Raw genomic sequence first — 569,519 nt, forward strand, 5'->3', positions numbered from 1 at the left:
CTCTGCTCGGCCACCTCATCCCTGGCCGTACTCCTGCCCCTTGCGGGCCCCTGGTGCTTTCGCCTGCACCGAGGGTGATGTCCCTTCAGCAAAGGCTCTTGAAGGACCTAGTGAAGCTCTTCTGGGCTGACAGACACACCCACTATGCCCCCAAATCGGCACAGGCATGGTGCATCCACCGAGCAGGTTTTCTCCCTTAACTCAGATTCCACTCTTAGGAAGCTTTTGCCCCCAGCCCCATTACATGGGCCTAATTAACATCATAAGCAATTAACATCACCTGTGGCCAAAAACCATCACATCCTTTCTCACTAGGTGGCTGCTGCCCACACCCCAGCTCCCACCTTCACTGATTTGGGTCAGAAAAGCAGTTGCCAGGTCACACCGTCACATGAACGAGTGGTTGAAGTCTTTGTCTCTGCTCCCAGCTTGTTAGGGTGTGGAGGATCTGAGGCTGAGATGAGGAAACAGGCCCTCCAGTGCACCAGCCTGGCGGCTGGGACCTCCCTGACAGAGCACCTCAGGGTGGGTGCCGGCTTGAAGGAGCTGCAAGGGAGCCGGAGACCTGCGGCTGCACCCACAGCAGACTGGCCCCGGGGGCCCAGGCCATACGGGCAGGGCTGGGCCAGGCCTCCATGATGAAGTCAGACCCTCTCGGTTCTCTCTGTCTTCTCTCCATGTGGGTCTTCAGTCCCTCTCTGTCCCTGTTCTGAGACTCCAGCTTTCTGGAGCACCGCTCACCTGTTCCCGTCTCTTTCTCTTGCTTCTCTGCTTACAGTCATCTTTCCTTCTGTAGACAGCTGCCTCCATGCCACAAGGGCCTCCAGCATGGAGAACTGTCGCCACAGGTCCCTGTCCCAGATGACTGAAGTCTGTCCTTCACAGCAGCTGGGGCAGTGGAGCCCAGGGGACCCCACGGGCACCCTGGATCACACACAGCCTAGGGACCAGTGCAGCCCCAGAGGAGCCAGCAAAGGTGGGGACAAGGTGCCGAGGAGAGGGATCCAGCAGACAGGCTGATTCTGGCTGGGCTTGAGGGGAAGCCAAGGGAAGAGGGGAGCCTGGTGTGCCTGGCATGAAGCTGAGCTGCCCGCTTCTGCGGGCAGCCCCTCCAGAAGGCAGTGGAAGGGGTGCTGTTCAGGACAGCAGCCCGTACAAAGCTGGGGGCATCACAAACACTGCTGGGCACTCACGGCCGAGACTGTGGGAGGCACCCGGTGGACTCCTGGAATGGAGGACAGAAGAGATGAGGGCTGGGTCTGGTCTCTCCCCAGGGCCAGCGGGAGGACTGAGCCCTTGTCTGCACCGAGGAATCACCTTCTCTCCTCTGGCCCAGGAGGACAGAGGCTCAGAAGCTTCCCTGGAGACCGTGCTCTGTGGGCGAGATGAGGAAACATGTCCCAGCAGTCCAGCTGAGGAAACACTGAGGGTCGGCTGAGACCAGGACCTTCGACTTTGTCTACACTGGAGGTGCGTGTTTAGAAGTGGAGCAAACGGTATATTCCTACAAGTTTAGACTCTGAGCTCCAGGAAGACCACAGTCTACCCAAAGCCACCCCTGCTATTTGTTCCCCAAATCTGCCCAGGCCGAGATCGGAGCCTGCCTGGAGCTCTCTGGATGTGTCCCTCCCTTGCCCTTCTCAAGGTGCTGCTGGCCTTGGGTGTTCAGTGGAGAAAGGACACTGGAAGCCCCAGAGTCACCTGCAGACCAAGGCTGGGAACAAGCTGGAAGAGGAATGCCTTCCTGGGGCGGGCAAGAACCTCAGAGCCTGGAGGGGCCACAGACAGAGAAGTTCACCCAAAGCGAGCTGGGCAGGTGCCCAGCAATGGGGTCAGAAGGCCGGTTCTTCATTTTCCCTGAAATACCAAGGAGTCATTCCCGGTTTGTTTCTCGGGCTTTGGCTGGAAAAGGCAGAATCTGCAGCTTCTAAGCAGGCTTTGAGTTCTGAATGAATCTTTTAATGAACACAACTGTTCTACTGATTGATCCTAGACTCATTTTAAAGTTGAAAGGTGGGGATACCAGCTGCTGAGTGGGTAATTGTACCATCTGCAACTCTGCTGTTAAATTTTGGGCAGATTAATCCTGCCAGCCCAAGTTAGCGCTGCCAGAAGGAAACTGGATGAGTGAGGCAAAGCAAAAAGCAAAAGCAGCCGTGCGGGGAGGTGCTGAGAGGGGAGGGCTGAGCCTTACGGAGTAAGGTGGGCTTTTCATTTTTAAAGAATTGCTCGAAATCTCTTATCCTCAAGTTACATCATTATCACGTACATGATGATAGTCCCCATTGCAAAGCAAACACTGTGATGGATTCACGCTTCAAAAAATAAAACAGTTTAACTAAATGTACTTGTGGTTTGAAAAAAAAGTCACCATGTCTTTTTCATTCTTGGGCATACCTTGATTTATCTTTAAATAGCGTGGAAACCTTCATTTCAAACGTGTTAATGTGATTGCCCGCCTGAAAACTGTAAGAGAATGTCTATAAATCATGAAAGAGGGAAAACCGGAAGTGATAGTTTTCAAATATTAAATATATGTTTAGATTAGTAGCATTTCTATTTATAAACTTCAACCAGTTTGAATACATGGCAGACAACAATCCCATTCCCAATGAAACACAAAAGGATAACATACCCAGAAATAAATTTAAGCAGTGTAGATGACTTATTTAAAAAAATAAAATAAGGCTGGGCGCAGTGGCTCACGCCTGTAATCCCAGCACTTTGGGAGGCCGAGGCAGGCCGATCACGAGGTCAGGAGATCTAGACCATCGTGGCTAACATGGTGAAACCCCGTCTCTACTAAAAAATACAAAAAATTAGTTGGGCGTGGTGGCATGCGCCTCTAATCCCAGCTACTCGGGAGGCTAAGGCAGGAGAATCGCTTGAACCCAGGAGGTGGAGGTTGCAGTGAGCCGAGATCGCATCACTATACTCCAGCCTGGGTGACAGAGTGAGACTCCGTCTCAAAAAAAAAAAAAAAAAAAAAAAAAGGTAAAGGAAATAACATGGCTGATGGTGAGTTATTTACCCACATCCACCAAAGCAAAAATGTAGCTGGTTGACAAAATCAAGTCATTGAGAAATAAACTTTAATAGACAAAAATATGTGGTATATATACAGTGAGATTCACTTGATTTTTTTTCTTTTTGAGATTGATTCTTGCTTTGTCACCCAAGCTGTAGTGCAGTGGTACCTCCCGAGTAGCTGGGATTACAGGCATGCACCACCATGCCTAACTAATTTTTGTATTTTTAGTAGAGACAGAGTTTCACCATGTTGGCCAGGCTGGTCTCAAACTCCTGACCTCAGGTGATCCACCTGCCTCAGCCTCCCAAAGTGCTGGGATTACAGGTGTGAGCCACAGCGCCTGGCCGACATTCACTTTTGAGCAGACCACTCACTATTCAAAATAATATAAACGTGTACTAGAGTAGTATCTTCTCATGAAAACATTTCCGTGGAGTGGAGTCATTTATTCATGTTTGCTTGCTGACTCATCTTCCCTCCGCTGCCAGTTAGGACTGCAGCCTTCATGAGTCCCAGAGCCCAGAGGAAAGGAGGCGAAGCTCCCGAAGTCACTGGTGAAAGGCTGACATTCCTGTGGGTGTCTTCCTTTTAAAACAATGTAAGGATGCTTTCAAAGTCTTCTGAAGATTTGAGCAATGGACAACAGAGATGAATCTTTATGAAGCTTAATTATTAAATACAGAGTTGCAAAATAGAAGTGACTGCTGAGTAGAGAATCTCTGAAAAGTGATCCCCTGCACTAGCAATGTTGATCATGGGAGCTGGATGGCCTTCCCTTAAAACTTTGTGTTTGTTTGTTTGTTTGAGACGGAGTCTCGCTCTGTTGCCCAGGCTGGAGTGCACAGGCATGATATCGGCTCACTGCAAGCTCCGCCTCCTGGGTTGAAGTGATTCTCCTGCCTCAGCCTCCCGAGTAGCTGGGATCACAGACGTGTGTCACCATGCCTGGCTAATTTTTGTAGTTTTAGTAGAGACAGGGTTTCTCCATGTTGGTCAGGCTGGTCTTGAACTCCTGACCTCAGGTGATCCACTGCCTCAGTCTCCCAAAGTGCTGGGATTACAGGCTTGAGCCCCTGCGCCTCGCCCTTTCCTAAGACTTGGTCATCAGAAGAAAATCTTGCCTGACCCTTGAAACAGGCTGAAAGAACGCCAGAAGCTCTGACAACTTCAAAGAGCATTGCCAAGACAGACACAGATTTTCCTTGTCTATTTTTGCTGATGTTTTGCTCATGGTTTGGGCTATTTGTCCTTTTGGCCACAAGGTTTAGCCCCTCACTGTGTCCTGGCAGGGGCTGCATTGCCCGAGTGGGGAGTCTACCACAGAAAGCGCACAGGCGTCCCTCTGGCTTACCCTCCTGACTCACGGTACACACGTACATTTCGTGTCAATAATCTGGTGCTGTCAACCACCTGTCCCAGCCAAAAGAGAGGGACTCACTGCTTTACCGACCGTAAAGAACAGGCGTCCTGTTCCCTCACCCGTATCTGACTGGAGATGCAAACCTATGGCTTTTGCCATGAGGAATCCGAAGTCACAATTTATTTTCCTTCAAAGTCAGGTGGAATGACAACAGTGACCCCCCGCCCCCCGGGGCCATGGGAAGTGTCAGGGTCACATGGGTTGAGTGTGTCTGGCTGGGGACACCCAGGTTCAAAGCAGGGCTGGGCAGGGTTGACCTCAAACCTGTCGGGGGCAAAGATGGCCATTGATTTTATGGTGCTGATCAAGAACCAAGCAAAAGGAAGAGCTGTGGGTGTCCTATGAGGGCAGAGGGGGAACCCTGCAGAAACCGAGGGTCCAGCTGCTGCTGGTGCTTCCCAGGGGCTTCCCTTTCTCACTGTCGGGACTTTTGAAACGTGCATAGATGTGTACAGAGCCTCTGACTAGTGATTTGCTTCCAGGGAAGATCATATTTCATTTGGCGGAGCAGGGAGGCAGGTCGCGAGCTGCCTTTGCTCTTGCCCTGTGTGCAGGGCTGCTCCTCAGCTGGGAACCTGGGGGTCCCTCCGTCCACATGGGAGGCTGCTGTGTGCCAGGTCCTGCTCCAGGCTCCTCCCCCAAGATGCTCCGTTTCTGCAGGTTCTAGGATGACGATGAAACAAAGTGTCCAATCTGCACAGGAACCAGAGAAGCAGCTGCAGACCTTGCTATTGTGTTTCCAGATGTTTGACCCTTGAAGTGATTTCTCTAAAGAATGAGCTGTGCGGGTCTGAATGCAGCTGTTTTCTGAGATGTTGCTCAACAATTCCTTATGCGAAATCTTGGAGCCAGATGTAATTCAGAATTCAGTTTTTCTTCCCTTCGGATTTTAGAAAGAGGGTAGCTTGCATATCCCACCTGTTACGCAGCCTCAGCAGCACATATGTCCGCACGTTTCGATGTTTCCAAAGCATCACACGTGGACAACCACACTCAGTGCAGGCGCAAAGACACAATTTTTCCTTACTTCAGGTTATGTCAACAAATAAAACAATTTTTGTGTTTAGAGGATTTTGATTTACATTATTATATGTAAGAATTGTAGATGTAATCATTTCTTTTTTCAAGTTTATTTTATTTTTGAGACAGAGTCTTGCTCTGTCGCCCAGGCTGGAGTGCAATGGTGCCATCTTGGCTCACTGCAACCTCCGCGCCACCCCGCCCACCCCTCGCCCCGGGTTCAAGCAATTCTCCTGCCTCAGCCTCCCAAGTAGCTGGGATTACAGGAACGCACCACCACGCCCAGCTAATTTTGTATTTTTAGTAGAGATGGGGTTTCTCCATGTTGGTCAGGCTGGTCTCAAACTCCCAACTTCAGGTGATCCACCTGCCTCGGCCTCCCAAAGTGCTGGGATTACAGGCGTGAGCCACCATGCCCAGCCCTCAGATGTTTAAGATAAACTTTTCAGAGGTATGGTTTTCATATGATCAAATGCACCTGTGTTAAGTGGACATTCCATGAATTCTGACAAATGTATACAACCATGTCTCAGGCAGTGCAATCAAAAAACAGGATATTTTCTTCCCTCATGGTCTTTGCTCCTTCCCTGACCCGGCCCGCCAATGACTGATCCACCTTGTGTCTCTAGAGCAGCCAGCCTGTTTGGCAGCAGGGACTGGTTTTGTTCGAAACAATTTCTCCCCAGGGGAAAGTGGGGTTGGTTGCAGGATGACCTAAGTGTATTACATTTATTATACCCTTTATTTCCATTATTATTGCATTGTAATATATAATGAAATAATTCTACAACTCATCATCATGTAGAATCAGTTGGAGCCCTGAGCTTGTTTTCCTGCAATGAGACCATCTCATCTGGGGTGATGGGAGACAGTGACAGATCATCAGGCCTTAGATTCTCATAAGGAGCACGCAGCCTAGATCCCTCACAAGCGCAGTTCACAATAGTCTTCGAACTCCTATGAGAATCTAATGCTGCTGCTGATAGGACAAGAGGAGGAGCCCTTGTTCACTTGTTGAGTGGTTGTCTCTGTCAACCACAATTCTTTTCTTCTCTCCATTCTTTTGATGAACATTGGAGAAAAAAATGTAGCTCTTGGTGTACCTTTTTATTTTATTAATGGTGTTTATCTTTTTTTTGAGATGGAGTCTTGCTCTTGTCACCCAGGCTGGAGTGCAATGGCGCAATCTTGGCTCACTGCAACCTCTGCCTCACGGGTTCAAGAGATTCTCCTGCCTCAGCCTCCCAAGTAGCTGGGATTACAGGCATCTGCCACCACGCCCAGCTAATTTTGTGTTTTTAGTAGGGACGAGGTTTCTCCATGTTGGCCAGGCTGGTTTCAAACTCCTGACCTCAGGTGATCCACCTGCCTCGGCCTCCCAAAGTGCTGGGATTACAGGCGTGAGCCACCATGCCTGGCCTATTCATGGTGTTTTTCAAAGAGTATAGTTTTAAAATTTTGATGAAGTGCACTTTATTCATTTTTTTCTTTTATGTTAGTGTTTTCTGATGTCTTTTCTAACAAATCTTTGCCTGCCCAAAAGTCTCAAAAATATTCTCACGTTTCTAGATTTTTAGCTTTAGCTTTTGTATTTGGGACTCTGATCCATATTTAGTGAATTTTATTTTTGGGGGGGCAAAGTCCATGTTGCCCAAACTGGTCTGGAACCACCACACCCAGCTAATTTTTGTGAATTGCGGGTACATCAAGGTTCACTTTGTTCCACATGGATTTACAGTGACCCCAGCACCGTTTGTTAAGACTGCTCTTTTCCCACTGAATTGAAACCTTTGTTGAAATCAGTTTGGTCTGCTTTTGGCTTCTCTATTCTGTTCCATTGATCTGCGTGTGTGCCTACCATTATGCCAGCACAAACCATCTCAACTGCAGCTGTGTAAGTCCTGAAATCAGGTAGTTTATCTCATCTTTGTTCTTTTTTAAAACTTTTTTAGCTATTCTAGGACTTTTCCATTTCCATCTACATTTTAGAATTAACCTGTCATTTCTAAAGAAAAAGAAGGAGGAGGAGGAGGAAGCTGAGATTATGTTAAACCTATAGATCAATTGAGGAAAACTGACATCTTAACATCACTGAGTCTTCCAATCTGTGAACATGGTTTATCTCCATTTACTTAGATACTTAAGTTTTAACCTGCCATGTTCTGTAGATTTTGTAAAAGTCTCGTATATCTTATATTACACTTATTCCTATTTTAAATTTTATGCTATTATAAATGAAAATTATTTAAAACTTTATTTTCCAATGTTGATTTCTAATATACAACAATACATTTTTTAAAATATTGATTTGTACTCCATGACCTTGTTAAATTCACTTATCCAGTAGTATGTATGTTTTGCAGGTCTCTTAGGATAGTCTATGCATATCATCCTGTTGCTGAAAACAAAGGCAGTTTTATTTTTTTCCTTTCCAATCTGTACGACTTTTATTTCTTTCTCTCATTTTATTGTACAGACTGGGACCTTAGTACAATGTCAAGTAGAATACAAGGGGTGACAGCAGACATCCTTGCCTTGTTCGTAACCTTGGGGGCAAGTGTTCAATCTTTCAGCACTAACCGTGTTATCTGCAATTTTTCAATAGATGCATTCCGTCAGATTTAAGAAGTCCCCCTTATTTTTAGTTCATGAAGAGTGGTTATCGTAAGAGGATATGGAATTTTGTCAAGTGCCCTTCTATCTCTATTGACCTGATCATATTTTTTCTTAATCTATTAATACGATGTATTAAATTGATTTTCGGATCTCAATCCAATCTTATCTTCCTTGGATAACCTATTTGGGCATGAGGTATTATTCTTTTTGCATATTGACAAGATTTACCAATATTTTCCTGAGGATTTTGGTGATAGTGTTCATCAGGAATATTGATGTTTACATTTCTTGTATTGTCTTTGTCTAATTTTGGGATTAGAGAAATCTAACTTCACTGACTGAATGGGAAATAGTCCACCCCTCCCTCAAATCTCTGGAAGGGTTTGTCTAGAACTGTTACTATTTATTCCTCAAATGTTTGACAGAATTCACCAGTGGAGCCATCTGGGCCTAAAATTTTCCCTGTGAGAAGATTTTAAATCATAGATTCAAAATTTTTAATAGATAGAGTGCTATTCAGAGCAGCTATTTCTTCTTGAATGAGTTTCTGTAGTTTGTGTCTTTCAGGAAATTGGTTCATCTAATCTGAATTGTTGGTATGTCAACACAAAGTTGTTTATTCTCTTACTACCTTTTAAAGTGTGTAGGGTCTGTAGTAATGTCTCCTTTCTCATTCCTTACACATATTAGTAACTTATGTCTCTGTTTTGGCCTTTCTGCATCACCCTCATCATTCTAGATATTGGTTTCATTCAATTAAATTTTTTTTTTTTTTTTTGGAGACAGGGTCTCACTTTGCAGCCCAGGCTGGAGTGCAGTGGCACAATCATGGCTCACTGCAGCCTCTACCTCCCAGACTCAGGTGATCCTCCCACCTCAGCCTCCTGAGTAGCTGGGTTTAGAAGTGCATGCTACCATGCCTAATTTTTGTATTTTTTGTAGAGACAGAGTTTCGTCATGTTGCTCAGGCTAGTCTCAAACTCCTGGGCTTAAGTGATCTGCCTGCCTGACCTCCCAAAGTGCTAGGATTCCAGGCTTAAGCCACTGCACCTGGCCTGGTTTTTAAATTTTATTGATTATTTTAAATAACCAGCTTTTAGGTTTTATTTATTTCCTGTCTTGTTTGCTTCCCACTTCATTGATTACACTCTTGACTTTATTATTTCCTCTTTTGTACTGAGTTTGGGTTTAATTTGCTTTATTTTTATAGCTTATTAATTTGGAACTGTAGGACATTTATTTTACACTTTTTCTTCTTCTCTAAATAAGCCTTTAAAGCTATATATCTTCCTCTAAGCACTGCTTTACCTGCATCTTATACATTTTGTGTTTTCATGCTCTTTATTTGTACCCTTTAAAACATTTTAATTCTTGGAAACTATACTGAGAAAAGAATCCTAAGAACTAAAAATGCTTAAGTACAAAGATGTTCATCCTGCCATTTTTCTAATCATGCAGCATTGAAAACAACCTTAACTTACAACAATACGGTGTTATCAGTTAGGTAAACCACCATGTCTATCAGCTGACTGCTACATAGGCATTAAAAACATTTAGAGTTCTCAGTTGAATGAGAAAGGATGTATGTTCTAATGTTGGCTTTTTAAAAAAGGCATCACAGTTGTGTATACGGAATGATCCGAGTGCTCACTACAGAGCTAAGCATAAATGAAACTCGACAGAAATATTATCAAAATAGTGACAGTGCTTGGTATATTTGGAGTGAAGTTGTAAGTGAACATTCTTCCCTGAATACCTTGTACCCTGCTCTGTAGTTGTAAAATGTTGAGCAGATGACTTCTACACAGAAAAGTTTAAAGGCTCATCATGCTACGATGAGCATGTGACTTTTACAAGGAAACATGCAGGAGACTGGCATGATGTCATGTGATCTGAATGACCCTGCCCCTGCTTCGAGCCTGCTCCTGCTGCTGGAATGCCAGCTTCTTGAGGACAATGTCTTTTTCTGTTTTGTTTTTCACCGTCTCATCCCTGGCGTCTAGAATAGTGCATAGCACAGAGAATGCATTAAATAAATTAAATGCATGCGTGCATGGAGGTTAAGCCGCACAGCGCTGCCTGGGCCAGCTGGCTTGGGGTCCTGATTGGGCTCTGTTCTTGGCTAGGTATCCTAGAGGCTGTGTGAGGTTGGTAAACTTCTTAATTCTACAGCCTTGGTTTCCTTATATGTAAAACAGACATACATACCTTATAAGACCTTTGTGAGGATTAGAAATAGGAAATGTAAACCCCTCACACACAATTGGTTCCTGAAAAATGATAACTGTTACTAAGCTGATTAATGAGGAAAGTATCCCCATAATTCAACAGCTCCCTTTCTAGATGAATTCTGGGTGACGTCAGAGCTTACTAATGGCAAAATACCTCTGCCTAAAGTGACCAGGTCTAGCCACTCCCAAAGAGGACAGGGCCCTGGATTCCTTTCACTGTGCACCTAGCCAGGCTCTGTCTGCAGACAATTATCTTGAGTGAGTCACTTAACCTCAGTGTTTTTATATGCAATGGATAAGTTTGACCCACCCGGCAAGAGTACTGAAGAGCGATGATTATTAGACGCTAGAAATGCACTTTACGGCTGCGCAGTGCTAGACGCAGACATGCCGCAGGGCACCTTCTGAATCTGCTGTGGACATGCATGAGGGATGCTGGCTGGAAGCCTCTGATAACTATGAATCCATAAGCAAATTAGTTACTGTCTTAAACGAAGTAACAATGTGATATTTAGTGCTGTCCTTTTTAAAAAGCTCGCAATATATTGTTGTCTAATAAAAGTCTTGGGCCGAATTTCCCTCCTGGGAGAACAAGAGCATTGGGCCAAGTGGCTGACCAGGTTGAAGAGGGTTGGCAGCTGCTGAGGAATTCATCCATGATAGGAGGAGGAAAATCGGGCAGGCTCTGCTCCCCACCTCCCTCTCTGCTCCTTGCAGACTAGGTGGGCCCAGGATCTCCTTAAGCCAGGTAAGTAGGTCTTTAGGAAACTCGTTATTATTATTATTTTGGCAAAGGAGCAAATACACGGGGCAATATTTCAAGGGTGAAGAAGGGCACACAAGGGAGAGGCATCCTCCCTCTCACCTGGTTTCATGAGTGTGGCTTTTAACACAGGTGACACAAGTGGCCAATGTCTTTCTGAACATAGGAGAGCCAGGCCCCGGGCACAGTGATAGGTTTGCCATGCCCATGCAGCGGTCGGCATGCTGATATGATCTAAGGTGAGGGCCCAGCCAGGTCAGCCGGGAGAAAGTGAACACAGGAAGGGCACACCCAGGACCCCAGGGCCCCAGAACTCAGGTGAGCATGAAGGGAGCCAGCAGAGGAGACTGGGGGTGGTCAGCGCAGTTGGGAGGGAAGAGCAGGAATGCCACAGATGCCAGGGCCAGGCTCACTTCCAAGAGGCAGCCAGTGGTCAACCGTATTGGAAGGTCAGCTGCAATCAGGCCTGGGGGGCTGGCCCTTGAATTAGGATGCCCCATGGGGTGTGGGCATGAGAAGCACAATTCGAGGGCCTGGACAAGAGTGGTCCATTGGCATGCGGGGCAGAGATGGGCAGACTTTTAGGACAAGGTTTGCAGCAAGGAGAGCAGAGAGGGGGGAGGAAAATGGAGGGGCATAGGCTGGAGGCTTCCAGAGATCTGAGAGACCGCAGCATGCTTGTGAACTGCCGACGTGACCCAGGAGGGGGTGGCCTTGGGCGGGGACAGGCACCTCATTCCATGTAGCAGCATGGAGGATGTGCAGGACAGACACCAGATGCTGGACGTGTTGACTTAGTGGCGTGATCACAGTCAGAATCCAAATGGAGTCACTGGTATTAAAAACCCTGACATATAGACTGTGGAAGGGCATGAAGGGAGGGTTCTTATCCAGACATGCTTGATAGCAAGAACAATCACAAAAGACTGCCAAAATCACAGCCGTGCACAAAGACCATCACAACTTACACACACAAACACTTCTGGGAAGACATCTGCCCAGTAGCTGCCTGTCCAGCCTCAGACTGGCACCATCCTTCCTGGCGATCCTTGTAGCCAAGGATCATTGATTCAAAACAATGATGTAATCCTCCTGTTTCCTTTGAAAATCTTTGTCTTCCTTTACCTTCCTTGACCCACACCCAATTTACGATGGCACACATATTCTATTGCAATGAATGTTCCCGAGTAAATCTCATTTTCTTTTAGAGAGCCTCTCTCTGTTATTTAGGGTGACAGTGGGAAAATCCCAGACTGCAAATCCTTCCTCAACAAAGGGCAAACGTTTCCTCCAGGGAGCGTAGTTGGTGGTTAGAGAAGGGGAAGGCTGCAGTGGCCTCTTGGAGTGGTGGAGTGCACATGCGCAGAGCCAGGAGGCCTAGTGCTCAGCGTGGGTGTGCCTGAGACCTGGGAGATGCCAGGGGCATGGGAATAAGGTGTTGTCTAGTTTTTCCCCCAATTTAGTTTTCTCTAATTTAGGCGCAGGTTCACTGTAAGCAAGTAAATCAGTCCTGGGGGCCAGCTGGGTGAGTGCTGGGGGGCAGGGAGAGGGGAGGGAGTGGGTGCACAAAGTGATTCTACCCTCAGAGAGAAGCAGAGTAAGGCAGGAAGAAGAGGTGTGCACATGCGTGGTCATGTGTGCACGTGTGCATGTTCGTGCATGCGCATGTGCAGATGTGTGTGCGTGCAAGTGCATGCGTGTGCATGTGTTTCTGTGTGGGTGTGCACGTGTGGCGGTGGCTAACGAAGGCATGGGAGCAGCATGGGCTGTAGGTTTCCATGAGGTCCCACGGAAGTGAAACCGAAGGAGAGGAGGTGGTGGGGAGGGCAAGGTGCCTGGATTCGGGCTTGGTGTGGTCATTGGTGATGAGAACATCCAGGCTATGCCCAGGGCCGTGGATGCAGAAGTGGGAGGTCCAGGCCGCACCCCCTTGGGTTCTGGAGGTTCTGGTAATGAGCACGGAATATAGGAGGTAGGAGAACTGTGAGGGGCTGAACCTGTGGTGGGTGAGGGGTGCATGGGAAAGAGGAGGTGGCTGCCTGGAGGAAGGGCAGAGGCCAACGTCCAGGCATGGCAGGAGCTGGCTGGCGAGGAGAGGAGGAGGGGGGAGCAGGGAGGGCACAAGGGGTGGGGGATGCTGCCTCAGCCGGGTGTGAGGGCACAGCCTGCGGGGAGAAGTGAGGAGGCAATGTCCCTTCTCAGAAAGCACGTTCCAGGGATCAGTGACACCCCCACATTTGGTTTCTACTAAGGGTACCCTTGGCATGTGCTGATTTTGTTAAAAAGAAAAATAAGAGACTACATCAGTCAGCTTCGGCTGCTGTAGCGAAATATCACAGGCTGGGAGGCTGAAACAAGACTTTTACTTCTCACAGTTCTGGGGGCTGGAAATCCAAGATCAAGTTCCAGCAGCGTTGGATGTCTGGTGCAGGGTTTGTGGCTGGCTGGGGTGAAGCTTCCCACTGTGCACTCACACTGCCACTTCTTTTGCACATGTAAGGGTGGGGACAGCACTGAGCCCTTTCTATTAAACACTAGCCCTATTGCACGACTTAACATTAAACACCAGCCCTACTGCACGACTTAACATTAATTACCCCCGCTAGCCCACCTCCGAATACAGTCACATTGGAGGTTAGGGCTTCAACCCATGAATTTGCGGGGTGGGTGGGGTGGGGCGGGCGGAATTCAGTCTGTAGCAGGCACCTACTGACTAAAGTAGACATTGGTTTATACATCAAATGGATTTTGCTGGAGTCCTGCTCAGCGGTGGCCGTAAGGAGGAACCCTGGGGGTGTCAACATAAGCCAGTGATGCAGCCTCAGCACAGGCCTGGGGCCCGAGCCTGCAGCACCATTCCTGCCACCCCGCCCTGGCAGCAGGTGTCTTCCTAGAACAGAACAAGCCCCTTTTGATGTCATTGGGCATTGCCTTGGCGGTTTACTCAGAAGCTGGAGGCTAGCCTCGCTAGAGCCCATTGCCAGGCCCTGGCCGCCCCTAAATCTGTGTCCACAAAATCCTCCGGAGTGCCTGCTCCGCATGGTGGCCACTGGCCACACAGGGCTGCTGAGCACTGGAAGCGGCCTTGTGAGCTGCTGCCAAGAGGCAGGTGCCCGTGCAAAGCCTTCCTGTGAAGGAATCTCACTGAGGTTGTTAAATACTGGTTACATGTTGAATGATGTATCTATCTATTGGGTTAAGTAAAACGTATTGTTAACTTTGGCTATTACTTGTTACCTTTAAAAAATGTAGCTACTAGAAGCTTTAAGATGACAAATGTGGTTCTCCTCCTCCATCTACAGGCATGTCCCGTTCACGGCGGCTGTGTCCCCGCGGCCTCAGACCCAGGGTCCAGCCCATGCTCTGGCCCCTCCGGCGGCCAGGATCAGCATCGCTGCCCCGGGGCCCGCGCCGAGCCGGCTGCTCCTCCGTGCTCTGCGCTCCTGGGCCCGCACCAGCCCCCTCCCCTGGAGCCCCCTTCCTCCCTGCGAGGGTTCCCTGCACGCCCCGCGCTGAGACCCAGCCTGGCCCGGGCCGGAGCCCTCCGTGACGTCAGGATGCGCCTGGCCTGACGCCGCCTCCCCTCCGACTTCTCTGGGCCGCAGCCGCTCCTCGTGAGTGAGGTCGCGGCCAGGGAGCCGGGTGGACGCGCCGGGAAGCTGCACAATCCACGCTCCGTCTGCGCGGAGAGCCGGGCGCGCGTGGCCCGGCCCCTGCAGGCGCGACTGCCGCCGCCCCGGTGGGCTCCCCTCCCCGGCACGCCCGGCACACCCGGCACACCCGGCACGCGGCTGGACGACTGCGGCCGCGCGGGGGCTGGAGCGTCCCCTCAGAGCCGCAAAAGAGCGCACCCGCCGCCGGCGCCCGGAACACAGGGCCCCTTTAAGAGGTGCCGCCGGAGCAGGGCCGTGACGTCATAGAAGTGCGAAGGGCGGAGTCTGTGCGCAGCCGCGGCGCGGGGGGCGGGGCGGGGGCGCGGCGTTCTTGCGGGCCTGACTGACAGGAGCGCCCTCCGGGAGCGGCCAGTACTAGGCCGCCGGTCGCAAGAGCGTCCCGCGTAGGCCCCGCCCCGAAAGGAGGCCCCGCCCCGGGGCAGGCCCCGCCTCCACGAGGACACCAAGTCCCGCACAGGCCACGCCCCCCGCAGGCCCCGCCCCACTCTGTTCAGATCTAGGCCCAACTCAGGCTCCGCACCTCAAGGCTCCGCCCCCAGCACGGCTCCGCCCCAGGCCCGGCTCCACCCCGCACAGGCCCCACCCCGAGTCAGGCTCCGCCCCGCCCAGGCCCCGCCCCGGGCTCGGCTCCGCGGGGCGGGACTTGCCCTCAGCCTGAGTCGGCGGCGGCTGCGGGAACTTTCCCAGCGGATCTAATGGCTGCGCGCGGGCCGCTGTGAGGCGCGGCGGCGAGCGACGGGCGCGGGGCCGCGGAGCAGCGAGCGAGCGAGCGAGCGCGAGGCCGGAGCCCCGGCCAGGCCCGGCCGACCCGCCGAGCCCGCGATGCGCCCCGGGGCCGCCCCCCGGCGCAGCTGACGCCCCGCGGCCCCGCGAAGACCCCGGCCGGCCGGTCCCGGAGGAAGCGGCCGCCGCCGCCGCCGCCCAGCCCAGCGCCCGCGCCGCCCGGGCACCATGGCGGGGAAGGCGGCCGCCCCGGGCACCGCGGTGCTGCTGGTCACGGCCAACGTGGGCTCGCTCTTCGACGACGTAAGTCCCCCGTGCCGGCGGCAGGCCCCACGCCCGGAACCCCCGACCCTGACCCCGGGGTCCCGAACTGCAAGCCCTGGACCCTGGACCTTGAACCTCCAGACCCAGAGGCCCCAGACTCTGATCCCTGTACCTGGGACCCCAGACTCCTGTCCTGATTCCCAAGTCTGGGAGCCCAGACCCCTGTCTTGATCCCCAAGCCCGAGACCTGAAGACCTGGGCCCTGAATCCCCGAACCCCATCCTCCAGACTCCAGCAGCTGACCGTTGACCCTGGGACCCTGCCTCTGAACTCCTGTCTGCAAATCCTGACCTCGAAACTCCAATATTAAAACCCTGTCAGAACCCCTGTTAACAGTCCCTGGAACCCAAACCCCAGAAACCGGGTCTGTGCGCACCAAACCCAGCCCCAGCCCTGATTTCCGAATCCTCAGAACCCTGGCCCTGGAATGCCCATCCCCAGCCCTGGCCCTGAACCCCAGATCCCTGGTCACTGGAACCTCAAATCCTGACTGCAGAACCCTGGTCACAGAACCTGCTCTCAGACGTCTGTCTCTGGTCCCACTGCAGAACCCTGGTTACAGAACCTGCTCTCAGACGTCTGTCTCTGGTCCCTGAGCCCTGGACCTCAAACCCTGAAACATAACCACAAACCCTAACCCAGGAACTTCTGACACAGGGCTGTGGCCCCAACCTCCTGTCCCTGTTCCCCAATCACTGAATTCTAGCCCTAGAATCCCAGCCTTCATACTGTGGTCCTTTGCCTCTAAAGCCAATCTAGCCTGACTCTGAACCCTGAATTTCAACCTCAGGCCCCAGCTTATGGCCCTGAACCCCTGTCCTTGACCCCTGAACCTGGAACCCTGGTTCCAGAATCAGGCCCCAAACCCGATTCTGGACCCTGCCCCTAACTCTGGTTCCTAGATCCCATCCTTGGCCCCTTCCTCCAACAAGCTCCTGCCCCTGAATCCTGAATCCTGAATCCTGGTCTTAAAGCCTGGGCCTTGAGCCTGCAGAATTCCCAAACCCTAACCCTTGACTCCCACCCCTGGCCCCTGTCCTCTGAGCCTAGGCCCTCCACTCTGGCTGTCAGCCCCAGCTCCTGGATGCCTGGGTGCCGGCCTCACTGTCTGTCTGTCCCTGCAGGGCCAGAGGGTAGGGTGCCCCCATTTAACCCTGCCACTTAGTATCTCTTTAGTTCTTAAATAAGGGAAGTCTGTTGAAAGCACTGTAGGACTTTACATTTCTTGTTTATTGAAGAAAAAGATGCTGAGAAGCTCTTCAGGGCCAGAAAGGGGATGCTGACTGCCTATGGCCTTTACCTTCTAGGGCCCCTCCCACCCAAGCCTCATTCCCACCCAGGATCCCAGGGTGCCCCCATCTCTGGAGAGACCAGGGAGCTGAGGCCCAGGGCGCACTGGGAGCTCCCCAGAGGCAGGCCGGTCTGACCTAGTTTGGCGTTTCAGCCACGGTGCCACCCTGCTGTTGGTACTCGTGCTGCCAACCCAAATAAAGCAGAGTGAGGCTCCAAGTGGCCCAGATGGAGGCCGTGGAGCCACGGACGCTCCCTCCCTCCCTCCCTCCCTCCCTAGGTGAACAGTGGGGCGCCGCACCAGCTTTATGACGGATGTGTGCCACTGATGCACGCGTGGTTTCCATTTCAGGAGGAGGTCTTGTGTCTTTGCTGGCAGCAAGCATGGGTGAAGTGTTTGATGAAGCTCAGTTCATGCACAGGCTAGGTTTGGTTTTTATTAACAAAAGGCGCTGTTTTTCTGTTTTTCTTATTTTAACTTCCAGGTGCCCATGTATTATACTGACCTGCTGGGGAGGAACTGCTTTTCCTCACACTTTATTATTAACAACTTCATCTAGGTTTATGTTTGATCATTTTCTACAAAAGTGCCTGGCATGGGTGTGTGTCTGTATATTTGGCGTTCTATTCTAGGCTTTCCAGTAACATGTCACTATAGCATGGTTTTGTTCAGATGATTCAGATCCGTTAGCTGCGGCTTCAAAGCCTCAGAAATGTCAGGAGCATTAAGCTTGCTGGGGCATTTTAGTCTCAAAGGGAAACGAGTTTTACTGTGCAGACATTCTTTCCAGTAATCTTTGATTCTGAGTTCTAGCATTTTTGTTGTGTTTCAATTGTATACACGTATTTATCTCTGTTGATATTAAATTGGGTAACTTAATTCACTTTTGTTTAGCAACCTATTCTCTCTGAATTTTCACTTTTCTTAAAGGCTAGGTGGAATTTTGCATTATGTTTATGTTTAGAAGGAACATTTGTTTAGGTCAACAGTACATAGGTTAATTCTGAAAGGTGCATTGTGATTTCAGGGCTGAGTGGAAACTTCTCTGTCCGTGTCTGAAGATTTCTTAATGTGTGCAGCTCAGTCCCCGGGGGCCAGACCCAGCCTCCTTCAGTGGAAACCAGCCAGGCACTCACATTCCCAGGCCCCCTTCCTTGGTTGAGGTTTGGGGTGTGGTACTTGTGGGCCAGAAGCCTGGCCGGTGGAAGGAAATTCATGAGTGAAGGAAGTTTTGGTTTCTTGGTTTGTCCTGGATTTCAGGGGACCTGCTTTGAGATTCTGTTTGCCTTTGTGCAGCCCATCCCGTGCTGACGAACGCACCCTGCAGGCAGTGCTCAGGCTGTGAAGGAATCTTTCTCGCCCAGTCTCATCGTGTTGGAAGCCAAGCTCGTCTGTGACCAGTGCTGGAGCCGGTCACAGTTCCGAGGAGGAAGGTGTTTGAATCTGAAGCAGATATCCCGGACTGTGGCGGATTCTGTTTTCCTTTTGTGCACAAGTGATAGGTGGTTTGCTTTTGCTTTTGCAGTTTTGAAAGTCTCCCCTCTTAAGGCCCCTCCTCCTCCCCGTCTTGTTTTTGTTTTAGACAGGGTCTCATTCTGTCGCCCAGGCTAGAGTGCTGTAGTGGTGCAGTCGCAACTCACTGCAGCCTCGACCGCCCTGACTCAGGTGAACCTCAGCATCCTAAGTAGCTGGGACCACAGGCACACGCCACCATGCCTAGCTAATTTTTGTAGAGACCAGGTTTCGCCGTGTTGTCCAGGCTGGTCTGGAACTCCTGGGCCCAAGCAATCCACCTGCCTCGGCTTCCCAAAGTGCTGGGATTACAGGTGTGAGCCACTGTCCCTGGTCCAGAGGTCACCCCTCTCAAAACGCTGCGTGCGTCAACTTTAGCTGTGGTTTGTAGCGTCCTGGGATCCACACGGAATCTCACTCTGTTTGCTCATCACTACTCCATCTTTGTGACCCCAGATTGGCTGTGCTGCGGGCTGCGGGGCTGTCCCCACTGGGGTTGTGTCTGACCCTGTGCAGACAGTGTTGCGGTAAATGCCTTACAGTGTACCGGTCCCCAAGCCCTTATCCCTCACTTTCCTAGAAATTATGGAGGACCCGAAAGAGTTCTTGTTTATGTTGGTTATAACTACCAATATTTCTCATATTGGGAGCTGAGACTGCATGAGAATACATAGCTCAATGCACTAGCTGGCAGAGCGATTACATCATCCCACATCACAGGCACCCCCTCAGGTGTTGGCCGTTCTTCCCTAGGAGACAATGAGAATGGAAAGAGGAGTCATTTTGTAGTATTATAGAAATAGTTTTGACCTAGTCAACCTGTGAATAGGCCTCCTCAGCCCAGTCCTCCCTCCCCAAACTGTCATGGGCACCCCTGTCTCTGGCCAGGTGGCTGGGGTGCCTGGGACTTTCCCAGGCTTATGCAGACTGCCAGACCACCCTCGGTGAGCCCTGCAGCTGGTCTTTAATTCCTGGATTGGACTCCTGCTGTCACTACTGGTTTGCTTGGAAAGAGGTGACCAGGGGTCCATATTTAATCGTTTTGCTTTGATGTGGCTGGTTTTTTGACAAGTGAGGTTTCTGGCTTTTGGTTCCTTCCATTTTTATGAGAAGGGAATTGAGGAGGTGAATTCTTGCCAGCTGTGGCGTCATAACTGCGTCCCACCCTTGCATGGTCAGGCTGCTGTTTGGTCCTGAGAACACAGCCCGCTGGCGGGTATCTGCCTGGCGGCCCTTCCTGCTGCTTGTTCGCAGCTAAGTCAGTTCTGAGCCAGTTTGCCTTTTTGCTTAGTCAGCTCCCGGGCAGCCCTGTCCCTCTGCCCAGACCCAGGGTTGCAGAACGGCTGTGAGAGTGGGCTCGGCAAGTGCTCGCTGGCAGGGACCTGAGCACCTTGCAGTCAGCAGGTGTTGAAGAGCCCTGGAAGAGCATGGAGGTGGCAGAGCTGCTGTGGGTATGGAGTCGGTGATGGTCAGTGGTGCAGGCTGGCGTCTCTGGTAGCATCAGCATTGCCTTCTTTGCCATGTGGTTCCTGGCAACACCAAAGGTACTGCCCTCTCTCCCACCTTGAAAACTCTGAACTCCATGTTTCCTCCAGCCACTGCGGGGCATCCTGACTCTCTACCGTGGCAGCCCTCGAGTGGGGTGGGGGGGTCTCCCCTCCATGTCCTTCTCCAGGCCTCTGCCCCAGCACTCCTGCACAGCAGGGCCCAGGGCTGGGTGCGGGTTGTACCCAGCTGGCAGTGACTAGCCAGAACTTTTGCTCCCTCTGTGGATCCTCCTTCTTCTTCAGGGACGTTTCACTTGGTAATGGCTGTGCTGGGACAGAATTCACACACCATGCCCCTCACCCATTTCTTTTTCCTTTTCTTTTTTGTTTTCAGACAGGGTCTCATTCTGTCGCCCAGGCTGGAGTGCGGTGGCTCACTGTAGCCTTGAACTCCTGGGCTGAAGTGAGCTGCAGCCATCCTCCCGCCTCAGCCTTCTAAGTAGCTGGGACCACAGGTGCACGCTACCACACCCAGCTGATTTTTTTATTTTTATTTTTTGTAGAGATGGGGTCTTGCTGTGTTGCCCAGACTGGGCTCAAACTCCTGGGCTCAAGCAGTGCTCTCATCTCTGTCTCCCGGAGTGTTGGAATCACAGGTGTGGGCCCTCACACCCAGCCCTTTCTCCCATATGAGGTGTACAATTCACTGGTTTTCAGTATATTCACAGGGTGTGCAGCTGTCACCACAGGCAATTGTAGAACATTTTTATCACCTCAAAAAGAAGCTGCATTAGCACCCAAGCCCCACGTCCCCCAGCCTCCCCACCCCCTGCAGTCAGTTTTCCTCTCTGTGGATTTGCCTGTCCCGGGCGTTTCACATACATGGGATCAGACGGTCTGCCCTTTGACCTGACTGCTTTCACTGAGCGTATGTAAAAGTGTCCATGTTGCAGCGTGCATCAGTCCTGCATTTCTTCCTTTCTTTCTTTTTTCTTTTAAATTATAGAGACAGTGTCTTGCTGTTCACCCAGACTGGAATGCAGTGGTGTGATCGCAGCTCACTGTGGCCTTGAGCTCCTGGCTTCAAGTGATCCTCCTGCCTCAGCCTCCTGAATAACAGGGACTACAGGCATGCACCACTATGCCCAGCTAATTCTTTTTACTTTTTGAGAAGGTGAGGTCTCACTATGCTGCCTAGGCTAGTCTCAAAGTCCTGGCCTCAAGTGATCCCCTGGCCTTGGCCTCCCAAAGTGCTGGGCTTACAGGCATGAGCCACAGTGCCAAGTCTCTTTATTCCTGTTTATGGCTGAATAATATTCCATTGTGTGGATACACCAAGTTTTGTTTCTGTGTTCATCAGCTGGTGGATGTTTGGCCTGTTCCCTCCTTCCGGTTCTGGTGAACAGTGGATGTTTGGCCTATTCCCACCTTTAAGTTCGGGTGAACAGTGGATGTTTGGGCTGTTCCCGCCTTCCGGTCCTGGTGAACAGTGGATGTTTGGGCTGTTCCCTCCTTCCGGTTCTGGTGAACAGTGCTGCTGTGTGCATCTTTGCAGGCGTCCCTAGGCGGACATGCGTTCTCAGTGCTGTTGGGTGTGCATAGTCTTGGCATTGCTGGGTGACGTGGTGAGTTCGTATTTAACCCTCGAGGGCCTGTCAGGCAGTCCATGGTGGCTGCCCCATGCCACATCCCTACCAGTGGGGTCCCAGGGTTCTGGTTTCTGCACCTCTCAGTGTTGGCGCCCCTGGGCTCAGGCTGGCCACCCTTCTCCCTTCCTGGGACCTCATCTAGACACACAGCCGTAAGTGCCATCTCTGTGTGGGTGCCCACTCCCAGGGAGAAGCGCACAACCAGGATGCTAGCCTGCAGTAGGTGGGGCCCTGCTCTGCCGCTCCGGCCAGAGCAGAGTGCCACCTCTCAAGGAGGTTGGGGCGTCCTCATTTCGGAGGCAGCTGTCTTCCTCCCTGTGTGCCGGGCACAGAGGATGGGGGCGGCCTGTGGTCTGCAGGTGCCCTCCCTGCCCCTGTGTGGCAATGGGCGTGGCTGGAGGTGTCTCAGCAGTCTCTTTTTTTGCGTTGCTGTCTCTGACCCAAGATCTCGGTGCACTTTCCCTGGGAGAATTATGACCTGTTTGCCAGGGCTCATAAGCGGCAGGATCGTCTGTCTGCCGGGCAGGGAGGGTTAAATATGACTGTGGTCCCGGCCCTGGCTGCAGGGTACGGGAGCTGCTTCTGCCACCTCAGGAAACCACGTCTAAATCTTGAACACCTCCTTACCTTAGACACCATCATTTCGGGTCTGTCCTTGATTTTTAGACTTTTGGAATAAGCCTGGCAGTTCTCCGTTTGCCAGCTCTGCATGCCCCTCTCCCTCCGGCCCTGGCATTTGGGACGCAGCAGGCTGTGCTCTTTGGATTGTTACTGATTCAGCCTTTGAGAACGGCCGGCGGTGTTCTCTCTGCTCACAAACTTTCATCGCCCGGTTGCTTCCTGTTTTTTTTATCAGTCTCTAGAGTTGCTGAGGAGAGAGTTTAGATCACCCGGGTTAGGGGTGGGGGTGGTGGGACTTCTTTGGTTTGAAATATTAACGATTCCTCATGTTTTGAAGTAAGCACCCAGATCGACCTGTCGGGCAGTGTTGGGAGAATGTCTGCACGTAGGCGTGGTCACGTCCGTCCCTGTCGCCTGCGCTGCTCCGAGAAGCCCCACTCTGACCAGCACCACTGAGGAGTGTCTGTCCGTGTGGAGTTGTGGGGCAGGTGGAGCAGGGCAGAGGGCCCCGCACGGCTCTGGGATGGCTGTGCTCGGTGGGGGTCTGATTTTGGGGGAAGAGGCTGGTACTGGGGTGTTTCCGTGGACTTGTTGGGTCTGATTCAGAAGTTACAGAAATCCAGACCCAGGCCTGCCCCACCGTGAAGCATCAAATTTAGAGCCCCTCTGTGCAGGGGCTGGAGGGGCATTCGGAAGACTTTGACCAGATCGGGGCGGCTGAGGGGGCTGCCTACGGCAGGAGACGGCAGGTCTCTCTGAGCTGTGGGGCTCATGGAGGGACAGCCTCCAGGAAGGTGGCCTCCATCCGGGAATGGGGTCCAGGCGGAGGAGGGTGGGCATCTCTCCACATGCCACTCTGTGCCCCACTGCCCCTGCCGGGGTGTTCCCGCTGTTTCTTGGGCGGTCCTTCCGATGTGAGTGCACTCCAGTGAAATACCTGTGGGGGCCCTAGGGGAAGAGGGTGCGGAACAGGCAGGCTGTTCCCATGCGGACCTGAAAGTCCTGTCAAGTTTCCCCTTCCTTTGCTCGGTTTCATTAATTGGGATACTTGGGAATCTCAGAGCCTGGTGGGAACCAGGAACTGGGCTCAGAGGCTCTGGAGCCCCAAGTCCCACCCCACCAGGTCTGGTTGGTGCTGCCATGGGCTCAGATCTGGCGTTTTCCAAGCTCCCCCTGCTTTGTGGAGCTCTGAGCGCTGGCTCCAGGCCGGCTTTCAGGAAGGCCGACTGCCTCAATCGTGGTTGCTGCCTCCGCTCGGCCTGAGGTGATGAGAGTGTGGATGGCACCTGCACTGTGTCCACTCTTTAGGCTCTAATGTTCAAGGTGTGTTTGGAGACGTGGAAATGGCTCTGGAGGAGCGTCCACCAGGTCCTGCTTGTGTACGGGGGCCGGCAGCACCGTTGTGTTGGGATGAATGGCCGAGGTGTCTGGGGACGTCCTGGAGCCTGCAGCCCTTGGCCGTGTGACGCCATGTGCTCATGTGACCGAGGACGCTTCCGAGGATGTGGAAGCCACCAGTCGTCCTGGGTGGGTTGGGGCTGGACATCACTTCTGGGGCAGGTCTAGGGTGATGGCGCTCCCAGCCTGCGGGGGTCTTGGCGTTGGCGCAGAAGTGGTTTCCCAGCAGCGTGCCCTGAGTGTTGGGAAAAGGCCCTCTGCTGCCACTCCAGGTTCAGAAGATGCCGCTTCTGGTTTTTCCCCGTTGTGAGTGAGAACAGCCCCACCTCCAGGAGCATGGCCTCCGGATCAGCCTGTTACTTGAACCCTGAGCCCCTGGTGGGTCTCGGTGACCGTGAGCCGGTTGTCTTCTTGATCCTTCTCTCCGACAGGAGTGTGAGACTCCTCTTTAGGGGTTGCTGGGGACCAGCTGGTTGCTGTGTCGGGGGGCCGTGCTCCCCCTTCTCTGTCTTGGAAGGTGGGTAAGGGCTTAGTAGGGCTGCCTCGGCTGCTGGGGCAGCTTTCCCGGCCCCTTCCCCGCCTCCTTCCCACTCTGAATTGTCCTGGGTGTCTCTGCGTGGGGTCTCCTGGCTCCTGCAGATCTGTGTAGCCTGCACTGAACTGCCCCTCTTCCTGGGTGCACTGCATACCCCGGGCCCCCTGGGCTCTGGCCTGTCCCCTTGTCCCCACGTGACCGCCCAGCCACTGTTCTCCCTGGCCCTTCCCTCTCGTTTCTGCCTGGGCCTGCCTGGCTGGTCTTGCCTGGCCCTGCCTTTGGTCCTGTAGGCACCAGGACTGCACTCTGGCAGGGGCAGACTCTGTTTCCTGCTCAGCAGAGCCCAGGCCTGGCCCTGGTTAGCAGGCTGTGTCGTCTGCTGTGTCATCTGCCTCAGGCAGCCTTCCTTTCTGCATCCTCCTCTCTCGGGGTCCCGCATGACTGGTCCTCATTCCAGGAACCAGAGGAGACTGAAGAACCCGAGACTTGGCTTTGGCCCAAGTCCCCGTGGAGAGGAAATCCCGCCTTCAGTGCCAGGTGCCAGGCCACAGTCCAGGTTCACGTGGATGCGGGGCGGGCCCCATCTCTCCTCGCACGTGCGGCCTTGGGCTGTGTTTCACCTGTCAGCCTGTCTGTGCCCAGGGAGTGGGAATCCCACCTTGCATGGTGGCTCAGGGTGGTCAGGGAGGGCGTGGCTGTCACATGGTTTCTGGACTGTCAGCCTTTGGGCTGAGTGAGGCGTTACTGCCATCAGGGGTCCCTGGAGGGGCTCTCTCCATCCTCTTCCTGGCGTCAGGTGTTCTCGGCGGCCTCTCGGTAACAGCCTGGCCTTTGCTTCTGTCCGGGGCGCGTGGCCCAGGCTGAGCAGTGCACTCGGCTGCCTGGGTGGTGTGAGGTTCTGTGAGCCCGGGCCCAGCTGCCTGTGGTGAATATAACCGGGAGGGAGTGCCCGCCTCTGCCCACCTGCCTGGCATCTGGGGTTCCCGGGAGGCCGGGCACCTGCACCCTCGCCGTCGCCCTGGGCTGACCTCCCATCTCCTCCTTCTCTACCCCAGCGCCTGTGGCCTGAACAGGACTTGGTTTTTCAGGCCTTCATGCCTCAGCTTGAGGGGCTCTTTTTTCAAAGGGTTCCTCCGGGATGCCTCGCCTAGGCAAGCAGGGTTTTCCTCCTTCACGGGACAGCCCGCGTGCCCCCAGCCCTGTGACGCGCTCTTGGTGACTCACCAAGTGAGTCCCAAGCTCCCTTCCTGTCATACTCTGCTTTACCGTGACTGTGGCGTCACACTCAGGTGTGCTGGCCTTTGGCAGCAGCGTCTGGGGTGGGGACCATGGTGTCTTTTTTAATGTTTTTTTTTTTAAGACGGACACTCCATCACCCAGGCTGGAGTACAATGGTGTGATCTCACCTCACTGCGACCTCCGCCTCCCAGGTTCAAGCAGTTCTCCTGCCTCAGCCCCCTTAGTAGCTGGGATTACAGGCGTGCACCACCACACCTGGCTAATTTTTTTTTGTATTTTTAGTAGAGACAGGGTTTCACCGTATTGGCCAGGCTGGTCTCGAACTCCTGACCTTGTGATCTGCCCGCATTACAGGTGTGAGCCATCGTGCCCGGCCATGGTGTCTTTATTCGGGTTCTGCTCAAATGGGTGGAGGGGTGGGGTAGGGCCAATGCAGCTGGAAGGGAGTTGGAGGAGCTGTGGATCCGGTAGTCCCTGGACCGTGGTGGTGTTTGCGGCCACATATGCCATGCTCAGGAGGTCAGCGGGGCCAGGGGAAGGGGTGTTGAAGTCACCAAAGGCCAGGCCAGGCCTCTGCTGCCCGTTGCCGGTGGCCCTGGAGTCGGCTCTGCTTCTGCCTCGCACCCGGCCTGGGGGTGAGGGAGAGGCCTGGGGGTGTTCCGAGATCTGGTTGGCTTTTGTGTTTGCGCATTTAACAGTGTTATTTACCCGGGATTTGAATAGCATGCAGTTCACCCAATGTGAGTGTATGGTTCACTGACTTTGAGAAAATATTTATGGTGTGTAACCATCACCGCACCTCAGTTTTGAGACACTTCCCTCCTCAGTCCCTGCTCCCGGCCCTGGGCCACAACTGCTTTCTGTCCCGCCAGTTTCGCCTGCGCCGAGGGTACTGTATCGTGAACCACAGGCTGTGTTGTTTTCATGCGTCTGGTTTCTTTGACTTAGCATAACGCAGCGTTTCAAGGTTTGTATTGATATGCTTTGCATATCAGCAGTTTATCTGGCTTTTTTTTTTTTTTTTTTTGAGATAGGGTCTCACTTCCACCTAGGCTGGAGTGCAGTGGCACAGTCACCACTCACTGAAGCCTCAAACTCCTGGACTCAAGCATTCTTCCTGCTTCAGCCTCCTGAGTAGCTGGGGCCACAGGCGCGGCCACCACACCAGGCTTTTACAATTTTTTGTAGGTATGGGGTCTCGCTATGTTGCCCAGGCTGGTCTCGAATTCCTGGCCTCAAGTGATCCTCCCACCTTGGCCTCCCAAAGTGCTGGGATGACAGGTGTGAGCCACTGCGCCTGGGCTTGTCTGCCCTGTTTCATGGCTGAGCAGTGTCCCCTGAGTGGAGGCACACCTCGTTTCTCCAGTCGCCCACAGATGGACGTTGGGGCTATCGTGGCTAGTGCACTGTTTGTGGATATGCACGTGCCTGTGTGGACGAGGGTGTCACTGCTCTAGGGCTGGCCGAGTGGTCACTCTGTGGCTGTCTTTCCGGGAGCTGCTGAATTCTTCCCATAGTTGCTGCCCCATTCGTGCCCCGTCGAGTGGTGTGGAAGGACTCTAGCTCTTCTGCATCATGCCAGCACTTGGTGGCATTTGTCTTTTTAATTATGGCTGTGTGGTGGCATCTTGCGGTTTAACTTGCATTTCTGGTCCTACTTCCAAATAATAATTCCCCACAAGGATGGTTATCTTGCCGTGTTGGTAATGGCTTTGACAGCTGGATGACGGACGGTGTTGGCGGGCTGCCCTCTGCCCACCCCTCCAAGAGGGCCTGTGGGATGCGAGGCCTCTGCTAAGAGGCTCCCGTTTGCCTGGCAGGTGGCAGGTGTGATGAGCGTGGTGAGTGCAGGTGAAGCAGGAGCAGACAGGTGCGTGTCCTGGAGCTCTGCAGCTGCAGGGCGGGAGCCGGGGCTTCCGTGAGGCTCTGTGACACAGGTCGGGGCCACCCAGCCCAGCCTGGGTTCCTGCAGCCCCACTCTCTGCCCCTGGTCTGAATGGTGGGGTTGGTGTGTCTCTGTTACAGGATTGGTGTGACGACTGAGTCACTGTGCCTTAGAGTACGGAGTCAGCCTCAAATTATTAACCAGGCATTAGGGGATGGGGTCAGCCTCGAGTTACTAACCGGGCATCAGGGGATGGGGTCAGCCTCGAGTTACTAACCGGGCATCAGGGGATGGGGTCAGCCTCGAGTTACTAACCGGGCATCAGGGGATGGGGTCAGCCTCGAGTTACTAACCAGGCAGTAGAAGATGGGGTCAGTCTTGAGTTATTAGTATTTATCGGGGAGAGCAGAGAGAGCTTAGGAGACCACATTGCCACTGTTTAGGGTCAGAGTGGTCCCGCAGGTTAATTCACTTCACCCAGCCTCTCAGGGATGTAGTGAGGCTGCTCGGGGGGCTGTCTCAGGCCTCTGGCCAGTAGTCCCTGTCCTCTCCAGCGACCACTCTCTCCTGGGTGTCAGTGGTTTTTGGGAGTCCAGGTGCAGGTCTCAGCAGCAACTCTGAGGTTCTGCATAGCTAGTGCCACCTGTGACACTGCTGTCACTCCAAGGTGCACCTCACCACACCTGGAGCAGCGCCCGTGAGAGGAGGGAAGCGACACCCTTGGGCTGAGCTTTTCCGTGAACCGGCCGCTGTGTCCCTTGACGTGCTGAGAGGGCCTGGCTGTGAGCCGCATGGTACGAACCTTCTGAATGCAAGTGGCCAAGCCGGCATTCTGGCTGGGCTCGCTGGCCACAGGACGTCCATTGTAGGACAGCTGGGAGTGGGGGTGTCTGGCTATTTCACTATTAAAACAAGTGGAAACACTAATTTGGTCCCACCTGACCTCATGGAAGACGGTGGAGGTGGCAGCCGCCAGAGTGTGAGGGGCCATGGTTGCTGACCTCGCCTCCTGTTGTCTTAGATCCTTGGCACTGCAGGGGCGGTTCTGCCAGACGTAGCTGTTGTCTCTTTGGCCACCAACTGGCCCCTATGGCGTTTGGCCTTCAGGGTGGTCATTGGGTGCGTGGCTCTCTAGGGTGGACCTGGCCATCCTTGGGTGACAGTGGGCCATGTGGTGGGGACTCTGCAGGCCACCTGGAAAGGGGTCCACCTGAAAGGGGCTGCACTGTGGTCCACTTGGGCCAGTGGCTTCAGTAGCCACACGCTGCTTGGTCCAGGTTCCTGCCTGAGCCCACTGAGCAGATGAGGGGGATGCGGCCCAGAGTGCGAGCCTGGTGGGCAGCTGTGGAGCCTTAGCCCTGAGCACCCTCCCTTGCCTACCTTTCAGGCTTCTGAGCGGCTGTCAGTTGCCACCTGCTGGCACTGTGAATGTTAGACTGCAGAGCTGAGTGGGGAGCCCCTTCCTGTGGTCCCTGGCACTCTGACCACATGGATGAGCCTGCGAGTGTGAAGCTGAGAACTGGGTTGACTGCCTGCTGCTTTGTTTCTTGCAAAGAGTGCCTTAGTTAGGGGACAGGCCAGCCCACCGTCATCTGCCTGCAGCGTCCATCCAGGTGGTCGGGGGACACCGGGCTTCTGGGTCAGCAAGTGTTTGCCATACGCCTGGGTGCAAAGTGGACCAGCCACCGTGGGTCATGTGGGGGGATTTGGGTGGGACTCTCAGAGGAGCTGGTTCTCTGGAGAAAGACATCTGTCCAAGTAGCACACAGACTTGTGGGGACATATGACTTGCTTTAATTTTCTCCATCACCGTTACGGTTTTTCAGAGCTGTTGCAACTTCCTGTTTGCTGTAACGGCTGTGCCTCCCTCGCTGCTGCAGTGGGCAGTGTGTGCGTCGTACACAGGTGGAAGGTGGAGGCCTGGGACCAGGCTGGAGGGACGTGGGGCGGGAATGGGCCTGACCAGCTAGGGAACAGAGGCAGGACCCAGGGGGACAGAGGCAGGACTGACCAAGACTGTCAGAAGAGCCAGCCGGGGTCTTCTCTGAATAGTCGGCTGCACGATTAAACTGGGTTCTGCTCGGGGAGTCCCTGGGGTTCGGAGCTGTGCCGCCTTGCGGCCCAACCTGGCAGTACCCCCCACACAGGGGTCCAGGTGTCCTCTGATTCTGCTGTGCTGAGTCTGTCGGTGGAGCAGGAGGCCCAAGGACCAGGAGAGCTTCTGTGTGAGGCTGTGTCCTCCTGCATCCTTGTCTCCCATTCACTCGGGAGCATTTATGGGTGCCTTCTCAGAGCCTTGGTGAAGTTGGAGTGGGATAGGGAGGGAGGATTGGTGGCGCCTTCTCAGAGCCTTGGTGGCATATTGAGTGGGATAGGGAGGGAGGATTGGTGAACACCTTCTCAGAGCCTTGGTGGAATATTGAGTGGGATAGGGAGGGAGGATTGGTGAATGCCTTCTCAGAGCCTTGGTGGCATATTGAGTGGGATAGGGAGGGAGGACTGGTGAACACCTCCTCAGAGCCTTGGTGGCATATTGGGTGGGATAGGGAGGGAGGATTGGTGAACGCCTTCTCAGAGCCTTGGTGGAATATTGAGTGGGATAGGGAGGGAGGATTGGTGAACACCTTCTCAGAGCCTTGGTGGAATATGGGTAGGATAGGGAGGGAGGATTGGTGAACACCTTCTCAGAGCCTTGGTGGAATATGGGTAGGATAGGGAGGGAGGATTGGTGAACGCCTTCTCAGAGCCTTGGTGGAATATTGAGTAGGATAGGGAGGGAGGATTGGTGAACACCTTCTCAGAGCCTTGGTGTGGAATATTGAGTAGGATAGGGAGGGAGGACTGGTGAATGCCTTCTCAGAGCCTTGGTGGAATATTGAGTAGGACAGGGAGGGAGGACTGGTGAACACCTTCTCAGAGCCTTGGTGGAATATTGAGTAGGATAGGGAGGGAGGATTGGTGAACACCTTCTCAGAGCCTTGGTGGAATATTGAGTGGGATAGGGAGGGAGGATTGGTGAACGCCTTCTCAGAGCCTTGGTGGAATATTGAGTGGGACAGGGAGGGAGGACTGGTGAACACCTTCTCAGAGCCTTGGTGGAATATTGAGTGGGATAGGGAGGGAGGATTGGTGAACACCTCCTCAGAGCCTTGGTGGCATATTGGGTGGGATAGGGAGGGAGGATTGGTGAACGCCTTCTCAGAGCCTTGGTGGAATATTGAGTGGGATAGGGAGGGAGGATTGGTGAACACCTTCTCAGAGCCTTGGTGGCATATTGAGTGGGATAGGGAGGGAGGATTGGTGAACACCTCCTCAGAGCCTTGGTGGCATATTGGGTGGGATAGGGAGGGAGGATTGGTGAATGCCTTCTCAGAGCCTTGGTGGAATATTGAGTGGGATAGGGAGGGAGGATTGGTGAACGCCTTCTCAGAGCCTTGGTGGAATATTGAGTGGGATAGGGAGGGAGGACTGGTGAACACCTTCTCAGAGCCTTGGTGGAATATTGAGTAGGACAGGGAGGGAGGACTGGTGAACACCTTCTCAGAGCCTTGGTGGAATATTGGGTAGGATAGGGAGGGAGGATTGGTGAACACCTTCTCAGAGCCTTGGTGGAATATTGGGTGGGATAGGGAGGGAGGATTGGTGAACGCCTTCTCAGAGCCTTGGTGGAATATTGGGTGGGATAGGGAGGGAGGATTGGTGAACGCCTTCTCAGAGCCTTGGTGGAATATTGGGTGGGATAGGGAGGGAGGATTGGTGAACGCCTTCTCAGAGCCTTGGTGGAATATTGGGTGGGATAGGGAGGGAGGATTGGTGAACGCCTTCTCAGAGCCTTGGTGGAATATTGGGTGGGATAGGGAGGGAGGATTGGTGAACGCCTTCTCAGAGCCTTGGTGGAATATTGGGTGGGATAGGGAGGGAGGATTGGTGAACGCCTTCTCAGAGCCTTGGTGGAATATTGGGTGGGATAGGGAGGGAGGATTGGTGAACGCCTTCTCAGAGCCTTGGTGGCATATTGGGTGGGATAGGGAGGGAGGATTGGTGAACGCCTCCTCAGAGCCTTGGTGGAATATTGGGTGGGATAGGGAGGGAGGATTGGTGAACGCCTTCTCAGAGCCTTGGTGGCATATTGAGTGGGATAGGGAGGGAGGATTGGTGAACACCTCCTCAGAGCCTTGGTGGCATATTGGGTGGGATAGGGAGGGAGGATTGGTGAACGCCTTCTCAGAGCCTTGGTGGAATATTGAGTGGGATAGGGAGGGAGGATTGGTGAACGCCTTCTCAGAGCCTTGGTGGAATATTGAGTGGGATAGGGAGGGAGGACTGGTGAACGCCTTCTCAGAGCCTTGGTGGAATATTGAGTAGGACAGGGAGGGAGGACTGGTGAACACCTTCTCAGAGCCTTGGTGGAATATTGGGTAGGATAGGGAGGGAGGATTGGTGAACACCTTCTCAGAGCCTTGGTGGAATATTGGGTGGGATAGGGAGGGAGGATTGGTGAACACCTTCTCAGAGCCTTGGTGGAATATTGGGTGGGATAGGGAGGGAGGATTGGTGGCGCCTTCTCAGAGCCTTGGTGTGGAATATTGAGTAGGATAGGGAGGGAGGATTGGTGAACGCCTTCTCAGAGCCTTGGTGGAATATTGGGTGGGATAGGGAGGGAGGACTGGTGAACACCTTCTCAGAGCCTTGGTGGAATATTGAGTAGGACAGGGAGGGAGGACTGGTGAACACCTTCTCAGAGCCTTGGTGTGGAATATTGAGTGGGATAGGGAGGGAGGATTCGAGGGCGCCTCCTCAGAGCCTTGGTTAAATATTTATTCAGATAGGAAGTATTTGGAATATCTGTTGTCACTTTCAGGGCCTCACTAGCCTGTTGTGCTCACAGGGCAAAGGGGTAGTGTACTGTGCTGCCTGGCTCCACGGCTGTGGTCACCGGCTTCCCTGGCCTCTGAGCTCCAGTAGGAGATGAGGGATTTGTCCAGTGGCTGGAGGGTGGCTTAGGGCACGCAGAGTCCACAGCGCAGGTGGACACCCCAGAGGGGCTCCTGGGCAAGTGGCGGGGCTGGGTTCTGAGGGCTTCAGAGGATCAGAGCCAACTGGAAAATAAGGAAGGGGCAGCTGTTCAGGCTACTGAGAGGCGGGAAATGGGTGCTGAGCCTGCCTGGGAAGCTGCGTGGTTGGTGCAGTTGATGTGGGTGGCATGGGTGTTGTGGGTTGTGGTTGGCATGGTTGGTGTGGGTGGCATGGGTAGCATGGTCCATGTGGGTGGCATGATTGGCACTGATGTGGGTAGCGTGGTTGGTCCACGTGGGTAGTATGGGTGGCATGGTATTGTGTGTGGCATGATTGGTGTGGGTGGCGTTGGCACTGATGTGGGTAGCGTGGTTGGTCCCTGTGGGTAGTATGGGTGGCATGGTATTGTGTGTGGCATGATTGGTATGGGTGGCATGGTTGGCATTGATGTGGGTAGCATGGGCAGTGTGGGTGGCATGGCTGCTGTGGGTGACATAGGTGGTGTGGCTGGCGTGGTTAGTGGGTGGCATAGATGGCATGGTGGGGTGGGGGGTGTGGATGGCAAGCGGCAGGACCAGGTGCTGCAGGCTGGGTGGTGATATGTGATGGTGCTCAGGCCCCTGTTCCTTCACCGTGCTGGGGAAGGGCGCTCCTGATCCCTCTGTGAGACCAGTGAGAAGATGTCGTAGGAGAGGCTGTTGTCCCCTGGGTACGTTCACCCCATTTTACAGGCGCTGGCCCAGTGGAGCTGCTGGGGCCTATCTGTTTTTTTGAACTTCTGATAAGTTGCCTGGCCGGAAGGGGAAGAAGGGGGGCTTGGGCTGGGGCATGGCCACGCTGGGAGGATGAGGAGCTTGAAGTGACTCAGGGGACCTGGCGCCGTTGGTGTGTGCTCACAAAGTGCACGGGGTGACCAGGAGCCTCTGGACAGTGGGGCCGTCCTGACTCGCCTCCTGAGAGCCGTGGGTTACAAACTCAAATGCACACACTTGGGGCTTCTATCCTGTCAGGGAGAGAGTTCAAGTGTATCCTAGCGTCTTGGAGAAAATTGGTCTATGAACTTTGATAACCTTGACAATTTTAGTTTAGTTTTCGTGCAGAGTGACCTAGACAGGCACAACACTGACACACCTTGTCACACTCTGCAGGGTGTTTTGTTGCCCTCAGCACGTGTGGTCTGCACAGACAGACCAGGGCGTGACTTCAGCGTTTTATGGCAGCTGCTGCATTAGGAATCTGCGTCACAGATGAAAAACACGCGTTTCCCCTTTTTGTAAGAGGATGAACAGCCTCTCACCTGCTGGAATTCACCTTGGCTCAGCGCTTGGTGCTTTTGATGGAGAAAATTCAGTTCCAGACTTGGGTGGAACCTGAGTTGGGGTCTGCCGTGCCCTGGTGTCTCGGGGGGCTGCCCGGCCCCTGAAGTGGAGGAGCTGCCTTCACCCAGGCATCTGTCCCAGCCTGCGGGCTCCCTTCCTTGTGCAGATGCCTGGCCCGGCCCCCGTGCTGAAGTTGCCAGATGTATAGGTCCTCCTTGATGGCACGCTCCGGGGGCTGTCACTGTGCCACCTGTGTCCTCCTGTGGCTTTGTCCTGCAGGCATTGTGAGGTCATGCAGCATTTTAACTGCTGTGAAATTTGCTCCACTGAGTGAACACACCAGAATGCATCCACAGACCCACAGTGGACACTGAGGCTGTTTCCTGTTCGGCTGTCACATGGGCTGATGCGGCGAGCCCTCTCCGTGCACCTCCATGGGGACCAGGGCCAGAATATCTGGGCACCTGTTGGGGCTGGTGGAAGCTGCTCTCCAGTGTGCCAAGTTTCTGTACACACATGCACATCACACACTTGCACACCACAGGCACACACATGCATGTACAAGCATGCACTACACAGGTGCATATGTACACACCATACACACGCACAACATACATATACATACATGCATACCACATAGGCACACACATGTGCATCACACACATGCTCATCACACACTCCCACCAGGCCGTCGGAGAGTCCCTGATATTCCACATCCTTGACAACTTTTGTTGTGGTCAGGCTTTAAAATGTGACCTATTAGATGTGTAAAATGGCATCTGTTATAATTTAATTTGCATGGCCTTGGTTACTTGTATTATCATTTTGGGGATTTTTTTTTTTTGGTTTTCTATGATTTTGATTTTAGAACTTTGGAGCCCTTGCAGATCTTGTATTTAGGTTGCTGATAAGTTATTTGATGAGGTAGTGACTGTAGGGTTTGTGGAATGGACACTTCTGTCATTGTGCTTCCTGATGCTGAGTGACTTAGGCTTGTGACTTCTCAGGACGGTGTTTACTGATGGGTGTAGAGAGGTCACTTTCTGTGGCACTCTTGGCTGAAAGTTTTCTTCCTGAGTCTCATTGTACGCACATGTTGTGGCCTTTGTGTGTGTGTTTCTTTTGTATGCTGTGACACCGGTTTGGTAGGTCTGAGTGGAGATTTGGTCAGTTCCGCCTAAAGGCCGACGGGCCCGGCTTTCTGGGGAGAAGGTTTTCCCTTGGAGAGGGGTATCCTTTGGTGTCTGTTGCCGATGTGACCGACTGTCTCACATGAGGGATGGAGTCCAGGCTGGGGCAGCCTCGCCCGGAGCCACTGTGACTCCCGTGGAGCCTGGGATTTGTTCCGGTTAGGTCACGGGTCACAGTGCTCAGTGCCGGGCAGATGTGGGCTCCTGCAGCAGTGCCCTCCTGCAGCACGCGGGCACCTGGCCTGTGCCACACCTGCGCAGTGTCCCCGTGCTGCAGAGGAGCCCCCATGCAGAGTCACGAGGGGGGTTTCCCCAACTGCTTAATGCCAACAAGAGACCTGCGCAGAAATCAGAAGAAAATGGCCGCTCTCAGCTGCTGGTTCAGCTGCTCATTTTTGTGTAGGGCCGAGTCAATTTTTTCTTCTTGCCTCTTTTCTGAGTTGATGTTGATGCCGGCAAGTGCAGAGGGTCATTGAGTGCTGGTTTGAACCTGGTGCCTATGGAATTGATGTCTGTCAGACTTAGGGTGTAACCACAGGTTGTGAGATCATTTTGAGGGGTCAGACCATATTTGGGTTAAAAGGGGCCCGAGTGTCTCGGGCTGCAGGGAGGTGAGGCCTGGAGGTACTTACCTTAGTTTTCTGTTGAATGCCCCTGGGCCTGGGCGGGGAGGGCCATAGCCTAAAGTGTGCATCTTACCCTGGGTCTCTGTTCAGAGTGTGGCAGCCATGGCTTATGGCGGGAGTGACGCCAGGCTGGACAGAGCCAGGTGAGGCCCTGTGCTCCCTCAGTCCGTCCCGCGTGCCCGCCTCCTGCTGCAAGAATTCTAGTCCCTGTCTTCCCAGTGGACCTGGGGGCTGGACTGTGGTCATTTTCACTGTTGAAAGTGAGAAGATTCTCACCCATGAAAAATTAAATTGCTGTAGAACCTAAACATGGCCACCGTGTCTTCTTAACTGGTAGTAAAAGCCACCTGGCTGTCCAGGTGGAGGCTCCGCAGGGCAGGCCAGAGTACCTGGAGGTGTCAGCAGGGAAGGGGCGCTCTGTGTCCTGATAGCCTTCCCGCCAGCTGCGCATGTGATAGGGTGTGCCAAGGGCCACGCAGAGCCGCGACTTCCCCAAGCCGCTCCGGGTGTCCCCGGCCCACGCGCTGAGCACGCGTGCACATGCTCGCTGGCGCCCGTGGCTCTCCTGAGAGGCCACTCGCTCCGGGGCTAATCATGGTTAATCCCACATGATCCTCGCCTGACATCCAGTCCCCCTCCTCAGGCCCTGACAGCTGCATGGTGTGTTGGTATTTCTGCCTCCTGAAGCCACGTCCACGTCGGCTCCTGTGCAGTAGAGACCGGAGTCTCCATCAGGCTCCCTCTGGGGGCGGGTGGTGCATATGCATGGGGTCCACTTGTCCCTCACGTCCAGTCTCCTGTGGCTGGAAGAGCTCCAGGTGTGGAGAGAGGCCAGCTGCAGCTGCCGATGAGGAGCGCTGTGGGAGGAGCCCTTTCTCCTTCTCCCTGGAGCTGGGGGACGCTCCAGGTAGGGAGGCGGTGGCCTTGGCAGCATTGGGCTCAGTGCTAGCCTAGCCTCGCTGCCATCGCATGCAGTTGACCAGCTTCTTGACATCCTTTGCCTAAACTCCTCAGGGTCAGCGTGGGACCAGGATATTCCATGTGGCTTTTGGAGCCGGCAGTCGCCTTGCAGTGGTGATTCCCAGGTGGAACCCTCAGGCAGCTGTGCGCTGCAGCCTCCGGGGCCATGGGTGTGTGGCTCTGGGAGCTGCCGTTCCCTCCACACCCCTTAGGGAAGTCCTCTGCTCACGGTGCCCACCCTGGCCAAGCCCAGCCAGCTGGAGCCTTCCTCCCAGACCCATCGGCCTCCTCGGGACAGTCCAGCCCCGTCCTCTGGCCCACGCCCTCTCTGTCCCCGCCTCCTGCCCAGCCAGCTTCCTGAGGGCCCCTGAGCTTGCCCGGCTGGCCACTCACTGCCTCATGGTCCTTGATCACACGCAGACGTGGTGGCGTGCTCGCCTCTGGAGGAAGGCTGCCCGCCGCTCGGGGCCGTCGGTGGCTTCGGAGCTGTGGCAGCTCTCTTAGGGCCAGCTCCATCGCCCCTCCCCGGCCCTGCTGAGTGAAGCGCACACGTGGTAAAGCTGCCCCATCAGTGGGGGGTTAGTCCTGTCATTTGGGGAAGCCTGTGTTGGCTGCATTTATTGTTGTCGATATTACTTTTAATTAGGACAAAATTCAGGCACCATAAAACCTACAGTTCAGTGTTTTAGCGTGTTCACAAGGTCGTGTGACCTTCGTCCCTGATTTCAGAATGTTTTTATCACCTCTGAAAGAAACCCAGTACCCATTTGATGACACCCTCCTTTCCCCCCTTCCGCCAACCACGAAGCCACTTCTGTCTCTGTGGATTGACCTGGATGTTTCATGCAAATGGAATCAAACAGCGTGTGGCCTTCGCATCGTACTTCACGTACTCAGCACGTGTGTTCCAGGGACCTCACTTACTCAGCACGTGTGTTCCGGGGACCCCAGTTACTCAGCACGTGTGTTCCGGGGACCCCAGTTACTCAGCACGTGTGTTCCGGGGACCCCAGTTACTCAGCACGTGTGTTCCGGGGACCCCAGTTACTCAGCACGTGTGTTCCGGGGACCCCAGTTACTCAGCACGTGTGTTCCGGGGACCCCAGTTACTCAGCACGTGTGTTCCGGGGACCCCAGTTACTCAGCACGTGTGTTCCGGGGACCCCAGTTACTCAGCACGTGTGTTCCGGGGACCCCAGTTACTCAGCACGTGTGTTCCGGGGACCCCAGTTACTCAGCACGTGTGTTCCGGGGACCCCAGTTACTCAGCACGTGTGTTCCGGGGACCGCATTTACTCAGCACGTGTGTTCCGGGGACCTCAGTTACTTAGCACGTGTGTTCCGGGGACTCCACTTACTCAGCACGTGTGTTCTGGGCTCACCTGTGCTTCTTCCTCATGACTGAATGCTGTTTATTGTGTGGAGATCACATTTCATGTATCTGTTCATCAGTTGATGGACATGAGTGTCCATGTGCAAGTTGCTGTGTGAACATGTGTCTCCAGCTCTCTTGGGTGTAGACCTGCTTGTGGAGTTGCTGTGTGAACGTGTGTCTCCAGCTCTCTTGGGTGTAGACCTGCTTGTGGAGTTGCTGTGTGAACCTGTGTCTCCAGCTCTCTTGGGTGTAGACCTGCTTGTGGGGTTGCTGTGTGAACGTGTCTTCAGCTGTCTCGGGTGTAGACCTGCTTGTGGAGTTGCTGTGTGAACCTGTGTCTCCAGCTCTCTCGGGTGTAGACCTGCTTGTGGGGTTGCTGTGTGAACATGTGTCTCCAGCTCTCTCGGGTGTAGACCTGCTTGTGGAGTTGCTGGGTCACGATGTGTCTCCAGCTCTCTTGGGTGTAGACCTGCTTGTGGAGTTGCTGTGTGAACCTGTGTCTCCAGCTCTCTCGAGTGTAGACCTGCTTGTGGAGTTGCTGTGTGAACCTGTGTCTCCAGCTCTCTTGGGTGTAGACCTGCTTGTGGAGTTGCTGTGTGAACATGTGTCTCCAGCTCTCTTGGGTGTAGACCTGCTTGTGGAGTTGCTGTGTGAACCTGTGTCTCCAGCTCTTTCGGGTGTAGACCTGCTTGTGGAGTTGCTGTGTGAACCTGTGTCTTCAGCTCTCTTGGGTGTAGACCTGCTTGTGGAGTTGCTGTGTGAACATGTGTCTCCAGCTCTCTTGGGTGTAGACCTGCTTGTGGAGTTGCTGTGTGAACCTGTGTCTGCAGCTGTCTCGGGTGTAGACCTGCTTGTGGAATTGCTGGGTCACGATGTGTCTTCAGCTCTCTTGGGTGTAGACCTGCTTGTGGAGTTGCTGGGTCACGTGATAATTCTGACTTTTTAAGGAACTGCCAGACTCTTTCCACAGCAGCTGCAGCATTTTTCGTTCTTGTGAGCAGTGTCTGAGGGCTGCAGACTTCCAACATCACAGAACAGTACTCGTGATTGTCCATCTTTTTTACTGTAACCGTCCTGGTGGGTGTGCAGTGGTATCTCCTGGTGGCTTTGAATTGCATTTCCCTGATGAGTAATCATGTTGAGTGTCTTTCGTGTGCTTACTGGGTATTTGTAGATCTGCTTTGAAGCAACGCTTATTCAAATCCATGGCACATTTTAATTTTTTTTTTTTAAGAGACAGATTCTCGCTCTGTTGCCCAGGCCGGAGGGCAGTGGTGCGATGATAGCTCACTGCAGCCTCCTCTTGGGCTCACGGTATCCTCCCACCTCCCAAGCAGCAGTGTCTCACGTAGCTGGGACTACAGGTGTGTGTCAGCATGCTTGGCTAATTTTAAAAAGTTTTAGTTTGTAAAGACAGGGTCTTGCTATGCTGTAGTCTGGTATCAAACTGTAGGCCTCAAGCAGTCCTCCTGCCTTGGCCTCCCAAAATGCTGGGATTATAGGTGTGAACCACCATGCCCAGGCTTTTTTTTTTTTTTTTTTAATTGTTGAGTTTTAAGAGATCTTTACATATTCTGGATGCTAGACCCTTATTAGATAGATACGTAATTTACAAATGTTTTCTCTTGTTCTGTGTGTTGTCTTCACTTTTTTGTTAGTGTCGTTTGAAGCACTTTTTTTTTTTTTTTTTTTTGAGACAGGGTCTTCCCCTGTTGCCCAGGCTGGAGTTCATGGAGTTCAGTGGTGTGATCGTGGTTCATTGCAACCTCGACCTCCTGGGCTCCAGTGATCCTCCCACCCCAGCCTCTGGAATAGCAGGGACTACAGACTTGTATCACCACACCTGGCTAGTTTTTTTAAGTTTTGTGCTTCAGCTATCATAACCAGAAGCCATTTCCTAATCAAGGTCACAAAAATTTACCCTTATTTTTTCTTTTTTAGATTTTTATAGTTTTAGCTCTTACATGTAGGTCTTTGAAATATTTTGAGTTAATTTTTGTATCTGGTGTGAGGTAGGGGTCTTCATTCTTTTGCATATCCATATCTGGTTGTCTCGGTACCATTTTTGAAAAGACTATTCTTCCTCCTTGAATTGTCTTGGCATCCTTGTTGGAAGTTAATTGACCATGAATATATAGATTTATTTTTGGACTCTTGATTCTGTTTCATTATCTATGTGTCTGTCCTTATGCCAGTACCACAGACCTGATCATTGTAGCATTGAGGTAGGTTTTGAAATCAGAAAATGAGAGTTCCAACTTTGTTGTCTTTTATTCAAGATTGTTTTGACTATTCTGGTTTCCTTCCATTTCTGTTTTGATTTTAGGATTAGTTTGTCAATTTCCACACACACACACACACACACACAACCCTGCTGGAATTTACACACACACAACCCTGGTGGAATTTTAGGGGTTGCGTTGGATCTGTAGATGCAGTTCTTACTTAATAGGGGTCGGTCCTGGGGAGGGGAGCAGATGGCTTGGCCCTGTCCTCAGGGGCATGTGATGTGGCTGGGAGATCCCGGCAAGTGATTTTAAAGCTTCCCTTGCGGGTTTGTCAGCTTCAGGGTTCTAGTTATGATGGGCAAACTCATGTCTGCAGTTTAAGTAGGAAAGGAAGTTTAAAAACACAAAACATCAGGTGGTGCCCAGGAAGGGCCGAAGAGCCAGGCTTGGCGGCCTCCTGTGAAGAGGGGTGCATTCACCTGCACTGTGCACCGTGAGGCTCACCTGCGGCTTCTGGGGCCTGGCGTCCTCCTCCTGCTGCACCGCCCTCACCCAGTTGGTGCCAGGCATGACCTCTGCACATCACAGGTGTCCAGGGCTTGATACGGCTGGGCCAGGCCTGGCACCCAGGGAACCTGGGAGGCACCTTCTGCGTGGCCCGCTCGCCACCTCTGGCCTGTCTGCGGCCCTTCTGGAAGTGGGCACAGACCTGGCAGTGTTGTCAGGAGGTGGGAGGACACGCAGGTGAACCTGGGCCTGGGGGTGGCTCCCCCCATGAGGTGCGCAGAGTTCCTGTGAGGAGTGTGCACCTAGCAGCTCGCCGGGTCGCAGCGAGGCGCAGCCTCGGCTCCCTGCACACCCGTCACACCTCTGCATGACAGGCAGAGACTGCGTTCTGGATGTGGCTGCCGCCTGCGGCTCCCAGCACGTGAAACATGGTGCGTGTTGCACACACGGCACGAGTGTGGCCGGAATGAACTGGAGCTGGTTTTCTTGAGGTGGAGAAAGCCCTGCTGGCTTCTCTTTCCCTCAGAGCCCACGGCACTGTGAGGAGCGGCATGCTTCCACGGCTCATCTCGAGGGTGAATTAAAGTCACCCCACGCCCAGGACCAGACCTTGGCTCTGCAGGCCTGTGGGGATGGATGGCAGCTGCAGAGGCCCCTCGAGAGGGACAGAGCCTTGAGCTTGGAGCTCTGTGAAGTCGCAGGCTCGGGGCGGTGGTGCCCTCCTTCCCCTGCTCTGGTGTCTTAGGTCCTGTCTGCTCCCTGGTGCCCCCTTCCCTGTATGCTCTTTCTTCCCTGGCCATGCCGGCTGTTCTGCAGAGGGCTTCAGGGAGGGTTGTGGGGAGGGCGCGGGGAGGAGGTGCCCTCATGGGCCAGAACTGGCAGGAGGTGAGGAGGTGCCATGCCCCCGCCCAGGCAGAGGGACTGCGAGGTGCTGGAGGAGACCAGATGGGGAGGGGCTGGGAGAGACTGACATTCTGTTCAGATTCCAGGCTGTGGAGCTGGGCCCTGGAGCAGCCACACTTGGCGGCTGTGAGTTGGCCTCAGGGTCCTGCTGAGTGCCAGGTCCCTGCACACCCTCACAGTCCCTGGGGGCTGGCTGTGGCATTGGCATTGCTGAGGGTCTTGGCCAATCTGTTAGGGAAGTGGGGTCTCCGGGGCCGAGCTCTGCTCTGGGGTGTGGATAGCGCAGCGTCTGCCGGGTGCTGCGGGAGCCTTTTCTGTGGGGATGTGGGTCCTGCAAATGTGAGCACCAGCTGTGATTAAATCAAGGACAGTGAACAGCAGCGCCGTCATCTTCATGAGTTCACAAAAACCTATTGCTTTATGTCTTATTAGGTGAACGTAGAATGTATGCAGGGTAGGAAAAGCAGCAGAAAATAGCAGGTGTGTTTGGGAAGATCATCATTACTGCCTGTTACACTGAATAACTTCAAAATCAAAAGGGTTCCTCTCTCAGGACTGCTGTTGAAAAACGAAGTGCGAGTGGGTGTCCTACAGAAAAATTAAAGGAAAGAGAGAAAGGAAAGGAAAGGAGAGAAAGGAAAGGAAAGGAAAGAAAGGAAAGCACACCATAAGTTCACCCCGACAAGCAGATTGGTTGTTGGTTTTCCTTGCGCTTGCTGGTGAGACAGCCCCGGGGGATTTGTAACTCGCCTTCTCACTGCTTTGGTGGTTTGCCGCCTGTAGCCAGGGAGGCGTATTCACTTCCATGGTGGCTCATGTCCACTCTACTCTGAGCCCCGAGCCCTGGCGGCTGAGTCAGGGCAGAGCGGGAGCAAAGTCGTCCTGGTTCATACCTGAACCGAGAGGCCCGGCCGCGGCTGTGGTCTGCAAACTCACCAAGCCATTTCGGCATCTTTTAACCACAAAGGATAGGTGTGAGGATGCGTTCTCAGTTAGGACAGTTTCAGCAGCTGGTTCAGGAGCCTGCTGCTGCTCCCCTGGGCTTCTCACCTCACGACTTTTTGTCCTGCTCATTGCTGCCGTTGTCTCGGCTTGTTTGGGGAAATGTGGCATGCGCGTTGTGGGTGTGGCCACCGCCATCAGTGGGGAGACCATGATTGGTCCCTGGGGTGACACATGATCCCGGGGAGGGAAGGCGAGGGTCCCAGGGGACCTCTTACAGATCTTATGGAGGAGTTGGACTTTTCCCTCCACCCCGATTCAGGGACTGCGCTTCTTGAAGAGGGTTGTGAGCACGTCTCTGGTGGGCTTGGAGGCCCTGACCTGCTCAATGGGTGAGTGACAAATGGTTTTTCATGGTAGCCAGGGTCTCCCAGAGCCCCTGGCTGCCTCCCTGGGCTGTGCGGCCCCTCCTCCTCCTCAGAGTCACCGGCCCAGGGCTCAGCTCACTGTGAGTCGGTGGCCGTGAAAATAGCACTGGCAATGGAGGGTCGTTTCCAACAGTTCAGTGTTATTGGAGTAGAAGTTTATATAACAAGAGTGTATTTTAACTGGATGAAAATTTACTATTAAAAATAAACAGACCTTGCCAAATGGCAGTGAGTGCAGGGCAGACGGGAGTGTGCAGTGTGACTTTTGGGTGCCCAGGCCCTGCCAGAGGCCGCTGGTCCCAGCTCTTGTTTGGAGCTCCTGGTGGCAGATGGGCTCTTCTATGAGGTCTGGGAGTTCTGGTCAGTGGGATGGCGTCACCTGGGGCTCCTTATTCATGCAGCACGTGTCTGTTGCATGCCCCCGTATGCCTGGGCCTGTGCTGGCCGTGAGAATTCCACCCATGGGCTCTGGGCTGTGCTTGGGTCACCTGGTATGAGCCTCTGCCACCCCGCTCCCCACAGCAGCAGTACCAACACCAGCAAGCCATTCACAGCGCTGCTTTACGACGTTTGTGCTGAATAGAGAGTTTGGAATGTCCCTGCGTATTTTATAGAGTGAGATGGTACATATCTAAAGATTTATTTTAATTCTTAAAAAAATTTTGTTTTGTTTTGTTTTCGAGTCAAGGTCTCAGCTCTGTTGTCCAGGCTGGTGTGCATGGCATGGTCACGGCTTACTGCAGCCTTGACCTTCTGGGCACAAGGGATCCTCCTGCCTCAGTCTCCCTGAGTGCTGGGATTACAGGCATGCACCACCACACCTGGCCAGTTTTAGGTCTGACCCTAAACAACTCAAGGAATAAGCCAAAGGCTTCTCTGAAGCACTTTCATCCAGTCACTTTTAACCCCATAGTTTGTGGCAACACACTCCCTGATGTGCACGGTTTGTAAGGTATTTGGAGTTTATGGGCCCACCTCAACACAACCTTCCCAGATAGCTTTGGATTTGTGTGTTTAGACAGTGGAACAGATCAGGCTGAGGCATTACCTTTTGGCCCAGATGTCTAAAACAGGCAAGACAAAAGCCTTCCTGTGTGTGTGTATATATGTATGTGTGCGTATGTCTGTATGCATGTGCATTTGTGCATGTATGTCACTGTGTGTGCTTGTGTGTATGTGTGTGTATGTATGTATATGTGTATGTGTGCATGTGTATGTGGGTCTATGTGTGGGTGTGTTTGTGTGAGTGCATGTGTATGTGAATGTGTGCCTGAGTTTGTGTGTGTGTGTGTGTGTGCGCGCCATTGTGTGTGGGTCTCCGTGCATGTGTGTATGTGAATGTGTGTGAGTATGTGTGTGTGGGTCTCTGTGTGTGCATGTATGTGTGCATGTGTGTATGTGAATGTGTGTGTGTGTTTGTGTGTGCCATTTCCTCCTAGTTTTGAGTCTCTTTGAATTGGAGGCTTGTGTGTGGAGGTACCTTCAGTGGAGTCTTGCAGGAGTGAAGACCACTTTGCTCAATTTCGTAGCCTGGAGCAGTCGTAGACAAGAGAGCCCTGTGGTCGGTCTCGGGGAGGCGTTGTGGCCTCAGGAGTGTTCTCTGGGTGTGACTCACACCTGGCCACATGTGTGGTTGGTTGTCCTTGGTTCTCCAAGGAAACCTGTCAAACTTAAAACAGTTTTAAGACATTAATTTGCTCAACGATGTTCAAATACTTTTGAAAAAATTGGTATGTATGCAAGGTGGTATGCATGATGAAACTGACTCCAGAAGAGAGGGAGACACTAAACTGACCAGTTATTAGGAAAAAAATTAAAAAGATTGATCGACTTGTCAAAGTTGCTGTCCCAAAAAAGCTCCAGATGTAGGTATTTCCAGAGTGGATTCTACCAAACTGTTGAGGAACATCCGGCCCCAGTTCCCTTTCAACCAGCCAGCTTATCAGACAGAAGGAAAATGCAGGGATATGGAGGCCCGACAGAAGGTGGCACCGTGAAAACAGCTGTGCAGTTGTCTTGCTGTTGCTTGTGAGTGAAACCATCTCGGCTTAGGACCCAATAGCAAATAAACTCGATCCAATGTGTTCATACTAGAAACGTAAGGATAAGTTCATGTTCCAAAAGGTTGAGGGATGTAATTCCCTGTTTTCATAAGTTAATAGTTCATCAATAGAAGAAACCTTGTTAGGTTATCTCGATAGATGCTGAAAATGTATTTGTTAATATTAAATGCCTACTTTTGATTGAAAAATGATTCTTAATAAAATTAAAACATGTATTTCCATAATATAATTTTAAAACACAGAATCAGGCATTTCCACTAGTGTCAGGGACAAGACACCCCATGTAACCACAGTTGTGTAATATAGTTTCAGAAGCTCTAGCTAGTGAAATTAACAATTTAACAAGAGAAAGAATAATGTAAATATTGAATACTAGAATGGAGAGACGTTACTTGCAAATATGATTGTGCATCTGGAAAACACGAGAATCTATTGAAAACCTGTAATAGTGGTTTATGGAGAAATAGTAACTGTTGCTAATCTTGAGCTCTGATCTCTCAGGAGGCACAGGGTATTAGTCCGGCTCCTGTTGGCTGCAGTAACAGAACCCCTCATGGACGGTGGTGTCATTTGCCCTGGAATGTCTGGAGGAGGGAGGCTCCCGGGTGGGCAAGCGCTCAGTGATGTCACCAGGAACCAGTTCTTCCCCTGTCTCCATCCGGCCACCCTCCTGTGCAGGTGACACAGTCCTTCTCAGATGCCACTGTCAGATTCTCATCCCACATTCTGCAGAAGCAGGAAGGAAGCACGCAAAAATACCCAAACAACCAAAACAAAATAACTCTCTTTTACTTGGGCAACTTTTATTTCATTTATTAATTTTTTGAGATGGGGGCTCACTATGTTCCCCAAGATGGTCTTGAACTCCTAGGCTCAAGCACTTCTCCCTTCTCGGCCTCCCAGAATGCTGGGATTACAGGTGTGAGCTGCTGGGCGCAGCCCCTTGGGCAACTTTTAAAAACCTTTGTATGGTGAATAATTTTAGGTTTGGTTCCTGTGTTTCCCCTGATAGGAACATCGTAAATAACCATGCTTCGTTTGTCAGAGCCAGGATGGTAACACGGGACACTACTGTTGACCAAACTACAGGCTTTATTTGGGTTTTACCAGTTTTTCCACCCACCTCCCTTTTCCGCTCCATGTAAACGTGTCTGTGGTGAAGATGCGGGGCTCGGTGTGATTTCCAAAGCTGCTTTTGCCCCTGTGGCCTGAAGTCCAGCTGATTCCAGCTTTTTATTCCAATATCTGGTTATTTAAAACATATTTAATGTTCTCTACATATAAAGCTTATTCAGAAAAGATTTAATGTGAATTATACTGAATTTTATGCTCTCCTTTTTGAATGATCATATAACTTAGTGCTTAATTACCACATCTGGCAAAAAATTAAAAAAAAATATTGGCTGAGGCCGGGCGCGGTGGCTCACGCCTGTAACCCCAGCACTTTAGGAGGCCGAGGCGGGCGGATCATGAGGTCAAGAGATCAAGACCATCCTGGCCAACATAGTGAAACCCCGTCTCTACTGAAAATACAAAAATTAGCTGGGCGTGGTGGTGCGCGCCTGTAGTCCCAGCTACTCAGGAGGCTGAGGCAGGAGAATTGCTTGAACCTAGGAGGTGGAGGTTACGGTGAGCTGAGATTGCGCCACTGCTCTCCAGCCTGGTGACAGAGCAAGACTCCGTCTCAAAAAAAAAAAAAAAAAAAAAAATTGGCTGAAACACCAGACATTTTTCCTGGTGTTCACCTGGTACCACCTGTGGAGGACCCGGCTAAGGGTTCCTATGTGTTTCTCTGGAAGCCATTTCCATGTGTATCGATAGCAAAGTTTGTTTTAATATTTCAAAAGTTGCCCTTAATGGCTCCATGAGATAACAGAATTATTAAGCTGCCTTCAATTAAAGCCTCAAGTTTTCCATTTGTAAATTAAGAATGTTTGTGGCCTGGGCACAGTGGCTCATGCCTGTAATCCCAGCTACTGGGATTACTGGGAGGCTGGTAATTGGGAGGCCGAGGTGGGTGGATCACCTGAGGTCAGGAGCTTGAGACCAGCCTGGCCAATGTGGTAAAACCCCATCTCTACTAAAAATACAAAAAAAAAAAAAAAATTAGCCATCCGTGGTGTTGGGCACCCATAATATCAGCCACTCGGGAGACTGAGGAAGGAGAATGGCTTGAACCCAGGAGGTGGAGGTTCCAGTGAGCCGAGATTGCACTATTGCATTCCAGCCTGGGCGACAAGAGTGAAACTCTGTCTCAAACAAAACAAAACAAAACAAAACACAAAAAAGAATTTTTTTGAGACAATTGAAGCTTAGTGAATAAGTACAGAAATTGTATTGTCAAAACTATGTAAGTTTACTACATATATTTGCAAAGAGCAAGGCAACGTAGATCACAATATGTTCTTACTGTCATTTTTTTTTTTTTTTTTTTTTTTTTTGAGACGGAGTCTCGCTCGGTCACCCAGGCTGGAGTGCGATGGCACGATCTCGGCTCACCACAACCTCCACCTCTTGGATTCGAGCGATTCTCCTGCCTCAGCCTCTCGAGTAGCTGGGATTACAGGCATGTTCCACCATGCCTGGCTAATTTTTGTATTTTTAGTAGAGACAGGGTTTCTCCATGTTGGTCTTACTGGTATTCTTTTTTTGAAATTATTTTAAACATTGAGCATCTGATTAATTCTCACCATATAGCAGAGAGTGTTAAATTCTTATACTTTCTACATGTTTTTCTTTTGGATTGTCAATTCTTTTTGGTTAAAAATAATAAAAATTTTATCTCACATGGTTTCTTCTGTTAATATGAAGCTGACATGGTCTTGTAAATGTTTCTGCATTTTGCTTGTTTTTTTGTTAGTTTGTTTTTGGTTTCTTTGAGACAGGGTCTTGCCCTGTTGCATAGGCTGGAGTGCAGTGGTGCGATCAATGCTCACTGCAGCCTCCGCCTCCCTCCCAGGCTCAAGGGATCCTCCCAACTCAGCCCCCTGAGTAGCTGGGTTTACAGGAATGTGCCACCATGACCGCCTAATTTTGTTTATTTTTTGTAGAGACGGGGTCTCAGTATGTTGCCCAGGCTGGTCTCGAACTCCTGAGTGCAAGCGATTCTCTGCCTCAGCCTCCCAAAGTGCTGGGATTACAGGCGTGAGCCACCTCGCTGGGTCCCCACTGTTTTTTTTAATTAAATTTTTAGTAGAGATGGGGTTTCGCCATATTGGCCAGGCTGGTCTCGAACTCCTGACCTCAGGCGATCCACTCGCCTCAGCCTCCCAAAGTGCTGGGATTACAGGTGTGAGCCACCGCACTGGGCCCCCACTGTTTTTTTTTAATTGAATTTTTAGTAGAGATGGGGTTTCACCATATTGGCCAGGCTGGTCTCGAACTCCTGACCTCAGGTGATCCACTCACCTTGGCCTCCCAAAGTGCTGGGATTACAGGTGTGAGCCACCGCACTGGGCCCCCACTGTTTTTTTTAAATTGAATTTTTAGTAGAGAAGGGGTTTCACCATATTGGCCAGGCTGGTCTCGAACTCCTGACCTCAGGTGATCCACTCACCTCAGTCTCCCAAAGTGCTGAGATTACAGGTGTGAGCCACCACGCTGGGCCCCCACTGTTTTTTTTAATTGAATTTTTAGTAGAGACGGGGTTTTGCCTTATCGGCCAGGCTGGTCTCAAACTCCTGACCTCAGGTGATCCACTCGCCTCAGCCTCCCAAAGTGCTGGGATTACAGGTGTGAGCCTGCGCTCTGCTGATATTTTCTTGTTGGTGACTGCACGTTTGCCTTGAGCTGTGAGCTCTCATAGAACCAGATGACCATTTGGGCTCACTGTTAACTGTAGCCCTTCTGTGGATGCCCCGTGGGCACCTTCGTATCCATCAGTTTCATCTCTGGCCCTGGGAAGCGGGAGGAGTTCGGGTGGAGCTGGAGGGTTTTCCTTCCGACGAGGTATGTGGAGTCCCTCTGCGATCCTGTCTGGGGAGGGGAGAAAGGGGTGGCAAGGCTTCTCTAGCTGTCACTGGGTCCTCGAACCCCTGCTGGCCTGGTGCTGCTGCTGGTGCTGACCACACACAGACTCATGGGAGAACTGGGCAACTTGGCCACTGAATCTTCACTGTGGGTGTTTGCTTTGAATATTTCGTTTCCAACTCTTGTGTTTCTAAGTACCAAAACACTTTTTTTTTTTGTAAGAATTCCAGTGCACCAATAATAAAACCAAGGGACCAACTGAGCCATTTGGAAGTGGTGACTGGGGACACCCATACGGTGGTGACACTTCTGGGTGACTGGCTGGTGCTGGGTGTTTCTGGGCTGCCGGGACAGCAGGAGGTGGGGGTGTTCTGTGCCAGTGAGCTTCGTGCTGCGATGTGGATAGAGGGCCGTCCTTCCGGCCGCTGCTGCTCTCAGGTCGCCTCTCATCGGCACAGCGGCGCATCACACGGCAGCAGCCTGCCTGGCTCTCCTGGTGGGTGGGGGCTGAGGGATGAAAACGAGGCACTCCCTCCCCACCACAGCCTACTCCCGTGGGTTCGGGGGCGTTGGAACATTCTCCAAACCCCTCCTGCTGCCTGGCCAGGTCCAGCTGGGCACAGTGCACGCCCACCTGCTGGGCCCTCCTCACCGTGGGCTCCGCCCTGGGCCCTTTGGACACCTTCCCTGGCCCTGAAAGCAGCTACCTGGGAATGCAGCATGAGGCAGGTGCCTTTTGCTGAATGAGGTGAACGGCAAGAGGGAGAAAAGGAGAGATCGCCTAGCAAAGCAGCGAGGCCAGAGGCTCCTGCTGAGCAGAGGAGGAGGGCCATTGGCGCGAGGACACGCCCATCCCTCATCACACCGCTGGGACCTGCCTACCCTCTGCTGGCACGCCGGGCTCTGCCACGTGGGCCTGTCTGGGCCTTGTCCCTGCGGGGAAGGGCTTCTTTCAGTTCCCTTTGGGTGAACACAGAGGCCCAGCTCCTGCCGCCCACCTGGCCCTGCTGCTGTGTGTGGTTCTGGGTCACTCAGGACCACTGATAATCAAAACCACCAACTTTGGACTACACAGAGCTATTAAGGAGCTAAGCTAAATTAAAAAAAAAGTGCAGCTGATATTTATGTCCTTTATGTGCCAGATAGTGCTGTAAGGACCCGGAGTGTCTGCAGGCAGACCTGTCATCCCCGCAGCCCTGACGTTTGTGCCGTAAGGACCCGGAGTGTCTGCAGGCAGACCTGTCATCCCCACAGCCCTGACGTTTGTGCCGTAAGGACCCGGAGTGTCTGCAGGCAGACCTGTCATCCCCGCAGCCCTGACGTTTGTGCCGTAAGGACCCGGAGTGTCTGCAGGCAGACCTGTCATCCCCGCAGCCCTGACGTTTGTGCCGTAAGGACCCGGAGTGTCTGCAGGCAGACCTGTCATCCCCGCAGCCCTGACGTTTGTGCCGTAAGGACCCGGAGTGTCTGCAGGCAGACCTGTCATCCCCGCAGCCCTGACGTTTGTGCCGTAAGGACCCGGAGTGTCTGCAGGCAGACCTGTCATCCCCGCAGCCCTGACGTTTGTGCCGTAAGGACCCGGAGTGTCTGCAGGCAGACCTGTCATCCCCGCAGCCCTGACGTTTGTGCCGTAAGGACCCGGAGTGTCTGCAGGCAGACCTGTCATCCCCGCAGCCCTGACGTTTGTGCCGTAAGGACCCGGAGTGTCTGCAGGCAGACCTGTCATCCCCGCAGCCCTGACGTGCGTGCTGTAAGGACCTCGAGTGTCTGCAGGGAGACCTATCATCTCCACAGCCCTGATGCCTGTGCTGTGTTGCTCCATTGCACAGATGGAAAGACAGGGGCTAGCGAGTGAGCAGCCAGTGTGAGGCCCTGAGGTAGCAGGTGGAGGGGGCAGGGTGTGAACTGAGCTGGGGCTGGCTCTGGCATCTGAGCTTGTTAACGACCGACTGGGCTAGAGGCAGAGTGGGCCGCACCCTGACCACCACCTCTGTCCCCCACTGCTGTGCCCCTCTGTCTCACTGTTTCCTGTGGTCCCTCCTGACTAGAAGAGACTCAGGCCTGCTGAGTAGCATGCAGCACAGGACGAGCCTGCAGAGCCCTCTTGGGACTTACACACTGGGGATTTGACAGCTCATGTCTGGCACCACAGATAGTCTAGGAAAAGGTGACTCATTCAAGAGCCTGGCCGGAAACCCACAGGGTATTGGCCCAGGTGTGCCGAGAGGCTGGCCGGAGGGACCATTGTGATACTCAGAGGAAAACGCCTGTGGCCCATGGGGGGGCCTTCAGAAGAATGTCGGAGTTTCTCAGCTGGCAAGATGCCCCTGGTGGCAAGACGCCCCTGGTGGCGAGATGCCCCTGGTGTGGGGCCCCTCACCTGGACCAGAGGCCTTCCCTGAGCTTCTGTTTTGCAGGGAGGTGCCTGAGCTGCACAGCTTGCCTGGGAGGAGTCGTGGTTTCTGGGGGTGGGGCCTTTCGTAGGGCTGTGCTGGTGCTGTCCTGGGGGAGGGGGATGCTGAGCACGCCCGCCCGGGGCTGCTTTCCCTGTAAGGGATGCTGAGGCTGCCTGGGGCTGCTTTCCCTGTAAGGGATGCTGAGGCTGCCTGGGGCTGCTTTCCCTGTAAGGGATGCTGAGGCTGCCCGGGGCTGCTTTCCCTGTGAAGCAGCGTGACCCAGGGCTCTTGGTGGGGCTGTGCCGTTTGCTCTTTTTCATGTGTCTAGCCCTTGGGAAGTGTTTTTGGTACTGCTGGTTCTCATGCTCTAGTCCTGGTAATGGGCTAGTGTGCTCGTTCTGGCTTTACTCGGTAGCGTTTATAACAGGACAGGATTCAGAGGACACTGTTGCTGAGGGAAAGTTTGTGCCACTTAACCTGGTGTTGCTTCTGGCCCTGCCTCTGCTGGGCGTCTGTCTGCAGTGTGCCTTGGAGTGTTTCCCTTGCTCTGCTGATTGCTGAAATGCAAGACCTGGGCCTCCGGAATCCCAGTGAAAGAACTTGTTTAAAGAAACATCAGCTCGGTTTATTTCATACACAGCTACTTTTTGTAGATACTGAGGTTTTGTTGAGATGTTGGGGTGTACGTGCTGTGTGAGGTTTTGTTGCGATGTTGGGGTGTGCGTGCCGTGTGAGGTTTTGTTGAGATGTTGGGGTGTACGTGCTGTGTGAGGTTTTGTTGCGATGTTGGGGTGTGTGTGCTGTGTGAGGTTTGGTTGCGATGTTGGGGTGTATGTGCCGTGTGAGGTTTTGTTGAGATGTTGGGGTGTATGTGCTGTGTGAGGTTTTGTTGATGTTGGGGTGTATGTGCCGTGGGAGGTTTTGTTGAGATGTTGGGGTATGTGTGCTGTGTGAGGTTTTGTTGAGATGTTGGGGTGTGTGTGCTGTGGGAGGTTTTGTTGAGATGTTGGGGTGTACGTGCCGTGTGAGGTTTTGTTGAGATGTTGGGGTGTACGTGCTGTGGGAGGTTTTGTTGAGATGTTGGGGTGTGTGTGCCGTGGGAGATTTTGTTGAGATGTTGGGGTGTGCGTGCCATGTGAGATTTTGTTGAGATGTTGGGGTGTGCGTCCTGTGTGAGGTTTTGTTGAGATGTTGGGGTGTGTGTGCTGTGAGGTTTTGTTGAGATGTTGGGGTGTACGTGCCGTGGGAGGTTTTGTTGAGATGTTGGGGTGTGTGTGCTGTGTGAGGTTTTGTTGAGATGTTGGGGTGTACGTGCTGTGTGAGGGCCGGCCTTGTTTCTGTTTACTGATGCCTCCTGGGCCTCACACAGGGAGGGGTGAACAGAGGTCTTAGGGAGAGTGTTTTTCTCTTTTTTTTCTTTTTTTTAAAATTTTGTATTTTATTTTATTTTATTTTATTTTTTGTAGAGATGGGGTCTCAGTATTTTTTTTTTTTTTTGAGACAGAGTCTCGCTCTGTTGCCCAGGCTGGAGTGCAGTCGTGGGATCTTGGCTCACTGCAACCTCTGCCTCCTGGGTTCAAGCCATTTTCCTGCCTCAGCCTCTGGAGTAGCTGGGGGGTGTTTTTCGTTTTAAAAGGCCTGGAATGTGGTTTCTGTGAGAGCCTTCCGGAAGCTCTGGGGAGGGGCTTGTCCTTGTTGCTGGGCCTTGGGGCGTGAGGCAGCTGGTAGGCACGGACTTCTGGTGGTAAGGAGCTGTCTAGCCTGGAAGCCTGCAGCCCACCTGACGATAGAAACGCAAAGCACACCTCAGCATATGGTCTGCGGAGTCCTCCCGGGGGCTCCGGATTCGGGGTGTCCGTGGAAAACACATGATGCCAGGTCCACAGGGTGACAGGTGACAGGTGACCCAGCCTTCAGGCTCCCTGTCCAGCCGCTGGGACTCTGTGTTGAATGCTGCATTCTTCCTCCGCAGGCCGGCGTTTGCACCGGCCTGGACACATCGCAACGCTGACCTGTGTGCTGAAGGGCGGCCGCCTGATGCCTGCCTGCTTTTGGCATTTGGACGACACCTGGTTTCTGCCTGAGGGAGGGATTGGTCCTCTTACCTGATGTGTAGCCCCCAGAAAGGCTTGTGCAGAACTGACATGTGGCTAGCCTGCTCCCAGCCCCCCGCAGCTCACAGGGTCAGGATGGGAGGGGAGTATAGGCTGAGGCACCAGGCACCACCGGGGCCTGCACGTCACTGTCAGTCTGGTTAAACATCATAAAATTAGTAACCAAACCGATCTAACCACATTCACAATCATTTGGAAACTGGTGAAAAGGGGAAAGCAATGAGCACTATCCTACTTCCCTAACCCAACCACAAGCAGCGGAGCCAGTTATTTCTCGGCTTCTCTGTGGAAGTGCGTTTATTTGAAATCCGTAAACAGTGTTTATCTTGGCGAGGAGGAATCCTGCACCAGCTTAGACAAGGAACTCCTGACGCCTCAGCGCCTGGCCCTCAGGACAGCCTTTCCCTGGTTCCCTGTGTCCCTCTGGCCGTGGGCTCCCGCGTGGTGTGTGCGGCCCAGGGCCCTGGCAGTGGGGAGTGTGTGGTCCCCTAGTGACACCGCCTGCTCTGTGGCTGTTTTCTTTCTTTATGATTGTTTGCTTCTCACACTCCCTGCCGAAGGACCTGCTTGATGCCGCTGACATCGCGGCTCTTGTGGACTGTGGAGCTGGTGGCTCCCCTCTCCTCCTGAACCACGAGTACTTTCTGGGGAAATGATTTCACCCACTGCCCCCTGCCCACATCCCTCCACCACAGATGCCACCTGACCTGCAGCTACCCACTGGGCTGCTGTGACTCCTTGGTGACCAGACTCTGCCCTTCCCTGCCAGTGTGTGTGCTGAGCCTCTGAGATCACGGCCCAGCCCTGGGCCCTCCCTGTGCAGGTCAGGCTCCAGGTTGAGGCCAGGTGAGGGAGCCGTGGTCCGGGGCTGTGGCTCTGCTCCTCTCCAGCCCTCTTGCCAGAGGTGGGAGGTGCTGGTGTGCCCCTCCTGCCCCCAGGACAGCACTTCTCTGTCTGCTTCCTGAGGCTCACAGCACAGCTCCTGTCTGCAGGGAGAGGAGAGTATGGAGAGGTTCAGAATGCGGCCTTGGACAGGTGCTGGGCGGCACCCCTGAGTGGGTTTTCCTTTCAGGTGTGGGGCTGCAGGTTCTAGTGGGTTCTCGACACAGTCCTGGCCCTGGATGGAAAGAGGGAGAGAATCTAGCCTTGGGCTCTGGGCTGTGGTGGCTCCCTGAGGCCTTGCAGCTGGGAGGGGTCCTCTGCTCCTGTCCCCAGTGTGCGTCCCCCACTGCATCCACCCTCTCTGGGGCCTAAACTGCACATGATATCATTCATTACCTTTTTTCCCAACCAGCTAACAGGATGCAAACGAGAGTGTTCTAAATGATCTTGGAATACAAACTTGCATATGTTACTTTCAAGCATTAAATGTTTACCTTCTTAAATAAATGGTTGTCACCTCATTTTACCTTCTGAATTAAGCAGATCTCTGATGCACCCAGCGTCTTGCCTGTGCTGACCGGCCACAGACCCTGGGAGAGTCCCCAGCTGGGATGGGGAGCCGAGGGTCGCACCCAGACTCACACCCCAGAACCTGGGTTTTAGAGTGAGACTGACGAGGGCCACCAGGATGTGCTCTGCCGGTGTCTGCCCTGTTCCCAGAATGCTGGTCACACCCGCTGAATTGCTGTAAGCCCAGTGGTGGGCTGAGTGCCACGGTTTGAACGCACCTGTGGTGCCTCTGACCCATGGGGAGAGGGCTTGTGCTGGGCTCCAGAAAACTCTGAGGGACCTCTGAAAGGTGGCAGGACTGTGGGGAAGGGGTTTTGGCTGAGGCTCAGCAGAATGAAGGGGCCAGGAGTGGAGGGGGCAGAGGGACCCCCAGGCAGGGCCGCTGCACCTGGAGAGAAGCTGGAAGGCAAAGACTGGGTCGTGGTGCCCTGAGTGCAGGTGGGTTGCTCCCCCCCGCCACCGCCCGTGGTGCATCACGTTCTGTTGCAGTGTCTGCTCCTGAGCATTTCAGGACGGGACTCTGATCATCCTCCAAGCCGGCCTGCATATCCTAGTTGGTATCTGAGTTAAGTTTACACAGGAGATATGGGGTCAAAAGGTGGTGGGGTACCTGGCATCCTACAGGTGGCATTCCTGTATCTGTGATTTTTGTTCACACGTTTATCTCGGGCTGTGCATGCCCGGCCCCGGGCCAGGGAACGGGACATGGCCATGAAAACAGTGGGCCCCTGCTGTCTTGAGGCCCATCTTTTGGTGGCCCCTGTTTTGGTGGCCATCAGGGAGGGGCCTGAGCCCCCCATGGGGTCAGATGGAAAGTGGCAGCTCTTAGAGGTGACATAGAGACCCTTGGAGGTGACATTGAGACCCTTGGAGGTGACACTGAGACCCAAAGGAAGGACAGGAGGGCCCCTGAGGAGATGGATGAGGTGGAAAAGTGCAGCCAGCATGCCTGTCTCAGGGAGGCATTGGGTGTTGTGGGCAGCGGTGGTTCGTGGCCTCCTAGTGACCTCTCCTGGTCACTGGACAGCAGCCTCTCTCGCCCATGGGCCTGCTCTCGGTTCCAGCCTCGTTGGTTACTCGGCAGCCGTCAGACTCCTGGTTTGAGAAGGGAGTGTGGGCTCCCTGTCCTCGAGGGGTTCAGCTGTGCCATTTGGGGGTGCTCCATGAAGCTGGCAGCTGGACAGCCGTGACACTGGTATTTCTTGGGTTATTTTAGTTGTAGGCGTGTTTGCTAAATGTCAGCAATTTGGCCTCACTCAAAATTTGTTTTGAGATTAGGCTCAATATTGAACTGCATTGAATGAAGTAAACCAGGATTCTAAAATTAACATGTGAGGGGAAGTTATTTCACCATTGGGAGATTATTATGCTCTCTACAGAAAGTGTTGCAGAACTTTGATTTGACAGCAATAAAAATGAACCCTCTCCTTTTTTGTGTCTGGTTTTAGTTCAGTGCTGTATAAATCTGGGCATTGAAGGTTCAAGGGTCCAGGCGCTCCACCTCTGCCCCTGTGGCTGTGTGGTGCTCTGTCTATGGTGATCTTTGTAGCACAAGCCCGAGCCTTATGAAAGACCGCCCCCGTGCCAGTCCCCGGCAGGTGAAGGTGAGCAAGACCTTGCACTGGAGCAACTCTGTCAGGAGAGTGTGCGGGGGCTGGAGGGGCTCTGTCAGGAGAGTGTGCGGGGGCTGGAGGGGCTCTGTCAGGAGAGTGTGCGGGGAGTCTCACCCAGGGGAGTGTGCGGGGGCTGGAGGGGCTCTGTCAGGAGAGTGTGCGGGGGCTGGAGGGGCTCTGTCAGGAGAGTGTGCGGGGCGTCTCACCCAGGAGAGTGTGTGGGGGCTGGAGTGGCTCTGTCAGGAGAGTGTGCGGGGAGTCTCACCCAGGAGAGTGTGCGGGGGCAGGAGGGGCTCTGTCAGGAGAGTGTGCGGGGCGTCTCACCCAGGAGAGTGTGTGGGGGCTGGAGTGGCTCTGTCAGGAGAGTGTGCGGGGAGTCTCACCCAGGGGAGTGTGCGGGGGCTGGAGGGGCTCTGTCAGGAGAGTGTGCAGGGAGTCTCACCCAGGAGAGTGTGCGGGGGCTGGAGGGGCTCTGTCAGGAGAGTGTGTGGGGCGTCTCATCCAGGGTAGTGTGCGGGGGCTGGGTCTGAGCTCCAGGACACCCAGAAGAGTATGTGGGGGCTGGGTCCAGGCTCCAGGACACCAGGAGAGTGTGCAGGGGCTGGGTCTGGGCTCCAGGAGAGGAGAGGAGACTCTTGACGGTGGGCAGCCCCAGGGAATGGCATGGTGGCTGGAGGGGGTGCCAGCAGAGGGGCTGCGGCCGTAGTCTTAGGGAGGGTGGCAGGCACTGCAGAGGTGCTCAGTCCGCCTGCCTTCTGTGGTGCAGGGTAGAGGTCGGGCCTCACAGGCTCTGGGTTTAAGTGCTGGAGCTGCCTCTCATTGGCCCTAGGGAAGCTGCTCGTCCTCTTGTGCCTCGGTTTCCACACCTGTATGGTTGAACTTGTTGCGGTGATGTAGGAAGGGGCCTGATGCCCGTTTGTGTGGCTCAAGGCTGGTGCGTGCCGGGCAGCTGTGAAACGAGCTGGGCTTCTGAGTGGTAGGGAGGCAGAGCCGCGCCGGTTGCGGGCTCCAAGCTGGCTAGCTGGAGGCGGGGGAAGGAGAGTGTGGGGGGAGGTGGAGCCTGTGGGCCGGTGACGGAGGGGACCGCGGGGCGGGGTGGCGAGTGGGGCTCCTGGTGTCTGGGGCTGCAGCTGTGGGTGGCTGTCGTGCCCCTGAGTGAGGCGTACCTGTTGGGAAGTGAGGGCATGAACTCCGTTTTCCTCCTTTTGAGTCCTCCCGCCCCAGTACTGTGGTGAAAGCAGCTGCACCGGTGGCTCTGGTGGGAGCAGTAGGGGTGTGGGATTGTGCAGGGCAGGGAAGGGGCGGAGAGGGGGCCGGAGCCAAGGAGTGGACTCTGGGCATCCCAATGGTCTGTGTGAGGATGAACTGGGCTGATGCTTGCTGTGGGCCAGGGACACTAGAAGGGTGAGCTCCATTCTCCAGAAGCTCTGTGCTTCTGCGGCTGGCTCCAGCCTTGCCCTGCAGTGGTGGGGCCCGCTTCCCCGGCCATCCTGCCCTGTCCCTTTGCTGTAGGTGGGGCCTCAGTGAGGCTGGGAGATGATACTGTGGTGCTGCCCAGGGTTGGCCTCCCATAGCGATTGATGGGGTGAAGGAGAGGAGAAGCCCGGAAGATTGAGCAGGTTTTTAATTCACAGGGCCCTATTTTCGTCTGACCCCTGCTTCGTCATCCACCTGCCTCTCCGTGGCGCCTGGTTCTTGGTGCTCCCCTTTTGCAAACCTGAAGCTCAGCCACCATGCCTTGCCTGTTTAAAAGTTTTTTTTTTTTGTAGAGATGGAGTCTTGCTATCTTGCCCAGGCTGGTCCACTCCCGATACTGGAGTGGAGTCTGCCCCCGGGTTGTGGCCCACCTTCCTCCCACTGCTGGCAGGGGCTTTGCTGGCAGCTCCCAGGGCTGAGTTTTCATTGAATAATCTGCCCAGAAGGTTCCAGGGGCTGCATCTGGGTGGCTTGAGAGTAGAATTATTTGGCAACTTGCAGTGGGTTCTGTTTAAGAAGGAAAAGAAAGCCTGCTGGGTCCCTGATATGGTTTGGCTCTGTGTCCCCACCCAAATCTCATGTCAAATTGTAACCCCAGTGTTGGGGGAGGGACCTGGTGGGAGGTGATTGGATCCTGGGGGCCGATTTCTTGTGATAGTGAGTGAGTTCTTGTGAGATCTGGTTGTTTAAAAGTGTGTGGCACTTCCCCTTTCACACTCTATCTCCTGCTCCACCATGGTAAGGCGTGCTTGCTTCCTCTTCGCCTTCCGCCATGATTGTAAGTTTTCTGAGGCCTCCCAGCCATGTTTCCTGTACAGACTGTGGAACTGTGAGTCAGTGCAACCTCTATTCTCCATGAATTACCAGTCTCAGGTAAGTCTTCATGGCAGTGTGAGAACGGACTAATACTGTCCTGGAATTGGCCATGCTTAGGGGAAAAAGTCACAGGAAGGGCCCTAGAGATCATCAACTTCAGCCCTTTTATTTTTGATTCTTAAAGACACGTGAGATTGTTTTATAAAAATTTTGACTTACAAGGCTGAAAGAATTTTATAGCTAACACTTGTTTATCTGCCACTTAGATTCTATCATTAATGTTTTACTCTACTTGTTTTAGCACATTTTCCTCTGTCCATCAGTCATTGTTGATTTTGATGCATTTCCAGGTAAATTGCTGACATCAGCATACTTCCCCCAAATGCTTCTGTGTGAATATCACTAGCTAGAGCTCAGTATTTAATGTTTTTCTTTTGACATAAACATTATACACAGCAAAATATACAGATCCTAAGTACACATTTGCTGAGTTTTGACGTGTCTGTTTAACCAAAATTGTTATCAAAACAAACACAAAGCTTGACCATCACCCAAGACCCCTCCCCCATACCTTTCCCTGGCCCTCCCAGGGAGGTGGCTCTTGTGGGTTTTCCCTCACGTAGCTTCGCCTGTCGGAGGACACCACATTCACAGATGCCCTCTCTCCATATGGCTTCAGTCTCTTGCCAGACATTTTTGAGATGGGTCCATATTCTTCTCCGAACCAGAGGTTTGTTCCTTTTCGTGGCTGAATAGTAGTCCTTTGTGGGAGTGTGTGACTATGCCATAGCACATTTAGCTGTTCTCCTGTCGACAGGAGTTTCCTGTCCGGCCTCAGGAAACTTACAATGAAAGCATGTTTTAATTATGATGAGCAAAGACTCTATGAACATTCTTGTACACATTTTTTGTGAACATCTATTTTTATTTTCTTAGGCAATTCTACCTAGGAGTGAAGTGGCAATGTCCTGGAGTAGATGTGCATTTAGTTTTATCAGAGGCTCTGGAACTTTTCCAGGCCAATTCTGCTGGTCTCTTCCTCTGACAGTGCGTGGAGGCCTTGACTGCTCCTCACCCTTCCCCCATTTGGTGTTCTTGTTTTTTCAGTTTTAGCTCTTCTGGCGGGTGTGCAGTGGGACCTCACTGTAGGTTTTATTGGCATCTCTTTGAGGATTAAGGAGGTGAGCATCTTTTCAGCTGCTTATTGACCATTCATGTATTTCTTTTGCAAAGTGTCTGTTCATATCTTTTGCCCATTTTTTTTGAGTTGTTTGTTTTCGTTAGGGAGTTGCAGGGGGCCTTTATGTACTCTGGATACCAGTCCTTTGTCAGATGTATATTTTGTGATACTTTCCCCCAGTCTGTGGCTAGCCTGTTCATTTTCTTTTTTTTTTTTTTTTTTTTTTTGAGACAGAGTCTTGCTCAGTTGCCCAGGCTGGAGTGCAGTGGCGCGATCTTGGCTCACTGCAAGCTCTGCCTCCTGGGTTCAGGCCATTCTCCTGCCTCAGCTTCCTGAGTAGCTGGGACTACAGGTGCCTGTCACCATGCCCGGCTAATTTTTTTGTATTTTTAGTAGAGACGGGGGTTTCACCATGTTGGCCAGGATGGTTTCGATCTCCTGACCTCATGATCTGCCCATCTCGGCCTCCCAGAGTGATGGGATTACAGGTATGAGCCACTGCGCCCGGCCTCATTTTCTTAATGGCAGTTTCCATGAGCAGCAGTTTTTAGTTATGATTCTTCTATGATTCTCGCTTTCTGAGGCAGAATATATCTGTGTTCACTGCCAGGCCATGAAGACCTTCTTCCTTTTTGCCTTCTTTAGAAGCTATATGCTTTTACTGTCTACATTTGGGTTTTTGACTTATCACAAGTTAATTTTTGTGTATGATGTGAGATAGTGGTTGAAGTTTATTACTATTTTTTCCATATGGAATTCAGCTGTTCCACCACTGTTTGTTGATAACTTTTTTTTTTTTTTTTTTTAAAGAGACAGGGTCTTGCTCTGTCACCCAGGCTGAAGTACAGTGGCAACACGGCTCACTGCACCCTTGACCTCCCGGGCTCAAGTGATCCTCCCACCTTAGGCTCCTGAGTAGCTGGGACTAAAGGCATGCGCCACCATGCCCAGCTACTTTTAAAAATAATTTTTGTAGAGATGGGGTCTCACTATCTTGCCCAGGCTGGTCTCAAACTCTTGGGCTCAAGCAGCCCTCCTGCATCGAACTCCCAAAGTGCTGGGTTTACAGGCACGATAATTTGTTTTTCTCCATTGGATTGCTTTGGTATTTTTGTTGAAAATCAAAGTATAAGTGTGCTTTATTTCTGGATTCGCTATTCTGCTCCATCAGTCCATTGAATTTTATTCCAGGGCCACCTGCCTCAGTTGTGTTGGCATTAGAGTAAGTCTTACAGTCAGTGTACATCCCTAACTTGATTCTTGTAGAGGCTGCTTTGGATATTCCAGGCCTGTTGCATTCCGACATAGATGTTAGAGCATCTTGTCAATTTCTGCAGAGCGCCTGCTGAGCTTCTGGCTGGTATTGCTTGGAATCGTAGATCAGTGTGCGGGGGAGTGATGTCTTCACAATGCTGAGTCTTCTGATTATGAAGATGGTTGTCACCTCATTTACTGAGGGTGTCTTTAATTTCTCTCAGCAGCATTTTGTGATTTTCAGTGTAGTGGTTTTGTGTCTTTTGTAAATGAATTGTTACGTAGTTTGTGTTTTTTATGTCATTATAAATGGTATTTTTAAACATGTAATTTTCCAGTTGTTTACTATTAGTGAATGGAGATGCAGATGCATGGTTGTGTACTAATCTCGTGTCCTATGGCCCCTCTGAACCGTAGCTTCTGTGGAGCCGTGGGTGACAGTTGTAAACAGTTTGGCATTTGCAGATAGAGCCATGTGAGCACCTTTTTCTCCAGGCTTGAGGCCGTTCCTTTCTTTTCCTGCCTCGTTGGGCTGGTCAGGACCTTTGGCATCGGGTGAGTCGGCGTGGGGAGCTGGGCCTTTCTGCCATGCTCTTCCTTTCGGGGAAAGTATTGAGTGGTTCACCAGTAAGGATGTGAGTATCTGGAGTGTTTTTGTCATTGTTCCTTTAAAAAAAAAATGTCCTTTATCAAAGGGAGGAGGTTTCCTTGTATTTCATACTCTGCTGAGCGTTTTCGCCATCGAGGAATGTCGAATGTGCTCAGATGGTTTTTCTGTATGTGCTAACGTGACCCCACACTTTCTCCTTTATTTGGCTAACTTGGTAAATTACATCGATGTTTAGTTAAACGAAACTAGCGTTTCTGGGCTAACCCCTACTTGGTCACATTATATTCCTTTAAAAAATGTATTTTGGGCCAGGCACAGTGGTTTATTGCTGTAATCCCAGCACTTTTGGAGGCCAAGGGGGGCGGATAGCTTGAGCCCAGGAGTTCAAGACTAGCCTGGGCAATGTGGTAAAACCCCATTTCTACAAAAAATTAAAAAAATTAGCCAGTTGCAGTGGTGTGTGCTTGTAGTCTCAGCTACTCCGGAGGCTGAGGTAGGAGGATTGCTTGGGCACAGGAGGTAGAGGCTGCAGTGAACTGTGACTGCGCCACGACACTCCAGCCTGGGCTATAGAGCAAGACTGCGTCTCCACAACAAACAAACAAACAAACAAGCAAACATTTCTGCCCTTGCTTTGTGTACACATCAGTGAGAGCTGTTGACCTGTAATGTTGTTTCTTTGCCTTGCCTCTGTGATGTCTTTGCCGGTTTTGGTGTTGGGGTTATGCTGGCTTCAGAGATTAACCACCAACCATTTGGAAAACACTAACCATTTGGAAAGTGTCATCCCTCCTCTGTGTTTGAAAAGAGCCATCTGTGATTGATGCTGTTTCTTCTTTAGGTGTTTAATGGAATTTACCAGTGAAACCATCTGTGCCTTTTTTTGTGGGAAGGTTTTTGATATGAATCAAATTTCTTTAATAGATAAAAGTTTTCTATTCATTATGTGCCAAGTTTTGTTTTTTAAGGAATAAATATATTTTAAATTTATTTTCTGAGGAAAACATAAACTTAAAAATTATTTAAATGATCAGTCTACTTCATGTAAATTATCAATTTGTTGATACAATGTTCACATATTCTCATATTATTCTTTTAATGTCTATAGTGATAACCCCTCTTTGATTCCTGATAGTGGTAATTTGTGTCTTTTATTCTTGATCATTCTACCTACTGGCTTATTAGTTTTGCTAATCTATTTAAGAACTAAAAAAAATTGTTAATTTTTAAAATTGTCTGTTTTTGTGTTAATTTACTTATTTTTGAGACAAGGTCTCCCTCTGTCACCCAGGCTAGAGTGCAGTGGCCCACTCACAGTTCCCTGCCTCAACCTCCTAGGCTCAAGCAGTCATCCTGCCTCAGCCTCCCAAGTAGATGGGACTATAGGCACAAGCCTGGTTAAGCTTTTAATTTTTTTGTAGAGATGGGGGTTTCACTGTGTTGTCTAGACTGGTCTTTCCTGGCCTCAGGCCTCCCAAAGTGCTGGGATTTTTCTGTTTTCTGTTTTCTTGGTGACATGGAACAGTTATTTCCAAGGAACTTGTTTAATCAGACCTTCAGGGGCTTCTAGAAGGTCGCAGTTTTAATAGGACTGCAGTTGATTCCAGGTTTTGATTAAAAGTGTGCTTTGGGGAAGCAATTTTAAAATTCATTGACTACATATACAATAAAATGAAATTAGAAGTCATGTAACTGAGCCAAAAGTTTTTTTATACAAAGTTATTAACAGGTACCTAAATAAAATATGTTCTTAAAAATGAAATAAAATGAAATCATTTGTATACAAGTACAGTAGTCCTCCCTCATCCATGGTTTCAGGTACCTTATGTCATTGCGGTCAGAAACTAGGTGAGATATTTTGAGAGAGCGAGAGAAAGCGCGAGTGCGAGCACATTCATGTAACTTCTTTTGCCGTATATTGTCCTAATTGTTCTATTTTATTATCAGTTATTATTTATCTCTTACTGTACCTAATGTTAAACTTTATCATGGATATGTATGTATGCATAGGAAAAACCATGGTGTTTATAGGGTTTGGTACTAGCTGCCGTTACAGGCGTCCACTGGGGGGTCCTGGAATGTGTCCCCTCAGCTACGGGGGATGCCTGTGTGCTGGACTGGAAGCTCCACAATGGTGACAAGCATTACCAGGGCAAAGCCAGGAGCAATGATGACAACCCTGGATTCCCAGGTCTCACGGAGCCTCAGATACCACCATCTCTTTCTTCATCCTTTTCTTGCACTTCATTCTTTTTCCACATCCTCTGCTTCTGGGGTGGCCCCTGTCTTATTTCATTTTCTGTGTGACGCTCCCCACAGATGTGTGTCGTCAGCGGATGCCCTGCAGGTGGAGTGTCCTTTCGGGTGTCCACTGCTGGTTCCTGCTAGCAGGAGCAGATGACACTGCAGCCTCTGTCCAAGCGTGAATCCCACCCTGAGGGTGCTGTGTGTGTCTGGGCTTCCCTCCGGGTCATTGTGAAGCAGCCTCACCTCCTTGGAACTGGAGGCCTCCCTGGACCTCGCCGCTTGTCGCTGAGACCCGGCCGGCGCTTCTGTCCGGGGGCCAGTGGTCGGGTGATCTTAGGGACACGTCTGCCCTTTGGGAAATGGGTGTGCCTCTGGAGACCCGGGCAGAGACTGGCCTCGTGCAGCTGGGGCTGGACGCGCCCTGTGCTTCTGGGGTGCTGACCCTCCTGGGCCATCAGAGGTGGCTCTCTGTCAGGAGAAGCAGACTTCGGGCCTTCTCCACGTCTCCCCCACCTCCGACTCTGTTACCGCAGCTGGGTTTTGTCAGCAGCAGAACAGAAGCCAGCACCCTCCAGGACGGGGACTTGGCACACGTTTGGTTTTTTGTGAGGAGAGCAGGGGGCTCTCTGGACCATGGGCGGGGCTGCCTCCCTAGGGGCTCACAGCTCCGTGGCGACCTCATCACCCTTCCCCACAGAGTGCCGCATGGCTGGCAGGGTGGGCACGACACGCCGTTCCCCAGAAACCCAGTTGACTTCCTCTGTGGAAAGTGGTCAGCCGAGTGTCTGGTGCTGCGGAACATCTGGAGGCGTCACTTGGCATGGGGGACTGGAGGTCACCATGGGTGGCCTGGAAGGGTGGCCGGTGACGACGGGCTCCTGTGAAGTCACTGGAATCTGGAGTGAAATGGCTGGTTACGGATACGTGCGCCAGAGCCTCGTGGTGATGGCGCTGCTGGTGATTTTAACTCTTCTGTGCTTCCCTCCCGCTGAATTTCCCCAAATTTCTGAAACAAGTATGATTGACTTTTGAAAAGCAATTTCCATTTAAGTTGAACAGAGAAAGAAACATGCATGCATGTCAGGAGGCGGCGCAGCGCGGCGAGGCCACGGTTCTCTCCTGCGCATCAGAAGGCGGCGCAGCGCGGCGAGGCTGTGGTTCTCTGCTTGTGCCCACTTTGTGTTTGTAAATAGCGAGTCGGAGTTGGAGCCGGAGCTAGTTTTTCATCATCTGTCAGCTTCTGCAGACCAATGTCATCATTCCCCGTCCCCTGGGTGGCCCCTCCTCCGCCATCGTTACGCTGTCATCACCAAGATCATTGTCACTAGGACTGCGTGTATTCCAGTCACAGCTGAGCCATGTAGTGTGCTATGACTTGATTTTTTCAGTTTTAAAAAATAATACAAACACATTTAAAAAACAAGAGAGCCAGTGTGAAAACAGTAGGCAATGAACAGTGTCCACAGAACTCAGAGGGCGGACAGGAGATGGACCCAGGGCAGCTTGGGCCCGTTCCTCACCTGTTACCTGCTGGCAAGCAGGAGTGAGGGCCGTGTCTGGGCAGGAGGGGCTGGCACATCCTCACAGGGGTGGCAGGGGGTCCGATTGAGGAGCAGTTGGGTGGCCCAGCCTGCTTCTGCTGCTGCCAGCACAGCCCATGGTGTGCTCTGTGGGGCTGGCAGGGATCCTGGCATGGCCTGTGTGATTCGAGGTCAGAAATCATGACGGGGAAAGGATGCGGCCATACCAGACGGAACCTTTGTCCACAGGGTCCCTGTAACCAGAGCTGTCGCGACGCGGGGAGCAGGCGAAATTTCTGGGCCAATGTTTAAACCTGCCTGAACTCCAGCCTCTTCCTCTGTGTTGTTTGTATGCTGTGCTCAGAAGCTAGCCAGAGGATTCCGTTCAGAAACGGGGCCTGTAGATAATTGCGTTTTGTGTATGCCATGATTTCAAAGTTATACTTGTGTTGTTTCTTAGAATTTGGCCGGGCATGGTGGCTCATGCCTGTAATCCCCCAGCACTTTGGGAGGCTGAGGCGAGGCGGGCAGATTATCTGAGGCCAGGAATTCGTGACTAGCCTGACCAACATGGTGAAATCCCGTCTCTACTAAAAAGACAAAAAATTAGCCGGGCATGGTGGTACACGCCTGTAATCCCAGCTACTTAGGAGGCTGACACAGGAGAATCGCTTGAATCCGGGAGGTGGAGGTTGCAGTGAGCCAAGATGGCGCCATTGCCCTCCAGCCTGGGCAACAAGAGTAAAACTCCATCTCAAAAAAAAAAAAGAATTTGATTCTCTCTAATGATAAGTTGTCATTTTAAATAGATTCTAGGGTATGCAGCCCTTTTCCCAGTGGATTCAGTTTGCTAGCAGACATCTTTTGGAGAAATTTGCCATCATGTGTAGACTTAAGCTGATTTTGTCTCTGTATTTGATGAAAGAGGAGGATATTTCTGAATTATCTCTCATCGGAAGGTATCTGTTCCTCTGTGTCCCCGTTTTCTTTTTTAGTTCTCTTGCTCTGTGAGGTTCAGCTAACAGGAATAATATTCTGAGAGAAAACTGAATTTCGAGACAGCTCTCTGTCCTACTCGGGAGACGCAGCTTGCAGACTGGGTCCTTTCTCACGGGCCTTCCTCCCGCACCGCCTGGACATAGTTTGTGCTTCTCATTTGGTGGAAGGCCCAGTCGTTACTTCCTTTTACAAAACTATTTTTAGCTGCAATGTATTTATGGCTGCACAGACAAGAGGACTTTTCTCATGAAAGGAAATGCTTTTCCACAGGGATAAGCGAGTCGTGCGGGGCAGGATTTCCTGAGGAATCAGCAGCACGGCCCTGGGTTCCCGCCCCCCAGCACGGCGCCCACCCTGTGTCCCCAGGAGGCCTTAGCCTGTGCTGCGTCTACAGGGTTAAGGCACCCACAGTGCTTTTTTTTTAAATGACTTGTATTTGAAAGTTTTAAGGAAGTCTTTGGAAGGAAATGAGTTGACGTTCTGGTGTGTGTCACCATCGGTGGTTGCCGTTTCTTGGAGTGTGGGTTGTGGTCCCGCTTTCTGGTGTATGTCGCCATCAGTGGTCACTGTTTCTTGGAGTGTAGGGTGTGGTCCCGCGTTCTGTGTGTGTTGTCATGGTGGTCACTGTTTCTTGGAGTGTAGGTTGTGGTCCCACGTTCTGGTGTGTGTCGCCATCGGTGGTCACTGTTTCTTGGAGTGTGGTGTGTGGTCCCACGTTCTGGTGTGTGTCACCATCAGTGGTCACTGTTTCTTGGAGTGTAGGGTGTGGTCCCACGTTCTGTGTGTGTTGTCATGGTGGTCACTGTTTCTTGGAGTGTAGGGTGTGGTCCCGTGTTCTGTGTATGTTGTCATGGTGGTCACTGTTTCTTGGAGTGTGAGATGTGGTCCCACGTCCTGGTGTGTGTCGCCATCGGTGGTCACTGTTTCTTGGAGTGTGGTGTGTGGTCCCACGTTCTGGTGTGTGTCGCCATCAGTGGTCACTGTTTCTTGGAGTGTGGGGTGTGGTCCAGGGTGTGGGGGCTGCTGCCCAGGCCTCCCGGCTTTTGTGGATTGGAATCCACATCTGCGCCACGTGCAGGGTTCCTGCCCAGTCTATGAAGCCCACTAGTCCTTCTGACCAGGCGTTCACTGTGCCTGCCTGCTGAGGGAGCGCTGGGGTCGTTTGATAGGCGGCATCCACACCCTGCAGGGCCACGTGCGCACACGGGCTCGAGGAAGCTGTGGGAGTGCCTTCCCACTAGGCTTGCTGTGCGGGTTCTTGAGGCAAAGGGAAGGTGGAGTTTGCAGAAGGTCCTGGATGGTGGGTCAGAATGTGGGCACCTGGTTCCAAACACTGAGGGTCCCTTTGCCAGGGCCTCCGGTAGGGGCCGCGGTCCAAGCCGAGGCACTCGCCCCTCCTGTCCTTCCTCAGGCCCCACTGGCCACAGCCTCCACTGCTTCCAGCATTTTCTTCCTGTTGGGACGGAGTCCTGCCTTGGGAAGCCTTCTGCCTGTAGAGGTTTCTTGCCGGTGTGCACTGCACAGCTTGTGGGTCTTGTGTGTCCCAGAACCCCGAGTGCTCCCTGCCAGCCAGGGCCCAGGCAGTGCTTGGTGAGTGGGAGAGGGATAGCCCTGCTGCCCTGTCCTCCCAAACGGTGTTGTCTCATGGCCTTCAGAGAGCAGACAGACCAGAGGTGGCCTCGGACTCCAAGAGACGCTCCTGGCTTTCCACTCTCGCCCTGTGCAGACCAGCAGTGCGAGGGGTGTTGTGGGGTTAGGGGGTGATGCAGGTTATCCCATGCCAGGGAGCCCACAGCCTCCACCCAGGGCCACGCCTGGCGCCAGCACAGGGAGGTCACAGAGGAGGCTGGAACAGGGCGTGGTGGGAGGGCGCCGATGTGCAATGCCATGCCAGGCCTCGGGGAGCCCCTCGACGAGACCCATGGCTCCTGCACGGATGGTTTCACATTGTCAACACGGCTGGAAAAGGATACGGTCTACAAGTGGAGGCTCGAAGGTGGCTGAGAGTTATGGCACCGGGGCTTTCCAGAAGTTGGCTTGAAATAATTGGTCAAGGTATGTGGCTGGCGAGGGACGCCAGGGATGGGGCCTCCTGCAGTGGTCAGATGCCGTCCTGTGGGGAGGGACAGTGTGGCCTTCATCCGTGGTGACGCCGTCCTGTGTGGGGAGTGACAGTATCGTCTCCATCTGTGATGATGCCGTTCTGTGTGGGGAGGGACAGTGCGGCCTCCATGATGTCCCCCACACTGTCCGCGCTGGGAGTGCAGGTGGTTTCCAGCAGCTGTCTGCCGGCAGGGAGGCTGGGAAGTCAGGCTGGCTGTGTCCAACACCTCCTGGGGCACAGAGGAGTGTGGGGGAGACACTGTTGGAACACAGGTGTGGACATTGCGACACGTGTAAAGATGTCAGTGGGGCCTGCGTTTGAGGATGTTCCGACCACCATGCCGGTCGCACCCTCCAGCGATGGGTCCTCGGTGCAGTGATCTCAAGCGTCGCATCTAGAATCACCGCACCCCGTTGCTTCCAGACAGCCTCGGTAGCGTTGAGTCCCCTCTTCCTCTTCCTGGATGTACGCGGGGGCCACGTGCCGTCTTTGGAGGTCGTGAGTGTTTGAGTCTTTTCATCTCGGCCCCCTGCTTTGCTCTTTCTGGCATTGCCATCTGAAAGAGTCTAGCCCACTTGTCTTTAGGGCAGCCTGCCGTGTGGGTCACTGTGGTCATTGCTCGCTCCGTGGTCAGCTGTGTCCTGTCCGTGGTTAGTTAGGTAGTTGGTTGCTCCATGGTTTTCACTTAGAGATTTTGGGCAGGAACATTACCAAGGTGAGCTTGGGCGCTTCTTGTGCCATCAGCTCTGGGGGCCCAGGCTGCTGTCACAGGGAAGGTGGCATTGCCCCACTCCCAGTTTGGCGGGAGGAGGCTCCTCATGTATGATGCCATTTGGGGATCTTCTGTGACTCCTCTATGGGTCCTTTGCCCGTTTTTCCATCAGTTTTGTTTTGTTTTGTATTTTCCCTTGACTTTTAAGAGTTCTTTCAGTTGCAAGAAGATTAATTATCTGTGATATATATTGCAAATATTTTCAACCAGTTTGACATTTGTCTTTTGATTTTGCCATGCCAAAGTTTAAAAAAAGTTAGAGTTGACTTACTCTTTTTAAAGATTGTGTTTGGATTTTGAGTCATAGTTTATTTTTCCATATGAACTTTAGAATCACCTTGTCTCGTTTGGGCTGGGCGGGGGCGGGCCGCTGGCAGGCTGTGGGACGGGGCCAGGGCTATTTCTGCGCTCGCTTGGAGAGGACTGACAGCTTTATGGCGCTGAGTCACGGTCCCTGGAAACAAGAGGGGTCTTTTCATGGACTCAAAGCTTTTGTTCGTTTCCTTCAGGAATGTCTTAAAGTTTTTCTCTTACACAATGTCACATATGCAAAAGGTCGTTTGTGAGGTTACCTTTTTCCTTGTTGCATTGGAAGCGGGCCTTCTCTTCCAGCAGGCCTTCCGCCTGGTTGTTGTTGGTGTCTGTGATGGCTGTTGTTTTGTCTGTTAATTTTGGGACCTCCTGCTTTCCTGGATTCTCCTGTTGTCTGTCCTTTTTCTCCCTGCTTCTCTGCTCCTCCAGGTGTGCTGTGACGCCATCTGCAGGTGCAGGGAGCTCAGATCTCCTTTCCCGGAGCTGCGCCTCTGCATGTGTTCCCTTTCGGGTCTCATTCCCTCCCCCGATATGTCAGGTGAAATGGCGCTGGGCGTAATGGGCACCCTTGCTGTGTTTCCGTGTCCGAGGGAGTGACTGGGTTTGCCCAGGAGGAAGGAGCCGGCTCTGGGATGAGGCGTCAGTGTGTGTGGGGTGGGAAGTTTCGAATCCACGTCTCATGTGGTATTCAGCGTTGTTGCTATTAAACAAGAAATAATAACAGTGAACAGACAAAGCGTTTCACTCATAAGGCTAGAGTATAGAACTGTGCCATAAATGAGGGAATTACGGAAGGATAAATCCAAAAATTATTGAATAAAATACAGAAAAAACCCCAGAAAGACAGTAAATTAAGGAAATGGCAACAGTTTGAAAACATAAATGAAGCACACATTTGGTAAAGCTACCTGAGAGAGGGAGGGGCAGGTTGACTGCATAGTAGTGTGAGGAACAGGAGGATTCATACAGTTTAACAATCCATTGTAAGATAGTTTGTTAACTATTCGGGGAAAGGTTTAAATTGGGGTCTTACTATAGACATTATACCAAAACAAAATCTAAGTGGGGCAAAAATGTTTGTTTGTTTGTTTGAAATGGAGTCTTGCTCTGTGGCCCAGGCTGGAGTGCAGTGGCACGACCTCAGCTCACTGCAGCCTCTGCCTCCCGGGTTCAAGTGATTCTCCTGCCTCAGCCTCCCAAGTAGCTGGGACTACAGGCAGGCGCCACCACACCCAGCTATTTTTAGTAGAGATGGGGTTTCATGATGTTGGCCAGGCTGGTCACAAACTCCTGATCTCAGGTGATCCGCCCGCCTTGGCTTCCCAAAGTGCTCGGATCACAGGCGTGAGCCACCGTGTCCGGCCAAAAATGTTTAAAATAATATTAATTTTATTTTCTGATACAGACATGTATAGTCCTAATTTGAGGCACACGCAGGACTTTCTGTGCTGTGTAACAGGTGGCCGCAGATGTCGTGGCTTAAAATAACAGCAGTTTGTTGTTTCATGCTTCTGTAGGGTGGAGTCAGGGCTCAGCCTGCTGGGTCCTTTGCTCAGGTCTCACGCGGCTGCAGTCAGGTTGCCTGTTCTCAGTGGGCGGTGTTCTCATCTGGAGGCCCAACTAGGCAGGGCCTGCTCTCAGACTGCCTCAGGTGCTTGGCAGATATCATTTCCCTGTGGTTGTAGGACTCACAGCTTCTTGTGCCAGAGCCTATGGGGGAGAGACTGCCCTCTGCTTACAGCCTCAGACCTTTAGACTCACTCTGAAGTGGCTCTTCGATAAGATGAGACCCACCCAGGATTATCTCCCTTTTGATTAACCTAAGATCAGCTGGAGATGGAGCTTCTTTATGTCTGCCTGATCCTTTCACCTTTGCCTCAGCCTATGCATGGGCGCGCCGTCTTCCCCGGTTCATAGGTCCCACCTGCACTGAGGACGGGGATTACACTGGATGTGAATGCCGGGGCGTGGGGAGCCCTGCGGGCCTGCTGGAATCCTGCGTTACAATTTTATGACAAATGGTTGTTGACTTTAATTGAAGAACTTTTCAGTAAACTTAAAAAAAATTAACCTTCATTTATTACTTCTCCATCATTCTTCCTTTCCTATGTACATCCGGAATTTTGACTTGTGTCATATTCTCCTCCCTGAAGAACTTTTTCAACATGACTTACAGGGCATGTCTACTTTTTTGTGTGAGAAAGTTTATTTTTCTTTCACTTTCGAAGGATGATTTTGCTGTACACATGACTGGGGTCGGGGGGTAGTCCCTCCAGTCTCTTCTTGCTGGTGTGGTTTCTGTTGACAAGTTCACTCTTAATTCTTGTCCTTGTTCCTCTATAGCTAAGATGTATTTTTTTCTTGCTTCTTTCAAGATTTTCTTTGTTTGTGATTTTCTACAATTGGGATATGATCTGCCTAGGTATAGATTTTTTGGTATTTATTCTGCTTGATGTTCTCTGGGCTTCGTGGATCTGTGGTTTGGTGTCTGGCACTAATTTTGGAAATTTTCAAAGCTCTTATATGTTGCAACTGTGACTGGAATTCTTTAAGTTTGCCAGGAACTATAAAGATAATCATTAGACTTTTTTAGATCTGTTGGTGTGATCAGTTGTATTAGCAGTTTTCCTAACAGTGAATCATCCATGTCTGTATGTATAGAACAGTCACTCGCTTGCTTACTATGTGTGAAGTTTTTAACGTGCTGCTGGATCTTTGGGGTGTGTGTGTCGTGGCACACACATGAGTGCACACATGAGGCTGGTTTGAAGGTTTCCCTTTTGCACATACGCTGTCTTCATCCTGTTTATATGCCAATGTTATGTTTGTCTCATAATAGGAACTTAGAACTTTCCTTCTTGTGCTGTGATCTAGAGCTGTGCTGTGTAGTAATGTAGCCTCTAACCACGTGTGATTATTAAAATTTAAGTGAACTAAAATTACATGCAATAAAAAAACTGTTCAGTCACCAGTAGCCTCATTTAAAGGACAGACGTGGCTAGTGCAGGTCTAGAACGTGTCCATCACTGCGGAATGTACTGAGACTTCCTGCGTCGGTGGAAACATTCCGTCATCTACACCGGCCAGTCCTGTAGCAACGGCCTAGGTGGTTTTTGAACGTCTGTGTGTAGGTGTGCCCACACGCATAGGCGTGTGGTGTGTGGGGTGCGTTTGTGTGCCTGTGCACGGGTGGTGTGTGGTGCATGCGTGTGTGTGTGTAGGTGTGCCCGCACGCATAAGCGTGTGGTATGTGAGTGTGTGGGGTGCGTTTGCATGCCTGTGCACGGGTGGTGTGTGGTGCATGCGTGTGTAGATGTGCCCACATGCACACGCATAGGTGTGTGGTATGTGAGTGTGTGGGGTGCGTTTGTGTGCCTGTGCATGGGTGGTGTGTGGTGCATGCGTGTGTGTGGGGTGCGTATGTGTGGCGTGGTGGGTGTGTGTGTGCCTGCACGTGTGTGGCATGTGTGTTTGGGTGGTTGTCTTTGCTGGCCCAGTTGTAGCAGCTCTTCCTGAGGTGGGGACCTCTGCCCCATAGCTGCCTGCCTGGAGCTCTCTGGTAGCTGGTCCCCCTGCCAGCCCTGCAGGCTGTATGAGGTTCTCCATGGTTCTCCCCGTCTGCCATTTGCCCTTTGTTATTGCTCTTAGTGACAGGCAGTTATTTAAGATTCTGGCCAAAGTGGCTTTCGTTGTTTTCTTCTTCCTAAAGCCTTTAAAATTAAGAGTTAAAAAATAGGAAAGTAATGCGTGATGATTATAGGCATGTTAAAAATAAAGAAGAGAAAAAGAAATACCTCTGCCTCAAATACCCACTCCAACCTTTGGGCGTTTTTTTCTGTCTTTTTCCCTTTTCCTATTGAGAATACCGTTGGGAGTGCTGACAGCGCTCGGCATGAGGGGCTCCTGTGACGTGCTGGCACCCTTTCTGGAGTCCCCGCGGACCCTCAGGGGCCAGCTGTGCCTTTGCATTGGCCACAGCGAGGAAGGGGGCCAGGGCATGCAGTTTCTGCAGGGCCACGTCTGCAGGTGGCCATGTGGGCTGCTCGCTGCCGGTGGGGGCTTGTGTGAGGTGTGATTTATTTTGTGTTCAATCCATTTTTTTAGGGTATAAGTGTCTTCCATGTCTATGTGCTCATTGTAAATCTTTACTTTGATAACATATACCTAATACTTGTTATTTTAACCACTGGTAACTGTGTAGTTCACTGCCGTCCTCACCTACATTGTGGTGTTTGTTGGTGAGTGTGTAGCTCACTGCCTTTCTTACCCACATTGCGGTGTTTGTTGGTGAATGTGTAGCTCACTGCCTTTCTTACCCACATTGCGGTGTTTGTTGGTGAGTGTGTAGCTCACTGCCTTCCTTACCTACATTCCAGTGTTTGTTGGTGAGTGTGTAGTTCAGTGCCTTCCTTACCTACATTGGGGTGTTTGTCACTGGCACCCTGTCTATCTCCACGTCATGTTTTATCCAATAAATTTGTTTTTGATTCCTCCCTCTTCTTTCCTTCCTTGGACGCCCTGTGTAACTTTCTTTATTGAGGTGCCTTCTGTAATATTTTTCTGCAGTATTCTAATTGTAATTCTCTTATAAATGATGCTATTATGAACTTCTTTGTTGACAGAGCACTTTTGCTCTTTAGAATTACTTTTTTAAGGACTGACTCCCAGAAATAGAGTTCCACATTTGAAAGTAATGAGTTTTTTTTTTTTTAACATTTCCCATATTTTCATAGTTTTTGTATTGTTCTTTGAGACCAAGAGAAGAATTTTTGGGTGTTTAAGAGAAAAAGAAGGCATGTGCTTTCTTTCGTATGGTGGCTGAACACACGCAGAGCTGCTTGGCCTGTGGGCTGAAATTTGAGCATTTCTTTAAGACCTAGTTTGTTTATTTTTTACTCTCACTTCAGTGGTTTTAAAAATAACTACATTAACCAAACATGGCTGTACCTCCGAGGACTTCTTGCCAGAGCTGCTCCTGGGAAAGGGTTCAGTCTCTCTAGTTTGTGCCCATCACCCAGTGGGACAGCTACATGGACGTGGCGTGGCGGCGTGGCGGCATGGCCCAGTAAAGACCAGTTTGGGCAGGATGAGTGGCCCTCAATTAAAGGGTGTCGTGGTAGGCAGGGTCTAATTTTATAAAAGCTTCTGGCACATGTACATTCAAAATTTCTTTTTTGTCTTTGATCTTGGCAGAAGAGGACGCCCAAGTGTGTGTGCGTGTGTGTGCATGTTTTGTTTTGTTTTTTTTTTTGAGATGGAGTCTCGCACTGTCACCCAGCTGGAGTGCAGTGGCACCATCTCAGCTCACTGCAACCTCCACCTCCCAGGTTCAAGCGATTCTCCTGCCTCAGCCTCCCGAGTAGCTGGGATTACAGGCACCCACCACCATGCCCGGCTAATTTTTTTGTATTTTTAGTAGAGACAGGGTTTCACTATGGTGGCCAGGCTGTTCTTGAGAACTCCTGACCTCGTGATCCACCCTCCTCGGCCTCCCAAAGTGCTGGGATTACAGGCGTGAGCCACCACGCCCGGCCCCTGTGTGTGTGCATGTTTGTGTATGTGTGTATGCATGCACGTGTGTTTGTGTGCAGGCTCCTGTACATGTGTGCGTTTGTGTGTGTCCATGTGTTTGCTTGTGTGCGTGTGTGCATGCGTGTGAGTGTGTGCATGTGTGTGCATGCACGTGTGTTTGCAGGCTCCTGTGCATGTGTGTGCATGTGTGCACACATGTGTGCGTGTGTGCATGCGTGTGTGTGCATGCACGTGTGTTTGTGTGCACGCTCCTGTACGTGTGTGCATGTGTGCATGTGTGTGCATGCATGTGTGTGTGCAGGCTCCTGTACGTGTGTGCGTGTGTGTATGTGTGCATGTGTTTGCATGTGTGTGCATGGGTGTGTGCACGTGTGCATGTGTGCATGCATGTGTGTGTGTGTGCCTGTGTGCGTATGCACATGCACTTGTGTTTTCATGGCCGAGGGTTTATTTTCTAGTAATTTGAAGCCCTAAGTGACAGAACCTTTTCTGTTCTTCTCAGTGTTTGTGCTACTGTCCTCTCCCTCTTCTCTCAGTCTCAGAAGATGTGTCAGGGTGTCTGGATGTGGTCTGTCAGCTCATCCACAAGGACTCAGGCCATCTCCCCTGTTCCTGCAGGTGGTGGGAAGTTTCTATATCCAGATTTTCTTCATTGAGGATATTGTGGTTTGTTGTGAAAGTGCTTACATTCAGTGGGATAAAATTTGAGTCACATATTAGGATATTATATTGTTATTTCAGTTGTGAATTTTAAGAAATTATATAATTTCTTACACATCTTCAGGAATGCATTAGGCAAGTTAAACAATAGTGTTACATGTTGGGGATATGTTTATATGCAGAGCGTTTGTAAAAACTGTATTAACGTCTGTGTGCATTGCGCGTGTCTGCTTGTTCCTCTGTTTCCAGTGTTTTGTCCTTTAGTGTGTGCTGCAGCGCCGTGCTACGTGTAGTGACCCTGGGCCTGTGGTGCGTCCTGCGGGGCTGTGCTACGTGTAGTGACCCTGAGCCTGTGGTGCGTGTTCCCGGGGCTGTGCTACGCGTAGTGACTCTGGGCCTGTGGTGCGTGTTCCCGGGCTGTGCTACGCGTAGTGACCCTGGGCCTGTGGTGCGTGTTCCCGGGCTGTGCTACACGTAGTGACCCTGGGCCTGGGGTGCGTGTTCCGGGCTGTGCTACGCGTAGTGACTCTGGGCCTGTGGTGCGTCCTGTGGGGCTGTGCTACGCGTAGTGACCCTGGGCCTGGGGTGCGTCCTGCGGGGCTGTGCTACGCGTAGTGACCCTGGGCCTGTGGTGCCTGTTCCGGGGCTGTGCTACGCGTAGTGACTCTGGGCCTGTGGTGCGTCCTGCGGGGCTGTGCTATGCGTAGTGACCCTGGGCCTGTGGTGCGTGTTCTGGGGCTGTGCTACGCGTAGTGACCCTGGGCCTGTGGTGCGTCCTACGGGGCCGTGCTACGTGTAGTGACTCTGGGCCTGTGGTGCGTGTTCCGGGGCTGTGCTACGCGTAGTGACTCTGGGCCTGTGGTGCGTCCTGTGGGGCTGTGCTACGCGTAGTGACCCTGGGCCTGTGGTGCGTGTTCCCGGGCTGTGCTACGCGTAGTGACCCTGGGCCTGTGGTGCGTCCTGCGGGGCTGTGCTACGTGTGGTGACTCTGGGCCTGTGGTGCGTCCTGTGGGGCTGTGCTACGCGTAGTGACCCTGGGCCTGGGGTGCGTCCTGCGGGGCTGTGCTACACATAGTGACCCTGGGCCTGTGGTGCGTCCTGCGGGGCTGTGCTACGTGTGGTGACCCTGGGCCTGTGGTGCGTGTTCCCGGGCTGTGCTATGCGTAGTGACCCTGGGCCTGTGGTGCATGTTCCCGGGGCTGTGCTACGCGTAGTGACCCTGAGCCTGTGGTGCGTCCTGCGGGGCTGTGCTACACGTAGTGACCCTGGGCCTGTGGTGCGTCCTGCGGGGCTGTGCTACGCGTAGTGACCCTGGGCCTGTGGTGCATGTTCCGGGGCTGTGCTACGCGTAGTGACTCTGGGCCTTTTGGGCAGGTCTCAGATTTACTGTCTGTTTTAATTTCAATTGCAGTTTTTGTTTGATTTTGCTTGGGCGTCTGGGACCTACCCTTCCTACTGCTAGGGTCAGAACTTTCTCTTTTTTTCATTTTATATGAGGTGAGTAAAGTGCAGCTCTCAGACGTGTGGAGACTCAGTGTGTGGCTCGGCTGCTTGAGTGGCGCTGTGGCGATGGAGATTACCTCCACCTTTTTAATGCGGTAAAATGGGTATAAAATTTTCCATCTTAACCATGTTTAAGGGTGCAATTCAGTGGCATGAAATGCATTCATAATGTTGTGTAACCATCACTGCCATCCATCTCCAGATCTCTTTTAATCTTGTAAAACTGCAGCTCTGTCCTCGTTAAACACTGAGTCCCTGTCTGCCCCCAGTTCCTTTGTCACCAACATTTTACTTTCTGTCTTCATGAATCTGATGACTCCAGATATCTCACATGAGTGTGATCACACATTCTTTGTCTTTTTGTGCTTGGCTTATTTTCCTTAGCATAATGTTCTCAAGGTTGTTGCATAGTCAGAATACCCTTCCTTTTTAAGGCTGAGTTACGTGGATAGACCACATTGTATCCATTTGTCCGTGGATGGACACTTGGTTTCTTCTAGCTTTTGGCTGATTGTGGGTGTACCGATATCTGTTTAAGTTCCTGCTTTCAGGTCTTTTGGGAATTGTATTAGTTCATTTTCATGCTGCTGATAAAGACATACCTGAGACTGGGAAGAAAAACAGGCTTAATTGGACTTATAGTTCTGCATGGCTGGAGAGGCCTCAGAATCATGGCAGGAGGTGAAAGACACTTCTTAAATGGCCACAGCAAGAGAAAATGAGAGAGAAGCAAAAGCGGAAACCTCTGATAAGCCCATCAGATCTCTTGAGACTTATTCAGTATCATGGGAATAGCACAGCAAAGACCAGCCCCCATGATTCAATTACCTCCCCCTGGGTTCTTCCCATAACAGGTGGGAATTCTGGGAGATACAATTCAAGTGAGATTTGGGTGGGGACACAGCCAAACCGTATCATTCCACCCCTGGCCCCTCCAAACCTCATGTCCTCACATTTCAAAACCAGTTATGCCTTCCCAACAGTCTCCCAAAGTCTTAACTCATTGCAGCATTAACCCAAAAGTCCACAGTCCAGTCTTATCTGAGACAAGGCAAGTCCCTTTCATGTATGAGCCTGTAAAATCAAAAGCAAGCTAGTTACTTCCTGGATACAATGGAGGTACAGGTATTGGGTAAATACAGCCGTTCCAAATGGGAGAAATTGGCCAAAACAAAGGGGTTACAGGGCCCATGCAAGTCCCTAATCCAGCGGGGCAGTCAAATTTTAAAGCTCCAAAATGATCTCCTTTGACTCCCGGTCTCACATCTAGGTCACACTGTTGCAAGAGGTGTGCTCCCATGATCTTGGGCAGCTCCGCCCCTGCGGTTCTTCATGGTACAGCCTCCCTCTCGGCTGCTTTCATGGGCTGGCATTGAGTGTCTGTGGCTTTTCCAGGCACACAGTGCAAGCTGTTGGTGAATCTGCCATTCTGAGGTCTGGAGGATGGTGGCCCTCTTCTCACAGCTACACTAGGCATTGCCCCAATAGAGACTCTGTATGGGGACTCTGACCCCACGTTACCCTTCTGCACTGCCCTAGCAGAGATTCTCCATGAGGGCCCCACCCCTGCAGCAAACTTTTGCCTGGACATCGAGGCATTTTCATACATCTTCTGAAATTTGGGTGGAGGTTCCCAAACCTCAGTTCTTGTCTTCTGTGCACCTGAAGGCTCAACACCACTGGCAGCTGCCAAGGCTTGGGGCTTCCACCCTCTGAAGCCACAGCCCGAGCTGTATGTTGGCCCCTTTTAGCCACGGCTGGAGTGGCTGGGATGCAGGTCACCAAGACCCTAGGCTGCACGCATCATGGGGACCCTGGGCCTGGCCCATGAAACCAGTTTTTCTTCCTGGGCCTCTGGGCCTGTGATGGGAGGTGTTGCCATGAAGGTCTCTGACGTGGCCTGGAGACATTTTCCACATGGTCTTGGGGATTAACAACAGGCTCCTTGCTACTTACCCAGATTTCTGCAGCTGACTTGAGTTTCTCCCCAGAAAATAGGTTTTGCTTTTCTATCACATATTCAAGCTTCAAATTTTCCAAGCTTTTATGCTCTGCTTCCCTTAGAAAACTGAATGCCTTTAACAGTACTGAAGTCACTTCTTGAATGTTTTACTGTTTAGAAATTCCTTCCACCAGATACCCTAAATCATCTCTCAGGTTCAAAGTTCCACACATCTCTAGGGCACGGGCAAAATGCTGCCAGTCTCTTTGCTAAAACATAACAAGGATCACCTTCGCTCCAGTTCCCAACAAGTTCCTCATCTCTATCTGAGGCCACTTCAGCCTGGATTTTACTGTGTGTATTGCTGTCGGCATTTTGGGCAAAGCCATTCAGCAAGTCTCCAGGAAGTTCCAAACTTTCCCACATTTTCCTGTCTTCTTCTCATCCCTTCAAACTGCTCCAACCTCTGCCTGTTATGCAGTTCCAAAGTCTCTTCCACATATTTGGGTATCTTTTCAGCAGTACCCCACTCCTGGTACCAGTTTACCGTATTAGTTCGTTTTCACACTGCCAGTAAAGACATACCTGAGACTGGGAAGAAAAAGAGGTTTAATTGGACTTACAGTTCCACATCGCTGGGGAGGCCCCAGAATCATGACAGGAGACAAAAGGCACTTCTTACATGGCAGTGGCAAGAGAAAATGAGAAGGAAGCAAAAGCAGAAACCCCTGATAAACCCATCAGATCTCATGAGACTTATTCACTATCACGAGAATAGCATGGGAAAGACTGGCCCCCATAATTCAATTACCTCCCCCTGGGTCCCTCCCACAACACATGGGAATTCTGGGAGATACAATTCAAGTTGAGATTTGGGTGGGGACACAGCCAAACCACATCAGGAATATAGCCAGCAGTGGAATTGCTTCACTGTATAGTAATTCTGTTTAATTTTTGGAGGAGCTGCCATTTTTCTTCATAGCGATGGCACCATGTTACATTCCTACCAGCAGTGCACAAGGGTCCCATTTCTCCATCTCATCCCAACACTTATTATTTTCTCTTTTCAATTTTAATGTTTTGTATAATATCCATCCTATCCATCCTAATGGGTGTGAAATGGCATTTCATTATGGTTTTCATTTGCATTTCCTTAATGATTAGTGATAATGAACATCCTTTCATGTGCACGTTGACCATTTCATATGTCTTCTTTAGAAAACTGTTTAAGTCCTCTTCCCGTTTTTAATGGGGTTGTATGTCCTTTTGTTGTTGAGTTGTAGAAGGTTAAAAATATATTCTGAATATTAACCTGTTAGCAGACACATGACTTGCAGATGTTCTCTTCCATCCTGTGGCTTGTCTTTCATCCTATTGATAGTGGCTTTTGATGCACAAAAGTTGTTAAGTTTGATGTCCTGCTTGTCTGTTTTTCCTTTTGTTGCCTGTGCTTTGGATATTGCATTTAAGAAGTCATTGTCAAATCCAGTGTCACAAAGTTTCTCCCCTATGTTTTCTTCTAAGAATTTTATAGTTTTATATTTTTGATCCATTTTGAGTTAATTTTTGTCTGTGGTGTAAGGTAAGAAACCAGCTTTATTCTTTTGCATGCGGTTATCCAGTTTTCCCAGCCTCATTTGTTGAAAGGACTGTTCTTTTCCCCAGTTAATGGTCTTGGCACCACTGTCAAAAATCATTTGACCATATTACAAGGCTCTTTATTCCATTCCATTGGTCCACATGTCTGTCTTGTGCCAGGACCACACTGTTTTGACTGCTTACTGTAGGTTGTAGTAAGTTCCACATAAGGAAGTGTGAGGTTTCCAATTTGTTCTTCTTTTTTAAGGCTATTTTTGGCTATTCAGGGTCCCTTGAGATTCCATATGAATTTTAGCATGGACTTTTCTGTTTCTGCAAAAGAAAGTCATTGGGATTTTGATATAAATGGAATTGAATCTGCAGGTTTCTTTGGGTAGCATCAGCATCTTAATAACGTTAACTCCAGTTTGTGAACATGGAATGGATATCTGAATTTCTTTCAGCAACATTATGTAGCTTTCAGTGTTCAAGTCTTGCCTCCTTGGTTAAGTTTATTTCTAAGTTTTTTATTCTTTTCGATGCTGTTATAAATGGGATTTTAAAACATTTTCTTTTCACATTGTTCATTGTTAGTGTTGTTTGTGTGTTGATCTTATATCCTGCCACGTTGCTGAATTGCTGAATTTTTGTGACGGAGTCTGGTTCTGTCACCTAGGCTGGAGTGCAGTGACATAGTCTCGGCTCACTGCAACCTCTGCCTCCGGATTCGGGTGATTCTCCTGCCTCAGCTCCCGAGTAGCTGGGACCACAGGCACGCACCACCATGCCTGGCTAATTTTTTGTATTTTTAGTAGAGACGGGGTTTTGTCATGTTGGCCAGGCTGGTCTTGAACTCCTAACCTCAGGTGATCCACCTGCCTCTGCCTCCCAAAGTGCTGGGATTGCAGGTATGAGCCACTGCACCCGGCCTTATTTCTATCAATTTTTTGGTGGAATTTCTAGGGTTTTGTATACATAAGAGCATATAGTCTGTGAATAGAGATAATTTTACTTCTTCCGTTCCCATTCGGGTACCTTTTCTTTCATTTTCTTGCCTAATTGCCCAGGCTGGGCCTACCAGTGCAGTGTTGAATGGTAGTGATGAGCGCGGGCATCCTGGTGTTCCTGCTCTTAGAGGGAAAGCTTTCTGTCATCCACTACTGAGTGCGTTCACCGTGGGTGGTAATCTACAGGCACGTTCTCTCTCAGAGGTCCTTTCTTTCCTTTTGTGTCTAGAAAGGCTGTTTTTCTACCACGACGACAGCAATTTGCTTATTTTCTCTCCTGATTCCTTTGTGGTTTCAAGTCTTATGTTCATATCTTCTGAATCCATCTGGAGTTTAATTTCTTTGTGGAATAAAGAAAGGATCTAATATAGCATTTTAAAAGTAAATATTTAACTAGTCCTAGTATTGCTTGTCAATTAATGCCTCTTCCCTCAGCAGTGTGAAATGCCTCAATCTCTCCTGCTGACGTCTCTGCCTTCCGAAGCTACAAAGGGGAAGAGTTGGGCCTTCTGGGCGGCTGTGGGCCAGGCTGCCTCTGGCATCTTGGTCTCTCGTGCGGGTATTCTCTATTAGGGGCTGTATAGCAAACACGCTAAAGATCATCTCAGTTTTTTAGTACTTCTCACTAAAATGGAATCATTTTATAAGGTCTATTTCCCCCTTCCCTTCAGAATATGCACTATAGAAAATTACAGATCACTCCAGCTCCCACTACCCAGAAAGAACGCTTGTCCACGTGGAATAAACGTCATCCCAGTCTGCAGAGCTCCAGCAAGGAGGACAGGCTGTGCTTCACCAGTTAAATTTAATCCTGCTCAAATTGTCAGGAGAAACAGACACTGAAGTGAAACTCAAGGAACTTCTGAATTTGAGATAAATATTTATTGGTGCAAGAGATAAAGCTCTACAATTCCTCTAAGGATAAGAAAACTTTTCTAAACTTGAAGAATGTAGCGTTTAAGAATACATTTTAATTTTAGAGCACGTTTATGAATGCTCTGGTTTGGAAGGTATCATGATTCTTAGGCAGCCTCTCAGCTCCTGGGCCCCACTTGCTGATTTAATAGATTCTATTACTTGTGTTTTGTTAGTTTGTAACAGAGACACTCTGTTCCACCTTTCCCTGCCTCCGTTTTCAGCCCTTGGTTCTGTACTGTGTGAACATGGTGTGGGTCACTGTGGTCTTTCCTTTCTGACTTCTGGGCTCTGCTGCGTCACCTGAGTTCTGCCCTGCGCCGTCAGGGTCCCCTCTCCGTCCCGCCCTGCGCCATCAGGGTCCCCTCTCCGTCCCGCCCTGTGCCGTCAGGGTCCCCTCTCCATCCCGCCCTGTGCCGTCAGGGTCCCCTCTCCGTCCCGCCCTGTGCCGTCAGGGTCCCCTCTCCGTCCCGCCCTGTGCCGTCAGGGTCCCCTCTCCGTCCCGCCCTGTGCCGTCAGGGTCCCCTCTCCGTCCCGCCCTGTGCCGTCAGGGTCCCCTCTCCAGCGCACGCTGTGCTCCTGTGCTGTCAGGGTCCCCTCTCCGTCCTGCCCTGCACCGTCAGGGTCCCCTCTCCAGCGTACCCTGTGCTGTCAGGGTCCCCTCTCCATCCTGCCCTATGCTGTCAGGGTCCCCTCTCCATCCTGCCCTGTGCCGTCAGGGTCCCCTCTCCATCCTGCCCTGTGCTGTCAGGGTCCCCTCTCTGGTGCACCCTGTGCCATCAGGGTCCCCTCTCCATCCTGCCCTGTGCTGTCAGGGTCCCCTCTCTGACACTTGCCCTGCAAACATCCTCCTTTCCTGTGACTGCTACGCTCAGGAGCGAGGATGCAGTCAGACCCTGTTTTGTTGCCTCTGGAGCATCCTTCTCTTCCTCTTCCCCGTTTGTTATTTGGTGAGGTTTGGGGGGAAGGGGGTGTCTTAATCTTCCTTATGGTGTGTTTGCCCAGAGCTCAATAGTAGTTGAAAAGGTTTTCTTGTCATATCAACTCCTCAAGCTATGCTACTTGCACACTGTGGTCTGTGGGGCTGCAGAGTGAAATGTCCTTTTCCTGGATGGAGGGAAGACAGAGAAGGAACATGATGCAGCCTCACTGCTCAGGATGGAAAAACGCTGGGATTAGGGGTCACCTATTGGTCTGGGGAAGCTCAGTGACCCAGGGAATATTGAACTGATGGAGAAGACGGTATTTGACCAGACCTGTGAGCATTGAAGGCATGGGGGCTGTTGCCAGTCTGCAAAGAGAGAGTGCAAAGGCCCTGGGGCCAGAGGACCAAATGTCTGAGACTCAGAGCAAAGCAGGTGGAGGGGAGGGCAGGGAGGCCACGGGCTCAGGGCCTGGTGGCTGTGCAGACCTGGAAGGCCTTTGCTGTTTATCCTGAGAGAGCAGGAGGGCCCTGGAGGGTGGATCCACTTGTGTTTTCTGAGAATCACCCTGGCTGCCTGTGGAGTGTAGACTGGAAGCAGGTAAGGACAGAGCAGGGAGATCCCTGAGGAGGGAGTGGGAAGGGACTGGGGATGGGGAAGAAGTGGATCCACCAGGAGGGAGTGGGGGAGGGGCTGGGGATGGGGAAGAAGTGGATCCACCAGGAGGGAGTGGGGAAGGGGCTGGGGACCGGGAGTGGGTGGATCTGCTAAGAGGGGGCGGGGAAGGGGATGGGGAGGGTGTGGATCCCCCAGGAGGGAGTGGGGGAGGGGCTGGGGATGGGGAAGAAGTGGATCCCCCAGGAGGGAGTGGGGGAGGGGCTGGGGATGGGGAGTGGGTGGATCCCCCAGGAGTGAGAGGGAAGCAGCTGGGGATGGGGAGGGGATGGGGAGGGCATTGATCTCCCAGGAGTGAGGGGGAAGCGGCTGGGGGATGGGGAAGGGACAGAGAGGGAGTGGATCCCCAGGAGGGATGGGAAAGGGGCTGGGGATGGGGAGGGGACGGGGAGGGTGTGGATCCCCTGGAGGGATGGGGAAGGGGCTGGGGATGGGGAGGGGACAGGGAGGGCGTGGATCCCCTGGGGGATGTCCTGGAAGTGACACAGTGGCACTGAGGCCAAGGGAGGCTGGTGGGATGGTGGGATGGTGGGATGGGGCCCAGGAGGCCCTGGGAGCTTCCAAGCTGGGGTCAGCCAGGCAGACGCAGCAGCGCCATGCGGGCCAGAAAGTGGCCCCTGGGCAGGGCCCCATGGTCACAGCGGCCGTCACAGTGGCCCTGACTAGTGTTGGGGTGTGTGCCAAAGGCAAGAACTGAAGGCCTTGAGGGCCTTGTTTTTTTTTCCCGTTTCTTCTCTTCCTTCTTTGGAGTGTTTTTTGCTCTCATCTTTCATTTAGACTTTTGGTCTAATTATTTCACAGCCTTTGAGTGCCTCCTCATAAACAGTCAGCAAACACGGATGTCTTTGTTTAGAGCGCTGTGTTAGGACTGTCTGGGCTTATTAACCTTAGTGGATCCACAGTCAATGTTGGGGGAAGTCATATCCACGATTTAAATGAGGTCATGACCCATGAATTGGGCTGGAGCGTGTGTTACTGGGGCGAGGTGCACACAGTGAATGGTGTGTCCGGGTGTCCGCTGTCACATTTGTGCGTTTGGTGTTTAGGGTGGCTCCTGGGCAGGGCTGCTGGGCACGCAGCTGCAGCTGGATGTGGGGCTGGGACCCTAGATGGGGACTTGCTGGTAGGAGCTGGGGCCAAGGGAGGCTGTCCACGTGGGCTGAGGGTCCTCAGTGGCGGGACAGCGGTGTGGGCTGATGGCCTCCCCTCCTGCTGGGGCGGTTGCGTGCGTCCCACGAGGAGGTCCCTGGACCCAGAGGGCAGGGCATGGGGGCTCTCAGAGCCACAGTGGGTGATTCTCTCCCTTTGCGTGTGCGTGTGCCGGGGTTGTGTGTCCTTGAAGCCTGGAGCCAGGGTGTTCTCGGCTCGGTCCTGTGATCTGTGAGGCTCTCGTTTCTTGTCAGGTTTTTTATTTTTCATTAATTTATCTAAACTTCAGTCTTCCCGCTTTTTAGGGTTCTTAGACCCGTCAGCAAGTGAACGGAGGAGCGCGCCTGGCGCGTGGCCAGCCTTGCGATGCTGTTGTGTTTGCGTGGGCGCAGAGTCTGGGCCCAGCTGCACTGGCGGCCTGCACGCCTTGGCCCCGTGCCCACGGCCACGGAGGCTGAGACCAGGGCAGGGGCTTTAGTCCCGATGGGAGCGGGGGCGGGGCCTTGTTTATTGTTTTTAATCGCGGCAAAAACCCACAACATTAAATTTACCACCTTAACCGTTTCCGAGTGTGCGGTTCCTTAGTGCTAAGTACATTCACGTTGTTGCACGGATCTCTAGAACTTGTTCTCTCGCAAAATGGAAACTCTGCCCTTTTAGATGCTGACTCTGTCCCCTCACGGTGGGCGATGTTGGAGCTGGGGTGCTTCCTGAGCGTGGGCGGCTTGCGCTGAGTGCTCGCGCTCAGCCTCGTCCGCGGTGACCTCCCTCCTCTTGGCTTTGAATGGCTGTGCTGCCCTCGGCCGGAGCTGGCACAGAGCCCAGGAGCAGCCAGGTGGCCTGGGGCTCAGCGGAGCGGTCGGGGTGGAGAGCGACTGGGCCGTCCCTTCTCCTGAAGCAGTGGCATTTTCAGGCTTGCGCTTAGCTCCTCCGATTCTGTCCAGGAGCTTCCTGGGGCCTGGGTCTCTGGCGGGGCTGGAGTTTCCTTGCGTGTGTGCACGTGTGTGCACGCCTGTGGCATGTGGTAGATTTTCTGTTGATGGCTCTAGCAAGTGCTTTCTGAAGATTCTGACAGTTGTGATGGACTCTATAAAAGCCCCTTGCTCTTCACCCCAAACACACAGAAATGCCATGTGCGACCATGGTGTTTTGTATTCCACAAAGCTCAGCTTTGTCTAGTGCCCGTGAAGGGGCTTTGGCTCAGGCAGGGGCAGGTGTGGAAAGGTGCCACCGTCTTGCTTGTTGGAGCTGGGTTACTGGCTGAGCCGTCTCTTCCCTGGGAGGCTGGAGGCTGGAGCAACACAGAGCCTTCCCCTCCTCGCCACCCGTGTGGGGGCCGCGCGACGCTGCCCGAGCTTTCCTGAGACAGAGTGCATCGTGCACCATGTCCCTGGGACAGCACAGAGCGGAGCCTCCACACAGAGCGGGGTCCCCGCGTGGGCCTGGGGTTTCACAGTGGAGCCCCCACACAGAGTGGGGTCCCCGCGTGGGCCTGGGGTTTCAGAGTGGAGCCCCCACACAGAGCGGGGTCCCCGCGTGGGCCTGGGGTTTCCCCGTGCGGGTGGAGCTCCTCCATGCGGGGTGGGCCCGGGCTGCGCCTCCGCTCCTGCCCCACGTTGTCTTCACAGGAGCTTGTCCTGGCTCTGTTTAGGGCTGTGCCATTGGTCTGACTGGCTTTTCTTTTTCTTCTTAATTTACAGCCAGAAAACCTGCAGAAGAACTGGCTTCGGGAATTTTACCAGGTAAGAACCACTGAAACGTGTTCTTTTGGATTCATTACTTAGCCAATAAGGTGGCTTTTTGCTTTGGCATTCCTCCATGGAGTCTGGTGTGTCTATGGGGAGCGCAGGCCTGGGCTGTGGCTGGGTCTCTTGGCTCCGCTGCCTGTGCTGGGCAACATGTTTCTGTGTCACAGTCGGTCCACTGCCCGCCTGCCGGTGAGCCTGGCCAGATCCTCCTCGGGCTCACTGTTCACATTCTGGCTCCCTCCCTGCTCCCCGCGGGGTTCAGAGAACCTGGAGGCTCCCTCCAGGGCCGAGTGAGCATCCCCAGTGGGGCCATGGAGAGCTGGCAGCGAGGCTGGGTGTGTTTCTCAGCAGGTCCGGTCCGTGCAGCGCACTCTGTGCAGAGAGTGGGCGCTGGGCTGGGGGAGGTGACCGGTTGGAGGGTTTCGGGCTGGCACTGCCAGGCCGAGGCACGGACCCCCCTGTCTAATATGGGGCCGGTGTTTATGGAGCCCGGTACTGTGCTGTGCTCTGGTGTGGACGCTGCAGATGCCACTATGAAGAGACAGGCTGGTGCCCTTGCAGGTCTTCATGGAAGGAGCCACCTGGGGCCTGTGGCCGAGCATGTGTGCCTGTGGGGTGGCGCCAGAGGCCTCTCTGAGGACTGGGTGCATGGGGGAGGCCAGGCAGGCGAGGAGGGCAACGTGGCCATGGGCATGACGGTGGCCAGGCTCGGCTCCAGGGGCTGGTGGTGAGGTCAGCTTCAGGATGGGGTGGCCTGGACGGTGGAGCTGCTCACATGCTCAGACCCACGCAAGGGCTGAGCCCGGGACTGAAATCCTGTTTCAGGTGTGTTTGGCTGCTGATTGGAGATGGGCTGGGGAAGCCAGAGTGGAGGCCCAGGGGCCCTCTGTGAGGGCATGGGGGTGTGGGACCTGGGGGGTGGCCCGACCTGGGCCTGAGGTGCTGGGCCAGAGGTGGAGCTGGGACAGCCAGGAGGGCTGGGGACCTCTGTGCCCTCGGGCCTGTGTCCTGCCTGCCAGTGCTCCCATGTGGTGAGGCTCCCAGCATGCAATGGTGCTCTGTAGCCGGCATCCAAGTCCCCCCATAGGGACAACGGCGTGTGTGTGCACGTGTGTGCGCATGTGTGTGCTTAGCACCTATGTGGTGAGGAAGCCATTGTTCTACAGGGACCTGATAAATCTCTCTCTGTAGAGTCTTTGGTCAGATGTGCAAATGAGAGACATTTTTCCCCTTTGAAAACATATATTTACAAATCGAAATAATAGATATGATGAACTTAGCTGTAATGTGTGACATCATCTGCTCAGCGCTCACTTGGAGAAAGAGGACACTCCAGGAGTTGAAGCTGCCGTGCCACCCCCATCCACGGTGCTCTCATCATCTCTGTCCTTTATGTCAACCGCACGTGGGGGGCCAGTGGCGGGGGCGGGTTTGCCTTGTGAGGTGGGGTCTTGCTGCGTGTGCCTGTCGGGGAGACCCACATCCTTGCAGAACCTTCGTCCTCTCCTGGCGTGTCTCCCCTCCGGGGATCCACAGGTTTTCCCTCACTGAATGTCTAGGTGTATGTGACCGGCAAGGAGCAGAACCTGCCGCCTACACAGCTGAAATCAGAATCTGCCCTTGTGTTTTGGTGTTTTTCCTTTTTGAAAACTGTCTGCTGCTTTTGTTGTTGTTGTTGTTTTTGTTTTTGAGACGGAGTCTCACTCTGTCACCCAGACTGGAGTGCAGTGTTGCGATCTCGGCTCACTGCAAGCTCCACCTCCCGGGTTCACGCCATTCTCCTGCCTCAGCCTCCCAAATAGCTGGGATTACAGGCACCCGCCACCATTCCCGGCTAATTTTTGTATTTTTAGTAGAGACGGGGTTTCACCACGTTGACCAGGCTGGTCTTGAACTGACCTCAGCTGATCTGCCTGCCTTGGCCTCCCAAAGTGCTGGGATTATAGGCATGAGCCACCGCACCTGGCCTGTCTGCCGCTTTTTTCTTGGTTTATTTTATTTTAATTATATTTAAATTTTGTCCCAATCAAGCCAGCGGCAGCCCCGCAGGAGCAGAGTTTTAGGAGACATTTACAGTGGCTGGGCCTGACCCGCAGTTCCTGATGGTACAGTGCAGCCATGGCGGACACCGAGGTCCCGGCAACAGCTCCCAACAAACCCTGGGCTTCCTCACGCCAGGCAGTGGCCAGGCTCTACCTGGGGCTCCAAAGGCCTCTTCTGCCTCATGGAGGGGCACGTGAGCCCCACCTGTGAGGGACTGGAAAGGTCGATGTGGAGGAAGCCCCTGTCCCCACGCTCCAGCCCCCAGCAATTGTTTCCCTGTGTGCGTGGCCCCCCGAATCCTGGGTCCCCTCTGCTCCTGCAGCTCTGTGGAGCCCAGTGGTGGGGGTGGGGGGTGGGGGGTGGTTCATGAACAGGAAGTAGGGGTTGCCCCGGGCCTAGCTCCGGGCCTGCACACCTGGTGGGCTCTCTTCAGGCTGGACCATGTGCTGGACTTCCCAAGCGAGGTGCTGGCCCTGGGACATGTGAACTGAGCACAGAGAGCTGCAAAAAACCCAGAGGACCTGCCAGTGGACGTTGGCTTGTGGCCCCAGCCAGCTCGCTGCCGGGCGCAGGTGTGGTGGGGAGACCTGGGGCTGCTCCGGGGTCTGCAGCCTATGCTGGCCAGCGTGGGGACCACCCAGTGCTGGGTCGGCTGGGCCCAGCCATCCACATCCCACTGATGCTCAGGCACCCACAGGCTGGGCCGTGGCGGCTTCTCTGCTCTGCTCCTCACCATCCAGACAGCTGCATCTGCCGCAGGGTTTGGAGCTGGTGTCTTTGCTCACTAACTGAAGAAGCTCTTGTTCCCCGGGGTTTATGGTTGGGTTTGGGATGAGGATGTAGGCAGATCCCTTGGAGAACAGCTGAGGCCTGAACAGGAAAAAACATCTGGAAAGGGGTCTTTTGAGATTGGGACAAGGAGAGGTCAGCATCAGGAGGATCTCAGGAGATGAGGAGTGCAGGGGAGAGAGGCCCTGTCAGAGGAGGGGAGGGAGGTGAGGTGGGCAGAGGAGAGGCCCTGTCAGACGAGGATGAGGGAGGTGAGGTGGGCAGGGCAGAGGCCCTGTCAGACGAGGGTGAGGGAGGTGAGGTAGGCAGGGGAGAGGCCCTGTCGGAGGAGGGTGAGGGAGGTGAGGTGGGCAGGGGAGAGGCCTGTCAGAGGAGGGTGTGGGAAGTGAGGAGTTCATGGGAGAGGCCCTGTCTGAGGAGGGTGGAGGAAGTGAGGTGGGCATGGGAGAGGCCCTGTCAGGGGAGGGGGAGGGAGGTGAGGTGGGAAGGGGCGAGGCCCTGTCAGGGGAGGGTGAGGGAGGTGAGGTGGGAAGGGGCCAGGCCCTGTCAGGGGAGGGTGAGGGAGGTGAGGAGTTCATGGGAGAGGCCCTGTCAGAGGAGGGTGAGGGAGGTCAGGTGGGCAGGGGAAAGGCTCCATCAGAGGAGGGTGTGGGAGGTGAGGAGGGCAGGGGAGAGGCCCCGTCAGAGGAGGGTGTGGGAGGTGAAGTGGGCAGGGGAGAGGCCCCATCAGAGGAGGGTGTGGGAGGTGAGGGGGGCAGGGGAGAGGCCCTGTCAGAGGAGGGTGTGGGAGGTGAGGAGGGCAGGGGAGAGGCCCTGTCAGAAGGTGTGGGAGGTGAGGAGGGTAGGGGAGAGGCCCTGTCAAGAGGAGGGTGTGGGAGGTGAGGTGGGCAGGGGAGAGGCCCTGTCAGAAGGTGTGGGAGGTGAGGAGGGTAGGGGAGAGGCCCTGTCAAGAGGAGGGTGTGGGAGGTGAGGTGGGCAGGGGAGAGGCCCTGTCAGAGGAGGGTGTAGGAGGTGGGGAGTTCATGGGAGAGGCCCTGTTAGAGAGGGGAGAGGGAAGTGAGGTGGGCAGGGGAGAGGCCCCATCAGAGGAGGGTGAGGGAGGTTATGAGTTCGTGGGAGAGGCCCTGTCAGAGAGGGGAGAGGCGCTGTCTGAAGAGGGTGGAGGAAGTGAGGTGGGCAGGGGAGAGGCCCTGTCGGGAGGGTGTGGGAGGTGAGGTGGGCAGGGGAGAGGCCTTGTCAGAGGAGTTCATAGGACAACTCCTGTCAGACAAGACCTGTGGTAGAGAAATGGTGTCTTATCACATGGTGAGCCTCTCTTTCCCATTTTCTGTCCTGTTGAGTTAGAATTGTGATGTTGTGTTTTGTGGGGTTTGGGGAGGCTGTGCAGGTGCCCTGTTTTGGGGGTTCAGGGAGGCTGTGCAGGTGCCCTGTTTTGGGGGTTCGGGGAGGCTGTGCAGGTGCCCTGTTTTGGGGGTTCGGGGAGGCTGTGCAGGTGCCCTGTTTCGGGGGTTCGGGGAGGCTGTGCAGGGGGCCTGGCACTCCTAGGGCTGCTCCAAGCTGGCTGATGGTGGTTTGGGCCGAGGCCCGGTTCCCCTGCTGGTTTTGCTGATCTGGGACAGTGGCGCTGGCTGGAGGGGCCCTTGCACCTTGCCTGGCCATGTGCGTGGCCCTCGGCTGTGAGGGGCTGGGCTGTGGCTGGAGCCCATGTCCGCTCTCTAGGCTTCCTGGTTTGTGTTACATTTTGGCAGGAACAGCTGTGTGTTAAGCTCAAGCTTTTGTTTGTTTTCTTTTAAGATGGAGGCCTTGGGGCAGTGCGGGGGGGTTGGAATTCTTTTTGGGTGCATCCAGGAGGGGCCGGCAGTGGGGATGGGTCCTGGCTGCTCTGTCCCATGGAGCAGGGACAGTTCCCGCGCATTCGGGTCTCTGCAGCCTGTTCAGTGTGGGACCGTCTGCACCAGAGGCCATGGGGGAGGGCAGTCTTGGGGAGCGGGCGGCAAGACCCCAACTTGACAGACCTCGGATCCAAGGCTCAGGCCGCCCAGAATCCCCACGTACATGTCCCATTTCTTTCATTTCTTTCCCTTTTACCTTTTTTTCTTTTACTTATGGCTTAAACAGTTACTGTGAGCGTTGATAGTAGAGTTCGCCAGTGATGCTGGAAGTGAGTTCTGAGCGAGGTGGTTCCTCCTGTGACCTGCAGCCCCTGGAACGCCACGGCCCACAGGGCCCCCTCCTTCCCAAGTCCCCCCGCAGGGCCCCCTCCTTCCCGAGTCCCCCCGCAGGGCCCCCTCCTTCCCGAGTCCCCCCGCAGGGCCCCCTCCTTCCCGAGTCCCCCCGCAGGGCCCCCTCCTTCCCGAGTCCCCCCTCAGGGCCCCCTCCTTCCCGAGTCCCCCACTGAACAGAGGCCCTGCTGGGCGGTTTGTGGGACCTGACAGAAAGGTGGGCAGGGCTCTTGGAGGTGGACAGCAGCACCCGGCGTCCTTTCTGGAGACTCAGCCTTTATGAAAGACAGTAGAGTCATTTGTAAAGAAAAATAATGAATGATGGTTTGCTCTGTGCAGTGTGTCATTTTTCCTGGTTGCAAAACCAAATTTTCTTGGTTTTCTTGGAAAAACCTCTTCAGAAGGAAGAAATTTCAGTGACACTTAGAAAAGACAATTCTCAAAAGTGAGATTTCAGCGCCAATCCCCACTCTCGATTTCAACGTCAATCCCCACTCTCATGCTTGTTTTAGCCTGAGTTGGTTTCTTAGGCTGTCAGCCAGTTCAGCGGCTGCACTGAGGGGCCTCGGGCTGGTGGGTTTCCGGCAGTGAGTGGGCCTTGCCAGGGCTGGATCAGACACCTGGTGGTCTCCATGACCAGAGCCCACTGTGCCAGCAGCTCAAGGGCAAGGGGTGGATGAGATGCCTGGACACTGGGCCTCTGACTGTTTCGGGTGTTTTTAAATCCTAGAGTTTCCATTATACAATTATTTTTCAAAATAGCCTTGAACAAGTGGCTTTTATATAGGGAAGAACTAAATATGATCTTCATGGTCTTTTAGAAACCTTTTCTGTAAAACTTGATCCCTGTAGAGAGTGCAGGAGACAGTGCAGAAAAGCCTGTGTGTGCCTCCATCGCCAGTCGTGAGCACCCTCGACGCCTTTGGGACCCACGGCTTTCGAAGATTAGGTCCAGAACTCAGCCTGGCACTGGAGAACTTGGCACGCCTTCCCAAGTCTTGAGTCCCCAGGCAGAGCCTGGACGGCACGATGGCTCACGCCTGCAATCCCAGCACTTTGGGAGGCCGAAGCGGGCGGATCACTTGAGCTCAGGAGTTCGAGACCAGCCTGGCCAACATGATGAAACCCCGTCTTTACTACAAATACAAAAAATTAGCCAGGCATGGTGGTGGGCGCCTGTAATCTCAGCTACTTGGGAGGCTGAGGCAGGAGAATCGCTTGAACCCAGGGGGCAGAGGTTGCAGTGAGCCGAGATCGCACCACTGTACTCCAGCCTGGGTGATGGAGTGAGACCCTGTCTCAAAAAAATAAATAGATAAACAAAGCTGCAGAGCCTGGGCTCACCCTGTGCTGGCCTCCTCAGCTGTCCTGTCTACCCGTCCAGGTTCCGTCCTCTCTCCTGAGAATCAGACTCACAGACTCATCACCAGGAGTTCCAGAATCTTCTCCATGTCAGGAGGGGCTCAGGCCCCAAACGCAGGAGCCAGCCCCCGCTGCTGTCTTCAGAATGCTTATGGCCCCTCCCACATTCCTGTGTTAACATCCTGCCCCCAAGGTGGTGGCCTCAGGAGGCCTGGCTCTGGGGGCCAATGAGATCGCAAGGAGAGGACTCCATCCCCATGAATGCAATCAGTGCCCTGAAAGAAGAGGCCTGAGCGCTGCCTCACCCCTTCTATCCTACAAGGACACGGCAAGAAGGTGCCGTCTGTGAAGAGTGGACCCTCCTCGTGGAATGGGCTGGCCTCGCTCTTACCCTCCCAGCTTCACGTGCCCTGCGGAGCACACGTCTGTGGCGTAGGCCCCGCAGGCTGCGGTGTTTTGTTGCCGCAGCCTGAGTGAAGAGAACGCCTTCCCGTGACGCGTCCAGCGTTGGGTCAGTGTGGAGGACCCGATAAGAACGCCTGCTGGGGGATGCCAGGCTGCACTCAGATGGAGGGATGGTGCGTGGGGCAAGAGGGAGCCCCGAGTCTGGGCCTGGAGCTGCTGCCCTCTGTCCCCACAGTGGCCCGATCCACGTCTCGAGTTGCTCTGAATTCCCGGCACTGTCTCGCGGCGGCCCGCAGCCCGTGGGCCACAATGGAGGGCTTCATCTCAGAAGCTTCCCATACTCCTCCTTGCCTGTCTTCCAAGTGTGGCGTCTGGAACCAGCTCAGGATGCAACTGCTGGTTTTAGCCTTTAAAAAATGTGCACCCTGGAAGCACACGGGATGCTGTGTGAGGAAGACTTCTGTGTGGCTTTCACACGTGACTTTTCTGGCCCACCGAGTTTCCTTCTAAACCCCCAGGCATCTGGGGTGAAGGCCCGTGGCCGCTGCTCAGTGGAGTTGGAGGAAGTGGCTGCTGGGTGCGGGGAGGCTCCTGAACTCTCGGAACCTGGAAGTTCACTGCGCTGGTTTGACCGAAGGGGTGGGACCCAGCCTGCATTTGACGCACAGCTTTGCGGCTGCATTTCTGCCCCTGGTGAAGCAGCTGGGCAGGCCCCTTTGCTCGAGGGCCCCGTCTTTGGGGTAGGAACCAGCCCTGCTGGAGTGGGCAGCTGGGACTGAGGTGGGCACCCTTGCTTGAAGCTAAGAAGACCCAGGAGAAGGGGCGGGCTTTGAGGACAGAGTGGGCACTGGGTCAGTGGAGTAGGCACTGGGTTGGTGGAGGAGCTGGTTGGAGACTGAGGGGCTGGGAGGCCCCAGGCTGGGGCAAGGGGGTGTCTGCCCCTCTGGGCGGCTGGGATAAACAAAGCTGTGCAGCTGAGCCTCTCAGCTGAGAGGCTGCGACCTTCACGGCCTGGTGGGTCTGGCACCTGAGGCCCTGGGCCTGGGGAACAGGGGCCTCCCCTCTTAGTGGTGATGGGCTCCACCCTCTGTAGCTGCCTGTTCCGGGTCCTGTGGGGAGTGGTGAGGGATGGTCGTGTGCGTCGTTTTAGGAGCATGTGTGTGAGCGTGAGGATGCCCGTGGCCGGTGGACATGCCTTCCTCCTGTCCTTGCAGCCACTGGAGGGGAAGCTTCTTGTCCTTAAGTCAGACCGGGAGGCAGACGGGCCCTGAAAGAACCACAGGGTGGCGTGGGAGGCAGCTGCAGTGGGAGGTGCCTGTGCTTTGTTGGTTGTGAACCAGCATCCAAGGGAGGACCACAGTGGCAGATGTGCAGTGTGGGGCATGTGGCGTGCAGGGACGCCGTGGGCGTGGTGTGAGGTATGTGGCGTGCAGGGACGCCGTGGGTTTGGTGTGAGATATGTGGCGTGCGGGGATGCCGTGGGTTTGATGTGAGATATGTGGCGTGCGGGGATGCCGTGGGTGTGGTGTGAGATATGTGGCGTGCAGGGATGCCGTGGGTGTGGTGTGAGATATGTGGCGTGCGGGGACGCCGTGGGCGTGGTGTGAGGTATGTGGCGTGCGGGGATGCTGTGGGTTTGGTGTGAGGTATGTGGCGTGCGGGGACGCCGTGGGTGTGGTGTGGGATATGTGGTATGGGGAACATGGTGGTGACGCAGGATGTGGTGGTGGTGTAGAATGTGGTGCTGATAGATGTGGTGTGTGTGGGATGCTGTGGTCACATGGGACATGGTGTATGGGACGTGGTGGTGACATAGTGTGTGTTGGTGATAGGGGATGGGGTGGTGACATGGGATGTGGTTTTGGGGTTGCAGTGGTGACATGGGACATGGTGACATGGGACATGGTAGTGACATGGGACATGGTGACGGGGTAGGGTGTGGTGGTGATGGAGGTGGTGTGGTAATATGGCGTGGAGGATGCAGTGTGGGGGACATGGTGACATGGCAATGTGTCATGTGGTGATGGGGGACGTGGCGTGGGGGATATGGGGTCCTGGATCTCCTGTAGCTCTGGCCGGTGGCGAGTGGCACCCGTGCAGCAGGGAGGAAGGCCAGCTTCACGCTGCAGGAGCTCCTGGGTAGTCTGTTCTGGGAGTGAGGATGTTTGGGGGTTGTGGAGCCATCGTGCTGGCCAGTTGCTTTGCTGCGCTGGTGGGGAGAGGCCGCCTGAGGTCCTTCGAAGCAGCCTGGGTCTGTCTGCTCCCCGGGGTCAGATGCAGGCCGCTTCTGCAGCTTCGGCATCATGTCCCAGCCCAGCCCCGCAGCCTTCACCTGTAGGAAGATTCTGCAGGCTCTCTCTCCCTCCATCATCGGGTGACTCCTCAAACACCGCGCCCTGGTTGGTGGCTTTGTTGATTCTTGGTCTCCCAGTGATGAGCTGAGGTGGGGAGCCACGAAGCCACAGGCTGAGGCGGAGCCAGGACAGACCCTGCTTGGCTCTGGGCTCTGGCTCTTTGCAGGCAGCTCAGCAGACAGTCCCCGCCCTCCAGAGCTCCTGTGCAGTGTGGCTTGGGGCAAAGCCACCCTGTGGCTCTCTCAGGGCCCTTCTGCCTCCTGGTCTGATCTAAGGACAAGAAGCTTTCCCTCCGGTGACTGCAGGGACGAGAGGAAGGGATGTCCACCGGCCATGGGCATGCTCACACTCACACATGCTCACTGCCTGGGTGAGAGGCGGTGGAGGACCCCTTTCCCAGAGGGAAGGTCTCCTGTGAGCCACACCTGAAGGGTGTGGAGGAGTGGCTGTTACCTGCTCGTGTGGCCAGTGCAGATCTTGAATCCTCAGACTGCAGGTGAGGTAGCCAGGACATCCATTGTGACCTTCTTCCTGTTGACAAAGACAGTACATGGAGTGGAAGCTTCTGGCTATCTGTGCATTGCTGCACCGAGCACCTGACTGCGTCTGGCATGTGGCGTGTGTGGCGCAACTGCCTGCCACACAGCTGTCTGAGGATACTGATCAAAGCAGAAAAGGATAAACATTCTTTCCTTCCCCAGTTTTGCCTCCAGCATGATGCACACCCCATCATATGTGTTTGCCTGCGTGGCTGTGGGCAGGTGTGCAGTCCACAAGTGGGTCATCTACAAGTGGGCAGCAGACACATGTGCATACAGCTTACTCTCTCTGCCTTTTTTGTAAGCTGGGAAATCTTTCTATGTGAATTAATATATGCTGTCTATCTTAATAGCTTCAGAATATTTTATGATATAGTTAGGCCTTAATTTTTTAAAGTTGTTTTTCTGTTGGACTTTGAGGTAGTTTAAAGTTTGCTTATGGGAATGAGGATAAATTTTAAAACAGGATATAATGTTGGCTGTCATGCAAATATAAAATGAATAGGTACTTATTCACTTTAAATACCTATTTTAAAAATAGAGTTTTAAATTGAGATAATAAATGTTGTTTATTTATCAGGGAGAGACCCAGTAAGATGTAGAACTGGTTCAGGGAAGAATCCAGAATGTAGACAAATAGCTTCTCCCATCAGCAGTACTGACATGAGTGTGCTTCATGGATGCAAGGCTGGCACTGTCCACAGGGTCATGATCCATCACATCTGCTGGACATGGTGCATTTCTGTGGTCAAGAATCATTTCCATCATGATCAGCTTTTAAACTCACAGAGTTGCAACATAGCTCAGAGACAACTAAAGGTAGAGATAACCCAAATAGGTGAGCTAAATGGAGGCACTCTCATTTTTGCTCATTTTAAAGTCTTTCACAGTTTTTCCTGATGGTAATTTTAAGAATAATGTGATAGGCAGTGTCTGTTTCCAGCTAACATGGAAGAAGAGTGTATTAGGCCATTCTTGCTTTGCTGTAAAGAAATACCCGAGACTGGGTAATTTATGAGGGAAAGAGGTTTAATTGGCTCACGGTTCGCAGGACGTGCAGGAAGCTTAGTGCTGGCACCTCCTCAGCCCTTGGAGGCCTCATGGAATTTTCAGTCAGGCAGAAGGCAAAGGGGGAGTAGCCATGCCACACAGTGAAAGCCAGAGCAAGAGAGAGCGAGTGGGGATGAAGTGCACACACCTTCAAATGACCAGACCTCATGTGAACTCAAGAGTAAGAACTCACTTATCACCAAGGGGATGGCCCAGTCCATTCAGGAGGCATCTGCCCCCATGATCCAAACACCTCCCACCAGGTTCCTCCTCTAACACTGGGGACACATTTCAACATGAGATTTGGCCGGGGACAAATATACAAACTGTATCATTCTGCCCCAGCCCCTCCCAGATCTCATGTTCTTCTCACATTTCAAAATACAATCATCCCTTCTCAATAGTCCCCCCAAAGTCTTGACTCACCTCAGAAGTCCCATGTCTGATGACTTCTCTGAGACAAGGCATGTCCTTTCCACCTATGAACCTGCAAAATCAAAAACAAGTTATTTTCTCCCAAGATACAATGGGGATATAGGTATTGGGTAAACATTCCTGCTTCAAAAGGGAGAAATAAGCCAAAAGAAATGGGCTATAGCCCCCAGGCAAGTTTGAAACCCAGTAGGGCGGCTATTAAATCTTAAAGCTCCAAAATCATCTCCTCGGATTCTATGTCCCACACTCAGGGCAGACAGGCTCAAGGGGTGGGCTTCTATGGCCTTGACCAGCTCTGCCCCTGTGGCTTTGCAGGGTTCAGCCCCCAGGACTGCTGTCATGGGTTGGAGTTGAATGCCTGTGGCTTTTCCAGGCACAGGGTACAAGCTGCCAGTGGATATACCATTTTGGGATCTGGAGGATGGTGGCCTCCTGCTCACAGATCCACTATGCAGTGCACTGCTGGGGACTCTCTGTGGGAGCTTTAACCCCACATTTTCCCTTGACACTGCCCCTATAGAGGTTCTGTGAGGGCTCCACCCCTGCAGCAGGCTTTTGCCTGGGCACCTGGGTTTTCTTATACATCCTGTTACCCAGGCTGGAGTGCAATGGCATGATCTCGGCTCACTGCAACTTCAGTCTCCCAGGTTCAAATGATTCTCCTGCCTCAGCCTCCTGAGTAGCTGGGATTACAGTCATGTACCACCACACCTGGCTAATTTTTGTATTTTTAGTAGAGACAGGGTTTCACCATATTGGCCAGGCTTGTCTTGAACTCCTGACCTCAAGTGATTCACCCACCTCAGGTGCTGGGATTACAGGTGTGAGCCACTGCACCTTGCCAGCATTCTTCACTCTTGCATTCTGTGCACCTACAGGCTTAACACCTGCATTTTTCAAAATGGCAGCCTGGGCTGTGTCTGGGGCCCTTTGAGCTGAGGCTGGAGCTGGAACAACCTAGATGTGGGGAGCACTGACCTGAAGCTGCATAGGACAGCAGGGTCCTGGGCCTGACCCATGAAACCATTCTTTCCTCCTAGGCTTCAGGACCTGTGACAGGAGGAGCTGCCGCAAAGGTCTCTGAAATGCCTTCAAGGCCTTTTTGTCATTGTCTCATCTGTTGGCACTCAACTCCTTTTTAGTTATGCAAATATCTCTAGCAAGTGGTTGCTTTACAGCCTTTTTGATTTTCTTTCTTTGCTACGTGGCCAGGCTGCAAAGTTTTCAAACTTTTGTGCTCTGCTTCCCTTTTAAATGTAAGTTCCAACTGTAAGTCATTTCTTTGCTCCCACATCTGAGTGTAGGCTGTTAGAAGCAGCCAGGCCACATCTTTCTTGAGCACTTTTCTGCTTAGAAATTTCTTCCATCAGATACCCTAAATCATCACTCTTTGCTTCAAATTTCCATTGATCCCTAGAGCATAAACAGAATGCAGCCAAGTTCTTTGCTAAAGCATAACATGGGTTATGGGAATATTAATATAATTTATGCCAATAAACTTGAAATTTTATATGAAAGAAACTTTTTTTTTGAAAAACAAAAGTATCAAGAAGAAATAATGAACTCAATAGTCCTATATCTATTCAATTAAAAATTTGCCCATTACCTTTCCACAAAAACCCTCCCAGCCCAGATGGCTTCCCTGGTGAATTCTATATTTAAACAAGAAACAACAGAAATTCTACAGAGCCTTTAGAAGAAGATTGAGTCACAGATGATACTATTTGAATTATTCTTTGATATGAACATTAGAAAAATTCAAACCAACATTCCCCATGAAAATAAAGGCAAAAATTATTTTCAATGTTATAAATCAAGGGATGCAAGCCTGGTTTAACATTCAAGAATCAATCAACAGAATTTACCATGTCAACTGATTGAGGAAGAAAAGCCATATGATCATCTCAGTAGATACAGAAAACGCATTTGACACAATTCTGTAACCATTTCTGATAAAAACTCTTAGCAAACTAGGAATAGAAAAGAGCATTCTCAGCCTGTAAAGGGCATCTATCTACAGAGCCCCACAGCTCATGCCACACTTAAACTGTGATAGAGGAAGTGCTTATTTACCTGAAGACTGGGAACAGGGCAAGGCTGCCTGATCTTACTTCTCCCATGCAGTATGGTACTAAAAGACTTAGCCAGCACAATAGGGCAAGAAAGTGTGAACACACCATATTGGAGACAGGTCTCAACCAATTTAGAAATTTTATTTTGCCAAGGTTAACAATACTCCTGTGGCACAGCCTCAGGAGGTTCTGATGATGTTGCCTAAGGCGATTGGGGCACAGCTTGATTTTATCTATTTTAGGGAGACATGAGGCATCAGTGTGTGTTCGTGTACATTGGTTTGTTCTGGAAAGGTGGTACCGCTTGAAGCAGGGGAGGGGGCTTTCAGGTCACAGGTAGATAAGAGACAAAGGGTCATATTCTTTTGAGTCTCTGATTAGCCTTTTACTGAATGCACAGTTTACATGTGAGGGGGTAGAGGAATAATCACTTATGCCTTAGTCTGGCTCAGTGAAGCGGTAGGACAGAGGAAGCCATCAGTCATGTGTTTGTCCCAGGGGAGCCTCAGAGGGATGACTTTGAGTTCTGTCTGTCCTTTGTCCATAAGGAATTACCTTGTGGGAAAATCGTGAGGGGGGTATGTCTTTTTTTTTTTTTTTTTTTAAATCTGTGTAGCTGTCTTATTTAGGAATAAAATAGGAGGCAGGTTTGCCTCACGCAATTCCTAGCTTAACTTTTCCCACTGGCTTAGTGATTCTGTGTTCCCAAGGTTTATTTTCCTTTCACAAAAGGAAACAAAAGTCATACAGATTTGAAAGGAAGAAATAGAACTTTATTGGTAGAAGACATGGTGGACTATTTAGAAAAACTGAAGGAATCCATAAAACTTTACTATTACTATTAAGTGGATTTATTTAGTTTTCAACATACAAGGTCAGTATGAAAACATCTTATTTACATTAGCTATCAATAATTGGAGACTTAAAAAATATTTACAATAGCAGTAAAATGAAATAGTTGGGTATAAATTGGTAAAATATGTCAATATCTGTGTACTGAAAAGTTTGAAACACTGATGAAAGAATCAGAGAAGATATAAAGAACTTGAGAAATATACCATGTTCATGGATTGGAAGACTCAGTTACACTGACATGTTAGAACTTGAGAAATATACCATGTTCGTGGATTGGAAGACTCAGTTACACTGACGTGTTAGAACTTGAGAAATATACCATGTTCGTGGATTGGAAGACTCAGTTACACTGACGTGTTAGAACTTGAGAAATATACCGTGTTCGTGGATTGGAAGACTCAGTTACACTGACGTGTTAGAACTTGAGAAATATACCGTGTTCGTGGATTGGAAGACTCAGTTACACTGACGTGTTAGAACTTGAGAAATATACCGTGTTCGTGGATTGGAAGACTCAGTTACACTGACGTGTTAGAACTTGAGAAATATACCGTGTTCGTGGATTGGAAGACTCAGTTACACTGACGTGTTAGAACTTGAGAAATATACCGTGTTCGTGGATTGGAAGACTCAGTTACACTGACGTGTTAGAACTTGAGAAATATACCGTGTTCGTGGATTGGAAGACTCAGTTACGCTGACATGTTAATTCTCCACTAACCAATCTACTGAGTTAGTGCAGTTGCAACCAAAATCTCAGCAGGATTTTTTTTTTTTGTAGAACTCTATAAGATTATTCTAAAATATACACAGGAAAGCAAAAGAACTAGAATAGCCAGAACAGTTAAAAAGTAAAAACATACTAATGTTTGGGGGCTTATATTCAGATTTCAAGACATACCATAAAGCGGAAGCAATCACAACAGTGTGCTCTTTGTAAAAGCACAGAAATACAGATCAGTGGAACAGAAAAGAGATTAATAACTAGACTCACACATACAGTTAGGATTGACCAGGGGGTAAAGGCAATTTGTTAAAGAAAAGAACAGTTTTTTTTTTTCAACAAATTGTGCAGGAACAATAGGACATCCATATGCAAAAAGTTGAGAATTTTAATACTTTATACCATACACAAAAATTAACTCAAAATGGATCTTAGAGCTAAATATAAATCTTAAAAAGTACAAAAGTTCTAGAAGGAAACTTAAGAGAAAATCTTTTTGACCTTGGATTAGGCAAAGATTTCTTAGATGCAACAGCAAAAGCACAATTAATAAAAGAAAAGAATTGGCAAATTCGAATATATCATAATTAGGAACTTCTGCTCTTTGTTAAGACACTGTGAAAAGAATGAAAAGACATATCACAGATTGGAGGAAAATATTTGCAAATTACATATTTGATGAAGGACTTGTATCTAGAATATACAAAGAACTCTGAAAAGCCAATAATAAGAAAGCAAAGAACCCAATTTTAAAATAACTGAAAAATTTTACTAGATACTTCACTGAAGAAGAGAATACAAATGGCAAGTAAGTGCCTGAGATGGTGCTCAGCTTCAGTAGTCTTTCGGGAAATGCAGATTACAGCAACATAATCAGTACGTGCCTATTAGACTGGTTAAAATTCAATTGGCTGTAAAAACAGAGTACAGAAACCCTGACAATACTCAGTGTTGATGAAGACGCAGGGCCACCGGAAGTCCTATGCCTGCTGCTGGCCCTGCAGATCCCTATGGCCATCGGGGAATCTGTCATTTCTTATAAAGTTGGACGTGTGGCCACCCCCTGACCCACGCATGTTGCTCCCACCTGACCCACGCACGTTGCTCCTGCTCACCGGCTGACATGATGGCGCCTGTTTGCACAGAAGCCTGAAGCAAATGTTCACAGCTGCTTCACCTGTGATCCCCGCCTCCGCTGCGTGGTTCCATTTCTGGGTCACATGGAAGTGGGGGAGCTGTGGGCACAGAGATGAGCGGTTCTTACAGAGGCCTGGGGTCTTTGAAGGAGTTTGAAGTGTGAGCTCGCTGTTTTGGCTGTGGTGCCACTTGCACACCGGCATGCCCGTGCTTCACACCAGCGCGCCCTCACCAGCACACCCGCACCTCACACCAGCGCGTGCACTTCCCACCGGCGTGTCTGCACTTCCCACCGGCGTGTCTGCACTTCCCACTGGCGTGTCTGCACTTCCCACTGGCGTGTCTGCACTTGGGGAATGTGCATTTCCCTTTGGCAGCTCCTGTCTTCTGTGCGGTTCCTCCCATTCCCACCTGTTTGGTGCCTGGCATGTAGGCCGTGGTCTCTGCCCGTTCAGCACCTCCATACATGCTCAGGACTCCCCACCTCTCTGTTCAAGCCCAAACCCCTCCTTTCCTTCCAGACTCTTGGTTCCAGCTGCCTGGATGCCCTGTGGCCTGCCGGACTTAGAATGTCCAGAGGGGCTTCTCCGTCCTCTGCTCCACACCCCACCCCTGCCCTGGCCTGCCCCACAGTGTCACCCTCCTGGCTGACACAGCTCCATGCCGCTGGTGCCAGGGCCCACACCGTGGCATCTGCCTCTTCTCCCATGTGGCATTGCACCTGTCAGCAGGTGCTGCCCCGCCACCCTCAGAGGCTCCCTGGCATCTGGCATTGGTCACTGTCCCTGCTGCCACCCTGCCCACGCCACAGTCCACTCTCCTTGGTTGGTTGCAGGGCCTCCTGCTCCTGCCTCAGTTTTCTCACAGGCTGAGCCTTGGAGGCCCCGCCCCTTCCCTCTCTCCCTCCCTCCCCCCTCCCCCTCCCTCCTTCCTTCCTTCCCTCCCTCCAGCTGGCCTTGCTCTGCCATCTCAGGACCTCGCACAGGCCACCGCTCCCTCTGATGGCACCTCTGCTCCCTGCCTGTCCCTGTCCTTCCCCCTCACGTGGCTCAACCCAAGGCTTTCCCTACTCCGCTCCTGTCATCCCACCCCACACCCCCTTCTCAGCAGGATCTTTTTCTGTGGCCCTGTGTCTTTCTGAATTACTGTATGATTTCCCAGCTTCTGAGTCAATGCCTGGGCTAGGGAGGGAGGCAGTCAATAAATATTCATGTCTTGGTTTGAGGTCTCCCAAAACACACCCCAGGCAGGATTCCAGTGAAAGCAGTTGAGCTGGGAGGTGCAGGAAAAACCAGCTGGGGAGTGGGTAGATGAGACTAGGAGGGGAGGCTTTGGGAGCCCCTTGAGGCACAGGGGTCTCAGACTGGCCGGCAGCTGGCTGAGGGGCACTGAAGGGCAGGCCGGGGACATGGGAGCCTCTGCTGCAGGGGCAAGGGGTGACCCCTGGCCAGTCCTGAGGCTTCTTGACCAAGGTCAGGCCCTGTGACTCTCAGTTCCTTTCTTTGGCTGAGGTCAGGGGCGTGCCTTGGCCCTGGGCATTGCACGGAGCAGGGGGTTCTGGAGGGGGAGGTGCCATCCTGCCTGGCCCAACTTCCCACTCACCTGAGGCTGCTTCTCTGCAAGGGCTGGCAGGACTTCTGTGTGTGTGTGTGTGTGTGTGTGTGTGTGTGTGTGTGTACAGTGTTTGTAAACTTGAGGTAGTTTATACACAGTAAAATATATTGATCTTTGGTGCATGTTTCTTCGATTTTGACAAATGTGCACACCTGTATGGTGCCCGCCCCGACATAATGGGGAGTTTCCATCTTCCTCTTCCCTGCTGCCCCGCCCCTCGGGTACCACAGATCCGTTTTTCCCATTCCGGAACGTCACACGCTGAGACCCAGGGAACGTGGCGGCACCCGCCTGCTTTCCCTGTGCGAGTGTGTTGAGCCAGTTCCGTGTTGTCACACACCGTGGCTCAGTGCTGTCATCACGAGCACTGGTCCTGGATCCTGCTGTGTGGGGCCCACTGTGCGCTCCCCACTCTCCCCTTGGTGACACCTGGGCTATATCCAGGTTCGCCTGGTTAAACAAAGCTGCCGTGCATGTGGACACGCAGGCTTCCCGGGACACACGCCTTCATTCTGCCTGGGTCCATTCCTCAGGGAGACTGTTGGCCGTAGGGTGGGTGTGTGTTGAAGGCTTCAAGGAGCTGCCCAGGTGAGGTGCCTGGTCACGCCTGCAGCCAGTAGGTGGGAGTCCTGGTCACTCTGTGTGTCTCTCACAGTTGGTGCTGTCCTTTGCCTTTCGGCTCCCTGACACCGCTAAGTGCCTCGTAGCAATATACAGTTGTGGGAGCTGGCGTGTTCAAGATCGCAGACTGTGCAATTCTTTCTCTCTGTTCTGAAGTGAGATTTTGTGGGTGTGCACAAGAGCCCTCTGTCAGTATCCACAAGGTGGATTCTGGTGTTGGTTTTAGCCAGCACTTAGATTCTTTACGGACAGATTGTCAAGGCTTGCTGTGGAATGCACACGTTAGCAGTCTGCTGTGCCCTGTGGACAGCCCGAGCTCACAGCAGTGCAGGGGGTCCTGTGGTGACTGTGGGAGGCCCCTTGTTGGCTCCGTGTGAGGCCCTCCCAGCTCATGCCCCACTGCCCTCGAAGGGTCGTGTGTTCTGCTAGAGTCTGTGTGGCTGTAGTTTGGTCCTGTGCTTGGCACTGGGGCGGGGTGGGTGTCATAGACCAAATTGTGTCCCTCCAAGTTCATAGCTTGTGCTCTGACCCCAGTGTAATGGTATTGAGGGGGGTGGGCCCTTTGGGAGGTGATGGGGTGAGATGAGGTTATGGGGTGGGCCCCCGGGATGGGATGGGTGCCCTTACAAGAAGGGACACAGGATCAGGCTCTCTCTACAGGGCGCAGAGGCAGCTCTGTGAGCCAGGAAGGACCCTCACCAGGAACCAAACTGGCCGGCTTCTTGGTCTCAGACTGACAGCTCCAGAACTGGGAGAAATACATGTCTCGTTTAGGCTCTCTGGTCTGTGGCATTTTGTGATGGAGCCTCTGCCGACCGAGGCAGGGGCTGAGGGTGGACAGGCTGGGAATACCTCACCTTGGGTGCTCCCAGGAGGCTTCACGGGGAGACCGGGGCCGGGAGCTGCTGCTGGCTCCACACCTGTCCTGAGAGGGTCTGTCCTGGCCGCTGAGCAGGTGGGTCTGGAGGGCGGTGGGGCTGGCGGTGCTGGGCGCGGCTCCCAAGATGCGTGCAGCTGTCCGCGGTGGCTGCCTCGCCCAGCAGCGTCCCTGCCAGAAGTGGGTGCTTTGAGGGCCAGTGCCTGGTCTGTCCCGACTCCCTCTGTGTCCCCAGCTGCCAGCAACGTGCAGCGGATGACAGTGAAATGAACGAGGGAGTAAGAGCCGAAAAAGACACCTTCCAGGAATCGTGGTGAAAGCAGCCAGCACAGTGTGGTCCGGGGCTGGGGGTGTGAGATGGCTGGGATTATAGTGAGAGGCGAGACAGGGGATGCAGACGGGTAGACGCCACAGGGCCTCCTCTTCCCCGTGAAAAGCTTCAGACTTTCTTCATCCTCAGGGTAACGGCAGCCACGGACAGTCAGATTTGTGAGGACCCTTGGTTGGAGTATTGGAAACCGGGAGGGGTGAGGCCGTGGAGAGAGCCGTGTGGGGGAGGTGCCCAGGCTGGAGTGGCGGCGTCGGGTGTGGAGAGAAACTGGAGATAAGGGACGCGAATCTGACTCGGTGACTTTGTTGTTGATGTTGATGTCTTCACTGGTTGCCGTTGCCCAGGAGGGTGTTTACAGCACAGCGCTCTGATCAGCAGCTGCGGATCTGCTCTTGGTGAAGAGCAACCATTAGATTAGGCTCAAGTGTGGAAATTAACCGCAAACCAGATTCTAAAAGCAGACCTCCTGCCAGTGGTCTGGTCTCCTGTGGAAGACAGTGTGATCCTTGTCTGCCTGACGCAGCTCAGGCCCATTCCTACCAGCTCAGTAAGGGCCGGCATGGCTGAGAGCCCATCGTGGACCCTGGGAGGAGACTGATGGGAGGCTCCCCTTTCTGGGCTGTGTAACCTCACCGTGCCCCGCTTCCTTGTGAGCATGCACCCATGGCTGGCAATGACTGTGAGGAGTGACGGAGTGAATTCCACCGGGCCGGCGGCACCATTCAGGAAGCACTAACTGCTGTGAGGGCCTGGAGCCCTGTGCCCTATGGTGGCCGCCCCCTCTCCCTCCAGATGTGCTCTGGCGGTGGGGGGGTGGTGGCGTGGGGGACACGTAGAAGGAAACGTGGCTGTTTATTTCCTTTCCGGATGGGGAAGGCTTTTCTAAACTCCACATAGTTGAAGGAATTTGTAGAGGCAAAGACTGATGGATTTGAGTAAATAAAACTGGCAGGACTTTTCTTAGGCTCTTAGAGTTTAAATGTGATTAAAAGGCAGACTGGGAATATTTTTAAAAACAACAATAGGCTGGTTTAACAATTTTTATAAAGAGCTCTTATAAATGAAAGAGAACATGTAAAATTCCAATAGAAAGATGGTCAAAAGCTTCTCTTAGAATCTAGCCCAGCCCCATCCAATAGAAATGGCATGTAAAGTGCATATGTCATTTCAAAGTTTGAAGAGTCACATTTTAAAAAGCAAAAAGAAATAGGTGAAATTATTTTAATAATATATTTTATTTCACCCAGTGTATCTAGAATGTTATCATTTCAACATGTAATCAGTATACAGTTATTAATGAGACATGTTATCTGTTTTTGTGTGGCCTTCAGAACCGGGTGTGTTTGACCCTGAGCCGTGGCCGCACAGATGGCAGGAGCGAGGGGAGGTGGCTGCCAGGTAGTGCCCCTTCCTTGCTTACAGCTGAAGCAGCACCTGGCATTCCCATTCTTGGCCTCTGGGTGCCGAGGGTGGGTCCATTTGGCTGCCTGACGTGTGTCCCCAGCACTGCAGATGGGTGGTTCCTCTTTAAGCTACCTGGTGGTATACAGCAGTGGCCTCAAACTTGCTCTTGCCCTCTGACCCCAGCCCTCCCCTCCTAAGAGCTCCAGAAACACAGACTCCGCGTGAGGGAACCCCAGCTCTGTTGTAGGGCAGTGCGCTGCCCGCCTGCTCAACTTCAGGTGACGAAGGGCCCCATCCTCTCGAGCCAGGGCCCTGCAGCTGTTCAGCGTCTTCATGAACTTTCAGTGACTCAGGAAAGTGGCTGAAGATAAAAATCTCCTCGTACATCTTTGAAGGGAGTTGTGTTACATTTGCATGCATAGCGGAAGATTGGCTGTGGGGCGACGGGAGACCTGAACAGAAGGTTCTTCTGTGTCCCCTCTTTTTCTGGAAGTCTCCAGTGTGGCTCCAGGGTTGGTGCTAGTGGCTGTGGAATGAGTGTTCACTGGCTGCTGCGTGGTTTGGCCCTTCCCTCTGCATTGTGCGGACAGCCCTGTGCTGCGGCAGTTCTCCACATGCATTCCACACGTGAGCATCCATGAGGGGTGGGTATGCACAAGGGAATGGCATCCACGACGGCCAGGTGGCCTCCGGGGAAGCTGTCCTCCAGGGAAGGCATCCATGAGGGAGGGTCCGTGAGTGGAGGGTGTCCATGAGGGAGGGGTGTCCACAAGGGCAGGGTGTCCTCCAGGGAAAGACAATCATAAGGGGAAAGTGTCCATAAGGGGAAGGCATCCAAGAAGGGAGGGCAGCCTTGAGGGGAGAGTGTTCTTGAGGGAACGTCATCCTCGAGGGAAAAGCATCCTCCAGGGGAAGGTGGCGTCCATGAGGGGAAGGCGTCCATGAGGGAAAGGCGTCCATGAGGGGAAGGCGTCCATGAGGGAAAGGCGTCCGTGAGGGGAAGGCGTCCGTGAGGGGAAGGCGTCCGTGAGGGGAAGGCGTCCGTGAGGGAAAGGTATGAGGCAAAGATGTCCATGAGGGAAAGATGTCCATGAAGAAAAGGTGTCCATGAGGGAAAGGCATCCATGAGGGGAGGGCGTCCATGAGCGGAGGGCATCTTTGATGGAGAGGTGTCTGCAAGGGGAAGGCGTCTAGGGGTCTTTGGCAGCACAGCTGAGCAGAGCACGCAGTGCGAACTCTTGGGATCCTGTGAAGCCCAGGAAGGGAGGGGGAGACAGAGGTGTTTGAGGAGCCTGTGGAGCCAAGGGGCAAGCTTTAGGGGGTGGGGGCCTTGTGGAAAGGGGGAACTGGGAAGGTTGGAGGGGAGAGAGGATCATCAGGGCGCTGAGACGGGGAGCCAGGAGCTGAGTTGGTGGCTTTATGGGGCTCTTCATACTTTAGATCCCATTGCCCTGCTCCAGGTGGGCTGAAGGGTCAGGGCTCCCTTCAGTCCCTGCGTCATCCCCTGGGAGCTTGCCATGGCCAGAGTGAGAAAGGGCTGTCGTGAAAATCTGCATGGCGGCTGGCCTTTCGAAAGAGGCTTCCAGAAGGTGTTCTTTTATGTGATGGCTGTGAGGCCGCAGTTGCTATTGTCGTCATGGAAGCCAGGCCAGGGTGGGGGAGCGGGTGGGGCCTTGGTCGCACCTGCCATGACCCTGGACTTAACCTTGCCCTGCCTTGTGCGGTGGTGGGGGCCGGGAGGCAGTGGGGGCGGCGGCGGGGGGGACGTGCTTCTTAAACTAGAGCTGATTTGTGGGAGCTTCGATGGCCCAAGCCCGGACTTTGTTCGGGTTAGAGCCCTGCGTTTCCACCTCTGCCCGTGGCATCTCCAGCAGCAGCTTCTGGCTGCATCTGCAGATTTGCTTAAGTCACTTGCCCTATCTCTGGGGGGAAGGCTGCTGCGTGTGGTCAGTGTGGTAGAACCCACGGTCTCCCCCAAAAACCTCTAGGCTGTGCTTGGGTGGGGCCTGCTGGGTCCCACACCCCTCCCCATGGTGGCCCAGCCCCACGCAGGGCCAAGGAAAGGCAGCTCCAGATCACACAGGCTGGCCAGGCTGCCTGCGGTGAGGTCATGGAAACTCATGGTGTCCTGTGTGCAGGGCGGAGAGAAGAACAGGCCCCTGCCCACACAGCTGCTCCGTGTGCCCTGGCCGGTCCCATCGGCTGCGCCTTGAGGAGGCTGTCTGACCAGGGGCCTGTGGGAACCTGGGTCTGGTTGGTCACAAACAGGCCTCTTTCTGGGGTCCCAGCACCCGTTGCAGCCCAGCCCAGCCCCGAAGGGACCTGGAGAGGAGAGCCCCCACCCAGGGCAAGGGTGGGCAGCGGGGATTTTAAACAGGGTGTTTTCCAGGCGTCGTTGGCAAGTAACTGTGGCCTTTTTCTATCAAGAAATTCCCGTGTCCCTCTGCGCGCCTTATCTTGGCATGGGGCTTCCACTGGGGTGCTGTGCAGGATGTAATTCCTTTTTAGGTCACTCCGATACTCCTCTTTGGAGAACGCCTGACAGGGCCTGGCTGTTGCTATTTTTAACACCGAGTCTTGGCCGTGCCGATGGACGTGGCCTGGGCAGGCCTGTGCTGCCTGTTTCCTGGGAACCAGGGGCCCTTCGTGCTGGGCCCCACTCCGCGGCAGAAGCAGGGTGCTGCTTGTTTGGCTGGTGAACGTGCTTTTTCTTGCCATGCCTTTCCAAGATATTTTTCCTGGGCCTTCCTATGAAGCATCCAGTTCAAGGACACTATAATAAAACAACCCATGTGGTTTTATTGACTGCCCTTTTTTCCTTTAAGGTAGGAGCACCTGCTTTTTCACTGTAGAATTTTGGTGAAGAAAATGCACAGCTTTGGGCCGTGACTTCCCCGATAGTTCCAAGGTCATGCATGCCAGTGTCATTGGCACTCAGGGCGTGAAGTGCTGAGCAGAAGCTCAGACTCATGGGTGGAGATGTGCACCCCCATGGGGGTTGTGTCTCTTCACAGCCCTGCCTGGAACCTGGGGACACTCTGTCACATCTGTGCTTTGCAGCAGTGTGTTTCCAGCCAGGCCTGACCCAAGCGTGCTGTCTGACACTGTGGCGTGGCCTTTCCTGTCCATCCTCTGCGGTCCAGCAATATGTTTTGTTGAAGGGATCTTTGTCCAGGATCGTGCAGGCTGCAGAGGCTCCCAGGCCAGCCCTGGGGAGCTGCTTGGCTTTCTGCAGCTGCCTAGAGCTCTGTGTGTGTCCCTGTCCTCCCGGATGCCGGGGCGCCTGTGTCCCCTGTGGCTGTATCTCTCTGGCACAGGCCAACGCCTGTGGTGTGAGTAGCTGTGTCTGGCTGGTGTCACCTCACTCTGTCCAGCCTGTGCTGAGCCTGGATGCCAGCATTGTCGACACCTCACAGCGACCGTCTCAGGAAGGCATGTGCCGAAGTGGATCCTCCAAGAGGCAGGAACCAGGCCCCAGAATTCCCGCCAGGAAGGGGTCCAGCAGGAGCCTGTGCCCGGTGTGCTTCCTGGAAAGCCCACACTTCCACCCACCACCACTGCACCCCGCCCAGATTGTCATGGGCACTGACTGAATTGATCAGGAACTTGGGAGCCAGGTGTGAAATGCAGCCATTATTAAAAATCAAATTATATAAACCTATAATAAAGTAAATATATTAAAACCAAAGGCAATAAATGCCCCACACTCATCCCTTCCTAATTATTGTACTGTTACGTATGATCTTGACTATTTAGCTCTGTGTCTGGGTGAGGGAAATACTCACACAGTATTTGATGTGTGAATGATGGTGCCTTGCCGAGCACCTCTCCTGCCCCAGGTTCAGTGATGCCACATCGGTGGCTTAGCGTTGGCCATGGCGGGGCATTCACACCTCGGAAGGGCAGTCCCAGGGCCTCGCCTGGAGAGCTAGTATTGAGAGCTTTCGAGCACACCACTGCCTGGGGAGTTGGGGGGCTGGTTCTGTCTCCCTTCCCCATGGAGGAGGCCTCTGTCCCCGGGGCAGGGGCTCCTGGGTGCTGGCTTACTTGGTCAGGTAAAGACATTGCAACAAAGGTGCCCTGTCCCTGGCTGCCTTTTGTGGTGGTGCTAGCCACCCATCAGCTTCAGTAGTGAGCTCCCGGACCTCAGCCCCTGCCTGGCTCCCCTCAGTGGGCGAGGTGCTTGAATCCTGGCTGTTGGGAGTCATTGCTCATCAGTGAAGCATTTACATTTACCCGGTACATTCTGCAGCTTCACTCACTTGCAGAGGAAATATTTTTTTTTCTGTTAGCCAAAAATGTCCAATAGTAGGCCACGAAAACCCATCCTCTTCAAATGAGCTATTTTGAGTTTCTCGCCTTGTGCAGTGACTAAATCTGTTTTAAAACGAAGTCTCTGATGTGCGTGTCTGTCGGCTCTGGTGAAGCCACTGCAGGTGCCCAAGCGTGGAGTGGGTTCGTACTGTCTGAGCCTGGGCACCGCACCTCCTCCAGAGCTGGCAAACAGAAGTGTTTTCAAGCTGAATCCCCAAGCAGGACGTTGGTAAGAAACAGAGATTCCCTCTTTTCTCCCTGGCCTTGCCATTATGAGACCAGGAAAGATCACAGACCTCAGAGAAGGTCATGATTTTTCCATTGTTCAGAGGCACTCACTCGAAGGCCCTGGGGGTGGCTTTGCGCAGCTCCAGGGCTCCTGCCTTGGGTGTTGCTGGCTGGAGGGAATGTGTTTTTTGGGTTTCTGGTTTTGTTCCTACTGAGTTAGTTAAACAATGAGCACGTTCAGCAAACTTATTGTGACGATTTCAAGCCCATATAAACGTGGAGAGAATCCTTTCCGTGCCCAGCACCCACGCTCAGCTGTGAAGCTTGTGGCCAGTTCTGCCTCAGACCCCTCCACCTGCTCTTCCCACCCCTGAGCATTTGAAGCAAAAACCAGACAGTGCATCACTTCATTCATGACTATTTCAGTAGGTATTTCAAAGAATACAGACCCTACACAGTAGCTTTATATCTAAAAAGATGATCAGTAATTCCAACCTATTCAATATCCAGTTAGGATTTAGATGTTCTCAGTTGTCTCATAATTGTTTTTTACAGTTCATGTGTTACAATTAATCGATGTTTTGATGGAAATTGTTTTGTAGCTTTCGTGAAGTTAGGAGTGCCATCTCCCTTGGCGGGTGTGCCCCGGAGAGGTGTGTCATCTCCCTTGGCGGGTGTGCCCTGGAGAGGCGTATCATCTCCCTTGGTGGGTGTGCCCCGGAGAGGCGTGTCATCTCCCTTGGTGGGTGTGCCCCGGAGAGGTGTGTCATCTCCCTTGGCGGGTGTGCCCCGGAGAGGCGTATCATCTCCCTTGGTGGGTGTGCCCCGGAGAGGCGTGTCATCTCCCTTGGTGGGTGTGCCCCAGAGAGGCGTGTCATCTCCCTTGGGTGTGCCCCGGAGAGGCGTGTCATCTCCCTTGGGTGTGCCCCGGAGAGGCGTGTCATCTCCCTTGGTGAGTGTGCCACAGAGAGGAGTATGCATTCTGTGTTCTGCAGGTGTCAGATGTGGTTTTCTATCGTGCCAAGTGGACCACAGAGCTTGACTGTGTCCTGCATCTTGACTGCTTGTGTGTGTTGGTCTAGATCCATTGAGTGCCAAGGGAGGGCGCTAAAGTCTCCTACAGTGGTTGTGGGATTGTCTGTTTCTCCTCTGTTCTGTCAACCTCTGCCCAGTGTGTTTTTTGTTATTAGCCATATACACATTTGTGGTTGTGCTGTCTTCCTGAGAGTTGTCTCGGTCATCACGAATGTTCTTCTTCGTCTCCTGGAGCCTTGGTCCAATGAATGTTGCCGCCACTGCGGCTCACGGTGGCCCTCCCAGGCTCTCGGCCGGCAGCCCTGCCTGGCTCACCGCGGCCCTCCCAGGCTCATGGCTGGTGTGGTGTGTGCTTTCCTGTTTGCTCTCTGTCTGTTTGTGTCTTTATCCTGAAAGTGTGTCTCTTACAGGCAGTGTGTCCTTCAGTCTTGTTTTTTATCCACCCTGTAGCTCCCAGCCTTGCAACTGGAAAGTCCAGAACAGCCTCAGCTGACGGAACTTCCTGATGAGAGTTCCAGTCTGCGGCATTCACAATGGCAGCCGCTGGCCACCTGTGGCTTTTGATGGAGCATATTTGAAATGTGATTCGTGCTGTCAAAGAACTCAGTTTTTAAACATTTATTTCGTTTTCTTTTAAATAGCCACATTTGACTTGTGACAGCTAGATAACACAGTGCCAGTCTAGACCACTAACCCTGTTATAACTGTTGATGTGGTTGAATTGGGGTCTGCCATTTTTTATTTTTCTGTTTGTACACTGGTTTTTGTACCCTTTTCCCCCCATTCCTGCTGTCTTTTGAATTATTTAATTTTTTTGGCATTCCATTTTTATTTCTTTATTGGCTGTTTGCCTTTTTAAAGTTTTTTTTTTTTTTTTGAGACGGAGTCTCGCTCTGTCGCCCAGGCTGGAGTGCAGTGGCGCGATCTTGGCTCACTGCAAATTCCGCCTCCTGGGTTCACGCCATTCTCCTGCCTCAGCCTCCTGAGTAGCTGGGACTACAGGTGCCCGCCACCACGCCCGGCTAATTTTTTGTATTTTTAGTAGAGATGGGGTTTCACTGTGTTAGCCAGGATGGTCTCGATCTCCTGACCTCGTGACCCACCCTCCTCAGCCTCCCAAAGTGCTGGGATTACAGGCATGAGCCATTGCGCCCGGCCCTTTTTAAAGATATTTTTAAAGCTACTTGGGAGGGTGAGGTGGGAGGGTTGCTTGAGGCCAGGAGTTTGAGACCAGCCTGAGCAACATAGCAAGATCCCTGTCTCTCGAAGATTTAAAAAAAAAAAAAATTAGCTGGGTTTGGTGGTGCACACCTGTTGTCCCAGCATCAGGAGGCTGGAGGCTAAGCCAGAAGGATAACTGAAGCCTGGGAGGTGGAGACTGCAGTGAGCTGTGATCACACCACAGCACTTCAGCCTGGGTGACAGAGCGAAATCCTATCTCAAAGACAAAAAAAAAAAAAAAAAAAAAAAAAAAGGCATATTCAAGTGGTTGCTAGTTAATATTGTACTACTTCATGTGCAATGTTGAAATCTTGAAATCACATAGGTTTCTATATGGCATGTATTCCATCTGTATACATTGAAAATCCCAGTTGGAAATATTATTTCAAAAAAATGCTTTATTGGATAAACAAAATGTGTGTGTGTGTGTATTTTCTATACCACACACATATATGCAATGTAATATTCGGCCATAAAAAGAATGAAATCGTCTTTTGCAGCAACGTGGATAGAACTTGCTTTACTTCTTCCGTGAAACAGCTCAGAAAATCAGTCCACATGTTCTCCCTTCTAAATGGGAGTGAGGGATGAGAGTCACCTAAGGGTACAGTGTGCACACGATTCGAGTGGTGGTTACACTGAAAGCCCTGGCTTTAGCCCTGTGCAAAACAGCCACGTCACAAAACTGCACTGTACCCCTTACATGTATACAAATTTAAAAAATGAACTCAGCGTCAGCAAACTGCGCTCCCTCCACCCTGGTTTGCAGCCCAAGCCAGCCCGCTGCACGCCTTTGGAAATCGAGGTTGTGGACGCACAGCCACCCCCAGTCGCTCCTGTGCCTTGGGGCTGCCCTTGCGCTGCTGAGCAGGGACCACAGAGCTCCCGTGTCCGTCTGGTTATTTATGGAAAAGAACCAGCCCTGCCTTCCTGGATTCCTCAGAAAGGGCTGATGGGGGCAAAATTTCCCAAATTTTTGTACGTTGAAAACTGTTTTGTATAGTTTTGGAATTTGAAGGATGCTTTGCTGGATAAATCGCCCTTGGTTCAGGCCTCATTTCACTGAGATGTTTAGGGAAGGTCATTCTGTTGTCGTCTTAGTGCGTATGTTGGGTTTGAAGAGACTGGTGCTGGTCCGATTCTTTACATTTTATTTTTATTTATATTTTTTTCTCTTTGAGATGGAGCCTCGCTCTGTCGCCAGGCTGGAGTGCAGTGGCACGATCTCAGCTCACTGTAACTTCCGCCTCCCGGGTTCAAGCGATTCTCCTGCCTCAGCCTCCCAAGTAGGTAGGACTACAAGCGTGCGCCACCAGGCCCAGCTAATTTTTGCATTTTTAGTAGAGACGGGGTTTGACCATGTTGGCCAGGATGGTCTTGATCTCCTGACCTTGTGGTTGATCCGCCCGCTGCCTCGGCCTCCCAAAGTGGTGGGATTACAGGCGTGAGCCACCTGTTGTTTAATTGATCTTTTTTACCTGGAGGCCATGAGGATCTTATCTTTATCTTTGAAATCTTGGAGTTGATTGCTTTGGGTTAATTTTCTGAAGTATTCAGTGAGCCTTTCAGTGTGTAAGTGCGGGTCTTTTTCTGTTTTGAAGTTTTCCTGGGTTATAGTTTTAAATGTTAGGTGTTTCGGGTGTCCTTTGGGTCCCTGATCCTCCAAATGTTCCTCCTTCTCTGCCTGTCTCCCACGGTCACTTCTTTCTCTCACGCTGTTTTCTCTGTGCGATTTTGCTTTCTCAGTGGATTTTTCTGGTTTTGATGCCCATGTTGGGGTTTCCTTCCAGTGACTCTCCTGGCGCCTGCTGTGGCTGTCCTCCTCTGTCATGACTGTTCTGTGCTTTGCCTCTGCCGCCCCCGAGGTTGATGGGCGCTCTCCGTCTCTTTCTCCCTGTGGTCCATTCTGTGTTTTAGTTTCGCATCTCTGATGTGAGGTGGTTTTTCATATTCTCGACTGCTTGAGTAGATTTGATTTTATCTGCGATGTGGGCTCCCGTCCTGTTCTGCCTCACGGTCGTTTTCCTCGGGTCAGGCACGTTTTCCTGTTTGTGTGTGTACAATTTTTTGTCTTTTTTTTACAGCCGTTTTGTAGGGACTTCCTTTTGCTCATCTTTAGTGGGAGTAGGGGGTTTGCAAGATTCCTAATTTAATAGCACCCTCTTGTGTTGGTATTGCAAAGTCCAAGTGCATTCGCTGGCTTTGGAAGTTGGGCAGTGATTGGGGTCTGGGAGTTGTTCGTTCTCTGATTTGCTGGTGCTCTTTCTCTTTCAAGTCCCTCTTTTCCTGCCTTTTCTTCCTTTCTCCTTTGCCACCTGGTGACTCAGGGCTGCTACTTCTCTCTCTTTTTAGAAATATTTTTCTCTTCTTCGTTGGTAGTGTCTCAGTAGTGCCCTTGAAGCATGGCTGTCCTGCTAGGCTGGGCCTCCCACTTTCCATCACAGCGGCATCCAAGTCTCGCCTTGTGTTCCAACCCACGCTCGGATGTGCTGGGATGCTCTTCCAGAATCTTCAGCCTCCAGACTTGCTGGCTGTGTGTTTGACTCTCTGTGTGTCTCTTCCCTGGCGTCTCCCTTCCCTCTCTTGTGGTGTTTCTTGCTGTACCTTTGTGCTTCACAGAGCCTCACACCCCAGCGGGGGCAGTCCCGGAGCCCGAGAGATCACCTTCTGGAGTCTGGATTTTTCCTCATTTTATTCACTGCTATTTGTAGCTCCCAATTTTATTTTATTTATTTATTTGTTTATTTTTTGAGACAGAATGTCGCTCTGTCACCCAGGCTGGAGTGCAGTGGCACAATCTCGGAGCACTGCAGCCTCCGCCTCTTGGGCTTATGTGATTCTCCTGCCTTAGCCTCCCAAGTAGCTGGGATCACAGATGTATGCAACCACGCCTGGCTAATTTTTGTATTTTTAGTAGAGACGGGGTTTCACCATGTTGGCCAGGCTGGTCTCGAACTTCTGACCTCAAGTGATCCACCCGCCTCGGCCTCCCAAAGTGCTGGGATTAGAGGTGTGAGCCATTGAGCCTGGCAGCTTCCACTTTTTCTTCAAGCCACGCTGAGGCTGCAATTGGGTTTTTCTCTATATATAAGTTACATATATATATGACATAGTTTATATATTACATTCATTATATATCACATCCCCTGCCTACATAGAAAATTGGGGAGCAAATTTTTGGGACTAGGCTGTCTTCAGCTACCCTGGAGGCTCATTCTATGTATTTTAAAGAACCCAAGAAGAAAAAATATAATCTTTTATATTTACCCAGATGCTTCCCATTTTTCCTGCCTTTCCTTGTTCTTGGAGATCCAAGCTGCCCCCGGATCATTCCCCTCCAGCCCTGCCCAGCCATCAGTTTCCAGCAGACCTGCTGGTGGAACATTTGCTTAGTTTTCTTTTGTGTGAAAATGTTTCCCTTTGCCTTCATTCCTGAGGGATATTTTCAATAGATACTGACTTCTGGGTTGACTTTTTTTTTTTTTTTTTTCCTTAAGCACTTTAAAGGCCTTGTTCCACTGTCTTTTGGCCTCCAGGTTTCCTGATAAGAAATCCATGGTAATTTGAATTGTTGACTCCTTCCTGTATGTGTGTTCTGTTACTTCTGTCCAGTTGGTTTCAGAAGTTTTTTCTATTAATACATCTTTGTTTTTCCTCAATTTGATTATGATAAAATGTGGCACAGATGTGCCTAGATAGGAATTTCTTTGAATTTATCTTGTTATTTGTTTGAATTTATCTTGTTAGGCACTCACTGAGGTTCTAGAATCTGTAAATGTATGTCTTTCACTAAATTTGGGGACATTTTGGCCGTTGTTTTTTCCAAGTGTTTTTCTCATGCACCATCTGTTTCTCCTCTCCTTCTGTCGCTCCGACTACGCGTAGAGTAGACGTGATGCCATTTTCTGGAGGCTCTGCTGGCTTTTGCTGAACCTTTGTGCTTTCTGTTCTTTGATTTCAGTAATTTCTATTGACTTATTTTCAGATTTGCCAGCTGTTCTCTGTCATCTTCATTTTACCATTGAGTTCTTCTGGTCATTTATTTTAGATATTGTATAAATGTTTTTAGTTTTTGAAATTTCCATTTGTTTCTCCTTTATAGTTTCTGTTGAAATTTTCTGTCTTTTCATTTATTTCAAGAGTATTTACTTTGACCTCATGGAGCATGTTGTAGTTGTTGCTTGAAAACCTTCTTCTGCTGTGTCCAGCATTGGTGTTGTCTTAGTGGTGGCATCTGTCTGTCATTCTTTCTATTAAATGCGGGCCATGTTTTCAGATTCCGATAACTCAGGGTTGTGTCCTGGTCATTGTGGATGCTGCGTTGTGTAGACACTGGCTTTTCTTACGGTTCTCAGCATGCACGCATTCACCCTGATGAGGTACAGACCATAAGCTCAGTCTCATGCTGGGTGCTGGTCAGAGCCCACCTCACCGCTCAGAGCCTCTGCTCGCCCACGTGGGTTGTCACATGTGTGTGTTTGGGGTTATTGGAGACTCAAGCAGCTTCATACACAGACTTAGGGTTCCCTCTTCCTAGCTCTTCCCTCCAGGGTTGCCTCACACCGTCCGGCTAGCCTGGGCTTCTTTCTGTTGCTCTTCTGGCCAGAGAGAGGGTGGGGTTTCCTCTGGATTTGTAGGGTCCACATTCTGCTGCTCCCGTAAGTGTGGCCCAGGCTTGGGCAAAGCCCGAAGAGGGAAAGAATAAGAGGCTTGCCCTGTGTATCACTTCTCCAGGCTCTGACTCCCGGCGCTGCCTGTCTGCCTCTCTTTACCTCTCAGCCTCCTCGGGCGCATGTTTTGTTTGTAGTGTGTGGTTGTCCTCAGCGGGAACGGTGGCCTCCGAGGGCCACATGCTCCCATGGCAAAACCGGAGCCCCTGCTGATATGCCCTTGCAGTGCCTTTTAGTTGATGCGTGTCTCTGTACACCTTCTTTTCTCTCGGCCGTTTCCTGTTCTTCTTTGCCCCTCTTTGCCAGCGCTTATCTGTGGAAGGCATCCAGTGTCCCCCACGCAGTGTCCATGGTCCTGTGGCTGGGGGTGTCCTGTGGCCGTGCTCAGCGTGCTGTCTCCCGTTTCCTGGAATCGGCTTCCGTCTAGATCCGACGTGGGTTCAGTTTTTCCGCTGGGATGCTCTGCCATGGCGTTACAGCTTTCATCGGGAGGCATGTACTGTGCTCACCCCTCTGTCTGTGTCTCTTTGTGGTATTAGCAGCTGCTGGTGTTCACTGCCTCGATTCACTGCGTCATTAAGAATTGTAAAATGGCTGTATTCTAATTCTACCATTTCTTTTTCACTTTTTGGTAGGAGTGTTTCTGTAAAGAGGGACTGTGTCCCTTGTGCTTTTCCAGAGACACCGTTTGTCCAAGAAAGGCAGGATAACACGTTGCTCCATTCCCCTTATTTGCCAGTTTTCCAAACAATGTCGGGATTTAAAATAACACCCTTATTTCAAGATGACCAATGCCTGGAGACTCTCAGGCTCATTATGTACTCATGGATATAAACTTTCTTGTTGTGCCGATCCATTCTAGACCATAATTCTGTCTCCTAGATGGAGTTTATAATATGTGAAGTTACATTTCTCCATACAGCTAACTAGTCCAGCTATCCGGATAGATCTAACCAGGGTGTCTTCCTTCTCCTTCATGAATTCCTCAGACAGTTTGCCTGTGCCTTTGTGGAGTGAGACGACCCCGTGCCAGAGGGCGATTTTCTGAGCCCAGTCTTTCAGCAGAAGCTCCAGGGACTGGGTGTTAACTCACCTGCAGTCTGTTCCAGCACAGCTTCGCAAGGGCCCCGTGTTGTAAACTGTGCGTGGAGGTGGTTTGATTTGTGGGTGTGGAGGAACAATAGCATCAGCTGCTGCCATTCAGTGCCCTGCTCTTTTCTATAGTCGTTCATTGCTTTCTTCTGAAACTTCTCATGGTAAAGATCTTATCATTTTGATAACTTGGTTTTCAAAGGAAGTGTGGTCTTTCGTCTGTTTGGGGTACCCATCTCCATAACCTGTTGCAGATGTGTGGGAACCCTGGGCTTCTCCTGATGCAACATTTTGTGTTTCTGAAGCGTCCTCTCACTTCAGCTTTGAGGGCGTCATCACCCCTGTGCGTGGTCAGGGTGTGGGGCACACCAGCAGGGCTCCCCAGTGTGGACCAGCGCTGGCGCGTCAGGGTTCAGGGCTCATGGTCCAGTGGGAGGGGATGTGGAGAGCAGCCTGTGACCGCAGAAGAAAAGGAGGTTCACAAAGCCATCTGGGAGTCCAGCGGGAAGGGGCGGCCTTCTGGGAACAGCCTGGAGCTCGTCTGCAGTCTGGGGACAGCCTGGAGCCCGTCTGCGGTCTGGGGACAGCCTGGAGCTCGTCTGCGGTCTGGGGACAGCCTGGAGCCCGTCTGCAGAGGAGGCCTGGGGCGTGGGAGTGGGTGGAGGCGTTTCCAGCAGAGGGGCAGCAGCAGAGCCCCAGCGTGCAGCACTTGCTCTGTGCAGTGTCCGGCGGGCTGGGGACGACATCTGAGAAGCCCTGGTGTCCTCGGTTCTTCTCCACGTGGTTTGCCGGCCATCCTCTCGCATCAGGGCTGTGTCTCACTGTGCGTCTGGCGTTCCGGGGCCCCTGATGTGGTGGCTATGCCAGCATAGCTGCAGTTTCTCCACCGCCTCACTCCTGCCGTGACAGCCCAGGAAATGCTGTAAAATCTAGTTATCCGTGAGGTCGTTGGAATCTGAGGACACATCTTTTCTTGTGATGGCGTTTGCCTACAGAGCTGTGTGCGTCGCAGCCCCCTCTCCTCCCCTGTCACTCCGGGAGCAGGGGTCCCCTCTGTTTGAGCAGGCCTGGCCTTTGTTGGGCTTTGCTGAGGAGCTCATCCATGTCACGTACACTTGCTGTTGAGAGAAACCAAGCTGTTCCGCTTTAAATTAGTGGGACCGTTTGTCAATAACTGCATGAAAATATATACGTAAGACTTCTGACCCAACTGTCCATGTGGAGGGGCGGCCGCACGTGGGGATAAAGACCTGCCGATGAAGCGCAGTGGTAATTTTACATGTCATAACTCTTCATCATCCTGCTTTTCTGTCACGTGCTTGAAATCTTGCCAGCTTGGGGAAACTGAGAGTATGTGCTGTTGACGTAGCTGAGCTCACGTTCTGTCCAGTACAAAGCAGGTGTTGCCAGGTCGCTCTGTGGGAGATGTTGACTTTAAATGAATGTCACAGAGAGAGGAGTCATTTTCCTCAGTTGTTTATTTAAACTTAGTGATTTGTTAAAATTTAGTTTCAAATACTATTAATTAGCAAGGTCATTGGGTTTACCAATTAAGATATATTGAATATAGGGGTTTTTTTTTCTCCCATAGAGGTATGGTTTAATCAGTTAGCTTTGCTAGTACATAGAAGGAATTCAACCATTAAAGACTAAGAAAGGCACAAAATAAACCTAAACACATCCAAGTTATCACTGAATATTGTACTACTGCCACTGTCTTTCTCTGGGTGGTATAGGAGTTGAGGCAGTCTAGTGAGAAAAGTCACGGGCCTGAAGGATTTTGAGGCCAGATGTGGGGACTCACACCTGTAGTCCCAGCACTTTGGGAGGCTGAGGTGGGAGATCACTCGAGCCCAGGAGTTGGAGGCTGCTGTGAGCTATGATCACACTACTGTACTCCAGCCTGGGCAACAGAGTGAGACCCTGTCTCAAATGAAATTAAATGAAATAAAATTAAATTACACTTAAACCTATAAGTGTAATAAATATGTTGTCTTAGGACGGGCAGCTTAGTGTTTGGATTCTGAGACCTAGCAGGAATGGTGAAGGGATGGGGCATGAGAGGAAGTCAAAGGGCATAAAAGCATCAGCCTGGCCCAGGTCTGAGGATGCTGTGAGTTACTAATTCTGCTGGTGCATTCGAGGTGCTGTGACCAAGGCCAGGAGCTCTGGCATAGAAGCAAAAGCCAGCGTCGGTTCCTGTGCCCAGCCCTGTGCCACTATGCCCACAGCATCCGTCACCTTGGGTCCTGGCGCCCTGTGAGTGAGGAGAGTGCTGATGTCGCCTACCACTCACAGGGGGTCGTGGAGGCTCCGGAGCTTGGTGACCCCGCAGCCGATCGCCCCATGGTGTCCCAGGGCGTGTGGACACAGGCCTCTTCCATGCCAGGGAGGCGTGGCAGATCTCAAGCCCACCCACTCTTCCCCCACCCTCGGACACCACAACAAAACCAGAGTTGTGCATCAAGACAGCTGGAACCAGACCACCGGAAACACTCAGACCACCGGAAGCACTCAGACCACTGGCACCAAGGGTTGTCTGTTTTCAGAACTTCTGTTGTTTTGAGCACAGCCCAAAGGGACAGCTGGCCCTTGGGAACCATGTTGGGCCGTTTGTTAGGGAGAAGTGCACCGCCTGGGCCTGAAGGCAGTGGGCTGTCTGGCCTCCTGAGTGCCCGGGGAGCCCATGCCCACGCCCAGGAGGGAGGGGCCCACTCGGTGCATCCACGCAGAGGCGGCTGTGAACTCAGGCACGGCCGCCCTTGTCTCCTGCTGCCGCTGCCACCTGCAGCACAGACGGAGCCTGTGCACGGGGCCTGGTCAGAGCTGTTTCTGTCTCCCCAGCCTGAGCTCCGTCTTCACCTGCAGCACAGACAGGGCCTGTCCGCCGGACTTGGTTGGAACCATTTCTGTCTCCCCAGCCTGAGCCCGTCGTCCCTTGCTGGCTGCCCACTTGCTCAGCTGCGCCCTGGACCGTGGCCGCTGGGCTCCTGGGAGGTGGGCCATGCCCACAGCTCCACCTGGCTCACAGTGAGTGCCGTGTCGTCGTGAGCACCTCCAGGCTCCCAAGCCCAGCACAGACAGCACCGGCCCCTTCTCTCCCCGCCTTTCCGCTCCTCCAAGGAAGCTCATCCTTTTGGGCCCTCAGTGGCTGTTGGAGCACCACCACCCCGGCACCAGACAGAGAGCCCTGTCGGGGGCTTGCTCCTTGGAAGCGCTGCGCATCCTGTGTTCCAGGGGAGCAGGGTCAATCAGTGCCTCACCCCTCATCCTGCTCAAGTGAAATGGGGCTCCCCGACTGCCTCGCATGTGTCCCACCCAGGGTTTCCTGCCAGGTGAGATGGTTCATGTCCTGGCCTGTCAGGACTCCCATGAGTGGCGAGGTGTGCGGTGTGGGGCAGTGGCTGGACTGACAGTGGGAGATAGACGGGGACCTGGAAGGAGGGCAGGCCATGTCGATACTGCGTCCGCTCTCTGAATTCTCTGCCCGCGCGTCCTCTCAGAGCCTCATGGTGGAAGCCGCCAGGTCACACAGGAAGCCGCACTGACAAGGATATTTGTTGCACTGCTTGCTCTTTAGCTGTAAAAGTTTGGGACAGATTGAGCACGCTGCAGCGGTGATTGCTTGAGTCAGAATCCTTGCTGGGGACCTCAGAGCCATGTCGGGGGCCTGGGAGCCTTGATGGGGCGGGCGGGGCAGGGGCACCAGTGGCCGTGATGCCAGGCTCAGGTTCCCGGCTCTGCCACTTAGTGGAATTGGCCTTGCGTGAGTTGCTGCTGTGTGTCGGCGTCCTCCCAGGCTGTGAGCAGGCGGCGGAGTGCCTGGCTCCTACACACGTGAACACACATGCATACACAGGCACATGTGTATGCACACATGCTCCGGCACACGCGTGCTGGTACGTGCTCCCGCACACGTATGCACACGTGTGCACCCTTGCTGGGGTTGTGCCTGGGTGTTGCTAATGGCTGCCTTCCTGGTGAGATTGTGACCAGTTGATCTTGAGGCTCCGAGAGGCTCTGCAGTAAACACACGTAACTTTTTTTTAACTAGAAATAAGGCCTCTAGATGATTGAAGAGGCTTCTGAGAAATCTGGACTCTTTTCTGTGGAATTTACAGTAACGGGAAAATGAAAAGCACTGGAAATATAAATAACTGGAAGCACAAAGGCGAGGTGACTCCTAGAATCTGTCCAGAACCCATGGTCGCAGACATGGGGCCCCGTCTCTGCCAGACCCTGGTGGCTCCCAGGCCGTGGGGGCGGTGGAGGGGGTGGTGCCATGTGTGGCTCTGTGGACGGCTCCGACGACCCTGACAGTGTGCTTCTCTCTCTCCAGGTCGTGCACACACACAAGCCGCACTTCATGGCCTTGCACTGTCAGGAGTTTGGAGGGAAGAACTACGAGGCCTCCATGTCCCACGTGGACAAGTTCGTCAAGTAAGTCTAGGGGCAGCTGCTGGTGCATGTCCACTTCCCAGGGGTGTGGGGTGCCGGCGGGGGTCTATTCATGGTACTATGATCACCAGCCTCACCATTCGGGACTCACCTGGGGGTCATCTTGGCTGAGTCTCAGTTTTCCAAAGAGAGGAGTGGCCCAGACGTGTGGCCACGAGCCTCCTTGGGGCGGCGACAGAAGGCCACGGAGTGACAGCCTGCTACCTCCACACGGCGAAGGTCTGTGCTCTCAGGCCAGGGGACGTGAGCCCCAGATACCAGTGGAGCTGTCTCCGTGTGTGTGTGTCTGAGGCCTGGGCCTGTGGTGGCCGGGGTTCACATCCCACTGCGCAGTCTGTCTCAGGGAGGTTGGCTGGGAGCGTCCATCCTCCTTGGGGGCGAAATCTCCATCGTTTAGGAGGAAGGTGCCCCACGTGTAGTCCCAATGTACACGCCCTGAGGCTTCTGACAGGGCCGGCCCAACTGGGTCCTGCCTGGGAAGAGGGGACGCCCAGACCTGGGGCATCCAGGAGTGGACAGGAGCAGGCAGGGGCAGGCAGGCTTGTGTTCAGACATGGGGCCTCCTATAGGCTGTTGCTAATAGTGGCTGCTGTATTTTCCCGAGGCCGCAGCCGTGAAGCCCGCCCTCTGTGTCCCCTACAGTGTGGCCTTGGCACATTCCCATGTTGGGGGCTTGTCTCCACCTCCAGACCCTGGGCAAGCCCTGGCTTCTTCACAGCATGAGGGCTTCTGGGACCAGCCCCCAACATCGCAGAGCTTCACAAAGCTGCCACACTCTGTGGGCCGACGCCGCTGCCACACTCTGTGGGCCGACGCCGCTGCAACGCTCTGTGGGCCGACGCCCCTGCCACACACTGTGGGCCGACGCCGCTGCCACGCTCTGTGGGTTGACGCCGCTGCCACGCTCTGTGGGTTGACGCCGCTGCCACGCTCTGTGGGTTGACGCCGCTGCCACGCTCTGTGGGTTGACGCCGCTGCCACGCTCTGTGGGCCGACGCCGCTGCCACGCTCTGTGGGTTGACGCCGCTGCCACGCTCTGTGGGTTGACGCCGCTGCCACGCTCTGTGGGTTGACGCCGCTGCCACGCTCTGTGGGTTGACGCTGCTGCCACGCTCTGTGGGTTGACGCTGCTGCCATGCTCTGTGGGTCGATGCAGCCACCCGGAGTCGGGACCTGTGGGCAGAGCCGTCGAGTCCTCCCGGCCTGGTGCCAGTGTGAGTGTGAGCGAGGCTTCAGGCGATCCCAGCCGCTGCATCCTTGCTGTGACATAAGCCCTCCGTGTTGAACTCCCAGTGCAGGGTCCTCGAGCAGAGCAAAGTGGTTTCAGCTGCTAAAAAAACCTGCCACAACTTCCCAAAATAATCTGTAATTTAAGGCATTTTTTTTCTTTCTTTTTTTTTTTTTGTTTTGAGACGGAGTCTCGCTCTGTTGCCCAGGCTGGAGTGCAGTGGCGTGATCTGAGCTCACTGTAAGCGCCGCCTCCTGGATTCACGCCATTCTCCTGCCTCAGCCTCCCGAGTAGCTGGGACTACAGGTGCCCACCACCACACCCAGCTAATTTTTTTGTGTTTTTTTAGTAGAGATGGGGTGTCACCATGTTAGCCAGGATGGCCTCCATCTCCTGACCTTGTGATCTGCCTGCCTTGGCTTCCCAAAGTGCTGGGATTACAGGCATGAACCACCATGCCTGGCCAGTTTAAGGCAGTTTTAATCAAAATCTTAGCGGCATTTTTCCTAACACTCAACAGACTAATACTAAAATTGCCATATGAGAGCAAAGGGTCAAGAATAGTTAAAAGAATCCTGAAGGAAAACAAAGTGGGTTCTCACCCAGCTCGACCCCAAGGCTCATTCCGAAGAAGCAGTGGGGCAGGTGGCATGACGCAGGCCCAGAGAGGAGAGCGGATCGAGGCAGGTGCGCAGCCCAGAGAGTGGAGAGCGGAGTCGAGGCCCCGCCCAGACCCTCGCGGCTGCCTTGGAGGAGGGTGGGTGGGGACATGGGCTGGGGCACGGCATCATTGGTGTCCTGTTAGGAAAAATGAAATTGGATCCCTGCTTTGTGTCATAAGCAGCCACTTCTCACTCACCCTACATAAGACGAATTTCAGTTGTATTAATTATATAAATGTAAAAGGCAACATTAAAAATTTCAGTCTAAAATATAGGAGAAAATGTAGTTTTGGGATGAGAGATTTCTTTTAAAATGTGCAGGAAGTGCAGCCTACAGAATGGAAGGCTGAAAAATGTGGCCATGTTTGAACTAAGCATTTGCTTATGAAAAGGCACTCGAAATGAAGTCACTCAAAATGAAGTCACTCAAAACGAAATCAAAATTCAGCCGCTTCGGGAAAAGATATCTGCAGCACACCTTACTGACAAAAACGAGTGTTTAAATATATGAAGAACTCAGTAAGTCGGTAAGAGAAGGAAAGCAGCCCCTGTTGGGAAGCACCTTCCAGAGGAGAGAAAGTGGGGATGCACCCTGAGCACGGAGGACGCCGCCCTCACAGCAGGCGGGGACACCGCAGGCCGGACGGGAACGATGCCGCCGTGTTTGGTGTGAGAGCTTCACAGTGGAGTGTGGCCCCCACGGCCTTGTGCCCCCGCGATGCCGTGTGTGTTTCCTTCCTCCGCGCTTTATGCCTAATGTACAGCGTTATGATTTTTGCTTTAAACAATTTTCTTTTTAAAAGATTAAGACGTGAGAGAAACGCCCTTGGTGTGGACCAGTTCACTGGCTTTCAGTGCCCTCCGCCCTTTTGTGTGGATTCTGCTTTTTATCTGGCACCCTTCTCTCTCTGCCTGAAGAACGTTCTTTAACATTTATTTTAGCACAAGTCAGCTGCTCATGAATTTTCTCAGCTTTTGTTTATCTGAAAAAGGTCTTTGTCCTCATTTTTGAAAGCTGTTTTTGTTGTAAATAGAATTCTAGCTTGTCAATTTTTTTTCCTCTCACTACTTTAATGATATCGCCCCATTGTCTTCTGTATTGCATTGTTGCTGGCGAGAATCTCACCATTGTTCTCTCTTAATTTTCTTGTATATAATGTGCCCTTTCCTCCACTGCTAGGTTTTGTCTTTATAGCTGGTTTGCAGCAACCTGATTATGTTGTACTTTGCTTTGATGTTCTTTATGTTTATCTTGCTTGGGGCCGTTTGAGCATTTGCAGTCTGTGGGTTTATCGTTTTAATCAAATTTGGGGAAAGTTTGTCCTTGTCCATTATTTCTTTAAATACTATTTTTCTTTTCCTTCCCTTCTCTTTTGTTCTTAGGCTCCAGTTACCTGATGTTAGATTGCCTGGTTCTGCCCCACAGGGCCCTAAAGCTCTTCTGATTGTTTTCAGCTCATTTTCCCTGTGTTTCGGTTTGGATCGCCTCTGTTGCTGTATTTTTAAGTGGCTGGGCTCTTTTCTGTTGCAGATTTTGATCTTCTCTTAGGTCCAGGCAGTCAGTTCGTTTTATTTCTGACATTGTGTTTGTCCACTCCTTCCAGAAGCCTCACGTGTGCTTTCCCTGTCCTCGCTTTTCCTTCCATCTGTGCTTTCCTTTCGCTGTCTGGTCACAGTTGCAATGACTGTTCCCAGTTGCTTTCAGCTCACTCCGTCATTTTTGCCTCTTCCGGGTCTGTTTCTGTTGACGGCTTCTTCGTAGGATGACGGGACACATTCACGTGGTGTTGCTGCTTCTCATATCAAGTTATTTTCCGTAGGATGGCAGACATTGCGAATGTTACGTTGTTTAGTGTTTGAGCCCTGTTTTCTTCCTTTAAAGCGTGTTGAAGGTTGTGTTTACCAACAGTTAAGCCACATGGGGATCAGTGTGGGTCTGTCAAGGCATTCTTTGCCTTGCCCTTCTCTACTGGTGCAGTTTTATTTTCTTCAATGTGGACCCCCCTTCTTCCTGACACATGGACTGGCTGGATCACAGGGTGCTGGTCTCCTCTCTCCCCACTGGCTTGAATAAGCATGCGTGGGTAGGGGGATGATGGACTGTCTCCGTGGAGGGGCCAGGCAGATGGGGCCTCGTCCTCTGGTCATGGGCTCCAGGGGTGTACGGTGGCCTCCTGTGCAGCCATGCTTTGCGGAGATGGTGGCGAGCTTGTCTCCTTAAGGCCTTCCTGATGATAAAATGTGACCAGTAGGATGAACGGTCGGGGACAATGGCGTGTCCAGAGGTCCTTTCCCTCCTGTGTGGTTGCAAGGCCGTGGCAACTCAACCACCATTCTCGCTGCCACTTCTGGGAGGAGCAGATGGGGACAGAACTACCTGGGCCCTGGGGTGCATGTGCCCCAACCTGTGTGTGCTGGTGGCTACTGGGGGTCCAATTTCTCTCTTAAGACCAAGCGTGAGCTATCAGGAGAGCCCCCAGAGCTTGGAGTTGCGCTTCCCTGGCATGAGACCTTGGGTGAGTTCTCAATGTCTCCATCCCTGGGATGCCTCAGACCCCGGCATCTCACGGGCTGCGTGGAGACCAGAGCCTGCGGGAGCTTGAGCTCTGCACATGCTGAGAGCTGAACGTGAGGCCAGCTCCTGCGGTGGCTGCCGCCATTCCCTGCCCTCTGCCTGTCACGGGTGGATGGTCTCACGGTGATGTACCTATGTGCTGGGGCCCCTCTTATACCTTGTGGTCATCTCATGAGGTGCAAGGCGTCTGTGTGGCTTTTCCTCAGGAACCTACTTTCTTCCTTCCAGAGAACTATTGTCGAGTGATGCGATGAAAGAATATAACAGGGCTCGAGTCTACCTGGACGAAAACTACAAATCCCAGGAGCACTTCACGGTGAGTCCCTCCCGCTGCCTGGTGCAGGGGTCAGACAGGCTGGCCTTGGCAGAAGCCAGCCCTTCTCCTGTGTAAATGGAGAGAGGTCGGGGTGCTCCCCGCCTGAAGCCTCACTCACGCTGCCCTGCCTGGCACTCCCGCAGCCTGCTTGGTGGTCTGCTCGTGGTCTGAGCCCGTGGCTGGCCTGGCAGGGAAGGTGGCCCAGCACGCACAGGGTCTTGGGGCTCCAGACCAAGCCCAAGAGGGAGTTGGGGAGTGACAGGTGGGGAGAGGCCCAGGGCCTCAGCGTGCATGAAAATAAGAGGGAGTCCGGGGCTCCAGGCGTGTAGATGAGAGGTTGGACAGCAGCCGGTATTGCTTCAAGAGCCACCGTCGCCAGCCCTGCTCCCATGCTGGGTCCGTCCCTTCCTGATCCCTGAGTGTGCAGGGCTGGGGCGGTGTCCTGCCTCGGAGAGAGGCTGTTCCTCAGGGTGAGCACAGGGGGAGTGGAACAGAGCCTTCCACAGGGCTGGGAAAGACCTGTCCCTCCTCTGCGGTCCTCTGTCAGGTGGACACATGAGAGGGTGGCCCCGGTGGACGTGGCAGCCACAGAGATACAGGCACCAGGTGTCTGGGAAGGGGCAGGAAGCTCCTCAGAGGAGGGGACACTCTGCAGGTCGTGAATAACTTGCTGTTGGTTCAGAGACCCATGTCTTAAATCCCGTCTTTATGCCCTGGGTCCCCCGGCCTGGATCCATCTCCCCCGTCTCTGGGGAGGCCCTGGGTCCCCCGGCCTGGGTCCATCTCCCCCGTCTCTGGGGAGGCCCTGGGTCCCCCGGCCTGGGTCCATCTCCCCCGTCTCTGGGGAGGCCCTGGGTCCCCCGGCCTGGGTCCATCTCCCCCGTCTCTGGGGAGGCCCTGGGTCCCCCGGCCTGCGTCCATCTCCCCCGTCTCTGGGGAGGCCCTGGGTCCCCTGGCCTGGGTCCATCTCCCCCGTCTCTGGGGAGGCCCTGGGTCCCCCGGCCTGGGTCCATCTCCCCCGTCTCTGGGGAGGCCCTGGGTCCCCCAGCCTGGGTCCATCTCCCCCGTCTCTGGAGAGGCCCTGCATCCTTCTCCCCCATCTCTGGCCTTCTGTCCCCAGCATCAGCGCCCACTAGCCGTCATTGCGCCGTCACGTGACAGGCCCTTGTTAATCTGCCCTCTCCCAGGTGGGCCCCCGTAGGCTGCAGTGCTGAGGGTCTCGCTCTCCAGTGCCCCCCTGCCCTGCAGGTGGGACTCTCATTGCTGTTTGGGTTCAAGGGCCATCTCACTTGTTTGGGCATCCAGTGCCAGTTGATCAATGTCCTTGTCCCTGAGATGGTCACACAGCTGTCATGCGTGGTCCCCACCAGTAGTGGAGTCTGTACAATCCCGGGAATCCCCCGTTCGGTCTCTGACCCTCGCCCTGTCAAGCAGCTGCCCACACACAAGCAGCCTCTCCTCACGCTCTATGGGGCACACGGGGACCACGGGGCCCCCACTCACACCAGAGCCAAGGCCCTCACCCCTGTGCTCAGGATGTAGCTCCTCCTGTCAGCCTTCCTCCCTCTCCCCCTTGGTCCCTCCTCCCTACCGGCTTCTTTCTCTCAGCTCTGCCATCCTTTCCATAAAACGGCAGCTTCCTTGACCCTCTCACTCTCCTCTGCCATGACCCAACGTCCTGTGTTTCCCAAGTAGGGGCTTATTCAGATGAAACAGAAAAACACCACTGGGTGAGCAGCAAATTAGACATTGCAGAAGAAAAGAGAAGGTGACTGAACTTGAAGACAGCCACAAAATTAAAGTGAAACAGAGAGAAGGACTGAAAAGTGGATAGAAATCACTGTGAAATACCAAGTGTCCTAACACGTGTGGCTGCAGCCCCAGGAGGAGCGGGGAAAGGAGGCAGACAGGGTGATGCTTACAGATGTCATGGCTCAGATTTCTTCATCAGTCCATGAAACTTACAAAAAGATCCAAATACTGCAACAAGCTTAAGCCGAATAAACATACCAACGCAGGCCAAGGTCTGATTGCTGAAAGCAAGTTACATGAAGGCCCTTCCTTGCCACCCATCATTCTCGGAAGAGTGGGGCTCTGCTCCCCATCTCCGCGTGCTGCCCTGCCATGGGAGCCTCATCTGTGCCAGTCGCCAGCTACCTCTTCCTCATGGGGACCGTCGCTCAGCTCTTCCCAGCTTCCTTTAGATATAAAGACACAGGTATTTTAAAAGTGAAGGGACGGAGGAGGATGTGCCTTGTAAAACAGTCGTTAGAAGAAAGTGGGAGTGGCTGTCTGCATGTCAGGGCGCCCTCAGAACGAGCGTGTGGTCGGGGCTGAGAGCGGTCATTTCACGATGATAAGGGGTCAGCTTTTTGGGAGGACATAGCAGTCGTGAACGGGCGCCCCTAATATCAGAGCTCACTTAGACGCAAAACCGACAGGGCTGGGTAGAGACGGGAGGCTCTGCACCGCACCCCACAGTCCCCTCCTGCTGGCCGATGTGCAGGTGGGCGGAGGGGCAGTGCCCGCCACCCGCACCCTTGGCATCTGAGGCTCTCCAGCCAGAGCAGTGGTGGACGCAGCCACCGACAGAAGGCACCCGCGTGCTGGGCCCTGGCCAGAGCAGGCCTCTCCGTCTGTCCGAGCCTGGCTGGGATACCTGAGAGCGAGGCACACGTGGGCTGGCCGAGGGGCAGCCGTCATGCTGTAGTTCTGTTTCCACCAAAACGTTTTTCCACATGAGGGCGAAAGCCTCAGCAAAACCTCCTTCAGGCTCCCGAGGGCCGCGGCTACCTCCACACCTGGCTTTCAGGGTTTTCCAGGTGGTTCCGGAGCGGCCTGTGCTTAAGGGCTCAGGTCCACCCGAGACTCTGCCTGGCGTGCGTATCTGGGCATCTGCACCTGGCTGCCGGGCACAGGCCGTGCCAGCCCTGTACGAGCTCTGGGGTTGTTCTCCCTTCTTTCCAGGGGTCCTCCCTGGCCCTGGGTGGTTCCAGCAAAACAGTCGCCAGGGCACATGAGTCTAGTTCCAGAAAGACCTTGCCCCTGCCTCTGAGAGATGGAAAGGATACAAACGCATTCTCTTACCAAAAAGAATTAAATTAGAAGTAAATAAAAAAGATATATGGAAAAGTCTCAAATATTTGGAAATTAACTTGTTTGTTAATAATCCCAAGTCAAAGAGAATTACAAGGTATTTTAAATTATGTGAAAAGCTAGAACCTTCAAAATCTGTGAGATGCCAAAATAGTCTGCACCCGCTGCAGATCCTATGGCAGCCTTCAGCGCGGGGAGCACGGCGCCCCCCGTCAAAGGAAAGGTGCCTCTCAGGGGAGGAAGCGCAGGGGCTGGGCCGGGCCCCTTCCCTCAAGAAGCCGCTGTGTACTTGGTGCCTCAAAGTGCCCGACAGTGACGTGGGCCCGGCAGCCCATTCTTCAGCACACACGCTTCCCAATTACGTCTCTGAGATGTCTGAAACCAGGGTGCGGGGCACCAGGGCGGCTGAACAGGCCACCCAGAGGCAGCCGTGCTGGGTCTGAGGCCCCGAGGCTGTTCCTCCAGTCACCCTCACGACGAGGGTTTCCGGAAAATGGGACAGGATAAGGCTTGGGAGTGAGAATGGGTCTCAGGCCTGCTCTCTGGGAACTGTGGCCTGGCGGGAGCTCCCGTGCCTCTGCTGCCGCCCTTCAGCTCAGTGGGCTCCAGCCCCGGCTTCCCTGCCTGGGCACGGACCTGATCTCTCCCACAGCCACGGCCCTGAGTGAGGCTTTAGGCCAGGTGGATGGTGGAGGGCAGCCTTGCCTGGCAGGTAGGAGGGTCCGGGATGCCCCAGATGCCCAGTTAGCTCATGCCAAGCTGGCGCCAGGCGGGCCTGTCCTCCCTGTCTTGTCACTGAGACTGGGCTGGCGGACCTCGGAACGCTGCCCCCTGGGCCACCACTGGCTGCCTCAGTGGCCTGGTCTTTGCTGGGGGCCCTCGGGGTGTCTGTGTGGCGGGGCCCGACTTCCCCGGGGTCCTGGGCAGAGCTGGGCAGCAGCGGCCAGCCAGACAATCACCCTCCTGCCCCAGCCAGGTGCCCTCTGGCTGTCAGAGGGAGGAAAATTTAATTTTTACAAGATTGATGGTATTGGAGCAATATTTTTAGCTGAGTCTGGTTCAAATAATAGGCCATTAATTGAAAAAGGAAATTGAAATGAATTTATCTTGTACATAAATGCTGTCACGGGTATTAATAGGGATCAGAAAATAGTGGCCTGTTCCCAGAAGGCGATTGAACCTGAAGCTGCGCCTGGCGCGTGAGCCTGTGGGGGGGACGCGGCTGAGGGGCTTTGAGCGACCTGCAGGTGCCCATTGCCACCAGGAGATGGCGCCCACGCAGCGCCTGAGAGTTTCCTACCGGAGATGATCAGAAGGCAACTTTTAATGCTTAAAAAATGAGGATATTAGGCTGGGCGTGGTGACTCACACCGGTAATCCCAGCACTTTGGGAGGCTGAGTCTGGGATGGACATGCACCGACTCCGCCAGGCGAGGTGGGCCTGGCTCAGGGCAGAAGGCCCCAGGAGGTGCCCAGGCTGAGCCCCGAGCTCTGTGCCCGCATGGAAAATGGAAAAGTGGCGAGAGCCAGGCTGGAAGACACCTGAGTGCCAGGCGGTCTGTGTGCCTCATCTCTGAAGCGCCTTTGTCAGAGCCCTTGCTCCTGGGTTCAGCCTGGTGTCCCTACCCCTGGGAACACATGTCCACCCACAGCACTGGAGACAGGGCTCAGAGCAAGCCCCGCCGTGGAGGTCTCGGTACCACGTTGGTACCCAGAGAAATTTTTTAGCCACCGCGGTGCATCCTCCCACACAGGCCTCGACACTGAAGAAGTGCCTGGGCGAGGCTTTCCCGGGCTGCCAGGTGCCTATTGATCCACAGCTCCAACAGCACAGAAATCCCGTGTCTTGTCTGCCGGGCATGCAGGGAGCTCCGAGAACACATCAGTCAGCGCCCAGAGAGCCGACGTCGGCCAGAGGACGCAGGGTAATGGCTTTCCTGAACTCCGCTTCCAAGAGGGTTCTGTGAGGAAGAGGTTGCAAATTCATTTTCGTTTAACCTCACCCACGTCTGGTTTCACCACAGAAGTGGAGCCCTGCGGTGGGAGGGGTGGGGGGCCTGTCACTGGGCTTTGCTGCTGATTTGGCCTACCTGGGAAGCCCAGAGGATGTATTTACTGTAGTGACTTGAGGCTTGCTTGGGGCCTGGTAGGAGCCAAGGCCACCCCATCCTCCCAGCTCAGCTTGGTGACTTACCATCCATGGCTCTGGTTCGCTTGTCACCCGCCCCTCCCAGAGAGGCTGCGTGGGGCTGCAGGCGCCTGAGTGTAGGTCCCAGCCTGTGTCCTGGGCTCTAGTCCCATTGAAGCCTTGTGGCTGGCTGGGCATGGGTCGCATGCAGACTGGTGGGGCCGGGAGGGCCTGGCGTGGGCACCTGCAGCAGCTTCTTCAAGGCCTCCCAGCACTGACTGTGGCCTCTCAAAGCCTCGGCTGCTTCAGCAGCTTTCCTGCTGGGAGCTGTGAGCACTGCTGGGGCTCATGCCATGAGCACTGCTGGGGTCCATGCCCAGGACTGTCCTGACCGGACTGAAAGCCCTAGAGGGAAGCTGGCAGTGGGGACAGGGTGCAAGAGGAAAGACCCTCTCTCCATGCGGCTCCTTCATCCACCCACCTGGAGGAACTCCTAGAGGGAAGGTGGCAGTGGGGTCAGGGTGTGAGAAGGAAAGCCCTACTCTCCTCTTCATCCACCCACTCAGAAGAAGTTTGAAGAAACCATGCCTTTAAATGGCTTAAAGTTGGAGCAGAAGGGTTTATCTGCTGATACAATTAAGATAGCTTCAGGAGAGGGCTGAGAAGGTGTGGCCTGGCGGACACACTGCCTCCAGGGACACCCCTGCCCCCGCCAGCTGTGCCTGCTCAGAGAGTGCCTGCTCCTCGGAGGGTCCTCCCTGCTTGGGAAGGTACCTGCTGCACAGGACCCCAGCTGGAGTCAAGGAGTCAGCAGAAGAGGGGGTTGGAGGAGCGGCTGGGGACAGGAGGTGGCTGTGCGGGCCGCCCCACCTCGCCTCTTGCCTGAGCCCCTCTGTGGCCACATAGACAGAAGGAGGGGTTGGAGGTGCAGCCAGCCAGCTGGGCCAGGTGAGCCGGTCCTGAAGGGCACCAAGCAGGGTTGCCCCGGGCTCCTGAGAGGATTTTTCACATGCAGCAGCTGGAGACAGTTTGGAGGGGCCCAGGGCGGTGCAGACCCTTCCACAGCTGCTCAGGTGGCCCGGAGCCGTGTGCACCCTTCCCTATGCAGCAGGGCTCCACAGGCCTGGGCACTCAGCCCAGATGGTGCATGTGGGGAACCATGGGACCCCATGTGCCAGGAGTCTCTGGGCAGACAGCAGCGACAGGGCTGTGTGGGGACTTGGGCAGGCCTGAGCCTGGGGTCCGATGACCTAGTTGGGTCTGGGGCAGCCACAAGCCGAGGCGTTGAGGAAGAGAGAGTGAAGTCTGAGCTCCTTGTGTAGGAGACCTCCGTGTGGAGTAGCCCCAGAGGCAGGAGGCTGCCTCAGCCAGGATGGCCCCATGCACTTGCTAAGCTGCGCCGCCTGCTCACTCAAGGCTCTTGGGCTCGGAGCAGAACTATGAGCCTGCAAGGCCTGCTGGGCAGGGTGGCCACAGCACGTGGCCGCTGGTCACCAACCAGGGGCTTACCCCTCTCCCACCCCCTAGCGCTGCCTTTGCACCTCGGAGGGCAGGTCTCTGCTGGCACCGTGAGTGACCTGCAAGCACTGCCATGGTGGACTCTGCTCGCGCCTTGGTGGCTTCTAGGCTTTTCCAGGGGCTCTGGCCTCCTGCAGAGCAGGGTCTGCCTCCCCCGCGGCTGGGTCTGTGGAGAGTGAAGTGGGGCACAGATGCCCTTTGCAAGTGCTGTGCACGGCAGCTCACAGCCCCCACCCCCAGCTCTGTAGTCTGTAAGAGGCAGGCTCTCGGCATGGCCCCCAGGCAGTGGCCCTGGTGCTCTTGGGGTGGGGGGGCCCCAGTACCCAGCGGTGGCCCAGGAATGGGAGGCCCCGGTACCCAGCGGTGGCCCAGGAATGGGAGGCCCCAGTACCCAGCGGTGGCCCAGGAATGGGAGGCCCCAGTACCCAGCGGTGGCCCAGGAATGGGAGGCCCCAGTACCCAGCGGTGGCCCAGGAATGGGAGGCCCCAGTACCCAGCGGTGGCCCAGGAATGGGAGGCCCCAGTACCCAGCGGTGGCCCAGGAATGGGAGGCCCCAGTACCCAGCGGTGGCCCAGGAATGGGAGGCCCCAGTACCCAGCGGTGGCCCAGGAATGGGAGGCCCCAGTACCCAGCGGTGGCCCAGGAATGGGAGGCCCCAGTACCCAGCGGTGGCCCAGGAATGGGAGGCCCGCTGCTTCCTGGGAGAGGCCCTTCTGCTTTCCCTCCTCCTCCTCTGTGAGCTCCCCCTTCCACTCTCGTTCTCCTAAATAAGACTTTAGGGGGAATTTATGGAAAATTGATGGAGTTTACGGATGTTCTTTGATCCAGAGAAGGGGAAGGAAAGGCAAACGCGTTTATGATGAGGAAGCTCATCTGCCTTAGGGCTCCAGCCCTGCCCTGGGGCTCGCTGCCTCCTCACCTGCCTGGGGGCAAGACAGTCCTGATGAAGTGAGAGGGGGCGAGATTGGTTTTCTGAGGGCACCGGGCCCTTCATGCTCCCCTAAATCACGGGCTGTCTGCTCAGCGGGCAGGTAATGACCTGCTCCCGGCCCCAGCACCTGCAGCCCCGCGGGACGCGATGATGTGCGGCTGGGGCTGCAGTGAAGGTGAAACTGTCGTATCGATCTTTTTAGCACTAAAATATGAGCCACTTTACTCCGCTCCCCGCTGCTGTGATGTGAAAAATAATAACTTGGATCCAAATTAAAAATATTGATCTCTGGAAGGTGTTGAAAGTAAATAAACACCTTCCGAAGTTTTCGGGTCAGCCGAGAAATGGTATTCAGCAATAAATGTGTCAGAGTCCAGGGTTCTTGATCTGTTTTTTCTTTGAATTGATTTTTCATTATTTACTTCCTAAAAGTGTTGGAATTTGGTCCTCCACTGTGAAATCCCAGTGTTTGGGCACATTATTTCTTTGGGGCTTATGAGGTGCTCCCTTATTGATGGATTGATGTTTGACTCCATAAGCCTGCTTTATTTAGGACCTTCCGTCATAATTTTTTGTACATTTAGGCTTGACTTTTTTATTTCCTTCTAACAGATGAGCTGACATTGGGCTATCAAACGGGTGGGAAAACAATTGCCACGAGGTTAATTTCATGGCCGGCTCCGTGCGTTCTGAGCAGACAGGGGTGTTTCCTGGCTGCAGGCCGGGCCTTGGATGCAGCCTTGACGCGTGTCGATCTGTTTACACACAGGGCTGAGTCCGCCGGCCCCCCGGGGGTGCTTATGGGTGCCCGGGTGTCTGCAAGCTGCCCGCAGCTGGGTGGTCTCTGGGCACGGATGCTCTAGGCCCTCTGGGCTCCAGGGAGGCTGGGTTGTATGTCTCTTGAGAAGCTTTCCTTTCGGAAGGCCACCAAGACCACCGAGACTGCTGAGACCGCCAAAGCCACCAAGACCGCCGAGACTGCCAAGACCACCAAGGCCGCCGGCTGCTCCCGGTGGCTCCATGCACCCGGCAGGATAGTGGAAGGCGTCGGGCCTGGGGCAGTTTGAAAAGATAGGTGCCGCCAGCATCTGCGCTTCCTCGTGGGTGCTCAACAGGCTGCCTGGGAAGCTCCTTCTGCCATCACCTGGAGTCAGCTGCCATCCACAGTGGAAGCTGCCAGCCACCAAGGCTACCGACCTGGGCCCTGGGGATGAGCAGCCCAGGAGACAAAGATGCCTAGGTGGGTCCCCAGCTCTGCAGTTGCCACTCCCCACGCCAGTGTTCTCCAAACTTCCGGGGAGACCTGGCTGTGCTCCTGTAGGTGTCAGGCAGACTCAGAGGCACAGGGGTTCAGATTGAGGCCTGGGGCTGAGGAAGCAGGAAGTCCCATCAGGAGCTGGAGCACTGAGAAAGGCACCTTGCCGAGAGCAGCCTTGGAAGGGTCCAGAACTGGAAAGATGGAGAGCTGCCATTGGCCCGTAGCTCTGGGGCTGGTCCTGGCCATCTAGCCATGGGACCATGGGCAGAGGGTTCCCTAGCTCTGGGTGAGGCGGGAGTGGTGGGCAGTGCTGGCCATGAGGTCCCTGTGGGGTGCATCCACAGACGCGGGTCTGGAGGTGCTGCTGTCTAAGCTGAGGCTTTTGAAGGATGACCGTGCCCAGGTTATCCAGTGTTCCTTCTCAGCAAGCAGCTCCCATGGCAGTCCATTCATTCAACATGCCCTGGTCCAGCTGCTGCATAGCCATGGGTATTCTGTGCTGAGCGCCGTGGCTGATGCACACCCACCGTCCCCTGCAGAGGAGACCTCTGCACGCAGGCCCACAGTGAGGGCTGGATCAGGAGAACAACCCACTTGGCAGGCGGCAACCTTGCCTGGCACTCACCAGGGCCTCCTCCCCAGCACTGTCCCGAGTCAGGTCCGCACGGCTTCATGGCTGCCTGCCCTGGGAGGTGGAGCATGGAGAAGGCCAGTGCCTCATCACAGAGCCAGATGCCCACAACAGGATCCAGTGCTGTCAGCTGGGCTCCAGAAACCTGAGGACATGCAGCCTGCAGCTCCTGACACATGACATGTGACATACAACACATGACACGCGGCATACTCCCTGTGACATGGCACATGACACGTGACACAACACATTCTCATGCTCCGCCGACGCGTGACCCACGGCACGTTCCCGCGCTCCGCCAACGCGTGGCCCACAGCACGTTCCCGCACTCTTCCGATGCATGACCCACTGCACGTTCCCGTGCTCCGCCGACACGTGACACACGGCACGTTCCGACATCTGCCAATGCGTGACACACGGCACATTATAATGATGTAAATACTGATTATTGATTTAAGTGAAAATATTGAGAGGGTGGGGGTGAGAGATGGAGTGTGCGTGTGATATTGAGTGAAGGGGAAAGATAGTAGAAAGTAGTTAAATCCTCTTCTTCCAGCATGGAAAAATTGAAAAATCAATGTTGAAAACTGGAAAATCAAGAAGTGGCAATATAAGCTTTAGAGGCATGGAGATAAATACCAAAAGAAAACAATCAAAAGAAAATAATTGCCTCTGGGAACTAGAAGACTGAAGTGGACAGGAGCTACTGTTTTCATAGTGTGCCTTGCAGAACTCGTGTGTGTGTGTGCGTTACTAGCTTTTAAAAAACAAAATTCCAGGAAACTTCTTAGGAAGAGACTCCTTCTGTTGATGGTGACATCACACAAGACCTGCAGGAGGAGGTAGCACTGACAAGAAGGTGGTGTGTCAGTTTGTGATCTGGTGCAGTGAGGCACCTGTGTCAGCAACAGGTGGGAGTGGCTCTGGTGTCTGAGCAGAGGCTGTCTGGATGCCATTCACGGTGAGAGAAGAGCCTAGAATCTTGACTGTCCTTTGAGTATCAGGTAAAGAAATTTGAATGTGATTAGGTAGTCAGTGGGGACCATTACAGAGTTCAGGGAGAGAGGTGAGGCAGTCAGAACTGGGGGAAGATGGAGAAGGGACAAGTGTGTTGTTTCAAATGTAGAGTCCTCTGATATCTACCTTTTAAATTCTTATTGAAGTAAATGCACAGAGAGGACCAGAAGTGGTGATCCATATTGGTGCACATTTATTTTTTTGACTCTGATTCCTTCTCTTTAAGCCTAAAACTAGGGCAGTGTCCCATACTGAGCACTAAAGAGAAGTAGGGTCAAACCCAGGAGGGAGGAAACCCAGATCCCTGCACCTTGGCCAAGATGAGGATGCCGGATGGAGCATAGCCAGTCCTGGAATGAAGCCTGCATCTCTCCCTTGCACAGTGCCCCCACCCACAATCCAGCCAGGTCTCTCTGTGTCCCCAGCTGCATGCTCCCACCTCTTCGTGATATGGTTTCGAAAACACAATCCAGCACCATGTGTAAATTGTTTGATGCTTGAGATCAACTTTACTGAATTGCCTGCATTGAAAGTGATGAGGACAATACCTCCTTCAGGAAGAAAAAGGCAAAATGAAGTGCTTTCATGAATAGTCAGAAGGGTCTTACTAACATAAAAATATTTTGCTTATGTCTTCAGAATCTCTTTATGTAGTTAGTGGCTTGTAAGCTGTCAACTTGTAAATGATGCCATTGGAAATTGAAATGTAAATAACATTACCATTTATAATAGCATCAAAAATATGAAATATTTAGGAATAAATTAGGTCAAGATGTGTAAGACCTGTATACTGAGAACTATGATATATTGCTCAGAGAAATTAAATAAGATCTAAATAAATGGAGAGATATACTATGTTCATGGATCAGAAGACTCAATCTTGTTAAGATGTCATTTCTCCCCAAATTGATGTAAAGATTCAGTGCATTACTAATCAAAATCTGAGCAGACTTTTTTTTTGGTAGAAATTAAGCTGGTTCTAAAATGTATATGTAAATGTAAAGGAATTAGAATGGGCCAAAATAACTTTGAACATGAATAAAGATGGAGTCCTTATACTACCTGATTAAGACTTCTTATAAATCTCAATAATTAAATCAGTATAGTATTGGCATAAAACCAGATAAACAGATCACAGAACATTATGGAGAGTCTAGACAGTGGCCCGCTATTGATCTTTGTCAGAGGTATCAGTGGACTTCAGCAGTGAGTGAATGATCTTTTCCACAAAGGGTGCTGTAGCAATTAGAGGGCCATTTGCAAAAAACTCACTTCAATTGTTACTTGAAACCACATGAAAATTTAGCTTGAACTGGATCATAGACCTAGCGTAAGAGCTAGAACCATGCAGCTTCCACAAGATCACACAGGACTTCTTTCTTTAAATATGACACCAAAAGCAGAAACCACTATAAGAGGAAACCAGTCAGTTGGACCTATGAAGATGACCGTGGCAAGCGCTGGGGAGGCGGTGGCAGCACTGCAGCCGTCGTGTTAGTGCTGGAAATGTAAAACATGCGAAAACATGGAGGTCTTAAAAAAAACGTTGAAAATACACACACCATATCACCCAGCCGTTTCCCTCCTCAGTATTTACTTAAGAGAAATGAAAGCACATTCCACACTAAGACTGAATGTTCATAGCAGCTTTATTCAGAATAGCCAAAACCTGTCAACAGCCCAGATAGCCACAGCAGGTGAGTGGGAACAGGAGGGGACAGTCTGTGTACACCGTGGTGTGTCAGCTGTCGCAGTAATTATGGTGGGCAAAAGAATCCAGACCAAACCAAAAATGCATTCTGTATGATTTCATGTATATCATATTCTTAAAAATGCAAACAAGTCTGTAATGACAGAACACAGATAGTGGTTTCCCGGGGAAGGGGTTGTGGTGGGGGCTGGAGGGATTCCAGTGAGCACTAAGGAGAAGCCAGGTCAAGCCCGGGAGGGGAGCACGGTAGATCCCTGCACCTTGGCCGAGGTGAGGATGCTGGACGGAAGGCAGCTGTCCCTTCCACACTGCCCACCGCACCCGCGCTCCAGCCTGGCCGCTCTCTGCTCCCACCCCTTCAGGCTGCAGTTTAGCAAACACAATCCAGAGCCAAGTGTAAATTGTGTCAAGGGGCGAAGGGACTCAGGGAACCTTCTGGAGCGACAGGCATGTTAGTCTCCTAATTGTGGTGATGGTTTCACGTGTGGATGTGTCAGGACTCATCCAGTTACACGTCACATGGGTGCGATTCTGTCAGTGTTACTTACACGTACCTTAGCACTCTAGAAGGAGAATCTAGTCTTGTGGTGGATGGCTTGTGAGGGGTCAAACTGCAGATGATTTAATGGAGAAGGAAAGTGCTTCCGTCAGCAGCTGGCCCCTCGAACGGACTGTGCACACCACTGTGTGTCTCACAACTCAGGCAACTCGGCACGCCGCAGGACATAACGGCAGTGTGAGTAATTTTCCATTTTATATACACATATGTGTATGTAATATAAAATTGAAAAGACTTTCTTCTCGCTAAATCTTATTTTATTTTGACACAGGATGTCACTCTGTTGCCCAGGCTGGAGTGCAGTAGTGCAATCGTGGCTTACTGCAGCCTTGAACTCCTGAGTTCAAGTGATCCTGTGGCCTCAGCCTCCCAAGTAGCTGAGGATACAGGTGTGCATCACCACGCCTGGCTAAAAAAAAAACTGTTTATAGAGACTGGGTGTCACCGTGTTGCCCAGCCAGGTCTCCAACTCCTGGCCTCAAGTGATCCTCCTGCCTCGGCCTCTCAAAGTGCTGGGATTACAGGTGCGAACCACTATGCCCTGCCAAAAAGACATTTTTAAGGTTAAGTAAGGCTTTGTTGATTTTGAATGTAACATTATTCCCACTCAATGAGTGATTTTGGTCGACGTTCACCTGTACTTTCTCTGCACTCTGAGCCAGCAGGTGCCACTTCTAGCTTCTGGCTGGGGTTGGTTTGCAGTGGAGTCTGTGCCTGTGGCAGCCGTCTGCATGACTTTGGGTCATGACGCTTTCCTTGCCTTTTGGGGAGGATCCCTGGTGCTCTGTGAGCAGATTCGCCCCCTAGGGGTGAAGTCATCTTGCTCCTCTTCTGAGCCGTGAGCTTACATCATTCCTCTCCCCCTCTCCCCGGGTGGGAAATCCGTAACAGGCTCTTTGGCAAAGGCTGGGCCAAGGTGCCTCGTGGGCAGCCGATCCATCAGGCGGCCGACAGGCGTGATCGAGTGCCGTGTCACACGCAGCCCAGGAAACAAACACGCCGCACGAAAGGTATTGGCGAACGAACTGAAAAATTGTAAAGCTCTTAAGGACTTTCATGCTTGTTAGCATTTTTTGACAGAAAATCACTGAAGCAGTGAACATAAAGAAATAGCCATGGTTGATTCACAGTTTAGCTTGTTGTTCTGTTCGTTTGGCCTCAGGTGATGTTTCACTTCCGGAGCCCCGTGAGCTGCTCCTTGCTCTGCCTGGCTTTCTTTCCTGTGCAAATTCTTGCGGGTCCCTCGGCTGTGCTCACCCAACCACGGCCTCTCTGGAGATGGGTTTTTATGATTTTGAAGGAGACCGAAGGAAACTGAACGAACAAATATTTTCTCCAAAGCCCGTCCAGGTTTGGCTTCAGATGCTGTGAGCCGTGTGGACATTTCTAGGCTTAATCCACAGAATGAATGTGAGCTTTTATGTCACAGCCTGCCCAGGACCCTGCTGTGTGCCTGGAGGGCACCTGACCTGCTCTTGAGGCTTCACTACCTGATGTCCCAAAGGGAACATCGTGTTTTTCAGTGTGTTCCTGAGCAGATGGGTGTCTACACAGACCTCGCCTGTTGCCCTGTGCATTTGTGTGATGAGTTGGGGTGTGGCACACCGCTGTGTGGGGGTGGCTGGGCCTCTGAGTGCGCTCTCTCACAGCCACGTCTGCTGGGGCCCACAGCTCCCCATCAGCAGCAGCCCAGGGCTGAGCACAGAAGTGTGGGTGATTTTCACGAGTGCACCTTGCCATTTGGCTTGGCACCTGTTAGAACTGCTGTGTGCTCTTTGAAAACCACCCATCCTTCTGTCCCAAGGAAGGTGACAAGCACGATGTTTCCCTGGGAGAAAGTGGCTCCCATCCTGGCCACACATCCCTGTCAGGGCAGTGTTTAGTGCATCCCACCTGTGCACGTAGAGATGCATCCTGCTGTCTTAAGTATCGGAGTCCCCGATGCAGGCTTGTTGGGGTGGCTCAGGTTTTCCCGTTGCAACTGAGGCGTTGAGCAGTCAGGGGCTGCCCCTGCCTGCCCAGAACTTTCCTGAAGTCGTGGCCCGGCAGCGCCCCGCCTGTGCAGGGCAGGTCCCTCAAGGCCAAGCCCTGTTGTGTATGAGGGCACCCCCAGACTGAAGGAAACGAAGCTGGAGCTTCAGAGATCACGCCCACCTGAGGCCTTCCCTCGCCTTCGCAGACACGCCTGTGTTTCCAAAGAAGGGGGACAGACAGAGCACTTCACTTCCATCCCGAGAGTGTCTCCCAGACAGCGCACCCCGCAGCGGCCACTGGCTGACCCGTGGCCTTGAGAACACAGGAAAGCCCCCTCTTAGATTCACAGAAACGCCCTTCCTAGGAGTAAACGGATTCCGTGTTTTTTGCCTCGATTCTGTGTCGCTAATTGTTAATTATGACAAAGGAAAAGTGATATTAAGATTCGGGGTATTTGTTTCATTGTGTAATTTCTTCCTTGGTTAAAAGGGAAGAATGGGCCGGGTGTGGTGCTTCACACCTATAATCCCAGCACTTTGGGAGGCTGAGGCAGGTGAATCGCTTGAGCTCAGGAGTTCAAGACCAGCCTGGCCAACATGGGGAAACACCATCTCTACTGAAAATACAAAAATTAGCCAGGTGCAATGGCGTGCACCTGTAGTCGCAGCTACTTGGGAGGCTGAGGCTGGAGGATCGTGTGAGCCTGGGAGGTGGAGGTAGCAGTGAGCCAAGATCACACCACTGCACTGCAGCCTGGGCAACAGAGAAAGATCCTGTCTCAAAAAAAAAAAAAAAAAAAAAAAGAGAAGAATGATATAACCACATTAGTCCTTTACCAGGTTTGCCTTAAAACTGAGTCACTGTGTGCCTGGCCTTTACTCAGCGCTTCCTCCCATGTCGTGACTGTTATAATGCATGATTACTTCCTCACTATGATTCATCTGGGAACTTGGGGGAGTAATTCATAGTCAGGGATATTTATGTTTAAACCGACAGAAAGGGAGAGCCATTTGAACACATTATTCCATGTTTTCACTGGTTTTAAATCTGATTTCTGCTGGCTGGGGGAAACTTGAGGAACTGTGAAGTCATCGTAGGCAGTAGGGAGGTAACGGATAAGGGCCTTTCAAGCATGCAGTGAAGAGACACCAGCTGTACAGCTCCCTCCTGTATGGAAAAGGTGGAATTTAGACAGTTAAAGTATTAAAGTATACATCACTGGGTTTGAAAACAGCCACAAAAAAACCCCTGTCGGATCACCCAAAACCGCTGGCCCCGTGGCGCACCATCCCGAGGCTGCCAACTTTGCAGTGGGGCTCTCTTTCCTTCTGGAGTGCAGCAGCATCTGGAATTGTCTGGGAAGACCCTGAAGGATGGCCCACACCGAGCCGAAACATCTTTCAAACGGAAATTGTTACACTGTGCTCTTCATCTTGAAATTAATGTTTGGTTGTCAATTTTTATTGCTGACCTAATGGATGAAGTCCAGCAATTGCAGCTGTCCCCTTAAAGCGGCCCCCAGCGTGTGCTGTGCAGACCTTCTCGGCAGGCTACCCACCCCCCTCGTCCGTAAGTGGACTCGGGTAGAGAAAGATATCTGTGCATTGAGAGCTCGTTGCAGATAACTTGAGTCATAATGTGTACTGAGTGTGCTGGGAATCATAGGAGGGTAAAGGTGGTTTTAAAAAAGTTATTTTCATTAATTCCTCTCACCCCCAACCCCCTCCGCCACCTGGGACAAAAAAATGGCAGGGTCCTGCTGGATGCCACTTTCCAAGCTGGGGCAGACCCGCCAGTGTTGAGCAAGAGGGAGGTTTCATCTGAGGCTGGCTGAGTTTTATATATCTATTTATGAGATCCAATAATGTAATGATGTGCTTGTCTAATAAATGCTGCTGTACAAGCTCAGGACAGCAGACGTTTCCAGTATGACCCGGATTGTCTAAGCCGCAGCCCCTTTTGGTTGGAGCTCGGCTGTTTAATAAATGTCGGCTGTTCTTCCAACCATCATAATTATTTAAAGGGGCTTCAAAAGAGAGAGAACAAATCAAATCAAGCCATTACTGTTGAAGCTCGTTCTGGAGTTAAGTGTGTTTTTAAAACTGTGGGCCTTGTGCAGAGGCTCCTCCCAGTTTTCATCTATTATCACAATAATTGAGTTTGTAGCTGGAATTAAATTTATCAAATTGCGTTATCCTCTTTAGAAATTGGATAGGCATGCTGGCAGGGCGAGGCAGAAGTTAATCCGCTTTGCTGAAGCCTCCAGTGGCCCTGCACAGCGGGGCTGAAGAGGCCCAGACAGCTTCCTGTCACCCCAGACACGATGTAATTTCTCCTCAATCCCTTGTGCAAATAACGACATTTGAATCGAGCATTAACAGGCTTAATTACTTTAAAATTGTCATTTTAATTTACACTGATATAGTATTGATCATACAAGCAGAGATTAAGCTGTTCAGTGGAGCAGATGATGGGGAATTAAACATTAAAGGGTCCTCAGGGGGCCGCGTGCGCTGCCCGGCGCGAGCCGGAAGAGGGATGATATTTCTCGGTAATGAACTGGCGGCATGCGGGGACATGAATCTTGGGCTCTTGGAAAAGGGGAAATAATGGGGTTTGGGAGGCATTTGCAGGTTATTCATTCGCCGCCATGCACCAATTCTCCAGTGATTCATCCGCCTCACCAACATTTATTTATCCAGCAAATTCCGGAGCTTTGACCTTTTTGCTAAGTACATTGAACATAAGTTGGAGTGGAGATCTTTCAGGTGTAACTTTTACAAGTATTTGTTATTTTTCCTTATTTCTAGGCAACATCAAAGAAAGTTACTCAGTTTTTTGAGTGTACTGGAGTCTGCCGGCCTTGCAGGGTTGGTGTGGTGATGAGGGACTAATGGGCTCCTGCAGCCCAGCCCCACACTTGACTTTTGAAAATTCCAGTGGCAGATCCCAGGCTCAGATGTCACTGATCCTTTCTTAGGTGAAATGACACGAGAGCCTCACGTTCCTGCCATGGGCTGATGGCCTCGGCCTCCTTTCAGTTGAGGCTTTCTGTTGGTGGTTAGGGGGCAAAGTGACGCCCTGTAACTTATCGATGCTGCCATGGAAAAAATATGGAAATGAAGCAGAACGTGAGTTTCTCAGAAGCACATTTGACGGACTTCTTTTGGCGAAAATCAGAGCACTTCAAATCCTGTAACCTCAAACTGTTTCACTTTTCAGAGGTTATATAATAAAAAGTTAAGTGATTGATTTTATAGTTCAGTAGGGAGTGATGAAATTCTTGATCACTATCCATAATGGCTTTATTTTAAACAGTGGGCTAGAGATTTAATTAAAGCATGATCAGGGAAATGAAAAAATGTTGATATTTCTCCTCAAATTAAACATGAATTTGCACAGGGAGCATTAGAAGGGCTTATCATTCCTCCTGATGTTTTTATTCTCTTCCGTAGGATTTAAAAGCTTGCGGCCCACTTCACCCCTCTCTGAATAGCTCAGGGGGCTTCAGCCCCTGTTGACCGTGCTCTGGGTTTGGTCCATTTCTGTAGCTTTCTTTAAAAACTGCCGAGCTCCGTCGCACGACCACCACTGCTGGCGTTTATTGAGCGTGTACTGCTTGTGAGGCTTTGTTCTGGGGGATCATTTCCCCACTTTATCTTTGGGGTGCCGGAGACAGGAAGGTTAAGAAACAGCCGGTGAGGCCGGGCATGGTGGCTTACGCCTGTAATCCCAGCATTTTGGGAGGCCGAGGCGGGTGGATCACGAGGTCAGGAGATGGAGACCATTCTGCCAACATGGTGAAACCCCGTCTCTACTAAAAATACAAAAAATTAGCCAGGCATGGTGGTGGGCGCCTTGTAGTCCCAGCTACTCGGGAGCCTGAGGCAGGAGAATGGCGTGAACCCAGGAGGCGGAGCTTGCAGTGAGCAGACATCGTGCCACCGCACTCCAGCCTTGGAGACAGAGTGAGACTCCATCTCAAAATAAATAAACAAACAAACAGCCGGTGAGTAGCACCAGCTGGTGTGAAGCTGGGAAGTAGCCCCGTGAGCGCCAGGTGCCGCCGGGCCGGGCCTTCCCTGTGAGGCGGGTTCCCTGGTGCCCACTGTGGCCTACGCTGAGGGGCACAGTGCAGGCTCCCATTCTTAACCTCGAGGCTTTCTATGTAGCACGTCCTCACGGGACCACGGAAGGAGAGGGAGCTGGGGGTGTGGTGGAGGAGTGAAGTGACAGGGCAGAAACAGCTGCTCGGGGAGGCCCCGTGTTCTCCTGGGGGACCGTCGGTGACATTTCAGCCTGGCTTAGCTGCGTCCTTGAAAGTGGTTCTGCTTCTCTTACGTGCTTGCAGACACCATTCATGTGTCCTTAGTCTGACAGTGACTTGGTCAAGCTTGGAGGATGTGGGGCCTGCCTGTGCGTGCCCTGTGGGCAGAGAGGGCAGGCGCGGTTCGTGCTGGACTCTGGATGTGCGGCTCCAAGTGAGATGTGGGTAGATGCCATTGGGATTTCGGCGTGAGCGTGGACCTGGGTTTCTGGGAGGGCATTGTTCCCGTGTCCCTGTCCCCACTGTGGCCTTGCTGAGCCCCCAGGGAGCCAGAACCTGCTGGTGACTGCTCCCTCTCTGTCCTCAGGGTGCAGCCCTGCACAGCCCTTCTAGCCCTCTCAGGTCTTTCTTTTGTCCAAACTCTTATCTTCTCTTGGGTCCCCAGGGTCACCAACCTCTTTGCAGAAAATCCCTCTGCAGCCACTGACCCCACACCCCCAGCCCCAGTGCCCTCACTGCACACGTTCTCAGCCCCCATGTCCTCAGCTTCTAATCCCTAAACCGCATGTCCTGAAACCCACACCCTCAGCCTCCACCCCCAAGACCCTACACCCTCTGACTGCGCACTCCCAGAACCTGCACCTGACCCCACACCCCCTGACCCCACACCCCCTGACCCCACCCCCCCGACCCCACACCGCCTGACCCTACACCCCCTGACCCCACACCCCCTGACCCCACACCCCTGACCCCACATCCTCTGCATACTCCCAGAACCCACACCTGACCCCACACCCCAGACCCTACATCCTCTGTGCACTCCCAGAACCCGCACCTGACCCCACCCCCCCGACCTCACACCCCCTGACCCTACATCCTCTGAGTGCGCACTCCCAGAACCCGCACCTGACCCCCACACCCCCTGACACCACCCCACAGCCCCCATCTTCAGCCTCTCCTCTGCTGTAGTCCCCAGCCCCTGGCTGGCTTGCTTCTCAGCACAGCCCTGGCCCAGAAGCAGGAGGACACTGTCAGCCCCTCCTTGCTGGGGGGAGAGTGGTTGGGGCACACCTGTCCCCTGCCCCTCTGCTGCCCACAGCACAGCTAAGTCTTCACCCTGCCTGCGCGCATCCCTGTGGCCTTCTGGGAGGTCCCAATGGGGAGCCTGTCTTCTCCCCAGAACACCCAGTCTCCCTTTGTGCCGGGTCACCCCTGTGAGCAAACAGGCAGGCATTTCCCTCTTAGGGAAGGAGCCTCCCTTGACCCCGTATCTCCCCAGCTCCTTGTCCTATAGAAACTGATTTCTTGGCAGTGTCTTTCTTTCTTTCTTTCTTTCTTTTTTTTTTTTAAGGAAAATGATGGATATTCATGTGGTCAGGACAGCGGTGCCAAAGTGGAGAAAGTGCAAACGGCGGTGACGGCTTGACGGGCGTCACTTTTCCTTGGTCTTTGTCAGTCAGGTCTAATTTATAACAGGACCATTAGTGGGAGATAGCTTTCTTTGGATGTCTTTTCCCGTAAGGGTTGCTCATGGTTTGGCCTCAGTAAAGAAAAGAGAAGGTCTCTCTTTCATATTGTTGGAAGCAGCAGGTGGCCCACTCCTTCTGGAGTGAGGCATGGGCATGTGGGCACGCCTCCATCTGTCAGGAGTGTCCCTGTCTCTCCCTTCTGATTGGGACAGTGGGTCACACTGGTGGCCAGTGGGCAACTGGGGCCCCTGGAGCTGTGGCCTCCCCTGGGCCCAAGGGAGGCGCAGATGACTTAGGAGTGGAGAGTTCAAACGTGGGCTGCGGCGAGGCTTGTGCCCTCCCTGCTTCGGACTCCGCCCTCCCTGCTCTGGACTCCGCCCTCCCTGCTTCGGACTCCGCCCTCCCTGCTCTGGACTCCGCCCTCCCTGCTTCGGACTCCGCCCTCCCTGCTTCGGACTCCGCCCTCCCTGCTTCGGACTCGGCCCTCCCTGCTCTGGACTCCGCCCTCCCTGCTTTGGACTCCGCCCTCCCTGCTTCTGACTCCACCCTTTCTGCTTCGGTATCTACCTCCTTGCTTTGGAAGGACACAACCTTCTTGGCTGGCACAGCCCTTCCTACCATGCCTGTTGATCCCATCATCAGCCAAGGACGTGTTGGGGCCGTATTCTGCGGCTCCTCCGGCATGGGAAGGTGCTGACAGGAAGCAGCACCAACACCTCCTGGAATAGCCGTTGGCACATGAGCTTCCTGATACTGTTTCATGTGCCTTACATGTGCCACCCATGCAGGGATCAGAACAGCCCTATGAAGTGGGTACTGTTATTTGTCTTCCGCGTGTCACAGATAGAGATGTTGAGGAACAGAGAGGTTCAGGGACCAACCAGAAGAGGCCAATGTGGGATTTGAACTTGGTTCTGGCCTCAGAGCCTGTACTCTCAACCAGCCTGCTCTGCTCTCAGAAGGGGACAGCGCAGGAAAGGCCAGCTTCAGCCAGGGTGACGGTGGGGGTGATGCTCAGGGTGGACAGCATTGATTAGAGGTGACTGTTGTCCAATATTCAGCTAAACTGTAGGTTTTAAAGCTTGAGGACAGGTTTCGTTAGAGGTCAAAATTCAGTAGTTCCTTTCCCAAGGATGTAGGGAGAGAACTACGTTTTGTTAAGTGGCTCTTATTGAGCATTGTGACATTCTTTTGCTAAAAACATGTTTGTGCATGTATACACTTGTACTAAGAAAATATCTTCATTTTATTTCCTTTTCCTTTATCATGTGACATAAGATTTATTCACTTCATATCAGCATTTAAGTATTGTTAACTTTATGAAATAATATTTGGGTTGGCGATTGGTTTTGAAATGTGAGGACAGGAGATCTGGGAGGGGTCGGGATGGAATAATATGGTTTGGCTGCGTCCCCACCCAAATCTCATCTTGAATTCCCACATGTTATGGGAGGGACCCTGCGGGAGGCAAGGGGATCATGGGGGCAGGTCTTTCCCCTGGTGTTCTCATGGTGGTGGGTGGGTCTCATGAGATCTGATGGTTTTACAAAGAGGAGTTTCCCTGCACAAGCTCTTTCTTTGCCTGCCTCCATCCATATAAGATCTGACTTGCTCCTCCTTGCCTTCTGCCATGATTGTGAGGCCTCACCAGCCATGTGGAACTGTAAGTCCATATTAAACCTCTTTCTTTTGTAAATTCCTCAGTCTCGGGTATGTCTTTATCAGCAGTGTGAAAACAGACTAATACAAGGTCTTTCCTAAGTTTGGAAAAACGTGATTTCTCCTCTCTTCAAAAACGACTTCCACTCCCCCTCTGCATTCCCTCTAGGTTCCAGTTACATGTGCGTTGGACCCCACGCCTTCCACGCCCCACCCCACTCCCCTGGTATTGATGACTGCCTTCTTCTACTGTCCATTCTGTATTCCCTTTGCCTTCAGCATCACCTCAGCGGGTCGTGGTTTTTTTCCTGGTGGAATGTCCCAAACCTTCATTCCTGAGGGGTCTGGGTCACTTGTAGTCTTGCCTGGATTGGGCTGTTGTAGTTTCCCGTTGACCTTAATCACAGGGCATGGTAATACTATGGGGCGCCCTAATGGATCTCCTGTATTCCGTGTATACTCTTCCTTAGCTTCGTTGTAGAGTAGTAGACTGATTTCACCTTGATAGACCAGATAAATCACCCCAACAGTGTAACTCCTTTCTTAGCCTGTTGACATAAAGGTAGGAGGAGCCCAGAGTATCCAGGTGACAATCTTAACTTCCAGTTCAATGGGATTGCTGTTTTGTCTCGCGGTGGCAGCGTTCCTCCCTCTGGAACTAATAACGCTAGGCCAGCAGAACATAATGTTGCAGGAACAGGAAGCAAAACTTTTGCTAGTGGATCATTAGGGGTGATGGTGAGTGGCGCCACTTCCACTTCCACCCTTGATTCCTGGACCCGTGAATCCTGGCTATGGGAGAAACAGTATCATATATTGGACGCTGATTCAGAGCATCCACGGCCCTCTGGAGAACTTTGCCCCAGCCCTGCAAAGTATTGCCACCTAGTTGGTGTTCTAATTGTGACTTCAAAAGGCCATTCCACCATTCTGTCAACCCAGCTGCTTCAGGATGATGGGGAACATGGTAAGAGCAGTGAATTCCATGAGCATGAGCCCCCTGCCACACTTCTTTAGCCATAAAGTGAGTGCCTTGGTCAGAGGCAATGCTGTGTGGAACACCATGATGGTGGACAAGGCATTCTGTGAGTCCATGGATGGTAGTCTTCACAGAAGCATTGCATGCAGGATAGGCAAACCCATATCTAAAGTAAGTGTCTATTCCAGTGAGGACAAACCTCTGCCCTTCCCATGATGGAAGAGGTCCAATATAATCAACCTGCCACCAGGTAGCTGGCTGACCACTCCAAGGAATGGTGCCATATCAAGGACTCAGTGTTGGTCTCTGCTGCTGGCAGATTGGGCACTCAGCAGTGGCCGTAGCCAGATCAGCCTTGGTGAGCGGAAGCTCATGTTGCCGAGCCCATGGGTACCCTCCATCCCTGCCATCATGGCCACTTTGTTCCTGGGCCTATTGGACAATGACAGGGGTGGCTTGGGAAAGAGGCTGAATGGTATCCACAGAAGGGGTCATCCTGTCCACTTGATTATTTAAATGCTCCTCTGCTGAGGTCACCCATTGGTGAGCACTCACATGGGATACAAATATCTTCACAAATTTTGACCACTCAGAGAGGTCTGTCCACATACCTCTTCCCCAGATTTCTTTGTCACCAATTTTCCAATCATGCTTCTTCCAAGTCCCTGACCATCCAGCCAAACCATTGGCTACGGCCCATGAATCAGTATATAATCACACATCTGGCCATTTCTCCTTCCAAGCAGAGTGCACAACCAGATGCACTGCTTGAAGTTCTGCCCACTGGGAAGATTTCCCTTCACCGCTGTCCTTCAGGAATGTCCTAGAAAGGGGCTGTCGTGCTACAGCTGTCCACTTTCAGGTGGTGCGTGCATATCGTGCAGAACCATCTGTGAACCAGGCGCTGGTCTTCTCTTCCTCTGTCAGCTGATCATAGGGAACTTCCCATGAGGCCATCGGTGCAGGCTGGGGGAGAGAAGGGAGGGTGGCGGGAGTGGAGACCATGGGCATTTGAGCCACGTCGTCATGTAACTTACTTGTGCCTTCAGGACTTAATCAAGCCCAATCACATACATGCCACTTCCATTTGATGATGGAATGCTGCTGTGCATGACCCACTTCATGGCTAGATGGGTCAGAAAGCACCCAGTTCATGACACGCAGTTCAGGTCACACGGTGACTTGATGACCCATAGACAAACGTTCAGTTTCCACCAAAGCCCAGTAACAGGCCAAGAGCTGTCTCTCAAAAGGAGAGTAGTTACCTGCAGAAGATGGCAGGGCCTCGCTCCAAAATCCTAGAGGCCTCCGCTGTGATTCACCTATGGGGACCTGCCAAAGGCTCCAAACAGCATCTTTATCTGCCACTGACACCTCAAGCACCATTGGATCTGCTGGGTCATATGGCCCAAGTGTCAGAGCAGCTGGCACAGCAGCCTGGACCTGTTGCAGAGCCTACTCCTCTTCTGGACCCCCTCAGTCCTCCATACCCAAAGTCCAGAAAGTTGGGAATCCCAGTGAATCCCCAGCAGCATCAAAAAAATAAAAACTCATACCCAGTCAGATTATAACAAATCAAGAAAACCATAGAGAGCATAGGGGTGTGCCGCAGTCACACTGACAGGCCACCTTCCTGTTCCTGCAGAAACGGTAACCGCAGGGGACGGTGCAGCCGCATCTTCCGTGTCCTTGGAGGAAATGTCAGCATAGGGTCTTACCCGGCAAAACATCTCCTAAGATTGAAGGTGAAATAGATATTTTAACTCAAATGAAAAACAGTAAGTACTAACGGATGTTCTTCAAGCGGAGAGAAAATGATCTCAGATGAAGTCAGAGATGAGAAAGGAATGAGACTCAAGGCAGTTGGGGGAAGCGGGCAAATGGCCGTGGGCATTGGTTGTGTAAACCGAGGCACCTCCTGCAGTGTAAAACATGGAGAGAAGTGCAGTTGAGCATGGGGGTGGGTGCGTGTGGAGTGAGCGTTCCAGGGGCCTTGCCGTGCCCAGGAGAGTGAGGGTAACAGGGACATTCCCACGGGGATATTCCCACGCGGAGAACTGGGACCCCGATCAGGGTCTGGAGGGAGCGTGTGCCCTTGGAATACTGCTGTTTTAGCATTTCTGGGGACTGGGAACTAAGGTAAATTATTTGAAACAGAAGTAGATGGCAATTTCCTAATATAATGGACATTTAAAACTCAATTAAGGCTTTTGAGTAGCGTTTTATATGCCCTGAGCTTTTGTACTGGCAGAAGGTATTTTGTAAACAGCTTGTGTTCGGTGTTGGCCATCTCTTAAAGTGCATTTTACTTTAATTATTCTATATCCGTAATGCACATAACCAGTTTCTCCAGAACATGTATACATGAAATGTAATTGAAAAGCTAATGATTTTTAGAAGACAAAAGATAAGAGTCAGAACCATTTTAATTAGGATGCAAACTCCTTACATAATTTAATTGGCATAAAAGTTTATTGATTTACTTTTATAATCATTTATACATAGAAAAATATAACAAATTTCATAATTAAAACTAGTTATTTTAAGACTGATATTTGTCTTTGTTCATTATTGAAATTTTCAATTTGTGAAATATTTATTATTCAAAAAATAGCATCTGTGTTGCAAATGAATCTCACTTTGAGAGGAAGAGCTCTAGGTGATACAGGTTTAAAATGACTGGTGGGCGCCCACAGGGAAACTAGGTTCCTCTCACAGCCTCGTTCTTCATGAGACCTGCGGAAAGGCTCTGGGGCGTCACATCTCCCTGTGGCCGAGGCTGCTGTTGTCTGGCACACTGTGAGTTCTGGGCCAGGACCTTTCCACCTGTCTCCCTCCACTCCGGGTGAAAGAGGCATGGGGAATTTACTTGCTTTTCCTTTTTGTCTGGCATCAGCTCGTGAAATATATTACATCAGACAAAAGTCAATAGAGATTTCCCTTTTGAAAAGCAAGGTCCAGGATAATGGGCTGAACACAAGCAGGTGACTGTGTGGGACAGGGCTGCTCAAACCGCCGCTGGCCTACAGACTGCTGTCCCGGCCAGTGCTCAGCTCCCTGCGCCCCTGATGAGATGGCAGCCCTGGGCACCTGTGGCTGCTCCCTCCTCCTGACTCTGCTCCAAGGTGCCACCTGCCCAAGGTTCCGTCCTAGTCCCTGACCGGCCCCTCCTGTTTCCCCCGTGGCTCCTTGCCCCACTGACTGCTGGCTCTCACCTGCTCCTGTCTCTCCCCAGTAGTAGCCTCAGTCCAGTGCTTGACCCTGCCCTTTTCTCTGGCTCCAGCTCCTCCTTGGCAAGCTGAGTCTTCCCCAGCTTTGAGGCCCATCCACATCGTGACCCCCACCGTCACCCAGGCACCTGTCCTGACCTGCAGACCCACAGGTATTCACGTGGTGACCCCCACCGTCACCCAGGCACCTGTCCTGACCTGCAGACCCACAGGTATTCACATGGTGACCCCCACCGTCACCCAGGCACCTGTCCTGACCTGCAGACCCACAGGTATTCACATGGTGACCCCCACCGTCACCCAGGCACCTGTCCTCAACTGCTGACCCACAGGTATTCACATGGTGACCCCCACCGTCACCCAGGCACCTGTCCTCAACTGCAGACCCACAGGTATTCACATGGTGACCCCCACCGTCACCCAGGCACCTGTCCTGAACTGTAGACCTAGGTTCAGTCACCTTTGATGCCTCCCTGAGGTGTCTGAAGCTGTTTCAGCCTCTGCAGGTCCATGGCTGGACGCTGTCTCTCCAGAGCCCATACCAGCTCACATTGGTCTTGGAGGTCCTGTGGATGCTGCCTGGGTGCAGAGCTGAACCTGCCCATTGGGGCTCCTCTGTCATGGCCCCCCTCGCCACGCTGCCGTCTTGGCCTCTGGCCATCTGGTCACTCATGTATCTCACATGTCTGAGAACATACGTGGCACAGAGGAAGGAGAAAGTGCCGGGTGCATATTTGTGGAATGTGAGTGGTGACTGAATTCTCTCAGAAAGGGTGGGTGTCCTTAGACCAGCCAATGACTTTGCCCCCCAAGTGTGACAGAGAGCCCAGTGCCGGTAGCAGGCGAGAAGCCAGGACTGCTGGTCACCTCGCCGCCCTCAGATGTACCCCCTTTGGAGAAGCCTGCCGCAGGCTGTTTTACGGACCATCTCATTCCATTTCAGTTGCTCCTCACCGTGGTAATCGGAAATGTTAACGGGCGCACTCGTCTGGTGGAATTTATCGTGGCCAGCGAGGGCGATTAAGCGGCTGGTATGTGGCGTGTTTACCCTCGTGTCAGCATGACTGGTGTTCCACCCTGGCAGATGAAGGCCCAGTCCTTCCTGGGCTCCTAATTGGGGACACTACATCCAAGAGCCGTGACAGGGTTCAGCACCCCGTGTGCAGAATGCCGGCTTCCACAGGGCACGCTTTATAAAATGCTCTTTAATTCAGGAACAGAATATCATTAGCTTTGTAAAGTGGATGAATACAATGGACAACCAATTTAATTAACCTCTAGCGTCAGCTGTCGAACAGGAGGCAGAATGAGATTACGTGTGCATCTCTCCCGCCAGCAGCCAGCCGGGAGAGGGGCTCGGCAGGAGGCCAGACAGGGGGACACCTTGGTGCCGTCATCCCGTTTGGCCCCAGGAGCTGAAATTGGAAAGTCAGTGCTTTGTAAATAAGTCAGCTGTCATTTTGAGGTGGTCACGGAGCTCCTCTGAGAGCGGAGGGTCACAGCCCCCCGTGTGCTGCCTGGGGGTGGCACTGGGGGAAGTGGGCAGTAGTGAGTGAGGACGCCGCCTTGTCCAGTTGGGTCAGCCGCCCATGAGTTCATTATACAGGAAAAGATCAATGAAGCGCTACATTGATTTAAACAAAAGCTTTGTTTCATTTATGATTGTTTATAATCTAATGACTTATTATAACTTTGCTTTGATTTATTACTCAATCTGTTAAATTGTTTCAAAACCTGGTGTCTTGGGACTTGCCTTTGTGATAGGGTTAAATGTGTGACTTTTGCAAGCGTGTTCAGCTTCTCGGGAGCACCGTGAGCCTGTGCCTTGGGTTGTGCTTTGAGACCTGAGCTGAGGGTTCTGTCCAGCGGTCCTGAGCTGCTGCTGCTCAGCCGGGCACCCAGAGGGTGTGGTGCCTCTCTCATTGCCCAGGAGCCGTGGAATTCCTGCCTGCCGTGACCTGGGCATTGTGGTGGAGGACTCAGAGGTGCCCAGGCCACATGCCTGCCCTCAGGGGGCTTCCCTTCCCTGAAAGAATTTAGATGAGGAAACCAGTGAGTGCTGGAATATGCAGCACCTTGAAGGAAAGGCTGGGGACTGGGGCTGCCAAGCCTCTGCCCAGAGTAGCCAATCAAGAGGGCTGCTTGGAGGAGGATGCATTTCCACAGAGACCTGAAGCAGCAAGGGGGTCCATGTGAGAAGCTGGAAAAGGGGAGGCAGCAGAGGTACCCTCCTGACAGAAGGGCGCAGCCTCCTCAGGCCCAGATGGCCAATGGGGCTGGAGCTCTGTCAGCTGGGCGTGTGAGGGCCAGAGGACAGCTGGGGTGGCCACTGTGCAGGACGTGGCTGGGAGGAAGTGCAGTGGCAGGCCCAGAGGTGCATGTGGAAAAGGCCACCTTGGTGCCCGGCGGAGAAGAGACCAAGGGGGCCACAGCTGTGGAGGAGGCGGGGGCCCCACAGGGAGATGAGGGAGGTGGGTGTGCGGCAGTGCAGAGACGTGGAAGGCTAGAGATGGACAGGGTTCTGTAATCCGTAGAACCTGTGGAAGGAAGGGATGTTTGGGTGAGGCATATGGACAAGATGCTGGAGGAATCTGGAGAGATCCGTGGTTTCCAGCGGGAGCTGGAGGAGGGTGAGGGTGGAGTAGGTCCCGAGTCCTGAAAGATCGGACTTGTCACGGGAGACCCAAGTGGAGACTGTGCAGCCGCCGGGCCAGGAGGCTGGCCTTTAGGAGGCTCCATGCTGTACACACAAGAGCTGCCCGCTGGAAGATGGGACAGACGGGCCACCCCAGTGGGAGGAGGTGGTGGAGGAGAAGGGCTCGTAGGGTACCCTGAGCAGATCCAGAGTGCTGTTATTCCCAAGTAGGAGGAGGAGATCCAGGGAAGGAGAATGTGGAGTCCCGTAGCCTAGAAGTAACAGAGTTTGGAGGAGGGTGGAGGGCGTGAGAAGGTGATGAGACAAATAAATAATTCTGGATTATATTTAAAAATTAAAAATCTACAAAATGAGACAGGAAAATGGGTAAAGGATACAAAGAGTTCACAGAAGAAACTTAAATTGCCAATAATCTTAAAAAGAGATGCACCAGACACACAGACCATAGAGCAGAGGAGACAGCCAGGAGGCACCCTGCCTGGGCAGCCAGGTGGTCTCTGACAAGGGTGCAAGAGCATTCCATGGGAGAGGACAGCCTCCAGCCAGTGGTGCTGGGACGCTGATACCCACACGCAGAAGAATGAAGTTGGCCCCTCACATTACATCGTGTACAAAGTTAACCCAAAATGAGTCAAAGACCTAAAACTATAAAACTTTTAGAAGAAAACATGGGCCAGAACCTTCACAACATTGGATTTGGCGATGATTTCTCAGATGCAGCACCAAAGGCACAGGCAGCAAAAGAAAAAAGAGACAAATTGGACTGCATTAAAACACAACCACTTTGTACAGCCAAAGACAACATCAACAGAGTAAAAAGGCAACCGTGGAATGGGAGAAAATATTTGCAAATCAAAAATCTGATAAGGAATTACTATCCAGAATATATAGAGAACTCCTAAAACTCAACAACAGCAACAACAAAAACCAACCTGAGTCAGAAAGGGGTTTGAACAGGCGTCTTCCCTCCAAGGACGGCGTGGAGACGGCCGACAAGCACACGAAAAAGCGCCCAGCTCCACGAACCTTTAGGGAGTTGCAGATCCAAACTGCCATTTTAATTTGTCAGTTTAAAAGGACTTGCAAAATACCTTATACCCATTAGGATGGCTGTTGTCAAAAAGCGCAGAAAATAGTGAGAGGTGACAGCGTGCTGGCAGTCCTCACAGCCCTCGCTCGCTCTCGGCGCCTCCTCTGCCTGGGCTCCCACTTTGGCGGCACTGGAGGAGCCCTTCCCCCCAGCGCTGCACTGTGGGAGCCCCTTTCTGGGCTGGCCAAGGCCAGAGCCGACTCCCTCAGCTTGTAGGGAGGTGTGGAGGGAGAGGCGCCAGCGGGAACCGGGGCTGCGCGTGGCGCTTGCGGGCCAGCTGGATGTCCGGGTGGGCGTGGGCTTGGCGGGCCCCGCACTCCGAGCAGCCGGCCGGCCCTGTGCAATAAGGGGCTTAGCACCCGGGCCAGCAGCTGCGGAGGGTGTACTGGGTCCCCCAGCAGTGCCCACCCACTGGCGCCGCACTCGATTTCTCGCCGGGCCTTAGCTGCCTTCCTGAGGGGCAGGGCTTGGGACCTGCAGCCCGCCATGCCTGAGCCTCCCTCCCGCTCCGTGGGCTTCCGTGCGGCCCGAGCCTCCCCGACGAGCGCCGCCCCCTGCTCCAGGGCGCCCAGTCCCATCGACCACCCAAGGGCTGAGGAATGCGGGCGCACAGCGCAGGACTGGCAGGCAGCTCCACCTGCAGCCCCAGTGCGGGATCCACTGGGTGAAGCCAGCTGGGCTCCTGAGTCTGGTGGGGACGGGGAGAACCTTTATGTCTAGCTCAGGGATTGTAAATACACCAATTGGCACTCTGTATCTAGCTAGGTTTATAAACACACCAATCAACACCCTGTGTCTAGCTCAGGGTTGTGAGCGCACCAATGGACACTCTGTATCTAGCTACTCTGGTGGGGCCTTGGAGAACCTTTGTGTCCACACTCTGTATCTAGCTAATCCGGTGGGGACGTGCAGAACCTTTGTGTCTAGCTCAGGGATTGTAAACGCACCAATCAGTGCCCTGTCAAAACAGACCACTGGGCTCTACCAATAAGCAGGACGTGGGTGGGGCCAGATAAGAGAATAAAAGCAGGCTGCCTGAGCCCGCAGTGGCAACCCACTCGGGTCCCCTTCCACACTGTGGAAGCTTTGTTCTTTTGCTCTTTGCAATAAATCTTGCTGCTGCTCACTCTTTGGGTCCACACTGCCTTTATGACCTGTAACACTCACCGCGAAGGTTTGCAGGTTCACTTTTGAAGCCAGCGAGACCACGAGCCCACCGGAAGGAAGAAACTCCGAACACATCTGAACATCAGAAGGAACAAACCCCGGATACACCGCCTTTAAGAACTGTAACACTCACCGCGAGGGTCCGCGGCTTCATTCTTGAAGTCAGTGAGACCAAGAACCCACCAATTCCGGACACAATAGCAGGTGCTGATAAGGATGGGAGGGAGTTGGAACCTTTGTGCACGTGGGTAGAAATATAACAGGGGGCAGCCACTGTGAACATTGAGGTGACTATTCAAAAAGTTAAAAATAGAATTCCCGTCTGATTCAGCAGTCCCACTTCTGGATACAGACCCCAAAGAATTGAGAGCAGTCTCCAGCAGATATTTGCACACCTATAATCAAAGCGGTATTATTCACAACTGCAAAATGCGGAAGCAGTACCATGGAATATGACCCAACTGTAAAAAGGAAGGAAATTCTGGCAACCACTGCAACATGGTGGAGGAACTTGGAGGACATTATGCCAAATCAAGCCTGTCACAGAAACACGAACATGGTATGATTCCACTTACATGAGGTACTCGGATTAGTCAAAGTCACGGAGACAGAAAGTACAATGCCTGGTTGCCAGGGGCTGGGGAGAGCGGGAAGGGGAGAGCGGGAAGGGAGCTGCTGCTGGACAGGAACAGTTTCAGCTGGGAAGGTGGACAGCGTCCTGGAGATGGGAAGGTGGACAGCGTCCTGGAGATGGATGGTGTGACGGGTGCAGACGTTCATTAGGCGCGGACTGCGTGCCACTGACCTGCTCACCTGAAGGTGGGTACGATGGTCAAGTTTATGCTGTGTGCATTTTACCACAGCCACACAGTTCGATGAAGAGGTGCCCAACTATGCTAGTATAATGAAGATGCAAATTAAAACAATAAGGTCTAATTTCACACCTATCCAGTTGGCAAAAACTAGAGGCTGGCACTGGGCCATGGCAAGGATGTAGAACATGGGCACTGACCTGATGAGACCACTGGGGGATCGTCATGGCAACAGGAGGGGCAACGTGGTGGTGCCTGGGAGGGCATGTGTCTGTGGTGACCCAGCAAGGCCATCTGTGTATTATATACATATGCACGCACGTTTAATCCACGTGTACACATGTGTGTTATCCTATGTGGAGGGCACGTGTCTGCCGTGACCCAGCAAGGCCATCTGTGTATTATATACATATGCACGCACGTTTAATCTGCGTGTACACATGTGTATTATCCTATGTGGAGGGCACGTGTCTGCGGTGACACAGCAAGGCTGTTATATACATACGCACGCATGTTTAATTCACGTGTACATGTGTGTATTACCCTATGTGGAGGGTGCGTGTCTGCAGTGACCCAGCAAATCCTCCTGCATAGTATGTCCGTGTGAACACTCAGTACCCGTGTACCTGGATGCTTGTTATCTCTGACACACTTGCTCAGTAACACCATGCAGGGAAGATTATTATAGCATCAATTACAATACTCAAATAATTGGAAGTAGTCTTTATGTGCAACAGAGAAATGGATAAATTACAGGGTTTTTTGTTTGTTTGTTTGAGACAAAGTCTCACTTGCTCTGTCGCCCAGGCTGGAGTGCAATGGCGCGATCTTGGCTCACTGCAACCTCTGCCTCCCAGGTTCAAGTGATTCTCCTGCCTCAGCCTCCCAAGTAGCTGGGATTACAAGCATGGGCCACCATACCTGGCTAATTGTTGTATTTTTAGTAGAGATGGGGTTTCGCCATGTTGGCCAGGCTGGTCTCGATCTCCTGACCTCAAGTGATCGACCCACCTTGGCCTCCCAAAGTGTTAAGATTATAGGTGTGAGCCACTGCGCCTGGCCAAATTACAGTATTTTTATATGGTGAATTATTATGTAGCATTCAAAATAAGCTAAAATATGTCTTTATCTTGGTATCACGCCATAGGACATTTGAGAAACTGTCCTCTTTCTTGGCGTCCTTTGTGAAATCCACCTGTGTTTCTGGATGTAACTCTGATCTGTGTATTTTCCTTGCTATATCTGGTTCTATCATAGGAGTATTTCAAATTTGATTTACCCATTTGCACGTTAAGCATTTGGGTCATTTTCAGTTGGTGTTTTCAGAGGTCATATGCCATTGTATTCTCATGCCTGTCTCCTGAGAGCTCCAGCGTCTCTGAGAGAGGTCTGTGTGTGCATTCCACGTGTGTATACGGACATATGTATGTCTGCAGGTGTATGCATGTATGTGTGTGTATTACATATGTATGTTTGTCTATAGTATATATGGATGTGGGTTATGTACATGTGTGTGCATGGATGTGTACCTAGGTGTGTGTGTGCAGGAGTTTCTCTTGGGTGAGAAGCAGCCGTGAGGGTGTAGGGTTGTAAGTTCACAGGACATGGTGTGTCGCTATGGCTCATGTATGGATGTGGGTATGTACATCTGTGTGCATGGGTATGTGGACATATGTGTGTGTGTGCAGGAGTTTCTCTTGGGTGCAAAGCAGCCGTGAGGGTGTGGGGTTGTAAGTTCACAGGATGTGGTGTGTCCCTGTGGCTCATGTCTTCAGCAGTCACTCATTAGTCACTGTGAGCCTGAGTGTCTTCTCATTTCTCCTGTATTACAAGGGCAGAGGAAATGTCTGAAAGATCAGGCTCAGAACCACATGCCTGCCTCAGCTCGGGCAGGTGCTTTCACCCTAATGAGGCCTGAACGTCAGGCTTGGCCTCTCCGTGATGTCCTTAGCTTTGTTCTCAGAGAGCACAGATGTTTGCCGCTGGCCCTCACAGGGTGTGTCAGAGCCCAGGTGAGCATGGTTGCGTGCCCCTGGGCTCCTGCGCAAGGCCGTGTCCTTCATTTGGGGGTCCTGTGTCCTCACAGCATGCAGCTGGGGAAGGAGTGGGCTGCGTATGAGGGGAGTCATGTTTAGTAATCTCTGGACTCTCATTTAAAACAAATGAAGTTCTCTATTTTGTTGCAGACTTGAAGATTAGTTACCAACAATATCTTATGAAGTTTTTCTTTCTGCTCCTAGATTTATTTTATTAAAAAAAAAACTGGAGGTGAAAACGCTTTATCTGTAGAAATAACAAAATGTCATGCTGTCTCAGAGTGAGATGGGAGTCACCAAATGCTGCCACTCTTTTTTCTGAGTCACTGTTGATAAGCACGGTCGGCCTTAGTCAGGGCTCCCCTGGGCCGTGGGCCGTGGCCTCCTCCCTCAACACTTTTTCCCTTCCCAGTGGCAGAATGCAGCGGCAGGCTCCACAGAGATCCCGCTGGGGCGCACTGGGAGCTGGCACCTGTGGTCACGCCCACGACGCGGTTGGAACCAGCACAGGGGAAGGGCCCTGTTGCCACCTGGGGCCTCACATGGGCACTGCTTGTGCGTTTCCCCTTTCTGTCTGGAGCAGAGTGTGTGCTCATGTGCGTCCCTTAGCGCGGGGTCTGTGTGACTGAAGTTTTAGGAATGTGTTCTGTTTTGTGCACGAGGGAGCTGGGTGCAGAAGACCAGGTTAATGATGTGTGCTTTGGTCGTTCACCTGATTGCGGAAATGATAAATTACCGGCCATCTGACTTGTTTGCAAATAAAAAGTGATGGAGGCATTTCCAATGGCAGCTTTGTGTTCCTGGCTTGTCAGCCTCTGCCCCGGCCTGAGTCATCCCGAGCCTTCCAGCCGGTGGCTCCGTCCGGGAGGTGGGACCCTGCTCAACAAACACGGGCTTTGTGATTGCACAGTGCCTGCCGGGACGCGTTGTTCTTTCCGAATGTGTGAGAAGTGGTCTGCTCCCGCCCTGAGTTGGCTGTGTTTGCAAAGTGGGCCCGCTATCAGAATTCAGCTCCCGAAATCAAGCTAAGTGACATGGTGTGGCCATTTATCACATTACCGGACTCCAATTGAAGTTGAGAGGTTGTTTTCATAGCATTTGTAAATACTCCATCTTCACTAGCCGCCCCTGTGAGAGGCACTGAGCCCCCATGGTACGCAGGGTTCGTTGCGCCCTGGTCGCCAGTTGGTGTGGAAGCCTGATGGTGGTGACTGGGAGCTTCAGTTGCCCATTAGCTCCCAGGCTGCCATCAGAGACTAGGGTCCCACCAGTGCAGCCCCAGCCAGGGCCCAGGTTACCCGGGGTCTGGATCTCCTGTGTGGCCCGCACCGGATCAACTTTTCGGTGCCCCAGGGGCTTGGCTTTGTCCAGTGGAGGCCGCTTCCCGGCTGTGCCGTGGCCTCTGGGGGCTGGAGGACTCCTGCCCGTGTCTGCAGTCCTAGCAGAGCATCACAGCCAACGGCTGCATTTCACTAATGCAGAATTAATGAGCACTCTTGACAGTCTTGTTTATAAATACGTAAAAAGTATTTTGTTTTTAGCAAGAGGCGAGGAGTCATTATTCTCAGATGTGACAGACATACTCTTGACAAGTACTGTGGTCAGAGACCTGGGCGAGCTGGGGACTTCCTGTCGGCAGGCCCCGGACATGCTCCTGGCCCAATGTCCTGGTGTCTGTGATAAATGGGTGCCCTGAACCGTATTGATGGGACAGGGTAAACACCGAAAAAGTTGGGTCGAACTTTTACTTTAAATGTTCATTAGAGCTAATTATGGATTTTCTGACTATGAATTGCAGTTTCTATCCCTGCATTGGCAATTTATTTTTCACTTATTTGTTGCAAACTTTATAATATTCTGTTAGCTTTAACATTCAATGAGGTAATGGTTTAAATGTTTGCAGCGACATTGATTATGTTTTTTCAGAGTGCTTTTCTTTATCTGAAACAAATGAAGGGCTATCTTCTATAAAGAAGGGCTAACGTTGGCGGAGGAGACATTAAGTCTCATCCATGGGGCATAGGCCTGCAGTTTTCTCTCTTAACTCTGTGCTGAAACTCTATTTTGCCAAAGACAAGGATGAACACTGGCTTTTTAATTTTAATTTTCTATTTTTTTGAGACGGAGTCTCGCCCTGTCACCTAGGCTGGAGTGCAGTGGCATGATCTCAGCTCACTGCACCCTCTGCCTCCCAGGTTCAAGTGATTCTCCTGCCTCAGCCTCCCAAGTAGCTGGGATTACAGGCGCATGCCACCACGCCTGGCTGATTTTTGTACTTTTAGTAAAGACGGGGTTTCACCATGTTGGCCAGGCCGGTCTTGAACTCCTGACCTCGAGTGATCCGCTGCCTCGCCCCCACAAAGTGCTGGTATTACAGGCGTGAGCCACCAAGCCTGGCCAACACTGGGTGTTTTTAAGACCTGCTGTAAAGGTGGCTCAGTTCCCCGGGTTCTGAGCAGGTTCACAGCAGATGCCTAGTGAGACAGCGGGTCAGTCGAGCAGTGTCCATGTCACAGCCGAGTGCATCATGGCCACACGCAGCCTTCTGGACCCAGCAGCAGCTCACCAGGGCATGTGGCCTGGGGCCAGGGACCACAGAGGGCCCGAGGACACAGCCCCATGTCAGGCACACAGGTTCTCCCACCTTCTGGCTTTCCCGTGGAGGCAGAGACGCTGCCTGCTGCACCCTAGACCCACCTGCGAGAGAAGAGGAAGTGCACTGCGTCCCCCTCGGGTATCCTTCATCTCCGTCCCCCAGACAGAAGGTCCCTGTCATCTAGCCTGGGGGCTCCCATCTGGGTGGTGGCCAGGATGCAGGGCTGGGAGGCCCATGGCTTACCCTGCAGCTTTGGGTTCTCCCACCGAGGTCTGGCACTCATGAGTGTGCACATGTGTGTGTGCACATGCAAGCGAGCACTCGCACCTGCCACCTGTGCTGGGTGGAGGCGGCACGTGTCCCTGCTCCTGCCTGTGGGTGTGTTCCCTTCCCCACCAGACGCAGCAGAGACAGGAGGCAGAGGCCACCATGGCGTCGGTGCACAGGACTCAGGCTTGCCAGCCGGCCTCTCTTTTTAGGAGTTTAAATGCACTCCTTGAAGTGTGTTCTGTCAGAGGGCAGCTGTGTCATCCCCAAGGTGAAACACTGTTTTCTGGTGAGGTGTCCATGTGGCCAGCGTCCCCGGGAGCAGGACCGTCACCCCAGCCCACCATGCACTGCACACGCCCTAGGAGCAGGAGCTGCACGGCCTCCAGGGAGCTTCCCATGTTGTGGAGTCAGCATCAAACCAGAGACGGCCTAACAGGCCCCAGAGAGCTGACCCAGGGGCCCAGGGGGCTGCAGACAGGGACCAGGCCAGACTTACTGGCACGATTGGCCCTCAGCAGGCCCAGAACATAAGTCCCCTCACCATGCACTGTGCCCGCCGCCCTGCGCCTCTGAGGGAGCAGCAGCCTCTTGACGCCCCAGTGTGGTGCACCTTCTTGCAGCCCTACCCCCAGGACAGCCACCCCAGTGACCAGTCGTCAGGGAGGGAGCAGCAGTTCCCGGGGAACTGCAGAGCCTGAAGTGTGTGGGACGTTTAGCTTGGGCCATGGAATTAGGTGATTCTCAGGCATTGCCTTTGTCTTAGAGAGACAATAGCTCTGCAGCCCCGTAGGACAGCATCTCAGCAGGAGCTCCACACTGGGGCACTCAGAACTGCAGGGTTGTGGGGTCATGGTTCTGCCCAAAACAAAGCAAGAGTGCATGAGTGCGTGTGTGTGCAAGTGTGTGAGTGTGACCAAGTGCGTGTGAGTGCATGAGTGTGTGCAAGTGTGTGAACAAGTGTGTGCGTGTGCATGAGTGCGTGTGTGCAAGTGTGTGAACAAGTGCATGTGTGCATGAGTGTGCAAGTGTGTGAGCAAGTGCATGTGGGTGTGCACAAATGTGTTCGTGTGTGTGAGCAAGTGCGTGTGTGCACAAGTGCGTGTGTGTACCAGTGTGAGTGCATGACAGTGCAAGTGTAAGTGCGCATGAGTGCGTGTGTACATGAGAGTGCATGAGTGTATGAGTGTGCAAGTGTGAGCAAGCACATGTGAGTGTGCATGAGTGCATGTGTGCATGTTAGTGCCTGTGAGCAAATGTATGTTGTGTGTGCATGAGTGTACGTGTGCAAGTGTGTGTGAGTGCCTGTGTGTGCGTGTGTGAGCAAGTGCCTGTGAATGTGTGTGCGCAAGTGTGCACAAGCATGTGCGTGAGTGCATATGTGTGTTAATGTGTGTGCAAGCGTGTGGTGTGCGTGTGTGTACATGAATGTGCAAGAGTGTACAAGTGAAGCCTTGGAATGAGGTGATGCTCAGGCGTTGCCCTTGTGTTGCCCACAGGCTCACACAGACACAGTGAGGGAAGCACGGCGCCCTGTGCTTTCAGTTGAGGACAGGCCCTGTTCAGAATGCAGAGTTGGGGTTAGAGCCCCCATTGGCTCAGAGTCTCTTCCCTGTGGAAGGCCCTGTGTGACCTGGTAACAGTTGGGCTCCCTGCAGGCAGCCCCTGCCCTCCGTCTGCAGCTGCGCCCGTGTGCCCTCCTCTCTGGCCCACCTGGCACCGCCGCTTCAAACTCTCCCCTGCTTTATCCCAGGACCTGCTACCCCCACAGGGCACACAGCTATCTCCTATGAGATAGGTTTGTTTGTTAAGTCAGGTTTATAACGATTAATGTATAGATGGTGAGATTCGCCCTATTTGGGGTATAATTTAGTGAGTTTTGACAAAGGCAACCACTGCAAACCAGTGTAGAATATTCTGATCACCCCAGAGTTGCACCAGGCCCCGTGTTGGGGTTGCCAGATTTAGCAAAAGAAAAAAATACACAGAAATAATACACATGTCAGTACGAACACAGTGCTGCACGTAGACACAGGTTCATCTGTAGAAAATACCACGTGAAACTTGCAGTTCAGATCAACAAGTAACTGTCTGTGTGGTATCCGTCGACCCAGCCCTGCGGCGTCCAGCCGCGTACTTTTGCCTTCTCTGGTGTGAAGAGCAGGGATCCCTGTGCTCTGCAACCGTCCGGCTAATTTGTAAGTGGGAGATGCTGGCAGCTCCTGGGGCGATGGGGCAGGGTGGGGCCGGGCGCAGTGGAGCTGATGGTTGGAGGCCCCAGGACGAAGCCGAGCATCAGTGCTGGGAAGGGTCTGGTCCACTCAATGCCCGGCCTGCGGGACCTGCGCCCCTGCTGGAGCCAGCACCGGCTGCACGGCTCACCTGGGAAGGGTCTGGTCCACTCAATGCCCGGCCCGCGGGACCTGTGCCCCTGCTGGAGCCAGCACCGGCTGCACGGCTCACCGCATGCCTGGAGCTTGGTGGAGTTTGGGTGTTCGCAGGTTACCTCTGCCTGACATCCTGTGCCTCAGTAACTGTGATTAAATTATAACTGGTGAAACTCTTGCTCTAGCTAGTTTAAAAGAGCTTCTTTTATTTATTGTTAAAAACGATCTTTAGAAATATTCCCAGCACCAGTCTCTCATTTGATTTCTCTTTTTGCTCTACAGGCACTAGGAAGCTTTTATTTTCTTCATGAGTCCTTAAAAAACATCTACCAGTTTGACTTTAAAGGTAAGACTGCATGCCGTCTTCCGGGATTTTGTCTCGGCACTCACCCCTCCTGGTGTCTGGCTTCTCCAGACCCCTCCTGCCCTGTCTCTGTGAGCGGCCACTGTGGGCTGGGTGTCTTGAGCCACTGGCCAGAGGTCACTCCAGGGGCCTCCTGGACCTGGACTCGAGGCCCCTTGGCTGTCCCACACTGGCTCCCTTGCAAGGCTCTGGTGGGGACCTGGCTTTCCTAGAGTTGAGTTAAGAGGAAGGAATAGTTTGTATCTGTGTTCCCATCCAGTGTGAGAAAATGAAAAGCCAAATGAGAGGGTTGCATGTTTCAGAAATAAGAACGGGCAGGGACAGTCCTCCCTGCCGTGAACAGCGTCCCCATTTGATGGTCATGTGCTGTGTGTCTTCACGGAAAAGACTTGCCCTGAGACGCTCCGCTGACACAAGCTGTCCCCTCCTGTTCATTTCTTTGTTGGGGGCAGGTGTGTGAGCTAGGCCGGGTGTGGGGCTTCCGTGCATGCTCCACACGGCCTGGGGGTGTTTGTGCGATGACATCCCGTCTGACGCTATCGTTTCCTGCTGTGTGTGAGTTCTCGGAACCCCACGCGGCCTCCGGAGCAGATGACTTCCATGTGAAGTGCCCTGCACATCGTAGTAACTGTGGAGCCACAAATGATGTCGTTTCGTTCAGATTCCGTGTTTGTGCTCCCTCGGGAGACGGAGCGCCTCATGTGAAATTGCGCGGCAGTCTTATCTCAGTTGCTTGAGCGGTGATTTCATTGATAACGAGAGCAAGATTCTGGCCAGCAAAATGATTTGTCACTGCCCCGTTACCTGAAGATCTTCAGATCCTTCCAAATTATAGCATCCAAGCCCTTCTATGAGGCCCGTGGCAGGATCAGCCACACAGAACTGCAGGAGCCGGCCGGTGGCGCTCTCCGCTCCGTTTTGGGAGACACGGCATCTGCGTGCTGTGTGCTCAGGCACGGAGCGGCCGGCGAGAGTGGGGAGAGAGAGCGCTCCGACGCAGCGTGTGCTGCAGGAAGCTGGAACCAAGGAGCTTGTGCGTCAGGCTGCGCCGTGCCGCGGATCTGCAGACCTTTTGTGTTTTTCAGTAGCCATTTGAATACCTGTTTTACTACTAAGTTAAATCAGTCATAAAGTGCCCAGTGAACCTACAGTGTATTTAAAACTATACATGAGATACACACTTCACTCTAGCAAAACTTTCCCCAGAGCCCTCCATGTGGCCAAACTAACAAAAGAACAACATGAGGAGTGGGCAGCGAGTATGTGCTGAGCACGTGGTGCGTCAGGAAGGCATGCAGACACGGGAGGCGTGTGGACGCGGGAGACGTGTGAACATGGGAGACATGCGGTCGTGGGAGACGTGCGGTCGCGGGAGGCGTGCGGTTGCGGGGTGTGCGGTCGCGGGAGACGTGTGGTCGCGGGGTGTGCGGTCGCGGGAGACGTGCGGTCGCGGGAGACGTGCAGTCCCGGGAGGCGTGTGGATGCTGACGATGTTCTCGGTGCCCCACACGGCAGGTGTTGCTGCTCATGCTCAGCGCAGTGGGGGGGCCTCGGGCTCGGGGGTCGGGCTGGGGAGTTGGCTTGGGGGTCAGGCTTGGGGGTCAGGCTAGGGGCTCGGGCTGGGGGGTTGGGCTCGAGGGTCAGGCTCGGGGGTCAGGCTAGGGGCTTGAGGCTCTGAGAAGGACTCAAAAAGAAAACCTAGAAATCAGAAACAGTACCAGAAATGAAGCAGTGGCTCATGTGCACATGCGGCTGAGGGAAGAATCAGCGATCTGGAAGGTGTTAGAAACTTCACAAACTGAAAAGCAAGAAGAAATGAGAATAAATTTGAAAACAGAAAAAATGGCCAAGACCTGTGAAACAGCGACAACAGGTGCAGCTTGTAAAGGGAACCCCAGTAGGAGTAGAAGGAAAGGAACAGAAGGAAGATTTAATGTAGTAATGGTTTAGAACTTTCCAAACTTGTAACTGACACCAAACCACAGATCCAGAAAGCTCAACGAATGCCAACACCAAGCAGGATAAATGCCAGAAAGTCAACCCCAGGCCACCTTCTATTCAAACTGCAGAAAATCAAAGAAAAAAGAGAAGATCTTGAAAGAATCCAGGAGATTCCTTATAGGCGAGGTGATTCCTTACCTGTAAAGGAACAAGGATAACAATTACATTGGACCTTTTCCCAGGAACCATGCAAGAAGGAAGAGAGTAGTGTGAAACATTTAAAGCATTATAAGAAGAAGAATATCATATTCAGAAAAAGATTATTCTTCAAAAGTGAAGGAAATTGACTTTGTCAGATAAGCAAAAATTGAAGTAATTTGTTGCCAGTAGACCTGCCTTGCAAGAAATGCTAAAAGAAGCTCTTCAACAGAAGGAAATACCATATAGCCCAGAAACTCTGGTTTACCTAAAGAAAGAAAAAGCATTAGAGAGGGAATAAGTGAAGGTAAAATGAAATATATTTTTCTTACCCTTAATTGGTCTAGCAGATAACTTTTGCTCAACGTAACAACAGCAACCATGTATTGGTTAACTGCAGCTTATGGATAAGTGGAATGAATAACAGAAATGTCATAAGGACAGGAGGGAGGAATTTGGGGTACTCTGTTATAAGAAACCTGTACTATCGTTTTAAGGAATATAGTATTATTTAAAAGTGGACTTGGATTAGTTATACATGTATATTGCAAACTATGGCAACCACTAAAAAGCTTTTTAAAAGAAGTATAATGGATGTGTTAAGAGAGGAGAGATAATGGAATCATATAAAATGCCCAGTAAAAGCCAGAGAAGGCAGATAAAGAATGGGAGACCCCAAAGATACAAAGAACAAAGGCAACAAATAGAAAACTTACAAATATGGTAAATATTACTCCAACTATATCAACGATCCCTTTAAATATGAATGGTCTAAATATACCAATTAAAGGACAGAGACTGTCAGAGTGGATTAAAAAAAATACCCAACTATATGTTGTCTTCTGGAAACCCATTTATATGAACACCTAAAGATTAATAGATAAGGGATGGAGGAAGGTCTACTGTTCTAACATGAATCAAAGGAAAACTTAGATGGGCCAAAAGAAAGCTGGAGGAGCCATATTAATTTATAGCATCAAATACATATATTAGAAAAGCAGAAAGATCTGAAATCAATTATCTAAGCTTGTACCTTAGGAAACTAGAAGAAAAGTAGATTAAACCAAAAGCTGGTTGTTTGAAAAAAATCAATAACATGGATAAACCTCTAGCCAGACTAAGAAAAAAAATGACACAAATTATTCATATCAGAAATTATCAGAATAGGCAGAGCAGACTTCAGAGCTAGGAAAGTTTTCAGCAGTAAAGAGGGACATTACATCATGATGAAAAGATCAGCTCTCCAAGAATACATAACAATCCTTAGTATCTAGCTGCCTAACAACAGAGTGTCAAATACACAAGGCAAACTAAGTAGAGCTGCCAAGAGAAACAGATGAACCCACTATCATAGTTAGAGACTTCAACACCCTGTATCAGGAATGAACAGATCTGGCAAGCATAACATCAGGAAAGACATAGTTTAACTCAACAGCACCATCAAACAAATTGATCTAATTGACACTTATAGGATACCTCATCCAGTAATAGCAGAATCTACGTTTTTGTCAAGCTCACATGGAACATTCACTGAGACATCACATTCTGGGCCATAAAACACACCTTTACAAATTTAAAAGAACAGAAACCATATACAGCATGCTCATAGATTACAATGGAATTAAACCAGAAATCAGCACCAGAAAAGTAGCTGGAAAATCCCCAAATACTTGAATATTAAACAACACATATCTAAATAACATATGAGTCAAAGAAGTCTCAAGAGAAATTTAAAAATATTTTGAACCACATGAAAACATAAATACAGCTTAACATTCACGGGATATTAGCAAAAGTAATGTTTAGAGGTAAATTTATAGCATCAAATGCATATAAGAAAGAGCTAAAAAGAAAAAAGTGCTAAGAAGAAAGTAAGAAAGAGCTAAAATCAATTATCTAAGCTTCTACCTTAGGAAGCTAGGAGAAGAAAAGAAAATTCCAAAGTAAGCAGAAGAAAAGAAATAATGAAAATTAGAACAGAAGGCAACAGAATTGAAAACAGGAAATGAATAGAGAAAATTAGCAAAACCAAAAGCTGATTCTTTAAAGCGATCAATAAAATCGATAAACCTCTAGCCAGACTAAGAAAAAGAGAGAGAAGACACAGATTATTAATATCAGAAATTAGAGAGGGGCCATTACTGCTGATCCTGTGGACATTTAAAGGATAATAAAAGAATATCATTAATTTCTGCCTATAAATGTAATAACTTAGATGGGCCAATTCCTTGAAAGACACAATCTATGAAAACTCATACAAGGAAAACTAGAGAATCTGAACAGGTCTATAGCTATTAACAACACTGAATAAGTAATTAATAACCTGCTAAAAAAGAAAGCATCAGACCAAATGGTTTCACTGGTGAATTCTATCAAGCATTTAAGGAAAACGTTATACCAGTTCTCTACAATCTTTTCCAGAAAATATAAGCAGAGGACAAACATCCTAAATCATTCTATGAGGCCAGCATTACCCTAATACTAAAACCAGATAAAGACATTACAAAGAAGGAAAACTATGAACTGTAAACAAAAATGCTCAACAAAATTCTCAAGAGTCAGTTATATACTATGACCAACTGAGATTTACTCCTGGTGTAGAGGCTGGTTCAGCATTGAAAAATCAATTAATGTAATCCATCACAGCAGCAGGCAAAAGAAGGAAAATCGCATGATCATAGGATAGATGCAGAAAAAGCATTTCCCAAAATCCACATCTCTTCATTGTTTGAAAAAAAAAACTCCCAGCACACTAGGAATAGAGGGGAAGTTCCTCAACTTGATAAAGAAGAGCTCCAAAAATCCTACAATGAATACCACACTTAATGAGAAATTAGATACTTTTCCTATGAGATCAGGAACAAGGCAAGGATGCCTCCTCTCCTACTTCTCTTCAACATCTTACTGAAAATCTTAGATAATGTAATAAGACAAGAAAAGGAAATAAAAGCCATGTTGATGGGGTGATGGGAGATAGAACTATTTCTGTTCTCAGATGATATGATTATGTCAAGAATCTCAAAGAGTCAGCAACAATAACAGACAAACCTGGTACCAGTAAGCAATCATAGCAACATTGCAGGATGCCTAGTTAAGATACAGAAGTCAATTGCTTTCCTGTGTAGCAGCAAGGAACAGGTGGAATTTTAAATTAAAAACATAATACCATTTGCTTAAGCACACACCAAAAGGAAGTACTTAGGAATAAATCTAACAAATTAATACAAGATCTCTGTGAGGAAAACTATAAAACTCTGATGAAATAAGGAAGATCTAGATAAATGGAGAGAGATTTCATCTTCATGGATAGTTCTATGGTTGGAAAGTAGGTGCCCCCCACCCCCAAATTCATCTGCTGACCTCCTAACCCTTAAGGTGATGGTGTTAAGAGGCAGGGCCTTGGGAGGCTGATTAGAGTGTGAGGTCAGAGCCCTCACGAATGGGATCGGAGCCCTCATGAAAGAGGCTGGGAGTTCATTTGCCCCTGCCATGCATGAGGACACATACAAGGCATCATCTGTGAGGAACCTCATCTCCTAGCACCCTGATCTTGGACTTCCCATCCCTCCAAACTAGGAGAAAGACACTTACTTTATTTACAAACCACCCAGTCTATTTTGCTATAGCTTCCCAGTGGACTAAGGCAGATGGGAAAACCCAATACTGTCAAGGGCTCAGCTCTTCCCAACTTCAGCTATAGATTCAACACAACCCCAGCAAGGTGTGTCATGCCATTGACAAACTGACTGTAAAGGTTATGTGGAAAGCAAAATACCCAGAATAGCCCAGAGTTTTGAAGAAGAAGAGCAGAGTCAGAGCCTGCACTTCCTGACTTCAAGACTTGCTGTTCTGCCTTGTGGGTGAATGGGCCAAGCAGACTGTGGCATGTCAGCTCCACGGGGTGTTATTTGGTGATAAAAAGAAATGAGCTTTGAAGCCGCGAGAAGACACAGAGGAACCTGACATGCCTGCTACCAATGAAAGAAGCCAACCTGAAAAGGCTACACACTGTGATTCCAACTCTGTGACACTCTGGAAAAGGCAGAACTGTGGAGACAGTGAAAGGATCCGTGGTGTCTAAGCTCCGAGTTTAGGGAATGGCCTCTATTTCACGTTCTGTCCATGCTCCATAAGTCGCTGAAACATCTCATGCTGTCTCCTGTCCATGAGGCACCCACATCCAGGACTGTGCGCCTAGGGCTGGGCCAGGTCACAGCACCCAGGGCCAGGTCAGACCACAGCACCCAGGGCCAGGCCACACCACAGCACCCAGGGCTGGGCCAGACCACAGCACTCTGTTTTTTCCTGAAACTCCTGCCCACCCCAGGGGTGACCCAGTACCTTGGCCCATGGTGCTGTGGTCCTCAGGTTGCCCCCTCTGTTCCTCCTGCCATAGTGGGGTGGATAATACCCCAGAAACTGCAGGTTGGAGCTGCTTGTGGGACACAACACACTGCTCCAAAGCGGTCTCCAGGAACCTCGTTGACACCCAGGAGTGTCACCTCAGTGGCCCAGGAGCCATCCTGTGGCATCTTGCAAGGAGGCCAGCGGCCACCTGCCCACTGGACCCAGCAGGAGTTTGAGGAATGGATCCCTGCCATCCTTGATCACACCCCACCTTGGGTGTGGAGCTACCTGTCCATAAAAAGAAAGGCTGAGGCCTGGTTGTGAACAATAGTGAGACGGGCCCTGCCCATGGGGGGACCTGTGTCCCTGGGCCTGGCCTATCCACTGGGGGGTCCAGGAAAGGTGCCAAGCAGCCACTGGCAAAGCCCATCTGGGAGGCACCCTGCCGCAAGCTGCCTCTCTCACCATCACACATAAACCTCTTCCCTGAAATATGAGTGATGGAGGCTGGATACGGGGAGGAAATCAATGTTATTAAATAAATTCATGTGAAGGTCTGAGTGAATGGTAATTCTACAGCCCTCTTAAATATATTCACGGGTTTAAAAGAGGATGCCAATTAGCTCCTGTAAATCTGCAGTCTGGGAGCTCTCAGGGGATAATGGAGTGGAGTGTCAGATTCCAGGTCATGGGAGGGGAATTTATGAGCCACAGGCATGGAGCAGCCGGCCCGCTGGGGGCCTGTTCTGGGTCGGACCCCTCATCCGGGCCTCCTCTCGGGGGGCCTCTCTTGCTCCCATCGGGCTGAAGTGGGGTGGAAACAGGTTGTGCTCCAGGCTGGTTGGATGGGGCACAATGATGGGATAGTCACCTCGTCCTCCTGGTCTCTTCCAGCTAAGAAGTATAGAAAGGTCGCTGGCAAAGAGATCTACTCGGATACCTTAGAGAGCACGCCCATGCTGGAGAAGGAGAAGTTTCCGCAGGACTACTTCCCCGAGGTACGTAGCGAGGCTTTCTCACTGACGTGTTTACTTCCCAGAGTGAGCCAGTCAGAAGCGACATGGAACACGGAGTTTTTGCATTGCACTGTTGCTAGTCACAGCTGCCTGTTGTTACCTCCGATAATCTGTCTTCCTGGGAGTCCAGGCTTCTGTGGTTGGTCTGGGCTGTCACACGTAAGGGCAGTGAGAATCTAAGGCATTAGCACCAAGTAATCAGTAAGTTCCTGAATCCTCATATCCAGGAGAAAGAACCTTCGCCAAAAGATGTAGGAAAATCATTCAGCTCCCCTGGTGTGCACCTGGGGTCTCCCGCACGCCCAGCTGGGAGAGGGTCGGGCTGGCTGGTGGTAACCAAGACAGTGGCTGACAGTCCTGTGTGCCCGTGGTGTGAGTGTGGGGCAGGGGCATGGTCCCGTGTCAGATACAGCCTTGGTGGTTGTGCCAGGCTGCGAGCAGCAGGGTCCCGGCAGTTATGCCTGCGTCACACGGAGAGATTAGAATCAAAATGTGTGGAAGGCATTTGTCGTCTCACTGCCAGACACAGTGTTGATGAGAAATTGGTGTTTCCTTCTGGCGGCCATGCACTTTGCTGAGCTGTGTGCGCGGCTGTTGCTCTGTGCACGTGATCTTTGGGTAAACCTCACACGCGGCACTGTCGGCGTCTCCCTGGCTGTGTAGTTAACCTGTCGAGGCAGCGTTTGCTGCTTTGCCCTTCCTCATCTGCTGAATCACAGCGGGGTGCAGGCACTGTGGCCAGAAGCAGCCCAGGCACTGAGACGGAAGAGCTGGCAGCTGGACGCAGGTTTGGGGGCGTCCAGGCTGTGATATAGGAGCTCTCGTCCGGACTTGTCTGCGCAGGCAGCCCCAAGAAGGATTGCTCTGCGGTCCTGTCTCCACGAGAGCTGTGCAGGCTGAGGCTGCTACGGAGCTGACTTCCAGCAAGGCCACAACTTTATTAACTTGCTTTATGGCCCGCACCTTGAGTGAGGGACTGTGGCCGCCCGTGAAGGATGGGGTGCTCCTGTCACCCTGTGGCTCGGCCTCCTCATCCGTCTTCCCAAGGCCAAGGACGCCGTGTCAGCGGGCCAGCCTCCCGTCCTCGGTCCTGCTTCCGGCACCGCCCGTTTGCCTCCCTCCGCTCCGGATGTCCAGCAGTTGGAAAGGACATGCAAGAAAGCTCCATGGTCTTCTCCACGCACAGTAGTCACATCCCTGGGTCATGACAGCCTCCCTGAAGGGGCCACCTGTGGTGCAGGCCCATCGGAAGGGCAGGGCGGGGCTGTGGTGCAGGCGCATCGGAAGGGCAGGGCGGGGGGTGTGGTGCAGGCGCATCGGAAGGGCAGGGCGGGGGCTGTGGTGCAGGCCTGTCGGAAGGGCAGGGCGGGGGCTGTGGTGCAGGCCCGTCGGAAGGGCAGGGCGGGGCTGTGGTGCAGGCGCATCAGAAGGGCAGGGCGGGGGCTGTGGTGCAGGCCCGTCAGAAGGGCAGGGCGGGGGCTGTGGTTCCCCTGGAGAGCCTGCGAGCTGAACTCTGGCCTCTCTTGAACCCGGGCAAGGCTCTCATCTCAGAGTGACCACAGACCGACTCAGGGCCCTTTGTGGGAAGCGTGGGTGCTGGTGGGGGGGCCTGGGCTGGGCAGGGCCAGGCGCTGCCAGCTGATGGCATGAGGAGAGCAGCTGTGGGTGGCCGGGCTGGTCCAGGCAGAGGCTGTTGACCCGGCACCTCGTCTCAGGACCCATGTGGCTGCATTGCTGTCCAGGGCCGTGGCCGGACCAGGTGCTGCTGGGCTGTCCCCTCCCCACCAGGTGTCCACTTATTCACTGGGTCCTGTCCACTCCGGATGGGGTAGGAGAGCCCATAGGGAGCCCCATAGCCCTTGGGGGTGGGGGCCGAGGTGTGTCCTGAGAGGCCAGGGCCCGCAGGGTCAGCCAGGGTGGGAAGGGCAGCGGGCCCTCAGCAAGGAACAGACACTCTAGGGTCCTCCCAGGCAGCCACACAGGCTCCTGACCCCTCCGTCTCTCAGCCCCGCCCCGAAGCAGCCCTGCCACTCTGGCCAGCTGGACCTCCTTCTTGCACCCATGCCTCAGGCTTCGCTTTTGGACCCAGCAAGCGGGGAGCTGAGGCCCGGGGCCCAGACTGAAGTTGGGCAAGATCTGGGGGCCTCTGCTATGACTTTGCCACCCTTTGAAGGGTGGGTGCCCTGGCAGGGGTCTGAGTGTGGCCCCTGGCCTTGGTCCCTAATGCCAGTACTCTGAGGCCTCTGTGATGCTGGGGGCCTGCTGGCATGGGTCTGTGGAGGGCATAGCACCAGGGGCCGCCCCTCCCCCAGGAAGAGCAGCCTCAGGCCCCGTTTGTATAGAAACCCCAGCCCCCAGCCTGGGTCCAACCCCAGTGTTGTGCAGTGTTGTGTCCACAGGGTAGAGGAGAAGGCACATTCTGGAAAGCAGACGATTCCTGGGAGGAAAAGGCGCCGAGCCTCTTTGTGTGGACCCGTCTCTCCCCTGGGAGAGCAGCGTGTCGCTGTCTGCGGCCTGGTGGTCAGCTGCTCAGCAGATCCTTGTGGCTGCTGGTGGCTGGGACGGGGGGCCAGCACCTGCCCTGGGCCGAGGCCTCCCTGTGGGTCAGGGCCAGCCCTGCCGCGTCATCGTCTTAGAAATCCTCCCGGGACCCGTGTGTTTGATGATCTGCAAAGGTTTTCTGACGTTTCCTCTTCCCTGGTAAATTAACAAAAGGAAACCCTTATTTTAAAAACTGTAAGCTTCTAACGTTCTGTCCCTAGTGTGGGTTTTTAACCCCACAGAGCCTATGTGGCACCCTGTGTCCTTGCTGGAGGGAGGAAGGAGGAGGGAGGGGCCCGAGGAGCCATGGGAGTCCCGGCCTGGCAGCCTGGCCGGGCCCGCCCCTCCCTCTGTGCCTCTGCACCCGACCTCTCGCTGTGTTTGAACACATTTTGGAGGAAGGAACTAGTTTCAGACTGATTTCTCTTTCTTTTATTACCATCACTTAAGGGTAATCTAAATGTAATTACCTTGATGGGGGTATAATGCAGTCTCAGATAATTACAGCCGCAGCAGAAACTAACAAAACTTTCTCTGCTGATTTATGAATGCTTTTGGCTTGGTATGAATTTCAAATGATGCCTCTGGGAGCCACACTCCAGATAATGTGAGGCCATTTTTAAAACGCAGATTTGTGTAGTCGATCAGGGCGAGTCATTTTTTTCCTTTTGCCTGTAGTGAGAAATTGGTTGCTACCATAGATCACAGGGCCGGCTGCAAGCTCTTATGAAGGATGAATTAATTCCACTAATGCTCTGAGCGGGCCTTCGGCGTGAGGCCTGTGTGGCGATAACCTCCCCGCAGCCTCTCTTTTCTCCGTGGCGATTTATGCCGTCTTTTAGTAGATGAAACCGGCTGGATTCGCTATCCATCTGCCTGCTGAAGGAACCCTATTAACAGGGGCCTGAGAGAGACTTCATATCATCAGGTGAAGGATGTACCCCCACCCCCACGTGATGTGGGTGTCATTTCTGAGGTGAAAACCTCTCTGGGAGTAGAGGAGCCAACACAGGCCAGGGGGCGGCCACCTCAGGAGAGCGGAGCCACGGCCGTCCCATCTGCAGGCTCCTGAGGGCTCCCCAAGCGAGGGCTTCGAAGGTGGCCGGTGACCAGAAAGTTCCCACACACAGCCTGGGATGGAGGAGACCCCCAGCCCTGGCCATACACCCTCTGCCTCCATTTGCCGTGGCTGGAGCAACAAGTATGTACATCCAGAAGCTTCTGGGGTCTTCCTGAGTCCTGAGCATGTGAGCATTGGCTGAGGCCCCAGGACGCCCGTCTCTGCCTCCCAGCACTTCCCGGCCCTGCTCCGGAGGACAGTGTTGGGTGTGGGGTGCATCCACCTCAGGCTGGGGTGCTCAGGTGCGCCCGTGGGGGCGTGGCCTCTGGGAGGGGCCCCTGAACCTGCTGATGACTCTGGGGACCTCCTTCCTCTTGGGCCACCCCACCCCACCCCAGCCCTGGCTGCCTGCTTGGGGCTTGGCCAGCAAGGGGAGTGGGGCGTCGGGAGGCGGGGACTTCAGTGCAGGAATTGGGGCGGTGGTTCCCATTCTGGTTCTTTCTCCAAAGAGCTGGCAGTCTTCAGGCCCCAGTTTCCTCGCTGGGGAAATGAGGGTGGTGCCTGTCCTGAGTGCTGGTGGGGCCACTGAAGGGTGCATGGGACGCCCTCTGTGAGGACTCTCCCCGCACCGCGCATCCCACCCTAAACCCAAGGATGCGACCGCACCTGCAGCCACAGGCCGTGGAAGTGTCAGGACACTGTGGGCTGTGGCTTCATTTGTTCCTGCTGTAAAATCCCTCGAAACGTAGTCTCAGCGCAGTGGTAGCTGCTCTGATGAGCTTACCTCAAAAGGAACTTACTTTCTACAAATACTTTAGAAAATAGTTGGTTATGATAATATACTGTTAAATTTTCTGAGATTCGTTTGCAATTTATTTAAAAATCTTAGAATCCTAAAACTACAGTTATTACCAATTTATATTATTCAAAAATAACATAGTTTCTCGTTTTATTTATTCAGTCTATGGATAATTAATGTTGGAAAAAATTCTCCGTTACTGTGGAAAACTTAAAAATCTAAAAAACCAAGATGTACCCACATGCACATAGATTCAAGACACAGAAACACACACCTTAATTAACACAAATAATCGAAAACTCAGAAGAATAATTAATTTTGGTTCAAAAATTTACAAATGCCTTCCATTTTTAATGGAAGTAAAACTGTTGATGGTTATCGCAAATTCTAGGTAAAAACCTGGGCGTGCTCAGTTTGGGGTCTCTGCTGTACCTGTCAGAATTCAGAGGCGTGCGTGCAGGGAGGTGCTGTGTCCCTGTGTCCCGGGCCCTACTGCCTGCCTGGAAGCAGGAGAGGCAGTGCCCGGGCACAGCTCTGACGCACATGGGAAGCGCTTGCCTGCACGTGCCACGGAGCACCTCTGCTCTCTCGTTCCACAGTGTGCTCTGGGGCTCTGGCCCCATCCAGCAGGACTGAGACTCATGGGCTGTCCTAGCGGAGGATGTGGACAGCGCCTGCACCCAGGAAGTGGGCTGTGGGATGCTTGGGGTGGGCCGGGGCACTCGTTTACACAGGGGTGACTGTGGGCTTGGGGGAGTGGCAGGGGCACTAGCGTGAGTCTGGACTTGGGCGCTGGCAGAGGGCGTCCTGCCGGTGCTGGTTAGGAGCGGCTTCCAGGCTCCCTGCCGAGCCCACACACCGGGGTTGGGACTCCCCTCCCTCCCGTTGGGTGCCCCCCACCCTTCGGACTCACCGTTTCTCCCAGAGGAGCTGGTCCTGACTGTCTCACAAGGCCAGCTTCCCCCTGCGGTCACCCCTGTGACTTGGTGCAGGCAAGACACCTGTCCCGGTCGCTTGGTGATTGCATCAGCGAGAACAGATCCGGGCTCTTGTGGTTGTCGTCAGCTGGCGAGGACATGGATCTGGGCTCTTGCAGTCGTTGTCATACGTGCCTCCTGCACAACCCTGTGCCCGCGGTGCCTGTCTTCCCATTCATGTTGACCGCAGGTTTCTCACCCGCCAGCTGGAGGCCCCTGATGGAGTTGGTTTCTGGGGAACTGGCCCTCGGCCATCTTCACACACAAGCGGCTTCACCCCCCCACATACACACAGCTTCACCCCCACACACACATGCTTCACCCACAGACACACGTGGCTTCACCCCCCACACAGTGTCTTCACACACACACACACACACACACAGGTTTACCCATACACGCGGCTTCACCCACACACACGTGGCTTCACCTCTGCACACACGTGGCTTCACCCCTGCACACATGCGGCTTCACCCGCACACACACGCACAGCTTCCGCCCCCCAACACACACGCACCTTCATCCCCGCACACCCCCCCACACACATGTGCAGCTTCACCCCCGCAGACACGTGGTTTCACCCACACACATGCGGCTTCACCCCCCCACACACTCACGGCTTCACCTGCACACACATACACGTACGGCTTCACCCCCCCCCACACACACACAGCTTCACCCCCACACACACGCTTGGCTTCACCCCCACACACACGCTTGGCTTCACTCCCACACACACACGTGGCTTCACCCCCACACACACACGCAAGCTTCACCCACACACACACGCACGGCTTCACCCCCCCACACACACGGCTTCACCCCCCCCACACACACGCAGCTTCAGCCCTGCACACACATGCGCAGCTTCACCCCCACACACACATGGAGCTTCACCCCCCACACACACACGTGGCTTCACCCCCCACACACATGTGGCTTCACCCACACACGTACACACACACTCAGGTTTACCCATACACACATGTGGCTTCACCCACACACACACGTGGCTTCACCCACACACACACGTGGCTTCACCCCCACACACGTGTGGCTTTACCCCCACACACACGCTTGGCTTCACTCCCACACACACACGTGGCTTCACCCCCACAAACACAAGCTTCACCCACACACACACGCACGGCTTCACCCCCCCACACACACGGCTTCACCCCCCACACACATGCGCAGCTTCAGCCCTGCACACACATGCGCAGCTTCACCCCCACACACACATGGAGCTTCACCCCCGACACACACACGTGGCTTCACCCCCCACACACATGTGGCTTCACCCACACATGCACACACACACTCAGGTTTACCCATACACACATGTGGCTTCACCCACACACACACGCGGCTTCACCCACACCCACACGGAGCTTCACCCCCCCACACACACACGCTTCACCTACACGCACACACACGGCTTCACCCCCACACGCAGCTTCACCCACACACACGCGTGGCTTCACCCCCACACACACGCAGCTTCACCCGCATGGGTTCTGAAGGCTCGGCCTGACCTCTGCTGCAGCATCTGGTTCCCAAAGCACGTCAGGCCCCCCAGTCCCCCCAGACAGGAGGTGTCGAGGAACGGAAGATGAGCTGCTGGTGCTCTAGGGGAGTCGTGTATTGAGGCGCCTTGGCCTGCAGGGACGGTACCTTTTCTCCTGGAAAGACGCCTGCCTCCCACTGTCACTAGTAGAGGGGCCTCACCCAGTTACTGTAGATTTGTCACCAGTCACACGTCCAGCCTTCTCCCGTGGCAGCCCCCACGGGTGAGAAACCCAGCCTTGGGCCCAGTGACTGTGGCCTAAAGCCACCAAGGGACCATAGGTGCAGTTCTTAACCTGTGAGCCTCAGTTTCCCTTTCTGGTCGGCCCGAGGGTTGGGTGTGTGCCTGTGTGTTGGACGCCAGCCCGCGGCGGCTGCTGGTGCGCAGAGCCACCCCTCGCAGCCCGCCGGCAACATGGGCTCTGTCCTCCCCTCCTTGTACCCGAGGCCCCACAGCTGGGACTTGAACCTGGCAGCCTGGCAGTCCTGTCTTACCCACTGCCTTGAGGCCGTGGGTGCTGCTGGTGTGAATCCTGTGCGTGGCTGGGCCGTGGGGGGTGGGCAGTGGCTGTTCCAGGTGGGCCGTCTCCCCGGAAAGTGCAGGCTGGATTTGGACGTGTGGGAGATGGAGGAAGGGCGTCTGGACAGGCAGCAGGCAGTTCGTCTGGAGTGTGGAGGATGGAGGAAGGGCGTCTAGACAGGCAGCAGGCAGCTCCTCTGGAGTGTGGAGGATGGAGGAAGGGCATCTGGACAGGCAGCTGGCGGCTCGTCTGGAGTGTGGAGGATGGAGGAAAGGCATCTAGACAGGCAGCAGGCAGCTCCTCTGGAGTGTGGAGGATGGAGGAAGGGCGTCTAGACAGGCAGCAGGCAGCTCCTCTGGAGTGTGGAGGATGGAGGAAGGGCGTCTGGACAGGCAGCAGGCAGTTCGTCTGGAGTGTGGAGGATGGAGGAAGGGCGTCTAGACAGGCAGCAGGCAGCTCCTCTGGAGTGTGGAGGATGGAGGAAGGGCATCTGGACAGGCAGCAGGCAGCTCCTCTGGAGTGTGGAGGATGGAGGAAGGGCGTCTAGACAGGCAGCAGGCGGCTCGTCTGGAGTGTGGAGGATGGAGGAAGGGCATCCAGACAGGCAGCAGGCGGCTTCTCTGGAGTGTGGAGGATGGAGGAAGGGCGTCTAGACAGGCAGCAGGCGGCTCGTCTGGAGTGTGGAGGATGGAGGAAAGGCGTCTAGACAGGCAGCAGGCGGCTCCTCTGGAGTGTGGAGGATGGAGGAAGGGCGTCTAGACAGGCAGCAGGCGGCTCGTCTGGAGTGTGGAGGATGGAGGAAAGGCATCTAGACAGGCAGCAGGCGGCTCGTCTGGAGTGTGGAGGATGGAGGAAGGGCGTCTAGACAGGCAGCAGGCAGCTCCTCTGGAGTGTGGAGGATGGAGGAAGGGCGTCTAGACAGGCAGCAGGCGGCTCGTCTGGAGTGTGGAGGATGGAGGAAAGGCGTCTAGACAGGCAGCAGGCAGCTTCTCTGGAGTGTGGAGGATGGAGGAAGGGCGTCTAGACAGGCAGCAGGCGGCTCGTCTGGAGTGTGGAGGATGGAGGAAAGGCATCTAGACAGGCAGCAGGCGGCTCGTCTGGAGTGTGGAGGATGGAGGAAGGGCGTCTAGACAGGCAGCAGGCAGCTCCTCTGGAGTGTGGAGGATGGAGGAAGGGCGTCTAGACAGGCAGCAGGCGGCTCGTCTGGAGTGTGGAGGATGGAGGAAAGGCGTCTAGACAGGCAGCAGGCAGCTTCTCTGGAGTGTGGAGGATGGAGGAAGGGCGTCTAGACAGGCAGCAGGCGGCTCGTCTGGAGTGTGGAGGATGGAGGAAAGGCGTCTAGACAGGCAGTAGGCAGCTCCTCTGGAGTGTGGAGGATGGAGTAAGGGCGTCTGGACAGGCGGCCAGCAGCTGGCGGCTCCTCTGGAGTGTGGAGGATGGAGGAAGGGCGTCTAGACAGGCAGCAGGCAGCTCCTCTGGAGTGTGGAGGATGGAGGAAGGGCGTCTAGACAGGCAGTAGGCAGCTCCTCTGGAGTGTGGAGGATGGAGGAAGGGCGTCTGGACAGGCGGCAGGCGGCTCGTCTGGAGTGTGGAGGATGGAGGAAGGGCGTCTGGACAGGCGGCAGGCGGCCCGTCTGGAGTGTGGAGGATGGAGGAAGGGCGTCTGGACAGGCGGCAGGCGGCTCCTCTGGAGTGTGGAGGATGGAGGAAGGGCATCTGCACAGGCGGCAGGCGGCTCCTCTGGAGTGTGGAGGATGGAGGAAGGGCGTCTGGACAGGCAGCAGGCGGCTCGTCTGGAGTGTGGAGGATGGAGGAAGGGCGTCTAGACAGGCAGCAGGCAGCTCCTCTGGAGTGTGGAGGATGGAGGAAGGGCGTCTGGACAGGCGGCCAGCAGCTGGCGGCTCCTCTGGAGTGTGGAGGATGGAGGAAGGGCATCTGGACAGGCAGCAGGCAGCTCCTCTGGAGTGTGGAGGATGGAGGAAGGGCGTCTAGACAGGCAGCAGGCAGCTCCTCTGGAGTGTGGAGGATGGAGGAAGGGCGTCTAGACAGGCAGCAGGCAGCTCCTCTGGAGTGTGGAGGATGGAGGAAGGGCGTCTAGACAGGCAGCAGGCAGCTCCTCTGGAGTGTGGAGGATGGAGGAAGGGCGTCTGGACAGGCAGCAGGCAGCTCCTCTGGAGTGTGGAGGATGGAGGAAGGGCGTCTGGACAGGCAGCAGGCAGCTCCTCTGGAGTGTGGAGGATGGAGGAAGGGCGTCTGGACAGGCAGTAGGCAGCTCCTCTGGAGTGTGGAGGATGGAGGAAGGGCGTCTAGACAGGCAGCAGGCAGCTCCTCTGGAGTGTGGAGGATGGAGGAAGGGCATCTGGACAGGCAGCAGGCAGCTCCTCTGGAGTGTGGAGGATGGAGGAAGGGCGTCTAGACAGGCAGCAGGCAGCTCCTCTGGAGTGTGGAGGATGGAGGAAGGGCGTCTGGACAGGCGGCAGGCGGCTCGTCTGGAGTGTGGAGGATGGAGGAAGGGCGTCTGGACAGGCAGTAGGCGGCTCCTCTGGAGTGTGGAGGATGGAGGAAGGGCGTCTGGACAGGCAGCAGGCAGCTCCTCTGGAGTGTGGAGGATGGAGGAAGGGCGTCTGGACAGGCAGCAGGCGGCTCGTCTGGAGTGTGGAGGATGGAGGAAAGGCGTCTAGACAGGCAGTAGGCAGCTCCTCTGGAGTGTGGAGGATGGAGGAAGGGCGTCCGGACAGGCGGCCAGCAGCTGGCGGCTCCTCTGGAGTGTGGAGGATGGAGGAAGGGCCTCTAGACAGGCAGTAGGCAGCTCCTCTGGAGTGTGGAGGATGGAGGAAGGGCGTCTGGACAGGCAGCAGGCGGCTCGTCTGGAGTGTGGAGGGTGGAGGAAGGGCGTCTAGACAGGCGGCAGGCGGCTCCTCTGGAGTGTGGAGGGTGGAGGAAGGGCGTCTGGACAGGCGGCAGGCGGCTCGTCTGGAGTGTGGAGGATGGAGGAAGGGCGTCTAGACAGGCAGCAGGCGGCTCGTCTGGAGTGTGGAGGATGGAGGAAGGGCGTCTAGACAGGCAGCAGGCAGCTCCTCTGGAGTGTGGAGGATGGAGGAAGGGCGTCTGGACAGGCGGCCAGCAGCTGGCGGCTCCTCTGGAGTGTGGAGGATGGAGGAAGGGCATCTGGACAGGCAGCAGGCAGCTCCTCTGGAGTGTGGAGGATGGAGGAAGGGCGTCTAGACAGGCAGCAGGCAGCTCCTCTGGAGTGTGGAGGATGGAGGAAGGGCGTCTAGACAGGCAGCAGGCAGCTCCTCTGGAGTGTGGAGGATGGAGGAAGGGCGTCTGGACAGGCGGCAGGCGGCTCGTCTGGAGTGTGGAGGATGGAGGAAGGGCGTCTGGACAGGCAGTAGGCGGCTCCTCTGGAGTGTGGAGGATGGAGGAAGGGCGTCTGGACAGGCAGCAGGCAGCTCCTCTGGAGTGTGGAGGATGGAGGAAGGGCGTCTTGACAGGCAGCAGGCGGCTCGTCTGGAGTGTGGAGGGTGGAGGAAGGGCGTCTAGACAGGCGGCAGGCGGCTCCTCTGGAGTGTGGAGGGTGGAGGAAGGGCGTCTGGACAGGCGGCAGGCGGCTCGTCTGGAGTGTGGAGGATGGAGGATGGAGGAAGGGCGTCCGGACAGGCGGCCAGCAGCTGGCGGCTCCTCTGGAGTGTGGAGGATGGAGGAAGGGCCTCTAGACAGGCAGTAGGCAGCTCCTCTGGAGTGTGGAGGATGGAGGAAGGGCGTCTGGACAGGCAGCAGGCGGCTCGTCTGGAGTGTGGAGGGTGGAGGAAGGGCGTCTAGACAGGCGGCAGGCGGCTCCTCTGGAGTGTGGAGGGTGGAGGAAGGGCGTCTGGACAGGCGGCAGGCGGCTCGTCTGGAGTGTGGAGGATGGAGGAAGGGCGTCTAGACAGGCAGCAGGCGGCTCGTCTGGAGTGTGGAGGATGGAGGAAGGGCGTCTAGACAGGCAGCAGGCAGCTCCTCTGGAGTGTGGAGGATGGAGGAAGGGCGTCTGGACAGGCGGCCAGCAGCTGGCGGCTCCTCTGGAGTGTGGAGGATGGAGGAAGGGCATCTGGACAGGCAGCAGGCAGCTCCTCTGGAGTGTGGAGGATGGAGGAAGGGCGTCTAGACAGGCAGCAGGCAGCTCCTCTGGAGTGTGGAGGATGGAGGAAGGGCGTCTAGACAGGCAGCAGGCAGCTCCTCTGGAGTGTGGAGGATGGAGGAAGGGCGTCTAGACAGGCAGCAGGCAGCTCCTCTGGAGTGTGGAGGATGGAGGAAGGGCGTCTGGACAGGCAGCAGGCAGCTCCTCTGGAGTGTGGAGGATGGAGGAAGGGCGTCTGGACAGGCAGCAGGCAGCTCCTCTGGAGTGTGGAGGATGGAGGAAGGGCGTCTGGACAGGCAGCAGGCAGCTCCTCTGGAGTGTGGAGGATGGAGGAAGGGCGTCTAGACAGGCAGCAGGCAGCTCCTCTGGAGTGTGGAGGATGGAGGAAGGGCGTCTAGACAGGCAGCAGGCAGCTCCTCTGGAGTGTGGAGGATGGAGGAAGGGCGTCTAGACAGGCAGCAGGCAGCTCCTCTGGAGTGTGGAGGATGGAGGAAGGGCGTCTGGACAGGCGGCAGGCGGCTCCTCTGGAGTGTGGAGGATGGAGGAAGGGCGTCTGGACAGGCAGTAGGCGGCTCCTCTGGAGTGTGGAGGATGGAGGAAGGGCGTCTGGACAGGCAGCAGGCAGCTCCTCTGGAGTGTGGAGGATGGAGGAAGGGCGTCTAGACAGGCAGCAGGCAGCTCCTCTGGAGTGTGGAGGATGGAGGAAGGGCGTCTGGACAGGCGGCAGGCGGGTCGTCTGGAGTGTGGAGGATGGAGGAAGGGCGTCTGGACAGGCAGCCAGCAGCTGGCGGCTCCTCTGGAGTGTGGAGGATGGAGGAAGGGCGTCTGGACAGGCGGCCAGAAGCTGGCGGCTCCTCTGGAGTGTGGAGGATGGAGGAAGGGCATCTGGACAGGCAGCAGGCAGCTCCTCTGGAGTGTGGAGGATGGAGGAAGGGCGTCTATACAGGCAGCAGGCAGCTCCTCTGGAGTGTGGAGGATGGAGGAAGGGCGTCTAGACAGGCAGCAGGCAGCTCCTCTGGAGTGTGGAGGATGGAGGAAGGGCGTCTAGACAGGCAGCAGGCAGCTCCTCTGGAGTGTGGAGGATGGAGGAAGGGCGTCTGGACAGGCAGCAGGCAGCTCCTCTGGAGTGTGGAGGATGGAGGAAGGGCGTCTGGACAGGCAGCAGGCAGCTCCTCTGGAGTGTGGAGGATGGAGGAAGGGCGTCTGGACAGGCAGCAGGCAGCTCCTCTGGAGTGTGGAGGATGGAGGAAGGGCGTCTAGACAGGCAGCAGGCAGCTCCTCTGGAGTGTGGAGGATGGAGGAAGGGCATCTGGACAGGCAGCAGGCAGCTCCTCTGGAGTGTGGAGGATGGAGGAAGGGCGTCTGGACAGGCAGCAGGCAGCTCCTCTGGAGTGTGGAGGATGGAGGAAGGGCGTCTAGACAGGCAGCAGGCAGCTCCTCTGGAGTGTGGAGGATGGAGGAAGGGCGTCTGGACAGGCGGCAGGCGGCTCGTCTGGAGTGTGGAGGATGGAGGAAGGGCGTCTGGACAGGCAGTAGGCAGCTCCTCTGGAGTGTGGAGGATGGAGGAAGGGCGTCTGGACAGGCAGCAGGCAGCTCCTCTGGAGTGTGGAGGATGGAGGAAGGGCGTCTGGACAGGCGGCCAGCAGCTGGCGGCTCCTCTGGAGTGTGGAGGATGGAGGAAGGGCGTCTAGACAGGCAGCAGGCAGCTCCTCTGGAGTGTGGAGGATGGAGGAAGGGCGTCTAGACAGGCAGTAGGCAGCTCCTCTGGAGTGTGGAGGATGGAGGAAGGGCGTCTGGACAGGCAGCAGGCGGCTCGTCTGAAGTGTGGAGGGTGGAGGAAGGGCGTCTAGACAGGCAGCAGGCGGCTACTCTGGAGTGTGGAGAGTGGAGGAAGGGCGTCTGGACAGGCGGCAGGCGGCTCGTCTGGAGTGTGGAGGATGGAGGAAGGGCGTCTAGACAGGCAGCAGGCGGCTCGTCTGGAGTGTGGAGGATGGAGGAAGGGCGTCTAGACAGGCAGCAGGCAGCTCCTCTGGAGTGTGGAGGATGGAGGAAGGGCGTCTGGACAGGCGGCCAGCAGCTGGCGGCTCCTCTGGAGTGTGGAGGATGGAGGAAGGGCATCTGGACAGGCAGCAGGCAGCTCCTCTGGAGTGTGGAGGATGGAGGAATGGCGTCTAGACAGGCAGCAGGCAGCTCCTCTGGAGTGTGGAGGATGGAGGAAGGGCGTCTAGACAGGCAGCAGGCAGCTCCTCTGGAGTGTGGAGGATGGAGGAAGGGCGTCTAGACAGGCAGCAGGCAGCTCCTCTGGAGTGTGGAGGATGGAGGAAGGGCGTCTGGACAGGCAGCAGGCAGCTCCTCTGGAGTGTGGAGGATGGAGGAAGGGCGTCTGGACAGGCAGCAGGCAGCTCCTCTGGAGTGTGGAGGATGGAGGAAGGGCGTCTGGACAGGCAGTAGGCAGCTCCTCTGGAGTGTGGAGGATGGAGGAAGGGCGTCTGGACAGGCAGCAGGCAGCTCCTCTGGAGTGTGGAGGATGGAGGAAGGGCGTCTGGACAGGCGGCAGGCGGCTCGTCTGGAGTGTGGAGGATGGAGGAAGGGCGTCTGGACAGGCAGTAGGCAGCTCCTCTGGAGTGTGGAGGATGGAGGAAGGGCGTCTGGACAGGCAGCAGGCAGCTCCTCTGGAGTGTGGAGGATGGAGGAAGGGCGTCTGGACAGGCAGCAGGCGGCTCGTCTGGAGTGCGGAGGATGGAGGAAAGGCGTCTAGACAGGCAGTAGGCAGCTCCTCTGGAGTGTGGAGGATGGAGGAAGGGCGTCTGGACAGGCGGCCAGCAGCTGGCGGCTCCTCTGGAGTGTGGAGGATGGAGTAAGGGCGTCTAGACAGGCAGCAGGCAGCTCCTCTGGAGTGTGGAGGATGGAGGAAGGGCGTCTAGACAGGCAGTAGGCAGCTCCTCTGGAGTGTGGAGGATGGAGGAAGGGCGTCTGGACAGACAGCAGGCGGCTCGTCTGGAGTGTGGAGGGTGGAGGAAGGGCGTCTAGACAGGCAGCAGGCGGCTCCTCTGGAGTGTGGAGGGTGGAGGAAGGGCGTCTGGACAGGCGGCAGGCGGCTCGTCTGGAGTGTGGAGGATGGAGGAAGGGCGTCTAGACAGGCAGCAGGCGGCTTGTCTGGAGTGTGGAGGATGGAGGAAGGGCGTCTAGACAGGCAGCAGGCAGCTCCTCTGGAGTGTGGAGGATGGAGGAAGGGCGTCTGGACAGGCGGCCAGCAGCTGGCGGCTCCTCTTGAGTGTGGAGGATGGAGGAAGGGCATCTGGACAGGCAGCAGGCAGCTCCTCTGGAGTGTGGAGGATGGAGGAAGGGCGTCTGGACAGGCAGCAGGCAGCTCCTCTGGAGTGTGGAGGATGGAGGAAGGGCGTCTAGACAGGCAGCAGGCAGCTCCTCTGGAGTGTGGAGGATGGAGGAAGGGCGTCTAGACAGGCAGCAGGCAGCTCCTCTGGAGTGTGGAGGATGGAGGAAGGGCGTCTGGACAGGCAGCAGGCAGCTCCTCTGGAGTGTGGAGGATGGAGGAAGGGCGTCTGGACAGGCAGCAGGCAGCTCCTCTGGAGTGTGGAGGATGGAGGAAGGGCGTCTGGACAGGCAGCAGGCGGCTCCTCTGGAGTGTGGAGGATGGAGGAAGGGCGTCTAGACAGGCAGCAGGCGGCTCGTCTGGAGTGTGGAGGATGGAGGAAGGGCATCTGGACAGGCAGCAGGCAGCTCCTCTGGAGTGTGGAGGATGGAGGAAGGGCGTCTGGACAGGCAGCAGGCAGCTCCTCTGGAGTGTGGAGGATGGAGGAAGGGCGTCTAGACAGGCAGCAGGCAGCTCCTCTGGAGTGTGGAGGATGGAGGAAGGGCGTCTGGACAGGCGGCAGGCGGCTCGTCTGGAGTGTGGAGGATGGAGGAAGGGCGTCTGGACAGGCAGTAGGCAGCTCCTCTGGAGTGTGGAGGATGGAGGAAGGGCGTCTGGACAGGCAGCAGGCAGCTCCTCTGGAGTGTGGAGGATGGAGGAAGGGCGTCTGGACAGGCAGCAGGCGGCTCGTCTGGAGTGTGGAGGATGGAGGAAAGGCGTCTAGACAGGCAGTAGGCAGCTCCTCTGGAGTGTGGAGGATGGAGGAAGGGCGTCTGGACAGGCGGCCAGCAGCTGGCAGCTCCTCTGGAGTGTGGAGGATGGAGGAAGGGCGTCTGGACAGGCGGCAGGCGGCTCGTCTGGAGTGTGGAGGATGGAGGAAGGGCGTCTGGACAGGCAGTAGGCAGCTCCTCTGGAGTGTGGAGGATGGAGGAAGGGCGTCTGGACAGGCAGCAGGCAGCTCCTCTGGAGTGTGGAGGATGGAGGAAGGGCGTCTGGACAGGCAGCAGGCGGCTCGTCTGGAGTGTGGAGGATGGAGGAAAGGCGTCTAGACAGGCAGTAGGCAGCTCCTCTGGAGTGTGGAGGATGGAGGAAGGGCGTCTGGACAGGCGGCCAGCAGCTGGCGGCTCCTCTGGAGTGTGGAGGATGGAGGAAGGGCGTCTAGACAGGCAGCAGGCAGCTCCTCTGGAGTGTGGAGGATGGAGGAAGGGCGTCTAGACAGGCAGTAGGCAGCTCCTCTGGAGTGTGGAGGATGGAGGAAGGGCGTCTGGACAGACAGCAGGCGGCTCGTCTGGAGTGTGGAGGGTGGAGGAAGGGCGTCTAGACAGGCAGCAGGCGGCTCCTCTGGAGTGTGGAGGGTGGAGGAAGGGCGTCTGGACAGGCGGCAGGCGGCTCGTCTGGAGTGTGGAGGATGGAGGAAGGGCGTCTAGACAGGCAGCAGGCGGCTTGTCTGGAGTGTGGAGGATGGAGGAAGGGCGTCTAGACAGGCAGCAGGCAGCTCCTCTGGAGTGTGGAGGATGGAGGAAGGGCGTCTGGACAGGCGGCCAGCAGCTGGCGGCTCCTCTGGAGTGTGGAGGATGGAGGAAGGGCATCTGGACAGGCAGCAGGCAGCTCCTCTGGAGTGTGGAGGATGGAGGAAGGGCGTCTGGACAGGCAGCAGGCAGCTCCTCTGGAGTGTGGAGGATGGAGGAAGGGCGTCTAGACAGGCAGCAGGCAGCTCCTCTGGAGTGTGGAGGATGGAGGAAGGGCGTCTAGACAGGCAGCAGGCAGCTCCTCTGGAGTGTGGAGGATGGAGGAAGGGCGTCTGGACAGGCAGCAGGCAGCTCCTCTGGAGTGTGGAGGATGGAGGAAGGGCGTCTGGACAGGCAGCAGGCAGCTCCTCTGGAGTGTGGAGGATGGAGGAAGGGCGTCTGGACAGGCAGCAGGCAGCTCCTCTGGAGTGTGGAGGATGGAGGAAGGGCGTCTAGACAGGCAGCAGGCGGCTCGTCTGGAGTGTGGAGGATGGAGGAAAGGCGTCTAGACAGGCAGTAGGCAGCTCCTCTGGAGTGTGGAGGATGGAGGAAGGGCGTCTGGACAGGCGGCCAGCAGCTGGCGGCTCCTCTGGAGTGTGGAGGATGGAGGAAGGGCGTCTAGACAGGCAGCAGGCAGCTCCTCTGGAGTGTGGAGGATGGAGGAAGGGCGTCTAGACAGGCAGTAGGCAGCTCCTCTGGAGTGTGGAGGATGGAGGAAGTGTGTCTGGACAGGCAGCAGGCGGCTCGTCTGGAGTGTGGAGGATGGAGGAAGGGCGTCTAGACAGGCAGCAGGCAGCTCCTCTGGAGTGTGGAGGATGGAGGAAGGGCGTCTGGACAGGCGGCCAGCAGCTGGCGGCTCCTCTGGAGTGTGGAGGATGGAGGAAGGGCATCTGGACAGGCAGCAGGCAGCTCCTCTGGAGTGTGGAGGATGGAGGAAGGGCGTCTAGACAGGCAGCAGGCAGCTCCTCTGGAGTGTGGAGGATGGAGGAAGGGCGTCTAGACAGGCAGCAGGCAGCTCCTCTGGAGTGTGGAGGATGGAGGAAGGGCGTCTAGACAGGCAGCAGGCAGCTCCTCTGGAGTGTGGAGGATGGAGGAAGGGCGTCTGGACAGGCAGCAGGCAGCTCCTCTGGAGTGTGGAGGATGGAGGAAGGGCGTCTGGACAGGCAGCAGGCAGCTCCTCTGGAGTGTGGAGGATGGAGGAAGGGCGTCTGGACAGGCAGCAGGCAGCTCCTCTGGAGTGTGGAGGATGGAGGAAGGGCGTCTGGACAGGCAGCAGGCAGATCCTCTGGAGTGTGGAGGATGGAGGAAGGGCGTCTGGACAGGCAGCAGGCAGCTCCTCTGGAGTGTGGAGGATGGAGGAAGGGCGTCTGGACAGGCAGCAGGCAGCTCCTCTGGAGTGTGGAGGATGGAGGAAGGGCGTCTGGACAGGCAGCAGGCAGCTCCTCTGGAGTGTGGAGGATGGAGGAAGGGCGTCTGGACAGGCGGTAGGCAGCTCCTCTGGAGTGTGGAGGATGGAGGAAGGGCGTCTGGACAGGCGGTAGGCAGCTCCTCTGGAGTGTGGAGGATGGAGGAAGGGCGTCTGGACAGGCGGCAGGCGGCTCGTCTGGAGTGTGGAGGATGGAGGAAGGGCGTCTGGACAGGCGGCAGGTGGCTCGTCTGGAGTGTGGAGGATGGAGGAAGGGGGTCTAGACAGGCAGCAGGCAGCAGCTCTGGAGTGTGGAGGGTGGAGGAAGGGCGTCTAGACAGGCAGTAGGCAGCTCCTCTGGAGTGTGGAGGGTGGAGGAAGGGCGTCTAGACAGGCAGTAGGCAGCTCGTCTGTAGTGTGGAGGATGGAGGAAGGGCTTCTGGACAGGCGGCAGGCGGCTCGTCTGGAGTGCAGGCTGAGTGGAGGGGAGAGAGTCCAAGCATTGGGGGTGTCCCAGCTGCACCGTTGGTGGGATCATGGAGCCCGCTGTGGGGCATCAGCAGCACCCACTTCTCCCCACACCTCAGCTTCCCACTGATTTGTTTCCATTGCAGACACAGTTACCTACAGGAAATGAACACAGAGGCTCCCCGGGGCAAATGGCCTCCCCGAGAGAGGAGGCAGACACGTTTGGAATCAGAGCCAAGTGTCTGGTGCAGCACGCAGGGAGCCTGCCACCCCGCCACCCCGCCATAGAGCTCCCTGGGTCGTCTGGGCATGGCCCCATGCAGCAGCCAGACCAGTAGCCTGGGGATGCCTTGGCCAGCCTCCTGGAGCTTTGGCACAGCCCGTGTTGTTTGGCAAGCAGGGCAGCCTGAGCACGGCAGGGGATGTGGGCTCAGTACCAGAGCCAGCTCGTGGTGTGAGGACGGATCCTCCTCGACGAGTAGAGCCATAGCCTGGCGTCCAAGTGCGCGGCCAGGCCGGGAGGAGTGTACAGGAAGTCTCTGTACCTTATGCTCAATTCTTCTGGAAGCCTAAAGCTGCTCTGAAAAATAAAGCCTATTACTTCTTTAAAAGTCTGCTTACCTGGGGCCCGGGACTTTACAGGTGAGGGAAGAAGGACCAGCCCTGGACGGAGGAAGCCTGGAGCCACCTGTGGACCCTGAGGGTGCATCTGTGGGTGCCTCAGTATCACTGGGGAGCAGAGAGCCCAGACCTTTTACGATGCTGGGTGGGGTGGCCATGGAACTGCACAGGTGAGGAGGGGGCGCCTCTCACTCCCCAGAAGACTGCAAACCAAGAACGTCTATGAGACGAGCAGACACCAGAATACAGACTCACCCCAAATAAAGTGGATTTCTTGGGAAAAGCTGACAGACTTTAAGTATGTTTAAATTGCTCAAAGAGATAAGTGAAAGATAGGGTTTATTAAAAATGTTATTCAACTAAAACAGAAATAAAACAAGAAAAGGGAATATGAAGAGGAGCCTGTAGAAACATTAAACATTCTGCATTAGAAATTACAGAACAGATTCTAGACTAGATGTGGTCAAAGAGAGAATCAGAGAATTAGACAATGTCATTAAGGAGTTCATCTAAACATAGTCAAGACGGACAAAGATTTGTGTTTGTTTGGTTGTTTGTATGTTTTTTATTTTTATAGAAAGGAGCAGTTAAAAGACATAAAGACTATTAAGAGGCTCAAATAAACTCAAAATAAATTCCAGAAAGAAGCAGTGGAGCAGTGTTGGAAGTGATAAGGGGAAATTCTTAAAAATTTAATTCCCGAGCACAATTTGGATACAGAGCAGGATATATAAAAATAAACCCATACCTGGATGGCAGTGAAGCTTCAGAATATTGATGACAAAGAGAAAAACTTTAAAACAGCCAGAGAGAGGAAAACATACATTCAGAGGATTCACAGTTCGTGTGCCGGGGTGCTTCTTACAGCAGTGGTGGATCCAGAGTGCAGGGGAAGAATGCAGTGTGTACGGGAAGGGTTGGCTGGCTTCAGCATCACCCCCACCAGTGTGCGGGGCTTGGAATTTCCCTTCTTGAGCATGAGTGGGAGCACTTAGGGAGGGGGCAGGGAGCACTTGGGGTGGGGGCAGGCAAAGAAGGGCCTCACGCCTGGGAATCCACAGCCCTAGAGCCTTGCCCAGGAGGGAGCTGTGGGGGCCATTGTGCTGGAGGGAGACAGGGAGAAGGAGACGGGGCTGCAGGGGCCACTGTGCTGGATGGGGACCAGGAGAAGGAGACGGGGCTGCAGGGGCCACTGTGCTGCCAGGTGCCACCAACAGGCCAGGCGAGATGAGGGCGAATGTCTGTAGGAGTTTGCCTGTGGAGGCTGTGGTGACCTTGCAGAGAGCATTTGGGCAGCTGTTGTCCGGCACGTGCGCATACTGGAGGAGCCAAAGGGGACGGTGGCCAGTGGCAAGGTGGGGTCAAAGGGAGAGCCTCTGATCTCTGCGCTCTTGGTGTTAGATAGAGGGAGCACGCCACGCTGGACCCTTCCTTCATGGGTGTTTCATCCACAGTTAACTCCAGATTCCCATCTGCTTTCATCTCCTCAGCAGACCTTAGGGTGTGGTGGAGGAGACAGGGTCTTCCCTGTCCTGCTTTCCTTCTCTGCCAGCCCATGAGCACCAAGAACAGCAGCCCCTGTCCACCTCCGCCCCCGATGGCGCCAGGCATATGGCTGCTGCTGGGAACGGAATGGGCGGTGCCCTGCCCTGTTGGCTGCCGTTCCCCCGCCACTGCCTGAAGCGCTTTGCTTTGTGGACCTTGGACTTGACTCTGTCAGCCTCTTCCCAGTGCCTTCTGTGGTTTTCAAGGGTTTCCCAAGAGGCCTAGGCTGTGAAGCTACCCTGTTCTGCATGGCTGTTTAAATTAAAATTAATGAAGATAAAATGGAATCTAAAATTCAGTTCTTCAGTCATACACTTTGCACGCTTGGTGGCCCCGGTGGCTGGCCACTGCTGTACTGGGTGGCCCAGCAGAGGAACCTACCATGGTGGGAGGTGGGAGGGCAGGAGGGCCTCCATGCCATCTCGAGGGGAGCCCTGCCACCTCTTAAACAACACCCCTCTTTGGAATCTCATGCTGGTGACTGTTTCACTTGAATTTTGGGGGTACTTTTAGACCAGAGCTCAGGCTCTATGTTTGGTGGCTCTGCTAGGTGGTGGGGATCAGTGAGAGGCATCGGTGGGTGAGAGGCATCGGTGGGTGAACGGCATCGGTGGGTGAGAGGCATCGGTGGGTGGTGGGGATCAGTGAGAGGCCACACACACTGTTGGGGTGGGCAGCTCACCCACTGTCCAGGACGCCTGGCTGGGCACGGCTGCTCAAGTCTTCCCTGTGGTCCAGCCGAGGGCGGCCGTGTGTCTCGAGCTCCCTGATCAGCATCTGTGTTGACAGTGGTTTCCCTGCAGCTGCTCTCACATGGGGGCACGGGGCTCACAGGCGGCAGGCTGGCATGTTTCTTCATATCTTCCCCCCCCCCACCCCAGGCTGGGCATCAGCAGCCCCTGCAGGCGTCTCTGTGCGAAGCCCCACTTGAGGACAGGTGCACAGCTCAGTTCTCTTTAGTGGGGCGCCATCAGTGCCGGAAGAGCCCTGCTGTTTTTTGTTTGGAAAGCATCTCCTGTGTCCTTTAGGTGTGTGGGACCCACGTGTTGCTCTTGCTCACTTACTCTGGCTCATTTGTGTGACGTGTTTATTTTTCAGTGCAAATGGTCAAGAAAAGGCTTCATCCGGACGAGGTGGTGCATTGCAGACTGGTACGTGGTGTCTGTGCTTTGTCAATTTCCATAACGTTTCTTACCCTTTTATATCTTGCACCAGCGGCATGTTCCACACACCTCATTGGAGGCTCTACTGATTTTGCATGAGGACCCCCAGCTGCCTGACCCCCACCTGCCACTCTGACCCTTTTTGTTCACGGCGATGCATTCGGAGCATTGTCACTGTTCCCTGTAAGTCAGACATCTGGGTGCCCAGTGCCAATGGAGACACAGTGAGGGCCCCGGTCCCTCCCCGCAGCTGGAGAGTTCCGCTGGCCAGAGCCCGCTGCACAGAGAAGTCAGCAGGGAGGCCCCCTAGTACTGGGGCCCCGTGGCTGCCCAGTGAGATGGCGTAAGCGCCGCCTGGCAGCCTGGTCCACCAGCACACTGAGCACAGACGTAGCGGAGCCTGCGTCTCATCCACGTATCCTCCGGCCTGGCCTTTCTGCAGTGAACATGTTCTCGATAGCGCCGCCCCACCTTTTCTGCATCATAAGAAACAGAAACCTGTTATCTGCTTTCCTAAGGTGGCTCCCCAACCTGTCCCTCCAGCCATCACATCTCATTTGAATACTGTTTTTATTTTCTTTTCATGGATTTTCCAAAACTTGGCTGCTTGATTATCTGCTGCCGTGTAACAGACCGCCCTAAACTTAGCAGCTTTAAAAACACATACAAGGTCATGGCTGTGAGTGTCTCAGGACCCAGGAGTGGCTTTTCTGGGGCTCTGGCCCTGGTCACCTTGGGGCTTCCAGAGGACTCATCTCCGAGCTCACTGGGGCTGTGGGCAGGGGTTTCTGCCCCTACCCCTCGGGCCTTTCCGTGGGGCTGCTCAGGGCAGGACATCCCCAGGAGGAGCAAGAGTCCAGAAAGTGAGGGGGATGGGGGGGGGAGGAGGGGGAGGAGGGGGAGGAGGAGGGGGTGGGGGAAGGAAGAGGAAGGGGAGGGGGAAAAGAAGGAGGTGGGGGAAGAGTGAGAGAGAAGGGTAGGAGAAGAGAATGGGGAGGGGGAAGAGAGGAGGAGGGAGGAAGGAGGGGGAGAGAAAGAGGAAGAAGAGGGAGGGGGAGGACAGAGGGAGCTGAGAAGGAGCCGCGGTCCCGTGCCCACCCCAGGCAGTGCAGGCTGCAGGCTGCCCTTTGCTGTTGGTCACAGGGAACAGCCTTGGCATGGTGTGGGGGCACGTGGGGCACGTTCACCGGGCAGCGTCACCGGGGTCATTGTGGCAGCTGGGCCACAGGCTGGAGGAGGGCAAGGCCGCCTGCACGCACTCATTCCTGGCGCCTCCTGGTAGGGAGACGGCTGGGTCTTGGAGCCTGTGGAGGACATGCAGGCAGTGAGGGCTTTGTGGGACAGTGTCCAGACTGTGCCAAGCCCTGCACTGACCTCCTCTGGTGAGGGGACACGTCCTTGCCAGCTGAAGGTGCTGAAGGTCCCCTGCAGTGTGACAGAGGCTCAGGCCTTGATCAGGCCTTGCCGAGTCCATGTGCCTGGAGGCCCACAGCCGGCCCACGGGGCTTCCCAAGGGTCTTCCCTTTGGGAGTGAAATGAAGCACTCTTCTTGCCTGTCCCTGTGCCCCCCACCCTGCCTTACAGGGTCCCCGATGGGTGCAGCCGGCAGCCCTGGGCAGCATCAGCTGAGGCTGAGGGGTGGCCCTTCCTCTTAGCTTAGCCATCAGGGAGAGTTTCCATAGTCACCTGTAAGTTTTTCTCTTTAAAGAAAAGTAGCTCACTTTTTAGTTGCCCAGAGTAACTGCATTTGTAAAGACATATTCAGACTTCACTGGAGGTTTCCTGACCTCTGGCCTTGTCGGAAGACAGGTGGGTGGACAGGTGCCCGGCCTTGGGTGGCTCCGCACGGCGGAGGCCAGTGCGGGTCTTATCTTCCCGGGGACTCCTTGGGAGAATGAAGTGTGACCCGGAGGCTCCGGCCCTTGGTGATGTGTCCTTTTCTCTTTTGGTTGCAGTGCCTTTGACTTGGTGAATATCCATCTTTTCCATGATGCTTCCAATCTGGTCGCCTGGGAAACAAGCCCTTCCGTGTACTCGGGAATCCGGCACAAGGCACTGGGCTACGTGCTGGACAGGTAGGTGTGGGCCGGGCAAGTAGGCGTGGGCCGGGCAAGTAGGTGTGCTGGGCAGGCAGGTGTGAGTGGAGAGGTAGGTGTGGGCGGACAAGTAGGTGTGCTGGGCAGGTCGGTGTGGGTGGACAGGTAGGTTGGGTGGACAGGTCAGTGTGGATGGAGAGGTAGGTATGGATGGCAGGTAGGTGTGAGTGGACAGGTCGGTGTGGATGGAGAGGTAGGTGTGGATGGCAGGTAGGTGTGCTGGGCAGGCAGGTGTGAGTGGGCAGGTAGGTGTGCTGGGCAGGTATAGGTATGGGTGGAGAGGTAGGTGTGGGCGGGCGGGTAGGTGGGTGGGCAGGTCGGTGTGTCCACTCACCCTGTTGGCCACTGGGAAAGGCTGTGCCTGCTCTGGGAGGCACACTCTGCTCTGCGCTTGCCGATTTGCCAATGGCCCTTACTGGAGTTGCCCCATGGAGGTGGCAGAGCCCCCAAGCCCTGTCCACAGGCTGGAGCTGCACCCTCAACAATGGACTTGGATGGGGATGGCTTCACTTTCTCTCTGACTTTTTTGTGGGAAAGATAAGAAAACGGCGCCATGGGGTGCTGTGGTGGGAGGTGAATAGGACACTGAAGAGTCAGTGGGAGCGTGGGGGCCACCTCCACCTGTGCCTGGGCCCTTGCCCCCCAGTGCTCCAGGCTGCTCCACCGGTGATGCTGTGGAGATGACGGGCTGTCACTGGGAAGCAGGGGACCCCCATTGGTGGGATGTGTCTGATCTTGGGGCCCGTGTCCCTCCCCATCTACAGCTGGGCCTTTTGCTGAAGCTCAGGCCCCACAGCCAGGCAGTCTGGGTTTATTCTCCGCCCATTCCAGTTAGGCCTGTCATGGAAACCTTTCCCGCCAGCATCCCTGTGGTTGACAAGACAGTGCTCCGTCAGCTTGGGCTTGCAGCAGTGATGAACACAGGCCTGAGACCAGCAGTTCTGCCCCGGGGTGGTCCCTGATTTCCACCTGAACCCCATTCTGCTCCCTAGAGGGCCCCTGACCTGAGCCCCTGCCCAGCCCCCGTGCGTGCAGAATACGGAGTTACACTCCCGACTAAGCATGCGAGGGCCTGGAGCTGCCCTGCGCCTCGCCCACCTTCCAGCAGCTGGCATCCTTAGACGCCGACCTTCTGTTCCCGGGGCCGGTTCCCTCCCACCCACACCTGTCTTAGCCTGGGCTTGTGCAGAGCAGAATAACCGAGTCATTCCCAGGCCACCACTGTCCCTGGGGCAGTCACAACTGCCTGGGGCTGCACAGGCTGAGGCAGGGATTGGCGGGCACTGAGGTCTGGACCCAGAGAGGGAGGAGGCTGGGCAGGGCCTGGTACCCTCTGAGCCTCTGGGAGGCTTCCTGGGGAAGACAGTGGGAGGAGCAGTCCATGTGGAGGGGCACGTGGGTGGGGCCCCTGCCCCAGAGTCATGTGTGGTATGTGACCAGCGCCGTCAGATGCTCAAGAGCAGGAGTGGGAGAGTCCTATGAGAGGCAACCCCTGGGGACTGTGTGGAGCACATTTCTACCCAAGCAAGACCCACGTCCTGAGGGGTCCCTAAGGCAGGTGGGGTTATGAAGGAGAACAGCAGCCAGCAGGTCCCTGCCTCCTAACAGTGCCTTGTAAGGATAGTGTTCAGTGTGCATGTGTGTGCCTGTGCATGTGTGCATGCCTGTGAGTGTGCACACCTTGTGTGCATGCAATTATGTATGTAATTGTGTGTGTGCACACATGTACATGCATGTGAGTGTATGCACAGTTGCTTGTGGGGTTTGTGTGGGGGTGGGTGTGCGCACATCTGCATGTGTGTTCGTGTGTGCATGTGTGTGGATGCTTGTGGGTGCATGTGTGGGTGCACGAGTGCATACATATGTGTATGCACGCTTGTGTGGGTGTGTGGGTGCAAGTGTGGTGTGGATATGTGTGGGTACATGTCTATTTGGGTGTGTGCACACTTGCAGGGGTGTGGGGGTTGCATTGTGTGTGCACACGTGGACACGTGAGTGCACTTGTGTGGCTGCATGTGAGTGCGGGTGTATGTGTGCGTGGGTGTGTGTGTGGGTGCATGTGTGTGCGGGTATATGCATGTGTGGGTGCATGTGAGTGGGTATATGCATGTGTGGGTGCATGTGAGTGCAGGTGTATACATGTGTAGGTGTGTGTGTAGGTGCATGTGTCTGCGTATTTGGGTGTGTGCATGTGTGCGGGGGTGCACTGACGCATATGTGCATGTGTGGGGCGTGTGGGTGCATATGTGTACGCTTGTGTGGGGGTACATGTGTCGATGTGTAGGCCTGTGTGGGTGTGCATGTGCCTATGGGTGTGTGCATTGTGGGTGTGTGCATGCATGGGTGTGGGCGCGTGGGTGTGTGGGTGCATGTGGATCTGTGTGGATGCATGTGTGCTAAGGTGTATGCATGTGTGCTGGGGTGTATGTATGTATGTGTGCATGTGTGTGGGTGTGTGTAAAGGTGTGTGTGCATATGTGGGGAGAGCATATGCACGTGGGTTGGATATGTGTGCAGGTACATGTGGGTATGTGTGCATGCAGGTTGTGGGTGTGTGGAGTGCATGTGTGTGTGCGGGTGTGTGTGTGCATTTGTGGGTATGTGCACATGTATGTGTGTAGGTATGGGTGTGCACACGTGTGTGTAGGTGTACAGGTGTGGGTGCATGTGCACATAAGTGTGTACCTGTCATAGCTCAGCACTGTGCATCCTGAGGAAGGGGTGGAAGGCTGCATTCTCTAGTAGGTGCTGCTCCAGGGGGAGTTGGAGCTGGTGGGGCCCCTCCTGAATGCTGGCTCCGTCTGCTGCTGTGGTGAGTGTGGCCTGCGTGGCTCCTTGCCTGCCGCCTTCACGATCCTCCCGGGTTCCCCACAGGGCTCTGCACAAGGAGTCTGGGCTGGGCTCCCATCCCTGTGCTGTTATTAGCGGGTATATGGCCTTGGCTCTCCTCCGCATCTGGCCCTTGCTGAGGGCCCTGAGGCGTGGCCCCTTATCCCCTCTGACCGTCCCTGACCTCCGTCTCCAGAGTGATGGAGCCCTGGTCCCCTGCCACTAGCCTGGTCCTGGGGAGGGTGGCAACTGCGAGGCCTGGGTGCTGCTGTGCTCGTGGCCACGCACCGAGGCCGGCCCTCAGCCCTGTAAACGGCCACACCCTCTGCAGGGGACCTGTCCGGCCTCCCGGGTATCTCTGGAGCTGGCACTGACACCGAGGCAGGGATCGGTCTGAGCCTGGGGACTGTGCTCTCATCTGCCCACCGTGGGGAAGCAGCACAGGTGGGGGATGGGGGCCTGGGGCTTTGTCAGCGACAAAGTGACTGATGACCGCCTGTGCCCTGGGCGCCCTCCCTGGACAGCATGTCAGTCGCCCAGGGAGAAGGGCCTCACCCACAGGAGCGGCGTGGTTCTTCCTGCCTGATCAGCCCTCGGCTTGCAGGCACCAAGCGTCTCGGGGAGCAGGAGCAGGGAGGGCCCTGCCGTGTCTGCTGTTGGGTCTTGGTGACAGCGGTTAGGTTGTCAGCATGGCATGGCATTAAAATGTGTCATTGCCCCTCGCTGCCATGGCTCCGCGGCCTCAAGAAAGCAGCCTTTGGGCTTTTGGGCCACTTTTCTGCGTCTCTGCATTCCCATGAATGGCTCCTGCGGCGCGCTCAGCTAGCCGCAGATCCGGACCTCCGCGGCGTGGGGCGGGCCGCGCAACACAAAGGGCGGCTCTGTCGGAGTCGGGAACAATGGGTCGCCCTTTCACCGCGGCTGCTAACCTCTTGGCAGCCACCAGCAGACCACATTCTGCTGTGCGGATCGGGCAGGACAATGCCGCGCGGCCTCTGAATGGACGCTGCCACCAACGGGGCCCCATTCACGGCGTTGGGAACCGGGCGCACATTGTCTGCCCCGCAGGGAGACAGCGAGGAGGCTCCTGCAGCCTCTTCCTGGTTTAATCTCTCCGCGCGGCTTCCCAGGTCCATGTCCCGTATCAGCTGCGGGGCCGGCAGCACCAGGCCCAGGAGGGAGGGCAGGTCCCAGCCCTGGAGGAGGATGCAGGCCAGGTTAAAACCCAGAGGCACCGTAGGACCTTCGCACCGTTGCTCTAAACCTAAACGCATTCCAGAGTAGGAAGATGATTGTAAAACAACTGAGAGACAAGCTCTGAGTTAAAGTCTTCAGAAGCAGCCCCAGGGCGAGTGCTGCGGGGTGCCTGCCACCACCACGGCCAGTCACAGGGCTCCACTGGACTTGTTATCACAGATGCGAACCTTTACTTTTTTGTGTGTAATTTTTGAAATTGTTGCTGTTAACCTCTTGTTATGAGAAGTTTAAAAAGAAGACAAATCCCTAATGAGTGAGGAGGACCAGGCTCTGGGCAGGTGTTGGCGGCATCTGTGCCGGGCTGGGGTCCTGGACCCTGGGTGAGGCCGGGCCGTGCACACCCTTGTGTGGCTCTCGGAGGCGCCGAGCACTCAGCCCGTGTTGGGGGCAGCCCTGGTCCCTCTCCTGGACACACAGGTCAGCCCTTGGGGGGCATCTGGGGGCTGAGCCAGAGGTGCACGTCAGCCTTCCTAGGCACCATCCACTGAGGCGTCCCGAAACCTTCCTGAGCTTTCAGCTGGAAAGGAGATTTTCCCATAAGTGACGGGACTCTTTGTCTCCCCTCTGAAATGTGGCCTGGGCTAGTTCAACAGAAACATTTTACATTACAACTGTGAAATCTCGGCATAAAGCACCCCTTTGTCCCCCCATTATTTTCTCACAAATACAGTCCATTGTCATGGCGCTGAAGTTAATTTGATCAACATTGGGACATTTAACTTTTATGTCCAGTCAAAAGAGTTGTTTCATGCTCATTTTGGGCATTCAAAGGAAATGATTGCCAGAAAAATAATGTTCTTCTGAACAATTCCAAGCAATTAGTTTCCCAGGGAGAGGTGACGTGATGCCCGCGCCCCAGCCCCGCTTTGTGTCTTTATGGAGGGCCATCAGTTAGCTGTCAGCTGCTCAAAGAGCCCCCAACCTAAATGTTTCTCTTTAGACGTTCCCAGAACTTGCCTTGCTGTGCAGCCAGTAAAGAAAAGCTGCTGCGTCTCCAGGCAAAGGCAAACTCGGCATTAAAGATCTGGGTCACCCTGAGCGCTCCTGGCCACAGGGCTGGTTCTCGCGCTCCTCACACTCCCGCTGGCCTCGGAGAACAGCTCACAGGCTCTTGCTGGTCGTGGGCTCGTCCTGATCAGGCTTTCTCAGACTCGGAGACCTCAGGGTGGCCGAGGTCATGTGTCTGCAGAGCCCACCAGGCACCCTGTGGTGTCCCTCCGCATGCCCGGGACTCCTGGCAGCACAAGCCCGTGCCCTCTGCCGTTCCGCTGCCATGAAGCCCGCTGCCTCTGTGTCACGTCAGCCTCTCCAGGGCATGGTCGGTCCACTGCTGCCCGGCAGGAGGGGCTCCTTTCGCCTGTGCCTCAGCTGATCCATGGCTGCGATCTTCATTTTGTTGAACATGGAGTCAAGCGCCGAGAAAGGCGGTGCCGCTATGCAGATGCAGGGGCACCGCCTGCACCCGCCACGCACCCTGCACGTTCTCCGCATGTTTCCTTTCCTTAAGAAACAAACCATGTGGGCCCGCGGGTGCCCCGTCCTCCATCCTGAACCCCATCCTGGCCCCCAGCATCAGCCTGAATTCAGCACCTGTCGCTCCTTTGCAGCTTTCTGGCTTCTTGTGACACAGGCACGGATGTTTCTGTACTTTTATTATGTGCCAGCGTGGAGGCAAGCGTCGACGTGACGTTGCTGTGACGCCTGTGTGTGGTTTATGTCTTTACACATGTCATCGCCTGTGACCAACATGTCCAGCATCCTGTGAACGGAGTCTGCCGGACGTCTCCACGAGCTCCAGCCACGGTGCTCGGTCATGGGACTCGCTGCCGGCTGTCTGGAGAGCGTTTGGGTGGTTCCCGGCCCTTCGGTGGCAGACAGGACGATGCCTGTGCTGGGCCGTGGGGGCCGTGTGTCTCCACTCCCGCTGGTCCTTTCCACACCCTGAACCCCAAAGTCACCACAGGCATCTCAGCCAGTTGTGTCTTCTGCTAGCTGGAGAGGAGTGGGGGGTCCTGGAGGTTGAGGCACTTCTGTGCCGCACCCGTTTTTGTGGTTTATGGCGGTGTCCAAGCAGAGTTTGAGAGGGTGGGTCTCAGAGTGAGAAAAACAAAAGTAAAATGGCGATGCTCCGTGTGGAGAGCATGAGAGCGGCGGCTGCCGAAGGAGAGCCCTGCACAGCCCTCCTGCCGCCCTGCACGGGGCTCCCCGCACGACTCTGCCCGAGAGCACTTGATGTGGGGATGGACTCATCGAAGGGAGTGTGGGCTTTAAAAGGTGCCAGACACTGAGAAGGCACATACTGCTGGGGCCCAGGATGCTCCCAGCCCCAAGGCTGAGGTCCGGAGACCATCTCAGCCCCACCCGCCGCAACACAACTCCGTGGCGGGGCTTTGCAGCCGACCTGAGTTCTCAGTCTGAGATCTGAGTTCTGGTGACAGCTTGCAGACGGCCGCCTTCTCACTGCGTCCTCACGTGGTGGAGGGAGGGAGGGAAGGTGAGCTTTTGGTGTCTTCCTCTTTTACAAGGACACCCTTCCTCTTGCATCAGGGCCCCGCCTCCCTCCCCCACCCCCGTGACCTCAGGTGCTGACCCCTAAAGGGTTGGGGCTCCGAGGCTGGGACTCACTGGGTGGGGAAGTCAGGGGGCCTTTGGGTGCGGCACTGGGGATCAGTAGGTTGGTCAAGGAGCTTCCTCAAGCGCAGTGGTTGCTGTGACTCCACCCAGTGAGCAGCCTGGCTGCCCCAGGCACTTTGGGGGCTCTGCTAGCCCTGAGGCTGACCCTGCTACTTCAGCACATCCCGCCATCTGCCTGGGTTCTGCCTGGAGGAGCCTTAGACGACTGTCTTCAGGGTTCTGTGGTACCTGGGTTCTGTCTGAGGGCGCCTTAGACGGCTGTCTTGCGGGTTCTGTGGTACCTGGGTTCTTTCTGGGGGCGCCTTAGACAGCTGTCTTCAGGGTTCTGTGTTACCTGGGTTCTGTCTGGGTGCCTTAGACGGCTGTCTTCAGGGTTCTGTGGTACCTGGGTTCTGTCTGAGGGCGCCTTAGACGGCTGTCTTCAGGGTTCTGTGGTACCTGGGTTCTGTCTGGGCACCTTAGACGACTGTCTTCAGGGTTCTGTGGTGCCTGGGTTCTGTCTGGGCGCCTTAGACGGCTGTCTTGCTGGTTCTGTGGTACCTGGGTTCTTTCTGGGGGCGCCTTAGACAGCTGTCTTTAGGGTTCTGTGTTACCTGGGTTCTGTCTGGGTGCCTTAGACGGCTGTCTTCAGGGTTCTGTGGTACCTGGGTTCTGTCTGAGGGCGCCTTAGACGGCTGTCTTGCGGGTTCTGTGGTGCCTGGGTTCTGTCTGGGCGCCTTAGACGGCTGTCTTGCGGGTTCTGTGGTGCCTGGGTTCTGTCTGGGCGCCTTAGACGGCTGTCTTGCGGGTTCTGTGGTGCCTGGGTTCTGTCTGGGCACCTTAGACGACTGTCTTCAGGGTTCTGTGGTACCTGGGTTCTGTCTGGGCGCCTTAGATGACTGTCTTCAGGGTTCTGTGGTACCTGGGTTCTGTCTGGGCACCTTAGACGACTGTCTTCAGGGTTCTGTGGTACCTGGGTTCTGTCTGGGCGCCTTAGACGGCTGTCTTGCGGGTTCTGTGTTGCCTGGGTTCTGTCTGGGCACCTTAGATGGCTGTCTTCAGGGTTCTGTGGTGCCTGGGTTCTGTCTGGGCGCCTTAGACGGCTGTCTTGCGGGTTCTGTGGTGCCTGGGTTCTGTCTAGGCACCTTAGACGACTGTCTTCAGGGTTCTGTGGTGCCTGGGTTCTGTCTGGGCACCTTAGACGGCTGTCTTGCGGGTTCTGTGGTACCTGGGTTCTGTCTGAGGGCGCCTTAGATGGCTGTCTTCAGGGTTCTGTGGTACCTGGGTTCTGTCTGGGCACCTTAGACGACTGTCTTCAGGGTTCTGTGGTGCCTGGGTTCTGTCTGGGCGCCTTAGACGGCTGTCTTGCGGGTTCTGTGGTGCCTGGGTTCTGTCTGGGCACCTTAGACGGCTGTCTTGCGGGGTCTGTGGTGCCTGGGTTCTGTCTGGGCGCCTTAGACGGCTGTCTTCAGGGTTCTGTGTTGCCTGGGTTCTGTCTGGGCACCTTAGACGGCTGTCTTGCGGGGTCTGTGGTGCCTGGGTTCTGTCTGGGCGCCTTAGATGGCTGTCTTCAGGGTTCTGTGTTGCCTGGGTTCTGTCTGGGCACCTTAGATGGCTGTCTTCAGGGTTCTGTGGTGCCTGGGTTCTGTCTGGGCGCCTTAGACGGCTGTCTTGCGGGTTCTGTGGTGCCTGGGTTCTGTCTGGGCACCTTAGACGGCTGTCTTGCGGGGTCTGTGGTGCCTGGGTTCTGTCTGGGGGCGCCTTAGACGGCTGTCTTGCCTGCGTCTGTGGTGCTGGGAGATTCACCCTGAGGGCTTGAGGCTTTACGGGGGCAGAGCTCACAGTGGGTGGAGTAAAAAGTGAAGTCATGAAAAATAGTCCAGCAGTTTCTAGGAAGGTAAAAATAAACAGGCTGGTATGTTTATTCTGGGGGGATGAGTTTATTTGAAGTGGCTTAAACACATCTGTGATGAACCATGCAGTGAGGTGTTTATGATTATTAAGATAAACTTTTAAGCGATTAAGTAACTAAAATATTCTCAGTAGTTTTAGTAATTTTATACTGCCGATGTTTTTGCTTATGTAAAGTTGTTTGATCAGAGAATGTGGTCTCTACCATAGCAGAGAAACAAACCAACTTTAATAGATTCCCAATTGTACACAACCTAGGCCTTTAAAAATTCAGTGCCAAAGGTTTCAGCTACGGTCGCTTTCAGGGCTTAAAAAATAAAAAAGGAAAGAAGGAAAAAAACCAACTCCTAGCAAGTTAGGTGTCCTGGTTGGATGAATGTCTCACGGCCAGTTTGCTTCCCACACTGCACTAGCTCCTCCTTGGGGGAAAAAAAACTAGCCCCATTCGAGTCTGATATTTTTTAGGGCCCCAGTGGGACTGCTGATGACGCTCTCCCGCCGCCTGCCCTGTCACCGTGGGGCCTCCCACGGTGTCCCAGGCCCCAGCAGCCTCGCGCCCGGTTCCCACTGCTGTGTTAGGGAAGCGCCCGCTGTTGGAAATGTAATTCGGAACGTTCAACCCGTGACTCTCCCTAAGTCTTTAATCTGTGGTGTCGTGGGGTCGCAGTTGTCCTGGAGACACGCGGACGAGCCCCCCAGCCGTCGTGGTGGAGCAGCTGCTGGGACGATGAGGCAGCCCCTCCTCCCAGTGCCTCCGCCGCGTAATGAGACCACTTGTCAAAACAGAGAGAGACACCCATTTTCAAGGCCTAAAAAATTGATTTTTATGGCTCTTCTTGTAATTCTCTTTTTGAATTAGGCACATGATATTGATGTGGGCCTACGTTTTAATCATAATAGCTACTGACAAGGTAATTAATTTTAGAACAACTGTTTTTTTTTCTCCTGCTCCAAATGGCACTATATTGAAATTGAAAGTGAGCTCTGGGAGGGCAGCGGGGCTGGCACTCAGGTGATTGCCTCGGCCGTGACAGCCCCTTCGTCTTGCGGCCGCCGTGCACCCTTTAGAGGCAGCTGCTGTTATTAATGGGCGCAAGCTGTTCTGTCAGCAGAGCAGGGCGAGGAAGTGTGATCCAGTTTAGGGTTTCATGATGATCCTGCAGGATTCCAGACAGGACGATGACGCGGCGTCTCCAGGGCGTTGCAGGCCCACCTGGTGTGTCGCCTGGCGGCTTTCTCGGGAAGAAGGAGCAGCCAGGCCTGGGCAGGGCCTCCTGTGAGGTGGCACCCCAGAGTATTGAGAGAGGAAACTCGGTCAGTGGAGTGAGGGCCAGCCCGGGAGGCCTCATTTCCTCTCTCTTCGCACTGGGGAACTCATTAGAGTTTGTTCCGTCAGGGTTCTGCTGTTTGTTTAGCCAAGTGACAGTCGTGTCTGTTCCTGCGACACCGCACACAGATGCTTGGCCATGTGGGGATTGGCCGTGTGGGGATTGGCCGTGTGGGGATTGGCCGTGTGGGGATTGGCCGTGTAGGGATTGGCCGTGTGGGGATTGGCCGTGTAGGGATTGGCCGTATGGGGATTGGCCATGTGGGGATTGGCCGTGTGGGGATTGGCCGTGTAGTGATTGGCCGTGTGGGGATTGGCCGTGTAGGGATTGGCCATGTAGTGATTGGCCGTGTGGGGATTGGCCGTGTGGGGATTGGCCGTGTGGGGATTGGTTTTGTGGGGATTGGCCGTGTGGGGATTGGCCGTGTGGGGATTGGCCGTGTGGGGATTGGCCGTGTAGTGATTGGCCGTGTGGGGATTGGCCGTGTGGGGATTGGCCGTGTAGGGATTGGCCGTGTGGGGATTGGCCGTGTGGGGATTGGCCGTGTAGGGATTGGCCGTGTGGGGATTGGCCGTGTGGGGATTGGCCGTGTGGGGATTGGCCGTGTAGTGATTGGCCGTGTGGGGATTGGCCGTGTGGGGATTGGCCGTGTAGGGATTGGCCGTATGGGGATTGGCCATGTGGGGATTGGCCGTGTAGGGATTGGCCGTGTAGTGATTGGCCATGTGGGGATTGGCCGTGTAGGGATTGGCCATGTAGTGATTGGCCGTGTGGGGATTGGCCGTGTGGGGATTGGTTTTGTGGGGATTGGCCGTGTGGGGATTGGCCGTGTGGGGATTGGCCATGTGGGGATTGGCCGTGTGGGGATTGGCCGTGTGGGGATGGCTTTGGTATCCTGTGGTCTCGCCTACACCTGGGCTTGGCTGGCTGCATCCTGCCCGCTGGCCGGCGGGCGTTGCCGCCCTCCCTCGGGAGCCTCTGTGCCCCGGGCTGCCGCTCTCCTGGGGACTCGGAGCACAGGGCCCTCTGTCTTCCTCCACGCACCCTCGGAGCTTTCTGTGCTCACAGGACACAGCAAGCGCTTCCCTTTCTCCTGGGCAGAGCTTGGGGCTCGTTTAAGCAAATCACACTAGAATAGATCAAACTTGTTACAACTGAGATTTAACCTAAAGTGGAAGGAATTCCAATTAAAAAGATAAACAAGACTTTCGTGGGCTTTGCCAAGCCAAACTATAGCAATTAACAGGCAAGAGGAGCACGAAATAGCTGGGACCATTTTTGAAAGAACTGTCAACAAGAAGGACTTCCCTATAAAAAGTTGTACTAATTAAAAGCATGCAGGAATTGATTTTTTAAAAGATCTGCAGAAAAGAATAGATTGTCTCAAAAAGACCCCTGCCGCTGGGAATGTTGTGTTGAGATACAGACTTGGTGGGAAGACGGGACACGTTGAATAAATGGTGCAGATCAATTGACCGTCCGCTTGGGAAATCGATAAACTTAGATCCCTGCTCTACACCTTAATTCCGGATGGATTAAAGGATAACCCTTAAAACTCTACCGTAAAGATGAAGGTGGGGGCTCCATGCCCGCGTGGGCACTGGGGCAGGCGTCTCAGCCACAGGGGAAACTGATACATGTGACTATATGGAAATTAAAACTTTTGCCTGACAGAAGCCACCACGGGCAAAACGGAAAGGCCAGCCCCAGGCCAGCAGGAGCACGTGTTCACCACAGACGGGGGTTACTCACTCTCCAGAACTCACAAGGAGGCCCCAGGCCAGCAGGAGCACACACCATATTCACCGCAGATGGGGGTTACTCATTCTCCAGAACTCACAGGGAGGCCCCAGGACAACAGGAGCACACGCCATATTCACCGCAGATGGGGGTTACTCACTCTCCATAACTCACAGGGAGGCCCCAGGATGACAGGTGCACATGCCATATTCACCACAGACGGGGGTCACTCTCCAGAACTCACGGGGGGCCCCAGGCCAGCAGGAGCACACGCCATATTCACCACAGACGGCAGTCACTCTCCAGAACTCACGGGGAGACCCCAGGACAACAGGAGCACACGCCATATTCACCACAGACGGGGGTCACTCTCCAGAACTCACGGGGGGCCCCAGGCCAGCAGGAGCACACGCCATATTCACCACAGACGGGGGTTACTCACTCTCCAGAACTCACGGGGAGGCCCCAGGATGACAGGAGCACACGCCGTATTCACCACAGACGGGGGTCACTCTCCAGAACTCACGGGGGGCCCCAGGCCAGCAGGAGCACACGCCATATTCACCGCAGATGGGGGTTACTCTCCAGAACTCATGGGGAGGCCCCTGGAATTCAAAGAGAAAAGGCCAGGAACCAAAGAGAACAGCAGGCTGTGAACAGGTGAAATCGGGAGAAAATGCGAATTTCGATATGTAGATTTAAAAATATTGAGGGTGTGCAAGTTAAGACGGAAATGAACTCCTGCGCTCCATAGCCAAAGTGAAATACAGTGGTGATGGTTCCACCCGCACTCAGTCATGAAAGTGTGACCTGCACGGATGCTCCATCCTCCCTCGCTCTGGTCTAAAGGCCCTGGACAGTGCAGAGCGGGTCCACAGCCATTGGTGGCCCTGGCTGGTGCCTCACGGCCACTTGGCTCTCCAACCCGAGGGTGGAGGTGTCACCGGTGGCGGCGGGGCAACGCAGAACAAGACCACGTAAGAACTGGGAAGCGGGAGACCATCTGCTTGCTCACTTGGGGATTCTTCTACTTCTCAAGCGAATGGATCAAGCCGGAAAAGGCTGAGTTAGTGATTGGTTGGGCCCCCTGCCTCCCGGCCTCATCCCACTGGGCCCTACCGTGCCCCTCATGCCCCTGTCACCAGCTCCAGGAGGGCACAGTGCTCCCAGCAGTGACCTGCCCGGGCTGGCACTCCCTGCCTGTGGACAGCTGTGCACACCTGCAGTTAACCTGATTGGAAGCTCTCACTTTTGCCTGGCTAATAACCTGAGTTTATTGTCTCCAAGTGCAGCGTAGTTGGATGGGCAGCCTCTGTGCTGCCTGCCCCTGCCCTGGCAGCCCCACCTGGCTCTGGGCTGTGAAATTAGGAAATTTGGCAACCAGAGTATTTCCTTTTTTTGTCTACAGATCACATGTTTCTGTTCCACTGATGGTTTTGGTGGCCAGTGCCACATTGCAAAGGTTCTCGTGTTGCTTTCACACCAGAAGGGTTGAGTGCCTTGCCCTCCTCAAAAGCAAGCAGTTCACGGCGTTACTGACTGGAGCTGCTGAGGGGAGATTTGGGGTTTGAGTGAGTTGGCGGTTTCTGAGATCTTTTTACAGGCTTATATCTGTAAGGGAAGCCGCAGTGGAAAAACCTTTGGGAAACTGATTGTGATTGATTGAAAATATGAGGAAGAATTTTTCTTGAGTACAGCTGTACCTGGCTAAAAATATACACACACGTATGCAGCCACTGTTACCCTCTCACTTTGAAACGTCCGAGTGGAGATCATATGTAAACCTTCAAAACAGGTCTGAGGGGACATCCCTGTCTGGGAGGAGAGAGCGGGGGCTCCGGTTCCTGCCGGTTCACCTGCACGCGCCTCCCCATCCATCTCCCTCCTGCTGTCGGTCCCTCCTCCCGTCTGTCTCCCTCCCGCCTTTCCTGAGCTCTGCGGTGGATTATTTGGTCTGTGGTGGATTATTCAGGCATCCTTGTCCGGCCCTTTCCCGTTCTCGGGGCAGCTATGGTTTTCCATGCGTGAGGCTCTCACGCTGCCCTGGCCCAGTGGGTGAGGACGCAGCTGAGACTCTGCCTTTCCTCTTCCTCCATGTCGCTGGCAACAGATGCGTGTCCGTGTTGCCAAGGGCTGAGCGCTGCTCAGTGGACCTGTATTGGGGGTGGCCTCAGAGCTGAATTTTGGGTGTGCAAAGAGGCAACCACCGAGGTTCCCCTGCAGCAGGTGACAGAACAGAGAGTGTGCGGATGGGGAGCGTGGAGGAGCGCTGGGGCCGGGCATGAGGGCTGGCCGGCTTCAGCGCCCTCGGTAACAAGTCCTCTTTTTCTTTCCAGAATCATCGATCAGCGATTCGAGAAGGTTTCCTACTTTGTGTTTGGTGATTTCAACTTCCGGCTGGATTCCAAGTCCGTCGTGGAGGTAGGCGCTGGCTTCCCTCCTGCCCCGGTCTCATGCCTTGCTCTGTGTTGAGGAAAACAGTGGAAGGAGCGTGGCCCCTTACTGGCACTTTCAATGCCATCCGCCTCCCGGGATGCACTTTTTAAGGCAAAACCTTGCAATGAAGAAGCATGTTTTGCTGTCAGCAGAGGGATCCGTGTTGGAATCCGGGATCCGTGTTGGAATCCAGGGTGAGCGGGCCCTCAAGGTTGCCCCGGATGGCGGGTGACAGTGCTGTGGGGCTGTGCCCGGTGGCTTCCACCGTCGGCACACAAGGAGCTGCTGGAGTGCCGTCACAGCGCCACCCCGTCGATGCCTGCAGAGCTGCAGCCTCTGCAGAGTGTCAGCTCCTTCACACTGTCCAACTTGATCTCAGCGATTTTTCGTCATAACACGTAGAAACTGTCAGAGCCCGTTTTAAACATTGTGCTTTTCTGTCTGCAAAGTCATTATTCCGTGAGTTAATGAGTCGTCACCCCCGCCTGGGAACTCAGGGGTCCCGGGTGCTCCTGGGTGTGGGAACTCAGGGGTCCCGGGTGCTCCTGGGTGTGCTTTCGGGCTGGCCGGGGACCAGCAGCTTGGGCGCCGAGGTGCCACCGACAGGAAGTGGGCCTCTAGGCTCAGTGCAAGGGCCGATGTTTCTCTGTGGTCCAGTCCACGCTGGCTGTGGGTCCTCCCTCCCAGTTTTCATGACTTGGGATTCCACTTCCCGGGCAGCTGTGAAGAGGGGGGTGTGGGAAATGGTGGAGCACCTGTTGCCCACCCACTCTGGCCCTGCTGCCCTCACCCTCAGCCTCCCTGGTGGCCCCTCCAGGTGCTGGGCATGAGCTGACAGCCCACAGTGGGGCCACAATAAGTTGGATGGGGCCACGGTGAGTCAGATGGGGACATGGTAAGTCGGATGGGGACACGGTGAGTCAGATGGGGACACGGTAAGTCGGAGGGGGACACGGTGAGTCAGATGGGGACACGGTAAGTCGGATGAGGACACGGTGAGTCAGATGGGGACACGGTGAGTCAGATGGGGACACGGTGAGTCAGATGGGGACACGGTGAGTCGCATGGGGACACGGTGAGTCAGATGGGGACACGGTGAGTTGGATGGGGACACGGTGAGTCAGATGGGGACACGGTGAGTCGCATGGGGACACGGTGAGTCAGATGGGGACACGGTGAGTCAGATGGGGACACGGTGAGTCAGATGGGGACACGGTGAGTTGGATGGGGACACAGTGAGTTGGATGGGGACATGGTGAGTCAGATGGGGACACGGTGAGTTGGATGGGGACACGGTGAGTCAGATGGGGACACGGTGAGTTGGATGGGGACACGGTGAGTCGAACAGGGACATGGCGGTCCCCGAGACTGTTATCTTCCCATTTTAGTCTCCAGTTCCAAACACCCACACGTATTCATCTTCCAACGGTGGCAGGACATTGTTTCTGAAAGACAGACTGAGCTGGGTTTGATCATCCTGGGTCTCTTGTGGTTGGCAGAAATGAGTGCCCCTGAAACCCTCTGTTGGGTTGAGCTGGCAGCACCTTGCCACAAGGCCCCACCGCATGCCTGTGTGTCAACATTTGGCTGTGCTGGTGGCGTTGCCTAAACGTTCAATGGCTCCTGGTCGAGGCATCCCTTCATCTGGCTGTGGAGGAGGAAGGCAGGGCCTCTGCATGTGGTGGGCTGTGGAGCACATGGAGTTTTTAAAGCACACACACCCCAGCGGGGGCCCCGAAGTCCTTTCCATCCCGCTGCTGCGCTTCCTTTCTCCTCGTAGAGGCTGTCGAATGGATCGGTCTCTGGCCTGCCATCCCACAGGCTCAGTGAGGGCTCGAGGGCAGGGGCTGTGCCCATACTTGCTAGAATCCATGTCCCCGCGTTCGACGCTGTGCGGGACACGGGCGCAAGGCCTGGGGGCCACAGAGGCTGGCCCCTGTCATAGGCTCCTCCTCCACCCCCGCCAAGCCGCAGGGGGCTGGAAGCGGCATTTCCGGCAGGTCTGGAACATCTCTGAGTGAGCTCATTTCTAACCTGTTACTCGAGAGCCAGTGAGTCCACAGTGCACATAAGTACTTCCCGCTCTGACTGGGAGGGGCCAGGATGAAAGTCAAGAAGAACCCGCGAAAGACCAAAGCCGATCAATCCCGGGCGCCCAGCAATTGGGGAAAGGTCAGGGAGCTTGGAAGGGGCCTTTTCCTTCTGGTAGAGCAAATGTCACAGTAAAGGGCAGCTGGTCCTGGCCGGGTCAGAGCCGTGGTGAGGCACGCGCTGGAGCAGCCGCGGGAGCCTCCCTGGTGAAGGGAGCCAGCTGCTGAGCCCGGTGGCCGGGCTGTGTGACCACAAGGCGTGGGGGGCAGTGGGAAGCCTGGGCTCCGGTGCCTGTGGGGCTTGTGTGGCCGCTCTGGTCTCGGCAGGCGTGGGGGGCCTGGACTCCAGGGCCTGTGGGGCTTGCGTGGCCGCTGTGGTCTCAGCAGGCGTGGGGGGCCTGGATGCTGGGTCCCGTGGGGCTTGTGTGGCCGCTCTGGTCTCGGCAGGCGTGGGGGGCCTGGACTCCAGGGCCTGTGGGGCTTGTGTGGCCGCTGTGGTCTCAGCAGGCGTGGGGGGCCTGGACTCCAGGGCCTGTGGGGCTTGCGTGGCCGCTGTGGTCTCAGCAGGCGTGGGGGGCCTGGACGCTGGGTCCCGTGGGGCTTGTGTGGCCGCTCTGGTCTCGGCAGGCGTGGGGGGCCTGGACTCCAGGGCCTGTGGGGCTTGTGTGGCCGCTGTGGTCTCAGCAGGCGTGGGGGGCCTGGACGCTGGGTCCTGTGGGGCGCTGGGCAACTCCTGTGAAGGACTGCAAGGCTTTCCTTTTTCTGCTGAGCAGAAAAGGAAGAAAGCACCTCACCGGGGTTTGCCTGTGGGTGTGACCGTAGGAGGAGGCATGGCGGGAGAACCGTGCAGGGGCCTCGGGAGCCGGCCTGGGTCTGCCACATCTTCTCCTGCATCACCTGGCCTGCTCCCCTGGCCTCCCTAAGTGCCTTCACACACAGCCCTCAACCCTCATGGGTCACTGTCAGCAGTGTTTTTTGATCACCAAGATCAGTCCTATTTCTTAAAGAGTTCCTCTCACACGGGCAGTCACAGCACGGCAGCTCCTGCCCAGGTCTAGATGGCCCCGGTGCCCTGGACCCCGCCAGGGAGGGTGGGTGCAGAGCGGGAACTGCCTCCCGGGCCTCAGTGGGCTCTCCGGACCTTCCAGTTTCAGGTCTGGGACCTGCCTGAGTTTTACCCAGGAAGAAGCAAGACCATGCTCGCCCCCACCTGTACCCCGTCCTCCGTGTTCGTGTTAGGCTGTCGCTAAAGGAGCCCTCGCCCCAGCCCTCTGCGCTGCTGAAGGGGTCCACGCAGAGGGCCAGTGCTGGGGAGGGTGCCCTGCTGAAGGGGTCCACGCAGAGGGCCAGTGCTGGGGAGGGTGCCCTGCTGAAGGGGTCCACGCAGAGGGCCAGTGCTGGGGAGGGTGCCCTGCTGAAGGGGTCCACGCAGAGGGCCAGTGCTGGGGAGGGTGCCCTGCTGAAGGGGTCCACGCAGAGGGCCAGTGCTGGGGAGGGCACTGGCCTGAAGCCAGAGTTCGAAGATTCCCATCACCGATAAACCAGTGGGATCTTCCACGGCAGCCTTCATGCTTAACTTTAAACATCAAACTACAGAGGACGGGAATTCTAATGGCTGTGCTTAAGGGGCTGTTTACTTTGTGAACTGGTGATAAACAGTTCTCCAGAAACTGCCACTTTCTCCTGAGAGTCAGTAAAGAGCTTCAGCAACCTCCAGGCAGCTGCTCGAGCGGCTGGTGGAGCACTCCAGGGCGAGTGAGCACCTGTGTCTGAGAGCCGCCCACACCACCATAAGCCTCACCAGCTCCCGTCCTTCAGGAATTGAGTCGTCTCTGTTTTTTATCACTTTCCCATCCACAGTAATTGGAACAGACATGGAGTTACTTGAAATGCTGTTTTTCCTCTCAGTTCCCTCACAGTAGCTGGTTTTAAATGGAGTCCAGCAGCCTGGGTCCACCTGCCCTGTCCTCAGCCCCTGCGGGGCCCTCCCCACCACCTCTTGGTCTTCCCTCAGCCCCTCTGCCCTGGAACGGCCAGGCCCCTTTCTGGGCTCCACGGGGTGCATCATTGCCACCCATCTGCCTCCGCCCCCAACACGCTGGTGTCCTGCTTGCCGGGGCCACGTGGGCGAGTCAGGTGACAGACCCAGTGCAGCCGGGTGGGCTGGTGGACGTGCTGGCCGGGGCTGCGTGGGCAGCGCGGGATGGGGCGCCATCTGCTGCAGGACAGTTCACGTCTGTCCCTCACGCCCTGTCTGCAGGCTCCTCGGCCGCTCTGCATCCCCACCCACTCAGCTCTGTGGAGAGGTGTCCTGGGTGTGGGAAGAGCAGCTTCTGCGTGCAGCTTGTTAAGACAGCGGGTGTGGGGCTTGCCTGGCCGTCGAAGCGTCAGAGGTGACTATAAGTCAGGAAGGGAAAGAAAACTGCGGTCTTCCTGGAACCTCCTCTGCATGCCCCAAGTGGATTTCTCAAAGGAACAGTAAGCAGGAACGTGGCAGAGCTCCTGCGGGCCTGGCTGACCCAGGTGGCGTCCTGAAGTCCCAGCTGCGTTGGCATGTCCTGCTGTGAGCCTGACCGCAAGCTGCCTCCCCTCTGCCCCTGCAGCGGCTGCCAGGACATGAGGCTAACAAGCACCGAGGGCAGCCCAGGAACCCGATTTTTCACTTCATTTCATTTTAATTCAGATCTGATAATTCAGATCTGATAGAGCCGCGTGGCTATTCCATGGGACAGTACAGACCAGGTGACTTTCAACCAGTGCAGGGGCTACCACGGGGGAGGAACATTCCCGTGGACTTGCTGTCCAGCCAGCTTGGGCTCAGCTGCTCCCCAGTGCATCCCTGTTCTCGGAACCACAGCCCTGAGGTGGGCCCTGGGTGGGGTCTCCACGCTGCCTGGCAGACGTGGCGGTCATTCACATGGGACGGCGTGGTCAGCCCTGCACAGTCCCAGGGAAGAGTCAGGCCTGGGTTCCCCCCGGTGAGAGGTCAGAGAACAGAGAAGGCGGCCCTGGAGGTGACTGCACCCCTCCCGCGTATCAGGCACCCCTCCTGCGTATCAGGTGTCCCTCCTGCGCATCAGGCGCCCCCTCCCACTTACCAGGCATCCCTGGGAGTGACCCCGTCCCTCCTGCATATCAGATGCCCCTGGGAGTCACCGCGTCCCTGCCCTGTATCAGACGCCTCTGGAAGTGACCGCGTCCCTCCTGCGTATCAGATGCCCCTGGGAGTGACCGCATCCCTGCCCCATATCAGGCATCCCTGGGAGTGACCGCATCCCTCCTGCATATCAGATGCCCCTGAGAGTCACTGCGTCCCTGCCCTGTATCAGATGCCCCTGGAAGTGACTGCGTCCCTCCTGCGTATCAGACGCCCCGGGAGTGACCGCGTCCCTGCCCCATATCAGGCGGCCCTGGGAGTGACTGCGTCCCTGCCCCATATCAAGCGGCCCTGGGAGTGACCGCATCCCTCCTGCGTATCAGACGACCCTGGGAGTGACCGCACCCCTGCCTCGTATCAGACGCAGGTGTTTTTAGCAGCAGGTTTTCTTCGCTGGTGCCGTTTGTTGGTGTCAGACATGAGGAGGGGACCAAGGAAGGGCACGCAGGAGGTGGTGGCTGAGCCTCCGTTGCGTCTGCTGGGAGTGGGGGCTCTCCAGCCCCGCGATCAGCTTGGGAGGGAGCTGGTCTCCGGTGAGGGTTTCCTCCAGTGAGGGTTTCCTCCAGTGCAGAACTCAGTGTTCACACGAATCGGCAGAAGGAAAGCCGCATGTGCTCTGTGGTTATCACCCAGGCATGCCCAGGGCGTTCGTGGGAAATCCAGGTTCTGTCTGCAAAGGTCCCTTCTAAATGGCACCAGAATTGGACACCATGTCTTCAACAGACGTAGATGCCACCCAGGGGAGCCCCTGTCTAAATGGCACCAGAATTGGACACCATGTCCCCAACAGACGTAGATGCCACCCAGGGGACCCCCCGTCTAAATGGCACCAGAATTGGACACCATGTCCCCTACAGACGTAGATGCCACCCAGGGGAGCCCCCGGCACCCCAGGCAGTGGCAATGCACATTCCTGGGAGCAGGGAGGCCTCCACCCACCACGGCTCATTCACACGCCCGGCCACCCTGGTCTCTGGGCTCTAGGATGCTGCCCGCGACAGCAGCTGCCCACGCAGTTACCAGGCCCTGGCTTATAATGCCCTCACACTGGACAGACGTGGGTCTTACTGTTCTGCGCTGTTTGTCTGCCGTTTGCAAAGGAATGGGAAGAAAAATGAATAGTTTTAAACTGGATTGTTTACTCAGCAAGTGTCTAAGATCCTTGCATTAGTGTTTGGAGGGTTTTCCTGCCCACGTGGCTCTTTAAGACTGTGGATACATAGCTGTTCATTTGACAAGTCTTTCGTTACATTTTGCACACAGTTTACTATGTAAGTAAAGCGAGCCTAGTGGAAAATAGGGAAAATGATGTGTAGTGTAGAGTTCTTGTAGGACTGTTCAGTCAAGGGAGGGCCACACCTCTGGAATAAGGACCGCTTTTCCCTCCTGGCATCATCAACACAGTCGTCAGCTGTGTGTCAAATTCCACAGCTCACTGAAGCTAAGTGCTTGGTGCAGGGACTGGCCCGAAGCTGAGCACCTGGATCCCATGGCCGCAGGGATTTCCTGAGGGCTGGGGGCCGCGAGGAGTCACAGGACCCTGGAACCGACCACGGGGAGGACCCTGAGGCCCAGGGCAGGGGCGGTATCCCCAGGGTCACCTGCGGCCCCTCAGTGCTGCGTGGCACCTCCACGTGGCCATGTCGCTCCCTGTGGGCCGCAGACACGTGCAGGCTCTCCGGAGGGTCACGGCCTGTCTTCTGTTTGCTCATCCGTTGACGTGGAATGTGCGTGCCAGGTGGAGCCCTCCCGCGCAGTCTCCTGTCTCCGTGTGGGGAGATTCCTGCGGCAGTGGCTCAGAGGACCACAGGCTGGGTGGCTTACACAGCAGAAGTTTATTCTCTCACAGTCCTGGAACCTGGACATCCAAAATCAAGGTGTCCTAGTGCCACGCTGCTCCTGGAGGCTCCAGGGGGGACCCCTCCTTGCCTCACGCAGCCACACGTGGCCCAGATGGCCCTGGCTCATGGCCGCATCACCTCCGTCTGCGCCTCCATCCTCATGTGGCCTTTTCTTGCAAGGACATGAGTCCATGGACTTAGGGCCCACCCCACCCAGGATGTCTCATCCCGAGATCTTAACTAGTTACACCTGCAAGACCCCATTTCCAAACAAGGCCCCATTTCTGAGGCTCTGGGTGGACATGAATCTGGGGGCACACCGTACAGCCCAGGACAGCAGGCAGCGCCGGAGTGACTGTCTCCTGCCATGTGGTCGACTGAACACTAGCACAGAAAACGTTTCTTTGAAAGCCCTACCTAAAAATAAATCTCACTGAAAAATGACCAGATGTATTTGTTGGTGGTGATTAATCTCAGCTGCATTAGTTAAGGTGCCAGTTAGGTAGATTATTGAATTTTAAAATGCCATCCAAGCCCCTCTTATGGAAAATCAAAATCTGCTAGTTGGCATGGCATGGTTTTTAAAAAAGGTTTCTGACTGTAAAACATTTCGTAGAAATTTTGTGGAAACCAAAGAAAATTCTGCACGATTTTCTTTTGAGGCTGACTTGGACCAAGGAATTGAGGGCAGGTGTTTGGGGACCCCTCATACCGGCACCAGATCAGGCTGTGCTGAACGCTGATGCCGGCCTCCCTCTGCATGTGAACAGGCTGATATTGGCCTCCCTCCGTGTGTGAACAAGCTGATGCCGGCCTCTGCACCTGAACAGGCTGATTTCAGCCTCTGCGCGTGAACAAGCTCGATCTCCACTTGGCCCTGTGGCACGTCCCTGTTGCAGTTTCCTTCCACATGAAGCTTTTTGATGAAGAACTGACAGGAGTGCCTGGGAGCTCCTTAGCACACAGATCCTGGGCTCTCCCGGACCTGCGAGTCTCCTGGGAGCTCCTCAGTGCACAGATCCTTTGAGTCAGGCCCAGGGCCCAGGCAGCGTCTCCTCACGTCTGCTTGGCACCAGGCTCAGTGCGGCTGGGGAACCGGGGCTGTGCAGGTACCTCTGGTCGGGATTCAGGCTCGGTCCACGCCACCCGCAGCGCCATTCGCCCGTGCAGCCTCCAGGGATGCATCACTGCGGGTGCGCCTGAGATGCCAGCTATGCTCTCGTGTGATGCAGAAGCATCACCTCTGGGCTGGACTGTCCTGGCAGGACCACACCCGGCAGTGGCCACCATCACTGCCCACTGATCTCGGTGCTCCCTGAGGCTGTGCGCTTCTCCTTCCTCAGATGAAAAGTGGACGAGGAATCCCTGTGGTCCAGGGCCTTGTTTTCCTCGTACAGCTTTCATTTTTCGCACTGTGGTCCAGCCTCCAGTGTCTTTGCAGCTGGGAAGTATCAGGAGGAATTGGAGCATGGAGCAGCTCAGCATGGCCTGGGCAGAGTGCGGATTCGCAGCGTTTCCAGCTGCTCAGATGAGCAGGTTCTTTTTCACACAGGCCTGTGGATGGCTAAAGTTCTGAGTGGGTGAGCGTCCCACTGTTGGCTGCCTTGTGGGCAGCCCCATTGGTCCAGCAAGTGTGTCCTGTGCGTTTGCTATGTGGGCCCAGCACCAGGATCAGGGTACCGCCTGCCCTCAAGACCATGACCTTGGGCACCAGGAGTGCCCGGGGCAGTGGGTTTGCCTGGCGGCTGCCTCCCCCACCTCTCTTCAGTTCTGCTCCACCTGCCTGGGAGCGATTTCCCACCGAAGTGTCTGTGCACATCTCTCTGCCTTCCAAGAAGCATCTGCATTTTAAAGGAGAGGGAGTGTCGGAGTCAAAGGCCAGCAGGAGTGTCTTGCAGGGTCCTCGGATGGAGCTAGCTTCGGGGCTGAATGGAGTGGGTTCAGTCCTTGAGATGGGCTCTGCCCTTCCTCTTGGCAGAGCAGCTGTGTGGTGAGCCCCTCAGAGGAGGCCACACAGAGGCGGGCAGGGCCTCCCAGAGGGCTTAGAAGTGTTATCCGCTCCCCAGCCGTGTGGAGCAGGTGCATCTCGAGCACCTGTCCTTCCTTCCCCTGAGCCTTTCTGTCAAACAGCAGCATGGGTTAGAGTGAGACCCTGTGGGCTCCATGCAGGCCAGTCCTCCCCACCCTCCGCAACCCCCCGTGTGGAGATGCCACGTCCAGAGGCCACGTTGGTACCTGCAGTCTGGCTCCTTGGGAGCCGGCAAAGGCCACACCCAGCCTCCACCCCGGGTTCGTGGGGAGATCTGTGCCCTCCTCTGGGGTGGTTTTCAGATTGCCCAGGGTCAGAGTAAGCATACGCGGTTCTGAAGGTTTGTGGACAGTGACACAGTCGTGCATAGCCAGAGCGCATCAGGAAGCCATGTTTATCACAGCGCAGAGCATCTTGCCTGATGGAGTGTTCTGGGAATGCTGGAGGCTGGGGGCAGGCGGTGCCCGGTGGCATGGGCGCCCTGGGGCGGTGTTGGTACGAAGGGACACGTGAGTGTAATGGTCTTTCAGAAACCACGGCTGGCCTGGCTTTGGTTTCACTGCTGAGCTCCCACCCACAGCAGCCCATCCTTGCCCCCTGGGTCCTGGGTTGGTGAGGTCATCCTCTTGCCCTCACTGCCGACCGCGTTCCTCTGCCTGCTCACAGCGCCTCCTTGGCGCCCTCAGTGGCAGGCTTGCTGGAAAGACTTATCAGCGGTTAATTAAATCCATCTCCACAGCAATGGGAGGCCAGGCAGAGCCGGGCTGGCAGCAGCAGATTAAATACAGGGTTGTTTGCCCTGCCGAGAGTTCAGGGGCAGGGCGTCTGGGAGGACGACCAGCCTGGTGGCCCTGGAGGCTCTCAGACCCCGAGGTGGAGACCTGCTTGTGATTTTTGGTGGCAGGAGGGTTGTAGGGATCGGATCCGGGAGTCCTGCCCTGCCCCACACCAGTCTGTGAAAGAGGCTCTGTGTGCAAAGCAAAGAGACTGTCCCCCAGGAATGCGCAGCCTCCTGTGTTTCAGATGCAGATTAATGCAGACTTGCTCACAGAGCAGAACTGAAAAGATGATACTGGGGTCAGATCTGGCACCACGGAAGCTGTAATTACAACCCACCACATGAAACACGCCGGTCGTGTGCCATCTGAGAGGGCCGTGCGTCCTCACACGAGTCAGTGATGCAGCCTGCGGCTCCGGCTGCTGCTGGGATGTTCAGAGGGTGTGTTTCCTGCCTCGCGCGGTGGCAACTGGCAGCTGGGGCGCTCAGCTGGCCGTGGTGACAAAGAGTGACAGCAGTGCCAGGCGCACCCGTCTCCGCACGGCCCGACCGCACACCACACCTGCCGTCCATCACCTCTCTGACAGTGACGGTGATGGATGCGTCTTTGGAGGCTGGTGGCCGTTTTTAACAACCAGTTGCCAATCACTGACAGGTACATGCTCAGGTGCCAGCTGGGCCTGCAGGGGAATGGCCGTTGGGGGCGTTGACATCCAGAAGGAGCCATCCTCGGAGAGGGGCTGACGTCGCAAGGAGACACCCCGAGAGCCGGGCTTCCCAGAACACGGCTCTCAATGGGCACCAGGGAGGGTACCACCACTGCCCGCGAGGCAGGATCCCAGCACCTGCCTCAAAGGCTGTGTCTGCCGTTCAGTGGAGACCATGGCCAGCAAGAGCAGCCAAGGCCAGGCTGCCCAGCAGCGTAAGCCCAGGCCCAGACCTCAGGCATTCCTGGCGCCCAGGCGTCCTTCCTTCTAGTGTGCACTGCATCCTGGGAGGAGGGGCAGCTGTCAGCCAGTAGGTAACATCACACCTGGTCATGGCCCCCCACAGCCCCACAGACTCCTGAGACCCGCTGGCTGCTCCGGCCGCAGCCAGGCTCCAGGTGAAGTTGTGACCTCATCTGGTTACCGGCTGCCTTGTTGAGCCCCTCTGCCCCCTGATCCCTCAGCCGTGGGCACAGTGGGCGCCGTGAGGCTTTGGGCAGGAGAGGCCAGGTCCCTGTGTCCACTGGCAGCTCCCATCAGGCGTGACAGACGGGGATGACTGTGCAGCTGTCGCTAGCCCTGTGTATGGGCAGGCCTGAGCTCCTAAAAACTGAGAGCATGGCGGCCGACTCCTCAGCCTGACGATGTTCCTGCATCGGCTGCAGTCGGCGCAGCCCTCCAAAGCCCTGCACCATTCAGGATTTGGCCCATCCCGCAGCCGTGAGCGGACTCGATGTGGCAACATGGGCACAGTGTGTGTCCAGAGGGCAGGTGGCAGGGACGGTCCCTTCTAACTCCCACAGACCCCAGAAAGCCTGGCTCAGAGTGACACTCCTGCAGAGCCTCAGCACCGTCTCCAGAGCAGCATGGATGGAAAGATGCACACAGCCCCATCCTCCTGCCGCCGTGAGTTAATGTTAGCGCAGCCCCGTCCTCTGCTGCCGTGGGTTAATGTTAGCGCAGCCCCGTCCTCCTGCTGCCGTGGGTTAATGTTAGCGCAGCCCCGTCCTCCTGCTGCCGTGGGCTAACGTTAGTCATTGTCAAGTTCTCATCTTACCTGGGGACCCAGTGTGTAGACAGATCTTGTTCAGACCCAGTGGGGCACTGCCCTCGCCACGTGCCCAGCGTGCTCTGGATGGCGAGGCAGGCCAGTGGCAGCCTCTCTGCCCTCCCTGCCAGCTCCTCAGCCACAGGGACGCCCTTCCCTGAGGGTGGAGGTCAGGGCGGTGGGGGCCTGCAGAGGGCATGTGAGCTAAGCCGTGCTGCTCGGTTCACTCACTTGTTATTCTAGAGTCTTGGTGTAAAATAGCAATGGCAACGACAGAATCACTGATTTAAATCATTAAATTTATTTTTTAATTTTTCTGTTTAGAAAGAGATTTTATTTGGTCTGTTTCTATATAGGGCCTATGACATCAACTGAAAATAAAATAAAATGTTATACTGAATTATAGTGATGACATTAGCTTCGTACTTAGGGGATTTTTTTCTAGGAAGTTCACTTTGCAAATATTACCCAATATTTTCAACTGGTATATTGATGCCAAGAATCTTCTCATTTTATAGAAAAAGAAGACAAAAAACAAAAGACGCTGTGGCATTTTCTCTGGTCTATGCTGGGACTCTGTTCGAGGAACTGTTTTTTGGACTCATTCCTAATTGATTCATAATCCGTAGTGTGTTCACTAACCTTTAATGCACTTTTCTGTATTTTTTATGAGCTCATACTTTATTTAAAAATTCCTCTGCCTGCCCTTGGTTTAAAAGAAACCTGTGGGAAAGGTAGGGCACAGAGCAGGTCTCTCGTGACAAGGCAGGGGGTTGCTGGAGACCCCGGACACTGTGTAGCCTCATTCGTCCTCCTCCTTCGCACATCGCACCCGGCTCCCTTGCTAGCAATCAGTGGCTCTGAGAAGCATACAGGGGACCCTGAGACCAGGGCTGAGCTCTGTGTCCTGCGTCCCCCTCCCTTTGCCACATCCCCCTCCCCACGTCCAGCCGTGCCAGTGGAAGGCTGGGGATGTCCGGGAGGAGCCACCCAGAGGCACAGCAGGTGCTTCTGCCACCGGGCAGGGCCAGTCCTGCGGAGCCACCCCTGGGCCCAGCAGAGGGTGCCCGGCACGGTGCTAGACACAGCCTGAGAAAGAGACCCGCCGCCTTCTTCTCAGAAAGTCTGTTGAGCTCTAGCTGGCGTGAGAGCAAGTGGGCGCCGCTCCCGTTCCATGCGCGCCGTGTCCGAGCCTGCCAGGCTGCTGGAGTCCGGGAGCAACCTTGGGAGAGGACATGAAAGAGTCTTTATAGCATGTTGTTGTTCTGGGTGGCCGTTGACAATGCACACAGAGAGGAGGGAGGCCACTCGGATGCTGACGCCAACATCTCCCCATGACAGCGCCTTTCACTGGCTGTATTTCTGCACCCCATAAGCTCGGGATGCAGGGCCTTGTGCCCGGCCCTGGGGCTCGCAGTGAGGTCTGTGCTCCAGGGCCTCACGGTGGGCACTTTTGTCAAGTGATAGGGTACCCCTTCGGGTCTAGGATTCACCAGGAAGACCGTTGAGAAGATGGAGCTCACCAGAAGGGCTTTCTCTTGGGAAGTCAAAGTAAGGGAGGCTGGCGAAGTGTCTGAGGGCCCGCCCCACAGCCCTCCCAGCAAGCCAGGCTCTCAGCTCCTCAAATTCCATCTGGGATGGTCATTCTCTGTGTTCAGTGCCCACCCTGGTCCTAAAAAGCTAGGAAATTGGCACCATAGCACACTTTACAGAACGCCGTTCCTGGCTTCACTGGGGGCTAAGCATGAGTGCGTGCCCCCTGAGGAAGGGTCCTTGGTGCCTGCCACCCTGGCCTCCCGGCCTCACCACACATTTCCCACACCAAGTCTGGCCGGGGTCCCTCTGCCGAGCTCAGGCCCAGCCCCCGGAGAAGCCTGTGTGAGGCCCGTGGTGGGGGCGTGCAGACAGAAGGCAGCGGGAAGGTGGTTTACTCATCCTTACCCTGCACCTGCTATACCCCCAGCCTGTCGAACCTGGAGGGCACAGCTGTTGCCCTGTGGGCCTGTGTGCTAATAGGTCCTAGTAGCCACCAGCATACTTGGGGGTGGTGGCTATAGTGCCGGCCCCTGATCTGAGCCGCTCCCAGAGGGGGACGCAGCGCTCTCTGGCCTTTGCTGCCCTCCTTGCCCTGGGGGCCGGGTGAGTCGCACTCTCGCTTCCAAGAAGCCGCACATGTGTGTGCCATAGGAAAGGAGTCTGGAGCCTCCGGGAGTTAATTTGAGATGACGTGTGCTGTTTCCATCAAAGATCGTCAGGCTTGGGTGTGGTGCTTGTGAGGCCCTCGCCATGTCCCCTGCCAGGACCCAGGGGCCTCAGCAGAGGCGTCTTCTAGGGTCTGAGGACCTTGTCTCCACCCTGTGTGTCCGTTGGCCCGTGTATGTTTGATGAGCACTGACGTTCGGGGGTGCCGCCTGTGTCCACCCCAACGGGATGCCAGAGGACTCCAGAGGTGCGGCTTCCTCGGCACTTTCCGTGGCCTCCCCAGGACGAAGCAGGTTTTAAAGACAGGACTTGCACGTCGGGGCCGCCTGTGAAGCGATTGGCTGGTTGTCCTCCTTTCCCACTCCACGGCAATGTCTAAGACCTGCACCAGCGTCCATAATGTGAGTTACCAAGGAATGGCTAACCCCACGGGACCAGTAATGCTTCTCCAGGTGGATATCCAGAGGACTGGGGCGTTTGTCAGAACTTAGCGTTTGAATTATCTCTGCCTGTTTGCAGTGACCTAATAGTAAACCTGGAACTTTGCATGCTGGTTTGTCAGTAGGCTCCGTAGTTTTCTGAACTGTAACAGAATTACCCCCTCGATTCTGAGCAGTGGTCCGGACCCTCAGGCACGTTCAGGGCAGGAGCGGTGGGAGCCTCTTAGTGAATTCTCCTTTCACAGCGAAAGCGTTACGTTGGTGTAGTGGCGCGGCATCCGGGAGCACAGATTTATATTCACGTTCACCATGACTAGAAGAATTATTTGTAGCATAGAAAATGTTTATCCCCTGGAGTCAGTTCTGTTTTCTAGAGTCATTCAAAAACTGAAGCCGTAATGATTTCCTATTAACGCGGTTTAAGGAAAACCCATGTAAAGTGCTCGGGCCTTTTGTTGTGAACCGTATTTTAGAAATACTTTTCTACACGCTCCTTTCATCCCTGCTGCTGGAGAGTGGCTACGTGGAACTTCTGTGTCTAACCCTTCTTTATTTCTAGACATGTTTCTGGTTAAAATTTAACCAAAAACTACACGATAATAAAGAAGGATGGGACTTGGCAAGTTTCTTCCTGCCGTGCCTTTGGTCAGTTTTCCCAGTGAGAGCCACTCGCAGGGTCCACATCATTCACCCCCAGCATTCACCACCCAAGGGTCAGGCTTCTCTGACGTCACAGTGATTTCCTGGAGGAGGAGGAGAGAAACCCTAAGAGTTCACCTACAAAGAAAGGGGAAGGCCAGGGACAGTGCCTCACACCTGCCTTCCCAGCACTGTGGGAGGCTGAGGCAGGAGGATCATTGAGCCCAGGAATTCAAGACCAGCCTGGGCAACATAGGGAGTCCCCGTCTCTACAGAAAATAAAAAAGTAAAATTAGCCAGGCATTGTGGGGCACGCCTGTAGTCCCAGATACTCAGGAGGCTGAGGCGGGAGGATTGCTTGAGCCCGGAGGTCGAGGCTGCAGTGAGCCAGCCATGATCGCATCACTGCACTCCATCCTGGCCAACAGAGGAGGACCCTGTCTCAAAAACGTAAAAATAGAGATAAATAAAGAAAGGGACACCGCCTGTCTTGGGTTGACAGCATGAGATGGGCTGGCCAGATCTCCGCAGCCTAACAGTGGGCAGCTCCGTGTCTGTGGGTCACAAGTGGTTGGTCTCAGTCTGGTTCCTGCTGGACAAACACTGCAGGTTCACACCATGGGAACTTCTCGGCATCTGTGCCAGGAAAGTTAGAGCTTCCTCATCCTCGGAACCCCAGCCTGCATTGCACCCAGAAGAGGATACCCCCGAATGAAGCTGGAGGCTGCTGTCCACTCCGCAGAACCCCGGCCCTCGTCACACCCAGAAGAGGATACTCCGGAATGAAGGTGGACGTTGGTATCCGCGTCCGCTTGCTTTACTCAATAGCCGACGTAAACTGAGGTGGACGTCGGTGTCCGCGTCCGCTTGCTTTGCTCAACAGCCGACGTAAACTGAGGTGGACATCGGCGTCCGCATCTGCTTGCTTTACTCCATAGCTGATATAAACTGCAGCTGGCTGCAGCACCCACGAATGGCTTCTTTCCGAGATGTGGCCGTCCTCTGCAGAAAGGATGCATACTTACAGAGAAGGCACTCGCTCCTGAGGGAGAGCAAAGGCCAGGTCAGAGCTGTGTGGGACAGGAGGTGTCCTCACGAGTCTCCTGGAGAGGAGCCTGCTCCCAGATGCCGATCAGCACCTGGTCCTACAGCCCTGAGGGGCAGTTGCTCTGTGGACTTACTACCAGTTAGAGCTCATGCGCCATGAGCCATGCTGCATCAGATAGGGCCAAGGAGAGATGGTGAAGTGCTCCTCATAGGAGCCTCTTCTGTTCCTGATGGATGAATCCAGGTGAGTCCCGTGTGAACACAGAGCTCAGAGTCCCACCCCAAGAACACACTCTGTGTTCCCCTTGATGCAGCCCCGACCTGGGCCAGCATGCACAGCCCTGCCCTGCAGGAGGAGGCCTTTTCCCCTTGATGCAGCCCCGACCTGGGCCAGCACGCGCAGCCCTGCCCTGCAGGAGGAGGCCTTTTCCCCTTGATGCAGCCCCGACCTGGGCCAGCACACGCAGCCCTGCCCTGCAGGAGGAAGCCTTCGCACAGTGGCACCAACTCTCAGAGGCGACACCACGCCTTGTCCTGAGCAGAGAGGGGGGCTCCCAGCTTTGTCCTGAGCAGAGAGGGTGCCCACCGCCTGTGGAAGTCAGCCCCAGGTCTGAGCGAGAGGGCCGCCCCTAGCTTCACTCGCTGGCCGTTGGTCTCAGGTCCTGCCTGCCATCCCCAGCTGGAAGGCGGTTGTATCTAGTCCGGCGCCCAGTCAGGCTGTGTCCAGCCAGAGCTTCCCATGCGGGGTTTTGCTGTTTTAGTCATTGCTGTTCTTTAGGGAAGTCTTGGAGACGGGCACAGCTTTCCATAAATTACAGCCCCGTGAAACAAAAAGTGCCTCCCGATGAGTTCGGACCGTGAGGGACACCCAGCTCCGATGCTTCCTTCCCGGGGTCTGGAATCCCTGGTGAACCGGGGCCCTTGGTAGCCAAGAAACCCGTCATTGAAATTCATGATGCCGGTTTGGTTCTCTTTGCCGAGATTTATCATTGACAGGCATCCTGCGTCCTTTGGCCCTTTATTTAACCGCTGAAGGCATTGTTTTTAAGACCATTTCTTTTACAAGAGTTTCTTTTCAGATGTTCCTACGAACATCTGTTTGTGGCTGAAATTCGACCCCGCCGGCCTGCGCCTGCCCCGCGCCCCCTTTGTCCCCGGCCATTGTTTCTGATTTCATGCTATCAGAGGTCTGCGTGTTTTTCTGCATGAAGTTGTCAGCAGGATAAAAGCTCAGGAGCAGGGTCACGTTGAGAGGGGAGGGCATGAAAAATTGGTAAAATGTGTCTTCAAGACCACCCACCAGCGCTGCACTCAGCCCCAGCAGGGACCAGGCCCGGGAGTGAGGGCGAGCCCACCCACCAGCGCTGCACTCAGCCCCAGCAGGGACCAGGCCCGGGAGTGAGGGCGAGCCCACCCACCAGCGCTGCACTCAGCCCCTGCAGGGACCAGGCCCGGGAGTGAGGGCGAGCCCACCCACCAGCGCTGCACTCAGCCCCAGCAGGGACCAGGCCTGGGAGTGAGGGCGAGCCCACCCACCAGCGCTGCACTCAGCCCCAGCAGGGACCAGGCCCGGGAGTGAGGGCGAGCCCACCCACCAGCGCTGCACTCAGCCCCAGCAGGGACCAGGCCCGGAAGTGAGGGCAGCCCACCCACCAGCGCTGCACTCAGCCCCTGCAGGGACCAGGCCCGGGAGTGAGGGCGAGCCCACCCTCCAGCGCTGCACTCAGCCCCTGCAGGGACCAGGCCCGGGAGTGAGGGCAGCCCACCCACCAGCGCTGCACTCAGCCCCAGCAGGGACCAGGCCCGGGAGTGATGGCGAGCCCACCCACCAGCGCTGCACTCAGCCCCTGCAGGGACCAGGCCCGGGAGTGAGGGCAGCCCACCCACCAGCGCTGCACTCAGCCCCTGCAGGGACCAGGCCCGGGAGTGAGGGCGAGCCCACCCACCAGCGCTGCACTCAGCCCCAGCAGGGACCAGGCCTGGGAGTGAGGGCGAGCCCACCCACCAGCGCTGCACTCAGCCCCAGCAGGGACCAGGCCCGGGAGTGAGGGCGAGCCCACCCACCAGCGCTGCACTCAGCCCCAGCAGGGACCAGGCCCGGAAGTGAGGGCAGCCCACCCACCAGCGCTGCACTCAGCCCCTGCAGGGACCAGGCCCGGGAGTGAGGGCGAGCCCACCCTCCAGCGCTGCACTCAGCCCCTGCAGGGACCAGGCCCGGGAGTGAGGGCGAGCCCACCCACCAGCGCTGCACTCAGCCCCAGCAGGGACCAGGCCCGGAAGTGAGGGCAGCCCACCCACCAGCGCTGCACTCAGCCCCTGCAGGGACCAGGCCTGGGAGTGAGGGCGAGCCCCTTGCGTGGACCCTGGAGGGCCGGACCCTAACCCTGGGGCTGTGGGCTCTGCCCCTCCCTCCATTCATTCATTTGTCCCGTGGGTATCAATTGGATGTCTGCAAAGTGCCAGAGGCAGTTTGCTTCCGAATCAGCACTTTCTTCAAGACTGGACTCACTCCTCCTCACGTGTGGGGAGGAAACTTCTGAATCACTAAAGTCAGTGGCTGAGTTCACACCACCCCAGCCAGCCCACAGCGGTCACACCCTTTGCTAAGCTTGCTGACGGGCAGCCTCACTGGAGCGCAGACGTTACCCTCCCAGGAAACCTGTGATGAGGACTGGGGTGCACACGTGTGCCGAGGACACCCTCCAAGGCCGGCCCCGGGACTCAGACAGGCAGGCTGGGGCCACATCTGAGCCTCCTGGTTTTAGTGCATTCACTCTGGCGCAGACAGACCATGGCTGAACGTGTGGTCCCGAATTCCATCCTTGGAACAGAGGAAGTTTTTGTTATGAGAAAGAACTCCAGCCACAGCGGATTTGCACCTGCAGGTCTGTGTCTTGCGACACTTAAGGGCCAGGCAGGACGGGCCCCCACAGAGGTGGAGGAGTGGCCGGCTCTGGCCAAGCTGCCAGACACCACCAGGGGAACAGGTGCACCCACAGAGCTTCTGTGCCTGCTGAGGGGCTGGGAGTCGTAGCCTCAAGGAGCAGGCTCATTTTGTTGCTTTCTGCTTTAAGGTGGTTTTTCTTCTGGTTGGATGAGAAAAGTTAGTTGAGCCCCCCACGGATTGACTCAGCAGCTGAGTATGTAGGAACTGGCCTGGTCCTGGGGCCAGCATGTGAGCCATCCCCCACCACCCACAGGCCTCCCAGGAGGCCCTGCTCCCGCAGCAGAGCGGCTGCTGTCACCGAGGCAGTGGCCAGATCAGGAATTCCAGGACCCCCGGGAAGGTGGGACACTGCGGCTCCGCTGGCCCCTGTGTCTATGGAATTGGTGTCAGCGGACATCCCGTTCATGGTGGGATATGCCCGTAGGTGTCAGGCAGATGGGGGAGTTTCAATACCGGCTCCTTTAGGGGGTCTCAGTTTGGAGGAAAAAAGCCTTATTTCCTTGATGATGGTTTCATTCCTTAAGAATGCACTAGAATCTGCCCCTTAGTAGCTGCCTGTGGTGTTTCTAGATTCGGGGGCAACGTTGGCTTTGTGGTTCATTTTTATTTTATTTAACTGTGAACACCCTTTTACTCCCTGCATTGAGGTGAGACAGAGGACACGGCTCTCAAGGAGATGAAGAAGTTGTTGGGATTCCCAGGCTTCATGAGGCCGGGCTGTCCCTGAGCCTGAGGCGACCTGCAGGGCTGACTGGTTTCTATCCACTGAGGAAGGTTAGGATTCAACCTCAGCCTCACTTTGTGCAGCCGCCATGGTAGACATGCCGCCACAGACCACGGCACCGTTGTCCCTCCCGAAAGTGCTGTCCTGGGCCCGGCGGTGCAGCCCCTGGCAGCTTGCGAGGCCCGGGCTGCCCGCCTCTCCCGTGGCACAGGCTTGGGGAGAGGGTGTGCCCGAGCCAGTGGCTGGCTCAGGAGGCCACAGAGGTGCATTTGCCTCTGCTCCAGGGGAGCTTGGGCGGTTCTGGGAGGGCCTGGGGACACAGGGCGACGCGGTGGGAGGGCGCCATGGCCTGTCAGCCTTTGATCTTGGGGCAGGTGATTCTGCCCGCCTGACACAGAGGACGGGGTCCTCCATCCCCTCGCAAGCTCCTGGAGGCCACGATGCTCCTGGGGACACCTCCCCTTTGGGAAGGTGAGGGCTGGGGCTGTCTCTGTTGCCAGGCTCTGGCCCTAGGAAGGAGGTTTGTGGCCCCAGTGACTAACGGATTCCCTTGTCTGCCTGGGAGTGTGTTGACCACCAGGGAGTAACCAGGAAACTGGACTCTCCATGTGGCAGGAGGGGCATCTCCCAGCCTTCGAGCCTGATTGCTTTTCCAGTGCCTGAGCCACACCCCTGGGATCCCAGCTTTCCCTTCCCGAGTCCGGGCAGCATCTGTGCTGGGCCCTGCTGGGACCTTCCTCCTCATGTGAGGCACGTCACGGCTGGCACTGGCCCCAGCCCGGGCCTCGGGTGTGGTGGGCCCACGGTGTGTCAGACCCTGGGTGTGGTGGGCTTCGGGCGTGGTGGGCCTCAGCTGTGGTGGCCCTGGGTATGGTGGGCCTGGGCATGGTGGGCTTCGGGCGTGGTGGCCTCGGGTGTGGTGGCCCTGGGTATAGTGGGTCCGGGCGTGGTGGGCCCGGCCATGGTGGCCTCGGGTGTGGTGGCCCCCGAGGAGGAGTGTGTCCTGGAGAACAGGCGGGTGGGTGAGAGCTCCCAGCTCAGCCACAAGAGCAACACATGCTGCCCACCCAGCCTCGCCTGGGGCTTGCTCCTGCCTACCCTGAGACGCCTTGGCAGAACCTAGAAGCCAAGCCTGGGGTAGGGCCTCGGTGTTGCCTGCACGTGTGCCCAGATTGCTTCTTCTGAGCCCTGAGTGGGCCCCCGAGGCTGTGTGTCCACTTGGCCCAGGCAGGGCGCTCTGGACACCTGGTGATTCCAGGTAGAGAGTGAAGCCCAGGTGCCTGCTGGCTGTGTGTGCACTGCCTGGAGGCTACAGCCAGCGAGGATTCATTTCAGAGAGTACAGAACAACTTTTTGTTTTTATAAACCAGCTCTTGAAGGTTGCATTTAAAAACTTGGGCTGACAGGGTCTGAGAGGATGCGTTTGCCTTTAGTAGAGTTTTGGATTTTGTGGCAGAGTGTCCGGGACAGTTAAGGGGGTGATGGGACAGATTCAGCTCCCAACGTGAGACCAACTGCACAGGTGCACACTGGGGCGACTCTGCCTGCCGTGCAGCTCCGTGCACATCCGAATGACCGCGTGATTTCCTTGCACAGAAAACAGCTCTTCTCCTGGGCTGACACCTGTGCCCTGGGCCTGTGGACGCCCTGTCCAGGCAGCATGCCTCCTTGGTTATCCAAACAGTAAGAACAAATGCAGGAACTTCGTGATCCACACGCGGGTGGATGACCCTGGCACACAGCGTTCCCGTTAAATTCTAAGTGTGGATAAGACGGCACACCGGACCACTCTTTCCAGAGCCTCTTCGTGCGGCTGCTAATAACGAAATACATCTTAGATGGCTTTTTAAACATAGCATTTAGGGTATTTGTTTCTCCTTTCAAAAGAGAAGAATCCCTTCCCAAAGTAGGCGAGCTGGAAAGGCCCAGCCTGGCCACTTTCCGCATGAGTGGCCACGACTTTGCTGGATTGAAAGGCAAAGGGAACAGGCCAGCTTTGGCCCCTTCAGCCTGGCCTGATCACTCCTTTACAGCCTGTGAATGAGGCAGCTCTGGGGAGGGGTTGGGGGTGGCCGGCCCCTTCCTGGGCTCTGGGGTCCATCAGATGTTTGTCCTTTGGGAGCCTGCCTGAAGTGCTGAGATAAAGCAGTTTTTAAACAGTTTCCCGCAGATGCCTTTTGGGAGACAGAGCCGTGAATTTCCTGAGCCGCGTCCTGGGATGGCTACAATGGCCGTCTGCCTGCCAAGCCTTCTCCCATTCAGGGAAAGCAGCTTAAGCCACTTAAGCCCATTAGCATCTGGATGGGGCCGGACCTCCTTGGGACACAGGGGTGGGCAGGGTGGCCCCGCTGTGTGGCTGTTTGGGTGCTTGTTCTAATCCTCACGCTGTTTGAAGGCTCCAGACTGATTTGTGACACATGAGTCCAAAAGCCACTTTGGGGGGCTTGACCCCATCAGCCGGTCTGTGCTCGGAATGTCAATGGCCTGCCCTGGAGTGTGCTTTGGGGATAGCGGGTGGCCGCCTCCTGGCCCAGGCTGAGACACTGCACACCAGCCACTAGGAGGTGGACGCTGCATCTTGGCAAGAAGCGGGTCGGGCTGCCGAAGGGCTCCGGAGTTCCTCTCAGTTCCTGCTGAGCGCGTGCCTGGAACCTGCACAGGGAGGCCGGGCACTGGCCCAGGGGTGTCCTCCTGAGCCCTGTCTCCGAGCCCCGGCCAGCGCCCGGGGCACCGAGGTGCTCCTCAGCAGCGCCAGCTCCCAAGGGCCCTTTCAGGGAGAAATTTTTAAAGCCAAAGTTACTTTTGGTGCAGTCATCATTTTATAAAACAAAAATCATATATTATTTTCTTAAAAAACAGATTTATAGGCCAGGTGCAGCTGCTCACACATGGAATCCTAGCACTTTGGGAGGCTGAAATGGGACAATCGCTTGAGCCCAGAGGTTCACGGCCAACCTGGGCAACATCGTGAGACCCTGTCTCTACAAAAATTTAGAAAAGTAGCTGGGCATGGTGGTGCATACCTACAGTCTCAGCTACTCGAGGGGCTGAGGTGGGAGAATCACTTGAGCCCAGGAGGTCAAGGTTAAAACGAGCCTTGATCACGCCACTGCGCTCTGGCCTGGATGACAGATCAAGACCCTATCTGCAAAAAAATTTTTTTTATTAAAAACAAGCTGGATTGAGGTATAATTTACACACAAGCTATAATCCAATTCTAGACTGTCTCTCCATATAATCCAGTTCTAGACTATCCCTCCAGCCCCCGCCCCAGTCAGTTCCCTCCCGGCCCCCGCAGTCTCCTTGCTGCCTCTGTCTCTCCAACTTCGCCATGTCTGGGTATTTTGTGTAAATGGAATCTACAGTCTGTGGCCTTTTGTGTAAGGCAGCAGCTGTGCCCTCCTCCACCCACACCAGCGATGCAGAAACGCCAGTGCCTCTGCCCGCCATGAGCACGGGCCCTCGCTGTCCACACAGAGCTTTGATTTCTCTCAGATGTGGGTCTCACACTTCCCTTGTTCGGTGAGGTTCTAGGCATTCTTGTTTTCATGACTTCTGCCAAGCTCGGAGAGCTCAGTGCCCACAAGGCCCCTGTGTCGGGGCCAGGGGCTCCCCGTGGCCAGTCCACCCAGGTAGGGGTCTCCAGCTCTCTTACCTTTAGGGACTGACCCTCAGTGACCATTCCCTGCATTGTACTGAGGTTAAGACGAGAAGAATTTTCAAAACAGGCCTCAGTGTAATCCTTCGCGGTGATCTGTGCCGGCTGTCCACCAGCCAGGACCGTGCCTCCTGGAGCAGCTCAGCCATGCAGTGTGGGAGAGAGGTCGGCACTCACTCAGCCTCCCTCTCCTCTGCTGCCCAGATGACTGCCCCTTCCCGTAGCTGGTCAGGCCAGTGAGCATCCACAGGCACCAGAGGCCGCAACCCTGACCCTGCAGCACTCCTGCCCCAGCCCCTCTCCTTGGTCCTCCTGGTCGGTGTGATCGCCGGGACCCTGGCGGGAGCCTGAGTTGTTCTTGGGTCCTGTCCACCTGCCTCTGGGCCCCTGCCCACCCCAGCCTGCGCCCCAGGGACTGGTTTGAGCCTGTTAACACCACAAAGCAGGCGTGTGACCTCAGCCATCCCTCCCACGTCAGCTTCACCCAGATGAGCCTGTTGAGACGGTTCCCGGTCAAGCCGCCTGCAGCCCTTGCCCGTTGTCACAGTCGAACAGCTCTCGAGGGAGTTCAGGGACAGGAGGGAGCGAGCGGGAGGAGGCCGGCCATGTGCCCCCGCAGGCACCCTCTTTGCTGTTCTCAGTGCTGCTGTGCTTTCCGAGCCTGCTGGTGTCGCACTGGCTTTTGCCCCAAAGCAGCTCTGTGGGCAGCAGCAGCTCTGGGGTGACCTCACGGTTGCAGCCACGCCTTGCTGGGGAGCAGCCAGCCTCAGGCCCTTCGCACGTGTGAGGGTCGGCTATTGCGGGAGTGGCCCCTGACCCCAGGTGTGGAAATCTGGGTGTGACACCAGCTGCTGTCTGGAACCAGCATCCTATCCCACTGACTCGGGGTGTCGGGTGATGCTGCCATGCACAGGTGGGCCCCCCTGGGACTTATCTCCGTTGCTGTCTTTCTGCAGACGCTCTGCACAAAAGCCACCATGCAGACGGTCCGGGCTGCCGACACCAATGAAGTGGTGAAGCTCATATTTCGTGAGTCAGACAACGACCGGAAGGTGAGCGGGGCCTGTGACTGGGCAGGTGACACACGGGGCCTGCGCAGGACTCTGCAGCTTCCTTCAGAGCCGCCCTGCCTGCCCGGGGCGGTGGGGGCCGGGGGACACGCACAAGGCTGGGGGAGCTCAGGTGCTCATGGGCCACTCTGACTTCACAGGTTATGCTCCAGTTAGAAAAGAAACTCTTCGACTACTTCAACCAGGAGGTTTTCCGAGACAACAACGGCACCGCGGTGAGTTTGTGGTCCGATGTGGCGGCTCCCCCGTCCTGGGACACCCATGCCCCCAGGCCTTCCCATTACCTCTGCTTACCTGGGACCACCCTGCCTTGTCCCTGCCACCTCCAGGACTCAGTTCTCAGCCAGTGCAAGGCAGACTGCTGGGGACACATATTGGGTGCGTCCGGCACCCCGGGCCAGGTTGGGTGGAGGCTCTGTATCACTGTCCTGTCCACGGGCAGCATGACGCTCGACCCATCAGCTTCAGAGATCCCCCAGTGTGCGAGGGGAGACGCTGGTGCTGTGGGGTGGGGAGGAAACCCCCTCATCTCAGAGTGAACCGGCCGGGCCTCGGGCCTCGCTCTGAAGTGGGAGACTGAAGGGAGCAGGTTCCTCACACTCCCGTCGCTAGACTTGCTGTGTGTGGGTCTGTGTGTGAGCACGTGTGTGCGCTAGTGCGTGCGTGTGCACGTGAGTGCGTATCTGCCTCTGTGGGGTGGGTGTGCCGCTGTATGTCCATGAGCACGTGTGTAAACAAGTGCGTGTCAATGGGAATGTGCGGCTCAGGTCGGTCCACGGAGAGGTGGCCCCTGCCAGTGAGAGACAGCCCCGGCTGCTGGACCTGCTGTCGGTTTTGAAATCGTGAGTCTTCCCTTCGAGGGATCAGTGTAGGCGAGCGCTGAGGGGCGGCCTACACACTCTCTTTACAATTTTTATTTTTTATTGTGGTCTACTTTTGTCCCATTTTTAATGTATTTACAAATGTTTATCAGCGCAAAGAACCAGGAACCACGCAGCAGCTGGCTGGGCCCCATATGCGGCCTCGGCTGATTTCTGTAAACACGCCCACTGTGGCGATTCCAAGCCACACGTGATGCCATGTGCAACGAGCCAGCATCCAAGATCTGGAAACCTCGGCATTGGTTCCTAGGGCGCTCCCGAGCCAGCTGTGGTTCCCTTGGCGCTGCGTCAGGGCAGGTGGTCCCTGTCCTCAGGAAGCTGTCTGGGGAGTGGCCGTGGGAGAGGTGAGGGAGCACAGGCGGGTAGACCCAGGCCACTGCAGCCGCGTTCACATCCTAGCATCCTGGGCCAGCCAGGTGTCTGTGCCTCAGTTTCCCCTTGTGGGGTTTGGGGGCTTATGGGTCAGTGCATGCAAAGTGCTTAGGAAGAGCTGGGGTCTCTCAGTGCCAGACAGAGGGGCACGCCCAGCCCAGCGGACACTGCCAGCCCCGAGTCCCAGGCCCAGAACCTCCACTCCAGGATGGCATTCGCTGCCTCCCCAATGGCCCCCAGACCCCACGCTCCTGTCCTCTTGGGAAGTCACTTCTGCCTCCTGCCCCTCATCAACCCAGAGCCCGAGGCTCCTGTGACGCCCACACCTCCGTGGTGCCTGGGCCTCCTGTGCCCGTCCCTCTCACCTGCTGCAGGAGCCCATGGTCCTTTCCCCCACTGGGGTCGGGTCAGGCCTTGGTGTCCTGTCCCCACACGGCCCCATCAGCCTGGGCAAGCCTAAGGTTTCCTCCGCTTCTCTCCATCCAGGCAGGCTGGGTTTCCTCCTGCTCCATGTGTGGGAGGCACCCTCCCCTCTCCTTCTCAAGCCTCCAGGGCCTGGTGGGGCCGCCTGTCTGTGTCTCCTGCTGCCCCTCTCTGGCTCTGCCTGCGGGACTCTGGGCTCCAGGATGCTTCCAGCTACAGGACATTCCCAGGTGGCGCATCCTGGCCTCGTCAGTGGGGAGCAGGGAGAGCCTGGGGAGCACAGATGTCTGGGTGGAGGCAGGTGCCCAGGAGGTGTCTTCATGGAGGCAGGTGCCCAGGAGGTGTCTTCGGGGAGGCGAGTGCCCAGGAGGTGTCTGGATGGAGGCAGGTGCCCAGGAGGTGTCTGGGTGGAGGCAGGTGCCCAGGAGGTGTCTTCATGGAGGCGGGTGCCCAGGAGGTCTCTGGATGGAGGCGGGTGCCCAGGAGGTGTCTGGGTGGAGGCGGGTGCCCAGGAGGTGTCTGGGTAGAGGCGGGTGCCCAGGAGGCGTCTGCGTGGAGGCGGGTGCCCAGGAGGTGTCTGGGTGGAGGCAGGTGCCCAGGAGGGAGACAGGGCTGCCGTCACTTGGAGGAGGTGCTTTCAGGGTCCCTAGCAGAGCTGGCTCCTCAGTGCCAGGGGAGCAAAGTCTCCGGGGACCTTGCACAGGGCATGAAAAAGTGGAGGGTCCCTTGGAGGAGGATGCCAGGGAAGCCCAGGGAGATGGAATGTTTTAGAAGGAGCTAGGAGACAGGGAAGAGGGAGGCTCCCTCAGCCACAGGTAGGGTGGTGGCGGGGGACAGGTCCCAGCCGGGGCTGCGTGGAGTGGGGTGCGGCATGGAGGGGCGTGTGATGTGGAGGGGGCTGTGGTGTGGAGGGGGGTGTGGCATGGAGAGGGGTGCAGAGTGGAAGGGGTGCAGTGTGGAGGGGCGTGGTGTGGAGGAGGTGTGGCGTGGAGGGGCGTGGCGAGGAGGTGTGGCGTGGAGGGGCGTGGTGAGGAGGTGTGGCGTGGAGGGGCGTGGTGAGGAGGTGTGGCGTGGAGGGGTGTGGCATGGAGTGGGGTGTGGCATGGAGGGGCACGGGGCGTGGAGGGGCATGGGGCATGGAGGGGGTGTGGCGTGGAGGGGGTGCGGCATGGAGGGGGGTGCGGCGTGGAGGGGGTGCGGCATGGAGGGGGTGCGGCATGGAGGTGCGGCGTGGAGGCGGTGCGGCATGGAGGGGTGTGTCTAGAGCATCTGGGAGCAATTGTCTTTCATGTGGATCCAAAGTCGTCCTTTTCTCTCAGCATTTTGACACAGAGCACGCCCCTGCTGTCGGTAGCCACCATACCGTACAGTGTTTCCTACCTTTAGAGGAAAATTAATCTGAATATTTGAGAGAACTTTTGGATTTGATTCTGAATGAAAACACGCTGTGGGGTTGAAGCCACGTGAGGCACCCGGTGTGATTGCGGAGGCCTGGTGCACTGTGTCGATACGTCGGGAGTCCCATGTGGAAAGGCGGCCTGAGCTCAGGAGGCGCCTTCTGAGGCTGTTTCTCATGAGAAGAGCCGATGCCTCGGCGTTCCTGTCCTGCTACTCAGATCCTCTCTGTTTGGGGCCTGGGATGACGGCACCTTCGGGAACGCCCCGTGGGTTCCTGCTGACCCGGGTGCCCTCGCACTTGCCCGAGGTGCCGGCATGCCGAGTCAGTCGTGCCCAGAAATTGGGAGTTGTCCCCATCGACGGAGGGTCAAGGTGGTCGGACGGGGAGCCTGGGGAGATAATCCCATCTCCACGGTCCGGTTAAACACACAGCACCGCAGCCATGGAGAGCAAACCCTCCGTCCGCAGGATGGATGTGCCTGCGCCGGTCGCAGCCCCAAGTCCATCGCATCCTTCATCAACCGCCGGTCTTGTACCCGTCTGACAGAAATTTAATTCAGGCTGGCTCCTGAAAATAATTATTGTATTTTAAGAGTAGTAATCATTGGCCGGGACATGATTGAATACGTCCATGCCTATTGACTTTTTCTATGATTTATAGCTTTGTTTAGTCGATATTCCCATCGAAATTGTATAATTAATTATAAGTGTGGCTGTCAGGGCTGCAGGATGGAGTGCCCTGGTGAGGATTTGGAGAGATTAAATTTTCCTCGGCTGTCCCAGGGCCGGGCTTGGGAGTTTCCGCAGCACCGGCCTCTTGGAGGGAGGTGTTTTCTGTGTGTTTAGCAACCGCTGTAGCCTCAGGTGCATTGATTTTCTGGGCCTCGTTCCTTTATCAGCGCCGGTGTCTCTGCAGGAGTGGCGTGAGCGGCGGCCGGGACAGCTCCTGACAGATGGGCAGGATCAGCCGCTGCCTTGTCATTGTCCACACGGCCCTGCCTGCCTTCACTTTGTAATCAAGAAGAATGTGGGAGACCATGCGAAATTGGTGATCATGTTTGTGAAAAATCTCAGAGAGATACAAATTATCAATTCAACAGCAACGTGCGCAGTTTCTAATCAGAAACCTCTCCTGTCTGGTATTTTGTTCCAGCCGCAGCAGGGGCCCTCACCCACATCATTCCGGGGGCAACAGCCCCCATGCCGGCCATGCAGGGCGAGGCTCCCTCCGACTTCTCAGAACCAGTGGCTGAGCAGGGACACGCCGGGACCCTCCTGCCACGCGGGATCCCCCCGCCACACGGCCGCCATGGTCCCTGCGCAGCTTTGCGTTTGTATCACAGTCGTGTATACCTCTGCCTCCCCTGTAGGTGGGAAGGCCCGTGGGGTAAAGACCGCGTGTTTGGAGTGTCTGGCACAGTGCCGACGTGGGAGCAGCACGGTGAGCCCGTGTCCGATGAGGATGGAGGCAGGCCCAGGCCAGGACACCTCTGTCAGGAGACAGCCTCACGAGTGAGCGATGGGGATTGCCAGCCGGACTGTCCTGGGGTTTTCTCTCAGGCACCAGGCTCAGGGCTGGTCAGTGTGTGGGGGCGAGCGCGTATGGGCCTGGGGCATCACAGTGGACAGAGGACAGCCTGGGGCCCTCACCCCTCCACCCCCGGCTCCAGTACCGTTTAAGCAGCTTGAAGGTTCAAGTTCACTTCAAACCACACAACGAATTTCCTTTTATTTTTACTTTGCACTGCCAAAACTGGGGGCCTTCTAACTCAGAAGACAGGGTGGGAAAGTGGCCTTGGTCCACTGAGCAGTCCTGAAACACCACCACCCAGGCAGGACGCTGGCCGAGGAATCCCATTCAGCCCCCATGGGAAGGAGGGGGCCCCCAGCCACCGAAAACCTTGGGCAGCCCCAGCCTGCTCCTTCTTCCTGGAGTTTTCCAGCTTCCCCACAACTTGCCTTGGGGTTGTGCTTATTGGAGTGTGTGTGAGCGTGTGTGCATGGATGTGTGTGAGCAGGCATATGCATGTGAGCCTGTGTGAGTATGCATGAGTGTGCGTGCATATGCATGTGAATGGGCAAGTGCGTGTATGAGCAGGCATGTGTGCGGACGTGTGTGAGCAGGCATAGGCATGTGAGCCTGTGTGAGTATGCATGTGTGTGATCGTATGCATGTGTGTGATCATATGCATGTGTGTGATCATATGCGTGTGTGTGATCGTATGTGCATATGCATGTGAGCAGGCAAGTGTGTGAGCTGGTGTGTGAGCAGGTGTGTCAGCATGTGTGAGCAAGCATATGCATATGAGCGTGTGTGAGCATGTGTCAGAGCAGGCATATGCACATGAGCGGGTGTGTGCATGTGTGAGCAGGCATGTACATGCATGAGCAGGTGTGAGCAGGTGTGTGCATGTGAGCCTTCATGAGCATGTGTGTGAGCGTGTATGCATATGCATTTGAGCGGGCGAGTGTGTGTGATCTGAGCATGTGTGAGCAGACATGCATATGAGTGGGTGTGTGCGTGAGAGCAGGTGTGAGTGTGTGTCAGCAGGCACATATATATGAGTGGGTGGGTGTGTGTGTGAGCAGGTGTGTGCACGCATGAGCGTGAGCAGGTGTGTGCATGTGAGTGGGTGTGTGTGTGGGGGGGGGGTGGTTTGCTTTTTAGTTAGAAAGTTTAGGCAGACCCTAGCGGCAGCTGCTGAGGCCTGAGGGAGGTCCTGGCCACCCAGGAGCAGGTGCTGACCCCAGAGGAGGCTCCAGGGGCCTGACACGGCTCTGCAGGTCTCTCTTGGAGACTGAGGAAGACTGGGGAGTGTTCAGTGGTGACATTGAAGCCATCCCCTGCAGTCCAGCCATACACGTATCCAGACACAAACGTTTGGCACATGTACCTGGCACACACAGCCCTCAGACATATGTCCAGGCACACCTGTGCACACACCAAACAGTGTGGAGTTGCCTCTGCCTGGGCCCCAGGGAGGCATCCCCAGAGCTGCTCGTAGGGACCCCGTCATTGGGTGGTCAGATTTGCAGCTCAGAAGTAAAGATGGCAACACACTCAGAATCTGCCTGGCCTGGAATTCCTTGGCCCGGTCAGGAATTGAAAAGCAAGTGTGTGGTGTGTGTGTGTGTGTGTGGGGAGAGTGTGTGTACACATGTGTGTGCATGTACATGTGTGCACTCACGTGTGTGGTGTATGTGTGTACATGTGTGCACTCACGTGTGTGGTGTGTACGCATGTGTGTGCATGTGCACTAGTGTGTGGTGTGTGTGTGCATGTGTGCACTCGTGTGTGGTGTATGCATGTGTACACGTGTGCACTCGTGTGGTGTATGCATGTGTATGTGTGCGTGCACTTGTATGCACGTGTGTGTGCGTGTGTGTACACAGTCATGTCACATAATGTTTCAGTCAACAACAGACTACATATGTTTGATAATCTGACGATAGGACTGAAAGCTTCCTCTCGCTGTGTGATGTAACTGTTGTGACATCACAGCGTGGCGGCACTGGTGTGAAGGAGCCGCTGCGCCGCCAGCTGTGGGAGAGTCTGGCACACTCAGGGATGCCCAGCGTGTCGTACTTTAGAGCAACAACCAACAACTGTGTTATTGGTGTCTGCATTTCTTCTCCCACACTTCTTACCATTACTGTAATGCACTCCTTCTACTTAATTTAAAAAGGTACCTGTAAACAGCCTCAGGCAGGTCCTTCAGGCAGGTCCACCGAGAAGAAGGCGCCGTTATCACAGGAGATGAGGCTCCATGCGGGTGGTTGCCCCTGAGGGCGTTTCCGTGGGACGCAGAGGCGGCAGAGAGGAACGTCGATGATCCTGACCCTGTGCGGGCCTAGGCTCATGTCTGTGTCATTGTCTTCATTGTTATCAAAAAATGTTTTAAGATTTTGAAATATTAAATATAAAGAATAGGCAAAAAGTTTATAGAATATATAATCAGAATATTTTATACAGTTATACAATGTGTTTTAAGCCAAGTACTACTTGACAAAAGAGTGAAAACGTTGAAAAATGTTAAAGTTTGTAAAGTAAAAAAGTTACAATAAGTTAAGGTTAACTTATTATGAGAAAATACATTTCAGTACATTATGTTACTCTCAGCGTCTCAGCGCTCCGTATTTATAAAGTCTGACATTCTGTTACTCTCAGCGCTGGGCATTTCTAAAGTCTGCAGTGCACAGTTGATCCCAGGCCTTCCCGCTCACCCCCGCCCACTCACCAGCTCACCCCGAGCCCGTCCCAGCCCTGCCAGCTCCCTTCGTGAGTGGGGCTCCACAGAGGCGCACGCTTTTTCTTCTTTAGACCTTGTTTTTACTGTTCCCTCTGTACGTTTAGGTACGTTCAGATGCGCAGGTACTTACAGTGTGTTACGGGTGGCCTGCTGTGCGGGTCTGCAGCCCTGGAGCCACAGGCCTCCCACCGTACAGCCCAGGCAGGGAGCGTACACGCGCTGTGATGTCCCACAACGAAATCGCCTAAGGGTGCGTTTCTCAGACCGTATCCCCGTCGTTCCGTGACACGTGACTGTGTGTGTGCAGAACTCTTGCCAAACAGCCTGGATGGATGACTTGGTGGCTGTTGAGGGCTGGGCCACAGCGGAGCAGAGAGGCTGGAAAGCCAAGCCCCATAGCCCGGCACCATGGCGTGGGTCCCCGGCCGACCCCACAGGCCAGTGCAATGTTGTGGGTCCCTGGCTGACCCCACAACACAGTGCCGTGGTGTGGGTCCTTGGCTGACCCCACAGGCCAGTGCGATGTCATGGGTCCTTGGCTGACCCCACAGCCCAGCACCATGGTGTGGGTGCCCGGCCGACCCCACAGCCCAGCACCATGACCTGAGTCCCCAGCTGACCCTATGGGCCAGTGCAATGTCGTTGGGTCCCAGCTGACCCCATGGGCCAGTGCGATGACGTGGGTCCCCAGCTGACCCGACAGCACAGCACCATGGAATGGGTCCCCAGCTGACCCCAGCTCGGCTGTTTTCCTATTGTCATGGACTGCCTTATCTATGGGCAGGTGCTGAGGAAGGACCCCCAGAGCTGCTGAAAAGCCTTAGACCGTCCTTTGTCTCCTCTCATGAGGAGCACAAGGCTGAGAGCTGCCGTCTGTGGATGTGGCCCACGTGGGGTCTCCTGTGGCTGTGGGACTCTCCCACGGTGTCCGGTGGCCCTGTCTCCTGAGGGTCGGGTTTCGTCACTTGGAGTCAGACCCGCGTTCCTCCTGAAAAGGATTGGAAAGCTGGGTTTTTAATTTTTCTGCCATCACGTTTCCCTGTCAATGCAAATCATTGGTTCAGCCAACAGTGATATTGAACTCTGTTTACATTTAGGGCGAGGAGTTGCAGAGACTTTTCTCCCCGAAGGCGGCGTTCTGATTTCCAGAGCACTGTGCATGGTATGCTTCTGACTGAGGCCCTGAGTGTGCAGCAGGTCAGCGTGGCCCAGGCCTCAGTGAGGTCATGCCCGTCCACACGCTCGGAGCCCCCAGGGACCAGCAGTGTCCTTAGGGGGACAGGAAGTCCCCAGGCCCCTCAGTGCCAGCTTGGATGCACCAGGGAAGACCCCCGGGGTAGTGAGGGGTCCTCAGAATCCTGTAATCTGGGCGAGGGTCTCTCCACCCGCGAGTGTACAGAGGAGGGTCGGGGATCTTATCCCCTGAGGCACCTCATGGGCTATGCCAGACAGAAGCTGTGGCCACACTCCGTGGCTTCTGCCTCAGGAACTTGCAAAGGGTGCACAGGCCTGGAGTGGTTCAGAAACACCTCAGCCTGGGATTTCCGGCTTCCAGAACCTGCACCAACAGGCGTTAGGGGCTGCCTGGGGCTTCGCTCGCTGCTGTGCTGTGGTAGCCGGAGGGGCCCAGCATCGGAAGTTCCAGTAGGTGGGGCTCCACGTCAGGGTGTGTCCCTAGGCACCCCCATTCCTGCTAACATCGAAGCTCTCGGGAAGGGAGGTGGTGGGGGGCTCTTAGGGGTGTCCGGCTACAGTGAACAGTCTGTGTCCTATGGCCCGGCGCCCTCCTCACCCTGCAGGAGCCCCAGCCGTAAGCATCAGTGACCCCCTTGCCCTGCAGGAGCCCCGGCCCCATGCCCATGCCAGCCCATGGAGGTAGCCCTGGTGTCCTCAGAGCCCCCCGGCCCTGTTCAGAGCCCCCAGGCCTGTTCTCCCTATTCTTGTTCACGTGCCCCTTGATGCGCAGTCCCGTGCTCACTGTGCCCGGTGCATTCACCAGGCTGGGGACACTCACTCAGGGCTGCGGCCTCACGACTTCAGTGCTCAGCCACGCAGCATCGTGCTCACAGACCCCACGCCGTGGACCCTGGCGGCCAGAGGCAGGGATGACCCACCCTGGGCGATAGCCACACCGTGCAGGAAGCCCGGTGCTCTGCTCTCTGAAGCTAAACGAATTCATGTCGGCCAAGAGCTCCAGCTACTCGTTCCCTCTGCTCACATGCCCAGCCTCTCTGCAGCACCTGCTGCTTCTAGGAGGTGCAGCAGCCCCAGCAGCCCCAGGCCCTCAAAGGCCCACGTGGGAAGGCACAGCCCGGGCCTGGCTGCAGCCCAGACAGGCGCAGGGCCAGCACCGAGGATTGGGGGTGCTGAGGACTTGAGGGGTGCTGGTGGTTGCTGGAGGCAGAGCCAGGGTCGGACGCTGTGCCGCACGCCTGCGAGGGGCGATGGTCCTTCTGGGCTCCAGAGCTCCCTGAGTGCTCCATGAGAGCTGTGGGCCCACTGTGAGCAGAGCCCTCATTGCAAGAGGCCATCTGTGCCCCTGCACTTTGGTGCTGTCCAGGACTGCGTCCCCCACAGCTGTGAAAGCTCTGGGGTCACTGCAGAAGGTTGGAGGAATGCTGATCTGGGACAACTTCATTAAGGACGTGGCATCGGAGGGCCCCACACAGCAGAGCTGTCATTCTGGCTCACCTGAGCGGGAGCTTTGCTGAGGACTCTCCTTTCCTCTGTGCCCATCTCTGGTACGGGGTGACTGTGGCGCAGCGTGTGCTTCCTCATGACGCCCGGGCCCCTCTCTCCCGTGGCCCAGGTCAAGGCAGGAGGACGCTCGGTTTCCCATCTGCACAGCTGGGCCTGTCCTTCCTGGGCGGTCCTTTGTCCACTGTCTTCCTGAGGGGAGTTTGAGGAGAGGCCCCAGGTCTAACTCTGTGGCAGACAGGGCCACCGCCCTGCATCTCGGGACACAGCAGGCAGTGTTTCCACCGTAAGCGCGGGGAGAGGGACCCACTTTCAGAGAAAGAATTTGGCATCTGGTGAGAGCATCTCGTTTCCAGGGGGAATTTCAGAAAGAGTTTGCGTCCGCATAATATAAATACACACTTGGCAAAAGCAAAACACAAAGCCAGGCTCTTTGGATTCTTAGACTAAAAATGTGCTGGGACCGCCAGGCTTCGTGCCACGTCTGGTTCGACCTCGACTCCCTGGTGTGCTCTACAGAGGTCATGGCGTCTTCGGGTGCCACATGCCTGTCTCTGGGTGGCACGGGCCCCTGAGACTGCTATGAACTTGCATCTCCAGCTTTTCAAGTTTTACTGGAGTGTCATCGAGGCAGTAACTTGATGTGAGAAAGAAAGCAAATGCCTAGATTGTCTGGAGACCACACGCTGGGAACGGGAAAGGCACTGCAGTGCACTGCAGGGACATGTGTTCATTTGACAGCACTCTGGGTGCCTGCTCCGAGCCAGGCCCTGCTCTGGGTTAACAAGACAGACAGACACATCCCTGCCATGGAGCTCTGGGGGTGGCAGGGGACAGCACGGTGGGGAGGAGCCTGGGAATAGTGTGCTCAGCAGGTGAGCAGCACCGGTGGGGGAGGAGCCTGGGGGTGCCACGAGGAAGCTTGCTGAGGATGGCACGGCTGGTGGGGGACAGCACGGTGGGGCGGAGCCTGGGGGTACCATGCGGAGGCTTGCTGAGAAGAGCCATAAACAGTCACCCTGGGTGACTCCAAGCTGTGGGAAGCCAGTGCGGTGCAGGGGACCCAGTCGGTCACTTTGGAGGGCAGGTCCACATTCATTGTCACAACTAAAAAAATTCCCAAAAATCAAGACCCACCAAAGACGATCTTACAGTCGCAAACTGTGAACCACATAAGGACACATTCCACAGATAGCAAGAGTCCAGAAATACAACAAAGGCAGGACAGACCATCAATAATGCCAAATCATCGAATAATTGATACAAATTATAATATTGTAAATTATTAAAAGCATGACAGAATTAGAAACATAAGTACCACACTATGAAAAAAATCCCAACAGATAAAAAAAAGTAGGACTCATAGAAGTATTATCATTAAAATTAAAAGCTCCAGGGATGAATTAAGTGCCGGAGTAGACACAGCTGGAGAAGGGATTGAGGAATGGGATGGCAGGCTTGGGGAATGGCCCAGAATGCAGCACAGAAACGTGGCAGGATGGGACAGGAGGGTCGGGGCTGGGAGAGGAGGGAAGAGCCCAGTGCTTGCGCAGTGAGGGTCCACGAGGGGCACACTGGAGAGTCAATGGCTGGGCGTTTTCCAGAATTATCCAAGACATAAACCTCAGGAAGCATGGTGAGTCCTGAGCAGGAGGAACGGAAGTAAATCCACACACAGACATGTCAGAGTGAAACAGCGGAACGTCAAACACGAAGAGAATATTTTTAAAGCATTGTGGGAAAAATGTCCTATTACATAAGAATGCAAGTGGCAGCGGGTTTCCAGAACAACCACAAAAATACACACCAGGAGAAGTGGAGGCGTTCAATCAAAGAGCTGGTGGAAAACCCCACCCACACACTTAGAGTTCTCTCAGCAGCCAACTCAGCCTTCAGAACACTGGCCACCATAAAGACAGTACCTGGCGATGGAGAGACACAGCCCCACCAGCAAGTCCCACAGAGAACCAGGAGTAGCTGAGCTTCTGGAGCAGGGTGGGATGAAGAAGGAAGAAGAACATTTGTGTAAAGCTTAAAAACATGTAAGGCGAGCTGCTTTTTGTGGACTCATGCATGGCAGTAATATAGAAACATACTTGGGGCTGGGCACGGTAGAACACTTGGGGAGGCCGAGGCAGGAGGATTGCTTGAGGCCAGTAGTCTCAGACAAGCCAGGACAATGTGGCAAGACCCCGTCTCTACAAAAAATAAAGACTTAGCAGGAGTGGTGGCACACGCCTGTAATTCCAGCTGCTCGGGAGGCTGAGGCAGGAGAATCACTTGAGCCCAGGAGGCAGAGGTTGCAGTGAGCCGAGATCACACCACTGCACTCCAGCCTGGGTGACAGAGGGAGACTCTGTTTCAATAAATCAATAAATAACTTAAAAACCATACTTGGGATTCTTGAAAGGTCTGAGTTACATTGGGAGGAATGAGAGGGTTTGGTGGTGCAGGGGAGATCTGATCCCCTCCTGCCAGTGCCTTCCTGAAATCTCAAAACATGTTGTATCATAGAGATTCAGGGAACCTGCCATCAGCATTTTGGTGAAAGCCACAGGATGGCAGTGGCTCCTTTCTGACTCTCAGCAGATCTCATAGATGCTCCTGGACAGGCCTTAGGGAAATCTGGGCTCCTAGTCTCATAGCTGGTGCCCGCAGAGCCAAGAACCGCATGGCACCTAGCGCTGGCAGCCTCCCTGCTGCCTCCTCACCTCCACACCTGAGAAGCCAGCAGGGCCCACGCTGGACTGGGGACCCTGCTGCATCTCTGATGTGGGGAAGCCTCAAACTCAAGCTCCAGAATGACCTAGAGATGATGCGTGTTTATAGGCCTGTGTGTGAATGTATCTGAGTAAATGCCTGCATGCAAACACACACATGCCTGCATACACATAAACACGTGCCTGCATGCACACACACATGCCTGCACACACATAAACGTGCCTGCATGCAAACACATGCCTGTGCACACATAAACATGCCTGCATGCAAACACACACATGCCTGTGCACACATAAACATGCCTGCATGCACACACACACATGCCTGTGCACACATAAACACGTGCCTGCATGCAAACACACACATGCCTGTGTATGCATAAACATGTGCCTGCATGCACAAACATGCCTGCATACAAACACACATGGCTTTGCACACATAAACACATGCCTGCATGCAAACACACATGCCTGTACACGCATAAACACATCTGCATGCAAACACACACATGCCTGTGCATGCATAAACGTGCCTGCATGCAAACACATGCCTGCGTACACATAAACACGCATGTGCAGAATTGCTCCAGAGCCCATGCCCCTACTCTGCCTTTGAGGAGGGGCATCCGTCTCCTGAGGCCTCCGCTGCATCCCCACCCCATTTAGGAGCTGACTTGGGGCCCTTCCCAGAGGCTGTGGGTGCTGGAGGGAGGGAGTTGCTCCCTGGAAGGGGAACTGGAGCCCTCTTAGGAGGCAGGAGGCGGTGGGGCTGTGAACGCCTGTGCTCCAGGCAGGAGGCCTGGGCCGGTGGCTCAGGTAGCAGCCTGGCACAGGGTAATGACTGTGTGCATGAGGCTGCTGATTGCCCGTTTCAGGGATAATGGACGAGGTCACAGGAAGAGCTGGGATATGGTGTGGTTTTGAGGGAGCTTTAGCTCAATGCCATGCCCTGCACAGCTGTGGGGCCATGACTAATGAATAGCACCAGAGAGGGTGTGCATGGTGACCGCACAGGAACATGGCCGGGCCAGTCCTGCAGGGTTGAGAGGGTGTGTGTGGTGACACTCAGGAACACGGTCGGGTCAGTCCTGCTGCGGTGGGAGGGTGTGCGTGGTGACACTCAGAAACACGGTCGGGTCAGTCCTGCAGGGGTGGGAGGGTGTGTGTGGTGACACTCAGGAACACGGTCGGGCCAGTCCTGCTGCGGTGGGAGGGTGTGCGTGGTGACACTCAGAAACACGGTCGGGTCAGTCCTGCAGGGGTGGGAGGGTGTGTGTGGTGACACTCAGGAACACGGTCGGGCCAGTCCTGCAGGGGTGGGAGGGTGTGCGTGGCGACACTCAGGAACACGGTCGGGCCAGTCCTGCAGGGGTGGGAGGGTGTGCGTGGTGACACTCAGAAACACGACCGGGTCAGTCCTGCTGCGGTGGGAGGATGTGCGTGGTGACACTCAGGAACACGGTCGGGCCAGTCCTGCAGGGGTGGGAGGGTGTGTGTGGTGACACTCAGAAACACGGTCAGGCCAGTTCTGCAGGGGTGGGAGGGTGTTTGTGGTGACACTCAGGAACACGGCCGGGCCAGTCCTGCTGCGGTGGGAGGGTGTGTGTGGTGACCGCTCAGAAATACGGTGGGCCAGTCCTGCAGGTGTGGGAGGCGATGCCCGCCTGGGGCTTGTTTTGGAAGAGTCTCAGGGGGCAAGGCCATTTGCTGCCTCCCGTGCATGTGGGAATGAACATTTTGCCCCCGAGCTGCTGCCAGAATCTCACCAGTGTGCACCTTGGGGCCATTTTCCCTGACCTGTTCTCACAAAGCTGACATTGCTCACTCTGCAGGTTACTTGACACTCTGGGCAGGACAGGAGCTGTGTTCCTTCTGCTGGGGGAGCCAGCACTAGGGAGGAGAGGCCGAGAGGGGCTGCTACTGGGGCTGCCACGGCAGTGCCCGAGGCCATGAGTGCTTCTCTGGCATCCCCAACAGAGAAAGCTTTCTGGGTGGGCAGAGCACATCTATAACGGGCAGGGCAGGTCCCACTGTCTGCAGCAGAGGCAGGCGGACACCAGAGCCTGCTGGCACCACAGAGCTTTCTGGTGACAGATGTGGCGGCTCTGGGAAGGGCAGATGTCACACCGAGCATTTGAGCGTCCCAGCTGCACACAGACACACGTGCCCCCAGCGAGGAAAACCAATGTGACTTTATTTTCTGCTCTTTCTTTTCTTTAGCTCTTGGAGTTTGACAAGGAGTTGTCTGTCTTTAAGGACAGACTGTATGAACTGGACATCTCGTTCCCTCCCAGGTATGGAACATGCTGTTTGCTGGATGAACCCGGCTGGGAAGGCGGCGTCTCCACCCTCCCAGTCTCTGGTGCATCTGCGTGTCTGTGTGTGCCAGTTTGTGCTGGGCATGAGTGTGTGCATTCTGTGTGCATCCAGAGTGTGTGTGTACCATACCTGTGTGTACACGTGTGTGTTGTGCATCTGTGTGTGAACGTATGCGTCTGTGTGTGCACATGTGCACGAGTGTGTGTGCACGAGTGCATCTGTGTGTGCACCTGTGCATCTGTGTGCACGTGTGCGTCTGTGTGCACGTGTGTGTTCTTGTGTGCATAGTGTTTTTGTGTGTGCACATGTATCTGTGTGTCCTGCACTTGTGTGCAAACTGCACCTTCTCCTGCCCTTTTCATGACATGAAAAAAGCAGCTGAGAGTAATAAGTAATTCTGTTGTCTTTTTCCAAAAAAGGTTTTTTCCAATATGCAAAATACGTTCTTATCAGACTTGCTCACGAGGGGCCCACGGGGACTGTGTGTTATGGATCTTTCTGGGAATATCGGGGCCTCCAAATGCAGTGTGTCTGTGTGGGTGTGGATGTGTTTAAGGCATGCGTGTGTGTGCCTGGGTTTGAATGTGCAAATGTTGCGTGGGTGTCCGTGTGTGTGCAGACCTGGTGCAGATGTGCGTGGGGCGTGCGTCACACAGTTGTGGATGTGTGTGTATAAGGTGTGCTCGCGTACATGGTTGTATATGTGAGCATGAGTGACAGCATGAGTGAGAACATGTGTGGCGTGTGTAGGGCTCATGCATGTGGCTGTGTGTTCCACGGATGTGTGTACACGTGTGTGTGTTCACGCGTGGAGATGTGTGCCTGGGTGTGGATGTTTGTGTGCGTTTTCATGCAGATTTGCCGGCACAGAGCAGTTCTCACTGTTGGAAGCCGCAGGGGACTTCCACTGGCAGATGTGGACTTTGCCTGTCAGCTGGGAGCAAGATTGGGAGCCGGAGGATGCGGCCTCAGGGAGCTTGGGTGGGAGCCGGAGGATGCGGCCTCAGGGAGCTTGGGTGGGAGCCGGAGGTGCGGCCTCAGGGAGCTTGGGGACACAGGCTTTCCTGAAGCCAGAGGCAGTGCTGAGGTCTGAACCTTGAAAGTGACGGAGCACTTTGGTGTCCAGGGGAAGTTTTTGGACAGGTTGGAGGAGCCTCCAGAAGGCAGTGGTGGCCCAGGCCTCTCGTCCTCCTCACGAGCTTCTCCTGTTCTGTAAAGACACCGAGGCTCACTGCCAGGCATGCCGGCCTTATCCTATGGGAGGTGCAGGAAGTCCCAGGGGATCTCGGGCTCACACCCCTCTTCCTGGAGGGCTCCCCCATCCCGCTTGGATCTGAAGTCTGACTGCTGGACACACGGGCCCCCAGAGAGCCCCTCGCGCCCAGTGGCATTCCCGAAAGATCCATGGACCCCGACCCTCAGCATTCCCAGGGTGCCCATGCGCCCAGTGGCATTCCAGAAAGATCCGTGGACCCCGACCCTCAGCATTCCCAGGGTGCCCACGTGCCCAGTGGCATTCCAGAAAGATCCGTGGACCCCGACCCTCAACGTTCCCAGGGTGCGCACGCGCCCAGTGGCATTCCAGAAAGATCCGTGGACCCTGACCCTCAGCGTTCCCAGGTGCCCACACAGGCCAGGCTTGCTCTTGGGCATTTGGCTGGGTGAGATCGGCTTCCGCTTTCCCGCTGCGTCTGCCCTGGTGGGGGGTCCCGAGTGCCTCTGCGTGCCAGGCTCGTCCACCTGCCGCCTCACACTCTTCCCCATGCAGCTCTGCCCCTGTCAGGACACGTTGGCCTTCCTGTGCTTTCCTGAAGGCTGCCAGGGCTGTGAGGCCGTGGGGAGGCGTCCTTGCCACGGCCTGGCCCCTGAGGCCTGTGTCTGACCCAGCTCCTCAGAAGCTGGGAGCCGAGCTGCCATCTGCACCTGCTGGTCTGGCAGTGTCTCCTTCCCGCGGTGACTCCCGGTTTTCAGAATCGTTTCATGGTTTTTGCTGTTGTTGTTTGAGTGAACGCATTGCAAACCGGCCGAGCAGCCAAGTACATCTTCCCATCACTGCCACAGTCCCCGCCCTGGTTTTGGGCAGAGGTGAGCTCACCACCTTGGAGTGGTTCAAGGCACCTTGTCAGCATTGGTGGGCAGGACCCTCCCGCGGGCAGTAGACCCTCCATGGGGAGAGCCCGCACCTGCTGACCCTGAGAGGAGACGGCATTCCTAGCGCAGAGCTCCGGATATAGCTGCACCCGGGGCATTGGTGCGTACACTGGCAGAGTGACGCCAGGAAATGTGTCATTGGCGGATGGTTCTGAAGACCAGCGGGGTCTTCTCCCGCAAAGGTGTTTGCCACTGATCCCATGGATGAATAGAACTCTGCTCTGAATGAATTGTAACTGAATGCTGTCTGTCGTTTTGCCATAAAAGGTGCTAATATTTCAGACATTTATACAACCCTCAATTTTGGTCCTTAACTAAAAGCACGGTTCTTCCTAGTGCCTTCTTTAGGGACAGCCACAAAAGTGACCTGTTTGAGGTGGTCAGGAGCAGGAGGGTGAGCAGGCGGGAAGGAGGCTGGCCGGACCTTGGGCTGCCTCTGCCTCCACATAAAGAACTCTCCCGGGCAGGACCCTGGGCTGTAAGATGGTGCCTTCGGGCCAGGACAGCATCCAGGATACAGCCTCCCGAAGGCCTTTCATGCCATGTGCTATTTCCATCGGGTGTGACGTGTTAAAGCTCTACACGTGTGCTTAGAGTTACTGGGGGATGAGGGACCCATGGTGGCAGGGATGAGTCTTGCCCACTCTGGTCTCTGGAAACCAGGCGGCTTTGAGTGGATGCGGGGTCAGGTGGCGTCAGCCCTTAGTGGTGAGCAGAGGTGGCGATGGGCTTTCTTCACCCAGCATTGGTCTGCCCGGCTCCCCAGACGCCAAGGCCCTCAGGGCAGGATTGTGGTGTGTGCCTCCACAGCAGCCCTGCAGCCCCCACCCCGAAGCTCCTGATACGTGTGGCTCCCGGTACAGCCCAGGCTCAGGTGGCGGCGATTTGAACACCCCAGCGGTAGCATGGAGCTGCCGCCTTTTTGCGCATCCTAGCTAGAAGTGAATTTCTAATTTTTAGTTTAACTTTGAGAATTAACCGCCATTAACTCTAAGATAAAGAGATTTAAGATGGCTCCTCGGTGGCCGCTCCACTGGCGTGACAGCCCGACATTTCCAGGCGTTAGCATTTCTCACGAAACCCCGTGTAGAACAGGGCTGGCGAGGGCGGTGCCTCTGGAACCAGAGTCCCAGCTCTGCCCCGACACTGCAGAGTTGGGCACATTGCTCACCCCTCGTGGCCTCAGCGTCCCCCTCAGGATGCTATCGTCTCCTCTGGGCAGGCTGAGCCTTCAGGCCCAGGCCTGCCCGACGGTACCCACCCCCAGGTCAGCCTCTCCGCAGCCAGAGAGCGGAACGCTCCCAAGTCACCGCAGTGTCGCCGGCCATCGGGTGGCTCCTGTCGCAGCTTCCGGAATGTGGGGGGCACTGTGTTTCCTCGCGGAGGCCGTGGTGTTGTGCATAGTCAGCCGGGGTTTGGCTCTCCCTCTTTGTCTGTGTGGACGCTGAGCGTATGGAGGATGGGAACTGTCACGTCCATTGCCTGGGGGCTCCCTGTGTCTGTGGACTCCTTACGTAGTGAAGAGACTGCATCATTCATTTATTAAGAAGAAAACCACATGCCACCATCGAAATGGCCCCGGTGGCCTGGCCACTTCCCTCTTCCAGCTACTGAGGACCCCGGAGCTTTTGTCCATGTGGGTTCCATCTGTTGGTCATGGCCATCAGTTTTTAAATATTTATTAGTTCGTTTTAAAAATAACACAATCACATGTTTACATAAGTAACATTTTTGTGAAAAAAGTACCCATGCACGGGGAGGTCTCCTTCCGCCAGGGCGTGATCTGGGAGCCGCACACACAGGCCCCGGGAAATCCCAGCCACCCAGGGTGTAGGAGTCTCGACGCGGCACGTCTGGCACCCAGTGCGAGCAGCACCTTCCTCAGAATATGGCCGAGCTCCGTGGAGGGGTCTCTGTGGTGGGGACGCCGCCAGCCTCTGGGAGGAATACGTTTTCCAACACCCTCGGGTCTCCTTGAAAGCTTAAATTTTGTCATTGGCAACAAATAGCATCCGCTGCTGCTGGAAGAGGCAGGCTCGTCCGCCCTTCTGGAGAAAATGCCTGTTAGCCACCGAGGTCTGTCTGTCAATCTTTCTGGCAAAATATGGTGTCCGTGAAAACGAGCAGCTGCTTTAGCTGACGACTCAGATGCAGGCACGCTCCCCTGAGAGACGAGGGCCGTGTCATCCCTCTGGGCGGAGGACTCCCTGGAGGCCTCATCTCATCCCACCCAACCCAAGACTCCATCTCCCAGGCCTGGGGTTCAACACAAGGAATCATTTCTCCTGCTTCCCTCGTAAGTGAAGGTAGCTTTTTGCTTAGTGCTGAGGGATTGACCCTGGGAGAGACCCTGCCCAGCACGGCCCGGCCTCTGCCTGGTTCCCACGCCAGCGCCGGCAGTTTTACCACCTCGGGCAGCATTTGCCACATCCGTGCAATGCCAGCTCCATGAAATCAGTGAATATCACCTTAGTGTGCTCGTCAATGTAGATCTCCCCTCTCAGACTGCTGCAGGGGTCCCAGGGACCCACAGGGGGCCACACGCCAACTCCAGAACTGCCCAAAACTTGGAAGTATCCCCAGTGCCCGTGAAGAGTGGGGCGGACACTCAGCACTGACACGGAGGCCGCGGCACCCACCCCGTGAAGAGTGGGGCAGACACTCAGCACTGACACGGAGGCCACAGCAGCCACCCGCAGCGAGCCGCTGCTGCGCACAGCTCCACAAGTGAGTTTAAAGCCGGGTTGCACAGGTGGAGAGGACGCCCTGGGACTCCACAGGGTGCTGTTACTGCAGGCGGGGAATCACCTCCCACCGCCCTCCCCGGTGGAGGCCTCTGGGCTGTGGGCCGGCGCAGGGTGCAGTGGGCTGGTGAACACCCATGTCCCGTGTGCACTCAGCCTTGTGTGTGCCTCACTGTGAAGTTTACTAAAATGGAAAAGTTTAGAAGTTCTATCGCTACCCATCAAAACGTTTCAAAGTTTTTATCATACTCAGAGCACGTCCAGTGGGAAAAAATCACTCCTTCCCAAAGAAAGATGGACTCTCAGAGGCGGGAGAGGGATGTTTTCATTGAACAATTGCTGAGCAAGATCGAGTTTTAGCTTCTGAAAAAGACAAAAATATACGCAACACAGGAATGAACTGCCCAGACAAGTCCAACCAGAGGTCCTCTCTCTGTAATGGACACATATATTCTTAAATTAGGGATTAGGAGGCCCCTTTCAAACTTTCCGTGGGCCATAATTTATGTTCTCCTGTCTTTAGATGTGTATTTATAGTGTAATAATTATCTAGCAAAATGAACTCTACTGCCTGCGAGCTGGGTGCCCAGGAGGGAGCCAGGCCGCCCGTCCGCCTGGTGGTCACGAATCCTGGGTGCCTGTGGCTCATACAGACTGTGAGACCTGTGCCGAGGGGGAGGACAGTGAGGGAACCCGTCCCACGGAAGAGGCCTGCCAAGGGTTCTGGTCACCCGGAGAGCTTTGTCCCTCGAGATATGGGCGAGGGGAGCACCCAGGACAGCCTCCTGCTCTGTTGCCCGGGTTGGAGTGCAATGGTGATCTCGCCTCACTGCAGCCCCATCTTCTGGGCTCAAGCGATTTTCCCCCCTCAGCCTCCCAAGTAGCTGGGACTACAGGTGTGCGCCACCATGCCTGGCTAACTTTTTTATTTTGTATAGAGACAGGGGTCTTACTATGTTGTCCAGGCTGGTCTTAAACTCCTGGGCTCAAGCGATCCTCCCGCCTCAGCTTCTCAAAATGCTGGGATGACAGGCGTGAGCCCCCGTGCCCAGCCCCCCAGACCCTCTTGGAAGTCTGTGCCGCTTCCTTCTCCCGCTCGGTAGCTTCAGCGTTGCCACAGCTGTGATTGTTTAGTTCTTTCTGTTTGGTTTTAGGGTCTTCTCCTTTTCAGGAATTGCAGTGGCAGCTGGCGTGTTTGGAAGCGGGTGTCTGAAGCCAGCATTGCCGGTGGTGCCTGCAGGCTGCACGGGAAGGCAGAGCTTTGATGAGGTCCTGCTTGTGACGGGTGTGTGTCAGAACCGTTTTCTCTGCAGTGTGCTGCACCCTCCTGCTCCGTGTACACAAGAGCGGCGTGGTAATTGGTTAATATTTTAACCAGGCGGGAGTCAGAGGAGGGGCTTTCACCCTGACGCCCACCTGGAGAAGTGAGGCTGCGCTCCTGCCGCTTCCTCTGAGCACAGCTCGGGGAGTTGGTGTGAACTGTCGCTGTTCACTTGTGGTTCAGGGCGGCTGAGCACTGTGGCGAAGCTGTGATCCCCCACCCAGCCTGCCTTCTGGGGTCCTCCCAGGCCCGTTGGTCTCTCCTGTGCCGTCGGCCCTGCCCCAAGACCTCGACATAGCCAGGCTTTTAAGCTTGTTGTCTGCTTCTCGGGCCGTGGCGACCCTACCTACCCAGCCCAGCCTGCTCAGGTCCTAAAGCTGGGCCTTGTCAGCAGGGCCAGTCAGCCTGGCCACAGCAAACAATCTGCCGTGCAGCCTACACAGGGGCTGCTGCCCGCATCCTACAGGGAGGAGAGAGGGGCAGGGAGGAGAGAGGGGCAGGGAGGAGGGGCAGAGAGGAGGGGCAGGGAGGAGAGAGGGGCAGGGAGGAGGGGCAGGGAGGAGAGAGGGGCAGGGAGGAGAGAGGGGCAGGGAGGAGAGAGGGGCAGGGAGGAGAGAGGGGCAGGGAGGAGGGGCAGGGAGGGGGGGCAGGGAGGAGAGGGGCAGGGAGGAGGGGCAGGGAGGAGAGAGGGGCAGGGAGGAGAGACAGGCAGGGAGGAGGGGCAGGGAGGAGAGAGGGGCAGGGAGGAGGGGCAGGGAGGAGAGAGGGGCAGGGAGGAGAGACGGGCAGGGAGGAGAGAGGGGCAGGGAGGAGGAGCAGGGAGGAGAGGGGCAGGGAGGAGAGACGGGCAGGGAGGAGGGGCAGGGAGGGGAGGGGCAGGGAGGAGGGGCAGGGAGGAGGGGCAGGGAGGAGAGGGGGCAGGGGGGAGGGGCAGGGGGGAGGGGCAGTGCCTGCAGAGGCTAGCACAGGAGTACGATTGTTCGCCCTATCACAGCCGCTCCCACACTGTGGGGGCAGGTGCGCCCCTGTCCTGTGTGCCCCCCCCCACCCAGCAGGTATGCTTTCAGATAAGCCCACATGCCTGGCACTCCCGCGTCAGTCACTGCTGGGCAGCGTCCAGGCCCCGCGTCCTGCTGCTCTGCGGCATGGCCCCGCCAGCACCTCCTGCCTGTGGGTACAGCGGTTGTGTGCAGTCCACACTGGCCTTCCCCAGACCCAGCTGGAACCAGCCCCTCCTGCATTTCTCCCTGGGTGTTGGGGGCCACAGGGAGCACCCCTGGCTGTGGATTAAGGGTAGTGCCCCCAACAGCCCGGCCAGGACACCTCTCTCACCCAGGCTTCTTCCTCCTGTTGAGTCGTCTGTGAACACTCCCAGGGAAGCCCTTCCTGGAGCAGATGGGCTGAGGAAGCCGCTGCCACTCTGGCGTCCCTGTTCTCCCTTGCTCATCCCCAGAGCCCAGTCTGTCTGAGCAGCAATGCCCATCAGACCCTGTCCCATGGACAGAGGGCGACTGTGCTTCCTGCCACGCCCTGGCTTCTCTCCGTGCCCCCAGGGGACGCCAGGTGGCACGGGCTCTCCAAGCTCCATGGGGTGCATGAGGAGTGAGAACTGGTTCGGTTCCAGCTTCCTATTTAGAAGTCACCTATTGTGTGCTGTGTGGACATGTGTCCGGGGGCAGTGGACGTGTGTCGGGGGCTAGGCAGGCCCCTGCGTGCATCCAGTTTCCACTCGTGTCCGCGGTTGGGATCAGCTGAGAAGCTCCTGAGCAAAGTGGCCCAGCCTCTCAAACTTGTGAAATGGGACAGGCCACCAGGTTGCTGGTTCTCCTGAAAAAATGTGCAGCTGTTCTCTGCTCTGTGCTCTTCAGAAACATGCATGACACGTAGGCCCTACATAGTTATGTTTTTAACCAAGCAGTGACTCTGCCCAAGGCTCCTGTGAGTGTGGCTCCCGCTGGAGCGCGGGGAGGATGGGAGCTCCTGCGTCAGGGCAGAGCAAGTTCCGAGTCCCCGGCTGTTTCCAGGTGGTTGGGCACAGGGCCCACAGGCGCCCCTGTGGGCAGGGTCCGGGGGGCATGGGAGGGGCTGCAGAATCCACAGCTGAGGTGCCGGGATGGACCCGAAACCCAATCACAGCCAACAGGGAAATTTCACAGAGAATCAGATCCCAGTCGCGACAGGTGCTGTATGGTATTTTGGAATTAACTGAAAAAACTCTTGAGACTCTGGTGAAGGCCCCGGAGATGCTGAGAGTAAGCAGAGACGCTGCATTTAGGGGCAGGTGGCTGAGCTCAGCCACAGGATCCCCGGGGTTCGTTCACTCCAAGTGGAATTTGTTACCACTTCAGTGCAGTCCCAAGCAACATGCCCATTTGGGGGTGGGTTTGCAGCCTGATGGGTGGGTCGGGCCCCCTGAGAACCTGCAGGCCCAGAAGTGGGGGCTGTGCTTGCATGTTCCAGACTCGGCGGGTAGTGGGGGCCATGGCCATGAGGCTCCAGGCTGGGGGGGGGGGAGTGATCAGTCCATGTGTGCGTGGACTGCTCTGCTGTGTGAGGGCGGGGGCTGATGGCTCAGAGACTCAGCAAGGCGGCGGAGGAGCCCAGATGAGCTGTGCCCTGGCCAGCGGTGGGTGGTGGAGATACAACCAGCAGACCCCAGGCAGTGCGGGATGCGCTCACCATGTGGGTGAAGGGCTCCGCCCTCAGGGCTACTGGCACCGCCATGTGGCCAGCCCCATTCCCAGACCCGCAGAGGGCATGGGCAGGCCCGGGAAGCAGTGAGTCGGGGACAGTCACCCTCAACTGCAGCAGTGACCCGGGGCCACAGCCTGAGCACCTGGACGCTCCCCGAGGTGGGAGCGGCGTTGGTCAAAGCGGAGACCACGTGTGCCACACCCCAGAGCTGCCTGCACTTAGAGGCATTTCGAGCTGATCCGGGCCAGGTCACCAGGTGGAGGAACGTCCTGGGACCAGATGACACTGGCTGCCATTTTGTTTCCATGGAGGTTTTCATCATACTTTAGACCATGTTAAAAAACCAACAAAAACCAAAGCTCAACAGACAATTTCATGCAGTAAAGGAACGACTGATGTGAAGATACTGTGCTATAGCTAAAATTTAGTCTCACGTAAAAACAGTTTGATATAGAACTTAAATTGTGAATTTGGTTTTATATTCTAGAAACTTCCATGCGTGTATTCATTCCCCAGGTAGTGCTGGCCATTCTAAGGTGTATTGGCAGAGAATCGGCACAGCCATCCCTTTGGGGCTGAGGACGGCCCGAGACGGCCGGCTGACCCTCTGCCTTCATGTCTCCCCAGCTACCCGTACAGTGAGGACGCCCGCCAGGGTGAGCAGTACATGAACACCCGGTGCCCAGCCTGGTGTGACCGCATCCTCATGTCCCCGTCTGCCAAGGAGCTGGTGCTGCGGGTGAGTGTGTGCTGCCCCAGCCCTGGGCGCAGAGGGATGTGGAGCACTGGGTCTGGTCTGGCCCAGCCCTGGTGACAGGGCCCCAGGGGTGGGGGCACCCAGTCTGGGGAATGCTGCCAGGTTGGGCCCTGACCTCATCCTGCCATGAGCTGCACCCCAGCACTGGGTCACCTCTGAGCCAGCACCTGGGCTGGGGCAGCAGCAGATGGAGCCGAGTTCCTGGGCCATGGGCAGCCAGCGTCATCCTGAGTTTGAAACATACACAGGCGGTTAGCAGGAAGTGTTTTCAAATCATGGTTCATTGTATCCTTGGAAGTCAACGTGCTCTTGTGCGTTCCAGCGCTCGTGGGCCGGGCCGTGAAGCGCAGTAGAAATGTCTGAGGTTGTTTTCCTAAGTTGTAAATTAGAGCCAGATTCATTTGAGCCTTGATAAGTTAAAAATGAATAGGCGACATTTTCAGATGACCTGGGCCTTGGGAAATTTTCAGATTTCCTGTAATTTTTTTTTTTTTTTTTTTTTTTTACAAAAAAGGCGATAGGGGCTTGCTTGCTACATTGGCCAGGCTGGTCTCAAATTCCTGGGCTCCAGCATTCCACCCACCTCGGCCTCCCAAAGTACCCAGACTACAGGCAGGAGCCACTGCACCCGGTCAATACTGTGATTTTTCAATTCCCACATTTTAACATACAAGGAGTGTTTTCAGAAGAATCAATATCTGAATTGGTTGTGTCAACCCCGTGAATGAAAATTAAACGCAGATAGTAATGAAGCTTGCGGGTGTGCGTGGGAACTGCAGCTGTGCCCAACACCCAGAGCTGGGGCCTCTGACCATGACGTGGGTGTGCAATCGGAAGGAGGCTGGAGACTCTGGTGGTTCCACTGCCAGCCTTGTGGGCTCTGCCCCCTCTCCACTGTCCCAGGCCCAGAGCAGGTACAGGAGCCCCCTACTAACCCCGACTTCAACACCAGCTGTGTGAGGCTCCAGGTGTCCCTCACTGCCCGTCTGTGTCTCTGTGCCAGACGGCACCAGACCCCAGGCACAGCAAACACCTGGGTGCAGGTGTGCCCTCAGCAGGGCGGGGACCTCTGCAGCCCTGGTCCCTGAGATGCACCCTGCTGGCCTCTGCCATGTGGCTCTGTCTGCCGGGCCGGGTTCCTTACTGTTCCTTCCTACATCCTGGAGCACCCTGGGTGCAGCCTGCCCTCCGTCCCTGGCTGTGCTGTGAGGAGCCTGCCTGGTGGGGGCCTGGGCTGGAGGCGAGGCCCCTTGGCCAGAAGTCCCTGGGGTCTGCAGCCAGCCTGGCTCCTCCGCAGCCCCACCTCTGGCCTGTGGGCAGGGCCTGTGCCCATCATTGAGGAAAGTGTGCTGGCCACAAGCCCAAAAGCCCAGGAGTGGGCTCAGCCTGGAGCCTGGCTGTGGACCTGCCGCTGCCCCTCTGGCTGGGCTCACTGGTAGGCACGCCAGTCCCTCGGTGCCACATGGTGGGTGCTCCCGTCTGCCGGCGCTGAGAGCGGGTCAGGCATGTGGAGCCCAGGGCTGCCACCAGCGGGGCAGGAGCCTCCCGGGGACTCGGGCACAGATGCCATCCCCTGGGAAAACGTCGGAGGTCACGCGAGTGCAGATTGGTGAGCAGTGCCCAAGGGCAGAAGGCTGGCAGGGCTGTGGCCTCCCCACATTGTGCTGCCGCTGCCAGGGTTCCACCAGCTCAGAGCAGGGCAGCGTTGCAGCCCGTTTTCCATTCACTCACAGCCTCTCGGGTTCTCTGGATCCGGGACTTGACACTTTATGCTCAGGGTGGGGGACAGAGCCTCACAACACACACCTGGCGGCCTTTGACAGCCCCTGCCTTCTGGGGCTGGAGTTTGGACAGGCTCTCCCCATGGGGCCACCCAGTGGGCAGCGGGTGTGCAGGACAAGCAGATGGGCGCCGCGCGCGCTCCGCAGCCTCATCCATCATGACACGCGCCGTCACCTCGTCACCAAGCTCCGTTCTGCCTCCGGAGCCCTAAAACACCAAAAGGGGCTCGGGACGCGGGCGGTGCTGCTTGGGGAGCCTCGGTGACAAGTGTTCAGTGAGGTGTGCCGTGCGCTGCCTGTGCCCGCCGTAATTTGTTTATCTGTCCAAAGATTATGCAGTTGAAAATCCACAATTTTATGCTGCCTTTGTAAATTACCACGCTGCGTTTGATGAATGTTTCTCCACTTCCGCGGAGGCGCCGCTTCACCCGCGAGAGACGGGAAGGTGCTCATGCATGCGGTGCCGAAGCTTGTTTTCTCATTCTTTCTGGCAGGCGCCCATGCTGGAAAGTAAATCTGACCTTAAGCTTCCCACTGCATTAAAGATAACTCAGTTTTAACTGGATAGTCTCAGATGCTCCAGCTGTGGATATAAAATTCCAGCCCAACCAGAGCCGAGTGCTGACCAGCAGCAAACCCCTTCCGGAGGCGCCCGGAATACAGGCACCCGCTGGGAAGTGCGCACACAGCCGTGAATTACTATACACAGATTGCTTTGTGTAGTGGTGTGGAATTCGGTGTCTGTTCTCATTTGAACACTGAGTTCTAGGTTAATAGAACAGTCAAAAACAAATCAAAGTGGGAAGATTGGAACTAGATGGGCTTCCGCACTCAGAGGAGCACACCTGCACAGAAAGCTGTGGCGCACACACTCCCGTGAACAGGGTCCCCTGCAACTCCCCTGAGGGCCCAGGAGCACGTCCGGGAGAGGGGAGCTTGGGAGCCAGGCCAGCACCCGCGGCTCCCCACGCGACCCCTCCTAGAGGCAGATACCTGTTGTCCAAAAGGGCCAGGGTCAAGGTGCTGAGGCGCTGCCACGTCACCAGAGCCTTTGGTCCATGAGCTGGCCTCTCTCTCAGGGGCCAGGCAGGGCAGGTGGCAGAGGCTGGGGAGGTACTGGCAGGGGCCAACACCCCCATCTCTCTGCCCCCACAAAACCCTGATGTTCCTGCCAGTCAGCTCCCAACTGGACCCAGGTTGCCCCACTTCCCCACACTCACCTGTCTGTTTCCCCTTTCCAGTCGGAGAGCGAGGAGAAGGTTGTCACCTATGACCACATTGGGCCCAACGTCTGCATGGGAGACCACAAGGTGACATAGACTGAGGTCCAGGGGCCAGGCTGGGCGACCAAGGGGAAGCTAGGGGGCCGGGGGGCTGGGGCCAGTGGGTGGGCGGGTGCTGGGGCTGGCAGGCAGGTGGGCGGGGGTTGGCCAGTCTCTCCTCTCCTGTTCTCCTGTCTTCTTAGTCTGACTACAGAGTAGGCCAAGTTGGTCTGTTTTTATTTAATTTTAATAAAATATCATAAGCTAGGTGGGTAAGTAGGAAGAAGGCAGAAATGACGTTACAATAGAATAAAATACATAATTTAATATTTGTAAAAAAATGTCCACAGCTGATTGTTTCTGAAAGCTGTTTTGCAAATATGCAGCTTTAGTGTTTTAATGGCCTTCTTGGGGCAGGCTCACCGTCAGCCGAGGAGCCGGGGTGAGGGCGCTCCCCACCGTGTGCCAAGGGGCAGCACTGGCACAGATCGTTTATTCAGGCAACTGCACCTCGAGAGTGTGCACAGGAGACAGATCAAATCTCATTTTCAGCCAATAAATGAGTTAGCTTCTTCCACGTTGGAGGCCCAGAGCTGTGAGCCCCAAACACACCCGGATAAGACGCTGGACCTGCCAGGTGCGGCAGAGCCGAGGACCGGAGAGCCTTCCTTCCCCGCTTCATTTGGGGCCTATTTAGCCATTCTTTTACATCAGTTTTTCCATTAATTTTTTTACCTGGAAATAACACCTTCCTTGCAAAACCTCTCATGGCCGGCCTGGCTCCAGTTCCACATTCACGGGGTCCCCAACCCCTGCGCTGCCGTGGCTGTGCACAAGGGCCGAGCTGCCTCTGCTGGCCATCAGCTCCTCCCAGCCCGGTTCATGGCTGCCCTGGTGAGACGCAGGGTCCAGGGGTGCAACGGGAGGCGGCGGCATGTGCTGTGCTGTCCCGCGTGCGCCGTGCTGACACCGTCCTCTCTTCCTGCTGCAGCCCGTGTTCCTGGCCTTCCGAATCATGCCCGGGGCAGGTAAACCTCATGCCCATGTGCACAAGTGTTGTGTCGTGCAGTGACGTGGTGGTAAATATGACTCCTCCCTCCAGTTCAGCTTTTACGCAGCTTTTCCTGGTGCGTTTGTTCCTTTAACAAATTACGAATTCCGTGACAGGGAAGAGATGCCAGCGCCACGAGAGGACCCTTCGTGAGCCCTCCCTGTAGCCGTGGACCGAATACGCACTCTTGAAAGCTGCATCGAGAACCCGCCCAAGCGCCACCTGCTAGACGGCCAGCCCCACACTTCGCTTCAGCCTCCGGACCATTCCGGAGCAGCCTCACATACCTCACTGTCTCGTCTGTTTATGTGACATTAAGTAGAAATATTGGTTTTTTTTTTTTTAAATAAGTCACAGTCCTGTTGTCAAAACTCTAATAGACAGCAAAGAGGGTCTGTACCGTAGACTTCACAGTTTTCAGTTTTTAATGATTGCCAGTGGAGGGGCTTCTTCAGCACAGAGACCCCCCCACTGTGTCCAGGGACCCCCTCTGCCAGGTGGAGGTGTGTCCAGGGGCTGGGGAAGCCGAGACGGGCACTCCCTCTGCCGGCCGGCAGCGTGGCCCTGAGCATGGCAAGGGGGTCTGTCTGTCTCTGCCGATGCTCCTTCCGCGGCACTGACTCTGCGCCGTGTCACATGGATTTTGAATCACACTGCAGCTGCTTTCCATTTTTATATATATATAAATATATATAAATATATACTTTTTAAAAATAATTTATAAATCTTACCAAAACTTATGCTAAATGTACTTTCCAGTATGAACGCACAGGAGAGTCCCATCAGCAGGCGGCATTGGAGTCTAGGAGCTCAGCTGTGTGTCCATCAACACACAAATTCGTAAAAAACACACATGGCCTCGCCATCGTGGGTAAAATCGGCCCCACAGCACGTCTGCACCAGCGGGCCGTTACTCCCATGCCGTTCTTCTGTGTAATATTAAGAACTGAATGTGAAGTTTATAGCTAGCCTGGGTGTACCTTTTAAGGATTTTGTAAACTGTTTGTCTGTCTTTTGTTACTGTTTTATGGTGCCAAGTATTCTACATTACAACAATAATATCATGGGAGAAATAGAAATAGCCTAGTTTGCTTCCAATAGAAACTGCTTTTAACATGGGCTGTATATAAAAATATTAAAGAGAAACAAAACTGTACATTTCCTCATTGCTCCGCTACAGACAACCCATGTCATAACCTTGTTGCAAATATTTTTCTCCTATAGCAGTAAGTACAGCATTAGAAGGTGATTAGAGAGTCTGTTGATGAAACACAAATGTATGTTTGATTGATTTTACTTTAGAACACTACAGAGTTCCTGGACCGGGTGAAGGCATTAGCTGGGTGTTTGTGTGGGATAAATACTACCACTGCAAGTGCCTGCTGTCCGCTGCGGAATCTGTTCTTGGTGGAAGCACAGGTCCGTGTCCCTGCTGTGGTTGCCGCTGTCCGCGTTCAACACGGAGTCCGCCCCGCGGGTTTCAGCTGTTGGTCGTTCTGAGGGGCCTTTGGAAGTGACCGGTCTGGTTCCTAAGCAATAAAATTGACCGTGGTGAAAACAGTCCCGTGTTGCGTTTTCTTCCTTTCCCTTCTGCCACCTTTGAAATGCTAACTCAGGGGAGCGGCCTCCTGTATAGCCTGTTACTTGAGATCAAGCTCATTAGAAATCCTGGAATTTCACTGTGTCACACGCTGTCACAGAACACTAAGCCGTTCATTGAGAGGAGAAAAACAGCCTTTTGGACTTTCTACTGTAATAAAGGATTTATCCCTCAACATTTTAAAACGGGATTATATAAATGCTTTGCCTTCCTCAGAACTTTAAGAAGCCCCTCTGCTCTGAGCTGAGCTGAGAGGGGCTCCCCACAGAAAAGCGTTGCTTCCCCTTCGAGTTGCTTCCTTGTAAAGGCTGCTAAGAGCCTAAAACAAAACGCGCCGAGTTTAAGCCCTTTCTATTTCTCTTTAACGCTTCCGCAAATGCCTTCCAAGAGAAATATCATTATTTACATTTAATTTTTAAAAATTAAAACTCAACAGTCACGCCCATTAAGATGCAGCGATGGGCAGCCCCGGCCACAGAGGCTGCGGGAGACTGGAGGGGTTTTGTCAGCCGGAGTCACAGCCCCGCGGAGCTGGCGGCATTTCAGGGCAGGAGACGGGTCCCCTGAACCCCCGGCTGGGCGCTGCGGGCCTTGCCCAGGGGGCCTCCAGCTCCCTGACCCCGCGTGACCCATGGGAGGCCCCGCCGCTCCGCGGGCGGAATTATTTCGGATTTCTCTTTGCGGTCCTAGTTTGGAAGAAACTGCTTTCCACCGCGGGAAGATCTGGCGGGATGGTGGCCGAAGGGCCTCCGTGCAGCGGTTCAGACCCGGTTCCACCGGCTGAGCCCAGGGCGGGCCTATGGGATCCGCTTATGCGCAGAGGGACTTTGAAATAATCAGAGCAAAGCCCTCGGCCGAGCGGGAACGGGTGCCCGGTGGCAACGAGTACGTGGCCCCAAAGCGGGAAAACGGAAGAAGAACAACCTCCCGCGGGGACTCGAGGCGGGTACGCGGCTCACCCGCCCTTTCGGGGCCCCCCAAGCGCGTCCGAATCCGCCCCGAGGCGAGGCGGGCCGGGCCGTACCTGCTGCTCCGTCCCCGGCTCCGTCCCGGGCTCCTGGCGGCTGTCGCTGCGGTTCCTTCCCGCGGGCCGGGCCCCTTCCCTGCGCCTTCGCCGCCTCCTCGCGCCTGCCCGGGACCCGCAGCCTCCGCACCGGGAACCCGGAGGACCCGAGGCCGCCGCGCGCCCGAAGGCGGGCGCAGGGGCGAAGCCGGGGCCGGGGAGGGGCCGCCTCGCTCTGGGTTCGAGACGGAAGAAACACGCGGCGCAGGCTCCGGAGCGACGGCTCCGACGGGGACCCGTTAAATAATTTATTGATGATACAAAGCGACTCGCGCCCACCCGGGGCCGCCCCCGGATTCTGCAAAAATAGATTCGCCCCCACCCCGCGGGTCCTCACAAGGCGTCCCCCGCGCCGCCGCCGCACGGGCTGACCAGCGCCAAGTTCGAGGGTTTGTGCTTCTTGAGCAGCCGCGTGATCTTCTCGTCGTCCGAGTTGGGGTCCAGGGGCCGGTTGTATTCGTCGTCCTCCGCGTCCGAGCCGCCCACCTTCAGCTTCTCGGCGTCCGAGTCCTGCTTCTTCTTGGCCGACGCCATCTCCGCCGCGTGCCGCTTGCGCCACTTGGTCCGGCGGTTCTGGAACCAGACCTGGGGGTGGACGGGGCGGTCAGGCGGCCGCGGGGCCTGGGGCTGGCGCTGGGGCCGTTCGCAGGACGCGGGCCCCCGGCTCTGCTCTCCCGAGCCCCGCCGCGCTCACCTTCACCTGGCTCTCGGTCATGCCCAGCGAGTAGGCGAGACGCGCGCGCTCCGGCCCCGCCAGGTACTTGGTCTGCTCGAAGGTTTTCTCCAGCGCGAAGATCTGCTGGCCCGAAAAGGTCGGGCGCGAGTGCTTCTTCTTCCCGTCCTTGTCCAGGACGCCGCCGGCCGGGGCTGCAAGGGAGGGGAAGGGAGGGAGGTCAGCGGCCGGCGGGGTCCCCCTCCGCGCCCACCTGCCCCGCACCCCCGCGCGGGCCACTCACCCGGGCCAGCCAGACGCGGGTCCCTCCAGGGCGCGCCCTGCACCACGCCGGGCCAGAAGATGGGCGGGCGCCCGGGCAGCTCGGCCAGGGGCTTGGGGTAGCCGCGCGCCACAGCGGCCGCGGGCCCGAAGTAAACGCCGGCGGACGACGCGAGCCCCAGGAGGCCCCCGCCCCCCGAGCCCACGGGCCGGCCCAGGATGTCGCTGATGCCGTGCGGGGTCCCGAGCGGGAGCTGCGCGCCCAGGCCCCCCAGCGCGGGCGCCTTGAAGCCGGCCGGACCCTGCAGCGCGTAGGGGAACAGCGACGTCTTCATCTCGGCCATGTTGTGCAGCGCGGCCAGCGGGGCACTGCTCAGCACGAACGCGCCCGGGCGGTTAGTGTCCATGGGCGCCGCCGCCGCCGGCCCGGGCTCCCATCCGGGCCCCGCCGCCGCCGCCCCTGCCCGCCGGCCCGGGAAGTTTGCGCGCGGCCCGGGCGGGCGTTGGCTGCAGCGCGGGGCGCGGGGCGCGGGGCGCGGGGGGCGGGCGGGCGGCTCCGGCGCGGGGCGGGCGGGCGGCGGCGGCGGCGGCTCCGGGGCCGGTCGGAGCGGCGCCGCGCGGGACGGACGCGCTGATAACGGGGGCTCCCCGGGGCGCGGCGCGCACTCTGATTGGCTGCGGACCCCGCGGTCCGGCCATTGGCCAGCGCCCCCCCCCGCCCGCGCGCCCCCGCCGGCCGCGCACTCCATGAAGGGCCCATTAGCGCGGCAGGTGCCTCCCGGGCTGTAAATTCGCCCCGATTTATCTCCCCGGGGACGAAATAAATCCCGCTTGGATGGGAGTTTAGTTAGGCAAAGGTTTTCATGCGAAATCAGGAAAAAACACGAGAACATATTTTATTAACAGAAAGAATGCAGATTTGAGGACCCGCCCGCGCGCTCGGAGCGCCCCCCTCGGGGAAGAGTCCCGGCCCGCGTCCCAGTCGCGACTGCTCCGCCGCCCGTGGCTGGGGTGGGTGTGAGCGGCAGCGGACGCCGGCGGGGAACGCGCTCCGGGCAGGTTGGGGCCACAGGAGGGCGGAGGACGCGGGCCTCGAGTTCACGGAATCCACGGGCCTCACGGCCGGGCGAGGCTCGCACGGAGCTGCCTCTGGTTTCGCCGACACGCGGCCGGCGCGGTGGAGGAGTGAGGCAGGCGGGAGCGGGGCGGGGAGGCTGGTCCGGGGACCACATGCGCGGCTCGGCACTTCCCAGTCATCGGCCTCCAGGTCTCCCGCTGGGGGTCCCCCAGGATGTGACCTGGGCCCACGACTTCGCCCACGGGCCGCCTCTCGCGAATCCCCGGCCGGGAGAACAGAGACCAGGACGGCCTCAGCGCGGAAGCCCTGTCCAGGGCCCGAACGTGGGTGCAGGCTGGGGGCGCAGCGGCAGAAACGCGGCCTTAGACGCGCGCGGGGGGCCTGTGTCCCCCCCGCCCTCACGGCACCGGGAGCCGCTCGCTTGTCCATCCCGCAGACCGGGCGGTGAGATGACTCCGAGCCCCGCGCACGGCGGCCGCGAGTAAACGCTCCGACGTCTGTGGTGACGTCTCGTATTAATTTAGGGACACAGGGCGGCTGTGACTGTGGCCCACGGCTCGTGGGGAGCCCGAGTCTGTGCGCGGGGAACGCTGCTGCGTGGCCTCTCTCGGGCCAGGGGGAGTTTCCTTCGCAACGACTTTGCCGTTTTGCCCCGGCCGCCAGGGGGTTGGTGCCGCGGAGGAAGGCGGCGCCCAGGGTTCGAGGCCGGGGTCTCACGTCCGCCCCCTCGCCCCCCTCCAGCGTCCGTTTTCGTTTTGTGCAGGTCGAGGCGGGGACTTGGCGCCGTCGGCCTCTCCTGGGTGGCGGCTTGGAAAAGCCACCAGCGGCCAAACCTGGGGCAGTGGTGCGGCCGCCGGGTGTGTGCGTGCTCGGGGCTGCCCCGGCGGCTTCCGGCTCCACTGAGGTGCAGCCCCGCGTTCACGGGGGGTTCGCTTCCCCCGTCGAGTCCGCACTCGATTCGATTGGGATTGGGATTCGATTGGGCGCGGCCGCCCCACCGGTGATCGGCCCCCGCGGAGCCTGGCCCGGGGACCCCCAGCGCCCGTCCGGCCCCGAGACCCGCCCCGGCCTGTCCTGCGCCCCAATCCCTCGGAGGAAACACGAGGAAGGGCCCTCCCGGGTCGGGTTCGGGCCCCTCCCAGCACCCCAAGGCGACGGCGCCCGCGCCCAAGGCCCCGGCTCTGAGCTGAGACGCGGGAACTGCGGGGGCGGGGGGGGCGGGGGCAGGGGGAGTGGGAGGGGCGAGGGCTGCTGTCGCCCTGGGATCCCCCACTCTGCGCGGCCGAGCAGACCCTGGGCGGGCCGGGAGGGGTGCGGGTCGCCCGAACTGAGGCCCAGGAGGCGCGCGCGGGCGGAACGGCGGGAGGAAGCCGCGCTCGGGACAGGCTGTGGCTCCTCTCACACCCTGGAGGGGCGGGCGGGGGGCGTCGTTAGCGCTGTTTTATGGCTGAGGAAACATGGACCTGGAGGCGCTGCGCTGCGGTCCGATAAACCCTGGGTCTGTCTGCGTCCCCCGGTCCTCCCTGGGCTGCCGAGGGAACGCGTGGGGTCGCGGGTGGGGCTGGCGTGTCACTGGCTGCGGAGCGCGCGGCTTTCCAGGGCTCAGGGGCGCGGGATGAGGGGCCAGGGTGAGTTGGGGGCGCAGAGGAGCCGGGTAAGGGGGGGTCCCTCTCCCACGTTCTTGTAAGCCGTGGAAGTCTTGGCGAGCTCCGCAGGTGCCGCGTCCTACCCGGCTCCCCGGCCTGCGCCCCACGCGCTTTCCCGCCCTCCTCCTCGCGGAGCTGCGCCTGGGTCCGGTGGCTTCACCTCCTACGCTTCCCGGCGCCCACTCCGGGCCCCGTCCCCTCTCCGGACCCCGCCCGCACCTTTTCTCCTGCGTCCCCCGGCGCCGCCCTCTCGGAAACCACCGAGGCAACTCCCCTTCCTCCCGGGAAGGTCCGAGCGCCTCCGACCGAGATGTCTTTGCCTGGGCTCCGCCGCCCGGCGGCCCCGCTGCCTGGAGAGGTTCGCGATGCCACCTCCTGGCCCGCGAGCAAATGTCCTGCGAGGAAGGCTGCCGGCATCGGCGCCGACGCTCCGCGCTGGAAAACCGAGAGCGCGGGGTTTGGCAGAGGCCGTTCAAAGTTTGTTTTACTCGTTCAGCCTGTATTTGTGGGGCTCCTACCGCGCCCGGGCTGTCCGGGGGTTGCAACGTGAACGCAGCGGGCTCCTGCCCGGGCGCGGGCGGGTCAGAGCAGCAAACGCGCTCCCCCGGCACCCCCGCGGCGTCTGCAGGGGAGCGGGCGATGGGGAGGACGGCGGGGGTGTCGGCCCGGAAGGAGAGCCGGCCTAGGCCCCGGTGTCCCCGTCCCGTGTGCGCTGGGGGCTGAGGGGCGACGGGGGAACTCCACACAGGGAAGGACCCTGCATTCGCCTTCGGCCGCCCAGGCCATAGAGTTCACAAAGCTCTGATTTATCACTGAGGTGACTTGTCCCGCGCAGCCCTAGGCGAGTTGCCAAGCTGCCCGCCCTGACCGCGCCCCCAGGCCGGGGGTCTCCTGGCAGTTCCCAGCAAAGGCCCTGCATTGTCTTTTTTCCCCCGAAGTGAGCGCATTCCCAGCCTCTCCAGGCTTGACAAGGTAACCGCACCAGGCATTCCAGACACAGACGGGGCCTCCCTGGGGTCCTCATGACCAAAGAACCAAAAAAGGCCCAAGATGACTCAAGGGACCCCTCTGTGGGCCCCACCCACGGAAGCAGCGGCGTGGGGTTACCAGGACCCCCAGGAGCCCGGGCCCAGGCGGGGTGCCTTCTGTTGCTTGGAAACAGAGGAGCCCACCAGGACGCTCTGGAATTGCTGGAAGGGGAAGGGGGGCTAGAGAAAACCCCACCCCACAACACAACTCGAAGGGGCCCTGCCTCCCACGCAGGACAGACCCCAACCCCATCTCCCGTGCCCTCTGGGGGCAGCCCTGCCAGGGCAGCGGGAAAGGGCTGGGAGGCAGGCGCAGATCCCAGCCAGGCAGCCCCGGCGTCCCGCTGGGCTCATGGACCCAGCCGGGTCTGAAAGGCCATGAGCGCTGAGGGCTGGGGTGGGGACCGCCCAGGGGTGAGAGCTGACGCCCCTAGGAGGGCAGAGGAGGCTCCACTCCTCATCCTGGCCTATCCCGGCCCTTTCTCACACTTCCAGCACTGCCTGCTGAGCACCAGCCTGCTGGCAGCGGCTTTATTTCAGAGATCGCGAGTCTCCACCTCCACCTGTTGCCACCTAATTCCATCCCATGCCTGCCAGGCCCTCCACTGGTCCCCTCGTGGCCCCCAGGCTCACCCACCCCGGCCACTCTGCCCCCCCACTTCACAGGGCTCACTTCCTCCACGCGGTCTCAGCTTGAGGGACGCCTCCCTGGCCACCCGGTCTGGTGCAGCCCCCACACTCCCGCCCAGCACGGCTGCCCCTCTTGGCACCGGCCCCCTGCCGAAGGCATTAGTGGACGTGTCTGATGTCCGCCTCCTCGCAGCTTGCTCAGGACATGGATGGATGCAGGGGCCCTGTCCTCTGGGCACCTCCAGGACTGAATTCATGCTGCTGGGTGAATGAACGCAAGTGTGACAGCTGCAGGCCTCAGAGCAATTTTCAGAGCCCGAGTGCAGGTTGGAGAGGGAGGACCGTGCACCTGACTTCCCACCGGGAGGAGCAGGTACTGTGGACATGCCTCCAGGAACCCTGAGCCACAGGACATGCTGGATGTGGGGCCTGGCGCCGCGGCATTTCCCAGCTGAGCCTGAGGTCTTGCTGTTTAGACCAAACTCAGCCCCACCCCATCTCCTGAGCTGGAGGGTGTCCAGGTAGAGCCCGGCAGCTTCTGGGGTACCCAGCTGTAGGTGGGGTGTCCAGGTGCCCCCTCTTCCCAGGCTATGGCGGCCTCTTGCCCACTTGCCAACGCCTACAGGTCCACGTGAAGTGGAGGATCAGGCTCTCGGGAGAGGGTGCCGCTTCTCCCCAGGCTGAGTGGCCCAGGACAGGGAGGGAGGCTTTGATGGAAGCTGGGGTGGGGCCACAGTGGGTGCCCGGGCACCCGAACACTCTCCCTGGAAGATATGGGCCAGGCTGTGGAATCTGGAACACCCACGGGTTGAGGAGGCTCTGAAGGGGGGCTAAGAGGGCAGGGGCTGGGAGGACCTGGATGGCAGGGGAGGGAGAGCTTGCCTGAACTCTCTGAGCACCCCTTCAGGGTGGCCCCTGCCCAGCCTTTGTGGACCCTCTGGCTTCACTGGGCCTGAAGTTCCTTGCACAGCCTGGGCCCTGGCCGGGCCCCTCCCACCTTGCAGGGCCCCCTCCCTGAATCCTGAGCCCCAGGTTTCCCTCCAGCTTCTGTTCTTTAAAAGTCACTTGTGGTAAACGCAGAAGCCACAGAGCAGCACCCACAGAAAGCACAGAGAGAGAGACACAGAGAATGGTCCGAGTTCTTCCCCTGAACAACCAAGTTCTTCCCCCTGAAGCGAGTTCTTCTGTTGTCACGAGCATCCGCTTCCTTCTTGTGACAGAGACGCTGCGGGCCGCCTGCCCCTTCACACGCGGCTCCGCACCTGGGCCCTGCAGCATCTCTCCCACCCACGCTGAGTCTCCATCCCACAGGTGCCTCACTCCCTACAGCGCCCTGAGGACCGAGGCTGTCCAGGTGGGGTGGGAGGGGAGAGGGCGAGCAGCCACCCTGAGGCAGGGCAGGGGCTGGACACTGTGCCTTCCAGTCTCCGTGCTGGCTTAGCCTGGGGTTCTGGTGGGCACAGTAGAAACCGCCCTGGCCTGGCCAAGGAGGTTTCAAGTCTTCCTGCTCCCCAGGGAAGGGGTGTTCAGAGATTCCCCGTGCCCCTGGGAGGGAGTGACCAGAGGCAGACGATGGTGTTGGGAGGGGGCCCTGCCCTGCCCAGAACTAGATGGAGGGCTCTGAGGGCCCCATGGTGCTGCCAGGAGACAAGGTCCAGCCCTCCCAGGAGGACACCCGGGGGTGCTGGGTGCAGACAGGCCAAGTTCTGAGCAGTGGAGCTGGGGGGAAGAGGGGCAGCAGGCGCGCCCTCACCACAGGACCCCTCGGCAGGGGCCCCAGTGGGTCCCTCAACACCCAGACACCATCTGAGGAAGAGGAGGGGCCCTTTGCTCATTGGGAGGGCACTTTTTCTACTGCAAGAGGCTGGAATGCCTCAGTGGAGGTGCCTTTTTCTGCTGAAGCACAGGCCAGCTCTGACCAGCTGCCAAGGTGGCGTTGGGGGCTGCGGGTGGGCCTGCCAGGCGTTTGAGGCAGAGATTTCAGGGGACGCCGTTCCTCAGCCTCAGCCCTGCTGCGGGGCATTTTCACACACACATTGGACTCCAGGAACCATGTGGGTGCAGCGTCTACACTGGGTCCAGGAACCGTATGGGTGCAGCGTCTACAATGGGTCCAGGAACCATGTGGGTGTGCAGTGTCTACACTGGGTCCGGGAACCGTGTGGGTGTGCAGCGTCTACACTGGGTCCAGGATCCATATGGGTGCTGCGTCTACACTGGGTCCGGGAACCGTGTGGGTGTCCAGCTTCTCCACTGGGTCCAGGAACCATATGGGTGCAGCGTCTACACTGGGTCCGGGAACCGTGTGGGTGTGCAGCGTCTACACTGGGTCCAGGATCCATATGGGTGCAGCGTCTACACTGGGTCCGGGAACCGTGTGGGTGTGCAGCGTCTACACTGGGTCCAGGATCCATATGGGTGCAGCGTCTACACTGGGTCCGGGAACCGTGTGGGTGTGCAGCGTCTACACTGGGTCCAGGATCCATATGGGTGCTGCGTCTACACTGGGTCCGGGAACCGTGTGGGTGTGTAGCGTCTACATTGGGTCCAGGAACCATATGGGTGCAGCGTCTACACTGGGTCCGGGAACCGTGTGGGTGCAGCGTCTACACTGGGTCCAGGAACCGTGTGGGTGTGCAGCATCTACACTGGGTCCAGGAACCGTATGGGTGCAGCGTCTACACTGGGTCCAGGAACCGTGTGGGTGCAGCATCTACACTGGGTCCAGGAATCGTGTGGGTGTGCAGCGTCTACACTGGGTCCAGGAACCATATGGGTGCAGCGTCTACACTGGGTCCGGGAACCGTGTGGGTGTGCAGCGTCTACACTGGGTCCAAGAACCATATGGGTGCAGTGTCTACACTGGGTCCGGGAACCGTATGGGTCCAGCGTCTACACTGGGTCCAGGAACCGTATGGGTGCAGCGTCTACACTGGGTCCAGGAACCGTGTGGGTGTGCAGCGTCTACACTGGGTTCAGGAACCATATGGGTGCAGCGTCTACACTGGGTCCAGGAACCATATGGGTGCAGCGTCTACACTGGGTCCGGGAACCGTGTGGGTGTGCAGCGTCTACACTGGGTCCAGGATCCATATGGGTGCAGCGTCTACAATGGGTCCAGGAACCATGTGGGTGTGCAGTGTCTACACTGGGTCCGGGAACCATGTGGGTGTGCAGCGTCTACACTGGGTCCAGGATCCATATTGGTGCAGCGTCTACACTGGGTCCAGGAACCGTATGGGTCCAGCGTCTACACTGGGTCCAGGAACCATATGGGTGCAGCGTCTACACTGGGTCCAGGAACCGTGTGGGTGTGCAGCGTCTACACTGGGTCCAGGATCCATATGGGTGCAGCGTCTACACTGGGTCCGGGAACCGTATGGGTCCAGCGTCTACACTGGGTCCAGGAACCGTATGGGTGCAGCGTCTACACTGGGTCCAGGAACTGTGTGGGTGTGCAGCGTCTACACTGGGTCCAGGAACCATATGGGTGGAGCGTCTACACTGGGTCCAGGATCCATATGGGTGCAGCGTCAACACTGGGTCCGGGAACCGTGTGGGTGTCCAGTGTCTACACTGGGTCCAGGAACCATGTGGGTGCAGCATCTACACTGGGTCCGGGAACCGTATGGGTCCAGCGTCTACACTGGGTCCAGGAACCATATGGGTGCAGCGTCTACACTGGATCCGGGAACCATATGGGTGCAGCATCTACACTGGGTCCAGGAACCGTGTGGGTGTGCAGCGTCTACACTGGGTCCAGGAACCATATGGGTGCAGTGTCTACACTGGGTCCGGGAACCGTATGGGTCCAGCGTCTACACTGGGTCCAGGAACCGTATGGGTGCAGCGTCTACACTGGGTCCAGGAACTGTGTGGGTGTGCAGCGTCTACACTGGGTCCAGGATCCATATGGGTGCAGCGTCTACACTGGGTCCAGGATCCATATGGGTGCAGCGTCTACACTGGGTCCGGGAACCGTGTGGGTGTGCAGCGTCTACACTGGGTCCGGGAACCGTGTGGGGGTGCAGCATCTACACTGGGTCCGGGAACCGTGTGGGTGTGCAGCGTCTACACTGGGTCCAGGAACCATGTGGGTGCAGCGTCTACACTGGGTCCGGGAACCGTATGGGTCCAGCGTCTACACTGTGTCCAGGAACCGTATGGGTGCAGCGTCTACACTGGGTCCAGGAACCGTATGGGTGCAGCATCTACACTGGGTCCAGGAACCATATGGGTGCAGTGTCTACACTGGGTCCGGGAACCGTATGGGTCCAGCGTCTACACTGTGTCCGGGAACCGTATGGGTGCAGCGTCTACACTGGGTCCAGGAACTGTGTGGGTGTGCAGCGTCTACACTGGGTTCAGGAACCATATGGGTGCAGCGTCTACACTGGGTCCAGGAACCATATGGGTGCAGCGTCTACACTGGGTCCAGGAACCATATGGGTGCAGCGTCTACACTGGGTCCGGGAACCGTGTGGGTGTGCAGCATCTACACTGGGTCCAGGATCCATATGGGTCCAGCGTCTACACTGGGTCCGGGAACCGTGTGGGTGTGCAGCGTCTACAGTGGGTCCAGGAACCGTGTGGGTGCAGCGTCTACACTGGGTCCAGGAACCGTGTGGGTGCAGCGTCTACACTGGGTCCGGGAACCGTGTGGGTGTGCAGCGTCTACACTGGGTCCGGGAACCGTGTGGGTGCAGCGTCTACACTGGGTCCGGGAACCGTGTGGGTGCAGCGTCTACACTGGGTCCGGGAACCGTGTGGGTGTGCAGCGTCTACACTGGGTCCGGGAACCGTGTGGGGGTGCAGCATCTACACTGGGTCCGGGAACCGTGTGGAGGTGCAGCGTCTACACTGGGTCCGGGAACCGTATGGGTGCAGCGTCTACACTGCGTCCGGGAAACGTGTGGGTGCAGCGTCTACACTGGGTCCGGGAGCCGTGTGGGTGTGCAGCGTCTACGCTGGGTCCGGGAACCGTGTGTGGGTGCAGCATCTACGCTGGGTCCGGGAACCGTGTGGGTGTGCAGCGTCTACACTGTGTCCGGGAACCGTGTGGGGGTGCAGCGTCTACACTGGGTCCGGGAACCGTGTGGGGGTGCAGCGTCTACACTGGGTCCAGGAACCGTATGGGTGCAGTGTCTACACTGGGTCCAGGAAATGTGTGGGTTCAGTGTCTACACTGGGTCCAGGAACCACATGGGTGCAGCGTCTACACTGGGTCCAGGAACCATGTGGGTGCAGCGTCTACAGTGGGTCCGCGAATCGTGTGGGTGCAGCGTCTACACTGGGTCCAGGATCCATATGGGTGCAGCGTCTACACTGGGTCCAGGAACCATATGGGTGCAGCATCTACACTGGGTTCAGGATCCATATGGGTGCAGCATCTACACTGGGTCCGGGAACCGTGTGGGTGCAGCGTCTACACTGGGTCCCGGAACCGTGGGGGTGCAGGGTCTACACTGGGTCCGGGAACCGTGTGGGTGCAGCGTCTACGCTGGGTCCGGGAACCGTGTGGGTGCAGCGTCTACACCGGGCAGGCTGCTTCTCTTCTCCCTGGTGGTCGTGCTTTGAGGACGTGTCCCTGGGACCCCTGGCTGCTGGGCGCTGCCCCGTGCGAGTGCCCCGCCTTCTGTGGATGGAATCTGTCGTCTTCATTCACTTCTCAGGTGAAGTTCTTAAAAGGGTGCCACGGCCCAAGCTCCTTGGTCCCCAGCGGAGCTGCCCCATCTGTTGGCACCGCTCAGGTTTCTGGCCATGTGACTTCGGCCCTGACGCCCGCCTGTGTTGCCCCCGGCCTACAGGCTACAGGCGCAGCTGGTTTTCCTCCCTGTCTGTTGCTCATTTTTCTTCCTCTACTTCCAGGCCCATCCTCGGGAACCCCCTGGGTCTGTGGCCCTGGTGGGTGACAGACACCTCTAGGGCCCTCTTGGCTCCCTGCCGTGCACTGAGGACCCCACATCTGTGCCACCACCCGGGGTGCACTGCCCGGAACCTCCCTGTCTTCACATGGGTACCCCACAGCCCCCAAGGGAACAGCATTGCCTCCCCTCCCGGGTCCTGCATGGCCCCCGGGACAAGGACACCAGATGCCCACACCTGGAGGAGCTCACTGGAGCCCACAGCTGGTGAGTGGCCCTCCAAGGGGGCCTCTGCCACTGGAGGGCGTCTCCATGGAGCAGCTGGGCGCAGCTCTCCTGCCTCTGGAGGCACCTGGCCCTCAGCTGGAGACCTTTGGCCGCCTGGGCCCCCACAATACCCAACAAGCTGGGCCAGAAAGGGCTCTTCGCCCCTGCAGTGGCCAGCACACAGTTGCTGTGGGCTCTGGCTGGGGAGGCCCCGAGGCAACACCATCCCTTAAGGACATCAGAGCCCATGCAGGAAGCCACCCTCCCACCTGTGTGCCCTGTGGACACAGACGCCGGGCTGGGGGTGACTAAGTCCCCCTCGATCACTGGAGGAGACTCCCCAGGAGCAGGCGGGCCACTGAGGCTGCCGAAGCGGAGGGGCCACGCCGTCGGTGGGACGGCCGCGCATCCCCTGAGAAACCCTCTTCTCTGGGGTCCAAAGAATCTTGTCTCCTTCAGGAAAGGACAAGGAGACGTGGCTGTAAATCACGCCCAGAGCTAATTCCCCAGGGCTCTGGGGCACCAGATGTGCAGCCGGCGTAATGAGCTCTCTCCTGGGGCCTCTCGGGTGTCTGGCCACGTGGCACACGCGCTAATTGAGTGCTGAGCCCTTGGAGATTTGTGTCAGGAGCCTGCTCCGGCGCCTTGGCTGTGATCCGAGGATGAGATGGGACCGGCACCGGCCAAGGGGGGCCTTCCGGAGAGGCTCGCTCCTGGCGCCACTCCAGGCTGGGCCACGGCTCTGTGTGGGGGCTTCCTGGTGGGTGAGGGCCCCCGGGCGGGCGACGGGTCGTGTGGTGCCACAGCCAGCGCCTCCCCACGATGGGCGCCCCCTGCTGATGGGCGCCTCCCGACAATGGCGCCTCCCAGTGATGGACGCCTCCACGGGTCCTCGGGGCCCCTTCCCGTCCAGGTCTTCACAGAGGCCCCGGCCCTGGGTGCCCAGTGGCCTCGGCAGCCGCGTCTGCGTGACAGAAGCTGAGCGTGGGACGGCTCCAGCTCAGGACTGTCTGAGCCCCACCCTGCGAGGGTGCTCTGAGCTCTCAGGGCGTCGCTTCTTTGCCCATTTATCCCGGGTCTTGGGTGAGTTCCAGCGGCGGACAGAGCTCAGACAAGAGCAGTGCTGGCAGCAGCGCCAGCAGGGACAGTGGCAATACGAGGGTCACAGGTGTGATCGGAGGCCGCCAGCCTGTGCTGGGTCACCGTGCGGTGCCAGTGAAGGTGCCCTCTGCCCAGGAGCTGTGGGGGAGCCGGGGGTGCCGCCAGGACACAGCGTGGGTCGCTGGGAAGACCCGAAAGAGGGGAGGAAGCTGCCAGGCATGGGGGACGGCAGAGGTGGCTGTTTCTCCCAGCAGCGGAAGTCCACTCCAGGGCCTCACCGGGGGGGCGCATGGGTAGGCACGAGTCTGTGAGGAGAAAATGGTCTCTCTGGATGGGGAGCCCAGGGCAGGGCCCCCACAAGAACATGGTTTCAGATGAGAGTGAAGGAGTCGCCCGCCGTTCCCGGGGTGTCCAGGCTCGCGAGGGCCTCGTCTCCAGAGCCTTCACACTGGCATCACGTGTGAGAGCATTTATCCAGGACCGGACACTTGTCCTGGGGCATCCCCTGCATGGGGAATGGCCTCTGACTTTTGGGGAACGCAGCCGCCGTGTGAGGCCCCCTGGCCGAGCCGCCCCTCCCCGGCCATTCCACCTGTGTCAGCTTAACAGAAACACCATCTGTGATTGGAGTGTTGCCCCCCCCCCAGCCTCCTCTTCCAGCCGAGGGGTGCTCCCCTCAGAAACGGGGTCTTGTCTGGCCTGGGAGTCGGAGGCAGGTCTGGGGCCTGAGGCCTTGAGGCTTCAGGTGAGTCAGTGTCTCCAGGGCAGGGCTGGGGAGGAGAGCCACTGCCCTGGGTCCTAGTCTGGGCACGTGCCCTGAGGCTGGGTGGCCCGCAACTCTCCCACCACAGTTGGGTCTGGCACCCCCTGCCTGGAGTCGCAGATCCCTGACGTACAGCCTGAGGCTGCCCACACAGCCGTCCTAGAGGGGTCACGGCCTTCCCAGTGATGGTTGTTTCTGGAAATGCTTCAGGCCCTGGAGTCAACGGGAGCCCAACAGGAAGACAGGACTAGTGGGGAGGGGTGGGGGCTGGCGGGATTGTGGGGGGCCAGCAGGGAGGGGTGGGGGCTGACGGAGTTGTGGGGGGCCAGTGGAGGCAGTCAGGGGGTCAGGGAGGGCAGGGGGGACTGATGGGGCAGGGACATGGGAGCTGGGGAAGATGCCCGGTCCCTCTCGGCCTCTGCCATCCCTGGCTGAGTTGAATTCAATTAATCTAAATTAATCCACTTTTCCCAGCGACGCTGCGCTTCCCTGCCCAGACAACAGTACTTGCTCGGCTTCTCCCAGGAGCACTGAACCTGCCATCCCAGGTGCAAAGGGCTCCCGGCGCCCGGATTTCACGTTCCCCCGGGAGATGGGGGTGCCCACTCAGGGAGAGGACACAGGAGGAGGTGTGCATGGGCCACATCCCAGGGTCAGTCCCCCAGGTAGGTGGATCACTTGAGATCAGGAGTTCAAGACCAGCCTGGCCAACATGGTGAAACCCCGTCTCTACTAAAAATACAAAAGTTAGCCAGGCATGGTGGCACATGCCTGTAATCCCAGCTACTAGGGAGGTTGAGGCAGGAGAACTGCTTGAACCAGGGAGTCGGAGGTTGCAGTGAGCTGGTATGGTGCCATTGCACTCCAGCCTGGATGACAGAGTGAGACTCCGTCTCAAAAAAAAATAATAATAAATAAACAAACAGATCTGTGTCATTTCATCGTTAACTGTGTGAGCAGGCACCAGAAAAGCCCAGAGGAGCCTCTGGGCACCGAACCTGCGGGCGCCCCGGAGGGAGGAGCAGGCTCACCCTGCATCTTCATTGTATTCTCTGCTGTGCTTCATGTTGTTTTTTTTTTTTTTTCCTGTGAACATGTCTTATTTTTATTCATAAAAAACAACAAACACATGATTTAGGAAATGTGTCACAGGCAGCTCGCCTCGTCAGACAGAGCAGGTGCTGCCTGAGTTCCTGGAAGTCCTGGGACCAACCCTCAGGCACAGTGGGTTCCGGAAGCTTCCCTTGATGCTGAGGACGTTGAGTTCAGGGGGCTTTGAGCTTGTTCCCAGCACTCTCAGGGGTCACATGGTTTGACCAGGTTCGGACCAGGTTCGAAGTCACAGCCAGACACTGCCCATGATGGCAGTGGAGGCCACACCGCACTAGGACGTCGGGTCACCCCAGCAGGCTTCTGGTCCCCAAATAAGAACACCTGGAATCCTTTCCATAAACCCAGGGCTCCTATGAGTGACCATTTCACTCCTGAGGTTTGCTCGGGGGATGCCTGGAGATTTGAGGTAACTTCTGAGCCACCTGGTGCGGCGGCAGCGTCTCTAGCTAAATGAAGAGACGCAGCCTTGGCAGCACGGCAGGTGTTTTTTCTCCCGTTGGCGTCCGCTGTGCTTTGTTGGGCGGGCCGGCCCTTCTCAAGGCTGCTCCCTTGCACTCTGCAGGTAAACCTTTCTGTTCTTTCCACCCGCCAGAGTCTGAGCCGTGGTGACAGTTAATTCCTGGGGCTCCGCAGGGAGCTCGCCTGGGTCCTTCCCTGGGAGCCGTCAAGCATGAACCTGGATGTGCCTGGCCTGGTCCCGGGCCCTCAGCCTCCCAACACCCCTGCGCCCATTCTCACTGGCACGGCTCAGTGTCCACGCCAGGCCAGCAGTGCAGGAACTGGAGGCTCCGCTTCATGATTTCCGCGGTGGCAGATGACAGGAATCAGGTTCCTGCGGGTGGCAGCGGATGGGGGTGCAGAACTGCCTTTTTGCTGTTTGCCTGTTTACCCTCTTTGTGCCCGCGCCAAGGTGGGAGCCGCTACACCCAGGGAGGCGCTGGAGCGTGTGCGGAGGTCAGAGCCTGATGCCGCCTCGGTCTCTGGGTGCCGGGGCAGCCATTCCTTCAAACAATGGGGTGCTTCCAAACTGGTGCCTCCTGAGGAATTGGGAAAGACAGGAGATTGTCATCGTCACGAGAGACAAAACCCTATCCTGCTAAATTCGAGGGAAGCCTAAGATTGCGCAGGTTTTTATAATGATCCTTCCACAGAGGACTCCCCGATGCTTCACCGCACGTCACTGCTACTGCCACGGTCAGCATTCCCGCAGGACTGCGCCGTCCGCCTCGAATTCGGGGGTCTCGCAAGGCTGCTAAAACGGTGTGTTTTATGAATAGGAAATATTTCTTTCATCAAGCTCATTAATATAACTTGTCTACCTTTGGGGAGAGTGAAACATGATAAATAAACTGTGTTAACATTTATTTGGTGTGAGGTTTTTTTCCATTTGGCTTTTAGAAATGATATTAATGATTTTTTTATATTCAGGTAAAGTAAGAAAAGTTGAAAAATTTAAAAAATACTCCTTGTACCATAGGTTTCTTGTTGGCTCTGGGTTTTTTTTTTTTTTCTTACTTGGTCACTAGGTTATAAGATAAGAAGGAAAAACGGACTTTTAAACAAACTTGAGAGTTTCAATACCTGTATGTCATTGTAAGAAAAAAGCTCATGTAGTATTTTTAATCAAGACGACTCTTTGGACACATTGCACTGGTTGAATAATTCTGGTTTAAAATGGCTCCGCATCTCCTCTCCCTGTGTCTCTCCGGCGCGCGGTTTGGGTCTGCCTGGTCTTGGATTATTTTTTCTTCCACGGCCCTTCCTGCCTCCCCCAGCGTTCTCCACTGCTGTGACGTGACACAACAGTCCTGTTAGGAGACGTGTTTCGTGGTGTGACCCGCAGGTGGGCCGAGGCGGCTGGGCTGGACGGTGTGACCCGCAGGTGGGCCGAGGCTGGACGGTGTGACCCGGAGGTGGGCCGAGGCTGGACGGTGTGACCCTGAGGTGGGCCGAGGCGGCTGGGCTGGACGGTGTGACCCGGAGGTGGGCCGAGGCGGCTGGGCTGGACGGTGTGACCCTGAGGTGGGCCGAGGCGGCTGGGCTGGACGGTGTGACCTTGAGGTGGGCCGAGGCGGCTGGGCTGGACGGTGTGACCCGGAGGTGGGCCGAGGCGGCTGGGCTGGACGGTGTGACCCGGAGGTGGGCCGAGGCGGCTGGGCTGGACGGTGTGACCCGGAGGTGGGCCGAGGCGGCTGGGCTGGACGGTGTGACCTTGAGGTGGGCCGAGGCGGCTGGGCTGGACGGTGTGACCTTGAGGTGGGCCGAGGCGGCTGGGCTGGACGGTGTGACCCGGAGGTGGGCCGAGGCGGCTGGGCTGGACGGTGTGACCGTGAGGTGGGCCGAGGCGGCTGGGCTGGACGGTGTGACCTTGAGGTGGGCCGAGGCGGCTGGGCTGGACAGTGTGACCCGGAGGTGGGACGAGGCGGCTGGGCTGGACGGTGTGATCCTGAGGTGGGCCGAGGCAGCTGGATGAGGTGGGGGCTGAAATCAGGCCGCAGTCTCGTGGCCCGAGGCCTCACACGTGCTGCCCTGATGTATGGGATTCCAGGGTGGGTACATCTAGGAGGAAGCCTGGGGTCACAGTGGCTCACAAGCCATGTGGGGATGGGCGGAGTGGGGCGTGTGGGGCTGTGGAGTTCAAGCGTGTGGGGATGGGCGGAGTGGGGCGTGTGGGGCTGTGGAGTTCAAGCGTGTGGGGATGGGCGGAGTGGGGCGTGTGGGGCTGTGGAGTTCAAGCGTGTGGGGATGGGCGGAGTGGGGCGTGTGCAGCTGTGGAGTTCATTGCAGGACCCGGCTTGGAAGGACCAGGGCCATTTCGTGTTGGGCCCTGGTTGCTCCGGGGTTTTGCTCAGTGAGGTAGGAGAAGGGGCCTGGGAAGAAGTTGCCGTCCTCTGTGGCGGGAGAAGGGGAGGCTTCTGGCTGTTCAGGGGAGCTGTAGACCCGTTACTGCCATGGCCCTCGAGCACACCCCGTGGTGAGGCGCTGGGACAGGGCTTGTGTGGGGTGTGGGGAGTGCCGGGCTGTGGGGCCTCCTTGGAAGAGGCAACCCCAACACAGACGCCAGTGGGGAAGCGGCTCCACAGCTTCCTTGCCAGACCCTCAGGCCACAAGGCCACCTGGACGCACTGTCCCACAGCACAGGCGGGCAGGGGGTGCCCAGACCCAGTAAACCCCTTTGGCCAAGGCCGGTGCTGGGATTCCAGCCCAAGTGATGTGGCTTGGTGCTCACAGGAGAGGAGAGAAGGGAAGGTGGTGCCCAGTGTAGGCCCGCACCTGAGCCCGGGACACCGCACCTGTGCCCGGGACACCTCACCTGAGCCCTGGACACCGTGCCTGAGCCAGGGAAACCTCACCTGAGCCTGGGACACCTCGCCTGAGCCTGGTGTATTAGTTGTTTTTATGCTGCTATAAAGAACTGCCCAAGACTGGGTAATGTATAAAGAAAAGAGGCTTAACTGACTCACGGTTCTGTGTGGCTGGGGAGGCCTCAGGAAACTCACAGTCACGGTGGCAGAGGGGACTCCGCTGGGTGGCTCAAGGGCCATCTGGGGGAGTTGGCTGGAAACTGGAGGGGCCCCTCTCCCTGGACTGCCCAGCCCTGGCCAGCCTGTGGGGTGTGCAGTGAGGTGCTGACTGATTGAGAGGCACACACTCCCCAAAGCCCTGTTTGGAGGCATCCGTCTTCCACCTGGGTGGGCCACAGGCTCGGGACACAGAGCCTGGCCTTGCAATGTCACACACCCCCGCGGCACCTGGCCTTCCTGGGGCATTGAGGGGCAAGTGACTCGGGACCGGCTGCAGGGCCTGGGTGGGGCCCCAGCTTTCCCCCAGCCTCTGGCCTTGGGGCCCCCAGCACAGGGCCAGCCAGGCTGAGGTTGTACTTAGTGTCTGGAATTGGTGGGTTCTTGGTCTCACTGACTTCAAGAATGAAGCCGCGGACCCTCGCGGTGAGTGTTACAGCTCTTAAGGCGGCATGTCTGGAGTTTGTTCCTTCTGATGTTCAGATGTGTTCAGAGTTTCTTCCTTCTGGTGGGTTCGTGGTCTCGCTGGCTCAGGAGTGAAGCTGCAGACCTTCACGGTGAGTGTTACAGCTCATAAAGGCAGTGTGGACCCAAAGAGTGAGCAGTAGCAAGATTTATGGCAAAGAGTGAAAGAACAAAGCTTCCACAGTGTGGAAGGGGACCCGAGTGGGTTGCCACTGCGGGCTCAGGCAGCCTGCTTTTACTCTCTTATCTGGCTCCACCCACGTCCTGCTTATTGGTAGAGCCGAGTGGTCTGTTTTGACAGGGCACTGATTGGTGCGTTTACAATCCCTGAGCTAGACACAAAGGTTCTGCACGTCCCCACCGGATTAGCTAGATACAGAGTGTGGACACAAAGGTTCTCCAAGGCCCCACCAGAGTAGCTAGATACAGAGTGTCCATTGGTGCGCTCACAACCCTGAGCTAGACACAGGGTGTTGATTGGTGTGTTTATAAACCTAGCTAGATACAGAGTGCCAATTGGTGTATTTACAATCCCTGAGCTAGACATAAAGGTTCTCCCCGTCCCCACCAGACTCAGGAGCCCAGCTGGCTTCACCCAGTGGATCCCGCACTGGGGCTGCAGGTGGAGCTGCCTGCCAGTCCCGCGCTGTGCGCCCGCATTCCTCAGCCCTTGGGTGGTCGATGGGACTGGGCGCCCTGGAGCAGGGGGCGGCGCTCGTCGGGGAGGCTCGGGCCGCACGGAAGCCCACGGAGCGGGAGGGAGGCTCAGGCATGGCGGGCTGCAGGTCCCAAGCCCTGCCCCTCAGGAAGGCAGCTAAGGCCCGGCGAGAAATCGAGTGCGGCGCCAGTGGGTGGGCACTGCTGGGGGACCCAGTACACCCTCCGCAGCTGCTGGCCCGGGTGCTAAGCCCCTTATTGCACAGGGCCGGCCGGCTGCTCGGAGTGCGGGGCCCGCCAAGCCCACGCCCACCCGGACATCCAGCTGGCCCGCAAGCGCCACGCGCAGCCCCGGTTCCCGCTGGCGCCTCTCCCTCCACACCTCCCTACAAGCTGAGGGAGTCGGCTCTGGCCTTGGCCAGCCCAGAAAGGGGCTCCCACAGTGCAGCGCTGGGGGGAAGGGCTCCTCCAGTGCCGCCAAAGTGGGAGCCCAGGCAGAGGAGGCGCCGAGAGCGAGCGAGGGCTGTGAGGACTGCCAGCACGCTGTCACCTCTCATTCGGACATCAGAGACCCTGGACTTGGGGTAGCTGTGCAGGCCCCACGTGGCAGGTGGCTGGGGCTCTCCGCAGTGGGGGCGGGGGCATCTCTCCGAGGTGGGGGCGGGGGCGTCTCTCCGAGGTGGGGGCGGGGGCATCTCTCCGAGTTGGGGGTGGGGCCGTCTCTCCACCATGGGGATGCAGACACCCCTGCTGGGTTCTTCTTTCCACATTGATGTCTCTGCTATGGCTGGGCCCTTCGGCCTCCCCAGGGAAGCTGTGTAACCAGAACAGAACCCGTATTTCCTCTTGCTGGGCCATCCCCTCTGCAGCCTTGCTCACGTGGGCTGGTCCTCTGTCCACAGTCCTCCTCGTTCCTCTCCCCACCACCTGGCCTCTTGCCCGGGTCGGAATTCCTCCATGAGCAGGACAGAGCAGCCTTGGGAACCACACCTGTCAACCCTGGAAGTGATTATGGGACCATAGCAGCCTCGGGCAGCAGGCCCAGGTCCCACCCTCGAAGCCCATGCAGACCTGCTCTCAAGGACTCTGCCTTGGAGGGGGAAACACGACTCTGGGACCCCTGCCCCCATGCATGGTCCATATGGTCCTATGGTCCCACCGCATCCACGGGATCAGGTTCTCTGGTGAGAACTAAACCAGGGGCAATGCTGTTGCTCGCTCATGTTTATGGAGTCCAAGGCGAGCTAGTCAGGATGGGAAGCTTCTGACCCCAAGAGCACTGAGGACCCAGGCTCCTCGCAACTGTGGCTGTGCCATCCTCAACATGTAGATTTCACCTCATAGCACATTATGGCTGCCAAGCTGCAGGCATCAAATTCCATCCCAGCCTGCAGACAGGAAGGAAAAAGAGCAAGCCTTTCATTTTATGGAGGTGTCTTGAACCAGAACTTAGTCAAATGGCCACACGTGTTGCAAGGGAGGCTGGCTGTGCACCTGGCCAGGAATGGGGGTCTATTTCTTTTCCTTTTTTTTTTTTTTTTTTTTTTTGAGACAGAGTCTCCCTCTGTTGCCAGGCTGGAATACAATGGCAAGATCTAGGCTCACTGCAACCTCCACCTCCCAGGTTCCAGCGATTCTCCTGCCTCAGCCTCTCCAGTAGCTGGGACTACATGTGCATGCCACCACGCCTAGCTGATTTTTGTATTTTTAGTAGAGGACAGGTTTCACCATGTTGGCCAGGGTGGTCTCGATCTCTTGACCTCGCGATCTGCCCACCTCAGCCTCCCAAAGTGCTGGGATTACAGGTGTGAGATTTCTAAGGGACACTGGGAGGCTGGCCGCACACCTGGCCAGGAATTGGGGGTCTGTTACTAAGGGACCCTGGTTCTCTGACTCCCTCCCATTTCTTCAGTCAGCAAGAACGGGGCCCAGGGAGAGAGGCACAGGATTCTGGGAAGTCTCAGTCCCTGTCCCTGCAGGGCTGGGGCTCAGCGATGCGGAGAAGGGAGGGGAGCGACCCCTACAGCCCAAAGAGCAAAGCTACTTGTGATGAGGCCGCTGCCCTCCCTTCTGAGTGAGTCCTGTGGCCCCAAGCCCTGGGGCTCTTCCTCTCCTAGGGCCTGATATTGGTGGGGGGGCTGCCTCACTCCATTGTAGGTCAGCCGGTATTTAGGAGCTGCCTCACCCCATCGTGGGTATTTAGGGGCTGCCTCACCCCGTCGTGGGTCAGCCGGTATTTAGGGGCCGAGGTCTCCAAGCTCCTCAAAGGTGGCAAGACATTCTGGGGCTGGGATTCCCAGAAAAAATCCTTCTCAAGCCCCTTAAAAGGCCCCCAGGACAGCCCTGAGTCCAGCCTTCTGTCCTGAGGGTTGTGGGGTGCAGGCTCCGCAGGGGCTCCAGCTGCAGCTCCGCAGGGGTTGGTTCTAGGCCTCAAGAGCCTCCTTCCAAAGACGAGGTCTCCTGGGGTCAGGGGTTATAGGGACCCGCCCTGGTCTCTGCCCAGGCTGTTGAGCACCCCAAGTCCCTCCAGCACCCCAACCCTAGCCAGGCTGGACTCAGGGCAGGGCCAGAAAGACAGGCAGGTCTGCAGCAGGCGGAGCTCAGCTGCGTCCCCATTATCTTAACGCATCTCTTGCCTCTTGTCACGAAGAATTAAAATCCGTAATAAGAACATTTAAGAGCTCTTCATAATTGTGTGGCCATTAGCCGACTGCACGGGGTGTCAATCTAGCCATCTCGCTCCGGTCCCAATGAATTGTGATAAAAATGTCAAACAATTAGATTATCTTGGCCACTAGCACGGTGATGAGTAGCCAGGCGTGTCCCTCGAGTCACCCTAACAGCGGGAGCCGCTCCGCGCCATGCTAAAGCCACTCCAGGACAGCAGGACGGGCCGATGGGGGTCAGCGTGTCGGTCCAGCACGCGGGGTCATCCCAGGAACCCACGCCCCAGCCCCTTGGAGCCCAGCTGGAGAGGCTGTGGGGCCAGAGGGAGGTGTGGGGGAGGGGCAGGGGAGGGTAACCCCTGGGAACAGGACAGAGGTGGGGGATCCAGGCCCCTCGGAGGGTGCAGAGCCCTGAGCTCAGCAAGGAGGGGCAAGGAGCTCCCAGGGCCCAGCCCTGTGCTTGGGAAAGGAGCCAGGAGGGGGATGGGCAGCTGAGCGGCCCCAGGGCCTCAGGTCCACCGCCTTGGCCGGGTCCCCTCGGCCCTGTCCCCATGGCCCTGTCCCCTCGGCCCTATCCCCTCAGCCCTGTCCCCTTGGCCCTGTTCCCACGTCCCTGTCCCCTCGGCCCTGTCCCCACGGCCCTGTCCCCTCGGCCCTGTCCCCACGTCCCTGTCCCCTCGGCCCTGTCCCCTCGGCCCTGTCCCCATGTCCCTGTCCCCACGGCCCTGTCCCCACGGCCCTGTCCCCTCGGCCCTGTCCCCACGTCCCTGTCCCCTCGGCCCTGTTCCCTCGGCCCTGTCCCCTCACAGGGCTCTCGCTCCACCTGCCCTTCTCAGGAACCACGGCTGCCTTTTTTTCTTACGGGTGAAGATGTATTGGAAATTGATTTCTGTGTTGGAAATGGGATAATTAAACTGGTTGTTTCCATCTTCATCATCGTCATCATAAAACGAGGACAGCCGGGTGAGGCTGGCGTGAGGTGACACCCACGTCTCGCGCAAGGGGGCATTAATTGAATACGAATGGCCTCTCCTGAAGTTGCTGAGTTATATTTCAGAGATATGGGATAATGATGCCATTTAATCATTTTTACAAGATATAAAATTACTGGCTCCTCTGGGAAGATCATTAAGGAAAACAATTGTTCACAGCAATTGGAGATAGAGTTTTAATTATTTAACACAGAAATTAAACTATTAGAGACCAGTGTTGGATGAGGCAACTTACTAGAAATTTATATACAAGCGTCTGTGAACATTTTAGTTTTATTAACCCGCCTAATTCCTTCATCCAAATCCATCTGAAAGGCCTCTTGGCTGTGCCTGTGAGCGGCGGCCCAGAGCCCCTGTGTTTCCAGAGAGGACGGCCAGGGCGTGGCTCAGGGGACATCCCGAGGGTACCCAGGCCAGGCCCCCAGGCTGCAGGGGAGGGGCTGAGCTGCCAAAGAAGGGAGAGGCGGGGGCGGGGTAGGGGCCTACAGGGGCTGCGAGGTGCACCTGGGGATTAAAAGAGGGACGACTGCAGGGTGCTGGCCACGCCCTTTGACCTTCCCACAGCCTTTTGGGTGGGAACTTTGGGGACCTACCTTCCAGGCCACATGTGTGTGACCCCAGTGAGTATGGGATGGGGGGCATCGGCTGTGCCCAGGCACCCCCAGCCCACTCTGCTGTGGCCCAGACCTGATGGGGCCCTGTCGCCCCACCCTGTCCAGAGAGGCCACCTCCACCCGTGCAGTGAGGGGCTGAGGCTGCGTTCCAGAGCCCGGGCTGCCGGGAACTCACACTCTTTAGAGGGTCCTTGCCAGGTGCTCGTCGCAGGGTAAGGGGGGCTTTAAACGGGGACTTGGACGTGACCACCTCCAAATGGGGAAGCCGGGAAAGTTACTGGAGACACAGCACGAGCTTCGGCATGCAGGAACGGAGGCTGATGGCAGCCAGAAATGATCCCTAAACATTGCCGTCTGGTGTGGCTTTGGGTGTGGGCCGTGAGGAAGTGCTGCCTAAAAACCCTCATTCTAAATGTGTAAAAATTTTCGATCTGTAAACTAATAAATGGACATTTTTAGATGGTGGAAGAACCGAGGGCACCAGATTGGACAGCTTGTTGGGGGTGCCCCTCCACCACCTGGGACCCGAGCAGGACGAGGCCTGGTGGGAGGGAAGCGCCGGGGCTGGAGGGAAGTCACCTCCCCCAGCACGCAGTCAGGAAGCTGGGGGGCAGCCCCCAGCCTGGGCACAGCAAGCCTCACCTCATGCTCCCCCGAAGGCCCAGGCCAGGTTTCCAGCTGCTTTCTGGGGAGAAGACGGGGCTGCTGAGTGTGTGGCCTGGGGCTTGGGCTGACCCTGTCACTACCCAAGCGGGGACAGCAGTGCAGGAGCGTCCCTGCCTCCCCTGGTCCCAAGGGCCCTCTGACATCCGAGAGGCCCGGGCTGGGGGCCCGCTGGCCGGGGGAGCCTCTCCTGGAAGTCCCGGCCCCCACCGACCTGCATGGTTTCTGCGCTCGGGACTTGCAGGCTGAGGGCCGGGCACCGCGAGACCACCCTCCGTCCCCCATTATCTCCAATAAATTCCAAGGCATCTGCTCTTGCCTTATAGTTTTTAGGGTTACATAAATTTCACCTATGCAATTTTTTTATGCTTGAATATATTACAGAATGCCACTTCTGTTATGGAAGCTAATTGATAATGTGATTTGTTATGTTGCCGGGACATAATTCAGAAAGTTATTTTAAAGCCTGTGATGCATGGAACGGCACTCACCGTTTAATATTTCTCACATGTGTGGACACAGCGTAGGGTAAAAAATGTGGTGCTGCACGGATGAAATATTTCCAGAAGCTTTTATTCTTGTTGTTTGGGTGAGCGCCAGCAGCTCCATAGAAGGAAGCCCATATTTCCAGCGCAGCTCTGATTTGAATTTATTTCCTGGTCATTAGTTAGCTTTTTTTTTTTCCTAAACTGAAATAAGTATGTGTATATATTTGAAAAAAGAAAAATCAAACAAAAGAGGGGAATCACACATAACCTTTCAATATTATCAAAGATGTGCATTTGAAATTTTTATGTCAAATTAATTATAGATTCACAGGAAGTTGCAAAAACAGTACACGGCGCAGCGGGTCCGCTCCCCGGCCTTCCCCAGCGGAGACCGCACAGCTGCAGCCAATGGCAAAGCTGGGAAATGAGACTGGTTCAAGCTCTCGGTGAACTGCGGGTGCCGTGGTTCCTTTCTCAGGTAGGGATTGGCGTTGCTGCCACAGTCGAGACACACAACTGGTGTGTCAGCAGCGGGCCCCCGTGCCAGGCACGCTAACTGTGCAGTGCTGGAGCTCTGCCGCCTTGAGATGCTCTGCAAGCCGCACCCTGCGGTGTGTGAAGCTTCTGATGCTGGCTTTGTCCTCAGCCCAACTCCTGGAGGTCTGTCCGGGCCGGAGCCACCGTTCTCTGCTTCTGTTGCCTGGCAGCGTTAACCCCAAGTGGACAGAGCGGAGTTTGACCATTTGCTTGTGGACGGACGCAGGGTTGCTGTAAACACTCGTGTGTGCGTTTGTGTGAAGGTGCATTTCCCGCCCTCTGGGCTAAACGCTTAAAAGTGCAATTGCTGGGTTGTGGCTTTGTAAGAATCAGGTCAACTGTTTTCCAAAGAGGCTGCACCACAACGTGTGAGAGGGCGTTTCCTGGTGTCCTCACCAGCATTTGATGTTATCTTTATTCTTTTTTAAATTCCAGCTATGGGACTAGGTACGTAGACCTTTTTTTATTTTTGAGACAGAGTCTCGCTCTGTCGCCCAGGCTGGAGTGCAGTGGTGCCATCTCGGCTCAGTGCAGCCGCCGCCTCCCGGGTTCAAGTGATTCTCCTGTCTCAGCCTCCCGAGTAGCTGGGACAACAGGTGCGTGCCACTGTGTGCAGCTAATTTTTGTATTTTTAGTAGAGATGGGGTATCACCATGTTGACCAGGATGGTCTTGATCTATTGACCTTGTGATCCGCCTGCCTCGGCCTCCCAAAGTGCTGGGATTACAGGCGTGAGCCACCACGCCTGGCCCATAGACCTATTTTTGGACAATTTTGGGGCCACCTGTCCTGACCCAGCTGTCTGGGCTCTCGTCGGCCTGGCGTCAGTGCCCGGCAGGAGTTGGGTGGGTGCCGAGCCGGGCGAGTGGGCTCCATGGGCGCAGCGTGGCGGGAACGCCTTCGGCAGACCCTTCCCTCCCTCACGGAGGGGATTCTGAGGTTGCACAGGCAGCCTTGACCTCACGTGGCTCCCGCACTGAGCTTCTGTAGCCCACGCGGGAGGGGCTGCCCCCCGGCCTTCCCATGGCGAGTCCCAGGCTGAAGAAACAGCCCCACACGGCCCCACGCGGAGGGCAGGCAGGAGCGCTGGCGGGAACACGCGAGGCTCACGCTCTGGCCCTTTGGGGCTGTCCTGGGCCTTCCCCTGGTCCTGGCCAGAGCCCGTGTGTATGGCTGGAGGGCGCGTCCCCAGAAGGCTTTGCAGGTCCCATGGTCCTCCCATGGTCCTCCCATGGACCAATACACCCTTTGACCGCCCCCCCAGCCCCCACTCATCCGGCCGAGTTGGGAGAGACATATCCAGAAGGTCAGAAAGACCATCTGGACGGCACGTCTCTTCCCCCAGGAGCCGCTGGATGCAGCAGCCCACCAGGAGTGTTCACGGAAGAAAAGCATCACTTCACGAGAAGCTCCACGTGGTGCTTGCCGGCACAGACTCCGCCACCCATGATTCTCCTTATTCTGGAAGTTTCCTTCTGAGGGGCCCTGCACGTGTGCAGGGTACGTGGCCTGCGCCAGTGTGAGCCCCACCCCCATCCCCACTCTGGAAAGCTGCTGGGTTCAGGGGGCGCATTTCTTGCGGGCCAGGAGCCCCCCACCCAGAGCCTCGAGTCACGGAAACCACGCACAGAGACTGGCTTTTGTTGTTTGTTTACTGGAACACTCAAATCAAAAACAGGCTCACGGTCTGAACAGTCTTCTGGTCTAAGCAACTCAGCACCAGCACCGCCAAGGGGAGGCCGCCCTTGTCCTGGCCCCGGGAAGAGACGCGGCTGCAGCCCCGATGCAGACCCCATGGCGCACACAGGCAGGCAGAGCTCGAGGTCCAGGCGGCTGCCCGGCGGGAAGTCGCTGGGGGAGGGTCCCTGGCTGAGGCTGCACCAAGGGCTGGGGAGAGGCCCAGGAAGGGGAGAGCGAGCTGGGAGCTGGGGATGGGAGCCGGGAGGTGGGGATGGGAGCTGGGAGGTGGGGATGGGAGCTGGGAGCTGGGGATGGGAGCCGGGAGGTGGGGATGGGAGCTGGGAGGTGGGGATGGGAGCTGGGAGCTGGGGATGGGAGCCGGGAGGTGGGGATGGGAGCCGGGAGGTGGGGATGGGTTGGCAGAGGGGCAGAGCCAAGGGCAGAGGCAAGTGCTGGGGCCCCAGCAGCTGATGGGAGGCAGGTCCAGGCCTGCACTACCCGATGGCTTGGTGTGGCAGCCCATACAGGACCAAGTTGAGCGTGGTGGGAAGGAGCTCGGAGCTTTGGAGCAGCAGCAGCTTGTCCTTCAAGGTCTGAGAAGCCTCGTCTGTGGAGAAAGGGGCAGGAGCTATGAACCCCGAGGCCCCGCAGGACGTCCAGCCCGGTGAGGACCAGGGCACAGGGGCGGGAAGTGGCAGCTGCTCTGACTGAGGGCGCTCTGGGGAACACGCTGCCATTCGCCAGGCCTCCAGGGCGCCCCCACCACCCGCACCCCTCCCGCCCCGAGGTGTCCAGGCCCGCGCAGCCGGGTGACGGCACCAGGACTGGACCCCCGATCCGAAGCCCACCATCCCCCTCTACCCCTTGGCCAGGCGAGCTGCTCTGCTGGGGGGGCGCCCGTCTAGAGTGTGGCTGTGGCCTTGCAGGAAGCAGCGGCCTCTGCCCCTTTTGAACAGTGACAGTCACTGGGCTCATGCCTCCATTGCAGGGACCAGAACTTGCAGGTCATCGCTGAGCAGCAGCAGCGGGACAGCCGGCCTGGCTCTGCCCTTCCCCGATTCCCCTGCAGAGCGTCGTGTGGGCCCCACACCGGCCACACCACGGCGGCATCCGTGTCTGCGCCCTGCTCTGCATTTGCAGGGATGAGTGTGGGTTCCGTCTGCCTTCCTCCTGCCCCTTGCTCCCTCTCTCCCCCAACAGGCAGGGATCCTTGGGACCGGTATCCCCGGACCGTGGACCACGTGCTCTTTACACGATAAACTCCTGGTGAGCGGTGGACACTGAAGGCCTCTGGGGGAAGCCTTCTTAGTCAGGGCAGACCACCCCCTCCGTGCACCGCCGAGCGCCTCAACTCAGGGTCCCGGGAAGCTCCTCTGTGGCTCCTCCCCGGGGTCCCGGGAAGCTCCTTTGTGGCTCCTCCCACCTCACCGTGGCAGGAGGGTTTTGCTGACTCTGAAGGACGGCTGGGTGGGGTTCCGCCTGTCCGTGTTTGAGAACAGACCATGTCCCGTGCCCCTTCCCGACTTTTCCCCTGTGAGGCCAAGAGAGGGACGGGCGCTGGATGCCATGTGACAGGCAGGCTGCTCTCCAGGACGCCAATGGGACACACCCCTCAACCCACGCATTCCTCTTCCGGGAGGCCTCTTCCTGGGCCGGGACTCCTGGTCATATCAAGGGGCCGTCGGGCACTGTGGTACAAGCTGTCGGCCCCCTAGGAGTCCTTGCTTGGGGAGGGGGCCAGGCACAGCTGCCACCTGGATTTCCCACTGGTTCCCAGACAGCCCCTGGGCTCGTGGGGATTGTGTGACTGGAGCTGTCAACGAGGAACCGTGATGCTTTCCCTCTGGGTTCTGGAGCCACGTGGCACTGTGGGCCGTCACTGCCGAGGGTCGCGCCACGGTCGGGGACTGGGGCGGTACAGAGACGCAGGCAACTTCCAGGCAAGAACAAGCCCTCCCTCTTTCCGGCTCCTAGTTAACGTCTGGAGTCCCAGTTCCCCCACGGAGAAGCGGAGATACCTGTCCCTGCAGGGCTGTGCGGTGCACGTGCCCCACGGGCAGCGGCTGCAGAGGGTGCTGAAGGCCGCGGGGTGCAGGCCGCCCCTCCCTTACCTTGGTTCACCGCCTCGTCGCCACTCATCTTCTGAAGGAGACGCACCGTTTCTCCAATCGGCTTCCCAACGGCCAACAGATCTAGGGGAGAAGCGTCCCCTCAGGAGGGCATGGACACCCTGGCAGCCTTGCTGAAGGATTGCGGGACAGGCCCGGGATGCCAGGGGCCCACGCACTTTCCCATAAGACGCTGGCCCGCAGCGCGTTGTCCTGCAGCAGCGTCGGCCACTGGTTTGCCAGGATGCTCTTGACGCCCACCAGGCTCAGCAGGATGGCCGCCTCAACGGGCTCCTCCAGGGACAGCTGTGAGGCGCTGTGGGGACCCGGCTCCCGTGGGCTGGTGCCAGGGGCCCGGCTGAGCCGTCCCCCTCCCCATGCACAGCCACACCTCGCCAACTGCTGGAACGCATGTGCACCCCAACAGCTCTCACCGTTCCTGAAACCCGACCCCAGGTCCCTGCTCCCTTGTGGGTCCCACGCCCGTCTGTCCGACCTCTCCATCCTCAGCACCCCCGCCCACCCGTTCCAGGCAGCCAGGCACCTCCTGTGCTCCGCGCTCTCCATGTGCCTCTTCAAGCTCTGGTAGGACCGCGCCAGGTCCAGCAGGACTGCCACCTGGCACTCTGCCGGGACGGGAAGGGCAGCTCAGCAGCCTTGGCCTGACATGGGGAGTGGGGATGGGGTGTGGGCAGGTGGGGCCTGTGCCCCAAGGGCGCGGCAGGGCATGGCACGCTGGCCACTCAGCTCCGGGCTCCGACCTCATGACCGTCAGGTTTTTTCCAGGGACCCCCTGGCCACAGTGGACCTCGCCAGCCTCAGGAGCCCAGACCCCTTCACAGCCTCCTCCTGGCGACTGTGCCGGGCAACAGGAAGTGGTGGGAAGCCCACCTGGGCTCCCCCAGCCTCCTCTGCCCTGGAGGGCATCTCGGCGCCCCCACCATGCCTGGATGCCCTGGCACCCCACATGAATGAGGTGTATGAGGTGGAGCCCTCCCCAACGACGGAGGGACAGGCTGCTGGGGGGCAGCACTGACTGGGGGCTGATGTGAGGGGGCCACATGTCCCTGTGTAGTGGAGACATGGCAGGCTCCTGGGATGCAGGGGAGCCCCGGGCACTGGGCATGAGTTGGTCACCCTGGCCTGGGTCCTCCACGGAAGCAGGGATCGGGGGCCAGTGCAACCCTGGGCGCTGCCCACTTCCACTCGCAGCCTGGCCGTTCCTGCAGACAGGCTGTCCAGCTGCGTGAGGCCGAGGCTGCTGGGGAGTTGGGGGAGCCCTGGCGAGGCCTCTTCTACTTTACTCACTGCCTCAGTTGGAATTCAACTTTCAAAGAGGCCCATTTCTAACTCCACCTGGGATGGGCTTCCAGCACCTCTGATGGCCAAGGCCCAGGCTTGCAGAGCAGAGTGGGGGTCCTGCTTGGCCCCACCCAAGTGCAGGCCCTGGGTGCCAGGTGCCACAGGACAAGTGTCCACACACCTGCTCCACTCCATCAACAGGGCCCACACCCCTCATGGGGGGCACAGCAACTCCCGGGTCCCTAAAAGACTCCTGTCAACCCCACACAGTGGGGCCATCAGCAGCCCCATCAGAGAAGGTCACGGCAAGTGGGCTGGCCCTGCACAGGGGGCGTCCTGGTGGGGCTGCAGCCACAGGATGTTGAGTCAGAGGGGCGGCCTCGGCACAAGGCTGAGCCACGCCTGCCTCCTGACCACTCGCCCTGCGGTGTCCGAGTGGCTGCGCCTGCTGTCTCCGTCAGCACCACCCTCGGGCCGTGGCGTGTGACGGGGTGACGTACCCCTACGTGTGTGCTGTGCTGATGCCACGCCCCCAGCCTGCCCTGCCATCCCCACCTCCTGCCAAAAGCCCCCCCGTGCTGGAGCTGGCTGGGGTGTCACTGTGCCGGGCATGGCAGGACCACACCTGGCAGCCCCTCCACGGCTAGTGGACGGCGAAGGGGAAGGCAAGGTCCCGAGTGCCCACGATGAGACTAGAGGCCCTGAAGGAGGGGCCGTGACCAGCGCGGTCCTGAGCCCACCCCAGCCTTCCTGGGCTCCTGGGCCCAGCACTGACTCCTGCCAGGTCTGAAAAGCTGGGCTGGGCGGAGTGGGGGCACTCGGAAATGAAGGGCGGGAGGGCCAGAAGCCCCTGTGGCTGCCACCTCTGTGTGGGCCAGGCAGGGGGTGCAGGGGTGGGTAGAGGTCGTCCACCTGCAGACAGGAGGGGCCTGCAGTCACAGAGGGTGGGGGGCAGGAGGGGGCTGCGGCCACAGGGGGTGGGGGCAGCACCAGCAGGTGACAGTGGCCCTGCTCTGCCCTCAGGCGGGTTTGTCCTGTGCCCGCGGGGGAGGGGGTGCTGAGGGGACACCTCTCACCTTGCAAGTTCATGGCGACCAATCTCTCCACTAATATATGGGACAGGAAGCTCTCCATTCCATAGAAGAAGAAACCGCTGCAGCTGCCCAGGGCCTGCTCCCACTGGGCCTGGCTGCAGAGAGAGGAGAGCGCTGGTCAACAGTGCCCATGCACCTGTACCAGACCCCACCATGCGTTCTTAAAGCTGCCACATCCTGTGTGGTCCACGCCTGTCCCATTTGTGCATTAAACTGAACTTTCTTTCGTGTTCCTAATGCCCACGCCTCCCTCCTCTGTGCTCTGATCACAGGGGTCACGGCGGAGCCTAGTCAAGGGGACCCACAGTGAGCATAGACTTCTACGCTGGAATGAACACCCCTACTCGGGCGGGGCTCGCTGTGGGAAACGCTAGGAGGGGCTTTCCCAATGGCCCAGCACCTGGAAGTCAAGGCACCCCCAGTACTCCAGGCATGGGAGACAGTGACCAGACTAGGGTTCCCTCCTTCCATACAGGACCCCAGCCCTGCCCCTGCAGTGCCACCCTCTGCACACACCTGTCCCTGCACACACCTGCCCCTGCAGCCCCACCCCTGCACACACCTGCCCCTGCAGCCCCGCCCCTGCACACACCTGCCCCTGTAGCCCCGCCCCTGCACACACCTGCCCCTGCAGCCCCGCCCCTGCACACACCTGCTCCTGCAGCCCCGCCCCTGGCATGGAGCCTGTGACATGGAACGACCCCTCCCACCCGTGGTGCTCTCTCCCTGGTTGCTCTGTTCCCTGCTGGCTGCTTCTGGACACCTCTGGACCACGGAACCCCAAGGGCATCTGGGGGGCAGAGTCTGCGAGTGGTCTCTGGAGGGCTGCAGTGCTGGTGGTGAAGAGGCAGCCCCTGCTGCTGGACCATGTGCTATCAGTGACCCTGGGGGCCCCAGGTCGCCATCTGTAAAGCGGGGTAACAGTGCCCCTCGCCCAGTCTCTATGAGGATTCAAGGAGCTGGGTCTGTCTCAGCATTGCATGCTGTACGTGGCAGGACTTGCAGGGCAGACCCAGGGAGCCGGGGGTGGGGGGCAGTGGCTCCCCGCTGGACCCCCAGACCTGCCACACTGCAAACGGCTCCTGGGAGCCCAGATCCGAACCTGGGAAAGTGCTTGCTTCCCAGATGTCCCGCCCATCGTGACGTGAATGTGTCTTGGAATCTTTCCAAAATGTCTTGGGTGATGGAGATAGGAGTCAGCATTTCTGCAAGGAGAACAGGGTGGATACAGACCACGGTGTTTCATCAGACACGGGTGTGCAGGGCCGGGGTCCCTGGGGAGGGGTCACAGCGAATGCAGGTGCATATATCAGTGCCCTGCCATGCCCTGGTGGGGTGATGGTAGAACCAGGTTAGCCGAGAGAAAACCTCAACAAATTATTTACAGCCAAAACGGGGCAAGCACATATGCAGATTTTGGAGCCTCGAGGAGTGGGGCACCAGTTGCTGCCCACAACTGCAGGATGGCAGGAGGCCTGAGGCTGGCGTGTGCCTGAACGGGGAGCCCTGTGCAGCACCCACCTGGGCCCTGGGCCTCCTCGTATGGGTCCACGACGACTGGGTCCCGGTCAAGGAGAAACGGGAGCACAGGGCGGGGTCTGGGGCCCCCCCGGGGCCCATCAAAGGATACACTTGAAGTTGTCCGAGTCGACTATGATGCAGTCAGGGGGGATGGTCCGGGGGATGCTGCCCTGCAACCACAGACCAGGGTCAGCAGGTGCAGGGGCCGGGAGCCTGACCTCCCGCTGTGCCCACCAGCCCGATCCCCTACTGCAGACCAGGGTCAGCAGGTGCAGGGGCCGGGAGCCTGACCTCCCGCTGTGCCCACCAGCCCGATCCCCTACCGCAGGCCCCCACCCACCTTCCTGCCCTTCTTCGCTAGGCTTCTCTTTTTGGGGTCTCTGCTTCTTCCCTCCTTTTTCACGCCACCTTCTGTTGAAGACAAGAAAGAGGCAGGGATGTTTGGCAGCAGCTCGAGGCAGCCCTCCGGCCACACGGTCGGTTAATTTCATGTTATGCAAATTTCACTTCAATGAAAAAAACAAGTTGTGAGAACAAGCGGTTTTAATTTGTGTAAAGTTGACGTGGCAATAACTTGTGAAATGCAAAGGTTCACAGGGTTGGGAAAGTCCTCAAGAAAGAACCAGTCTCCAAAGGCTCCAAGGCCCACCTGGCTGACCATTCACACACCCCACTGGGTACTCACCAGTGTGCCTGCCATGCCCGGGCCCCTCACTGGTTCCAGGGCCTTCTGTACAGGGATTTACAACCTGCCCCTTTCGACACGAACACTTTCTTTTGCAGGCTCTGAGTAGACAGTCATGTGCCTGGGAAGGATGGCCACTTCCCTCCTGTTTCTGCCCCCGACTTTCCTTTCTGTGTGCCTATGCTGGGGCCTCCAGCAGACAGCGGAATGGACGCACGCATGGGGCCCACTGCCTGACCGCCTTCAAAGAGGCTGCTTCTGAGGGATCCCCATTAAGAAGGAGGCTGTCTCCAGCTTTTGATGGATTTCTTTATCAGGATGGGGCATTGCGTTTGGTTCCTGGCTCACGAAGTAAATGTGTGCATTTTATCAAATGCTTTTCCCCTGCGCTGACTGAAATGCTTGCACTGTTCCTCTAGGACATCTGTACGTTTTAAGGTTAAACTGGGGCCGGGCACGTGGCTTACGCCTGTAATCCCAGTGTTTTGGGAGGCTGAGGTGGGAGGATTGCTTGAGCCCAGGAGGTGGAGGCTGCAGTGAGCTGTGATTGTGCCACTGCACTCCAGCCTGGGTGACAGAGCGAGACCCCGCCAGGAAGTGGGGAGGAAGGGAAGAGAAAAGCTGAACTGAGTGATGGCAGCTTATCTTTTTACGTATTTTTTGTGCTGTTCTGGGGCAGTCTGGGAGGAGGTAGGCTGGCCTAGGGAAGGATGGGAGGAGCTGTCTACTTTTCTATTACTGGGGAGATTTCTCTAACACTGACATGATCTGTTTCTTGACAGTCTGGCAGAATTCAGTGAAAACATGGAAAAACATATTTTTTGTGGGAAGACTCAAATCCATCGATGTCCTTTTTTATTGGTTATGAGACTATTCAGGTTTGCTTTCTTCCTGGCATCTGAAGGTGTTTTCTCCTAGTATTTTGTCCTTGCTGCCCAGGGGTTTTGCTATGTTGATTCAAAGTTGCTCGGAGACTTCCGTGTTCTCCTGTCGCCGCTGGTGCATTATTAGCGCTGTGTCTTTCCGTTTCTGGTGTTCTCGGTTGCTCTTCTCTGTGGCATCTCTGTTTCCCTGGCGTCTTCTGCATGTTCTCCTCTGCTCACCTTGGGATCATTCTGCCTCCTTGCTCTGACTTCTTCTTTTTTTTTTTTTTGAGACAGAGTCTCGCTCTGTCGCCCAGGCTGGAGTGCAGTGGTGCAATCTCGGCTCACTGCAAGCTCCACCTCCCGGGTTCACACCATTCTCCTGCCTCAGCCTCCCGAGTAGCTGGGATTACAAGCGCCCGCCACCACGCCCGGCTAATTTTGTGTATTTTTAGTAGAGACGGGGTTTCACCGTGTTAGCCAGGATGGTCTCGATCTCCTGACCTTGGGTGATCCGCCCGCCTCGGCCTCCCAAAGTTCTGGGATTACAGGCGTGAACCATTGTGCCCAGCCAACTCTGACTTCTTAAATCAGATGCTGAGCTTCTGAATTCCTGGCGCTTTTCCTATTCTGACGTTGGCATTTACATCTGCAATACCTTCTAAGTTATGTTTGGCAACATCTCACTAGTTTTTGACATTTCCATGATCATTTCATGTCTTCTGAGTCCCATGAGATATTTAAAAGTGTGCCGTTGAATTTTCAAGTGTGCGAGGATGGAAAAAAGTCTGCCTTCGGGAACTGCTTTCTACCCTCATCACGCTGTGGCCTCAGATGCGGGCCGTCTGCCTGTGTCTGAGGCACAGTGGGATTTGCTTCTCAATTTTGTGATTATTCCCAGGATACTTGAAAAGATTGCAAATCGCCACTTTCGAGGCACAGAGTTCCATGTCTCTATTAAGCCAAGATTGTTAATTATGTCGCCCTGAATCTCTCTCTTTTTGCTCTTTGTCTGGACCGTCAGTAATCCAGGCGTGGTAAAATCTCCCAGCGTCGGGGCTGGCCAACGGCCGCACCCCGCGGTTTTTGCTTTTTATTGCTTTTTGTATTTAGAGGCTATTTCATACCTCTGAGGAGGCGAACTTTCGATTCTCATGATGTCCATGTCCCTAATAATGCCTGGCTCTAAAGTCTGTTTCCTCTGAGAGTCAGACACCAGCCCTCCGGGTTACTCTTAAATATTTACTCATTTTCCCTTCTCTTGGTTTATCACGTGGGGGTCATTTGTGACGGGCGTGCTTCCTGCAAAGGGCATGCGGCTGGCACCTCTTATCTCCTGTGTCTTCTCACTGGCAGGGTTGGCCAATTTTCTTTTTTTGATATATGACATAAATGGGCCAACTTCTACCATCTTACTACTTTATTTTTATTTGTCCTGGTTTTCTACCTGTTTCTCCATGACCAGCTGTTGGATTTGATTGAGGTAACCGGCCCCTTCGTCTTCCTCATTCATTCTTCCTTCTCTATTTGTTGGGAGTTTGCACACCGACTCTCTGGTGGTGCCCTTAGCGCTTTACGGCGGTGCGGCCACACCTGGCGGCCCCAGACTCAGCGGTTCGTGGCTGAGGACACTCAAGGCTCTAGATCACCGGCAGCCCGGCTTTCAGTGACTCTGTGGTGAGGGTTCTGTTAGTTTCTGTGGCTGCTGTTAACCAATTACTACAAAACGCGGGCTTGATGTGGCACTGCTTCCTGTCTGACGGTTCTGGGAGTCCGAGGTCCGAATGGGGTCACTGGGTCACAGTGACGGCATCGGCCGCGCTCTGCCTAGAGGCTTCCGGGGAGAATCCTCTCCTGGCTCCTGGCCACACCCTCCATCCTCACCTTCGGCAGCGCAGCCCCCAGGCTCCTTCTCCTGCTTCTCTTGTGTGAGGGCTTTCTCATCACCTGGGCCCACCCAGATCCCGAGGATCGTCTCAAGTCTGGAATCGCATCTGCAAAGCCCCAGGACCACGCGACGTCGCAGGCTCACAGGCACCCCGGGCGGCCCGTGTCCTGCCAACCACACCGTTGCTGGAGCGTCTAGTTGGGCTGCTGCTTTCCTTTTCCGCCCCTGCCATGACAGTGGTGGCCGCGCCGGGCAGTGAGGAAGGGAAGGATGTTTCAATAAGCGATGTGCAGACAGCTGGATCCCCTTGTAGAAAAAACCTTAAACTCCACTTCGCACTCCACAGAGTCCATCTCGGATGGCAGTTAGGTGGAAACGTGAAAGGTGGAACACAAAAAAGATGCATTTAGAGGATGTCATCGGAGAATATTTTCATGATCATGAGGTGAAGAAAGATTTTAAAAACCCCGAACACACCTGATGACAAACCACAGCTAACGGTGAAAAGCACAAAGCTTTCACCTAAGATCAGAAACAAGGCAAGGAAGCCCACTCTTGACTATTTAAACAGCGCTGGAAGTCCCCACCAGAGCAGTCGGGAAAGAAAGAGAAATAACAGGCCAGGTGCGGTGGTTCATGCCTGTAATCCCAGCGCTTTAGGAGGCCGAGGTGGGTGGATCACCTGAGGGCAGGAGTTTGAGACCAGCCTGACCAACATAGCCAAACCCTGTCTCTACTAAAATTACAAAAATTAGCTGGGTATGGTGGTGTGCACCTGTAATCCCAGCTACTCGAGAGGCTGAGGCAGGAGAATTGCTTGAACCCGGGAGGCTGAAGGTTGCAGTGAGCCGAGATTGCGCCACTGCACTCTAGCCTGGGTGACAGAGTGAGACTCCATCTCCAGAAAAAAAAAAAAAAAAAAAAAAATTAAAAAAAGAAAGAAAGAACAGGCACACACAAAAAAAGATGTGAAATTATGTTTGCAGATAACAAGCTCTTATATATACAAGACCTCAAAGACTCTACCAAAAAACTGTTAGAACTAATAAATTAAGTTGCAAGACACAAAATCAACATACAAAAATCAGTAGTATTTCTATACATTACAATGAACTATCATTAAAATCAGTACTATACATTACAATGAACTATCTGATTAAGAAATTAAGAAAACCACCCTATTTATAATAGCATCAGAACGAATAAAATACTTAGGAATAAATTCAACTATGAAGTGAGAGATCTGTGCCTTGGAAACTGTAAGACACTGAGGAAACAAGTTGAAGGAGACATAAATAAATGAGAAGATATCCTGTGTTCATGGATTGGAAGAATTAATCTTTTTAATTGCCCATATTACCCAAAGCCTACAGATGCAATGCACTATCAAAATTCCAATGGCATTTTTGACAGAAATAGAAAAGCAATCCTAAAATTTATGAGGAGCCACAAAAGACCCTGAATAATCAAAGCAATCCTGAGCAAGAACAAAGCTGGTGGCATCACATTACCTGACTTGAAATTATGCAACAAAGCTATAGTAATCAAAACAATGTGGTACTGGTATAAAAGCAGACACTGGGCCCGATAGAAGAGAATGGAGAATCCAGAAATAAACCCACACATTCAGGGTCAATTGATATTTGACAAAGGTGCCAAGAACACACAATGGGGAAATGACGGTCTCGTCAATGAACAGTGTTGGGGTAACCCAATATCCACACACAAAACAATGAGTTTGGAGCCTTATCTTACACCATCTACAAAAACCAACTCAAAATGGATTAAAGGCTTAAATGTAAGACCTGAAACGATAAAACTACTAGAAGAAAACACAGGATAAAAGCTCCTTGATTGGGTCTTGGCAATGATTTTTTGGATATGACATTGAAATCACAAGCAACACAAGCAGAAATAAACACATGAGATCACATCAAACTGAAAAGCTTCTGTATGGCTAAGGAAATAACATAATGCAAAAGTGATCTATGGAGTGGAAGAAAATGAATGTAGACTGTATATCTGATAAGGGATCAATAGCCTAAGTATATAAGGAACTCCTATAATACAATAGTAAAAAACCAAACAACCCAATCGAAGAACGGGCCAAGGACCTGAATGGACATTTCTCTAAAGAAGAGATAAAAATGGCTAACAGGTTGATGAAAAGGTGACACGTAAAGGTGACGACGGAGCAGGTCTCAGCCTTAGCAAGATGACATCCTGCCGTTGGCGACAACATGGATGAACCCTGAGGACATCATGCAAAGTGAAAAAAGCCAGGCACTGAAGGCCAGAGGCTGCATGATTCCATATACATGAGGAATCTAAGAGTGCAGCTCACAGAAGCAGAGTGAGTGGTGGCTGACGGGGGCTGGGGGAGGGAGTGAGAGGTGCTGGCCCAGGGTGCAAAGCCCTGGTGGTGCAGGACGAGGAACCTCCACTGACCCGCAGGGCACAGGGTACACAGTGCTGATGTGTGCTGTGTGCTGTGTGAGTGCTGATGTGTGCTGTGTGTGCTGTGTGTGCTGTGTGTGCTGATGTGTGCTGTGTGAGCACTGATGTGTGCTGTGTGTGCTGATGTGTGCTGTGTGTGCTGTGTGTGCTGTGTGTGCTGTGTGTGCTGATGTGTGCTGTGTGAGCACTGATGTGTGCTGTGTGTGCTGTGTGTGCTGTGTGTGCTGATGTGTGCTGTGTGTGCTGTGTGTGTGCTGTGTGTGCTGATGTGTGCTGTGTGAGCACTGATGTGTGCTGTGTGTGCTGTGTGTGCTGTGTGTGCTGTGTGTGCTGATGTGTGCTGTGTGAGCACTGCTGTGTGCTGTGTGTGCTGATGTGTGCTGTGTGAGCACTGATGTGTGCTGTGTGTGCTGATGTGTGCTGTGTGTGCTGTGTGTGCTGTGTGTGCTGTGTGTGTGCTGTGTGTGTGCTGTGTGTGCTGATGTGTGCTGTGTGAGCACTGATGTGTGCTGTGTGTGTGCTGTGTGTGTGCTGTGTGTGTGCTGTGTGTGCTGTGTGAGCACTGATGTGTGCTGTGTGTGCTGTGTGTGCTGTGTGTGCTGTGTGTGCTGTGTGTGCTGATGTGTGCTGTGTGTGCTGATGTGTGCTGTGTGAGCACTGATGTGTGCTGTGTGTGCTGATGTGTGCTGTGTGAGCACTGATGTGTGCTGTGTGTGCTGATGTGTGCTGTGTGTGCTGATGTGTGCTGTGTGTGCTGTGTGTGCTGTGTGTGTGCTGTGTGTGCTGATGTGTGCTGTGTGAGCACTGATGTGTGCTGTGTGTGCTGTGTGTGCTGTGTGTGCTGATGTGTGCTGTGTGTGCTGTGTGTGCTGTGTGTGCTGATGTGTGCTGTGTGAGCACTGATGTGTGCTGTGTGTGCTGTGTGTGCTGTGTGTGCTGATGTGTGCTGTGTGTGCTGTGTGTGCTGTGTGTGTGCTGTGTGTGCTGATGTGTGCTGTGTGAGCACTGATGTGTGCTGTGTGTGCTGTGTGTGCTGTGTGTGCTGATGTGTGCTGTGTGTGCTGTGTGTGTGCTGTGTGTGCTGATGTGTGCTGTGTGAGCACTGATGTGTGCTGTGTGTGTGCTCTGTGTGTGCTGTGTGTGCTGATGTGTGCTGTGTGTGCTGTGTGTGCTCTGTGAGTGCTGATGTGTGCTGATGTGTGCTGATGTGTGCTGTGTGTGCTGATGTGTGCTGTGTGAGCACTGATGTGTGCTGTGTGTGCTGTGTGTGCTGTGTGAGTGCTGATGTGTGCTGTGTGAGCACTGATGTGTGCTGTGTGTGCTCTGTGTGCTGATGTGTGCTGATGTGTGCTGATGTGTGCTGTGTGTGCTGATGTGTGCTGTGTGAGCACTGATGTGTGCTGTGTGTGCTGTGTGTGCTGTGTGTGCTGATGTGTGCTGTGTGTGCTGTGTGTGCTGTGTGTGTGCTGTGTGTGCTGATGTGTGCTGTGTGAGCACTGATGTGTGCTGTGTGTGCTGTGTGTGCTGTGTGTGCTGATGTGTGCTGTGTGTGCTGTGTGTGCTGTGTGTGTGCTGTGTGTCCTGATGTGTGCTGTGTGAGCACTGATGTGTGCTGTGTGTGTGCTGTGTGTGTGCTGTGTGTGCTGATGTCTGCTGTGTGAGCACTGATGTGTGCTGTGTGTGCTGTGTGTGCTGTGTGTGCTGTGTGTGCTGTGTGAGTGCTGATGTGTGCTGTGTGAGCACTGATGTGTGCTGTGTGTGCTGTGTGTGCTGATGTGTGCTGATGTGTGCTGATGTGTGCTGTGTGTGCTGATGTGTGCTGTGTGAGCACTGATGTGTGCTGTGTGTGCTGTGTGTGCTGTGTGTGCTGATGTGTGCTGTGTGTGCTGTGTGTGCTGTGTGTGTGCTGTGTGTGCTGATGTGTGCTGTGTGAGCACTGATGTGTGCTGTGTGTGCTGTGTGTGCTGTGTGTGCTGATGTGTGCTGTGTGTGCTGTGTGTGCTGTGTGTGTGCTGTGTGTGCTGATGTGTGCTGTGTGAGCACTGATGTGTGCTGTGTGTGTGCTGTGTGTGTGCTGTGTGTGCTGATGTGTGCTGTGTGAGCACTGATGTGTGCTGTGTGTGCTGTGTGTGCTGACGTGTGCTGTGTGTGCTGTGTGTGCTGTGTGTGTGCTGTGTGTGCTGATGTGTGCTGTGTGAGCACTGATGTGTGCTGTGTGTGTGCTGTGTGTGTGCTGTGTGTGCTGATGTGTGCTGTGTGTGCTGTGTGTGCTGTGTGAGTGCTGATGTGTGCTGTGTGAGCACTGATGTGTGCTGTGTGTGCTGTGTGTGCTGATGTGTGCTGTGTGTGCTGATGTGTGCTGTGTGAGCACTGATGTGTGCTGTGTGTGCTGTGTGTGCTGTGTGTGCTGATGTGTGCTGTGTGTGCTGTGTGTGCTGTGTGTGTGCTGTGTGTGCTGATGTGTGCTGTGTGAGCACTGATGTGTGCTGTGTGTGCTGTGTGTGCTGTGTGTGCTGATGTGTGCTGTGTGTGCTGTGTGTGCTGTGTGTGTGCTGTGTGTGCTGATGTGTGCTGTGTGAGCACTGATGTGTGCTGTGTGTGTGCTGTGTGTGTGCTGTGTGTGCTGATGTGTGCTGTGTGAGCACTGATGTGTGCTGTGTGTGCTGTGTGTGCTGTGTGTGCTGTGTGTGCTGTGTGAGTGCTGATGTGTGCTGTGTGAGCACTGATGTGTGCTGTGTGTGCTGTGTGTGCTGATGTGTGCTGATGTGTGCTGATGTGTGCTGTGTGTGCTGATGTGTGCTGTGTGAGCACTGATGTGTGCTGTGTGTGCTGTGTGTGCTGTGTGTGCTGATGTGTGCTGTGTGTGCTGTGTGTGCTGTGTGTGTGCTGTGTGTGCTGATGTGTGCTGTGTGAGCACTGATGTGTGCTGTGTGTGCTGTGTGTGCTGTGTGTGCTGATGTGTGCTGTGTGTGCTGTGTGTGCTGTGTGTGTGCTGTGTGTGCTGATGTGTGCTGTGTGAGCACTGATGTGTGCTGTGTGTGCTGATGTGTGCTGTGTGAGCACTGATGTGTGCTGTGTGTGCTGTGTGTGCTGTGTGTGCTGATGTGTGCTGTGTGTGCTGTGTGTGCTGTGTGTGTGCTGATGTGTGCTGTGTGTGCTGTGTGTGTGCTGTGTGTGCTGATGTGTGCTGTGTGTGCTGATGTGTGCTGTGTGTGCTGATGTGTGCTGTGTGAGCACTGATGTGTGCTGTGTGTGCTGATGTGTGCTGTGTGTGCTGTGTGTGCTGATGTGTGCTGTGTGAGCACTGATGTGTGCTGTGTGTGCTGATGTGTGCTGTGTGTGCTGATGTGTGCTGTGTGAGCACTGATGTGTGCTGTGTGTGCTGTGTGTGCTGTGTGTGCTGATGTGTGCTGTGTGTGCTGTGTGTGCTGTGTGTGTGCTGATGTGTGCTGTGTGTGCTGTGTGTGTGCTGTGTGTGCTGATGTGTGCTGTGTGTGCTGATGTGTGCTGTGTGAGCACTGATGTGTGCTGTGTGTGCTGATGTGTGCTGTGTGTGCTGTGTGTGCTGTGTGTGCTGTGTGTGCTGTGTGAGTGCTGATGTGTGCTGTGTGAGCACTGATGTGTGCTGTGTGTGCTGTGTGTGCTGTGTGTGCTGATGTGTGCTGATGTGTGCTGATGTGTGCTGTGTGTGCTGATGTGTGCTGTGTGTGCTGTGTGTGCTGATGTGTGCTGATGTGTGCTGATGTGTGCTGTGTGTGCTGATGTGTGCTGTGTGAGCACTGATGTGTGCTGTGTGTGCTGTGTGTGCTGTGTGTGCTGATGTGTGCTGTGTGTGCTGTGTGTGCTGTGTGTGTGCTGTGTGTGCTGATGTGTGCTGTGTGAGCACTGATGTGTGCTGTGTGTGCTGTGTGTGCTGTGTGTGCTGATGTGTGCTGTGTGTGCTGTGTGTGCTGTGTGTGCTGTGTGTGTGCTGTGTGTGCTGATGTGTGCTGTGTGAGCACTGATGTGTGCTGTGTGTGTGCTGTGTGTGTGCTGTGTGTGCTGATGTGTGCTGTGTGTGCTGATGTGTGCTGTGTGTGCTGATGTGTGCTGTGTGAGCACTGATGTGTGCTGTGTGTGCTGTGTGTGCTGTGTGTGCTGTGTGTGCTGTGTGAGCACTGATGTGTGCTGTGTGTGCTGTGTGTGCTGTGTGTGCTGATGTGTGCTGATGTGTGCTGATGTGTGCTGTGTGTGCTGATGTGTGCTGTGTGAGCACTGATGTTTGCTGTGTGTGCTGGGTGTGCTGTGTGTGCTGATGTGTGCTGTGTGTGCTGTGTGTGCTGTGTGTGTGCTGTGTGTGCTGATGTGTGCAGTGTGAGCACTGATGTGTGCTGTGTGTGCTGTGTGTGCTGTGTGTGCTGATGTGTGCTGTGTGTGCTGTGTGTGCTGTGTGTGTGCTGTGTGTGCTGATGTGTGCTGTGTGAGCACTGATGTGTGCTGTGTGTGTGCTGTGTGTGTGCTGTGTGTGCTGATGTGTGCTGTGTGTGCTGATGTGTGCTGTGTGTGCTGATGTGTGCTGTGTGTGCTGTGTGTGCTGTGTGTGCTGTGTGCTGTGTGTGCGGTGATGTGTGCTGTGTGTGTGCTGTGTGTGCTGATGTGTGCGGTGTGTGCTGTGTGTGCGGTGATGTGTGCTGTGTGTGCTGTGTGTGTGCTGTGTGAGTGCTGATGTGTGCTGTGTGAGTGCTGATGTGTGCTGTGTGTGTGCTGATGTGTGCTGTGTGTGCTGTGTGTGCTGATGTGTGCTGATGTGTGCTGTGTGTGTGCTGATGTGTGCTGTGTGTGTGCTGATGTGTGCTGTGTGTGTGCTGATGTGTGCTGTGTGTGTGCTGTGTGTGCTGATGTGTGCTGTGTGTGTGCTCATGTGTGCTGATGTGTACTGTGTGTGTGCTGTGTGCTGTGTGAGTGCTGATGTGTGCTGTGTGTGTGCTGCTGTGTGCTGTGTGAGTGCTGATGTGTGCTGTGTGTGCTGTGTGTGCTGATGTGTGCTGATGTGTGCTGTGTGTGTGCTGATGTGTGCTGTGTGTGTGCTGATGTGTGCTGTGTGTGCTGTGTGTGCTGTGTGTGTGCTGTGTGTGCTGATGTGTGCTGTGTGAGTGCTGATGTGTGCTGTGTGTGCTGTGTGTGCTGTGTGTGTGCTGTGTGTGCTGATGTGTGCTGTGTGTGCTGTGTGTGCTGTGTGTGCTGTGTGTGCTGTGTGTGTGCTGTGTGTGCGGTGATGTGTGCTGTGTGTGCTGATGTGTGCTGATGTGTGCTGATGTGTGCTGTGTGTGCTGTGTGTGCTGTGTGTGCGGTGATGTGTGCTGTGTGTGTGCTGTGTGCTGTGTGAGTGCTGATGTGTGCTGTGTGAGTGCTGATGTGTGCTGTGTGTGTGCTGATGTGTGCTGTGTGTGCTGTGTGTGCTGATGTGTGCTGATGTGTGCTGTGTGAGTGCTGATGTGTGCTGTGTGTGTGCTGATGTGTGCTGTGTGTGTGCTGTGTGTGCTGATGTGTGCTGTGTGTGTGCTGATGTGTGCTGATGTGTGCTGTGTGTGTGCTGATGTGTGCTGATGTGTGCTGTGTGTGTGCTGTGTGCTGTGTGAGTGATGATGTGTGCTGTGTGTGTGCTGATGTGTGCTGTGTGAGTGCTGATGTGTGCTGTGTGTGCTGTGTGTGCTGATGTGTGCTGATGTGTGCTGTGTGTGTGCTGATGTGTGCTGTTTGTGTGCTGATGTGTGCTGATGTGTGCTGTGTGTGTGCTGATGTGTGCTGTGTGAGTGCTGATGTGTGCTGTGTGTGCTGTGTGTGCTGATGTGTGCTGATGTGTGCTGTGTGTGTGCTGATGTGTGCTGTGTGTGTGCTGATGTGTGCTGTGTGTGTGCTGATGTGTGCTGATGTGTGCTGTGTGTGTGCTGATGTGTGCTGTGTGAGTGCTGATGTGTGCTGTGTGTGTGCTGATGTGTGCTGTGTGTGTGCTGTGTGCTGTGTGAGTGCTGATGTGTGCTGTGTGTGCTGTGTGTGCGGTGATGTGTGCTGTGTGTGCTGTGTGTGCTGTGTGTGCTGTGTGTGCGGTGATGTGTGCTGTGTGTATGCTGATGTGTGCTGTGTGTGCTGTGTGCTGTGTGCGCTGATGTGTGCTGTGTGTGTGCTGATGTGTGCTGTGTGTGCTGTGTGTGCTGTGTGTGCGGTGATGTGTGCTGTGTGTGCGGTGATGTGTGCTGTGTGTGTGCTGATGTGTGCTGTGAGTGCTGATGTGTGCTGTGTGTGTGCTGATGTGTGCTGTGTGAGTGCTGATGTGTGCTGTGTGAGTGCTGATGTGTGCTGTGTGTGCTGATGTGTGCTGTGTGTGTGCTGATGTGTGCTGTGTGTGTGCTGATGTGTGCTGTGTGAGTGCTGATGTGTGCTGTGTGTGTGCTGATGTGTGCTGTGTGTGCTGATGTGTGCTGTGTGTGTGCTGATGTGTGCTGTGTGAGTGCTGATGTGTGCTGTGTGTGCTGATGTGTGCTGTGTGTGCTGATGTGTGCTGTGTGTGCTGTGTGTGCGGTGATGTGTGCTGTGTGTGCTGTGTGTGCACTGATGTGTGCTGTGTGAGTGCTGATGTGTGCTGTGTGTGTGCTGATGTGTGCTGATGTGTGCTGTGTGTGCTGTGTGTGTGCTGATGTGTGCTGTGTGTGCTGATGTGTGCTGTGTGAGCACTGATGTGTGCTGTGTGTGCTGATGTGTGCTGTGTGTGCTGTGTGTGTGCTGTGTGTGCTGATGTGTGCTGTGTGTGCTGTGTGCTGTGTGAGTGCTGATGTGTGCTGTGTGTGCTGATGTGTGCTGTGTGTGCTGTGTGTGCTGTGTGTGCTGTGTGTGCTGTGTGTGCGGTGATGTGTGCTGTGTGTGCTGTGTGTGCTGTGTGTGCTGTGTGTGCTGTGTGCTGTGTGAGTGCTGATGTGTGCTGTGTGTGCTGTGTGTGCTGATGTGTGCTGTGTGTGCTGTGTGTGCGGTGATGTGTGCTGTGTGTGCTGTGTGTGTGCTGTGTGTGCGCTGATGTGTGCTGTGTGTGCTGTGTGTGCTGATGTGTGCTGTGTGTGCTGTGTGTGCGGTGATGTGTGCTGTGTGTGCTGTGTGTGTGCTGTGTGAGCACTGATGTGTGCTGTGTGAGTGCTGATATGTGCTGTGTGTGCTGTGTGAGCACTGATGTGTGCTGTGTGAGTGCTGATGTGTGCTGTGTGTGCTGTGTGAGCACTGATGTGTGCTGTGTGAGCACTGATGTGTGCTGTGTGTGCTGATGTGTGCTGTGTGTGCTGTGTGTGCTGTGTGAGCACTGATGTGTGCTGTGTGTGTGCTGTGTGCTGTGTGAGTGCTGATGTGTGCTGTGTGTGCTGTGTGTGCTGATGTGTGCTGTGTGTGCTGATGTGTGCTGTGTGTGCTGATGTGTGCTGTGTGTGCTGTGTGTGCGGTGATGTGTGCTGTGTGTGCTGTGTGTGTGCTGTGTGTGCGCTGATGTGTGCTGTGTGTGTGCTGTGTGCTGTGTGAGTGCTGATGTGTGCTGTGTGTGCTGATGTGTGCTGTGTGAGTGCTGATGTGTGCTGTGTGTGCTGTGTGTGCTGATGTGTGCTGTGTGTGCTGTGTGTGCTGTGTGTGCGCTGATGTGTGCTGTGTGTGCTGTGTGGGTGCTGTGTGAGTGCTGATGTGTGCTGTGTGTGCTGTGTGAGCACTGATGTGTGCTGTGTGTGTGCTGTGTGCTGTGTGAGTGCTGATGTGTGCTGTGTGTGCTGATGTGTGCTGTGTGAGTGCTGATGTGTGCTGTGTGAGCACTGATGTGTGCTGTGTGTGTGCTGATGTGTGCTGTGTGTGTGCTGATGTGTGCTGTGTGTGCTGTGTGCTGTGTGTGCTGTGTGTGCTGTGTGTGCGGTGATGTGTGCTGTGTGTGCTGTGTGTGTGCTGTGTGTGCGCTGATGTGAGCTGTGTGTGTGCTGTGTGCTGTGTGAGTGCTGATGTGTGCTGTGTGTGCTGATGTGTGCTGTGTGAGTGCTGATGTGTGCTGTGTGTGCTGTGTGTGCTGATGTGTGCTGTGTGTGTGCTGATGTGTGCTGTGTGAGTGCTGATGTGTGCTGTGTGTGCTGTGTGTGCTGATGTGTGCTGTGTGTGCTGATGTGTGCTGTGTGTGCTGATGTGTGCTGTGTGTGCTGAAGTGTGCTGTGTGTGCTGTGTGTGCGGTGATGTGTGCTGTGTGTGCTGTGTGTGTGCTGTGTGTGCGCTGATGTGTGCTGTGTGTGTGCTGTGTGCTGTGTGAGTGCTGATGTGTGCTGTGTGTGCTGATGTGTGCTGTGTGAGTGCTGATGTGTGCTGTGTGTGCTGTGTGTGCTGATGTGTGCTGTGTGTGCTGTGTGTGTGCTGATGTGTGCTGTGTGTGCTGATGTGTGCTGTGTGTGCTGTGTGTGCGGTGATGTGTGCTGTGTGTGCTGTGTGTGTGCTGTGTGTGCGCTGATGTGTGCTGTGTGTGTGCTGTGTGCTGTGTGAGTGCTGATGTGTGCTGTGTGTGCTGATGTGTGCTGTGTGAGTGCTGATGTGTGCTGTGTGTGCTGATGTGTGCTGTGTGTGCTGATGTGTGCTGTGTGTGTGCTGATGTGTGCTGTGTGTGTGCTGTGTGCACTGATGTGTGCTGTGTGCACTGATGTGTGCTGTGTGAGTGCTGATGTGTGCTGTGTGAGCACTGATGTGTGCTGTGTGTGCTGATGTGTGCTGTGTGTGCTGTGTGTGCGGTGATGTGTGCTGTGTGCTGTGTGAGTGCTGATGTGTGCTGTGTGTGCTGATGTGTGCTGTGTGAGTGCTGATGTGTGCTGTGTGAGCACTGATGTGTGCTGTGTGTGCTGTGTGTGCTGTGTGTGTGCTGATGTGTGCTGTGTGTGTGCTGATGTGTGCTGTGTGTGCTGTGTGCTGTGTGTGCTGTGTGTGCTGTGTGTGCGGTGATGTGTGCTGTGTGTGCTGTGTGTGTGCTGTGTGTGCGCTGATGTGTGCTGTGTGTGTGCTGTGTGCTGTGTGAGTGCTGATGTGTGCTGTGTGTGCTGATGTGTGCTGTGTGAGTGCTGATGTGTGCTGTGTGTGCTGTGTGTGCTGATGTGTGCTGTGTGTGTGCTGATGTGTGCTGTGTGAGTGCTGATGTGTGCTGTGTGTGCTGTGTGTGCTGATGTGTGCTGTGTGTGCTGATGTGTGCTGTGTGTGCTGATGTGTGCTGTGTGTGCTGTGTGTGCGGTGATGTGTGCTGTGTGTGCTGTGTGTGTGCTGTGTGTGCGCTGATGTGTGCTGTGTGTGTGCTGTGTGCTGTGTGAGTGCTGATGTGTGCTGTGTGTGCTGATGTGTGCTGTGTGAGTGCTGATGTGTGCTGTGTGTGCTGTGTGTGCTGATGTGTGCTGTGTGTGCTGTGTGTGTGCTGATGTGTGCTGTGTGAGTGCTGATGTGTGCTGTGTGTGCTGATGTGTGCTGTGTGTGCTGTGTGTGCGGTGATGTGTGCTGTGTGTGCTGTGTGTGTGCTGTGTGTGCGCTGACGTGTGCTGTGTGTGTGCTGTGTGAGCACTGATGTGTGCTGTGTGTGCTGTGTGCTGTGTGTGTGCTGTGTGTGCTGATGTGTGCTGTGTGTGCTGTGTGTGCTGTGTGTGCTGTGTGTGTGCTGTGTGTGCGGTGATGTGTGCTGTGTGAGCACTGATGTGTGCTGTGTGTGCTGTGTGCTGTGTGTGTGCTGTGTGTGCTGATGTGTGCTGTGTGTGCTGTGTGAGTGCTGATGTGTGCTGTGTGTGCTGTGTGTGCTGTGTGTGTGCTGTGTGTGCGGTGATGTGTGCTGTGTGTGTGCTGTGTGTGCTGTGTGTGTGCTGTGTGTGCTGTGTGTGCTGTGTGTGCTGATGTGTGCTGTGTGTGTGCTGTGTGCTGTGTGAGTGCTGATGTGTGCTGTGTGTGCTGTGTGTGCTGATGTGTGCTGTGTGTGTGCTGATGTGTGCTGTGTGAGTGCTGATGTGTGCTGTGTGTGCTGTGTGTGCTGATGTGTGCTGTGTGTGCTGATGTGTGCTGTGTGTGCTGATGTGTGCTGTGTGTGCTGTGTGTGCGGTGATGTGTGCTGTGTGTGCTGTGTGTGTGCTGTGTGTGCGCTGACGTGTGCTGTGTGTGTGCTGTGTGAGCACTGATGTGTGCTGTGTGTGCTGTGTGCTGTGTGTGTGCTGTGTGTGCTGATGTGTGCTGTGTGTGCTGTGTGTGCTGTGTGTGCTGTGTGTGTGCTGTGTGTGCGGTGATGTGTGCTGTGTGTGCTGATGTGTGCTGTGTGTGCTGTGTGTGCGGTGATGTGTGCTGTGTGTGCGGTGATGTGTGCTGTGTGCTGATGTGTGCTGTGTGTGTGCTGTGTGCTGTGTGAGTGCTGATGTGTGCTGTGTGTGCTGATGTGTGCTGTGTGAGTGCTGATGTGTGCTGTGTGTGCTGATGTGTGCTGTGTGTGCTGATGTGTGCTGTGTGTGCACTGATGTGTGCTGTGTGAGTGCTGATGTGTGCTGTGTGAGCACTGATGTGTGCTGTGTGTGCTGATGTGTGCTGTGTGTGCTGTGTCTGCGGTGATGTGTGGTGTGTGCTGTGTGTGCTGATGTGTGCTGTGTGTGCTGTGTGTGCTGTGTGTGCTGTGTGTGTGCTGTGTGTGCGGTGATGTGCTGTGTGTGCGGTGATGTGTGCTGTGTGTGCGGTGATGTGTGCTGTGTGCTGATGTGTGCTGTGTGTGCTGTGTGAGTGCTGATGTGTGCTCTGTGAGCACTGATGTGTGCTGTGTGTGCTGATGTGTGCTGTGTGTGCTGTGTGTGCTGTGTGTGTGCTGTGTGTGCTGATGTGTGCTGTGTGAGCACTGATGTGTGCTGTGTGTGCTGTGTGTGCTGATGTGTGCTGTGTGTGCTGTGTGTGCGGTGATGTGTGCTGTGTGTGCTGTGTGTGCTGTGTGTGCTGTGTGAGCACTGATGTGTGCTGTGTGTGCTGATGTGTGCTGTGTGTGCTGATGTGTGCTGTGTGAGCACTGATGTGTGCTGTGTGTGCTGATGTGTGCTGTGTGAGCACTGATGTGTGCTGTGTGTGCTGATGTGTGCTGTGTGAGCACTGATGTGTGCTGTGTGTGCTGATGTGTGCTGTGTGTGATGTGTGCTGTGTGAGTGCTGATGTGTGCTGTGTGTGCTGATGTGTGCTGTTTGTGCTGATGTGTGCTGTGTGTGCTGTGTGTGCGGTGATGTGTGCTGTGTGTGCTGTGTGTGCTGTGTGTGCTGATGTGTGCTGTGTGTGCTGTGTGTGATGTGTGCTGTGTGAGTGCTGATGTGTGCTGTGTGTGCTGATGTGTGCTGTGTGTGCTGTGTGTGCGGTGATGTGTGCTGTGTGTGCTGTGTGTGCTGTGTGTGCTGTGTGTGCTGTGTGTGCGGTGATGTGTGCTGTGTGTGCTGATGTGTGCTGTGTGTGCTGATGTGTGCTGTGTGAGTGCTGATGTGTGCTGTGTGTGCTGATGTGTGCTGTGTGTGCTGATGTGTGCTGTGTGTGCGGTGATGTGTGCTGTGTGTGCTGTGTGTGCTGTGTGTGCTGTGTGTGCGGTGATGTGTGCTGTGTGTGCTGATGTGTGCTGTGTGTGCTGTGTGTGCGGTGATGTGTGCTGTGTGTGCTGTGTGTGCTGTGTGTGCTGTGTGTGAGGTGATGTGTGCTGTGTGTGCTGATGTGTGCTGTGTGTGCTGTGTGTGCGGTGATGTGTGCTGTGTGCTGTGTGTGTGCTGTGTGTGCGCTGATGTGTGCTGTGTGTGTGCTGTGTGCTGTGTGAGCACTGATGTGTGCTGTGTGTTCTGATGTGTGCTGTGTGTGCTGTGTGTGCGGTGATGTGTGCTGTGTGTGCTGTGTGTGTGCTGTGTGTGCGCTGATGTGTGCTGTGTGTGTGCTGTGTGTGCGCTGATGTGTGCTGTGTGTGTGCTGATGTGTGCTGTGTGAGCACTGATGTGTGCTGTGTGTGCTGTGTGTGCTGTGTGTGCTGATGTGTGCTGTGTGTGCTGTGTGTGCGGTGATGTGTGCTGTGTGTGCTGTGTGTGCTGTGTGTGCTGTGTGAGCACTGATGTGTGCTGTGTGTGCTGATGTGTGCTGTGTGTGCTGTGTGTGCGGTGATGTGTGCTGTGTGTGCTGTGTGTGCGGTGATGTGTGCTGTGTGTGCTGATGTGTGCTGTGTGTGCTGTGTGTGCGGTGATGTGTGCTGTGTGTGCTGTGTGTGTGCTGTGTGTGCGCTGATGTGTGCTGTGTGTGTGCTGTGTGCTGTGTGAGCACTGATGTGTGCTGTGTGTGCTGATGTGTGCTGTGTGCACTGATGTGTGCTGTGTGAGTGCTGATGTGTGCTGTGTGTGCTGTGTGTGCTGTGTGAGCACTGATGTGTGCTGTGTGTGCTGTGTGTGCGGTGATGTGTGCTGTGTGTGCTGTGTGTGTGCTGTGTGTGCGCTGATGTGTGCTGTGTGTGTGCTGATGTGTGCTGTGTGTGCTGATGTGTGCTGTGTGTGCTGTGTGTGCGGTGATGTGTGCTGTGTGTGCTGTGTGTGTGCTGTGTGTGCGCTGATGTGTGCTGTGTGTGTGCTGATGTGTGCTGTGTGTGCTGATGTGTGCTGTGTGTGCTGTGTGTGCGGTGATGTGTGCTGTGTGTGCTGATGTGTGCTGTGTGTGCTGATGTGTGCTGTGTGTGCTGATGTGTGCTGTGTGTGCTGTGTGTGCGGTGATGTGTGCTGTGTGTGCTGTGTGTGTGCTGTGTGTGCGCTGATGTGTGCTGTGTGTGTGCTGTGTGTGCGCTGATGTGTGCTGTGTGTGCTGATGTGTGCTGTGTGTGCTGTGTGTGTGCTGTGTGTGCGCTGATGTGTGCTGTGTGTGCTGTGTGTGCTGTGTGTGTGCTGTGTGTGCGCTGATGTGTGCTGTGTGTGTGCTGTGTGAGTGCTGATGTGTGCTGTGTGTGCGCTGATGTGTGCTGTGTGTGCTGTGTGTGCTGTGTGTGCGCTGATGTGTGCTGTGTGTGCTGTGTGTGCTGTGTGTGTGCTGTGTGTGTGCTGTGTGTGCTGTGTGTGTGCTGTGTGAGTGCTGATGTGTGCTGTGTGTGCTGTGTGTGTGCTGTGTGAGTGCTGATGTGTGCTGTGTGTGCTGATGTGTGCTGTGTGAGCACTGATGTGTGCTGTGTGTGCTGTGTGTGTGCTGTGTGAGTGCTGATGTGTGCTGTGTGTGCTGATGTGTGCTGTGTGAGCACTGATGTGTGCTGTGTGAGTGCTGATGTGTGCTGATGTGTGCTGTGTGTGCTGTGTGAGCACTGATGTGTGCTGTGTGTGCTGTGTGAGTGCTGATGTGTGCTGTGTGTGCTGATGTGTGCTGTGTGAGCACTGATGTGTGCTGTGTGAGTGCTGATGTGTGCTGTGTGTGCTGTGTGTGCGGTGATGTGTGCTGTGTGTGCTGTGTGTGTGCTGTGTGCACTGATGTGTGCTGTGTGAGTGCTGATGTGTGCTGTGTGAGTGCTGATGTGTGCTGTGTGTGCTGATGTGTGCTGTGTGTGCTGTGTGTGCGGTGATGTGTGCTGTGTGTGCTGTGTGTGTGCTGTGTGAGCACTGATGTGTGCTGTGTGTGCTGATGTGTGCTGTGTGTGCTGTGTGTGCGGTGATGTGTGCTGTGTGTGCTGTGTGTGTGCTGTGTGCACTGATGTGTGCTGTGTGAGTGCTGATGTGTGCTGTGTGAGTGCTGATGTGTGCTGTGTGTGCTGATGTGTGCTGTGTGTGCTGTGTGTGCGGTGATGTGTGCTGTGTGTGGTGTGTGTGTTCTGTGTGTGCGCTGATGTGTGCTGTGTGTGTGCTGTGTGCTGTGTGAGTGCTGATGTGTGCTGTGTGGGCTGATGTGTGCTGTGTGTGCACTGATGTGTGCTGTGTGTGCTGTGTGTGCGGTGATGTGTGCTGTGTGTGCTGTGTGTGTGCTGTGTGTGCGCTGATGTGTGCTGTGTGTGTGCTGATGTGTGCTGTGTGTGCTGATGTGTGCTGTGTGTGCTGTGTGTGCGGTGATGTGTGCTGTGTGTGCTGTGTGTGTGCTGTGTGTGCGCTGATGTGTGCTGTGTGTGTGCTGATGTGTGCTGTGTGTGCTGATGTGTGCTGTGTGTGCTGTGTGTGCGGTGATGTGTGCTGTGTGTGCTGATGTGTGCTGTGTGTGCTGATGTGTGCTGTGTGTGCTGATGTGTGCTGTGTGTGCTGTGTGTGCGGTGATGTGTGCTGTGTGTGCTGTGTGTGTGCTGTGTGTGCGCTGATGTGTGCTGTGTGTGCTGATGTGTGCTGTGTGAGCACTGATGTGTGCTGTGTGTGCTGATGTGTGCTGTGTGTGCTGTGTGTGTGCTGTGTGTGCGCTGATGTGTGCTGTGTGTGCTGTGTGTGCTGTGTGTGTGCTGTGTGTGCGCTGATGTGTGCTGTGTGTGTGCTGTGTGCTGTGTGAGTGCTGATGTGTGCTGTGTGTGCTGTGTGTGTGCTGTGTGAGTGCTGATGTGTGCTGTGTGTGCTGATGTGTGCTGTGTGTGCTGATGTGTGCTGTGTGAGCACTGATGTGTGCTGTGTGTGCTGTGTGTGTGCTGTGTGAGTGCTGATGTGTGCTGTGTGTGCTGATGTGTGCTGTGTGAGCACTGATGTGTGCTGTGTGAGTGCTGATGTGTGCTGATGTGTGCTGTGTGTGCTGTGTGAGCACTGATGTGTGCTGTGTGTGCTGTGTGTGTGCTGTGTGAGTGCTGATGTGTGCTGTGTGTGCTGATGTGTGCTGTGTGAGCACTGATGTGTGCTGTGTGAGTGCTGATGTGTGCTGTGTGTGCTGTGTGTGCGGTGATGTGTGCTGTGTGTGCTGTGTGTGTGCTGTGTGAGCACTGATGTGTGCTGTGTGTGCTGATGTGTGCTGTGTGTGCTGTGTGTGCGGTGATGTGTGCTGTGTGTGCTGATGTGTGTGCTCTGTGCACTGATGTGTGCTGTGTGAGTGCTGATGTGTGCTGTGTGAGTGCTGATGTGTGCTGTGTGTGCTGATGTGTGCTGTGTGTGCTGTGTGTGCGGTGATGTGTGCTGTGTGTGGTGTGTGTGTTCTGTGTGTGCGCTGATGTGTGCTGTGTGTGTGCTGTGTGTGTGCTGTGTGAGTGCTGATGTGTGCTGTGTGTGCTGATGTGTGCTGTGTGAGTGCTGATGTGTGCTGTGTGTGCTGTGTGTGCACTGATGTGTGCTGTGTGTGCTGATGTGTGCTGTGTGTGTGCTGATGTGTGCTGTGTGAGTGCTGATGTGTGCTGTGTGTGCTGTGTGTGCTGTGTGCTGTGTGTGTGCTGATGTGTGCTGTGTGTGCTGATGTGTGCTGTGTGTGCTGTGTGTGCTGTGTGTGCTGTGTGCTGTGTGTGTGCTGATGTGTGCTGTGTGTGCTGATGTGTGCTGTGTGTGCTGTGTGTGCTGTGTGCTGTGTGAGTGCTGATGTGTGCTGTGTGTGCTGATGTGTGCTGTGTGAGCACTGATGTGTGCTGTGTGCTGATGTGCGCTGTGTGTGTGCTGATGTGTGCTGTGTGAGTGCTGATGTGTGCTGTGTGTGCTGTGTGTGCTGATGTGTGCTGTGTGTGCTGTGTGAGCACTGATGTGTGCTGTGTGTGCTGTGTGTGCGGTGATGTGTGCTGTGTGTGCTGTGTGTGTGCTGATGTGTGCTGTGTGAGCACTGATGTGTGCTGTGTGTGCTGTGTGTGCGGTGATGTGTGCTGTGTGTGCTGTGTGTGTGCTGTGTGCACTGATGTGTGCTGTGTGTGCTGATGTGTGCTGTGTGTGCTGTGTGAGCACTGATGTGTGCTGTGTGTGCTGTGTGTGCGGTGATGTGTGCTGTGTGTGCTGTGTGTGTGCTGATGTGTGCTGTGTGAGCACTGATGTGTGCTGTGTGTGCTGTGTGTGCGGTGATGTGTGCTGTGTGTGCTGTGTGTGTGCTGTGTGCACTGATGTGTGCTGTGTGTGCTGATGTGTGCTGTGTGTGCTGTGTGTGCGGTGATGTGTGCTGTGTGTGCTGTGTGTGTGCTGTGTGTGCGCTGATGTGTGCTGTGTGTGCTGTGTGTGCGGTGATGTGTGCTGTGTGTGCTGTGTGTGTGCTGTGTGTGCGCTGATGTGTGCTGTGTGTGTGCTGTGTGCTGTGTGAGTGCTGATGTGTGCTGTGTGTGCTGTGTGTGCTGTGTGTGTGCTGTGTGTGCTGTGTGCTGTGTGAGTGCTGATGTGTGCTGTGTGTGCTGATGTGTGCTGTGTGTGCTGATGTGTGCTGTGTGTGCTGTGTGTGTGCTGTGTGCACTGATGTGTGCTGTGTGTGCTGATGTGTGCTGTGTGTGCTGTGTGTGCGGTGATGTGTGCTGTGTGTGCTGTGTGTGTGCTGTGTGTGCGCTGATGTGTGCTGTGTGTGTGCTGTGTGCTGTGTGAGTGCTGATGTGTGCTGTGTGTGCTATGTGTGCTGTGTGCTGTGTGAGTGCTGATGTGTGCTGTGTGAGTGCTGATGTGTGCTGTGTGTGCTGTGTGTGCGGTGATGTGTGCTGTGTGTGCTGTGTGTGTGCTGTGTGTGCGCTGATGTGTGCTGTGTGTGTGCTGTGTGCTGTGTGAGTGCTGTGTGTGTGCTGTGTGTGCTGTGTGTGCTGATGTGTGCTGTGTGTGCTGTGTGTGTGCTGTGTGTGCTGTGTGCTGTGTGAGTGCTGATGTGTGCTGTGTGAGTGCTGATGTGTGCTGTGTGTGCTGATGTGTGCTGTGTGTGCTGATGTGTGCTGTTGTGTGCTGTGTGTGCTGTGTGTGCGGTGATGTGTGCTGTGTGAGCACTGATGTGTGCTGTGTGTGTGCTGTGTGCTGTGTGAGCGCTGATGTGTGCTGTGTGTGCTGATGTGTGCTGTGTGTGCTGATGTGTGCTGTGTGTGCTGTGTGTGCGGTGATGTGTGCTGTGTGTGCTGTGTGTGTGCTGTGTGTGCGCTGTGTGCTGTGTGTGTGCTGTGTGTGTGCTGTGTGCTGTGTGTGTGCTGTGTGCTGTGTGAGTGCTGATGTGTGCTGTGTGTGCTGATGTGTGCTGTGTGAGTGCTGATGTGTGCTGTGTGTGCTGATGTGTGCTGTGTGTGTGCTGATGTGTGCTGTGTGAGCACTGATGTGTGCTGTGTGTGCTGATGTGTGCTGTGTGTGTGCTGATGTGTGCTGTGTGAGTGCTGATGTGTGCTGTGTGTGCTGTGTCTGCTGTGTGCTGTGTGTGTGCTGATGTGTGCTGTGTGTGCTGATGTGTGCTGTGTGCGCTGTGTGTGCTGTGTGTGCTGTGTGTGCTGTGTGTGCTGTGTGCTGTGTGAGTGCTGATGTGTGCTGTGTGTGCTGTGTGCTGTGTGTGCTGATGTGTGCTGTGTGAGCACTGATGTGTGCTGTGTGTGCTGATGTGTGCTGTGTGTGTGCTGATGTGTGCTGTGTGAGTGCTGATGTGTGCTGTGTGTGCTGTGTGTGCTGTGTGAGCACTGATGTGTGCTGTGTGTGCTGTGTGTGCGGTGATGTGTGCTGTGTGTGCTGTGTGTGTGCTGATGTGTGCTGTGTGAGCACTGATGTGTGCTGTGTGTGCTGTGTGTGCGGTGATGTGTGCCGTGTGTGCTGTGTGTGTGCTGTGTGCACTGATGTGTGCTGTGTGTGCTGATGTGTGCTGTGTGTGCTGTGTGTGCGGTGATGTGTGCTGTGTGTGCTGTGTGTGTGCTGTGTGCGCTGATGTGTGCTGTGTGTGTGCTGTGTGCTGTGTGAGTGCTGATGTGTGCTGTGTGTGCTGTGTGTGCTGTGTGCTGTGTGAGTGCTGATGTGTGCTGTGTGAGTGCTGATGTGTGCTGTGTGTGCTGTGTGTGCTGATGTGTGCTGTGTGTGCTGTGTGTGTGCTGTGTGTGCTGTGTGCTGTGTGAGTGCTGATGTGTGCTGTGTGTGCTGATGTGTGCTGTGTGTGCTGTGTGTGCTGATGTGTGCTGTGTGTGCTGTGTGTGTGCTGTGTGTGCTGTGTGCTGTGTGAGTGCTGATGTGTGCTGTGTGTGCTGATGTGTGCTGTGTGTGCTGATGTGTGCTGTGTGTGCTGTGTGTGTGCTGTGTGCACTGATGTGTGCTGTGTGTGCTGATGTGTGCTGTGTGTGCTGTGTGTGCGGTGATGTGTGCTGTGTGTGCTGTGTGTGTGCTGTGTGTGCGCTGATGTGTGCTGTGTGTGTGCTGTGTGCTGTGTGAGTGCTGATGTGTGCTGTGTGTGCTGTGTGTGCTGTGTGCTGTGTGAGTGCTGATGTGTGCTGTGTGAGTGCTGATGTGTGCTGTGTGTGCTGTGTGTGCTGATGTGTGCTGTGTGTGCTGTGTGTTTGCTGTGTGTGCTGTGTGCTGTGTGAGTGCTGATGTGTGCTGTGTGAGTGCTGATGTGTGCTGTGTGTGCTGTTGTGTGCTGTGTGTGCTGATGTGTGCTGATGTGTGCTGTGTGTGCGGTGATGTGTGCTGTGTGAGCACTGATGTGTGCTGTGTGTGTGCTGTGTGCTGTGTGAGCGCTGATGTGTGCTGTGTGTGCTGATGTGTGCTGTGTGTGCTGATGTGTGCTGTGTGTGCTGTGTGTGTGCTGTGTGTGCGCTGTGTGCTGTGTGTGTGCTGTGTGTGTGCTGTGTGCTGTGTGTGTGCTGTGTGCTGTGTGAGTGCTGATGTGTGCTGTGTGTGCTGATGTGTGCTGTGTGAGTGCTGATGTGTGCTGTGTGAGCACTGATGTGTGCTGTGTGTGCTGATGTGTGCTGTGTGTGCTGATGTGTGCTGTGTGAGTGCTGATGTGTGCTGTGTGAGTGCTGATGTGTGCTGTGTGAGCACTGATGTGTGCTGATGTGTGCTGTGTGTGCTGTGTGTGCGGTGATGTGTGCTGTGTGTGCTGTGTGTGCTGTGTGAGTGCTGATGTGTGCTGTGTGTGCTGTGTGTGCGGTGATGTGTGCTGTGTGTGCTGTGTGTGCGGTGATGTGTGCTGTGTGAGCAGTGATGTGTGCTGTGTGTGTGCTGATGTGTGCTGTGTGAGCACTGATGTGTGCTGTGTGAGTGCTGATGTATGCTGTGTGTGCTGATGTGTGCTGTGTGTGCTGTGTGTGCTGTGTGTGCGGTGATGTGTGCTGTGTGTGCTGTGTGTGTGCTGTGTGTGCGCTGATGTGTGCTGTGTGTGTGCTGTGTGCTGTGTGAGTGCTGATGTGTGCTGTGTGTGCTGATGTGTGCTGTGTGAGTGCTGATGTGTGCTGTGTGTGCTGATGTGTGCTGTGTGAGTGCTGATGTGTGCTGTGTGTGTGCTGATGTGTGCTGTGTGTGTGCTGATGTGTGCTGTGTGTGCTGATGTGTGCTGTGTGTGTGCTGATGTGTCCTGTGTGAGTGCTGATGTGTGCTGTGTGAGTGCTGATGTGTGCTGTGTGAGTGCTGATGTGTGCTGTGTGTGCTGATGTGTGCTGTGTGTGTGCTGATGTGTGCTGTGTGAGTGCTGATGTGTGCTGTGTGTGTGCTGATGTGTGCTGTGTGAGTGCTGATGTGTGCTGTGTGTGCTGATGTGTGCTGTGTGTGTGCTGATGTGTGCTGTGTGTGTGCTGTGTGTGCGCTGATGTGTGCTGTGTGTGTGCTGTGTGCTGTGTGTGCTGTGTGTGCTGTGTGTGCGGTGATGTGTGCTGTGTGTGCTGATGTGTGCTGTGTGTGCTGATGTGTGCTGTGTGAGCACTGATGTGTGCTGTGTGTGCTGATGTGTGCTGTGTGTGCTGTGAGTGCTGATGTGTGCTGTGTGAGCACTGATGTGTGCTGTGTGTGTGCTGATGTGTGCTGTGTGAGCACTGATGTGTGCTGTGTGAGTGCTGATGTGTGCTGTGTGTGCTGATGTGTGCTGTGTGTGCTGTGTGTGCTGTGTGTGCTGTGTGTGCGGTGATGTGTGCTGTGTGTGCTGTGTGTGTGCTGTGTGTGCGCTGATGTGTGCTGTGTGTGTGCTGTGTGCTGTGTGAGTGCTGATGTGTGCTGTGTGTGCTGATGTGTGCTGTGTGAGTGCTGATGTGTGCTGTGTGTGCTGATGTGTGCTGTGTGTGCTGTGTGTGCGGTGATGTGTGCTGTGTGTGCTGATGTGTGCTGTGTGTGCTGATGTGTGCTGTGTGAGCACTGATGTGTGCTGTGTGTGCTGATGTGTGCTGTGTGTGCTGTGAGTGCTGATGTGTGCTGTGTGAGCACTGATGTGTGCTGTGTGTGCGCTGATGTGTGCTGTGTGTGTGCTGTGTGCTGTGTGAGTGCTGATGTGTGCTGTGTGTGCTGATGTGTGCTGTGTGTGCTGTGTGCTGTGTGAGTGCTGATGTGTGCTGTGTGAGTGCTGATGTGTGCTGTGTGTGTGCTGATGTGTGCTGTGTGTGCTGATGTGTGCTGTGTGTGCTGTGTGTGCTGATGTGTGCTGTGTGTGTGCTGATGTGTGCTGTGTGTGTGCTGTGTGCACTGATGTGTGCTGTGTGCACTGATGTGTGCTGTGTGAGTGCTGATGTGTGCTGTGTGTGTGCTGATGTGTGCTGTGTGAGTGCTGATGTGTGCTGTGTGTGTGCTGATGTGTGCTGTGTGTGTGCTGTGTGTGCGCTGATGTGTGCTGTGTGTGTGCTGTGTGCTGTGTGTGCTGTGTGTGCTGTGTGTGTGGTGATGTGTGCTGTGTGTGCTGATGTGTGCTGTGTGTGCTGATGTGTGCTGTGTGTGCTGTGAGTGCTGATGTGTGCTGTGTGAGTGCTGATGTGTGCTGTGTGAGTGCTGATGTGTGCTGTGTGTGCTGATGTGTGCTGTGTGTGTGCTGATGTGTGCTGTGTGTGTGCTGATGTGTGCTGATGTGTGCTGTGTGTGTGCTGATGTGTGCTGTGTGAGTGCTGATGTGTGCTGTGTGTGTGCTGATGTGTGCTGTGTGTGCTGTGTGCTGTGTGCTGTGTGAGTGCTGATGTGTGCTGTGTGTGCTGATGTGTGCTGATGTGTGCTGTGTGTGTGCTGATGTGTGCTGTGTGAGTGCTGATGTGTGCTGTGTGTGCTGATGTGTGCTGTGTGAGTGCTGATGTGTGCTGTGTGTGCTGATGTGTGCTGTGTGTGTGCTGATGTGTGCTGTGTGAGTGCTGATGTGTGCTGTGTGTGCTGATGTGTGCTGTGTGTGTGCTGTGTGTGCTGTGTGTGCTGATGTGTGCTGTGTGTGCTGTGTGTGTGCTGTGTGTGCTGATGTGTGCTGTGTGTGCTGTGTGCTGTGTGAGTGCTGATGTGTGCTGTGTGAGTGCTGATGTGTGCTGTGTGTGCTGATGTGTGCTGTGTGTGTGCTGTGTGTGCTGTGTGTGCTGATGTGTGCTGTGTGTGTGCTGTGTGTGCTGATGTGTGCTGTGTGTGTGCTGATGTGTGCTGTGTGTGCTGTGTGCTGTGTGAGTGCTGATGTGTGCTGTGTGTGCTGTGTGCTGTGTGTGCTGATGTGTGCTGTGTGTGTGCTGATGTGTGCTGTGTGTGTGCTGATGTGTGCTGATGTGTGCTGTGTGTGTGCTGATGTGTGCTGTGTGAGTGCTGATGTGTGCTGTGTGTGTGCTGATGTGTGCTGTGTGTGCTGTGTGCTGTGTGAGTGCTGATGTGTGCTGTGTGAGTGCTGATGTGTGCTGTGTGTGCTGATGTGTGCTGTGTGTGTGCTGTGTGTGCTGTGTGTGTGCTGTGTGTGTGCTGTGTGCTGTGTGTGTGCTGTGTGTGCACTGATGTGTGCTGTGTGCACTGATGTGTGCTGTGTGAGTGCTGATGTGTGCTGATGTGTGCTGTGTGTGTGCTGATGTGTGCTGTGTGTGCTGTGTGTGTGCTGATGTGTGCTGTGTGTGCTGTGTGCACTGATGTGTGCTGTGTGTGCTGATGTGTGCTGTGTGCACTGATGTGTGCTGTGTGTGTCCACTGCACTGTGGGCTCAGAACCCACTGGGAGGGTGGAGCTCATGTTAGCATTTCTTACCATCTACAGACACGCAATATAAAGGGGCAGGAGGAGCCTTTGGGAGGCAATGAACACGTGCATGGCCTGATCACAATAATGTCTTCGTGGACACACTCATCCACAAACTCACTGAGTGGTCTACGTTAGGCATGTACAGCTTCTTACATGCTGGTCACACCTCAACAAAGTGGCTTAGAAAACATGCTAAAAGCACCAGCTATTAAGAAAAAGATTGATAAATTAGACTATAATAACATTAAAATATTTTGTTCGTCAAAAGACCCATTTAAGAGAGTGAAAAGAACTGGTACAGAGAAGACATTTGTCATTCATATAAACAATAAAAATTATATCCAAAGCATACCAGGAAAATCCAACAAACCTCAAAGAACAAAACCCAGATAACCCCAGAGAAGAACCAGTGAGAGACGAAACAGGCTCTTCACAAACGGCTGGTTGGTGAAAAGCCGAAAGGGCTGGGACTCCCGGGCACACCAGGACATGCAGACAGACAGGGTGTCTGGTAACGGGGGGTGGGGCAGATAAATTGTGGTGGGTGGAACACGGCCGGCCACAGAGACCAGCCACAGAGCCAGGAAGGAACCGGAGCCACAGAGACCAGCCACGGAGCCAGGCAGGAGCCGGAGCCACAGAGACCAGCCACGGAGCCAGGCAGGAGCCAGAGCCACAGAGACCAGCCACGGAGCCAGGCAGGAGCCGGAGCCGCAGAGACCCACCACGGAGCCAGGCAGGAGCCGGAGCCACGGAGCCAGGCAGGAACCGGAGCCACAGAGACCAGCCACGGAGCCAGGCAGGAGCCAGAGCCACAGAGACCAGCCATGGAGCCAGGCAGGAGCCAGAGCCACAGAGACCAGCCACGGAGCCAGGCAGGAGCCAGAGCCACAGAGACCAGCCACAGAGCCAGGCAGGAGCCGGAGCCACAGAGACCAGCCACGGAGCCAGGCAGGAGCCAGAGCCACAGAGACCAGCCATGGAGCCAGGCAGGAGCCAGAGCCACAGAGACCAGCCACGGAGCCAGGCAGGAGCCAGAGCCGCAGAGACCCACCATGGAGCCAGGCAGGAGCCAGAGCCACGGAGCCAGGCAGGAACCGGAGCCACGGAGACCAGCCACGGAGCCAGGCAGGAGCCGGAGCCATGGAGACCAGCCACGGAGCCAGGCAGGAGCCGGAGCCACGGAGACCCGCCACAGAGCCAGGCAGGAGCCGGAGCCATGGAACCAGGCAGGAACCGGAGCCACAGAGACCAGCCACAGAGCCAGGCAGGAGCCAGAGCCACGAGCCACGGAGACCAGCCACGGAGCCAGGCAGGAGCCGGAGCCACGGAGACCAGCCACGGAGCCAGTCAGGAGCTGGAGCCACAGAGCCAGGCAGGAGCTGGATGCAGCGTGTGCCCTCAGATGCCATTTGCACGAGTTTAATAACAGGCACCCCAGGCTGCAGGATTTTGGGGTGCTGATCTTGGAGGTGAGGTGATAAAAGGCCCTGGCTTTGCAGTACAGTCAGGAGGGTGGGCGCTGTGGGTGGCGAGCTGGGCTGGGGAAGCAGGAGTGGCTCTCGGGTGGGTGCAGGTGCTGCCTCCTGCCTGGTTCTCCATTTGGGCATTTTTCTAGAGCCATGGTGCACTTCGCTATCAAAAACGGTTTCCGACACCTCCATGAGCCTCGTGTCTGTGCCAACCGACTCCAGCTCCGGGCTCCCTGCCTCTCCACCCGGCACTCCCACCCTCTCCACAGCCTGAGCCCCACCCAGTCCTGGGCCACTGAGCTGCCCTCCTGCCATGCAGGGCAGACACATCCCCACACAGTGCTCGTCAGGGGAAGGCAGGAGGGCAGCCGGAGGGACCAGCCACAGTTCCGAGAAGGGGCTGACCGTGGCCTGCGATGGACGGGGCACCCAGTGGGCCAGAATCAGACGGAGAACAGCTATAAGCTGCCACGCCGGCTGCTGTGGGAGCTCCTGGGCCTGGAGGAGCCTCCTGGGACACGGTGCCTGCAGGGCCCTCCGTCCTTGGACCTCCTCCTTCAAGGATCCACTTCGCACATGTGCCCTTGTGCAAACTTCCGTGACACCGATGCAAATTTGCTCTTTCTGTATTTCATGTAAAAAATTTCCACTCACAAGCAGGAGACTCCACGAGGCCTTGGGGTCACAGGAAGGCTCGGAGTGCCAGAGTACAGAGTCCAATTTGAGCATTGTTCAGGTTCAACTGACCACAGGGAGCTGCCTGCATTTAAAGTGAGCGACGTGACGGGACTGGACGCTGCACGCCAGCAAGTCATCGCCACAGCGAAGGTCACGGCACACCCAGCCCCAGGAGCTTCCCCAAAATGCCTGCAACCCTCCCTCCTGCACCCACGACCCTCCCCCAACTTCTCCTGCAGCCCCAGCCCCCACCCCCAGGAAGCAACTTACCTGCCTTCTGACTTGTACATTGGTTTGTATTTCCCAGGCTTTTGTAAAAATGAAACCATCCCTGTGCACTCCCTTGATCTGGCCTCTTTCCCTCGGCGTAATCCTTCTGAGTGAGCCCCGTCACCCCTCGGCGTAATCCTGAGTGAGCCCCGTCTACGCTGTCCCACGCACCAACAGCTCGCCCCTCATTGCCGGGCAGGACCCCAGCACGTGGCCGCACCCCAATGTGCTGATCGCCCACTGGGTGTCCAGGTGTCCGTCCTGTGGGTGATGGATCTTTCTGTGGTTTCCCGGTTTAGGTCATTGCAGATAACGCTGCTGTAAACATGTGTATGAGTTTCTGCGGGAGGCGTGTCTCCTTATCTCTTTGGTAGATGGAGTGGAATGACTGCGGCATACAACAGGCCTGCTTTAACTTCTCAAGAAACTGCCAAACTGTCTTCCAAAGTGGCTCCAGCATTCACCATTCCCACCAGCCGAGTATGAGGGTTCCGGTTCCACACCCTCCCAACACGCGCTCTGGCCGACTTTGTGAGTTTCACCCGTTCTAACAGGCGTGCAGGGGTATTCCATCGTGGTTTCCATTTGCATTTCCTTGATAATTAGTGACGTCGGGCATCCTTCCATCGTACTTTGTGTGCTATATCTAAATCTTTTCTCGTGAAGTATCTGTTCAAATCTTTTTAGGGTTGTTTCTTTCTTATTATTCAGTTTTGAGAGTTCTTTATATAGTCTAATCTGTTATCAGATTCTTCCAGTCTTGGCGTAACTTTTCATTTTCTTAACAATATCTTTCAAAGAGTGGAAATTCTTAAATTTGCTGACGGTCATAAAGATTTTCTTCAGTGCTTTCTGCTAGAAATGTGAGGGTCTTTGGTCTCGGATCCATTTCGAGCTGATTTTCCTGCGTGGCGTGCGGCCTCGTTTTTGTTGTGTTTCGTTCTGCACTTGGACGTCCAGGGACTGCAGCCACTCATGGAGATGCCCTTCCTCCACTCAGCGTCCTCGTCCCTTTGCCAGCCACCACCCGGCTGTGCACCTGTGGCGTGCTTCTGGTTCCCCGCCCCATCCCACGGGTCTACACGGCTACCGTCACACCTGCGCTCCACTGTATCAATACCGCACCCGTGTGACGGGGTCCTGACATCAGGTGGTGTGTGCCCTCCTGTTTTGGCTATTATAGGGGTCCCTTACATTTTTATATAACTTTTAGAATAAGCTTGTTAATTTCTACAAAAAAAAAAAATCCTGTGGAGATTTTGACTAGAATTGTGTGGAATCTATAGATCACCTTGGGGCAAGTTGACACCTTGGCAATATTGGGCCTTCTCATCTAAGAGCATGATGTTTCTCTCCATTTGTTGAGTTCTTTAATCTCTCTCGGCAATGTTTTATAGTATGAGTGTATAAAGTCTTGCACCTTTTGTCAAACTTATCCCTAATTATTTCCTGGCTTGGAAGCTATTGTCAATGGTAGTGTTTTAAGTTTTAATTTCTGATAGTTAGTTATATAGAAATGCAATTGGTTTTTGTACCTTGACTTTTATATCCTTCAACCTTGCCAAAATCACTCACTAGTCAGAGTAGCTTTTTCTGTAGATTAGACTACATTTTCTACACAGATGATGAGACCACCTGCAGAGAAAGACCACCTAGATGCTTTTCCTTTTTTCTTCCTGCCTCTCTACTCTGGCCGGGATCTCCAGCGTGGTGCTGACACTGCAGTGAGCGGCCCTGCCTGGCTGCTGGCCTTAGGGGATGGCCTCAGCCTCCTGCCAACCTGCGACGCTCAGGGGCAGGTGTTCTGCAGATGTCCTTTGCCAGCTGGAAGAAGCCGCCTTCCCCTCCTCATTTTCTGAGAGTTTGTATTCCGAATGGATGTTGGGTTTTGTCAAATGCTTTTCTGCATCTATTGCAATCATCAGATAGTCTTTATTTTTTAGCTTATGAATGCGGTGAATTACATTGGCTGATTTTTCAAATATTAAATTAATTACCCTTGTATTTCTGGGTTAAAACCCACTTGGACATAATATAAATCCTTGTAACATATTGTTTTGCTCCATTTCCTAACATTTTGTTAAGAATGTTATTAGCATCTATAGCCATGAGGCATATTGGTCCATTTTTTTTTAATCTCCTAATGTCTTTTTCTGGGTTTGGTATCCGGATAATGCCAGCCTCAGAAAATCAGTTGGGAAGCAGAGTCTCCTCTTTAATTGCTGTGGGAGGATGTGTGTAGAAATCCTCTGGGTATAGATGTTTTTTCTTTTCTTTTTTCTTTTTTTATTTTGAGATGGAGTCTCGCTCTGTCACCCAGGCTGGAGTACAGTGGTGTGATCTCAGCTCACTGCAACCTCCACCTCCCGGGTTCAAGCAATTCTCCTGTCTTAGCCTCCTGAGTAGCTGGGATTACAGGCACATGCCACCACACCCAGCTAATTTTTGTGTTTTTAGTAGAGATGGGGTTTCACCATCTTGGCCAGGCTGGTCTTGAACTCCTGACCTCGTGATCTACCTGACTTGGCCTCCCAAAGTGCTGGGATTACAGGCGTGAGCCACCACGCCCAGCCAAGGCTTTTTCTTTGTGGGAAGATTTTAAACTAAAGATTCTATTACTTTAATAGATACAGGCCTATCCAGGTCATCCCTTTCTTCTTGAGCGAGTTTGGAAGTTTGGGTCTTTCGAGGAACTTGTCCATTTCATCTAAGTTGTTAAGTTTATTGGTGCAGCATTATTCATTATTTACTTTTTATCCTCTCTTGACTCTGTAGTGATGCTGCCTCTATCATTTTTGATATTGATAATTTTGTGTCTCTTTTTTCCTGATCAGCCTGACCTGACTAGCGGTGTATTAATTTTATTGATTTTTCTCAAAGCACTTGCTTCTGGTTTGTGTTTCTGTTTCCTGTGTCATAGATTTCTGTTCTTATTTTCATCATCCTTGATGATGCTTGTGTTGAATTTGCTCTTTTTCTAATTTCTGAAGATAGAAATAGCAGTCATTGCTTTGCAGCCTTTTTCTTTCCTAACATACATGCTTAGTTCCATAAAGTCCTTCTTGCGCTTCAGCAGCATCCACACATAATGATAAATTGTGCTTTTGTCTTCATTCACATCACAATATTTTCTAAATTTCCCTCCTTTTAATTTCTTCTTTTATCCGTGGGTATTTAAGAAGCATATTTAGTTTCCAAGTGTCTGGGTTTTTCCAGGCATGGTTTCTGTTATTAAGCTCTAATTTAACTCCACTGTGGTCAGAGAACCTACTGTGGGTAATTTGGACCCTTTCATATTTTTGAGGCTTGTTTTATGGCTCAACTTAGGGTATATCTTGTCAGATGTTCTGTGTGTGTGTGTGTGTGTGTAAAAAGTGTACATTCTTCTGCCATGGGGGGAATGTTACATCATGTTTTATGGCTCAACTTAGGGTATATCTTGTCAGATGTTCTGTGTGTGTGTGTGTGTGTAAAAAGTGTACATTCTTCTGCCATGGGGGGAATGTTACATCAATGTCCATTACTGATTTGATGCATATTTGTTCCATCACTGTTGAGAAAGGGAGGTTGACCTCCCCAGCCATCCTCGGGTACGTCTTGATTGTTCTGTGGCTCCGTGGGTTTTGTCTCGTGTGTTTTGCAGGGATGTTAATCGATGTACAGACACTGAGGTTTCACACCCTCTTCATGAATTAGCCTCCTCCTCTTTACGGAATGGCCCACTGTAGCCCTGGTCACGTTCCCAGGATGAACTCCACCTTTTCCAATTTAATCTCACCATGCCAACCTTCTTTGGATACTAAGAGATAAGGTTTTTCCATCCTTTCTTTTTAACTTACCATTTTCTTTGTATTTAAAGTGGGTTTCTTGGAGGGAGCATATTTTGAACGCTGAATTTTCATTTAATCAGATGATATTTTTCTTTTAGTTGGGGGTGTTTAGACACTTAATGTGATGATAGATATGGTTGGGTTGAAATATACTATCTTGCTATTTGTTTTTTATTTTTCCTATCTGTTCTCTGTTCCCTTTTTTTCTGTGTTTTTTTGGATTAAGGGTATGTTTATGATTCCATTTCATCTTCTTCATTATGTATTTGCTATAAACTCTGTGGGGTTTTTTGTTTGTTTTTCTTGTTTTGTTTTTATTGATTACTTGAGGATGTATAGTTTATAACTTTATCACAGTCTATCTCCAAGTAATATTATACCACTTTCTCCAGAGGATGGAGACTTTAAATACTTTGCTTCCATTCCCTCCCTCTCATCTTTTGTGCTGTCGTCATTCATTTCACATTTATGTTATAAAGCCCCATACCATTATTATTGTCTTTTGCTCTAAGCTTTTTGCTCAAAAATATTTTAAAGAGATTTTGAAAATAAAGGCGTTTTAAGTGTTTATCCGTGTTTTCACTATTTTCAGAGCTGTCTCTTTCCCTGGCCTCGCACACAGGTGGTGGCTGTCTTCCTGCCGAGGGCTCTGCGGATCTCGGAGTGGCCGTTCCTTGCAGCTCTCTCCTTCCAGGTGTCCCGCCCTGCACGTTGTAGCTGTCAGTTTCCCAGACTCCAAACTGCCTGTCCTCAACTTGGGGAGACCCCTGGGCTCTTCCTGCCCCCCCCACAATGCTGTGGCCTGGAAATTCCCCAGAGAGTAAGAGCTGGGTGGGCCATGGCGCTCGCCAGCCAACCCCCCTTCGAGGACCCCGTCCTGCGCGGACTGCTCGTCAATGTTTGAAAACCCTCATTTCATGTGCTTTTCTCTGGTTTTTATTTGTCTCAGCGGGAAGAACGAATCTGGTCCCTGTTACTTCATCTGAGATGGAAGCAAAAGTCCAGTCGATTTATTTTTAATTTTATTTGATACTGAAGTGCAGAAAACTGCACGTACCGCAAGGGTAGCGCTCGGGGAAGTTTCACAACCGGGGCACGTCTGCACAGCCAGCGCTCAGTCACAGAATGTCATCACCCCCGAATCCCAGCCGAGCTCAGGGCCTTCCGCGCGCTCCCTCGTGCTTTTCACCGTCTGAGTGATTAACGGAGAGGCTGGCTGTTTACTACACATCTGGTCCCCTCCTTTGAAACAGGTATTTGCGGGGGCAAGAACAGCGTTAAGTTCGTCTTCCCTGTGTGTTTAGCACCAGGATACTGGCACATAGCAGGTATTTTATAAATAGTTTTGAGTGTTTATATATATCCATATATATTTTATTTTTGACAGGGTCTCACTCTGTTGCCCAGGCTGGAGTGCAGTGGCGCCATCTCAGCTCCCCAAAGCCTCAGTCTCCCAGGCTCAAACCATCCTCCCACCTCCCAGCCTCCTGAGTAGCCGGGACCACAGGTGCACACCACCATGCCCGGCTCATTTTAAACTTTCTTGTAGAGATGCACTCTCACCATGTTGCCCAGGCTGGTGAGTATTTATATCTCACAAATATCTTTGAATGAATAAATGCCTAGAAAAATGTTGCAACATTTGATGATTATTTTTTGATAGGAGCTAACATTGTTTCATCTGAAAAATAATTTAAATATTTCCATTTTAAAATTACACATTAAGGTGGCTGAGGGCAGTTCCTACCTGTCTCTTCTTTATGGAGGCGATTCCACAGCATTTGAAGAGAAAATTCTCGTGACACAGAGGAAATTGTCCCTTCATCGAACACAGAGAGACCTTCCAGTGGCAGCTCCAGGAGATGTCTGTCTGCGATCAGGACTATCTTATCGGCAACCTCGGGCTGGACTGTGTCTGGGAAACAGCAGTGCAGGGAGATCAGCTCCTGAAGACGGGACCCCTCCCACGGGGTCACGGGGCTCCGTCTTCTGACTTGGCTGCTGGGCGCTGGGAAAGGCTGGCAGCCCGCCTTGACTCCATACCACCTCCTCCTCCAGATGCCCCAGAACGGGGCGAGGAACAGCCTCCCATCGCGCCTGTCCCTCCACACGATTCTTTTTGTTAGCAAGCACGTGTGGTGTGGCGGGGCTGACAATCCACCCACGCGAAGGTGGCTGTGCGGAGTTCCGTGGTGCTCTCAGGAGGCTTGGCACAGAGCCTCCTACCCAGAGGGCTGGTCCAGGGCTGTGCGGAGAACCTTCCGGGGACCTCAGGCGCAGGGAGGCCTCAGGGGAAGGAGCAGCAGGGCTTGTGGGACTCCTGGGTTCCTGATCCCCCTTGGCGTTCCCGGATGGGTGGGTGGATCCCAACCCCACCTCTTCTGGCGGGATGAGCTCCCCAGGCTGAGTGGCCGCGCCCGCCCCACTCACTGTGTTGTCCTGTGGACGTTTTCCTCTCCTTGTCTTTGCCCTTCGACTTCCCTGAATCGGCAACAACCGCAGGTGTCTGCACTCTGAAAGTCAGGTTATATATTCGGGTTTAAGAAACAGAGATAACAAACGCTTGGAATATAGGCGACACCTGCTCAGCCTGTTTCACTCTAAGGCAGCAGCACCACGAATCCCCACGCTCACTTCTGGGGATGGTCCCACTGAGGTGGGGCCGGGATGAGCCACAGGATTTTGGGATCATCTCTGATCCACCAGCCAAGCTAAACGGTGCCAGGTGTCCGTCCCCTCTGCCTTCCTTCCCACCCCAAATCAAAGCAGCCCGGGCGGTCCCTCGGAGGTGCTTGCCCTCCCACCCCACACTTGGGCCAGGGGCTGGAGGGACCGTGGGCAGTGGGCAGTGGGCAGTACTCCTCCAGGCAGGAATGGAGGCAGAACCAGGAAGAACTGCTTCCTGGGAGCAGGCGGGCGGCGCCGAGTCCTGAACAAAGGCGGCCGAGAAGGCACAGCAAGCACACGTGGTTGGCCACAGCACTGGACACACGTGTCCATGCGTGAGCGTGGTGGGGTGCCAGCCTCAACGTCATCCCCAGTACCTGGCCTTGGAGAGGCTGATCAGGGGGAATAGCGGCTGCAGAAGCTCCTCCAGGGGCCCTAGGACGCTGCTGAGCCTCTGCACAGGGCGCTCCTTCTCTTCCACCTGCAGGCCTTCTGGCTCCTACCACAATCCAAAAAAGAGGCCCCCGTAGCAAACAGGGCGTATGGCCCAGAGGCCGCGAGGGCCAGGCCCCTGCAGAAAGGCCGAGCTCCTGCCCCTTCTGCAAACAGCATGGTGGACAAGGGCACCTGGCTCGGCAACGAGGGCCCCACAGCACCTGGCCCATCCTCTGGAGGGTCACCCTGAGACCCCAGCCCCCACCCATCTCCTCTGCCCGCACCACGGAGGGTCCTGCCTGTGGGGACAGCCGGGCCCAGGTGACCCTGAGCTCTGCGGAGCAGAGTGGGCCGGGCCCCTCCTGTTTGTGCTTCAGGGATCAGACACGGCCAAGGAGCCCAAGGAGCAAGTTCTCCCCCCACATGGACCTTGGCCTGGGAGTTGGGCAGTGCCCAGGTGTTGGGATGGCCCAAGCCCTTCAGCAGCCTGGGCTAGCACCCTGCCCCTCCCCCCACCTCGCCAGGGTCCTGGCTCTCAGGGGTGGGGAGCAGAGGGTCCCGGCTGGGTGGCTTGGAGCCTGGAGGGCCTCACCGAGCCTATGTTCAGGGCCATGTCCTCGCTGTACACCTGGGCCTGGGCCTGCTTCCGGAACTGCTGGGCACAGGCCAGCAGGTGGGAGAAGGCAGTGGGACTTATGGCCAGACGCATCACCTTGCAGGAGCCTGCGGGGACATGGACACACCCTCTGTCGCTGCCTAGGGCTGAGGATGGCAGCTGGACCAGCTGGACCATGCATGGTGAGCACTGGGAAAAGGGCTGCTGTCCCGCAGGAAAGGCTGCATGGATGGAAGTCCCTTCCTCCATGTGGGGTCCCCCTGGTCCCATGCTGTGGAGGCGCTGCCACATCATTGCGCAGCCAGCGGATGGGCCTCCTGGGCCCCAGGGAAGCACACGCCCCGTCTACACCTGTTTCCAGAATGTCACAGGCTCTACAGACCCCTCCATCCCCGTGGGTGGAGGGCTGGGAGAGGCCACACCCCTGGGACCCCAGCGGCTCCCTGGTGGGCCTTCAGCTTCTGGAAGGAAAGGGCCTGTGTGCAGGGAGCCTGAGGCACAGTGGGCATCAGCTCTGCTCCCGCCCCTGCTCCCCTCCTGAAACCGCTCCCCTCCCGCCCCTGCTCCCCCTTCCCCATGCTCCCGTCCCCTCCGCTCCCCTCCCCCTGCTCCTGCCCCTACTCCCCTCTCCCCCAGCTCCCCTCCCCACTTCCCGTCCCCACTCCCCTCCCCCACTCCTGCCCCTGCTCCCCTCCCCCTCTCGCCCTGCTCCCCCTCCCCTCCACCTCTTCCCTCCCCCTCCCCACACTGCCCTGCTCACCTCCCCACTCTCGCCCACGCTCCGCCTGCCCTGCTCCCCCTCCCCTGCAGCCCTGCTCACCTCCCACCGCCTGCACCTTTCCTTTGGCTGCAGTAATGAACTTGGGTTTCTCGTAGGCAGCGCCGTACAGACGGGACCTGCTGGCAGGACGTGGGCCAGGGTCGCAGGCAAGCCATGAAGGAAACACACCTCACAGCCCAGCTCCAGCGACCTCAGAGGAGCCCAGTGAGGCCAACTCTGCAGACCATGGACGCCCAGCAGGGCCCTCCCCGTGTGCGCCTCCAGGGGCACCGCTGGGTGTGCATGGCCGGTCAGGACGTGGATTGAGAACACGCTGGGTCATGCACCGGGCACTTGGCCACGGCCAGTGAGTTCTGTGGTCACTGCCAGAGGCACCGCCGGCTGGCTCCAGGCCAGTGGGAGCTGGAGAGGACAGCTGTCCTGCTCTCGGCTCCACCATAACAGTGACCTTCGGGTCCAGACGCCCAGACCAGACACAAAGACCCTGTACTGGAGACAGGTCACAGGAAGGGGTGTGTGGCGTCTCTGGACCGCCCCCGCCCTTGGGGTACCCGGTGTCTGTCCGGCACCTTCTCGGGACTGTCCGGGCGTTTCCCGAGTCCCAGGCCTCCCTGGGGTGGGGCTGAGGTGTGGGCAGCCCACGGCTGGGTCTCTGCCTCCCTGAGGCCTCTCAGCGGGCTGGGGGCGGCCTCAACAAGAAGGACCGGCTTTACCTGTCCCCTGAGAGGTGCAGAAAGAGGATCCAAAAGGTCGGAGGCATCTCATTCAAGAGGTTAAAATGCTGCTCAGTGACGCAGAGATTTTGCCAAGCCTGCGTGGTGAAAAACGGCTATCAGGGGACGCATTTAGGACGCAAGGACGTCGCTGTGCTGCTCCCCTCATTTCCAGGAGACCTCGTGGCAGAGCCACGGCGGGGGCTTTGTACCCTTCCTGCCCCAGGCTGGGCCCTTGGGGTGGGGGGCCCTGCTGGAAGTGACTCGGGGCTGCCACCAGGGGGCAGCAGAGGCACGCAAGAGTCACCGGCGGCCCCAAAATGTCATTTCTCTCCGGTTGTTAATGTTTAGAAACCTGATTTGCATGACGCAAAGTGCATGTTCACCAAACCCAAAATAACAAATGGAAAATTCTCCAGCGCCTCCTCTGTGAGTGGTGCCTTTCCCTCCATCCTTCTGTGTCCTCCACACCACACATGGAGACATACATGTACAGACACATGGATGCATGCAGACACACAAGTGTGCACAGACACGCACTCACACAGACAGGCACGGACACACACAGACATGCACCCTTGCACAGATGCACACACGGAGACATGCACGGACACACACAGATGCACGTGTACATGGACCCAGACACACAGACATGCACAGACACCCACCCGTGCATAGACATGCTCATGCAGACATGCACGGACACACACATGCCCACGTACACAGATGCACACACACAGACATGCACGGACACACACATGCCCACGTACACAGATGCACACACACAGACATGCACGGACACACATGCACACGTACACAGATGCACACACACAGACATGCACGGACACACACATGCACACGTACACAGATGCACACACACAGACATGCACGGACACACACAGATGAACGCATACATGGACCCAGACACGCAGACATGCATGGACACAGACACGCACGCATACACAGACGCACACACTCACGCAGACATGCATGGACACACATGTACACAGTGCAGACTCAGAGCCGTGCCCCCATGCTCCCCTGGGGAAGGCCCTCTCTTCCTGGCCTTAGGCCCCTGGGATGCCAGTCGGCTGTGGTCAGGCGGTGCAGGCAGCAGCTCCAGCCCGTCCGCTCCCATGGACTATGAGTCTGTCTAATACCAGACCCGGCACGCAGTTCAGGCTCCTCACCACCAGCGGCAGGCGGCCACCACAGCCCCTGAGGGCCAGCCAGAGGGCTCCTGGAGGCTTGGGCCTCTCCGCATGGGCAGCCCTCCATCGAGCTGTGAGGCTTGTGGTTCTGAGTCATAGCTTCAAGTTTGCACAAACAAAGCAGTTTTTATAAAACTTACTATCAAAGTAGAATATACAGAAAGTGGCGTAAAAGCCCATGCGTGAAAAGCTCGATGGATTTTTGCAGTGGGCACACCTGTGTGGCCAGGCAAAGAGATCGGACATTGCCGGCCACTGGCCCTCGTCCCCACAAGGGGACCACAACAGATTCTAGCAGCTCAGGTGGGCTTTTCTGCCGGGCCTCTGGCTTGCGCCGTGGGCTTCACCCAGGTGGAGCGTGGGGCTGGCCTTCCTCCCTGCAGATGCCACAGCTGGGAATGCCACAGCTGGGAATGCCACAGCGTCTTCATCTGTTCTGTGGCCAAGGGCATCTGGGTGGCTTCCCGTCGCTGGGGGTCATGAGCGATGCTGCTCTCTGGGGACCCCAGCGAAGGATTTCTACCGGGTGCAGAGTCAGGTGCAGCCTTGCTGTGTCAGCTACAGCGATTCTGCCAGAACCCTGCCCAGGGGCTGCTGCACCCACGGGCTACTGTGCCAAGGGGGGGGGGCATGAGGCCCAGGGAGCCTCAGCTGCCCCCATCCCCATCTCATCCCCACTGGCCGTGTCCTCCTTTTCCGTGGGAGCCATTCTGGTTGGTGTCTGGTTATCTGCGTCAGGCTTCAATTTTGCATTTCCCTGACTAATGAACTTGAGCACCATTAAAATTATTGGCCACACGAATCTCTGCTTTTGTGAGATTCCAACCTCGTGCCATCTTCAATCAGTGTCTCCTTTTCTTACTGAAAAGGGACCCACACCCTTCATCCATGTGGGATGCACATGTGTCGGCAACCTAGTGTCAATATCTTCTCTTCTCATTCTCTGTGGCTGCCCCTTGACTCTCGGCAGGGCGTTTTTGGTGAACAGAACTTCTGAATTTCAGCGCAGTCTGATTTGTCATTTTTCCCTTGTACGGCTCCTACCCTGTGTCTCCCGTGGCCACAGGGGAGTGGCGCAGCCCCAGGTCCCCACAAGGGACACAGCCCTGGGCCACCTGCCAGGCCATCTCTGTGGAAAACAACATTGCTAATAGCTCAGGGGAACCAGGCTAAGACCTCACCGGAAGGAGGAAGAGCCTCCGTGAACCCTCGGCCACAGAGAGAACTGGTGGCTTCACGGCACGGAGCCTCTCGGCCCACACACACGGAACAGCACCCGAGTTCTTCAGTCTCTTGGTTCTGTATTTTCTTTTCAGTCTTTCTACATGTTATTTCTTTTTCTAGTCATATTGTTCTGTATTCAATACAAGTGCTGATAGGGTGTACATTTCCACTCTTGGGGAAAACTTTTCAATACTGTACCATTAAATATGATGCATGCTAGGGCTGTATAGATATTCTTTATTGGATTAAGGACATTTGCTTCTATCTTAATTTTAAAAATCATGAGTTGATGTTGGATTTTGAAAGACACCTTTTTTGCACCTGTCAAGGTGATTTTGCGATTTATCTCCTTTTCCTTCTGTTAACATGGTCAATGATATTGAATGATTTTTGAATATTGAACCACGTGGAACACAACTACTTCACCCTGACGTGGCGCCCTTTATAACTGCTGGACTTTATTTGCGGTATTTTGTTAGGATTTTTGTGTAATAGTGATGAGAGAGCTTTTCCTTTCTTGTAATGTCCCTGCTAAGTTTCTAGTGTCAACGTTCATCTGGCCTCTTAGTAAAAGAGGAAGTTGTTTGCTTTATTTCTACTTTCTATAAGTTTTCAAAGCAGTTATTTATTCTTTCAGTTTTTGGAAGAATTTACTGGTGAAGCCAGTGGGGTCTGGGTTTTCTTTGTAGCAACATTTTAAATAAAAGATTCAATTTCTTTAACAGACATTGAATCATTTGGATTTTCTACGCTTCTGTTGGCTTTGGTGAGCTGTGTTTTGTTGAGGAGTTGGTCCATTTGAGTCTGGTGTCGCCTGTATTGGAGTAAGGCTGTCAAGAACATTCTGTGTGAACTTTCAATGCCTGCATCATCTCAGGGATGGGTCTTTTTCTTACTGATACTGGAAACTCGCCTTTTCCCTTTCTTTCTTGAGCAGGTGTTTCTCCATTTCATTGTCTTCTCTTTGGAACCAACTTGTGCCTTGGATTTCCTCTGCTGGTTTTGGCTTCACTGTTTCTGATGTTGTATTGATTTGTCCTCTTTCATTTTTCTTAGCTGTAATTTATTGTTGTTGTCCAGCTTCTTGAAATCAAAGCTTAAATCAAGGTGTTTTCTGGCTTTCTTCTTGTATGCAAGGCTGTTATTTTTCCTGTAACCCGTTTGAGCTAAGTCACGTAAGTTTTTATTTGTAGTATTTTCATTCTCTAAGTCAGTTTAAGTCTAAGTCAGTTTAAAGTGTTTTCTGAATTCTGCTGTGACTTCTTCTTTGACTAATTTGATCATCGTAAGTAACTGTTTAATTTCAAGGTGCCCGTGTTTCTCACAGGTCCATTTTTGTTACTGATTTCCTGCTTTATGTCAGCGTGGTTGGAAAACACACTCTGAGTGACCTTGGTACTGGGGATCTCTGCTGTGGCTGCGTGTGGCCCAGCGCTGTTCGGTTTTAGCCATGTCTGGTGAGGGCCTTCTCGCAGGTGGGGACACCATAGAGTCCGGGGTGGCACAGGGCATTCCGTGGCGAGGGGGCTGAGTGTGCCAGCTCAAGTTTCTCCTCCTCTTCCTATAAAGCCACAGTCCCGCTCCCAGGATAACCCCTGAATCTAAAACCATTAATTAGATCAATCCATTCATGAGTTTTGGAGGGAACATTCAAACCATAGCATTCTGCCCCCAAAACTCATGTCCTTCTCATGTACAAATACATTCCTGCAAACCCCGTAGCCCCAAAGTCTTAACTTGTTCCAGCAGCAACTCAAAAGTCCGAAGTTCAGAGTCTTATCTATGAGCCTGTGAAATCAAAACAAGTTCTCTACTTCCGACACACAGCAGTGGGACCGGCTGAGACATTCCCACTTGAAAACGGGAATAGGCAAAATGAGGAGTGGAGGCTCCAAGCAAGCCCCAACCCCACAGGGCTGACGTGATCCTGAATTCAGGGAATGGTCTCTTCCGACAGCACTTGCTGCCTCTGGACGCAGGGGCTGGGGGTTGGGCCTCCCCGATGGCTTTGCTGGATGCAGCCCACATGGCTGCTCTTACGGGTGGGAGTCCAGTGCCTGAAGCTTCCCGAGCTGCCAGTGACTCCACAGCTCTGGGGTCCTGGTGGGGGTCCTGTTCCCGTGGCCTTGCTCTGCTGGGGCTGTCTGTGGTGGCTCCATCCCTGGGACGAGTCTCTGCCCAGGCCTCCAGGCTTTCAATGGCATCCTTTGAAATCTGGATGGAGGCTGCCAAGCCTCCATCTTGCTCTCTGCAAGCCTGCAGAATCAGTGCCACGTGGCCGTGGCCAATGCTGTGGCCACACCTTCTTGAGCTGTGGGTCTATCTGCACCAGAGCTGCCTGAGCCACCCCTGGGGCCACCATGGAGAGCTGCACTGGAATTTAGGGAGCATGGTCCCCAGCAGGCCCTGGGCAGGGAGCCTGTGGAGGGCACCTCTGGCCCATCCACCAGTGCAATTCTGCCCTCCATGGCCTCCAGGCTTGCAGTGGGAGGGCAGCCTTGAGGGTCTCTGAAATGACTTCTGGGTCTTTCTTCCACTGCCTTGAAGAACAGCACCCGGCCCTTCCTCTCTGTGCTGACTTTTGGTGAACGGTCTAGAGCCTTGGCTCCTCTCCTGGGCACACCTTTCACTCTTTACGTGGCCAGGCTAAGAGCTTCCAGATCCTTCCGCTCACTTTTCTTTCGATGATAATTCCATCTCCGAGTTATTTTTTCCCTTTTGCAGCTCAGTGTAGTGGTTAGAAGTAGCCACGCAGCAGCCTAATTCTTTGCTGCTTGGATATTTATTCTACCAGATACCCTTGTTCACCACTCTGAAGTTCAGCCTTTGACAAAGCTGTTCCACGTGGACAGTTCAGCCAAGGTCTTTGCTAATTTATGACGAGGCTGGCCTTTATTCTAGGTTTTAATACCTTGCTCCACAGTTCCATCTGAAATCTCATCAGAATGGCCTTTCCTGTCCAAATCAGCATTCTGGTCACGACCACTTAACGGATCTCTAAAGAGCTCCAAACTTTCCCTTGTCATCTTGTCTTCCAGGCAGGCCCTCACCAGAATCACCCTCAATGATCCATTTACAGACATACTGGGTTTTTAAAAGCCTTCTCCTCTAAATGCTTTCAGCCTCTGCTCATTACTCAGTTCCATAGCTGCTTCCATATTTTCAAGTATTCATTATTGTTAACCACCCCACTCCTGGTACCAATTTTCTTAGTCCATTTCCAGTTGTTTATAGCAGAATATCTGAAACTGAGTAATTTACAAAGAAAAGGAAATTATTTCTTACAGTTCTGGAGGCTGAGAAGTCCAAGGTCAAAGGGCCGCATCTGATGAGGGCCTTCTTGCAGGTGGGGCCTCTGCAGAGTCCTGAGGTGGCCCAGAATGACACACAGTGAGGGGGCTGTGTTAGCCCAGGTCTTTTCCTCTTCTCATACAGCCATTAGCCCCACTCCCATGATAACCATAATCCATTAGCTTATTAGTCAACAAATGGGCTGATCCATTCATGAGCCCTCATGACCCAGTTACCTCTTAAAGGCCCCACCTCTCAATACTGCCACATTGGGCATTGTTTCAACATGAGTTTCAAGGGAGACAAACGTTCAAATCATAGCACCCTTGCTCTGTCTTTTCCAATGTCCCCCTCAGACAGGGTCTTTTCTTCAATCTGTTTCTGTCACAGATTCAACCTTGGGCTGCATTCACTTTTCCCAGAAACCCCCACATTGAGCCCTTCATTTAGGAGAGCACATATGGGATGCTGCAGAGGACACTATCTCCTGGAGGCTGCGTCCTCTCCAGGCACCACAAGACCACAGCAGATTTCACTGCCTTCCAGAAGCTTCCAGGGGAATGTACCTAAGGCCCAGGACCTGGTGGGTGTTCCCAGGGTGCTGTGGGACTCTGCTCTCAGTAGGCGTTCCCAAGGTGCTGTAAGGCTCTGGTCACGGTGGGCGTTCCCAGGGTGCTGTAGGGCAGCTGCTGGTGGGCGTTCCCAGGGTGCTGTAGGGCTGCTGCTGGTGGGCATTCCCAGGGTGCTGTAAGGCTCTGGTCTCGGTGGGTGTTCCCAGGGTGCCGTGGGGCTCTGGTCTCGGTGGGTGTTCCCAGGGTGCCGTGGGGCTCTGGTCTCGGTGGGTGTTCCCAGGGTGCTGTGGGGCTCTGGTCTCGGTGGGTGTTCCCAGGGTGCTGTGGGGCTCTGGTCTCGGTGGGTGTTCCCAGGGTGCTGTGGGGCTCTGGTCTCGGTGGGTGTTCCCAGGGTGCTGTGGGGCTCTGGTCTCGGTGGGTGTTCCCAGGGTGCTGTGGGGCTCTGGTCTCGGTGGGTGTTCCCAGGGTGCTGTGGGGCTCTGGTCTCGGTGGGTGTTCCCAGGGTGCTGTGGGGCTCTGGTCTCGGTGGGTGTTCCCAGGGTGCTGTGGGGCTCTGGTCTCGGTGGGTGTTCCCAGGGTGCTGTAAGGCTCTGGTCTTGGTGGGTGTTCCCAGGGTGCTGTGGGGCTGCTGCTGGTGGGTGTTCCCAGGAGCTGTAAGGCTCTGGTCTTGGTGGGTGTTCCCAGAGTGCTGTGGGGCTGCTGCTGGTGGGTGTTCTCAGGGTGCTGTGGGGCTCTGCTCTCAATGGGCGTTCCCAGGGTGCTGCGGGGCTGCTCCTGGTGGGTGTTCCCAGGGTGCTGTGGGGCTGCTCCCAGCTGCAGTGCAGTGACCTCTCCTGTCCTGGCTGCAGGCTCGCTCCTCCTCCTCGCAGAGCTTCTGTTGACACCAGTCCCAGCTGATTTCCGAATTGCCCAGTGGCCCTGGGATGGATGGTGAGGGTTGACTCAATGCTCTCAGTGCAAACATTTTAGCTTAGCTAGTTCTCATTGCTTCCATGGCTGATAACTTTAAAAATATGAGGCTCTGCCATTCGCCAGCCTTTCCCGAGGCTGCTGCGGTGGGCCTGCTATGGCCTACAACGTCCCCCAGCCCGACTGCACTGAGTCTGTGCCTGGCTGAGATTCGGTGCAGCTTTTCCATGAGAATTCCTGAAACAGGAGGGCCTGAGGAGTGGTGGCCCCCATCGTGGTGACTGATGGCTCCCACATGTCAAGCCCCAGGCCGCCTCCTGGCCCTGCACTCAGTCCTGCACACACACTGGTGTCCTTGGTCCCCAAAGCTCCTATGGGGTGAGCTCTGCCTGGTCTGCAGCCGTGCGGGAGGGAGAGCCATGACTCCCGTGCCCAGCTCACCCACAGCAGGTGCTCTGGTACCAGCCTGGCTGCTTGCTCCTCACCTGTCCAGTAAGTGCTGCCCGGGGCAGCCCAATTTTTTTGAGATGGGGTCTCACTATGTTGGTCAGGCTGGGCGTCAGTGGCTATTCACAGGCACTATCATGGCTCACTGCAGCCTCGAACTCCTGGGCTCAAGTGATCCTCCTGCCTCAGGCTCCTGAGTAACTGGGACTACAGGTGTGTGCCCCCATGCCCAGCTTAGGCCACAGGCACCCCCCTGCATGTCCAGCTTAGACCACAGGCGCCCCCAACGCCCAGCTTAGCCCATTTTAATTCCCGCTTGCCATGCACACCCTCCTGGACCCAGCTCTGGCAGGGCCATGTGCATCAGCATCTTCCTCCAGGCGCAGGGCCAGGCTGTGTCACCTTCTCCTGTCCTCGGGCCTGGGCTGGGCCTGCAGGCCCCTTGCCTCCACCCTCTGTCCTCTCAGCTTCAGAAGGACGGCAGCTTTCCAGGTTTCCACCTCTGGGTTGAGTCACCAGTTCTCAGCCGGGGCCATGTTGCGCCCACTGGCCATGTCTGCAGACATCTCTGGATGTCACAATGGCAGGGGTGCTCCTGTCACCCAGTGGCGGATGCTGCCCCCACCCCACCCTCACCAGCAAAGCATTGTCCACCAAACAGCCCTGGACGAGGGGATATTTGGTCAGGTCCACCCCAACGAGAGGACCAGGGAGGCAGCCACGCAGCCGAAGGAGGGAGGGGCCCCATTAGGCCACGCTTGTCTGTTTCCCACAATTCAAGAAATGTCGTCTTTTTTCTTTAAATACTGCCATTCGCATCTGCTAATCTGAACAAAAAGTGCCGTTAGCTATCCTGCTCTACAAAAATGTTTCTCAAGGTTAAACCCTTAGACCTGACCAAGGTGTAAAATATTTCCTTAAACAGAGGCAGGGAACATGCAGCTCCGATCCACATGAGGCCCTCAGGGCACTGCTGGCCCGTCTGCTGGTCAGCTCTTGGCTGCAGGCCTGGCTGTGCGTTTGTAGTTGTGACCTCACCAACCTCACTGCACCCACCACGTGGGCCGTTACTACCCCCACAAGGACCAGGGGACACTGAGGCTTGGAGAGGCGACCCAGGTGCACATGGCTGGGGGCACGGGGAGGGATGGCTCATGAGCTGGGGGGTGAGCAAGGCTGCCTCGCTCAGGCGTGGGACTGTGCGGCTGCAGTGTCTGTCCACAGAGCTCCAGAGCTGGGGGCAGGTTCAGCGGCATCCGTGCCCGCTTACCTTGGACACGGCGGCCAGCCTCTGCTCCACACGGGCGCCCAGGCTGGTGGTGGTCCTGTCTTGGCGCCGGAGCTGGTGCTGTAGCTGCAGCAGGGCCGCCAGCTGTGAGCTGCTGGTGTTGGCTGTGGCTGCAAGCAGGACATCCCTCATCGTCTCCGAGGCCGAGCAGCTCTGAAAGGGAGCAGGGGAGGTGTGCCAGGGGCCCGAGGCCTGGGCGGGGAGGCCTTGCACCCTGCGGAGGGTGCGCAGCAGCTGCAGCCTGGGTACAGGAGTGGGCTGGCTCTCCTGGCAAGGCTCCCCTGGGATGCTGGCTCCTCCTGGCACCTGCAGAGTCGCGTGGGGCCACACTTGTTCCCTCTGTGGGACCTCTGTGAGGTCTGCATGGACAGGCCCTGCTGGCCTGCGACTGCCGGGTCTCCGTGTCTGCCCAGTCCTCTGTGGGACCTCTGTGAGGTCCGCATGGACGGGGCCCTGCTGGCCTGCGACTGCCGGGTCTCCATGTCTGCCCGATGCAGGGGATCGGGATAAGCACACGAATGCATGTTCTCTCTGAGCCACAAGTTTACGTGGCCGGCAGGCTCCCACTGCTTGAGGACCCTGGCCTGCGGCCTGCTTCTCTAATGGAGTCCCCCCAAGGCGAGGGCCCCAGCTGAAGCCCAGGGTCCTCCCTCCTCCATGAAGGGCCTAGCTGGAGGTGCGCAGGGCAGAGACACACCTGAGACAGAGCCAGGAACTGGCAGGTAGTTGCAGGGTCCAGAGTGCCGACACACTCCACCATCTCCAGGCTGGCGGCTGCTGCGACATCCAGGAGGCCACTGCCAAGGGCCACCTGTAGGCACTGCAGCAGAACCTCTGATGCCTGAGCCAGGTACTGCTGGGCCAGAACCATCCTCCCCTGTGGGGCACAAGGCTCAGGCTCAGGCCAGGCTCTGGGCAGAGGCCACACGAGGGGCAGGAGGGGCAGAGGCCACACGAGGGGCAGGAGGGGCAGCCGCACCTTCAGGTCCTCGCCTCTCCTGCCGTGCTCCTCCAGGGCTGCCCTGGAGGCCGGCGGGTCCCTGCTGGACTTTGTGGCACCCTCTTCTTCTACCTCCAGCTCCAGAGACTTGAGGCCACTCAGCTTGGCGCCCACCTGTGACACACATTGCGGGTTGGCAGACACTTCTGGGTTCCTGCTTGGTCGGCGTGGGGAGGGCCCACCCAGGGAGGCCGGGGTGGTCGGGCTCCTCAGCAGGGTCCCCGGGTGGGGGGTACCGCAGGCCGCAGCGTGGCCTCTCACTGTCCCAAACCCTCCACCCCTGAGTTGATGCAGGGTGGCCCTGACCCGTGAGCCTGGGCAAGGGGACACTGGAGCCTGGGCGAGGGGATGCTGCAGCCAGGGTGAGGACGCAGCCCCCTGAGGAAGCCGGCCTGAGTCACGTGGGCCTGGAATCCAACACATTCCCAGGGGGCTCTCGTTCCTGTCCTTTGGAAACACCTTTCCCGGAACCAGCCAGCACTGAGGCCGAGGCATCCACCAGCCCTCAGGGGCCCCTGGTCTGGCTGAGACACAAGCCCCACCTGGGTATAGGAAGCCCTGGCAGCCCCTGAAGAACCTGGGTTGAGAGGGAGCCCCCTGGGTTTTCGGGACACAAGGTATTGCAGCGCCAAATCTGTATATGCACCCAGTGATCAGGCGTCAAAATAAAGAAAACACTGATAGAAATGGAGAAGGAGTGATGGACATGTCCCCGTTCCAGTAGGCTGCCTGAATGCAGGCAAAAACCGGCAAGCACGCTGGAGGCAGGGCAGCCGTGGCCACCGGACATGCACGGAGCCTGGCCCCTTTCTCGACAGAGCACACGCCGTTGAGGCGTGTGCAGAACATTTACCAAAACCAACCAGGGCTGCACCACGTGCAGCCACTGCAGAGTCCCCAGGACCGAGACCACTCGGTGTGTTTTCAACCACCAGGACATTAAACAGGAAGTCAGTCATGAAAATAGACCCATGAGAAACAGTCGCCTTGAAATTAAACAAGATACAATCATCAAGTCAGTCAAACAAGAAATTGCAATGGAATTTATAAAACGGACTTAGACAATGAAAATACTGAGGGAAGAGAAAAGGAAAAGTCAGTGAGGCCGACAGCCAAGGCTGGTCTTTGGAGAAACAGCCTGAAATGTCACAGCCACAGGCAGAGAGAGAGCTGCCAGGCAAAACCAAGCTGCGGCAGCACTGGTGAGCGGGGGGGAGGGAGGGCAGCAGAGAAGCCTTCGTTCTCCAGGTCATCAGCCGGCTGCCAAGGAAAGTTTCCTCCCCTTTTCAGGCATGAACACGGTGGGCTCCGAGGGAACCTGCATGGGTTGTGGGAGGGGGTGGGGGCTTATCCAAAACACACCCACAGCTGCGCAAACAAGAGAGGCGCGCTTTGTGCTCCCTAAAGACACACCCGCAGCGGCACAGATAAGGAAGTCACAAGAACAGCGAGAGAGACGAGCGGACTTTCTTATCAAAGCGTTTGGATTCAACTGTGAAAACGGCAGCCCACTTGGGCCCCCTCTCCGCCGCAGAGAGCTTTTTTCTTTCACTTATTAAACTTTCGCTGCAACCTCTCCCTGTGTCCACGCGCCTTCATTTTCTGGGTTGTGAGACGATGGACAACGAGCTCGGATAACACCTTAGACAACGTGACCAGCAACCCTAGACCGTCTCAATCCTACGTATCAAAACTTGGGAGACTAAAATGGGGGTTAGAGGAAAAATACAGCCTTGAATACAAGAAAAAACCCAGAAAAACCTTGATTTAAGCTTTGATTTCAAGAAGCTGGACAACAACATAAATCATATCTAAGGACAGCAAAAGGCAGGTACGTCCCGGCCTGGCCTGCATGGGGCGGGGGCCGCGGAAGACCCCTGCGCCCTCCACACAGGACTTGACGTCTGCTCTGCCCTGGCCCCTCCTCGCTGGAGCACCATCAGCAGCCTTCACGGATGAGGACGCAGCTCACAGGAGGCCCCGCCCACCCTCGCTTCTGGTCCCCGCCCACCCGCTACCCGAGCAGGCCAATGGAGGCTGGTTGCACGCAGAGCCTCGATTCCATCAATTCACTCGAGGTACATCAAGTCCTGTGCTAGGTCCTGAAGACGCAGGACAGACATCTCAGGGCCGACCCAGGGCTGCACGGCACCTGGTGGGGGGGTTGCCCTGGGCATGGAGCCAGGCACATACGGCGTGGTTGCTCCAGTCCCTGAGGGCGTCTTCCTGAGGAGCTGGTGTGTGGGGACGAGCCCAGCTTCTCTGCTGGGGCAGGTGCCTTCCGGGGGAGGAGCTGGCATCTGCACAGGTGTTTAGGTAGGTGACCTGGGGGCTTGCGTGGCTTGTAGGGGCCATCACCAGGGTCCTGAGGGAGCAGGTCACTCCTGCAGCTGACTCAGCCCTGCTGGGCAGCCTTGCAGCCTTCTGGAGAAGGGTGGGCCCTGGGCTGAGAGTGAAGAAGGTCCCGACCGCCCTTCTCAGAGCCACCTGGGCACGGAGGCAGCAGCCTCCCTGGGCTGTAGGGGGTGGGGGATGGAGGGGAGCCAAGGCTGCCCAGGGCTGGCCCTGCTGTGCACTGGCATGGGGACCATGGCGCTCGGTGCTCAGGCCCACCCTAGGCCACTCCTGCAGCTTCTGAGCTCCCCAGGTCCCTGTGCGGGGCCTGGCCAGAGCCGCTGCTGCGGGACACACCAGTTGCATTGCTCCACGCTCGCCAGCGCAGGGCTTGATTGGGGTGGGCTGCGTGCTGGGGCGGGCTGCGTGCTGGGGCGGGCTGCGTGCTGGGGCGGGCTGCGTGCTGGGGCGGGCTGGCTCTGTGCTGCTGCGGGCCGACCCAAGTGCCCGCCTGCCCTCCCTGCCTACTCCACAGACGCTGTGGTTCCCTCCCAAGTCTGTTCCGGAAGGCCTGAGTTTTGCCAGCCCCATTTCTTCCCTCACGCCTACTGCCTACATTTTTCTCTCTTCCTGGGGCCATGCCCTTCTTAATGGAGGATGACACGATTTGTCTGCTACAATCACAGGAGTCCCAAACACTTCGCTTGTGTTTTTCAGGCACGGGTGACTGGTGTCGGAGCCAGACTTGGGATAGAAGCAAGAGCACCTACCGAGGGGCCCTCCTCCCAGTAGCAGGCAGGGCGCACAGGGTCAGCTTGCATGGCCAGCAGGTGCAGGGCCCTCCCGGCCAGGCCCAGGAGCCGGGCGCGGATCTCCACACAGCCCACACTCAGCGGCTGCAGGCTCCCCAGCTGTGCCAGTGCCCCGTGTGCTAGAGTCCGCTTCAGTGTGAACCATTGCTTCGAAAAGACAGACACGTTACAGCTGCCACCCCAAGGGCAACTGCCCACCCTGCCGAGGGGACCCAGTGAGCCCACCCTCTGCTGTCCCCTGTGGGTGGGGACACTGGGGAGCTCTCAGAAAGCCCTGCCCCGCAGGGAGGGTCTCCGGGGCTCTGGTGTAGGGGTCACAGACGTCTGCTCATAGAACCTTAATTCAGAGCTCGCTGACAAATCAGTTTTAGGCCCGTCTTTGGTCCATTTATACTTATGTAAATTAATTTGAGTCATGTTTCATGAAGTCTCAGAAAACTTAAAATGGAAGAATGTATATTTCCCTCAAAACATTCTACATATTCAACTTTTTTTTTTTTTACCAAAATGGAGTCCACCTCTATTGAGCTCTTTAATCCACATATGCATTAATTATTAATACGAATTAATTAGTCAGAGCAAATTCATGAGTCGGGAAGGGCAGCTGTGGGTCATATAGGAAACACCCCTGCAATGGGACCTCGATTTCATGAGCCAATTCAGTCTCCTCAAATGGTGAGACAATGCCCGGGACCTCCCCCTGCTGCAAGAGGTCCCCAGCTGACCCGCACCGCCAGGTGCACAGTGGTGGAGACGGCTCCTGCTGGAACGGGGGTCCCCTCAGCTGCACTGTGGCCTGGCGCTCCCTCCACCGGGAATCTGTGACCCCAGCAATTACCAGGCCAACGGAAGTGTAGTCACTGGTGTTCTGCAGATAGTCTGCCAGCAGCTTCTCCAGGGACCCCTGCTCACTCTGCTGCCCGTGGGCCTCCTCCCAGATGAACTGGAGCATGTCCAGAGCCATTTCCACGAGGCCGAGCTTGAGGCGCGCCAGCTTCCTCATCAGGGGCGTGTTGACGTTCTGCAACTGAGGGGGTCAGGCGTGCCTCTGAAGCACGGAAGCTTCTGGTAAGCCTGAATCTACATCCCCACGACTTGGACGAGGCATAACCGACATAAGAAACTCATAACAAACTGAGCAGATCTACAGTGGAAAACTGACACACTTTGATCACGAATACACCCGTGAAACCATCACCACCTTCGAGATAATGCAGTAGCCCTTAACCCCAAATCTCTTCGCGTCCCCTCGTGTTCCCTCCCGGTCACCTAGCTGCCTGCCGGCACCCTGCATTCCTTGGCATTTTCCAGAACTCTACCTAAGTGGACGCGCACAGAGTGCAGTCTTTCCGTCTGGTTCATTTTCCTCGGTGAAGTCACCGTGAGACTCCCCCACACGGCTTCACGCACGCTCCTTCCCTCTCACAGCCGGCGTCGGTGCACCGTGTGCACGTGCCACACCCTGCTTATCTATTCAAATATTTTATTTCCAGTTCTGGGGCTACTAAGAATAAAGCTGCTGCGAACGTTCATGTGCAAGGTATCCTCAGATCCTGATCCACAGATGTGGTATGTTCCTCCATTTACTTAAGAATTCTCAGATCCTGATCCACAGACGTGGTATGTTCCTCCATTTACTTAGGAATTCTCAGATCCTGATCCACAGACGTGGTATGTTTCTCCATTTACTTAGCTATTCTCAGATCCTGATCCACAGACGTGGTATGTTTCTCCATTTACTTAGCTATTCTCAGATCCTGATCCACAGACGTGGTATGTTTCTCCATTTACTTAGGAATTCTCAGATCCTGATCCACAGACGTGGTATGTTTCTCCATTTACTTAGACATTCTCAGATCCTGATACACAGACCTGGTATGTTTCTCCATTTACTTAGCTATTCTCAGATCCTGATCCACAGACGTGGTATGTTTCTCCATTTACTTAGACATTCTCAGATCCTGACACACAGACCTGGTATGTTTCTCCATTTACTTAGGAATCCTCAGATCCTGATCCACAGACGTGGTATGTTTCTCTATTTACTCAGCGATTCTCAGATCCTGATCCACAGACGCGGTATGTTTCTCCATTTACTTAGACATTCTCAGATCCTGATCCACACACATGGTATGTTTCTCCAGTTACTTAGGCATTCTCAGATCCTGATCCACAGATGTGGTATGTTTCTCCATTTACTTAGGAATTCTCAGATCCTGATCCACAGACGTGGTATGTTTCTCCATTTAGACATTCTCAGATCCTGATCCACACACATGGTATGTTTCTCCAGTTACTTAGGAATTCTCAGATCCTGATCCACAGACGCGGTATGTTTCTCCATTTACTTAGACATTCTCAGATCCTGATCCACACACATGGTATGTTTCTCCAGTTACTTAGGCATTCTCAGATCCTGATCCACAGATGTGGTATGTTTCTCCATTTACTTAGGAATTCTCAGATCCTGATCCACAGACGTGGTATGTTTCTCCATTTAGACATTCTCAGATCCTGATCCACAGACGTGGTATGTTTCTCTATTTACTTAGCGATTCTCAGATCCTGATCCACAGACGCAGTATGTTTCTCCATTTACTTAGACATTCTCAGATCCTGATCCACACACATGGTATGTTTCTCCAGTTACTTAGGCATTCTCAAATTCTGATCCACAGACATGATGCGTTTCTCCATTTACCTAGGTATTCTCAAATTTTTCTCAGTTATCTTTTGTAGTTCTCAGAGTACAAGTTCTCACATTTTTGGGACAGATTTCATTTTTAAATGCTGTCATAAAATTGTTTTAAAATTTTTAATGTCTGATTATTTCTAGCATGTAGAAATATACAACTGATATCTGCATATTGTTCTTATATCCTGCAACCTTACTAAACTCAGTAGTAGTAGCTTTATTTTTTGGTGGATTGCATATGACTGTGTACGCAGACAACTATGTTATCTGTGAATAAAAACAGTTTCATTCCTTCCTTTCCAATCTGGATGCTTTTAATTTCCTTTTTTCCTGCCTGACTCCATAGGCCAGAACTCCCATGTCAGCACGGAACACAGGTGAGAAGAGGGCACATCCTCGTCTTCGTCCTTATCGAAAGGGGGCATCAGTCTTTCTCCCACAATTGTGACGTTAGCTCTAGCTTTTTCATAGATGTCCTTTATCAGGTTGAGGAAGTTTTCCTCTATTAATTGTTTGCTAGGAGTGTTTACCAGGAATGGGTGTTGAATTTTGTCAAATGCTTTTCCTGCATCCACAAAGATGATCATATGGTTTTTGTTAGTTTTGAAAAAATATGGTAAAATTAATTAATTTTTGAATGTTAAACTATTCCTGGGGTAACCTTGGCTTGGTTATGATGTATTATCCATTTTATATATTGTGGGATTTAATTTGCTAAAATTTTGCTCACAAGGAATGCTGGTCAGTAGCTTTTTGTTGTTGTTAATGTTTTTATCTTGTTTTGGTATCAAGGTAATATTCGTATCATAGAAAAAGTGGGATGTATTCTCTCCTTTTCAAGTTTCTAGAATAATTTGTGTAGAACTGGTATTATTTTTTCTTAAATATTTGGCAGAATTCACCAGTAAAGCCATCTGGGCTTGACGTTTCCTTTGTGAGAATGCTTTTAATTACAAATTAAAAATTTAAAATATATAGGGCTACTCAGGCTATCTCTTTCTTTTTGAGTGGGCTTTGGTAGTTCATGCTTTCAAGGAATTTTTCCATTTCATCTAAGTTGGCAGACATATTAGCATAAAGTTGTTTGTAATATGATTCCCTTATCCTTTCAATATCTGTAGAATTCATGGAGAAATTGTGTCTCTCATTTCTGATCGTGGTAATTTATGTCATCTTTTTTTTCTGATCCGTCTGACTAGAAGTTTTTCAATTTACTGATCTTTTCAAAGAACTAGCTTTGGTTTCATTACTTTTCTCTTTTATTTTTCTGTTTTCTATTTCACTGGTCGATTGCCCCTCAGATCTTTAATTTTTATTCCTCTGCTTATTTGGGAACTGAGTTTGCTCTTTTTATAGTTTTGTAAGGTGCAGGCTGAAGTAATTGATTTGAATCTTTTCCCATTTCTCCTACAGGTGTTTAGTGCTGTAAATTTCCATCTCGGTATTGAATCGGCAACATCTTAAACACTTTGATAGGTGTTTTTTAATTCCCTTCAGTTCAAAATACTTTCCCCCTTGATTTCTTCTGTGGCCCACAGTTATTATGACATTTGCTATTTATTTTTCAAATCTTTGGCATTTCGTGCATACATAGCTTTCTGTGTTTTGTTTTGTTTTGTTTTGTTTTGTTTTGTTTTGAGATGGAGTTTCGCTCTGTCGCCCAGGCTGGAGTGCAGTGGCGTGATCGCCACTCACTGCAAGCTCTTCCCCCTCAGGTTCACACCATTCTCCTGCCTCAGCCTCCCGAGTAGCTGGGATTACAGGTGCCCGCCACCATGCCTGGTTAATTTTTTGTATTTTTAGTGGAGATGGGGTTTCACCATGTTAGCCAGGATGGTCTCGATCTCCTGACCTCGTGATCTGCCCTCCTCAGCCTCCCAAAGTGACGGGATTACACGCGTAAGCCACTGTGCCCGGCCAGCTTTCTGTTTTTTTTAATTGAGGTAAAAGTCACATAACACAAAATTAACCGTTTAAAAATATACAATTCAGTGGCACCTACACGTTCACAACATTGTGCCACCATCATCTCTAATTCCACGACATTTTCATCACTCCAAAAGGAAACCCCTCGCCCATTAAAAAATCATCCCTCATCCTCCTTGCCCTGTTTCTATGGATTTATCTATCTCTCTGTTTCTGATTTCTAATTTAGATTGTGGCACCAGTACATATTTTATATAACTTAAATCTTTTAAAATTATTGAGACTTGTTTTATGGTCCAAAATACAGTCCATCTTGAAACATATTCATGTGCACACAAAGAGCATCTTATTCTGCTGTTGTTGGGTGAACGTTCTAGAAATATCTTCAGGTCATATTGGTTGGTAGTGTTGTTCAAATTCAAATCCTCTAGTGATTTGCTGATTTTCTGGCTACTTACTCTATTAATACTGAGAGAGAGGAACTGAAATCTGACTGTAATTGTAGAGTTGTCTATTTCTCCGTTGCAATTTTATCAGTTTTTGCTTCATTGATTGTGAAACTCTGTAATTAGCTACAGAAATGTTTGCATTTATAGCCTCTTGACTGGTTGAGCCGTTTGCACTATAAAATGAGTTTGTTTATCCTTGGTAATATTCTTTTTTCCAAAATCGGCTGTGTGTGTTGTTAATATAGCCACTCCGGCTTTCTTTTCATTAGTGTTAGCATGGTACATTTTTTCCATTCTTCCCCTTTTAACCTATTTATGTCTTAATATTTAAAGTGGCTTTCTTGTAGGTAGCCCATAGTTGGGTTTTGCTTTTTTATATAATCTGATAGATTCTGTTAACTGAGGGTGTTCTGATTATTTAAATTTCATGTGATTATTCCATGATTAGGTCTAAGGTTATCATCTTGCTGTTTATTTTCTGTTGGTCTCACCTGTCCTTTATTCTTTTTCTTTTTTCTGCTTTCAGGGGGACAAATGAATACTTGTTATGATTTCCATTTATCTCCTTTCTTGGCTCATGCAGCATACATCTGTATTCTGGTATTTCTGTGGCTGTTTTGGTATGTAGTGTATGATATCACTTCACGCAAAGCATAGAAACCTTGCATTTGTTACTGACCTCCCAATCTTTATGCTATTGTTGTCGTACATTTTTACATGTTAGAGACCCCATGCTACATTGTTATCATTGTTTAAGCAGCCAATTATCTTTTAGAGTGATTTTTAGAAGAAGAATTGGACACAATTTCCCCTGGAGTTTACGTGTTCGAGGCTCTCCATGCACCTGTGTGGATCCACACTTCCAGTGGGTGTGGCTTCCTTCTGCCTGCAGGACGGACTCCAAGAGCTCCTGCAGGGCGCAGCCACTGAGGACGCCTTCCTTCAGCTCTCGAGTGTTTGGAGAAACATCTTTATCTCACTTTCATTAAGAATCATATTTTCTGGGTACAGAATTCCAGGTTGGCAGTGTTTCCTCTCAGCCTTCACAGAGGTCCCTGCGCTGGGCTCTCAGCTACACTGCTTCTGCGGGAAGCTGCGCCATTCACCTCTGCCACTCTGCACACAACACGCAGTGCTCTCTGGCTGATGCTAAGATGCTCTTCTTGCACTGGTGTTAAAGCGTTTGGTTATGGTGTGCCCTGATATAGTTTCATTCCTCTTTCTAGTTCTTGTGCTTGGGACTCATTCAGCTTCTTGGATCTGTGGGTTTGTATTTATTTTTATCAAATTTGGAAATTTTTCAGTCATTAGTTATTCAAATTATTCTGTTCATTCTACTTTCTCCTCTTCTCCCAGGATTCCAATTACACCTATATTCGTGCACTTAAAACTGTGTGACTTTAATTTTTGTTCAATTTCATTTTCTCTTCATTTTTAAAAGTTTCTGTTGCTATGTCTCTAAGTTCTCCAATGTTTTCTCCTGCCATCGTTGTCATTCACCCCACCTGGTGCCTTCTTCATCTCCTGTGTTGTGGTTTTCACCCTGAAAGTTTGGGTTTTCTTCCTTTTACATCTTCACCATTTCTACTTAACTTTCTGAACATATAGAATACAGTGATAACTTGTCTTCCAATTATAATATCTGTGCCCATTGATCAATTTGCTTTTGGTTGATCAATTATTCTTCCTATTTTCCTGCTTTTCTATATGGCAATATTTTATTGGTTGCCAGACATTTGGGCTTTGTCTTCCTTTGGGGTCTGGTGGGCATTTCTGCATTCCTGTATGTGTTCTTCAGGCTTGGGCTCTGTTCCGGGACAGTTATCTTCTCAAAGGAAATAGCTGGGTCCTTTCAGGTCTGCTTTCTAGGGTCTCTCAGGCAGGTCTGGAGCGGGGCTCACCCAGGCCTAATGACCCCCGACTGAGGCAAGGCCCTGTGTCTGCTTTGCCCGATGCCCCAGGGATCATGAGGTTTTCCAATCCGGCTGGTGAAGTAGGTGCTGTTCCCACCCTAGAACCCTTTTGGGTGGGTTCTTCCCCAGCATGGGGTAGCTTCCTCTCAAGAATGTGCTGATCAGTCCTTGGTAGGACACTCTGGGGCCTCCCCCGAAGGTCTTGGGGTTTTCTCTCTGTGCAGCCCTCTCCTGCCCTCCCCTCCCCGGGGCTCTGTCCCATGAGTGGCAGTGCCTGGCTCTCCCCAGGCTCTCGGCTCCATCCTGTGACTCAGGTCACCAGCGGACTCCACCCGAGCCGCCGTGGTGAGCTCGGACCTTAGCTCGGAGACCACTGCCTGTCATTGCTGACGTCTAGTGTTTTCAAAATCTTTGTTTCATACACTGTTTGTTTTTTCGTTGTTTCAGATGGGGGAGTATCTGGTCCCTGTTACTCCATTTCAGCTAGAAGCAGAAGTCAGCTGGCTTGTAAGGTAAGTTACAGTGGGGTTTATATCCCGGTGGGAGTGACCCAGTGTGCACAGGAACCAGGACACCTGCTTACGTCTTGAAGTGACAATAGGCCCTGGACGCTGTGAAGCCTCCCTTCTTCCTCAGCCATGGCGCCCTGGGCCAGGCCATATAAGCCCTGGATGCTGTGAAGCCTCCCTTCTTCCTCAGCTACGGCACCCTGGGCCAGGCCATACGCTTCCAAGTAATAGGCAGTTTTTTGTTCTTCATCTTTCTCGTTCTGGGCACGTAACCTTTATAAGACATAAGAATGGAATTTTAAAACATTATGTTATTATTACTAAATGTTTAATATGTCATTTTCTATCATACTGTGTATTTTATTAGTGCTTAAAATGATGTTTTAAAATAGCTAACATGTAAAGACATCCTCGATACGTCTTAGAGGTTTAAGAAGCTGGAATAATGCAGTATGTACAGTGTATTATGGTTATAAAAATTAAAACTGCGCTTGAAGGAGATTTGCTGAAGCAATTCCACAGCATCAGCTTTACCCAGCGGGCTGGGTCTGATCAGCTAACTGAACTTCTGCAAGGACAATGTACGACATCCACAGTAACAGACACGGCTCAGGTCAGACCTTGTGGTGGGTTATGCTTCCCTCGCGCAGGCTTCTACACGCCCGCACTGGGCCCGCCGTGTCGAGACGCTCGCGTGTGGACAAGTCCGGGGGCCATAGGTTGGGGGCAGGGAGGTGGGCGGGGCCAGGGAGGCTTTGCTGGGGGCGGCCCCAGGTTGGAGGCAGGGCGGTGGGCGGGGCCAGGGAGGCTTTGCCAGGGTGGGAGTGGCTGGCAGCTGCTGTGGTGGGGACGGCTGGCATCAAGGCTGTGCTGGCCCTGCCCTCGGTGGGAGCAGCCCCTGAGATGCCGCCTGCGGCCGCGCTACAGAGCCATGCAGGGCAGGGCCACCTCCTGAGGTCAGGGCCCTGCAAGCAGCTCAGGGCTGTGCTCGGGATGTGCGCGTGTGACCTGGGCCTGGGCACGTGTGTGCAATGCGCGTGTGCCTGTGGCTGGTGGGGGTGGGTGGTGCTGTATGTCTGTGCGTGTCTGCCAAGGGCTGGAGGTGCAAGGCCCAATGTGGATGCCCTCGAGGAAGGTGTGGGCAGCCGCAGGGCTGGGGCCAGAAGGAGGCCCTGTCGGGGCAACGGGGGCTCCCCCGACGGGGAGGGCTGGGCATGTGATCAGAACGTGTGAGTGAGGCGGCAGCCGAGAGCTTCCCAGGGGAGGGTCCTGTGGACCCCGCGGGGGTGCAGCCGGGGTGAGCCAGGCCCAGAAGGCAGGATGGCGCTGGGCGTGTTGTGTGTGGGAGAAGCAGTGACTCCCGTGCAGGGGTCGCGGAGGCAGCCTTACCTCTTGATCTTCGCACGCTCTAGTTTTACGTCAACACAATTCTCTTTGCAGCCATAGTCGATAAACTTTCTCTCAATTTCCAACAGGCCATCATCCATCTCTTTCAGTAGCAACGAGCACTCTGTGGGTTCAGTGACCGCTGAGTGCTGCGCAACTCTGACCCGCAGGCTCAGGCACCTGACGGAGGGACGGTTTGGGGCCTGGAGTCAGAAGCCCCAGGGCCGCGTCAGGGCTTGCGGCTGGGCTGCCGCTGTTCTCCCCAGTGTTCATCCAGGGATGCTCGGAGAAACGCTTTCGGAGCATTTCTCGAAAATCAACATCATATGGGCCTCATTCTGTGATCGCATGTGATAAAATCAGAAACTCACAAGCCCCACCCCAGGCACTGTATCCAGGCGGAAATTCAAAAACCCTCTCCTACTTGACTCACTAGTGGAACAGAAACCCACGTTGAAGCGTTGGGCTGTTCACACGCTGCAGCTGGGGGGCCCAGGGCAAGGTCGGGAGGGAGGCAGAGAGCACAGGCATGAGGCCGCCGCCCCGGAGCAGCCACAGCAGGGCCCTGGGCTGCCCTCGCGCCGATGCAGGGAGCTCCACAAAGATGAAGCAGAACACAAGGAAAGCCTGAGTCAGGCAGAAATCCGTGTTGCTGGGGTCTGTAAACCAAAGCCAGCTCCTTGAAAAGGTGCGCTGCGTTGGAGCCTGTGATTCTGATTTAGAAGAGACGGCGTCGCCATCCTGGCCGACATGGTGAAACCCCATCTCCACTAAAAATACAAAAATTAGCCGGACATGGTGGCACGTGCCTGTAATCCCAGCAACTCGGGAGGCTGAGGCAGGAGAATCACTTGAACCAGGGAGTCGGAGGTTGCGGTGAGCTGAGATTGCACCACTGCACTCCAGCCTGGGCGTCGATAAATGGCAAGGAGGGAGGCGTGCCTGCCACAAGGGTTTTGTGAAAGCTGTAAGAACACACTCCCTACAAATTTATACCGACACACCACAGACTTAGAGGAAAAGGTTTCCCAGGCCCTTCCCAAGGCCCTGAAGTTGACTTTCTAAGCCAAACAGACGGGACATGTGGATGGAAGGTCCACTTCTCAAAGAAAGTCTGAAGCAAGCTCAGGAAACTTCTGGAGCTTTCTGGAGCTGCACGGAAAGCTGTGGATATGTGGCCCCATGACGTGGGTCTCTGAACTTGCATAGACTTGACGTATGGCACAAAAATTGCAGATGGAAAAGAGGAAACCACAGCTTTCACGCTAATGAACAGTGTTTCTTACAAAGAGTTACCTGGCTTCTAGATCTGTGATCATGAATTCCAGTAAAGGCAATCGGTTTGGTCTTTCTTTCTTGAGGATCTTGAAGGCATTGATGAGCTTCTGAAATATGTGACACACCTGAGGACAGGCAGGGGTGGATACAGGTGTGTCTGAGGACAGGCAGGCATGGATACAGGCCTGAGGACGGGCGGGCAGGGATAGATACGGGCCTGAGGACAGGCAGGGGTGGATACGGGTGTGTCTGAGGACAGGCAGGCATGGATACAGGCCTGAGGACGGGCGGGCAGGGATAGATACGGGCCTGAGGACAGGCAGGGGTGGATACGGGTGTGTCTGAGGACAGGCAGGCATGGATAAAGGCCTGAGGACGGGCGGGCAGGGACAGATACGGGCCTGAGGACAGGCGGGGGTGGATACGGGTGTGTCTGAGGGTGGGGCAGGGATGGATCCAGGCGTGTCATCAGCGGTCTGCCAGGCAGAGCCCCATAGACGCCCTTCCTCTCCACCAAGCACCTGGCCCGGCACCCGACATGCAGCCCCAGGTCCCCGTGCCTCTTACCGTAGCTTCCCTTCCTGAGTGTTCCATGGACAAGAGCGCCTCTGCCAGGGTCAGAGTGGAATTGTACCAGAACTCCTCACTTCCGCCCAGGTGCTGGGCCTGTGCGATCATTTTCTTGGCTTGTCCATAGTTTTTCTCCTTGTTGGCCAACTGTGCGAGGACGAGCAGGCACTGGGCCTCTGCACAAGGCTCATCCAGCTCCTGAAGGAGAGAAACTCAGACATGCTTGGGTTCCTCTACAGATGTGTGCAGGCAGGGAGACAGGAGCAGGCAGAGAGAAGGAAGAGGGAGACAGAGAGGCAGAGACAGAGGAACCAGGTGAGGGGAAGACAGGGCTGCTCACGCTGGCAGCGGAAGGGTGGGGCCCATGGCCGCCCTCGCACTCCCTGGCAGGACTTGCAGTGCCACCCGGCTCCTGCCCCCCTGTGGTTCCTCGAGTGGGACGCCCGCCTCCCCGCCCTCCAGAGGTTTCTCTGGAGTCAGCACCAGCTGCAGCGCGCATGACTGTATCTCATTCCATTTAATTATATTTCAGTGAGGAGCTGACGAGCGGAATCGGCGTTCAGGGAGGCACAGCCCCACTCTGGCTGGTCTTCGGGGGGATTTGTCTCTCTCTGCCTGAGCTGAGCGGCAGGAAACTTCGTCCCCGGAGCCTCCTGGGGCTCCTGCTGGCCCAGTCCTGGCCCTGTCTTTTAGGGGCTCCCGCTTGGGGCGAAAGGCTTTGGGACAGCCACACCTGGACACGGATGCTGAGCAGCTCAGAGCCTCCCAGAGCCCGGCCTGCCCATCCGGGGGCCTGCAGCCAGGGAGCTGGGCAGCCACATGATCTGGGACAGAAATACAGGGCAGACTGTGCTAAGAACAGAGAGGTGCTGGTCAGAGGGTGAGGAGAGGACGGGAGCGGTGGCGGGAAAGCCGGTCCCAGCTGCAGGGCTGCCCGGGTGTCTTCTGCAGTGGAAAGGCAGCGTCCTGTTCCCATGTATCACTTTCTGGCCAAACAAGAGGCCCTGTGTGCTTGTTTGGACCTGGGCAGGCCCCTCCCAGGTGTAGCTGCAGGTGTGGGGACAGAGGGGAGGGTGGGCTGATGAGCTGGGGCTACCCGCCGCCAGAGAGCAGGTGTCCCAGCTGCTGAGGGCTCCATCTCTGGCCGTTCCATGCATTTAGATGCCCAGGACAAGGGAGGGGCCCCAGCCACTAGGGAGGCATGCCCCAGTTGTGCCCCTGCCCGACACAGGATCCACCTGGACGCCACAGCCTGCATGAACCTGGGCATGGCTGTGACCGTCAGACGGCGTAGGCAGGGCCTGGGTCCATAGCAGCCTCGTGGGCAGTCAGGTGGCCTGAGGGTAGGCAGGTGGGCGGCTGGGCTCTGTGGAAGGGCATTCCTGGCCTCTGGACCAAGCCTGGCAGGGGGCTGCAGGCCTCTGAGGAGGGAAGAGGGGGAGGCCCTTCGTGGCTGGGCCCAGAGAGCAGGGCTGGCAAGGGTCCAATGGGGCCGGGCCCCTGCGGGGCTTGTTGAGGGCAGCTACAGTGGGCCAGAGGCCGGCGACAGGGCGGGCAGGGGCTTCCACATGGAGAGGAGGAGGGTGCGGAGGTGGGACAGAGCTTGGCCGGGGGTGAGGAGTGCCCAGAAGGCAGGGAGAGGACAGGGTGGGTGGGGCGGGGTGCGGGGTGCGTGAGGCTGATGCCAGGGTTTCCAGTGCCGACACTGAGTCGGGGGGGCAGAGCCCTGTCCTGAGGAGTGGGCAGTACAATAGCAGTCACAACCCCCAAGGCAGATGTTTCCAGCCTGGAGACCTCTGAGGTCGGCGGGGGTCTGAGTGCTGAGTGCTGAGGCTACAGCGGGAGAGCCCAGGGGAGGTCAGACCCCCGAGAGACAAGGCCACTGTGTGGGTGGGCCTGAATGGGGAGGGGTGCCACCAGCAGGACGGAGAGAGCCCCGCGGAGGAGAGACCAGGGTGGAAGGGCAGAGCGCACTCCCGTCACCGGCCTGGGGGAGCAGGTTCAGGAGAGGCTGGAGGGGGACGGGGCGGCCGGGCTGCACTGGCTGAGGGTGAGGAGGGGCGGGAGGGGAGGGCAGCACATGGAGGCAGGCTTTCTGTGGTGTGGATGTGGCTGAGAAGCCAGGGTGAGCTGAGGGCAAAGTTGAGGACAGGAGGTAGGAGGCCTTTAGGCAAGAGGGCGGGAAAGATCAAGGAAACAAACAACTTCCTGTCAGAAGCGCCTGCTGTGAAACAAAGTCCCTGCAAAACAGCGGCTGCAGGAAGGAAGGTGGCGACCCCGCATTCGCAGGAGTCCAGCACCCATCACGTCTGTCCTGGGGCTGGGCTCCAAGGTCCATGGTGGCCCCGGGTATGAGGCAGGTTCACTCCCCAAGTCCCAGAGCTCAGGACCACGGAGGCCCCGGCATGCGGCAGACTCACTCCCTAAGTCCCAGGGCTCTCACTACCTCCCACTGCCTCCCGACCCCGGGGTGAGGGAGACTGGGCCTCTGCCCACCTCGGGGGCTTGACTCTTGCCCCGGGAGCTCCCAGGAGCTCTTCCACACCTCCAGCCCTGCGGCCCCAGCAGAGGCTGGCTCTCTCCTGTGGCTGCGGCTAAAAGAATGCTGCACCCATGTATGTCCCTTCCATAGCTGTCCACAGCATCCTCAGTCCCTTCCTTGGACAAGCTCCCTTTTGACCCTGGTGTGCACACACCCGTCTCTGCTATCAGAGACCTGCACACACCTGTCCCCAATGCCTGAGACCTGCACACACCTGTCCCTGCTATCAAAGACCTGCATACACCTCTCCTCACTGCCTGAGTTGTGCACAAACCTGTCCCTGCTATCAGAGACCTGCATGCACCTGTCCCCCTTCCTGAGACCTGCACACACCTGTTCTCAGTGCCTGAGACCTGCATGCACCTGTCCCCCTTCCTGAGACCTGCACACACCTGTTCTCAGTGCCTGAGACCTGCAAACACCTGTCCCCCTGCCTGAGACCTGCACACACCTGTCCCCCTGCCTGAGACCTGCACACACCTGTTGTCAGTGCCTGAGACCTGCACACACCTATCCCCCTGCCTGAGACCTGCACACACTTGTCCCTGCTATCAGAGACCTGCACACACCTGTCCCCCTGCCTGAGACCTGCACACACCTGCCCTCAGTGCCTCAGACCTGCACACACCTGTCCCCCTGCCTGAGACCTGCACACACCTATCCCCCTGCCTGAGACCTGCACACACTTGTCCCTGCTATCAGAGACCTGCACACACCTGTCCCCCTTCCTGAGACCTGCACACACCTGTTCTCAGTGCCTGAGACCTGCAAACACCTGTCCCCCTGCCTGAGACCTGCACACACCTGTCCCCCTGCCTGAGACCTGCACACACCTGTTGTCAGTGCCTGAGACCTGCACACACCTATCCCCCTGCCTGAGACCTGCACACACTTGTCCCTGCTATCAGAGACCTGCACACACCTGTCCCCCTGCCTGAGACCTGCACACACCTGCCCTCAGTGCCTCAGACCTGCACACACCTGTCCCCCTGCCTGAGACCTGCACACACCTATCCCCCTGCCTGAGACCTGCACACACTTGTCCCTGCTATCAGAGACCTGCACACACCTGTCCCCCTGCCTGAGACCTGCACACACCTGCCCTCAGTGCCTGAGACCTGCACACACCTGTCCCCCTGCCTGAGACCTGCACACACCTGCCCTCAGTGCCTCAGACCTGCACACACCTGTCCCCCTGCCTGAGACCTGCACACACCTATCCCCCTGCCTGAGACCTGCACACACTTGTCCCTGCTATCAGAGACCTGCACACACCTGTCCCCCTGCCTGAGACCTGCACACACCTGTCCCCCTGCCTGAGACCTGCACACACCTGTCCCCCTGCCTGAGACCTGCACACACCTGTCCCCCTGCCTGAGACCTGCACACACCTGTCCCCAGTGCCTGAGACCTGCACACACCTGCCCTCAGTGCCTCAGACCTGCACACACCTGTCCCCCTGCCTGAGACCTGCACACACCTGCCCTCAGTGCCTCAGACCTGCACACACCTGTCCCCCTGCCTGAGACCTGCACACACCTGCCCTCAGTGCCTCAGACCTGCACACACCTGTCCCCCTGCCTGAGACCTGCACACACCTGTCCCCCTGCCTGAGACCTGCACACACCTGCCCTCAGTGCCTGAGACCTGCACACACCTGCCCTCAGTGCCTGAGACCTGCACACACCTGCCCTCAGTGCCTGAGACCTGCACACACCTGTTCCTCTGCCTGAGACCTGCACGCACCTGTCCCCAGTGCCTGAGACCTGCACACACCTGTTCCCAGTGACTGAGACCTGCACACACCTGCCCTCAGTGCCTGAGACCTGCACACACCTGTCCCCCTGCCTGAGACCTGCACGTACCTGTCCTCAGTGCCAGAGACCTGCACGCACCTGCCCTCAGTGCCAGAGATAAAAGTCTGAACCTCTCAAGGCTTTTATGGGCATCACTGACTTTTAATACCATTCTAGGACCCTCTTTTTCTGGAGTTTTTCTTCAAAACAAGCGACAGGCTGTCTGGTTCTGTAGCTCTGCCTCACCCTCCCAGTGAAAGCAACTCTAAAATCTGGACAGAAGATGTCACCATGTGTCTGAGGTGAGTTTGGAGGGCAGTCAGTGCTGGCAAAAACTGGCAACTACACTCTGCACAGAGAAAAGCACCTGTGGGCCTCCATCCATCTGGCTTTTTCCTGGGGCTGCCATCCCTGCCGGGGGAGTGCAGGCGCCCAGGGTGAGGAGAGGAGGCTGCAGCTGGGGCTTCCGTTGCTGAGGTTTGCAGGGCCAGTCCCAGGAGGAGGGGCCGAGGTGAAGGGTCCGAGGTCCGTACTCCCCCTCAGGGCTGTCAGCTGGGCTTGGCTGCTCAGGGCAGAGCAGGATGTCACAAAGCCTGGCAGCAACCAGCTAAGACCAAACAGGTGCAGCGCCCGCCGGGGAGACGGGGCCTCAGCAAACGTCCCAGGGCTTTCGCTGGGGACCGTAAGGGTCCCATCCAGGGAGTGAGAGCAAAACAAACAAAGACCAGACCAGGCCCGGATTCCTGGACCCAGGCGGCCCCACACACGATCCGCCTTCTAGAACAAAGTGGCGCTTCTGGCAGAGACACCCTCTGGGGTTCTCCAAGTTCTCGTCCAGCCTCAGAAGGTAAGAAACTGACCGTGGCAGGAGGCAGAGCGGAGCCACTGACACCCAAGAGAAACGAGAGGTTGCAGAGACCCACAGCAGGTACTGGAAATAGAAACTTCAGCAAACTGTGAGTGGCAGAGCAAAAGACGGACAGACAGAGGACGCACAGGACTGACTTCCCGCAGAGAGCTGGACCCAGACAAGAGAGGCACGTGGCCCTGCTAGAGCTGAACGCTACAGCCCAAGCTTCTGCCCGCGGTCCCTCCACTGTGCACAGTGCGCTGGGAGCGGCTGTGGATGGTGATGGGCTGGGAGGGGCTCCTCACCTGGAAAGCCAGGTAAGCCTCCGACAGAAGCAGCCGTGCAGGCTGGTACAGGTTCATCTCCAGCAGAACTTCTGCCTTCAGCATCCACAGGTGGGGAAAGGACGTCCCATCCAGGTCCCTCCCGGTCTCCCCATTCATCTTCAAAATCTGTAAGACACCGCAGCCCCAGGCGGCACGGTCCTGACACTTGTGACCTCTGAGTCTCACGGGACAGGCTCTGGCTCAGGAGCCGTCTGTACCACACAGGGAGCCACACCACACCCAGGGCTCCCTGCTGGCCTAGGCACCATGGGCGCCTCGCAAGCTCCCCGTGTGCCCCAAGGCCAGAGCTCAGGCCTTTGCCTTTCCCCCGACAGGCCTCCTGCACCCTGTGCACCTCTCTCTTCTCACGAATCCCCTTGCAGCCAACCAAGCCCACCACTAGCCATGCAGAGCCTTTGCTACTCCACACACACACATTGGGGTGTAGGACCCCTTGCCCCACCTCCTGCTGCCGAACAACCCTGGGATCTGGGCCTGCCTGCGGCTGTGCACCCGGCCTTGCTAGGGCGCCCCGGGTGTGGGCCGGTGGCTGAGCCCCTGCACTAGGATCTGGGCCTACCCCGCATCCCCCCAGCCTCTCCTCGCTAAGCAGAGCCCCCGGCCTGGGGCGGTGGCTGAGCCCCGCCCTGCTGTGTTCTGCATCCAGGTCCTGTGCTGAGCCCCTGTCCTGTCCTGACTGCCAGGTCACAGGAAGCATGGCCTTTGCCCCTCCATGGTGCTCCCACGGTAACTGCGTTTTGGGTTAGGAGCCAGGCTGGTCACCTTCCTTTATGGGCAAATGCAGAGGGGTGCTGTGCTCTCCTGCTGAGGGAAACCCAGGTGGTGGGAGAACCAGTTCTGTCAGATGACCGGGACCTCCAGGCGGAGCCCCCTCTTCATTGCCCCCACCTTCTCTCAGCCTCTGCCCAGGCGCCCAGCAGGCCTGTTCCAGGGAGGCCCGTGGTGCACATAAAGCTCATCTTTCCCGGGGAATTCCAGGGCCCACGGGAGGAGAAATCACTCATGGGAAGCCCCTCGCACACTGACACACAGGCCGGCCCCACACAGACACACAGGCCGGCCCCTCGCACACTGACACACACACAGGCCGGCCCCTCACACACTGACACACACACAGGCCGGCCCCTCGCACACTGACACACAGGCCGGCCCCTCACACACTGACACACACACAGGCCAGCCCCTCACACAAAGACACACAGGCCGGCCCCTCACACACTGACACACACACAGGCCGGCCCCTCGCACACTGACACACAGGCCGGCCCCTCACACACTGACACACACACAGGCCGGCCCCTCACACACTGACACACAGGCCAGCCCCTCACACACTGACACACACACAGGCCGGCCCCTCACACACTGACACACAGGCCAGCCCCTCACACAAAGACACACAGGCTGGCCCCTCACACACTGACACACACACAGGCCGGCCCCTCGCACACTGACACACACACAGGCCGGCCCCTCGCACACTGACACACACACAGGTCGGCCCCTCGCACACTGACACACACACAGGCCGGCCCCTCGCACACTGACACACACACAGGCCGGCCCCTCGCACACTGACACACACACAGGCCGGCCCCTCGCACACTGACACACACTGACGCCTGGCTCAGCTGCAGCCCTGCATGGCCACGAGGCACCGGCGCCCGCTGGGCTGCGGGTCAGAGGGATTCTGGACGCTGAGGTTACCTTGTCCTTGGCTTCCAGTGGTTTGATCTCCCCCGGCTGGACGGGAAGTGTCTGCTCATTCAGTGCTGGCAGGCTTTCTTCTAATAAAGGCTCCTTATTTTTCTCTTTTTTCAACGCGATCTCTTTTCTGCAGCTAATGCGAGGAAAACAGACAATACGCAAGAGCCACATGGCCACGAAAATGTCCCTTCACGAGTAACCAAAGAAACGCAAACGAAAACAGCCACAATTACATTCTTCACGCGAGTGTTTACAAAGATTTTTTTAAATCCTCAGGATCTAACGGCACATCTGACTCCCAAATTTGTGTCCATCACTGGTTCTCTCTTCCAAACTCCAAAGTCATGTCCAGCTGCTGTTTGACAGCCTGACAGGTGTTTAATGAGCATCTCCGACTCCATCTCTCCGGCGTGCCCAGCCCCGGCCCCGCTGTGCCTCCCGCGGGCACCCCCACCTGAAAGTTCGGAACCAACTACAGGTCCCTGGGTGGGCTCCTGCTCCCCGCTCGGCCTTCCCGCGGGGTCTTCAAGGTGTCTGCTACCTTCCCCTTCGCTGCTCCACCTGGCCCCGGCCACGGCCCCTAGCTGTCCCGCCTTCTCCTGTGCCATGAACACCAGGCCCTGGCCATTTGCCACACCACGTCCAGAGAGGTCCTTTAGAAGACAGGCCAGCAGGGGGTCACAGCAGAGGTCAAGACCCGGCAGGCCCAGCCCCAGGGCGTTTTCGTCCTCTGACCTCTGACCCTCTCCCGAGGCCTGCACGCCCCTCTGCCCAGGCCTCCCCGGCCACGCGCGTTCCAAGTCGAGGCCCCCCTTGCCGCCGAGACGTCACTGCTCCCAGCACACCACACCGCGCTGGCCACCCCACATCGCGTTGGCCTCTGCCATCTGCCACCCTCCACGGCTCGTAAACAAATGAACAGCAGGGAACCAGGACCCTATGGCCTCCACAACTCCTTTGCTCCAAAGTTATTTTAGGGCTGTGAGGACAACCGGGCCAAAGACCAGGTTCCTGGGACACTGCTCCACGTCCCTTATACCAGGAGAGTGTGGACACAGTTCCAATGTTCAGCCGGGCTGCACAGATAACTCATGGTGCACAGATAACTCACGGTACTGAAAAATGCAAAGTTCACATTGCAGGTGAAGGCTGGTTACCACAGGCCGCTAAGTGAAAGGGTATAGAGAGCTTAATTCCACTTTCACCATAACAGCATCTGTTTCGATGTAACGGGGAAATGGCCGGAAGAGCATGAGTGAAAATACGAACAGGGTTATGCTGAATGATGGGGCCAATCGTGAGCTTTATTTTCCTCTTTCTTTTATCTACATGTTCTAAGATTTTCACTATAAAATGTATCACTTATGTAATTTTAAAAAGTATCTTGTAAAAACTAATAAAAACAGAACCGTATACAATCATAGCACAGAAGTATTTCTGAGATGGTCTCTACATCTAAAAGTGATTCGCTACACTAACGAGAGTTAGTTGTTACACAGCCTGATGTTAGTAAACTTCAACAGCTCTGAAGTGAACTCCTGCCTGAAGGCTGCCGGAGACGGGAGTGGCCTGACCGAGCACTGCCTCAGGACCCGGCGCCCAGCACCCAGCGCCCAAGGGTCCAGGGCCCGGCAGCCAGCCTTTCTGTCCTCCGGGGAGGGGCTCGGGCCACCCTGGGGAGCCCCCCTCACCGCCCCTCCCTCCCTCTGTGAGGAGCGCCTCCCCACAACCCACCTCCATCACGACCCAGGAGAACCGGCCACAGCCGTGTCCCCCAAGTGCTCACTCTCCCCAGAGGGGCAGGAGTCCAGGGAAGAGGGTGGCCGCGCAGCTGGCTTTCACCTGGCCGCACCAAGGGCGAGACTCAAACCCCAGGCGGCGCAGGGTGGGACTGCACACACCTGGCCTGCTCCAGCTCGCTGACGTACACCTGCCCGACCGCCTCTTCATGGCGCGCGGCTGCTTCTCTCAGCTTCAGCTCGGAGCACGCGTGGGCGAGGCTGCGGGGAGTGTGGCCGAAAGAGTCAGTGTTGCACGGGCGCAGAGGGAGCCAGAAACCAAGCTACTAGTGTGCTTCACAGAAAACGGCCAACTAACACATCGAGGCACACTTGGATGGTATTTTCAATCATTTTTAAAGGTAAGCGAAATTACTAGGGAAAAGTGCCCGGTAGCTCCATCAAATTTCAGGTGGGATTCTTCTCCCGCTCCTTCACAGATCTCGTGCGAGGCATTATCTGTTGCCTCCTGGACGCCGTCCGAGGAGAAGAGGAGGCCCTCAGGTGGGCTCAGCACCCACCACAATAAGCAGAGAAGCCACCACTCCTGTTGAAAACCCTATTCTTGTAAAATGCTTTCAGGCAAGCAGGAAAGTTGCACAGACACCAGGAAGCATCCCTGTGCGGGCCCCGGTGGCCCCTCTTGGCCCTGTGACCACACCTGCTCCAGCTTCCTCTCCCGCGCCCGCCCCTGGGATATCTGAGCAAGCTAAGGATGCAACTTGCAGCCTTTCTCCCGGAGCCTTCAGGGCGCAGGTGCCTCCATTTATCAAACTGTGCTGTATTGCGCTGCTCAGATGTTGCATATTTTACAAATTGAAAGTCTGGGGCAGCCCTGAGCGACCAAGTCCATCGGCGCCATTTTCCCACAGCACCTGCTCACTCGGTGTCTCTGTGTCACATTTTGGTAATTCTCAAAATATTTCAAACTTTGTCATTATTATGATTGCGTTACGGTGATCTGTGTTCAGTGATCTTTGCGGTTACCATTGTAATTGTTTTGGGGCACCATCAGCCACGCCCATATGAGACAGTGAACTGAGTCGATAAATGTCCCGTGGGCTCTGATTGCTCTGCGGCTTGGACACTCCCCCATTTCTCTCCCTCCCCTTGGGCCTCCCTATTCCCCAAGACACAGAAATTTTGAAATTAGGCCAGTTAATAACCCTATGATGGGCTCTAAGTGTTCCAGAGAAAGGAACAGGCGCACGTCTCTCACGTTAAAGAAAAGCCAAAAATGATTCAGTTCAGTGAGGAAAGTGCATCAGAAGTGGAGACAGACTGCAAGCTTGGCCCCCTGCACCAGTTAACCAAGTTGTAAGTGCGAAGGGAAAGTTCTGAAAGGAAATGAGAAGCTCCTACAGGGAACATATGAATACAAATGACGAGAAGGTGAAGCCGCCTCAGTGCCGGTATGAAAAAGTTTCCGTGGTCTGCTCCGAAGATCAAACCAGTCACAATATTCCTTCAGGCCGAAGCCTCATCCAGAGCGAGGCCCTCACTCTCTTCAATCCCATGAACGCTGGGAGACGTGAGGAAGCTGCAGAAGAAGTTTGAAGCGGCAGAGGTGGGCTCGTGAGGTTTCCGGACAGAAGCTGTCTCTGTCACATAAAAGTGCCAGGTGAAGCAGCAAGTGCTGATGGAGAAGCTGAAGCCAGTTAGCCGGAAGATCCAGCTAATAAGAGCATGGATGGTGGCTACGCTAAACAACAGATTTCCACTGTAGACCGCACAGCATTCTATTGGAAGAAGATGCCTTCTAGGACTTTCAGAGCTAGAGAAGAAAAGTCAATGCCTGGCTTCCAAGCTTCCAAGCACAGGCTGACTCTCTTGCTAGGGGCTAACGCAGCCGGGGACTTTGAGTTGAAGCCAATCCTCATTCACCATTCTGAAAATCCCAGGGCCTTTAAGAATGATGCTCAATCTACTCTGCCTGTGCTCCGTAAGTGTACAACAAAGCCTGGTGACAGCACATCTGTTGACAGCATGGTTTGCTGAATATTTAAAGCCCACTGTTGAGACCTACTGCTCAGAAAAACAGATTCCTTTCAAAATAGTACTGCTCATTGGCAATGCTTTGGCCACCCAAGAGTGCTCACGGAGATGTACAAGGAGACGAATGCCTTCTCAGTGCCTGCTAACACCACTGCTAACACCGCACCCATGCAGTCCATGGATCAAGGAGGCATTTCGACTTTCAAGTCTTACTATTTATGAAGCACATTTAATAAAGTTATAGCTGCCGCAGAGAGTGATTCTTCTGATGGATCTGGGCAAAGTGAATTGAAAACCTTCTGGAAAGGATTCACCATTCTAGATCCCATTAAGAACATTCCTGATTCATGGGAGGAGGCCAAAATAGCAACATTAACAGGAACTTGGAAGAAGTTGATCCCAAACCTCATGGATGACTTTGAAGGATCCAAGATTTCAGTAGAAGGAGCTACAGATGTGGGGGAAATAGCAAGAGAAGTAGAATCAGAAGTGGAGCCTGAAGACGGCACTGAATTGCTGCAATCTCAAGAGAAAACTTGAATGGATGCGGAATTGCCTCTTATGGATGAGCAGAGAAAGTGGTTTCTTGAGATGGGATCTGCTCCTGGTAAAGATGCTGTGAACACTGGAAATGACAAAAGGGACCTAGAATATTCCATACATTGAGTTGATAAAGTGGCAGCAGCATTTAAGAGACTGACTCCAATTTTGAAAGAACTTCTGCCATGGGTAAAATTCCATCAAACATCATTGCATGCTACAGAGAAATCTTTTGTGAAAGAGTTGATCCATGTGGCAAATTTTATTGTTGTCTTATTTTAAGAAAATGCCAGCATTTTTAGCATTTTTAGTACATACATTTTAAATGGATGTATGTACATTTTTTAGACATAATGCTATCACACACTTAATAGACTACAGAATAGTGTAAACCTAACTTTTATATACTCTGGAAAACCAAAAAATTCATGTGACTTGTTTTAATGTGATATTTGTTTTGTTTTGGAACACAACCTGCAATATCTCCAAGATATGCCTGTATTTCCTTAAAACAAGAATATTCTCCTAAGGATCAGGTAGAAATTTTAAAATAAAAATATCATATTTTATCTTTTAAATTTTTAGTAACAGCATCATGCTCTGTTGCCCAGTCTAGGGTGCAGGGGCATGATCATAGCTCACTGCAGCCTCCATTTCTTAGGCTCAGGTGATCCTCTTGCCTCAGCCTCCTGAGTAGTTGCGACAACAGGTGTGTGTCACCATACCTGGCTAATATATTTTTTAAATTTTTTGTAGAGATGGGGTCTTGCTATGTTGCCCAGGCTGGTCTCAAACTCCTGGGATCAAATAGTCCTCCCGTCCCAACCAAAAATACCATTTTCATATTCAAATATTTTTATTTACTTGGTGTTCAAGTCCCAGGGACTTTATTATTTACACAGTCAACTACAGAATTAATACCTTAACATGTTGTTTATTTTTGTATTGCTTTGGGGAAATCACACTCTGAAAAAGGAGCTGTACCCACCGAAGGTGGTAGAGATCCGACAGGCCCTTGCTTCCCACCACGGAGTCCGAAATCAGCACCCCCAACTGCAGGACGGGAACCGTGAGTTCGTGCAGGCACATCTTCTGCAGGGCCTTGACCAGGTGGTCCAGGAAATACAAACTGTATGTCTACATGGACACATAACACACACAGGAGGTCACAGGAGCGGGTGTAGACCACAAGCATAAGGGTCTTTCCTCAGAGAACTCCCTCCCTCCCCATGCCAGCACATGTCTGCACACAGCAGGTGCTCAGCGCGTGTCCGCACACAGCAGGTGCTCAGTGCGTTTCTGTGGGATGGATGGAGGCTGTGCTATCTTCCTTCCCTCTTCCACTCATGGGTTTCATTTTGTCACGTGATAATCTTTGTGAACATCAGCACCCAAGTATGAAGATCCTCACAAGAAACACACCCTTATGTGTTTGTTTCATTTTTCCACTAAAAACTACTGACTCATTAGAGACAGAATTTCTTTGTGTGCACACACAACCACTTACAAATTTAATATATAGAGAAGAGCTAATGCTTCCTATGATGTTGGACTTGGTTTGTTAAAACCATTACTCTTGAGTGGGAAATTAGGAAAGTTGGATGACCTGTTGCAAAAATGTACTTCTAAGAACTGGAGGATAATCAATATCCAAAGAATCACCAGGCCGAGATCTGGAAGTCAGTATGCATCCAGGGACACAAGCCTGGCTATCAGGCACTGAGGCATCCAGTGACACAAGCCTGGCTATCAGGCACTGAGGCATCCAGCGACACGAGCCTGGCTGTCAGGCACTGAGGCATCCAGGGACACGAGCCTGGCTATCAGGCACTGAGGCATCCAGGGATATGAGCCTGGCTGTCAGGCACTGAGGCATCCAGGGACACGAGCCTGGCTGTCAGGCACTGAGGCATCCAGGGACACGAGCCTGGCTGTCAGGCACTGAGGCATCCAGGGATATGAGCCTGGCTGTCAGGCACTGAGGCATCCAGGGATACGAGCCTGGCTATCAGGCACTGAGGCAGCTGAGGGCCCCATGGTGCTCCGCATCGTGCTGTAGGCTGGGCTTAGAAAACGGGGTTCAGGGCCCACCAAGAGCTCCACTCTCTCACTCTCTCTCTCAGGCTGGGTTCTTGAAGGGCTGCACCTCAGAATTCCAGGCAATCTAGGAGGAGGCCGTCCCCTCAGGGATGACAGCCAGGCAGAGGGGCCGTGTGGGTGGCCTGGAAAGCACAGGGTCCTTTGAGAGGTCAATGGAATTGATCACTCCCAATGAGGCTGATCAGGAGAGCGAGCGAGGGGTGACAGGGCTCTACAGGTCCCACACGCATTAAAAGGTAATACAAGGACATTGAGAACAACTTCATGGCAATACATCCAAAATGTATTTTCAATAAAAACATCCCAGAAAAACACAGCCCATGAAAACTGTTACAAGAAGAAACAGAAACTCTGAAGAATTCTATAACTATGAAATAAATTGGATCCATAATTTAAAATTTTCCCAAACAGAAGCTCTGGGCTCAGATGGCTTTACCAGGGAATTCTTCCACACATTTAAGGATGAAATAACCACCAATCTTCTACAAATTTCTCCTAAGAATGGTCAGAAAGGAACACTTGCTAACTGACTAAAAGGCCAGCATAACTTTTACCACATCCTGAGGAGGACACACATGAAAGGAAAATTAAACATCATCTTCCTCACAAGCACAGATGCACACACCCCGGAAACAAGAGCCGCCAACCAAAGCTGGTGACATAAGGTGAGTGACAGCACAGCCAAGCTGCCCTATTGTGATAATCATTAGAAAGAATCAAGGTAATTAATTCAAGGAATGAAGGAGGAAAACATCATCTGCATAGATGGAGAAAAATATAAAAGCATTCATGACTAAAATTATTAGCGAATAGAAATAAACTTCCTTAATCAATAAAGATCTATAAAAACCTACAACAAACATCAATTATACTTCAGAGTAAAATGCTGGAAACTTTCCTTTGAGATAGGGTGCGCAACATAAAAATAGATGTTATCACCATTTTCATTCAGCCTCATACTGGAGGTCCTTGCCAGAATATAAGGCAAGGTAAAGAAAAAACAGTGTAAAGAGTGGAAACTAAAAAAGAAAAATGTGTTTGCAGATAAAACGATGATGTACACACAAAATCCAAAATAATCTACAGACAAATTACTAAAGTTATAAAGAGCTTAACAAAATGGATGCTTACAAGGCCAAAATGAAAACAATTACATTTCTATAGTTTATCTGGAGTTTAAACATGAAACAAAAAAGCTATATTTACAACAGCATCAAAAATATCAAATACACAGAAATAAATCTGACATGCATAACTGCCAAGCAGAAAACTCTGGTCTATTGTTAAGAGATGCTGAAGAAGACCTAAGTCAATGGAGAGACAGACCATGTCCATGGATCAAAAGGCTGAACACCATAATAATGTCAGTTCTCCATAAAGTAATTTACAGATTCAATGCAATGTCAGTAAAAACTCTACCAGGGTTTGTGATGGGTCTGACACACTGATTCTAAAATACACATGGACATGCAATGGAAAATAAAAAGAATAGCCCAACCGTCCTGAAGAATGAGGTAAGGAGATTTTCTCTACCAAATACTCACAGTTGTAAAGCTCAGTAATTGACAATGAGATGATGATGCCAAGGATAAAAAACTAACAGAAAGCAAGAGAGACCCCAAAGCAGCCCCATGCACAGGTGGGCACCTGCTCATGCCCAGTGCAGCCAGCAGGGAAGGCAGCCAGTGACATTTCAGGAAGTGGCGTCAGAACAACGGGACACCCTGACTGCCATGCTTGAGGCTTGACCCCTACCTCACACCACACACACATCAAGTTCAGGTGACAGACAAAACTATAAAGGTGCAAAATATTTCCACTTTTTGGAAAAATACTATAACAGAATATCTGTACAACCTCCAGAAATGAAAACATCAAAAAAAAAAGGACACACAAAAAACTGACTAATTACAAAGGAAATGACTAATGACTCTTATTACATTAAAACTACTAATCCCTGTTCCCAAAAAGACCTCCTTAACAGAGTGGAAAGGCAAGGCACAAAGTGGAGGCAGATCTGCTGGTCACATGGCTGCTCATGTGATTTTCCAGAATAAAGGATTCCTTCAAACCAATCAGGAAAAGTCAGAAAGCTTAATTAAATATGGGCGACAGCCTGGAGGGCACATCACAAAAGGATAGGAAGCACTGAAGGCCAACCTCACTGTGGCCAGGGGTGTCCCATTAAACCATGGGGAATGCCCCTGCCCACCCACCGGCTGCTGATATTGAGGGGAGTGGCATCAGCAGGGATCTACGCAGGGCCACTCTACCCACAGCGGGCATGGCAGTGAACTGAATGACCACTATGGAGGGCAGCATGGCAGCGTGGCACCAAACACCGCAGGTGGAGATGGTCCAGGTGTGCCCTAAATGCAATTCCGTGGGAGGGAGCGGGAGATTTGATCCACACAAAAGAGGAGGCCACGTGACCACAGAGGCCGACCGGGATGAGGAAAGAGGGATCTTCCCCGGCCCCTTTGGAGGGTGTGCCGCCCTCCCGACACCTGGATTTGAGCCCAGGGACACTGATTTTCGGCTTCCGGCCTCCAGAACCATGAGGGGATCAATTTTTGTTGTTTTAACCACCCAGTTGTGGGAGCTTGTCATGAACACCTGTCCTGTCTCGCTAGGTACATGTTGGACTTGAGTGGGGAAAGAAGGAAGGCTTTCCTAAGTGTCGGCAGTTGAGGGCAGACAGTGGTGCTGGGAGGGCCTGTGGGAGGCTGGGGGCTGATGGGACTCTGTCCTGTCCTCCTTTTTCTGGCTACAGTTCACAGTGAAAACTGGACTTGGGGACAGGTCAAGGGGACACCATGCCGTGACCAAGGTCTTGAGCCTTTTCTTTATGTCAACGTACTGGCTTCTGGATACTTGAGGGGTTCACAGTAGAGTCACTTCTGTCCTGTTTCAGTACAGACAGCACTTCCTCGGGGCAGGAGTAGGAAGCCCACTCTTCTATGCTCATGGGTAAGTCTTCCAGTTGTTTGATAGGAGCTGGGCTTTGAGACTAGAAAGGCAAGAATACAGGATTTACCTGAAATGGTGGAGGTGAAACAGCAGACACCCCTGGCCCCCTGGCATGGCTGTGCGGCAGGCAGGCCACAGCCCTGGGCAGCCGGCATCCTCCCCACCAGCAGGCCCCAGCGAGCGCCCAGATCCAGCCTCTGATACTGTTTCCAGGCAGTGCACACAAAGCTTTCTGCCCTGTGCACAGCCAGAGTTGGCCTGGGGGTGCCCAGGCTCAGGACTCCCGAGAGCTAAGGCTCTACAGCCTCTGCCTCCTGTGTCTCCCCTCAGTGACAGCTGGCCGGTGAGCTCAGCAGTGCTCGTGCTGGGGTCCGGGTGTGAGCATTCCATGAACTCAGCAGTGCTCGTGCCGGGGTCCAGGTGTGAGCGTCCTGCTCTGGGAAGCTGGGCAGCCAAGTGGTTTCTCAGACCTGCCCGGCACTTTGAGAAGTGGATACTTGCAGAGGGAAAGGTTTCATGAGATGAAAAAAACACTTTTCTCACTGCTCTGGGACCCAGGCCCTGGGCTGTGTCTGCTGCCATGGCCTCTGAGCCTGGCAGACCTGGGACAACATGCTCTGTGCAAACTGCGTGCATTACATGGCTAGCTCCAGGCCCGGGATTCCTGCCAGGGACAAGCCAGGGTGCTTTACAGACATTCCCTCGTATTGTCCTCCAAGAACCCTGACAGGGAGAGAAACTGAGGCACAGAGGCCAGCCGGGGCCCAGCCTCTGCACTGAGGCCACCTGGGGCTCCTCTGAGAACCCTGACAGGCAGGGAAACTGAGGCACAGGCCATCCCGGGCCCGGCCTCTGCACCGTGGCCACCTGGGCATCACCTGCTTGGGCTCCTTGACTTTCTCCTCCTTTCCCTTCTCCTTGTCCTTCTCTTTACTCCTCTCCTTCTCCTTCTCTTTACTCCTCTCATTCTCCTTCTCTTTTTTAGGCAATAACAGATGTGAGCTGGTTGCTGCCAGGGGTCTGTTTTCCGGAACTGATTTTCCTGCTGTCATCAAAGAAACCTGGTGGGGATGAAATCCACATTTGCAGCACTGAAAACCCACCCACCGCCCACTCTGCCCACCCTCCACTCCTGGATGAGGGACACTCAGACCCGCGGGGCTCCCCAGACTCTAGTGCTCTGGTGGTCTTGCGTCCCCGTCAGCTGCCGTCAGGGGAGCCCCTAGAGCATGGAGCTGGGCTGGCCGGGGTGTGGGCACCGGGGGCTGCAGGGACATGCCCGTGAGCCTGCTGGCTCCGCGGGTGTCCCTCAGTCTCACTCCACTGTCAGGGACACAGCGGGACACCCCTGGCCCTGGGGCTCCCTGCTGGCCATGCCGCACCCTCCCTGCAGCGGCCCTTGTTGGGGATGTACCCAGGCAGGGAGGACATTAGGCACGCCTCCTTGGCAGGCCCTGCGGGCCCCTCGCGGCCCTGACACGTGGGGGTCTGGGGCAGGCGTGGCTGGCCCTGGGGGAGGCTTGCCACTCCTCGGGTGAATGAGTTCGAGGTCTCTAATTAAGAACACATGAGAATAACGTTGAGCAATTCTCCTAGAAGAGTCACAAAGAATGGCAGCGTGGGCGCCCACAGCCCCGGGTCTGGCAGTGGTTGAGGCTGGGGGGCGGGGTTAGCGTGGAGCATTCTGAAGATGGGATGGGGGGGCCTCCCTGCCTTTCCTGCTCTGCCCACGGCTGGGCAGTGGCCCTCTTGATCCCGAGATGCCCTATGGGGGCTCCGGGCAAACTCGTCCTCAGAAGAAAGGCCTGCCATGCCTGGCGCTGCCCTGCTGGGGTGTAGCCTGCGGGAGGCCTGGACAGACGCACGGGGAGGCCCCCAACAGCTGCTCCTGGTGGGCTTTACAGGGAGAGGTGGTAGGAGGAGCAGGACAAGGAGGGGGGTGGGAGTGGGAAGAAGGCTCTGGAAGCCCCGTTAGCGGGCGGTTCAGGAGCTGTCGGGCCCCAGCTAACAGAGGCGCCTGCTGCTGCCTTGGCGTGGCGAGCCAGGCAGAGGCAGTTTTGGGTGGTGGTCGGCAAGGGTGCCAGGGCGGGTGTCAGGGAGGACCGGCTGATCTGGAGGGAGCCACGAGCCCCTCCCTTGGAGAGTGCTGGGAATGTGGAGGGTGCAGGAGTGAAGAGGGGAGTCTCTTGTTTTTGGGGAGTCTCTTGTTTTTATGCTGATGGGAATCATTCGGTAGAGAGGAAGAATCTGGATGTCGCAGGAAATTGCTTACATCTCAAAGGTCTTTAGGAAATGCTGGGAAAGACTCTGATATCTTTACAACGCTCACTGCAGTTTCCCCAGCCCGCGGCCGTCCCGGGAGGTGCTGCAGGAGCAGGGGAGTCTGCGCTGGGCCTCACCTGCCAGATGTGCCTGAAGAAGGCGTAGGCTGCAAGGCAGCAGTCCTCGTAGCCCTCGGCGCCCGGCGACAGCACCAGGGCCAGCAGGATGTGCACGCGGGCCAGCGCCTCCAGCTGCCGCACGCTACGCAGCTGCTCCAAGGACACCGCCTCCTCGGCCTCGGACACGGGGCTCCGTGGGGGCATCTGCACAGCCACGTACTCCCCTGAAACACGGGGTGCCCGAGGCTGAGAGCAGGCCCGGCTACGGGTCTGTGGGCCTCAGGCCACTCCCTTCCCTGCCCGAGGCTGTGGTGGACTGCCCGGTGCCTCGTGGACCCCAGGTGCTCCACTCTGCTGCAGGCCGGCAGCCAGGGGAAGAGCCACGTGTTGTTCTTACTCTGCGAAGGCTGAGCTTGGCTGCCCCCTCACCCCCAGGAGCAGCTCCAGTCTCAGCTCCAGCCCCAGGCCCCCAGGCCCCCAGGCCCCGAGGGCTCTCCTGCTGCCCTGTGTGTCCTGGAAGCCTCATGAGCTGCACCTGGCCTGGGCACCCCATTCCTGTCCCAGACTGTCCCAAGGGCCTGGGAGTTCTGAGCAGGGCCCCCACTCATCCTGACGGGGCTAGAACCAGCGGCCACGGGGAGGGTGGCCCTGAGCAAGCCAGCATTGTCGAGTGCTCTAGGATGGCCCTGCTGTGCGCACGTGTGTGTGTGCGCGTGTATGTGTGTGTGTGTGGGGTGGCCACCCTAGCTGGGCTCTGCCTGCCTCTGCTCTTCACGGCAGGACCGCCGGAGCCACCCCATGGGACTCTCCGTGCGCACCTGCGCTCCCCACAGAGTTTCTGCCCTGGGTCACCCTGGGCTGATGCCCAGGCACTGGCAGTGTTTAAGCTCTGGATGATGCCAGTGGGGCCGCCATTGTCTGCCCAGGTCCCCATTTGCCAGCAAACCCCCACTTTCCTGCACTGCTGTGAGCAGGGGCTGGGTGGCCAAGGGCCTGCTGAGGAGCAGCAGCTGGAGAACAGAGCCCCCACCTCGAGTCTGAAGCAACTCTGGGGATGGCTGAGGTGCCCACAGGGTCTGAGGTGCTCAGGACCCCCGCTCCCCCAGCCTCCTGAGGAAGGCTGCCTCTGGGCCGGCCCAGCTGTGTGCCCGAGAACATGCCTTCCGCCTGACCTGGATGGAACCTTTCTGTGAAGGTCATCTGGTGGCTGTCAGGCTGAGTCCCTCAAGGCCCCTGCAGAGGACAGCGCTGAGACACGTCAGGGGCTCCTGGCCTCCAAAGCCTGCACAGACACGTGGATGCCCAACGGCCGTCCAGATCACGGAGCAGGAAGCAGAGCTCTGGGGAGCGGCGTGGGGTCGGCACCCTGCCAGCGGCGTGGGCTCACCATCCGGCGTGGGCTCTGGCTCAGGGACATCGCCGGGTGACTTCATGGCCAGCAGGATCTCGACAGCCCAGCGGAGGTGGAAGACCACGTCCTCGAGAGGAAAGTGTCTGTGATGGAGCCACTGGCCGAACTCCATGAGGTACTCCACCTTCTGCCACTCCGTCTCAGGCTTCTGTGGGATTGAACAGGAAGGGTGACATCCTCAGGGTGGCCCTGAAGGCGTTCCTGACGCAGTGGAATACTTTTATTGCTCATTTTCTACAAGAAAAGCTTCATTCTTACCCCCACAGCGATCGTTTGCAGGCCGCCTCTAATGAGACCAAGTTGCCATTTAGGCTCATTGGGACATTTCAGGTGCAGTTGTTTCTTTTCACAGGCAGAGGTGGGAAGGCTGCAGCTTGGCGAATTCCTTCCCCGTCTCCTCACCCTTTGCAGATACCACCCTCCTGGGGCCTCCCGGGTCCCCAGACATTCGCTGCACCACAAGAGGACACAGGACAGGGGTCCTGCTGTCGCCCTGTCTGCAGGTGGCCCTCTCTGGGTGGCTCTGTGGGCAGCCCCATGTCCCTGCTGGAAAGGAGGCCTCTGCAGGGTAGGAAAGGTGTTTGCCCTGTCCTGCGTCCAGATGCAGAGCCCAGTCCAAGGCCTGGCCCGTGCAGACTTGGCCACCATCACTACAGAATTGGATGAGGCCGCCCTAACCTGACCCTTGCAGAGCAGAGCCTCAGCCCTGCGAGCCAGGGTTAGCCTGCAGCACACCCTCTGCGGCCCTGCGAGCCCGGGTTAGCCTGCACCGCGCCCTCCGAGGCCCTGCGAGCCGGGGTTAGCCTGCACCGTGCCCTCCGAGGCCCTGCGAGCCGGGGTTAGCCTGCACCACACCCTCCCCTCCACAGGTGCTGCTGGGGCCACGGCCACACTCTTCTCCAGCAGGGTGGACCTCGCACTGGCACCACCCCACGTGCCATGCACGGATGTCGCCGCCACTTCATTTCTGCTGTCAAATATCTGTGGCTCTCTGAGCGCTGGCCCATGCCACTTATTCAGCCCACGAATCTGCTGGGGGTTCCCTCTGTGCTCGGCACTCACACTGCATCAGCCATCACGAGCAGGTCCCCGTGGGGTGTGAGTGGTGCGTGTGGGATGTGGGGTGTGTGTGGTCTGTGTGGGATGTGGGGTATGTGTGGTGTGTGTGGGATGTGGGGGGTATGTGGTGTGTGTGGGATGTGGGGGGGGTGTGGTGTGTGTGGGATGTGGGGTGTGTGTGGTGTGTGTGGGATGTGGGGTGTGAGTTGTGTGTTTGGGATGTGGGGTGCATGTGGTGTGTGTGGGATGTGGGGTGTGAGTTGTGTGGGAAGTGGGGTGTGAGTGGTGTGTGTGGGATGTGGGGTGTGAGTTGTGTGTTTGGGATGTGGGGTGCATGTGTGTGTGGGATGTGGGGTGTGAGTTGTGTGTTTGGGATGTGGGGTGTGAGTGGTGTGTGTGGGATGTGGGGTGTGAGTGGTGTGTGTGGGATGTGGGGTGTGAGTGGTGTGTGTGGGATGTGGGGTGTGAGTGGTGTGTGTGGGATGTGGGGTGTGAATGGGATGTGGAGTGTGAGTGATGTGTGTGGGATGTGTCGGGTGTGAGTTGTGTGTGGGGGTATTGGGTGTGAATGGTGTGTATGAGATGTGGGTTACAGGTGTGAAGGTGCAGCCTGTGGGGTGTAGTATAGGCTGTGTGGGGGTGGGATACGTGGGGTGTGTCTTGGTCGCAGTTGTGGGCTGTTAAGTTGGGTGTGTCCATGGGTCTAGGTGCAAGGTGTGGGTTTGTTGTGGGTGTCGGGTGTAAGTCCAGCCACCGGAGGATGGAGCTGCAACATCTCGAGGGGGAAGGCAAGAAGAAGAATGGTGGGAAAAGCAGGTGTTTGGTTTTGGGTAAGATGCTGGCCCCAGGGTGGGGCCAGGCAGGCAGCAGGATTCACAGGTCTAGGGGGTGGGGGGTCTGGGCTAGAGAATTGCTTGTGGGTAAAATGGGCGGCAGCAGTGCTTAGCTCAGGATGTGCAGTGAGATCAGATGGCCAAGGTCCTGCCCTTAGCCCAGGGCCTCCTCTGTCATGAAGAGGTGGGAAGGGGAGAAGGATGAGGAACCGGTGAGGTGGTAGGGCCTGGAAGCCACGTGAAGGATCCCCATGGATGGGGAAGGAGGGGAGCAGCTGTGGAGGCCGACGGTGGCTCCCACAAAAGCTGTGTACGTTGGGGAGGGCCTTGGCCCTGATGGGAGGCTCAAGGGAGAGCAGGTCATCTTCTCAACAGAAGTGCGGGGCCACCTGGCATCCACAGGCTGAGGAGTGCCGGGGACCCTGCCTCACACCGTATAACTCATTAACATAACAGCTACATCTATAAAACTCAGAAGAAAACAGGGGAACAAATCTTCAAGACCTTGGGTTATGCAACAGTTTCGCAGATACAATGCCAGAAACACAAGCAACAAAACAAGACACAGACAACTAGAATTTCATCACAATTTAAAACGTGTTTGTGCCACAAATCATGCCATCCAGAAAGTGGAGACGTGGTTGAAAAAGCAGCTCACAGAATGAGAAAGGTTTGTAGATGAGGCTCCTGCTAAAGAACCTGCATCCACGATACACCATGAGCGCCTCTAAAGCAACGAAAACCAAACAACCAGATTAAAAATGGGCAAAGGACTGCAATGAACACTTCTCCAACAACCTACAAATGGCCCATAAGCATGTGGGAATATGCACCTCATCATCAGTGGCTGGGAAAATACAGGCAAACACGAGGAGACACCCCCTTCACCCCTGACGGCACAGCTAGAACAGTCAGACGACATCAAGAGCTGGTGAGCGTGTGGAGAAACCGCAGCCCACGCCCTGCAGGCGGGAGGGCAACCCTGTGAGGCCACTGTGGGAGACAATCTGGCACTTCATCTGATGGCCCCACACAGGGCGACCGTGTGCCCAGCAACTCCACTGCTGGGCTGTGCCCCCGGGGGACAAGGACTGGGCCACGCCAGAACTCGGGAGCAAATGCTGACCGCAGCATTCCTCACAGCAGGCAGATAATGGGAAACAACACAAATAGCCATCTGTGGACTGTAAGACACGTAACAGAATACGACTCGGTCCTAAACGGGAATGATGGGGATGGCCCTGGGCGATGTCATGCTGCATGAAGGACCATGTAATGCTTGGCTCTGTTTACAGAAAATGTCCAGATCTGTGGCTTGCTGGGGCCGATGGAGGGAGAGAAGGATGGGGAGTGAGTGCTGATGGAGGCAGGGTTGCTAGGGGGTGATGAAACCTTCTAAAATTGTGTGTGGGTGATCATTATATAACCCTGAGAATTTACTAAAAACATCATGTTGTACCTCTAACAAAGACAACTGAAGGAAGGACTCGGGTAAGTGAAGACAGAAAACACTTTCAAGGGTTTCTGCCCCAAGGCCCAGCGCAGCTCAGCTGGGTCCTGCCTTCCCCAGCTGCCCGCAGCCTCCCCTCCTCAGGCCCTTCCTGCTTTCCCTGGAGGAGGCCAGGTCCCTGCCTGATACCCGCGAACCCTAGCAGGGCAACTGCCGAGGAACGACGTGGCCTCTGGTTCCCCAGAGCGAGGAGCAGTGGCTCCCTGTGGCTCCCCACGGCGGTACCCAGGCATCTGCCTTGACCACCCAGTGCCCTGAACCATCCTCAGTTCCCGATGCCGAGGGCCGCCTGGACCCCAGAACAATCCAAAGGCCTCGGGGCAGGATTGCTCTGAGCCGGAGAAACAGCTCGTGTAACAGAAAAGCCTTTTAAGATCTTCACTAATGTTGAAAGGTTCATGCCTTTCACACCAGGGGCCTGGGATGCCTTTTCGTCCCCAAGATGAAGTTCTCGGGTGCGCACCACATGCCCCTTGCCCCTGACAAGCAGAGGCATCAAATCAACGCCAAAGCGCCTACCTCCTCCTGAGCCCACCCCAAGGGGAACGTCCGTCTCGCCTTCCTGGGGGTGGGGAAGAGACGCCAACATCCCCAGAACGCCCACATCCCAGGGCCCTGCAGAGGCCTGCTCTCCTCTGCAGCCACCCGCCCATCGGGGCCCCTGCCCTGCTCTCCTCTGCAGCCACCCGCCCATCGGGGCCCCTGCCTGCTCTCCTCTGCAGCCACCTGCCCATCGGGGCCCCTGCCCTGCTCTCCTGTGCAGCCCCGCCCATCGGGGCCCCTGCCTGCTCTCCTCTGCAGCCACCAGCCCATCGGGGCCCCTGCCTGCTCTCCTGTGCAGCCCCGCCCATCGGGGCCCCTGCCTGCTCTCCTGTGCAGCCCCGCCCATCGGGGCCCCTGCCCTGCTCTCCTGTGCAGCCACCCGCCCATCGGGGCCCCTGCCTGTTCTCCTCTGCAGCCACCTGCCCATCGGGGCCCCTGCCCTGCTCTCCTCTGCAGCCACCCGCCCATCGGGGCCCCTGCCTGCTCTCCTGTGCAGCCACCCGCCCATCGGGGCCCCTGCCTGCTCTCCTGTGCAGCCATCCGCCCATCGGGGCCCCTGCCTGCTCTCCTGTGCAGCCACCCGCCCATCGGGGCCCCTGCCTGCTCTCCTGTGCAGCCCCGCCCATCGGGGCCCCTGCCTGTTCTCCTCTGCAGCCACCACCCATCAGGGCCCCTGCCCCGCTCTCCTCTGCAGCCACCCGCCCATCGGGGCCCCTGCCTGCTCTCCTGTGCAGCCACCCGCCCATCGGGGCCCCTGCCTGCTCTCCTGTGCAGCCACCCGCCCATCGGGGCCCCTGCCTGCTCTCCTCTGCAGCCATCCGCCCATCGGGGCCCCTGCCTGTTCTCCTCTGCAGCCATCCGCCCATCGGGGCCCCTGCCTGCTCTCCTCTGCAGCCACCACCCATCGGGGCCCCTGCCTGCTCTCCTCTGCAGCCACCACCCATCGGGGCCCCTGCCTGCTCTCCTCTGCAGCCATCCGCCCATCGGGGCCCCTGCCTGTTCTCCTCTGCAGCCATCCGCCCAGCGGGGCCCCTGCCTGCTCTCCTGTGCAGCCACCACCCATCGGGGCCCCTGCCTGCTCTCCTCTGCAGCCACCCGCCCATCGGGGCCCCTGCCTGCTCTCCTCTGCAGCCATCTGCCCATCGGGGCCCCTGCCTGTTCTCCTCTGCAGCCACCCGCCCATCGGGGCCCCTGCCTGCTCTCCTGTGCAGCCACCACCCATCGGGGCCCCTGCCTGCTCTCCTCTGCAGCCACCACCCATCGGGGCCCCTGCCTGCTCTCTGCAGCCACCCACCCATCGGGGCCCCTGCCTGTTCTCCTCTGCAGCCACCTCCCATCGGGGCCCCTGCCTGCTCTCCTCTGCAGCCACCCGCCCATCGGGGCCCCTGCCCTGTTCTCCTCTGCAGCCACCCGCCCATCGGGGCCCCTGCCTGTTCTCCTCTGCAGCCACCCGCCCATTGGGGCCCCTGCCCTGTTCTCCTCTGCAGCCACTCGCCCATCGGGGCCCCTGCCCTGCTCTCCTGTGCAGCCCCGCCCATCGGGGCCCCTGCCCTGCTCTCCTCTGCAGCCACTCGCCCATCGGGGCCCCTGCCCTGCTCTCCTGTGCAGCCCCGCCCATCGGGGCCCCTGCCCTGCTCTCCTCTGCAGCCACTCGCCCATCGGGGCCCCTGCCTGCTCTCCTCTGCAGCCACCTCCCATCAGGGCCCCGGTGCCTCCAGGGGAGCCTGGGGGCTTCCACTTGGGGCATCACCCTCTGGGCCCCCCTCACCCTGCTCAGGGACGAGGACCTGACCACGACCCCTCCATGCTGGAAAGAGACCACTGAAACCAGCTCCATCCCTCGTCCCTGACTGGTCAGCAAGAGGAGTGCCTGGGGCCACGCGGTGCATTCTCTGTGCCCGTCAGCCGTGGCTGCTCTACGTGCTGCCCACGCCAGGTCCCGGCTGAGCTTCTGTCCACACGGTTCTCCCTTTCACTAAAGGACAAATTTTACCACGTGCACCCACGCTTACAGCTTCGCACCTGCAAGGCCTGGATGGCGCTGTTGTAGCAGGCGAGCTCTCCAGACACGCTCGGCGAGTTCAGGGCCAGGCGGTGCCACATGCGCGCCAAGTAGTCCTCACTCTCGGCCTTAAATTTCTGTATTTCCATCGAAAAATTCTGCCCGAGCTTGGCCTTCACGATGACCATGTGCTTGAAGATCAAGCTAAAGAAAGGGAAGGTGAGAAACCAACGTTGGGATCGGGTGGCAGAATTTTAAACATGGGTGATGCAGCCCGGACTTATTCCTCCACCTCCAGCTTAAAAAGACGAAGCAAAGCAGAGCCCAGGTGAGCGGGGGTCTCGGGGCTACGCGGGGGTCTCGGGGGTGAGCGGGGGCCTCGGGGCTGTGCAGGGTTTTCAGTCCCCGCTCTCCCTGTGTTGAATTCTCCTGGTGAAGTCAAGTCTTCCAGTGCAAGTGGGAACCTGGGGAGGCCCAGGCAGAGGGGGACAGCGTGGAGCAGGGGAGCACACTCTGGGTGGGGGAGCAGCAGGCAGGTGCTCACAGGTGATGGGGGGAGCACACTCCGGTGGGGGAGCAGCAGGTGGTGGGGGGAGCACACTCCGGTGGGGGAGCACACCCCCGGTGGGGACGCAGTGGGTGGAGCACTCACAGGCGGTGTGGGGAGCACTCATAGGCGGTGGGGGGAGCACTCACAGGCGGTGTGGGGAGCACTCACAGGCGGTGTGGGGAGCACTCACAGGCGGTGTGGGGAGCACTCATAGGCGGTGTGGGGAGCACTCATAGGCGGTGGGGGGAGCACTCACAGGCGGTGGGGGAGCACTCACAGGCGGTGTGGGGAGCACTCACAGGCGGTGGGGGAGCACTCACAGGCGGTGGGGGAGCACTCACAGGCGGTGGGGGAGCACTCACAGGCGGTGGGCCGTCCTTGGCAGCACCTGCACAGCCTCATCCAGCACCTTGAGGCCGCCCTCCCAGTCGTCCTGGTCGGCATGGCTGTGGAAGAGCAGGCCGTAGAGCGCAGCACGGAGCGCCAGGTCGTCCTCAGCCCCTGGGAGGGAGGAGGGGTGTCCTTGGAGCCGCCTGATCCCTCATCAAAGGCGCCCTCGGACCTCCCAGACTAAGCTGCCCATCACAGTGCCCCTGAGGTGGAACCGTGGCTACAGAGGTGCCCAGGCCAGCGCATGCCCCGCAGGGCTGAAGTGAGCTGTGGACCTGCATGGCCCCTCCAGCCCCACAGCGGCCACCCGGGACGCCCTTTCCGTTGCAGGAAGCAGCTGTCTTGTCTCCTTGCTGCTTGTCACTCTCCATCTCCTTGGAGAATTCTGCGTTCACAAACACAGACCTGTGTTTCCACGTATTAAAGATTGGCGAGCAGGACTTGGGGTCCTTTCAGGAGTTGCATGGAAAGCTTCCCCGCGGCCGAGGACACAGCGCCACGTGCGCGCTCGGGAGTCCTCATGCTTGGCGCCCGCAGCACGGGAACAATCCCCAAGTCTCCACACAGGTAGCGGAGCCATGTGACACGCAGAGGCAAAGGTGCCCGCCTTCAGGGCACACACAGAAATCGCCTGCCTGCCGGGAGGTCAGCCCCACCCAGCCTCCATAGGGCGCCCTGTGGGCCGTCAGTGCCCCCAAATGCACGAAGCCAGCAGGGTGGATCCTGGTGGGATGGAACCCTCAGTGTCTGGGCGAGCTGCAGATGAACTTGAAGGGCCCTGAAGAGACGGGGTGAACAGGGCCGCATCCCTCACACATCCCCACTGGGCACAGAACCCAGCCCACTCTGCCACCTTCCGGCCAAGAGTCCTTTTACCTCAAGGATTCCAAGAGCCCCGGGAGATCCAAAACATCAAACCAAGGCCATGGAGGCCCCACCTGGGGAAGGGGTGCTGAGTGGCGGGTCTGTGCCTTGTTGCTGCCCCCGACCCAGCACAGCCATGGCGACTAGAATGCTGACGCGTCCCCTACCCGTCATGGGCGCTGCCCAGCCCAGCCTGCACACCCTTCCCCTGACGGTAATTCCCACACCCTCCCGGCTTTTTCAGAGGTCAGTGAAGGATCTGTCTTCTCTCTTTTCTCTTCTCTCTCTCTCGCCTCTCTGCTCTCCTCTCTCTTCTTTCTCCTCTCATCTTCTCTCTCGCCTCTCTCTCTCCTCTCCTCTCTCCTCTTTCACCTCTCTCTCTCCTCTCCTCTCTCCTCTTTTCCCTCTCTCCTCTCCTCTCTCCTCTCGCTTCTCTCTCTCCTCTCTCCTCTTTCACCTCTCTCTCTCCTCTCCTCTGTCCTCTCTCGCTTCTCTCTCCTCTCCTCTCTCCTCTCCCCTCTTCCCTCCTCTCCCCTCTTCTCTCTCTCCTCTCTCCTCTCCCCTCTTCTCTCTCTCCTCTCTCCTCTCCCCTCTTCCCTCCTCTCCCCTCTTCTCTCTCTCGCTTCTCTCTCTCCTCTCCCCTCTTCTCTCCTCTCCCCTCTTCTCTCTCTCCTCTCCCCTCCTCTCTCTCTCCTCTTCTCCTCTCCCTCTCCCCTCTTCTCTCTCTCCTCTCCCCTCTTCTCTCCTCTCCCCTCTTCTCTCTCTCCTCTCCCCTCCTCTCTCTCTCTTCTCCTCTCCCTCTTCCCTCTTCTCTCTCTCCTTTCCCCTCCTCTCTCTCTCCTCTTCTCCTCTCCCTCTCCCCTCTTCTCTCTCTCCTCTCCCCTCCTCTCTCTCTCCTCTTCTCCTCTCCCTCTCCCCTCTCCCTCTCTCATCCCAGGAATAAGCTTCAGTGAAGCCTCATCTGGAAAACCCTTTGGATCTCAAGTCAATTTCTGCTGCATCGAGCGCCCGAGAACCATAGTGGGCACCAATGCGGGCTCCACCCCGTCTAATGGTAGCGGGTCTTGGGTTTTCCTGGCTGTCTCCACACCCTGCCACCCCTCACCTGGCTCCCATCCTGGGTGCTTCCATAGCCTGTACCCCTGCCACCTTCACCCCTGCCGCCTGCACCTGCCACCTTCACCCCTCCCGCCTGTACCCGTCACCTTCACCCCTGCCGCCTGCACCCCTGCCGCCTTCACCCCTGCTGCCTGCACCTGCCACCTTCACCCCTGCCGCCTGCACCTGCCACCTTCACCCCTGCCACCTGCGCCCCTGCCACCTTCACCCCTGCCACCTGCGCCCCTGCCACCTGCACCCCTGCCGCCTGCACCCCTGCCACCTTCACCGCTGCCGCCTGCACCCCTGCCACCTTCACCTCTGCCGCCTGCACCTGCCACCTTCACCCCTGCCGCCTGCACCCCTGCCGCCTGCACCCCTGCCACCTGCACCCCTGCTGCCTTCAGCCCTGCCACCTGCACCCCTGCCACCTTCACCCCTGCCGCCTGCACCTGCCACCTTCACCCCTGCCGCCTTCACCCCTGCCGCCTGCACCCCTGCCACCTTCACCCCTGCCGCCTGCACCCCTGCCACCTTCACCCATGCCGCCTGCACCTGCCACCTTCACCCCTGCCGACTGCACCTGCCACCTTCACCCCTGCCGCCTGCACCTGCCACCCCCACTGGCCCTGCTGTGCTGCTTGCGGGTCTCTGGGCCAGGTCAGGATGGCTCCCGCTTCCACCCACCCTCTGGAGCCTTCTCAGACTACGCAGCCCCTCACGCCCTTTCTCTTTTCAGAAGTCTGGTGCTTTTCTGTAATTTTAAAGATAAACAGTATGACCCCAAGGAAAGACAAACCCCTTTCTCCCAGCGCCCTCCCCCAGCACTCTGCAGGCCACAGTGCTGAGGGCTGGAGTCCGTGTCATCCTGCACCAGCCCCGTCATGCTATCAGCAGGACCCGCCTCTGGTGCCAGCACCTGGACCACCGAGGCTTACGTCACAGAGTGTGGAGCCTTCTTTCCCTTCTCTGACTCATTTTTCATGAGACTGCATTCTCCAGAGCCGACCGGCTGGGTCTAGGGAGCAGAGGCGCCCATGGCTGGAAGGACAGCACCCATGGCTAGGAGGGTGGCACCCCATTGGATGCTGGGATCTGTGGGCTCACTGTGGCCTTCACACTCTGCCAGGCCCTCCTCACCCAGGCACTGGCCAGAGAAGCGAGTCTGCGTCCGAAACTTGGGAACCCTGAGCCCTGCTTCCTCCTGCTTGAATTCATTAAACCGGGGTCCAATGAACTTGGAAACCACACATAGGGTCGCAGGGAGTCCTCTTCAATCCTGCCTAAGCGGAGGGCTCACTTTGAGGTGTGACCTCCTGATTGACCCACAGCCATGTCCTGGGACCACCCAGTACACATCCAATTCACCGGCGGAGGCACTGCAGCCGGACCCCACCCCTCATGCATTCCTGTGGACCGTCTCCTCCTCCCCGGAGGCCGTCAGCTCCGTGGTGCCTCCGGGTGGGTGAGGGCCGTGGACTGTGCATGAGGAGGAATGTGCCTGTGCTGAGCTCTGGGCCTCGTGTTTCCACAGCACAGCATGGCCGTCCCGCCTGATTAAAGTATTGATGCGGCCTGGACGCTAAGCATTTAGCTGCCAGATGTGGTGTGAGTATCTTCCCGTCTGTTCACTTCTTACTGTTCTGCACTTATCAGGATTCAGGAGCGTACATTTTCGTATCTGTGAAAAGTGCCCCTTTCCACAAAATCTCTGCTATGCTCAATTCTACTTTCTGATTTTTTTCTAGAATTTGAATTTTTAAAACTACTTATTCGACCTGTCTGATGTTTATTTTGGTGAATGGAGTAAAATATAGCGTGGCTTCCAGGTTCTGCCCAGAGGCACAAAACACCCTCCACAGCCTCCTCTGCCCGGGCCACATTCTGAAGGGGACTGGGCTGCCTTCTGCCTCCCCAGTGCCCTGATCCACATCTCTGTCCTCGTGAAACACCCCACAGGGCTGACAAGAATCACATGCCGGGTTGTGGACAGAATGTAGTTATGACTGAGCAGTAACCAGGCTGCACCCTGGCCACATCCTTGCTGCTAAAAGTCACCTGGACCCCCGTCACTCCTATGATGGGGTCTCTGACGTCAGAATCCTAAGGCTTTGGTTGAAGGATCACTTAGGATATTTTTCAGACCCTGAATGCCAGCAACCAGTGCGGAGTCCCCCACAGAGGAGTGGATAGGGATTGGCCCAGGAATGCCTTCCCAAGACCCTGTGCTCTTCCACACTTCCGTCCTCTCCAAAACCCTCAAGACCCCTATCCCCAAACTCCTCAGGGAGGTGGGTCTGAGGCTGTATCCCCATCTCCTGCTCAGCAACCCTAGGATTAACCCTTCCTCTGCTGCAGCCTAGCCTCTCAGTGGACGGACTTGCCGTGTGCGTCAGGCTCATGCTTGCAGGACCAGCAAACCACACACACTGCTGGGGTTAGTACTCAACTTAGTAATTACACATGGCCACACTTTTATTTATTATTTTAAATCAACTTTGCTTCTCTAAATAGACTCTAATGCTCAAGGTAGGTTCCGCTTTTCTATTCCACAGCATTTAAAGATTTCCCAAATACACCTTAGGACTCTTAACAGGGATAATTTTTTTAGCAGACAATTTTTTTTCTATAAACATGAATTGGTATTCTAATATGGTTCTATTGTTCTGAAGTCAGTATGCGTTTTTGTGTGTTTGTTTTTGCAGGAGTGTGTGTCCACGTTTTTTGTGGAAGTAGAAAAATGCGATTTATCTGTGAGCGCAGCCGAGAGGCCAGACTTCGCGGCAGCCACGACCAGGGGGACAGTGCCCACTCTGCACTCAGGGGTGTGTGGCCCTGGACAAGGTTCATGTAAACCAAAAATAACATTCTAAGCCCCCCAACCGACTGAAGGGACCCTCCTCTTGGCCAAGGGCCTTCTGAAGTATACCTGAAAAACGAGTTTGGTGGGGTCGGGGGCGGTAGGGGGCAAGGGTGGACAGGCCTCATCATCCCCTCTCCCTTTGGAGCTCAGGCACAATGGACCAGCATCCACATGAAAACAGAGCTCTTAAGGCTGACAGAGTGGACGCTTTGTAGCCGTAAGACACCAAGGTCCAGCCTGACTCTAGCATAGCATCGCATGACAGATAGCAGGCCTGAAAGAGATCCAAGTATTTCATACCCAAGTATCTTTCTCTGACATATTTTGAAGGGGCCCGCACAGCTGTCTCTTGTGGGGAAAATCCACATGCTGTGGAGAATGCCCTTTTCCCTCTCCAGGGCTTTTCCCTGAGCCAGGGGAGAATTAACCAAGAGTCTGGTGCCTTTTTGTCTGAGAAGAGCTCGGAAGCCGGCTACCTGGAGGCTTCATCTGCAAGATAAAAACCTTGGTCTCCACAACTCCTCATCTAAACCCAGACATTCCTTTCTATTGATTCCAGGTCTTTAGATAATAACTCTTTCAACAAATTGTCAATCAGAAAATCTTGAATCTACCAGTGACCTGGAAGCCTCCCCTCCGAGTTGTCCCACCTTCTGGACCAAACCAATGTGCACCAGACATGCATTGATGTCTCTGCCTGTAACTCCTGTTTCCCTAAAATGTACAAAATCAAGCTATAAACCAACAACCTTGGGCCCAAGTTCTCAGGACCTCCAGGGGCTGTGTCACGGGTCATGCTCCTCACACGTGGCTCGGCATCAATCTCTTCCAATAGTCTACAGAGTTGGACCGTTTTCATGGACAGTCAGAAGGTCCCGGCTCTGGCTTCATTGCATGTTGAAAGGGAATTTCATGAGCTCGTTCCTGAAGAGCACTCAGGCGCCTGTCATGCATCAGATGCTGAACAGACATTATCTGGAGTTACTGCCAAGTGGCTTCACGTCAGGGCATGGGAATTTAAAAGCACCACGTTTAAAATTGGCTCAAGTCCTTCCCTTTCCTTGTACCTGGAGCCTGTGGGTCTGTCTGCCCTGCTACAAACCTGGAAGAAAATATCCTTCGGTCGTCCCGCCACCCTGGAAGTCGGCCGTGGGCCACTGGTGCAGAAGCAGCGTCTTTCCTTTCTCCTAAAGTAACGCAAGTAAACGACACGTATATTTGAAAGTTGCAAGACAGTCTTTCACCATGAGATAAGAAACTCCCCTTCTGAGCTCTGTGTTCATCTCCTTAAACTGCTTGCTATTGCCATAAGCAGCTGTAAATTAACCTGACAATGTTGTACCGGCCACTATCGCCAAATTCTAAAGCTTAACAATCTACAGCCAATTAATAACTTAAGTTATTTTAATGTAAATTTTTGGCAAACAACTCAGGAACTGCCTCTTATTTCCCTTTAAAAACCCACTTGGAACTGCCTCTGATTGGAGTGCACGTTCAGCGCCGCTTGAATCGATGCTTCCAGATTACAACCGTCAAGCTTGGCCCAAGTAAACTCTCTATTTACACCAGTTTTGCCTCAGCTTCTTCCTTTTAGGTTGACACCATTTTGCTTTTCATTTTGTTATAGTAGGTAGCTAGTCAAACATGAGTGGGGCAGGAGAGGCCCCCCGCCCCACACTAGGAACTTCAGGCAACCATCAGGTGATGGTCAGGCAGCTGTTAACTGTCTCTCTAAAATAATAACTGGTCTCAGCCAGCACCAGGGAAAGGCCATCTCCCAAGAGACATAAAAAACCTGAAACTGGTGATGAGTAGCTTCCCGATAAGATCTCAGGAGTTGGGTGAGCGGGCTCAAGCATGCACACTGAGAGGCAAAATGGCGGAGTTTCACTGGTCTATGACCTTCCTCTAGGAACACATGACTGGTAAGGGACCACCTCAAGTGAGCACGTGCAAAACTCCAGTAAACATACTGAGCATGCGGCCCCTCCCAAGTTCAGACAGCCACCGTACACGTGGACAGTCCACTGCAAAGGAAGCATCTGGGGAGAAATCATGCGATATGCTGGAAGTCAGCCAATGTATTGAGACAGCCAGGTGGGAAGGGGTCCCAAGAGAATCTCTGATCAGCTGCTCACTGGGAGGAATGCGCACTGGGGTGGAGCCACAGAGGCTCACGCCACTTGCAGCGGGGAGGAGCCTGGCCCCTCCTCCTCCTGGGTGAACCTGGGATTCATTTCGTGAGGTGGGAAGTGCACTGGCAGGAAACACTCTCTCGCTTCACTAAGAGTCTCTGTTTCCCCTTTTCTTCCTTTCTACCCAATAAAACCCTGCCTTTCTCATGCTTCAAATTGTCTATGAGCCTCATCTTTTGTGGCAATGTGACAAGGACCCCGTCTTTAGCTGAACTGAGCAAAAGTCCTGCAACAGTGTGAGACCCCTAAGTCAAAGGTGAGCCATGCACGTGATCTCTCAGGTCTCCCGCTCGGCCTCTTGCCAGTGTACTTCCCTTCCTGTTCTAAAGCTCTTTAATAAACTCTCACTCCTGCTCTAAGACTTGCCTCTGTCTCTCCTTCTGCTTTATGCTCCTCAGTTGAAGTCTTTCTTCTGAGGAGGCAAGAACTGAGGTTGCTGCAGCCTCCTGTGGGTTTGCCGCAGGTAACATGCTTTGAGGTTGCTGCAGCCCCCTGTGGGTTTGTCACTGGTAACACACTTTGAGGTTGCTGCAGCCCCCTGTGGGTTTGCCACTGGTAACACACTTGGAGATTGCTGCAGCCCCCTGAGGGTTCGCCGCTGGTAACATGCTTTGAGGTTGCTGCAGCCCCCTGTGGATTTGCCACTGGTAATGTACTTTGGTGGTGTGTGACTCAAATACATCTGCTGCTAAGAATTTGGCTCTATCTAGTTACAGATATTGCAGCTAAATTTCTGAAATACTAAGTCACAAAAAGTCTGCAACTGCTCCCCTAACATAATTGAGAGCTTTTTCAATGACATGAAACATCTAAGTTGGTTTCATGGCTCTAAATCAATGTGATGAAAAGCACATTAGACAAAACTTACGGGAGGCAGTGAGAGCCAATCTCAGAGGGAGTTCAGCACTGTAAATGCTGTATTAAAGAAGGATCTCAACTCAATAATCAACTTTACATCATAAGGAACTAAAACACTAGCAGAAGGAAGGAAATAATAGAGATCAGAGCACAGACAAAAATAGATAACAGAAAAACAATAAAGAAAATCTATTGTTTAAAAGTTGGTTCTTCAAAAAGATCAACAAAATTGACAAGCCTTTAGCTAACTGACAAAAAAAAAAAAAAAAAAGAAAGACTATTCAAATAACTAAAATAAGTAAGGCAAGTGGAGACATTACTACCGACCTCAGGGAGATAAAAAGGATTATAAGAAAATCCTATGAACATTTGCACACCAACAAATTAGATAATCTAGAAAAAATGAACAAATCCCTCCAAACACACCCAGACTGACTCAGGAAGAAACAGAAAATCTCAACAGACTTATAATAAGAGATTAAATTAGTAATCAAAAGCCTCTTAATAAAGAAAAATCCTGGACTACATGGCTTCATCAGTGACTCCCATCAAACATTTAAAGAAGCATTAGCAACAATCCTTATTGACTCTTCAAAAATTTAAAGACAAAGAAACACTTCTGGGTTCACCCTATGAGGCCAGCATTACTCTGCTATCAAATCCAGATAAAGACATCACAAGAAAAGAAAAGTATAGACCAATATCCCTTATGAATATAGATGCAAAAATCCTCCACAAAAGATTAGCAAATGAAATCCAACAGCATATTAAAAAGGTGACTTATAATGACCAAGTAGGATTTATGAGAGATGCAATGGCGGCTCACTGTGTGCAGATCAGTCAGCGTGATGCACAGTATTCAGCATTAAAAGAACAAAGGAGAAATACCACACAACCGGCTCAATTGACAGAGAAAAGGCATTTGGCAAGACCCAACACTATTTCATGATAAAAACTCTCAGAAAACTGAAATAGAAAATTCCTCAACATGATAAAGGGTCCTTATGGAAAGACCCACAGCTCACGTCACATGCAATGGTGAGGCTGAAGCTCTCTCACTAAGACCAGGAACAAGACAAGGCCACTGCTTCCACTGCTGCTATTCCACCAGAGGCTCTGACCAGAGCTACTGGACAACAACAAGAAAGAACACGGTGAGAAGGCAGCCAGGCTGTGTGTGCTACACTGGAAAAGAAGAGGTAAAACTATCTCTATTCACAGATGACATGATCCTATACAGAGAAAATTCTTACAAATCCACAAGAAAACTATTAGAGCCAATTAATGAATTCAGAAAAGTTGCAGGGCACAAGATCAACACACAACAATCAGCTGTGTTTTTATTCACCAGGAATGAAAACTCCAAAAATGAAATTACCAAGAAAGTTCTACAGACTGAGCTGTGTGCCCCCAAAATTCATATCCTGAGACTCTAACCCTCACCGTGGTGGTATTTGGCAACAGGGCCTCTGGGAGGTAATTGACATTAGATAAGGTCACGAGAGTGGGGTCCTCACAATGAAGTTGGTGCACTTTAAGAAAAGACACCAGAGAGCTTGCTCTCTCCTTCTGTGTGCCACATGAAGACATGGTGAGAAGGCAGCCAGGCTCTGTGTGCCATGAGACATGGCGAGAAGGCAGCCAGGCTCTGTGTGCCATGAGACATGGTGAGAAGGCAGCCAGGCTCTGTGTGCCATGAGACATGGCGAGAAGGCAGCTAGGCTCTGTGTGCCATGAGACATGGTGAGAAGACAGCCAGGCTGTGTGTGCCACATGAAGACACGGTGAGAAGGCAGCCAGGCTGTGTGTGCCACATGAAGACATGGTGAGAAGGCAGCCAGGCTCTGTGTGCCATGAGACACGGCGAGAAGGCAGCCAGGCTCTGTGTGCCATGAGACACGGTGAGAAGACAGCCAGGCTGTGTGTGCCACATGAAGACACGGTGAGAAGGCAGCCAGGCTGTGTGTGCCACATGAAGACATGGTGAGAAGGCAGCCAGGCTCTGTGTGCCATGAGACACGGCGAGAAGGCAGCCAGGTTCTGTGTGCCATGAGACACGGTGAGAAGACAGCCAGGCTGTGTGTGCCACATGAAGACACGGTGAGAAGGCAGCCAGGCTGTGTGTGCCACATGAAGACACAGTGAGAAGGCAGCCAGGCTCTGTGTGCCATGAGACACGGTGAGAAGACAGCCAGGCTGTGTGTGCCACATGAAGACACGGTGAGAAGGCAGCCAGGCTGTGTGTGCCACATGAAGACACAGTGAGAAGGCAGCCAGGCACTGATGGCCAGGAAGATGTTCCTCACCAGAACCCAGCCACGCTGGCTCCTTGATCTCAGACTTCCAGATCCAGACTTTGATAAATAAATTAAGCCATCCAGTCTGTGGTATTTTGTTATGGCAGCCCAAGCTAAGATAGAAAGCGTTCCTGTTTATAACAGCACCTTAAAAAATTAAATACTTAGTAATAAATCTAACCAAAGAGGTGAAAGACTTGCATGCTAAAAACTATAAAAGGTTGCTGAAAGAAATTAAAGATCTAAATAAACAAAAAGATAGCCCATGTTCATGGATAGGAAGCCTTAACATTGTTAAAATGTCAATACTACCCAAAGCAGTATTCAACACAATCCCTATGGGTTACGATAGTCTTTTTAAAAAAATATATAATTTTAAAAAATGATCCTCACATTCATATGGAATTAAAAAACTGATCCTCAAATTCATATGGAATTGCAAGGGGCCCCAGACAGCTAAAACAATCTTGAAAAAGAACAAAGTTGGAGGACCCACACTTCCCAACTTGGAAACATATGACAAAGCTACAGTGACTCAAATAGCATGGTATTGGCAAAATGATACCATACAGGCCAGTGAAATAGAACAGAGAGCCCCAAAATAAACCCCTGCATTTCTGGTCAAATTATTTTCAGCAACAGTGCCAAGACCGTTCACTAGGGAAAGCACAGTCTCTTCAAGTGGTGCTGGAAAAACTGGATATCCACATGGAAAAGACTGATGTTGAACCTTTACCTAATACCATATGCAAAAATTAACTCAAATGGATCAAAGATCTAAACTTAAGAGCTAAAGCTACAAAATTCTTAGAAGAAAATAATGGAGAAAATCCTCATGGTATTAGATGTAGCAGTGACCAGGGATATGACACCAAAGACACAGGCAACAAAAGAAAAAATAGATAAACTGAACCTCTTAAAAATTAGGAACATTTATGCATCAAACGGCATGATCAAATGAGTGAAAAGTTAACCCAGAGAATGGGAGAAAATACTTGCAAATCAGGTATCTGCTGAGGGATTAACATGCAGGCTCTGTCCTGAGGCTCCCTGGCCATGAACCTCCGTCTGCTACGGCCCTCCCCATCCGCGGGCTCTCCCTTCACAGGCCCCGCCGCACACCGCAGGTTGGTAGGAACCGCATATCTAGGCCAGCCAGGATTCTTGGTCACAAGCAGAGTAAAAATCTACTCTGGTCTTCCTGGGGAGCCAGAAAATGTGCTGGGCAGCGCCAGTGGGAGGCTAAGCCCTGGGGCCAGGAAGCTGCATCTGGCCCACAGGATGGCAATGTGTGGGTTGGCAGGTTGGCAGGTTGGCAGGTCGGCAGGCCAGGTGGAGCAGCCTTGGCTTGCCTCTGTACTCTCCAGTCTGGCTCCAGAGGCAGCTCTGCACAGAGCTCAGACCCAGGCTTCCTGGGGGAGCCAGCCGAGGAGGGTCCCTTTGCCTAGACCACACTGGATGAGGAGGCAGTCCCCCGGAGGAGGCCAGCATGGGGAGAGAGGCTGGGGTGGGCTGGACAGCCCAGAGGCCCCGACACAGCCTTTTCAAAGTCAGGCCAAGAAGCTGCCTTGGGCATGCATCTGAGGATCCAGCGCAGCGGCTTCTGTAGCCACACCCACTGTCTGTGCCTGCTGTCTGGTGCCCCACTCCCCTGTCCTCCTCCTCCCACTGGAGCTTTGGGTTATGCGCCTCTGCTTCTCTTAGAAGGGCTCCGTTTTGTGGGTTCTCTGTGGCTGACTCCTGATTCCTGGTTACAGCTGAGGCCAGCAGAAGAGAGCTCAGAGTGGGCTGGTCTGGCTCAGCCCTGGTCTGAAGACTGACCCCAACCCGAGAGTCTCAGCCTCTTTCCAGGAGGAGTGGGATGCCTCCCCATCTCCCAGCAGGGAGCTGCATCCACAGACCTGTGAGCCAGGAGCACGAAGCCTTCACCAACTCCAGCGCCTGCTCAGGAAGCCCAGTCCACAAGGCTGAGGCTTGTCCTGCCAGTCTGTGCCCAGCGAGAAGCTGGCCAGGCTCCTGCTCTTGGAGAGGCCTGCAGGACCACTCCAGGACCCATGCCTAGCCTCCCTCCAACAGCCCTAGAAGGAGGTGCACTCTTGGGTCCACATGGCCCCTCTCCTTCAACCGTCCTCCCTGGGTTGCCCTATCCCCTGGGCCTTGGGGGCTCCACTCCCCGCCACCCCACTCTGCCTTAAGCCGCCAGAGGCACCTGTGGCCCAGCCCCCGCCCCCTGCCCTGCCCTCTGCTTGCTGTTCTCAGGGCCACCCTCTCTCATGGCAGGTGGGGCCTGTCCTCCCTGCCTAGAATCCAAGCCCCTTAAGGCAGGGACTGTGCTGGCCTCACTCTACCCGCTGCTGTGTGTCTCCAGGGCTGAGAGCCCCTCGGTGCATGTGTGTTGCTGGGAGAGGTCAGGGCTGAGCACCGAGTCCAGCAGGGGCCCCCACAGTGCTGGGACTTGGGGACCCCCCTTAACCCCCTCCCCTCCTCGGCTGGTGCTGGTGCACCCCTGGGAGGCCTGTGGGGTCTGTCTTTCTTTGGGAGTCTCTCCGGTCCTTTCTGGAAGACCCACTAGAGGCCTCAGTGGGAGTCAGGAGCCCCCTCCAGGGCTGGTGCACCTGCTTTCTGGCCTCTGTCTTGTTGATGATGCCGATGAGCCTCTTCAGGGCACCCTTGGCCTTCTTCCTGTAGACGGCTGAGGACAGCAGTGGGAGCCAGGCGTTCCAGTAATGCCGCGCGGCCAGCATCACCAGGGCGCCGCTGCCCGCGATGCCTCCGAACCTAAAAGAGGGCAGGTCATGACGCGGTGGCTCCACCTGGGCCCACCTGGAGCTGCTGGACCAGGAGGGACAGGAAGGTCGGGCGCCCAGGGCCCAGCCACGCGCTTGCTCCCTCCTGGGCATGTGGCCTGCTCAGGAGTCCCTGCTGCATCCTCTCCAGTGGGCCTTTCTGGGCAGCACGAGGTCAGACCCCCACCAAGGTCAGGCTGTAGGAGCCCAGGTGGGTACAAGGGCAAGAGGGGGCCACTGCACCTCCTTGAAGACTGTGCCCTGAACTGGCCACACCGTCCACGTCCCCCTCGCTGGCAGGAGCCCTCCCTTGGGCCCACAGGACGGACCACAGCCTTGGTGAGCACAGGGGTCCCGCACGGCAGGGGAGGGACAGAGCCCACCCCAGCCCCTTTAGAGCCACACACCTGGCGCTCTCCGTGAAGGCCTTGGCTGCCACCAGTCGCAGCTGCTTCCGGCCCTTCAGGTTTTCCATGATGCTCCTGCCCTGGATGGCCGTGGCCGTGCACAGCATCTCTGCCACCAGCCGGGACTCCTCGCTGCAGGAACAGGGCCAGTGAGGAGGGAGGCCACTGTGGCCCACCTTGGGTCCTCCCTCCCTGGGTCACTGTCTTGAACTGTGGACTACACAGGTGGTATTCTAAGATGGGGCACCTCCTAGCCCACAAGCACATGTGTACAGGGCTCCGCCCTCCCCGAATCTGAGCCAGCTTCAGGGACTTGCTAGACTGCAGGGATGCAGGGCAAGGGGCCCCTGGTCTTCTGAGGCCTGGAGTGCCCACGTGTGGCCTGGGTGCCGGAGACAGCCGCCCTGGGAATGCTCTCAACCACGGAGCTGACAGTCACGTGGCAAGGGTGGGAGTGGGCTGTGGGGACATCCAGCCAGTGGACCCTCAAGACTGTCTCCCCAGCTGACTCTCACAGTAACCTTATGAGAGACCCCAACCCAAAACTAACTGGCTGTGTCCAGTCAGCCCCCAGAACCATGGGGCAGAATCATTAACTGTTTTTTTTAATGACTAATCTTTAGAGGGACGTGTGCAGCAACAGATCCACAGAACCAGCCCCTCTTTTGGGGCCTCTCCCCTCTAAGGGCCCTGCTGCCCAGGCCCACATGGAAGTCTGGCCCCAGAAGGTCCACTCTGCACCCAGAGCTTGGCCAGGTGCACACTCCTGGGCGTCAACAGCAGCATCAGCTCCACGGCTCCTCATCCCTGGAGGTTCGCTGCTCCAGGGCTGCCGTGGCTGGGGCTGCAACGCCACACACACTAAGGCAGGATTCCCGCCACGGATGGGGGAGCACGCCCTTGCGGCTCAGCTCAGAGGAGGCACCGGATTTATTCTATGAGAAAGATGCTGGCTCACGGGTAGACTCCCCTCATGGGCCAGGGTCCCAGAGCCAGGAACCTGCTTGCAGGAGCAGACAGCCACTTCTGCCCCTCTGTCCCAAAGGAGTCAAAGGAGGAAGGCGCTGCCCCTTGGCCTGCATGGGCCTGCAGTGCCCAATGCAAGCCGGTGGTCTGAAGCTGAAACCACCTTCTAAGGCGGGCATGGCGACCTAGGCAGGGCAGGAAGGAGAGTTCAGTTTCCTGGGTACTGCCGTCCTAAACATTTTGATCTGGGTTATGCAGTTGTTGAGTGTTCCATAAATGCCAATGAGTGAGGTCTGTTCCTTCCATCTGTAGCCTCAGTGACTTCCCCCCTACTTTGTTCTGTCAGCTGCTGAGAGAGGAATGTTAAAATCTACAGCTAGAATCGTAGACGTATCCATGTTTTACTTCCTGTATTTTCAAGCTCTGCTATTAGATGAACACACATTTAGCATTTTTATGTCTTCTTGAAGATTGAATCCTTTATCATGAGGAACGTCTACCTCAGATCGCGTGCCTGGGCCGTTTAACCGGACACCAGCTTTCTTGTGGTTGGTACTTGCAGAGTGCCTCTCTCTCGTCCTTTTATCTTCAATCTGTGTCTATACATTTGAAGAGGGTCTCCCATACGTAGTTTATCACTGGGTCTTGCTCCTATGTTCTGTATCTGTGTCTTTACATTTGAAGAGGGTCTCCTGTACGTACTTTATCATTGGGTCTTGCTCCTATGTTCTGTGAGATAAACTGCATTTTAACTGCAGTGTTGGTTCGTTTACGTTTAATGGAATGACTGATATGGGTCAAATCCACCATTTGGTCCTTGCTTTCCTTTTAACTTACACGTTCTTTGTTCCTTTCCTCCCTTTTTTTGCATGAATGGAATATTTTTTAGTATCCCAATTCATATCCTCTATTAGATTTTTAGTTACATCTCTTTGCTTTATTCCATTTCTTAGCATTTGCTCTAGGGATTGCAGTGTGCATCCTTCACCAACCACGGCTCTACCTCACCTGAGTCCTACTCCACGTCACGTGTGGCACGAGGGCCCTCGGAATCGCTGCCTCTCAGCCCGTCCTGTGTGTTTCCACTGCCCTGCATCTTGCCTCTATATTTATGAAAAACCCCACAATAGGATGCTATTTTTGCTTTAAAAGGTCAAGTGTTTCTTGAAGAATTTAAGAACTGAAAGGGAAAAAAGTCTTTTATGTTTACCCCCAAATTTACCATTTTTGGTGTTTTTCATCTCCTCTAGCATGTCCTCTTCTGAGGATCCGCTGGGAATGGATCCTCTTAGCTTTTATTAATCTTAAAATGTCTTGATTCTGTCTTCATTTGTGAGGACTATTGCTGGCGGATATAGAATTCTAGACTGACAGGTTTTCTTTTTTTAACACTTAAAAACTGTCATCCTTTGTATTCTGGTTTGCATCATTTCTGATGAGAAGTCAGCAGCAGCTCTTGCCCTGGTTTTCCCGTATGCACAAATCCGTCCCCATGTTAACTCCTTTCCAGGATCTGCTCCCAGTCTTTGGTCTTCAGCAATGTGACTACAATTCCCCCACGATGGAGCCAGGTGTGGTTTTCTTTGCGTTTATCCCACTTGGGATTCCTTGAAAGTCTTGGATCTCCAGGCTGATATTTTTAATTCAACTTGTAAAATTTTCAGCCATTATGTTTTCAAACGTGTGTATTTTGGGCTCCCCCTGCTGCCTCTGTCCTCCTGAGACTCCAGTTACACTCAGGTTAGACCCCCTGCTATGGCCCCACAGGTCACAGATGGAAAGCTCTGTTCATTTAGTTTCTCCGTTTTTCTCCCTGTGCTTTGGTTTTCATAGTCCACTGGCCTGGATTCGAAGTTACTGATCATTCTTCAGTGTCCAGCCTGATGATAACGCTCTTCCAGTGGCGTTTCCATTTCAGACACTTTATTTTTCATTTCTAGGAATTCCATTCAGTGATTTTATTATCGGTTCCATTCTTTATTGAAATTCCTGTCTGTACACTGGTTATTTCCATTGAAAATCTGATTATATTGACAGTAGCTGTTTTCAACTCCTCGTCTGCTCATGTCAACATACACCACAGCTGGGTCCGTTGGCTGTTTTTTCTATTCTACTCTTTTCTTCCTGATTATGAGCCACATTTTCTTGCTTTTGCGCACATCTAGTAATTTCTTACTTTATGCTGGACGTCGTGAGGGCTCTGCTGCTGAAAGTGTGGATTGTGTCCGCTTCCTTTAAAGAGTGTGGGGTTTTGTTCTGACAGGCAGTTCATTACTGGTGGCTCAGCTTCATCCTACTGAGATGTGGTTTAGGCTTTGTTGGGGTGAGTCTGCACTCACCCCGTTGCTAAGGTGTGTCTTTCTGAATGCCTGGAGTTCAGTGAGTTACGCCCCAGTGTGAGCTGGCCACAGCTCCAACTTCTCTCACCCCATTGCTAAGGTGTGTCTTTCTGAATGCCTGGAGTTCAGTGAGTTACGCCCCAGTGTGAGCTGGCCACAGCTCCAACTTCTCTCACCCCATTGCTAAGGTGTGTCTTTCTGAATGCCTGGAGTTCAGTGAGTTACGCCCCAGTGTGAGCTGGCCACAGCTCCAACTTCTCTAGCACAGGATGGCCTCTGGCATCTTGTCAGCATACAGACCCCTCCATGCCTGTTTTCTGCCAGGCCTGGAATCTAGCCCTGTGCACACAGTTTACCACCAGACAGGCACAGACTCATGGGTGGCTCCACAGAACGAGGGCCCCACCCCACCTGCCGCGTCACATCCTGGACACCTCAGCTGCTACAGCCCCAAGCCCTGACCCGTTTCTCCCCACGACTCTTCCATCTGGGCCCGCTCTCCAGGCTGCAGCATGTGAAGCTCCCTTAGGCAGAATGCGGAGCCCACTTCCGATATTTCCTTCTAGCAAGAATGGCTGCCTGGTACTGCCTGCTGTCCAACAGCTAAAAACAACTGTCTCATGTATATTTTCAAGTTTTACAGTTTTTCTTTTTCACAGCACAAGAGTACGATACCCATTATGCTTTCAAGGCCAGAACTAGGTGACTTTTAAATTTATATTATTAACAACATTAAATATAAATATATTATACATAATAAATATATGATATATGAATATATATAAAATCACTGTTGGTGATTACGTTAAATAAAAATGTTGAGCTGAGTTGGAAGGTCCAAATGACCCTCTTAGACTATTGTTCTTTACCCATTTTGTGTGTATTTTAATAATCTACATGAAATGTATAATATATATTCCTTGACACTAATAGCATAAATGCGAAACTGATTTGGCAACCACACAGTCACAATTGAGAATATGAACTCATTCGTAACTGCTGTACTTTTCACCAAGAACAGAAAGCCATTTTTGCTATTAGTGTAAAATGCTATCATAAAAGCTACTCTGTGGCAAATTCCATGCTAGAGTTTCTACACATAATTTTCAAAACGGAAAGAAATTAGAATGAAGAACTGAAATATGTGTAAACTTTTTAAAGTATCTCTTACAAAGGCTGGTCGTCTGCTGGATGTGGGCATGGGTCCTGCTGGACTGGGGAAGGGCCTGTGGCTCTGACAGTGACCAGCGAGGTGACCACATCATCTCCTGCTGAGCAGCACGCCTGCGGGGTCTCTCCAGTCTCCTGGCACCCAGGCTGCCTGCACACAGGAGCACCCGCCTGTGGTTGGTGGAAAGGCGCCAACACTGCGCCCAGGGCAGAGGGGCTCCTGCTGGGTGCAATGACACCAAGTGCCACTAGAGGACAGCAATGGTCCACAAAGGACTTTCCAAAGTCCTAACGTGGAAATCCAATTTTTCCAGTCTCATATGACTTCTCCTTTTCCCTGTCACCATATGTATAAATTTACAGCTTTAGCTAATTTAACAGAAAAAATGATTTTTAAGTCAATTTACACAGCAGTGGCACAGCCAGGGCGCCCAGCCCACACATCCTCCTGTTGTGTGCTGCTGTGCCCTCCACACTTGGGGAAGTAATTGTAACTCAGTTATGAGGAGGCTTTATGCAGCAGCACTCTGCACCCTCACCTCTATGACGCTGTCTTTGTAGTTTATTTCTCTTAGAAATAATGTTTGTTCTGTTTTGTTTGGAGACAGAGTCTCGCTGTGTCACCCAGGCTGGAGTGCAGTGGCACAATCACGGCTTGCTGCAGCCTCGACCTACAGGCTCCTTACGAGGATGAATGCAGTTCAGCTCACTCAGACCCCCTGCAGCCCCTTCCAACTGACTTGTGTGGCCAGTGACCGCATGACACTTAATCCCCACCTATCACCTTGGCACCTACGACGTCACGCCAGCCTCTCATCTTCTGGTCCCCACTGTGACCCTGGTGACTCACCTTCCCAGTGAGGACCACAACACCCACACTTCCCTTAGCTCGTCCTTCCTGCTCTACCAGCATATGTTACCTGCGCTTTTCCTTCACTTTTGTATTGTCAAAATCAATCCTTTCCTTTTGTCCAAATGCTTCTTTCTTTGTCAACAAGTTAATCCTAAAAGTGGAGTATCAGTGAACACCATGTTTCTCACTGGAGAGTCCGGCTGTAAATGACTTGGTTTCCCGGACTCTCTAACTGGTGTACCCCTCTGAACTGTCCCCACCCGTCCTATGAGGGACTCTGTCTCCCCGCCCTCCCCAGGGTCCTCCTGAGCCACCCAATGCAGTCAGACAGCTTTCTCCGCACAGCGTCCATCTGGGGACAGCTCTTGACTACCTTTCTAGGTTGCATCTGTTATTTCTAGCATCCCACATATCTTTCCTTTTTTTTTTTTTTTGGTTTACTTCCTTGTTTTTCTGGATCATATCCTCAAGAAACTTTCTAAAAATGGTGTATGGGAAGTACACTCTCTGGGTCCTTTTGTCTAAAATGGCTTATTTTGACCTGATATGTGACTGATGGTTTGGGTGAGCTTGAATTCCAGGCTGACAATTACCTCCACGTGGAACGTTCTATTTTCTTTTTGCTTCAAGTGGTGGCTGCTGAGAAGGTTGGGGCAGTTCTATTTCCTGCTCCTCTGATCTCGGCCTGGTGTCAGACAGAGACTTCCAGAGACACCTCTGATCCTGGCCTGGTATCTCAGCATGTCCAGAGCCAGGCAGATGTATTTTCAGCCTCAGCACATCCAGGGCCTGAGGGGCCAGGGTGGGTGGCAGGCATCTCCTGCTTATGCCAGAGCTGCAGGGCTGGGGATGCACCCCCGGCCCCACCTGCACAGGAAGGCTAGGGAGGGACATCAAAGCAGGTGAGTTTTCCTTTTGGAAGCAAATTGATTTTTATTACAGGCTGCAGAGAAAATGTAACCTCTAGCCTCCAACAGAGGGATGCCAAAGAGGGGGGCCTGGCATGGAATCCTGTCCATACTGTTTTGGAAGAAAGATCATTTGCAGTGAAAAGCCCGTCGATGTTGGCAAAGAGAAAACAGCGGGACTGGGCTCCAGACCAACTCTGCTCCGGCCCTTTGCTGCCACGCTCTCCCTCTAGCCCCCCTGGTGAACGTGGGGCACCACACATGGCAGTGCCAGGCCAGCAGGGCAGGGTCCCAGGTGCACGGCTCCTGGCAGGGCTCGCAGCATCCTGAGCACTCGCAGTCTCACCCCTGCCAAGGCAGTGCTTATAGCCCATCGCCTGGGTTCAGTCCCAGCTCTGCCACTCACCCCAGCTGGGTGGCCTCAGAAGCAACTTGGCCTCTGCCTGCCCATTTCCTGCTCTAGAGCCTGGGAACAGTAGTGCTTGCCAACCGAGAAGAGTGAACGGGGTCCTGGCGCGTGATGCCCCATCCTGGGCACTGAGAAGAGTGAACGGGGTCCTGGCGCATGATGCCCCATCCTGGGCACTGAGAAGAGTGAACGGGGTCCTGGCGCATGATGCCCCATCCTGGGCACTGAGAAGAGTGAACGGGGTCCTGGCGCGTGATGCCCCGTCCTGGGCACTGAGAAGAGTGAACGGGGTCCTGGCGCGTGATGCCCCGTCCTGGGCACTGAGAAGAGTGAACGGGGTCCTGGCGCGTGATGCCCCGTCCTGGGCACTGAGAAGAGTGAACGGGGTCCTGGCGTGTGATGCCCCGTCCTGGGCACTGAGAAGAGTGAACGGGGTCCTGGCGCGTGATGCCCCGTCCTGGGCACTGAGAAGAGTGAACGGGGTCCTGGCGCGTGATGCCCCGTCCTGGGCACTGAGAAGAGTGAACGGGGTCCTGGCGCGTGATGCCCCGTCCTGGGCACTGAGAAGAGTGAACGGGGTCCTGGCGCGTGATGCCCCGTCCTGGGCACTGAGAAGAGTGAACGGGGTCCTGGCGCGTGATGCCCCTTCCTGGGCACTGAGAAGAGTGAACGGGGTCCTGGCGCGTGATGCCGCGTCCTGGGCACTGAGAAGAGTGAACGGGGTCCTGGCGCGTGATGCCCCGTCCTGGGCACTGAGAAGAGTGAACGGGGTCCTGGCGCGTGATGCCCCGTGCTGGGCACTGAGAAGAGTGAACGGGGTCCTGGTGCGTGATGCCCCTTCCTGGGCACTGAGAAGAGTGAACGGGATCCTGGTGCGTGATGCCCCGTCCTGGGCACTGAGAAGAGTGAATGGGGTCCTGGTGCGTGATGCCCAGTCCTGGGCAATGAGAAGAGTGAACGGGGTCCTGGCGCGTGATGCCCCGTCCTGGGCACTGAGAAGAGTGAACGGGGTCCTGGCGCGTGATGCCCCGTCCTGGGCACTGAGAAGAGTGAACGGGGTCCTGGCGCGTGATGCCCCGTGCTGGGCACTGAGAAGAGTGAACGGGGTCCTGGCGCGTGATGCCCCGTGCTGGGCACTGAGAAGAGTGAACGGGGTCCTGGCGCGTGATGCCCCGTGCTGGGCACTGAGAAGAGTGAACGGGGTCCTGGCGCGTGATGCCCCGTGCTGGGCACTGAGTGAATGGGGGGCCTGGTACATGGTATCCGGTCCTGAGCACTGGCCTGCTTGTGCCTCTGAGCACCCAGGAGACCCCGGACACGTGGAAGTTGCCGACGTGAAAGGCATCTTGGCACGTTCCTATGTTGGCCTCACATCCCCACAGGTGTGGCCGACACAGGCCCTGGAGCCGTCCTGGTGGGCAGGGCTGTGGGAAGATGGGACGTGGGCCTGGGGCGCTCCTTGCCTCCGGCAGGTGCTGCCCATGCTGGCCATTTGGCCACAGAAAACATCGTTACAGCCTTGGGTCAGTGGTTTCATCTTCCAGGATTATTAGACCCAGGAAATTAGCCAAAAAGAACCTCAAGGAAAACAACCTTTACTGCAGAAACATTTACAATAGCAACTGATGGAAAACAGCCTCATATTCAAAAATTGGGGAAAGATTAGGGATGATAACAATTGCTCAACTGGATGGAACACAGTAAGCCACTAAAAGTGAGATCCGTGAAAATTAAAGAATGAGAATGTTCTGTGTCCAGCTATGCTGACGACGGGGGCCTGGCGGCATGGCTGACTCTGGAGAGTGAGCGAGGGACCCAAGTCAGAGACCATTTTCTTTCATTGAAATTACCCTTATTTATTTTCAAATTTAATTAGCGTGCATATCTGTCTATTCAAAATTACTTCAAAGCTGTATGTCGTTAGAAATGGCAGCTGTCTACCTGCTGAATGTCCCTATCCCCTCAAAATTTCCTTCGACCTGCCATGGGCGGAGTGTCCGTGTCCCCTCAAAATTCCCATGCTGGGCGATCCTCACCCCCACAGTGATGGTGTTGGGGTGGCCTTTGATGGCCTTTGAGGGGGGTTGGATCATGGGGATGGAGCCCTCACAAACAGGGTTAGTCCCTTATGAAAGGGACCCCAGAGAGCCCTGCCCCTTCCCGCATGTGAGGACACAGCGGGAGGCGCCGTCTGTGAGACAGGAAGGGGCCCTCGCAGACGCCGAATCTGCCACACCTCGATGGGACTTCCAGCCTCCGGAACTGTGAGCAGGAACCATCTGGGGTGGGAGCCCCCCGGTCTGTGGCCCTTTGTCCCAGCCTCTGAAGGCTGAGGCCCCCCCTTTCTGTGCCTACAATGCACATGCGGCCAGCAGGCCACACACCCCTCCTGCTGAGGCCCACGTGACTTCAGAATCCTTCCTGACCAGCTTTCCACGGGGCCACTGCTGACTTGTCCATGAGGGCACGGGGCCGGCAGGACGGAGGCTGCCTGTGCACATGGCTGAGGCCTGTGGGAAGCTTTCTGGACTGGGCCTGGAGACCTGGTGGAGCGCTCACATGCGCCCTGATCTGTGATCGCGGCCCAGGCCCGCGCTCCCTGCCCGTTTTGGGGGAATTTGTCCAGTCATGAGGGTTACTTACGGCCCAAATTTCTTCAGGTACTTGATGCCCATCTCCAGAGCCCTGTGAGCGCAGGCCATGGTGGTCTCATGGTCACGCGCTGCATGGGCGAAGTGGGTCAGCCGCGTCAGGGTCTGCAGCTCCACCAGGGGGTCCGACCAGTTGCACTCGGAAGCCATTTTCACCAACTTCCGGTGGGTGGCAAGAGAAGGGGCACCGTGTTAGCGACAACGACCTTCCCACGGCCTGCAGCCCCCACGGACCACGCAGCGCATGTGATCCTAAGCAGAGGCGTGGCCTGTGAAGGGCCACCGTGCCACAAAAGCTGAGCTGCCACGTCCATGCCTGTGAGGGCCCCTGATGTCCTTGTAGCTCCCACACCCCACAGGGTGTCCTGGACACGGGACTGGCGTGTGCAGCCCTTGGCTGCCCCCGAGCGGCTCAGGGTTGGGTGGGAATGGAGGGTCGGCTCAGACAGCGTTTGCCTCACACCGGGAGACAGGGATGCTCCGAGCACGGAGCTGAAGGAAGTGCGTCGAGGGGGCGCAGCTCGTTGGGAGGTGGGGGAGAGCGGGGCAGAGTGGGGGTGAGCATGCACGATGGGGCTCGAGTTCCAGCCACCTAGGGCAAGAGCCTCGGCGTCCTCGCCTCTTGGCCCCTGGCCTCCCGGGACCCCTGGGGACACCTACCTGGGCCAGGGAGGGGACAGTGAAGTCCATGAGGCCCAGCCCGTTGCATGAGTACATTTCCAAGGCAACGAGGACTCTGGTCACCGAGCTGACATCCTCATTGGTGCCCTGGTGGGGAGGATGCCCTGAGTGTATCAGCCCAAGCTTGCGGGGGGAGTCTGGAATATGCGTGAATTTAACACTGCAAGGTATTAGTTTTATGGCAATAATCAGACCACAAAATTGGGAGTGTTTATACCTAAGGCTGTTTTTGTAACTCTTGACCTGCAGGACATCTTCTCATACAACGAGGAGCCCCAAGTCCGTGTGGCCCCCATGTGTGAGGCAGCCTTGTCTAAAGGCTGGGTGACCCCCGAGGAGGGAAGGACCAGTGGGCCTGACATGGTGGCTGCTGGGGCAGGCAGGTCAACACCTGGACCCTCCCCACCTCCCTGGGCCCCACTAGGCCCTGGCTCCTGGCCAGGCTCCAAGGCCTCTCCTCCATCTGGCTTTCCAGGAGCTCATGGGGCCGGCCCTGGGCCCACTCCTCCTTGGGAGAGCGCAGCACCCCCACAGGCCCAGCAGCTCACAGACCCCGTGGACGGGTGGGCAGAGGAGGCCCCGTGCCACACTCAAGGGCAGCCAGTGGCGGTGAGCTCAGTGGGAAAAGGGAGTGCCCAGGCCGTCCGTGATGACTCCATCTGGAGCTAAGTGGTCCCGGGGGCCCCACCACCCCCGGCTGTCTCAGATCTCTATGTCCACAGGGCCTCGGTCAGAGCCCAGATGTGGGCAGAGGCGCCCACCTGCTCCTCGGTGCCCAGCCGTGGCCCAATCTGCTGCTGCAGCAGCTGCTTGGCCTTGACCCAGGTGGCGATAAGCTGCTGCCGGGTGCTGGTGGGCACCGTCTCCTCGGGCGCACTCCCGTTGGTCAGGTTCAGGGCAAACTCGCAGACCTAGGACAGACGTGTTCTCGGTCACGAAACCTGAATTCTAAACAGGGGACCTTGAGCCAAGATCCAAACCATTAAAAGATGGATGGAGCCTGCTACTGATCCAGCCCGTGAAGGGCCTTAAACACGAGACCTCAGGCCCACCAGGGGCTGCACCACAAACCCAGCAGATGAAGCCCCACCCCCAGACGCCGAGGATGCAGCTGCCACCTGGCCTCCAGTGTGCCCCGGCCCTCACTCCTGAGCTGTCCCCACGGCATGGGCCTGGGACCCCGCAGGAAGGAGCAGCTGAGCCAGCACCCCTCCCCCACTGCAGCTGGTATCGGTTGGGGGTGGGGCAGCAAGGACGGAGCCCCGAAAGTGGGGGCGTGAAATCTGCCACGTGCTTTGCCTGCAGTGATGGGCATGTGGGCTGCTGCCCTGAGCCCCTGGGCTGCGCCCCAGCTCCCTGTCTTGCTGGCCGTGTGACCAGGTGAGTTTCTTCATGCTGTGCGCCTCAGTTTCCTCATCTCTATGTAGAAATGAAACCCAGTCTATGGGTCGTCGTGAGGATCGGTGAGTCCTTGTTCAGAGCCTCGCCCGATGCAGGAAGCACTGGCCACCAGGAGTGACCTCTTGCTAACCCAGGGATGTCCCATCTCTCGCTGTCTTGTGAACACCTGCTCCTTGCAAAACGTCTTGGTAGCACAGACACCTACTGGGCAGCATCCTTCCCTTTCCTCCCCTCTATCCTTCCTTCTGGATAAACTTCCAAACATTTGTCAAGTTCCACACAGACATCCCATCGGAATGTGTTTGGGGAGCACTCACTCCCCTGTTCACCACCTGACTCCCCGTGGGGTCGTGCACATGCCCAGTCCAGGCACTGCCCAAGCCGGCTTCCTCATACTCTCCGCCATTCACTCCGTGTTCCCAGGCTGCCAGGTCGGTGCTGGCATTTCCTCTCAGCATCTGGATCCAGGCATCATCACATCTAAGAGGGAAGCTCCTCTGCACCCCCCAGCTGCCTCCCGGGGCCCACAGCAGGCTCAGCTGCACCCACAGCTGCCTGAGCCGCCCACGGCGCCCTCCCCTCTACAGCCTCCAGCCTGATCCCTGTAGGTCCCCGGAGCCGGCCCCTTGTCCCTTCTCAGAAGAACGACCTGCACCTGATGCCACAGCCGGTGCTCCTGGCCGGCCCACACTGACTGCCCAGGGCCAGCCGTCCCCACTGGGAGCTGGGAGCACCAGGGCCCTCTCTGGCTCTGGCCTGGCGCAGCTGACTGTGAGTGTTGTGAGTGCCGGGCCGCAGGCTCAAGACTCTCCAGCCCGCGGTTTTATCCACAGCCCAGAAAGGGTCATGCAGGATGAGCTTTAGCACAAAGTCTTCAGCAAGGGTGGGGACAGCTCCCCGACCCTGTGCCCCTGCGGAGACACTCAAGGCCTCCCTGCCCCCGCCCCACCGCGGGTTCTCCACACACAGGCTGCAGGAGGTTCCCCACAGACTCCCTTGACTCATTAGGAAACCGGCTTTCTCTCGGGTTCTTTGAGGCTCTTCTGAGTTAGAAATGGGCAATGGCTCATCAAACACTTCTGCAGCATCCGTGAACAAGAACACTATTTCTTTTCCCTTCCTTTTGGATTACAACAAAATCCACATTCCATGGGATAAATGATCGGCCTAGGCCACCAGGATCGTCCCACACACTGGGTCTGCTGCATTTTACTGGGACGGCTGCATGTGCGGGTGGGACGGTCCCTGTTTCTCGCCGTTCCAATCCGCCATTTCTGGTTCTATTTCCACTCTCCTCTAGGCCTGGAGCCCGCCCTGAGGGGAGGTCCCACATCTACCCACCGGTCTTGTTTTCCTCTCTCCAGCCCTGGCCTTATTTCCCAGTAACTGGAGCCCCTGATGTTTTACTTCCTAAATTGTTCTCACGTCTGTCGCCTCCACTGAAGGCAGTTTGCTCTCCCAGGGCCTTTCCAGGAGCCTTCAGAAGCTCAGCCCCAGCCTCCAGCTCCAGGTCTGCAGGGCTCTGTCTCAGGTCAGCTGCCTCCCTGCTCTCTCCCTCCACCCCCACCCCCCCACCCCCACATCTCTCTCTCTCTCCTCTCTTCTCTCTCCTGTCCTTTCCTCTCTCTCTCTCCCCTCTCCTCTATCTCTCTTCTCCTCTCTCCTCTCTCCTCCTCTCTCTCTCCTCTCTCCTTTCTCCTGTCTCTTCTCCTCTCTCTCGCTTCTCCTCTCTTCTCTCTCTGCTTCTCTCGCCTCTCTCCTCTCCTCTCTCCTCTCTCTGCTCACCTCTCCCTCACCTCCCTCTCTCCTCTCCTCTCTCTCTTCACCTCTCTCTCTCGTCTCCTCTCTCTCTCCTCTCTCCTCTCTCTCTTCACCTCTCTCTCCTCTCCTCTCTCTCTCTTCACCTCTCTCTCCTCTCCTCTCTCTCTCTTCACCTCTCTCTCTCCTCTTTCACCTCTCTCCTCTCCTCTCTCTCTCTCTCCTCTCTCCTCTCTCTCCTCTCCTCTCTCTCTCCTCTTTCACCTCTCTCCTCTTCTCTCTCTCTCTCCTCTCTCCTCTCTCTCTCTCTCTCTCGGCATCATGGAGGTGGTACCTCCACCGCTGTTTTGATCTCGGAAGTGGCTCCTGCGTCCAGTGGGCTGTGAAACGCGTTTGCTCGCATGAATTTCCTGGACTTCTCGGCAGCCTGGACTGGAATCCAGCTGATGATCAGGCCTCGCGCCAAGGTGTTGCAGAGCGTCACCAGCATCACGGGGTCCCTGGGAGACACACTTGTCAGAGGGAACCTTGGCCCCCGCAGGCCACGCCCCGATCCCATGTGCGGAGTCCTCAGGTCACGGTAAGAGGCCTGAGATGCACGGGTGCCCACGACCCTCCTCTGCTGGGACACAGAGGGCCATGGAGCGCAGCTGCCTGCCTTTGCTCTGGGGTCTCCCAAGGGAAGAAGCCCCTCCTTGCGTGAACGCAGCACAGCCCACACGCACCCACTGTGGCCTGTGGCCTTGACGATGCTCAGGAGGTGGTACAGGGCGTCCACCAGCTCCTTCTGCCGCCCGGCCAGGATCAGGTGGTGGTTGTGGTTCAGGACGTAGACCACGGCGTTCTGCACAATCCACGCCTCCTGGATCTCCTGTCCTATCTCTGCGGAGCGCAGCCAGTTATTCATGGCATACCGGGACAGACTCTCGATCCAGGTTCTGCAGAACGAGCACCATCAAGCCCTTAACGCAGGGTCCCCAGCCCTGGGGCCAGGGACCAGGAAGGCTGCGGGGCCTGTTAGGAACCAGGCTGCAGGGCAGGAAGTGGGAGGGGGCGGGTGGGCGGCGACCAAACTCCATCTGCATTTACAGTCGCCGCTGCCACTGGCACTCCCACCTGAGCCCCGCCTCCCGTCCCATCAGCAGCTGCATTCCAGTCTCACAGGAGCGCGAACCCTATTGCGATCAGCGCATTCCAAGGATCTAGGCCGCGTGCTCCTTGCGAGAATTGAACACCTGATGATCTGAGGTGGAAACGGTTTCATCCCGCGACCAGCCTCCACCCAGCCAGTCCGTGGAAAAACTGTCTCCCACGAAACCAGTCCCTGGGGCTGAAACGGCTGGGACGGCTGGATGGTGTCTAAGTGTGAGATGGTCTTTCCCCACCCGCCCTCGCTAAAGAGAGTGTGGACTCTTCCTATGAGACTCTCGTTTCCGGAAGTCTGTGGAGCCCTGGGCTCAGAAAGGGGCTCCTGTGGGGGCTGCATGGGGCAGAGCGTCTCTGCCCCACCCCTCCACCTAGCCCCCCGCCGGCCTGCGCGCTCCACCTGAAGCCCGGCCTGGTGCTCCCCTTTCCCAGCAGCCCCCTCGTTCCAGTTTGTCCCCATCCTCCCTGGACACCTCCAACAGCCCCTGGCTGGTTCCCGTGGCCACGAGTGCTCACACCTGCCATGGGACCCCCGCTCACCCCTGCAAACCTCTGGCCCCCGCCCCGAGGCTGTGTCCAGCCACACTGCACCCCGGCCCGAGGCTGGGTCCAGCCACACTGCACCCCGGCCCGAGGCTGGGTCCAGCCACACTGCACCCCGGCCCGAGGCTGGGTCCAGCCACACTGCACCCCGGCCCGAGGCTGGGTCCAGCCACACTGCACCCCGGCCCGAGGCTGGGTCCAGCCACACTGCACCCCGGCCCGAGGCTGGGTCCAGCCACACTGCACCCCGGCCCGAGGCTGGGTCCAGCCACACTGCAGCTGCCTTGAGCCTCCTGGCTTCGCTCCACACTGTGAAGCGCCGCCCTCCCTTCTGCCCAAGTGAGCATCTCCCTCTTCCTCCCCACCTGAATCACATGCAGGCTCTGCCCTTCCCCAGGGAGCCGTCACACCGAGCGCAGGGCAGTCAGCCCTCACTCAGCCTTGTGGACGCGGACAGGGTCTGTCCATCCTGCTAGACCAGGCTGGGCAAACTTTTTGTATAAGGGGCCAAACAGCATTTTGAGCTTTGCAAGCTCCATATAGTCTTCACTGTATATTTTTTCTATTTTGTTTTACAAATTTAAAAGTGTCAAAGCCACTCTCAGCTCACAGGCTGCAAACGGTTTGAGCCCTAATTTTCAGACCCTCCTGTCTGTGAGCAGGTCCACCAGGAGTGCCGAGCTCTGCCCAGCCTTGGGCCTGGGTCCTGGAAAGGCATCTGGAGCCCCTGCCTGAAATGACGGGGCTGTGAGGGCTGGAAGCCCGGGGCGGGCCTGGGCCCGGTGGCTCCTCACAGAGCCCGGAGCTGCTGCAGGAGAGGGATCCCAAGAGGCCAAGACAAAGGCCACCTGCAGCCGTCATCGTCATTGCTGCTGCCTGACCACCTCTTCCCTCCAAAGAGCTCGGCCGGGTGGCTCCAGGCGTGCACGGCAAGCAGGGACAGCTGGCTTTCCTTCTGCCCCAAGGGACCGGCGAGGGCGGGGCGCCGTGCCCAGCTTCTGCCCCGAGGGACCGGCGAGGGCGGGGCACCGTGCCCAGCTTCTGCCCCGAGGGACCGGTGAGGGCGGGGCGCCGTGCCCAGCTTCTGCCCCGAGGGACCGGTGAGGGCGGGGCGCCGTGCCCAGCTTCTGCCTCGAGGGACTGGCGAAGACAGGGCGCCGTGCCCAGCTTCTGATGCATGGATAGTCGGGGACACCCGAGCTTACCACGTTCGTGTGCTTGACGCAGCTGCATTGGAGGGATTAGTTCCCGTGTCCTACGCACGGCGAGCGACTATAGTTTACAAGGATGCTGGAAGGGGGACATCGAACATTCCCAACATGGAGAAACAACGCACGTCCAGCATGACGGATTCGCTGATTACGCAGATCTCATCACCACGTTACACAGATCAAAACGTCACTATGCACCCCAAAAACGGTAAAATTCTTGTCAATTAAAAAAAAAGTTAAAAATATTTAATTTTATATTAAAAATAGGTAAAAACCATCATTGATGGTAAAAGCACTCCAATTTCAATTCTTTCTGAACTTGGAACCTCACGTCAGCAAATCCTGTGAGATGTTCTGTACAAACTAAATTTTCTTATTGACACACAAGGAGTTTTCGAGGCCAAGGCAGTCCTCGATAGCTTTTCCCACAATAGGAGGGAGAGCACAGCTTTTCCTCTGAGCAAATACAGAAGCTGCTCCTTCTATTTTCCGCCACGAAGACCACCTCCCTTGCAGCTGCCTTTCATGCATCATCAGAGGGCCTGACAAGAGTGAGCAAGGTGGACACTACAGCACGCTGGAAAAGACACTCCTGAACTTTTCCTCGTAGTAACAACAAACTACGCCCGGGGTCTTGCTAGGAACGACTGCTAAAAACAGGTGAGGCCACGTCACCCCATTTTCTCTTTCATGGTCTCAGTCATTTACGTGACAATGGACACATCCCCCACGTAAGAAGCCGGTGTCCTTACGAATGCGAAGGGTGTCCCTCCCCACGCCAGCCTGAGTGCAGGGGACACTCTGACCCACGGCCCCGGGCAGTGCTCAAGGCCACTGTCGCCTCCGCCCACCTGTATGTGATCCACTCAGCATTCACCTCCGGGGGTTCAGGCACGTAGCCAGCTGGGTGCTGGCTCAGGTCTTCGGGGGGGACGGCCCGGTCATTCAGCTCTACACCTTCTGACCGCAGCAAATGAACCGTGGCCTGCAAAACACACATGCAGTGGGAGGGGTCGTGGGTGGAGCACGGGCCCAGCACCAGATAGGAAACACACACGCCCTTCCCTCAGCTCTGATTTGAAAATGCCAAGCACAGGCTGGGAGACCCGTTTGCTGCGCCCTTTGCAAGCTGGGCCTGCCCCAATAGCCACTCCAGGGACTAAAGCCAGCTCCTCGCAGACTCTCTCCACCCATTAGCACAAGAGTCAGGGAAGAGAAGGTCCTTCCAGAGCACCGCACACTCCAGCAGCCCCGAAGGACCAACAGTGGCTTCCTGGTATCAGCAGACACCGGCCAGCATTTGCACCTCCCCTATGTAATCTTTATGTTTTCAATGTTTGAGGGGAAAGGTCTGCGCTGGCCTGCGGGGCATGGATGAGCATGTGGCACAGCCCCGTGGCCTCCGCTGGCTCTGGTTCTGCCATCTGGCCTCCGGCTCCCTGAGCAGAGAGTTCTGTGCCGCTTCTCACCCTGACCCCAGCTGAGGGCATGGGCCTGGCATCTGGGAGCCACTCAGCAGAAATACTGCCTAAATCGGCAGGTGCCCTGTCCTCCAGGGCTCATGGCCACGCACCCACTGAGCAAGTCCACAGAAACCTAACCGAGAGTGGCTCTGGGAACTCTGAAGTCACACAATGTCACAAGGGCCACACTCGTGTCGGTGCAGTGCGGTGGCTGCGAGCTCGGACCCGAGGTCCCAGGGCCGGGTTTGGATCCCACTCCGCCATTTCTACCTGCTGACTTTGGGCAGGGCGAGCCCGGGAGTCTCTGAGCCTGCGTGGGAGGAACAGGCCTGGCGGCCCCATCACAGGGGCCCCGGACATCACGCCACACTCAATGCGCTTCTGCAGCAAACGCCGAGGTACCATCTCCCCGCCGAGTGGCGGTCGCCGTGTGTCATCCACACAACTGCAGATTCACCACTCAGAAATGGTTCCCAAGATCTCCCCGCCGAGTGGCGGTCGCCCTGTGTCATCCACACAACTGCAGATTCACCACTCAGAAATGGTTCCCAAGAGAAATTTACACCCATGAACACTTTGGTTTATATTTTTCTCCTAGAAAAGCTCCCAAGAATCCAGGAAGTTTTCCCTCCCTCATATTCATTTTGTTTGAAGCGCAGAAGGTTCTATGACAATAAATATCTGCAGTGGGTTAACAGGCCACGTGGACACCAACGCCTGCCCCACAGCAGGTTGTGTGGATGCAGGAAAGCAACCCTCTGACGCTATGGTGCAGGGACACACCTCAGCATTGATAAGCCCCAGTTCCAGGATGCACCTCAGCACCGATGAACCCCCCTCTCCACGACGCACCTCAGCACCGATGAACCCCCCTCTCCACGACGCACCTCAGCATGGATGAACCCCACCTCCGCGAACTTCCGCAGCAGGTCAGGGCACGCCTGCCTCTGCAGGACGACCTCAGGCTGGCTCCAGGTGTCCTGCACCGAGCCGTCCCTACCTTGCTTCTTCTTCCCTGAGAGAAATGGCAGCAGGTAAGGATCATGTTTTTTTCTAGCAAATAAATAAAAACACAAGAATTCCTGGACCATCTTGGAGTGCCTGAGCCTCTCCCCAGCTCTGTGTAGGGTCCACCAAGGTGGGCGGGTAGGCGGGAGGTGGGCAGCTTGCCCAGGAAGAGGCTGGAGGACTCTCCGTGGGGTGGCGGAGCTGGGTGGAGTGCTGGCTCCCAGCCAGGGCTTGCTCTTGGCCACATCCCTGCAGATGCTCTTGGCACCTGTGGCTCTCCCAGCTCCTCCTGCATCCCCTGCCTTCTTGGGGGGTGCCCTCCCTGACTCCTGCAGGACTCCCAGGCCCCCTGTGCCCGTTCTGTCACCTCCCTCGTCCCTCCGGGTCCTGACTGTCCCTGAGACAGGAGCCTCTCCAGGGCCGGGTGCTGATTGATGAGCCTGCCCCACCCATGTCCTGCTCCACACTGGGCCTGTGGCCACTGCCCTCTGCCTGCAGGCGCTCCGCATGGGCATCTGCTCACTGGCTGTGCCAGCCCCTGCCTGAGCCTCCGAGGCCCCCAGTGACTGAAGATGGAGTGTGACGACCGTGCTCGTGGCTCGGCCGACACAGCCAGATGTGGCCGCCGCCCCATGATTGGTGGTCCTGATAATTAGTGGGAACTGCTGCCATTGTGACTTAGCAATACCCTTTCTCATGTGAAGGCCCCATGGGTTGTCATTGCACGAACCACAACCCTTCCCGCACCCAGAGGGCGGCCGTGGCCAGGCTGGGACGCACTCGTGAGGGCGGGTACGAACCTCGCCGCAGCCTCAACTTCTTCACCTTGACGTTGTCATACAGGAGGCAGAAGCGGCTCGCCGTCCGACAGACGTCCCACACGCCTTGTTTCCGGGCCACTTTGGCCAGCTCTGCCCAAATCTGTATCCTGCTCACCGAGAACCCAAACAAGGGAAAGGTGAGTAGACAAGTGTGGCTGCTGAAGTTAGAAAACACCTGGGCTGGCTGCCTGAGAAAAGGCCACTGTGGCTCTGCAGTTTCAAGGTGGCAAGGAGCCCGGCGCTCGCGCTGGGGACAGCCTGGCGGGTGCATGTCCCGGGGTTGGGCGCAGCTCTCCGCTCCCCCTGCCAGCCAGCTGTGCGCGGCACCTCCCTTCCCTGTGGTGAGAAGAAAGGCCACACAATCCACTCCCCGGGGGAGTGCACGGGACAGGCCTCCCGGGGATGGTACCGACTGCAGGGTCGGTACCAAAAATCAGCCTGCTCTGGTCACGGGCGCTGCGTGTCCTCCGAGTGACAGCAGTGACAGGCGGGACAGGGCAGCCGCACACCTCATAGGCCGTGGCTGTCATCACAGGCTGGGGGGTCCCGTCTGTGGCGGGACCCCCAGGCAGGGACCTCGTCCCACCATCCTGGAGCAGGTGGCCTGGCGAGTCCCCAGACGGCCACATGCAGGGTCAGCTCGGCCGCCACAGACACTGGCCCTCGGGCTGAGCGACCCCCGGGCTGGGCTGTGCGTGGCGCTCTGGCCTTTTCCTCGCTCACCTCTCCTTGTCGTTTTCGTTGCCCAGGCGCCGCAGGTGCCCGGCAGCTTTGTCCACGCTGACGGTGTGGTGCCGCGCCTTCGCGCAGAGGTAGGTGAACCGGCCCCTGTTCTTCCCGGTGGAGACTGAGGGAGGAAATGCAAAGGCAGGTGTTGCGGCTGCTGGCCAAGGGCCGGGGACGTGCCCATCAGTAACCAATGCCCTGCGCCGGCGCCGGGGAGGCCACCCACAGGTAGCGGCTCCAGGGGTCCTAGATCCCCGGCTCCCAGAAGCCGAGCTCCTCACAGCTGCAGAGTGGCATTGCCTGTGTCTCCTGCCGGTGATGAGGCCAAGCCAGTGGTCCTCTGAGTGGGGGAGGCTCCAGGAACTTTGGAGCAGAGTCTGCCAAGACCCTCCTGCTGCTCTGCTGGCTGCGCTGTCCAGCTGCCCTCCAAGCAGAGGCACCCGGCCTCAGACTCCCGAGCTCCCACCCAGCCCCTGCGTAGCACCCCAAGGCCCAGCAGGTTTATCCGCATGACGCCAGACGTTCTGAATCACCACTCCTTTTCCTGGCAAATAATCACGAGCACCCGGAACTCAGCTCCACACCCTGGGGGGCCTCCTGTGCATGGGCGACCCCGGGGGCTGGGCCTCCCCTGGCTGGTGTCCACCCTCTCGGCCGGCACAGGGGTTCACCTTCAGGAGCCACTCAAGGGCATCCTCCCCTGGAGCCCGCGCCGCCCTCACTGCCCCTGGGCAGGGCCCCGCAGCACCTCCTGCTGGGTGTAGGTGCTGTCTCGGCCCCACAGCCAGCAGTGGACATGCACCTGACCCCCAGGCAGCCAGCAGCACACGCCCATGAGTGAAAGGAGTCAGGAAGGCAAAACAGGTGCGTCTGGGTCCTACTGGTGGATCTGCAGCTGCTCCTCAAACTCATTAGGGCAAAATGAAAGCACAGGTGCGGCAGCATCTGAGGGCGGTGGATGACAGGGCGGCAGCCCCTTCCCGCTCCAAGAGTTGCCAACCTTCCCTTGCAGGGCACGACCCACCCTGCGTCTGCCCATCTCCTCGTCTCAGACCCGAGACATGACCCAGCAGCTCCACTCCCGACCACCATCTCCACAGGCTGCAGTCTGGGTGACACCTGGTTCGTCGTGCTGGGCAAAAGCCGCCGGCTGCTGGGCACTGAGCTGGAGGGAGGCCTGGCAGCAGCCCCCAGCAGGACCCTCAGGGGACCAGCGGGAAGGGCTCCCAAGCCAGGCCCAGCCTGGCCCCTGCACTGGGCTGGAGAGAGTGGGGCCGCCTGCGTTCCCAGAGCCACTGGCGAGTGCCCAGAGAAGCTCGGGCAGTGAGGATGCAACACACCCGCCGAACCCTGGCTCAGTCCCCGCACATGGGCCGTACGGCCCCGTGTCCCATTACCCAAAGCCAGCTCAGGGTCTCCCCGGGACAGATGTGATGGCTTCAGCTTTGACCCCCGTGATCCAGGGAGCCCCGTCCTGTGCCTCAGGCAGTGGCTCAACCCCATTCCCCAGAGCAGGGTGTGTTGAAGTCCTCACCCCCAGGACTTCAGGGTATGACCTTCTTTGGAGGTAATTTGGGTCAAATGAGGTCATCAGGGTGGACCCTAGTCCAATCTGACTGGTGTCCTTCCAAGGGGAGGAAACGAGGACACAGACCCCCAGAGGGGACGGCCCTGTGAGGATGCGGGGAGGAGACGGCGTCCACAAGCCAAGGAAGAGCACTCAGGGGGAACCAGTCCTGCCCACGCCTTGATTTCCAGCCTGGGGCTGGGAGGAGTAAGTTCCCGTAGTCTAAGCAGCGGAGCCTGTGGGGTCTGTCCCGGCACACAGGGCACCCGACTTGGCTGGCGTGTGCACAGAAGACCCTCGCTGGGCTTTGCCAGACCCGGCGGGCCGAGATCGAAGGACACTGCCAGTGCAAGGTCCTTGTGCATCCAGGGGGCCGTGGCAGGGAGCATGGGGACTGGGGAGGCCCCGGGGCAGCCTCGGAGCCATTCAAGGCGTACGGTTCCGGGCTGGGAGAGCCCAGTGCAGAGCTCACCTTTGGCCTCATTCTCACTGTCCAGCACAATCTGAAACGTGTCAGGGGCTAAGGCCAGGCCTGCGTTCACCAGGAGGGCCCGCTTCTTCCTGACGCTGTCCTTTAGGGTAGCTTTTTTTGCCTGTGAAAAGCAGAGACTGATGAGCAAGGGGCCGCTGGACTTTCCACAGCACCGTCTCCAACTTCTGGAGCCTCCTGGCCTTTGGCAGGGGCCTGTGTGGTCCTCGTGCTCATAGACACAGTGACAGCTCGGTCCCAGGCCTCCTTGCTTCAGGCAGCCCTGGGCGGCTCCCGCCCTGCTGTGCCCTCAGAGCCCGGCCCTGGCCCCATGCCGGGGCTGCAGCACCCAGCCTCCCTCACCTCCCCAGGCGGCACCTGCTCAACGGCCATGATGGCCTTGTCCTCTGCGCGCTCAGGGGCCTGGTATAGCGTGGTGCAAAGGCGCAGCCGGGTGGAGGCCATCTGGAGCCTGTCCTGGTAGAGGCCCAGGCTGTCCAGGCACGCGGCTTTCCGGAGGTGCTCCATGGCGGGCTCCAGCCGGTCCTCGTCCTCCTCGATCTGCGCCATCTCCATGTGCACTTGGCAGCGGAGAAGCGTCATGAGGCTGTGGGGGTGGCGTGGCATCAGGGGCCCTGGCAGCACTGTGCCTCTGTCAGGCTGGGGTCACACCCTCCAGGGGAAGGCCTGCAGTGGCCCCAGAGTGTAGGGCAGGCTTGGTGCCTGGTGCCCCTGGCTTTCTGCCATCCTTCCAGTGATGTCCCTACCTGGCCCTGGGGGCTCACAAATGGGGACAAGGAGAGAAGCCCCTGCAGACCCCAGAGGCCTCGGCAGCTCACGACGGCAGCCCCTGGAAGGAAACCTGGGCGCTAGTGCAAGACTGCCCGGCTGTCTGCCTGGGGACAACTTCCTGAAGTGTGGGGTGTGGTTCCCACAGGCCACGGCGGCAGGGGTCGGGGTGCAGGGCTGTGTAGGAGGCTAGGGTCTGGAGAGGAAGGGCCGTGCGGAGCAGCCCAACCAGCCCGTGTGGGGGTTCCCTGGACCCCCTGGCCTTGAGCAGCCATGTAGGGGTACCCCGGAACCCCTGGCCTCGAGCAGCCATGTGGGGGTCCCCGGACCCCCTGGCCTCGAGCAGCTGTGTGGGGGTGCCCGGGAACCCCTGGCCTTGAGCAGCCGTGTGGGGGTGCCCTGGACCCCCTCGCCTCAAGCAGCTATGTGGGGGTGCCCCAGACCCTCTGGCCTCGAGCAGCTCTGTGGGGGTGCCCTGGACCCCCTGGCCTCCAGCAGCCTCTGTGGGGGTGCCCTGGAACCCCTGGCCTCACGCAGCCCGTGTGGGGGTACCCCAGACCCCCGGCCTCGAGCAGGCTGTGTGACAGGAGCCTGAGTTTGATGGCCCCAGGCTTGAGAAGCAGTTCTGACACGGCTGAGCCGGGATCCAGGGTTCATTCTGTGCTGTGGGAAGTCGAAGGAAGGCCCAGCAGGGGTGTGAGGGGTGTGGTCACCATGTTTTAGGGTGTGTGTCTGTGTGAAATGAGCCAGAGTGATGCTGGCCTGACACAGACTGTGCTAAGTTAAGGGTGCATGTTCTTAGCCCCAGAGAAATCTTCCATTCCTCCAAAAGGTATAGTCGAGAAACCAAGAAGCCAATAGAGAAAATTAAATAGAACTCTAGAAAAATTCAGGGAGCCCCAGAGAAGGTGGGAAGGAGCACTGGCAGTGCAGGAAGGTAGCAGACAGGGAGGGGGGGCTGAGGCGGCGGACTCAGAGTCAAAATTGTGCTGACGGCAACGAAGAGGCTGAGCCCTCCCAACAAGAAACAGGTCCTGAGACCAGGGCTGTGGTTCTCCAGCCACCCTGGGCCCAGGCTCTGCAACACCTTGTGGCTGCCCTTGCCCCTCACCCCCAGTACCTGTCTCCTGCCTGCCATGGTCCACCCTGATGCCTGCCGCCTGCCTGCCATGGTCCACCGTGATGCCTGCCACCTGCTGCCGTGCTGGCCCCTGCATTCCTGTCACCCCTGAGGACACACCATGCTCCTCCCTGACACTGGGCCCTCTGAGCACTCCTGTCTCATCCAAGATGGCCCAAGTCCCACGGGGCCACAACCAGCCCCCACTCCCGGCCTCTGTGGCCATGACAGGCCCCTTCCATGGAGGCTCGAGGGACACACATGCCCTTGAGGCAAGGCCGAGCCTGCTTCTTCCTCTGGCCCCGCCAATGCACCACAGAGGACCCGGCGTGCCTGGCCCTGAGCTGGGACAGAGGGTGGCCCTTATTGAGTACAGGGGGAGTCTGTTGCTTGTGGCACTGTCATGGCAAGGGGGCTTGGGCCACCTTCTCCTCCTCTGTCTCCTCCTATGTGCCACGCCCCCTGTGGAGGACACAGCACAGGTGCGCGCCCCACCTGTCCACCTTCTCCAGCACGTCCGCAATGCCGGCCAGGGGCTTCCGCAGGTGGTGCCGCAGGTTGTGCTGCAGCAGGGGCAGGCAGGTGTTCCACTGCGTGGCGCACACCACGTGGATGACCCGGGGGTCGCCCAGGCGCACGGCTCGCTGCAGCGCGACGTCTAGTCTCTGTATGATATCCAGCTGGGCCTGCGGAGAAGACGGGGGGGATTGTAGGGAGGTTGTCGGCTCGAGCTGCGGGGCTGGGGCGGCACCTGCGTGCAGGGCACACTGAGAATGCAGGCCCTAAATTCATCACCCTGCGTGGCGTCATGCTCAAATCTGTCCGTGAAAATGGCCAGAGTGACTCTTTCTAGGAGGAAGTGGACGTCTCACAAGATATTACATGCAGGAGGCTTGGCAGTGCCCACACTTCGTGGCTGCGCCCGCCTCCCCCGTGTGGACTCAGCGGGCGCTGCTCCCTTCCTGATCCCGTCTCTTTCCTGGGGCCTGTGCTCGCTACGCTTCCCACCCCCAGAATGCCTCCTCCGGTCTGTGCTACACGGGCCCTTCCCAGGACAAAGGCTTTGGCCAGGATTTCAGTGGAGCAGTCTCCCCACACTCCCACCTCCCACAAGCCCTGCTGGACCGCCCACCGTCCTGGGCTCACTTGGCCACGTCCCCACAGCCCGTGGCTTCCACGGGGGCCTCGCCCTCACGCTGCCCCTGGGCTGGGTGGAGGCTGAACCTCACAACCCCATCCTGCCACTTGGCTGCTGGGTCTGAAAGCCTCGTATGCCGGTGCCGGCCCCTCCGAGGTCCTCAGCAGGTGAGTCAGGGGAAGCAGCCGCACAACCCACAGCGCCACAGCCACAAGCAGCCTCTGTTCACTTTCACAACAAAGTGCAACAGCCAAAGCGTCTGGAAATCATTCCTTAAACGAACACTCATTAAGCGCCTACCACATGTGGCACCAGCGCACAGCAGCAGTCAAAAACCTCCCGCGAGAAGCTCAGCCCCACAGAGGCAGACCCAGGAGCAAGTCCACAGGGGCATCGGCACCCGCCGAGCTGTGATACGTGTGCCAGGCAGTGCGGGCTGAGGATGGATGCGTTAGGAGTGGGGATGGGGAAGGCCTCCCGGCTGCCCTGCTCATCCCCTGCCACGGCACCTCTGGCACTGACCCGCACGCCCCTGGCTCCTCTGTACCCAGCGGAGCCTCGCACTGCCTGGCTGACAGGGCCTGAGGGTTCCCAGCCGACCCTGTGGCACTTGCCGTGGTACCACATCAGGGCTGCAGGCCACCATCCTGTGAGGTTTCTGTTCATCTTTTAACTGGGAAATTCTTACTGAGGAAGAGTCTAAAAGGATTCCTAGTTCCTTTCCTGGCAGTGGCTGCTATTCCAGAGCCTGTCGTCTCAGACAGCAGGACAGAGGTGGGTCAAGTGCCTGTAATTGGCAGCTGATGCCAGGGCCGGCGGTGGCTTTTGCCCCTCATCATTAGGACGCCTTCCCGGACTCAAGTGAGGCTGGCAGAAAGCCCTCATGGGACGCGTGGCCGTCCCCCGTCCTCCCAGGCAGGCATCACCACACAGCGGGGAGGGGGCAGCTCCATGGGGGCTGCAGGAGGAGGGTCAGAGGGAGTCGCTGACCTGCACGACCCCACCCCACCAGGGCGGCGTGTAGGCCCCTGTGCGCAGGACAGGGAGCGTGGCACTGGAGGCTGGACTCACACCCGCTGTCACGGGAGCCAGGGCGAGTCCAGCAGTGGGGTCCAGGCCATGTCCCCAGCACCCTCAAGCCTGGGACACACTCAACTTCCACCAAGCTCCAGGAATCTGCAAAATAATGCCAGGTGTATGACTCCTGCGTAAGGACTGACCTCAACAGCCGCGCGGATGTACACTTTCATCTTACTTTCAAGTCTTAAAGCTTCCGATTCACACTCCAGACATTCCATTTCAATAAGCTTCCCAGGATCCTGCAGATATAAACAGTTTTTGAAAAGATGGAGATCTGTAAGGGAAGCAGCTGTGTACATTCATGAAATTCAAAGGCATTTAAAATATTACTGGGTAGAGGTTTAACAAATACAAGTCACACGATGACACAAAGACACCTATGACGCAGAGGTTTAAGTGAGGAAGCCGTGTTTTCAGCTACACCAACTCCTTGCCTGCCTGCGGGCCCCACCACCCGAGAGTGGCACGGGAGGGTCCTGGGTTTGCCCTTTTCAGGGGCCTTGTCCCGGCCCCCAACACCTGGTACCCAGGCCTCAGCCAGGCTGCTTGGCGGCCCGGGGCTGCGCTGAAGTCTGGGAAGCAATGTGTTGTGCGTCACACCGGGAAGAAGGGCACTCTACCTCTCCTTTCTTGGGGGCTTGCTGAGCTCGGGGAAGATGTTCCCAGGCCTCGGTGGCCTTACAAAAGCTGGGGAGCAACGTGTGGCTGTCATCCAAAGACCACTAAACCCACCCCGCTCGAGGGGTGACACCCCTAAACCCGCCCTGGCGTGAGGGGTGCAGGTTTTCTGGACACAGGAGACTCAAGCTCCTAGTCTGTGAGCGCAGGCGCTGATGGTGAAGCATCTTCACAACTAACAGACACAGACATCCCGGGGAGCAGGTCCTCGGCGGCAGACAACTCCGTCCCGGGGAGCAGGTCCTCGGCGGCAGACGCCTCTGTCCCGGGGAGCAGGTCCTCGGCGGCAGACAACTCCGTCCCGGGGAGCAGGTCCTCGGCGGCAGACGCCCTCCGTCCCGGGGAGCAGGTCCTCGGCGGCAGACGCCTCCGTCCCGGGGAGCAGGTCCTCGGCAGCGGACGTCCACAAGGACGGGAAGTACCCGCAGCACCTCGGGATGGCTGCACCGCAGTCCTGCATGTCTGGGCCTCCGTGCCGGCCAGGATGGAGAGCGCAGGAGGCCACCACCCCAGGCTGTGTGCCCCAGCCTGTCCAGCGGCTGCAAGCCTCCATGCCACTGAGGAAGCCATGCCAGGCTTCACAGAGGTCAGAAAAAGCGTTCCGTGCTTCCCACACGTTCACGGATCTTAAAACTCTTTATGTGGTCCCACAAGTCCAGGTGTCTGCCTGGTTAAATCATTTCCACCATTCACTCAGGCAATTGTGAAATGTATTACAGTGGATAGTCTTTAAAAATGCACCAAGGCTTCAAAATTAAAAACTATTCATATCCTTAACATTAGTGAGCTTTTAATTTAAAATAAATCTTGTGAGATCCTGAATGTCTAACAGTAGGCTGGCGGGGATAATGAGCCTCCTGGTAGAATGTTTACCTAGAGAAGGTCGCTTTCGACCAGTGGTCAGACAGGAGGTAACAGGAGGGCTGGGGCCTGAGGGATGGGCAGAGGCCAACCGGGCAAAGGGCCAGGACAGTGTCCTCAAGCCGGGGCAGAGGAACATGCTGTGCAGGGGCCACCGGCGGTGGGGGCAGAGTTGGGCCACAGGAGCCTCCCTAACAGCAACCCCACGTCAGCAGGGGCCCACCTGAGAGCCTCAACCTGGGATACACAAAACATTGCTTTCAGTTCCACAGCAGCCCTTGGAGATGGGTCCTGTTACTGCTGCCATTTTGCAGGGACAAACCCTGAGGCACAGGGAGCTGAAGGAAGGGCTGCTGGGGAGGAGGAAGTGGGGCCGGACCCAGGCGTTCCATAGTCATTCTGAATTGGGGACACCGTGCCGTGAAAACCCAGAAGATGGAAATGGGGCCCACAGAAGCCAGTAAAGGGCATCAAACACAGGAGCCTCCCACGCTGCTCCCATCCTCTGTGCGGCATGGGCTGCTGTTTCCAGCCTTGACCACGCTTCCCACCTGCACCCTGGTGGGCGGTCCCTCCAAGGGCTGCCTGGCTGTCAAGGCCACGTGAACTGCATCTCCTATTCTGAAACCATTTCCAGATCAGCACAGCCCTCAGCGTGACTGGACGGCTCCCCCCGTGCTGAGCCATGGCCGTGTCTCCTGCGCCACTGATGGTTGGTTTACGTTCACTCTTAGGTAACCTGGGCAAAGCACACAGCAGGTGCTCAATGAAGACAGCACAAAGGGAGGCCCCAGCATGTGGCTGTGCATCCGAGGGTCCCCCTTCTTCACTCTCTGTGTGTAAAGCGACACTCAGTTTGCTCAAAACCATCCCTGATAAACTGATCACGTTTTCCCTGCTCTGTGGAAGAGCCTGTCACAGTTCCTGAAAGCATCGGCAAACCTGATGTATGCAGTCTTACACACTTGTCGTTGTGTGAAGCTTCTTCTGGAGGGCAATACTCTAACGTGTGTTCTTAAAATATTAAAAGTGAAAATTCCCTAGTCATTTCATGTAAATATACTCATCTTAGGGAAAAATCCTAAACGCAGAAAAATGTTTTAGGCACAAAATGTTCACTGCAGCCCTTTATGTAATAAGCAAAAAATTATACGGTAGCCCCCCCTTCTCTGAGAGGATACGTTTCCAGACCCCCCAACCCAGTGGAGGCCTGAAACGTGGAGTAGTCCCAAACCTGATTATACTGTGATTTTTTCTAGACGGAAATCCCTACGATAAACTTCAATTTCTAAATTAGGCACAGTAAGATATTTATAACAATTACTAATAATAAGATACAATCATAACACTATACTGTAACAGAAGTGATGTGGCTGTGGCCTCTCCCTCAGAATAGCTTAATATTTTCATACTGTAGCTGTCTGCAGGTAACAAACTGCAGAAAGTGAACTGCGGGTAACGAGGCGCTGCCGGTGTGATTTACACGTCCAATAATGGGACTGGTGGAGGATGTTCTGCATCATTAGCATCATGAAATTTTACGCCATCCGTAAATTGGACTCTAGAAACAACTGTGGTGCTGTGGACCCGTGGCCACAAGAAAGGCAAAGAGAAACGGGCAGGTGTAAAATTGCAAACACCATCTAACTGCAACTGTGCAAAACACAGGTAGGAAAGATGGCAATGTGCCAACCACGGGCCGAAGCCCTGGGGGCCGTGGCCTGGTGAACTGCTCTTCCTTTCTTTGCCTTTTGTCCAACTGCACAGTGAGCAGCGCCTCATCCCCAGGCAGCAGTGTCATGATGCCACTTACTTTGCTTTCCATCTTCTTCAGGTCTGAGAGGCAGGCAGAGGAGATCTCCATGCATTTCAAGGTCAAGGAAAAACGCGCCAATTCAAAAAGCAAAAGCATTCTGCAAACAAACAAACCAGCCAGCACCGGCTCAATAGGGGGCACAGGAAACATGGCTGCAGGTGAGAATCCATGTCCCCCGTTCAAGCAGAAGCAGGAAATAAAGGTAGAATAAGAAATAAATAAAATTAAGTTAATTAGTAGAACAGAAGCCCTGTGGGGAGGCCCCAGCAGGGCTTCAAGCTACAGCACCGGAGCCCAGCAGTCTCCCGGGGCCAGCACAGTTGTGGAGGCTGCCCAGGGCCACGTCCCTACTGGACACCCTGCTCCTCACTCTCCAGGCTTCAGGTCATGTGCAGAACCCAGGAGAAGCACAGGGATGACGACATGCGTACTCAAAGCCATTGCATTGCACAGCAGCTCAGACCCACATCTGCAGCTCAGCGAGGCCAGAGGCCATGCAGGGAAGAGGCAGGTTCCTCTTCACACAGAGCCTGAACCTTCCTCCTCCCCACACAGAGCATGGGACTCCCCACACTCACCACACAGAGCCTGGGCCTTCCTCCTCCCCATACAGAGCCTGGGCCTTCCCTACAATCTCCACACAGAGCCTGGGCCTTCCTCCTCCCCATACAGAGCCTGGGCCTTCCCTACACTCTCCACACAGAGCCTGAGCCTTCCTTCTTCCCACACAGAGCCTGGGACTTCCCCATACTCCCCACACAGAGCCTGGGCCTTCCTCCTCCACATGCAGAGCCTGGGCCTTCCCCACACTCCGCACACAGAGCCTGGGCCTTCCCCACACTCCGCACACAGAGCCTGCGCCTTCCCCACACTCTCCACTCAGAGACTGGGCCTTCCCCACATTCCTCACACAGAGCCTGGGCCTCCCCACACTCCCCACGCAGAGCCTGGGCCTTCCCCATACTCCCCACACAGAGCCTGGGCCTTCCTCCTCCACATGCAGAGCCTGGGCCTTCCCCACACTCCGCACACAGAGCCTGGGCCTTCCCCACACTCCGCACACAGAGCCTGCGCCTTCCCCACACTCTCCACTCAGAGACTGGGCCTTCCCCACATTCCTCACACAGAGCCTGGGCCTCCCCACACTCCCCACACAGAGCCTGGGCGTCCCTCCTCCCCACACAGAGCCTGGGCCTCCCCACACTCCCCACACAGAGCCTGGGCCTCCCCACACTCCCCACGCAGAGCCTGGGCCTTCCCCACACTCCCCACACAGAGCCTGGGCCTCCCCACACTCCCCACGCAGAGCCTGGGCCTCCCCACACTCCCCACACAGAGCCTGGGCCTTCCCCACACTCCCCACACAGAGCCTGGGCCTTCCCCACACTCCCCACACAGAGCCTGGGCCTCCCCACACTCCCCACACAGAGCCTGGGCCTCCCCACACTCCCCACGCAGAGCCGGGGCCTCCCCACACTCCCCACACAGAGCCTGGGCCTCCCCACACTCCCCACGCAGAGCCGGGGCCTCCCCACACTCCCCACACAGAGCCTGGGCCTTCCCCACACTCCCCACGCAGAGCCTGGGCCTCCCCACACTCCCCACACAGAGGCTAGGCCTCCCCACACTCCCCACGCAGAGCCTGGGCCTCCCCACACTCCCCACACAGAGGCTAGGCCTCCCCACACTCCCCACGCAGAGCCTGGGCCTCCCCACACTCCCCACGCAGAGCCGGGGCCTCCCCACACTCCCCACACAGAGCCTGGGCCTTCCCCACACTCCCCACACAGAGGCTAGGCCTCCCCACACTCCCCACGCAGAGCCTGGGCCTCCCCACACTCCCCACACAGAGGCTAGGCCTCCCCACACTCCCCACGCAGAGCCTGGGCCTCCCCACACTCCCCACACAGAGGCTGGGCCTCCCCACACTCCCCACACAGAGGCTAGGCCTCCCTACACTCCCCACACAGAGGCTGGGCCTCCCCACACTCCCCACACAGAGGCTAGGCCTCCCCACACTCCCCACACAGAGCCTGGGCCTTCCCCACACTCCCCACGCAGAGCCTGGGCCTCCCCACACTCCCCACACAGAGGCTAGGCCTCCCCACACTCCCCACGCAGAGCCGGGGCCTCCCCACACTCCCCACACAGAGCCTGGGCCTTCCCCACACTCCCCACGCAGAGCCTGGGCCTCCCCACACTCCCCACACAGAGGCTAGGCCTCCCCACACTCCCCACGCAGAGCCGGGGCCTCCCCACACTCCCCACACAGAGCCTGGGCCTCCCCACACTCCCCACACAGAGGCTAGGCCTCCCCACACTCCCCACGCAGAGCCGGGGCCTCCCCACACTCCCCACACAGAGCCTGGGCCTCCCCACACTCCCCACACAGAGGCTAGGCCTCCCCACACTCCCCACGCAGAGCCGGGGCCTCCCCACACTCCCCACACAGAGCCTGGGCCTTCCCCACACTCCCCACGCAGAGCCTGGGCCTCCCCACACTCCCCACACAGAGGCTAGGCCTCCCCACACTCCCCACACAGAGCCTGGGCCTTCCCCACACTCCCCACACAGAGCCTGGGCCTCCCCACACTCCCCACACAGAGCCTGGGCCTTCCCCACACTCCCCACACAGAGCCTGGGCCTCCCCACACTCCCCACACAGAGCCTGGGCCTCCCCACACTCCCCACGCAGAGCCGGGGCCTCCCCACACTCCCCACGCAGAGCCTGGGCCTTCCCCACACTCCCCACGCAGAGCCTGGGCCTCCCCACACTCCCCACACAGAGGCTAGGCCTCCCCACACTCCGCACGCAGAGCCTGGGCCTTCCCCACACTCCCCACGCAGAGCCTGGGCCTTCCCCACACTCCCCACGCAGAGGCTAGGCCTCCCCACACTCCCCACGCAGAGCCTGGGCCTTCCCCACACTCCCCACGCAGAGCCTGGGCCTTCCCCACACTCCCCACGCAGAGCCTGGGCCTTCCCCACACTCCCCACGCAGAGGCTAGGCCTCCCCACACTCCCCACACAGAGCCGGGGCCTCCCCACACTCCCCACGCAGAGCCTGGGCCTTCCCCACACTCCCTACACAGAGCCTGGGCCTCCCCACACTCCCCACACAGAGCCTGGGCCTCCCCACACTCCCCACACAGAGCCGGGGCCTCCCCACACTCCCCACACAGAGGCTAGGCCTCCCCACACTCCCCACGCAGAGCCTGGGCCTTCCCCACACTCCCCACACAGAGCCTGGGCCTCCCCACACTCCCCACGCAGAGCCTGGGCCTCCCCACACTCCCCACGCAGAGGCTAGGCCTCCCCACACTCCCCACGCAGAGCCTGGGCCTTCCCCACACTCCCCACGCAGAGGCTAGGCCTCCCCACACTCCCCACACAGAGCCGGGGCCTCCCCACACTCCCCACGCAGAGCCTGGGCCTTCCCCACACTCCCTACACAGAGCCTGGGCCTCCCCACACTCCCCACACAGAGCCGGGGCCTCCCCACACTCCCCACACAGAGGCTAGGCCTCCCCACACTCCCCACGCAGAGCCTGGGCCTCCCCACACTCCCCACACAGAGCCTGGGCCTTCCCCACACTCCCCACACAGAGCCTGGGCCTCCCCACACTCCCCACGCAGAGCCTGGGCCTCCCCACACTCCCCACGCAGAGCCTGGGCCTTCCCCACACTCCCCACGCAGAGCCTGGGCCTCCCCACACTCCCCACACAGAGGCTAGGCCTCCCCACACTCCCCACGCAGAGGCTAGGCCTCCCTACACTCCCCACGCAGAGCCTGGGCCTCCCCACACTCCCCACGCAGAGCCGGGGCCTCCCCACACTCCCCACACAGAGCCTGGGCCTTCCCCACACTCCCCACACAGAGGCTAGGCCTCCCCACACTCCCCACGCAGAGCCTGGGCCTCCCCACACTCCCCACACAGAGCTTGGGCCTTCCCCACACTCCCCACACAGAGCCGGGGCCTCCCCACACTCCCCACACAGAGCCGGGGCCTCCCCACACTCCCCACGCAGAGCCTGGGCCTTCCCCACACTCCCTACACAGAGCCTGGGCCTTCCCCACACTCCCTACACAGAGCCTGGGCCTCCCCACACTCCCCACACAGAGCCGGGGCCTCCCCACACTCCCCACACAGAGGCTAGGCCTCCCCACACTCCCCACGCAGAGCCTGGGCCTCCCCACACTCCCCACACAGAGCCTGGGCCTTCCCACACTCCCCACGCAGAGCCGGGGCCTCCCCACACTCCCCACACAGAGGCTAGGCCTCCCCACACTCCCCACACAGAGGCTAGGCCTCCCCACACTCCCCACACAGAGGCTAGGCCTTCCCCACACTCCCCACACAGAGCCTGGGCCTTCCCACACTCCCCACGCAGAGCCGGGGCCTCCCCACACTCCCCACGCAGAGCCTGGGCCTTCCCCACACTCCCCACACAGAGCCGGGGCCTCCCCACACTCCCCACACAGAGCCGGGGCCTCCCCACACTCCCCACGCAGAGCCTGGGCCTTCCCCACACTCCCTACACAGAGCCTGGGCCTTCCCCACACTCCCTACACAGAGCCTGGGCCTTCCCCACACTCCCCACGCAGAGCCTGGACCTTCCTCCTCCCCACACAGAGCCTGGGCCTCCCCACACTCCCCACGCAGAGCCTGGGCCTTCCCCACACTCCCTACACAGAGCCTGGGCCTTCCCCACATTCCCACGCAGAGCCTGGGCCTTCCCCACACTCCCCACGCAGAGCCTGGACCTTCCTCCTCGCCACACAGAGCCTGGGCCTTCCCCACACTCCCCACACAGAGCCTGGGCCTTCCCCACACTCCCCACGCAGAGCCTGGACCTTCCTCCTCCCCACACAGAGCCTGGGCCTCCCCACACTCCCCACGCAGAGCCTGGGCCTTCCCCACACTCCCTACACAGAGCCTGGGCCTTCCCCACACTCCCTACACAGAGCCTGGGCCTTCCCCACATTCCCACGCAGAGCCTGGGCCTTCCCCACACTCCCCACGCAGAGCCTGGACCTTCCTCCTCTCCACACAGAGCCTGGGCCTTCCACCTCCCCACACAGAGCCTGGGCCTTCCCCACACTCCCCACGCAGAGCCTGGACCTTCCTCCTCCCCACACAGAGCCTGGGCCTTCCCCACACTCCCCACACAGAGCCTGGGCCTTCCCCACACTCCCCACGCAGAGCCTGGACCTTCCTCCTCCCCACACAGAGCCTGGGCCTTCCCCACACTCCCCACACAGAGCCTGGGCCTTCCCCACACTCCCCACACAGTGCCTGGACCTTCCTCCTCCCCACACAGAGCCTGGGCCTTCCGCACACTCCCCACGCAGAGCCTGGGCCTTCCACCTCCCCACACAGAGCCTGGGCCTTCCCCACACTCCCCACACAGTGCCTGGACCTTCCTCCTCCCCACACAGAGCCTGGGCCTTCCGCACACTCCCCACACAGAGCCTTGGCCTTCCCCACACTCCCCACACAGTGCCTGGACCTTCCTCCTCCCCACACAGAGCCTGGGCCTTCCCCACACTCCCCACACAGAGCCTGGGCCTTCCCTACACTCCCCACACAGTGCCTGGGCCTTCCTCCTCCCCACACAGAGCCTGGGCCTTCCCCACACTCCCCACACAGAGCCTGGGCCTTCCCCACACTCCCCACACAGTGCCTGGACCTTCCTCCTCCCCACACAGAGCCTGGGCCTTCCCCACACTCCCCACACAGAGCCTGGGCCTTCCCTACACTCCCCACACAGTGCCTGGGCCTTCCTCCTCCCCACACAGAGCCTGGGCCTTCCCCACACTCCCCACACAGAGCCTGGGCCTTCCCCACACTCCCCACACAGTGCCTGGGCCTTCCTCCTCCCCACACAGAGCCTGGGCCTTCCCCACATTCCCACGCAGAGCCTGGGCCTTCCCCACACTCCCCACGCAGAGCCTGGGCCTTCCCCACACTCTCCACTCAGAGACTGGGCCTTCCCCACACTCCCCACACAGTGCCTGGGCCTTCCTCCTCCACACACAGAGCCTGGGCCTCCCCACACTCCCCACACAGAGCCTGGGCCTTCCACCTCTTCACACAGAGGCTGAACCTTCCCAACACTCCTGACACAGAGCCTGGGCCTCCCCACACTCCCCACACAGAGGCTGGGCCTTCCCACACTCCCCACACAGAGCCTAGGCCTTCCACCTCTTCACACAGAGGCTGAACCTTCCCAACACTCCTGACACAGAGCCTGGGTCTTCCCACACTCCCCATACAGAGCCTGGGCCTTCCCCACACTCCCCACACAGAGCCTGGGCCTTCCCCACACTCCCCACACAGAGCCTGGGCCTTCCCCACACTCCCCACACAGAGCCTGGGCCTTCCTACCATGCGACAAGCCCGTAGGCGCGCCGCCAACCGCACCTGCAGTCACCAATCAGGGTCTTTGCAGAAACTGACAGGCTGAGGCTAAAATTTGTATCCACATGCAAAGACCCACAGTGCTCCAGACAACTTCAAGAAAGAGCACAGCGGGTGCCCTCAGCTCTCCACTCTAAGGCTTCCTGTTGAGCTGCAGGGATCAGGATCACGCTCCTCCAGTGGAGATTAGGCCAGGGTTTCCCTCCGGGACGCCTCTCTTCCAGGAGGAGCCTGTCCATTGTGTCCCTGCAGCTGCCCGCTAGATGAAGAGCAGCCGCCCACAGTGTCTCCAGACATTGCCAAATGTCCTCGGGGAGCAGGTCTACATGTCTTCTGCTGTTTCCCGGGGAGTAATCACAGTCTTACCGGGAATACAATTGGCGGCTGCTGGCAGCGACTCAACTCGGCCCTCAGTGTGGTGTGACCATCCTCCCTGCATCCCTGGGTAGCTGTGGGCAGGAGGCTGCTTTGGGGTGGGGTGCAGACGCTTCTCCGCCCCTCGTCCCTGCCCACCTCCTCCTCCCCCTGCTCTGCTGTTGGGCCTTCTCAGGTCCTGGCAGGCCTGGCATCACAACACTGGCCTCTCCGTCCTACCTGAGCTCCAGCGCACAGGCCTGCTGGGCAGGTCGGGAAGAGAGAATCCGTAAAAGTGCCTGAGAATGCCGCCTGTGGACAGACCTCGGAACAGGGCTATTTACCCTGGTCCCAAGACCTCTCGTCAGAGCGCCTGGCCACAGAAGGGGATGCTCGGCCAGGGCCACGGCCACGCTCGGCCGGACTTCAGTTAGAACAACGTGGAGGGTCTGATGGAAGACGTAAACTCCTTCCAGAACAATATATCCACACACATCCCCATGTACACATGCACTCATACCCCTCCCGAAAACAGACCCACCAGCAGGCTGGCCCTGTGCCCCTGCGGCCCAGGCTGTGGCCCAGCAGCCACCCTGCAGTCCTGGGGCCCCTCCCTCGAGGAGCCTGCAGCTGAGCAGTGGAGACCTCAATGTTGGGCAGGTGCCACCTCCCTGATGAGACCACGAATGTGCTGGCGTCTGGCGCCCCTCGCTAGCACTGATGAAGCAAGCTGTCCCACCAGGACCGAGGCCTGAACCCACAGGAACCGAGTCCTCCCAACACCCCTGTGAGCTTGGGGGACCCCTTCCCCAGTCCAGCCTCGAGAAGAGACCCCAGACCAGTCAACACTGTGGCTGCTGCTGTGCCCAGGTTCCCATCCCACAGACACAGGGAGGTCATGGATCTGTGCCCAGGTTCCCGTCCCACAGACACAGGGAGGTCACGGACCTGTGCCCGGGTTCCCGTCCCACAGACACGGTGAGGTCATGGACCTGTGTTGTTTCAAGCTTCTAAGTTTGTGGGTACTTGTTACGCAGCTGCAGATAACTAATACACCTTCTCTGTTAGTTTCCCATGGCCACCAGAAAACCAAACAGATAATTTCAGCCTCCCATATCAACAAGCTTTACTTGTTTCCCATTCTCTTAAAAATATACATAGTGCTACTAAGGAGGTGACAAAATCGCTCCAGGGGCAGGGGACAAACCCCCCCACCCACCCCATGCCCACGAAGGCAAAACCAGCCAGTGCTTTCCATGTGCTTCTGAAAGCCTCGGGCTCAGCTTCCTGCTTCCAGGATACCAGCCCAGGACTTATCCCAAACTCTCAACAGTGCCTGGAGGATTCGAGAAAGCACAGAATCCAAACAAACCAGCCTGAAAAAGGCTCCAGAGAAACCTGTGTTCTCCCACCCATGGAACGCCACGCAGCCACCAGAACCGTGAGAGGTGCCACAGTGACCTAACCATCCATATGCCTACAAACTAAACTCATGTTAAAAAGTAGGGTATGAAAGTATTCGCAAGACAGTACAAATCTCAGGCCACAAAATACCAGAGAGGACCTTACTAAAACCTCCACAATGGCTGGCTTTTGCAAAGGTGGTTCTAGTTGCTTGTTTTACATTTTTTCACATTTTTCAGTGCCTGCTAAATTTTGTACAATGATTATGAAGATGTGATATTGGAAAAATACAAACACTTACTTTTCTTCTCTGATAGAAGGAAAGCGCTGGTGGTTGTAATGACCTAAGTGTCTGTAGGCCTTCCTCAGAATGACACTGACGTCGCCTGGTAAATCATTTTGCTCTGCTTTTCTAGAAATAATTCAGAGAGTAATTCAGCACAAGATCCTGTCAGATTTATTCAAATTCTTCTAAGAGAAACTCTGCGTGTATGAAATTGTGTTTCTCACTGAAGAGGAGACGGAAAATAACCCCTCCTGCCTTCTTTCCTCAAATTCCTGAGATGACTTTTCACCCCTTCTGGTCCTCCTTCCCTCCATGATGCCCGGCCTTCCTACAAGGCTGGAATAGAAACACTCAGATGAGACATGCCCAGACCCCTCGCCAGAGTCAGCACCCCACATAGGAGCCAAACACGGGAAATATGGGGCACTCTCTCTGCTCAACGGCGAGAGGACCTGGGGCCAGCATTGCTCTCTCCCAGGGATGCTGCCCATAGGACACAAATACCTCAGATCTCCTCACTCCCCTCGGTATCCAAACCCACTGTGATCTCCTCACTCCCCTCAGCACCCAAACCCACCGTGATCTCCTCACTCCCCTCATCATCCAAACACACTGCGATCTCCTCACTCCCCTCACATCCAAACACACTGTGATCTCCTCACTCCCCTCACATCCAAACACACTGTGATCTCCTCACTCCCCTCACATCCAAACACACTGTGATCTCCTCACTCCCCTCAGCACCAAAACACACTGTGATCTCCTCACTCCCCTCAGCACCCAAACACACTGCGATCTCCTCATTCCCCTCAGCACCCAAACACACTGTGATCTCCTCACTCCCCTCACATCCAAACACACTGTGATCTCCTCACTCCCCTCACATCCAAACACACTGTGATCTCCTCACTCCCCTCAGCATCCAAACACACTGCGATCCCCTCACTCCCCTCAGCACCCAAACACACTGTGATCTCCTCACTCCCCTCACATCCAAACACACTGTGATCTCCTCACTCCCCTCACATCCAAACACACTGCGATCTCCTCACTCCCCTCAGCACCCAAACTCACCGTGATCTCCTCACTCCCCTCGGCACCCAAACACACCGTGATCTCCTCACTCCCCTCGGCACCCAAACCCACCGTGATCTCCTCACTCCCCTCATCATCCAAACACACTGCGATCTCCTCACTCCCCTCACATCCAAACACACTGTGATCTCCTCACTCCCCTCAGCACCCAAACACACTGCGATCTCCTCACTCCCCTCAGCACCCAAACACACTGCGATCTCCTCACTCCCCTCAGCACCCAAACACACTGTGATCTCCTCACTCCCCTCACATCCAAACACACTGTGATCTCCTCACTCCCCTCACATCCAAACACACTGCGATCTCCTCACTCCCCTCAGCACCCAAACTCACCGTGATCTCCTCACTCCCCTCGGCACCCAAACACACTGTGATCTCCTCACTCCCCTCGGCACCCAAACACACTGCGATCTCCTCACTCCCCTCACATCCAAACACACTGTGATCTCCTCACTCCCCTCAGCACCCAAACTCACCGCGATCTCCTCACTCCCCTCATCATCCAAACACACTGCGATCTCCTCACTCCCCTCGGCACCCAAACTCACCGCGATCTCCTCACTCCCCTCATCATCCAAACACACTGCGATCTCCTCACTCCCCTCACATCCAAACACACTGTGATCTCCTCACTCCCCTCACATCCAAACACACTGCAATCTCCTCACTCCCCTCGGCACCCAAACTCACCGCGATCTCCTCACTCCCCTCATCATCCAAACACACTGCGATCTCCTCACTCCCCTCAGCACCCAAACACACTGTGATCTCCTCACTCCCCTCACATCCAAACACACTGTGATCTCCTCACTCCCCTCACATCCAAACACACTGTGATCTCCTCACTCCCCTCGGCACCCAAACTCACCATGATCTCCTCACACCCCTCATCATCCAAACCCACTGCGATCTCCTCACTCCCCTCACATCCAAACACACTGTGATCTCCTCACTCCCCTCACATCCAAACACACTGTGATCTCCTCACTCCCCTCACATCCAAACACACTGTGATCTCCTCACTCCCCTCAGCACCCAAACACACTGTGATCTCCTCACTCCCCTCAGCACCCAAACACACTGCGATCTCCTCATTCCCCTCAGCACCCAAACACACTGTGATCTCCTCACTCCCCTCACATCCAAACACACTGTGATCTCCTCACTCCCCTCACATCCAAACACACTGTGATCTCCTCACTCCCCTCAGCATCCAAACACACTGCGATCTCCTCACTCCCCTCAGCACCCAAACACACTGCGATCCCCTCACTCCCCTCAGCACCCAAACACACTGTGATCTCCTCACTCCCCTCACATCCAAACACACTGTGATCTCCTCACTCCCCTCACATCCAAACACACTGCGATCTCCTCACTCCCCTCAGCACCCAAACTCACCGTGATCTCCTCACTCCCCTCGGCACCCAAACACACTGCGATCTCCTCACTCCCCTCGGCACCCAAACACACTGCGATCTCCTCACTCCCCTCATCATCCAAACACACTGCGATCTCCTCACTCCCCTCACATCCAAACACACTGTGATCTCCTCACTCCCCTCGGCACCCGAACACACTGTGATCTCCTCACAGCCCTCACATCCAAACACACTGTGATCTCCTCACTCGCCTCACATCCAAACACACTGTGATCTCCTCACTCCCCTCGGCACCCAAACTCACCATGATCTCCTCACTCCCCTCATCATCCAAACCCACTGCGATCTCCTCACTCCCCTCACATCCAAACACACTGTGATCTCCTCACTCCCCTCACATCCAAACACACTGTGATCTCCTCACTCCCCTCACATCCAAACACACTGTGATCTCCTCACTCCCCTCAGCACCCAAACACACTGTGATCTCCTCACTCCCCTCACATCCAAACACACTGCGATCTCCTCATTCCCCTCAGCACCCAAACACACTGTGATCTCCTCACTCCCCTCACATCCAAACACACTGTGATCTCCTCACTCCCCTCACATCCAAACACACTGTGATCTCCTCACTCCCCTCAGCATCCAAACACACTGCGATCTCCTCACTCCCCTCAGCACCCAAACACACTGCGATCCCCTCACTCCCCTCAGCACCCAAACACACTGTGATCTCCTCACTCCCCTCACATCCAAACACACTGTGATCTCCTCACTCCCCTCACATCCAAACACACTGCGATCTCCTCACTCCCCTCAGCACCCAAACTCACCGTGATCTCCTGACTCCCCTCGGCACCCAAACACACTGTGATCTCCTCACTCCCCTCGGCACCCAAACACACTGCGATCTCCTCACTCCCCTCATCATCCAAACACACTGCGATCTCCTCACTCCCCTCACATCCAAACACACTGTGATCTCCTCACTCCCCTCGGCACCCGAACACACTGTGATCTCCTCACTCCCCTCACATCCAAACACACTGCGATCTCCTCACTCCCCTCAGCACCCAAACTCACCGTGATCTCCTCACTCCCCTCGGCACCCAAACACACTGTGATCTCCTCACTCCCCTCGGCACCCAAACACACTGCGATCTCCTCACTCCCCTCATCATCCAAACACACTGCGATCTCCTCACTCCCCTCGGCACCCAAACTCACCGCGATCTCCTCACTCCCCTCATCATCCAAACACACTGCGATCTCCTCACTCCCCTCGGCACCCAAACACACTGTGATCTCCTCACTCCCCTCACATCCAAACACACTGTGATCTCCTCACTCCCCTCAGCACCCAAACACACTGTGATCTCCTCACTCCCCTCACATCCAAACACACTGCAATCTCCTCACTCTCCTCGGCACCCAAACTCACCGCGATCTCCTCACTCCCCTCATCATCCAAACACACTGCGATCTCCTCACTCCCCTCAGCACCCAAACACACTGTGATCTCCTCAATCCCCTCACATCCAAACACACTGTGATCTCCTCACTCCCCTCACATCCAAACACACTGTGATCTCCTCACTCCCCTCGGCACCCAAACTCACCATGATCTCCTCACTCCCCTCATCATCCAAACCCACTGCGATCTCCTCACTCCCCTCACATCCAAACACACTGTGATCTCCTCACTCCCCTCACATCCAAACACACTGTGATCTCCTCACTCCCCTCAGCACCCAAACACACTGTGATCTCCTCACTCCCCTCACATCCAAACACACTGTGATCTCCTCACTCCCCTCACATCCAAACACACTGTGATCTCCTCACTCCCCTCACATCCAAACACACTGCAATCTCCTCACTCCCCTCGGCATCCAAACACACTGTGATCTCCTCACTCCCCTCAGCACCCAAACTCACCGCGGTCTCCTCACTCCCCTCATCATCCAAACACACTGCGATCTCCTCACTCCCCTCAGCACCCAAACACACTGTGATCTCCTCACTCCCCTCACATCCAAACACACTGTGATCTCCTCACTCCCCTCACATCCAAACACACTGTGATCTCCTCACTCCCCTCGGCACCCAAACTCACCATGATCTCCTCACTCCCCTCATCATCCAAACACACTGTGATCTCCTCACTCCCCTCACATCCAAACACACCGTGATCTCCTCACTCCCCTCGGCACCCAAACACACTGCGATCTCCTCACTCCCCTCGGACCCAAACACACTGCGATCTCCTCACTCCCCTCATCATCCAAACACACTGAGATCTTCTCATTCCCCTCAGCACCCAAACACACTGCGATCTCCTCACTCCCCTCGGCACCCAAACATACTGTGATCTCCTCACTCCCCTCAGCACCCAAACTCACCGTGATCTCCTCACTCCCCTCATCATCCAAACACACTGCGATCTCCTCACAGCCCTCAGCACCCAAACCCACCGCGATCTCCTCACTCCCCTCGGCACCCAAACCCACTGCGATCTCCTCACTCCCCTCATCATCCAAACACACTGAGATCTTCTCATTCCCCTCAGCACCCAAAGACACTGTGATCTCCTCACTCCCCTCACATCCAAACACACTGTGATCTCCTCACTCCCCTCACATCCAAACACACTGTGATCTCCTCACTCCCCTCACATCCAAACACACTGTGATCTCCTCACTCCCCTCAGCACCCAAACTCACCGTGATCTCCTCACTCCCCTCAGCACCCAAACACACTGTGATCTCCTCACTCCCCTCAGCACCCAAACACACTGCGATCTCCTCACTCCCCTCAGCACCCAAACTCACCGTGATCTCCTCACTCCCCTCATCATCCAAACACACTGCGATCTCCTCACAGCCCTCAGCACCCAAACCCACCGCGATCTCCTCACTCCCCTCGGCACCCAAACACACTGTGATCTCCTCACTCCCCTCACATCCAAACACACTGTGATCTCCTCACTCCCCTCAGCATCCAAACACACTGTGATCTCCTCACTCCCCTCGGACCCAAAACACACTGCGATCTTCTCACTCCCCTCACATCCAAACACACTGTGATCTCCTCACTCCCCTCACATCCAAACACACTGTGATCTCCTCACTCCCCTTGGCACCCGAACACACTGTGATCTCCTCACTCCCCTTGGCACCCGAACACACTGCGATCTCCTCACTCCCCTCACATCCAAACACACTGTGATCTCCTCACTCCCCTCACATCCAAACACACTGTGATCTCCTCACTCCCCTCACATCCAAACACACTGTGATCTCCTCACTCCCCTCACATCCAAACACACTGTGATCTCCTCACTCCCCTCGGCACCCGAACACACTGTGATCTCCTCACAGCCCTCAGCACCCAAACCCACTGCGATCTCCTCACTCCCCTCACATCCAAACACACTGTGATCTCCTCACTCCCCTCAGCATCCAAACACACTGCGATCTCCTCACTCCCCTCGGCACCCAAACACACTGTGATCTCCTCACTCCCCTTGGCACCCAAACACACTGTGATCTCCTCACTCCCCTTGGCACCCAAACACACTGTGATCTCCTCACTCCCCTCAGCACCCAAACCCACTGTGATCTCCTCACTCCCCTCACATCCAAACACACTGTGATCTCCTCACTCCCCTCAGCATCCAAACACACTGTGATCTCCTCACTCCCCTCACATCCAAACACACTGTGATCTCCTCACTCCCCTCGGCATCCAAACACACTGTGATCTCCTCACTCCCCTCGTCACCCAAACACACTGTGATCTCCTCACTCCCCTCAGCATCCAAGCACACTGTGATCTCCTCACTCCCCTCGGCATCCAAACACACTGTGATCTCCTCACTCCCCTCGGCACCCAAACACACTGTGATCTCCTCACTCCCCTCAGCCCCCAAATACACTGTGATCTCCTCACTCCCCTCGGCACCCAAACACACTGTGATCTCCTCATTCCCCTCAGCATCCAAACACACTGCAATCTCCTCACTCCCCTCGGCATCCAAACACACTGTGATCTCCTCACTCCCCTCGGCACCCAAACACACTGTGATCTCCTCACTCCCCTCAGCCCCCAAATACACTGTGATCTCCTCACTCCCCGCGGCACCCAAACACACTGTGATCTCCTCACTCCCCTCGGCACCCAAACACACTGTGATCTCCTCACTCCCCTCAGCCCCCAAATACACTGTGATCTCCTCACTCCCCTCGGCATCCAAACACACTGTGATCTCCTCACTCCCCTCAGCCCCCAAATACACTGTGATCTCCTCACTCCCCTCGGCACCCAAACACACTGTGATCTCCTCATTCCCCTCAGCACCCAAACACACTGCGATCTCCTCACTCCCCTCACATCCAAACACACTGTGATCTCCTCACTCCCCTCACATCCAAACACACTGTGATCTCCTCACTCCCCTCACATCCAAACACACTGTGATCTCCTCACTCCCCTCACATTCAAGCACACTGCGATCTCCTCACTCCCCTCAGCACCCAAACTCACCGTGATCTCCTCACTCCCCTCAGCACCCAAACACACTGTGATCTCCTCACTCCCCTCACATCCAAACACACTGTGATCTCCTCACTCCCCTCACATCCAAACACACTGTGATCTCCTCACTCCCCTCACATTCAAGCACACTGCGATCTCCTCACTCCCCTCAGCACCCAAACTCACCGTGATCTCCTCACTCCCCTCAGCACCCAAACACACTGTGATCTCCTCACTCCCCTCACATCCAAACACACTGTGATCTCCTCACTCCCCTCAGCATCCAAACACACTGCGATCTCCTCACTCCCCTCAGCACCCAAACACACTGCGATCCCCTCACTCCCCTCAGCACCCAAACACACTGTGATCTCCTCACTCCCCTCACATCCAAACACACTGTGATCTCCTCACTCCCCTCACATCCAAACACACTGCGATCTCCTCACTCCCCTCAGCACCCAAACTCACCGTGATCTCCTCACTCCCCTCGGCACCCAAACACACTGTGATCTCCTCACTCCCCTCGGCACCCAAACACACTGCGATCTCCTCACTCCCCTCATCATCCAAACACACTGCGATCACCTCACAGCCCTCAGCACCCAAACCCACCGCGATCTCCTCACTCCCCTCGGCACCCAAACACACTGTGATCTCCTCACTCCCCTCACATCCAAACACACTGTGATCTCCTCACTCCCCTCACATCCAAACACACTGTGATCTCCTCACTCCCCTTGGCACCCGAACACACTGTGATCTCCCCACTCCCCTTGGCACCCGAACACACTGCGATCTCCTCACTCCCCTCACATCCAAACACACTGTGATCTCCTCACTCCCCTCACATCCAAACACACTGTGATCTCCTCACTCCCCTCACATCCAAACACACTGTGATCTCCTCACTCCCCTCATCATCCAAACACACTGAGATCTTCTCATTCCCCTCAGCACCCAAACACACTGCGATCTCCTCACTCCCCTCGGCACCCAAACACACTGTGATCTCCTCACTCCCCTCACATCCAAACACACTGTGATCTCCTCACTCCCCTCGGACCCAAAACACACTGTGATCTCCTCACTCCCCTTGGCACCCGAACACACTGCGATCTCCTCACTCCCCTTGGCACCCGAACACACTGCGATCTCCTCACTCCCCTCACATCCAAACACACTGTGATCTCCTCACTCCCCTCACATCCAAACACACTGTGATCTCCTCACTCCCCTCACATCCAAACACACTGTGATCTCCTCACTCCCCTCGGCACCCGAACACACTGTGATCTCCTCACAGCCCTCAGCACCCAAACCCACTGCGATCTCCTCACTCCCCTCACATCCAAACACACTGTGATCTCCTCACTCCCCTCACATCCAAACACACTGCGATCTCCTCACTCCCCTCAGCACCCAAACTCACCGTGATCTCCTCACTCCCCTCGGCACCCAAACACACTGTGATCTCCTCACTCCCCTCGGCACCCAAACCCACCGTGATCTCCTCACTCCCCTCATCATCCAAACACACTGCGATCTCCTCACTCCCCTCACATCCAAACACACTGTGATCTCCTCACTCCCCTCAGCACCCAAACACACTGCAATCTCCTCACTCCCCTCGGCATCCAAACACACTGTGATCTCCTCACTCCCCTCAGCCCCCAAATACACTGTGATCTCCTCACTCCCCTCGGCACCCAAACACACTGTGATCTCCTCACTCCCCTCCGCCCCCAAATACACTGCGATCTCCTCACTCCCCTCACATCCAAACACACTGTGATCTCCTCACTCCCCTCAGCACCCAAACACACTGCAATCTCCTCACTCCCCTCGGCATCCAAACACACTGTGATCTCCTCACTCCCCTCAGCCCCCAAACACACTGTGATCTCCTCACTCCCCTCGGCACCCAAACCCACCGTGATCTCCTCACTCCCCTCATCATCCAAACACACTGCGATCTCCTCACTCCCCTCACATCCAAACACACTGTGATCTCCTCACTCCCCTCAGCACCCAAACACACTGCAATCTCCTCACTCCCCTCGGCATCCAAACACACTGTGATCTCCTCACTCCCCTCAGCCCCCAAATACACTGTGATCTCCTCACTCCCCTCGGCACCCAAACACACTGTGATCTCCTCACTCACCTCAGCACCCAAACACACTGCGATCTCCTCACTCCCCTCAGCACCCAAACATACTGTGATCTCCTCACTCCCCTCAGGACCCAAACTCACCGTGATCTCCTCACTCCCCTCATCATCCAAACACACTGCGATCTCCTCACAGCCCTCAGCACCCAAACCCACCGCGATCTCCTCACTCCCCTCGGGACCCAAACACACTGTGATCTCCTCACTCCCCTCACATCCAAACACACTGTGATCTCCTCACTCCCCTCACATCCAAACACACTGTGATCTCCTCACTCCCCTTGGCACCCGAACACACTGTGATCTCCTCACTCCCCTTGGCACCCGAACACACTGCGATCTCCTCACTCCCCTCACATCCAAACACACTGTGATCTCCTCACTCCCCTCACATCCAAACACACTGTGATCTCCTCACTCCCCTCACATCCAAACACACGGTGATCTCCTCACTCCCCTCATCATCCAAACACACTGAGATCTTCTCATTCCCCTCAGCACCCAAACACACTGCGATCTCCTCACTCCCCTCGGCACCCAAACACACTGTGATCTCCTCACTCCCCTCACATCCAAACACACTGTGATCTCCTCACTCCCCTCGGACCCAAAACACACTGCGATCTCCTCACTCCCCTCATATCCAAACACACTGTGATCTCCTCACTCCCCTCACATCCAAACACACTGTGATCTCCTCACTCCCCTTGGCACCCGAACACACTGCGATCTCCTCACTCCCCTTGGCACCCGAACACACTGCGATCTCCTCACTCCCCTCACATCCAAACACACTGTGATCTCCTCACTCCCCTCACATCCAAACACACTGTGATCTCCTCACTCCCCTCACATCCAAACACACTGTGATCTCCTCACTCCCCTCGGCACCCGAACACACTGTGATCTCCTCACAGCCCTCAGCACCCAAACCCACTGCGATCTCCTCACTCCCCTCACATCCAAACACACTGTGATCTCCTCACTCCCCTCGGACCCAAAACACACTGCGATCTCCTCACTCCCCTCACATCCAAACACACTGTGATCTCCTCACTCCCCTCGGACCCAAAACACACTGCGATCTCCTCACTCCCCTCACATCCAAACACACTGTGATCTCCTCACTCCCCTCACATCCAAACACACTGTGATCTCCTCACTCCCCTTGGCACCCGAACACACTGTGATCTCCTCACTCCCCTCGGCACCCAAACACACTGTGATCTCCTCACTCCCCTCGGCACCCAAACCCACCGTGATCTCCTCACTCCCCTCATCATCCAAACACACTGCGATCTCCTCACTCCCCTCACATCCAAACACACTGTGATCTCCTCATTCCCCTCAGCACCCAAACACACTGCGATCTCCTCACTCCCCTCAGCACCCAAACACACTGCGATCTCCTCACTCCCCTCAGCACCCAAACACACTGTGATCTCCTCACTCCCCTCACATCCAAACACACTGTGATCTCCTCACTCCCCTCACATCCAAACACACTGCGATCTCCTCACTCCCCTCAGCACCAAAACTCACCGTGATCTCCTCACTCCCCTCGGCACCCAAACACACTGTGATCTCCTCACTCCCCTCGGCACCCAAACACACTGCGATCTCCTCACTCCCCTCATCATCCAAACACACTGCGATCTCCTCACTCCCCTCGGCACCCAAACTCACCGCGATCTCCTCACTCCCCTCATCATCCAAACACACTGCGATCTCCTCACTCCCCTCGGCACCCAAACACACTGTGATCTCCTCACTCCCCTCACATCCAAACACACTGTGATCTCCTCACTCCCCTCAGCACCCAAACACACTGTGATCTCCTCACTCCCCTCACATCCAAACACACTGTGATCTCCTCACTCCCCTCACATCCAAACACACTGCAATCTCCTCACTCCCCTCGGCACCCAAACTCACCGCGATCTCCTCACTCCCCTCATCATCCAAACACACTGCGATCTCCTCACTCCCCTCGGCACCCAAACTCACCATGATCTCCTCACTCCCCTCACATCCAAACACACTGTGATCTCCTCACTCCCCTCACATCCAAACACACTGTGATCTCCTCACTCCCCTCACATCCAAACACACTGTGATCTCCTCACTCCCCTCAGCACCCAAACACACTGTGATCTCCTCACTCCCCTCACATCCAAACACACTGTGATCTCCTCACTCCCCTCACATCCAAACACACTGTGATCTCCTCACTCCCCTCACATCCAAACACACTGCAATCTCCTCACTCCCCTCGGCATCCAAACACACTGTGATCTCCTCACTCCCCTCAGCACCCAAACTCACCGCGATCTCCTCACTCCCCTCATCATCCAAACACACTGCTATCTACTCACTCCCCTCAGCACCCAAACACACTGTGATCTCCTCACTCCCCTCACATCCAAACACACTGTGATCTCCTCACTCCCCTCACATCCAAACACACTGTGATCTCCTCACTCCCCTCGGCACCCAAACTCACCATGATCTCCTCACTCCCCTCATCATCCAAACACACTGTGATCTCCTCACTCCCCTCACATCCAAACACACTGTGATCTCCTCACTCCCCTCGGCACCCAAACACACTGCGATCTCCTCACTCCCCTCGGACCCAAACACACTGCGATCTCCTCACTCCCCTCATCATCCAAACACACTGAGATCTTCTCATTCCCCTCAGCACCCAAACACACTGCGATCTCCTCACTCCCCTCGGCACCCAAACATACTGTGATCTCCTCACTCCCCTCAGCACCCAAACTCACCGTGATCTCCTCACTCCCCTCATCATCCAAACACACTGCGATCTCCTCACAGCCCTCAGCACCCAAACCCACCGCGATCTCCTCACTCCCCTCGGCACCCAAACCCACTGCGATCTCCTCACTCCCCTCATCATCCACACACACTGAGATCTTCTCATTCCCCTCAGCACCCAAACTCACCGTGATCTCCTCACTCCCCTCATCATCCAAACACACTGCGATCTCCTCACAGCCCTCAGCACCCAAACCCACCGCGATCTCCTCACTCCCATCGGCACCCAAACACACTGTGATCTCCTCACTCCCCTCACATCCAAACACACTGTGATCTCCTCACTCCCCTCACATCCAAACACACTGTGATCTCCTCACTCCCCTCACATCCAAACACACTGTGATCTCCTCACTCCCCTCAGCACCCAAACTCACCGTGATCTCCTCACTCCCCTCAGCACCCAAACACACTGTGATCTCCTCACTCCCCTCAGAACCCAAACACACTGCGATCTCCTCACTCCCCTCAGCACCCAAACTCACCGTGATCTCCTCACTCCCCTCATCATCCAAACACACTGCGATCTCCTCACAGCCCTCAGCACCCAAACCCACCGCGATCTCCTCACTCCCCTCGGCACCCAAACACACTGTGATCTCCTCACTCCCCTCACATCCAAACACACTGTGATCTCCTCACTCCCCTCAGCATCCAAACACACTGTGATCTCCTCACTCCCCTCGGACCCAAAACACACTGCGATCTCCTCACTCCCCTCACATCCAAACACACTGTGATCTCCTCACTCCCCTCACATCCAAACACACTGTGATCTCCTCACTCCCCTCACATCCAAACACACTGTGATCTCCTCACTCCCCTCAGCACCCAAACTCACTGTGATCTCCTCACTCCCCTTGGCACCCGAACACACTGCGATCTCCTCACTCCCCTCACATCCAAACACACTGTGATCTCCTCACTCCCCTCACATCCAAACACACTGTGATCTCCTCACTCCCCTCACATCCAAACACACTGCGATCTCCTCACTCCCCTCGGCACCCAAACACACTGTGATCTCCTCACTCCCCTCAGCATCCAAACACACTGCGATCTCCTCACTCCCCTCGGCACCCAAACACACTGTGATCTCCTCACTCCCCTTGGCACCCAAACACACTGTGATCTCCTCACAGCCCTCAGCACCCAAACCCACGGCGATCTCCTCACTCCCCTCACATCCAAACACACTGTGATCTCCTCACTCCCCTCAGCATCCAAACACACTGCGATCTCCTCACTCCCCTCGGCACCCAAACACACTGTGATCTCCTCACTCCCCTTGGCACCCAAACACACTGTGATCTCCTCACTCCCCTTGGCACCCAAACACACTGTGATCTCCTCACTCCCCTCGGCACCCAAACCCACTGTGATCTCCTCACTCCCCTCACATCCAAACACACTGTGATCTCCTCACTCCCCTCAGCATCCAAACACACTGTGATCTCCTCACTCCCCTCACATCCAAACACACTGTGATCTCCTCACTCCCCTCGGCATCCAAACACACTGTGATCTCCTCACTCCCCTCAGCCCCCAAATACACTGTGATCTCCTCACTCCCCTCGGCACCCAAACACACTGTGATCTCCTCATTCCCCTCAGCATCCAAACACACTGCGATCTCCTCACTCCCCTCGGCACCCAAACACACTGTGATCTCCTCACTCCCCTCAGCCCCCAAATACACTGTGATCTCCTCACTCCCCTCGGCACCCAAACACACTGTGATCTCCTCACTCCCCTCGGCACCCAAACACACTGTGATCTCCTCACTCCCCTCAGCCCCCAAATACACTGTGATCTCCTCACTCCCCTCGGCATCCAAACACACTGTGATCCCCTCACTCCCCTCAGCCCCCAAATACACTGTGATCTCCTCACTCCCCTCAGCACCCAAACACACTGCGATCTCCTCACTCCCCTCAGCATCCAAACACACTGCAATCTCCTCACTCCCCTCGGCATCCAAACACAGTGTGATCTCCTCACTCCCCTCGGCACCCAAACACACTGTGATCTCCTCACTCCCCTCAGCCCCCAAATACACTGTGATCTCCTCACTCCCCTCGGCACCCAAACACACTGTGATCTCCTCATTCCCCTCAGCACCCAAACACACTGCGATCTCCTCACTCCCCTCAGCATCCAAACACACTGTGATCTCCTCACTCCCCTCCGCCCCCAAATACACTGTGATCTCCTCACTCCCCTCCGCCCCCAAATACACTGTGATCTCCTCACTCCCCTCATCATCCAAACACACTGAGATCTTCTCATTCCCCTCAGCACCCAAACACACTGTGATCTCCTCACTCCCCTCACATCCAAACACACTGTGATCTCCTCACTCCCCTCACATCCAAACACACTGTGATCTCCTCACTCCCCTCACATTCAAACACACTGCGATCTCCTCACTCCCCTCAGCACCCAAACTCACCGTGATCTCCTCACTCCCCTCAGCACCAAAACACACTGTGATCTCCTCACTCCCCTCAGCACCCAAACACACTGCGATCTCCTCACTCCCCTCAGCACCCAAACATACTGTGATCTCCTAACTCCCCTCAGCACCCAAACTCACCGTGATCTCCTCACTCCCCTCATCATCCAAACACACTGTGATCTCCTCACAGCCCTCAGCACCCAAACCCACCGCGATCTCCTCACTCCCCTCGGCACCCAAACACACTGTGATCTCCTCACTCCCCTCACATCCAAACACACTGTGATCTCCTCACTCCCCTCACATCCAAACACACTGTGATCTCCTCACTCCCCTTGGCACCCGAACACACTGTGATCTCCTCACTCCCCTTGGCACCCGAACACACTGCGATCTCCTCACTCCCCTCACATCCAAACACACTGTGATCTCCTCACTCCCCTCACATCCAAACACACTGTGATCTCCTCACTCCCCTCACATCCAAACACACTGTGATCTCCTCACTCCCCTCATCATCCAAACACACTGAGATCTTCTCATTCCCCTCAGCACCCAAACACACTGCGATCTCCTCACTCCCCTCGGCACCCAAACACACTGTGATCTCCTCACTCCCTTCACATCCAAACACACTGTGATCTCCTCACTCCCCTCGGACCCAAAACACACTGCGATCTCCTCACTCCCCTCACATCCAAACACACTGTGATCTCCTCACTCCCCTCACATCCAAACACACTGTGATCTCCTCACTCCCCTTGGCACCCGAACACACTGCGATCTCCTCACTCCCCTTCGCACCCGAACACACTGCGATCTCCTCACTCCCCTCACATCCAAACACACTGTGATCTCCTCACTCCCCTCACATCCAAACACACTGTGATCTCCTCACTCCCCTCACATCCAAACACACTGTGATCTCCTCACTCCCCTCGGCACCCGAACACACTGTGATCTCCTCACAGCCCTCAGCACCCAAACCCACTGCGATCTCCTCACTCCCCTCACATCCAAACACACTGTGATCTCCTCACTCCCCTCACATCCAAACACACTGTGATCTCCTCACTCCCCTCACATCCAAACACACTGCGATCTCCTCACTCCCCTCAGCACCCAAACTCACCGTGATCTCCTCACTCCCCTCGGCAACCAAACACACTGTGATCTCCTCACTCCCCTCGGCACCCAAACCCACCGTGATCTCCTCACTCCCCTCATCATCCAAACACACTGCGATCTCCTCACTCCCCTCACATCCAAACACACTGTGATCTCCTCACTCCCCTCAGCACCCAAACACACTGCAATCTCCTCACTCCCCTCGGCATCCAAACACACTGTGATCTCCTCACTCCCCTCAGCCCCCAAATACACTGTGATCTCCTCACTCCCCTCCGCCCCCAAATACACTGTGATCTCCTCACTACCCTCATCATCCAAACACACTGAGATCTTCTCATTCCCCTCAGCACCCAAACACACTGTGATCTCCTCACTCCCCTCACATCCAAACACACTGTGATCTCCTCACTCCCCTCACATCCAAACACACTGTGATCTCCTCACTCCCCTCACATTCAAACACACTGCGATCTCCTCACTCCCCTCAGCACCCAAACTCACCGTGATCTCCTCACTCCCCTCAGCACCCAAACACACTGTGATCTCCTCACTCCCCTCAGCACCCAAACACACTGCGATCTCCTCACTCCCCTCAGCACCCAAACATACTGTGATCTCCTCACTCCCCTCAGCACCCAAACTCACCGTGATCTCCTCACTCCCCTCATCATCCAAACACACTGCGATCTCCTCACAGCCCTCAGCACCCAAACCCACCGCGATCTCCTCACTCCCCTCGGCACCCAAACACACTGTGATCTCCTCACTCCCCTCACATCCAAACACACTGTGATCTCCTCACTCCCCTCACATCCAAACACACTGTGATCTCCTCACTCCCCTTGGCACCCGAACACACTGTGATCTCCTCACTCCCCTTGGCACCCGAACACACTGCGATCTCCTCACTCCCCTCACATCCAAACACACTGCGATCTCCTCACTCCCCTCAGCACCCAAACACACTGTGATCTCCTCACTCCCCTCATCATCCAAACACACTGAGATCTTCTCATTCCCCTCAGCACCCAAACACACTGCGATCTCCTCACTCCCCTCGGCACCCAAACACACTGTGATCTCCTCACTCCCCTCACATCCAAACACACTGTGATCTCCTCACTCCCCTCGGACCCAAAACACACTGCGATCTCCTCACTCCCCTCACATCCAAACACACTGTGATCTCCTCACTCCCCTCACATCCAAACACACTGTGACCTCCTCACTCCCCTCACATCCAAACACACTGTGATCTCCTCACTCCCCTCATCATCCAAACACACTGAGATCTTCTCATTCCCCTCAGCACCCAAACACACTGCGATCTCCTCACTCCCCTCGGCACCCAAACACACTGTGATCTCCTCACTCCCCTCACATCCAAACACACTGTGATCTCCTCACTCCCCTCGGACCCAAAACACACTGCGATCTCCTCACTCCCCTCACATCCAAACACACTGTGATCTCCTCACTCCCCTCACATCCAAACACACTGTGATCTCCTCACTCCCCTTGGCACCCGAACACACTGCGATCTCCTCACTCCCCTTGGCACCCGAACACACTGCGATCTCCTCACTCCCCTCACATCCAAACACACTGTGATCTCCTCACTCCCCTCACATCCAAACACACTGTGATCTCCTCACTCCCCTCACATCCAAACACACTGTGATCTCCTCACTCCCCTCGGCACCCGAACACACTGTGATCTCCTCACAGCCCTCAGCACCCAAACCCACTGCGATCTCCTCACTCCCCTCACATCCAAACACACTGTGATCTCCTCACTCCCCTCACATCCAAACACACTGTGATCTCCTCACTCCCCTCACATCCAAACACACTGCGATCTCCTCACTCCCCTCAGCACCCAAACTCACCGTGATCTCCTCACTCCCCTCGGCACCCAAACACACTGTGATCTCCTCACGCCCCTCGGCACCCAAACCCACCGTGATCTCCTCACTCCCCTCATCATCCAAACACACGGCGATCTCCTCACTCCCCTCACATCCAAACACACTGTGATCTCCTCACTCCCCTCAGCACCCAAACACACTGCGATCTCCTCACTCCCCTCAGCACCCAAACACACTGCGATCTCCTCACTCCCCTCAGCACCCAAACACACTGTGATCTCCTCACTCCCCTCACATCCAAACACACTGTGATCTCCTCACTCCCCTCACATCCAAACACACTGCGATCTCCTCACTCCCCTCAGCACCCAAACACACTGCGATCTCCTCACTCCCCTCAGCACCCAAACACACTGTGATCTCCTCACTCCCCTCAGCACCCAAACACACTGCAATCTCCTCACTCCCCTCGGCATCCAAACACACTGTGATCTCCTCACTCCCCTCAGCCCCCAAATACACTGTGATCTCCTCACTCCCCTCGGCACCCAAACACACTGTGATCTCCTCATTCCCCTCAGCACCCAAACACACTGCGATCTCCTCACTCCCCTCAGCATCCAAACACACTGTGATCTCCTCACTCCCCTCCGCCCCCAAATACACTGTGATCTCCTCACTCCCCTCCGCCCCCAAATACACTGTGATCTCCTCACTCCCCTCATCATCCAAACACACTGAGATCTTCTCATTCCCCTCAGCACCCAAACACACTGTGATCTCCTCACTCCCCTCACATCCGAACACACTGTGATCTCCTCACTCCCCTCACATCCAAACACACTGTGATCTCCTCACTCCCCTCACATTCAAACACACTGCGATGTCCTCACTCCCCTCAGCACCCAAACTCACCGTGATCTCCTCACTCCCCTCAGCACCCAAACACACTGTGATCTCCTCACTCCCCTCAGCACCCAAACACACTGCGATCTCCTCACTCCCCTCAGCACCCAAACATACTGTGATCTCCTCACTCCCCTCAGCACCCAAACTCACCGTGATCTCCTCACTCCCCTCATCATCCAAACACACTGCGATCTCCTCACAGCCCTCAGCACCCAAACCCACCGCGATCTCCTCACTCCCCTCGGCACCCAAACACACTGTGATCTCCTCACTCCCCTCACATCCAAACACACTGTGATCTCCTCACTCCCCTCACATCCAAACACACTGTGATCTCCTCACTCCCCTTGGCACCCGAACACACTGTGATCTCCTCACTCCCCTTGGCACCCGAACACACTGCGATCTCCTCACTCCCCGCACATCCAAACACACTGTGATCTCCTCACTCCCCTCACATCCAAACACACTGTGATCTCCTCACTCCCCTCACATCCAAACACACTGTGATCTCCTCACTCCCCTCATCATCCAAACACACTGAGATCTTCTCATTCCCCTCAGCACCCAAACACACTGCGATCTCCTCACTCCCCTCGGCACCCAAACACACTGTGATCTCCTCACTCCCCTCACATCCAAACACACTGTGATCTCCTCACTCCCCTCGGACCCAAAACACACTGCGATCTCCTCACTCCCCTCACATCCAAACACACTGTGATCTCCTCACTCCCCTCACATCCAAACACACTGTGATCTCCTCACTCCCCTTGGCACCCGAACACACTGCGATCTCCTCACTCCCCTTGGCACCCGAACACACTGCGATCTCCTCACTCCCCTCACATCCAAACACACTGTGATCTCCTCACTCCCCTCACATCCAAACACACTGTGATCTCCTCACTCCCCTCACATCCAAACACACTGTGATCTCCTCACTCCCCTCGGCACCCGAACACACTGTGATCTCCTCACAGCCCTCAGCACCCAAACCCACTGCGATCTCCTCACTCCCCTCACATCCAAACACACTGTGATCTCCTCACTCCCCTCACATCCAAACACACTGTGATCTCCTCACTCCCCTCACATCCAAACACACTGCGATCTCCTCACTCCCCTCAGCACCCAAACTCACCGTGATCTCCTCACTCCCCTCGGCACCCAAACACACTGTGATCTCCTCACTCCCCTCGGCACCCAAACCCACCGTGATCTCCTCACTCCCCTCATCATCCAAACACACTGCGATCTCCTCACTCCCCTCACATCCAAACACACTGTGATCGCCTCACTCCCCTCAGCACCCAAACACACTGCGATCCCCTCACTCCCCTCAGCACCCAAACACACTGCGATCTCCTCACTCCCCTCAGCACCCAAACACACTGTGATCTCCTCACTCCCATCACATCCAAACACTGTGATCTCCTCACTCCCCTCACATCCAAACACACTGCGATCTCCTCACTCCCCTCAGCACCCAAACACACTGCGATCTCCTCACTCCCCTCAGCACCCAAACACACTGTGATCTCCTCACTCCCCTCACATCCAAACACACTGTGATCTCCTCACTCCCCTCACATCCAAACACACTGCGATCTCCTCACTCCCCTCAGCACCCAAACTCACCGTGATCTCCTCACTCCCCTCGGCACCCAAACACACTGCGATCTCCTCACTCCCCTCAGCACCCAAACTCACCGTGATCTCCTCACTCCCCTCGGCACCCAAACACACTGTGATCTCCTCACTCCCCTCGGCACCCAAACACACTGTGATCTCCTCACTCCCCTCATCATCCAAACACACTGCGATCTCCTCACTCCCCTCGGCACCCAAACTCACCGCGATCTCCTCACTCCCCTCATCATCCAAACACACTGCGATCTCCTCACTCCCCTCGGCACCCAAACACACTGTGATCTCCTCACTCCCCTCACATCCAAACACACTGTGATCTCCTCACTCCCCTCAGCACCCAAACACACTGTGATCTCCTCACTCCCCTCACATCCAAACACACTGTGATCTCCTCACTCCCCTCACATCCAAACACACTGCGATCTCCTCACTCCCCTCACATCCAAACACACTGCAATCTCCTCACTCCCCTCGGCACCCAAACTCACCGCGATCTCCTCACTCCCCTCATCATCCAAACACACTGCGATCTCCTCACTCCCCTCAGCACCCAAACACACTGCGATCTCCTCACTCCCCTCACATCCAAACACACTGTGATCTCCTCACTCCCCTCACATCCAAACACACTGTGATCTCCTCACTCCCCTCAGCACCCAAACACACTGTGATCTCCTCACTCCCCTCACATCCAAACACACTGTGATCTCCTCACTCACCTCACATCCAAACACACTGTGATCTCCTCACTCCCCTCGGCACCCAAACTCACCATGATCTCCTCACTCCCCTCATCATCCAAACACACTGTGATCTCCTCACTCCCCTCACATCCAAAGACACTGTGATCTCCTCACTCCCCTCGGCACCCAAACACACTGCGATCTCCTCACTCCCCTCGGACCCAAACACACTGCGATCTCCTCACTCCCCTCATCATCCAAACACACTGAGATCTTCTCATTCCCCTCAGCACCCAAACACACTGCGATCTCCTCACTCCCCTCGGCACCCAAACATACTGTGATCTCCTCACTCCCCTCAGCACCCAAACTCACCGTGATCTCCTCACTCCCCTCATCATCCAAACACACTGCGATCTCCTCACAGCCCTCAGCACCCAAACCCACTGCGATCTCCTCACTCCCCTCGGCACCCAAACCCACTGCGATCTCCTCACTCCCCTCATCATCCAAACACACTGAGATCTTCTCATTCCCCTCAGCACCCAAACACACTGTGATCTCCTCACTCCCCTCACATCCAAACACACTGTGATCTCCTCACTCCCCTCACATCCAAACACACTGTGATCTCCTCACTCCCCTCACATCCAAACACACTGTGATCTCCTCACTCCCCTCAGCACCCAAACTCACCGTGATCTCCTCACTCCCCTCAGCACCCAAAGACACTGTGATCTCCTCACTCCCCTCAGCACCCAAACACACTGCGATCTCCTCACTCCCCTCAGCACCCAAACTCACCGTGATCTCCTCACTCCCCTCATCATCCAAACACACTGCGATCTCCTCACAGCCCTCAGCACCCAAACCCACCGCGATCTCCTCACTCCCCTCGGCACCCAAACACACTGTGATCTCCTCACTCCCCTCACATCCAAACACACTGTGATCTCCTCACTCCCCTCAGCATCCAAACACACTGTGATCTCCTCACTCCCCTCGGACCCAAAACACACTGCGATCTTCTCACTCCCCTCACATCCAAACACACTGTGATCTCCTCACTCCCCTCACATCCAAACACACTGTGATCTCCTCACTCCCCTTGGCACCCGAACACACTGTGATCTCCTCACTCCCCTTGGCACCCGAACACACTGCGATCTCCTCACTCCCCTCACATCCAAACACACTGTGATCTCCTCACTCCCCTCACATCCAAACACACTGTGATCTCCTCACTCCCCTCACATCCAAACACACTGTGATCTCCTCACTCCCCTCACATCCAAACACACTGTGATCTCCTCACTACCCTCGGCACCCGAACACACTGTGATCTCCTCACAGCCCTCAGCACCCAAACCCACTGCAATCTCCTCACTCCCCTCACATCCAAACACACTGTGATCTCCTCACTCCCCTCAGCATCCAAACACACTGCGATCTCCTCACTCCCCTCGGCACCCAAACACACTGTGATCTCCTCACTCCCCTTGGCACCCAAACACACTGTGATCTCCTCACTCCCCTTGGCACCCAAACACACTGTGATCTCCTCACTCCCCTCAGCACCCAAACCCACTGTGATCTCCTCACTCCCCTCACATCCAAACACACTGTGATCTCCTCACTCCCCTCAGCATCCAAACACACTGTGATCTCCTCACTCCCCTCACATCCAAACACACTGTGATCTCCTCACTCCCCTCGGCATCCAAACACACTGTGATCTCCTCACTCCCCTCGTCACCCAAACACACTGTGATCTCCTCACTCCCCTCAGCCCCCAAATACACTGTGATCTCCTCACTCCCCTCGGCACCCAAACACACTGTGATCTCCTCATTCCCCTCAGCATCCAAACACACTGCAATCTCCTCACTCCCCTCGGCATCCAAACACACTGTGATCTCCTCACTCCCCTCGGCACCCAAACACACTGTGATCTCCTCACTCCCCTCAGCCCCCAAATACACTGTGATCTCCTCACTCCCCTCGGCACCCAAACACACTGTGATCTCCTCACTCCCCTCGGCACCCAAACACACTGTGATCTCCTCACTCCCCTCAGCCCCCAAATACACTGTGATCTCCTCACTCCCCTCGGCATCCAAACACACTGTGATCTCCTCACTCACCTCAGCCCCCAAATACACTGTGATCTCCTCACTCCCCTCAGCACCCAAACACACTGCGATCTCCTCACTCCCCTCAGCATCCAAACACACTGCAATCTCCTCACTCCCCTCGGCATCCAAACACACTGTGATCTCCTCACTCCCCTCGGCACCCAAACACACTGTGATCTCCTCACTCCCCTCAGCCCCCAAATACACTGTGATCTCCTCACTCCCCTCGGCACCCAAACACACTGTGATCTCCTCATTCCCCTCAGCACCCAAACACACTGCGATCTCCTCACTCCCCTCAGCATCCAAACACACTGTGATCTCCTCACTCCCCTCCGCCCCTAAATACACTGTGATCTCCTCACTCCCCTCCGCCCCCAAATACACTGTGATCTCCTCACTCCCCTCATCATCCAAACACACTGAGATCTTCTCATTCCCCTCAGCACCCAAACACACTGTGATCTCCTCACTCCCCTCACATCCAAACACACTGTGATCTCCTCACTCCCCTCACATCCAAACACACTGTGATCTCCTCACTCCCCTCACATTCAAACACACTGCGATGTCCTCACTCCCCTCAGCACCCAAACTCACCGTGATCTCCTCACTCCCCTCAGCACCCAAACACACTGTGATCTCCTCACTCCCCTCAGCACCCAAACACACTGCGATCTCCTCACTCCCCTCAGCACCCAAACATACTGTGATCTCCTCACTCCCCTCAGCACCCAAACTCACCGTGATCTCCTCACTCCCCTCATCATCCAAACACACTGCGATCTCCTCACAGCCCTCAGCACCCAAACCCACCGCGATCTCCTCACTCCCCTCGGCACCCAAACACACTGTGATCTCCTCACTCCCCTCACATCCAAACACACTGTGATCTCCTCACTCCCCTCACATCCAAACACACTGTGATCTCCTCACTCCCCTTGGCACCCGAACACACTGTGATCTCCTCACTCCCCTTGGCACCCGAACACACTGCGATCTCCTCACTCCCCTCACATCCAAACACACTGTGATCTCCTCACTCCCCTCACATCCAAACACACTGTGATCTCCTCACTCCCCTCACATCCAAACACACTGTGATCTCCTCACTCCCCTCATCATCCAAACACACTGAGATCTTCTCATTCCCCTCAGCACCCAAACACACTGCGATCTCCTCACTCCCCTTGGCACCAGAACACACTGCGATCTCCTCACTCCCCTCACATCCAAACACACTGTGATCTCCTCACTCCCCTCACATCCAAACACACTGTGATCTCCTCACTCCCCTCACATCCAAACACACTGTGATCTCCTCACTCCCCTCATCATCCAAACACACTGAGATCTTCTCATTCCCCTCAGCACCCAAACACACTGCGATCTCCTCACTCCCCTCGGCACCCAAACACACTGTGATCTCCTCACTCCCCTCACATCCAAACACACTGTGATCTCCTCACTCCCCTCACATCCAAACACACTGTGATCTCCTCACTCCCCTTGGCACCCGAACACACTGCGATCTCCTCACTCCCCTTGGCACCCGAACACACTGCGATCTCCTCACTCCCCTCACATCCAAACACACTGTGATCTCCTCACTCCCCTCACATCCAAACACACTGTGATCTCCTCACTCCCCTCACATCCAAACACACTGTGATCTCCTCACTCCCCTCGGCACCCGAACACACTGTGATCTCCTCACAGCCCTCAGCACCCAAACCCACTGCGATCTCCTCACTCCCCTCACATCCAAACACACTGTGATCTCCTCACTCCCCTCAGCATCCAAACACACTGTGATCTCCTCACTCCCCTCGGACCCAAAACACACTGCGATCTCCTCACTCCCCTCACATCCAAACACACTGTGATCTCCTCACTCCCCTCACATCCAAACACACTGTGATCTCCTCACTCCCCTTGGCACCCGAACACACTGCGATCTCCTCACTCCCCTTGGCACCCGAACACACTGTGATCTCCTCACTCCCCTCACATCCAAACACACTGTGATCTCCTCACTCCCCTTGGCACCCGAACACACTGCGATCTCCTCACTCCCCTCACATCCAAACACACTGTGATCTCCTCACTCCCCTCAGCATCCAAACACACTGTGATCTCCTCACTCCCCTCGGACCCAAAACACACTGTGATCTCCTCACTCCCCTCACATCCAAACACGCTGTGATCTCCTCACACCCCTTGGCACCCGAACACACTGCGATCTCCTCACTCCCCTCACATCCAAACACACTGTGATCTCCTCACTCCCCTCAGCATCCAAACACACTGTGATCTCCTCACTCCCCTCGGACCCAAAACACACTGCGATCTCCTCACTCCCCTCACATCCAAACACACTGTGATCTCCTCACTCCCCTCACATCCAAACACACTGTGATCTCCTCACTCCCCTCACATCCAAACACACTGTGATCTCCTCACTCCCCTCGGCACCCGAACACACTGTGATCTCCTCACAGCCCTCAGCACCCAAACCCACTGCGATCTCCTCACTCCCCTCACATCCAAACACACTGTGATCTCCTCACTCCCCTCAGCATCCAAACACACTGCGATCTCCTCACTCCCCTCGGCACCCAAACACACTGTGATCTCCTCAATCCCCTTGGCACCCAAACACACTGTGATCTCCTCACTCCCCTTGGCACCCAAACACACTGTGATCTCCTCACTCCCCTCAGCACCCAAACCCACTGTGATCTCCTCACTCCCCTCACATCCAAACACACTGTGATCTCCTCACTCCCCTCAGCATCCAAACACACTGTGATCTCCTCACTCCCCTCGGACCCAAAACACACTGCGATCTTCTCACTCCCCTCACATCCAAACACACTGTGATCTCCTCACTCCCCTCATCATCCAAACACACTGAGATCTTCTCATTCCCCTCAGCACCCAAACACACTGCGATCTCCTCACTCCCCTCGGCACCCAAACACACTGTGATCTCCTCACTCCCCTCACATCCAAACACACTGTGATCTCCTCACTCCCCTCGGACCCAAAACACACTGCGATCTCCTCACTCCCCTCACATCCAAACACACTGTGATCTCCTCACTCCCCTCACATCCAAACACACTGTGATCTCCTCACTCCCCTTGGCACCCGAACACACTGCGATCTCCTCACTCCCCTTGGCACCCGAACACACTGCGATCTCCTCACTCCCCTCACATCCAAACACACTGTGATGTCCTCACTCCCCTCACATCCAAACACACTGTGATCTCCTCACTCCCCTCACATCCAAACACACTGTGATCTCCTCACTCCCCTCGGCACCCGAACACACTGTGATCTCCTCACAGCCCTCAGCACCCAAACCCACTCCGATCTCCTCACTCCCCTCACATCCAAACACACTGTGATCTCCTCACTCCCCTCACATCCAAACACACTGTGATCTCCTCACTCCCCTCACATCCAAACACACTGCGATCTCCTCACTCCCCTCAGCACCCAAACTCACCGTGATCTCCTCACTCCCCTCGGCACCCAAACACACTGTGATCTCCTCACGCCCCTCGGCACCCAAACCCACCGTGATCTCCTCACTCCCCTCATCATCCAAACACACTGCGATCTCCTCACTCCCCTCACATCCAAACACACTGTGATCTCCTCACTCCCCTCAGCACCCAAACACACTGCGATCTCCTCACTCCCCTCAGCACCCAAACACACTGCGATCTCCTCACTCCCCTCAGCACCCAAACACACTGTGATCTCCTCACTCCCCTCACATCCAAACACACTGTGATCTCCTCACTCCCCTCACATCCAAACACACTGCGATCTCCTCACTCCCCTCAGCACCCAAACACACTGCGATCTCCTCACTCCCCTCAGCACCCAAACACACTGTGATCTCCTCACTCCCCTCAGCACCCAAACACACTGCAATCTCCTCACTCCCCTCGGCATCCAAACACACTGTGATCTCCTCACTCCCCTCAGCCCCCAAATACACTGTGATCTCCTCACTCCCCTCGGCACCCAAACACACTGTGATCTCCTCATTCCCCTCAGCACCCAAACACACTGCGATCTCCTCACTCCCCTCAGCATCCAAACACACTGTGATCTCCTCACTCCCCTCCGCCCCCAAATACACTGTGATCTCCTCACTCCCCTCCGCCCCCAAATACACTGTGATCTCCTCACTCCCCTCATCATCCAAACACACTGAGATCTTCTCATTCCCCTCAGCACCCAAACACACTGTGATCTCCTCACTCCCCTCACATCCAAACACACTGTGATCTCCTCACTCCCCTCACATCCAAACACACTGTGATCTCCTCACTCCCCTCACATTCAAACACACTGCGATGTCCTCACTCCCCTCAGCACCCAAACTCACCGTGATCTCCTCACTCCCCTCAGCACCCAAACACACTGTGATCTCCTCACTCCCCTCAGCACCCAAACACACTGCGATCTCCTCACTCCCCTCAGCACCCAAAGATACTGTGATCTCCTCACTCCCCTCAGCACCCAAACTCACCGTGATCTCCTCACTCCCCTCATCATCCAAACACACTGCGATCTCCTCACAGCCCTCAGCACCCAAACCCACCGCGATCTCCTCACTCCCCTCGGCACCCAAACACACTGTGATCTCCTCACTCCCCTCACATCCAAACACACTGTGATCTCCTCACTCCCCTCACATCCAAACACACTGTGATCTCCTCACTCCCCTTGGCACCCGAACACACTGTGATCTCCTCACTCCCCTTGGCACCCGAACACACTGCGATCTCCTCACTCCCCTCACATCCAAACACACTGTGATCTCCTCACTCCCCTCACATCCAAACACACTGTGATCTCCTCACTCCCCTCACATCCAAACACACTGTGATCTCCTCACTCCCCTCATCATCCAAACACACTGAGATCTTCTCATTCCCCTCAGCACCCAAACACACTGCGATCTCCTCACTCCCCTCGGCACCCAAACACACTGTGATCTCCTCACTCCCCTCACATCCAAACACACTGTGATCTCCTCACTCCCCTCGGACCCAAAACACACTGCGATCTCCTCACTCCCCTCACATCCAAACACACTGTGATCTCCTCACTCCCCTCACATCCAAACACACTGTGATCTCCTCACTCCCCTTGGCACCCGAACACACTGCGATCTCCTCACTCCCCTTGGCACCCGAACACACTGCGATCTCCTCACTCCCCTCACATCCAAACACACTGTGATCTCCTCACTCCCCTCACATCCAAACACACTGTGATCTCCTCACTCCCCTCACATCCAAACACACTGTGATCTCCTCACTCCCCTCGGCACCCGAACACACTGTGATCTCCTCACAGCCCTCAGCACCCAAACCCACTGCGATCTCCTCACTCCCCTCACATCCAAACACACTGTGATCTCCTCACTCCCCTCACATCCAAACACACTGTGATCTCCTCACTCCCCTCACATCCAAACACACTGCGATCTCCTCACTCCCCTCAGCACCCAAACTCACCGTGATCTCCTCACTCCCCTCGGCACCCAAACACACTGTGATCTCCTCACTCCCCTCGGCACCCAAACCCACCGTGATCTCCTCACTCCCCTCATCATCCAAACACACTGCGATCTCCTCACTCCCCTCACATCCAAACACACTGTGATCGCCTCACTCCCCTCAGCACCCAAACGCACTGCGATCCCCTCACTCCCCTCAGCACCCAAACACACTGCGATCTCCTCACTCCCCTCAGCACCCAAACACACTGTGATCTCCTCACTCCCATCACATCCAAACACTGTGATCTCCTCACTCCCCTCACATCCAAACACACTGCGATCTCCTCACTCCCCTCAGCACCCAAACACACTGCGATCTCCTCACTCCCCTCAGCACCCAAACACACTGTGATCTCCTCACTCCCCTCACATCCAAACACACTGTGATCTCCTCACTCCCCTCACATCCAAACACACTGCGATCTCCTCACTCCCCTCAGCACCCAAACTCACCGTGATCTCCTCACTCCCCTCGGCACCCAAACACACTGCGATCTCCTCACTCCCCTCAGCACCCAAACTCACCGTGATCTCCTCACTCCCCTCGGCACCCAAACACACTGTGATCTCCTCACTCCCCTCGGCACCCAAACACACTGTGATCTCCTCACTCCCCTCATCATCCAAACACACTGCGATCTCCTCACTCCCCTCGGCACCCAAACTCACCGCGATCTCCTCACTCCCCTCATCATCCAAACACACTGCGATCTCCTCACTCCCCTCGGCACCCAAACACACTGTGATCTCCTCACTCCCCTCACATCCAAACACACTGTGATCTCCTCACTCCCCTCAGCACCCAAACACACTGTGATCTCCTCACTCCCCTCACATCCAAACACACTGTGATCTCCTCACTCCCCTCACATCCAAACACACTGCGATCTCCTCACTCCCCTCACATCCAAACACACTGCAATCTCCTCACTCCCCTCGGCACCCAAACTCACCGCGATCTCCTCACTCCCCTCATCATCCAAACACACTGCGATCTCCTCACTCCCCTCAGCACCCAAACACACTGCGATCTCCTCACTCCCCTCACATCCAAACACACTGTGATCTCCTCACTCCCCTCACATCCAAACACACTGTGATCTCCTCACTCCCCTCAGCACCCAAACACACTGTGATCTCCTCACTCCCCTCACATCCAAACACACTGTGATCTCCTCACTCACCTCACATCCAAACACACTGTGATCTCCTCACTCCCCTCGGCACCCAAACTCACCATGATCTCCTCACTCCCCTCATCATCCAAACACACTGTGATCTCCTCACTCCCCTCACATCCAAACACACTGTGATCTCCTCACTCCCCTCGGCACCCAAACACACTGCGATCTCCTCACTCCCCTCGGACCCAAACACACTCCGATCTCCTCACTCCCCTCATCATCCAAACACACTGAGATCTTCTCATTCCCCTCAGCACCCAAACACACTGCGATCTCCTCACTCCCCTCGGCACCCAAACATACTGTGATCTCCTCACTCCCCTCAGCACCCAAACTCACCGTGATCTCCTCACTCCCCTCATCATCCAAACACACTGCGATCTCCTCACAGCCCTCAGCACCCAAACCCACTGCGATCTCCTCACTCCCCTCGGCACCCAAACCCACTGCGATCTCCTCACTCCCCTCATCATCCAAACACACTGAGATCTTCTCATTCCCCTCAGCACCCAAACACACTGTGATCTCCTCACTCCCCTCACATCCAAACACACTGTGATCTCCTCACTCCCCTCACATCCAAACACACTGTGATCTCCTCACTCCCCTCACATCCAAACACACTGTGATCTCCTCACTCCCCTCAGCACCCAAACTCACCGTGATCTCCTCACTCCCCTCAGCACCCAAAGACACTGTGATCTCCTCACTCCCCTCAGCACCCAAACACACTGCGATCTCCTCACTCCCCTCAGCACCCAAACTCACCGTGATCTCCTCACTCCCCTCATCATCCAAACACACTGCGATCTCCTCACAGCCCTCAGCACCCAAACCCACCGCGATCTCCTCACTCCCCTCGGCACCCAAACACACTGTGATCTCCTCACTCCCCTCACATCCAAACACACTGTGATCTCCTCACTCCCCTCAGCATCCAAACACACTGTGATCTCCTCACTCCCCTCGGACCCAAAACACACTGCGATCTTCTCACTCCCCTCACATCCAAACACACTGTGATCTCCTCACTCCCCTCACATCCAAACACACTGTGATCTCCTCACTCCCCTTGGCACCCGAACACACTGTGATCTCCTCACTCCCCTTGGCACCCGAACACACTGCGATCTCCTCACTCCCCTCACATCCAAACACACTGTGATCTCCTCACTCCCCTCACATCCAAACACACTGTGATCTCCTCACTCACCTCACATCCAAACACACTGTGATCTCCTCACTCCCCTCACATCCAAACACACTGTGATCTCCTCACTACCCTCGGCACCCGAACACACTGTGATCTCCTCACAGCCCTCAGCACCCAAACCCACTGCAATCTCCTCACTCCCCTCACATCCAAACACACTGTGATCTCCTCACTCCCCTCAGCATCCAAACACACTGCGATCTCTTCACTCCCCTCGGCACCCAAACACACTGTGATCTCCTCACTCCCCTTGGCACCCAAACACACTGTGATCTCCTCACTCCCCTTGGCACCCAAACACACTGTGATCTCCTCACTCCCCTCAGCACCCAAACCCACTGTGATCTCCTCACTCCCCTCACATCCAAACACACTGTGATCTCCTCACTCCCCTCAGCATCCAAACACACTGTGATCTCCTCACTCCCCTCACATCCAAACACACTGTGATCTCCTCACTCCCCTCGGCACCCAAACACACTGTGATCTCCTCACTCCCCTCAGCCCCCAAATACACTGTGATCTCCTCACTCCCCTCGGCACCCAAACACACTGTGATCTCCTCACTCCCCTCGGCACCCAAACACACTGTGATCTCCTCACTCCCCTCAGCCCCCAAATACACTGTGATCTCCTCACTCCCCTCGGCATCCAAACACACTGTGATCTCCTCACTCCCCTCAGCCCCCAAATACACTGTGATCTCCTCACTCCCCTCAGCACCCAAACACACTGCGATCTCCTCACTCCCCTCAGCATCCAAACACACTGCAATCTCCTCACTCCCCTCGGCATCCAAACACACTGTGATCTCCTCACTCCCCTCGGCACCCAAACACACTGTGATCTCCTCACTCCCCTCAGCCCCCAAATACACTGTGATCTCCTCACTCCCCTCGGCACCCAAACACACTGTGATCTCCTCATTCCCCTCAGCACCCAAACACACTGCGATCTCCTCACTCCCCTCAGCATCCAAACACACTGTGATCTCCTCACTCCCCTCCGCCCCTAAATACACTGTGATCTCCTCACTCCCCTCCGCCCCCAAATACACTGTGATCTCCTCACTCCCCTCATCATCCAAACACACTGAGATCTTCTCATTCCCCTCAGCACCCAAACACACTGTGATCTCCTCACTCCCCTCACATCCAAACACACTGTGATCTCCTCACTCCCCTCACATCCAAACACACTGTGATCTCCTCACTCCCCTCACATTCAAACACACTGCGATGTCCTCACTCCCCTCAGCACCCAAACTCACCGTGATCTCCTCACTCCCCTCAGCACCCAAACACACTGTGATCTCCTCACTCCCCTCAGCACCCAAACACACTGCGATCTCCTCACTCCCCTCAGCACCCAAACATACTGTGATCTCCTCACTCCCCTCAGCACCCAAACTCACCGTGATCTCCTCACTCCCCTCATCATCCAAACACACTGCGATCTCCTCACAGCCCTCAGCACCCAAACCCACCGCGATCTCCTCACTCCCCTCGGCACCCAAACACACTGTGATCTCCTCACTCCCCTCACATCCAAACACACTGTGATCTCCTCACTCCCCTCACATCCAAACACACTGTGATCTCCTCACTCCCCTTGGCACCCGAACACACTGTGATCTCCTCACTCCCCTTGGCACCCGAACACACTGCGATCTCCTCACTCCCCTCACATCCAAACACACTGTGATCTCCTCACTCCCCTCACATCCAAACACACTGTGATCTCCTCACTCCCCTCACATCCAAACACACTGTGATCTCCTCACTCCCCTCATCATCCAAACACACTGAGATCTTCTCATTCCCCTCAGCACCCAAACACACTGCGATCTCCTCACTCCCCTTGGCACCCGAACACACTGCGATCTCCTCACTCCCCTCACATCCAAACACACTGTGATCTCCTCACTCCCCTCACATCCAAACACACTGTGATCTCCTCACTCCCCTCACATCCAAACACACTGTGATCTCCTCACTCCCCTCATCATCCAAACACACTGAGATCTTCTCATTCCCCTCAGCACCCAAACACACTGCGATCTCCTCACTCCCCTCGGCACCCAAACACACTGTGATCTCCTCACTCCCCTCACATCCAAACACACTGTGATCTCCTCACTCCCCTCACATCCAAACACACTGTGATCTCCTCACTCCCCTTGGCACCCGAACACACTGCGATCTCCTCACTCCCCTTGGCACCCGAACACACTGCGATCTCCTCACTCCCCTCACATCCAAACACACTGTGATCTCCTCACTCCCCTCACATCCAAACACACTGTGATCTCCTCACTCCCCTCACATCCAAACACACTGTGATCTCCTCACTCCCCTCGGCACCCGAACACACTGTGATCTCCTCACAGCCCTCAGCACCCAAACCCACTGCGATCTCCTCACTCCCCTCACATCCAAACACACTGTGATCTCCTCACTCCCCTCAGCATCCAAACACACTGTGATCTCCTCACTCCCCTCGGACCCAAAACACACTGCGATCTCCTCACTCCCCTCACATCCAAACACACTGTGATCTCCTCACTCCCCTCACATCCAAACACACTGTGATCTCCTCACTCCCCTTGGCACCCGAACACACTGCGATCTCCTCACTCCCCTTGGCACCCGAACACACTGTGATCTCCTCACTCCCCTCACATCCAAACACACTGTGATCTCCTCACTCCCCTTGGCACCCGAACACACTGCGATCTCCTCACTCCCCTCACATCCAAACACACTGTGATCTCCTCACTCCCCTCAGCATCCAAACACACTGTGATCTCCTCACTCCCCTCGGACCCAAAACACACTGTGATCTCCTCACTCCCCTCACATCCAAACACGCTGTGATCTCCTCACACCCCTTGGCACCCGAACACACTGCGATCTCCTCACTCCCCTCACATCCAAACACACTGTGATCTCCTCACTCCCCTCAGCATCCAAACACACTGTGATCTCCTCACTCCCCTCGGACCCAAAACACACTGCGATCTCCTCACTCCCCTCACATCCAAACACACTGTGATCTCCTCACTCCCCTCACATCCAAACACACTGTGATCTCCTCACTCCCCTCACATCCAAACACACTGTGATCTCCTCACTCCCCTCGGCACCCGAACACACTGTGATCTCCTCACAGCCCTCAGCACCCAAACCCACTGCGATCTCCTCACTCCCCTCACATCCAAACACACTGTGATCTCCTCACTCCCCTCAGCATCCAAACACACTGCGATCTCCTCACTCCCCTCGGCACCCAAACACACTGTGATCTCCTCAATCCCCTTGGCACCCAAACACACTGTGATCTCCTCACTCCCCTTGGCACCCAAACACACTGTGATCTCCTCACTCCCCTCAGCACCCAAACCCACTGTGATCTCCTCACTCCCCTCACATCCAAACACACTGTGATCTCCTCACTCCCCTCAGCATCCAAACACACTGTGATCTCCTCACTCCCCTCGGACCCAAAACACACTGCGATCTTCTCACTCCCCTCACATCCAAACACACTGTGATCTCCTCACTCCCCTCACATCCAAACACACTGTGATCTCCTCACTCCCCTTGGCACCCGAACACACTGTGATCTCCTCACTCCCCTTGGCACCCGAACACACTGCGATCTCCTCACTCCCCTCACATCCAAACACACTGTGATCTCCTCACTCCCCTCACATCCAAACACACTGTGATCTCCTCACTCCCCTCACATCCAAACACACTGTGATCTCCTCACACCCCTCGGCACCCAAACACACTGCGATCTCCTCACTCCCCTCACATCCAAACACACTGTGATCTCCTCACTCCCCTCACATCCAAACACACTGTGATCTCCTCACTCCCCTCACATCCAAACACACTGTGATCTCCTCACTCCCCTCGGCACCCAAACACACTGCGATCTCCTCACTCCCCTCACATCCAAACACACTGAGATCTCCTCACTCTCCTCACATCCAAACACACTGTGATCTCCTCACTCCCCTCGGCACCCGAACACACTGTGATCTCCTCAGAGCCCTCAGCACCCAAACCCACTGCGATCTCCTCACTCCCCTCACATCCAAACACACTGTGATCTCCTCACTCCCCTCAGCATCCAAACACACTGCGATCTCCTCACTCCCCTCGGCACCCAAACACACTGTGATCTCCTCACTCCCCTTGGCACCCAAACACACTGTGATCTCCTCACTCCCCTCGGCACCCAAACCCACTGTGATCTCCTCACTCCCCTCACATCCAAACACACTGTGATCTCCTCACTCCCCTCAGCATCCAAACACACTGTGATCTCCTCACTCCCCTCACATCCAAACACACTGTGATCTCCTCACTCCCCTCGGCATCCAAACACACTGTGATCTCCTCACTCCCCTCGTCACCCAAACACACTGTGATCTCCTCACTCCCCTCAGCATCCAAGCACACTGTGATCTCCTCACTCCCCTCGGCATCCAAACACACTGTGATCTCCTCACTCCCCTCAGCCCCCAAATACACTGTGATCTCCTCACTCCCCTCGGCACCCAAACACACTGTGATCTCCTCACTCCCCTCAGCCCCCAAATACACTGTGATCTCCTCACTCCCCTCGGCATCCAAACACACTGTGATCTCCTCACTCCCCTCGGCACCCAAACACACTGTGATCTCCTCACTCCCCTCAGCCCCCAAATACACTGTGATCTCCTCACTCCCCTCAGCACCCAAACACACTGCGATCTCCTCACTCCCCTCAGCATCCAAACACACTGTGATCTCCTCACTCCCCTCGGCACCCAAACTCACCGTGATCTCCTCACTCCCCTCGGCATCCAAGCACACTGTGATCTCCTCACTCCCCTCGGCATCCAAACACACTGTGATCTCCTCACTCCCCTCGTCACCCAAACACACTGTGATCTCCTCACTCCCCTCAGCATCCAAGCACACTGTGATCTCCTCACTCCCCTCGGCATCCAAACACACTGTGATCTCCTCACTCCCCTCGGCACCCAAACACACTGTGATCTCCTCACTCCCCTCCGCCCCCAAATACACTGTGATCTCCTCACTCCCCTCCGCCCCCAAATACACTGTGATCTCCTCACTCCCCTCATCATCCAAACACACTGAGATCTTCTCATTCCCCTCAGCACCCAAACACACTGTGATCTCCTCACTCCCCTCACATCCAAACACACTGTGATCTCCTCACTCCCCTCACATCCAAACACACTGTGATCTCCTCACTCCCCTCACATTCAAACACACTGCGATCTCCTCACTCCCCTCAGCACCCAAAATCACCGTGATCTCCTCACTCCCCTCAGCACCCAAACACACTGTGATCTCCTCACTCCCCTGAGCACCCAAACACACTGCGATCTCCTCACTCCCCTCAGCACCCAAACATACTGTGATCTCCTCACTACCCTCAGCACCCAAACTCACCGTGATCTCCTCACTCCCCTCATCATCCAAACACACTGCGATCTCCTCACAGCCCTCAGCACCCAAACCCACCGCGATCTCCTCACTCCCCTCGGCACCCAAACACACTGTGATCTCCTCACTCCCCTCACATCCAAACACACTGTGATCTCCTCACTCCCCTCACATCCAAACACACTGTGATCTCCTCACTCCCCTTGGCACCCGAACACACTGTGATCTCCTCACTCCCCTTGGCACCCGAACACACTGCGATCTCCTCACTCCCCTCACATCCAAACACACTGTGATCTCCTCACTCCCCTCATCATCCAAACACACTGAGATCTTCTCATTCCCCTCAGCACCCAAACACACTGTGATCTCCTCACTCCCCTCACATCCAAACACACTGTGATCTCCTCACTCCCCTCACATCCAAACACACTGTGATCTCCTCACTCCCCTCACATCCAAACACACTGTGATCTCCTCACTCCCCTTGGCACCCGAACACACTGCGATCTCCTCACTCCCCTCACATCCATACACACTGTGATCTCCTCACTCCCCTCACATCCAAACACACTGTGATCTCCTCACTCCCCTCACATCCAAACACACTGTGATCTCCTCACTCCCCTCGGCACCCGAACACACTGTGATCTCCTCACAGCCCTCAGCACCCAAACCCACTGCGATCTCCTCACTCCCCTCACATCCAAACACACTGTGATCTCCTCACTCCCCTCAGCATCCAAACACACTGTGATCTCCTCACTCCCCTCGGACCCAAAACACACTGCGATCTCCTCACTCCCCTCACATCCAAACACACTGTGATCTCCTCACTCCCCTTGGCACCCAAACACACTGTGATCTCCTCACTCCCCTTGGCACCCGAACACACTGCGATCTCCTCACTCCCCTCACATCCAAACACACTGTGATCTCCTCACTCCCCTCATCATCCAAACACACTGAGATCTTCTCATTCCCCTCAGCACCCAAACACACTGTGATCTCCTCACTCCCCTCACATCCAAACACACTGTGATCTCCTCACTCCCCTTGGCACCCGAACACACTGTGATCTCCTCACTCCCCTTGGCACCCGAACACACTGCGATCTCCTCACTCCCCTCACATCCAAACACACTGTGATCTCCTCACTCCCCTCATCATCCAAACACACTGAGATCTTCTCATTCCCCTCAGCACCCAAACACACTGTGATCTCCTCACTCCCCTCACATCCAAACACACTGTGATCTCCTCACTCCCCTCACATCCAAACACACTGTGATCTCCTCACTCCCCTCACATCCAAACACACTGTGATCTCCTCACTCCCCTTGGCACCCGAACACACTGCGATCTCCTCACTCCCCTCACATCCAAACACACTGTGATCTCCTCACTCCCCTCACATCCAAACACACTGTGATCTCCTCACTCCCCTCACATCCAAACACACTGTGATCTCCTCACTCCCCTCGGCACCCGAACACACTGTGATCTCCTCACAGCCCTCAGCACCCAAACCCACTGCGATCTCCTCACTCCCCTCACATCCAAACACACTGTGATCTCCTCACTCCCCTCAGCATCCAAACACACTGTGACCTCCTCACACCCCTCGGACCCAAAACACACTGCGATCTCCTCACTCCCCTCACATCCAAACACACTGTGATCTCCTCACTCCCCTCACATCCAAACACACTGCGATCTCCTCACTCCCCTCAGCATCCAAACACACTGCGATCTCCTCACTCCCCTCACATCCAAACACACTGTGATCTCCTCACTCCCCTCACATCCAAACACACTGTGATCTCCTCACTCCCCTTGGCACCCGAACACACTGCGATCTCCTCACTCCCCTTGGCACCCGAACACACTGCGATCTCCTCACTCCCCTCACATCCAAACACACTGTGATCTCCTCATTCCCCTCAGCATCCAAACACACTGTGATCTCCTCACTCCCCTCGGACCCAAAACACACTGTGATCTCCTCACTCCCCTCACATCCAAACACACTGTGATCTCCTCACTCCCCTCAGCATCCAAACACACTGTGATCTCCTCACTCCCCTCGGAACCAAAACACACTGTGATCTCCTCACTCCCCTCACATCCAAACACACTGTGATCTCCTCACTCCCCTTGGCACCCGAACACACTGCGATCTCCTCACTCCCCTCAGCACCCAAACCCACTGCGATCTCCTCACTCCCCTCGGCACCCGAACACACTGCGATCTCCTCACTCCCCTCGGACCCAAAACACACTGTGATCTCCTCACTCCCCTCACATCCAAACACACTGTGATCTCCTCACTCCCCTCACATCCAAACACACTGTGATCTCCTCACTCCCCTCAGCATCCAAACACACTGTGATCTCCTCACTCCCCTCGGACCCAAAACACACTGCGATCTCCTCACTCCCCTCACATCCAAACACACTGTGATCTCCTCACTCCCCTCACATCCAAACACACTGTGATCTCCTCACTCCCCTCGGCACCCGAACACACTGTGATCTCCTCACTCCCCTCGGCACCCGAACACACTGTGATCTCCTCACTCCCCTCACATCCAAACACACTGTGATCTCCTCACTCCCCTCAGCATCCAAACACACTGCGATCTCCTCACTCCCCTCACATCCAAACACACTGTGATCTCCTCACTCCCCTCACATCCAAACACACTGTGATCTCCTCACTCCCCTCACATCCAAACACACTGTGATCTCCTCATTCCCCTCGGCATCCAAACACACTGTGATCTCCTCACTCCCCTTGGCACCCGAACACACTGCGATCTCCTCACTCCCCTCAGGACCCAAAACACACTGTGATCTCCTCACTCCCCTCAGCCCTCAAATACACTGTGATCTCCTCACTCCCCTCAGCACCCAAACACACTGCGATCTCCTCACTCCCCTCAGCATCCAAACACACTGTGATCTCCTCACTCCCCTCGGCACCCAAACTCACCGTGATCTCCTCACTCCCCTCAGCATCCAAGCACACTGTGATCTCCTCACTCCCCTCGGCATCCAAGCACACTGTGATCTCCTCACTCCCCTCACATCCAAACACACTGTGATCTCCTCACTCCCCTCGGCACCCAAACACACTGCGATCTCCTCACTCCCCTCACATCCAAACACACTGAGATCTCCTCACTCCCCTCACATCCAAACACACTGTGATCTCCTCACTCCCCTCGGCACCCGAACACACTGTGATCTCCTCACAGCCCTCAGCACCCAAACCCACTGCGATCTCCTCACTCCCCTCACATCCAAACACACTGTGATCTCCTCACTCCCCTCAGCATCCAAACACACTGCGATCTCCTCACTCCCCTCGGCACCCAAACACACTGTGATCTCCTCACTCCCCTTGGCACCCAAACACACTGTGATCTCCTCACTCCCCTCGGCACCCAAACCCACTGTGATCTCCTCACTCCCCTCACATCCAAACACACTGTGATCTCCTCACTCCCCTCAGCATCCAAACACACTGTGATCTCCTCACTCCTCTCACATCCAAACACACTGTGATCTCCTCACTCCCCTCGGCATCCAAACACACTGTGATCTCCTCACTCCCCTCGTCACCCAAACACACTGTGATCTCCTCACTCCCCTCAGCATCCAAGCACAATGTAATCTCCTCACTCCCCTCGGCATCCAAACACACTGTGATCTCCTCACTCCCCTCAGCCCCCAAATACACTGTGATCTCCTCACTCCCCTCGGCACCCAAACACACTGTGATCTCCTCACTCCCCTCAGCCCCCAAATACACTGTGATCTCCTCACTCCCCTCGGCATCCAAACACACTGTGATCTCCTCACTCCCCTCGGCACCCAAACACACTGTGATCTCCTCACTCCCCTCAGCCCCCAAATACACTGTGATCTCCTCAGTCCCCTCAGCACCCAAACACACTGCGATCTCCTCACTCCCCTCAGCATCCAAACACACTGTGATCTCCTCACTCCCCTCGGCACCCAAACTCACCGTGATCTCCTCACTCCCCTCAGCATCCAAGCACACTGTGATCTCCTCACTCCCCTCGGCATCCAAACACACTGTGATCTCCTCACTCCCCTCGTCACCCAAACACACTGTGATCTCCTCACTCCCCTCAGCATCCAAGCACACTCTGATCTCCTCACTCCCCTCGGTATCCAAACACACTGTGATCTCCTCACTCCCCTCGGCACCCAAACACACTGTGATCTCCTCACTCCCCTCCGCCCCCAAATACACTGTGATCTCCTCACTCCCCTCCGCCCCCAAATACACTGTGATCTCCTCACTCCCCTCATCATCCAAACACACTGAGATCTTCTCATTCCCCTCAGCACCCAAACACACTGTGATCTCCTCACTCCCCTCACATCCAAACACACTGTGATCTCCTCACTCCCCTCACATCCAAACACACTGTGATCTCCTCACTCCCCTCACATTCAAACACACTGCGATCTCCTCACTCCCCTCAGCACCCAAACTCACCGTGATCTCCTCACTCCCCTCAGCACCCAAACACACTGTGATCTCCTCACTCCCCTCAGCACCCAAACACACTGCGATCTCCTCACTCCCCTCAGCACCCAAACATACTGTGATCTCCTCACTCCCCTCAGCACCCAAACTCACCGTGATCTCCTCACTCCCCTCATCATCCAAACACACTGCGATCTCCTCACAGCCCTCAGCACCCAAACCCACCGCGATCTCCTCACTCCCCTCGGCACCCAAACACACTGTGATCTCCTCACTCCCCTCACATCCAAACACACTGTGATCTCCTCACTCCCCTCACATCCAAACACACTGTGATCTCCTCACTCCCCTTGGCACCCGAACACACTGTGATCTCCTCACTCCCCTTGGCACCCGAACACACTGCGATCTCCTCACTCCCCTCACATCCAAACACACTGTGATCTCCTCACTCCCCTCATCATCCAAACACACTGAGATCTTCTCATTCCCCTCAGCACCCAAACACACTGTGATCTCCTCACTCCCCTCACATCCAAACACACTGTGATCTCCTCACTCCCCTCACATCCAAACACACTGTGATCTCCTCACTCCCCTCACATCCAAACACACTGTGATCTCCTCACTCCCCTTGGCACCCGAACACACTGCGATCTCCTCACTCCCCTCACATCCAAACACACTGTGATCTCCTCACTCCCCTCACATCCAAACACACTGTGATCTCCTCACTCCCCTCACATCCAAACACACTGTGATCTCCTCACTCCCCTCAGCATCCAAACACACTGTGATCTCCTCACTCCCCTCGGACCCAAAACACACTGCGATCTCCTCACTCCCCTCACATCCAAACACACTGCGATCTCCTCACTCCCCTCACATCCAAACACACTGCGATCTCCTCACTCCCCTCGGCATCCAAACACACTGCGATATCCTCACTCCCCTCGGACCCAAAACACACTGTGATCTCCTCACTCCCCTCACATCCAAACACACTGTGATCTCCTCACTCCCCTCACATCCAAACACACTGCGATCTCCTCACTCCCCTCACATCCAAACACACTGTGATCTCCTCACTCCCCTCATCATCCAAACACACTGAGATCTTCTCATTCCCCTCAGCACCCAAACACACTGTGATCACCTCACTCCCCTCACATCCAAACACACTGTGATCTCCTCACTCCCCTTGGCACCCGAACACACTGTGATCTCCTCACTCCCCTTGGCACCCGAACACACTGCGATCTCCTCACTCCCCTCACATCCAAACACACTGTGATCTCCTCACTCCCCTCATCATCCAAACACACTGAGATCTTCTCATTCCCCTCAGCACCCAAACACACTGTGATCTCCTCACTCCCCTCACATCCAAACACACTGTGATCTCCTCACTCCCCTCACATCCAAACACACTGTGATCTCCTCACTCCCCTCACATCCAAACACACTGTGATCTCCTCACTCCCCTTGGCACCCGAACACACTGCGATCTCCTCACTCCCCTCACATCCAAACACACTGTGATCTCCTCACTCCCCTCACATCCAAACACACTGTGATCTCCTCACTCCCCTCACATCCAAACACACTGTGATCTCCTCACTCCCCTCGGCACCCGAACACACTGTGATCTCCTCACAGCCCTCAGCACCCAAACCCACTGCGATCTCCTCACTCCCCTCACATCCAAACACACTGTGATCTCCTCACACCCCTCAGCATCCAAACACACTGTGATCTCCTCACTCCCCTCGGACCCAAAACACACTGCGATCTCCTCACTCCCCTCACATCCAAACACACTGTGATCTTCTCACTCCCCTCACATCCAAACACACTGCGATCTCCTCACTCCCCTCAGCATCCAAACACACTGCGATCTCCTCACTCCCCTCACATCCAAACACACTGTGATCTCCTCACTCCCCTCACATCCAAACACACTGTGATCTCCTCACTCCCCTTGGCACCCGAACACACTGCGATCTCCTCACTCCCCTTGGCACCAGAACACACTGCGATCTCCTCACTCCCCTCACATCCAAACACACTGTGATCTCCTCACTCCCCTCAGCATCCAAACACACTGTGATCTCCTCACTCCCCTCGGACCCAAAACACACTGTGATCTCCTCACTCCCCTCACATCCAAACACACTGTGATCTCCTCACTCCCCTCAGCATCCAAACACACTGTGATCTCCTCACTCCCCTCGGACCCAAAACACACTGTGATCTCCTCACTCCCCTCACATCCAAACACACTGTGATCTCCTCACTCCCCTTGGCACCCGAACACACTGCGATCTCCTCACTCCCCTCAGCACCCAAACCCACTGCGATCTCCTCACTCCCCTCGGCACCCGAACACACTGCGATCTCCTCACTCCCCTCGGACCCAAAACACACTGTGATCTCCTCACTCCCCTCACATCCAAACACACTGTGATCTCCTCACTCCCCTCACATCCAAACACACTGTGATCTCCTCACTCCCCTCAGCATCCAAACACACTGTGATCTCCTCACTCCCCTCGGACCCAAAACACACTGCGATCTCCTCACTCCCCTCACATCCAAACACACTGCGATCTCCTCACTCCCCTCACATCCAAACACACTGCGATCTCCTCACTCCCCTCGGCATCCAAACACACTGCGATATCCTCACTCCCCTCGGACCCAAAACACACTGTGATCTCCTCACTCCCCTCACATCCAAACACACTGTGATCTCCTCACTCCCCTCACATCCAAACACACTGTGATCTCCTCACTCCCCTCGGACCCAAAACACACTGCGATCTCCTCACTCCCCTCACATCCAAACACACTGTGATCTCCTCACTCCCCTCACATCCAAACACACTGTGATCTCCTCACTCCCCTCGGCACCCGAACACACTGTGATCTCCTCACTCCCCTCGGCACCCGAACACACTGTGATCTCCTCACTCCCCTCACATCCAAACACACTGTGATCTCCTCACTCCCCTCACATCCAAACACACTGTGATCTCCTCACTCCCCTCACATCCAAACACACTGCGATCTCCTCACTCCCCTCGGCACCCGAACACACTGTGATCTCCTCACAGCCCTCAGCACCCAAACCCACTGCGATCTCCTCACTCCCCTCACATCCAAACACACTGTGATCTCCTCACTCCCCTCACATCCAAACACACTGTGATCTCCTCACTCCCCTCACATCCAAACACACTGCGATCTCCTCACTCCCCTCAGCACCCAAACTCACCGTGATCTCCTCACTCCCCTCGGCACCCAAACACACTGTGATCTCCTCACTCCCCTCGGCACCCAAACCCACCGTGATCTCCTCACTCCCCTCATCATCCAAACACACTGGGATCTCCTCACTCCCCTCACATCCAAACACACTGTGATCTCCTCACTCCCCTCAGCACCCAAACACACTGCGATCTCCTCACTCCCCTCAGCACCCAAACACACTGCGATCTCCTCACTCCCCTCAGCACCCAAACACACTGTGATCTCCTCACTCCCCTCACATCCAAACACACTGTGATCTCCTCACTCCCCTCACATCCAAACACACTGCGATCTCCTCACTCCCCTCAGCACCCAAACACACTGCGATCTCCTCACTCCCCTCAGCACCCAAACACACTGTGATCTCCTCACTCCCCTCAGCACCCAAACACACTGCAATCTCCTCACTCCCCTCGGCATCCAAACACACTGTGATCTCCTCACTCCCCTCAGCCCCCAAATACACTGTGATCTCCTCACTCCCCTCGGCACCCAAACACACTGTGATCTCCTCATTCCCCTCAGCACCCAAACACACTGCGATCTCCTCACTCCCCTCAGCATCCAAACACACTGTGATCTCCTCACTCCCCTCCGCCCCCAAATACACTGTGATCTCCTCACTCCCCTCCGCCCCCAAATACACTGTGATCTCCTCACTCCCCTCATCATCCAAACACACTGAGATCTTCTCATTCCCCTCAGCACCCAAACACACTGTGATCTCCTCACTCCCCTCACATCCAAACACACTGTGATCTCCTCACTCCCCTCACATCAAAACACACTGTGATCTCCTCACTCCCCTCACATTCAAACACACTGCGATGTCCTCACTCCCCTCAGCACCCAAACTCACCGTGATCTCCTCACTCCCCTCAGCACCCAAACACACTGTGATCTCCTCACTCCCCTCAGCACCCAAACACACTGCGATCTCCTCACTCCCCTCAGCACCCAAACATACTGTGATCTCCTCACTCCCCTCAGCACCCAAACTCACCGTGATCTCCTCACTCCCCTCATCATCCAAACACACTGCGATCTCCTCACAGCCCTCAGCACCCAAACCCACCGCGATCTCCTCACTCCCCTCGGCACCCAAACACACTGTGATCTCCTCACTCCCCTCACATCCAAACACACTGTGATCTCCTCACTCCCCTCACATCCAAACACACTGTGATCTCCTCACTCCCCTTGGCACCCGAACACACTGTGATCTCCTCACTCCCCTTGGCACCCGAACACACTGCGATCTCCTCACTCCCCTCACATCCAAACACACTGTGATCTCCTCACTCCCCTCACATCCAAACACACTGTGATCTCCTCACTCCCCTCACATCCAAACACACTGTGATCTCCTCACTCCCCTCATCATCCAAACACACTGAGATCTTCTCATTCCCCTCAGCACCCAAACACACTGCGATCTCCTCACTCCCCTCGGCACCCAAACACACTGTGATCTCCTCACTCCCCTCACATCCAAACACACTGTGATCTCCTCACTCCCCTCGGACCCAAAACACACTGCGATCTCCTCACTCCCCTCACATCCAAACACACTGTGATCTCCTCACTCCCCTCACATCCAAACACACTGTGATCTCCTCACTCCACTTGGCACCCGAACACACTGCGATCTCCTCACTCCCCTTGGCACCCGAACACACTGCGATCTCCTCACTCCCCTCACATCCAAACACACTGTGATCTCCTCACTCCCCTCACATCCAAACACACTGTGATCTCCTCACTCCCCTCACATCCAAACACACTGTGATCTCCTCACTCCCCTCGGCACCCGAACACACTGTGATCTCCTCACAGCCCTCAGCACCCAAACCCACTGCGATCTCCTCACTCCCCTCACATCCAAACACACTGTGATCTCCTCACTCCCCTCACATCCAAACACACTGTGATCGCCTCACTCCCCTCAGCACCCAAACACACTGCGATCTCCTCACTCCCCTCAGCACCCAAACACACTGCGATCTCCTCACTCCCCTCAGCACCCAAACACACTGTGATCTCCTCACTCCCATCACATCCAAACACTGTGATCTCCTCACTCCCCTCACATCCAAACACACTGCGATCTCCTCACTCCCCTCAGCACCCAAACACACTGCGATCTCCTCACTCCCCTCAGCACCCAAACACACTGTGATCTCCTCACTCCCCTCACATCCAAACACACTGTGATCTCCTCACTCCCCTCACATCCAAACACACTGCGATCTCCTCACTCCCCTCAGCACCCAAACTCACCGTGATCTCCTCACTCCCCTCGGCACCCAAACACACTGCGATCTCCTCACTCCCCTCAGCACCCAAACTCACCGTGATCTCCTCACTCCCCTCGGCACCCAAACACACTGTGATCTCCTCACTCCCCTCGGCACCCAAACACACTGTGATCTCCTCACTCCCCTCATCATCCAAACACACTGCGATCTCCTCACTCCCCTCGGCACCCAAACTCACCGCGATCTCCTCACTCCCCTCATCATCCAAACACACTGCGATCTCCTCACTCCCCTCGGCACCCAAACACACTGTGATCTCCTCACTCCCCTCACATCCAAACACACTGTGATCTCCTCACTCCCCTCAGCACCCAAACACACTGTGATCTCCTCACTCCCCTCACATCCAAACACACTGTGATCTCCTCACTCCCCTCACATCCAAACACACTGCGATCTCCTCACTCCCCTCACATCCAAACACACTGCAATCTCCTCACTCCCCTCGGCACCCAAACTCACCGCGATCTCCTCACTCCCCTCATCATCCAAACACACTGCGATCTCCTCACTCCCCTCAGCACCCAAACACACTGCGATCTCCTCACTCCCCTCACATCCAAACACACTGTGATCTCCTCACTCCCCTCACATCCAAACACACTGTGATCTCCTCACTCCCCTCAGCACCCAAACACACTGTGATCTCCTCACTCCCCTCACATCCAAACACACTGTGATCTCCTCACTCACCTCACATCCAAACACACTGTGATCTCCTCACTCCCCTCGGCACCCAAACTCACCATGATCTCCTCACTCCCCTCATCATCCAAACACACTGTGATCTCCTCACTCCCCTCACATCCAAACACACTGTGATCTCCTCACTCCCCTCGGCACCCAAACACACTGCGATCTCCTCACTCCCCTCGGACCCAAACACACTGCGATCTCCTCACTCCCCTCATCATCCAAACACACTGAGATCTTCTCATTCCCCTCAGCACCCAAACACACTGCGATCTCCTCACTCCCCTCGGCACCCAAACATACTGTGATCTCCTCACTCCCCTCAGCACCCAAACTCACCGTGATCTCCTCACTCCCCTCATCATCCAAACACACTGCGATCTCCTCACAGCCCTCAGCACCCAAACCCACTGCGATCTCCTCACTCCCCTCGGCACCCAAACCCACTGCGATCTCCTCACTCCCCTCATCATCCAAACACACTGAGATCTTCTCATTCCCCTCAGCACCCAAACACACTGTGATCTCCTCACTCCCCTCACATCCAAACACACTGTGATCTCCTCACTCCCCTCACATCCAAACACACTGTGATCTCCTCACTCCCCTCACATCCAAACACACTGTGATCTCCTCACTCCCCTCAGCACCCAAACTCACCGTGATCTCCTCACTCCCCTCAGCACCCAAAGACACTGTGATCTCCTCACTCCCCTCAGCACCCAAACACACTGCGATCTCCTCACTCCCCTCAGCACCCAAACTCACCGTGATCTCCTCACTCCCCTCATCATCCAAACACACTGCGATCTCCTCACAGCCCTCAGCACCCAAACCCACCGCGATCTCCTCACTCCCCTCGGCACCCAAACACACTGTGATCTCCTCACTCCCCTCACATCCAAACACACTGTGATCTCCTCACTCCCCTCAGCATCCAAACACACTGTGATCTCCTCACTCCCCTCGGACCCAAAACACACTGCGATCTTCTCACTCCCCTCACATCCAAACACACTGTGATCTCCTCACTCCCCTCACATCCAAACACACTGTGATCTCCTCACTCCCCTTGGCACCCGAACACACTGTGATCTCCTCACTCCCCTTGGCACCCGAACACACTGCGATCTCCTCACTCCCCTCACATCCAAACACACTGTGATCTCCTCACTCCCCTCACATCCAAACACACTGTGATCTCCTCACTCCCCTCACATCCAAACACACTGTGATCTCCTCACTCCCCTCACATCCAAACACACTGTGATCTCCTCACTACCCTCGGCACCCGAACACACTGTGATCTCCTCACAGCCCTCAGCACCCAAACCCACTGCGATCTCCTCACTCCCCTCACATCCAAACACACTGTGATCTCCTCACTCCCCTCAGCATCCAAACACACTGCGATCTCCTCACTCCCCTCGGCACCCAAACACACTGTGATCTCCTCACTCCCCTTGGCACCCAAACACACTGTGATCTCCTCACTCCCCTTGGCACCCAAACACACTGTGATCTCCTCACTCCCCTCAGCACCCAAAGCCACTGTGATCTCCTCACTCCCCTCACATTCAAACACACTGTGATCTCCTCACTCCCCTCAGCATCCAAACACACTGTGATCTCCTCACTCCCCTCACATCCAAACACACTGTGATCTCCTCACTCCCCTCGGCATCCAAACACACTGTGATCTCCTCACTCCCCTCGTCACCCAAACACACTGTGATCTCCTCACTCCCCTCAGCACCCAAATACACTGTGATCTCCTCACTCCCCTCGGCACCCAAACACACTGTGATCTCCTCATTCCCCTCAGCATCCAAACACACTGCAATCTCCTCACTCCCCTCGGCATCCAAACACACTGTGATCTCCTCACTCCCCTCGGCACCCAAACACACTGTGATCTCCTCACTCCCCTCAGCCCCCAAATACACTGTGATCTCCTCACTCCCCTCGGCACCCAAACACACTGTGATCTCCTCACTGCCCTCGGCACCCAAACACACTGTGATCTCCTCACTCCCCTCAGCCCCCAAATACACTGTGATCTCCTCACTCCCCTCGGCATCCAAACACACTGTGATCTCCTCACTCCCCTCAGCCCCCAAATACACTGTGATCTCCTCACTCCCCTCAGCACCCAAACACACTGCGATCTCCTCACTCCCCTCAGCATCCAAACACACTGCAATCTCCTCACTCCCCTCGGCATCCAAACACACTGTGATCTCCTCACTCCCCTCGGCACCCAAACACACTGTGATCTCCTCACTCCCCTCAGCCCCCAAATACACTGTGATCTCCTCACTCCCCTCGGCACCCAAACACACTGTGATCTCCTCATTCCCCTCAGCACCCAAACACACTGCGATCTCCTCACTCCCCTCAGCATCCAAACACACTGTGATCTCCTCACTCCCCTCCGCCCCTAAATACACTGTGATCTCCTCACTCCCCTCCGCCCCCAAATACACTGTGATCTCCTCACTCCCCTCATCATCCAAACACACTGAGATCTTCTCATTCCCCTCAGCACCCAAACACACTGTGATCTCCTCACTCCCCTCACATCCAAACACACTGTGATCTCCTCACTCCCCTCACATCCAAACACACTGTGATCTCCTCACTCCCCTCACATTCAAACACACTGCGATGTCCTCACTCCCCTCAGCACCCAAACTCACCGTGATCTCCTCACTCCCCTCAGCACCCAAACACACTGTGATCTCCTCACTCCCCTCAGCACCCAAACACACTGCGATCTCCTCACTCCCCTCAGCACCCAAACATACTGTGATCTCCTCACTCCCCTCAGCACCCAAACTCACCGTGATCTCCTCACTCCCCTCATCATCCAAACACACTGCGATCTCCTCACAGCCCTCAGCACCCAAACCCACCGCGATCTCCTCACTCCCCTCGGCACCCAAACACACTGTGATCTCCTCACTCCCCTCACATCCAAACACACTGTGATCTCCTCACTCCCCTCACATCCAAACACACTGTGATCTCCTCACTCCCCTTGGCACCCGAACACACTGTGATCTCCTCACTCCCCTTGGCACCCGAACACACTGCGATCTCCTCACTCCCCTCACATCCAAACACACTGTGATCTCCTCACTCCCCTCACATCCAAACACACTGTGATCTCCTCACTCCCCTCACATCCAAACACACTGTGATCTCCTCACTCCCCTCATCATCCAAACACACTGAGATCTTCTCATTCCCCTCAGCACCCAAACACACTGCGATCTCCTCACTCCCCTTGGCACCCGAACACACTGCGATCTCCTCACTCCCCTCACATCCAAACACACTGTGATCTCCTCACTCCCCTCACATCCAAACACACTGTGATCTCCTCACTCCCCTCACATCCAAACACACTGTGATCTCCTCACTCCCCTCATCATCCAAACACACTGAGATCTTCTCATTCCCCTCAGCACCCAAACACACTGCGATCTCCTCACTCCCCTCGGCACCCAAACACACTGTGATCTCCTCACTCCCCTCACATCCAAACACACTGTGATCTCCTCACTCCCCTCACATCCAAACACACTGTGATCTCCTCACTCCCCTTGGCACCCGAACACACTGCGATCTCCTCACTCCCCTTGGCACCCGAACACACTGCGATCTCCTCACTCCCCTCACATCCAAACACACTGTGATCTCCTCACTCCCCTCACATCCAAACACACTGTGATCTCCTCACTCCCCTCACATCCAAACACACTGTGATCTCCTCACTCCCCTCGGCACCCGAACACACTGTGATCTCCTCACAGCCCTCAGCACCAAAACCCACTGCGATCTCCTCACTCCCCTCACATCCAAACACACTGTGATCTCCTCACTCCCCTCAGCATCCAAACACACTGTGATCTCCTCACTCCCCTCGGACCCAAAACACACTGCGATCTCCTTACTCCCCTCACATCCAAACACACTGTGATCTCCTCACTCCCCTCACATCCAAACACACTGTGATCTCCTCACTCCCCTTGGCACCCGAACACACTGCGATCTCCTCACTCCCCTTGGCACCCGAACACACTGTGATCTCCTCACTCCCCTCACATCCAAACACACTGTGATCTCCTCACTCCCCTTGGCACCCGAACACACTGCGATCTCCTCACTCCCCTCACATCCAAACACACTGTGATCTCCTCACTCCCCTCAGCATCCAAACACACTGTGATCTCCTCACTCCCCTCGGACCCAAAACACACTGTGATCTCCTCACTCCCCTCACATCCAAACACGCTGTGATCTCCTCACACCCCTTGGCACCCGAACACACTGCGATCTCCTCACTCCCCTCACATCCAAACACACTGTGATCTCCTCACTCCCCTCAGCATCCAAACACACTGTGATCTCCTCACTCCCCTCGGACCCAAAACACACTGCGATCTCCTCACTCCCCTCACATCCAAACACACTGTGATCTCCTCACTCCCCTCACATCCAAACACACTGTGATCTCCTCACTCCCCTAACATCCTAACACACTGTGATCTCCTCACTCCCCTCGGCACCCGAACACACTGTGATCTCCTCACAGCCCTCAGCACCCAAACCCACTGCGATCTCCTCACTCCCCTCACATCCAAACACACTGTGATCTCCTCACTCCCCTCAGCATCCAAACACACTGCGATCTCCTCACTCCCCTCGGCACCCAAACACACTGTGATCTCCTCAATCCCCTTGGCACCCAAACACACTGTGATCTCCTCACTCCCCTTGGCACCCAAACACACTGTGATCTCCTCACTCCCCTCAGCACCCAAACCCACTGTGATCTCCTCACTCCCCTCACATCCAAACACACTGTGATCTCCTCACTCCCCTCAGCATCCAAACACACTGTGATCTCCTCACTCCCCTCGGACCCAAAACACACTGCGATCTTCTCACTCCCCTCACATCCAAACACACTGTGATCTCCTCACTCCCCTCACATCCAAACACACTGTGATCTCCTCACTCCCCTTGGCACCCGAACACACTGTGATCTCCTCACTCCCCTTGGCACCCGAACACACTGCGATCTCCTCACTCCCCTCACATCCAAACACACTGTGATCTCCTCACTCCCCTCACATCCAAACACACTGTGATCTCCTCACTCCCCTCACATCCAAACACACTGTGATCTCCTCACACCCCTCGGCACCCAAACACACTGCGATCTCCTCACTCCCCTCACATCCAAACACACTGTGATCTCCTCACTCCCCTCACATCCAAACACACTGTGATCTCCTCACTCCCCTCACATCCAAACACACTGTGATCTCCTCACTCCCCTCGGCACCCAAACACACTGCGATCTCCTCACTCCCCTCACATCCAAACACACTGAGATCTCCTCACTCTCCTCACATCCAAACACACTGTGATCTCCTCACTCCCCTCGGCACCCGAACACACTGTGATCTCCTCACAGCCCTCAGCACCCAAACCCACTGCGATCTCCTCACTCCCCTCACATCCAAACACACTGTGATCTCCTCACTCCCCTCAGCATCCAAACACACTGCGATCTCCTCACTCCCCTCGGCACCCAAACACACTGTGATCTCCTCACTCCCCTTGGCACCCAAACACACTGTGATCTCCTCACTCCCCTCGGCACCCAAACCCACTGTGATCTCCTCACTCCCCTCACATCCAAACACACTGTGATCTCCTCACTCCCCTCAGCATCCAAACACACTGTGATCTCCTCACTCCCCTCACATCCAAACACACTGTGATCTCCTCACTCCCCTCGGCATCCAAACACACTGTGATCTCCTCACTCCCCTCGTCACCCAAACACACTGTGATCTCCTCACTCCCCTCAGCATCCAAGCACACTGTGATCTCCTCACTCCCCTCGGCATCCAAACACACTGTGATCTCCTCACTCCCCTCAGCCCCCAAATACACTGTGATCTCCTCACTCCCCTCGGCACCCAAACACACTGTGATCTCCTCACTCCCCTCAGCCCCCAAATACACTGTGATCTCCTCACTCCCCTCGGCATCCAAACACACTGTGATCTCCTCACTCCCCTCGGCACCCAAACACACTGTGATCTCCTCACTCCCCTCAGCCCCTAAATACACTGTGATCTCCTCACTCCCCTCAGCACCCAAACACACTGCGATCTCCTCACTCCCCTCAGCATCCAAACACACTGTGATCTCCTCACTCCCCTCGGCACCCAAACTCACCGTGATCTCCTCACTCCCCTCAGCATCCAAGCACACTGTGATCTCCTCACTCCCCTCGGCATCCAAACACACTGTGATCTCCTCACTCCCCTCGTCACCCAAACACACTGTGATCTCCTCACTCCCCTCAGCATCCAAGCACACTGTGATCTCCTCACTCCCCTCGGCATCCAAACACACTGTGATCTCCTCACTCCCCTCGGCACCCAAACACACTGTGATCTCCTCACTCCCCTCCGCCCCCAAATACACTGTGATCTCCTCACTCCCCTCCGCCCCCAAATACACTGTGATCTCCTCACTCCCCTCATCATCCAAACACACTGAGATCTTCTCATTCCCCTCAGCACCCAAACACACTGTGATCTCCTCACTCCCCTCACATCCAAACACACTGTGATCTCCTCACTCCCCTCACATCCAAACACACTGTGATCTCCTCACTCCCCTCACATTCAAACACACTGCGATCTCCTCACTCCCCTCAGCACCCAAACTCACCGTGATCTCCTCACTCCCCTCAGCACCCAAACACACTGTGATCTCCTCACTCCCCTCAGCACCCAAACACACTGCGATCTCCTCACTCCCCTCAGCACCCAAACATACTGTGATCTCCTCACTACCCTCAGCACCCAAACTCACCGTGATCTCCTCACTCCCCTCATCATCCAAACACACTGCGATCTCCTCACAGCCCTCAGCACCCAAACCCACCGCGATCTCCTCACTCCCCTCGGCACCCAAACACACTGTGATCTCCTCACTCCCCTCACATCCAAACACACTGTGATCTCCTCACTCCCCTCACATCCAAACACACTGTGATCTCCTCACTCCCCTTGGCACCCGAACACACTGTGATCTCCTCACTCCCCTTGGCACCCGAACACACTGCGATCTCCTCACTCCCCTCACATCCAAACACACTGTGATCTCCTCACTCCCCTCATCATCCAAACACACTGAGATCTTCTCATTCCCCTCAGCACCCAAACACACTGTGATCTCCTCACTCCCCTCACATCCAAACACACTGTGATCTCCTCACTCCCCTCACATCCAAACACACTGTGATCTCCTCACTCCCCTCACATCCAAACACACTGTGATCTCCTCACTCCCCTTGGCACCCGAACACACTGCGATCTCCTCACTCCCCTCACATCCAAACACACTGTGATCTCCTCACTCCCCTCACATCCAAACACACTGTGATCTCCTCACTCCCCTCACATCCAAACACACTGTGATCTCCTCACTCCCCTCGGCACCCGAACACACTGTGATCTCCTCACAGCCCTCAGCACCCAAACCCACTGCGATCTCCTCACTCCCCTCACATCCAAACACACTGTGATCTCCTCACTCCCCTCAGCATCCAAACACACTGTGATCTCCTCACTCCCCTCGGACCCAAAACACACTGCGATCTCCTCACTCCCCTCACATCCAAACACACTGTGATCTCCTCACTCCCCTTGGCACCCAAACACACTGTGATCTCCTCACTCCCCTTGGCACCCGAACACACTGCGATCTCCTCACTCCCCTCACATCCAAACACACTGTGATCTCCTCACTCCCCTCATCATCCAAACACACTGAGATCTTCTCATTCCCCTCAGCACCCAAACACACTGTGATCTCCTCACTCCCCTCACATCCAAACACACTGTGATCTCCTCACTCCCCTTGGCACCCGAACACACTGTGATCTCCTCACTCCCCTTGGCACCCGAACACACTGCGATCTCCTCACTCCCCTCACATCCAAACACACTGTGATCTCCTCACTCCCCTCATCATCCAAACACACTGAGATCTTCTCATTCCCCTCAGCACCCAAACACACTGTGATCTCCTCACTCCCCTCACATCCAAACACACTGTGATCTCCTCACTCCCCTCACATCCAAACACACTGTGATCTCCTCACTCCCCTCACATCCAAACACACTGTGATCTCCTCACTCCCCTTGGCACCCGAACACACTGCGATCTCCTCACTCCCCTCACATCCAAACACACTGTGATCTCCTCACTCCCCTCACATCCAAACACACTGTGATCTCCTCACTCCCCTCACATCCAAACACACTGTGATCTCCTCACTCCCCTCGGCACCCGAACACACTGTGATCTCCTCACAGCCCTCAGCACCCAAACCCACTGCGATCTCCTCACTCCCCTCACATCCAAACACACTGTGATCTCCTCACTCCCCTCAGCATCCAAACACACTGTGACCTCCTCACTCCCCTCGGACCCAAAACACACTGCGATCTCCTCACTCCCCTCACATCCAAACACACTGTGATCTCCTCACTCCCCTCACATCCAAACACACTGCGATCTCCTCACTCCCCTCAGCATCCAAACACACTGCGATCTCCTCACTCCCCTCACATCCAAACACACTGTGATCTCCTCACTCCCCTCACATCCAAACACACTGTGATCTCCTCACTCCCCTTGGCACCCGAACACACTGCGATCTCCTCACTCCCCTTGGCACCCGAACACACTGCGATCTCCTCACTCCCCTCACATCCAAACACACTGTGATCTCCTCACTCCCCTCAGCATCCAAACACACTGTGATCTCCTCACTCCCCTCGGACCCAAAACACACTGTGATCTCCTCACTCCCCTCACATCCAAACACACTGTGATCTCCTCACTCCCCTCAGCATCCAAACACACTGTGATCTCCTCACTCCCCTCGGAACCAAAACACACTGTGATCTCCTCACTCCCCTCACATCCAAACACACTGTGATCTCCTCACTCCCCTTGGCACCCGAACACACTGCGATCTCCTCACTCCCCTCAGCACCCAAACCCACTGCGATCTCCTCACTCCCCTTGGCACCCGAACACACTGCGATCTCCTCACTCCCCTCGGACTCAAAACACACTGTGATCTCCTCACTCCCCTCACATCCAAACACACTGTGATCTCCTCACTCCCCTCACATCCAAACACACTGTGATCTCCTCACTCCCCTCAGAATCCAAACACACTGTGATCTCCTCACTCCCCTCGGACCCAAAACACACTGCGATCTCCTCACTCCCCTCACATCCAAACACACTGTGATCTCCTCACTCCCCTCACATCCAAACACACTGTGATCTCCTCACTCCCCTCGGCACCCGAACACACTGTGATCTCCTCACTCCCCTCGGCACCCGAACACACTGTGATCTCCTCACTCCCCTCACATCCAAACACACTGTGATCTCCTCACTCCCCTCAGCATTCAAACACACTGCGATCTCCTCACTCCCCTCACATCCAAACACACTGTGATCTGCTCACTCCCCTCACATCCAAACACACTGTGATCTCCTCACTCCCCTCACATCCAAACACACTGTGATCTCCTCATTCCCCTCGGCATCCAAACACACTGTGATCTCCTCACTCCCCTTGGCACCCGAACACACTGCGATCTCCTCACTCCCCTTGGCACCCGAACACACTGTGATCTCCTCACTCCCCTCACATCCAAACACTCTGTGATCTCCTCACTCCCCTTGGCACCCGAACACACTGCGATCTCCTCACTCCCCTTGGCACCCGAACACACTGCGATCTCCTCACTCCCCTCACATCCAAACACACTGTGATCTCCTCACTCCCCTCAGCATCCAAACACACTGTGATCTCCTCACTCCCCTCGGACCCAAAACACACTGTGATCTCCTCACTCCCCTCAGCCCTCAAATACACTGTGATCTCCTCACTCCCCTCAGCACCCAAACACACTGCGATCTCCTCACTCCCCTCAGCATCCAAACACACTGTGATCTCCTCACTCCCCTCGGCACCCAAACTCACCGTGATCTCCTCACTCCCCTCAGCATCCAAGCACACTGTGATCTCCTCACTCCCCTCGGCATCCAAGCACACTGTGATCTCCTCACTCCCCTCACATCCAAACACACTGTGATCTCCTCACTCCCCTCGGCACCCAAACACACTGCGATCTCCTCACTCCCCTCACATCCAAACACACTGAGATCTCCTCACTCCCCTCACATCCAAACACACTGTGATCTCCTCACTCCCCTCGGCACCCGAACACACTGTGATCTCCTCACAGCCCTCAGCACCCAAACCCACTGCGATCTCCTCACTCCCCTCACATCCAAACACACTGTGATCTCCTCACTCCCCTCAGCATCCAAACACACTGCGATCTCCTCACTCCCCTCGGCACCCAAACACACTGTGATCTCCTCACTCCCCTTGGCACCCAAACACACTGTGATCTCCTCACTCCCCTCGGCACCCAAACCCACTGTGATCTCCTCACTCCCCTCACATCCAAACACACTGTGATCTCCTCACTCCCCTCAGCATCCAAACACACTGTGATCTCCTCACTCCTCTCACATCCAAACACACTGTGATCTCCTCACTCCCCTCGGCATCCAAACACACTGTGATCTCCTCACTCCCCTCGTCACCCAAACACACTGTGATCTCCTCACTCCCCTCAGCATCCAAGCACAATGTAATCTCCTCACTCCCCTCGGCATCCAAACACACTGTGATCTCCTCACTCCCCTCAGCCCCCAAATACACTGTGATCTCCTCACTCCCCTCGGCACCCAAACACACTGTGATCTCCTCACTCCCCTCAGCCCCCAAATACACTGTGATCTCCTCACTCCCCTCGGCATCCAAACACACTGTGATCTCCTCACTCCCCTCGGCACCCAAACACACTGTGATCTCCTCACTCCCCTCAGCCCCCAAATACACTGTGATCTCCTCACTCCCCTCAGCACCCAAACACACTGCGATCTCCTCACTCCCCTCAGCATCCAAACACACTGTGATCTCCTCACTCCCCTCGGCACCCAAACTCACCGTGATCTCCTCACTCCCCTCAGCATCCAAGCACACTGTGATCTCCTCACTCCCCTCGGCATCCAAACACACTGTGATCTCCTCACTCCCCTCGTCACCCAAACACACTGTGATCTCCTCACTCCCCTCAGCATCCAAGCACACTGTGATCTCCTCACTCCCCTCGGCATCCAAACACACTGTGATCTCCTCACTCCCCTCGGCACCCAAACACACTGTGATCTCCTCACTCCCCTCCGCCCCCAAATACACTGTGATCTCCTCACTCCCCTCCGCCCCCAAATACACTGTGATCTCCTCACTCCCCTGATCATCCAAACACACTGAGATCTTCTCATTCCCCTCAGCACCCAAACACACTGTGATCTCCTCACTCCCCTCACATCCAAACACACTGTGATCTCCTCACTCCCCTCACATCCAAACACACTGTGATCTCCTCACTCCCCTCACATTCAAACACACTGCGATCTCCTCACTCCCCTCAGCACCCAAACTCACCGTGATCTCCTCACTCCCCTCAGCACCCAAACACACTGTGATCTCCTCACTCCCCTCAGCACCCAAACACACTGCGATCTCCTCACTCCCCTCAGCACCCAAACATACTGTGATCTCCTCACTCCCCTCAGCACCCAAACTCACCGTGATCTCCTCACTCCCCTCATCATCCAAACACACTGCGATCTCCTCACAGCCCTCAGCACCCAAACCCACCGCGATCTCCTCACTCCCCTCGGCACCCAAACACACTGTGATCTCCTCACTCCCCTCACATCCAAACACACTGTGATCTCCTCACTCCCCTCACATCCAAACACACTGTGATCTCCTCACTCCCCTTGGCACCCGAACACACTGTGATCTCCTCACTCCCCTTGGCACCCGAACACACTGCGATCTCCTCACTCCCCTCACATCCAAACACACTGTGATCTCCTCACTCCCCTCATCATCCAAACACACTGAGATCTTCTCATTCCCCTCAGCACCCAAACACACTGTGATCTCCTCACTCCCCTCACATCCAAACACACTGTGATCTCCTCACTCCCCTCACATCCAAACACACTGTGATCTCCTCACTCCCCTCACATCCAAACACACTGTGATCTCCTCACTCCCCTTGGCACCCGAACACACTGCGATCTCCTCACTCCCCTCACATCCAAACACACTGTGATCTCCTCACTCCCCTCACATCCAAACACACTGTGATCTCCTCACTCCCCTCACATCCAAACACACTGTGATCTCCTCACTCCCCTCGGCACCCGAACACACTGTGATCTCCTCACAGCCCTCAGCACCCAAACCCACTGCGATCTCCTCACTCCCCTCACATCCAAACACACTGTGATCTCCTCACTCCCCTCAGCATCCAAACACACTGTGATCTCCTCACTCCCCTCGGACCCAAAACACACTGCGATCTCCTCACTCCCCTCACATCCAAACACACTGTGATCTCCTCACTCCCCTTGGCACCCGAACACACTGTGATCTCCTCACTCCCCTTGGCACCCGAACACACTGCGATCTCCTCACTCCCCTCACATCCAAACACACTGTGATCTCCTCACTCCCCTCACATCCAAACACACTGTGATCTCCTCACTCCCCTCACATCCAAACACACTGTGATCTCCTCACTCCTCTCGGCACCCGAACACACTGTGATCTCCTCACTCCCCTCGGCACCCGAACACACTGTGATCTCCTCACTCCCCTCACATCCAAACACACTGTGATCTCCTCACTCCCCTCAGCATCCAAACACACTGCGATCTCCTCACTCCCCTCACATCCAAACACACTGTGATCTCCTCACTCCCCTCACATCCAAACACACTGTGATCTCCTCACTCCCCTCACATCCAAACACACTGTGATCTCCTCACTCCCCTCGGCACCCGAACACACTGTGATCTCCTCACTCCCCTCACATCCAAACACACTGTGATCTCCTCACTCCCCTCAGCATCCAAACACACTGCGATCTCCTCACTCCCCTCGGCACCCAAACACACTGTGATCTCCTCACTCCCCTCAGCACCCAAACATACTGTGATCTCCTCACTCCCCTCAGCACCCGAACACACTGTGATCTCCTCACAGCCCTCAGCACCCAAACACACTGCGATCTCCTCACTCCCCTTGGCACCCAAACACACTGTGATCTCCTCACTCCCCTCGGCACCCAAACACACTGTGATCTCCTCACTCCCCTTGGCACCCAAACACACTGTGATCTCCTCACTCCCCTTGGCACCCAAACACACTGTGATCTCCTCACTCCCCTCACATCCAAACACACTGTGATCTCCTCACTCCCCTCAGCATCCAAACACACTGTGATCTCCTCACTCCCCTCACATCCAAACACACTGTGATCTCCTCACTCCCCTCGGCATCCAAGCACACTGTGATCTCCTCACTCCCCTCCGCCCCCAAATACACTGTGATCTCCTCACTCCCCTCATCATCCAAACACACTGTGATCTCCTCACTCCCCTCAGCCCCCAAATACACTGTGATCTCCTCACTCCCCTCACATCCAAACACACTGTGATCTCCTCACTCCCCTCGGCACCCAAACACACTGTGATCTCCTCACTCCCCTCGGCATCCAAGCACACTGTGATCTCCTCACTCCCCTCATCATCCAAACACACTGCGATCTCCTCACTCCCCTCAGCACCCAAACTCACCGTGATCTCCTCACTCCCCTCATCATCCAAACACACTGTGATCTCCTCACAGCCCTCAGCACCCAAACCCACTGCGATCTCCTCACTCCCCTCGGCATCCAAACTCACCGTGATCTCCTCACTCCCCTCCGCCCCCAAATACACTGTGATCTCCTCACTCCCCTCGGCATCCAAACACACCATGATCTCCTCCTACAGGCTCTTTCTGCACTTGGCTTAAAGCCGCCCTCTCCCTTCTGTGGCCTCACTGGCCTCTCCTCTGTGCTGGGAGGGAGGCAGGGCCAGGAATTGGGGGTGGCCTTCGGATCCCCACACCCTGAGGTCTCCCAGGCTCCTATTCTCCAGCCCCACTCACTGCAACTCACAGGCCCCTGGACACAGGACCTCCCGCCATGGAGGGGACAGAGCTCTCCCAAGCCCAGCACTGGTGAAACTCAGTATTTGCTCTCCCTCCCAAAACGACTTACACCTTTAGCATATTAATATAGAAAGTGACTGACAGGCTAATGGAATTTTTCTTTTCTTCCTTTAACTGAAGTTCGTCCATTAATTCATGACGAACCTGTCATAAAATGGGACAGATTATTAATCTGGATTCAAACAATTAGGTAGAGGTTCAGATTTTGTGTCTAGATTTTATTTTCTCATTAATTAAGTTTTGTATCTAGCTTTTCAGATACAACTTAAGCCGATTCCCCGTATGTCAAAATGGATTGCTGATGAATGAATGCTTTTGGTACATATTCTTGTAGTAATTACTTGTATCTTTGTGAATTTTCTATTAACTTTAAAAAAATTCAAAGCTATTACAAAGGAAATATTTAAAGAGTGACGATAAAGGCAAAAGACCCTGTTTTGTTTTCTAAATGTCACAGTTCTATACATCTTTGCATTGGATGAACTGCTATTTCTTTTTAATATGCTTATGTATTTTTGTTCATGTATGTATGCATATAGATTTTTATATCTCTCAGCAAACTTATGTAATTTCTACGCAGTTTTCTGAAAAATGACTTTTAAGAAAATTACTTCTTACGTCTCTATTTCTAATACGCTGATTTACCATAACAGAGAATATCTGCCGGTATTTCTGCGGCACGTGAGACTTAATGAACGGAGCCGCCGTGGAGCAGAACCTGGCAGCCTCCTCCTTTCTTCCGGCTTGCAGATAACACTCCAGAAGTTCCCTGGATAATAGAAACACACCACTGGTCAACCTGGTTGAAACTGTTTTCTCCTATCTAATAACCAGGTTATTAAACCATTACATATTTTGTGTTTCACAAAGTTTAAAAGCTACCCTGGGGTCAGCTTCTTCAGCCAGAACCAGGCTGTGTGGCTCACCAGGAAGGGCCAGCAGGTGCCAGACAGCTCGTTACCGCTAGCACCGGGGCATTTTGAAATGAAAGATCTGTATTGATATTCTTCAAAGGTTCCCCAAACGGCCATATGGCAAGTAACCAACACCTGCAGGCTGTGGGCTTGGTGCCGAGGGGAGCCGCTCTGGAGTTGGCACAGCTGGAATCCTCAATGGGGACATCCACCCGTCCCCAGCCTGCACAGAGAGCGCCGCAGACACAGAGAGGCTCGGACCCGTTTCCTTTCCGCCGCCCGGCACGGTGACCGAGGCATTGGTGACAGCCTGTGCGGTGACCCCTCAGGGCTGAGACCCAGCAAGGCCGGCCTGCCCTGTGCTGCCCCAACTTCCTCGCAGGGCTGCCTGGGCTCCGCGTGTGCTGACTCTGCTTAGTTTTATGCTGTTAAAACGTCTACTGCGTTACCATTTTAAGAACTAAGATTGTAAAACCGTGAGCCAGGCTGCGTGGGGCAGGATCATATCTGCTTTGCTGGGAGTCTAAACACAGTATCTTGTTCTGTTGTCATAACCTCATAACCAGGGCACGGCAAATGTCATCTATAGATTTTGGAAACGACCTTCGGACAAGACACACAGAAACTTGTGACTGTGGGAGAGAACGCACATGGAGTGTGCCCCAGTGATGTGGAACTCCCGTCCCGCCCCGGAGAAGGGGTGGTGGCCTCAGAGCCAGAGGGCGGCCCACCGGGAGGCCACAGAGGGCATGGCGAGCTCAACTCACAGCATCAGCTCGGCACGCCACTCCTTGTCTTCCTTCTCAGTCTGACTCAGCACGTTTACGATTTGGGAAAGGCTGGGGATCAGATGGTGACGATATCCAGGCTTGAGGAACGGCCTCACCATCTGCCAGTAGAGGACTGATGCATTGTACACCAAAAAGTAGTACCTGCGGCGCGAGCAGAGGAAGCAGAGAGCGCGCTCAAAGCCCAGCCGGCCCAAGCTGCAGAACCAAGGGGCCGCTGTGTCTCCGGAGCCCCTCCCAGGAGGGGCCTCAGGTCCTCTCCAGCAGATGGCAGCAGCCCCACCTGAGAAGCTTTGGCCCAGCCTGCAGGAGCACCAGGATGCAGAGCCCTTCCCTGGGACAGCCTTGGGCGACCCTGTGTCCGACGTGCCATGGCTCCAGCGCAGGCCCGGCTGTGATGACCCGGCCACAGGCTCCCGAGTCCAGACCAGGGCCTTCTTCATCAATTATTCCACAAACTGATCGGCCCCCTCCCATGAAAACACACCACGGGGCAAGGCCTCCTCTGACTCTCAAGGGATAGACAAGAATGGGCAAGGACAGAGGGAATCAAGGAAGGCTTCCTGGAGGAGGTTACATGCCTGCTGTGACCTGAAAGATGTCAGGAGGCAGCCAAGACAGTAGTAGAAGAAAAGAAGGTCAGGAAGATGGAGGAGAAGGGAGGAACCTTTGGGAAACAAAGTTCCCGTCTGCCAGCATAGAGTGTGAAGTGGAGGAGGGTGGGCTGGAAGAGTGAGCAGAGACCCCTCTCAGGGGTCTGGGCCTCTCCCTGGGCAGCAGGGAGCATTGCAGGGACTGAAGTAAGGGAATCCGGGCCCATCTGCCCTTCTCACTCTAGGGCCACTCCACAGTGGGGAAGGCCAGCTCTGCCATGTAGGGCCTGTGTGCCTGGTGGTCCTGGGCCGGCCACCAGGTGGACCAGCACTGCTCAGTGCCCAGGTGGGAGGAGGACACCAGGGTGGCTGTGGCAAGCCCACTCCTCTGAGTTTACTCAGAGCCACCACGTGACCCTAGGACAGGACTCATCCTGTTTCCAGGTTTTCAGGAGAGGAGCAGAGGTGCGGGGTGTCCTGACCAGATGGTCACGCCTGCTTGAGTCAGAGGGGTCATCATGGGACTCCAGCGGCCTGCTGCGTCTCCCTGAGTGCTGCGTCTCCCTGAGTGCTGCGTCTCAAAAGGAACCCGTCTCCTCCCTGTAAGTGGCTCTCCCCAAATTCCCACTGTGGCCTCCACATGCCCGTGGTTGGGCTCACAGTCTCCTGTCCCACTGACACTGCCCTGGACAAGCCAGCGCTGCCCTCTCTCTCCACACAACCTGGACTCTTCCCAAAGATGGTCCTGACCTCTGGCAAGGCTCTGTCACCCCCTGGCCCGTCCACAGTGCCCCTGAGGGCCCTGGAGCAGAGCAGCCTCCTTCCCATGGTACCCACCACTCCCGCGTCACAGCACCCTTGGAAACACCCCTTGTCTTTAGAATCTGTGGCTTGAGGTGGGGCCTCCCCGTCCCTGTCCCCATGCAGGGAGGATCTGTGGGGCTGGGCCCTACATCCCCAGCACTTGCAACAGGGTGTGACCAGAGAGGGCCACCAGCAGACAAGCAGGCCGATGTGGGTAGAACAGACCAGGGAACCCACAGCTTCTATTTAAATATCCTCCAAACATTGTATCCTATTTGAATATGTGATATATGTTCAAACAAATATGCTTGAAACTGTCAAGCTTGCACAAAACTGATTTGAATAGGATATGAATCAGTTTTGTGCAAGCTTAACAGTTTGAAGCATGATATTTGTTTTTGTGCAGAAAGCACTGATTTTGTAGAAAGTTGTGCTGGAGTCGCCTCCGCAGGGACAGCGGCCTTGGCCAAGTTGTCCGCTAGGGGGCAGCAAAGGCACACTGCGCCGAAGAAGGAACCGTGGGGAAGGAGGGGGCGCCCTGGGGGTGCACCCGGGGAGGCCCTGGAGAAAACAGACTCTTTTTTTTTTTTCTTGATACAGAGTCTCGCTGTCATCCAGGCTGGAGTGCAGTGGCGTGATCTGGGCTCACTGCAACCTCCGCCTCCTGAGTTCAAGTGATTCTCCTGCCTCAGCCTCCCCAGTAGTTGGGATTACAGGCATGTGCCACCACGCCCGGCAGAAAACAGACTCTTCACAGCCATCTAAAATCACGAAAACCGCTGAGTGCAGAAGAGGCTGTTACTCGGAATTCGGCATGAATGTGGCCTGTCCACACGCTGACGAGATGAGGGAGTGATCACGGGTGCATGAAAATCACAAACCACAAACGAGGGGAAACCCCACAGTTCAAATAAATACACCCACTTGATAAGTTCTGGCTCTGAAGTCTTTCACCCAGTCAGTGAGAAACGGCCACTTCAATTTTGCCTACCTCGGTTCTCCTTTGGCAAAGTTTATGGCCTTCATGTACTGAGTCACGCAATTTTCAAATTCCTCCTAAGGCAACATAAAGAAGCACAATTAGACCGAAACACTGACCCCTGCTCACTGCCCCATCTGCGGATGCCACGGCTCCCTCATGGTTGGCCTGGTACCCCCCGTGTCACCTGTGTATCCACAGGTGACAGTGTGGCAGACACAGCCTGAGTGTCGTGGCGAGGTCCTGGACCTGCACCCGGGTTCCCGTCCCGCAGACACAGCGAGGCATCAGAAACCGCAGTGCCTGTGCTCCAGCACGCCCGCTCCACCCCAGCTCCCCTGTGCCCACTCGGGGCAGCTGCAGGCGCAGATGCCACAGAGACCACGCTGCTACGAGGCAAAGGTCCAGGGGTCCTGCGTGTCAGATACCACCACTTGAGCAAAAAGCATGAACAGGAAATGGTGCAAGTTTCGTGTCACTCAGGAAAGGAATTCCTTCACTCTACTACCCTAAGAACGATTTTAAGCCTGGTCTAGCCTGGCATTGCTCTGGAGGTGGGGTGAAAATTGAACTGTTGGGGATAAGGAGCACAGGACACCTCTCACCAGGTTTTCTGCCGACTTCGGGGCACACATCTGGGCCCTGCACAGGTGCGCTCGGCCCAGAAACTGGGTGATGGGCGCCTTCACCTTGAAGTACATTTGGATGCAGTCCTCGCTCACCTCTGGCTGCCTCATCTGCAAAAGAACACCACCACGGAAGATCACAGACCCGGAGGGGTGGCCTCCCTGCCCAGAAGCACCATGGGGCCGCTTTCAGAACAGGCCCCCAGCACAGGTGGAGCCTGTTTCCAGCCCCATCCTCCATCCTGGCCCCTTGACTGCCCGGCCAGGAGCTGCCTCTCCCCAGCCCCACTCTGCATCTGCTGCACACCCAGAGGCCCTCCCTCTCCCTGTCAAAGCTGCCCTGACCGAGGATCCCGGGAACTAGTTACCTTCAGGGCCTGCTCTGCACACAGAACAAACAGGTCTGGGCTGAAGCTCTCTGAGGGGTCAAACTCCGATTTCCCTAGGTTGGCCGATTTGATCAACTCGTAGGCCTTCTTCAAGGACGCAACATCTGTCCCAAACGGGTAGTTGAGGAAGGTTTGGTCACGGGGCTGGGAGAAGTGAGCCGGGCAACGCGATCCCGAAGGCCCCAGGCAGCCGCCTTGGGCCCCCGGGCCACAGCCACCGTCAGAACCTGTCGCCGCCAGGGAGCAGCGGTGTGGGCGCCTTCCTGTACGTTTGCTCTGGTCAGACGATCGGGAGGTGGGGGCTCCGGCTGTGGCCCTCGAGGGGTCACCCATTGGGCGGGCTGGGATGACAGGGTCCGGGGCCTCCCCGGGGCGGGTGTCGTGGCGGGTCCCGGGGCCTCCCCGGGGCGGGGGTCGTGGCGGGTCTGGGGTCACCTTGCTGGCTCTCGGCACGGGCCAGCTCCTGCGTGATGACCAGGTCCATGGCGCCGGCGCCCTGCTCGTCCGCCCTCTCCGGGGTCCGCGGTGCGTCCTGCCGCCCACTGTCGGTTGGGTTCTCCAGCCGCGAGGACCCGGCCACGGTTGCCTGGAGACCGAAAGGGACGCGGACGCGGGGCTACGGGTCGGCGGCGGGGCCACACTTCGGGAAAGGCGAACAACGCCGCGCCCCCGCCCTGCCCCCCGCCAGCTCCGCGGGAGTGAGACACCAGGGCAGCGACCCCCGGCGAGGGGCGGGAAGAAGAAAGGGGAGGGAAGGCGGCGTGGGGGGACGCCGGGGGGTCCGCGCGGGCCTCCTCTCCCCTCTCAGGGCTCCTGTGTGCCCGGGTTCTGGTCCTGACCCCGGGCTCACCCTCCACCTTCCCCGGGAACTTCCGACTGCATCCTTCGCGCCTGCGCTCGTCCGCTCATTCATTCATTCATTCATTCATCCATTCATTCAGTCAGTCAGTCAGTCATTCCTTCATTCTTTCGTTCTTTCATTCATTCCGTCATTACTTTCACAGGCGGTGATTTGCCCCTGCCACGGTGCTGGAAGTGCAGCGGGCACAGAAAGTCGCGCAGTGGAAATGCGGGCTGCGGGCGTGGATGGGGCCGCCGGGTCTGGGGACGAGCTAAGACCTGGCAGCAGGGGGTGGCCGAGGCGGGAGGAGCAGACGCAGAGCCCCGGCCCCCACGGAGAGGGTAGCAGCGCAGCCACCTGCCCCCCAGGGCTCCCCACCTCCCAGCCGGGGCTGCTTTCCGGCCGGGGTCCGGAAGGCGCCTACGACCGACCAGAATTGGAGGCTTGGCGGGGCGCGCAGCCCCCGCGCGGGGAAGCCGGAGCCACTGAAGGACTTGGGTCGGCCTGGGGAGGGGAGGGCCCAGGACTCACCCGGGGGTGGGCACACTCGGGGATCTCTAGGGGAGGCCCACCTGGGGTAGGCCCACCTGGGAGAGGACCCCCTGGGAGAGGCCCACCCACGAGAGGCCCACGTGGGAGAGTGGAATTCCACCCGGGAGAGGCCCACCTGGGAGAGGACCCCCTGGGAGAGGACCGCCTGGGAGAGGCCCACCTGGGAGAGTGGAATTCCACCCTGGAGAGGCCACCATACCTACATGGGATCAAATAAGCTGCCTGGACATAGTTTTGAAACCTGAACGTCGTATGTTTCTCAGGGTCCTAGAGCCCCACCCCGTCTTGAAGTTGGCAGCCTCAGATCCCTGCTAAATGACCATATTCCTTCCCAAAGACAGTTCTCAGATGGGCCTTTGTTGGTAAAGACACTCCACACATGGGTACAGCCTCGATAAAATATTTATCCCCTCAGAGAAAGTATATCCAAACATAATGTAGTAAGAGATTTCCCAAATCCAAGGGCATTAAATATTAAAACTCAGTTTTCTAGTTACACATTAGCCTTAAATATCAAGAGTGCAACACAAAATTATCACAGAACGCAGGAAAAGGAGATGAGAAAGGCCGCAGATGGGCAGCCAGGTGGGCCGGGGCACAGGGCAGGGTTGGAAAGGGTCCCCAGCCCAGGAGCTTCTGTGTCCGTGGAGTGGGGGGCACCACCCTCCTGGCCCGTGGATGTGTTCAGCAACCCGGAAATGCTCGGGACCCATAGTCCAGGCATTCTTATGGAGGCTCCATCACAGACATGAAGGATGATGGTGGATGATCCCTGGAGGAGGGTGGGTGCAGGGTTGAGAGCTGCAGGTGCTAATCCTGGCTGGTCTCTCTGGTGACCGGCCCCCCTCCAGGAGCCACCAAGCCTCACCTCATTTGAACGGAAGAATCTGCTGCCATCACCCAGGAAATTCGAGGGCTTTTGGAGCCCTGTGCGGGGTCTCGGGAGCAGAGACCAGATCTATTCATTTCTCATTTCGTCACCCCATCTTGCCAGGTAGAGACGGTGTCTGTGTCTGGGCTCCCAGGCTGGACCCCAGAGGCCCGCTGTATATGCGCCCGCTGGTGTTGCCATCACGGGGCACTCTCATGGGCGGCTTAAACAGCGGGAAAGGAGGCGGGAAGGCCGAGATCAAGGTGCGGCCGGAGTTGGTTCCTTGGAGGGCACCCCGCGTGGCCGTATGTGGTTGTCTTCTTGTCTGTGTCTCGGTGTCCAAATGTGCCCATCTTATACGGACACCAGCCATGGGGTTTAGGGCCCACCCTGGGACCTCCTGTTAAACAGATCACCTCTGTGAAGACCCTGTCTCCAAATAAGGCCACATTCTGAGGCCGTGGGACTAGGACTCCAGCATAAGAGTTTCAGGGGGACACAGTTCAATCCATGACACTTGCTTAACCAGAAGGTGGTGAGAATTCTGAACATTTGTAATTTCATCAGGTGAAAGCCAGGAAGATGGGTGAATTGTTGTTTAAAACATCTCAGAATATATACATGAGCAGAATGAGCAGAACAGAAGTTAAAGATAGAGCTTCTTCCAGCGCAGGTGAGGCCAGTAATCAAATCCCACTGGTGTGTATGTCCGTAAAAGAGAACTTGGTTGAAATCGACCTGGCATCCCAGCTCCTGGGGACAGGCAAGCAGAAGCCGGGGGCAGGAGGGACGTGGTGATGTGCGGGGTCCTGGCTCTCCCCGGCTCCGCTCAGAAGAGCAAGGTGCCGCCCCCCACTAGGGGAGCTGGAGAAGGGGTTAGGTGGAGTTGGGGAGGCACGGAGGGTCCCTGGTAGCGGGGTGCTGGCAAACAGGCTCTCCAGGGAAAAGCGAAAATGGAGCCCCTGGTTGGAAGCATTTGCACATCCTCCCACCACCGCTGTTTAGACTGCCCCAGGGGCAGCACCAGCTCACAAAGCTGCACATCTCACAAATGGCCAGGTGGAGCCCAGCTCTGGCTTGGTGACCCCTCCAGAAAGGCAGGGTCCTGGGGACCCCAAAGTCGGCTGGAAGCCGACCTGCACCGCTGTCCCAGGGGCCTGTGCTCTCCTCACTCTGCCTGGCTGGTGTCTGGCCCGGCAGTGCTTTGTGGCATCAGCTCCACTTTGGGGCCAGTCGGTGCCAGCACGGCTACTTTACCTACGGCTTGAGAATCCAAGTGTGGAGTCTGGGAAAGGGGGCTGAGCTGGAATCCCCACGTGTGAGGGCTGACTGAGACTGGGCCCGCAGGAGAATGTTGGCCCAGGGAACCAGGAAGAACTGATCCTAGAGTCGGGAGAGGCCCCAGGCCACCTTTGTGTGTTGGGCCACGCAGTGGTGAAGGCCATGGGGTGGCCACCCAGCTACGGTTGGTGGAACCCCAGAGCCCACTAGGGGAGGGTGTGGTGAGTGCATGTGTGTGACTGTGAGAGTGTCAGCAGGAGGGGGTGGGTGTGTGTGAACTGTGTGGCTGCGTTAGGGTAAGTGTGTGCCATGTGTACACAAGAGTGCGTGTGTATAGTGTGTGACATGTAAGCATGATCATGTACGTGACCGTGTGTCTGAGTGTGCATGTGTATGCACGTGTGGCCCTCCCCTGTGGAGGCACAGGGGAGCAGGTCTCTAATCCACAGACATCACCAACGACCTGTGCAGGGCCAGGCTCTGGGGATCAGCAGAGAACAAAAGGGGCAGAAAGCACTGCCCCTGGGGACAAAGACCACACTGTGGGGTCCGGCAGCCGGGAGGGGGGCCTGATGTTTTCTGGGAAAGCAGCTTCACCCCCCAGGAAAGCAGGAGGATCAGAAGAGGGCTTCTCACCCCCACGGGCACCTTTCCCGGTGGGACAGCCCCTGAACATGGAGCGTATCAGCAACCTGGCAGCCGAGCTCCCGCGTCTCCAGGATGACGCCCGAGGGTGGTGTGCACATGCCCTGAAAAGACAGGGAGGAGAACATCCACTGTCATCCCCAACAGCCCAGCACTCAGCACCCAGCACCCAGCACCCCAGCACTCAGCACCTCAGACCATCATCCCCAACAGCCCAGCACTCAGCACCCAGCACCCAGCACCCCAGCACTCAGCACCTCAGACCATCATCCCTAACAGCCCAGCACTCAGCACCCCAGGCTGTCATCCCCAACAGCCCTGCACCCAGCACTCAGGATCCCAGGATCCCAGCATCGCAGCATCCCAGCACTCCAGCATCCCAGCACCCCAGCACCCCAGCACCCCAGCACCCCAGCATCCCAGCATCCCAGCACCCCAGCACCTCAGCATCCCAGCACCCCAGCACCCCAGCACCCCAGCATCCCAGCACCCCAGCATCCCAGCACCCCAGCACCCCAGCACCCCAGCACCCCAGCACCCCAGCATCCCAGCATCTCAGCATCCCAGCACCCCAGCATCCCAGCATCTCAGCATCCCAGCACCCCAGCACCCCAGCATCCCAGCACCCCAGCATCCCAGCACCCCAGCACCCCAGCATCCCAGCACCCCAGCACCCCAGCATCCCAGCATCTCAGCATCCCAGCACCCCAGCATCCCAGCATCTCAGCATCCCAGCACCGCAGCATCCCAGCCTCCATGTATCCCAGCACCCCAGCATCCCACTACCCCCAGTACCTCCAGCATCCCAGGATCCCAGGAACTCAGCATTGCTGCATCCCAGCACCTAACCTGGGGTCACACATTTTTATCTGATGAATCTGCAGCTCTTAATTAATGCTTCTACCTGCCTTCCCTCTGCCTTCTGTAGACACCGTGCACAGGTGATGTGTACGTGTATATTCTTTTTTGGTTCACAGAAATGGCAGTTGCATCATACCTGTTTAGCATCATGGCTTCCAGCTAACTACCCATCCATTCACTGGAAGATATTTTTGAAGCCTTGCTGTGTCATTAGAGCAGAGCCTCGTTCTGAAATCCTGGTCCAGCAGGCCCCGCTGCTGAGGCTGCTGCAGCTCACGGCACACTTGGACAGCGGCAGCACTCTCTTCTCTGAGGCCTCTCTCTTCAACGTTTTGTAAGACTGTATTTGCATGTTTATTTTTATGTAAATGCTGAAACATCTGGTCTAGTTTAAAAAATAAACACAAAACACAGCCAAAAGCACACTGTTGGCATTTTCTCCCGTACAAGTTGATTTAAAGAGAACTGCCGTAAGACCGTGTGTCTTCTGATCCAGCCGCAGTGGGCTTTCTCACTCGCTTGCCTTCGGTGTGCATCTGCTTGCTAATACTAAGAATTTGTGCCTCGATATTGATAAGGAAGGTGATTCTGTGATATTTTCAAACAAACAATGTGGAAGCTTGATCTTTCCTTCTGTGCTCCTGAACTGGTTCATAGCATTTTAATTACATGTTCCTTAAGGTTTGCGAGAACTTGTAAGGTGGACTTTTCTTTCTCATTTGGAGCAAGTGTGTATATGTATGTGTGTGGGGGGGTACGTTTGTGTATGCACATGCTGCATGTATGTGTATAGCGTGTGTGTATATGAATGTGTGAGCATGTATGTGTGCATATGTATATGTATGTTGTCTTCATGTGGGTGTTTATGTGTGCATGTGTAAATGTAAGTACATGCATGCATGTGTGTTGTTTGGTCATGTGTGTACATGTGTATGTGTGTGCCTGTGTGTCCGTGTGTGCACGTGTGTAAACATGTGTATGCATGAGTATTCATGTGGATGTGGATGTATATGTGTAGATGGAGATATATGTGTGAGCATGTGTACCCATATGTAAGCACGTTCATGTGTGCATTTGTGTGGATATGGATATATATGTGTATACATGCACTGTGTGTATATCTATGTGCATGTATGTGCATGTGTATATGTGTACACGTGTGTGTGCATGTAACCACACATATGTATGTGTGTTTGAGTGTGCATGTGTACATACGTGTAAGCACATGCATATCTGTGTATATGTGCAGGTGTGTGAAGGGATCCAGATCACACTTTGTGGTGTAAGGATCATTTTGAGCTGATGGTGTTTGGGAATCCACAGTGCAGGAGGAGGCTTTCTCCACAGCGGCCTTATCTGCCTAAAAGCAGAGGCTTCCAGAAGGACTCAGCCATCACCGCCCAAGGACTCGGCCGTCACGGCCCAAGGACTCGGCCATCACCGCCCAAGGACTCGGCCATTACAGCCCAAGGACTCAGCCATCATGGCCCCTTGAAAGGAGGCTTCTGGTACCAAGAGACAGAGCAACTCCAGTTGCTGGAGATGAGAAGTCAGCACTGGGATGAGGAATGGCACACACAGACCTTTCCCAAGCGGACCTTGCCCTCCGTTAGCTTCCTGTGTCTCTCTCGCTCGTTTCCCACCACATGCTGGCCCTCAGGGTCCTACCTCCTTCCCCTTGATAAGATGGTTTCTCAGCCCCAAATTCTAGCTGCTTCTTTGAGTCACTTTCTTCCTGAGTATGCATGTGAATCAACTTTACCCTTTGCTAATCCGTCTTTTGTTTTATTTGCAGGCCCCCAATAGAGAACCTGAGATAACAGAGGACAAGTTTTCCTCCAACATGAGCATGTGTGGGTGACTGTCGTAGCTCTTTAACACTTCTCTCATAGCTCTTTAATACTTCTCCTGTGGTAATTGGCTCCTCCAAAATCAGTTTGATAATATTTTCCTTAAAAAGCATTCATTTCATACAGATTTCAATATGCATAGTGTTGAACAAAGTAGTCTTATCGTAGTTGTTTTTCACTTACTCTGCATCTGGGCTATTTTCTGATGCTTATTTCTGATTTTATGTATTTCTTTTTGGTTAGGTTTGTTGATGGTTTCTGTATTTTATTGTTTTCCTTTTTTTTAAAAGAACCAGCTTTGGTGCCTATTAATTGATCCTATCATTTCCTGCTTTTCAAATCATTAATTTCTTCTTTATTCCTTAGTAAGTTGTTGATGAAAATAATCAAACTCTGTAAAATATTTAAAGAGATTTATTCTGAACCAAATATGAGTGGCCAATGGCCCCATGACACAGCCTTCAGGAGTTCCTGAGAACATGTGTCTGTGGTTGTCAGGCCACATTTGGTTTTATATCTTTAAGAGAGACATGAGACATCCATCAACACATGTAAGACGTACATCGTCTCCGTCTGGAAATGGGGGACAACTGGAAGCGGGGGGCTTCCAGGTCATAGGTAGATTCAAGGATTTTCTAACTGGCAATTGGTTGAGTCAAGTTATTGTCTAAAGACTTAGAAAGAAATGTCCAGGTTAAGATAAGAGGTTGTGGAGACCAAGGTTTCATCACGCAGATGAAGCTTCCAGGTAGCAGGCTTCAGAGAGAATAGATCATAAATGTTTCTTATCAGAGTTAAAGAGTCTGTTCTCTCAGTAATTCCAAAAGGGAGGAGGGATAATGAGACACCTCCAGCTCCCCCTTCCCATCATGGCCTGAACTAGGTTTTCAGGTTAACTTTGGAATGCCCTTGACTGAGAGGCAGGGTCCATTCAGATGATCAGGGCTTAGAATTTTATTTTTGGTTTACAAAGTCCTTCTGTCTGCCTCACTTAGCTATGTTTTGCAGTTCTTGAATTGGATGTTTAATTTACCTATTTTCATGTTTTCTTGTTAACTGATAAGCATGTGAGACTATGAATTTCTATCTGAGCACTCTTGGCAGTATCTAATAATTTCTGACATGTCTTGTAAAAGCACAATTCTCAAACTGTTAAAACTCTTTTTTATACAAATAGCTGCGCTATGTGACAAAGTTCTTTTTAACTCATGAATGAGGTAACGGACAGAATGACAGCATGACTTCACAGAGTATTTGAGGAATTGAAATTAAATGGGAGAGAGATTGTTGATGAGGAAAGCCAAAGTCTAAAATATTTAAAGAAGTTTCTTCTGAGCCAAATATGAGTGGCCATGGACCGGGGTACAGTTTCAAGAGCTCCTGAAAATGTGCACCCAAGGTGGTTGGGTTACAGTTCCATTTTACATATTTTAGGGAGACAGAACTTACAGGCAAATCAATACATATAAGGTGTACATTGGTTCAGCCTGGAAAGGTGAGACATCTTGAAGCCAGGCAGCGCAGGGGCATTCAGGTCTTAGGTGGATTCAAAGATTTTATGATTAGCAATTGGTTGAAAAAGTTAAGCTTTGCTTACAGTTGAAGTCAGCAGAAAGAAATGCTTAAGATCGGAGGTTGTGGAAGTCAAGGTAATTTTTGTTTCATACATGAAGTAGCTGCAGAGAGAGTAGATGATAAACGTCTCTTTCTGGACCTTGAAAGGTGCCATAAATCTCTTAGGTAAATCTCTCCCGGATCAGGAAAGGACCTAGTAAGGGAAGGCCACTCTCTATAGACACATTTTCCCCTACAAGAGTGCACTTTGCCCAGCCATTTCAAAACATGTCAAAGAAACATATTTGGGAGTAAAATACTGTGCTTTTCTTTAGGGTCTGCTATCTGCTGTCATGCAATGCTATGCCAGAGTCAGGTTGGAATTTGGTATCTAATTGCCACAAAAAGTCTATTTGTCAGTCTTATGATCTCTACTTTAGTATAAATGCTGGTCAGCTGTGCCTAAGCTCCAACAGGGAGGGGGAGCCCAGCCTCCCTTCCCATCAATAATCCAGTTTTTCAGGTTTCCTGGGGTCCCCTTGGCCCAGAGGGAGTCCAGTCAACTGGGGGGGGGGTCTTAGAATTTTATTTTGGGGTTATGAGATCATTAGATAAGTTAGGTCCAAACCTGGTTCCTGTCCTACAAAAAGCGTAGTCTCTAGGGTTATCTTCTCCAAAAAAATGTCCGCACTATCACCTTTCTGTAAGACGCCCTCCAGTTTCATGGGGCTGCAGTACGGCAGCCTCGGGGGCCGTAAGCGGGAAGGCAGTGAGGCCGCATTTTCCGAGGGAGGGGAGAGTGCTCTGCTGTGATACTAAAATCACTCACCACTAATTTTCCTCAATTTCAAACTTTGGAGATATTTTCTTGAACGTGGATTTTCTTCTTCATTGTTTTCTAGATATTCTGTAAAGAGAACTTTATTTTCTTTTGGCTTAATAGTTACGTTAGAGAGTTAAAAAATGTTCAGATGGTGAGATTTTCCGCTTCACGGTATTGACTTCAACTGGCAGTGGTACTGCGCTGGGATTGGTGAACGTCGCCTGGCGGTGTGTATGCTTTGGAATTCATGGTTTCCTCTGGGCCTCGATACGCCATCCATTTTTGTGATTGTTCCATGGGCACTTGAAAGGCCTTCAATGAATATTGGTTAGAACTGTGTTACTGACGACACTCTTCAGGCCTCTGAAGTGTCTGTCTGGCTCTCCCCGCACACCCTTTGGCTCTGTCGCTCTCAGCAGATGCCAATTCCATCCCATTCGGAGCACAGGGGTTTGCTGGGGCTTCTCTGTGGCTCATATCCTTTGCTACCACCAAGTGCCCATCTGTCTTGGTCAGCGCTTGTTTCCTTGAAGCCAGCCCTGGCGAGGAAGATCACAAACCTGCCTTTTCCCTGCTCCTTCACTGCTTCCTTTATTTTGGTATAATTTACATGCAGCAAAACGAACAGGTGGTAAGTGCTGCGTTTCCATGAGTTTTGGAAGTGTGTGCACGTGGTCACCCACACCCCTCAGGACGGAAACCACCCTGTCACCCCACAGAGGCCCATGTGCCCCTCCCAGTTGGCCCTACCCTGCCCTGGGGCACCTGTGCTCTGACTTCAGCCACCACAGACCAGAGTTGCCTGTTGTAGAACCTCCTATAACGCAGAGCACAGGGTTTGCTGGAGTGTGTGCTCAACGTGGCAAGTGCAATTCTGCCCGAATCACGGAATTCAGACGGGACTAATGCAGCTCCTCCAGTCTCAGCGGCCATGACCCTGGAGTGTGAGGACTCCAAACCCCACTCTTCTCCACTCTTGGAGGGAAACACCTTGTGCAGCCCAGTGTGCAGACCTTTCCAGGAACACCCCTTCCCAGGGCTGGCACCCCCTGAGAAGTGAGTGGCAGCATGGTTTTGCTTCAGTCAAAGGAAAAAGTCTCTAAGTGTGGAGGTTAGACACCACTCAGAGGGGGCTGGATATTTTATTTGGAATGGAAGCTTTTGCCAATGTCCTGAAATCCCACAAATAGGGATCACTCACTCTGTTCTTTCTCCTTCCTCCCAGCTGAGGTGTGCAGAGAGAGAGGGCGGCATGCAGGAAGGGGTGCAGGTGCAGGTACTGCAGGGTGTGGCAGGGCAGGAAAAGCCTGCCCTCTGAAATGCAGGCCCTGGAAAGCCAGAAAATCCCGGAGTCCCATGGAGGAAGGATGCATCCTCTTGAGATGGCTGTGGATGCCCTGCTGGGGAAGTGAGATCCACGGACCTCTCTTCAGCTCTGGTCTCATCCGGAGCTCTCCCAGTTTATCCACAGTCACTGGGCCATCCACAAGTCCACCCTGCCCATCTTAATTTTCCTTAAAAGCTGCATTGCCTCCTAACTTCAAATCATTAGCATAGAGTTGTGCAAAACATTATCTGAGGATCTGAGCATCAAGCACTTTAATTCTCTCTGTCTGTGGTCAGTCTCACGTTCCCAGTCCTAATTTTGTGCATTGACATTTTCTTTGATTTGTTTTTCTTGCTTTAATTATCAGGTGGTTTAGCAGTTTCGTTGTGGTCATTTTTTTTCTTTTTTTCTTTTTAAACAGCTCTGAGACAATAGTGAACCAGCAGGCATGGTAGGTTCCACTCCAAACCCCAGACGCCTGGGGACACTGGTCAGAGCAGGGAATGGCCGTGTGGGCAGTGGAGGAGGTGGGCTGTATGGGAGAACTCATTTCTTCTTCCCTCCCCTTGTCTCTCTGGCTGGTCACTGCTAACACTGTTGATGAAAAGAGTCAAACTCTGTAAAATAATTGAAGAGATTTATTCTGAGCCAAATACGAATGACCATGGCCCGTGACACAGCCCCAGGAGACCCTGAGGGCATGCGCCCAGGGTGGCCGGGGCACAGCCTGGTTTTATACACTCAAGGGAGATGCATCTCAGTACACTAAGATGTGTTGGTTCAGTCTGGAAAGGTGGGTCAATGAGAAGGGGGAGGGGGCTTCCAGGTCGTAGGCAGATTCAAAGATTTTCTGATTGGCAATTGGTTGAAACAGTTATTATCAATAGAAAGGAACATCTGGGTTAAGATAAGGAGTTGTGAAGACTAAGGTTTTATCACACAAATGAGGCCTTCAGGTTGCAGGCTTCAGAGAAAATAGACTGTAAATGTTTCTTATCAGAGTTAAAGAGTCTGTTCTATCAGTAGTTCCAAAAGGGAGGAGGGATAATGAGGCACGTCCAGCTCCCTGCTCCCATCACAGCCTGAACTAAGTTTTCAGGTTAACTTTGGCCCCTGGCTAAAAGGAGGGGTCTGTTCAGATGGTCGAGGGGCTTAGAATTTTATTTTTGATTTACAATAAGACAACAAAAGTAGACATTTAAAACACAACTGGAAACTAACAGCCCTACTCGCTGAATAAAAGGCCTGTGTCTTAAACAACTTTTAGGTTCAAGAACAAACCAAAACTTAAATAAATTAAATAGAATATCTCAAAAATAGCAAGAAGGAAAGCTGTTACATATCACTGCCAAAGGCAGTGCTCAGAGAAAAAGTACTTATGATTATAACCCAGACATAGTATTTAACCATCCAACTCAGGTTTTATTAAAAAAAAATGACATTGCTCTAAGAAAAGTACAAGGAAGGGATTAAAAAGATAAAAATAGAAGTTAATTAGAAAACAGAAGAACCAAAGCAACAATAAGTAAACCCAGCACCTGATCAGCCTGTTGGTAATTAAGAAAAATGGAGAAAATACAGATCACAAAATAATAAATGGAAAAGGAGACATCACACACATTTACAGTGAAGAATCCTATGGCAGCACTCTGCTGCTATGGATTTTATCTTTTCTAAGAAAATGTAGGTATGAAAACTCCCCCAAAAGAGAGAAAATCTCTCAATGGACCAATGACTGTAGAAGAGACAGAGAAAACTGTTAAGAACTACCCAGCCCTGCCCAGAAAATCAGGCCAGACAATTTCACAGGGAAAATGTGCATCATCTTTATGGAGATGGTCACTCTGTTGCTTTTTAAAAGATTCTGGAGCATAGGAGAAGAAGGAGAGCTTCAAAACTAATAATGTTGACATTCAATTTTGATGAAGGTAGCACAAAAGTGAAAGCTACAAGCCAATCTTGCCTGTGAATGTCAATGTAAAAATCTTAAATAGGATCTTAGCCAGCAGAATCGGCAGTGGATCAGAAAGAATGACCCATTGGGACCAGCCAACGATTTAACACTAAGACATTGATGACTCTAATTCCTCCTGTTGCCGGCTGTAAAAGAAAAAATGTGATTACTTCCATAGATGTCTAAAATGCACTTGATAAAATCCAGCGTCCATTCTTGTGTAAAAACCCTAAATAAATTAGGAATGAACGGGCATGTACAACATCCCACTTAACGGGAAATATTATAGCCATTTTCACTGTCAGAAACAAGGCAAGGATGTTCGACATGACCTTGACGAAATTTGATCAAAGACAGGAATCAGAGGCACAAATCTGAGAAAGGCAGAGGTGAAGGCACTGGCATGTCAGGGTGGTCAGGTTGTGCACTGCACACCCAGGACTTGATCCCTGACCAGAGGGCGCCCTCAGAGCAGGTGCATAACACAGGGTGACAAGCCACAGACTCCCTAGAAAGTAGTGACCAGTTAGAAGAAAAATGAGAAAATAATCCCACTTACAACAACCGCAGCAGCACAGATAAAATGCCTAGGAACTACAAGATATTCCCAAAGAAAACCATAAATGTTACTGGCGACTGGAAGAGAAGACTGGAAAAAAGAAGGAAGGACTGCCGCATTCTTGGGTAGAAAGACTCAGTATTACAAAGATATTAATTATTCCTAAGTGACTCGGTACATTTAGTGTGATTCCGTACCAATGCCAACTTATGTACGAGTGTGTGTGCGTGTCCGTGTGTGTGTGTACTCATGTGCGAAGAACTGGGCAAGTTCATTCTCAGTTTTATTTAGAAAACCAAATATGCATGGATTCAAAAACATTCTGTGGCAGAAGCAAGGATGGACTAGTCCCACCGGATAACAGACATTTCATCGAGGTAGGAAGTTAGCACTGTTCGAGAGCCATGAACCGGTCAGTGGAGCCGCTGCAGTCTCCAGACCACGGTGGAGCCACCCAGAAATGCAGTGGCCAGAAAGGTGCCCTGCTCACTGCAGAGGGGGTCCCGCAGCATGTGACAGCGGGGCTAGGAACGAGCCAACTTGGGCCTCACACGCTCGCACCAAATGCATCTGGAAAAATCAAGTTAAATTAAAAAATAAATAAATCCAAAGCATTTCAGAAGAGGAGAACTGTAAACATTCTTGGCTTGAGGAATGACTATGACTCAAAACCCAGAAAGCATGAAAGATTGACAGATACAACTAAAACTGCCTTTGAAAATCATAACGAAGGAAATGATGACAGTTAAAGGTATCGGACCTAACCGACTCCATCTTGCTTCTAACCTCCAAACTGTCCGCGTCCATTCCGGGGTGTAGGCTGAACTAGCTTTGGGAAGGAATTTAGTTTATAGTTTAAATAATAGCCCTTCCCAAAAGCTAAACTGCTCTTGTAAAATGAATGAAAGGCCACCAGCTACCAAGTTAGAATGAGACAGGCTGGAATTCTAAATATTACCAGCCATGATTCTGGAGGTCATATGACTTGCAACTTCCCCACTTACTCTTGAGGATATCATCACTATTGTGAACCTAAGCTCAGCCTGCTGAGATGTCTTTTCAGGTTTTTGATTTCTGACAACTGGATGGCCCCACCTGAAACTGCCAACTAGTTCTGTGACCCTCACCCAGGAACTGATTCAGCAGAAGAGGACAGCTTCAACTCCCTGTGATTTCATCCCAAGCCAACCGGTCAGCACCAGATTCACTGGCCCCTGCCCATCAAATTATCCTTAAAGACTCTGGTCCCCTACACACCATGGAATACTATGCAGCCATAAAAAATGATGAGTTCATGTCCTTTGTAGGGACATGGATGAAGCTAGAAACCACCATTCTCAGCAAACTATCACAAGGACAAAAAACCAAACACCACATGTTCTCACTCATAGGTGGGAATTGAACAATGAGAACACTTGGACACAGGAAGGGGAACATCACACACCGGGGCCTGTTGTGGGGAGGGAGGAGGGATGGCATTAGGAGATACACCTAATGTAAATGACGAGTTAATGGGTGCAGCACACCAACATGGCACGTGTATACGTATGTAACAAACCTGCACGTCGTGCACATGTACCCTAGAACTTAAAGTATAATAAAAATATATATATATTTAAAAAAAAGACTCTGGTCCTCGAGTTTTCAGGGAACTGATTTGAGTAATAATAAAACTCCAGTCTCCCGCACAGCCAGCTCTGCCTGAATTACTCTTTCTCTATTGCAATTCCCCTGTCTTGATATCAGCTCTGTCTAGACATCGGGCAAGGTGAACCCACAGGGTGGTCACACAGCTACATAAAAACCCTAAATGGTCAAACCTCTCTGTAAACAAGTAAAAAGGCAAACGTGTTGCTGAAGAAGCATTGGCAGCAGGCAGTGTTTCCTGCAGATAAATGGCCAATTCCCTTATCGACCCCCTTATTGATCTCCCCCCAGGATCCTCCGAGGCCTCCTTTAGATCAGGCCTCAGCCTCGGGCCCTGTCCTCAGCTGCCCCCCTTGGGGTGAGCCGCTCCTGCTTTGCCTGCCTGGCCCTGATGGCAGTTCCTGTCCGTCATGCCAGGCTGCGCTGGCAGTGGCCGGTGTATCGGTCTGGGTGATCAGAGGTCTTGCTGGGAAGTGCTATGTGGCTGAGCGCTCTAATCTCAGCCCCTGCACCTCAGTGCAGCTGAGCACAGAGCCGATGGCTCCTGGGGCTGTCCAGATCCCTGTCAGTCCCTCAGGGTGGGCCTGCACCTGCAGCACTAACAGCTGTCTCCCGGCCCTGCTGAGAGCCATGTGGAATCAGTCTGTGGTTAAGCGACATCCACTACAGTGAAAATATAAAAAGGAGCCAGGCCACCCTGTGCTCACCAACAGGCCTGTGAAAGCCCCTCTGCCACATCTTACATCAAATATCCCATCTCTGAAGGCACTGGGTCTCATCCCATCTCTGAAGGCGCTGGGTCTCACCTGAGGACCGAGGGAGGATCCCCTCCCTGAAGGCGCTGTGGCCTCATCTGAGGACCGAGGGAGGATCCCGTCTCTGAAGGTGCTGGGTCTCATGTGAGGACCGAGGGAGGACCCCGTCTCTGAAGGCGCTGGGTCTCATGTGAGGACCGAGGGAGGACCCCGTCTCTGAAGGCGCTGGGTCTCATGTGAGGACCGAGGGAGGACCCCGTCTCTGAAGGCGCTGGGTCTCATGTGAGGACCGAGGGAGGACCCCGTCTCTGAAGGCGCTGGGTCCCATGTGAGGACCGAGGGAGGACCCCGTCTCTGAAGGCGCTGGGTCTCATGTGAGGACCGAGGGAAGACCCCGTCTCTGAAGACACTGGGTCTCATGTGAGGACCGAGGGAGGATCCCATCTCTGAAGGCGCTGGGTCTCATGTGAGGACCGAGGGAGGACCCCGTCTCTGAAGACACTGGGTCTCATATGAGGACCGAGGGAGGACCCCATCTCTGAAAGTGCTGGGTCTCATCTGAAGACCGAGGGAGGATCCCGTCTCTGAAGGCGCGGTGGCCTCATCTGAGGACTGAGGGAGGACACCCTAGGGCCCTCGCCCCTCCTTCCCCCACCACTCTGAAGTGGGGGTCCCTCTCTGCCGTGCCAGGAGGCCAGCCCTCCTCAAGCTTCCACAAACAGGGCAGAGCTCCGCATGCAGTGTGCTGGGGGCAGGTGGACTCCTGCGTCCCAAGCTCAGGCCCCCGGGGGTCACTGCGGGCTGGTGGCAGGTCCAGTGGGCTCAGCTCCCATTTGGTCCCTTCCTTCCTGGATGAACGTAGACCCCTTACCTGACCACCGAGGCTGGATCTCTCCGTCCACAAATCAGAGACCCCACCCACGTCGAGGGTCCTGCCTGTGTCTGGGGGCTGCAGCAGGGAGTCCCGCACCCATAGGGACAGCTACAAAGCTGGGGAGGGATCTGCTGGGGATGCCCACAGGACCTGGGGTGTGGGGCAGGCAGGACGCGACACCTGGCAGGACTTTAGGACAAGTTGGTGCCCAGACCTGTGGGTTGACAGCGAGGCCCGGAGCACGGAGGCCGCCTGTGTGGCTCACATCAGAGCTTTAAACATTCAGTTTGACAGGGTGTCGGGGCGACGGCCCTTCCTTGTGCTCAGGAAGAGTCGGGCAGGTCTGCTCCTGCAGGGCACCGGTGGTGCTATTTTAGGCGTCCTGCTCTGAAGGGCCTCTCTGCGCCCCGTGTGCTCACAGTCTAGGTATTGAACAGGCAGGCCCTAACCTCCTCTGAGCACCAGGACACAGCGGGCGGCTGTTTAAATGCAAGATCAGTCAGCTGTGGCAGGAGGCAGTGATTTGAGAGAAAATGTCACAACTCTACCAGCGAAGTTGGAAACTAAATCAGGACGTCACAGTGACCTCCCTGGCTTGCACACAGCCAGGTGACAGGCTGTGCGGAGCCGTGGGGCCCTCCCCCTGGGATACCTGCTGACACCAGGCTGGGCAGGGCCCTTCGGAAGGCGAGTGGGAGGACCCAGGAGCTCCTGCTCCTGAGCCCAGGGTCACCTTTAGGGAGCACTTTGGGAGGTCACTTGTGCACCTTCCGGAAGGAGGCAGCGAGACTGGGGAGCAGCAGGAGGAAGCCGTGGCCAAGGTCCCTGCAGAGCCAGCTGCTCTGAGCCTTGCCCAGGGCATGGCTGAAACGCAGCCCCAGGCTCCACACCAGTTCTCCAGGCACTGGCCCGAGGTCTCCTCTTGAAGAGCTGCTCAGGTTAATTTCCCACGACAGCGGGATTCCAGCGTCCTCCCTCCCTCAGTCCTTGTGGCGCCATCCCCTGCCTGGCCCTGGACCCCCGTCCTCTGATGGGTTCCTCTTCCCCTCGTGCCTTTACTTACTTGACAGATGTTCACACCCCCACATGCTGAGCTCAGCATCTCCTGGTCACGGGTCCCTGGAGCCTGTGGGCCAGCACAGGGGGCCCGCCTGCATGTAGAACCTTCTCTGAACAGTCATCAGCTCCGGGCATGGAGAGGGCCCAGGGGTCTGTCTGACCTGAATCTCCCAGGTGGGAGCTGGTCTTTGAGGCACACGGCAGCCTCTGCGCCACGTTTCGGGGGTCAGGAGGTGCAGAATAGCTCTGCAGGGGGAGGCAGGGGGTGACGCGGCTACTCCTGGAGCACCGGCCTCGCCAACTCTGGTGGAGACCCCCAGGCTGTCGAGGGCCACAGCGATGCCCTCCTCTCCCTTTGCTCCTCCCCACCCAATCCCCCCTGCAGGGCATCCTGGCCTCCTGCACAGACCGACAGGTGGGCGCTGGAGGCAACATGCCTGGACCAGGACTCCTGGGCCTCACCTGCCCAGTGTGCCTGCAGTACCATCTCCGCTCACCACCTGGCTGGGTGCATCTCTCCTGGGGGCCACCACACTCCAGGGATGCCGGTCTCCCTTCCCAGCTGGTATTTCAATCAGGGTCTGGAAAGGGGTGGCCTCCACTCCTCCTGTCCCAGGGGAGACTTGGGCTGGCCAGGTGAGGGTGGGATTCTGACCAAGGTGACCTCTCCTTCCCAGAGGGACAGAGGCTGTCCTGGGTGGGTAACCGCCATTTGGTCTAGACCCTCCTGATCCCTCAGACCAGGAGAGGCAGGGCATTTCTGATGTTGCTGCTTGAAAGGCAACCCAAACTGGAGCCTCTCCTCTGACACGTCCTGCTGTCTGAATAAGCCGAGGAGGCGCCGCCACCTACTGGTGTCAGTGCACGCTGAGGCCAAGGGCTCTCCTCTCATCGCCGGCCCCTGGGAGTCAGGGTGGACCCACCCCAGGCACAGACATGCCGGCACCTTCCGGGCTTCATTGCCCCAGGGGTGATCTTTTGTCCTTATCCTGCCTGGGCTCCTCCTGGCGGTTCACACAAGGGTGGGTGTGATGTCACCTGGGCCGACCTGCCCCCGACTCAGCACCGAGGCTCCTGTGTGCCTCAAACCCGGCTCCCGCCAGGAATTCGACTCAGACAGGTCCCTGGGCCCTCGCCATGCCCCAAACTGGCAGCCATACAGAGGACGCCCTGCATGCAGGTGGGGACCCGCAATCAGGCCCCCAGGGCAGGTGGGCACCTGGGTCGAGGCCACGGCTTTCTTGCCTGGACAGGGACTAAGGAGGCTCCTCTGCCCGTCCCCTGTCCAGGCCTCGCTGAGGCTCCCAGGCCGTCACCTTCTTCTCCTGACATCCCCACCCCTCCAGTGCCCCCCAGACCCCCCCAGTCAACTCCCACTTGGGCTCTTGTCTCAGGCCCGAGGCCAGGGCCAGCCCTGGCAAAGGCAAGATCTCTTCTGAGAACAGGTGCCGGCCTGGAGCCAACGGGTGGCCTTGGCGTCCGGTGGCCTCGGCCCCAGCGTCCACATTGGACCCAAGGGGACGATCACCCCACCACTGACGAGGGTGCCATGAATGGGGTCGTGGACAGGGTGTGTGAGGGGCTCGGGGGAGGTGGTGCTGGTGCGTGTCTGCTGCAGCCCGGGGACACAGCCGTCCTCACGCTCGGCCAAGGGTCACTGGTCACAGACGGCGAGGCCTCGTCCCCAGATGCCACCTCCCACGTGGTTCAGCCAGAACGCGCTCCCACCTCAGCCCTCCCTGGTCACCGTGTGTGTCAGAGCCACCAGGGTGGTGCCATCCCGAGGGGCATTCCCTGGACAGGTGACAGCTCTTCCCAAACACTGCTGCCCTAGAGTGTGACAGAGGCCCCTGGTCTGGAGCCACACCACAGAGGGACACCCCCACGGCCCCTCACACTGAGCGCGCGCGGCTCAGGCAGGAGCCAGCCTCAGGCTGCAGGCCCTGTGGGCGGACGGCGGAGGGAGGCAGGGCTGGGAGACGTTTTTTGTATCTATGAGTTAACAACAAACCCAGCCGGAACCCCAGGCTCAGATCTGCTCAGAAGACGGAGGGGAAGCAGCAAATGCTGGCGTCTGACTTGGATCCAGGACTTTTATTTTTAAGCTTTAAAAATGTGAAGAAGAGGATGTCACCAGCTAACGACGTCAGCAGACGTCTTGGAAAATTTGGAAACGTGTTGACCGGGTTGGCTGTAATTTATTTCTAGAAGTGTAAGCAAGAATTTGGGGCTGAGGCTAAGAAAGGCAAAGCCAGAAACATCAAGATCGGCTCAATGTGACCCCTGCCGCATGCCTGCTCCCGGGACCCCTCACCTCACCCCCGCCGCATGCCTGCTCCCAGGACCCCTCACCCCCAACCCCTGCCACACACCTGCTCCCGGGGGCTCCCCACCCCTCACCCCCACCTCATGCCTGCTCCCCGGCACTTCTCACCTCCTCACCCCTACCACATGCTGGCTCCCCTGACCCCCCACCCCTCACCCCTGCTCCCCCGATCCCCCACCCCTCACCCCTGTTGCACACCTGCTCCGGCGATCCCCCACCCCTCACCCCCGCTGCACTTGCAGCCCAGCCTTGGAGTGCAGGCCTCTCTCCTTCACTCTTCCGCCTTAGGACGCTGGCCGTGTATGAGTGTCAGTGCACGGATGAGCGAGTGTGAGTGTGAGCCTGACGGGCATGTGTGAGCATGAGTTCAGTGTGTGACAGCAAGTGTGTGTGTGCCTGCGTGAGTGTGCACAACAGTCGGCCTCTCCACGTGCATGTGCCAGGCAGGCAGGTCCAGCCCCCTCTGCTTCCTCCGCGTGAGGAGGGCTCACAGTCCCTGCACGGCCTGCACAGCCCGGGAGACCAGCGATAGGGCAGGGGCTCCGGGAGCTGCCAGCTTGGCTGGGAGGACAGAATCACGTTGCTGATGGACGTCTTCTGAGAGAGGACTGGGGCGCCATCATTCTAGTGAGGTTTGAGGTGGGAGTCGACTCCAGAGGCAGTACTTGGACTCCGGACCGGATTGACTAGTTAAAGCAGTGCTCGCGTAAGCAGCTTTCCCTAAGCTTCGCCCACCCGAGTGCCTGTCAGTTTTCCGTTGCCATAGCAACACCCGGGTGTTACCGCCCCCTTCTATGGCAATGACTCAATGACCCAAAAGTTACTACCCCTTCCCTAGAAATTTCTGCATAAATCGCCCCTTAATCTGCATGCGATTAAAAGCGGTATAAGTGTGACTGCAAAACTGCCCCAAGCGGCTGCTCTCTGCCTATGGGGCGGCCCCGCTGCAGGAGCAGTCAGGGAGCTGTGAGCTGTGGCACGGCCGCCTGAATAAAGCTCTTTCCTTCTACCTGCGGCTTGCCCTTGAATTCTCTCCAGGGTAAAGCCAAGAACCGTCGGGGCTCAGCCCCACTTGGGGGCTCCCCTGCCCCGCACCACCGAAGTCTTGGATGGGTAACTGGAAGATGTCATTGTGAATAGAAATATCCTTTCTCGATGAATTAGAAAATGAAACCAACTCCTGCATTAATTTTACACAAATGACATCAAGAGGGTTGAGAGAAGAAGGTGGCCGTCCCCAGCTCCGGGTCCCTGCCAGCCTTATGATAGTCTTCTAAGGCCATCTATTATTTCCTGAAATATTCATACAAGTATGAAAAATTGAGCATGAGTGGTTTGCTTTGTGCTTCATTATTTATTAAGCTTGTGACTTATTTTTCTTTTGGCGAAGAGCTTCCTATCTTTTCCAAGAAAAAAAAAGTAGGCCAGAATAACAGCCCTCGTGTTTTCAGCTTGAAATTAAAAATTAGAAGACCTCTCTGTACAAAGTGAAACTGAGTAAAGATGTTTACAAACGCAGATTGAAAGTGAAAAATGCAAGGGCCTTGGTGACTCATTTTAGGAATATATGTTTTCATCAAAGAACTCCCATAAGTTGACTCGGAGCCTGATTTGCATCTAGGGTTTCATCCTTGCTTCGTGGTGGACTGGCCGTCCCTTCATCCCTTCTATCCGTCCATTAACATCCCTCCCTCCATCTGTCCGTCAACATCCCTCCCTCCATCCATCCGTCTATCAACATTCCTCCCTCCCTCCATCTGTCCATCAACATCCCTCCCTCCATCCATCCGTCCATCAACATCCCTTCCTCCATCCATCCGTCCATCAACATCCCTCCCTCCCTCCATCCGTCTATCAACATTCCTCCCTCCCTCCATCTGTCCATCAAAATCCCTCCCTCCATCCGTCTATCAACATTCCTCCCTCCCTCCATCCATCAACATCCCTCCCTCCATCCATCCGTCCATCAACATCCCTTCCTCCATCCATCCGTCCATCAACATCCCTCTCTCCATCCATCCATCCATCCATCCATCAACATTCCTGGCACCTGCTCAGCATCGGGGGGGGGCGTCCCAGCCCTCACAGGGAGCAGGCACAGTAGGTACAGGTAGAGGCTCCCTGCCTGCTCAGCCCCAGGCCGCTCCTGAGAGCACCCCCAAAGCCACAGGTCACAGCACGTTGCCCCTGATTTTACCCCATTAGGAGAGGGAAGATGTGCCCAAGGGGACTGGTGAGCCACAGGGAGGCGGATTCCTGGGCTGCAGCTTAAAACAAGACACTTGTTCCCTCATGGTTCCGGAAGCCAGAGTCCAAGATTAAGGTGTAGGCCTGTGCTCCCTCAGAGCTGCTCGCTCCAGGGAGATCCCTCCTCGGCGCTTCTGCTTCTGGTGACTCCGGGTGTCCTCAGCATCGCCCAGCCCCACCTCCATCTTTGCAAGCCTCTCCTTTCTCCCATAAGGATGCCAGGCACTGGATTTCAGGCCCATACTAAATCCAAGATGATCTCATCATGATATCCTTAACTTTTTACATCTGCAAAGACCCTGTTTCCAAATTGGTCACGTTTGTAGGAACTAGGACTTAGGACTCGAACATATCTTTTGGGGAGACAAGATTCATCCCCCATGAGCATGGGTTCAGAGAGCAAGGGCTTTAGCACTACCGAGGTCTTAATCCAAGCTTCCTGTCAGGATTTAATAAAAGGGAGGCTGAACTGCCAGGGAGCTCAGAAATGCATGAGCAAGACACGAGTGTAGAGGAGGTTCCCGGGGTGCCTCCACCATCCAGGCTTGCAGCTGCAGGTGGAGAGGAGGCAAGGCTGTCTGCCCATTTCAGCCTCAGAACAGTCACAGTCCAGCAGCCGGCGGCCTGTCCATGATGACCATTCTGCTCCGGAGCCTACACAGAGGGCACTGTTCACCCTGCGGCCGCCTCCCTGCGCTCCAAGGATCAGCCTCACGATAAGGTCAGAAAGAACCTTGGCTTTAGGGTCTGTCCCGCGTGGCCACCAGTTCTGTATGTTAAAACCGATTTGCCTGCCATTTCTCTTCTTATCCCTCACACCCACCCACCCAGCCTGGGCCAGGCCTGGTTCTAGGGCGCGGTCAACAGTCGGGGACAAAATATTCATGGTTTCTGGGTTCGTGGTCAGGCAGTCTGGGTGGACACAAGCAAGTGCCACATAAACAACGGTGAGAACGGTTATGAGTCGCAATGACACTGTGAGGCAGTTTAACAGGCTCATCGGCGTGGCCTTAGGCCCTGCCCTCTGTGAGCCCAGGTCACCCCCAGGACGCCCAGCGGCTGCTGCGCCACCTCCCTCCTCCCACTGTGGCCAGGCCTGGCGGGCGGGTGCTGCCTGCCCGACACGCACACTTTGCCGGGGCAGGTCGGCGCCAGCGCCGTTGCCAGAAGAGCCTCACAAAGACGCGGCTGCCACCGTTTGGCGTCTTTGAAGACTGTTCAGCAGGTCTGAGGATGAGCTGCTCTGAGGGTTTTTCCCAACTTACCATTTTGATACAACGTCAAACATATGTAAAAGTCACAAGAATACGACAAGGAACTGCCATTAGAGCCTTAGGCGAATTCACCAACTGTTCCCACTTCCCTTCACCGGCGTCGCCGTTCCCACTTCTCACTGGTGTTACCTTCCTGCCGTTCCCACTTCTCACTGGTGTTACCTTCCCTCTGTTCCCACTTCTCACTGGTGTTACCTTCCCGCCATTCCCACTTCTCAACGGCGTTACCTTCCCTCCGTTCCCACTTCTCCTCAAGGGCGTTCCGTTCCCACTAATCCTCAACGGCGTTACCTTCCTGCCGTTCCCACTTCTCACTGGCATTACCTTCCCTCTGTTCCCACTTCTCACTGGTGTTACCTTCCCGCCATTCCCACTTCTCAACGGCGTTACCTTCCCTCCGTTCCCACTTCTCCTCAAGGGCGTTCCGTTCCCACTAATCCTCAACGGCGTTACCTTCCTGCCGTTCCCACTTCTCACTGGCATTACCTTCCCTCTGTTCCCACTTCTCACTGGCGTTACCTTCCTGCTGTTCCTACTTCTCCTCATGCCATTACCTTCCTGCCATTCCCACTTCTCATGCATTACCTTCCTGCTGTTCCCAATTCTCTCTGGCGTTACCTTCCTGCTGTTCTGCCGTTCATGCATGTTTGTATGTGTTTGCATGTTTGCGCATGTGTTTACATGTGTTTGCATGTGCCTGTGTCTGCATATGCGCATTTCCCTGAATCGACTGAGGGTGAGGAGAGTTGAAGAGATGACGCCATTTTACTGCTAAATACCTCAGCGTGTACTTCCTGACAAAGACACTTCTTTTCATTACCACAGTATAGCTGTCAAAATCAGGAAAGTTCACACCAATGAAATATCTAATCCAGAGTCCGTACTCAGATTTCATCAATTGTGCCTAAATATCCCTTTAGCTTTTTCCCACTACATCCTGGATCTAATCCAGGACCGCGGGCCTATGACCTTTTCAAAGTCCTAATTTCCATTCTTCTTCAACAGTTCTTGTAGCCCTTCTTTGTATTTCTTGACCTTGACATTTTTGTGAGTGTTTGTCAGCGACTTTGCAGAGTGCCCCTCAGTGTGGGTTGACGTTCAGATTTTCCATTTTATTCTAAGGTGGTTTTGGTAAATTGTATCATTCAAGGACTTTCCCCATTTCATTGTAATTGCCAAATGTATTGGCATAAACTTGTTTATCATGTTCCCTGATTTCCCTTTTAGTGACTGTAGAATCTCTATACTTCCTCTTTCATTTCTGATATTGGCAATTTATGCTTTTCCCTCTTTATTTTTCTTTTATCTTGGTTGATCTGTTTTGTGTTTTTGTTTGTTTAAGACAGGATCTCACTCTGTCTCCTGGGCTGCAGTGCAGTGGTGCAATCATAGCTCACTGCAGCCTCAAACTCCTGGGCTCAAGTGATCCTCCTGCCTCAGTCTCCTGAATAGCTGGGACTACAGGCATGCAACACCACACCTGGCTACTTAAAGAAAATATTTTTTGGAGAGATGGGGTCTTGCTGTGTTGCCCAAGCTGGTCTTGAACTCCTGGCCTCAAGCAATCCTCCTGCCTTGGCCTCTGAAAGTGCTGGGATTACACGTGTGAGCTTTGGTGCCAGGCCTCCTGATCAGTCTTATGGAGTCTGGCTCTGTCACCCAGGCTGGAGTACAATGGTGCGATCTCAGCTCACTGCAACCTCTGCCTCCCGGGTTCAAGCCATTCTCCTGCCTCAGCCTCCCGAGTAGCTGGAACTACAGGCATGCACCACCACACTCAGCTAGTTTTATTATTATTATTATTTTTAGTAGAGACGGGGTTTCACCATGTTAGCCAGGATGGTCTCAATCTCCTGACCTCATAATCCGCCCCCTTGGCCTCCCAAAGTGCTGGGATTACAGGCGTGAGCCACCATGCCCGGCCCTGATCGGTCTTATGATCAGTCTTATAAGTGAAATGGGAAAGGTTCCCTTGTTCCCCTTGCAGGGTGTGCGATGGGGGTGTGGCTTGCTTCTTCACTGCCCCGATGCTCAAACTAGCCAGGGGAGCATACAGACGAGCAGGCTGGGGGGCTCTGACCCCATGGCAGTGTCTAGGGGTGAATGTTTCCAGCTCCTGATGCTGCAGTGGACGTGTGCTACCATATGTTCTTACTTTGCCATCTATAGGTGGCTTATGTTCACCAGCTCAATTAGACCTTGTTGCAAGGACAGAGGGCGTTCCGTATCCAGGATTCTTGCCTTGGTGCACCGGAAGAATCGAATCAAACCTGGGCTTGGAGAATGACTGCAACGTTTTATTGCGTGGAGGTAGCTCCGGGGAAGTCAGAGGGGGATGGAGTGGGAAGGTTTTCCTCTGGAGTCAGGCCACTTGGCAGCCTGGTCTCTCCAACTGCCCTGGCCAAACTCCACGTCGTTCTGCCGATCAGTCGGTGTCCTTCTGGCGTGCTGGTGACTGTCGGAGCGTTGCTCACCACGTCCAGCTGCCCGTGTGTTCCTCCACTGATGTGCTCCTCTTGATGTCCACCTGCCTGTGTGTCTGCCTGCTAGAGTCTCAGGGTTTTTATAGGCACAGGATGTGACAGGGGTGTGACAGGCCAGGGGAGGTCTTGGGAAATGCAACATTTAGGCAGGAAATTCCTGTCCTCACCTAGGTCCGTGGGGGTGGAGCCCTAGCCAGGGACCACACCCTCCTGTACCCAGCACTTCCCTTCCCCCTTCCCTATCATTTAAAGGGACCACACCCTTCCCCTCCCAGCACTTCCGTATCATAAGGATATACCAAGATTTTATTAATCTTTTTAAAGAACCGAATCCTGGATTTGCCAATTTGAACTTTTTTCTGTTTTCTATTTTGTTGACTTCTATTCTTATTTTTATTATTTTCTTAATTATATTTATTTTTGTTTAAATTTACTTACAGTTTTCCAGCTCTGGCTGTGACAATGTGGATTACTGGTGCCATTGTTAATTTTAGGTCCATTTGACTGGGCTAAGGGATGCCCAAGTAGCTGGTAAAAGATTGTTTCTGGGTGTGTTTCTGGAAGAGATCAGTGTTTGAATCCATAGACCGAGTCAAGAGGGTCTGCCCTCCCCAGTGTGGGCATCATGCAATCTGCCAAGGACCTGCATAGAACACAGACATGGAGGACAGGAAAACTCTCTCTGCTGGAGGTGGAACATCTCTCCTCTCCTGCCTTCAAACACTGGCCTCGGTGATTCTTGGGCCTTCAAACTTGAACTGAATTACACCGTGACCAGCTCTCCCTGTTCTCCAGCCTGCGGATGGCAGACCATGGGACTTCTCTGCCTTAATAATTATGTGTGCCAATTCCTATAATAGATTTTCTCTCTCTCCATCAATAATCAATCATGTATCCATCCATCCATCCATCCTTCCCTGTCTCTCTATCTTTCTATCTTTCTATCTATCATCTATCTATGTTATGTTTATCTAGAGAACCCTGACTAATAAAATTGGTTTTGAATTTCATTCTTTAAAGCAGTTAAATTAAAATGAAACAGAAAAGACATTTCTCGTATCTTCACTATCAATTTGAAATTTTTTTTAATCTCTCTGTTTTGACCCAGTTTATTCAGAAGCATTTTTCTTAATTGCCATGTATCTGGCAGGGCAGGAGACTTTCCTGGATATCTTACTGGCATTGATTTTTAATTTAATTCCACAGTGATCAGAGAACACACCATACAACTTCAATGTTTTGAAATTTATTGACACTTGATTTTGGCTCAACATATCAACTATTTTGGCAAGTTTTCAATGTGTACATGGAAAGAACGTGTATTCTGCAGTTATTAGGCGATGTGTTCTGTGAATGCCATTAGGTCAATGTGGATTATAGTGTTACTTAGATCTGTGTCCTTTCTGCTTGTTTTGTCTACTTGTTTTATCCATTAGTAAGGGAAGAGTGTGAAAATATCCAGCTAGGTTTGTGAATTTGTATATTTCTCATTTTAATACTGTCAGTTTTTGCTTTATGTATTTTGAAGTGCTTTCATTAGGTGCATACACCTTTATGATTCTTATGTCTTACTAATACATTGACCCTCTATCTCTGGTAATACTCTTTGTCTTAAATCCGTTTTGTCTGATGTTGATATACTTACTCTGGGTTTTTAATGTTTTTGTTGGCACTTTAATCTTTTCTCATCCTTTTGCTTTCTCACTATGTCACTTTGCATTCAAAATATGTCTCTCCTATAAATAGCATATAGCTGGGTTTTGCTTTTTTATTTTTAAAACTTCAGTCCGATAACCTCTGCCTTTTAATTGGAGGAATTAGTTCATTTATACTTAATGTAATTATTGATAAGTTTGACTCTATGTCTATCATTCTGTTATTTGCTTCCCTTTGCATCCCTTCTATTTTTTATTCTCTGTTCCTTCCTTCCTGTCTTTTAAAGAGTTAATTAAATATATTTAATCTTCCTAGTGCTTTTTCACCTCTGCTTCTTTGCACAAGTATTTTAATGTCTGCTCTTAGTATTAGAATATACATGCTTAACTTTCCACAGTCTACTTAGAGTTAATATTGAGCCACTTCTCAAATGTGAGGACCTTACAACAGGGCAGCTCCATTTCCCACCCTGTCCTTTGTGCCATCGCTTCATATATTTTAAATCTACTTATATCACAAACTTCAAAATCTGTTATAATTTTTATTTGAAATAGTCATATGTCTTTTAAAGAATCAAGAGACTAAAAATACAATATTTTATATTTGCTTATGTACTTGCTGTGTCTGGTGTGCTTCGTGTCGGGTTTGAAAATCCAGTTTCCATCTGGTGTCAGTTCCCTTCAGCCTAAAAACTTCCTTTACCGTATCTTAGAGCAAAAGTCTGCTGGTTACAAATTCTTTAAATTTTTACTTATCAGAAAATATTTCTATTTTGCCTTTATTTTTTAAAAGGCTGTATTTGCTGGATGTAGAATTTGGGGTTGAAGGGTCTTTCCTTCATCACCTTGAGGACATTGCTCTCTCTCCCGAGGGGAAGAAGTCGGCCATCATTCCTGTCATTGCTCTCCTTGGTGTGATTTGTCATTTCACCCTGGCTGCTCTAAAGATTTTTCTCTTTGTTTTTGGGTTTTAGGAGTCTGGTGATGATGTGCAGTTATCATGTGTAGTGTTTATTCTGCTTTGGATTTGCTGGGCTTCTTTAATCTATAAATATATGTTTTCATAAAACTTAGGGCCGTTATTTCTTTAAAAATGTTTCCACCTCATTGTCTTTCTTCTCTACTTCTGGGACTCCAAATACACGTGTGTTAGACACTTATATTGTTAAACTCCATTTATTTTTTAAAATCGTTTTTTCTCTCTGTTCTTCAAATTGAATAATTTCTATTGGTCGGGTTTGGAGTTGCTGATACATCACTGGGGGTCCCAGGTGTGCAGGGGCAAGGGCTGAGCTGGAGTTGGGGCTCCAGTCAGGATGATGACTAAACCTCATTCCAGATGGGTTCACTCATGGGAGCCGGCGGGACCCCTTTCAGCTCCCATTTGCAGTCAGGGCTCTTTGCTGCAGAAGCACCTGGGTGTCATCCATGCCAGTCATCCTGGGACGAAGTGAGTGGTGGCCACTGTGCCATGAGTGGTGCATCCTGCTGCCTGGGGTGGGCACGACGCCCACCGCTCAGCCCCCATGGGGCCTCAGCCCCCAAGGCACCCACGCTCCTCTGTGAGGGTCACCCAGCCTGCATGGCATCGTTAGGCTGCCCCAGGAAGGGGCAGGGTGCCCTCAGAGCAGGGACCCCTGGAGTGGCCAGCAGCAGCACTGGGGGACTGACCAGGGCGGGTCGGTGCTCATGGCAACCACTAGTACCCGATGGCTCCCTCCATGCTCAGGAGGAGGGAGGAGCTCTGCCCGGCTGAGAACAGCCTGACTCTGTTGCACATACCACAATTCCAGGGTCAGGACGCCTCCTCCCCACTAGCTGTGCTGACCTGGGAGCAGCAGGTTCGGCCCTCACCCCAGGTAGGATGTGCCCCCTCCTTGATATGCCCACTTCAGCGAATCACATGTGGCCTGAGGGCTCTGCTCAAGGGCCCTAGCCAGGAAACAGCCTGCTGGGAGGCCAAGCAGGTGCCCCCACACCTGTGGTGGACATTGACTCCCTCCAGGCGGTGGCTGAGGGCAGCCCCAGCCAAGTCTGTGCCAGCCGAGGCTGCTGGGGACCCTTCCTCTCCCCCTTCCCTGTTCTGTTCTTCCTTCCCACCCTTCCTCCTCCCTCCCTCCTTTTCTTTTTTTGGGTTTCACCTTAGACTAAGTAAACACACTGGCCTGAATTATGTAAGCCCCTCTTGCAGCCTGGGCAGATACATTTAAAAATAAAACTTGTCAGGTGTTGTTACCTTCCAGCCTCCTCAAAGCTGAGCTGTCCAATCTCAGGACTATTTACAGCCACACCAGCAGCAGTGCTGACTCGGCACCACAGGCGCGGCCTCTTGTGGGGAAGGAGCAGGGACCCTCCACCGTGCTTGGTTTCTTTCCCCACCTTCCTCTCGGCGGGGCTGGGAGTGGGGTGATTTGGAAACACTCAGAGGGTTTAGACATGAATGAGTCAGGTCGAATTCCCCACTCTGGACAGCGAGTCCAGGCACTGCCTGGCGGTCTGGTTGGGGTTCCTGGGGGGAGGTTCAGAGCAGGGTATGGCAGGAGCAAGACCCGGGTGTCTTGCGTCCCCGAAAGGAGCAAGAGGAGGCAGCAGGAAACCCGGACGGCGCTGAGCGGAGGCCTGGGCGCACGTCCTGGAGGAAGAGGCATCGTTACCAGGAGTGCCCGAGGCACAGTGCACAGATGGGCTGGTACAGGGTCCTGGGAGCACTGCGGGACCGGGCAGGGCTCTGCTGAGCCTCAGGAGAGGGAGGGCGCTGGTTCCCGCATCCTGTCCCCCTCCCCTGGTGATCTGCCAAGGGGAGCAGCCCAGGGAGGGGGAGCTGGGAGTCAGGGAGCGCTGTCCTTCATGAGTACAAATCCAAATCCCAGGCCGGCTCCCCAGGAGCATAGGCTGCAAGGACAGGGCACCAGTTGTTTATTTGGGTCAGGACTCAGGGGAGGGGGAAGTTCACCCCAGGAGCAGAGCTGTCCACCCACTTGGTCCCTGGATCCCCCAGGTCCTGGAGGGCCTGACCTCAAGGAACTGACTCTGCCTGGGCTGGTAGGGCTCTGACCCCTGGCTCCCGTGCGGCCAGAGACTGCCAAACACGAGTGAGAGGCGGTTTAATTGTCTGCTGTGGTCTTAAAAACCAGGAGGCCCAGAGTCGCAGCAATCGGCCGTGCTTCTTTAGAGGCCCCTCCCTCCGCCTCCCACAGGGCAGCCACTCCAGCACCCCTTTCAGGTTCTTCCCCAGCCCAGGCCCTGCTCCCTGGCCCTCCCTCTTGCTACTGGTTCCCGACACTCACGTTCCTCCCACGGGACCACGACTGAGACAGCACATGAGGGCCCACTGTGAGTATCTGGGGCCCGTTTTATGCACAGAGAGCCCGGCACTCGCCATCAGATCCGTCTCCTACCTGCTCTAAGCCACGCTGCCCTCCTGCCAGGCTGGTAGGGTCTCTGGGGCCGGGCTGGGTAGATGGGGCTGCGCAGCTGGAGATGTGCCCACCTCCCTGCCTGTGACCCCAGCCAGGTGCCCTGACTCAGGCACTGGTGGCCAGTCCTGAGGTTGCTCAGCACAGCCCCTCCCTCACCGCTGCCCCCAAGCCATCGCTTGCCAGAGGCCGGCTTGCTATCCTCATGGCTCTGGGAAGTCACTTCGGAGAAACTGACCTCTGAGTGGGAAAGTGACTCACTCGCCGAGGTTCAGGACGGACTCAGCGGCAAGGGCGTCTTGGAGGGAGGTCCCGAGTGCCAGGGTTCTCCTCTCATCTCCTCCCATCCAGCACCAGGTACTGAAGTTGCCTGCCTCTTCCCTCATGTCAGGGACAGCCCCGTCCCCCAGCACCCAAGGATGACAGTATGTCCTGGTAGCCAGCGAGGCCCACATCCCACACCTGGCCACACGCACCAGCGTGGCCTCCAGGAGAGGGTGTGAGGTCTCCTCCAGCTGTCCACGGTGGGCCCAGACATAGGATCTTCCCCTGTGGGGAGGACGGGGGGCAACCCACCCTGGGGAGAGGGGTGAGCCACCCACAGAGAATGAGGCTAGGCCCACTTAGGCCTGAGGGCATGGCCTGCACCCAGCTGGGCAGGCTGGGCAGGGGCAGACTGGATGGGAATGGGAGCTGAGGCTGCCCTGGAGGGGTTGGAGCTGTGCCCACTGGGGATGGATGGACACCCCTGGATGACGGACACCCCTGGTCAGCCAGTGGCCCAGCTCATGCCCCTGTTCAGAGGCCCAGCCCAGCCCAGCACACACAAAGCCAGGCGTCAGGGCTCAGGCACAGAGCACGGCCATGGCCAGATGTCCCCGGGCCCCTCTGGGGAGTGTGCAGGGGCCGCCCGGGGTGGGCTCTGGCTGCCGGGTCCTGCCTCGGTGCTGAGGATATCAGCCCAGGTCCCCACTGCCCTTGACCCAGGGGGCTGACACCCCCCAGTGCAGAAAGAATGGCCCAAGGGGGTTGGCGGGGGTGCTCCATGGAGAAGGGGCTATCTGAGCCCCTCAGGCACCCTCTGCCAGCCATGCCTGCCCTGAGCGGCTGCCCTGCAGCACCTGGACTGTCCCTTTGGGATGGGCCTCAGTCCCTCTCCCCAGGGGATTTGCTGTACAGCCCCACAGGGACGCCCAAGGGATCGCTATCTTGGTGGCTGGAGGAAGAAGACACGTGTGGCAGTGGCCATGTGGTCTTGTTGGGAGTGGCCACCTGCCCTCCTGGGGTCTCCAGGCCAGAGGCCAGGCCACAGGCCAACCAAGGACAGCCTGGCCATCTGGCCCTAGCCAGGCTGGACCTCCTGTGTGGATTCTGAAATCCACCGGCTTCTCAGGGTTGTCAACCCCTGGGCTCTCGCTCCTGTGGGGATGGGTGTTTCCCTCTCTGGCGAGATATTTCCAAATTCAGAGGCTGTGATGTGATGGCTGGGGTCCTGTGGTGCCGGGCTGTGCCTTCCAGAGGCGCCAGCTTCAGGCTGTGACTGGTGACGAGAATCTAGGTCAGCCCACGCCACTCACAGCCTCCTTCCAGCATGGCATCGTCCCAGCCTCAGTCCACACACAGCTCCCCCAAAACCCTGCAGCGCCATTTCTGTTCTGGTTCCAGGTGGGCTCTGCCGCTGCCTGTGAGATGAGACCATATCCTCGCCACCCGCACCTGCCTCTCCCCCACTCGCCCTGCGCGGGACAGGTGGACACCGTCCACACCTACCTCTCCCCCACTCACCCTGCCTGGGAGAGGTGGACGCTGTCTGCACCTGCCTCTCCCCAACGCGCCCTGCCCGGGAGAGGTGGATGCTGCCCGCACCTGCCTCTCCCCCACTCTCCCTGCCTGGGAGAGATGGATGCTGCCTGTGCCTGCCTCTCCCCGACTTGCCCTGCCCAGGAGAGGTGGATACCAAGCATGCCCTTGGCAACTTGCTGCCCACACACGGTGCGGTCCAGGCTGCGGCGTCACAGCCCTGGAGCCTGCTGGGAGTGCACAGCCCAATAGCCACCCCAGCCCCTCTTCGAGGGCAGATTCCCATCAGCCTGAGCTGCTTGCAGGATGAGTACAGGGGTGAGCATGAAACCAAGTTTCTAGCCAGTAGGATGGGACCGGCAGTCCACTAGCAGCCTTGGGAAAAGGCTCCCTTCATAGGGACAGCAGGAAGGGATGGTCCTACAGCGTCAGGCCCACACCAGACACCAGAGCTGCCCTGAGGGAAAGGTGCTGTGGGGAACGGGCTGAGGGCCAGACAGCGCCAGGCCACTGATGGGCAGATGAGGACTGGCTCCTCCCACCAAAGCAGGCAGGTTAGGGCTCAGCTGCTCCCGGCTGAACCACCCAGTCTCAACATCAGTAATGCCCAGCACCTCCTGCTGGGTCTTCAGGGTTGGTCTCAGGGTTCATTCCAGAGCTGAAAATCAACAAGTCAACACGTGTTATTCCTCAGGTCCCTCCGTAGGGCAGAGCCAGGAGCTGCGGAAATGCTCTTTGCCGAGGCCCCACCCAGATGCCCCACGGGGTGTCCCCTGGCTGAGTCCACAGGGAGGGTCAAGGCTGCCTCGGCCGTGTCTGCGGTGCACGTCCCCGGTGCAGGCTGTGTCTCCTCGCAGCCCCAACTGACTTCCTTTCCTTCCTGTGGTCTGCACTTCCACCGTCCTTACCCCCTCCTTATCCTCAGAGACACCTCCTGACACCCTCCTCCATGCTCTGCCCAGGTTGGGATGCCTCTTGGGCTGTTCCGGGCCCCAGGCTAGAGCCACTGCCTCTGTTTCTCTGGGTGAGTCCTTGCCCGGCTGCAGGAAACCTCCGCGTGCTGTCTAAGAAGTCGTGCAAACTGGCCAGGCCTGGAAGGGCTGAGGCATCCTTTCTCCCTGATGGATGGTTTGCGTGAGTATAAAATTCAAGGCTGGAAGCCAGATTCCTGTGGAATTTGGAAGGCCCGGCTCCACTGTCTTCCGGCTCCAGCGTTGTCGAGGCTAAGTCTGACGTCTGTGCTGACTCTGATTCCCATGTGGGGACGGCCCTGGGGTCCTGCCGTCCTGGGACATCGCTCCGGCACCCCTACGCTGCTTCTTGAAACGTTTCTGTCGACTTCCCACCTCCCGGGAATTTGTTGAATCTTTTTTCTGTGAATGCCAGTTCTGTCTTCCTCACGGCTGGTTAATTCCCTTCTTCTCCTTAACTGTCATCACATGGGGTTAATGAGAGGAGGAGAGAAAACGTCTGTGGTTTCGTTTTCCTTCCTGGATTTCGAGGATGCGGATGCGTCCTTGGGGGAAAGGTGGGCTCGGGATCCAGGCATAGACCGTGCGGGGGCCTCTCCAGGAGCCAGCGTGGGGGAGTCCAGCGCAGCAGGGCCAGGGCCAGGTGGGGCAGAGTGAAGACACCAGGGCACTGCGGGGCCAGTGAGTTTGTTGCCTCAGCTGAGACAAAGTCTCAACAAGTCATAGTGTTCCTCTTCTGTGAGGTCTTTCCACGCACCAGGCCAGGGTGTCATCACCAGACCCCTCCGGTGCTGAAGGATCTCCCTGGAAAATAGATATTAATTGCTTTTCAATCAATGTATTCCATGCGTATCAATATATTCCATGCGTATTGATGAATTCCACGTTTATCAATATATTCCATGTGTATCGATGCATTCCATGTGTATCAATATATTCCACGTGTATCAATGCATTCCACGTATATCAATGCATTCCACGTGTATCAATATATTCCACGTGTATCAGTATATTCCACGTGTATCAGTATATTCCAAGTGTATCAGTATATTCCATGTGTATCAATATATTCCATGTGTATCAATGCATTCCCTGTGTATCAATGCATTCCACGTGTATCAATATATTCCACGTGTATCAATGCATTCCACGTGTATCAATGCATTCCACGTGTATCAATGCATTCCACGTGTATCAGTATATTCCACATGTATCAGTATATTCCAAGTGTATCAGTATATTCCATGTGTATCAATATATTCCGTGTATCAATGCATTCCCTGTGTATCAATATATTCCATGTGTATCAATATATTCCAATGTATCAGTATATTCCATGTGTATCAATATATTCCATGTATCAATGCATTCCCTGTGTATCAATATATTCCATGTGTATCAATATATACATGTGTATCAATATATTCCACGTGTATCAATATATTCCACGTGTATCAATATATTCCACGTGTATCAATATATTCCACGTGTATCAATATATTCCACGTGTATCAATATATTCCATGTGTATCAATGCATTCCACGTGTATCAATCCATTCCACGTGTATCAATGCATTCCACGTGTATCAATATATTCCATGTGTATCAATATATTCCACGTGTATCAATATATTCCATGTGTATCAATGCATTCTATGTGTATCAATATATTCCACGTGTATCAGTGCATTCCACGTGTATCAATGCATTCCATGTGTATCAATATATTCCATGTGTATCAATATATTCCACGTGTATCAATATATTCCACATGTATCAATATATTCCACGTGTATCAATGCATTCCATGTGTATCAATATATTCCACGTGTATCAATATATTCCGTGTGTATCAATATATTCCATGTGTATCAATATATTCCATGTGTATCAATGCATTCCATGTGTATCAATATGTTCCACGTGTATCAATGCATTCCATGTGTATCAATATATTCCATGTGCATTAGCTTTCTGTGGCTGCTGTAACAAATCAGCACCAACTTATGGCTGAAACAACAGTCACTGTCACTGTTTAGTTCTGGAGGCCAGATGCCTGACATGGGACTTGGTGCTGTGAGCCCTTCCTTCTGGGGGCTCCAGGGGAGAATCTGGGCCCCCCCAGCTCCTAGAGGCCACCCAAGTCCCTTGTCTCACAGACCCAGTCCACCTTTCAAGCCAGTATCTTCAAACTTCTTCAGCACCTTCGAGCCTCTCCCTGACTCTGATCCCTCACCTCCCCTCTCACTGGGACAGACCCTCGTGATTACTCTGGGCCTGCCCAGATGGCCAGGGATGACCTCCCCGTCTCAGGCCAGTGGGTGGGTAACCCTCACTCCCCCTGCAGTCTTGGGGATGACCTCGCGTCCCAGGCAGTCTTGGCTCCCTTTGCCACATAACCTGATGCATACCCAGGTTCCCAAGATTAGTAGGTGGGCACCTTAGGGGCTGTTCTCTCTGAGGCCACACAGTAACGGCAGAGATACCAGGCAGATAACCTCTTACCCTGGTGGTCGGAGGCGCGTTCATCAGCCAGGGATGGGTTGGCCTCGTGCGCGTGCCCTGCGCGGTGCTGATATCAGCCCAGCACGAGGTCTAGCATGTTCTGCCCGAAACACACGCCTCAGAAGAAAGCGCCGGGCAAACTGAAGGACGCGAAGCCGTGGGCCGGCCTGCCGAGATCCTGAAACGCAGGCAGAGCCGAGGCGCTCTTCAGAGCACGGGTGTGTGGCGGCCGAACCCAGCACCTGACCCCGGGCTTAGTCTTGGACTTCTGGAAGAACCCGCGGAACTGGTGCAATCGGAGTGGAGCCCACGGGGTAGGTGTTGCCATTGAGCCAACGCTGGTTTCTGCTGTGAGTGATTTTGCTGCAGTTTTGTGTGCAGCGTCTTTTTCTCAGGAAATACTCACTGAAGTATTTAGCAGTAACAGGCATCTGTTGTGCTTGCAAGGAAGTTTCAGGTGGATCAGAAAGGTTAGCAGTGAAGGAATCTAGGTGAAGGGATGAGGGAGCTCGCTCTGCTATTTCTGCAACTTTTATTAACTCAGCAAAAGTTAAAAGACGAGTGCATGTTGGGATGAGGGGCCGGGGAAAATGCCCCCGCGGGTAAACAGCCCCGTCAGGGCAGGGGCTCTGTGAGTTCATTCGCTTGTTCACTAGAACATTCCTTGGCTGAAGTATTTACTGACGCTAACATCACAACAAAGAAGACAAGACAAGAGGATGCCACATACATCCTGATGGAGGCGCCTCCGACCAAAAGCAAAGAACCCGGATGTGCCCCAGCCTCGTTCCAACTAGCAGTTCCCTCAGAGACGCGGGGCACGGAGAACAGAGACGCGGGGCACGGAGACGTCCCCCCCAAGAGACGCGGGGCACGGAGACGTCCCCCAGAGACGCGGGGCACGGAGACGTCCCCCCCAGAGACGCGGGGCACGGAGACGTCCCACAGAGACGCGGGGCACGGAGACGTCCCCCACAGAGACGAGGGGCACGGAGACGTCCCCCAGAGACGCGGGGCACGGAGACGTCCCACAGAGACGCGGGGCACGGAGACGTCCCCCACAGAGACGAGGGGCACGGAGACGTCCCTCAGAGACGCGGGGCACGGAGACGTCCCCCCACAGAGACGCGGGGCACGGAGACGTCCCACAGAGACGCGGGGCACGGAGACGTCCCCCCCAGAGACGCGGGGCACGGAGACGTCCCCCCCCAGAGACGCGGGGCACGGAGACGTCCCCCCCAGAGACGCGGGGCACGGAGACGTCCCCCACAGAGACGAGGGGCACGGAGACGTCCCACAGAGACGCGGGGCACGGAGACGTCCCCCCGAGACGCGGGGCACGGAGACGTCCCCCCACAGAGACGCGGGGCACGGAGACGTCCCCCCCAGAGACGCGGGGCACGGAGACGTCCCCCACAGAGACGAGGGGCACGGAGACGTCCCACAGAGACGCGGGGCACGGAGACGTCCCCCCGAGACGCGGGGCACGGAGACGTCCCCCCACAGAGACGCGGGGCACGGAGACGTCCCACAGAGACGCGGGGCACGGAGACGTCCCCCCCAGAGACGCGGGGCATGGAGACGTCCCCCCGAGACGCGGGGCACGGAGACGTCCCCCCACAGAGACGCGGGGCACGGAGACGTCCCGAGACGCGGGGCACGGAGAACAGAGACGCGGGGCACGGAGACGTCCCCCAGAGACGCGGGGCACGGAGACGTCCCCCCACAGAGACGCGGGGCACGGAGACGTCCCCCCCAGAGACGCGGGGCACGGAGACGTCCCCCCCAGAGACGCGGGGCACGGAGACGTCCCGAGACGCGGGGCACGGAGAACAGAGACGCGGGGCACGGAGACGTCCCCCAGAGACGCGGGGCACGGAGACGTCCCTCAGAGACGCGGGGCACGGAGACGTCCCCCCCAGAGACGCGGGGCACGGAGACGTCCCTCAGAGACGCGGGGCACGGAGACGTCCCCCCCAGAGACGCGGGGCACGGAGACGTCCCTCAGAGACGCGGGGCACGGAGACGTCCCCCCCAGAGACGCGGGGCACGGAGACGTCCCCCCCAGAGACGCGGGGCACGGAGACGTCCCTCAGAGACGCGGGGCACGGAGACGTCCCCCCCAGAGACGCGGGGCACGGAGACGTCCCCCCCAGAGACGCGGGGCACGGAGACGTCCCCCCGAGACGCGGGGCACGGAGACGTCCCCCCACAGAGACGCGGGGCACGGAGACGTCCCCCCACAGAGACGCGGGGCACAGAGACGTCCCCCCACAGAGACGCGGGGCACGGAGACGTCCCTCAGAGACGCGGGGCACGGAGACGTCCCCCCCAGAGACGCGGGGCACGGAGACGTCCCCCCACAGAGACGCGGGGCACGGAGACGTCCCCCCACAGAGACGCGGGGCACGGAGACGTCCCCCCACAGAGACGCGGGGCACGGAGACGTCCCCCCACAGAGACGCGGGGCACGGAGACGTCCCACAGAGACGCGGGGCACGGAGACGTCCCCCCCAGAGACGCGGGGCACGGAGACGTCCCCCCCAGAGACGCGGGGCACGGAGACGTCCCACAGAGACGCGGGGCACGGAGACGTCCCCTCAGAGACGCGGGGCACGGAGACGTCCCCCCCAGAGACGCGGGGCACGGAGACGTCCCCCCACAGAGACGCGGGGCACGGAGACGTCCCCCCACAGAGACGCGGGGCACGGAGACGTCCCACAGAGACGCGGGGCACGGAGACGTCCCGAGACGCGGGGCACGGAGAACAGAGACGCGGGGCACGGAGACGTCCCCCCCAGAGACGCGGGGCACGGAGACGTCCCACAGAGACGCGGGGCACGGAGACGTCCCCTCAGAGACGCGGGGCACGGAGACGTCCCCCCCAGAGACGCGGGGCACGGAGACGTCCCCCCACAGAGACGCGGGGCACGGAGACGTCCCCCCACAGAGACACGGGGCACGGAGACGTCCCACAGAGACGCGGGGCACGGAGACGTCCCACAGAGACGCGGGGCACGGAGACGTCCCCTCAGAGACGCGGGGCACGGAGACGTCCCCCCCAGAGACGCGGGGCACGGAGACGTCCCCCCACAGAGACGCGGGGCACGGAGACGTCCCCCCACAGAGACGCGGGGCACGGAGACGTCCCACAGAGACGCGGGGCACGGAGACGTCCCACAGAGACGCGGGGCACGGAGACGTCCCCTCAGAGACGCGGGGCACGGAGACGTCCCCCCCAGAGACGCGGGGCACGGAGACGTCCCGAGACGCGGGGCACGGAGAACAGAGACGCGGGGCACGGAGACGTCCCCCCCAGAGACGCGGGGCACGGAGACGTCCCACAGAGACGCGGGGCACGGAGACGTCCCCTCAGAGACGCGGGGCACGGAGACGTCCCCCCCAGAGACGCGGGGCACGGAGACGTCCCCCCACAGAGACGCGGGGCACGGAGACGTCCCCCCACAGAGACGCGGGGCACGGAGACGTCCCACAGAGACGCGGGGCACGGAGACGTCCCGAGACGCGGGGCACGGAGAACAGAGACGCGGGGCACGGAGACGTCCCCCCCAGAGACGCGGGGCACGGAGACGTCCCCCCCAGAGACGCGGGGCACGGAGACGTCCCACAGAGACGCGGGGCACGGAGACGTCCCCCACAGAGACGCGGGGCACGGAGACGTCCCACAGAGACGCGGGGCACGGAGACGTCCCTCAGAGACGCGGGGCACGGAGACGTCCCCCCCAGAGACGCGGGGCACGGAGACGTCCCCCCCAGAGACGCGGGGCACGGAGACGTCCCCCCACAGAGACGCGGGGCACGGAGACGTCCCCCCACAGAGACGCGGGGCACGGAGACGTCCCACAGAGACGCGGGGCACGGAGACGTCCCCCAGAGACGCGGGGCACGGAGACGTCCCCCCCAGAGACGCGGGGCACGGAGACGTCCCACAGAGACGCGGGGCACGGAGACGTCCCCCCCAGAGACGCGGGGCACGGAGACGTCCCCCCCAGAGACGCGGGGCACGGAGACGTCCCCCCCAGAGACGCGGGGCACGGAGACGTCCCCCCCAGAGACGCGGGGCACGGAGACGTCCCCCCCAGAGACGCGGGGCATGGAGACGTCCCCCCGAGACGCGGGGCACGGAGACGTCCCACAGAGACGCGGGGCACGGAGACGCGGGGCACGGAGACGTCCCCCCACAGAGACGCGGGGCACGGAGACGTCCCCCACAGAGACGCGGGGCACGGAGACGTCCCCTCAGAGACGCGGGGCACGGAGACGTCCCCCACAGAGACGCGGGGCACGGAGACGTCCCACGGAGACGCGGGGCACGGAGACGTCCCCCCACAGAGACGCGGGGCACGGAGACGTCCCACAGAGACGCGGGGCACGGAGACGTCCCCCACAGAGACGAGGGGCACGGAGACGTCCCTCAGAGACGCGGGGCACGGAGACGTCCCCCCACAGAGACGCGGGGCACGGAGACGTCCCACAGAGACGCGGGGCACGGAGACGTCCCCCACAGAGACGCGGGGCACGGAGACGTCCCCCACAGAGACGCGGGGCACGGAGACGTCCCACAGAGACGCGGGGCACCCAGGGCAGCTACAGGATGTCTCAGGCTGCACGCACGCTGGCCTCCACGGCACAGATGGCCCAGCAACTTTGATCAATTGCAAGGAAAAGCAGAAACGGAGCGGGCAGGATATCAAAAGAGGCATCAAAGACACATGCACTCTGTGGGATATTTTGACCCTGAGTTAAACAAATGAACCCCAGGTAGCAAAGGTAAACAATAAAATCAGACGTATGGGGCAGTTATCAATATGGATCCTTGCAGGACATCAGATGATATGGAGGGTGCACTGTTACTCACCTTAGGTGTGAGGATGGTACCGTGGTTATATATCTGAAAAGTGTCCACATCCTTTGGAGAAACATCCTGAAATATTTACAGATGGAATGATATCATGTCTGGGATTTGTTTTAAAATAATCCAATTTACTGTTACTGTCTTAGTTTGCTTTCTGTTGTTAAAACAGAATACCACCTATGGGTCATTTGCAAAGAAATGAGCTTATTTCTCACAGCTCTGAAGGCTTGGAAGGCCGAGAGCGTGGTGTCTACATCTGGGAGGGTGGCCCCGCCATGTAGACGGAAGGTGGGAGTGAGCAGACGCACCAGGGCTGGACTCACTTCACGACCACTCCTTCCAGCAATAACACTGATCCACTTGTAAGGGCGCCACCCTCACGACCCAGTTACCTCTTTTTAGGCCCCCTCTCCCAACACTGTTGCATTTGGGATTAAGTTTCCGACACCTGAACTTTTCGAGGGACACACTCAGATCATAGCAAGGATGAAAAGCCAGATGGGCCTGGCGGAGGAGCTGGAAGCCACTGATGCTCGGTGAGCTCTGCAGCCCACTCTACTGTGCACGTGTGGGACTCTCCAAAAAACACGTGAGCAAGAACTTAGAGGAATACTTCTGGAGTGTGGTTGGATGTGAGGGTCCTTAATCCACGCTGATTAAGATGCTGATGTCTTAGTCAGTGCTGAGTGGAGACACTGGTGCTGGCAGAGGTGGTTGGAGCCCAGATGTACTAAGAAAGAAGAGGGGCCTCAGTGTCCTCACCTGCAAGCTGGGAATAACTACCCAGCCCTTCAGGGCCGTGTGAGGAGCTGCCGGAGCAGCAGGTGACAGCTGCCTCACTGTGAGTTTTCCTGGCAGCTCTCAGCCTGGGTACCAGGAAGGCACAGGTGTGCTGGAGGCTTCCTCACCTGCAGTCCTGCTCCAACACTGTCCATGATGCTCCCACCAATACGAAAGTTTTCTCTAGGATCCCAGGAAAGCTGTTTTCTTTTTTGTTGTTGTGTTTGCCAGGGCTGATTTTCAACTCCCTTTATTAATGTCTTTTTTCTTATTAATTTAGATTCTGCAGGTCAGTAGCGACACCATTTGATGTGATGTTTTGACATTTAATCAAAACTGGCAGGTTTTCTCCGGCGTCAAATGCATGGGGTCTTGTCAGAGAGCATGTTCGTGGGTTCATGATGAATTGCCCTCGTGACGGAGGGTCGCCCTGCGTGAACACTGGTTTCATAAGCTCTAAGGACTGTACCGGTCAAGACTGATGCACCCTTAGGGCTGGGATCCTGTGCTGGGCCCATGGTGAGTTCCATGAAGGGTTAATCTTTTCCAGTGCCCACAGGTGCTTTTCAGCCCAGCCCTGTCCTCTTGCGAATTCACCTCGTTGAGGTAACCTGAAGACCTGTGTGTCCTGGACTCGCTCTCCTGTGGACACAGGTGTCTTCACGGCATCTCTCACCCAATTTTGTGCCTGGACGTCCTGCCACTGACCATCACCACAGGGAGCAGAAAGAGAAGGTGGAGGTTCTCCAGCCTCTCCGGCCTCCTGGTCTCCTGGGCAGCAGGTGCAGGAACAGATACGCTGGCCTGGGGGAGAGCATGAGTGTGGAAAGGAGAGCCTGCAGCTCTTAACAGCAGCGTGGGCTCCAGAGGGCAGTTACTGGTCAGCTCTCAAGATGCTTTGACCATAAACGGAATTGCCTGGCATTTGGGTTTAACTGCTCCGTCTTTGTGCAGCTTTTCCTACACACTTGAGAGGTTATAAGAGACACTTCACGCCAATTTATTGGATTTCAGCTTGCAGCCAACCCCAGCCAGTGACACTGTTTTTCTATTAAGGACCTGTGGGAACGAAGTCAACACTAAATAAACGCAGCCAACAGGAGTATGTCACGAAAGGAAATTCCAGAGTTCTGTCTCTAATGAGGAGGAGCAAGTGCCTGGCAAGTGCCCAGCAAGTACCTGGCGAGTGCCTGGTGAGAGCCCGGTGAGTGCCCGGTGAGTGCCTGCAAGTGCCCAGCGAGTGCCCGGCGAATGCCCAGTGAGTGCCCAGCGAGTGCCCGGTGAATGCCCAGCGAGTGCCCAGTGAGTGCCCGGTGAATGCCCAGTGAGTGCCCAGCGAGTGCCCGGTGAATGCCCAGTGAGTGCCCGGTGAGTGCCCGCAAGTGCCCAGCGAGTGCCTGGTGAATGCCCAGCGAGTGCCCGGTGAATGCCCAGCGAGTGCCCAGTGAGTGCCCGGTGAATGCCCAGTGAGTGCCCAGCGAGTGCCCGGTGAATGCCCAGCGAGTGCCCGGTGAATGCCCAGTGAGTGCCCGGTGAGTGCCCGCAAGTGCCCAGCGAGTGCCTGGTGAATGCCCAGCGAGTGCCCGGTGAATGCCCGGTGAGTGCCCAGCGGGTGCCCAGCAAGTGCCCAGTGAGTGCCCAGCGAATGGAGGCTCCTCGGGTAACACGCGTGGACCCAGGCACAATACAAAGTCAACCGCCCGGGGCTCTAGAGCGGGAGAAACAGGCAGATTCTGCAGGGAGAGTCAGAGCTAGAAGCAGCACCCGGCCCAGGCGAGGCTTCTGTGTGTGGCTTTGCCAGGAGGGCAGCACTGCCTGGGGTTAGTAAGACGCTGGCACAAAGTCACCACCTCTGGGTATGGAGAACACAGGTGAAGATACCTGGGACAGCCAGGGCTGCCAGTGTGTGAGTGTGTGAGGATCTGGGAAAGGAGGAAGCAGAGAAGTGGGAGAGCATGTTCTGTCCGCAACCCTTGCTCCAGTTTCCGGCTGACCCTGGAGCCATGCCAGTCTAGGCAGACGGACAGTTCTGAACAGAAACTGAGCTGCTGCCCACCAAGCTGCTGCTGCCAGCCCCTGTGGGAAACGCATCAGAGCCCAGAGGAGGGGCTCAGGGGTGCTCAGGGGGAGAAGGGGGCCGCTGTGGGCTGCCTGAGAAAAGCGACCACATCTGGGGCTGTGCTCCCGCCCGACAAGCCCAGTGGGAGCTTCTCAGAAACAAGGTGGGAAGCCTGCGCAATCCTCTCCACCGCGCTCGGGGCAGCGGGGACCAGGGCTTCCCCAGGCTGGGGCATGGCAAGGCGGGTGGTCGGGCAGCAGGACGCCCATGCCCTGCCCACCTGTCCCCACCTGTGTGAGCTGCTGGCCCTCCCCAACCAAGGCTGCCCTCCTACCAGCAGCACAAGAGGTTTGGACCAACGCGTGTGCGCTACTTTCTAGAGCAAAATTTCTTTGAACTGAGATTTTAGAACCGAGGTGGAACATGGGAGAGGCCCTGGTGGAAGCAGGAAATACACGATTTGCTTTTCACAGCTACGCGTTAATGAATAGGGCAGCCCACCTCCTGGTTTGCCCCAGAATGTCCCAGTTTCAGGCCTGAAAGTCCCACGGAGCATCTCCCATCCTCACCCTCGGCCTGGAGGACAGAGGCGCGTCTGGCTGGCAGCCGTCAGGGCTTTGTCAAAGCGGCGCTCAGATGGAGACAATGTCTCGTCAGGTGCCACGATGGGTCTGTGTTGTGCGAGCATGTTGCTTTAGGCTGCCTTAGGCCGCCCACCTGATTCTGTCATTCTGTTTCGGAATGGCCCTCTAGACGAGCTGCAGCTTCGAGGGTGGCTTTCGCACTCTGCTGTCAGTGGCTGAACGGCTTCATTGTGAAATGCTGAAGTGATTTGTATAAATCATGACCATGGATTAATGAGGTTCATTCCTCCCAAACCTTCAAGAAATTGTTACTGTTCCTGATGTATTTTATGGCAATTGGCTCCTGGAGAAGGGAGGGAGAGGCGGGTGTCTCTACCCCGTTTGCTATATTTTGTGGGGATTGTGGGGGGCCTGGCTGGCACCGTAGGGGGCTGGGTGCCCTGGGCTGTGAACTCCTGATGACAGGAGGCGCCTCCCTCCTCACCAGGCCTGGAATGAAACCCACGTGGGCAGTCCCACGAGCAACACGCCAGCGCCCCAAGGCTGGCCACGGGCAGGACGCAGAGACAGACGTGTCATTAGAGCATGGGCGCGGCGTGTCCGTGGCACGTGAGGCCCCGGGCCCTGCCTTTGCTTTCGGTCTCTGTGCATGCTGCCTCCTGACCTGATGGTCCAGTTGCCTGCGGAAGTGGGTCTGTGCACAGTGGACCTTTTAAAAGAGACACGAAACCTGGGAGGGCCTGGCCTTCCCTCTGTGCGCTGCTGCTGTTTGTCTTTTTCCTCAGCTTCCCGTTGTTCGATGGAGCAGACTCCAGGCAGCTGTCCTGTGAGCTCGACACAGCCAGGCTGGAGTTGGCAGAGGTGCAGATAGGGCGGTGATGCTGAGAGCCACGATGTCGTCATCGAAATGAAGTCAGGTGGACCCTCTGGACCCTCTGAGTTTCCAGCCTAGGAGCAGTGGCGTGTTCTGAGGACGGGCTTCCCCTCCTCCCACCCTCCAGCTCCCAGCGCCGCCTGTAACCCTCCTCCCACCCTCCAGCTCCCAGCGCCGCCTGTAACCCTCCTCCCACCCTCCAGCTCCCAGCGCCGCCTGTAACCCTCCTCCCACCCTCCAGCTCCCAGTGCCGCCTGTAACTGCGGCCCTCAGGGCAGTGGGTCTTCAGGCCTGGCTGGACACCCCAGCTTTGGGCTCGCTCAGGCGGCCGGTCCATGACACCGTCCTGGGCAGGCCTTTCATGGACACACACTGGCCTCACAGTCGTTCGGGGTCATCTGGTCTCACAGTCGTTCAGGGTGGCCTTGAGAATAGGTGGGTGGGGGCAGATAGGACATAGTCACCCCCCCCTTTTTTATTGGGGTAAAATTCACCACTTTAGCCATTTTAAAGTGTGCGAGTCTGGGTGTGCAGGGCTTGTAGAGTGCTGTGCAAGCATCACCCCCTGAGCTCAGAACACGGCGTCCGCCCGAGCTGAGCACCGCCCCCCTTCTCCCGCCCTCCAGCCCCCAACAACCAGGAATCTCTTGCCGCCTCTAGATTGACCTATTCTGGACATTCCACGTAAATGGAATCATAAAACATACGGCCTTTCGCGTCTGGCTTATCCACGGAGCGTGATGCCTTCCAGCTTCATCACGCCATAGCCTGCGTGGGTTCTGGGTCCCTGTCCTCGTCACTAGTCGCTCCAATGCATGGATGAGCACGTCCTGTTCATGCGTCCTCGCCGTTGGTGGTGTCTGGGGGGCTCCCCGCTGCTGGCTGATACGAATGTTCCTGCACGTGTGTTTGTGTGAACGCCGGCTTTCAGCTGAGGGTGGGGCTGCTGAATCTCACGGCAGCTCCGAGTTGAATTCTCGGACGAGGCTCTCTGTCAGTCGCGCGTGACCGCGTGGGCTCAGGCGTCTGTGCGAGTTGCTGCGCGCGTGTGGGTGTGTGGCCGACGTAAGCTCATCTGCGTCCCTCACGTTTAGTGCCCAGGGTCGGGCCGTCTGTTACAAACCGTCCTGTTGGTGTGAGAATCCAGACCCCTTGGAAACTCTCAGTCGTGCTAAATTATGAGTCAGATCAGGGAAGCTGCTGCTTTTTCATTTAACTGCATCTTGAGCTTGAGTGTTTTTTTATTTATAAAATCAATGACTGTGTGGTTTTTAAAATTAAAAATCTTCATAAACTTATCACTGAGATGAACACAGGTGAGATCCTCAAAATGCCTCCTCTCCGAGCGCTTTCGGAGATAAAAATAAAAGCCATGCACCTGGGGGGGTTGTCATCTTTGCGGTAGAAATTCCTCCCATGCTGCAGGTCTGGCCCTGGCTGGGCTCGGCTGCAGGGCCTTCATTCACAGCACTTAAAGGTGTGCCAGCCCCTAGGATTTCCCCTGTCGTGTCTTCCTGGGCTCCTGAAGCTGGCTGGGCAGTTTCTGTATTTCTCTCCTTAAGGCACAAAGATGCGGGTCAGCATTCCGACGGCATTCCGACGGCATTCCGACGCTCCTGGCTTTGGCTGCAGATGCTTCCCTGTGGTTTAGTGTCTACGGGGCTTGGATTGTCCTCCTGACGTCGGGAGCTGGACACAAACCGTCACTTCTCGAGCCGCCGCAGGTGTCCTGGAAGTCCCACCTCTGTTAACAAGTGGCCTCTTGGGTGTGGGAGGAGTTGAGTGCTGTTCCAGGTGCTGAAGGGAGGTTCTTCCCTCCCGACCTTGACTCGGCTGCAGCTGGGAGGGGCTGAAGAAGGGCTCCCGGGACCTGCCCGTCTGCCCGTGAGGCAGATTCACCGCCTGTGGGGGTCAGCAGATCCTGAGGACTGATGGCCCAGGCTGAGGGCTGGCCGCCCCACACCAGGCACCTCGGCCCCAGGACGTCAGAAACAGGCTGGTGGGTTGCCCCAGGCGGGCCGGCCCGAGGTCTGGATGGCGAACCCGGGCTGGTGCTGGGAACCCTCAGGCCTGCCCCACCCGGCACGCACTCCAAAAGGGCTCCGGCTCTGGTCCCATCTCGGCAGGAAGGGCGGTGCCTTTGGAGGCTGGACTTCAACAGACATGAGCTGTCGTGGGGGCAGGGCTGGAAAGCCCAGGCCTTGGTCACTGGATTTGCAGTTCCCTGCTAGAGAAAACCCCTGAGACATTCCTTGCCTGGGAAGATCCTTGGAAGCTGCTCCTGTGTCCACAGCTCATGGCCACCCACAGGGCTGTTGTGACCAGGCGTGGAGAAGGCTGACCCCTCCTTTCTTCGGGGTCCTCGGGGCGGGGTGCCAGGGGCCCCCAGAGATGACAGCAGCCTGAGGCAGGTGGTGGTCATCTGTGGATGGGGTAACGTCTTTAGGACATCCAATTACAGAGACCAGAGGAGGAGCTGTCTTTAGAGAGAGAATTGAGATGACGCTGAGACCTCACTTTGAGCAGCTGAGCATGTGGGGTAGCCCTGACCAGATGGGGACATGGGCGGCTCAAGGGGCCTGGACACTGCAGTGGAGAGGGTCCCAGCAGCGGGGGTGCAGGGGGTCAGGAAGGGTCTAGATGGGGATGCAGGGGGGTCAGCAATGGTCCAGGTGAGGGTGCAGGAGGTTGGGGAGGAGACAGGGTGGGGCTGCTGGGGGTCGGGGAGGAGACAGGGTGGGGGTCCGGGGGTCGGGGAGGAGGCAAGGTAGGGGTGCGGGGGGGGTCGGGGAGGAGACAGGGTGGGGGTGCAGGGGGGTCAGGGAGGGTCCAGGTGGGGGTGCAGGGGGTCGGAGAGGAGACAGGGTGGCGGTCCAGGGGGTCAGGGAGGAGGCAAGGTAGGGGTGCAGGGGGGGTCGGGGAGGAGGCAGGGTGGGGGTGCAGGGAGGGTCGGGGAGGAGACAGTGTGGGGGTGCAGGGGGATCAGGGAGGGTCCAGGTGGGGGTGCAGGGGGTCGGGGAGGGTCCACTTGGGGATGCAGGGAGATTGGGGAGGAGACAGGGTGGCGGTGCAGGGGGGACGGGGAGGGTCCAGGTAGGGGTGCAGGGGGTGGGGGAGGAGACAGGGTGGGGGTCCAGGGGGTCAGGGACAAGGCAAGGTAGGGGTGCTGGGGGGTCGGGGGAGGAGACAGGGTGGGGGTGCAGGGGGAGACAGGGTGGGGGTGCATGGGGAGTCAGGGAGGATCCAGGTAGGAGTGGAGGGCCTGGTCAAGGGGGCCCTAGGCTGTCCTCAGCATGACTGCACTCTGGAGTCTGTGGGAGCCCAGCTTGCCTGCCCAGCAATGGCTGCAGGTGTTGGCCGTGGGGCCTGTGTCCCAGCATGGCTGGCCAGGGTGTCCCTGACGGAGGGTTGGCCTGTCCAAGGCTGGCTACTTGGGCAGGTCCCGGGGGTCTTGGACCTCGGCTTCCTCGTTTGTGGCATGATCATCTAAGCTTGAGAGCAGGGCCCGGCTGGAGGAAGGGGCGGCTCTGGGTGGGGGGTGGGGAGAGGCCTGGCAGGCGTCACTGAGCTCTCTCCAGGAGCCCCTGCTCAAGGGGTGTGGATGCTGCAGCCCTGCAGGTGCCGAGAGCTCCTTTCCCCGGACGCCTGACTCCACAGAGCAGTTATAAGTACCAAGCTCAGTGTGAGGTCAATGGGGTCCCATTTCCAAACCCACTCAGTGGGTTCTCCCAGCAAGATGTGGCCTCAGCACATTCCCAGGAAACACAGAGAGTATTTCCTGGCCCCTCCCCTGAGGGTCAGGGACAGGGATGGGACCTTCCCCTGAGGGTGGGGACAGGTCACAAGCCCTTTGCCATTTTCTGGGAGGCCTCCAGGGCACCGGACCAGCAGGGTGGGTGTGGCCGATACTGGTGCTGGGGGGTCCTGGGCACTGGCTGAGGCCAGCAGGTGCAGCGGGCACCCGTTCCTCTCTGTGGAAGCTGGTCTTGCCCGTGGGCCCGGGTGGCAGAGGCTGGGCTGGTGACGCTCTTGCTGTGAGAAGGGAGGCACGTCACAGTCCACAGGGACTTCACCGGCACTCATGGCTTCCAGAGTCTTCTCTCCTTGAGTTTTGAACATTCCCAAAGTGTTTTATTCAGAAAGGTGTTTCTGATGCGTGTAGTTGAACTCTTGGGGCCAGGGGCTGTCCTGCCTGAAGATCTTGATTTGAGAATTCTGTGGTCTCGCTGTCCTTTGGGAACTGAAGCTGACGGGTCCACGCATCTTCATTTCACTCTTCTGCGCGGCCTGCTGCAGACGGCACGTCTGGCTCAGCACATGTGACCTGATTCTGCGAAAATTACCCGAGAATGTCAGGATACGACAGACACTGGTGAGAGCCGTAGCTGGAATGAATGTCAGGGTGTGACAAACACTGGTGAGAGCCGTAGCTGGAATGAATGTCAGGGTGAGAGCCGTAGCTGGAATGAATGTCAGGGTGCGACAGACACTGGTGAGAGCCGTAGCTGGAATGAATGTCAGGGTGCGACAGACACTGGTGAGAGCCGTAGCTGGAATGAATGTCAGGGTGCGACAGACACTGGTGAGAGCCGTAGCTGGAATGAATGTCAGGGTGCGACAGACACTGGTGAGAGCCGTAGCTGGAATGAATGTCAGGGTGTGACAGACACTGGTGAGAGCCGTAGCTGGAATGAATGTCAGGGTGCGACAGACACTGGTGAGAGCCGTAGCTGGAATGAGGAGCTCTAATGTGCTATCAAGTATAAGTTCTTGTAAACAACCGACATGGCAATTTATACCCGATAGTGGCTCACACAGATTTTCATTGCCAATTCTGGAAAAGAGGTTTACACATCAGTGGTCTCTATGGTCTTCCTCATGGACTTTGAGGAGACATCCGTTCGTAAAGTCTCGAGATCATGGGAGGAGAAGGTTAGTGGTGCTCAGACTCCAGCATGTGTGAGAATCTCAGCTGATGAGAACACCCGTCCCAAGGATGTGTCTGGGGCCGTCATGAGGGGCGGCAGGAGTCGGCCCCCTCCGAGAGACTGGAAATATGTTGGTACCATCCAGGCCCCCGGCAGGAAGGACCAGGCATCTCAGGGAGAAGCGGCCCTTGGAGTCCTCTTGGAACAGCACCTCTTTTTTTTTTTTTTTTTTTTTGAGATGGAGTTTCGCTCTTGTTGCCCAGGCTGGAGTGCAGTGGTGCTGCGATCTTGGCTCACTACAACCTCTGCCTCCCAGGTTCAAGCGGTTCTCCTGCCTCAGCCTCCCGAGTAGCTGGATTACAGCTGTGAGCCTCTGCGCCCGGCCAAGACAGCAACTCTTAAACTCCGGCCTGGAGAGGCAGTGGCCCTGGGCACCTCCCCGCTGCACACAAGCCCCATCCACTCATGTGCTTGGCTTTGTCCTCAATGCTGAATCATCTCCAGCGGAAGTCCCTGGCCCAGACTCCGTTCCACAGCATCATTCAAACTTAACAAGCCAGAGAGGGTTTAAAAAAATGTATGGTTAGAGGATGCTATATCCATCGCCGGCAATCCACATCAGCGTTAAAGGACATTCTTCATCAAGATATATTTTAACTATGCAGCCAAATTATACTCAATAAACAAAATGCACATTTAACTGGAACCAGATGAAAACGGAACGCGGGAACAGATTTGGAAACAGAATGAATGCCAGGCATGTGGAGTTTAAAAAGAAACAAGTGACATAATTACCACTCACGGAGCCAGATGACAGTGCCCGGGTTTTGAATCTGCTGGTTATCACCAGGATTCTGTGGAGAGAAAGCTCGTGTGGTCACAGGAAGCGAATCCGCCTCCGAACCCTCTGAGAGCTGCCTTGGCTTTCGGCACCATTGCGCCGGGGGTGCCACATGAGGGGGTGGCTGTCTTCTGCCGGATTCTGTGCGTCATGAGCGCCGAATGTAGGGAGCAGGGCACAGGATTCCTGCTGCACGAGGGGCGCCACCAGCAGCTGGGTGCCTGAGGCCGAGGCTGACTTTACAGGGAGGGGCTGAGGCCCGGGGGTGCTGACCTTACCGGAAGGGGCTGAGGCCCGGGGGTGCTGACCTTACAGGCAGAGGCCTGAGGCCCGGGGGTGCTGACCTTACAGGCAGAGACCTTAGGCCCGGGGGTGCTGACCTTACAAGGAGGGGCCTGAGGCCTGGGGGTAGCTGACCTTACAGGGAGGGGCCTGAGGCCTGGGGGTAGCTGACCTTACAAGGAGGGGCCTGAGGCCTGGGGGTAGCTGACCTTACAGGCAGAGACCTTAGGCCCGGGGGTGCTGACCTTACAGGGAGGGGCCTGAGGCCTGGGGGTAGCTGACCTTACAAGGAGGGGCCTGAGGCCCGGGGATGCTGAATTTATAGGGAGGGGCCTGAGGCCCAGGGGTGCTGACCTTACAGGCAGAGGCCTGAGGCCCTGGGGTGCTGACCTTACAGAGAGGGGCCTGAGGCCTGGGGGTAGCTGACCTTACAAGGAGGGGCCTGAGGCCTGGGGGTAGCTGACCTTACAGGCAGAGACCTTAGGCCCGGGGGTGCTGACCTTACAGGGAGGGGCTGAGGCCTGGGGGTGCTGACCTTACCGGAAGGGGCTGAGGCCCTGGGGTGCTGACCTTACAGGGAGGGGCCTGAGGCCTGGGGGTAGCTGACCTTACAGGCAGAGGCCTGAGGCCCTGGGGTGCTGACCTTACAGAGAGGGGCCTGATGCCTGGGGGTAGCTGACCTTACAAGGAGGGGCCTGAGGCCTGGGGGTAGCTGACCTTACAGGGAGGGGCCTGAGGCCTGGGGGTAGCTGACCTTACAGAGAGGGGCCTGATGCCTGGGGGTAGCTGACCTTACAAGGAGGGGCCTGAGGCCCGGGGATGCTGACCTTACAGAGAGGGGCCTGAGGCCTGGTGGTGGGGCAGCGGGGGTGGGTGGTGGTGCTGACCTTACAGGGAGGGGCCTGAGGCCAGTTTGTGGGGGAGCTGCTGTTCCCCTCTCTGTGCCCTGGTGTGGAGCTGGTGGCGGGAGAATGGGAATTCTTATCTTGGGAAGAAAGACAGTGTGTGGGGCAACAGTGGGTGCCGGGTGTTTGAAGATCTGGTTCATAGCAAATATTCGTTCATTTAATCCACCACATCGAGGCACACTTTCCAGAAATGAAATGCACACGTTTGAGGGGCGGTTGATGTGTTTTGGTGGGTGCCCTCACCACTCTCACCCCACAATCGGGATACGACTATTTTCTTCACACCAAAAGTTTTCTCAGGCCCCTGGGTGCTAAGCCTGTGCGCTGTCAGCCCCCCGCAGCCCTGGGTCTATTCCGCCAGGCAGGTGGGCCTTGTCTTGTGTAGGACTTTGTGGACGTGGCCCACACAGGGTGGGATCTGGGCTGTGGCTCCTCCACTCGGCTCTCGGGAGCCACCGTGGTGCTCGGTGTGTGTCATGGGTGGATCTGTTCCTTCGAAGCGCCGTGCCCTCTGCACAGACGTGCCACCACGAGGGTCCGTTCACCTGCTGAGGGACATGCGAGCTACATTGCGTCTTCACCACGACCTGTAAGCTGCTACCCATATTTTTGCATAAGTGCAGGTAGGAACACATTCTTATTTTTCTTGGAGAAGCAACGGGAAGTGGGATGGGTGGGTTGTAGGTGACACACGCCGTCTAACTGCCCAGGAAGCTGCCAAGTTGTTCCCCAAGCAACTGCTCCACTTGACATTCCTGCCAGCAGAGCATGCGTGTTCCGGTACCTCCCGCCCTCAGCAGCCCTAGCCCGGTCGGCGTTTGTGTTTTTAATTTTGGCCATTCCATTAGGTGCACCGCGATTTAATGTGCGTTTCCACGTGGATTAACGGTGTGAACTGTCTCTTCGCGTACTTGCTGGTTGTTTGCGTGTGTTCTTTGCTGAATGAAGTGTCTGCTGGAACCGGGGGTGTGTATTTGTATCAGGTTGTTCGTTGTCTTATTTCTGGGCGACGAGTTCCTCGTCTATTCTAGATACAAGTCCCTTCCCAGATCCGGGCATCGCAGACAGTTTCACCTGCTCAGGTGCTTGCCTGTTCATTCTCTTAACCGCACCTTTTGAAGGGCAAACATTTTTAACTGCGATAAAGGCTGATTGACCAATATTTTCTTTTATTGTAAATAACTTTCTCATTCTTGATATTGTTATTTTGTGTTCCCTCCTTTTCTTCTGCTCATTGCAGCTGGAGATTTATCCGTTGTATTGATATTCTCAAAGAGCCAGATTTCGGCTTCATCCGTTTTCTCTGTTGTTTTTCTGTTTTCTGTGTCATTGATTTTTGCTCTGATCTTTGTTATTCACTTTCTTTCTGCTTGCTCTGGATTTAATTTGCTCTTTTTTCCCCACTTTCCTACAGTGAGAGCTGAGCTCATTGATGGGAGGCACCTTCCTTTGCTAAACAGGCATTTTCTACCACGTACATCCTGCCCTTCTCGCCCTCCTCTCCCGAGACCCCGAGCGTGAGACGGGTCCCGCCAGCCCCGAGGCCCCGAGCGTGAGACGGGTCCCGCCAGCCCCGAGGCCCCGAGCGTGAGACGGGTCCCGCCCAGCCCCGAGGCCCTGAGCGTGAGACGGGTCCCGCCAGCCCCGAGACCCCACGTGCATGTGGCCACATGTGTGACGGGTCCCGCCAGTCCCTCGGGCTCCATCCCTGGTTCGAAGGGGACACGGGGTGCTTTGCCTCAGTGGATGGAGGAGACCCACACGCCTGTGTTTCCCGGGCAGATGGAGCGCTCAGCACTGGGCACTGTGCCCAGTGGTTTCACTGTCGGATAAACATGTTTCCAAAAGCATCTTTACCCCGTTACATCCAATTCCCCATGATTTGTGTAAGAACTTTTTACATTACTTTTTAATGCTAATGAAGCCCTTAACAATCAGATGGGGTGTCAGAGGAGGGGGCTCCATTCCCATGAGGCCTGAGGCCCACACCAGGCTCCCTGTCATGGAAGCTACACACTCCCGGCTGGCGCCCCCTGTCACAGTTGCTGGGGCCCTCCTGCCCCTAGATTCCTGGCGCCCACCTCCCTGGGGGTGCTCTTGGCTCTGCAGCCTCCCCACCCATGCTCTCGGCGGCCTCCCTCACTCTCACCTCTTGTTTCTGTTTCATGCTGCAGTGACAGTGAAGGGAACCGTCCAGGCTGCTCCCCGTGGGCCTCCTCTGGAGCAGGCCTGGCAGCAAGTTGGTGTCCCCTCAGCCTCTGATGAATGAGGGGGGTGAGGCCTGAGCCTCAGGGCAGCTCCTCCAGCCCTTGAACTTGCTGTGGCCCCAGGACTGACCAGGCTGGACAGCCAGCCACACTGACCAGTGCCATGAGGGACCGTAATCGCCAAGGAAACCTTCCTGCATGGGGCATTTCCACTCTGACCCAGGCCCAAATACAGATCCAAAGAAAGAATATGCAGGAAATGTGTGTGTGCTGGGGGGACTCACATTCTCTGCTCGAAAGTGGAATGATTTATGATTAAAGGAAACACAGGCGCCAATGGCCCCCCAGTGCCTGGAGCCCCTCGCGTCCGACCTGGGTGGAGTCCACCCGGGGCCAGCAGACCTTGTCTCTTTAATCACGGCAGGTTGTGTGGTCTGCACCTGGGCACCTGTTTCCTCAGTGAGCGTCTGAGCGAGAAGCCAGGCAAGGTTACAGGCAGTCAGCAGAGCACCTGAGTCCTAGCAGGCCCCCACCCTGTGGCTCCGGACTCACTTTCTGTGGGTGGAAAGGGGGTTGGGGAGGTGGAGAGGCCCCCCTGAGCCACAGCTGGGTTTTCGGGCTGTGGTGTGTGCTAAGAGCTTCTTTGTGGCCATGGCCTCAGCGTCCCGGGAGGGCACACTGTCCAACTGTGGACGCTGGCTGAGAAATTCATAGGGCGTCTCTGCCACATTGCCTGGCCCAAGCAAGTCCCAAGGCCAGGAGGGGCCAAGACCCCACCTCACAATACCATGCCGAGGGGCGTGGATGGGACAGCGTGACTCGTGGGGACATTGTTATGACAAGGGACATCCAGGGTGGGCAGAGAGCAATTGATTTATTGATTTCTCTGGAGTCAGCTGCGTTCCTCTGGCTTTCTAGAGCATCCCTTTAAATCACGTCAGGTCTGTGACCCGCAGCGACGTCTGGTCATGAAGGTAGTTTGCTGGAGTTCATTTCATGCCTTGTGCAGCTTGCCCGTGCCTTGGCTCTGCCCCCACCGGCCACTCAGCAGCTTCCAGAGCCACCAGTGCTCTGCAGGGACTTGGGTCTGGGGCCGGAGCTCACAATCTCTGTCTCCTCTGGCCAGGCCTGGGGCCTCCACCTGCGGTCACGGTCCAGGCAGCCGGCGCGACTCCGCCGGGAGACAGAGAGGCATGTCCGCATCCACACACTGCGGGGCTCTGGGCCGGGACCAGCTCCTGACTTGGAAGCAGCAGTGGAAAGCGGGCAGTGAGGCTGAGGGGCCCCAGGTCTCCAGCCAGTCTCAGCCCAGGGCCGGGACCCCTGAGAGCTCCTGAGTACCACCTGGGTCAGGTGGCGTCAGTGGCGGCGGTGGGGGTGGGGGTGTTGAGGGAGGGGGTGTCCTTAGAGGACCCCCTAATTTATAACTGCAGAGACCCTGGGAGGGGCCAGGGGTGGCCCGAGGCCTATGTCTCCACTCCCTGAGGCCTGGCCAGAGCAGGGCACTGAGCTGGGTGGGCACAGGGTGCCGAGGGTCCCTGCCGTGTTCCCGTAGGACACACCGTGCTGTTTTCTGTCCAGTTCATTTTTTAGACACGACTACAGAGACTCTAAAGCGGTTCTGCTGCTGGCTGTCAGGTCATGCCTGCCCTTGGGAAAACACTGCCTCCCTTCACCCAGACCCCTCAGCACCACCTCCTATGGGGAGCCCTCCCTGACCTCCACCGCAGGGTGACCTGCTCTGGGCCCTCACACGACCCCATGAGATCAGTGCCCTAACACTGCACACCAGACCCAGGGGGAGACAAGGAACTGGTGCTGAGCACAGCAGTCACGGGTGCGTGGGGGGCCAGCGGTCTGACCACCCCTCGCCGGAGCCTTCCCTTCCCTCAGGTCCTCATCCCGCTCCTGGATGTGCAAGTCTGGGCTGCGGATTCTGCCTCCACGTCTGTTCAGTAAAAGCAGAAGGAGCCACGAAGGCGCTGCCTGGGAGTGTCTGTTCGAAGCTGGAGCGATGTTTGTACATGTTATCACGGTCACAGCGAACCACGGTGCACTCACTGTTTACGCGCTTATTAAAGAGAAATGTGCCGAAGAGGTAACTGCCGTGCTATGGTTAAAAATTGCCGTCTCTATTTTATTTATTACTATATAGGAAAATGGAAAGGTACCGCATACCTCAGTGATTAGAACTTTACAGGCTTTCGTTTCCTATCATTGAATGTTTTTATTCAGCGGAACCGTTGCTCTCGTTTTCTTCTTAGCCCAAGTCCTTTCCTATCTCCTGCAGGATCCTGGGTGAGGACGCGGGTGTGGGGTCGGCCTCCACCCCGTGGCTGCTGGGCCCTGCTCACAGTAGGAGATGGGGAGGGATTCATGTCAGCTGACAAAGAGACAGAGGTAGGGGGTCTGGGGGTCACCCAATCAAAGACCACTTTTCCCTGGTACCTAAATTCCATCCCCCAAGCAATGGAGGCCACTGGACATTCCTGCAAAAGGGGCAGCCACGGTGGCCTTGTCCCAGCGTCCTTCACTCAGGCTGTAGTTTAGGTGTCCTGCCTGTGAGCCTCGAGGACAGAGGGAGCCTCGAGGACAGAGGGTGGACGGCGCCCTGACTGTCCCAGGTTCCAGCCTCAGCCTGGGCTGTGGTGTCAGTCGGTCCCCAGGGCTCAGGCTGGCGGGAGGCAGAGGAGGCAGCAGCGGGGGCGGGGGGAGGGGGCGGGGTGCAGAGGAGGAGGTGGTGGGTACGGCGGGGTGCAGAGGAGGAGGTGATGGGTGCAGGGGTGC

The 569,519-nt window shown here is 55.3% G+C and overlaps 3 protein-coding genes and 4 long non-coding RNA genes across 12 annotated transcripts; 3 read left to right on the forward strand and 4 right to left on the reverse strand.

Moving 5' to 3' along the window:
- The first annotated feature begins 15,624 nt into the window (after positions 1 to 15,624).
- Positions 15,625 to 270,015, forward strand: INPP5A (inositol polyphosphate-5-phosphatase A). 2 transcript variants are annotated; one of them, XM_034951471.3, is made up of 16 exons: positions 15,625 to 15,781; positions 87,395 to 87,436; positions 125,176 to 125,276; positions 129,988 to 130,075; positions 169,797 to 169,860; positions 177,259 to 177,362; positions 198,983 to 199,035; positions 201,003 to 201,122; positions 215,158 to 215,242; positions 239,521 to 239,616; positions 239,775 to 239,849; positions 254,596 to 254,669; positions 264,232 to 264,343; positions 267,384 to 267,452; positions 268,396 to 268,432; positions 268,572 to 270,015. In XM_034951471.3, the coding sequence occupies exons 1-16, from the start codon at positions 15,707 to 15,709 to the stop codon at positions 268,619 to 268,621; spliced, it is 1,245 nt and encodes a 414-aa protein (XP_034807362.1). In that variant the 5' UTR covers positions 15,625 to 15,706; the 3' UTR covers positions 268,622 to 270,015. The 2 variants fall into 2 exon arrangements, with proteins under 2 accessions (XP_034807362.1, XP_003816309.2); XM_003816261.6 differs by having other exon boundaries at positions 15,627 to 15,781; positions 268,396 to 268,483.
- Positions 205,929 to 227,311, reverse strand: LOC117978644 (uncharacterized). The gene is made up of 3 exons (XR_004669320.3): positions 226,917 to 227,311; positions 213,264 to 213,426; positions 205,929 to 211,027 (listed from the first exon to the last, which is right to left on the reverse strand). It is a non-coding gene; the product is annotated as an uncharacterized LOC117978644 (long non-coding RNA).
- LOC134731119 (uncharacterized) lies at positions 242,625 to 246,739 on the forward strand. Its single transcript, XR_010113223.1, has 2 exons — positions 242,625 to 243,756; positions 243,862 to 246,739. It is a non-coding gene; the product is annotated as an uncharacterized LOC134731119 (long non-coding RNA).
- Positions 270,016 to 271,352: 1,337 nt separating the features above from the next.
- NKX6-2 (NK6 homeobox 2) lies at positions 271,353 to 272,661 on the reverse strand. Its single transcript, XM_008969384.4, has 3 exons — positions 272,075 to 272,661; positions 271,813 to 271,985; positions 271,353 to 271,703 (listed from the first exon to the last, which is right to left on the reverse strand). Exons 1-3 carry the CDS (start codon positions 272,457 to 272,459, stop codon positions 271,452 to 271,454), a joined length of 810 nt encoding a protein of 269 aa, XP_008967632.3. The 5' UTR covers positions 272,460 to 272,661; the 3' UTR covers positions 271,353 to 271,451.
- A 24,880-nt stretch (positions 272,662 to 297,541) lies between these two features.
- CFAP46 (cilia and flagella associated protein 46) lies at positions 297,542 to 513,240 on the reverse strand. Its single transcript, XM_055093516.1, has 60 exons — positions 513,113 to 513,240; positions 512,698 to 512,848; positions 512,242 to 512,366; positions 511,853 to 511,984; positions 511,260 to 511,324; positions 508,851 to 509,015; positions 507,815 to 507,938; positions 507,219 to 507,313; positions 445,731 to 445,841; positions 437,247 to 437,346; positions 434,035 to 434,133; positions 432,172 to 432,362; positions 430,146 to 430,374; positions 429,771 to 429,891; positions 427,729 to 427,852; positions 426,985 to 427,112; positions 426,064 to 426,191; positions 424,565 to 424,698; positions 421,539 to 421,751; positions 421,148 to 421,313; positions 418,416 to 418,565; positions 417,634 to 417,741; positions 416,966 to 417,132; positions 407,678 to 407,809; positions 407,100 to 407,262; positions 400,237 to 400,321; positions 394,282 to 394,420; positions 393,390 to 393,573; positions 387,399 to 387,570; positions 386,030 to 386,235; positions 384,509 to 384,691; positions 383,521 to 383,670; positions 379,549 to 379,697; positions 376,149 to 376,247; positions 374,248 to 374,380; positions 372,499 to 372,645; positions 367,003 to 367,203; positions 366,454 to 366,560; positions 365,161 to 365,337; positions 363,846 to 364,044; positions 357,118 to 357,306; positions 356,238 to 356,426; positions 353,113 to 353,247; positions 352,831 to 353,010; positions 352,116 to 352,286; positions 343,192 to 343,289; positions 342,518 to 342,594; positions 341,674 to 341,804; positions 341,024 to 341,145; positions 340,410 to 340,492; positions 339,727 to 339,894; positions 304,191 to 304,261; positions 303,960 to 304,020; positions 303,851 to 303,886; positions 303,432 to 303,534; positions 302,312 to 302,424; positions 300,478 to 300,559; positions 299,937 to 300,017; positions 298,242 to 298,432; positions 297,542 to 298,101 (listed from the first exon to the last, which is right to left on the reverse strand). The coding sequence occupies exons 1-60, from the start codon at positions 513,173 to 513,175 to the stop codon at positions 297,809 to 297,811; spliced, it is 8,289 nt and encodes a 2,762-aa protein (XP_054949491.1). The 5' UTR covers positions 513,176 to 513,240; the 3' UTR covers positions 297,542 to 297,808.
- On the forward strand, positions 353,712 to 376,087 carry LOC129393258 (uncharacterized). 5 transcript variants are annotated; one of them, XR_008620053.2, is made up of 4 exons: positions 353,712 to 355,449; positions 356,185 to 363,774; positions 371,521 to 371,645; positions 374,381 to 376,087. It is a non-coding gene; the product is annotated as an uncharacterized LOC129393258 (long non-coding RNA). The 5 variants fall into 5 exon arrangements; XR_008620052.2 differs by lacking the exons at positions 371,521 to 371,645; positions 374,381 to 376,087 and adding an exon at positions 365,247 to 365,459 and having other exon boundaries at positions 353,717 to 355,449; XR_008620051.2 differs by lacking the exons at positions 371,521 to 371,645; positions 374,381 to 376,087 and having other exon boundaries at positions 353,785 to 355,449; positions 356,185 to 358,711; positions 363,710 to 364,646.
- A 799-nt stretch (positions 513,241 to 514,039) lies between the features above and the next one.
- LOC117978648 (uncharacterized) lies at positions 514,040 to 517,518 on the reverse strand. Its single transcript, XR_004669324.3, has 2 exons — positions 517,248 to 517,518; positions 514,040 to 516,556 (listed from the first exon to the last, which is right to left on the reverse strand). It is a non-coding gene; the product is annotated as an uncharacterized LOC117978648 (long non-coding RNA).
- Between the last annotated feature and the right edge of the window lie 52,001 nt (positions 517,519 to 569,519).

The sequence above is a fragment of the Pan paniscus genome, chromosome 8, assembly GCF_029289425.2.
Source record: "Pan paniscus chromosome 8, NHGRI_mPanPan1-v2.0_pri, whole genome shotgun sequence".
NCBI lineage: Eukaryota > Metazoa > Chordata > Mammalia > Primates > Hominidae > Pan > Pan paniscus.

Excerpts from the sequence above, each read along its gene's own strand:
- INPP5A (XM_034951471.3), top strand. The coding sequence starts at position 15,707 with ATGGCGGGGAAGGCGGCCGCCCCGGGCACCGCGGTGCTGCTGGTCACG. Across the intron at positions 201,123-215,157 it reads CTGGGCTACGTGCTGGACAG|AATCATCGATCAGCGATTCG; the intron begins GTAGGTGTGGGC and ends TTTTCTTTCCAG. Across the intron at positions 215,243-239,520 it reads ATTCCAAGTCCGTCGTGGAG|ACGCTCTGCACAAAAGCCAC; the intron begins GTAGGCGCTGGC and ends GTCTTTCTGCAG.
- NKX6-2 (XM_008969384.4), bottom strand. The coding sequence starts at position 272,459 with ATGGACACTAACCGCCCGGGCGCGTTCGTGCTGAGCAGTGCCCCGCTG. Across the intron at positions 271,986-272,074 it reads CCCGCGTCTGGCTGGCCCGG|CCCCGGCCGGCGGCGTCCTG; the intron begins GTGAGTGGCCCG and ends CCTCCCTTGCAG. Across the intron at positions 271,704-271,812 it reads TGACCGAGAGCCAGGTGAAG|GTCTGGTTCCAGAACCGCCG; the intron begins GTGAGCGCGGCG and ends GTCCACCCCCAG.
- CFAP46 (XM_055093516.1), bottom strand. The coding sequence starts at position 513,175 with ATGAATGAGCGGACGAGCGCAGGCGCGAAGGATGCAGTCGGAAGTTCC. Across the intron at positions 386,236-387,398 it reads GCCAGAGCCCACGCCGGATG|GGGAGTACGTGGCTGTGCAG; the intron begins GTGAGCCCACGC and ends CCCGTGTTTCAG. Across the intron at positions 300,018-300,477 it reads GAGAGCGCGGAGCACAGGAG|ATCTGTTGGCCGTTGGGAAG; the intron begins GTGCCTGGCTGC and ends CTTCTCCCCTAG.